The sequence below is a fragment of the Microcaecilia unicolor genome, chromosome 3 (genome assembly GCF_901765095.1).
Source record: "Microcaecilia unicolor chromosome 3, aMicUni1.1, whole genome shotgun sequence".
In the NCBI taxonomy this organism is placed as follows: domain Eukaryota; kingdom Metazoa; phylum Chordata; class Amphibia; order Gymnophiona; family Siphonopidae; genus Microcaecilia; species Microcaecilia unicolor.
This window is the reverse complement of record NC_044033.1, coordinates 387,822,131-388,398,846: the sequence shown is the minus strand read 5'-3', so window position 1 is coordinate 388,398,846 and position 576,716 is coordinate 387,822,131. Positions and strand designations below refer to the sequence as shown.

At 42.5% G+C, this 576,716-nt stretch overlaps 2 protein-coding genes across 3 annotated transcripts; one reads left to right on the top strand and one right to left on the bottom strand.

Moving 5' to 3' along the window:
- Window positions 1-138,546: 138,546 nt before the first annotated feature.
- Window positions 138,547-434,456, top strand: EFR3B (EFR3 homolog B). Of its 2 annotated transcripts, XM_030198681.1 has the most exons (23): window positions 138,650-138,718; window positions 289,511-289,587; window positions 312,283-312,410; window positions 326,256-326,406; window positions 334,273-334,394; window positions 347,983-348,132; window positions 353,348-353,482; window positions 356,539-356,617; window positions 358,734-358,869; window positions 369,942-370,103; window positions 385,447-385,558; window positions 392,619-392,670; window positions 398,347-398,519; window positions 403,133-403,208; window positions 403,889-404,050; window positions 409,479-409,610; window positions 410,458-410,525; window positions 413,395-413,522; window positions 418,514-418,605; window positions 419,027-419,075; window positions 422,589-422,695; window positions 427,509-427,558; window positions 433,357-434,456. In XM_030198681.1, the coding sequence occupies exons 1-23, from the start codon at window positions 138,712-138,714 to the stop codon at window positions 433,460-433,462; spliced, it is 2,454 nt and encodes an 817-aa protein (XP_030054541.1). In that variant the 5' UTR covers window positions 138,650-138,711; the 3' UTR covers window positions 433,463-434,456. The 2 variants fall into 2 exon arrangements, with proteins under 2 accessions (XP_030054540.1, XP_030054541.1); XM_030198680.1 differs by lacking the exon at window positions 289,511-289,587 and having other exon boundaries at window positions 138,547-138,718.
- Window positions 434,457-455,205: 20,749 nt separating this feature from the next.
- POMC (proopiomelanocortin) lies at window positions 455,206-466,219 on the bottom strand. Its single transcript, XM_030195553.1, has 2 exons — window positions 466,091-466,219; window positions 455,206-455,871 (listed from the first exon to the last, which is right to left on the bottom strand). The coding sequence occupies exons 1-2, from the start codon at window positions 466,217-466,219 to the stop codon at window positions 455,206-455,208; spliced, it is 795 nt and encodes a 264-aa protein (XP_030051413.1).
- Window positions 466,220-576,716: the final 110,497 nt, after the last annotated feature.

The window sequence follows — 576,716 nt, the reverse complement described above, 5'->3', positions numbered from 1 at the left end:
TTCTTTCAGTTCCCCCCATATGCCCTGATTTCGTCCCCCTTGATGTTGAGCTTCTAGAGTGACTAGCCTTTGTCGCACCCTCAACTCCTGTTGCTGTCCCTCTCTCTTACGCTGACTACCTTTCCTAATTAAATGCCCTCTCACCACCACCTTTAGAGCATCCCAAAGGATCCCATCAGAGATTTCCCCATTATCATTATGTTTTAAGTAATCTTGTATCACTATTCTAATTTCTTCACAAGCCTCTGCAGTGTCTAGCAAGGATTCATTTAGTCTCCAAAAAGTGTGTCCCCGTTCTCTCCCTAATCCCTTCCAAGAGATCCAAATAGGTGCATGGTCTGATGCATGGATGGTTCCTATACCCGAATCCCTTACCTTACCCCATAAATTACGGGAACTCCAGAGGATATCTATCCTAGTATAAGTACGCTGTGCGTGTGAAAAGAAGGAGTAAGTCCGTTGCCCCGGATGTTGCATCCTCCAAACATCAATCAAATCTAAATCCTTGACCATTCTCAGAAGCTTGGTCGTATTTGCCTGACCACTTCCCCTCTCACCTTTAGAGCGGTCCAAGTCTGACAGGGCCCAGTTAAAATCACCCCCTAATATTATATCCCCTGATACAAATTGGAGCAGTTCCAGCCTTAAAGCCTCAAAAAATGCACCTTGCCCCTCATTAGGAGCGTAAACATTAATTAATGTGATTGGTTGATTATTTACTTTACCTTTAATCGCTATACATCTACCCTGGCTGTCCACATATGTTTGTTCATGAACAAAGGCTACTGTATCTTTTATATAAATTGCCAGCCCTCCCTTCTTCCCCCCTCTGGGGTCAGCCTGGAAAAATCCAGTGCCCATATTTTTATATTGTATTAGTCTTTCATCTTTCTTTTGAATATGAGTTTCTTGCAACATTACAATGTCCCAATGCATTTTCCTGATTTCCCTATATATAATACTTCTTTTCTCAGGGGTATTCAAGCCATTCACATTCCATGATCCCACTGTTATCCCACCCCCCTCCCTACCCCCCCCCCTGCCCCTCCCCTCCCCCATTAATTCCCCTCGACTGGCCTCCAAGCTTAGATGCCAGTTAGATCCCTAAGGAAGTGTCGTTCCGATGGGGTTTTCATTATCAATTTATCTTTCATGTCCCCCCTTACCCATATTCATCCCTCTCGTCTAATCCCCCTTTTAGTCATAGAAAACAGAAATAGGAAAACATTCAATATTTCTTAACATAACGTCTCTTATAACACATTGTACATAGTACCAGGTTTAGGTCCGGGCTTTTGCCCTGGAACCAGTAGCTTTTCAAGTCTCGGCATCTCTCTCATGCCCTCGGTCCTCATATGTTGGGCTCCTTCTAATGTTGCCTCTGCTTTGCTGTTTCCATCCCCCCATTTCTTTGACGGGTTTGTCTTTTTGGGAGCTTTGAGGTGTCGCTGTTACTTCTGGCAAGTTCGTACATCCTAATGATGCCAATATTTTCCATGCTTCTTCTATTTGCAGTATTCTCTTTGTTTGGCCGCCCACTGATACCAGTATGCCGCTGGGATACAGCCATCTATATCTCAGGCCAGCCTTTTGCAGATATTTAGTGATATCTTTAAAGTCCCGCCTTTTTTGTAGAGTTGCTCTCGCCAGATCTTGAAAAATCTGAACCCTTACATTGTTCCATTCCACTTCCCCCATAGCACGTGCTTTCCGCCATATTGCCTCCTTAACTTGAAAATCATGGAAGCATACAATTATGTCTCTGGGGAGGTCACTCCTCTGCGGTCCCAAACTTCTGTGGGCTCTATCAATTTTTATTGTGGGCCCTTCCAGCATTTCTTGGGGATCATTTCCTTGATTCAAAATATAGGCACAGATCTCTTTTACAGTCTTCTCTACATCCTTATATTGAGATTCTTCCGGCAAGCCTTTAAAACGTAAATTACTCCTTCTGGAGCGGTTTTCTAAGTCCTCTATTTGCTGCTCTATGTTCAATCTCACTTGTTGTTCCGTATTTACTTTCTTTTTTAACGTTTTTAATTCTCCCGCCAATGCCTCTGTTCGCTCCTCGGTCTCAACCACGCGCTGACCCATATCTTTTACCTCTTCCCTGAGCTCTGCAACCGCCGACTGTATGCTTTTCCTGGTGTTGATCATCTCCGATTTGAGCTCTTGAAACCATCGGATGATTTCGCTCCTTTCCACCTCGGTATCCTCCATATCGTTATCGGGTTCTTCTTCCTCAGTCGGCACCATTTTAGCTCCGCTCTGCAGTTGGGCCACGCTCACTTTTTTAACAGCCCGCGGCGAATCCGCCGAATATTTGTATTTCGCCAACTTTTTTCTAGCCGCCATACGCTACTATATTCCGTTTTCAGCGGTCGCGGGATTAATTATCTCGCTTTTATCATAGGGTAGACACTCTTTTATGGCTGTAACCCGCGGAGCTCTACACTCTGGCTACCGACTACATCGGTGACGTCACTTCCTCCCCATGACTTTTTTTTTTTTTTTAATGTCACCCTTGCACGGGAGTTGCATGGGGGCAGAAATTTCACCCTTCCCCAATGGAATCTGTGCAGAATGACCACTGTAAGAATGGACAAAGAAGAACCAGCTTGGGGCTGTAAGCTACTAAAGGGTTAAGATTTTGGAAATACATTGCTGAAAAATATATTCAGCTCTCTGACACACAGGTCAGAGCAAGAAGGTATTTTTTAGAAGGGACTTTTTGCACCTGGTGACAGTTGACTTATTTTTCTGAGATATGAGACATGACGTGTCACAGATGAGCTGTTGAGGTCATGGACCAGTGCAGAGGACGTACGAGTGAGTTACGTGTGAGCATGCAGTGATGGAAAAGGGAGATAAGAACCATCTGCATATCCTCACAGCCTTCTCCAGGGTGACTCCCAGGTCCACCCCGATCTACTCAGGGCCTTTGCTCCCGCACACAAAACATTTTCTCTATACAATTTGTATTTTATCTCTGCTATTTCTTATGGCTCCAGTACAATTTCTTTTGGTACTTTTCCTTCCCAATCTTTCTCCACTGAAACCACTGTACACCACAGAAACACATTGCCCACCTTCTGCTTTCATCATCTCACTATCCCTTTTGTCTTCTCCCTTCTCAGCTCTCAACCTTCAACATTTCCTTCCTTTCATTCAACCATCTCCATTCTGTCTGAGTACATCTCGCCTTCATCACTGTTGCCATGCCTCTCCTACTCATCTCTGTACTCTCTTGCGCCTTCTACTCTCCGCTGGGGATACCAATCCCAATCCTGGTCCTCCACATCAGCTCTTATTCTATTTGTGCAGGTCACACCATGATGTCTCTAATCTAATTTCTGTTCTTCTCCTTTCCCCTTCTTCTCTGTCTTTCTCATATGCTCTGTGGAATGCACGCTCTGTCTGCAACAAATTTTCCTACATCCATGACCTCTTTATCTCTCATACTCTCCATCTGCTTCCCCTAATTGAGACTTGACTTTGCCCTGAAGACTCTGCTTCAGCTACGGCCCTGTGTCATAATGGTTACCTTTTCTCCCATATTCCTCACTTGGTTGCCTGTGAAGTTGGTGCCGGGCTACTACTCTCACCCTCTTGTAGATTTCAACCTCTTCTTCCACCTCAGTCTCACTTCCTTTCTACCTTTGAAATTCACTCTATCCGTCTATTCACTCCTCTACCTCTCCGAGTAGCAGTCATTTATTGACCCCCTGATAAGTCCTTCTTCCTTTCTCACTGACTTTAACTCCTCGCTTTCCTTCTTTGTATAACATTCATCTCCTTCCCTCATTCTTGGAGATTTTAACGTTCATGCTAATGATTCCTCTGACTCTTACGCTTCTTAGTTTCTTGCTTTAACATCCTCTTCCAATCTTTGAGTGTGCTCCACTATCCCTACTCACCAGAATGACCCGTCTTGATCTTCTCCAACTGCTCACTCTCCGGTTTCTGTGCCTCAGCGCTTCCCCTCGCGGGGATGACCAAAGTTCCTGGGGGCGTGTCGGAAGCATAGCAAAGGCGGGACTGGGGCGTGCTTAACACATGGGTGTCCTCAGCCGATAATGGAAAAATGAAGGGCGTCCCTGATGAACACTTGGCCGACTTGGTCCTTTTTTTTTTTAACAACCAAGCCACAAAAATGTGCCCTAAATGACCATGAAAATAGAAGGTAAAAAGTATATTAGCCTTTCAATTTGAAATCAGGCTTGATCTTTGAAAATACAGGGCCCACTAGCACTCAGCACAGATTTTTGTGTTCCCATGCTTGACAGAGAACAGCTTTCCTAGCTTGGGAAGGTTCAGTAGTGTGGGGTCATAGAGGAGATGATGTATATAAGCTGTGCAAGCGTCTGGTTTACTCATTTTTTGTATGGATTTTCCCACATTAATATTACTACCCTTTATGGTAAGGGATTTAGTGTGAAAAACTCTGTGCTAGAGCATAATGTGATCACCATGTAAACACATACAAATTAGCAGAATAGGAAATTACTCCTGATATAGAAATCCATGCTAACGTTTGGCTTTTGTGCTTGTTGCTATTTTTACTTTTCTTTGAATGCAACATCTTTACTTCCGCTTTAAGGGTAAGTAATGATTTTAGCATAGAAGCTAGGGGAGAAAGTGCTTCTAAATCCCTGTTGCATACTTGTGTTCTCTTAGTCCCTGTTCTCTCCCCTGCACTTAAAATAATTCTCCATGGACATTCTTGCCTCATTAACAGCAAAGGGCTGTTAATGCTGGCGCCTTCATTCTTTCTCATTCTTTTACCTTGGCTCATTTTTCAGCTGCACTTGCAGTGCGCAGTGTAGCAAACGCTCAGCATTCAGTGAAAGGTGCGGCCCAGGAGTGCGGCTGAGCTGACCAGTGCCTGACGAGTGAGCCTTCTTTGGAACTCTCAGTCTATTCCCCAGCTAGGCCGTCTTTTTTGATATATAGAACTAATAAACACTCCAGTGAAGGGGAGTTTGGTGCTCATTTTTGTTGCAAACTTGTTCTGGTGGTACAAGGGTGGCTTTGGCACAAGTTAAATATCCCCAAATGCAAGGCTATGTCTAGCTGTTCCAAATCAGTAAAAGTCTATAAAGCATACTTTACTTCCATCTGTGCCCCACTTGCGGCAGCAGCAAAAACTAATGAACAGCTAAGAAGTGGTTTATTTTCATATTTCTCTTCCTGTGGCTGTCACTCATGCCGATTCTTAGTTGTGCATAGGGAGTTTTTTTTCTGTTTAGTTTCTCTTGCCCTTAGGGGGCTTGAATGTGGGGATGTTATGCCCTATGGCCACTAACGGCTTCTGCTTTTGGGCAGAATCACTATTAAGTCATCCATTTGTAAGGTAGTGAGTAGCCTTAGAACATGATTTATTTTCTCAGAAATTTCTAACCTGTTTTTCACAAAAAGGAACAGAACCTATACAGTAGCAAGGGGGAACACAGGAAAAAGCCATTTCTTAAACAATAAACATATGGAAAAATAACTAACTAATCAGTGACTTACCACTCTTCAGACACTCTAGGGTTCAGAAACAACATCATCACTCACTGTCAGCCATATACACTTCAGACCTAACTAGGCCTGGAAACCACTTCTTCCCAGTGAGTCGAAGACTGGAGAATTCACTTGGGGTGCCACCAGGCAAATTCTATGCGCAGTCATCCAGGTAGACTAATGAACAATCTTCTGCTACCAAGCTGTGAGTGATGGGGGGGGGGGGGGGGGCACACTACTTCTCCTCCCTCACACACAAAATCCTACACACTGAGGTATGCCAATATACATATATATTATTTACCAATTCTTATATCAGAGCTTACTTATTACCTAAGAAACAAGAACAAATGAAACAATAGGTGCTACTAGGAAATATAAGAATTGCCATACTGGGACAGACCGAAGATCCATCAAAGTTTGCATCCTGTTTCCAAAAGTGGCCAATCCAGGTTACAACTACCTGGCAAGATCCTAAAACAGTACAATACATTATATGCTGCTTATACATAAGTACATAAGTATTGCCATAAAAGGAAAGACCAAAGGTCCACCAAGCCCAGCATCCTGTTTCCAACAGTGGCCAATCCAGGTCACAAATACCTGGCAAGATCCCCAAAAAGTACAAAACATTCTATACTGCTAATCCCAGAAATAGTGGATTTTCCCCAAGTTCATTTAATAATGGTCTATGGACTTTTTCTTTAGGAAGCTGTCCAAACCTTTTTAAAACTCCGCTAAGCTAACCACCTTTACCACATTCTCTGGCAACAAATTCCAGAGTTTAATTACACGTTGAGTGAAGAAATATTTTCTCCAATTCATTTTAAATTTACTACATTGTAGCTTCATCGCATGCCCCCTAGTCCTAGTATTTTTGGAAAGCGTAAACAGACGCTTCACATCTACCCATTCCACTCCACTCATTATTTTATAGACCTCTATCATATCTCCCCTCAGGCGCCTCTTCTCCAAGCTGAAGAGCCCTAGCCACTTTAGCCTTTCCTCATAGGGAAGTCGTCCCATCCCCTTTATCATTTTTGTTGCCCTTCTCTGCACCTTTTCTAATTCCACTATATCGTTTTTGAGATACAGCGACCAGAATTGAACACAATATTCGGGTGCGATACAAAGGCATTATAACATCCTCATTTTTGTTTTTCATTCCTTTCCTAATAATACGTAACATTCTATTTGTTTTCTTAGCTGCGGCAGCACACCGAGCAGAAGGTTTCAACGTATCATCGACGACACCTAGATCCCTTTCTTGGTCTGTTACTCCTATCGTGAAACCTTGCATGACATAGATATAAGTCGGGTTCCTCTTTCCCACATGCATCACTTTGCACTTGCTCACATTAAACATCATTTGCCATTTAGACACCCAGTCTCCCAGTCTCGTAAGGTCTTCTTGTAATTTTTCACAATCCTCCAACGATTTAACGACTTTGAATAACTTTGTGTCATCAGCAAATTTAATGACCTCACTAGTTACTCCCATCTCTAGGTCATTTATAAATATGTTAAGCAGTCAATAGAAATAGAATAAAATAAAACAGAGAAAAGAAAATAAGATGATACCTTTTTTATTGGACTATCATCTTATTTTCTTTTCTCTGTTTTATTTTATTTTATTCTATTTCTATTGACTGCTTTTAGAAGTGGACTAACACAGCTACCACATCTCTCTACTCATAAATATGTTAAAAGCAGCAGCCCCCACACAGACCCCTGAGGAACTCCACTAGCTACCCTTTTCCATTGAGAATATGGACCATTTAACCCTACTCTCTGTTTTCTATCTTTTAACCAGTTTTTAATCCACAATAGGACACTGCCTTCTATCCCATGATTCTCCAATTTCCTCTGGAGTCTTTCATGAGGTACTTTGTCAAACGCCTCTGAAAATCCAGATACACAATATCAACCGGCTCACCTTTATCCACATGTTTGTTCACCCCTTCAAAGAAATGTAGTAGATTGGTGAGGCAAGATTTCCCTTCACTAAATCCATGTTGACTTTGTCTCATTAATTCATACTTTTGAATATGCTCTGTAATTTTGTTCTTTATAATAGTCTCTACCATTTCGCCTGGCACTGACATCAGACTCATTATAATTTCCCGCATCTCCTCTGGAACCTTTTTTAAAAATCGGCATTACATTGGCCACCCTCCAATCTTCTGGTACCACGCTCGATTTTAAGGATAAATTACATATTACTAACAATAACTCCGCAAGTTCATTTTTCAGTTCCATCAGTACTCTGGGATGAATACCATCCGGTCCAGATTTGCTACTCTTCAGTTTGTAGAACTGCCCCACTACATCCTCCAGGTTTACAGAGAATTCATTCTCTGACTCGTCAGCTTCGACGTCAGCTTCGAATACCATTTCTGGCACTGGTATCCCACCCAAATCTTCCTCGGTGAAGACTGAAGCAAAGAATTAATTTAATCGCTTCGCTACAACTTTGTCTTCCCTGATCGCCCCTTTTACTCCTCGGTCATCTAGTGGTCCAACCAATTCTTTTGCCGGCTTCTTGCTTTTAATATACCTAAAAAAAATTTTACTATGTGTTTTGGCCTCCAATGCAATCTTTTTTTCGAACTCCCTCTTAGCCTTCCTTATCAGCGCTTTGCATTTGACTTGACATTCCTTATGCTGTTTCTTATTATTTTCAGTCGGTTCCTTCTTCCATTTTCTGAAGGATTTTCTTTTAGCTTTAATAGCTTTCTTCACCTCACTTTTTAACCATGCTGGCTGTCGTTTGGTCTTTTTTAATACGTGGAATATATTTGGCCTGGGCTTCCAGGATGGTGTTTTTGAACAGCATCCACGCCTGATATAAATTTTTGACCTTCGCAGCCGCTCCTCTAAGGTTTTTTTTTCACCGTTCTTCTCATTTTATCATAGTCTCCTTTTTTGATTTCCTATGTATACTTACTTCAAAGCTAATATCAAATCCGATCATATTATGATCACTGTTATCAGGCGGCCCCAGCACCATTACCTCCTGCACCAGATCATGCGCTCCACTAAGGACTAGGTCTAGAATGTTTCCTTCTCTCGTCGGCACCTGTACCTGCTGCTCCATAAAGCAGTTTTTGATTTCATCAAGGAATTTTACCTCCCTAGCGTGCCCCGATGGTACATTTACCCAGTCAATATCGGGGTAATTGAAATCACCCATTATTATTGTGTTGACCAGTTTGTTTGCGTCCCTAATTTCCTTTAACATTTCTGCATCCGTCTGTTCATCCTGGCCAGGTGGACAGTAGTACACTCCTATCACTATCCTTTTCCCCTTTACACATGGAATTTCAATCCATAGTGATTCCAAGAAGTGTTTTGTTTCCTGCAGAATTTTCAATCTATTTGATTCAAGGCTCTCATTAATATACAATGCTACCCCTCCACCAATTCAATCACCCTATCACTTCAATATAATTTGTACCCCGGTATGACAGTAAAATGTTGTTAGTAATACTATAGAATTGCCATTTCAGTCATGAATTTATAATAAACTAGTAAAAAAGGCCCGTTTCTGACACAAATGAAACGGGCGCTAGCAAGGTTTTCCTCGGAGTGTTTGTTTGAGAGAGAGTGTGTATGTGAGAGAGAGTTTGTGTGAGAGAGATGGAGTGTGTGTGTCAGAGAGATAGAGTGTGTGTGTGTTTGTGTGTGAGAGAGTGTGTGAGAGACAGTGTCTATGTGTGTGAGATTGTGTGTGAGACAGAGATAGAGACTGTGTGTGTGGCAGAGAGATAAGAGTGTGATAGACAGAGAGTGTGTCAGAGAGAGTGTATGTGAGAGACAGGGAGTGAGTGAGTGAGTGCCCCCCCCCCCCCCCCCCCTCTCAGGCTCATACCTTCTCCTGTCTCAATCTAACCTCCTTGTGCCTCTCTCTTTGCAACCTTGTATCCTTCTGGCTATGGCTACCACTCTTGTCACATTGTGTTTTTTTGTCAAAGAGCATGTGCAGAAGGCTCCCTATTGTTCGCACGTTTTCTCAGTATATAAGCTTTTTTGACATTTGAAAGGGAACTCCTTTGCTGGACTCCACGTTCATCACCAACTCTCGAGTAAGTTTTTTGTTATTCTGTTTTACTCTCAACCATGTTTTTTTGATAGAGAATCCTTTGAATTGACATCGCTGCAATGCTTATACTATATCAGAGCCTTGCCGTCTATCCAGCATGCGATGTAGCCGTTCTGCCTTTCTTCCCCTGCCTTCTTTTTAGGATTGACAATATAATTACATATATTTTAAAGAGTTTATTGCTTCCACCAAAAAGTTATCTAATGAACTCCTCATTGGCACCTTAGTTGCTGAACTGGCTCCCACCAAAAGGATATTTTTTTATTCATTCTTCTTCGGCACATCAATTGTTCTACCCAGTTCCCCTCCTTAAGCAGTTTGTTTATAAAAATTATTTTGCATGCTCTTATATTTAACGTGTATTCACAATGCAGAGCACACATCTTTTTTACTGTATGTACATAACAGATTAGACTGTCCCTCGTTTTCAACCACCGGTTCATTTCATATACTTTTTTTTGTTTTAATATTCACCCAATTTATTTTTATGAGCAAAGTACTTTTATGCTGGCCTAGGCCGCTTCTCCGACACCACACTCTTCACCCTGATTGCTACACCGGCCATCATGGCGGCGCCGGCGCTCCAAGGATAGGTCTTCTCTTCCGGGCACAGGGCGCGGGAACTCTTGCCACGCCTCTGATGCCCCGGTTTGGCCACTTGCATCCTGACTCCACCTCCTCCGGCTGGCTGGCCAATCTGTATCTCCCTTACCTGCTGATTGCAGCCTGCCTTGGATTGTGCTGTCGTTGAAGCTCCGCCTCCGCCCCTGTGCCCTGCCCCTTTCGCCCCTCCTCCTCCGGCTCTGACGTCAGCCTGATCTACAGAGCCTAGCAGACCAAGGAGCCACGGTCTCAGTCAGCAAGATGATTAGAACGTTGGAGGTGAGAATTATTATATAGGAGGATGTGACTGTTGGTCAGAATGGATAGACCATGCAAATGTAACATTATGAGATATTCAGCAGGGAAAATTGCCTGAATTCAGTGGCATACCAAGGGGGGGGGCGGTGGGGGTGGTCCGCCCCGGGTCCCAGTGGGTGGGGGGTGCTCTGCTCCCGCCGCCTCCCGTGGCCGTTCCCGCGGCGCCGCACATTTAAAAAACCGGCGAAGCAGCGTCGCAGGCAGCGCCTCATGCCCTGCTTGTAAAAAAAAAAATCAAATCTCCTTCCCCTCCTTCTCCTCCTCGTCTTGACGTCGACTCGGGCCTTCCAATCAATTTGATTGGAAGGCCCGAGTCGACGTCAAGACGAGGAGAAGGAAGGAGATTTGATTTTTTTTTACAAGCAGGGCATGAGGTGCTGCCTGCGACGCTGCTTCACCGGTTTTAACGGGACTGAGGTGGGGAAGGAGAGGGGCGAAAGGGACTCGGGTGGGGGTGTTCAGAGGGGAGAAGACTGGGGTGGGGGTCTCAAACGGGAGGGGAGAAGGGGACTGGGGTGGGGATCTCAGAGGGGAGAAGGGAAGGGGAGGGGAGAAGGGGACTGGGGTGGGGGTGTTCAGAGGGGAGAAGGGGACTGGGGTGGGGGTCTCAGAGGGGAAAAGGGGAGGGGAGAAGGGGACTGGGGTGGGGATCTCAGAGGGGAGAAGGGAAGGGGAGGGGAGAAGGGGACTGGGATGGGGGTGTTCAGAGGAGAGAAGGGGACTGGGGTGGGGGTCTCAGACAGGGGAGGGGAGAAGGGGACTGTGGTGGGGGTCTCAGACAGGAGAAGGGGAGGGGAGAAGGGGACTGGGGTGGGGGTGTTCAGAGGGGAGAAGGGGGCTAGAACTGGGGGCTGAAAAAAGGGGCAGAGAGAGAGAGAGGGGACAGATCCTAGATGGAAGGGAGGGCAGACCCTGGATGGATGGGAGAGGGAGGGCAAATGGTGGATTGAAGGGGCAGAGAGAAATGGCAGGCAGTGGATGGAAGGGACGGCAGAGAGGGCAGACACTGGATGGCAGAGAGAGAGAGAGAGATAGAGAGTGAAGACAGATGCTGGATGGAAGGAAGACGGTGAAAAGAAGATGAGGAAAGCAGAAACCAGAGACAACAAACTGTAAATAAAATATATTTTTTTATTTTTTTTGCTTTAGGATAAAGTATTGTAGATGTGTTAAATGTTTATAATAGAACATGTAAATAAGGTAATCTTTTTATTGGACTAATTTTAATACATTTTGACTAACTTTCGGAGAACAAAACCCCCTTCCTCAGGTCAGGATAGGATACTGTAACAGCACTATACTGTACTGACCCGAGGACGGAGGTTTTGGCCTCTGAAAGCTAAATGTATTAGTCCAATAAAATGGTATTATTTTACTTTCTATATTTGTTTTATTTCTATTTGTTAATTTGTAAAGTGGTGATTGGTACTTGTTAGGTTTTTTTTTCAAATTTACATCTGCTGTCTTTATATTTTGCACAGTACTAGGGGACAGTTTCTGTTTCTGTGGTGTTGCATTGTATGCAGAGTCTGGCATTGGGGTTTCAGTTTAATTTTTGTCTAAATAGAAAGTTTATGATTACTTATTCTATAGTGGATTAGGGTGTATCTGTGTTTGTGAAAAAGACATGGCTTTCAGTTGGCATTGACTGTGCAGGATCTACGATCTGTACTATTCTGTCTGGTTTCGTTTTACAATAGGTGAATTGATGTTCTAGTGCTCACTGTAGTGTTTAAGATGCTTTCCTTTTCCTTGTGTGACTCGTAGAAATGACTGCTTATGGTATGGTAGAATTGCTCTATAGGTCCTGAGTGTTTTGTATTCTCGGCATGCCTAGTACTGGATTTGGGGGGGGGGGGGGGTGTTAAAAAATACCGGCCCTGGGTGTCAACTACCCTAGGTACGCCACTGCCTGAATTCTTACTGCTGTTCTGTAAAAGTCCCTTTGGTGTCAGTGTTCTCACTGCTGGCTATGGTAGTAGGGAGAGATCAGCCGGCCAATAGGAGAGAGGTGCCTGCCTGTGGCCTTTTGCTGATCTCTGTACATCCTGCACCTGCTAGATATGGCTCCATCTAGTCTAAGCAAGGTTCCAGTATAGGAAATATCTGGAACTGACAGTTTAGAAGATGCTGGAAGTTGGTAGAAGCTTTGGAGGACCTTGTTTTATTCAAACAAGGTTATAGTAGAACACTCTATTTGAGTATTTATTTTAAGCCCACTCCTGCTAACAAATACAAAACAATCTATGCATCCAGCTTTTCCTTTCTGGGCAGCCAGCTTTGGAACGCATTACCAAGATCCATCAGAGCAATTAATGACCATTTACCTTTTAGGAAAATGTTGAAAACCCATCTCTTTAAGCTAGCTTATCCAAATGACCCGACATAAACCTACACATTTCTCTTATTATAACGATGTCTTTATATTAACCATGCCCCCCTAGATACTCATACTATCCTAGTGTTCCCTTCCCCATTCCTTTCTTCATCATAACCATCCCCATTTCATTATCTATCTTCATTACTCCTTCCCATGTTAATTAACATATACTTAAAGCATTCTATTATTATGTTACATTATAGTTCTTAATATTCTTCTTAATGAATCTAATAATTGTAATTTTGTTAACTATGTAAGCCGCATTGTACCTGCTTCTGTGGGAAAGTGCGGGGTACAAATGTAATAATAAATAAATAATCCCACTTTATCTTAGGTCCATCTCCCACTTCTGACCTTGAAGTCCCTTTATGTGGATGCCCTAGTGGTGCGAGATGGCATTACAACTTTTAAATTAATTTGAGTCACCAATTTCTGGGTTTCCATTTGAATCAACACCACATAGGGCATTCACAAAAAAAGACAATAATGTAAGATATTTAAAACGTTTTATTGCACAAAGGTGTTTCAATAAATAAGTCAATTAAAAGCATATGTTAAAAACCCAATCTCTGTTATATGGTTAAAAATACAGCTGCACATTAAAAACGTGTAAATTGCACAAATTTGAGTAAATTGCAATTTCAATGAAGATAAACGTGACCAGTGAGTATTCAGACACCCATAGGAATATTATGGGTGTCTACACGGTTAGTGGGCACTAATGCTTGACGCGCGCTAAAGATGCTAATGCGCCTCTAGCGCAGCTTACTAAACAGTGCCCTTACTCTTTTATTTCCCAGATTTCCCTTAAAGGACTGATCCTTTGTGGTTTTATTTTTATCTTTCAGGTTTCATCAGATCAAGCTAAACCAGGACTACAGCCTCTTCCCCAGGTAAGTGAGTGAGTTACTCCTCCCCAGTGATTATGTTTGATTTCTTCTTACTGTACACTGCCTTGAGTGAATTCCTTCAAAAAGGTGATAAGTAAATCCTAATAAATAAATAAAAATAACCAAGTCCCCAAGTGATGTTTGTTCTCCTCTTTGAAGTGTGTTGATGTTGTCACTGCTTAGCTGAAGCACTCTCTTGGTTGGGCTTTGGTCTTGCTTATGTGGGGGCCCTTGCTGTTCTCTCCATTGGCATGCTGTTCTCTGGAGGCTTGACACCTGGCTTTACTTAAAACTCAAAAACCCTAACTTCTTCAATTAGGCAGGAAGCTAAGACTTTCTGGATACAGAGTACTGTGGGCTACTAGCTAATTAAAATTTTTAATTATTTTCCCTACAGGGCTTCCTAGACTTTACTGTGTTCCCTATTCTACAGGACCATGTTTCTGCAGGAGTCTCAGCTTATGCTTCCAGCGCAGTCAATCAACAGAAGTTTCAGGCAAACACTTTTCTCTCAATACGGACTCTTTCAATTTTTCTTCCAACAGTTCAGTCAGATTATTTTTTTTTTTAAGAGGCTACTTAGGATAGGAAAGCTACCTCAGCCCACAGACGCACAGAGCATCCTCCCTATGGCAGGTTACCTGTGGCTTAGAATGTTTTCTTTTCCTGCCTGTCACACACCAGACCTGAGCTGAGCTTTACAGCTTTCATTCAATAACAGTTGCTGTTTCTTTTTATAAGCCACCTCAGACAGGAGAGCCACCTCTGGTCACAGGCACCCAATGCAGTCTCCACTGTCTTCCTTCCAAATTCAGTCTGTTTAATTAGACACAAGCATTTAAACTTTAAAACAACCTTTTTCTCTCTCTTCAGCAGTTTTACAACTTTCCACTGCTCCTCAGACCTCAGAGCTGTGCACACATGCTTCCACATTCGCTCAAGTCAAGGGCTCCTACGGCAAGAGTTTCAACTGCCGATTTCCAGGCAACAGGGACTCAGCTGGGGCCACCTGACCCTCCTGAGCTAATCAGGTGCTATTGCATAGAATGTTTATGTTTTTTTCACTTATGAAATCTTAGGAAAATGTCTATTTTTATTGACTTCAATGGAAAAAATACATGTCTTTGGAAAACATAGTGGAAATTACACAGAATTTCAGTAAAAATGACACAGACGCCCATGTCAGACTATTTCAATCCAGACCATGTTTTAAAAATTTAAAAACCACTTTCCATTATCACGTTGCAAATTTTGACTTAAAATTAACCCTAAAATTTAACAAAACTTTTCCAAACTTTCAGAAAGGGTTAAATAATTTTATGTTTGTAGACTCAACTAATGTATTTTGAAAATCTGCATTCTAAGTGATTTTAGATCCTCTGCACCTAAAATGGTGAAAATAACCACTTAAAATATTTTTGAAACATTTTTGGACTCCCGGGCCCACCTCTCAGGGACCCCTGGAACCCCCAACCATGACAAAGAATTTTTACAAACAGTTCCAAGGAGCCCAAAAATGAAATCTTCAAAAACAGCTTAAACAGAATTCAACAAAATAAACCTGAAGTCAGGAGACCTCTTACATTGTTCCCCTGGGGTCTTCCTGGCTGCTTCCACCATTAGATGACCTCTGGGCCACCTCTCTTCACTTCCGGACAGTGCTAAAAATTTAGGCCGTGGCTTCAATAAGGTCTAACAAATCTTGTAATACGCACAAACACACGTGCAAATATCGCACGTGTGCAGGAGCTCCGGCAGGCTAGGCCCTAAGCCAGCCATTTTCTTGCTGGCCCTTCACCACCCATGCTCACTCACAGCAGTGCGCTTGGTTGTACCTGCTGCGTTTTTCCTGGCTCCAGCCCCCACAAGGTCCGAGACTTAAACCGGACCCACAATCCCACAATCCAGCTTATAATCGAACGAGAAAAACGCCCAAGTTCCGACCTAAATCGGGAGATGGGCGTTTATCTCACAAAAACGAATAAAGCGGTATAATCGAAAGCCGATTTTGGACGTTTTCAACTGCACTCCGTCGCGGATGCGGACAAAGTTGATGGGGGCGTGTCAGAGGTGTGGCGAAGGCGGAACTGGGGCGTGGTTATCTGCCGAACAGAGATGGGCGCATTTCACAGATAATGGGACAAAAGTATGCGTTTTTAGCTAGAATTTAGGGCACTTTTCCTGGACCCTGTTTTTTCACGAATAAGGCCCCAAAAAGTGCCCTAAATGACCAGATGACCACTGGAGGGAATCGGGGATGACCTCCCCTGACTCCCCCAGTGGTCATAAACCCCCTCCCACCTCAAAAAATGATGTTTCACAACTTTTTATTTTGACCCTCAAATGTCATACCCACCTCCCTGGCAGCAGTATGCAGGTCCCTGGAGCAGTTGTTAGGGGGTGCAGTGGACTTCAGGCAGGTGGACCCAGGCCCATCCCCCCCCTACCTGTTACAATTGTGCTGCTTAATGCTTAGTCGTCCAACCCCCCCCGAACCCACTGTACCCACATGTAGGTGCCCCCCTTCACTCCTTAGGGCTATAGTAATGGTGTAGACTTGTGGGCAGTGGGTTTTGAGGGGGATTTGGGGGGCTCTACACACAAGGGAAGGGTGCTATGCACCTGGGAGCTCTTTTACCTTTTGTTCTGTTTTTGTAAAAGTGCCCCCTCGGGTGCCTGGTTGGTGTCCTGGCATGTTAGGGGGACCAGTGCACTACGACTCCTGGCCCCTCCCACGAACAAATGCCTTGGATTTATTCGTTTTTGAGCTGGGCGATTTCATTGTCCATTATCGCTGAAAAGCAAAAACGCCCAGCTCACAACTTGGCGAATAAAACATGGACGTCTAATTTTTTCGAAAATACGCTTGGGTCCACCCCTTCACGGACCCGTTCTCGGAGATAAACGCCCATGGAGATAGGCGTTTCTGTTCGATTATGCCCCTCCAAGTGTCCCAATGAAAGGGAAAGATACCCAGGCCAGCCCCGGAATGCGCCACAAGCACCCCAGAACAAACCAGAACTGCCTAGAGCTCCAGCCCAGCCTCTCTCCAGGGGCAGAGGGCCCCACAGACTGGGTAAGCTTTATTTGAAAATTATTGACTTAAAAATCTTCAGCCCTTTACACCTCTCTCCTCGGACTTGAAATGTTGTCCCAACATTTCACCATGACATTCAAAACAAAAATCATCTCTTTGTAACAATCAAGATTCATATGATTTCCTACTATTCTACACAGGGTACTTACATAGTAACATAGTAAATGATGGCAGATAAAGACCTGTACAGTCCATCCAGACTGCCCAACAAGATACTCATTTTACATGGTATGTGATACTTTATATGTATACCCGAGTTTGATTTGTCCTTGCCTTTCTCAGGGCACAGACCGTAGAAGTCTGCCCAGTACTGTTCTTGTACTAAGTTCTGAAGCTAACATCGAAGCCCCTTAAAATTTACACTCCAGCCCATCCCTATCTATTCAGTCACGATCAGGGCGTAGACTGTAGTAGTCTGCCCAGCTCCCATTTTGTTTCCAATTACCGGCGTCACCACCCAATCTCCGCTAAGATTCCACGGAACCATTCCTTCTAAACAGAATTCCTTTGTGTTTATCCCACGCATGTTTGAATTCCATTGCCGTTTTCATCTCCACCACCCTCTCCGTGAAAAAACACTTCCTGACAATCCTGTGTCTGCCCCCCTTCAACCTCAATTCATGTCCTCTAGTTCTACCGCCTTCCCATCTCCGGAATAGATTCGTTTGCGGATTAATACCTTTCAAATATTTGAATGTCTGTATCATATCACCCGTTTCTCCTTTCCTTCAAGGTATACGTGTTCAGGTCAGCAAGTCTCTCCTCGTACGGTTTGCAACACAAATCCCATACCATTTTCGTAGCTTTCCTTTGCACCGCTTCCAGTCTTTTTACATCTTTAGCAAGATATGGCCTCCAAAACTGAACACAATACTCCAAGTGGGGCCTCACCAACGACTTGTAGAGGGGCATCAACACCTCCTTTCTTCTGCTGGTTATGCCCCTCTCTACGCAGCCTAGCATCCTTCTGGTCACGGCCGTCACCTTGTCGCATTGTTTCTTCACCTTCAGATCCTCCGACACCAACACCCCAAGGTCTCTCTCCTGAGTCAAGCTTGCTAATCTCTCCCCTCCTATCCGGTATCTCTCTTTTGGGTTTCCGCACACCAAGTGCATCACTCTACACTTCTTGGCATTAAATTTTAACTATGTAAATAATAAGAATAGATTTATACATTGATTATCATTCCAAATATCTATTTATTGCTATAATGCTTCTACGTTATATGCATTGTACCATTCAAACACATATACATATATATCATTGACCACAAAGCTTTAGTTATTGTATTAGTAATTGTATTATTACAAATACTTAGGCCAATGTCTTTTGAAATCGTAACCCCACTGTTACTGTTTTATCATCAAGAGTCCTTTAAATTGAAGAAAGGAGGAAAGAAAGAAGGAAGATCCCATATGTTGTAATATATCAGTTCAATCTTATCTTTGTAATCCAAACATGATGAATTCAAACACTTGAATTGTGAATAATATCCTGAATTTTGATCTCGATGGTCTATATATAAATATTCTTGCAACTCTACACAGTGCTGTGTTTCACCTTTGGCGTCTTCAGGAGCTGTTTATAGATCAGTTCAGTTCAACGGCATTCCAACAAGAATCTTTCATTGTTTGTATTATCAAAGTGGCGTTAGCTGAAAGTTATAACACAATAACAGTCTATTATTAATAGTTGTTGAGAAATTCTATGTAACAGGGTTTTCCATTGTAATATGCCCTTATACTTATACCTTCTAAAAAAGTATGTCTTGCTGATGCTATGTAATTCTGTGCAGATGGATTTTACCTCATATGTGGTTAAGGGTATAATGTCATACTTCAGGGAGACTTGGAAGGAAAGAAACTTTTCTTCCAGTCTTCCCTCCTTATTGCAATAAGATATATTATGCAGCTCAAACTGAATCTCCATTTTATTTTAAAGTTTTCCCATAGGAAATAATGGGAAATTTACTTTAACAACAGTTCATGAGAAAACTAATTCCAATTTTTACCAAAAACACCAAGTTAAACAAGCACTACTATACCCACAATTTTATGGTTTTACATTTCAAAAATTACATGGTTTTACCAAAGAGAAATCATGCCAAACGAATCTCATTGAATTCTTTGATTGGGTGACTGGAGAATTGAACCGTGGATGTGCTATAGACGTAATCTACTTAGATTTCAGCAAGGCTTTTGACACGGTTCCCCACAGGAGGCTCTTAAATAAACTGGATGGGCTGAAGATAGGACCCAAAGTGGTGAACTGGATTAGGAACTGGTTGACGGACAGGCGCCAGAGGGTGGTGGTGAATGGAGTTCGCTCAGAGGAGGAAAAGGTGAGTAGTGGAGTGCCTCAGGGATCAGTGCTGGGGCCAATTCTGTTCAATATATTTGTGAGTGACATTGCCAAAGGGTAAGAAGGTAAAGTTTGCCTATTTGCAGATGATACTAAGATTTGTAACACAGTGGACACCCCGGAGGGAGTGGAAAACATGAAAAAGGATCTGAAAAAGCTAGAAGAATGGTCTAAGGTTTGGCAATTAAAATTCAATGCGAAGAAATGCAAAGTGATGCACTTAGGGAGTAGAAATCCAAGAGAGGCGTATGTGTTAGTCGGTGAGAGTCTGCTAGGTACTCTCCGCAAAGAACAGTCTTACCAACGATTTAAAATAGTTCTGAAAACCAACCTGTTCACCAAAGGTTTTAGTGGGACCATGAGGTTTGGCAGTCGGGCCTGATTGGCTGGTCAGTTTTGTGCTCCCTGTTGTTACCCCTACCCTATCTCCACTCTGTGGTTACTCACTATTTTCTCTTTTGACTTTAGTTGGAGTTCCTTTAACTTCTTATGTTTTTAATTGATTTTATTTGTAAACCACTTTGATTTTATGAAAGGCAGTATATTAAATGATAATAAACTAAACTAAATGGGGGTCCATGGTTGATGATATGTTGAAACCCTCTGCTCTGGGTGGGTGCAGTGGTGGCTAAAAAAGCAAATAGAATGTTAGGAATTATTAGGAAAGGGATGGAAAACAAAAATGAGAATGTTATAATGCCTTTGTATCACTCCATGGTACGACCATACCTTGAATACTGTGTGCAGTTCTGGTCACCGCATCTCAAAAAAGATATAGCAGAATTAGAAAAGGTACAGAGAAAGGCGACAAAAATGATAAAGGGGATGGGACAACTTCCCTATGCAGAAAGGCTAAAGCATCTAGGGCTTTTCAGCTTGGAGAAGAGATGACTGATGGGAGATATGATCGAGGTCTATAAAATAATGAGTCGAGTGGAACAGGTAGATGTGAATTGCTTGTTTACGCTATCCAAAAATACTAGGACTAGGGGGCATTCAATGACGCTACTAAATAATACATTTAAAACAAACCAGAGAAAATATTTCTTCACTCAACGTGTAATTAAACTCTGGAATTCGTTGTCAGAGAATGTGGTAAAAACAGCAGGGTATAAAAAAGGTTTGGATAACTTCCTAAAAGAAATGTCCATAAGCCATTGTTAAGGTGGACTTGGGAAAATCCACTGCTTATTTCTAGGATAAGCACCATAAAATCTGTTTTACTGTTCTGAGATCTTGTCAGGTACTTTTGGCCTGGATTGGCCACTGTTGGAAATGGGATACTGGGCTTGATGAACCTTTGGTCTGTCCCAGTATGGCAACGCTTATATTCTTATGTAGGGGAATGTTTGCCTAGGGCCCAGTTTTGAGTCAATCCAGCCCTATCCTACACAATAGTGGTTTGCTATTTCTACTCGTTGTAACATTACAGAGTAGATTAAAAAACATTTTAAATGCTGACCTTACTTCCTTTCCATTGTGTTCTTCCCAGGTTTAACAGTTCATTTTTCTTTTTTAAATAAAATGCACCGAGTTTCTGTTATTTGAACGATCAGTTCACACACAGTGGAGAAGATTTGGCTAATTGCTAAAAGCAGTCCTATTATGCTGTTTTAAGTACAGGTTTGAGTGTATTGGTAATAACCTATTCCAGGTAACACAGTAAACAACAATAAACATTATTTAGAAAAGCTTTATGTTGATTACTTGGTAATGTACTTTTTTGTTAATTGGCGTTGCACCTATATGAGACTTTCATTGTATTTTAGAATGCAGTCCTTGGCCTCATGCTGTTAATTCTCAAAAAGCTTATTCTGTTGAATGATTCCAAAACAGTTGACTGCAGTTTTCATTGAACTGGAGTTAAAAGCAATCTCTGATTATTGCAAATGAGGGTTTTTGGGGGTTTGGACTTCTCTCTTGTTTTTCTTGGGCTACAAAACCTCAACCCTTTTCCTCCCCGGAGGCCACTAAGCAGTGACTATGATATATTTCCTGAAAATACAGGTTAGAATTTCAGGGTTCAGTCATATGTTTTTATTGCATGTTGAGGACAATTTTCTGAGCTGTTCACCCATGCAATTGATCTGACCTGAAAATTGCTCTCTTCTGCCTGGCTTAAAATGTGCTGGCTTTCATAGCACTTCCATCCTAGTAATAATGGGGACATAATAAAACAGAAAGGTTTTTACATTTTAACCCATATCTTCCAACCCCCTATCCCTCCAAGATAACTCTCTGCTATCCCCAAATTAGGGATAAACCAGAAGCATGGCTTAAGTTAAAACTCACACATTAGAGAACCCACTGGGCATCCACTCTTGAGCCAAAAAGCCCAAACTCAAACTAGGTTCGTGCTGTTAACAACTTCACTCCCCCACTCCATCTCCACCCTATGCATGCCATAATTGTACCCTCTGTTACCCAGGGGCACACATGAAAGGCTTTAGTGGCTAATCAACTTACTAAATTTATGTATGATAATAACTATTTGAGCAAATCCCAGTTTGGTTTCAGATCTTCACAAAGTACCAAATCCCTATTGGTATCACTTTCGATAGGTGCAAAGAATTTTTTTGTCAAGGGGCATAGAAAAGTCAAATTGGCTGGAGGACTGTAACAGTGACATCTGACACCATTGATCAGGAGGTACTGTTCTGCCCTCTCATTGCATGCAGTTTAAAACAGAATAGAGATCATCACTGAGAAGACTCAGAACTCTTGAACCAAAAGTTTCTTTAATGCAGTAATTAAACAAGAAAAATAACATATATCCACTGTTATGGTGATGGGTTCCTTTCTGAAGCAAATCAAGACTCCTAATAAGCTGTTGATCATATCAGGCCCAGATGTGCTGGACAAGAGTTTTTGCCTTGTGAACTAGGAGTCTCTCCATGCAAAAGAGGCTGGGAGATTTCAGCAACAATCTGAGTAGTAATGCTGTTTTATACTTTTACACTCTTGAAATCTTGATAGAGTCACAATGATTTGAAGGGATCATGCAACAAAACCACAACATAGGCAATTGCAGTTCACAGAGGAAACATGCTGCAAATGAACTTTTACGGACCTGATGGAGAGAGAAGGAGGGCTACTTGACTAGCATGCTTAGAGAACAAGGCAAACCAATTGAAAGAGCCCCATAAGACACAGGAAGCTGGACATGTGCTCTGAAAGAGCCTATTACAGGGAAACTACAGAATTACAGGAACTTGTAGTTCTATTCCATAACCCCATCACCTGCCTCCATGCTAAATTGAACTGTTTGAGTATTTCAGGGGCGATTTTAGGTAATAGATCTTATCAGGTTAAAATGAATGATTCTTTGTCAGCTAGTTGGAGCCCTCAATGTGGTGTCCCTGAGGGTCCCCACTTTCTCCAATTTCATTTAATATTTGCATGAGATGTTTTGGACAATGCTTCCAAAATGTGAATGTGCTACATTATTCATATGCCAACGATGTGCTAAAACTTAATATGTGACAAAACTCTAAGTATTGAAGCTGTTTAAAACTGGGCTAGGTTAAAATTAAACAAAGCGGTGGTAAGCCCAACGCAGGCTTATGGCTCGCTAAAAAGGAAGTACAGCCGGGCTATCGCAGCAGCCCAGCGGCACTTTCCACCCCCAGCGCACGTCATATCCGGGTTAGCGCTGGAGCCCTTACCGCCACCTCAATAGGTGGCAGTAAGGGCTCCCCCCTGAAATGGCTGTGCGGCAAGAACTATCTTTTACCAACTGCAGTAAAAAGGGGCCTCGACACGTATCAAAAACACGCGCCGACACCAGCACAGGCCCCCTTTGCCACAGCTTGGTAAAAGGGGCCCTAAGTAAACAGCCCAGTGAACTAAAGTAAATGTTAAACAAAATAGGAGACAAAGATGAACCTTGTGGAACACCACATCCTGGTTTCCAAAAAGGAGAGGTCTCATTTTTGTAATACACTTTATAGCTTCTATTTCTCAAAAAAAGCAGAGAACTAGTTGAAAACTTAACCAGCCATACCAATCTCACTCATACGAAGCATCATCAATTCATGGTCAACCACATCAAAAGTGGCTGAAATATCTAGCTGTATAAAGACGGAAGGAATGCCCTTATCAACCAGAACCCTCAGTTCAGAAATTAAAGCTGAAAGATGTTTTGGTGCTAAAAATTGTTCTAAATCCTGAGTGGCAAGGGTCTAATACGTTATGAGAGTGTAGATACTCCTGAAACTTTGTTCCCACAATAGATTGTTATCTTTGCTAAAAAAATTTTTTTTAATGTTAATGATAGGTCTATAATTAGAACAATCTGATATAGATTTTGAGCAATATTTAATAATAGGAAGAAGAATTATGGAACTAACTGTCACAGTCATCGTTGCCGATGTCCATGCCTTGCTTGTCTGTGCTGTGTTCCTCCTTCTTACCTACTAAAATTACCTGCAGTTCCAGTCAGTGACCTGTGGGGTCACTGTTGAGTGGTGGAGGCCAAGCTGGTGATGTCATCAGCATTGACCACTTCTTAAGCTGGCTTCTGAGCATGCTCAGGGTTCTGGCAGTTACCCATGATTGAGCCTGCTAGTTCCAACTCTGTTTCGTTGTGAGGCGGTGGCCTGAAGCTTTGCTACCGCTTTTCCTTATGCTGTGTTCCTATAGAGATCGGTTTTCAAGCCAGGGAGTCCTAAGGAGTAAAAGCTTGGTCTACAGTTTTCCTTGTGCTGTGTTCCCGTGAAGCCTGCTTTCAAGCTTGGGAGTCCTGAGGAGTAAAGCTTTGCCTACAGCTTTCACCTATTGCTGTGTTCCTGTGAAGCCTGCTTTCAAGCTTGGTAGTTCTGAGGAGTAATAGTTCTGCCTTCAGCTTTCACCTTTGCTTGGGTCCAGTGAAGCCTGCTTCCAGGCTTGTGAGTCCAGAGCCTCCTGTGCCTCAGTTGAGATTCCAGTCGCCCACCGTGAGTCCTTACTCACGCAGCGAGTGGCTTTGTGCTGTGCTTGGGACTGTGTGAGCTGGATGATGGGGAATGCTGTATGTAGGTGCAGCGGCTGAGGCCACGTCGTGAAGTATCTCTGGACAAGGGAGCGGTGCTTGGAGCGTAGAGGGGTCTGCGTGGGCTGATCCTGGCCCTTGTGTGCTGTGCAGGGCGATTGAGTCTTCTATCTTGGGAGCATCGGCTCAGGTTTGGCTTCTTCGCCTTGCTTGCCTTGGGAGCATCTGGCTCAAGCGCCTCAGTGACTGTTTGCTTGTCTTAGGTGACATCCCTAGTCTTCTGTGAGCGGAGTGACCCAGCTAGGCTGTTCTACTTTATCTTTACTGTATACGTTTTGCTTTGCATTGTTTACGCTAGTAGTGAGATGTGCAGCTAGGCTGCTTATGTTTGATTTTCCCTGTGCAGCTAGGCTGCTTATGTTTGATTTTCCCTATACAGCTAGGCTGTTCCACTTTACCTTATTTTATGTTTCATGTTTGCCTTGCTTCAGCTAGGTTAGACTGTATAGCTAGGCTGCCTGTTTTCCTTTCTGTGCCGTTTGGCTACCCTTTTAGCCCTGTTTTTGCTGCTAATAAAGCTGTCTTGGGAGCACTCAGTTCTGAGGGGACTTGGTCTACCCAGAGGTGGATGGTGATTCTCACGCGGTCACCTCTGAGCCAAGGGCTCACAAACGTCACACTAATGCTTGGAAATCTTTTTTTATTTCAAACATTTTTATGCTACTTTTACATTGATTAATCTTGTACTTCCCAGTTAATTTGCTGGCTCTTGTAACTGTATTACTACTTTCATAATCTGCTTTATACCTTATGGGATTCAGTGGAATATAAATCCCAGATAGATTACATTAGAAATTACAACCAGAATCAGATGAGTATATGCCATTTCCTCTAAGCGCTGTAGCATGCTTACCAAATCAGCCTCATTTCACTTGCCCACCCATTCACCTGAGACTGGGGGATGGAAGTTGGGGGGTTGGGGCACTCAGGTGACACACATTTCCAACTTACAAAGTTACATAGGTTACTATAGTTAATAAGTCTATGTGCTTTGAAAATGAGACTCTAAATCACTTCAGTTTCTGGGTGAAAGCTGATACAGATAAGGACTTCTAACCTCCAAACCCTCTTCCTCTGTTTCAGAGAATTCTCACCCCCAAACTCTTTATGGACATCAATGCATGGAATAGACTACTGTTTTTGCCAAAAATGGACTTGATCTCGGCTTGTCCAATTCCTTAAAGCACATTTTTTCCACATCATGCATCTTAAGAACAGACAAGTCATCCATGATAACTGCCATTGAATGCAGACTCACCGTTTACAGTACCTGATAAGTTGTTGTATAAATCCTGTAGTCTTTCTTTAAAACTTCTGCATCAGGGCACACACTCAGAGCATATCCTAAAGTGACCTGAGCCTACTCACACTGCCAGCAAGATTTAGGTAGAGCAGGTGAAATTTGAGACAACTAATCTGAAACAAAATAGGCCCTCATCAAAAGCTTATACTGCAGATTATGCAACTGGCAATTAATACTCAGAATAGCATTACAGATGTAGAGACAGCTAAAGTACTGCCTTTGTAGCAGTAACAGAACTTTCAGCAGTCTACCAGTATAGGAGGAGCAGCAGGTTTGATCTTTTACTAACCCCTGCAACTTCCAGAACAGGGGTGGCACTTCTCTGCCTTACTGACAGAGTAGGGCGGTCCAGCCCAAGGGGAGGGTCCTTATCTTCAGTTCAGCTCCCCAGCCAGAGCACCATCTACCAAGGGAAGCAAGGTTTTGCTTACTGTTTCTGGCCATTCTCCTAACATCAATTGAAGGGGACTAACTATATTTTAACCTTCAAGCTGCAGCATCTTCTAATACACTTCAAAGACGTCTTTGACTAACAACAGTTGACCCTAAGGAGCCAGGAGTGTGATTCAGCTTATGTCAAAAATACCAAGAGGTCATCCGCAAAGGCTGCTATTTAAAACACTTTGCTCCCAATAACCATTCCTAATAAATCCACTTGCTCTATAACACACCATGAAATTGGCTCATCTGAGAGAATAAACAACAAGGAAGTTGGGGGGGGGGGCACTGATCCCTCTAACCTGTGCGGGAGTCCACCACCAACAGTCCAACAGGGGAGGGGGGAGGCTGTTTCACTATCACATTTTCAATACTTTAATAGTAAGGAACAGACAAACCCTGTAAGATTCCAGAGAACCTGCCTGTGCCTAGTGATTGAAAACACAATATTGAAGCACCAACCCCCATTGGCAGAAATGCATCGAGGACTGTCACACAGCTAAGGGAACAGTGATGGGGGCATCCCTGATTACTGCTCTGCTGTAACAGAAAGCATACGCACCAACTCTGTGGGTGCTTGAACACCCTCATGGGCAGATGATTAAAAGCCCCACGCTATTCCAAACAGCGCTCTAAAAATAGGGCTGGAACAGCAAGGGGCTTTACCGCCCCTATGATCAGAGATAATAGTATGCAAATTTATCTCTGATCATAGGGTAAAAGTGCGGGAGGATTGTGCCTGAGCACGCACTTGGGCACAATCCTCCCACACTTCTTAGGTCTAAGCTGTCAAAAGCCCAGACCTGTCAAACACAGGGGTTGGAGGTCCATGGGACCACCAGACCCCAAGTACCCCTGAGCCAAGCGACATGGGAGCTGGAGGTCCAGTGGACCTCCAGTCCCCCCGACACAAGTTCGGGGGGGGGGGGCTGGAGATCCAGTGGGTCTCCAGCCCCCCCTCACCCCCTAGCATCCCCTCGAATAGAGCCCTGGTGACCCAGTGGGCCATGAGTCAAACCCCCTGGTCCTCCTGAGCCCCCTGACACAGGTTCAGGGGGGCTCGAGATCTGGTGGTCTAGTGGCCCTTCCCTACCCCCTAACTTTGTTGGAGGAGGAGATGGCCTCCATCCTTTTCCACCGATGCCACCTCGAAAGTGGCGGCACCCAACCCTGCCCAATGCATCCTGGGATGCGCTGGGCAAGGCTTCACACTATATATGGTAGTTTCTCTCCTGTACGTCCATATGCTGAAAACTCCATGCAGAGTGTTAGGAAAGTCAGGAATGAAATTTTCAGTTTCCTAGGCTACTCTTCCTGCTGCCCCGTGCAGCCTAGAGATTGGCTGTGTCTAACCAATAGGCTACAGGGAAAGAGGGGGACTGCTGTACCTATTGGCTAATTATATGGATCAGGCTACCCTCAAGGGGAGGAATGCTGGCTTCGGCCTAACCGCTGGTAAGCCTTTCCTCGGCTGAGAGGTGCCCAGCTTTACCACCGGCTGCCTTTCAGGTGCTGTGGAGGACTTGCAGCTCATCTGCATATCCTTTACAGCTTTCTCCGGGGTGACTCCCAGGTCCACTCCGACCCACTCAGGGCCTCCGCTCTAGGTGCATTTTTCCTCTTTTTACATTTATTTTTCTCCCAGTTACTACTTATGGCTCCAGTACACTTTTTCTTCTTGGTACTGTCCCTTCCTAATCTGTTTCTCCATCTGAAACCACTGTACACTGCAGGAACACATTGTCCACCCTCTGTATTCATCATCTCACCATCTCTTTTTTTCCTCTTCCCTTTTCTCAGCTCTGAACTTTCAACATTTCCTTCCTTCCATTCATCCATCTCCTTTCTATCTGAGTACATCTGGTCATTTAGGGCACCCTTTTGTGCCTTATTCGTTATAAAACAGGCCTAGCTCAAAATATCTTATTTTTAGTCTTGGACGGTTTTGTTTTGTTCCATTATGGCTGTAAAACGTCAAGGTCTTAGGAACGCCCAAATCCCACCCTTAACACACACCCAAGCACGTCCCCCCTTGTGTTTTGAACAGACTTCTGATGGACTTCATAGAAAAATGTCTAAAAATTGCCTTTGAAATTATTGATTTGGATGTTTTTGTAAGAAAAATGTCCAAATGCTGCTTTATGCCACTTTTTAGCTCCGTAGCCTGTTAGGCACAGATATTCAGCGTCTAACTGGCTATGTTGAGCAGTTAAATAGACTGCTTAAGTAGCAGGTTTATCTTTGACAGCAAAAAGTTAACCGGTTAGAGCTGAGTATTGGCACAGCTGGTTAACTTTTTAGAGGCCAACCCCCCCTCTCCCTCCCCCCCCCAAAAACAGATATTCAGTGCCAATCACTGGAAACGACCTGACATTGAATATCCAGAGTCAGTGCCTATTGTGGCACATATGCGAGTTGCTTCCCATGGGCTGAATATCGGGCTCCATATCTCAAAAAAGTTATAGCAGAATTAGAAAAGGTTCAAAGAAGGGTGGCCAGAATTATTAAGGGGCTGGAGCTCCTCTTGTGAAGAAAAGCTTAAGAGACTAGGACTTTTCAGCTTGGAGAAGTGATGGCTGAGGGGGATATGATAGAGGTTTACAAAATCAGTGGCATAGAACAAGTAAATGTGAACTAATTGTTTACTTTTGCCAAAAGCACAATGACTAGGGGATACTCCGTTTAAGTTGTGTGGTAATACTTTTAATAGGACTAGGAGGGGTGCAGGGAGCAGCTGTGCGGCTGTTGGCTCTGCCGGTTCCCTGCTTCCTCTAATGTTACTTCCTGTTCTGGGGCAGGGAACCGGCGGAGCCAACAACCATGCGTCTGCTCCCTGCAGCCCCAGGAGGTAAGAGCGATGCACTGGGGGGGGGGGGGGGGTCAATCTCATGGGGGATGCGGAGGGGTGATGTGCTGGGGGAGGTGATACACCACAGGGAGGCGCAGTGGCGATCTACCCCGGGTGGCAGCCGACCTAGAAACAGCACTGGGAAGCTGGATACTGGGTTTGATAGACCATTGGTCTGACCCAGTACTCCAAATTCTTATATTCTTAACATCAAAGCATGAGAGTATTCTGAAGCTGTATAAAAGGAGGATTTCAAGCACAGGTGAAACATTTTTCCTTTTCAAACTGTGAACAGGAGTAAACAGTTACAAACATGCAAAATTCATTAGTGTTGCTTTAGTTAGAATAGGATTATGAGTTAAAAAAAAAGTAAATTGTGGTGTTAGGAATTATCATACATTTCTAGGACCTTCATTTCATTTCATGTAGATTCAGACGATGTAGGTCATAGTAGAATGGCTTATCATGCAGATACTGTTTTCATGGAGAGAAGAAGGGTAATTCCAGGCTATTTCTATGAATCACTGATACCTTTAATGGGATCCACCTTCTTTTCTCTGCAAAATTGTGACATAATATTATTGGAGAAGGCACAAAGTGAGGAGTTTGGTCATAGGGAAACATCTTTCTTCCCTAAAGTTTTCTTAGCCATAATATGCCTTATGCTTCAGCCGCATTGAGCCTGCCATGAGTGGGATAGCGCGGGGTACAAATGTAAAAAAAAAAAATGCCTTATGCAGGTTCAAACGCATAGTTGCGCTCCAGTTCAAAGAGGATTATGGATAAAAACAATCACAATCCACCCCTGTAAAGCTCTTATTTTTCTTATGCAGCTTTGTTGCATTATCCTCATGCACTGAATTAACTCAAGAAGATAGTATTGCATCAACTACATTTCTTTCTAGTTCTTTATTTCTGTTATCTGATTGTTCCTCTTTGCAGCAAAAGATACATGTGTTTTCAGCAGCCCTCAGAACGTAGAAATCGGAAATTAGATGTCCAGGTCAGGACACCTTAAGTTCCATTAGTATTTTAGAGCAAAGGAGTGTGCTTGCCATGTTAATCCACTTTAAAAGAATAAATAGAAACAAAGGAAAATAAGATGATACCTCTTTTATTCGACTAAGAATATATATATTGATAAGCTTTCAAAGAGAGGGCTCTCTTCAAGTCAGATAGCAGCAAGAAATGACAAAATGAAAATACATTATTTTAGAACAGTGGTATATGGAGAAATGGATGTTTATACACTGGTTATGTATGGTGGGCACTATCTAGATCAGGGGTGGGCAACCTCGGTCCTTGGGGGCCGTAACCCAGTCAAGTTTTCAGGATTTACCCAATGAATATACATGAGAGCTATTTGCATGCACTGCCTCCAATGCTTGACATCTATTTGCATGCACTGCCTTCATTTTAAGAAGGTGACTTCCCCTACTTGAAGTGCTATGGGAGGAGATTGTATAGTAAGACTATATCATGTAGGAGTAGGTAACCCAGTAAGCAGAAGGGATTTGTGTCTTTTCCCCTCTTTTCTGCTATTCTTACAGAGGGCACAGAACTCAGGAGAGGAATTTATCCCTAATGGAGGTGGATCTTGATGTACCAAATTGGCCTAATCCCTTCTTTCCCTTCCAGGTGAGGGTTGGGGTTCAAAGCTGGAGTCAGACTTTCTGGAGTAGGGTTTTATGTCTTTGCTCTTTTAGCATCAGCAGTGCTAAACTTTGAGGAGAGGAAGACTGAGAGTCAATGTGACTGATGGACTAAGGATCAAAAGCTGAAGATACAGCAAGCCGCTTCATGTCCAAAAAAGATTTTAACTGATCGAGTACAAAGAAAAAATACTTCACTCCTAAATATTTAACAGTGCATTTACAAGCATAACTTAATAGAAAAAATGTTCCCAAAATTTAAATGCCTTCCTCCTCTCTTGAGTTGCCTTGGTTACATCCTTATAAATCCAAATCTTCTAAAGCCATCTGATCTTATAAAGTACAACCTCATCATAGCATTTAATCTTGCTGAAAAACAAATTGTACCAATAAGGTCGCTCTCTCCATTGAAGAAGATTTTGCGCTCTTTAATACCTCTATTGAAGAAGATTCAAGAAAGGCAGTTAAATTATTCAAATCATCATCCACATGTTCTTTAGCTTGGCTTTTAGACTGACTGTGTTGTCTGCAGTTTTATCCCCAGAATTTTTTATTAGAAGAATATTTTAAAACTTCAATAAGGTATTTCTTAAAGGCATCACTTGGAGTCATTCCTGCAAACTTTGGAAAATTTAACACACGAACATTCAAATATTGATGATAATTCTCAAAACTTTACAACTTCTTATGAATCACCAAGTTGTCTAACCAAAGAAACAGTCAAATCTTGTACTGATTTCAAGTCCTTTGTAACCCGTTCAACTTGTGATGAACAGTCTAGTTTAACAGCTTCAATATTTTTAGATAATAAATCAATCTTGCTCATATGAGCTGATAATTCTCTAGAAGTCTTGGTAAAGAGGCTTCCATCCTCAGCAAAACATGCCACACTCCTTCCAAGGTCACTACACCCAAGGCAGTAGCTGGAAAGATGCAATCAATACGTAGGTGCCCAGCAGTGTTGGAATACTGAAGGACGGCCCTCTCTGGTGGGCTCCCCGGAATAACCTTCCACTACAGGAGAAACCACAACCAAATTATTCATTCCTGCTGGGCATGGAGGAGGATTACAGACTGGAGGAGGAGTGATAGATCAAAGCCCAAGTCCTGGGGCTCTCCCACACCAGAGGAAACAACAGGCACTCTAATTCTGGGACCGTTAGTATATCTTTCGAGTGTCTATGGCACAGGAGTATACATACAACTCGAGAGGCAGTGAACTTCACTACCCCTTTCTGTTTTGTATTCATATTTAGTGACTAATTTACTATTCTTTACCTTTAACATACTCATATAAAAAATACAAAAAATAAATAAAAAACAAATTCAAAGACAAATTAAAAAAACAAATGATGTCCAACATATTCCTCTGTCCCGTTTTGGATACCATGTAGAAGTATCAATCACAAATATGTTAGTTATATTCCAAACTTTTATGTATCCCGCATGAAATGTTCATCGGTTAACGGTTGTAATAATTGTTCATTCCAAACTCCGTATATGCAGAAACCAGAAAGTATATACTTAAGATTTCACTTGTAGCTGATCAATTTCCAAACTCTCTGCATCCGGCAATGAAATGTTCAACAGCTGAATCGGAAGTCCAATTTCAAACAATTATCTCAATGTTGCACCAAAATATCTCTGGTCCCTGCACATCATCTGGGTAAATATTTCAAACATTCCAACAGACAAATCTCCAAAATATCTCGATGTTTTGGAGATTCGTCTGTTGGAGTGTTTGAAATATTTACCCAGATGATGTGCGACATTGAGATAATTGTTTGAAATTGGACTTCCGATTCAGCTGTTGAACATTTCATTGCCGGATGCAGAGAGTTTGGAAATTGATCAGCTACAAGTGAAATCTTAAGTATATACTTTTTGGTTTCTGCATATACGAAGTTTGGAATGAACAATTATTACAACCGTTAACCGATGAACATTTCATGCGGGATACATAAAAGTTTGGAATATTACTAACATATTTGTGATTGATACTTCTACATGGTATCCAAAACGGGACAGAGGAATATGTTGGACATCATTTGTTTTTTTAATTTGTCTTTGAATTTGTTTTTTATTTATTTTTTGTATTTTTTATATGAGTATGTTAAAATGATAGAAAAAAAGTAAATTGAATAATTGAACAAAGTATATGTGATTTTCAATATTGGTAAAATAAAGCTAAAGAATAGTATATTAGTCACTAAATATGAATATTTAAATACAATTGGGCTAATTATTGTAGATTTACCCCTGAACTTTGTATTAAGAGTTTCTGTTTTGTATGAGGCATCGCTTCAGAAGTATCTTGGAAAAAAAACAATCGGAGCCTCGGACAACACAGACACTGCCACCGGTCATGTCGCCATCTTGGATCCGTTTTACACTGAAACAGGTAACTTCTATTCCTCTATTCAATTCAATAGTATATCACTAATATCCCCTTTCTAGGGTTCAGTGCGGTTTACATTCTAGGTGAGACAAAAGCAGATAGTGTTAGTGTGAGATATGAGAAACATTAGAGACCATTGGTGTAATGCATGAGACTAAAAACATTATAGGAAAGGTTAATGGATGATACTAGGAAGTAGACTTTCATGGGAAAGTGTGAAAAAAAATCAAAGGTAAAAGATTTTAATGAAAGGATCATGAAACCTTTACGTAGCACCGAGTGCTAGTGGTAAAAGAGATACTTAATTGATTGAAGATTGTGGCTGAAATTCTGTTAAGAGAAAATAAATTGATTCATAACAGTAATAAAGTAAAAGGATGGGTTATAACATGTTTCTTGCCTTGCATATCCTGTGCACATGAATTGAGTACACTGTAATTTAAAGGCAGAAGTTCTTTACTGATTGAGTATTGTTTGTCTGAAAATAGTGTTGACTTACTAGTCATCCTTATTTTGAATTGAATCTGAATACCATCCTCTTGAAAGAAGGAAATAAATGTGTTATCATTTTTCCTTTAGATCTACTAGTTCATTTAACCCAGGGCTTCCCAAAATCTGGGTTTCAACACCAAATGGTGTCATGAAACCCACCTTTGGAGTCATGAACTGGATGGGCCCTCTATAGAGATGCCATCATCCCACACCTCCAGGGGGTCATGTGCTTCCTGTGGCTGTGATAATGGGGTTACAGCCTAGAATATTTGATAAGTACAACCTACCTGGAGGTGTATACCCTTTCTATTTTCTGTCTTAGCTCCAGGGCTGCCTAGAGACAGAGCTGGGCCCGGGACAGGGCTGTCGCAGCCACTGCCACCGCCCCTACCTTCCTGCATCACTGCACCTGCTTCTTCCCGGACTCCAACAGGGGGGCCCGGCGCCGGTTTCTGTCTCTCTCCTGCTCCTGTGTGCCACGACCGGGTTATCGCATTAACGTAATCTCCCAGGTCCCGACAGGAGCAGGAGAGAGACAGAGCCCAGTGTTGGCCACCCCCCCCCCCCCCCGGAGGCCGGGCCCAGGGAATTTCCCCCCCCCCCCCCGCCCCCCTTTTGGCAGCCCTGGTTAGCTCCTCTTCCCCACTTCCAAGAGAAGCCTTGACAGGGTGGGACAAGCTATTATTTAAGTAATTCTGTAGAGGGGTAGAATGTTCAGGAAGAGTAGTAGACAATTGGCACCACGAAGTGGGACTCTCATACACTGTTGTGGTGTTACATGTGCCCACCACTTCCTCCTCCCTGACAACCTCGAGCAAGTATGTGTATACTTTTAGGAGGCAATTTTCGAAATGCCTGCATTAGGCGAAGACTGTGCATGCTTTTTACCAGTGGGCTTCAAAGAAGTTTTCAAAGAGAAAGCATGCATGTGCTTTCACTTTGAAACATGCTGTGAGTGCACTTGCTTTTTTCTGTCAGGATGTTTTTTATTCTAACAAAACGTGCAAGGAATTGAAGACACTATCAATGCAGATGATTTTCCTCCCCTAACCTAAATATCTCCAGTCTCAGAGACCCTTAGATTTGCCAGAACCTGTCTGATAAAAGGGAAGAATTTGTTTATTGATCAATAGTGTATATTGATATTAAGACATCTCAGGCAAAGCAGTTAACACACAGTCATAAAATAACCATCACATCCAGAAGGAAGCAAAAAGACTTAAGATTACTCTGCTGGAGAGAGAAATAAAGCAACTGGAGCTGGACCACAAGTGCTCCAGTGCAGGGAGAGTGAATATATGAGTCACGTGAGACTAGAAACCAGCTCAACCTTTTGCTTAATGAAAAGGTTGGATGACTGATGGAGATGAACAAACATTTCTACTCTGAAAAGAAAAATGAGCTAGAGGCTAGTCTAGCTAGACAGTTAAGAGGTTCTTGTGATGGCAGGATAACATTAAAGAAATTCAGGTTTTGGTTTCTCCTGAGGATATTGTCTGAGCCTTTAGGGAGTTTTATATCTTTCTGTATAATTCCCAAGGGTGGAGGTTGAGTCTAGAGCTGAAGAAATTGCAACACTCTGCCTAAGCTGGATGTAGAGAATTTGGCAGGTTTTGACTCTAAATCATTAGGCAGCTCAATCTTTCCTGATATAAGCTGATGTGGTGGGTGGAGGGTACCATTTTCTCCCACTATGAATTTTCTCTGTAATGTATTAGCTAAAGTTCCTGAATGGTTGATGGCAGCCTGTGTCTCTAAAGGACTAAAGCATGCCTGGAAACCTTTGGTTGGCATTTGTTTCTCCACTGGATCTATCTACTGGGAGGAGTATATGATGTGTAAGATATCTAAAGGAGGGGTATTGTAGTGACCTAATGGAGGTATATATACCTTTTAGTAAGGAGGAGTTATGGTTCTCCTTTTCTTTCTGTGCCCTATTTAGAGGCAGCCAGAACTCAGGCAGGAGTACCTGGACTCTGTAGTAAGGTACCACTAGGCCAGGGAGTGCCTGGATAGAAGAGAAAAATCCTGGAAAGAGTCCTTGCCATGCTGAGGGGCAGTCAGGCAGCTAAGGACAAAGGAGGGTGTCTGGATACCACAGTGAGTGGTCACTGGACTGAAAATTGCTTGGGACAGAGATAGGAGTACCACAGAGAGCCTGTGTCCTGCAGAGCTTATTAGGGAATGGAGAAGAGAGTGTTCACCTGAGAAACATACAAGTTTAAAAAAAAGTTACATAAAGCACCAGTAAAAGAAATAGCATTGAAAATAGTGGCAGAATAAATACTTTATACAGGGATTGTATTAAAACAATCAAAAATAGTTAGGCTCATGTGATGGTCTGTCATATATTTTGACAGCGCAGAATACGAACAGCACCGGAACCCCTGATCACTCCTACTGCTCAAAGAAACATCTCATGTGGCTTGGGAGTTTACCACGGCAAGAAAGGTAAGTATTTATGCTTTGAAATGGGCAATGTTTTGCATTATGCTTGCTATAGCTGCAGAGTCTCAAAATAATGTTTGTAATTGCTGCCACGTGGTACCCACTAATCTTATAAAATGGTGCATGTAGATGCAGCCATGTTTCTTTATTATGGGGACAAGGCCTTTCCCTCTCCTCCTTAGCCTCTTAGGTAGAATGCTATAAGTAGGTGTTCAAAAGTGTGCACACAAATTCAGGCATGTGCCCAATTTGTGCGCGCAATTTAATTTAGTCATAAGGCCATTAGAACCAATAATTGGGCACTAACAATCAATTGTTGGTATTAATTGGCAATAATTTGAATTTAAGTATGTATCTTGCTAGTTGCTATTCTATACAGATGCATGCGTAAGTTTTTTGCACTCAACTGAAAATGTGACCACTTAAAATGCATGCGGTATTATAGAATATAGGAGATCCACACCTAATTTAGGTGCAAGAATTTACACAAGGTTTCAGTTAGTGTAAATCTTCATGCTCAAAATTGGACACAGATCCCAGCGCTAAACGAATTCTAAAAACAGTGCCCAACTCGTAGCGTTGTTTTTAGAATATCGCTCAGCACTTATTACTGAATCCAGTCCTATATTTCTTCTTTTCTTGATCTCCTTAAGGGAAATAAGGCAAAGGCCCCTCCCTATACTCCTGTGTATACTTTACTCCACTGCTGTTGTGCTGTTTCCTCAGAATAGACCACCCACTCATTAGTTTGACTGGCACTACTTTGCAGCAAGGAACCAGAATGTTCCTCCTGACACTGCATAGGAGTGGATAGAGTGGTATCCTGCTACATGGAGAACAGCACAAAAATACAGCTCAAACAGAATGCAATCTTTCTTTCTTTACCATAAAGCAGCATGATGACACACTCATTTGAATAGAAAGTGTGAAAGCAAACAATTCTAGTAGCTTACATTATAACATAGCTAATGGATCATATCACCTCTGTAGTCAGTGACTAATGTTGCCAACCCCCTTTCACACTTCTTAGTGAAGACAGTACAGTAGCAGCTCTATATCATAGGGAGATCATTGGCTGTGCCCAGCTAAGGGACTATAAGAATCAGCACAGCTGGGTGTGTATCTTTCTGGGGCTGATGTGCTGAAAGACAATAAGCCAGTTTAGAGTGTGTAAGAAGGTTAGTTATAAGGATTTATTTAAATCCGTGCATTCACACAGTCTCTGGCTTTTAAGTAGCAAGGCTTAGCAGCATGCAACTTCAGAACAAAAATAGCTTTCAAGCAGCAGCAGCAAAAAGGTGTAACACAAAGATAGTATCTTGATGGCTTAAAGGATAACACAAAGAAAGAAACTCAAGAACAGTTGCTTAGCAGAAGAAAAGTATTTGAATCAGAACATAAGAATAGCCATACTGGATTAGACTGATGGTTCATCTAGCCCAATATCCTGCTTCCAACAGTGGCCAATCCGGGTGATAAGTGCCTGGCAGAATCCCAAAGAGTAGCAAGATTCATGCTACTGATCCAAGAGCAAGCGATGACTTCCCCCATGTCTGTTTTAACAGCAGATTATAGAGTTTTCCTCTAGGAACTTGTCCAACCTCCCCTTTTTTTTTTAAATACAGATACACAACTGTTACCACATCCTCTGGAATCAAGTTCCAGAGCTCAACTATTTGTTGAGTGAAAAAATATTTTCTCCTATTCATTTTAAAACTATTACCATGTAACTATTACCATGTCCTCTAGTCTCTGTACATTTTGAAAGAGTAAACAATTGATTCAGGTCCACCCACTCTACTCTGCTCAGGGTGCGTGGACTATCTCTTCTGTAAGCTGAAGAGTCCTAACTTCTTAAGCCTTTCCTCATATGAGAAGAGTTCGATGCACCCTCTTAATCCTTTTTTACTCTTCTTTAAATCTTTTCTAATTCAGCTATATCTTTTTTGAGCTATGACGATATCAGAATTGCACACAATACTCAAGGTGAGGTTGCACCATGGAGTGGAGTGTAATATTCTTTGTCTTATTTTCTATCCCTTTCCTAATAATTTGTAGTATACTGTTTGCTTTTTTGGCTGCTGCCGTACAATGTGTTGTGCCTGGTGACACTTAGATTTTTTTTCTTGGGTGGTGACTCCTAATGCAGACCCTAGCATCAAGTAACTGTGATTTGGATTATTCTTTCCAATCTGCATCATGTTGCATTTGAGCACATTAAATTTCATCTTCCATTTGGATGCCCAGTTTTCCAGTCTCCTAAGGTAATCTTGTAATTTCTCACAGTCTGTATGATTTAACAGTTTTGAATAGTTTTGTAAATATGGAAAAACAAAACACTGGTCCCAGTGTAGAACCCTGGGGTACTCTACTATTCACCCTCCTCCACTGAGAGAATCGGCCATTTAACCCTGCCCTTTGTTTTCTTTCTTTTAACCAGTTCCCAGTCCACAACAGAATATTGTCTTTTATCCCATGGCTTTTTAATTTTCTCTCATGAGGGATTTTGTCAAGAGCTCATACGCCTGGTCTTAGATTCACAGTTAGGCACTCTTAAATAGGGTCTGCTAAACCATGGCATTTGGTGTCTTGATTTCTTGACAAGAATAATTTATGACTTTATTTTTGTTTTGTTATATATTTATTTAAATTATACGTGCTTTACTGTTACCCATGTAGAGTTGTTGATGAGTGGGTCATACATTTCTTTAAATAAATAAAATAAAATTAGATTGAGGAGGTGGTCTATAGGGCAGCTTCTGAGAGATGGCAAGAATAGCTTCAGCCAAAACTAAACAACGGCTCCTGACAGCTTTACAAACTCAATGAACATTAATGCTTTAAATCACACTGATGGCAATTATATAAATTGGCACCAAGGTTTAGGCCCCCCAATGCATGCTTAGTGCCAATTCTATAATGGTATCTAGGTGCCAAGATTCCATTAGAGAATATGAGTGTAAGTTGGCAGCGGCACATCTAACTTTTGGCACCAAATCAATGGCAGTCATAACTGTTGGTGTATAAGTGTGCCTTGAAGTGCATGAAACTGATAGTATTCTAAAAGTTATGCGCAAAAGTGGGATATACGCTCATGACCCATCCACTCTCCACCCACATATGGTGTGTATTTTGTAGAATAGTGCCTAGCACTTAGGCATGTAAATGACAATTTGTGATACCAATCACGCGTGTAAGTGTTATTATTCTATAAGTTATGCATTGTGATAAGTATGGGTAATGCCCCACCAAGAAGAAGTAACCAGAGGGAGCTCTCATGGTGAAAAGCATGCAAAATGACATGAAAAGGGCCACTAGAGGGCAGTGGCGTAGCCAGACCTGACATTTTGGGTGGGCCCAAAGCTAATATGGGTGGGCACTATCCATCCCTTAGCCAGGCATTACCCCTTCCTTTCCTTCCCCATAGCTCAGCATCAGCCGTTCCCTATCCCCTATCCATCCATTCATCCTCATAGCCTGGCATCAGCCTGTCCCTTCCTTACTCCCATACATCCATCCCCATAGCCCGGCATCAGCCCTTTCATCCCTACCCCCCCCCCCCAATCCATCCTAATAGCCCAGCTCTTCTTTAGATTGTAAGCTCTTTTGAGCAGGGACGGTCCTTCCCCATGTTAAACTTGTACAGCGCTGCGTAACCCTGGCAGCGCTATAGAAATGCTAAGTAGTAGTAGTAGCATCAGCCCTTCCCTTTCCTACCATCCCATAGCTAGGCATCAGCCCTACCCTACCCCACCCCCACTCCTCCCTGTAGTCTACCATCAGCCCTGTCCTACCTCCTACCCACCACCTCCCATAGTCTGGCATCTCCCCTCCCCCCACTCTGAAGTACACCAACATTTAAATATAAAACATTTTGGGGTTTTGTTTTAATGTCTTGGGCACTGCAGAGACTAACCCCACCCTGAAACCTCTCCATTACATATAAAACATTTTTTTTAAATTTTAACCTGGGTACTGCAGAACCATCCCCACTCAAAAACCCACACCAACATGAAAAATACACCTTTTTAAAAATTTTAACCTGAGCACTGAGCCCACCCCCACCCAGAAACCCACCAACAAAAAGTTTTAATGTTGGTGGGTTTCTGGGTGGGAGTGAGGTCTTCACTGCCAAGGACGAAAAAAAGGTATATTTAATGATTAAACAAATACACATTCCCCCCCCCCCCCCCCCCCCCCCCCAGGCAGTGAAGAGCCCACCACGAGCATTACACTGTACATATATTTTTTTAAAAACCCCATTTGTTTTACCTGGCAGCTGGGCTTATCTGTGTAAACAAAACAGCAATGCAGTGTGCTCCTTGTGCTGGCTCCTGTGCCTGTTTGGAGCTGTGGGCTGGTGCAGAAACCTTTCAACTATTACTGGCAGCCTGGCTGGAACAGTGAAGGAAACCCTGTAGGCCAAGAGTGAGCTGCGGCACTGGCAGCAGATTTTCCCTGCTTGGTGCGGGGGATGGGGACAATGCAAGGCAGGCATCCTGAGTGAGACGCTCGTCGGACTGGTCGGAGAGCAGTGACTGCACTGCAGAGGGTCTTCAGCACTTTGGTTTCCTGTTTAAAGGAAGTTTTGAGGGAGTTTTCATGGGGGCACTCGGGGTGGTAGTTCTGGGCGTGCTCCATGGCGCTCTCTAAAGAGAAAATCCTCCAGATCTAAGTCTGAGCGATGCGGTAAATCCGAGTGTACATCCCGATCATGATCGCTACCGGGATATAAAAACTGATGAGGGAGGAGCAATGATGCAGCACTGGAAGGAGCCACTATTCCCGACCTGGACCTGCACAAAAAAAAGTTGTTTCCGCTGCTGCGCAGGTAGGAGATGCTTCCTAAACACACATGGCTGAATCACGGCAAACTAAAAGGCTGTGTGCACTTCCACAGCACAGCTGCTGCCTAACCAGTGCCTAGAAGACCGGCACCCATTGGAGCAGGACAAACTGGGCGGGCCTCAGCTAAGTTTGGGTGGGCCTGGACCCACCCAGGCCAACCCGTAGCTACGCCCCTGCTAGAGGGAACTTCAGCAAAAGCCAGGAATCTATAGGTCGGGGAGGGCCCATAGTAGCTAGAAGAGGATGGTTCCCCTTTAAGAAGGAAGCACCCTGGAGAAAGTTCTGGACCCTTCTAGAATTAGGAGGAAGGGCCCAGAAGGGGTGGGGTGGGCTTAGAGAGCACTTTCTGGTAGGAGGTACCCAGAAGGGAAGGGGGCCTGAAGAAACAAGAAAGATGGAGTCCTGGTGGTAACCAAAGAGACCAGTTGGTAAGGGCTGTGAACCCTGTGACATGGACTCTTAAGGAGGCTGGACTGGTGACCAGAGAGAAGGATTTCCACTAAAGGCCTGGGGATGCTAGAAGCAGGAAGCCACGTCCTAGAGCAGGAAAAGGTACTCACCTTGAAGTTGTCCTGTATAAAATAATGCAACTATGTTAGAGATCCCAGTGTGAGACAACACTGGACCCTTTGAACTAAGAAATGGACTAACAGCTGGGGGTGGAGGTATGGTTAAGTTGAAAGTTAAAGTCCCGTCCAAGGGAAGGAGGCTGTTTAACTGAGACCCTAATTCTCTTGAAGGAGGCCTCAGTTGAAGATTGCTTAATGAACTATCTGTTTTGGAGAAGAATTCCCCCAACAAAATGGTTAGTGAAGGTTAGGTGGAGCTGATCTGCATATTGGTTGCCTAATTTGCATAGCATCTGAAGCCTACTAACCAAGTATGTTTATTCCTATAAGAGGTGGCAGAGGGTGCATAAGACATACCAGAACTGTGGTTTGATCCAGGGAGAAACTTCACAGAGGTGTTTAGACTGGATGACTAGGGGGGGGGGGGGGGTGTGGAAAAGTCACCCTAAGTGTAAAGAGGACCTCTATCCCTAACACAGAGCGTGCTAGCTGCTATAGTTGAGAGATGTCTCTAAGCAGTTTTTTTTTTTTTTAAGTGGCAAAGCTCTGTTTAGTACTGGAGGAGAGCCAGTGGGTTAGGCTGTTGGTCTCAAGGGACCTATTATAACATTTAATTAGAGCCTATATGTAGGTGCCAAAAGATAGAATTAACCTTATCATCATTCCTTCTGTGCAATTATACAGTTATTACAAGTACTGATTTTTAGCACAGCTTTTATATTTGAGTTTTTTTTTAACATAAATTGATTTTTTACTATTTCAAAAAGAACAAAGACTAGGGGACACTCAAGGAAGTTACATAGTACTACTTTTAAAACGAACAGGAGGAAATATTTTTTTCATTCAACGAATAGTTAAGCTCTGGAACTTGCTGCCAGAGGATGTAGTAACAGCAGCTAGCGTATCTCGGTTTAAAAAAGGTTTGGACAAGTTCCCTGAGGAAAAATCCATAGTCTGCTATTGAGATAGACATGGTAAAAACCATGAATCTTGTCAGCTACTTCTGGCCTGAATGGGCTACTGCTGGAAGCAGGATACTGGGCTAGATAGACCATTGGTCTGACCCAGTATGGCTATTCTTACGTTCTTATGTTCTAAATTGTTTGACTTGCTTTCTGTCTATGCCTTTGTCAGGACCCCATGGTGCCAACTTTTGGAAGGTTTTATTTTGGTGCTCTCAGTAGTGTGGAGATCTGCATCACCCCACCTCCTCACATTGATGAGAACCCAAAACCCTACTGGGGGTTCTTGAACCAATGTCAAATTGTATTCGAATTATAAGCAAGAGATTTCGTTTGTGATTGGGCCAAAGTGGCCTATCTCATTTCCTTTCTTACCAGCCCTTCTCTTACCTGGGCCTCCCCAATTTGAGAGAGGAGTGAGCCTATAATGAACAACCTGGCAGAGTTTCTTGTCCATTTTCGTAAGATTTTCAAGGAACCTGGCAAAGCTACCTCAGTGGCCATGAAGCTACTGAGCTTACAACAGGGATTACAGATGCTAGGTGACTATGACATTTGGTTCCGGACCCTAGCGGCTGAACTGGAATAACGAGAGCCTAGCCACCGTGTTATTGCAAGGTGTATCCTCCCAAATTAAGGATGAACTGGCCGATCATGAGCTCCCTACAGATTTTAATGATCTAAGTCTACTATGCACACAAGTGGATATCTGATTCTGTGAGCAAGACTTAGAATGCTAGGCTGGTCTGCTTCACACATTAACAATGGGGAACCTATGCAGGTGGTTCGGCTAGGGCTTTTGGATCAAGAAGCAGCGGAGACAGGATTTGTGCTTATACTGTAGTGAGAAAGGGCATTGCACCCGATGATGCGTTAAGAAGCCGGGGAAACTGCAAGTCTAGTTCTTGTCGGGAAGGCAGAAATAGAATCCTTCTGATGAACTCCCCACACCCAGTTATTGGTTTCAGACGCAATTGATTTGGAATCAGAGTTCTTCACTGAAGCGTTCATAGATTCTGGGGTAGGAAAATAACTTCATTAATGAGGTCCTTGTCTGTCATTATCATATTCCCACTCAAAATTTGCCTTGACCCATCCCCGTGTCCTATGGGCACATTCACGGAGTCATCAAGATCAAAATACGCAAGCTCAGTCTTTGGATTGGGGCGTTACATAGGGAGGCCATAACGCTGTATGTTCTACAAATGACCTTGAACCCCATCATACTGGTCCTCCCTTAGTTACAATGGCACAACCCCCAGATCAACTGGGATCAGGATCAAATAGCAGCTTGGGGTTGGCCCTGTTGAGGATGGTGTTTGAGCTCCATTACTCTCCCCATGTTGATGGCTGTTAATAAGCTGGAAGTCGGGAAGACCCTACCTTGGGCTTACCAGGAAATTTTAGATGTTTTCTCTAAACAACAGGTATAGACCCTTCCACAGCACCAGGCCTACAACTGTGCCATTGAGCTGTTCCCTGGTTAGACCCCCCCCCCCCCCCCCCCCAGGGCAGAGCCTACCCGCTGTCACACCCTGAGACTGAAGCCATGTCCGCCTGTATCAAGGTCAATCTGCATTGGAGGTTCATCTGTTCCTCTACGTCCACGGCTGGGGCATGATTCTTTTTTGTAGGCAAGAAAGATGTGCGGCTGTGGCCATGCATTGACTTAAACACGATTACCGTGAAGAATAAATATCCCCTTCCACTCATCTCTGAGCTCTTTAACCGACTCCAGGGTGCCTGTGTCTTCAGTGAATTAGATCTAAGGTGATCCTACAACCTCATTCATATCTGGGAAGCGGATGAGTGGAAAAGAGCCTTCAACACCAGAGAGAGCACAGTGAATATCTCGTTATGATCTTTGGTCAGGCCAAAGATCCCACTGTTTTCCACAACTTCATTAATGATATATTCCGAGATATGCTGTACAAATGCGTTCTTGTCTGTCTTGATGTCATCCCGATCTTCTCCCATTTATTGGAACAACATAGGCAGCACGTCAAGATGGTGCTCCACCATCTGCGTCTAAACCGATTATTTGCCAAATTGGAAAAATGTGTCTTTGAATGCTCCGAACTACCCTTTTTGAGGTACATCATCTCTGATCAGGAGCTACGAATGGACGCAGCCAAGCTGTCTGCCATTCTTAAATGGCTTCGAACTTTGGACTGCTGAGCTCTCCAGAGATTTCTGGGCTTTGCCAACTATTACCAGGAGTTCATCCTGAATTACTCTGCTATTGCAGCACCTCTGATGGCTCTCATCTGGAAAGAGGTGAATCCTCGGGACTGGCCACCCAAAGCCATAGCCGTGTTTGACCATCTAAAGCAGGCCTTTACGACTGCTCCAATCCTTTAACACCACAATCCTGGGAAAAAGTTCTATGTTGATGCCTCAGCCATTGTTGCAGGGGCCATCCTATCCCAGACTCATACCTGTGGGAAACTGCTTCCCCTTTGCTTTCTTATAGAAGTTTTCCCTAGCTGACAAACTATACAATAGGAGATCAGTAACTTTTGGCCATAAAATTTGCCAAATTTGCCACTTACTGAAGGGGCCAAATTCCCCTTCATTGTACTGACTAACCATAAGAGTTTGTTATATCTTCAAGAGGCACAATGGCTTAACCTACGACAAGCCCGATGGTCCTTGTTTTTCTCGTGTTTCGATTTCCAACTGCACTTTTGACCAGCAGAGAATAATAATAAGGCATAAGTCCTGTCATGATTCTTGTAAATGGATGAAGAGACGTCCAGCATGTCATTGACCCAGCCCAGATCCTTGGAAATGGATAAAGAGACTTCCAGCATGTCATCTACCCTGCCCGGAACTTGACCACTACCATCACATCAGTGCCGCCAGGCAAGACTATTGTCCCCAGATGACTTTTGGAGGACGTCCTCAAGTGGGGCACAATTCTAGAATCACTGGTCATCCTGGAATCCGAGGTACCATGGAGCTCATCTCCCGCTCATATTGGTGGCCCATTGTCAAGTACTACTACTACTACTACTGCTTAACATTTCTAGAGCACTATTAGAGTTACGCAGCACTGTACAGTTTAACAAAGAAGGACAGTCCCTGCTCAAAGGAGCTTACAATCTAAAGGACGAAATGTCAAGTTGGGGCAGTCTAGATTTCCTGAATAGAGGTAAAGTGGTTAGGTGCTGAAGGCGACATTGAAGAGGTGGGCTTTGAGCAAGGATTTGAAGAGGGGCAGGGAGGGGGCCTGGCGTATGGGCCCAGGGAGATTATTCCAAGCATGTGGTGAGGCGAGGCAGAAAGGGCGGAGCCTGGAGTTGGCAGTGGTGGAGAAGGGTACTGAAAGGAGTGATTTGTCTTGAGAGTGGAGGTTAAGGGTAGGAACGTAAGGGGAGATGAGGGTAGAGAGGTAAGGAGGGGCTGCAGATTGAGTGCATTAGTTAGTAGGAGAAGCTTGAACTGTATGCGGTACCTGATCGGAAGCCAGTGAACTGACTTGAGGAGTGGGGTGATATGACGGTCCAGGCGGAAGATAAGACGTGCAGCAGAGTTCTGAAAGGATTGAAGGGGGGATAGATTGGTAAGTGGGAGGCCAGTGAGGAGTAGGTTGCAGTAGTCAAGGCGAGAGGTAATGAGAGAGTGGATGAGAGTTCGGGTGGTGTGCTCGGAGAGGAAAGGCCGAATTTTGCTAATGTTATAGAGGAAGAAGCGACAGGTCTTGGCTATCTGCTGGATATGCGCAGAGAAGGAGAGGGAGGAGTCGAAGATGACTCCGAGGTTGCGGGCAGATGAGACGGGGAGGATGAGGGTGTTATCAACTGAGATAGAGAGTGCAGGGAGAGGAGAAGTGGGTTTGGGTGGGAAGACAATAAGCTCGGTCTTGGCCATGTTCAGTTTCAGGTGGCGGTTGGACATCCAGGCAGCAATGTCGGATAAGCAGGCCGATACTTTGGCCTGGGTTTCGGCAGTGATGTCTGGTGTGGAGAGATAAAGCTGGGTGTCGTCAGCATAAAGATGATATTGGAAACCATGGGATGAGATCAGGGAGCCCAGGGAAGAGGTGTAGATTGATAAAAGAAGGGTCCAAGGACTGATCCCTGAGGAACTCCAACAGAGAGCGGGATGGGGGTGAAGGAAGAACCATGAGAATGTACTCTGAAGGTACAGTGGGAGAGATAAGAGGAGGACAGAGCCCTGGAACCCAAATGAGGACAGTGTGGCAAGAAGTAAATTGTGATTAACAGTGTCAAGGAGAGTGTAAAGGAATTTGTTTCGTCCTGTCCTGTGTATATGTGCCAGAAGCCCTCCCATACCCATGCTTGGGGCCTTCTGAAATCACTTCCCCTACCTAAGAAATCATGGGCGCACATTGCGATGGATTTCATTACTGATCTCCCCCACTCTAATGATTACACTACCATATAGTTGGTAGTGGACCAGTTGTCAAAAATGGCCCATTTCGTGACCTTGCTAGATTACCAACCGCATCCACTTTGACCCTGCACTTTCTTAAGGATGTCTTCTGATTGCACGGCATACCCATGTCCATTATCTCTGACCGGGGTGTACAATTCACCTCCAAGATCTGGTGAAGCCTTAATGGCTTCCTGCAGGTCAAAGTGGAATTCTCTTCAGGATACCATCCATAGACTAATGGTCAAACTAAGAGAGTGAATCAGTCTGATGGCCTTCTTGCAAGCCTATGTATCTGTCCTACAGGACAACTGGTCTCAGTTGTTACCATAGGCAGAGTTCTGTCATAATCATGTGAGTGCGTCCACCATGGCTTCTCCTTTTTGGATTGTCTTTGGCCAACACCCCAGGGTACCTATGCCTGTACCCCTGGCCCCAGAAGCCCCTGCGGTTGCAAAGATTATCACCTCACTTTCTCAGATCTGGAAGACAACTTGAGATCTCCTATTTCAGATGACCCAGAGGTTCAAGAAACAGGCTGAGAAAAAAAGAAGCCCCGTGCCTCGCATCCAGATAGGGAACCTGGTATAGCTTTCCACCTGGAATTACACTTTAAAACACCTTCAGCCCAGTTTACCGCTCAGTTATTGGGCCGTACCCAGTGACCCGTCAGATTGGCCCTGTCATGTACCAACGCTAAAACACCAACCTAACCTTCGGATCCACAACACCTTTCATGTGTCCTTGCTGAAACCTCTGTTATTGAGGAAAATAGGTAAGGTTTTCCTTACACTTCTACTTGGTTGATGCGGACCCCGACAAGGCATACAAAGTACAGGGTATACTTGACTCATGAAGGGTATGAGACAGATTGCAGTATCTCATAGCATGGAAGGGCTTTGGCTCTAGGGACAATTCCTGGGAACCGACAGCTCAAGTCCATGCTCCAGTCCTTATCCGCTAGTTTCACCTCCTGTTCCCTCACAAAACCAGGCCCGGGCACAGGGGGACCATTGAGGAGGAGGTACTGTCACGGTGCTGCTATGACCCGGTCCTGACCCCCACTGCACTTACTCCTCGGAGTGGCTTGTAGGACATCATCCGTCTGCACCCACTGTAACTCATGCCCACCTAGGGTGCACATGCATGCTGCAGCCTGATTGTTATAGGGCTAGCGACAGGATGACGGAGGGGTGTGGTAGAGTGACTTTATGGGCCTGGGCGCTTTTAGGCAAGCCCAGCCCAACCTCGAGTTCCTTTGCAACTGATTCCTGCCTTGCCAAGTCCAGCTTGTCTCCTGGTTCTTTCTTGCCAAGTCCAGCTTGCCTCCTTGTTCCTGCTTTGCCAACTTCCGCTTATCTCATGGCTTCTGCATGCCAAGTCCATCTCGCCTCCTGGTTCCTGCTTTGCCAAGTTCCGTTTGTCTCCTGGTTTCTGCTTTGCCAAGTCCAGCTTGTCTCTTGGTTCCTGCTTTCTAAGTTCTGCTTGCTTCCTGGTTCCTGCATTCCAAGTCCTGCTTGTCTCCTGGTTTCTGCCTTGCCAAGCTTCAACCTTGTCTTCTAGCTTCCTGCTGTGCCAAGCTCTTGTCTTGCCTCTTCTCCTTCAACTCTGGAAGTGACCTGTCTGACTTGGTTGGGAATCTGGCTATGGTCCTAGGGCTCACCACTCAGGATCACAAGAAAGGGACAGAATGGGTTTGAGGAGAGAAGGAGAGTGTCACGTTTGTGGCCGTGACCACCCTCATACTTACCCTGTTTCTGGGAGTCAGTGGCTGTGCTGGCTTCTGCTTGTCTCTGTGTCTGTCTCTGTCTTAGTTTCTCTCTGGCTCTGTGTGCTGATTGCCCTACTGAACCTCACCTGTGTGGGCTATGCCTCTTCCAAGATGGCTGCCGCCTCTTCCTCCTTGCCAGTTTCCAAGATGGCTCCCGCTGTTCCTTCCTATGGAATGACTGCTTTGTGTGTCAAGCCTCTGTTTGGTTGCAAGGTGATTGCTGCAGCTGTGGCTCTGGTCTTGATGGGCTTTATTAGTCACCTGAAGACTACAGTCCTGGCCTTTGCATTGCCATTCCCTCCGCAGTGCTTTAGGTCCCAAGGTTAGTGTGCTGTTAGCACCATTTGCTTTCCTTGTCTTTTGCTCTGTGGGTTTTCAGCCCTTCTGTGTTTATTGTTCTGTGGGCTTCCTACCCTTCTGTGTTATTTGCTTTGTGGGTTTCCAGCCCTTCTGTGTTTATGGCTCTGTAGGTTCCCTGCCCTTCTGTGTTATTTGCTCTGTGGGTCTCCTACCCTTCTGTGGGTTTTCAGCCCTTCTGAGTTTATCGCTTTGTGGGTTTCCAGCCCTTCTGTATTTATTGCGCTGTGGGTTTTCAGCCCTTCTGTGTTAATCGCTTGTGGGTTTCCAGCCCTTCTGTGTTTTGCCCTGTAGGTTCCCTGCCCTTCTGTGTTATTTGCTCTGTGGGTCTCCTACCCTTCTGTGGGTTTTCAGCCCTTCTGAGTTTATCGCTTTGTGGGTTTCCAGCCCTTCTGTATTTATTGCGCTGTGGGTTTTCAGCCCTTCTGTGTTTATTGTTCTGTGGGCTTCCTACCCTTCTGTGTTATTTGCTCTGTGGGTCTCCTACCCTTCTGTGGGTTTTCAGCCCTTCTGAGTTTATCGCTTTGTGGGTTTCCAGCCCTTCTGTATTTATTGCGCTGTGGGTTTTCAGCCCTTCTGTGTTAATCGCTTGTGGGTTTCCAGCCCTTCTGTGTTTTGCTGTAGGTTCCCTGCCCTTCTGTGTTTATTGCGCTGTGGGTGTTCAGCCCTTCTGTGGTTATCGCTTTGTGGGTTTCCAGCCCTTCTGTATTTATTGCGCTGTGGGTTTTCTGCCCTTCTGTGTTTATCGCTTGTGGGTTTCCAGCCCTTCTGTGTTTATTGCTCTGTAGGTTCCCTGCCCTTCTGTGTTCTTGCTCTGTGGGTTTCCAGCCCTTCTGTGACCATTGCTTTGAACCTACCTATTGCCAGAACCCGGACATTCCCTGCCTGTCTGCCTTGCCATCGCCCAGGGGCCAGGGGGCACTCCTGGACCTTCATTCCTGCGGTTCCTGTAAGCCCTACCGGCTGCCAGAACCCGAGGGCTCAACCTGAGGGGGAAGGCAGTCAAGTGTAGGTGAAGCCTAGGTCCGGTCCGGGTTCCAGTCCAGTGTGTTCCGGTCCGGTGTGTGTTCCAGTCTGGTGTGCTCCAGTCCAGTGTTCCAGTCCTGTGTCCTCCAGTCCAGGGGATTCCAGTCCAGGTGTTCCAGTTCGCTGGGCAGTGCCTGCAGTCCCTGCCGTTGTGCTTATCCAGTGTTGGTTGGTGGATCTTGCCTGCCACTGCCGCTCCACGGTAGTGGCCCATGGGCTCACGAACCCAGTGCTCTCGGGGGAGAAGCCTGACAGAATGCAAAGGCCATGAGCCCGGCAAGAACCCCCACCCAGCTGACCCAGCTGGGGTCCAGCTCCATCGTTGTTCTTGATCCTTCTATGACTCTTCGTCAGTATCGTGGGAAACTTTTGTCTCATCCTGTTTTGAAGAAGACCCCTGAAGCGGCAGCTGAGAGAAAACGTGTCCGGTGGCTTGGAATCGCTGAAAACCCAGTTTCAGATATGGACCCTTTTATCACGCTCGCTGAATATCGCCGCAGCCTGGTCTTGAATCCAGCTTTGTGGGATACTCCTGAAGCTGTCGCAGAGAGGAGACGTCTTGGGAATTCCATGCTCTGGGCCCAGCAGGGGTCCAGTCCCATTCAAGCAGCGCGCCCAGATAAGCCTCTGAATCCAGTCCGAGCAGCACGTCCAGCCAAGCTTCAGAGTCCAGTCCGAGGGACGCTTCTGACCGAGCCTCCGATGCCAGTTCAGGTGACGCTTCCATTCGAGTCTCCGAGTCCAGTCCGGGGGGTGCTTCTGACGGAGCCTCAGATTCCTATGCAAGTGGCGCTCCAGGGCGAACCTCCAGTCCTCGTTCAAGTGGCACGCCCCTTGAAGTCTCCGAGTCCAGTCCGTGGGGTGCTTCTGACGGAGCCTCAGATTCCTGTGCAGGTGGCGCTTCGGGTCGAGCCTCCAGTCCTCGTTCAAGTGGCACGCCCTTTGAAGTCTCCGAGTCCAGTCCGAGGGAAACCTTTGATGGAGCTTCAGATTCCTGTGCAAGTGGCGCTTCGGGTCCAGTCTCCGGTTCTTGTTCAAGTGACCCGTCCAGTCAAGCCACTGAGTCCAGTTCGAGGGGGGCTTCTAACCAAGCCTCCGATGCCAGTCCACAGGGTGGTTCAGGTGGCACCTCCGCTTCCAGTCTGGAGGGTACCTCCAATCAAGCTCCGAAGGCCAGTTCGAGTGGTGCTTCCGCTCGAGCCTCCGATCCCTGTCCAAAGGGTGTGTTCTGCCAAGCCTCAGTTAAAGTCCAGTTCGCGGGGCGCTCCCAGCCAAGCTCCTGAGTCCAGTTTGAGGGGCCCTGCCAGTCAAGCTTCTGATTCCAGTCCGGGTCCCAGTCCCGGTTCAACTCCTGTTCAAAGTTCCAGTTCCAGCCAAGATGCTGACCCTGCTCCGAGCTCCAGTTCCAGCCAAGATGCTGAGTCTGTTCCAAGTTCCAGTTCCAGCCAAGATGCTGACCCTGCTCCTAGCTCCAGTTCCAGCCAAGATGCTGAGTCCGTTCCAAGTTCCAGTTCCAGCCAAGATACTGACCCTGCTCCGAGCTCCAGTTCCAGCCAAGATGCTGAGTCTGTTCCAAGTTCCAGTTCCAGCCAAGATGCTGACCCTGCTCCGAGCTCCAGTTCCAGCCAAGATGCTGAGTCCATTCCAAGTTCCAGTTCCAGCCAAGATGCTGACCCTGCTCCGAGCTCCAGTTCCAGCCAAGATGCTGAGTCCGTTCCAAGTTCCAGTTCCAGCCAAGATGCTGACCCTGCTCCTAGCTCCGGTTCCAGCCAAGATGCTGAGTCCGTTCCTAGTTCCACTTCCAGCCAAGATGCTGAGCCTGCTCTGAGTTCCAGTTCCAGTCAAGCTTCTGACGCCCACCTGGGTCCCAGGCCCGGTTTGCTTTTTGACTCTAGTCCGGGTCCCAGTCCCGGTTTGCTTCCTGAGTTCAGTCTGGGGTCCCTCGGAGAAGGGTGCCTTTTGAATGAGGTTCCTCTTGATGCTTCCAAGTTCCTGAGTTGGCCCAGCGGGGATTGGAAGGAGCCTCCTGTTGACAAGTTCCGCTCCTGTCTGCCACTTTGGAACTTCTTTGTGACTTCCAGTCCAGTGATCTATGTCGGGCTTTTGAGACCCATCAGGAGGTTTCACCATAGTTACCCCTGGACACCTGAACTCCTCAGGGGGACCGAGAGGGGGGTCTTGAGGAGGGGGTACTGTCACGTTTGTGGCCGTGACCACCCTCATACTTACCCTGTTTCTGGGAGTCAGTGGCTGTGCTGGCTTCTGCTTGTCTCTGTGTCTGTCTCTGTCTTAGTTTCTCTCTGGCTCTGTGTGCTGATTGCCCTACTGAACCTCACCTGTGTGGGCTATGCCTCTTCCAAGATGGCTGCCGCCTCTTCCTCCTTGCCAGTTTCCAAGATGGCTCCCGCTGTTCCTTCCTATGGAATGACTGCTTTGTGTGTCAAGCCTCTGTTTGGTTGCAAGGTGATTGCTGCAGCTGTGGCTCTGGTCTTGATGGGCTTTATTAGTCACCTGAAGACTACAGTCCTGGCCTTTGCATTGCCATTCCCTCCGCAGTGCTTTAGGTCCCGAGGTTAGTGTGCTGTTAGCACCATTTGCTTTCCTTGTCTTTTGCTCTGTGGGTTTTCAGCCCTTCTGTGTTTATTGTTCTGTGGGCTTCCTACCCTTCTGTGTTATTTGCTTTGTGGGTTTCCAGCCCTTCTGTGTTTATGGCTCTGTAGGTTCCCTGCCCTTCTGTGTTATTTGCTCTGTGGGTCTCCTACCCTTCTGTGGGTTTTCAGCCCTTCTGAGTTTATCGCTTTGTGGGTTTCCAGCCCTTCTGTATTTATTGCGCTGTGGGTTTTCAGCCCTTCTGTGTTAATCGCTTGTGGGTTTCCAGCCCTTCTGTGTTTTGCCCTGTAGGTTCCCTGCCCTTCTGTGTTATTTGCTCTGTGGGTCTCCTACCCTTCTGTGGGTTTTCAGCCCTTCTGAGTTTATCGCTTTGTGGGTTTCCAGCCCTTCTGTATTTATTGCGCTGTGGGTTTTCAGCCCTTCTGTGTTTATTGTTCTGTGGGCTTCCTACCCTTCTGTGTTATTTGCTCTGTGGGTCTCCTACCCTTCTGTGGGTTTTCAGCCCTTCTGAGTTTATCGCTTTGTGGGTTTCCAGCCCTTCTGTATTTATTGCGCTGTGGGTTTTCAGCCCTTCTGTGTTAATCGCTTGTGGGTTTCCAGCCCTTCTGTGTTTTGCTGTAGGTTCCCTGCCCTTCTGTGTTTATTGCGCTGTGGGTGTTCAGCCCTTCTGTGGTTATCGCTTTGTGGGTTTCCAGCCCTTCTGTATTTATTGCGCTGTGGGTTTTCTGCCCTTCTGTGTTTATCGCTTGTGGGTTTCCAGCCCTTCTGTGTTTATTGCTCTGTAGGTTCCCTGCCCTTCTGTGTTCTTGCTCTGTGGGTTTCCAGCCCTTCTGTGACCATTGCTTTGAACCTACCTATTGCCAGAACCCGGACATTCCCTGCCTGTCTGCCTTGCCATCGCCCAGGGGCCAGGGGGCACTCCTGGACCTTCATTCCTGCGGTTCCTGTAAGCCCTACCGGCTGCCAGAACCCGAGGGCTCAACCTGAGGGGGAAGGCAGTCAAGTGTAGGTGAAGCCTAGGTCCGGTCCGGGTTCCAGTCCAGTGTGTTCCGGTCCGGTGTGTGTTCCAGTCTGGTGTGCTCCAGTCCAGTGTTCCAGTCCTGTGTCCTCCAGTCCGGGGGATTCCAGTCCAGGTGTTCCAGTTCGCTGGGCAGTGCCTGCAGTCCCTGCCGTTGTGCTTACCCAGTGTTGGTTGGTGGGTTTTGCCTGCTGCTGTCGCTCCTCGTCAGCAGTCCAAGGGCTCACGTTTGCTCCAGAGCCCGGTCCCGCGGGCTCAGAACCTGAACCTGAGAACCTGACAGAGAGATTCAGAAAAGGAGAAAGAGAGATGGAAGACTGGAAGATTGTAAAGGAATTGGGAGAGTCATTTGGATAGCAAGTAAGATAAAAATGGCTTATTAGGAGTGAGATACCAGAAACTGAGGCCTGGAATGAACTCATAGTAGAAGAATAAGATAGAGATAGATGGGCAAAGGTTAAAAATATGAGATGCAAAAGAATGAGAGGTGTGAAGTAGTGGTATATGAAAAAACAGAGAAGGGGAGAAGTGACATGGAATGGAAAGGGAAGGAAATCTGGAGAACGGAGTAGAGTCATAGAAAAATAACATGGAAAATAAAAACAGAGAAAGGAATCAGGAGAAGCCAGAAGATGAAAATAGAGGCGATAATAGCATGATGTGGGACTAAAGATAAAAGTAGCCCTGATCCTTGTCCTTTTCAGTTTAAATCAGGGGCGTAGCTACGTGGGGCCATGGGCCCCCATAGATTGAGCCCTGGTTCCCTCTACATTTGACCCCCCCCCCCAGCTGCCGACCCCCCTGCCCCACCGCCGCATCAGGTACCTTGTTTGCTGGCGGGGGTCTACTCCTGCGCCTTCGTTGTGTGATAATCTGTTTTTGATGCCGTACATCCTGCACCTTGCATGTAGCCCCGTGCAGGACGTAAGGCATCAGAAACAGATTATCACACAACGAAGGCCACTGAAGAAGACTCTTCAGCTGGCAGGGGTTGGGGACCCCCACCAGCAAACAAGGTACCTGATGCGGCAGCGGGGCTGGGGGGAGGGGTTGCAGCGGCGGGGGGAGGTGGCTAAACAGTGCCCCCCACCTCGGGCTCTGCCCCCCCCTGCCGCCGAGGTCTGGCTACGCCCCTGGTTTAAGTATCTGATTATGATATAATGAGCCTTTCAGATAGTTGGGGTTGAGAGTGACCCCAGAGATGGTTATGCAAACAAATTTAGTAATGTCTGTAGCCAAAATATGTAACTCTCCTCCAAATCCTTTTCCTAAGCACACAGACTAGTTGAAATGTTCCCTAATGGTTGAGTATTCACTGAGAATAAATCTCTGTTAGGCACATTAATGACACTTTGACAAAGATGGAAAAGAGTCTGATGTAGAGTATAAATAAAACTCTAACTTATGTAGTGCTTCCAGAGTACGAAAATATGTACAGAAACAAAGATATAAAAACAATGAGTCATACAATCCATACAGACAGATTTTATTTAATTTCTTCTGGACATTTCTATTCTGCATGGCCTTGTGGTTCATAAATAATATGACTATACATATAGGGGTAATTCTATACGTGGACACCTCCATTAGGGTGTCCCAAAGCTGCTTGGTAGGACCTATTCTATACCTAATTGCCTAGATTCCATTATAGAATACTAGCATAGTCTGGATCAATGTGCCTAACATTTAAGCCCTCACACTTATGCCAGCCATATAGCTGGCATAAATGCACATGCCTAAATGTATACATGCATAAGTGGGAGTCTGCCTATGTCCTGACATTCTCCATCTATGTGTACACCCCCTTACAAATACACACTAGGGGCCCTATTTACTAATGTGCACTAGCATTTTTAGCGCAGGCTAAATGCTAAAGACACCCATATATTCCTCTAGCATGGCTTAGTAAACAGGGCCCTAGGTAAGTTAAGCAGGCATTTTCAGAATAGCACTTAGGCACAAGTTTTGGCATTTACACATGTATGTGTGCACATATGCATGTATATGCTGGTATTCTAAACATTTGTGTGCCTAGGTTATACATTGCCCTGAAAACATCTTAATTATAGAAAATGTGATATAAGCAACTAAAAAATCCTCCCATATTAATTTACAGTTCAGTAGATACAAAATTTCAAATCACCATCCACATCAGTGAAAGTACTACATATTAAACATTTCTTAATACCCACATATTCTAAAGTAATATAGATAAAAACCTACAGAATAACCAGCCCCCCTGTTTACAAAGCCGCGCAGCAATGCCACCACAGCCCATTCAAAGTGAATGGGCTGTGTGAGTATTACTGCACCGGCAGCTGCTAGTGCGGCTTTGTAAACGGGGGCAAGTTATAAAGCCGCTCTAAAATCTTGATATGAAGACAAGTGGCACACCTCAGAAGGCATTGAGATCCAGATTATTGGGTGGACAGCCTGATATTGTTTTTTGACTGGTTATGCATAACCAGCAAACTTTCACAGCTGGTAACAAACTAGATGTCGTCTCAAGAGTATAATTGTCTTCTTGAAACATACAAGACTACAAAATGCAGGTGTCATTCCATATAAAATTTTAAAAATTATGAACATCAAATTAAGTAAAATATATGCCTCCACAGGAAGCCAATGTACAACAATCAAAGTGAACTTTGGTCGTCTCCGCGACAGAAAGCAGTTGAGGACGCCCAAAATCGGCTTTCGATTATGCCGATTTGGGCGACCCTGAGAGAAGGACGCCCATCTCCCGATTTGTGTCTAAAGAAGGGCACCCTTTTCTTTTGAAAATAAGCCTGTAAGTCTCTTCTGATATGACACTGGCAGGAGGAGCTGATTGTTCTGGGTCATATGGAAAGGAGTGGAGGTTGTCTTTTGCTTTTTGCTGCTCCTAGGTACTATGTGTTCCATACTTCCCTCCCAACCCCAGAACCAACCCCAGACTTCCAGCTCTATCCTGCATGCAGACCTCCAATTCCTGTCTTCTCCCTGGACCTGAAATTTTCTCCTCTCCCACAGATTGCTAATCTTCTTGTCCTCCTCCTGGCAGACCTCTGATTTAATTTCCACCTTCTCCTCGATCTTTCTCCCCTACCCCTTCCCCCACTGAGCTCATGGTTCTGAGTTCACTGCTATTAGAAGGCCTTCTGCCCTATGCTTACAATAACACAGTTGACACATTCACTAATTTTTACTGGAGCTGGAGGTCTAAGATCTGGGTGTGGGGGGAGGGGTGGATTGGAGTTCTGAATAAGAGAATAGGGTAGGGACTTAATCGCTTATAGATTTGGGGGTTAGTGGAGAAAGGCACAGGGATTGGAGAGTTGATGTGGATTGGAGGTTCACAGACAGGCCAAGTTTGCTCCCCCATTGCAGACCTCTCTTTTGTTTCCCTTCCTTCAGACTTCTACATAAGAGCATAAGAATAGCCATAGTGGGTCAGACCTATGGTCCATCTAGCCCAGTCTCCTGTTTCTAACAGTGACGAATCTAGGCCATAAGTACCCGGAAGAAACCCAAATAGTAACAACATTCCGTGCTACCAATCCCAGGGCAAGCAGTGGCTCCCCCATGTCCGTCTTAATCGTAGACTTTGGAATATTCCTCCAGGAACTTGTCCAAACCTTTTTTAAACCCAGATATGCTAACCACTGTTATCACATCATCTGGCAAAGAGTTCCAGCGCATCACTATTCGTTGAGTAAAAAAATATTTCCTTGTATTTGTTTTAAAAGTGTTTCCATGTAACTTCATTGAGTGTTCCCTAGTCTTTGTACTTTTTGAAATAGTAAAAAATTGATTTACTTCTATATGTTCTATACCACTCAGGATTTTGTAGATCTCAAGCATATCAGTCATCTCTTTTCCAAGCTGAAGAGCCCTAAATCCTTTAGCCTTTCCTCATATGAGAGGAGTTCCATTTCCTTTATCATTTTGGTTGCTCTTCTTTGAACCTTTTCTAATTCCGCTATATCTTTTTTGAGATACAGCGACTAGAATTGAACACAATACTCCAGCCCAGATATGCAGTTTTTTCCCTATCACTTTCTCCCCACATACCTTAGGGTTCTGGCTTCAGTGCCATTCGAAGGCATTGATTGGGGCATTCTATAAATGTCATCTAAAGTTAGGAACAAATTAGACACCAAACGTTTGGCATGACAATGGACCTAGTGAATGTTAGGTACCAAAATGGGGCTGAAACCACAGTTGGGTGCGACAGTGCACTTTGATGCTATTCTAAGTGTTTTTGCGTGTAAATGCGAAGGAGGTGTTCCCATTGGAGGGGCATGAGTGGGACATAAGAGTTACGACTATTTCAGTGTGCTTTATAGAATACTACAAGTTAGGCACCCAGCTGCTGATTTTAGGTGCCAATATTTACACCAGCCATAGACACGGTGTAAGTGGTAGTGCCTAAAGTTAGTCACGAAACTGCAGATGTTGCTGGTACAGTATTCTATAACAGATTAGGTGCCCAAATCTGCCTAAAGGAAAAGTCCATAGACCATTATTAAAATGGGACTTGGGGAAACTCCACTGCTTATTTCTGGGATAAGCAGCATAAAATGTATTGAACTTTTTCGGGATTTTGCCAGGTATTTGTGACTTGGAGTGGCCACAGTTGGAAACAGTATGCTGGGTTTGATGGACCTTTGGTCTGTCCCAGAATGGCAATACTTATGTACTTATTATAGGATACTAGCTTAGCCCAAACTGATTCAATGTGCTGCCCTATGCACATAAGCACTACATCAGCAGTTCCCAAGTTGTGCACCACTGCACCCTGATGCGCCGCAGTGAACTATCTGGGGTGCCATGGCAAATCCTGACCTCCATCCCACCAACACCCGAACCAATACTGCAGGCAGCAGCGGTGGCAAAACAACAACAACCAAAAAAGCAAGTGCAGGGCTGCAGCAGCCTTCAAGCATATGCTGTCAGTTCTGCCGGTCCTCTGCCCCCGGAACTGGGAGTTGACGTCAGCGGGGCAGAGGACCAGCAGAGCTGACAAGAGCATGCCTGAAGGCTACTGTGGCCCCACGCTTGCTTTTTTTATTTTTTGTTTTTCTCACAGCCACTGGGGAAACACAACAGACGGCCTTCAGGACTCGCTTTTGCTGCCAAGGAAGTTGGATGAAAACAGGAGATGGGATGATGTCAAAAAGTTGAAGCCAATAGGTCAGTCTCTGTTTCCTCTTCCCATCCTATATAATAAAACGCACCTCCAACATTCTGAAGCTGACTGCATGGCTGAGGCATTCCTGCTCTCTGTATCCATCTCCTGAATTGACATCACGTACTTCCGGGTTCGTCACAAGCAGAAGTGACCAACCACACAAGGTTTCTCAGCTTCAGAATGTTGGAGGTGCATTCTATTAAATAGGATTGGTCAGTTCCTTGAAGCACAGCCAGAGCTCAGCATCCTGCACAGTAACGCTCGGACACCAGAGAGAGAGAGGGGGGGCCTGACACCAGAGAGAGGGAGGGAGGGGGGGCCTAACACCAGAGAGGGGGGGGGGAGGTATCTCTGTCACGCACACACTCTCTCTCTCTCACAGTCAATGTCTTTCTCTCACTCTCACACACTGTCTCTCACACACTCTATGTCTCACACTGTATCACATTCACTCCCTATGTGTCACACAGTCACTCACACACTCTCTTGGTCTCATACACTGAGTCTCACAGAGAGTCTGTGTCTCACACACTCTCTCTCGCACACACTGTATCTGTGTGAAACACACACTCTCTCTCTCACACTGTGTCTCACATACGCACTTGCACACACTCTCATTATCACACACACACTCTCTCTCTCACAGACACACTCACACCCAGACTCACTCTCTCTCTCTCTCTCTCACACACACACACACACACACTCGCACATTTACTCTCACACACACACTCGCACATTCACTCTCTCAAACATACACACTCTGAGGAAAACCTTGCTAGCGCCCGTTTCATTTGTGTCAGAAACAGACCTTTTTTATTAGTTCAAAATAAAGCAAGCAAACCTAGCAAATCAGCCTATGAGCTGCTGCAACCATGTTGCCATTCTTTATTGCTGGTAGCATTTTTATTTAACATCACTTGCATTTTCAAACACGCCAGCTTGTGTAGCATACAGATGTACACAGAGGAAGTATAATAATGGAATAACTTTTCATAGGTAGCGTAGTAATTTGTTATAAATCGTAATCAGTTTGTCATTTGGAGGGGCTGGTTATAGGGACACCCTAGCACTGTTATATTTGTGCAGAAAAAAAGATGGAGACCTTTGTGGCGTGGGGAGGAGGCAGAGACCTGTGTGGCTTGGGGGGGGGGGGGGGGGAGATCGGTGTGGCTAGGAGGATGGAGACCTGTGTGTCCGGGGGTAGAGATCGGTGTGGCCAGTGGAGGGGGGAAGGTGCCACGAAAAATTGCTCAGACAAGAAGGGTGCCGTGAAATGAAAAAGTTTGGGAACCACTGCACTACAGTATTCAAGCACCCTCTGGGTTTCCATGTAGGAGGCACAGCCTGTGAACTGGCCTGTGTCTCCATGTTCATGTCCTTCTAATGACAGCGGAGCATAAGCTGAAATTCTATGGTCTTGGAGCAATGGAATGGGAAGGGTCAGAGGTCTGTGCCACAGTTGGGGGTAATCAAAATCACTTAGAGGACTTCAGGGAGGGGATAGAACTTGAATTTTAAGAGGTGGTGATGAAAGGGGGGTGGGTAGGTGGGAAGAACCTTTCTACCCCAAAAGTGTTTTGTGTAAATGTAGGCCTGCTTGTTTCTCTCCAAGCCAGGGGAAAAAGAAAAACATGGAATACATATTAGCTTATCCCCTTTGCTTGTAGGCATAAATTAACTATGCAAATATGCTTTTTAAGCCATGATGATTTGCTTGGCTAATTCTTAGTAAATGGGGCAAAGATATTCTAGATTTATGGTGTGAAAACTTTGAACAAGTAGGGGTTCATATTTACTCAAATCTTATCGCTGTGTAATATGTTTGCTCCTGTATGTCAAACAGGGATGAAAAGGACAAATGATAAATGTATGCTCTGCAGAGCAAGACGTGAGGAGGACTCGACCTTTTTAGTAATGTCTGTTCCATCCACAGTCATGATGCTCATTAGCATTCCCTAAGCGCATAAAATGACACTTCCTGACAGTGCTGAATCTGCACATAGGGATTACACTAGCAGAGATGAAAACAACAGCAGTGAAAATGTCCATATTTCTTTTAATAAATAAAAAACCCTCATCAAAATGCACAATTTGCAAGCTGGTCCCTTTTGCTCCCCTTCCATTGTGAGTCTCGATATCCTCCACTTTTAAGACTGAGAAAGAGGAACAGTCTGTTCCAGCTGGAAGTCTTCTGTGTTTGCCAGCTCCTTGTTCTCTGCCCAGGCTATTCATTCACCATCTTTCTTGAACTTGCTGCTCTCAGCTTCCTGGCACGTATACTCGGGCAATTGGATTATTCAACTATCTCAAAATTTAATTTTGAAGTTACATGAATTGGAAATGGCAATCTAGCAGTGGATGGGGCATGCATGCATAATGCACATTTCTTGTTTCAAGTCATGCCTTGCACTACTGGTTATTTAGCCAAGCAATAGTACCAGAATAAAAAGGAAAAAAAAGATTTAGTTAGAAGTGAAATAAATGTATTTTCTGTTCTTTTTTGTTGTTTATCATTCTGTGTTTGAGCTTTTTGATAGCTCTCTCCTGCTTAGCCACTTGTGCCATTAGGAATCTAAGGGCCCCTTTTACAAAGTGGCGGTAAGCCCGCTTGCTAAAAAGGAAATACCACTGGGCTACCGCAGCAGTCCAGTGGTAGTTCTCACCCTGGCACGCGTCATATCTGTCATTGCGCCAGTGTGAACCCGGTGGTAATCCGGTTACCACCAGGTTAGCATGGTAGCCAAGGTCAGAAAAAGCATTTCAAACTATCTTCATTTCAGAAAAGAACTAAAAACCTACCTTTTCAAGAAATTCTATTTTTATTTATATGTGCTTCTGATTTTCTACACTTGTTACCTCAACTAATTGTTAACTGTAAGCCACATTGAACCAGAACTTGTTTATGGATAATTGTGGGATATAAGAATAAATAAATAAAACTAAGGATTTCTAATCAGGAGTGGCCTAGTGGTTAGGGTGGTGAACTTAGGTCCTGGGGAACTGAGTAACTGAGTTCAATTCCCGGCACAGGCAGCTCCTTGTGACTCTGGGCAAGTCACTTAACCCTCCATTTCCCCATGTAAGCCGCATTGAGCCTGCCATGAGTGGGAAAGCGCGGGGTACAAATGTAACAATCAGTATTTCTTATTCTCTTTTTCTCTATATATTCCTCTCTTAACTATCTTTCCACCTCTTTATCTGTGTTGTCTTTGTCATTTTGCCTCCCTCTCTTTGTATTTACCTCTTTATTGCACATTGAAAAAAAAAAAAAACCTCAGTCGCTTAGTTTTCTGTTTTCTCTTCTTAGGATGCTCTCTCTTGTTTTGGGTACCTTTTTTCAGAGGGTGGAGGCATGTGTGCACATATTCGCAGAAGACAGCTTTGGAGGCCCTAGTACAGCCCTGGAGTTTCCTGCAGCCTGCCCTAGTGCTCTAACAGTGTCCACACAAGCGTTCCCAGCACCCGCTAGGATTCTGTTCTGCCCAGAAGCTTTGGGAAGCTTCCCACTGCTCCCAGAGCACCAACACCATCAAACTGCTCCCCCCCCAACCTGCAGAAACAAAAAACAATTGCACCTGGGACCTGCAACAGCCTGCTTTCCCAGCACCAGCCCAGGTAATCCAGGTTTTTTTTCCCCAGTACCCCTCCATATCTTCTGCCTCACTTCTGCTGGCTACATATTAAAGTATTGATTTTACCTCTGTGAAGCCAACACACAATCTGTCTACTGCAAAACACTATGCACAAACTTGTTCAAAAACACATTCAGAACCTTAATGTACCATAACATCGCTAACATCCAAGAGTCACAACCTTGTATTTGAAAAAGCAGCACTATGAATATTACACCAGGCCCTAAAGTAGCAATACACCACCTAGTGAGAAAATAACACAAATAGGACTACTACTGATCTCTACACAGAAATGATATACTAGGAGAATACTGCACCTTTGTCACAAGTGCAAAGCGCAGACAGCGTGAAATAAGGGACCACAAATCAGTAATAGGGATATGAAGGCATAAAAACTGAACTCAAAACCTCAAGAAGTCAAACTCTACATATACAGCAATACTGTTAAATGAGCATTTATTTTTCCATTAGCTTCTGTCCCAATGTCTGTTTCTTTCCCATTTGATATTTCTTCTCTATCCATGTTCACCATCCATCTTCCCTCTGCATCCCTATCTATCCTGTGCAGCATCTCTCCTCTACGTCCCTGATCCTATTCTTTCCTCTTTTTCAGCACCTGCCATCTCAGTGACCCTATCCTCTCCCTATATTTAGCATCTCGCCTCTGTGTCCCTATCTTGCCCTGTTCAGCATCTCTCTGCTGCATCCCTATCCCTCCTCCTGTGTCCAGCATCACCCATCTGTGTCCCTATCCATTACACTATGATCAAATTGCAACTCTGTGGCCCTATCCCCACTGTATCCAGCATTGCCCATCTGTATCCCTAATCCCTCCCCATCCAAAATTTCCCCTCTGTGACTCAGGGGCGTAGCCACGGGTGGGCCTGGATGGGCCTAGGCCCACCCAGTTTGGGTTCAGGCCCACCCAGGAGCGGAGGGAGCAGGCAGCGCTGATCCTGCATCTGCCTCCTTCTCTCTGACGGCAGCGCTTCCCAGACGCTGCCTACCGCTGCCACGATCGCACGATCTACCTCCTCCCTCTGTCTCACTCTCAAGAGCAGTGGTAGCGTCGCGATTCAAACATGCTGCCTCCTACGTCTAACCCGGAAGCGTCTCCTCTGCAGAGGTGGATCGGGGAGAGAGCCTGCTGTTAAACATTTACCAGCACACCACTGTCTAGTGCCCACCCATCCAACCTGTTGGCCCACCCAAAAATTGACTTCTGGCTACGCCACTGCTGTGGCTCCCTCCATGTCCCTGTCCCTTCACATACCTAGCTTCTGCCCTCTCTCTTCTCTTTCTCCTACTCCTACCACCCAGGGACAGCATCTCTTCCTCCCTCTCCCCGCCCCTCTCAAGGTACAGTATTTTCCCCTCTTTCACTTATTGATTTAGCATCTCTCCTCCTCTCTTTTCCCTTTGGTCCATTTTCTACCCCTTTTTTTCCCATCCCCTCTGATCTCTCTCTCTCTTCCACATCTCTCCTCTTCCCATGGTCCTCCAAACTTGCCTTTGGTCACTGGCAGCAGCAGCAGCAGCAATTAAGACAGTCTGCATTTGGTCAGCCCCCAGGGCCTTCTCTCTGCCATGTCTCACCTCTTATGATGCAACTTCCTGTTTCCATGTGGGCAGAACATGGAAACAGGAAGGCCCCATGGCCATCCAGAGGAGCCTGCCTTAATCAATGCTGCTGCCAGTGATTGAAAGCAAGTTTGGAGAACTACAAGGAGGAGGATGAGGAGAGAAGGAGAGGGAGAGAGAGATGCCAGTACCAGTGCAGTTCCATACAGAAAGACAAACCAGTTGCTGGCATCAAAGTTACAGACTCAAGGCAATATTTATTATAGGCAACTGAGCAGTTGTGCCTCCTTTATGCAGAGGCCTGGGACAGCATCCCTTTTTGCCCATTGGTAAAAATAGCCCTGTTTACCTGTTCCACCCTACATGATTATATAGACTTCTATCATATGCCCTCTCAACCATCCCTTCTACAAGCTGAAGAGCCCTAACCTCCTTAGCCCCTTTTTTGTTATATGGAAACTCTTTCATCTCCTTTACAATTTGTCACCCTTCATTGAACTTTTTCTGCTTCTGCTATATCTTTGAGGTGGGGCAACCAGAATTGAACACAACACTCAAAATGTGGTCATAGCATAGATAGATATAGAGACATTATGATATTCTCTGTTCTGTTTTCTAGTTCCTTCTAGTGGAGGAGTGGCCTAGTGGTTAGGGTGGCGGACTCTGGTCCTGAGGAACTGAGTTCTATTCCCACTTCAGGCACAGGCAGCTCCTTGTGACTCTGGGCAAGTTACTTAACCCTCCATTGCCCCAGGTACAAATAAGTACCTGTATATAATATGTAAGCCACATTGAGCCTGCCATGAGTGGAAAAGCGCGGGGTACAAATGTAACAAAAAAATAATACCTAGTATTCTATTTTTTTTTTTTTTTTACTGTCACCACACACTGAGCCAAGGATATCAATGTATTGTTCATCATGATGCCAAGATCCTTTTTCTTGGGTGGTGAATGCCACCCCTGTATTCTATAACCAATTGTATCTTTTGTACCATGAAATGGCGATGCCATAACAGGTCTTTGTAAGCCACATTGAGCCTGCAAACAGGTGGGAAAATGTGGGATACAAGTGCAATAAATAAATAAATATATGGCACTTGAGTTACACATGCAGATTTGGATGCATGTCCAATTTGAATGTAAAGCTTAATTGATAAACGAGCTAATCAGCATTGATAATTGGACAATAACAAGCAATTATCAGCACTAATTGTCAATAATTAGAATTTACACGCGTATTCTATAAAGAGATGTACGTAAATTTTAGTGCATGGATCTAAAAAGGGGCATGATCATGGGAGGGGCATTCTTAAAATGTATGCACTTTGTTATAGAATTAGAGGGATCTGTGCCTAATTTACACATGATAATTCATACCAGGTTTTCATTGGCATAAATGATTACGCCTAAATGTAGTCACGGTTCCTAGCATTAAGTGCTATTCTATAAACTGCATCTAACTGTAAGCGTGCTTCATAGAATAGCGCTAAGCAGGGTTTTTTTTTACACCAACTTTATAGGTGCCATTTATAGAATCTAGTTTCTAATGTGGAAACCAGCATTGTATACAGCTTGGATTATGTTTCTCTTTATGCATCACTTTGCAGTTGTACATATTAAATTTCATCTGATGAAATTTGCAGGTGCCATAAGACTGTTCAAAAATTGATCATGAGTGGATTGTGAGGAATTGTGGGAGAAGACCTTACAAAACTAGTTTTGTAAGGTCTTCTCCCACAATTCCTCACAATCCACTCATGATCAATTTTTGAACAGTCTTATGGCACCTGCAAATTTGATCACCTCACCTGTTGTTCCCATTTCCAGGTCATTTTAAAAAAGAAAAAAGAATTGGTCCCAGTATAGACCCCTGATACACTCCTCTATTTACCTTTCTCCACCGGGGAAACTAACCAATTAGCTTTAATGCTCTGTTTCCTGTTTTTCAACCTGTTACCACCCCACAGTAAGACACTACCATCTATCCTGAGACTTCCTAATTTTCTCAGGAGTCTCTCATGAGGGATGTTGTCAAAAATGCCTTATGAAAGTTTGAATATGCTATATCAACTGGCTCACCCTTATCTACATGTTTACTAACCCTTTGCAAAAAAAACCAAAAAAAACCTTTACAATTAGTAAGGCAAGATTTCCCACTGCTAAACCCATTGTTTGATCTGACCCATTAAGCTATGTCTATCCATGTGTTCAGTAAGTGTATTTTTCAGAATGGCCACTACTATTTGATGGATAGGTTCAGTTGAAAATTCTCCTAAAGATAACTGACTAAAGAGACAGAAATTGACCTCATTTTGGATATTTTGAAAATCAGACTAGCTAATCGGTCCCTATGGACCAGGCTAAGAATCACTGATTAAGCTAATCAATTTCAGGGTATTCAGTTTTAAGAAGACAAAAAAATAACTATCTTTATGCAATGATAGTGCTATTTCTATGGGAAGCAGGGTTGTACAATCCCTTGATTAGATTATTAGGTTTGTTCATAAAGAGTGGAACCTAGTTTGCTTATTCTATCAGAACATCTATGGCTTATATGGTCTCTTGATGGAATTACATGAGCCCAAATTTCTCATTTGGCTTAATGGTAACTGAAGCTGAACATGCTGAATTTACTGCTTATATTAACTCTTTGCCTGCTATTTTTCTTCCCATTTCATCCCATCCTTCTAAAAGTTTAAAAAGAGGACTGAATGCTGAACCTCCTCACAAAGAGTTTAAAAGAAACAAAGGAGTATGGAGGGCACCAGTTTGAGTGGCTTGACTGAGTGGTAGGAGAAGAAAGCCAGCTAGTGGCTTAAAAATGTCGCCATCTTGTTTCTTGTAAGAGTTTCTGAGCAAATGTTTTCAGGATGAGTATTCTATTATTCGTGAGTGCCTTCTCTAAGACTTATAAACCTTTTGGCTGGGAAGTACATAAGAACATAAGCATTGTCATACTGGGACAGACCGAAGGTCCATCAAGCCCAGTATCCTGTTTCCAACAATGGCCAATCCAGGTCACAAGTACCTGACAAGATCCCAAAACAGTACAATACAATTTATGCTGCTTATCCTATAAATATACTGTCAATCATCTATGGCAATACTCTACTATAACGTCTAAAACATACAATACACAACTAGTAGAGGTGGTTTTGGGAGTGTCTAACGTTTAACGAGTCAATGTCCATATACTGTTCACATACGCAGGGAAAGTCTCATAAAGTCACCAGGGTAATTTATAACACCAATATAGGTGAGCTCCTATTCTGTGACAAGTATAATCATAGACTGACCCCCTCCTACCACTATTTTCAATTTTTTGTAATTATTTTGTAATTTTCAATATTTTTAAATTAAATGTCCTGTGGCATCATAATAATTTTCATTCTTTTTTGTAAATCTTATGCTTGCTCCCGTATAAATCAAAATATCAGAGGGTGTTGAATACCCGTTACGGCTATGGCAGCTGAACTTTTAGCGGCCAAACAATTGTCAACAGCACTTATCTGTATTGGTGCTGCTCCCCATTTCTCAATCCGTCCAGGTGCTAATGTTGTCCCGACAGGTGCTTGTTTCGCTCCTTGTAGCTTTTTCAAGGGATGCTCGCACTCAGGACCTAAAGAAGTAAAATACATGTCTGTCAACACTGTTTGTCTGATCTTTGTTTAACGTGAATCTACATCATAACTTCTGGCTCACAGTCTCAGCCTCTGCATTCATACGGCGTCCTTTGCTATTTAAACATGGTGGCATTATATAGGCAGTTCCTTCTCTTGCGTCACCGATTTCCAGTTGCTGACACTAGCTGTGTTGTAACTAGAGGTGTTTCCCATAAAGCACCCCAATGGATGTAAGTGTTAAGTCCCTTCGGTTCCAGGGTGTTTAAATGATAGATCCAAAAGGTCTCTTGCTGCAATAATTTTCTGTTCCTGTCTCCTCCCCTATTGTTTAATGTGACATGATCAATGGCCATGGAATTCAAACATGCGTGAGATAAACACAAAGGAATCCTGTTTAGGAAGAATTGTTCCATGGAATTTTAGCGGAGATTGGATGGCGATGCTGGTAATTGGGAAACAAAATGGGAGCTGGGCAGACTTCTACATTCTATGCCCTGATCGTGACTGAATAGATAGGGATGGGCTGGAGCGTAAATTTTAAGGGGCTTCGACGTTAGCTTTAGATCTTAGTACAAGAACAGTACAGTACTGGGCAGACTTCTATGGTCTGTGCCCTGAGAAAGGCAAGAACAAATCAAACTCGGGTATTCATATAAAGTATCACATACCATGTAAAATGAGTTTATCTTGTTGGGCAGACTGGATGGACCATACCGGTCTTTATCTGCCGTCATTTACTGTGTTACTCTGTAATACTATACCATATGCATGCCTCTGCAGCATTTGCATGCCTTCCACTATGTCAGATCTGTGGCTGGTGTAACTGCGGGTTGTTGTGATCCTGGATGATGAGTCCTAAGACAGTAGCTGGGTTCCTCACCACGGTAGAATGGTCACTTCCAAAGCTGAAGAAGAAGAAGAGACAAGACAAGAGCTTGGCACAGCAGGAAGCTAGGAGACAAGGCTGAAGCTTGGCAAGGCAGGAACCAAGAGACAAGCAGGATTTGGCAAGGCAGGAACCAGTTGTGGAGGCACTCGAAGTGGGACTGGGCTTGCCTAAATGCACCCAGGCCCATGTCATCCCGCCACTAGCCCTATAACAATTGGGCTTCAGCACGAGCGCACGCTCTTAGTGGGTGTGCATGACAGTCAAGCTCATTTTCAAAGCACTTAGCCTCCCAAAGTTCCATAGAAACCTATGGAACTTAGCCTCCCAAAGTGCTTTGAAAATATGCCTCCCTGGGAGCAGAAGGACGCCATCTCAAAAGCCACTATGAGGGGTAAGTGTGGTGGAGTCAGGGCCAAGGTCACAGCAATGCCGTGACATGGGTGCATAACATAGTAATATAGTAACATAGTAGATAATGACAGATGAAGACCTGTACAGTCCATCCAGTCTGCCCAACAAACTGAACTCATAGAATAAGGTATGATGTGATGCTACATGTATATACTCGATCTTGATTTGTCCTTGCCATTTTTGAGGCACAGACATTAGAAGTCTGCCCGACACTAGCCTTGCTCTCCAACTACTGAAGCTGAATCTGTCCAGCCATGATCAGGGCACAGACCATAGAAGTCTGTCTGGCACTGGCTTTGCTTTCCAATTACTGGTGTAATAACCGCTGACTCTGGGTTACGTTAGTATTCTATAATGGCATCTGTGCGCCCAAATGCCATAATAGAATAGGTTCCCACTGTGTATCCTCAGGGAATCTAAATGGAGGCTGTCACTTGTAAAATTGCCATGCCCATGCTCCGCCATGTATACACTCCTTGCATTTACACGCTATACCACTTATGTACCAGCAGGAGTCTTTCCTGGCCAATTAAATAGTGCTGAATTCGGGCCTTATATTTTTAGAGAAAGGTGGGGTTAGAGGTGATCTGGGATGGGATAATTATCTGTGTAAGTGGCGACACTCATCTGCTACACATCCAAATCTGGACTTGTCAATAGCAGGTATAAACCTAGGTATGCATTTCAGTGGCAACACCAACACATTTGCCAGTACTGAATATACCTATAACTTTTAATGATAATGTCTAAAGGTAGGTGGACTACTGTTAAGATGGGTTACTGTACTGTTAGCTCCAGTTACTAGTAACTAGATCTCATTGTATAAAATGGGTTGCTAAGACATCTTAAAGGAAGCCCACGGTGATAACTATACCCCTAAATCTGTTGGTCAGGAATTGTTGAGTTTAATGGAAAAGGTACTCAAATCATTGGACGGTGTGACAAAGCTAGAACTCGGGGCCCCACAGAGAAGCAGCTAATCCCTGAACTATGGTTCCCAGAAGCCCTTGCAAGTAGGAGAGAGGAGGGTAGTCCCAAAAGGGTGGAATGGAATTCCAACCCCAGCAGGGGGAGCAGTGGCTCAGTGCTAGGGGAGCCAGTTACTCTTTCCCCACTAGAGGGAGAAGGGGAGGTGAAGCTCAGTCCCTTAGCTGCATCGCCGGTATATAATTCCCTCCAGCTGTGAGAGGGGGAGAGATTTCCGGGTGGCTCCCAGCCACCAGGAGGGAGAGGAAACTGATTGAGATAGAAGCTGCCATGGAGTAGGTGGAGGACGGAAAGGGCCTGCCACTGGAGCTTCCCTGGGGGGTAAAAGTAAGCTGCCATGGAGTGGGAGAATGTAGATGTAGCCCTGTCCAGCACATGAAGACAGTGTGAGAGGCCACAGGGGTGTGGTGCTGTGAGGTAGGAGGAAAGCTGGCAGCCCTGTTTGGTACAGGGTCCTCCTGGGTGTTGTGAAGAGGACAGGGGCATTAAGTAGTGGTTTCCTTTGAAAAGACTGTTTGTGAAAGTTTGGGAATTATTGGGATGTATAGAACAGCAGGCTGAACTTTGACTAAGCCCTTCTGAGGGAGAGGGGAAGGTAGTACAAAGGAAGTGGTCCTGAACTGTTAAGGAACTGAATGTTGACTGGAGTTTGGAACCCAGCCTGAACCCGGTTTGTGAACTGCATTTCAATTTTGAGTGTGGAACTGAATTGAGAATAAATCACTTTGGTCTTAAGTCCATATGGCAGTCTGGTTCTTTGCTGAAAACCTGTGAGCCTAACGGGGCTGCTGGCCCCAACCCAGAGTGGAGAAAGCGGACCCCTTTACAATGGACAGCCTGCTATATTATGAGCAGTTCCTAACAAAAGACAATTCTTTGGGGGCAAAAGTGAGGATGACAAAATGGCTGCTTAAACCCTGTGTTCTGTCCCCCCGCCTTGCATAAAGATTCTGGCAGTCTTAATATTCATTCTTTCATTGACATTTCTGAATAAGAAGCATCCATTACTTTGTTTGGGTACATTTTTTGGTGAAATAAAGGTCATAAGAGATGAGACTTAGCATTAGCAAAGATGTTTAGTTGCACTAGGTGGAAGTGATATCAGCAGCATGGCCTGTGCTTACTCTACCAGTTTTTGAGTTTGAAGTACACCAGATGCTGGTGCACTGAAGGGGGAATTGCAGTCTGGCAGACCCCAAGACTAGGCCTGTGAATGAGTGGCATTTGCAGTGCCTGGTCTTTGGGACAAAATGAACTTTGGAATATAGGTTTGTTGTGGAAAGCTTTGAGTAGCATTGTACTTGTGTGGTATAGAGCATCACCTTTGCCAGTGACATAGCAGATAAAGGCAGCAATGTTATTTAAATAACTCTTGAGGGTATTTCAATTTATGAGGGAGTTTGAGGTAATGGCTGAGCTTTTATGCAAATAAATGGCAGGGAAAGTGAACTGTATAATTTTGAATACATATGCAAATTGGAATGATATACCCTGAATAGGCTTTGTGATGTTTTTTTTCCTCACAGTTACATTTGGATGAAAGAAACTTACTCTGTGCAATAGTTTTCTCTGGGATATATTTACTAAAGGGCGTTAAGCTTTTAACTTGTGTAACAAGGTTAACACCTGAGCACGTTAAGGTGTTCTGTAACAATATACCTGTTAACGCATGCGTTAGGGAATTTTTCTCGGAGAAGTTGTTGATGTGGGTATGGCAGGGGCATAGAAACAATCCTGTAATTGCGTCTTCATTAATGCACACTAATGAGAAAACAGCTCAGTTAATGCTAGATCACATAGCACCTCCTACATAAGAGTCACTAACTGCTCCTTACAACCTTGCAGTTAACTCACACTGACTACATTAGTGCATGACCTGCATAAAATATCCCCCCCAAAAAAGTAGTGTTAGATTTGTAGTAAACATGCACTAAAATCCATGTTAACTGCAATTCCTAATGGCCTTTATGGGGATTGGGACTTGACATACCACCCTTCTGTGGTTTTTGCAGCTACATTCAAAGTGGTTTACATAGTATATACAGATACTTATTTGTACCTGGGGCAATGGAGGGTTAAGTGACTTGCCCACAGTCACAAGGAGCTACAGTGGGAATCAAGCCCAATTCCCCAGGGAGAGTCTGCTGCACTAACTACTAGGCTACTCCTCCACTCCTTTGTCTATAAGAAATATTCACCTGCCTACCAGTCTGGATTTACAGGTAAGTGAAGCCCATTGATTCCTCAGTTTTTGCTAAGTTTAACTGAACATCTAAGAAACAAACTGGCCAGAATACCACTAAGGAGGTTCTCCACGTGTCTGATACACCTTTGAGAAGAACAGAGTTTTTGGAACTGGTGAATCAAATTGAACAAATGAGGGTGGATATTTCAAAAGCTTGAGTGATCTCCGAGCAGAGATGAAAAGCTTGGATGACAGAAAGGGGCATAATCAAAAGGGGCGCCCAAGTTTTCCTGAGGACGTCCTCGCAGGACATCCCGGCGAAGGGGCAGGGAAACCCATATTATCGAAACAAGATGGGCGTACATCTTTCGTTTCGATAATATGATCGGGGACGCCCAAATCTTAACATTTAGGTCGTCCCTAGAGATGATCGTCCTTAGACTGGGTCATTTCTGATTTTCGGCGGTAATGGAAACTAAGGATGCCCATCTCAGAATCGATCAAAAGCAAGCCCTTTGGTCATGGGAAGAGCCAGCATTTATAGTGCACTGGTCCCCCTGACATGTCAGGACACCAACTGGGCACCCTAGGGGGCACTGCAGTGGACTTCAGAAAAAGCTCCCAGGTACATAGCTCCCTTACCTTGTGTGCTGAGCCCCCAAAACCCACTCCTCACAACTGTATACCACAACCATAGCCCTTATGGGTGAAGGGGGGCACCTAGATGTGGGTATAGTGGGTTTCTGGTGGGTTTGGAAGGGCTCACATTTACCACCACAAGTGTAACAGGTAGGCGGGGATTGGACCTGGGTCCGCCTGCCTGAAGTGCACTGCACCCACTAAAACTGCTCCAGGGACCTGCATACTGCTGTCATGGAGTTGAGTATGATATTTGAGGCTGGCAAAAAATATTTAAAAATATTTTTGAGGGTGGGAGGGGGTTATTGACCACTGGAGGAGTAAGGGGAGGTCATCCCCGATTCCCTCCGGTGGTCATCTGGTCAGTTCAAGCACCTTTTTGTGGCTTGATCGTAAGAAAAAAAGGACCAGGTAAAGTCTTCCAAGTGTTCGCCAGGGATGCCCTTTTTTTTCATTATGGGTCGAGGACGCCCATGTGTTAGGCACGCCCAAGTCCCTCTTTTGCTGCACCTCCAATATGCCCCCGGGAACTTTGGTAATCCCCGCAACGAAAAGCAGTTGGGGATGCCCAAAATCAGCTTTCCATTATACCGATTTGGGTGACCCTGTGAGAAGGACACCCATCTTGCGATTTATGTCGAAAGATGGGCGTTCTCTTTCGAAAGTAAGCCTGAGAGTGACTCAGAATGAGATAAGTACAGACTGACAGATGGACAGAGCACACAAAATCTAGACACCAGAGTAAACACCACCTTGCAATTTTTACCTGTTTTCACTGTTCTGAAGACAAGCAAACATTACTCCACAATATATGGAAAATATGAGGTGGTTCATTTTAAGGTAGATAATGTCTGGACTTTTACAGTTTTTTTGCAGTCGAGAAAGAGGTTTTACCCTCTGACCAAATACTAATGGAAAAAGAGATTAAGTTCTCTTTTGCATTATGACTTTATGACTGGGGCAAAATCCATCAAATATTCAAACTAGAATATTGTCTGGCTTGGGTGTATAAAATGGTTGCATATTGATTCATGTTAGGGAACAAAGCAATCTCCTTCCTAAAAAAATAAGCAGCTGGACAAGATTCTCTTCCAGTGGAACTTTATAAGAATATGAAGGATTACCTGGCCTTCAAATTATTGGGAGTGGTAGAGTAGCCTGCTAATGGTTAGTGCAGTGGGCTGAAAACACCTATTTTTTAAAAGAGATCCAGGTGTGATATGGGAAATTACAGACCAGTAAGCCTGACATTAGTGCCGGACAAAATAGTGCAAACTATTATCAGTAATAAAATTACTGAACACATAGACAAACATGGTTTAATGGGACAAAGTTAACATGGATTCAGCTGAGAGAAGTCTTGCCTCACCAATCTGCTTCATTTCTTTTTGAATGCGTGCATAAACATGTGGATAAAGGTGAGTCGGTTGATCTAGTATATGTAGAGTTTCAGAAAGCATTTGACAAAGTCCCTCATGAGAGTCTCCTGAGAAAATTTAAAACCCATGATATAGGAGGAAATGTTCTGTTGTGGACTTAGAATTGGTTGATGGCCATTTAACCCTACTCTCTGTTTTCTATCCAATTTTCTCAGTGGAGGAGGGTGAATAGTGGAGTGCCCCAGGGATCTGTACTGGGACAGTGCTATTTAACATATTTATTAATGTTCTGGAAATGGGAACAATGAGCAAAGTGATTAAATTTGCAGATGGAACAAACTATTCAAAGTTGTTAAAATGCTTGCGGATTGTGAAAAATTGCAGGAAGACCTTAGGAAGTTGGAACACTGTGCATCCAAATGGCAAACAAGATTTTAATGTGGGCAAGTGCAAAGTGATGCACATTGGAAAGAATAATCCAAATCATAGTTATTTGATGCTAGGTTCCACCCTAGGCGTCAGCACCCAAGAAAAGATCTAGTCATTGTGAATAATATGCTGAAATCTTCTGCCCAGTGTGGGGCAGTGGCTAAGAAAAAGCAAACAGAATGCAAGGAATTATTAGGAAAGGGATAGAAAATAAGACGTATAATGCCTCTGTATTGTTCCATGGTGCAACCACACCTTGAGAATTGTGTGCAGTTTTGGTCACCATATCTTACAAAAAGATATAGCAGAATTAGAAAAGTTCAAAGAAGAGTGACCAAAATGATTAAGAGGATGGAGCTCCTCCCATATGAGGAAAGGCTTAAGAGGTTAGGACTCTTCAGTTTGGAAAGGAGACAGCTGAGGGGGGGATATGATAGAGGTCTACAAAATACTGAGTGGTATAGAACAGGTAAACAAAAATTAATTTTTTACTCTTTCAAAAAGTATCGACTAGGGGACACTCAAGGAAGTTACATGGTATTACTTTTAAAATGAACAGGAGGAAGTATTTATTCACTTAATGAATAGTTATGCTCTGGAACTCTTTGCCAGAGGATGTGGTATCAGCGGTTAGTGTATCTGGGTTTAAAAAAAGGTTTTAACAAGTTCCTGGAGGAAAAGTCCATAGTCTGCTATTGAGATAGACATAGGAAAAGCCACTGCTTGTCCCTGGGATCAGTAACATGAATCTTGCTACTATTTTGGATTCTGTCAGGTACTTGTGACCTGAACTGGCCATATTGGAAGCAAGATACTGGGCTACCATTGGTCTGACCCAGTATGGCTATTCTTATGGGAAACTGGGTCCAGTTCCTACTGCAGCTCCTTGTGACTCTGGGCAGGCCACTTAACCCTCCATTGTTCCAGGTCCAAATGAAATCTAGATTGTGAGCCCACCAGGGAGAGAGAAAGTACCTGCATACTATAAAAATGTAACTGCTTTGGTTGTGCAACAGAAAAGGCAGTTTGTCAAATGCATTAATGATATAAAAATGACAAAGAGATCCTGGTCTCTTTATATAAAACCTTTATAAAAGTTGTTTTCTAAAGAAAAAAGATTTTACCTAATGTGCCAACTATAGAGCAGTATCTCTTTTCATTGTTGATTATAATATTTGTGAAAAAATCCTAAATACACAGATTGAAAATGATCAGGCTAATACCTTAAATGGGCACTTACAGGTAGGCACCTAATTGGAAATATTCTACAAAGAAAAGTAGAATAACATAACCTTTGGCCAACGGTGATCTGTGCACGGAATTATAACAAGAGCCCAGCCATCAGTTCTTCATAGCATCAGTGAGGGTCTTTGCCTCTATGAAAAAGCTCAGAGTTAGTAAACTTCTATCTTCTCCTTTTACTGCAGTAGCTCTCTTTGCCAGCCCCCTGTAGCTCAGGGTGACTTCCCAGAATTCTTGAGCTGGACCTCCTTCCACCCAGCACTCTCCTTCTGTGGGTCCGGAACAAGTCGTTTATTTCTAGAGCTTTCTGGCTCCTCTGCTTCGACAAGAACCAAACTTGATTAGAGAGCTTGGGGAATATGCAAATTTGTCTCCCTTCTTCCAGACCTCATTCATATTAGCCTTTCTTCAGCCTTCTCTCTAACCAGTCCTATGGGGGTTTCTCTCTTCAAGCAGCTTATTTTCCCAATTAATCAAACATTAATCCTGAGGCGTTTTAACTAATAGCATTGACTCAGTTAAACAGCCACCACCCTTTGGACAGAACAACACTCAATCTTAACCTTCTGGTCCTGTCTTCCACCCCTAGCTGTTAGTTCCAGTTCAGCACAAAGAAAATGTAAAGTCTGTGACTGACTAACAGTCTTAAAGGTTGGTACCTTCTGGCATCCTTTCCAATGCTCTCCTTGCCAGGTTTTTGCCAATAGCAGGCAATGGCACCTTCCTTCTTCCTCTCTAGGGTACTTCTTCCCTGCTTCTTCCTTGGGAATACTTATAAAGATCTAGAAGCACTAAACACCACCCCCCTATTTAAGTTCCTTAGTTATAAGGACAACTGCCTCCTCCTGCTTCTAATTAGAAGCAGGGACGTAGCCAGACAACAGATTTTGGGTGGGCCTAGGCAAGAATTGGGTGGGCACCAAGTGTTCTCCCCTCCCCCCCCCCCCCAAAAAAAAAACTATCTCAGCTGGTGGGAAAATGCTTCTTTCCACCTTGGCAGCAGGCATGCACTACAAACTGAGCGTGCGCAGGTGCCGGTGTCATGGAGAGTAGCGTTTTCGTTACCATCAGGGGAAAATCTTCAGCTGGCGGAGCATGGGATTCCCACCAGTTACCACTAAACATGTGCTACTGTTGGGTGGGCCTGAGCCATAAATGGGTGGGCCCTGGCCCACCCAAGCCCACCTGTGGCTATGCCACTGATTAGAAGAGAGCTTTCCTTAGTTCTCTCTTTTTTTTTTTTTTAAATGGCCAATGACCCCTCCTTCCCTGACAGGTCCCATGTCTGTCAAATCGTAAAGCAGAAATGCCATTATGTTTCTCCATTCAAGCTTTAGCATGAAAATAGGGATCCAGAGCTGTGCCACTCTGAGCCTGTCAAAATATGTGCATATATGCTTATGCCTGAAGACTTATGCAGGCATGAAGCTGATGTAAATGGCTGTACCTTGATTCCAGTGATACACATGTAAGTTACAGGTTCTATAAGTTGCCAGTGTGAGCCCCACTACTACTACTACTATTAAACATTTCTATAGCACTACTAGACTTACGCAGCGCTGTACAAATTAACATGAAAAGACAGTCCCTGCTCAACAGAGCTTACAATCTAAATTGGACAGACGAACAGACAGCTAGGGGTGGGGAAATTGCAGTGGTAGGGGTGATAAGTGAGGGTGTTGAGTAAGAGAGTCATGGTTAGGAGTCGAAAGCCCCACACTTGCTCTGCCCAAACTCCACCCATGTGTATGCCCATATAGAATAGCACATACAGTGGTGGAAATAAGTATTTGATCCCTTGCTGATTTTGTAAGTTTGCCCACTGACAAAGACATGAGCAGCCCATAATTGAAGGGTAGGTTATTGGTAACAGTGAGAGATAGCACATCACAAATTAAATCCGGAAAATCACATTGTGGAAAGTATATGAATTTATTTGCATTCTGCAGAGGGAAATAAGTATTTAATCCCTCTGGCAAACAAGACCTAATACTTGGTGGCAAAACCCTTGTTGGCAAGCACAGCGGTCAGACGTCTTCTGTAGTTGATGATGAGGTTTGCACACATGTCAGGAGGAATTTTGGTCCACTCCTCTTTGCAGATCATCTCTAAATCATTAAGAGTTCTGGGCTGTCGCTTGGCAACTCGCAGCTTCAGCTCCCTCCATAAGTTTTCAATGGGATTAAGGTCTGGTGACTGGCTAGGCCACTCCATGACCCTAATGTGCTTCTTCCTGAGCCACTCCTTTGTTGCCTTGGCTGTATGTTTTGGGTCATTGTCGTGCTGGAAGACCCAGCTACGACCCATTTTTAAGGCCCTGGCGGAGGGAAGGAGGTTGTCACTCAGAATTGTACGGTACATGGCCCCATCCATTCTCCCATTGATGCGGTGAAGTAGTCCTGTGCCCTTAGCAGAGAAACACCCCCAAAACATAACATTTCCACCTCCATGCTTGACAGTGGGGACGGTGTTCTTTGGGTCATAGGCAGCATTTCTCTTCCTCCAAACACGGCGAGTTGAGTTCATGCCAAAGAGCTCAATTTTTGTCTCATCTGACCACAGCACCTTCTCCCAATCACTCTCGGCATCATCCAGGTGTTCACTGGCAAACTTCAGATGGGCCGTCACATGTGCCTTCCGGAGCAGGGGGACCTTGCGGGCACTGCAGGATTGCAATCCGTTATGTCGTAATGTGTTACCAATGGTTTTCGTGGTGACAGTGGTCCCAGCTGCCTTGAGATCATTGACAAGTTCCCCCCTTGTAGTTGTAGGCTGATTTCTAACCTTCCTCATGATCAAGGATACCCCACGAGGTGAGATTTTGCGTGGAGCCCCAGATCTTTGTCGATTGACAGTCATTTTGTACTTCTTCCATTTTCTTACTATGGCACCAACAGTTGTCTCCTTCTCGCCCAGCGTCTTACTGATGGTTTTGTAGCCCATTCCAGCCTTGTGCAGGTGTATGATCTTGTCCCTGACATCCTTAGACAGCTCCTTGCTCTTGGCCATTTTGTAGAGGTTAGAGTCTGACTGATTCACTGAGTCTGTGGACAGGTGTCTTTCATACAGGTGACCATTGCCGACAGCTGTCTGTCATGCAGGTAACGAGTTGATTTGGAGCATCTACCTGGTCTGTAGGGGCCAGATCTCTTACTGGTTGGTGGGGGATCAAATACTTATTTCCCTCTGCAGAATGCAAATAAATTCATATACTTTCCACAATGTGATTTTCCGGATTTAATTTGTGATGTGCTATCTCTCACTGTTACCAATAACCTACCCTTCAATTATGGGCTGCTCATGTCTTTGTCAGTGGGCAAACTTACAAAATCAGCAAGGGATCAAATACTTATTTCCACCACTGTAGCTGGATTATAGGTATTTCTGTGTCTATGACCACAGAAAGGCACATATTTGCCAGTATTCTGGTCATTTATATGTGTATCTGATGTCTAAAATTGCCCCCTGTTAGCCTCAAATTGTTTATCTGAACCAAATGGGATTTGTAAAACTGAGATATGGCTCAGCTGACATTCCACAGTTAATATTCTGCTAGCAAACTGAAAGATGACTCTAGTTTTGTCCCTAGAGGGTTGAGATTGCGGAGAATTTTGTAAATTGGATTAGAGCCCTGTATCTTTCCCTAATAGCTTCTGTTATTGTTAATTGCTGGTCATTATCACACTTTTGGTTGGGGTGTGACACACATAACTGATGCCCAGGGTCCTCTCTTTTAATTTCTTTAAGGGGCCCTTTTACTATACTGCAGTAGGGCTACCGTGGCAATGGCACTTGGCAAATCGGCCCTACTGCCGGTGTGTGCCACACACCATTTCCAGTGCTCAAAAAATACTTTAATTTTTTTAGCACTGGGGGCTTACCCAGTAGTAATTGGGTGGCCCCATGCGATGCCCGGTTACCGCAGGGTTGGTGCGGGAGCCCTTACTGCCTCCTAAATAGGAGGCAATAAGGGCTTCCCCAGGAAATGGCCACACAGCAAGTGTTTAACTTACTGCATGGCCATTTCCACTGAAAAAAAATAAAAGTTTTATCAGATGGCAGTAAAAGCAGGCCTTGGTGTGCGGCAAACCCTCACACCAGTGCCACCGTAGGGCCCCTTTTTCTGCCATTTGGTAAAAGGGGCCCTTAGTGATTGAACCCTTTGCAATATTCATCAGGAAGTCAGGAGAATGGAAATTTGCCTCAGAGGAGAGGCAACATTATCTGCAAATGACGTTATTGATTTGGGAGACTCTTTAATATTCCTCCCCATATTATGAGATGTATTGTGAGAATTTGGAGCCTCAGCAGGATACACAGCTATATTTTCAAAATCATTTTAGCTCGCGTACGATGCCAAACTTGAGAGGACTATCAGAATAAGGATTGTGGATGCTTTCCAAATTCAGGTATTTCTAGGTTGTTATTTCATGTGATTAATCTTTGTTATATTCTCTGAATTAGGAAAATTTCAGTTTCAAAATAGAGCTGATCAGAAAGATGGAAGGATCTATTTGTTTCCAAACTGGGTAGGATGAATGCAATAATAATGTTAATACTACCTGGGATATTTCCTTTTTTCTCACTTGCCAACAAGTTTACCTAGGAGTTTCTTTTTGACAATGAAAAAGCTCATGATCTGTTTTATTGATGGCTCTTGATCAAGAGAACTGACCAGAGGGACCTGCTTCTATGAAAGGTAAGATAAGGTAGCATATTTCATCCTTTGAAAATTGTGTATAACATTGCTCTACTAGAAAATCACTGGGGACAGAGCCCTGACAGAACAGTAGAGAATGAAGAAGTTGTGATCACCTGTGACATAACCTTTCCTGCTAATACTAAGCTTAAAGCAAAAAAAACCTGAAATTTTAATGAAGGAGAAAAGCACAAGAATGGCCTTGGTAATAGTAGTGCCAGTACCAAGTGACTATGAGGAAAAAAAGAAGAAACTGAAGTACCAAAAATGTATTTAGAGACCAAGAAAATTATCCCAACTGTATTAGGTGTCAACAGCCTGATTAAAAAGAACTTCCAAGTGTACCTTGACATGTTGTCTGTAAATATTAAGATGAACATTAGCAGTAAATTGGAGAGATTCAGATCACACCAGGATAGCTTGGCTTAGGAGTGTGGTTTGTTCCTGTCATAGTATGCAGAAAACTAACCTATTTGGAGAACTTTTACCTCTGGAACACTGGAGGAACGGTTGCGTAAAGGGGATGGTGCTGCAGCCCCAGGGTGCTATAAACAGTAGACATTGCACCTGGGGTGTCTTGTTCAATGAAGATCTAATCTGTGAACTTCATCTGCTGGCTGTTCCTGTATCCTTCTTATGGACAAAATTGACAGAGGCAGGTGGCACCTAATAGACTAACCAATTTATTGAGGCACAAGCTTTTGATGACCAGAGTTCATTTTGCCAGATGCATGAAGTGAAGTTCAGGACGTGAGTAAATATATAGGAAAATTCATGGGTAGGCAGAGAGATACAAACATAAATTATTGTAAAATGCAGGGCAGGGTGTGGAAAGGGAGAGATAATGACTGCATAGTTTTGTTCCAGGGAGCTGTGGAGGTTGAGAGAGAACAGAGATAGAATGATCTCAGAGAATCCTATATTAGTTGTCCATCGGTACTGCAGTACCGTTTATTCTTGGTTTTTCCTCCCTTCTTCAGTCACAAAACTTTCAGGTTGTTATGCCAGAAAAACTTCAGCCACTTACTCCCCTTCACAAGGTGTTCCACAAGTATCTGTATTATTGTCCATTTTATTTCATCTTTTCCTCAGTCCTTTAGCACCAATAATCCAAACTTCAGGGATCAGTGGCTATTATTACACAGACAATATTTTTCTGATTCATTATACCACTTTTCATTGTCTTGATATATCCCCTCTACAGAATGGTCTACTGATAGTGGCTGATTAGCTAAAAAAACAAACAAACCCACCAGTTAGTATTAAATCCAGAAAAAAAATGACTGCCTGTTGGCTCAATACCTCCTACTGGACCCATCACTATCTTCAATATTTCTATTTATCCTGTAGCAAGGATTCTTTGTTATTCTAAGCAACAGAACCATGTATCTCCTTTTCTAATTAAACTGCATTGGTTGCCTGTTGAGTTCCGGGTGAAATTTAAGATTTTAGTATTGGCATTTAAAGCTCGCCACTCTGGTGTTACAAAATACCTTACTGCATTAACCACCCCTTATTTGCCCACATGTAATCATAGACCTTTTAATGATCATTGACTAGTTTTGTTCAGTCCATCGAAAGCTTACTGGGAATCCACAACAAATAGTGCTTTTTATTTTACAGCCCCATTTTTGTGGAATGAATTACCTGGTTCTGTTTGATCTGAATCCTAATTTGTAAAATTTAAAGCCAAATTAAAAACATTTTAAAGTTAGCATTTCTTGGTTTATTTAGTGAGGACTTGTGATTATTTTCTTGTGTCACTCTGCAATGGGAAAACATGTAAGTGTATAGCCTGCCCCATTGACCTAATGTTAATGTTCTTGGAATGACAATCTTTGATGCTTGATATCTGTCCTATTTTACTATGGTGTTCTTTTCTCAATTTATATGTTAATTTGTTTAATTTTGTAAGCCGCTTTGATATGCATTTGTGAAAAAGGTGGTTATAGCAAGTTCCAATAAACATAAACACCTGTAGTATGCCATGAATCCATTGTCACTATTCAACCCTAAGATGATAGTGCCTTGAGGAAGTTGAGGCAGGAAATTCTCAGCTTTCCATGTAGATTCCTGTTGAGTATCCAAATCAGAATAGAACATGAGCCACTTCTTGTATCCAAAAGCTCTATCTATTCAGTGGTCCAATCTCCCTTCTCATCCATGGGTAAGGATAGGTCAGTCTCAAAGACTTCCAGCTCAGCGTCTCTTTGTATGCCACCTACTGTTCCTGAGTGTCCATGAAGTTCCCCGGCTTCAGTAATATGGAGACCAGAGTGAGCTTCTAGACCCTGCTCTGTGACGTTCTGTTCCCTCAGAATGTGCACAACCGGGACCACAAAGAACAACACCCCTTCAAGGAATCTTACTGGACAACATAACCCTGCCTTGAGGTGTTCCCCACCTGAGACTATTCGGCTCTGCCCGTTTCTTTGTTCTCAATGACTTCTCTATAGTGACTCTTATGTGATGGGCCTTAACCTATTGTCCAGCTTCTCAACTGAAGAATCTAGTTTGGTTAAAGAATTCTTAGGCCCTAGGCCATCATTCCCATGGAGTTGATGCATTCCAACTGTATGGTCCAACATACTGCTTCTAGCATTCTCGTCTTCTTCGATTTCCCTGGTACCCTCTTCCAGGCCACTAAATTCTGGTTGAGAGCCTCCCCACACCTTGGATAAAAATCACTATCACAGTCAGCAGTCTTAATAACTTGGGGTGCTAGATTGAACATCCTGCTCTACATTGGTCAGGCTGCTCTCTTCCTGGCCTTCCAGTTCCGGCCCCAGTCTCATTCTTTGCTCACTCTTATTTCCTCCTAGCATAACTTCAGAAATTACTCAGACCAGAGAACTCTGACATCTAGTCTTAGTCCCTGGCTCATGTTGCTCCTGAATCCACTCAATCTCAGCTAGCCCTCTGCAAGGCATCTGCCATGTCCTTTAGGAGTCTGGACTCTTCCTCCAGTAGCCTCTCTGTGGTCTGGGTCAGGATCTGAGCACCTTGTACTCACTGCTTCTTCTTTGTTCTCCTCTTGGCTTCTTTTAGCCGGTTCTCCAACTTGTGCTTGTGTTTCTCCAGAGTGACCCTTGACTGAGAAGCCTTCTTAAGTTTGGAAGTCAAATCCTCCAGCTACTTAAAAGCCTCATTCCTGGACACTCCACTTGGGTCAGCTGAGCTTGGTCTGTTCCAGCTGGCCTTGCAGGACCCATGTCTTGCTGTCTAGAATGGCTACTTTCTATTTGTGCTCTGGCACACACAGCCATACTCTGTGCTGGTCTCCTGTTGCAGCTTGGCTAGCTGCTGGGTTAACAGCCTATTTGCCTCTGCCAGCATTATACATTCTTGCTGGACTACTCTCTCCCTTTCACAAGGTTTTTTCTTCTACAGGCTCAACTTCTGCACTTGCATCTGGAGCATAGCATGCAGGCCTGCCAAGCATTTGCATTTGTGCTAGTGTCCTGCTATGACTCCAGCCAATTAAAGTCAATTGCTCTTGCAGCTCAGTATACTGCCACAGGGATACTTCGGCTGCCAATTCCTGCTATAGCTGCTTGGCTTCCTGTCTTGCAGTCTCTACTTGGGCCTGGTAGAACTGTGTCTGGGCCGTCAGTAAGCCCCTTTAATTCCTGCTGTTGTTGCATCTATTCTTCTTTTTTGCCTGTCAATTGCTTAACCTTCTCCGTCTCCTGGGTCAGCTGATTATTCCTACTATCAGAGTAGTTGGCCAGAACAGCCCCTTCCAATTATTTTTGCAAATCTTGTAGGGGTTATCTTATCTTTCTCGTGTTCCCAACTAATTTTCTCCTCAGAAATACTAAGCATTGAATATCTGGGGTTAACTCAGCCTGTGGCTGTGAGTTGCTTACAAGCCACATACTACTGTGGGCTGAATATCATCCCTTGTATTATTAAGCTATGCTGTGGCCAAATTATTGGGCAGACTAACAGGCTTATTTCGAAAGAGAAGGGTGCCCATCTTTCAACACAAATCGGGAGATGGGTGTCCTTCTCCCAGGGTCGCCCAAATCGGCATAATCGAAAGCCAATTTTGGGCGTCCTCAACTGCTTTCCATCACGGGGACGACCAAAATTCACGGGGGCATGTCAGAAGCGTAGTGAAGGCGGGACTGGGGCGTGCCTAACACATGGGAATCCTCGACCGATAATGGAAAAAAGAAGGGCATCCCTGATGAGCACTTGGGCAACTTTACTTGGTCCATTTTTTGTTACGACCAAAACTCAAAAAGGTGCCCAAACTGACCAGATGACCACCAGAGGGAATCGGGGATGACCTCCCCTTACTCGCCCAGTAGTCAATAAACCCCTCCCACCCTAAAAATACTTTTTAAATATTTTTTTCCAGAATCTATGCCAGCCTCAAATGTCATACCCAGCTCCATGACAGCAGTATGCAGGTCCCTGGAGCAGTTTTAGTGGGTGCAGTGCACTTCAGGCAGATGGACCCAGGCCCTCCCCCCCCCCCCCCACCTGTTACCCTTGTGGTGGTAAATGTGAGCCCTTCAAAACCCACCAGAAACCCACTGTACCCACATGTAGGTGCCCCCCTTCACCCCTTGGACTATGGTAGTGATGTACAGTTGTGGGGAGTGGGTTTTGGGGGGCTCAGCACACAAGGTAAGGGAGCTATGCACCTGGGAGCAATTTCTGAAGTCCACTGCAGTGCCCCCTAGGGTGCCCAGTTGGTGTCCTGGCATGTGAGGGGGACCAGTGCACTACAGATGCTGGCTCCTTCCACGAGCAAATGGCTTGGATTTGGTAGTTTCTGAGATGGGCGTCCTCGGTTTCCATTATTGCAGAAAATCGGGGACGACCATCTCTAAGGACGACCTAAATTTTGTGATTTGGGCATCCCCAACCATATTATCGAAACGAAAGATGGACGCCCATCTTGTTTCTATAATACAGGTTTCCCTGCTCCTTCACAGTGACGTCCTGCGAGGATGTCCTCATGAAAACTTGGGTGCCTCTTTCAGTTATGCCCCTCCACCTGACCCATACAAGTCTTCATCTGCTATCATTTACTATGTTGCCATTTTGAAAGCTGTGTATGATTTCCTATCATATTTTGTCATCTCATCTCCTCATTTGTATGCATACACAGTGACTCAAACCTTTTTGTGGCTGTATACTACATTTGAAGACTGTAAGTTGCACATGTCTTTTAGATTCGATAAATAAATCGAGTTTTTGGCCATCTTGGTTCTTTGTCTTGGTGCCTTCCACTCTATTTGTTTGCTTGGCAATATTACATCACATTTCTAGCATTTTGCCCATGAATTGTGCTGAGCCTTATGCAAGAAGGAATAGGACAAACCCCTTACCTAATTTCTGACTTTGCTGAATTACAGTCTTAGGGGCCTTTTTTTTTTTGTTACATTTGTACCCTGCGCTTTCCCACTCATGGCAGGCTCAATGCGGCTTACATATTGTATACAGGTACTCATTTGTACCTGGGGCAATGGAGGGTTAAGTGACTTGCCCAGAGTCACAAGGAGCTGCCTGTGCCTGAAGTGGGACTCGAACTCAGTTCCTCAGGACCAAAGTCCACCACCCTAACCACTAGGCCACTCCTCCACTAAAGCTTAGTGTGCTAACGAAAATTAGCATGCTCTAAATGCTAAGAAGCCCATTTTATACCTATAGGCTTCTTAGTATTTAGTATGTGCTAATTCCGTTAGCATGCATTAAGCTTTAATATTACTCGCCCTTTGCTGTCCATAAGTGTTAGTGCTTCAGAGTATCTCTGGTAATAATGTGCAGCTTTGGTAGTATCCCTGCCCCTTCTAACACAGAATTATTTGAAATCCTGTGTGATTTAGCCAGGTTCAACTTAAGTCTATTTACATTCAGCCAATTTCTTATTGTTTGAAGACAACTACCCAGAAATTGAAAAGCCTTTTCAATTGTTGAAGTAATTGGAAAATAAAATTGTAAATCAACAGCATATAAATGAAATTGAACATTCAAACTAGACAGAATATGACAAATAGAGCTGATATAAATATTAAAAAAGACTAGCCGAAAGAGCAGATCCTTGTGGAACCCCTGAAGAAATGTCAAACCAATTAGAACATTGATCTTCTAACTGAACTCTAAATTTTCTTTGCGACAAAAATGATTCAAACCACTTCAGCACACAGCGACCTATTCCCAGTGTTCTCAACCGGTCGATTAAGATACCATGATGAATGGTATCAACAGCAGCCGAGATATCAAGGGTAACCATTAGATATTCTGTACCCTTATCAAACCCTACATGCAGGGAATCAATGACAGATATCAAAAGAGTCTCGGTAGAATGACAAGGTCTGAAACCAAATTGAAAATTACTCAAACCATCATTCAAATCCAAGAAATTTTGAAGTTGATTTAAAACTACCTTTTATAAAATCTTAGCCAAAAACTTCACATTTGAGATAGGACTATAATTGTTCAAATCATTGAGATCACCTTTTTAATTTTTTATGACTGGAGTCACCAATGCATTCTTCAGATTAGTAGGAACATCAGCCTCTAACAAAGATTTATTAACCAAGTCACTTATAGGTCCCATCAAATCAGTTTTCAAAGCTTGAATTACAGAAAGGGAACAAACATCCAAAGAACATAGATTCTATATGCTTTGGTGTGGACAGAGTGAAAATCAATCCATTTAATAGATGATATGGTGGAAACATTCAGAGATCTAAAATTTTGAAGAGATTGAGATAGCAATTTAATCTTCTTATCAAAGAAAGTATCAAAATCATGACAAGTTAAATTACCAAAGGATTTAGTCGACCTAGAACAAGTGAATTTCTTCACTATAGGAAATAGTTCTCTAGATTCACTATGGGTCCAGGGTTGCCTAAGAATGGAAAGTGGTTGAAGAAGGCCCCAAGGGCGAGCATGAAGGGATTTCTGTTGGGCGCATGATGGACAGGTCAAGACAAAATCTTTAACATCTTTATCAAGGGATGGCCACCAGCAGGACCAGGTAATGAGATTCTCGGTGCCACAGATTCCGGGTAGCCTGCAGTTTTAGTCTCATGTCCCCAATGGAGGACCTTCTCCTGTAGTTGTATGGGAACATAAGTCTTACCTGGTGGTGGAGTAGTCATGGTAGCTGGCAATATCTGAGTTGGGTCAATGATGTATTGGGGTTAAATTACCCTATTATCTGGCTCCAGGGATCGAGATAGGGCATCTGCTTTGAGATTTTTCTCTGCGGGCCGATAACTTAAGTTAAAATCAAAGCGTGAGAAGAATAGAGACTATCGAGTTTGCCAGGCATTGAGGCGCCAGGCTTCTCACAGGTATAACAGATTTTTATGATCTGTGAGGACCATAAAGGGAACTTAGCTCCTCCAGGGCTAACTTAATAGCCAACAACTCTTGGTCCCCAATGGTGTAATTCCTCTCTGCCGGGGTAAATTTTCAAGAGAAAAAGGCTTATGGGAAGAACTTGCCTTTGGCATGCAATTGTGATAGAATAGCACCTACTCCTGCCGAAGAGGCATCAACCTCCATTTAGAATTTTTTTTCAGGATCCATATGTCGAAGGACAGAAGCTGTAGTGAAGCTTGTTTAAGTTGGTTAAAGGTGGTGATAGCCTCCGGAGGCTGGTTTTGGAGATCAGCATCTTTCCTGGTTAGGGTTATCAGTGGAGCAGTGATTGTGGAAAAATTCTGGATAAATTGTCTAAAAGCTTGCAAAACAAAGAAACCTCTGGAGAGCTTGGCAACTCATGGGTCTGGACCATTGAAGGATGGCCGATAACTTGGTGGGGTCCATCTTCAGCCAGCAATCAGAAATAATATAGCCCAGGAAAGGTAGCTGATTACATTCAAATATGCATTTTTCCAACTTGCCATAAAGGTGATTCTGCTGTAAACACTGAAGGATGGTCTTAACTTGTAGTCAATGTTGCTCCAAGGATTGGGAAAATATAAAGACATCATCGAGGTAGACCAGCACAAACTTATACAAAAGGTTCAAAAAAATAATGTTGCTGAAATTTTGAAAAATGGCAGGGGCATTTACTAGACCGAAGGGCATAATAGGTATTTGTGATGCCCATCATAGGTATTGAAGGCCGTCTTCCATTCATCTCCATCCCTGATGTGGATGAGGTTATAAGCCCCATGGAGGTCCAGTTTTAAAAAAAATATGGACTCCTTGGAGTTGATTGAAGAGTTCCGAGATAAGGGGCAAAGGATATTTATTCTTCATAGTAATAGTGTTGAGTCCTCGGTAGTCAATGCAGGGTTGCAATCTCCCATCTTTTTTCCTGACAAAGAAAATTCTGGCCCCAGCTGGTGACTTGGAGAGGTGTATAAAACCCTGCTGGAGGTTATCCTTGATGTAGGCTGACATGGCTTGAGTTTCTGGACGAGACAGAGGACGAGACACTGTGCCCCATGGGGTGTCTTTCCCGGTACCAGGTCAATAGCACAGTCGTATGATCGATGAAGAGGGAGTGTCTCGGCTTGTTGCTTAGAAAATACATCAGCAAAGTATCCACAGACCCGAGGTAGGGTCGGATCCATGTGCTCCATATGAAGTACTAGAGTTACCGGGGGTGTTATGAAATCTGAACATTGTTTTCTACAACATGAGACCCAGACTGTCAATTGCTCCTGTTCCCAGTTGATCCAAGAATTGTGAGGCTACAGCCTTGGGAGCCCCAAAATTTTGGAGTTGACGGCTGTTGGCAGGATATACAAAGAGATAGTCTCTTTATGAAGTGCTCCGATCCAGAGGCTTAGTAACATAGTCTTAGTCTTGAGAGCCCCCTGGACATGTCCAAGTAGGTGACAATGATGATTATGATATATGGTATATTATTCAATGTGAGACCAGAGCTACTGCTGATGTAATTTTTTTCTGATGCTGAAGCCCAACAAGAAGAGTCAGATAGTGAGATTAGATATTCCCAGAGAGGGACTAGATGAAGAATGCCGTAGTTTTTTGTAGACATTTACATTTTGGAATAAGTGCTGCTGTATACTTGTATAGTGATAGTGTGTCAGATTGAACTGTGATGACTGTTTGGTCCAAGGGAAAATGTATGAGTACATGTTTTGAGTATAATCTTGATTTGTTCTTTATATATTTTTGAAATTGACTACTTTGTACCTCATTTTGTGGAGGGAGATGACAAATGTTTGGAGTAAGAAATTTGAAAAAATTCTGTTTATTAACAAAACATTTTATTTGGCAAAGGCAAATGTAACCAGTGGGTTAGGAATAAAATAAATTTTACCTGGGGTCCAGGGGCTTTCCAGGGTTCTCCGGGCTCCCCATTAGGCATTGGAGGCCAGTGCTGTCTCCTGGGTGTCTCTGGAGCCAGTTTGGAGTCTCCTGGGGGAGCTGCGCTTTCCTGCCACCTGCCTCAATGATGCCTGGCTGAGTTATGCTGTCTCTGGGCTGGGCGTGCTTGAGAAAATGGCTAGATTCAGCCTGCGAGAGGAGGCTGTCAGCATGCATGGTTTTTGTACATGCAATCAATTCTTAAGATATACACTACAAAAGAGAGTTATGGAAAAGTGAGATAACTTGGAGGGGCATAATCGAATGCGAACGCCCATCTCCATGGGCGTCTATCTCTGAGAACGGGTATGTGAAGTGGTGGGACAAACCGTATTTTCAAAAAAAATGGGCGTCCATCTTTTTTCTGATAATATGGTTTGTGCCAGCCAAATGCATCTGATTTGTGCGGATTTGAGCTGGGCGGTTTTGTTTTTCAGCGATAATGGAAACCGAAGGCGCCCAGCTCAAAAACGACCAAATCCAAGGCATTGGGTTGTGGAAGGGGCCAGGATTCGTAGTGCACTGGTCCCCCTGACATGCCAGGACACCAACCGGGCTCCCTAGGGGGCACTTGTAACAATTAAAAAAACAAAGCAAACTACCTCTGAAGTCCATAGCTCCCTTCCCTTGGGTGCTGAGCCCCCCAAAACCCACTCCCCACAACTCTACACCATTACAATAGCACTTATGGCTTTGCTGTAAAGTTGTTACAGGGAACTGAATGCTCTTTTTCTTTAACACAAGAAGGAACCAAGGAGCAGTATACGTTTAAATCTTGTTGACTGGGCTCTGATTGGCCTGCAGGTTTGAAATTACCCAGCAGTTGTTGCTGGCAGTTGCTTCAGTCTTAGCCTAAATGTAAGCATTATTTGCACACTAACTCTCGTGTACTATATATAGCGCCTAGATTCCACGCGGAGAAACATGTAAACGTAATTGGCGTAAAAAGTTAATTGGTGTTTTAACAGCACTTAAGCAATAACGAGCACTAATTGGCAATAATTACAATTTATGTGCGGAAATCAGTGTATTCTATAAAGAACTGCACCTAAATTGCAAAGTGTGCAGTTCAAAATAAACACTCGTAGCTTAAAAAGGGTGTGTTTATGGACCTATTTATGGGTATTTCATGGGTTTTCCAAAATTTCTGCATGTGATTAAAGAATACGAGTCAGTGCACCTAAATCTACGAACACGGATTTACACCAGGTTTTTACTGGCATAAATGGACACACGTAGATTTAGGTGCTACAGTATCGACTAAACGTATTATATACACCATGCCTATATCTTATAGAATATGCTTAGTTCGGCATGGATTTTTTAGATGCCATATATAGAATCTGGCCCTAAGGGGCCAATATTCAGATCACAGGAGGCAACCCAGCTAGTTCCCACAGTCGGCAGTGAGGCTGGATATTCAGTGCTGTGCTGTTTCCAATAACTGGCATTGAATATCTGGCTTATTTTTGGCTGCTATGAATTTAGCCAGTTAAGTCAATATTCAGTGCTGGCCAGCTACGTTCATAGCAGCCAAAAAGAGGCCAACTATTTACGTGGCCTCATTTGGCTGCAAAACGTAACTGGCCAGCATTTGAATTTTCACGGCTAGCTGGCTATATCGTGTGATCTGGGTGTCCAGATACTGTTATAGAATTCCCACTCAGCACCTGCATTTTAACACCCAAATTTGGATGACCTTTCCAAAATTACTTCCCCCCCCCCCCCCCCCAGTCTCTTAGTCTCATAAAATCCTTCTGCAATTCCTCATGCCATTTTTATGACTTAAAAAAAAGTCCGTTCTATGTACTATACCCAGCTATGACTCCAGGGGTATAAAATGAGGACGCACTGGCTAATTTGGAGTCAGGTGGTAAGCACAACATGTTTCCTAGGACCCATAGTGGAGATAACTGCAGCCTGACAGCTGAACTGCAGAGCACAAAGGGAACCTTGGGCAGTATTCCGTTTCTAACATTGTTTTTGTTTCTCATTTCTTCCTTGCATTGTTGGATGAATAGCATCCTCCTGTTCTAATTGATTTGCAGAAAACAATACCTTCCCAGCTGCACGTCTACTTTAAATGTACTGACATCCCCCATTCCCCTGGGGAGGAAGAGAGATGAAGGTGACTCAGTTCCCAGATGAACTGAATTACGCACACAGTATGCATGTCCCTGTAAATTAAGAAGCCTGTAGCCAAGATTTGTTATTCGGTGCACAGACTGATCACAGCAGAAGGGATTAGAGCACCATTCATCATTTCTGTTTTCTTTGTCCATTTAATGAACAATTTTGTATCTTTTTTTTTATATGTACATTTTGAAAGATGCCTTGGGTAGGGCCTCATAGAAGAGGACAGGAAGTGGGCCAGTAGTTATTAGAGCAAGGGCTCTGAGAAGCCATGGGTTGAATCTTACTTCTACCACTTACCCTCCTTGTGTACTTGGGCAAGCCACTTAATATGCTATTGCCTCAGGCATCCTCTTATATTGTAAGCTCTTTGGGGAAGGGACTTACTGTACCTGAATGCTTAACACTACTGTACATCGCTGTATATATCCAGTAGTGCTAAAACTAATAACATAGTAACATAGTAAAGGACGGCAGATAAAGACCTGTACGGTCCATCCAGTCTGCCCACTAAGATAAACTCATTTTACATGGTATGTGATACTTTATATGTATACCTGTGTTTGATTTGTCCTTGCCATTCCCAGGGCACAGACCGTAGAAGTCTGCGGTCTGCCTAGCACTTTTCTTGTACTAAAGGTTCTGACGCTAACATCAAATCCCCTTAAAATTTACACTCCACCCATCCATATCTATTTAGCCATGATTAGGGCGAAGACCGTAGATGTCTGCCCAGCACCGGTTTTGCTTCCCAATTACCAGCGTCGCCACCCAATCTCCACTAGAATTCCGTGGATCCATTCCTTCTAAACAGGATTCCTTTGTGTTTATCCCACGCATGTTTGAACTACATTACCGTTTTCATCTCCACCACCTTCTGCAGGAGGGCATTCCATGTATCCACCACCCTCTCCGTGAAAAAATACTTCCTTTTTAAAACAAAACATTTTTTGTTTATAACCATTTAAATTTTTACAAGCGATAAAACAACTTGCCAGAAATACAGAGAAGGTAATATATAGGAATTGTTTCAATCAGGTAATTCTATTCTCTTCCTTAGACCACTAAATAGGGAGAGTGAAACAAGACAAGGAGATCAATTAAACAGTAAACAGAAAAAAAAACATGGTATTAACCTGTTTTTCCCCAGATATTACTCATCTAATTCATTATTCCACATTGATCATCTGGTTGGCTTCTTCAAGCCCAATACGGTGTATAGTCAATTCATTTCATTGAAAACATACTTATTATCCAATATTAGTTAGAAATAATACATCTGATTACATTCTTTCTCTTTTGAAAAACCAGAATTTATTTAACAATACATATACTTAAGTCTCTAATTCAGATCCCACTGATTAAAGTAATCCCAGTTTTCACAGGCTTCACTCCTTTTAAAGCAATAATTGAGGAAATATTTCTGAGGAAAACTTTAGGAGTCATACCCAGAACTCTGGGAAAAACAAATAATCTCGACATTAATCATCTATAACAATAGTCATTCCATTATTCAAAGTTTCTGGTCTATTATCATTTTCAACCACTTCTTGCTCGTGTAGAACTTTTGTGATATCAGTTTTTCACTCTCAAAGGGTTCAGTTAAATTGTCCATGTAACTCTCTAATAAGATTATATCTGAAACAAAATTATTTACTGCCACCGTTAGGTCCCGAAGGGCCTTCCAGATGATATTCAATGTAACCTCCACGGGATTTCGCTTAGGTGTTTAGAGTGGTTCCGCCGATTCGGGTTCTGCTGTAAATGTCCTCCATTTCAGCATATGCCTCTAACTCAATCCTCCACTCCTTTGGACATGGTGATTGAATAATTTGGGAGCAATGGAGTTGTTTTTTCCAGGTCCAAGAGCAGCGACGCTCCTTCACCGGCGCTAATCAAAGGACTCGCCAACCCTTTCATCTGTGGGCAGTTCGTCACGCAGCGGTCCCACACTTGCTGCTCAGTGGACAAAACGCTGGCCATCGGCGGCTGACCACCGGTTGTCCCCTTCCTCTCAGTTAAGGTAACTGCAGTTGCAGAGAGGAAATTTACGTAGAGAAGACAAAACTTCAGAGCATAGGCGGTCGGTGGCCCAACTGTTTGGGGAGGCTAAAGGGGGCGGGGTTAGGGGTGGGGCCAGGGGTGGAGCTTAAATCCATAATTGTCTGATAACACAGAAAAAATAAATAAATAAAAATAAAGGTCACAATTAATACCTTTTATTAAACTTAGATATTAGATATGTATCATATGTCAAAGAATAAAGTGGTTGCTCAAAGCATATACTAACCACAATCGCTCAACTGCAAAACACTATGCACAACTTTGTGCAAAAACACACTCAGAACCTTACGGTACCATAAATATTACACTGGGCAGAACCTAATACACCAATATACCACCCATACGGAAAATGCAGACCGTCAACAATATGAAACAAGGGATCATAATATCACAATTCTCATGTAGAGCCACAAAACATCCTAATTCATGTTTAATGTGGGCTAAAATGCCATAAATAAGTAAATAAATATAAACTTTTAATGTTGAGCACCTGATTCTCAAAGTGGACATATTCCAAACACTATAATGAAAATAAAATTATCTTTTCTACCTTTGTTGTCTGGTGACTTTGTTTTTCTGCTCATGCTGGCCCAGTATCCGATTCTGCTGCTATCTGTCCTCTTAACTCCGTTTCCAGGGCTTCCTTTCCATTTATTTCTTTACTTTCCGCCTTTCTTCTTCATTTCTTGTTCTACATCCGTAAGTAAAAGCTGGGTCCTCCGCAGACTTGACTGTCCAGTGGATCCAGCTTCTGCCTATTTTCTTCATCCATGTGCAGTTTTTCTCTCTTCCTTTTCCCTCATCTCATCTCCTTCCTCACTCTTTCCTCCCCTCCATCCATGTCCAGCATGTCTTCTCTCTCCCTTCCCTCTCTTCCATCCATGTCCAGCAACTCTCCTCTCCCCTGCCCCCCTGCCCCCCTGCAGCCATCCACACCCACCCAGCGATTCTCTCCTCTCCCCTGCCCCCCTGCAGCCATCCACACCCACCCAGCGATTCTCTTTGCTCCCCTGCCCCCCTCCAGCCATCCATACCCACCCTCAACAATTCTCCTCGCTCCCCTGCCTCCGTCGCAGCAGCCTCAGTGAAAGCCCGTCTCTAGCCTTGTAAGCCTTCCCTTCATTTCCGTCAGTGTCCCGCCCTCGCGGAAAGAGGAAATGATGTCAGAAGAAGGCGGGACACTGACGGGAATGAAGGGAAGGCTTACAAGTGAAATATTCAGATGCTTTTCTCAATAGAGAAACCTCAAACTTGTAAATTTCCACCAATTTCTTTTCACATATTTTCTCATTTACCACATAATCAGGCACTCTTTTATAATTTCAGTCAAGTTAGATCAAACAACAATTCTTTCTTTCCTTTCTTACACACGGAGCTCAAACATGCAGATCCTGTCTCAGTCAAATCTCTCTATTACCGGGCAGATTTTCTAACAAGAGCTGCTCATCCAATCAGAGAGCTCTATTTGAATGCAGATTAACATACACTCTAATGTGAATTTTTAGTCAAAAACACTAGATAAACCCTTCGTTTTTGGATCAAACTTCACATTTTTGATCAGAGCCATGCCCTAACATTAAGGCTGTAAATATTTCCAACCATATTTACCCATAAATATGCAAATGAGAACCTCCCAAAAACAGACTAATTTGCATATGGCTTGAGCAAATTTGAGTACATAGCATACCAATCTCACTTCCTAGCACCTAAATTCTGTAATTAGATTTAATGCAAATACTTTTAAAAGTTATTTTTAGCACTTTTAAAATTTCAGGGGTCAGTTTAAGTCTCTTTGGTGTGAACTGCTCATGTGCAGGAATTCATGATCCTAGTTAAATATCTCCCTGGCAACCCAGGACACCTCCAGCCAACACCTCCAGCCAACCCCCCTGCTCTCCCAGCAGTAAGGTAATCAAATTACACCAATTTCTACAACTGGAAGGCTAGAGATGGGCTTTCACTGCAGCTGCTATAATCAACTATTTAAACCCCCTGGGGAGGCTTAGCCTCCCGAAGCCTCTTATACCAGGCCCCTATGCTTCAGAGGACAGCTAAGTCATTGGGCATATGAACTACAGGTCACCATCTTACCACTCTCCCAGTTTGGGACACTCTGTCTGGTTTCTCCTCAGAGGCCTGTCTGATATGGGTAACCCTTCAGCATAGCCCTCTGAGTCATTGAAGCACAGAAGCCCCTTCACCACTACAATTTGGTGTCCCTTCGGACCATTTTCTGTACTAGGGTGACACGGAGACTATGGGACATGTCAACTCTTGGATATGTTTGTAATAAGAGATTTCCCCTGAAGCAGCTGTATTTTAGCGAAACAGGGTTCCCCTGTCGGGACTTTATGGAATTTGAGAGAACAACTGTTGTAAGGCTGGACATCATAAAAATTCATGGAGATATCGTCATTTAAGATAAGTACTCTTTCCAAGTCATTGTTTGATGAAAACTGAGTCTCCAGTACAAGTATTTGTAAGGGTACAATGGCAGTGTTTTTGTGAAGTTGATATAGTGGAGTTTTTTTTTGAAGACGCATGATTGAAGTGGTTCCCTCATTATACAAAAGGCGTGTCCTTTAAGAACGAGGAAGTTCCAATTTTTCTGAGGTCCTTTTTCTCCACTTTGTTCATCATTGCCTGCCATAGTTGCCCACAAACACGTTCTGTATAGGGTAGAATTGTGGGATAATTTTTGATATTATATTCTACTTATTCCATGAATTTGCAGTGTGATTTCAATTACCCCAATATAGACTGGGTTAATGTAGCATCGGGGCACGCCAAGGAGGTAAAATTCCTTGATGAAATCAAGGACTGCTTTATGGAGCAGCTGGTACAGGAGCCGACATGAGAAGGAAAAATTCTAGATCTAGTCATTTGTGGAGCACATGATCTGGTACGGGAGGTAATGGTGCATGGGCCGCTTGATAACAGTGATCGTAATATGATCAGCTTTGAAATCTGCTTTTAAAAAAGTAGACAATGGAAGTCATATATGTTGGTGTTTAACTTCAAAAAAGGGAACTATGATAAAATGAGAAGAATGGTAAAAAAAGAACTTAGAGGAGCGAAGGATAGGGTAAAAAAAACCTACAACAGGCGTGGATGCTGTTCAGAAATACCGTCCTGGAGGCCCAGACCAAATATATTCCATGTATCAGTAAAGGAGGTCAGTTTGTCACTTTAAAAAGAAACTATCTAGCTCAATACTCTGCCCCCTATCCCAAATGAACACATCTAAAAGGCAATTCTATAATCTAGGCACTGTATTTATGTGTCCCTTGAGTGCATACATGCTTAGAATACTAGCAGTTACACATATGTGTGCACATACCCATGAAAATGCCAGCAGGAGACCTAAGCATTATTCTGAAAATACCTGCTTAACTTACGTGGAGGGGCATAATTGAACAAAAACGTGTATCTCCATGGGCGTTTATCTCCGAGAACGGGTCTGTGAAGGGGCGGACCGAACCGTATTTTCGAAAAAAATAGACGTCCATGTTTTATTCGACAATTTGTGAGCTGGGCGTTTTTGTTTTTCAGTGATAATGGAAAATGAAAGTGCCCAGCTCAAAAACGAATAAATCCAAGGCATTTGTTTGTGGGAGGGGCCAGGAGTCGTAGTGCACTGGTCCCCCTCACATGCCAGGACACCAACCGGGCACCCTAGGGGGCACTTTTACAAAAAACAAAAAAAAGGTAAAAGTGCTCCCAGGTGCATAGCACCCTTCCCTTGGCTGTTGAGCCCCCCAAATGCCCCTCAAAACCCACCGCCCACAAGTCTACACCATTATTATAGCCCTAAGGGGTGAAGGGGGGCACCTACATGTGGGTTCAGTGGGTTTGGGGGGCGCTTTGGAGGGCTCCCATTTACCAGCACAAGTGTAACGTGGGGGGGGGGGGGGATAGGCCTGGGTCCACCTACCTGAAGTCCACTGCACCCCCTAATAACTGCTCCAGTGACCTGCATACTGCTGCCAGGGAGGTGGGTATGACATTTGAGGGTGAAAATAAAAAGTTGTGAAACGGCATATTTTGTGGTGGGAGGGGGTTTGTGACCACTGGGGGAGTCAGGGGAGGTCATCCCCGATTCCCTCCAGTGGTCATCAGGTCATTTAGGGCACTTTTTGGGGCCTTATTCGTGGAAAAACAGGGTCCAGGAAAAGTGCCCTAAATTCTCGCTAAAAACGCATATTTTTCTTCCATTATCGGCGAAAGGCGCCCATCTCTGATCGCCCGATAACCACACCCCAGTTCCGCCTTCACCACGCCTTCGACATGCCCCCATCAACTTTGTCCGCATCCGCAACGGAGTGCAGTTGAAAACGTCCAAATTCGGCTTTCGATTATACTGCTTTATTCGTTTTTGTGAGATAAACGTCTATCTCCCGATTTGGGTCACAATATAGACGTTTTTCTTTTTCAATTATAAGCTGGATAGCATGTATGTGCAAAGGGGCCATACATATGGGCAGGGCTCCCATTTATGCCTGCAATCTGTGGGGCATACAAAGATACCAAACTTTTGGGATGTTATTGGGAATGTGGCACTTAGTATAGATTGCAGGACTCTGCCATGTTCTGGCATTAGACAAAGTAGTGTTTGGGAAGCAATTATGTTCCCTTTTATTTATAGACCCAAAATCACAACGCATGGAAAATAACAGAACTAACTCCATACCCAAGGGTATTATAAAAATAGAGTGTTTATTTATTTACAATAGCAGCAAGAACAAAATGAAAAAGTAATAATGAAGACAATGAAGGTCTTATAATAAAAATAGACAGGCTTATCATTCAGCCAGTTACTCTAACCCACAACATTTACAAAACAATTATACATGGCAACTATTCAACCTGGTTGTGGGGAGTTGGGTTTGGGGGTTTTTGAGGGGCTCAGCACACAAGGTAAGGGAGCTATGCACCTGGGAGCTTTTTCTGAAGTCCACTGTAGTGCCCCCTAGGGTGCCCGGTTGGTGTCCTGGCATGTCAGGGGGACCAGTGCACTATGAATTCTGGCTCCTCCCACAACTAAATGGCTTGGATTTGGTCATTTCTGAGATGGGCGTCCTCGGTTTCCATTATCGCTGAAAATCGGGGATGACCATTGTCCAGCACTCTTTGCATCAGGCACAGTCATATAACCGCTCACCAACTGGGATATAATCATACATGTGACACTCAATGCAAAAGACTGGATAGCACCCCTCTCATTGCTGGACTGCTTACTCCATCTTAGTATTTTTTACTTTTTCAATAATTTAAAACTTGCTAAGGTATTAAGGATATTAGCCTAATATAAAAATGTCTTTAGCTTATATGGTATATTGTGTGATTTATTTAGTGTTTTCTTCTTAGAAATTAATGAAATTTAAATAAAACTAATTACATCCTAATTACAATAACTGACTATAGTTGAAGAGTTTTGCTAGGGGTGGGATGAAGACTAAACTAGGTCTGCTGTGCCTTCTAGAGGCTATCTGTTAATGCTGTGGTACAAAGTTCAAGTTTTAAAACCAGGGGGAAAGAAGTATCGAAACTAGTTGATAAATTTTGCTTTTTTATATTTTTATTCTGCCTATCATTAACCTACAATTCCTCCTTTAAACCCCAATCTCTAAGTTCCCAAAGCACAAAGCAAAATAATGTTCACTTAACAGAGAAGTGTCCTCTTCTCTCAGAACTTCTCAGAAAGAAAGTTAAGTGAGACCATTTCTCTTTATATAGTTTTGAATCTAAGGGGACTGCTTCAAACTGACCCTTTCAAGCTAACTCAGTAATCAGATTGCCCGTAATAACCTTTAAACCACAACTGGTACTTGCTGATGAATATAATTCAACTACTACAAATAGCAAGTAAATCGCTCTCAAGTGTAAGCACATATTATATGGGAGGAAAAGACTTCAGATGCTCAGCATTCACTTATGCAAATAGTGAATGCCTCTTCATAAGTCAGAAAAACCTCTCCAAGGATAAATCTTTTTTTTATAGTATTTTTGCTTAATTTTTTACATAACAAATCCCACAACAGGTAGTTATCCTCAATTGAAGTTACAACAAGGTACTTATCTCCTCTGTGGCTTCAGCTACTGGGTATGCTCTACAGAGAGCCCCTGTTTCGCAAGTGCTTCATAAGGAGCTTGACCCTCAACCACTTAAAGTACCCTTTTATTACATCCACTTTAAGTAATAAAAGGGTACTTTAAGTGGCCAAGAGTCAAGCTGCTTTGGAAGCACTTGCGAAACAGGGGCTCTCTGTAGAGTGTACCCAGTAGCGCAAGCCACAGAGGAGATAAGTACCTTGTTGTAAGTTCAATTGAGGATAACTACCTGTTGTGAGATTTGTTATGTAAAAAGTTAAGCAAAAATTCTATAAAAAAAAGATTTATCCTTGGAGAGGTTTTTCTGACTTATGAAGAAGCTCACCAGGCGTTCACATTCAGAAAAAATACATTTTCAAAACTGAACACTGAGCAGCCAGAAATTCACTATTTGTATAAGTGAATGCTGAGCATCTGAAGTCTTTTCCTCCCATATAATATATGCTTACACTTGAGAGAGATTTCCTTAATAACCTTTGCAAATATTCTACTTACTCAAACCTTCATTAACATCTAATTAAGGTCAGTAGCAGTGCTACCTCTCCAGTAACCAAAGAACAAAAATGTCTTTTAAAACAAGATTTGAGCCGTCCTACTATCCGTTTTAAAGTTCTGGCAGCATCCAAATTATATGAATCTAAGCCAAACAATTGCTGAATGAGTTTATATAATTGTCTTGGGCTACTGGCAGCCATGTTAGCAGTTCAAAAAAAATATTGATCTATCTATCTATCTATCTATCTATCTATCTATCTATCTATCTATCTATCTATCTATCTATCTATCTATCTATCTAATCATTAGCTATCTTCTGTCAGTAAACTTTATACTGGGCTTTTGAGACCAGCACAAACATGCTCAGTACATTTTGGTTGCTTACCTGCAACCAAAGCCAATTACTGGGCCTCTTCAATCACTTCTAAAATGAATGCAAAGAGGCAACTTCATTTAATGATTGGGCATTCCATTCCAGAACCTGAGTAAGAACGGAGTCTTCTATTCTACCATGTGGTCCACAGACTGTATGATAGGTGAGCACGACTGCTACATCATACATCCTGCTATGAGTTTATTGATCTGCACTAGGTTATTCTCTGGAATCTTTTATATTGTCTTCCGTTTTACCCAAGGTCATGCTTGCATTCACCTCAGCACCGTGTCTTCTTGGCAGCTGCTGCTTGCATTAATAATGTGCAGTTCTGAAAAGCTTTATCTTACAGTCTCTAGAGAGGGCTGCTAATATTAACTTTACATTAACTACAAATCAGACTATTTGGGTAGTGTGTGTCAGCTGACATACCATATAAATATTTAATAGAACAAAACCTGACAATAAACTCCTTGATATGAGTAGCCTTATCTATCATTTCGATGGAGGCTAGCAAATCCCCTATCATTTAAAGTCTGATGTATTTATCGTGGAACTAAGCATATTTTAATATAGTTACTATACATATTTTGTGGCTGCCATTAGGATTCCATGTGGAAGATAGGGCCAAAGCAAAAGGATTTTATTTATTTATTTTTATTTATTTGGTGCATTTTTACCCCACATTTTTCCATAAGAGCAGGCGCAATGTGGCTTACATTAATTCAAGAGGATACAATACAATACATAGAAGGCACAGATACGGAATGAGACAGGAAGGGAAGGAACATTGGATTACACAGGGAGAATGTCAGGGGCGAAGCAACCAGCAAAAACCTGTACAGTCAACAAGAGAGAGAGGTTAAACAGTGGAGTTGCCAGTGGAATAAGCCTTGTCGAATATGAATGTTTTTAAGGACTTCTTGAACAGGTGGTGGTCGACTAGCTCTTTTAGTTGTTTTGGCAGTACATTCCAGGATTTGGGACTGATGTAGAGGAAGGACGAAGCAAAAAGGGTCTTGTATTTAACATTCCTGCAGTTGGGATAATGTAGATTGAGGTAAGTCCTTGCAGATATTAGGGCATTCCTAGATGGTAGATCGATTAGATTGAGCATGTATTCAGGGGCTTCTCCATATATTATCTTGTGTGTTAGTGAGCAGATTTTAAATGTAATGCGGTCTTTTACAGGAAGCCAGTGAAGTTGAAAACGCAATGGTTGAGCATGATCAAAGCAAGATTTGCCCAGTATTAGCCTCGCAGCCGTGTTTTGAGCTGTCTGAAGCCTTTTCAGAATATATGCCCGGCAAGCAGCATAGATCCTGCTACAGTAGTCTATATGGGATAGGACCAGCCAATGAACGATGGGTGCTAGGGATCACTGTTGTTCTTAACAAGTTCTGAAATGTAATCTTGGTCATTTTCTGAGATGTAGCATATGTGACCCACAGGGCCTTCACAGGTTTGTAATTCCCAGGTCACTGCAATTCCTCCAACTTCCAGCTGAGCAGGCCTTTGGCTAGGAGACAAGCACAGACACAGCCCTCCCATGCTTGCCCCTCCACAGGATTCACCTTGCCCAGGATTTACCAACTCCAGCCCAACAGTCTTTCTTTTCTCCTTTATTTACTTTCTCCAACACAGTCTTTGATACATACAGTTAGCAGGTTTTGCTTCAATTCTCCCTTCACTCCCTTCTCATTACTCCTGGGAGATGAAAGGGGTCACACCCAACCACTGTCAGTCTCTAGCACCTGACAGACCTCCTCACTCTCCTGACCCCAGTTGAAAACCCTCACCCCGGTTGGAATACTTCTGCAGCCACTTCTTTCCCTCTTTCATTAAGTCATCAAATCCTGTGGCCAGGAGCCCTCTTAGTTGCCCTCCTTTAGCTTGAGCTAAGGCAGAAACGTCCATGGGCTCTCCTACTGAAGGCTCCTCTCTCTTCAATCTCTCTTCTCCCTCTCCAGACTGCCAGTCCATGGGCTCCTCTACAGCCCTCTTTACCAGCTGCATCCCATCATCATTATCCCACTGTCCCAGCTGTTTCCTATTTGGTTCCTCCAGCCCTCCCAGATCGTCCTCCTTTTCCCTAGGATTCTGGGACTCGAGGTAGGGGTAAAACGTCCTCCTACCCGGCCTCTCTCTCAAGGGCTGCTGGGACTTGTAGTCCTTCAGCTTCATTGTCCTCATTGGTAAAGGAGACAGGCTGCTTTCCCGTACCGGCACTGCGCTTCTGATTCTGGCCCTTTCGGCTCTGTCCTCCCGATGTGATCTAGGGTACCCAAGCGACTTCCCCCTTCCTGCTTCCCTCACTGCGCAACCCTTGCTCCTCGCCTTATCACACATAAAAAGAAAAGTCCAGGACTTTGCATCAGATAGGATGCATCAATAATAGTAAAACATTTTTTAGCAACAAGATCTCTTTAAAGAGGTGTTTGTAGGTATACTTATGGAAGCTATGCCATTGGCCATTACACACCAAAGCAAAACTTATGTCTACATCTTGTCATCTTGCATCCAGTGCTTGTGCTAGCACATTGAAAGTGCAGGTCTGGTTAGTTTGCTCATTCATTTATAGGAAGCCTGTATAATTCTTTCTATTAATCAGGCTAGCTTTAAGGTCTGGGCAAAATATTATTTAAAAAAAGAGAGATTAAAATAAAATCATAGGTATTTTCTAGTGTGTAATGAACTTAAATTTTCACCTGTTAAGGGTTGCTTTAAAAAATCCTAACATTTCCACCACCAAGTAATAAATTGAGAAGTACATTTTTTAGCATAAGTGCTAAAATCTAGCCCATTGCTCAAGCTTCACAAGAAACTTCTCCATGTTATCCACACCTTCCAGGATGTCTACCCTGTTGAAAATTTTGCTATCATTTTCAATGAGGCAAACGTAACTTGATGGCCCTTTTACTGCATGGCTTATGAAATGTTGAAAGGGATCAAAGCAAGAACCAATTCCTGTGATAACACCCTTTTTTCAGAGTTACCTCCATTTATCACTACCCTTTGTACCTCCCACTCAACCAGTGTCTAACCCAGTTGATCACTTTAAGGACCATACCATGGGCATTTAGGGACCAGTTTGCATCTAAGTTGCCCATGTCAACGTGTGTCACAGATATACCACATTTATTTATTTGTTCATTTAAATTCAACCTAAACTAAGCAGCTTGCAAAGTAAACATGCATCTAGATTTTTCTGACAAGCCCCACCTCTAGTAATAAAAAAACAAACAAAAAACCCCATGTGCTGCCTCAGATCTGTTAATTATTAGATTCCATTAATTTAGTCCAATGGCATAGCCAGACATCAAATGTTGGGTGGCCTTAGGCCCAAAGTAGGTGGGTACAAGACCCCCCCCCCCCCCATGCAATCGATCCAATCTCTCAACTCTCCCCCCCTGCGCATACTTTTTAAATACCAGTTTTTCACCGGCAGCAAGCATGGACTAACACACATTGCTGGCACTGACCCCACAGCCTTCCCCCTGACGTACTCCAACTTATACGGAATTGGAAAGTTGCATCAGAGAAGACTGTGGGGCTGATATCAATAGTGTGTGCTGCTCACTGCTGGTGAAGAACTGATGTTTAAAAGGTATACGGGAGTAGGAGATGCCAGGAATTTTCATTTGGTGAGGTTTGTGAATCCTGCTATTGGTTGGGCCTGAGCCCACTCGGGCTCACCCATGGCTACACTGATATAATCACCACTGAGGTCAGACTATCTGGCGTACAATTCCCAGCCTCCTCCTTAGTTCAACTTTTGTGAAGAAGAATCATATCCATCCATCTTCAGTTCTTCAAGACCACTTCTGACTCTAAAAAAAATCATTTGGATCCTTTCTTTGAACCTATTGTGGCCTCAAACTTTTGTGCCTCCACAACTGCCAATACAAATTATTCCTTTAACTTCACGGAGCATTTAAAGTTTTAAAGCCTGAGTCACTAATTATATTATAGGAAGGAAAAAACGCCTCAGAGAATTGGCAAGGCTCTGTTTTAGCAGTCAAAGTTCCATATTCAGTCATCGGCTATAAAACACCTTCCTTATGAGATTTATGGCTGTTTCCATTAAATGTACTTATACCGTCTCACAAAAGTTTCAAACATTTAATTACTTAACTTTAATTATCCAAAGTCTGTTCTTTAAAGTGAAAATCTTCCTCCTACGGTCTTATATAATGTTCCAATGGTGGCCAGCATTTCGTGGTCTACAACTGTGAACAACTGCTGCATCAGGGATTTTAAATTGGACTTACCACCACCCGTTGAGATGGTGGTAAGTGCTCTCACGGTAACCCGGCAGTAACCAGACAGCAAGCAGCGATGCCCGAGTACCGTCAGGTTAGCACTGCGCTACCAGCACAATAAATTACAAGCCCCAATTGTTTAGCATTGTGCTGATTTCAAACATAAATTAGAAGAATTCCTCTATTTTGTAATTGTTCATGATTCAGCATCACTGCGGGGGAGGGGGGATGGGCAGTGATCATAAAAGGAGATTGCAGCAGCAAGAACAATTTTGTATTTTCACTTTAAGTACCCTAGAACCTTATAGTTTAAATAACACAATAGAATGACGTTTTTTTTAAATTTAAACATCCTGTGGAGCTTTTTCATTGGCTATCTCCAACCAATCAATGAATACCTTTTCAGAATTGTATAGTTGGTTGAGAGCGTCTTTTTAAGCCAGGATGCTATTTTTTCTCCAATGAGGGTTTCTGTTCTGGAGATGGTTATGAAACAATATTTGATTACATGTAAAAATGTTTTCCTACAGATGGTCCAGTTTAAAATCCCTGATGCAGCAGTCGCTCACAGTTGTAGACTGCAAAACGCTGACCACAGTTGGAACTTAATATAAGACCGAAGGAAGAATATTTTCACTTTAAAGAATAGACTTTGGATAAATTAAAGCTAAGTAATTTATCAGAGAGGCTTTTTTGATATATCTAAATCTGATTTTGGATTTTGTGAAAAATGTCCAAAACTCCAGTGCTGAACATGGCCATTTTCAAACCAGAAAAACGTCCGACTTTTTGTTTTGAAAGTGGCTAGACATTTTTGTGCTCAGTGCATCTATATTTTAGTACCATAAAAAAAAAGTCCAAGGGAAAAATGCACAAAAACAAGTCATTGGGATGTATGGGTGTACCGGCATTTTTAGTAGACAGGCCACACAGATATCCCAGCAGAGCAGTGGGGGGTCCGTTTACAAAGCACACTGAAATGGCTTGCAGTAGTGTAGGCGTGGGGTTTGGGTGTGCACGATCCATTTTTTAGCGCACCTGTAAAAAAGGCCTGTTTAAAATTTTTGCAAAAAATGGATATGTGACAAAATGAAAGTTGCTGTGTGTCCATTTTGGGTCTAAGACCTTACCGCCAGCCATTGACCTAGCGGTAAAGACTCACGTGGTAACAAGTCAATAATGACCCCACGCACGCCAAATGCCACTTGACGTGCATCTGTTACGCGCGCCTGAAAATAAAAAAAATATTTTTCAGACGCGCATATCGGAAGTGCGCCAAAATGAAATTACTACAAGAGCCACGCAGTAGTGGGGCAGTAACTCCATTTTGGTGTGCGTAGACGCTTACGCAGCTTAATAAAAAGACCCCTGGGGCACCCTAGGAGGCATTGCAGTAGACTTCAACATAGACATGTCCAGGTATACATCTCACCATTACCCCCTTAAATTGTATAGTGAGCTCTCCAAAACCCATTAAAAACCTACCACAAAAAAACCTACTGTACCCAACTGTACACCACTATAATAGCCTTTACGCTTAAAGATGTCACCTATATGTTGGTACAGTAGGTTTTTGGTGGGTTTTGTAAGGCTCACATGTTCTACCACAAGTGTACCAATCAGAGTGGGATACAGGCCTGGGTCCCACTTCTCTACAGTCCACTGCTACTCCAGAGACCAGCTTGCTGCTTTAATAGGACTGGCCATAACATCTACTGTCATTAAGGCTAGTATGTACTGCTTCTTTCACAGCTTTGGGATGTGGGAGGGGTCAATTACTACTGGGGGAGTAAGAGGGTTTATGTCTTAGTTCCTTGAGTGGTAATTGGTCATTTAGGGCACCTTTTGGTCACATGGTGAGCATTGAAACAGGTCTAACTAAAACCGTCTTATTTTTGGGCATGGGTGTTTTCATTTTGTTCTATTATTGCAGAAAAATGTCTATATTTTGGTGCTGCCCATGTCCTGTTCATTTCCCGGCCAAAACATGTCCCCAACAGACCCTGTTGAAATTTGGACAAACTGTGGAGCAACACATCTAAAACTTGGACATTTTTGAAACAAAAATGTCCTTCTGCCACCTTATGATGTTTTTTGGATCTTTTTTTGTTTTGAAAATGAGCCCCTATATGTTTGAAACTTTTGTGAGACGTTAGGCATTATAAGTACATTTAATGACGAGAGACATTAATATCATAAGGAGGAATTCTTTTTAGCCGATGACTGAATATTGAACTTTGGCTGCTAAACAGAGCCTTGCACGTTCTCTGAGGCCTTTTTTCCCTTCCTATAATGTAATTAATAATTTAGGCTTTAAAACTTTAAGGGGTCCTTTTACAAAGGCGTGCTGAAAAATGGCTTTTGGTAGTGTAGGCACGGGTTTGGGGCATGCGTCGATCCATGTGCCTGTAAAAAAAGTCTTTTTAAAATTTTTGCTGAAAATGGATATGTGGCAAAATGAAAGTTGCCGCGCATCCATTTTGGGTCTGAGACCGTACCGCCAGTCATTGACCTAGCAGTAAAGACTCACACGGTAACTAGGCGGTAATGATCTATGTGTGCCAAATGCCACTTGGCACACTTCCATTACGTGCGCCCAAAAATAAAAAATATTTTTCAGACGCGCATATTGGATGCGCACCAAAAATGAAATTACCGCAAGAGCCATGCAGTAGTCGGGTGGTAACTCCATTTTGGCATGCATTGGGTGTGCGTAGACGCTTACATGGCTTAGTAAAAGGACCCCTAAATGATCTGTAGCATTAAAGGAATAATTTGTATTGGTAGTTGTGAAGGTGTAATCTTTATTCCTGCTCCCTTTTATGGTTGCTTTCTCTGAAAAGTTTGTGTACATCATGCTTTACAGTCATATCATGTCATGTTTATGTATATATAATTAATCAAATAAACGTTACTAATCTGCATGGAATCCATGTTTCGCCTGATTGAACAAAGCTACTAGTGATCTGCACTGATGCAGTCAACAAAATGATGCAGTACCAAAATAGGGCTGGGTCTTTAGCTGGCACATATTCATTTAAATGATGGCACTTATAAAACCTACCTTCATTACCGCTATCCCCTAACTCTATAAAAAGCGTTAAAAAATGCATGCGCAAATTTGGGTGCACCCAATTTGCTTGTGCATTTTAATTGAATAATGAGCTAATTAGCGCCAATAATTGGCTTTTTAACAAGCAATTATTGAAACTAATTAGATTCAATTAATATGGACACGCATATATTTAGGTGTGAGTCAGTAAAGGGCGCATGGAAATGGGAGGGCCATGGGTGAATCAGGGACTTGACTTTACACATTTTCATTGGTGCAAATGGCTGTGCCTAAATGAAGGTGTGATCCCTGGGTATATGTGCTATTCTATAAACCATACCTAACTTTAGGCACAGTGTATAGAATATCTCTATACGCTTTTGTTGTGCTGATTTTTATGCGCCATTTATAGAATCCCCTCCTATGTGTATAGATGGTGGTGCTGAATAAACAGATATTGTGGCCAACAGTACTACTGCTATACATTTTATTTGGGCCTGCTTAATTCAGGCTAAATGGATCATTTTAATGCCCATTCTCACTGCACCTCAAACCTGGCCGTATATTATATGGATAGCAGTTGGCCATTCAGATGGATTTTTGACTTGATACCATCCATTTAATTTGAAAATATACAGATAGGCCATTTATAGGTAGCTGTCAAACACATAAGTGGCTTTGAACATCTGCCCAATAATTTCTATACATTAAGGGGCCCTTTTACTAGGCGGCGTGGAGGGACATATTCGAAAGGCGCCGGCCAAATAGATGGCTGGCCATCTATTTGGCCGGCACCACAAAGAGTAGTCCCGAACCGTATTATCGAAAAAGATGGCTGGCCATCTTTCGTTTCGATAATACGGTTCGGGCCAGCCAAATGTCAAATCGTAAAACATCCAAATCGTGGGACATCCATGGTATTTTCGAACACAAAAGATGAACGTCCATCTTTTTCAAAAATGACCTTCTCCTGCTTCGGAATTTGGACATCTTTGTAAAACGTCCAAATTCTGACTTAGATGTTTCTTTTGAAAATGCCTCTCCATGAGATTTAACTTTGCTTTTGGAAAGTTTAGGAATAACTGCTGGAGAAGTATATAACTGGTTCACAGGTTTTTTAAAACAACATTCCTATATAGTCAAGATAGATGGTATATTATCAAAAAGATGAACTAATCCAAGTGGCGTTCTCCAAGGGTCCCCATTGAGGGGCATAATCGAACACGAACGCCTATCTCCATGGGCGTCTATGTCCGAAAACGGGTAAGTGAAGAGGCAGGACAGACCGTATTTTCAAAAAAATGGACATTTTTCAGCTGGGCGTTTGGTTTTTTTAGCGATAATGGAAACTATTTATTTTATTTTTGTTACATTTGTACCCCGCGCTTTCCCACTCATGGCAGGCTCAATGCGGTAGGCAATGGAGGGTTAAGTGACTTGCCCAGAGTCACAAGGAGCTGCCTGTGCCGGGAATCGAACTCAGTTCCTCAGTTCCCCAGGACCAAAGTCCACCACCCTAACCACTAGGCCACTCCTCCTTCACGCCCAGCTCAAAAACGTCCTAATCCGAGCCATTTGGTCGTGGAAGGGGCCACGATTCGTAGTACACGCGCCCCCCTGACATGCCAGGACACCAACTGGGCACCCTAGAGGTCAGTGCGGTGGACTTCAGACAACGCTCCCACATGCATAGCTCCCTTAGCACGGGTGCTGAGCACCCAACCCCCCTCTCCTTCCCCCAAAACCCACTACCCACAAATGTACAACACTACCATAGCTCTTAGGGGTGAAGGGGGCACCTACATGTGGGTACAGTGGGTTTTGGAGACATCCCATTTACCAGCACAAGTGTTACAGGTAGGGGGGGGGATGGGCCTGGGTCCACCTGGCTGAAGTGCACTGCGGTACCCTCTAAAAGTGCTCCAGGGACCTGCATCCACGCAGGCCTCTAGGACTTGTTGCTGCTGTATAACATTGGCACAACAGTTGACACCTGAAGACTAATCTCTCCGAAAATGTCCTTTATTGGAATAAGCACGCTTACTCACAGTTAACTGCAGATCAGAGGTTGTGCCCCACTGGCAACGAGTCTTCCTGGTACTGAGATTAGCAGTAGGTCAGAGCTGACAGAATGGTGTACAATGCCCTCTTTCAGCCACATTCAAGGTAAGAACTAAGTTCTGTAACGTGGCTAACACGTGAAAGGGATCTAAAACTGGCTTACAAAAATGGCCACTACCTCATGGACTACCGGAAACAAAACAGGGCACACTCTGACCCAGTAAGCAGGGGGGAAAGCACCATGGGAGTAGAGCCTACCAACTACCAACATCGTGAGCATTTGCCACAAGCTAGTGGAATCACGGAGCCCAATACCCTACACCCACCACAATGCATTGCTGATGTGACTCTGCAGTGCGCATAACAGAAAAGTTGTCACTCTCACCCGAGAGCCACATGAGAATCAGGGAAAGGCTGTCAGAGGATAGAACACATTCTGCTGTCATAGAGGTGGGTACGGCATTTGAGGCTGGCATAGAGGCTGGAAAAAAAGTTATTAAAATGGGGGTTTTTTGGTGGGAGGGGGTTAGTGACCACTGGGGGAGTTCGGGGAGGTCATCCCCGATTCCCTCCAATGGTCATCTGGGCAGTTGGGGCACTTTTTTGGGACTTGTTCGTGAAAAAAAAGGGTCCAAAAAAAGTGACCCAAAATCGCGGTAAAAACACCTTTTTTTTCGATTATCCGCTAAAGATGCCCATCTCTCCTCGGCCGATAACCCAGGGGCGTATCTGCGTGGGGCCTCAGGGGCCTGGGCCCCCGCAGATTTCGCCCTGGACCCCCCTACCGCTGCCAACCCTCCCCCTCCGTTGCTCGCCTACCTTCGCTGGCGGGGGACCCCAACCCCCGCCAGCCGAGGTCCGCGTCCTCCTGCCGCTGCCGGCTGCCTTTGGTCCTTTAATTCTTCCATTGAAGCTGGCGCCGACGAAAGTTTCTTTTGAGTCTGACGTCGCTGCACGTTGTACGTGCAGGACGTCAGACTCAGAAATTGTTTCTGAGTCTGACGTCCTGCACGTACAACGTGCAACGTGCAGCGACGTCAGATTCAAAAGAAACTTTTTCGTCGGCGCCAGCTTCAATGGAAGAATGAAAGGACCAAAGGCAGCCGGCAGCGGCAGGAGGACGCGGACCTCGGCTGGCGGGGGTTGGGGTCCCCCGCCAGCGAAGGTAGGCGAGCAACGGAGGGGGAGGGTTAGCAATGGCAGCGGCTGGGGGGAGGGGGATCGGCAATGGCGGCGGCGGCGGCGGGGGGGGGGCTATAATGTGCCCCCCCTCTCTGGCCCTGGCCCCCCCTACCGCCGCAGTTCAGATACGCCCCTGCGATAACCACGCCCCAGTTCTGCCTTCACTACGCCTCCGACACGCCCCCATCAACTTTACCCGTTTCCGCGACGGATTGCAGCTGGAAACGCCCAAAATCGGCTTTCGATTATACCAATTTGGGCGCCCACAGGAGAAAGACGCCCATCTCCCGATTTGGGTCGCAATATAGGCATTTTTCTCTTTCAATTATAAGCAGAATTATCTCCTATACTTTTTTAACATTTATATATATTCTTTGGGATATGCACTAGAGAGGCTAGGTGTTTATCTGTATAGTTATACTGATGACATCACTGTTGTGATTCCTACAACTTCTTCATTGTCTTCACATCTGTCTTCACAATATACTTTGGACTGCCGGATGAAAATGCATAAGCTTAAACTACCCCCCCCCCCCCCTCCTTTTACAAATATGATCACTGAAGGGAATCAGGAGTGACCCCCCAATACTCCCTCAGTGGTCACTGATCCCTTCACACACCCCAAAAAATGTGAATATAAATATGATTTAGCAGTCTCTATGACAGCCTCAGATGTTAGAGCCAGGTCAATTAGAGCAGCATGCAGGTCCCTGGAGTACTGTAGTGGTCAGTGCAGTGCACCAGAGTAGGGGACTCTGGTCTCTATCTCTCTCTGCCTTTCACATTTGTGTGGGAAACTATGAGCCCTCCAAAACTTAACAGAATCCCACTGTATCCACATATTGGTGCCCCCTTTACCCATAAGGGCTATTGTAGTGGTGTACAGTTGTGGTCAGTGGGTTTGTGGTGGGTGTCGGAGGGCTCAGCAGACAAGATAAGGGAGCAACGGTGAGATGTGTACCTGGGAGCATGTTTTTGAAGTCCACTGCAGTGCCCCCTAGGGTGCCCCAATTATCTCCTGGGATGTCTGGGAGACCAGTCTACTAAAAATGCTGGCCCCTCCTACATCCTAATGGCTTGATTTTTTATGTTTTTCACTTGGTCTTTTTTGGGGTTTTTTTGAAAATGGACCAAAAATGAACAAAACATCCAAAGAACAAAACTTTGTAACAAACAGTATTTTCGAAAACAAAAGATAGACATTTTTCTTTTTCAAAAATGAACTTCTTTCCTATTCAGATTTTGGACGTTTTTTGTAAAACGTCTGAAGTCGGACTTAGATGTTATATCGAAAATGCCCCTCTTTATCACCTACTGAATGGGTGGCGGTAGTGGCTCATATGCTAATGGCAAAATTAGTGCATGGCCATTAATTTAAAAAAATAGAACATTTGGCCATTACCCTGGTGGTAAAAATAGCCTTAGCATGCAGAAAAGACCCACATAATGGCACTCTAAGGCCTCTTATTACCACTGTTTGATAACAGGGAAAGGGAAGGGAAATGGGACTTGATATACTGCTTTTCTATGGTTTTTGCAACTACATTCAAAGTGGTTTACATAGTATATTCAGGTACTTATTTGTACTAGGGGCAATGGAGGGTTAAGTGACTTGCCCAGAGTCATAAGGAGCTGTAGTGGGAATTGAACTCAGTTCCCCAGGATCAAAGTCCACTACACTAATCACTAGGCTACTCCTCCACTTCCTAGTATAGTATATCCACTATAGAATAACCATTGTAAAGTAATGTAAGCTAAATCCAATTTTACATTTTATTTAGGGTCCCGCATTAAATGGAAGAAGAAGAAACTGAACAGCATTGCCTAACCCTACAACTTCTCATTGTTTCATTCACCTTCAGCTCCCTCTTTTTTCACCCCTTTCCCTCATTCCTTTCCTTTCTCACTACCTTTTCAGCTCTCATTCCCTTTTCTTTTCTCATCTCTTACCATTTTTATCTCTCAAGCTCCTTCCCTCTGTATTTTCACTCCTTCCCATTTTGATCCACCCCTTCAACCCTGATCTCATGAGACCGAGGTCCATCTTTTCTCCTTCCTCCACAGAGTTCAAGTGCAGCTCTGGACAATCTAGAATAGTATTCAGGGGACAGGAATAAGGTGTGTGAGTTCTGAGTTGTCTGCACATATACGTACCTGGTTCCAAGGGAGTCATTTTGTGGGCCCCCTCTTTAAGGATTGTCATGATGATGTCAGTGTCTCAGAGAAGGAAAGTAGGGTCGAATCATGGGGAAAACTTCTGACAGCCATAAATAGATCCCCCTTCCCAGTCATCTCCCACTCCCACCCAAATATTATATGGACTAGAAGCTTAAGTACAGAAGAAGGAGAGTCAAACCAGGAAAGAGAGAGAGAGAGAGGGTCAACTGAAAGGCAGCTTGTCTTTAATTATCTACGGATGAATGGCTGTGCTTCACCAATAAAGCATTCACAGTCAAAAAGGTAAAACAAATCACCACAAGTCGGTAATCCTACTTGAATTAAAAGGCAGTGAGGCATGAATTAATGTTGAATTAATACTATGATTTTTAATTTGCTGCTCAGAAACAGAGACAATTATACCTTATTCCTCTGATTCAGCCAAGAGATGCTTTTAGGAGTTAAGGGAGATCACATGACTAATAATGACCCTTGTCTGCAAATCAACAAATACTACTGCGGCTTTCTTCCTGTAATTGTTCCTGCTGCTTGTTCTGTAGGCTACAGTTAAATGCTATACTAAACCTGAAAGAAGAAAAATGCACTGCCAAAACCAGTGCAGAGCTCAAATCTGAGACCTGCTTAAAAATCAGAAAGAAAGGTTTTCTGAAAAAAAAAAATTAAACCCTCTCAGGGGTACTTTTACTAAGGTATGCCGAAAAGTGGCCTATTCTGGTGTAGATATGTGTATTGGACATGTGCAGGTCCATTTTCAGTGCAGCTGCAAAAAAGGCCTTTTTGGGGGGACCAAAAACGGACGTGCAGCAAAATGAAAATTGGTAAACATCCATTTTGGGCCTGAGACCTTACTGCCACCCATTTACTTAGTGGTAAGGTCTCACACATTAACTGGGCAGTAATCATCAGCGCACATGCAATTCTGATTACTGCTTGGTAAGCACCGCGTGACAGAAAATAAAATATATTTTCTGGCGCATGTAAAAAATGAAATTACCGCCCAGGCCACGTGGTAGCTGGACGGTAGTTCCGAATTGATGTGCATTGGGTGCATGTAGGCACCTATCCGGCTCATTTTCAAAGGAGATCGCTGGCCATCTTCCGACACAAATCGGGCAATGGCCGGTGATCTCCTGAACCTGGCCAAATCGGTATAATCGAAAGCTGATTTTGGCCCCCCCCCTACCTGTTACACTTGTGGTGGTAAATGGGAGCCCTCCACCCCCCCAAAACCCACTGTACCCACATGTAGGTGCCCCCCTTCACCCATAAGGGCTATCATAGTGGTGTAGAGTTGTGGGGAGTGGGCTTTGGGGTGGTTTTGGGGGCTCAGCACCCAAGATAAGGGAGCTATGCACCTAGGAGCTATTTTTTTTTTAATTATTTTTAGAAGTGCCCCCTAGGGTGCCCGGTTGGTGTCCTGGCATGTGAGGGGGACCAGTGCACTACAAATTCTGGCTCCTCCCATGACCAAATGCCTTGGATTTGGCTGGGTTTGAGATCGCCGGCATTAGTTTCCATTATCGGCAAAAACTGATGCCGGCCATCTCAAACCCGGCCATCTCTGACAGATTGAATCTTGTCTTAAGCATCTGGCCTGTTTCTCCAATATAGCATCCTTCGTTACATTTTTTACACTGAATGATATATACCACATTGGAAGATGAGCATGTAAAATAGTCCTTTATGTTGAATATTTTTCCCTTGTGAATGACTGTGGGGTCTTGTGAAATGTTTTGGCATAGTTTGCAGCTGGATGTGTTACAGGGAAATGTGCCCTTTTCTTTTTCCGTGTTGGGAGTTTACTTCTGATCAGCTTGTGTTTTAAGTTTGGTGGCTGTCGGAAGGCCAGCACTGGTGGGGATGGGAATATCTCTTTCAGTAATTCATCTTTCTGGAGTAGCGGCTGTAGGTCTCTTATGATTTTCTTCAGTTTCTCCAGCTCTGGGTTGTATGTCACTACAAGGGGAATTCTGTCTGTGGCTTTTTTTCTTTGTAATGTAGCAGATTTTCCCTGGGTGTTTTGAGGGAGGAGGCAATATTCTTGGAGATTATTTTGGGATTGAAGCCTTTCTGTTTGAAGGATGCAGTCAGGGTTTCAAGGTGTCTGTCTCTATCCTCGGGGTCCGAGCAGATACGGTGGTATCTTGTGGCTTGGCTGTAAATAATGGATCTTTTTGTATGTGAAGGGTGGAAGCTGGAGTTGTGGAGGTAGCTGCATCTGTCTGTGGGTTTCTTGTATATAGATGTTTGTATACAGCCATCACTGATTGAGACTGTGGTGTCCAAAAAATTGACTTTTTCTGGGGAGTAGTCAATTTTGAATCTGATTGTAGGATGGTATGTATTGAAGGAATAGTAAAATTGTTTCAGAGTTTCTTCCCCCTCCGTCCAAATCATAAAAATGTCATCGATGTACCGGTAGTATTTTAGAGGTTTGGTCTGGTATGTATTCAGAAATGTCTCTTCCAGCTCAGCCATAAAAAGGTTGGCAGATTGGGGTGCTGTCCTGGTGCCCATTGCAGTGCCCATTATTTGTAGATAGATATCATTGTTAAAGCGGAAGTAGCTGTGAGTTAAAATGAATTTGATTAATTTTGTAATAGTTTCTGGTGAGTATTGATGGTCCAGTGTGGATTTTTTTAGGAGTCTTCCACATGCAGCTATGCCATCCGCATGTGGAATGTTGCTGTATAGTGATTCTACATCCATCGACATCATTCCCAAAGGACTGAGGATCAAAAATCCTTTGGCTACCACTTACAATTCTGACTATGCAGAGAAAATCTGCAAACGCACTAGTCAGAAACTAAGAAATGAACTCATACATCAACTCTACAAGAAAAAGAGATTAATATAAACCCAAAGGGATGAAATCATGAGGAACATGGAGGAACTCCATCCACACCGTAGAAACCAAATTAAAGAGGACCTACATAACATCCAAAGAGAAAAACAACACATGGCTATCCGCAAGAAAGAAATAAAGCTATCTTTTCTCCTGCAGAATCACAGAGAGAAAAACAGCCTATATTTGGATAACCACAGCTCTGCAGAAACAACATCCCCAGACACCTTGGAGACCCTTGGATATACATCTGAGGCATGTGAAAATCAGAGCCCAAACAAACCAAGGAATACTGATCACACCTTCAGAGATCTTGCCCTGTAACACATCCAGCTGCAAACTATGCCAAAACATTTCACAAGACCCCACAGTCATTCACAAAGGAAAAATATTCAACATAAAGGACTATTTTACATGCTCATCTTCCAATGTGGTATATATCATTCAGTGTTAAAAATGTAATGAAGGATGCTATATTGGAGAAACAGGCCAGATGCTTAAGACAATATTCAATCTGCAAAGACATCACATGAAAATAGCCGGTGCCAGTCAAGCCCCCACCCCTGTGGGCTAACACTTTACCAGAACACTGCACCAGTGATTTCACAGTAAGAATACTGAAAGGTAATTTTAAAACAATACAGGAACATAAGACCTTTGAAATAAGAATGATTGAATATTTTGACACCCAACAAACAGGACTTAATAAAGATCTGGGTTTTCTAACCCATTATAAACCATAAAGCTGTATTTCTCTGTTTATTTCTCTGTTTATTACCTTCCTCTCACCTACCAACACCCATCCTGTTAGAATATCAATGAAATGCTTTGATGTCCCCATGCATACCCCCATCCTCCCACTCTGTCAGATTGTCAAAGTAATGCTTTGATGTTTCTCTTATATATACTATCTGCTACCACATTTGCTTATTTCCGATCTGACGAAGAAGGGCAACCTTCGAAAGCTAATCAAGAAATGTATTAAGTTATGTCCAATAAAAAAGGTATCATCTTATTTTCTTTTCCATGTTTTATTTTGTTTGATTTCAATTGATAACCTTTAAGAGTGGACTAACACGGCTACCACACCGCTCTACTGTAGAGTCTAGAATGACTTTTAGAATTTTAATACTTGTTTGAAAAGGAATCTCAGAAGATGCCAACCTTATTAAAGAACATAGTATCACTGTATCCTACCCATAAGATATTCATTTTACTAGGGTTAATTTTCAAGTCATTCATATGCATCCACCAGGAAATTCTATTAAACACTCTAGTCATCAATTCTATAGTCTCCTGAATAAGGTGATATCATCAGTATAGAAGGAGTAGGTTATCCTGAGTGATCTAAGTAACTGATGTAATTCACTTAAATAAACTCCCAGACTACTACTCCTTGCCATGGGGATGTACTGCAGTTTTCAACATCCATATCCTGGTTTTATAAAATCAAGATTGATGCTCTTGCAATATGGATGCCTAAATGCCAGTTTTTAGACATCCAAAATATAAAGAGCGCTTCTAAAATAAGGTCCTTAATTTCCAACTGTAATTCAAATGGTAGCTGATTCACCAAAAAAGGTGTCAAACTTAGCAAAATACACTTGTAATTGACAAATGGCATTCTGCACATATAGGAATCACCAATGAAAGATTAAGAGCATCAAACTCTTCTTGGTATAAAAAGGAGGTAATTTTAGAAGACTTACTTGGAAATTCTGTAACAATTGTAATCTGGTGAGCAAGGCCAGACCTAGTATTAAGCAGATTAGACATCTACCTAGGGTAGCAGAATTAGGGAAGTGGCAGCACAGCATCAGCATGGTAGGACACACTTAAAACCTGCTGTCTGCATTAGTGTGGGATCTTGAACAAACAAACAGTTGTATAGGACTTCTCAAACAAAAGTGTAGAGCACTGATGAAGACTGAAATGCTGTCATGAGTCCTCGGGTCTCGCTGGTAAATAGGATGGAGAATGGCACGGTTAAGACATGGCAGGAGTCTCCAGGTCCTGCCTGTACAGAGGAGAGAGAAATTCTTTATGTGGTGAAGAACCAGTGCAACTGCCCAGCTCCTACCAGCACAGATAAGGGGGAGGGATTGTACTGCTATGGATTTACAGCCTGTCTCACTGACACAGACTACTCAATAATTACTGTGGATTCTTTTGGATTCGTATTAGATAAATGAAACCTTTATTAGAGGTGCTAAATCTACAATGATTAAGATATAGACAATGATTAGCTATATACACACAATGATTAGCTATATAAGCAATGCTGAGAGTTCTTAGAAAGAACAGGAAAGAAGCAATAATACACTATACATACAATCATCACTGGTCCTTACATCATCCAGGCTCTTATCATCAGTTGGGGGGCCCACTACAGCGAAAGCCAGGAGCGTTTTAGACCAGGAAAAAGTTCTCTGCGCAGTATGTACGTTACTCACAGATGAGCTCCCAATTTCACTGAAAGAAACTCCCCTTTTTATTAGGCTCAGAACTCATGTTCAGAGCTAAGGAAAATTACAGAATGCTTTTCTGTCTAGGTAAACAAGCCATACTGTGGGAACGTGGTCACATTCTTTCTAAGTCCAGGTGGCCAGGCTGAACTTCCGAAAACAAGAACCATCTTTCCCTTCACATAACAAATTAATTAGAGCTGTGTCTTCTGCATTCCTACTTGTTTTTGTATTTACAAGGAAAGTTACTTTCGGTCAAAGACAGAAGATTTCAGAGTTCATTATCGATCGAAGCAGGGTTGAAAAGCAATCCTTTACATCTTCCATTACAGGGATATGTAAAGTGTGATAATATATCAAATCATAAGCTGTCATTTAACAGATTTCAAAAGATTAATTTTACAGTTTAATGGTAGGGTGCCACTGTCCCATGGCAACAGGTAATTGCTGTATTTCTCTATTACCAGTTGGCAGTACACATAGCAACCAGTGGCAACATAGTTTATAAATAGATGTCATCACACATAGCAGCCGTTAATAAAGCTGTAAGTCTCTAAGGCCCTGTCTACTAAGCCGCGCTGTAGGCGCGCTAATGTTTTTAACATGCGCTAACACTAGAGACACCCATAGGAATATATGGTGTCTCTAGCATTAGTGTGTGCTAATTTTTAGTGTGCGCTAAAAACGCTAGCGTGCCTAAGTAAACAGGGCTCTAGGTTTCATTATAGAATTTACAAGAAAGAAAAAGGAAGCGCACATCTGAACCAGGAAGGTAAAGGAGTATGGCAGCAGAGATGGGTAGTAATGAAGTATTTGTACGTCATTACAGTACTTAAGTACAATTGGCAGTACTTTTACTTGTAACGAGTTACATTTTTTTTTGCCATACTTTTTACTTGTAACTCATTACAAGTAAGCTGTACTTTTCTACTTAGTAATGAAGTTCTCCCCCTGTACAGGTGATGTCAGACCCAGCTTGAAGCTTATTGGGCCTGAACTTCCGGTCCCAGAAACAGCTGAGCTGGGATTGGAAGACCGGGCCCAATCGGATGCAAGCCAGCATCTGACATGACTTGGAAACCCTTATCCTCCCCCATCCCCATCCCGAGTATAATTGTCTGTAGAAGTATACCATCAGCCTTTCATCTCCCCAGTGTCCTCTGAGGCGGCCCCTGCCCCTGCCCCCTTCACTTCCTCCTTCTCCTAATTTAGCAACAGACAAGTGTGGCTGCTTTATTTGAAGCAAGGAGGACTTGGAGGAGGAGGAATACTTACGTGTTGAAGTCATCACATGTGCACACTGTGTTCAGCAAAGTCCTGCTCCTGCAACCTGACCAAGTTGCCCATAGCCCCTCTGTTAGTGCTGCTCACTTATCTCCAGCTGCCAGGGCCGAAGTCCTGATGCAGCTCCTTGGCAGAGATGGTCTGACACTGCTCTGCATGTCTGCAGTCTGCACTGAAAGCTTCCCCGGACCTAAACCCTCTCCGCCCGGGCTTATGCACGTCTCACACTGCCTGACCCACTCATGGGCCAGCAGCATCAGAAGCCACCTGACTACTGGCTCATGCAAATGGGGACCTCCACGTGCAGTTGAGTGAATTTTCCAGAGACTTCACTCTATCAGGAGGTAAAAGTGCTGCTTGCCCGCTGCCTGTGATGGTAGCATTAGTCACTGCTACTAACATAGTAAGCTAGCTCTCAGTCTCAGAGCCTTCAATGCATTTGCTCTGCACTCTGCAGCAGTTCAGGGCTGGATGTATTATTTATTTTATTTATTTATTACATTTGTACCCCGCGCTTTCCCACATAATGCAGGCTCAATGTGGCTTACATAGTAAATTGAAATACAAAGTCATATAATAGAAATTTCAAAACATTATAGTCGAGCTTGATAGTGTATGATAAGTTGAGCTTGATAATATATGATTAGGATAAGAGAGGGTAGACAGGATAGGATAGTATAATTTGAGAGAAAAGGGGTAAGGAGGGATAAAATAAAGGGGAGATGGAGAAGCGAAGGATGGGATGAGTAGAGGGGGAATGGGGAGGTGGGGTAAATAAAACCAATGATGAGGTTGTCATCTAAGTCAGAACAGAATTGGGAGTGGAGGTTGGTGAGATTAGGTTGGGACATTAGGATAGGCTTGCTTAAAGAGATGAGCTTTCAGCATTTTTCTAAAGGGCAAATAGTCGTTAATTAATCAGATTGGTCTGGGTAGAGCATTCCAAAGCTGGCTGCCCAAAAAGGAGAAACTGGATGCGTAGTAGGTCTTGTATTTAATTCCTCTACAATTGGGAAGGTGTAGTTTGAGATAGGTTCGTGAAGAAATAGATCTGTTTCTGGTAGGGAGGTCGATCAAATCACTCATGTAGCCAGGGGATTCACTGTGTATTTGTTTGCTATACCAAGCTAAGCAATCAGCCCACCACTTAGCCGAGAGAGATCCGACCGGATATTTGAAGGTACCATTCCCTGGCTTTTCTGGCCTCTTTAGGGTTACAGAGGAGGAAGGAAGGGAGGGGAAGCTGTAGGCATCAGTGGTTTGCTGCCTTGTTCTCTCAGGGTTTCCCTTTCCCATTCCTAGTCCATTCATTCTTGTAGGAGTTTCCCGCATGGAAGCCTATCATGGTGGTGAGGCTCCATATCCACACTTTGCCCTGTTGGAGAAATATTTTAGTGACTGCACTGACTGCCTCCTCCCATCCTTCCTTCATTGTCTACCTACACACAGTGGCACAGTCTCTTTAGTCTCTGCTACATACACAAATAGAGTGTCGGCTCTTCATTATAGTGCTGTCATAACCTCTAGTCAGTGCCCAAGTCCCAGATTACAAGTTGATATGTACATATGATCCTTGCAAATTCTTGAATGAATGTCTCTCCACTGTATCTGGAATCCATAAACTCTAAAATTAAAAGATAAAACATTTAGAAACATAAAATTAATCTACATTTAAAAATGGTATGCATATAGCTATTAAAAATTTTATAGCAGCAGTCATTTGAAAATGTAAGACACAAAACCCCTTCCCTCCTCCTCCTCCCTCTCACAAATAAATTGAACATGCTTGTTAAAGAGGTATTAATTTAAAATTGTAATTTCATTTGTGTGTACAATGAATGAAATTGCATATTTTTAGATCTAGACCTTTTTGCAAGTTGATACATATATAATCACAATACAGTATTGCTTGCAAACATACTACATTCTGTGGTCCAAGTTGTTAAGAATACCTTTTACTTTGTAATAAAAAAAAAGTAGTTTAAAAGGCTGTACTTTTTTCTTTTACCAGTAGACTCTTGAATAGTACTATTATTGGTCTCAGGCCTAGCTTTGGTTCAGGCTCCAAAATGAGATAAAAACTTACAGGCCTGTGTCTCTGGCTTGAACTTCAGTGTTGCTCAAAGGCATACAAGCTATTGGGACACTGCAGAAAAAGCAGAAAACCACAAGGGTGGGGGTCTAACTGACAGGGTAACAATATTTGGCAACATGGTGGCCACAGATGTGTTAGTGAAAAACAGTACAAAATGGCTCCTCAGGAAGATGTAGCAATATGGTGGTAACAGATGGTCTTGAAAAACAACAAAGATGGCTTCATGGGAAGATGACCAGGTGTCACAGAAAATGTTTTGAGGAAGATGTGGTCAAAAATGTAGAAATGAGGGGTCTTGCAAGAACATGACTTAGTCATCCAGTAAGGGGTGGTCTATTGCTAGCTTTTTCCAGTAAAATACTAACCACTTCATTACCATAGCCAATCAGTGTTAACCATGACATTAACATAGATCCAATCAGGTGTGTTTACTGTCATATTACCTGTATCCTGAATGGACCTATAAAAATTAGTGTACTTCCTACTTCAAGCTAGAGAGAGGCTACCACTGCTCTCTCTCTCTCCAAGAGAAACCAATCTAACGCATCAGAATTGTCAAATTACCCAATTGCTTTCTCGTGAATACTTTTGAGTGGTAAAATATATCATAAAGGACTAAAAAACCCAGAAAGCACCTATGTGCACCTGGGATACTATATTCCTATAATCAATTGATTGTATATGCCACTTGTATATTCCTTGGTGTCTCAGATATAAAAGTAATTTCATGTAGAAATATTCTGCAATAAACTCGAGAGCTAATTCCTCATATTCACTAGTTCTTCTTGGTTATTGTCTTCTGAACTACCTTGAGTGAGTGCACATCTCTAGTAATTAAGGAGTCTGCAAAATACGAGGTAAATATATTAAAAGCAGCCTTGGGAATTTCCTGTGTTCAGGATACCTTCAGCTGGTCTGGGGTGTCTTGAGGACTGGAAATAACCCAGAAAAATATACACTCTCTATTTTTACTTCACTACTTTTAAAGTACTTAGGTATTTTTAAAAAGTAACGACCCCCATCTCTGGCAACAGGAGGAGATACATGGTAGGGAATACTTGTGGGTATGCCTGATGGAATTATTTTTCATTATTCTGCACGTGTGTGTATGTATGTCAGTTTGTGCATATCTGTGTGTGTATGTCTCTCTCTCTATGCATATATATGTATGGGTGTGGATGTATGTGCTCCAATTTTGTTTATGTGTGTGTCTGTGTGTTATGAGTGTATTTGTGCATTTGTATGTATGGATGTGGGTGTGCACATCTATATCAGTTCTCTGTGTGTCTGTGATTGGGCTCCTAGAGAAGAGGGGAAAGACAGTTTGAAAGGAGTTGTGTTTCAGTGTATTGATGTTTCTGTGCTGCAGAAGGTGGAACTCATTTTCCCACTGACAATGATTGGGCCATTTTTGGGGGGATGGGAAATATTTCTTTGGTATATCCAGTCCCATCTGGCCATCTTTTTGAACTTGATCAAGTCAATAATCAGCCTGTGTCGGTCAGCATTTTTAAAAATCTTGTCAAACAGACGTGGATATTCAGTGTGCCACATCCGGGCAGTGGCCCTGCGTATCTGGGTCTCTGGTGGCACCCAGAATTCATGCAGATATGGTCGATATTCCATGCCCTACCCACATGGCTAACCATGCAAAGTTAGGACTGCTATTTAAGTGGTTCTACCTGTTTGGAAATCTATGTGAACTGAATGTTGCCAGTGTCTGCTCCACCCAAACTCCACCCCCAGACTCCCTCCCCTCCACCTCACAGCTATGCCTTAACTTTACTCCTGAAACTTCCTTCAGGTACATGGGCCCTAAACTCTGGAATGCACTGCCACTTGACATTAGACATTTACCTACAACACTGGCCTTTAAACATGCCTCCTTCTCCTAGGGGTGCTTTTACTAAGGTGCACTGAAAAGTGGCCTGCGCTGGTGTAGACACATGTATTGTATGCACGCAGGTCCATTTTTCAGCGCACCTGCATAAAAGGCCTTTTTGTTTTGGGTCGAAAACAGACATGCGGCAAAATGAAAATTGGCGCGCATCCATTTTGGGCCAGAGACCTTACTGCCGTCCATTCACTTAGCGGTAAGGTCTCACACATTAACCAGGCGGTAGTTATCAGCGTGTGTACAATGCCAATTACCGCCCAGTTCACGCCATGCACCATAAAATAAAATATATTTTCCAGTGCGCGTCACATACTGGACGTGTGTAAAAAATGAAATTACTACCCGGGCCACGCAGTAGCCAGGTGGTAGTTCAGAATTGGCGTGTGTTGGGTGCGCGTAGGCGCCTAGGCAGCTTAGTAAAAGGGCCCCCTAATTCATAAAACAAAAATTCAAGTGGGCTACATCAATGCCAGATAAGTAGTAAATAAAACAGCAATAATAACAGATTGGATTACATCAGAAAACCTCGACCTGCTGTTCATCAATGAAACCTGGATCCATGACCAAAAGGACCCTATAATCCTAGACCTTTGCCCCCTGGGTTACAAAATCACTCACTGGACCAGAAAGGAAAAGAGAGGTGGAGGCATAGCACTGATCCACCGATCACACTTCACTACAATAACAACAAAATTGGAAAAAAAAAACCTCAAGGGCATTTCCAGGCGCTGCACCTATCCTTTCAAATAAGCTGCTTACGGAAACTGTAGAGCATTATTCCCTGTTTCATCAGAAGTCAAAATCCTGCTCCTTGGCAGCTTTCGGTCCCATAGGAATGTTGCAAGGCAGGACAAATAGGAAAGACATATCTTCTTTTGTTCAGAAGTTTCTTTCTATGTCCAGTTTCATTCACATTTTCAGACAGGTCATCATCATAACAGATTATATCTGAGACAGGAGAGCTTTCAGATTTAATAGGGTTATTTATGAAACTAGAATCACTCCTCTCAGCTGCTCACAGTAGAATATTAATGACAGTGTCAGCTAATGAATTGGAGAGTTCATTCATACTAAGCTGCCTTCTCTCTGCCCTTGAAGAGGAGATGGGGAAAGGAGAGAAAGGGAGATGGTGGAACTAGCTGAGTAATGTCTCTTTTCAAAAAGCAAAAACATACAAGAGAGAAAGATCAAATGACTGTACAAGGGAATGAATAGAAAGACATATCTCTATTTCTTTTTTATACTTTTATCCCACTTTTTTCAATTTCAAGCACAAAAGCTGTAGAACAAATACATTTCATAAAATACAAATAAAAAAATGTTTCAAGGTAAAGAGAAGGAGGCAGCAGCAGTGTTGAGAGGAGGCATTTAGATACACAGCCAGAAGCAGTCACAGATTTAAAAAAAAAAAAAAATGAAGTGCAGTTCAAGGTGATGTACATCAAAAATAGCCCATTAGACAAAAAGCGGAGAACAGCTTGCCCAGGGTTTTGTATTTAATGGCACAAAAGACAAATGTTCCACAAGAATTCTGAAAATCTGGGATCCTATAGATCACCTTACTTGTTCTGGATGCTGATTTCTATCTTATTCTTGTTTACTTAGGGGCCCTTTCAGAAAGCCGTGGGAGGGCTAATGCAAGGGAAGCACAGGACAAATCGGCACTACTGCTGTGGTAGCGCATATGCCTGGCAGTAATGTCGAGTTTGGCGTGCGTTGAATCCTGTGGTAGAAAATATTTTTCTATTTTCTACCACTGGGCCATTTCCGGCGGTAATCAGTAGGGTGGCTAGGTTTACGTGTGCTGCATGGTTCGTGAGCCCTTAATGCTAGATCAATGGCTGGCGGTAAGAGCTCAGGCCGTAAATAGATGTGTGCTAGTTTTAAATTTTGTGCACACCCATTTTCCAGCTCATTAAAAAAGTGGCAGCCATGGTAAAAAATGGCCCAGTGCATGCCATAAAGACGCATCCACACTACTATAGGCTACTCTTTTACCGTGGCTTTGTAAAAGGACCCCTTAGAGCAGCAGTATTGAATTTTTGTCAATTATCCGGTCAACATTCAGCCCACAGCAGTCAGTGTTTTTTAAAACACTGATCATCACTGGCAGAATTATACCCAGATACTCCGTGCTGGACCTTATTCGGGTACTGGCACTGAATACCTGTTTATTTGCCAGCTTCCTTAAGTTATCTGTGTACTGGTGATATTCAGACTGGTACTAGATAACTAACCAGATACATTAAGACTGTTTTTTATGTGGTCCTACTTGCCCCGTTAGTTATCCGGCTCCTGGCTCTGAATATTGCTGGTATCTGGATAGCTTAAAGACCCACCACCAACTCTGCCCCCGGACTGCCCTGGTATTCAAACTGATGATTAATAAAATCTCTCCAGTGATTTCAGCAAGTTTGCATTTACATCAGCCTTCTCGGTCTTTGAGGTCAGCATCTTCAAACATACTTGATGTCCCTTCTTTTAAGAATGTTTTTTTGGATAAGTATAGGAACTCGATCTTTTATATCGCAGGACTAAGACTATGGAACTCCTTACCTACCAAGCAGAGAGGCCCTTTTACTAAGCTGCAGGAAAAAGGGCCCTTCAGTAGCAACAGGGGCCATTTTCCCCGCACACCAGCGCCCTTTTTACCACAGCGGGTATAAAGCCCCCTGCCCCCCTCAGAATGGCCATACAGCAAGTTAACCCTTACCGCAGGGCTATGCAGCGGGGAGCTCTTACCGCCACCCACTGAGGTAGCAGTAAGGGCTCTTGTGGTAACTCCGCAGGAACTGGGCAGCGTGCAGTGATGCCCGATTGTTGCCAGGTTAGCGCCGTGCTACAAAAAAAACATTTTTATGGCGCGTTGGAAATGGCACACAACTCAAGCAAGAAGTACTGCTGATGGCCGCTTTGGGCTGGTGGTAATTCCGATTTAGCATGCGGTAAGCCCGCGTTGGGCTTACTGACACTTCGTAAAAGGGCCCCTTAGAATCTTAAGAAATATGAACGAATTTTAAAAGGCTTTAAAAAACTGTTTTCTTTCAGTGAGCGTTTGATATTTCTTCCTAAGGGCAAGCTTTGGACTGACTTGGTTACTGTTAGATTTTGAGGTTTCAAAAAATAACATGGTTATGTTGTGTGTCTTGTGAAATGTGTACTCATCATAATGAATGTGGATTGTTCCCTGCTCAGGGTTGTAGATATGTGGGATATACCTTTTTTTTAAATAAATAAAATTAAGGGAGCACATCTATGAAGTGCACCAAAATTTAGGCTCCAAAATGCAGGATGCTGAGCAGAAATTCTATAGCAGCATCTCAATGCCCAGATCCCATTATAGAATATTGCATAAGTTGGCATGCCCACTAATACCATCTGAATAGCAGGCACAAATGTGTGAGCCTAACTGTACCACTTAATTTTGTAAATGACAGTATTCTATAATCTATACATGTAAAATTGTTAAACACCTATGCCCTGTCTATGCTCCGCCCTGTGATCACCCCCTTGGGCTTGAGTGATATGTGACTTATATGCTCACATTATAAAATACTGCTGTTATACTCACACATATAAGTGCTAGTATTCTATAATCTTTATATCCAGATGGCACTTACATTTAGGCATTATGGCTACAGAATAAGGAGGTAAGTGGATAGTACCGCAACAATGTACCCGGATATTCAGCAGCACTATCCAGTTAAGTGCTGCAAAATATCTTCTCTTATCCAGGTCGAAGCCTTTTATAACTGGATGTCTCACTGAATATTGACCCCTATGGATATATATTTTTTTGAATCTACACTTTAGGGATAATACAAGGTGAGAAAATTACTCTGAAGAGCATACAGAAAAATATTTCTGGTTCTGCATTTCTCTGTTCTTTCCCTGGCAACAGAGTGGGTGGGAAGCAGTAGTGTAGGAAGAAATTTCTACAAGACCACAGTGTTCCTGTGCCCAAGCCCATTTCCTACCTCTTTCCATCTGGTGACCAGGCTCTATTCTGCCTCTGTGAGGAACATACAAGGCTTAGTGCAGTCTTGGCAGCCTCCCAATACATGAGGGATTAACGTAAAGGGAAAGTGGACTTTTATAGGTGAAAACACATGACCTAGGCCCAAGGTTCTTATGTTCCTCATGGTGGTTGACCCAGGCAGGAAAGTTAGAGAAGGCCAGGGGAAAGTTGAAAGTTTTTGATATAGATTAGTAGAAAGATTTTTGTGATTTACTAAGCTATGCCTTTTTGAGTATGGAAATAGGCAGGATTTATTCTTCTGAAAGCTGTGAGAAAAAGGGATTAGGGTATGGTGAATCCTTGTGTGAGGGGGAAAAGTGTGATTTGTGAAGGTATAGTTGCTAAGATAAAACAAGCCTTTCAGGACTACTTTGTTGTGATGTATAGCATGGCAGATGATCCTCTCATACAGACATATCATTCCTTCTTGGATGTACAGTATTGCATCTCCCCACACAAAGCAGCAGACTGATGTTTTGTCACACCTAATTACTTTGCCTGAGGTACAGCCATTAAAGCTCTTTGAGGAAGTAAATGTCCAGGGCCAGATGGTTACCTGATTGAAATATTCAACAGGTTTCTTACACATCTAGGTCCTTTTCTTTTGGACCACTTTATTTATCTTGGAGATCCTGTGCCCTCAGTGGGGAATATACAAGAAAGGGAGAGACCCACTGGACCAATAGCCCATTCTTCCTTTTTATCTCAGATAATAAACTGTTAGCCAAGGTTTTACAGAAATGCTTGGAATGGTTGACACTACTTCTGTTGCACAGTGACCAAACCAGCTTTATTAAAATTTAGTTTAGTTTATTCATGCATTTGTTATACTGCCATTAGTCCAAAGACTTCAAATCAGTTTACATATAGATATAGTGGAATTAGAAAAAGTACAGAGAAGGGTGATGAAAATGATAAAGGGGATAGGACCAATTCCCTATGAGGAATGGCTGAAATGGCTTGGGCTTTTCAGCTTGGAGAAAAGATGGCTGAGGGGAGATATGATAGAGCTATATAAAATACTGAGTGTAGTGGAACAGGTAGATGTGATTCGCTTGTTTACTCTTTCCAAAAATACTAGGACTAGGGGGTACTCAAGCTACAAAGTAGTACATTTAAAACAAATCGCTGAAAATATTTCTTCACTCAACGTGTAATTAAACTCGTTGAGTGAAGAAGAAAGTGGTAAAAGCAATTATCTTAGCAGGGTTTAAAAAAGGTTTGGATAGCTTCCTTAAAGAAAAGTCCATAAGCTATTATTAAAATGGATTGCTTATTTCTAGACTAAACAGCATAAAGTGTATTGTACTTTTTGGGATCTTGTCAGGTACATGTGACTTGGATTGGCCACTGGGCTTGATGGACCTTCAGTTTGTCCCAGTATGGCAACGCTTATGTAGTTATGTACTTATGTAATAAGGCATATAAATAAATACAAACAAAACACAAAGTATATAAATAAATAAGCATAAAGGATAGCATAAAATATGTTCAAACAAACAGGGGAAGTAAACAATAAAGAACATATAAATATATTAAAAAGTAAGGATAATACAAAAAATAGGCATAACACTGTGATCTTGTTGCGCTAGAAGAGTGCCTTATTAGACTGTATTACCCTTGCCGATGCCAAAATTTCTATTAACGAGGCAAGAAGAATATTAGGAGTACTTTTTGATTCTAACCTGAATTTCTGTTCACATCTCTGCCTATCTGAAATGTACTCAAACCTACGGCATTACACTCTTGTACATTCTTTAGTAATAATACATCTAGATTATTGTAATGCTGTATTCAAGGGTTGTTATGTAATTGAGATCTGATGTTTACAATTAATTAGTTGCTAAAGTGATAATTAGTGCTAGAAAGTATGACCACGTACAGTGGGGGAAATAAGTATTTGATCCCTTGCTGATTTTGTAAGTTTGCCCACTGACAAAGACCTGAGCAGCCCATAATTGAAGGGTAGGTTATTGGTAACAGTGAGAGATAGCACATCACAAATTAAATCCGGAAAATCACATTGTGGAAAGTATATGAATTTATTTGCATTCTGCAGAGGGAAATAAGTATTTAATCCCTCTGGCAAACAAGACCTAATACTTGGTGGCAAAACCCTTGTTGGCAAGCACAGCGGTCAGACGTCTTCTGTAATTGATGATGAGGTTTGCACACATGTCAGGAGGAATTTTGGTCCACTCCTCTTTGCAGATCATCTCTAAATCATTAAGAGTTCTGGGCTGTCGCTTGGCAACTCGCAGCTTCAGCTCCCTCCATAAGTTTTCAATGGGATTAAGGTCTGGTGACTGGCTAGGCCACTCCATGACCCTAATGTGCTTCTTCCTGAGCCACTCCTTTGTTGCCTTGGCTGTATGTTTTGGGTCATTGTCGTGCTGGAAGACCCAGCCACGACCCATTTTTAAGGCCCTGGCGGAGGGAAGGAGGTTGTCACTCAGAATTGTACGGTACATGGCCCCATCCATTCTCCCATTGATGCGGTGAAGTAGTCCTGTGCCCTTAGCAGAGAAACACCCCCAAAACATAACATTTCCACCTCCATGCTTTCTTTGGGTCATAGTGTTCTTTGGGTGTTCTTTGGGTCATAGGCAGCATTTCTCTTCCTCCAAACACGGCGAGTTGAGTTCATGCCAAAGAGCTCAATTTTTGTCTCATCTGACCACAGCACCTTCTCCCAATCACTCTCGGCATCATCCAGGTGTTCACTGGCAAACTTCAGATGGGCCGTCACATGTGCCTTCCGGAGCAGGGGGACCTTGCGGGCACTGCAGGATTGCAATCCGTTATGTCGTAATGTGTTACCAATGGTTTTCATGGTGACAGTGGTCCCAGCTGCCTTGAGATCATTGACAAGTTCCCCCCTTGTAGTTGTAGGCTGATTTCTAACCTTCCTCATGATCAAGGATACCCCACGAGGTGAGATTTTGCGTGGAGCCCCAGATCTTTGTCGATTGACAGTCATTTTGTACTTCTTCCATTTTCTTACTATGGCACCAACAGTTGTCTCCTTCTCGCCCAGCGTCTTACTGATGGTTTTGTAGCCCATTCCAGCCTTGTGCAGGTGTATGATCTTGTCCCTGACATCCTTAGACAGCTCCTTGCTCTTGGCCATTTTGTAGAGGTTAGAGTCTGACTGATTCACTGAGTCTGTGGACAGGTGTCTTTCATACAGGTGACCATTGCCGACAGCTGTCTGTCATGCAGGTAACGAGTTGATTTGGAGCATCTACCTGGTCTGTAGGGGCCAGATCTCTTACTGGTTGGTGGGGGATCAAATACTTATTTCCCTCTGCAGAATGCAAATAAATTCATATACTTTCCACAATGTGATTTTCCGGATTTAATTTGTGATGTGCTATCTCTCACTGTTACCAATAACCTACCCTTCAATTATGGGCTGCTCATGTCTTTGTCAGTGGGCAAACTTACAAAATCAGCAAGGGATCAAATACTTATTTCCCCCACTGTAACTCCAGTATTGAAAACTAAACATTGGTTACCTACTGGATTTTGTATAGAACCAAATTTTATAAATGGTGCTGAAAGATCAGCACCCAAATAAATAGCGTTTAGCACTATTCCATAAATGGTGCTCAAAGTTAGGTGCCGTTTATAGAGTAGCACTTAGCACTGGATTCCGTAACTACTTTTAAGCGTGAGCATTAAAAAAAAAATTTTTATTTTTTTTATTTGTTGCATTTGTATCCCACATTTTCCCACCTATTTGCAGGCTCAATGTGGCTTACATAGTACCGTAAAGGCATTCGCCAATCCGGTAGAAACAGTTACAATGTGATATTGTGGTCGGGTAGGGTACACGTTACAGGTACAATGGGGTCGAAAAGAGAGGAAAGGTTGTAAAGTGTCCGCTTCAAGTTTTGGTTTTGCTGGTGTAAATTCTCATGCCTAAATTAGGCGTGAATCTCCCTTATTCTATAACAGCGTGCATAAATTATGGGAATGCCCTGGATCCACCCATGACCCTCCTATAGCCACTCCCCTTTTTAGAACCGCATGTAAAATTTACACGCAAATCCGGGCATGTAAATATGCATGTGTAAATTTCAATCAATGCCAATTAGCATTGATAATTGATTGTAGGGCCCAATTAACAGCACTAATTGGCTCATTATTCAATTAAACTGAGCACACACCCAAATTTGCGTGCACAATTTAAAACACCATTTAAATAATTTGGGAGATAGTGTACAAAATGTTGACACTAGTCCACAAAATGCATTTCTCAGGACTACTTTTCCTATCACACTCAGGTGAATTTTCGAAAGAGAAGGGCACCCATCTTCTGACAAAAATTGGGAGATGGGTGTCCTTCTCACAGGGTTGTCCAAATCGGTATAATCAAAAGCCGATTTTGGATGCCCTCAACTGCTTTCCGTCACAGGGACGACCAAAGTTCAAGGGGGCGTGTCAGCAGTGTAGCGAAGGCGGGACTGGGGCGTGCTTAGGAGATGGGTGTCCTCGGCCGATAATGGAAAAAAGAAGGGCGTTCCTGAAGAACACTTAGGTGACTTTACTTGGTCCATTTTTTTTCATGACCAAGCATCAAAAAGGTGCCTGAATTGACCAGATGACCACTGGAGGGAATCGGGGATGTTACACTTGTGGTGGTAAATGTGAGCCCTTCAAAACCCACCAGAAATCCACTGTACCCACATCTAGGTGCCCCCTTCACCCCTTAGGGCTATGGTAGTGGTGTACAGTTGTGGGGAGTGTGTTTTGGTGGGGCTTAGCACCCAAGGTATGGGAGCTATGCACCTGGGAGCAATTTGTGAAGTCCACTGCAGTGCCCCCTAGGATGCCCGGTTGATGTCCTGGCATGTGAGGGGGACCAGTGCACTACGAATGCTGGCTCCTCCCATGACCAAATGGCTTGGATTTGGTCGTTTTTGAGATGGGCGTCCTCGGTTTCTATTATCGCCGAAAACCGGGGACAACCATCTCAAAAATGACCTAAGGACGACCATCTCTAAGGTCGACCTAAATTTCATGATTTGGGCATCTCCGACCGTATTATCGAAACGAAAGATGGACGCCCATCTTGTTTCGATAATACGGGTTGCCTCACCCTTTTACGGGGCCGTCCTGCGAGAATGCCCTCATGAAAACTTGGGCGCCCCGTTCGATTATGCCCCTCCACATAATTCCATACTCTGTTTCATATACCTTCTGTTCCACTCAACAAAACCTTTTGGTTATACCATCATGTTTTGTTTTATACACTTTTCAGAATTCTGTGTTTAGTGCTACAGGTCCCACAGTATGGAACAGTTTCCCATTCTACCTGCATCTGGATACATCTCATCAAAGGTTTTAAAATCTCTCTCAAACCTATTTCAAAAGGTTTTTCATTGCTAATTCTTCTCAGCATCATGAGAGTGTGGTTGCAGGCATACATGGAGTTAGGAAACACAGCAACAGAATGATTTATATGCCTTCCTATTGGGATTGTAGTTCAATATTGTTGATTTTTTAATTTTTATATTTATTATGTTATTGTACACTACTTTGATGGTTTGTCCTCTAGGGTGAGAGAAAGTACCTGTATATAATGTGTACAGTGCTGTGTACGTTCACAGCCGTTGCCTTGATTTTCTCTCCTCTCATGCCATCCTCAATCTGCTACAATCCGGCTTTCACCCTCTACACTCGACAGAAACGGCACTATCTAAAGTCTGCAATGACCTGTTCCTTGCCAAATCCAAAGGTCACTACTCCATCCTCATCCTCCTTGACCTATCCGCCGCTTTTGACACTGTCAATCACAATTTACTTCTTGCCACACTGTCCTCATTTGGGTTCCAGGACTCTGTCCTCTCCTGGTTCTCCTCTTATCTCTCCCACCGTACCTTCAGAGTACACTCTCATGGTTCTTCCTCCACCCCCATCCCGCTCTCTGTTGGAGTTCCTCAGGGATATGTCCTTGGACCTCTTCTTTTTTCAGTCTACACCTCTTCCCTGGGCTCCCTGATCTCATCTCATGGTTTCCAATATCACCTTTATGCTGACGACACCCAGCTTTATCTCTCCACACCAGACATCACTGCCGAAACCCAGGCCAAAGTATCGGCTTGCTTATCCGACATTGCTGCCTGGATGTCCAACCGCCACTTGAAACTGAACATGGGCAAGACCGAGCTTATTGTCTTCCCACCCAAGCCCACTTCCCCTCTCCCTCCACTCTCTATCTCAGTTGATAACACCCCCATCATCCCCGTCTCATCTACCCGCAACCTCGGAGTCATATTTGACTCCTCACTCTCCTTCTCTGCGCATATCCAGCAGATAACCAAGACCTGTCGCTTCTTCCTCTATAACATTAGCAAAATTTGCCCTTTCCTCTCTGAGCACACCACCCGAACTCTCGTCCACTCTCTCATTACCTCTCGCCTTGACTACTGCAACCTACTCCTCACTGGCCTCCCACTTAGCCATCTATCCCCCCTTCAGTCCGTTCAGAACTCTGCTGCACGTCTTATCTTCCGCCTGGACCGATATACTCATATCACCCCTCTCCTCAAGTCACTTCACTGACTTCCGATCAGGTACCGCATACAGTTTAAGCTTCTCCTATTAACCTACAAATGCACTCGATCTGCAGCCCCTCCTTACCTCTCTACCCTCATCTCCCCTTACATTCCTACCCGTAACCTCTGCTCTCAAGACAAATCCCTCCTTTCAGTACCCTTCTCCACCACTGTCAACTCCAGGCTCCGCCCTTTCTGCCTCACCTCACCCCATGCTTGGAATAAACTCCCTAAGCCCATACGCCAGGCCCCCTCCCTGCCCATCTTCAAATCCTTGCTCAAAGCCCACCTCTTCAATGTCGCCTTCGGCACCTAACCACTACACCTCTATTCAGGAAATCTTGACTGCCCCAACTTGACATTTCGTCCTTTAGATTGTAAGCTCCTTCGAGCAGGGACTGTCCTTCTTTGTTAAACTGTACAGCGCTGCGTAACCCTAGTAGCGCTCTAGAAATGTTAAGTAGTAGTAGAGTAGTAGTACGTCTAGTAGCAGTACAGAAATAATAGTAGTAGTAGTAGTAATAAGATTGTAAGCTCTTTGAGCAGGGACTGTCTTTCTTCTATGTTTGTGCAGCGCTGCGTAAGCCTTGTAGCGCTATAGAAATGCTAAATAGTAGTAGTAGTAGTAGTAGTAGTAGTAGGTATATCAAATAAAATTGAATGTGAACTGGAATTATTAAATGTCAGTCATCTGGCTATTATTAATGTTTCTGAGACACAGAAAAAGATTGACGAGTTATGCAAGCCAGTGGCTTAGGTAGGTGGGTTTGGGGGTCATGCCTGTACAGATGCGCATATGCAATCCGCTTTCTGCTCCCCCACAGTGTCACAACCTGGCTATGCTTCTGATGCTGGTCCTTTCTATACAAGGTCATTTCATGGTACCGAATTCCTTAATGGTAGGTAGCATGGGTTGAAGCCATAACAGACCACAGGCTTGGGCCCTCGTAAATGGTGTCCTGTCAGCTTTCCTAGATATCTAAGAATATACTGGGACAGAATGAAGGTCCATCAAGTCCAGTATCCTGTTTCTAACAGTGGCCAATCCAGGTCTTTGACCTCATGTGCAAGATCTCAAAAGAGTAAAACAGTTTTTAAGCTGCTTATCCTAGAAATATATATTTTTAGTAGCATATATTTTTTAGTATCCTAGAAATAAGCAGTGGATTTTCTCCAAGTTCATCTTAATAATGGCTTATGCACTTTTCTTTTAGAAATGATCCAAACCTTTTTAAAACCCTGCTAAGCTAACTGCTTTTACCACATTCTCTGGCAATGAATTCCAGAGTTTAATTACACATTGAGAGAGGAAATATTTTCTCAGATTTGTTTTAAATTTATTTTATTTATTCATGACTTGATTGATATATCGCTTTAACTGACAGACAGATCAAAGCGGTTTACAAACAAAATAAAAAGTAAAGAAAAGAAGTACAATATTCAATATTCAATAGGATAGTAAAACATACATACAATAATACTGCACAGTTAAAATAACATCTGATAAGCAAAAACTTCATTGGCTACCGGTACAATACAGGGCTAAATTTAAAACTCTATGTCTGATCTTCAGGGTCCTTAAAGGAAATGGCCCTGAGTACTTGAAGAATAGGATGACCCTCTCTACAAACCTCCAAGCACACAAGGAGTATCACTAACCATACCCTCTCCAAAAAGGACATTACATGATGTGATACCTGCAAGCGAGCCTTCTCCGGAGTAGCCCCTATACTCTGGAATGCACTCCCTGAAAGTCTCCGCTTAACACAAGACTATCTCTACTTCAGGAAACAGGTGAAAGCTTGGCTCTTCAACCAGGCCTTTAATGGAAGAAGTAACTTTCTTAGACTCACACACACACACACACACACACACACACACACACACACACACACACACACACACACACAAGAAGTGACATAGGCTGCACATACTGCAGGAGGACATGTTTATCCATTCCTACCCTAGCTGAGATAACATTTTAATCATCTCTCTGAACTCATGTGCAACTTTTTTTAAATTAGTCACCTTATTTTCTAACTCCCCTTACTCTCTTACCTATCTGTATATTCCATCTTTGCTTATACCGTACGCTGTCTTTTAAAACGTTCTATTACGCATTGTGTTGACATTGTAAGTAGTGTACTATGCCATGCTTTGTATTGTTATTTGAATATTTTACCTGATGTAATTGTCTATTACTTAAGTTTGATTTATTATTACTATACACTGCCTTGAATACATTCTTCCAAAATGGCAGTAAATAAATCCTGATAAATAAATAAAATCGAACATTCATACATACTATTACTTACTTCTTAGTAGCTTCATTGCATGCCCCCTAACCCTAGTATTGTTGGAAACAGTAAACAAGTGATTCACGTCTACCCATTGCACTTCACTCAGTATTTTATAAACCTCTATCATATCTCCCCTCAGTCATCTCTTCTTCAAGCTAAAGAGTCCTAGCCACTTTAATCTTTCCTCATAGGGAAGCCATCCAGTCCCATTTATCATTTTTGTCATCCTTCTCTGCACCTTTTCTAATTCCACTATATCTTTTTTGAGATGCGGTGACCAGAATTGAACACAATATTCGAGGTGCAGTTGCATAATGGAGTGATACAAGGCATTATAACATCCTCATTTTTGTTTTCCATTCCTTTCCTAATAATATCTAACATTCTATTTACTAGGACTAGGGGGCATGCGATGAAGCTACAATGTAGTAAATTTAAAACGAATTGGAGAAACGTTTTCTTCACTCAACATGTAATTAAACTCTGGAATTTGTTGCCAGAGAATGTGGTAAAGGAGGTTAGCTTAGCAGAGTTTAAAAAAAGGTTTGGCCGGCTTCCTAAAGGAAAAGTCCATAGACCATTATTAAATGGACTTGGGGAAAATCCACTATATCTGGGATAAGCAGTATAAAATGTTTTGTACTTTTTTAGAATCTTGCCAGGTATTTGTGACCTGGATTGGCCACTGTTGGAAACAGGATGCTGGGCTTGATAGACCTTTGGTCTTTCCCAGTATGGCAATACTAATGTACTTAGTAGTATTTAACACTTTGCACTATTTTTATTTAATACTATCAAACTTAAGTAATTGGTACCATCTTTAAGAAACATATCCAAGTGCTTCTATTTGCTTTACTGTTTAATAAAATATTTAACATATTTTCTTGTCAAATTCCTTGGTTGTGTGGAGTTTATTTGGGAACCCTGTTTGAAATCGCGACACTCCTATTTATTTACTTATTGTAATTACCCACTCCACCACTAGGGGGTTTACAATACCCTGCATCTGAGTAGGGTTATCTTTCTCTCCAGAAGACAAGCACTGACTATTGTAAACTTTCTGGTGGTGGACTGTGGACAGCCCACATAAATGAAAAAAAAAAAAAAGTAACCCCCAAGGGTTACACTGTAACTAGTGGGTGGGTTCAGTTCTTTGCAGTTATAAAACGTAATGAAATAGCCTCCTATATGGCATATGTTTGTAACAGGTGTTGCTGGCCGATTGCAGCAGAGGGATGTGGAAAGAGTTAAATCTGTTGGCATTGGAAGCTGCCATTTAGAGTTTCTCTTTTCTTCTGCTGTCTAAGTTGGCCTCCTTTGCTTTCATACCAGATTTGCCTGCAGACTGGCATCCCCAGATAACTCTTTATGCATGGGAAGCAGGCTGAAACACTGGCTTTTCTTCGGTCTTGCAACTGTCTGGGGACAGGATGGAGGGAGAGCTTCAGACGGTTAAGGAACAAGCAAGAATAAGAGGGACTTGATTAGCATACCTACCTCCCCCACTCCTCTACCCCGCCCCCATCCCAGGGGAAGTCGGTCTCTCAGCCCAGCCTGAATGAACCTTTCTTACTTCTTCATTCATGCCACTTTCCTTTGCCCCCTCCCTTCCAGTGCCGCCTTGGGAAACGATACAGAGCGAGCTGAACGAGACAGTGGGAAAGAAACGAGCTTCACAAAACCTAGACTGAGGCTGGTTCAGCAGCTGCAGCGGAATCAGCAATGTATGGTAAGAGAGCAGAGCATGAAAACCTTCCTTTCAGAGAACGCCTTTTAGGAATATGGCATCTTACTACATCGATGATAGACCCGGGGTTTTGACATTACAGCAATCCCTCTAAAACAACAGGAAAGGCAAAACCGTATACAGACAGGCAGTCAGGGAGGGATGTATAGATGATACAGCTTTCCTAGAACCGGGTTTGCCTCAGCTTTTTTTTTTTTTTTTTATATATATATATTTATGAATGCTCACTAGTGGAAAAGAAAATGCATGTGCGTTCAGTTCCTTATGAGTCAAAACTGCGTGGATAGAGCTGAGAAGCCCCTACACGTCAGTACTAATAGCATTAAGCATGCATTGTAGCTGATGTTATTAATTTATCGTGGTGTTAGTGATCAATGCAATAGAAGGTTTGGCGAGATTCATCCAGGCATACTTTTAGGTCTTACTCTAAAAATACGGTCGACGCGATGTGATCTCTGTTATTTACTGCATTTTAAGACGGTTTCCCTGTATTTATTGATCATTCTTTGTTGTGATCTGCATTGAATAAATGGGTGGGAGGAAGGGTGAATTTGTGGAATATAAAGTAGATAAATCACGCTGCTGTTCTGTATGAGGCTGAGACAGAGACTAATGTAGCTGGAAGTCCGGATGATTGATCAGATTTCTTTATGAATGAAGCCTTGGCTGTTTGGGAATGAAAAGTAACTTTCTTCTTCTCTGATCGACATTAAAGCTAAATGCAGTCCCTTTGAATAACATATTATTGTACTTCGTTTGTATGGTGCCATGACTTTATAAGTGACACCAGGTGACAGAGGTGATAGAATATCCGGGTAGAGTGACAGATCAGTAGCATAGTGGATCACCCAGCCATCCAAAGGTACTGACCTTGAAAGCAAGAGTGGAGCAAGGTATTATAGGTCTGGATGATTATAGATCACAAGTAAGAAAGTAAGAAGGGAGGGGGAGAGGGAGGGGGGAAGTGGCATTAAATTGAGGTGTGTATTTTCAAGGAAAGGCACCTTTAACCAGAATGGTTCAAAAAGGTGGTATGGAGCACACACAGAGTATGTGTGTGTGTGTGGGGGGGGGGGGGGGGGGGGGGAGGGGGTAATGGAATACCTGACTGACTAGTAATAAGGTAATAATCCTATTGTAGGTAGGTAATATACTGCTGAATTAAATCAGTTTGGAGAGGTTATATTGTGATATTAAAGTGGAATGATCAGCATGTCTGAAGTAAACATTTGAGGTCCTTTCAAAAGTACAATTTGCTGGTTTGTGGCAACCAGAAATAAACAGTGCATTACATCATTTTAGAATTCTGTTCACCTGAGTAATAATAAATGTTTTAAATATGTATTACCATATTCAAAGTTGCAGGGGACTGTAATATGCTAACATCAGCATGCAAAATATGATAATCTTTAAATCACTTTTTTTGCATTCCTGCATTGATATTATGTGATTATCTCAGTCATAAGTACTTAAGTGTTTCCATACTGGGACAGACCGAAGGTCCATCAAGCCCAGTGTCCTGTTTCCAACAGTGGCCAATCCAGGCCACAAGTACCTGGTAAGATCCCAAAACAGTACACTACATTTTATGCTGCTTATCCTAGAAATAAGAAGGATTTTCCCAAGGTCCATTATAATAATAGCTTATGGGTTTTTCTTTTAGGAAGATATCCAAACCTTTTTTAAACCCCGCTAAGCCAACTACTTTTAACACATTCTTTGGCAACGAATTCCAGAGTTTAATTACATATTGAGTAAAGAAATATTTTGTCTGATTTGTTTTAAATTTACTACTTTGTAGCTTCATTGTGTGCACCCTAGTCCTAGTATTTTTGGAAAAAGTAAACAAGTGGTTCTCGTCTACCCATTCCATTCCACTCATTATTTTATATATCTCTATCATATCTCCCCTCAGCCATCTCTTCTCCAAGCTGAAGCGCCCTAGCCGCTGTAGCCTTTCCTCATAGGGAGGTCGTCCCATCCCCTTTATCATCTTCGTCGCCCTTCTCTGTACCTTTTCTAATACCACTGTATCTTTTTTGAGATGTGGTGACCAGAATTGCATACAGTATTCAAGGTGCCACAAAGGCATTTTAACATCCTCATTTTTATTTTCCATTCCTTTCCTAATAATACCAAACATTCTATTTGCTTTCTTTGCCGCCACAGCATACTAAGCAGAGGGTTTGAAAGTTTCTTTAATGATGACTCTAGATCCTCTTCCTGGTCGGTGACTCCTAATGCGTAACCTTACATCACATAGCAATAGTTCAGGTTCCTCTTTCCCACATGCATCACTTTGCACTTGCTCACATTAAACATCTGCCATTTGGATGCCCAGTCTCTCAGTCTCATAAGGTTGTCTTGCAATTTTTCACAATCCTCTTGCAAATTAACAACTTTGAATAACTGTGGGGCTCATTTTCAAAAGAGAAAAACATCCAAAAAGTGACATCAGTCTACATTTGGACATTTATCTTACAAAAACGTCCAAATCAGTATTTTCGTAACCTCTTTTTAGATGTTTTTCTCTGAAGTCCATCAGAAGGACGTCTAAATCTCAAGGGGGCGTGCCAGGGGCGTGTTCAAGGTGCGACGTGAGCGTTCCTAAGACTTAGACATTTTTCAGCCATAATGGAACAAAAAAAATGTCCAAGACTAAAACTTAGATGTTTTGAGCTAGACGTGTTTTTATTACGAATAAGGCACAAAAAGGTGCCCCAAATGACCAGATGATCACTGGAGAAAATTAGGGATGACCTCTCCTCACTCCCCCAGTGGTCACTAACCCCCTCCCACCCCCAAAGTTGTGATTAAGACCATTACTTGCCAGCCTCTATGCCAGCATCAGATGTCATAGTCAGGTCCATTACAGCAGCCTGCAGGTCCCTGGAGTAGTTTAGTAGTAGGTGCAGTGCACTTCAGACAGGTGGACCCAGGCTTCTACCTCCCCCTACCTGTTACACTTGTGGAGGAAACTGTGAGCCCTCCAAAACTTACCAGAAACCCACTGTACCCACATATAGGTGCCCCCTTCACCGTAAGGGCTATGATAGTGGTATACAGTTAGGGGTAGTGGGTTTGGGGTGGGTTTTGGGGGGCTCAGCATACAAGGACACTATGGTCAGATGTGTACCTGAGAGCAGTTTATGAAGTCCACTGCCCTATTGCTGTCCTGGGATGTCAGGGGGACCAGTCTACTAAAAATGCTGGCTCCTCCTATGTCCCAATAGCTTGACTTTGGACGTTTTGCATTTGGAGGTTTTTTTTCGAAAATGCCTCCCCCCCCCCCAAAAAAGACATCCAAATCACAAAATGTCCAAAAAACAAAATGTCCATAGTATTTTCGAAAACAAAAGATAGATGTTTATCTTTTTCAGAAATGACTTTCTTTCCTGTTCAGAATTTGTGTGAAACGTCCAAATTCTGATTTAGACGTTCTATCAAAAATGCCCCTCTTTGTGTCATCGGCAAATTTAATTACCTCACTAGTTATTCCCATATCTAAATCATTTATAAATATGTTAAAGAGCAGCGGTCCCAGTACAGTCTCCTGCGGAACACCACTATCTACCCTTCTGTATTGAGATTACTGATCATTTGACCTTATTCTCTGTTTTCTATCCTTTAACCAGTGTTTAATCTACAGTAGAACACTACCTCTTATCCCATGACTTTCCAGTTTCTTCTGGAGTCTTTCATGAGGTGCTTTGTCAAATGCCTTTTGAAAATCCAGATACACAATATCGACCGGCTCACCTTTATCCACATGTTTGTTTGTTCACCCCTTCAATGCTGGCTTTGTCTCATTAATCCATGCTTTTGAATATGCTCTGTAATTTTGCTCTTTATAATAGTCTGTACCATTTTGCCCAGCACCGACGTCAGGCCCACCGATCTGTAATTTCATGGATCAACCCTGGAACCCCTTTTAAAAATCTGCACTACATTAACCACCCTTCAATCTTCCAGTTCCATGCTTGATTTTAAAGATAAATTACATATTACTAACAATAGTTCTAGAAGTTCATTTTCAATTCTTTCAATAATCTGGGATGTAAACCATCCGGTTCTTGTGATTTGCTGCTCTTCAGTTTGTCAAATTGCCTCATTGTATCTGCCACTTTTACAGAGATTTGATTCAGTTTTTCTGACTTGTTAGCATTGAATACCATTTCTGGCACCATTATCTCTCCCACATCTTCCTCAGTGAAGACCGAAGCAAAGAATTAATTTAATCTCTCTGAAAAATGGATCTGTGTGCGCTCAAAACACGTGCCTACTCTACCGCAGGCCATTTTCAGCACACCTTAGTAAAAGGACCCCTCTGGCTCTTATAATGGGTGTGGGTCATGCATTTGATATACCAACATTCTGTAGTACAACCAAAGTGGTTTGCAGATTACATACAGGTACTTTCTCTGTCCCTAGTGAGCTCACAATCTAAGTTTTGCATAGCAATGAAATGAAAAAATACAAACAAAATAACCTCCCCCCCCCCCAACAAATCCCTAGTCTTATCCTAAAATATCTCAAAGCATAATGGAGGCATCTGTTCATTCACCCTACAGTAGTGTACATTGTGCTCCAGTACTAAAATTGCAAAATAAACATTCTACCTGCAGCCATCCATGTAAAGACTCGGATCAGATATGCCCAGATACAGGTCATTATTTTCAGTCATACAGGACTAGATTCTATATATGGCGCCTGAAAAATTGTCGCTGAAAAAAACGCCTTCCATGCATATTCTACAAAGTACACGTACATTTCCACGCAGATTATAGAATACGCTGAGCGTCCATCCGCGCAACTAAATTTAGTCCTGGGTAGTTACGCCAAGTAAAACTTGGTTTAAATGCTGATGCCTAAATTAAGTGCAGACTGGGTGTATTCTATAACAAACATGCATAGATTTAAGAAATTCCAGTGACTCGCCCATTCCACGCCCATGGCTATGCCCCCTTTTCAACTATGCGACTGAGAATTTACGCACATCACGTCACAGAATATGCTTACACAGTTGTGCGTGTAGATTCTAATGAATACTAATTAGTGTCAATAATTGCTTGTTAAGTAGCAATTATCGGCGCTGATTGGTTTGTTAAGTAATTAAATTGCATGTGTAAATCCAGAATGCGACCAAATTTGCCCGGGCAATTTAAGTCATGTTATATAGAATCTAGGGGACCGAGCGGCTAAAACCTATTAAGATGTTTATTTTGGAAATACCATTCATGTTTTATACATGCATAAACTGGAACTTAGATGTTTGTATTGCAAGGATATACACATGTAAAAATATGCAAATGGCAAGGGGACATGGTCTGGGCATGTTTTGGAAAGGACTAGGGAGCCCTGAAAAAAATTACCCAGTCAATATTCAGCTCATGGTGGTCGGCATTTCTTAAAAATGCTGACTGCTACAGGCAAATTTAGCCCAGGATATTCAATGCTGAGCCCTGGATATTCAGGCACTGGAATGGAAAACAAAAATGAGCATGTTATAATGTGTTTGTATGGCCTCATGGTGCGATCACACCATGAATTCTGTGTGCAATTCTTGTTGGATTATTTGTAGTAAATAATTAGCAGATTTTAGTACACACAGCTTCAGCTTTAGAAATGTTAATTTCTTTCTTCATCTCTCTCTCATTCACCCCTGAATAATTCACTGCTGAGTCACTTTAAAGTTGAAGTAACAAAACATCTGTTTACTCACAGTTTGTAGTTAGATTATAATCAGACAGGCTTATATATACATATTACTATACATTTGTATTATCAGCTCCTTCCATGTGCTTAGATGGTAATGGATGCTCACACCACCATAGATCCTCTCAGGTTAGGAGAGATCATGAGCTCCATGTGCTCCATGTGCTGCATGTGCTGTGTCTAAACCCCTACAGGAAGTTGCATAGCTGTGTGACCTCTCTAAGTAATTCACATCAGAGGTCACAGAGTAATAGCAGAGAAATAATAGGTGACAGGCAATGCATGTAAAATACAATTACATTCCAACAAACCCCTTCTCATGCATTACTGTCATGCAATTATTTATTCATACAAAGTCCAAGCTTTATACGCAGATTCACAAAATGTTCTCTGGGTAACGGTTTGGTCATGATGTCAGCTGTCATCTCACTGGTGTGACAATAGTGTAGACTGATGACCCCTTCTTTTGCCAACTCTCGCACGTTGTGGTATTTCGTTGCGATGTGCTTGGTGCGTGACTGAACCTTGTCATTCTGTGACAGTCGGATGCAGCTCTGATTATCTTCCATTATCTGGATTGGTCTCTTTTCAGCTATTCCAAAATCCAGCATAAGTTTTTCAATCCACATCAGTTCTCTGCACGCTTCCGATACTGCCACATATTCAGCTTCTGTAGAAGACAAACTCACAATACTTTGTTTATGACTGGCCCATGAAATTTGTACATTTCCATACATAAACACATATCCACTTGTGGATTTATAATCAGAATGATCCCCTGCCCAATCTGAATCACAGTAACATATTAGTTTTGGATTACTATTGGCTGAAATCTTTAATTTACAATCAATGGTACCCTTTAAATACCTTACCATCCTTTTAACTGCAGTCCAATCTGATTTGGTAGGTGAGCTGACCCTTCTGCTCAAAATTCCTACTGCATTTGCTATATCAGCCCTGTATGTGGTAGCTAGATATAAAAGCTTACCTATGGCTGATCTATATTGGATGTTATCTGGTAAAGGTTCTCTTACTGTTTCATCCTTCAGAAAATCAGTGATCATGGGAGTGCTTACAACTTGGGCATCTTGCATACCTAAACTTTCAATAAGCTCATTTATTTTCTGCTTCTGGCTTAGAAGATAAGAACCATCATTTTGTTTCTCAATTTCTATACCAAGATAGTATGACACATTACCCAGTTCTTTTATCTCAACATTCTGGTTTAAACACTTTACAATGTCCTTGTACTCTTGCTCACTTTCGCTTGCAATGAGCAGATCATCAACAAAAGCTAAAATGTATGCATATTGTCCATTTGTGCACCTAGTGTACAAGCATTTATCTGCTTCACCTTGCTTAAATCCTAAATTTGTCAATATTTCATGCAATTTTTCATTCCAACATTTTGCACTTTGCTTTAATCCATAAAGACCTTTGTTTAATTTACACACTAGCTGTCTTTGTTTTGTATTTATGAAACCTGTTGGTTGTTCCATGTACAAGTCTTCAGTTATATCTCCGTGAAGAAACGCTGTTTTCACATCAATGTGTTTGACTTGCATGCCTTTTGAGACTGCAATGCTCAGAAGTGTTCTTATTGTCGTGTGTTTCACTACAGGTGCAAACACTTCATCAAAATCTTCTCCATATTTTTGAAGATATCCCTTTGCCACTAATCTTGCTTTATACCTTTCCACTTTTCCTTGTGCATTCCTTTTTAACTTGAATACCCATTTGCATCCTATAGCTTTCTTGCCAGGAGGTAATTTTGTAAGAATCCAAGTATTATTTTTATCCAATGCATCAATTTCTTCTTGTGCAGCTTTACGCCATTCAGCAGCTTCTTCTGCTGGCATTTTCTCAATCTCATCCCATGTTAAGGGCTCTTGAGCTTCTGCTGACTTTGTTAGGTAAGACAGTCTTGGGGGTGGAACACCTTTGTTTTCCCTGGGTGAGCGTCTGACAACAGGTTGGTCTGACCTTTCCGCATCCTCAAAATCTGAGAGTTCTTCTCCAATTGATTCCCCTTCTCCAACTGTACTGTCTTCTTCAATGATCCTTTCTGTGTCTGTTTCCTCTGCCTGTTCCTCGTTAGATACAGATGAGTTGCTTTCAGACATCTGCCTTGGTATGGCATTTATATACACTGGCATGTCTATTATGGTTCTAGTTTCATATTCTGGATGATAAGGCTCATCTGGGATAATCCAGCCTTTATCAACCCTTTTGTTTTCATCAAAATATGTAACATGTCTTATGCCAACAATGCCAGTTTTCAGATTCAAAATTCTATATCCTTTGTGTCCTGGAGCATAGCCAACTAAAATGCCCCTTTCTGTTGTGGAATCCAGCTTATGCCTTCCTTGCTTTGGTACATGAGCATATGCTGTACTTCCAAATGTTCTTATGTGTGACAGGTTTGGCTTCCTACCATGCCATGTCTCATGTGGTGTGCGCTCAGCGCCTTTAGTTGGCATTCTGTTTTGTAGGTACACTGCTGTGAGAATGGCTTCCCCCCATAGTCTTTTAGGGAGATTGCTATCTGACAGCATACATCTGGTCATTTCCACAAGTGACCTAAATTTTCTCTCTGCAACAGAATTTTGCTCTGGTGTATAAGCTACTGTTGTGATATGCTGAATGCCTTCTTGTTCTAGAAATGTGCGCATGCTTTGTGAAGTGAACTCACCACCATTGTCGGTCTGAAGAACCTTTGGTTTTCTTTCAAATTTATTGCTCACCATGGCTACGTATTTCTTCAGCATGTCTGTGACTTGACTTTTTTCTTTCAGCAAATAGGCCACACAATATCTAGAGAAATCATCCAAGAATATTAGCACAAATCTGTTATTTCCCAATGATGGGATATTAAACGGTCCACATAAGTCACTGTGTATTAAGTCCAGTACTTTATTACTCCTATTTCCTGTGTATGCAGGAAATGAGGGTCTCACACCTTTTTGAGTAACACAGTCTATGCATTTCTCAATTTTACCAGCATCTGCACTTATCTGAATGCCGGTGGCCAGTTGCTTACTGTAAAGATCCTGGATCACCTTAGAATCACGATGTCCCAGGCGGCTGTGCCAGATTTCCGGACTACATTTACCATCATTCTTCCTTACTTGCGCCATATGTGAGGCTTCACCTGAAATGCTCAGTTTATAAACATCATTATGCATAAAAGCTTCAGCATACACTTCATCATTTTTAGAGATTGTGCACTTACTGTTTTCAAAATGAATCACAAATCCCTTCTTATCTAATGTAGATACACTAAGCATATTGCAAACTGCTTGGGGAATATACAAGACATCACTTACAGGAATTTCTTTAACTTCATTAGACACTTTGCATTTTAAGAATCCAATACCTTTTGCTTGGATCTTAGCAGTCCCTGCGTTTGCAGTTTTAAGAATACCTTCCTCTGGACACATTTCCTGAAAGAAATTCTTACAATTGGTTAAATGGCATGTGCTCCCTGAATCCAAAATCCAAGTACTTTCATTTGAATTATTATTTACCATAGTCAAAGATTTTTCTGCCATTAGAAAGCCCTTGTGTTTATCTTTGTCCTTCATACATTTCCTGGTTTGAAAATTCTTTAGTTCCATTGGCTTAGGTGAGCTAGAGGGAGTGTTTTGTGTTTCCTTACACCATTTAGATACATGTCCCTCCTTTCCACATGAGTAGCAAATCAGCTTGCCCTTGGGTGGAGTTTTCCCATAGCTCCGCCTTCCTCTGTTCTTTGCCAAGAAATTTGTTTCATTTCTCTCTGACTGACTTTGAGAACACATCTCCTCAGAATCATTTATTATGCATTCCTGCCTTAGTTTTGATGTTGCCTGTTCAAAAGATTGCCCTTCAATGGCCTCATTTACAGACCTAAAGACATCAAACTTCTTTGATAGTGAGGTAAAAGAAATGCTCTTTTCAATGCATCACACATGGGAATTCCAGAAAGTTCTAACTTTTGAAATGAAGACATAAGATGCATAATGTGATCATTACATTTACTTTTATCCCTTAATTTGGTTTCATTCAACTCTGCCAACCAAATTGGTTGCTGCTTTGCATATGTAGTTGCATACATAGTTCTCAGTTTATATAAAATGTCCTTTGGTGTATCTTTTCCCTCCACTAATATGGCTTGTTTCTCTGAGAGAGCTTCCAAAAGCATGCACTTCACATAATAGTTTGCATTGTCCCATTCAGCCATATTTTTAGCTGTTCTGTCTTGGTCTAAGCATATATTTAATCCTTTTGCTCGAAGGAGACATATGAATCTTAATTCCCACTGCTGATAATTAAACTCAGTTAATTTAGGCACCTTGAGAGAATAGAAAAATGGTGAATTTCCTCCCTCAGCCATTTTCTTAGCCTTCTGTCTGCTGTGTGGGGGAGAGAGAGACAGACTGAATCTTTCCTTTAAAACTTAAGAGAAAAAATGTGGCCTTTTTTTTCTGCCTGGTAATATTTCTCTTCTTTTTCAATTCCTGAGCCCTGGGCCCATAACCCTTTTGTTGGATTATTTGTAGTAAATAATTAGCAGATTTTAGTACACACAGCTTCAGCTTTAGAAATGTTAATTTCTTTCTTCATCTCTCTCTCATTCACCCCTGAATAATTCACTGCTGAGTCACTTTAAAGTTGAAGTAACAAAACATCTGTTTACTCACAGTTTGTAGTTAGATTATAATCAGACAGGCTTATATATACATATTACTATACATTTGTATTATCAGCTCCTTCCATGTGCTTAGATGGTAATGGATGCTCACACCACCATAGATCCTCTCAGGTTAGGAGAGATCATGAGCTCCATGTGCTCCATGTGCTGCATGTGCTGTGTCTAAACCCCTACAGGAAGTTGCATAGCTGTGTGACCTCTCTAAGTAATTCACATCAGAGGTCACAGAGTAATAGCAGAGAAATAATAGGTGACAGGCAATGCATGTAAAATACAATTACATTCCAACAATTCTGGTCACCGAATCTCAAAAAAGATATAGCAGAATCAGAAAAGGTACAGAGAAGGGTGACGAAAATGATAAAAGGCTAAAGCGACTAGGACTTTTCAGCTTTGAGAAAAGATGACTGAGGGGGGATATGATAGAGGTCTATAAAATACTGAGTGGAGTGGAACGGGTAGACATGAATCGCTTGTTTACTCTTTCCAAAAATACTAGGACTAGGGGACATGCAATGAAGCTACATATTTCTTTACTCAATGTGTATTTAATTCTGGAATTTATTCCCAAAGAATGTGGTAAAAGCAGTTAGCTTAGCGGGTTTAAAACCAAGTCCATAAACCGCTACTAAATGGACTTGGGAAAAATCCACAATTCCAGAAATAACATGTATAGAATGTTTGTACATTTGGGAAGCTTGTCAGGTGCCCTTGGCCTGGATTGGCTGCTGTCGTGGACAGGATGCTGGGCTCGATGGACCCTTGGTCTCTTCCCAGTGTGGCATTACTTATGTACTTATGGTTAGCTTCCTAAAAGAAAAATCCATAAGCCATTATTAAGATGAACTTGGGAAAAATCCATTGCTTATTTCTAGGATAAGCAGGATTGTCAGGTACTTGTAACCTGGATTGGCCACTGTAGGAAACAGGATACTGGGCTTGATGGACCTTCGGTCTGTCCAGTATGGCAATTCTTATGTTCTTATTTTTTATGTTTCAATTTTTATTGAGGTATTTAAAAGATAAGACAACTTAGCGATATGATATGAAAGAAATGAAACAGTAACAATACAGAAAGAAAAAAGCAAAATACCATACATCACTAATCAAACATCAAACTACCCAATATAAAGTCTTCCTGCATGTACACTGTAATACCCTTAGGATTTAGGAATCAGAATACAAAAATATTTAGATTTATAAGGAAGAAAAGTGGCTAATGGTACTTCCTTCAAGTAGAAGATTACATAAAACTAAAATAGTTTGAAATAACAAATCTATCCAAAACCAGGCATGTGGTATAAGGGGGGGGGGGGGGGGGGGGAAGTCCCATTGCAAAGAATAAGTTAATGGAAAGCCCCAAAGTGGCAGGGTCCGAGACAAGGAATGTGAGTAATTTCCCATTGTTCCAATCGGCCCTGTAACAACACTCTATACCGCTACCCCTCAGTAATTTGATGTAGTTTTGTAATCCAGTCAGAGACTGTGGGTGGCTGCAGACATTTTCAGTACATCGCTAACAACAGTCTAGCTACCAGAAGCAAAAGGGCTAAATAAACTTAAGGAAATCGCCGGGGCTCATATGAGTCTTGGCTAAATATTGGTCAGGACCCGCATAAGTTGCTCTGTGCTCCTCTGCATTCCCTCTCCATCTCCTGCGAACCTGATCCCCCTCCCTCCAACCCCGCATGAACTTAAAGGCTTACCAAGGCCCCACCCCACCCCCTCCCACCCCTCACCCCCATGTGCTTCCCAGACCTATTTGTAAATATCTGGTGGTCTAGTGGGGTCCTATGGACAGGAGTGATGCCCACTCGCTCCTGCCCATTGTAGCAGCTGTTGTAAAATGGTTGCCATGACCTCTAGTGGCAGCCTCCTGGTACTTCCATTTATGCCTGTCATTGAAACAGGGGCCCCTAAATGTTGATGCATAAACCCTGCCTTATGCTAGTATTCTGCAACAGAATCTGGATGCCCAGATGCAGTTAGAGAATTAGTGCTTAGCGAGCTGTAGCTTAGTGCTTAACTTTTGCCACTCTGTTTAGAGTTGCCCCCTAGCCCCCTATGGAAGTGGTGGAGGAGTAGCCTAGTAGTTAGTACAGCGGACTTTGATCCTGGGGAGCTGGGTTCAGTTCCCACTGCAGCTCCTTGTGACTTTGGGTAAGTCACTTAACCCTCCATTGCCCCAGGTACAAAAGCTTAGATTGTGAGCCATCTAGGGACAGAGAAAGTACCTGCATATAATGTGTACAGCGCTGCATACATCTAGTAGCAATGTGTTTTAGGATGGGCTGGAGAGAGCTTGAACAGAAACTTCAATAATTTGGAATGTGAGGACAGTGCCGGGCAGACTTTTACGGTCTGTATCCCGCAAATGACAAGATGGATTCAAATAGGCTGGAGTGGGCTTTCACGGCAACTCCAGTAGTTGGAACACAGGGACAGAGTCGGGAGTATGATTAGTAGTATGATTACTAGTAGTGGTAGCAGTACTATTATCCCCCAGATTCTGTATAAGGGACAGTGAGCAGCATATGTTAAATTGTGCTTGTGGCCAATTTACATGTGCTACTCAATTGGGTAATAAGCCAATTAGTCATGATAATTGACTGATAACAACCAATTATCACTAGTTGGCAATAATTGGAATTTATGAACACTTCTTTTTAGACATATTCTAAAAAGAGGTGCCTGTAAATTCCAATGTGTGTAGCTTTAAAGGGGGCACCATGAGAGGAGCATAGGCATGTCAGTGGTATCAATCACATTTACGCAGATTGTCATAGAATTCGGAGGAATGCGCATATGTTTAGCCGTGGGCATTTACACCAGGTTTTCAGTGGCTAAATCACCGCGCCTAAATGAACGCATGTTCCCCAAGCCTATTCGCTATTCCATAAACCGTGTCTTACCGTAGATATGGTTTATAGAATAGCGCTAGATGCATTATTTCAACGCGCCTACATTTTGGATGTCATATACAGAATCTGGCCCTATACGTGCACAAAGCAAATGATTTCCCCACGCACGGTAATAACTGTGAGAGTGATTATTCCAGTACATGTCCGTGGTTTTTCCATTGGTTGTTACTGGACTAAGGGCCAGCTCTGAACCCAGTGTCGTCATGAAGTCAATTACTTTTAATATATGAAAAGTGGATTTGGTAGTCAGAGAAAAGAAAATTATGTTGAAATGGGCTGATCAAGAAGTGATAAGGTAAGAATGAGGGTAACTGAATGGAAGGTTTATTATTGTGTTTTGGGCAGAGATGGCATTACAGATGAGGCTTTTCCCTTTCTTTTATATAAGTCTTTTATATAAGTTGTTTGTGAGCTCAGTTTGGTATTAGTTGCATTATCCACTTAGGGCTGTCAGTTTTGTGAACATAGTGTGGATTGAGGGTCAATTTAGTTGAAAGGATTACGGATAGAATGCCAGTCACTATGGTCTCTAGGTTAAACAGGTTGTAATCATATTTATCAAGGAAAGGCTTCCAGGTTAGGTTTTCAAAATTAGTTTTTCTGAATCGTATTTTTTTAAACAGTAAAAAGTAGAAGAGTTTTCATTTGCTCAGTAGACATTGATTTAGGAGTCCTTTTACTAAGCTGCGGCAAAAGGGGGTCTGCGCTAGCATCATCGAGTGTTTTTGACACATGCTGAGGTTCCCTTTTACCGCAGCGGGTGAAAGGCTGCCTTTTGTTTTCAAACAGAAATGGCCGTGTGGTAAGTGAAGCACTTGCCACGCAGTCATTTCGGGGAGGAAGGGGGGTGGAGCACTTTAGTAAAAGGACCTCTTAGGTAAACTCAGGGCTTAATTCATAGATAAAAAGGAAGTGGGACTGTGGAGCCAGGGAGTAGAGTTGTGTTTCTGGGACATTGATCATAGAAGTCCGCCCGACTCTGTCCCTGTGTTCCAACTACTGGAGTTGCCGTCAAAGCCCACTCCAGCCTATCTGAATCCATCTTGTCATTTGCGAGATACAGACCGTAAAAGTCTGCCCGGCACTGTCCTCACATTCCAAATTATTGAAGTTTCTGTTCAAGCTCTCTCCAGCCCATCCTAAACACATTGCTGTATGCGGAACTGAGGCTGTATCACAGACCTTAGATGATTCAGCCAGAGTTGCCATCTAAGCACCACTTGACATGCAAACACATATGCAACCCTTTAAGTTTTGTTTTTTTATATTATTCATTTTCTAATTAGAGATCCTCTGTGTTCATCCCACACCTTTTTGAATTCTGCCACAGTGTTTTTTCCATCCTCATCCCACCTCGGGAGGGCATTCCAGGCATCAGCCACCCTCTCCATGAAAAATAATTTTCTGACCTTACTCCTAAGTCTACCACTCCGCAACCTCAATTCATGTCCTCTAGTTTTACCGTTTTCCCTTCTCTGGAAAATATTTGTTTCTATATTAATACCTTTCAAGTATTTAAATGTCTGATTCATATCTCCCCTGTTCCTTCTATCCTCTAGGGTATACGTATTTAGGTCTTCCAGTCTTTTCTCATATGTCTTTTGGTGCAAGCCCCATATCATTTTGTCACCTTCCTCTGGACCGCTTCAAGTCTTCTTACTTCTTTAGCAAGATATGGCCTCCAAAACTGAACATAATACTCCAGGTGGGGCCTCACCAATGACCTGTACAGGGCATCAACACTTCCTTTCTTCTGCTGGTTACACCTCTTTCTATAAAACCTAGTATCCTTCTGGCTACAGCCACTGCCTTGTTACACTGTTTCTTCGCCTTCAGATCCTCAGATACTATCACCCCAGGATCCCTCTCCCTGTCTGTTCATATCAGCCTCTTGCTACCTAACACATATGTCTCCCTTGGATTTCTACTCCCTAAGTATACATTTATGTGTAATTAGTTTATCTCATACTCCTCTATGTTCTCATTATTTGACTCCACTCTCTAATTCAGGTCATTTTAACGCTCTAGTCTGACACAGACTGTATTCCTTACCATTCCTTGTCTGTTTTGGATTGCAAGAATTGATAGATACCATCTAACATCACTAGGAATCAACATTGCTTCTTCACCATCTTTACCTCACATTACATTATGCACAGTTACCAAAATAAATAAATAAATAAATAAATAATACAATCACTTTTTTCTGTGTTGTATGAGTTTGCTAAAAATCTAGTTATACTGTTTACTTTACCTACTCTTTCTGTCAAGACACACAAGTCATTTCACCAATGAATTTGAATTCATCTATAATATCCCTGTGATATACACCCCTAGGCATTATCCATATGGGTTACCTACCAGATACCAAAATAATCTTTTTACTTTAGAATCTCAGTTCCTGGTTCATAATGCTCCAAACATCACACTTCCCAGTAAGTATCATAACAAAAAAACTTTCAAAAATCTCATACAACAAATGCATACTTACTAAAGTCCCATTGTCATTTATTGATAAGCATTCCTACCTGCCCCTACCCATAGGTTATACTAATACTCGCTCAGTTGTCAACAAAACCAAACTCATTAAAGATCGGATAACCGAAGATCAATTCGGTCTAGCCCTTATCTCTGAAACTTGGCTACATATAAACGATGATCCAGCAATCCTAGACATTTGTCCACCTGGATACTCCATTCTTCATTTCCCCAGAGCCCAAAAGAGAGGAGATGGCTTAGCTATTATTTATAAATCATTCCTCCAGGTAAAAACTATTACTGAATTTCAGTCTCCTAAGCTAGAAATTGTTGCCTGCTATATAAAAGATGATTCCCTATCCAAATCTATCTGCCTCCAATTACTATATCATCCTCCCAATAGTTGGAATCTGGCTGAGGCTGAACTTACTGAATTTAGATCCAAGATGTATGCCAATAATGACAATATCATCATGATTGGAGATATCAACTTACATCTTGAAAATGCTACTAATCTATATGCTAAACAATTCCTTGATTTCTTTAATGTCTGGCAATTCTCACTCTTCAATGGAATGTCCTCCCACATCAATGGACATCAGATAGATTTATTAGTAACCAAATTTATAGCCCTTATTAACTATCACATATCTGAACCACAATGGTCCCCGAAACCTTGGTCAGATCAAAGCAGCCTTTATTTCAAGTTAAACTGGAAGGTATCCAACCATTCATCTAAGTCTACTAACAATATCACGTACCTTCAAAACCAGAGGTAAAATTGACCCCTCAAAAGTTTGGTCAAACAAACAGTTTGGTAACTTACTTTCCTCTAATCCATCTACTAATTTCATCCATCAATGGAACGACACTTGCAAAACTGTTCTAGACGAACTTGTACGAATTACAAATAAATCCTGGCCAAAATAATAAGTTATCTCTATGGTTCAATGAAAACCTCCTACTAATGAAATATAAATGTAAAAGACAAGAAAGAATTTGGATCAAAAACAAATCCAATGGACTAATTGGAAAAAAACCTCCTAAAATCATACAAGAGCAGGATTATCAAAGCAAAAACCACTTATTATTTAAAACTTATAGGTGGAATAACAGTTAATCCACAAAAACGTTACACACTAGTAAATAAGCTATTGAATACTCAACCTGTAACTACTACAAAAGAACCCAGTCTAACAGCTGATCAATTGCTGTCATATTTGAAGCAGAAAATAACTAAAATCAGACAAGAACTAAATTAATCCCTAACATCAATAGATCATTTTCTTAATCTATATGATCCTTCACCACTGTGCTCCCAAGCAGACAGAATCTGGTCGGTCTTTCACCCACTTATGATTGATCAAGTCAAATACACTCTTCACAAATATGCTAAATCACAATGCCTACTTGATAACTGCCCTAGTTATCTTCTCAAATCAGCCCCTAATTTACTCATAAGCTATTTGCACTTAAACATAACTTTAATGCTATCTCAGGGCCTATTCCCCCCTCAAAATGGCAACATTATTTTTTACTCCCATACCAAAAAATACCTAAACCAGCCTAAGTGTAGTCTTTAACTACAGATGAGTGGCTTCAATCCCATTATTGGTAAAGGTAATGGAGGGGTTAGTCATGCACCAACTAATGAACTATCTCCAACTTCATTTTACATAGCTCACCACCCTCCTAGCTAAATTTAGATGAGAACTTAGCTTTGGTAATAAAATATTAATACTCCAATTTCATATGTCCAATGCCTTTGACACTGTTGATCATAATATCCTTCTAAACATCCTTGACCATTACGGAATCTGTGGAGCTGTGTTAAAATGGTTCTCAGGCTTCCTAAGGTCTAAATCATACCAGGTGAAATGATCCGGTACAATTTCATCATCATGGTCCCCTGTTTGTGGAGTGTTCCAGGGCTCCCCATTGTCCCCCATCCTGTTTAACATCATGTTGATTCCATTAGGCAATTTACTGGAAAACAAATCGTCTCTCAATATTCATTTATGCAGAAAATGGTACCATCTATATTTCATTCACTAAAGAAATACATGAAATTACTCATATCATCAGATTAGGTATCTCTCTAATGGAATCTTTGGCATCCAACTTCAAATTCAAACTCAACACCGATAAAACTATATTCTTAATAGTTACTAATCCTCATCACACTATAAATCTTAAATCATTTACAACTGAGAAAATCACATATCCCTTTGACTCAACTATCAAAATCTTAGGAGCCACAATTGACCAGTTCCTCACTCTAGATAACTAAATTTCCAAAGTGGTCTCAAGTGTCTTCAATTCATTATGGAAATTGAGGAGACTAAGACCATTCTTCTGAAAATCAGTCTTCCTTACCCTAGTTCAATCCCTAGTCCTAACAAAATTTGATTACTGCAACTCTATTTACGCAGAACTTAAAGGGGATCACCTCAAAAAACTACAAACCGCTCAAAACACTGCCATACGTCTCATATTCAGATTACTACCCTTTGCCAAAGCAACCGCCTTCTGTACAATTTGCTGCCAATAAAAGATAGAATATCATTCAAGTTATGTACCTTCATTCACAAAATTTTGTATGGTTCGGCCCCAATATGCATACACAACTTCACTGAATTACCCTCACATAATGCCTCTAAATCATCTATAGAATATCATCTTACATTTCCTGAAGTGTAAGAAAGTAACCTACCAAACAATCTATACTGCTAACTTTTCATATCAAGGCACTAAAATTTGGAACTCCTTACTTAATACCATCAAATGCACTAATGATTATTTGTTATTCCGAAGTCTATTGAAAACTCACTTGTTCAGTCCAGCCTTCTCAGATAAACTCATGGCATTAATTTTTACTTCATCCCACCTCCCACTATTCCTGTCTATCCCCGTTAATCTTAGCCCTTTACTTTTTTCCTCCATATTTCAATTATCTAGCTTAAATCACTATATTTAATTACATCTGCTCCTAACTCAAGTTTTACTGGTCTAACGTGATATGATGTATTTTACTTTCTGTTAATATATTTTGAACATGTTCATGCTTTTTTCTTTGTTATGTAAGCCACATTGAACCTGAGTTCTACTCAGGCTAAGGCGGGATATGAATGCCATCAATCAATCAATAAATAAATAACTGCATCACTTTGGATTTCTTTGCATTGAATTTTAATTGCCAAACATTAGACTATTCTTCTAACTTTTGAAGATCCCTTTTCATATTTTCCACTTCCTCTGCGGTGTCCACTCAGTTACAAATCTTGGTATTATCTGTAAAAAGGCAAACTTTACCTTGTAACTCTTCGGCAATGTCACTCACAGATATATTGAACAGAATTGGCCCCAGCACCGATCCTTGAGGTACTCCACTACTCACCTTACCTTCCTCCAAGTGAATTCCATTAACCACCACCCTCTGATTTTCAGATAATGAAAGTGAAAAGTCTGTGGCTGCTTTTACACCAGGAACTTGCAGAATCAAATTTTCTTAAAGAAATTGCATACTAGATCCAGGAGTGCATAAGTTCTTCGTACCTACCAAATGGACTGAAGATTACCCCCAATGAGTTCAGATTGCTGAATTGGACCTTGGAGGGTGAATATAAAAAAAAAAAGCCTTTAAACAATAGCTCCTATGAAAGAAGATATTTGGTATGTAACCCGGGTTTTGCTGCTGCCACTAGCTCAGTTCCCTGAGGTCTGTGGTTGGAAACCAAATCTTCAACCCATTCTCCCAGACCCAGGACACATTGCCATTTGGTCTCTCTTTTCTCTACTCACATAGTCACCAACTCCACCATTTGAGCTTGGGAGTGGGTCAAAGGACTGGAATAGAGATCTGGGGTATTGGGAAATTAAGTGGGGCTTTTCAGTGGTGCTCTGCCAGTCTGGGGGTGCAAGCATCCTCACTCCCACTCCAAGGAGCCACTCATTACTCCAAGGATTTATTGTATGCAAAAAAAATCAACTTTACTGGAACAAGCAGACTATGCTTCATCTTTTAGGAAGTCAGACAGATCTTGGTGACTCCAAACTCCAACAAAAACAACCACAGAAGTGGAGAAACTGGATCTGCTATGAGGGGAAATGTAGAAACAGAGCAGTAGCGTGATCAACAGGGCACTTCCAAAGGAACCAAGGAGATGAAAAAATAAGGAATAAAAATGTTCTTTAATAGTAGAAGATAAGACTCGACATGGCTGGTTTAATAGCAGCTAAGTACCTAAGCGTGTATATTAAGGGGGAGATAACCAATTATCTCCCTCTTAATATCCCGGTTAGCCGCTAACTGGCTTTATCGCACAACATAGCTGGTTAGGCACGGATATTCAGCACCAAACCAGCTACAGGCCTATCTTTGACCGCTAAAAATGCTTAGCTTAGGAGATAATTTTCTGAACCAGCTTTCTACTGCCTAGAACACCCCGCGTAGTCCTTCGCTTTCTGGGTCAGTCTGTCATAACAGTCTCTTACAGCCCAATGTTAATACCTGCCTCTTTCCTTGAGCTCACTAACTTTAGAAAACTTTGTTTACTTTTAACATACACATAAACCTTTTCTAGAGAGGGGAAGGTAGCAGAACTAGAGGACATGGATTTAGATTTCAGGGGCTGACTCAGGAATAATAGCAGGAAGTACTTTTTCACAGAGAGAGTGACGTCCTCTTTCGAGAGGTGGTGCGGATGAAAATGGTAATGGGATAAACACAAATGAATGCTGTATAGAAGGCACAGAACCAAGCAAGAATAGCAGTGATCAGGTGGTAACACCAGTAATTGAGAAGCAAAGCTAGTCCTGGGCAGACTTCTATTGGTCTATGCTCTGATCAGGGCTGGACAGATTCAGCTTCAGTAGTTGGAGATTAAGGCCAGTACCAGGCAGACTTCTATGGTCTGTTCCCTGAAAATGACAAGGACAAATCAAGATCAAGTATGCATATGCAGTTTCACATCATATCTTATGCTATGAGTTTTTCATTTTAGGCAGACTGGATGGACCATATCCATATGGGTCTTTATCTGCCTTCATCTGCTATGTTACGTTACTTTTATATTACCCTTCTTTTCTTGGATGCAGCCCTTCTTTTCCCAGGGTCTGGACCTTCCCTCCAGTCTCCCCTTGCTCAGGGCAACCCACTTTTCATCCCCACAGGAACCAACCCAAATTTACCTTACTGGGTTCTGATCTTTCTTATCTTGAGGGAGCCTGCTCGATTTTCTCAAGGGCCGACTTTCCTGATAGATTTCCCCTTTCCAGCAGTCCATTCACCTCTCAAAGAAACCAACAAAGATACACTTCCTTCTCTAAGGACCTCCCTTTCTGTATGGCTTTAACGTTTCTCCTAAAAGGGCCTGAATGGCTTCAGAGTCTCCCCCTTTTCTCTTCCAGCCTCCTGCTTGCAGGCTAGGCATTCATATATCGGATTCACTGGTCTCTGTCTACAGGCTCCTGATATATAGCTTTCTCTCTTACCTAGGCTGGCAGGCATGCCCCGTTGCAACAGCTGCCTCAGGAGTTAAGGGCAGCTGCTCACTTCCAGGGGAAGACAGCTAAAAGTACTTCTCCAAGAAGCCTTGACTTCTGACTTAGGCTGTTTGCTGAAGTGAACCACTAGTGTGTGCTTCCTTTTACTTCTCCCCTAGAGCTTCTGTTCAGCCTGGCAGCACAGCATTCCCTGGAGGAGCTTGCACTGTGCAGACGGCTGGTGTTAGACATTCAGGGGAATATTCTATATATGGCACCTCAAAAAATTGGCGCTGAAATCAGTGCTGACGTGGAGGGGCATAATTGAACGGGGCGCCCAAGTTTTCCTAGGGCTGTCTAGCAATATCAGGAAATATTCTAATTTTACTGTCCATAAAGAGTTCATCACTATGACGAAAGAATTGTTTAAGGATCCAATCCCGATCAGGTTCCAAAACAAAAGCGACAATTAATGTGGCTGGTGTCCCCTTCTCCTCTTCTTGAATTATTTGTGTTAAATTTAATATGCCAAATGAAACTTCTGCTCCTTGTTCAATTTGGTCCTATCTTTCTTTTTATGTTCTATTAAGGAAAGTAGGTTCCTTCTTTCCTCTTTAGCAGAGGCTCCAAAGAGGCACCTAAAATAGACACTCCATTACAGAATTGCCCCCTAGGTACCTGACATAGGGGCTGATTTACTCAAGTGTAGTAATCAGTGGCGTAGCTACGTGGGGCCAGGGGGCCTGGGCCCCCCGTAGATTTGGCCCTGGACCCCTCTGCCGATGACCCTCTCGACCTCCCCCGCCGCCAACCCGCTGTCGCCAACGCCTGCCTTTGCTGGCGGGGAACCCCAACCCCCGCCAGCTGAGGTCCTCTTCTTCTCGCAAAAGGCTTCCTTCTGTTTCTGACATCCTGCATATACAACGTGCAGGATGTCAGAAACAGAAGGAAGCCTTTTGCGAGAAGAAGAGGACCTCGGCTGGTGGGGGTTGGGGTCCCCCGCCAGCAAAGGCAGGCAACGGCGGGTTGGCGGCGGGAGGGGGGGTCGAGAGGGTCATCGGCGGGGGGGCAAAGTTGGTGGTGGCGGCAGCAGCGGCGGGATCGGCAATGGCGGGCGGGGGCGGCAATGGCGGGGTGGGGTCGGCAGCACCGGGGGGGGGGGGGGGGCTAAAATGTGCCCCCTCACCTCGGGCTCTGGATGCCCCTCCTGCCGAAGTCTGGCTACGCCCCTGGTAGTAATCTGTGCTATTGTTAACATGGCTTGTCACAGATGTTTCTTGCTGTGGCCTCATTTGCACCGAGGCAGATTCACTAAGCCATGTGTGTTGAAGTATGGCTGAAAATACAGCCTAGCTTAGGTGCTATAGAAGCTCATTTTCAAAGCACATAGACTTACAAAGGGCCCCTTTTACAAGGGCACGCTGAAAATAAGCATGCACTAAATGCTAGAGATGCTCATATATTCATATGGGCGTCTCTAGCATTTAGCACATGCTAAAAACACTAGCACACCTTTGTAAAACACCCCCAACGTTACAAAGGCGCACTATCATTTTTAGCACACGCTAAAAATAAGGATGCGCTAAACGCCAGATGCTCATATAATCCTATGGGTGTATCTAGTGTTTAGTGCACGCTAAAAATGCTAGTGCGCCTTTGTAAAAGTCCCCCATGTAACTTAGTAAGTCTATGCGCTTTGAAAATGAGCACCTAAATGTGGGTGCTCAACGTTTTTTGACTAGTGACCTCCCTCTCCCTTTATGAATACCAAAGGAGCGTTTTTATCTGCATCCTGAAAGTTCAAGGCAATCCAGTCACTGAAAAATGCAGAGCCTTTAACTTTACTTATGTCAGAACACAGGACAGCCTTACCGAAGTTTTATAAATAAATATAAGATAAAAAAAAAATACTAGATGATGATCCCTAGCTATTTAAAGATGAATGTATTATAAACAAATAATCAGACCATGGTGAGCTCTAAAAGAAAAATCATTTTCAGTACTGTTAAGAAGAAAACACTCTAGGCATTAGAACTTGTATATTAGAAAGCTGATTTTTTTCTCTTCTCTCTCTGTTTCAGTCAACATCTTTAGCTAATTGTTTAAACGTATTTCAAGTACTTAACAAAAATGTAATTAAAAAAGATAGTCTAATTTCCTTATTAGGCTATTTCCTTTAGATATAGTATACTGCTATAAAACAAAATGCTATAATATATAACATGACTGATGATTATTGATCTTTACTAACTGAATGGGATTACTGAAGACTTTATTGTTCCCAGTATAACAGTTTCCCTCTAGAAGCAATAATTCCCACTGTAAGATAAGTTCAATTGAAAATCAGAAAGAACCCTGAATGAACCAGCTGAAAGCTGATTTTTTAAAATGATTAATTGTCAAAATAGTATTGTATAAAATGCATATGATTCTTGCTTTTCCTTCTTTAACCAGCTTTCCACACAGAAATGGCTCTTACAAAACTGTGTTTGCATGTACAAGTGTACATGCTGACAGAAAATGCCATACTGATTCTACCACAAGCTAAAAATGCTACCGTGGCTTAGTAAAAGACCCCTTAAGTGCAGTTAAATGTGTAACTGTTAATCTGTTTAAGAAAGAGTTAAAAACCTTACTATTTCAGCAGGCATTTGGAACCTAGTACAATCTTATGCTTTCCTTCTATGGCTTTAAATATTTTTGTTTTGCTGTGATTATATGATGCTACAATGTATTTTAGTCTATGTTTAGTTTGTTTTATTGTTTTTTTTAAATTATGAATCTACTTTTGGATTAAGTGGTCTACAAATACTTTAAAAATAAATTACTCCAAATTAGTGCCACTTAATTTCAATTTAAGCCAATTATTGATTGTTAATACCAATTAGCACCTAATTTAACAATTATGTACATGAGAAACTGACAATATTTCATAACCTGCACACGCAATTTTCTATGCTAAGTGTGAAAATGGGCATGCAAGATTATAGAATTAGGGGGAAACTGCATGCCCTTGAACAACCCCACCTACATACAACTACCCCCACAAAACTTCTTTCCACCCCCCGATCCAACCTAAATGCCTGACCTTGGTTACACAAGAAAACTAAAGCGCGTAATGAACATAACTCTACTTCTCCGCTCTACGATTCTTTTTGTGGCTATGCCATATAAACTTCATCTTATCACAACATCACATTTTATTTGTTCACACCAGAATCTGCAAACGCCTTTCCGGTACTATGTAAGCCACATTGAGCCTGCAAATAGGTGGGAAAATGTGAGATACAAATGTAACAAATAAATAACTATCCCTGCAGAACTCATGCACACACACAGACATATGTATGCTACTTGTAAAACAGCAGAAAAGAAAAGCAGACTCGCGTGGTAAAATAAAAGAAAATGTATTCAACACAGATACATAAAATCAGCATATAACTTTTCTCTAACCGCCCAACATGGCCATATTTCGCCTTCTTAAGGGCTGCATCAGGGGCTTAACATGAAACCAGCAGGAACAGTACAATATTTTCCCTGTCTGGTTATTGTGGTGCAGCACAAAAATGAAGGCTCACAAGCCGTGAGCTGTCTTTTCCGAACAGTTGCAGCTTCACAAATGCAAATGCACTGCCTCCATTGTATTCAAATAGATCTCATGCATATTCATTGTGGAAAACCTGACCTGGTGAGGGCTGAGGATGGATACCCCTGCTGTAAAGGAACCTATGTTCATTATAGAATACTAACATAACCGGAAATCAGTGTTCTTGTAACATAGACATGTAGGCTTATGCAGGCCATCGAGCTGGTATAAGTACACTCCTAAATGCAGAGGAATGTGAGTAGCTTTCAGTATGCTGTAAGTGATATGTATATAAGTGAGAGCACCACCTATGTCCTATCTCTGTGTATGCCCCCCCCCCCCCTTGCAAATATGGTACTGTAAAAGTTAAGCGAGTATTTCCAGGAAAGGTGTCATACTAGCATTTATGCATGTAACTGTTTATATCCATGCTTAAATGATAGTATTCCGAACATTTATGCATGTACTGTGAGTGTCTAGGTTGTAGAATTGCCTTTTAATGTCTTATTCTGGACCCATGAATTGATGTTAATTGTTCTTAGTTCTGTATTTGTTCCCTGTTGGGTTGTGGTGCAGAAGCGTAGCCAGGTTTTGATGTCAGGGAGAGCAGACCTTTTGTAAAATAGGTGCTGGTGCAAGGCTGAAGGGCCGATTTCCATAGGCACTATTTCTTTCAAAATCTGTATGGGGGAGCGGCTGCTTCCCTTGCACCCCACCTAGCTATGCCTCTGGTAGTGAGCTTTTTGGATCAGCGTTCTCAGCAGGCTCTTGTTCTCTGGCTCTGTCTTTCTTACAGCAGCATTTTCTTTTCTATCCTTCACATTATCTTCTTTTGTTTCCTTTGGAAGAGGCCAGCATCCCTCTGTTTCTGAGCTCAGGCCTGCCACTGAGCTAACAGGTGCTTCAGTGTTGCGTACTTCCAAGTTGGGGCTCCTCCTTGTTGCACTGGACTACCCCATGTTCTTTTTTGATGATATGGCTGATGGACATTTTCTTCTGATTTGTCCGGCTGAACTTGATCAATGCCTGGATCATTTCTAGTTGTGTAGGATTCCCACACCATCACACAGACAAAATGCATTTTTCCAAGAGGATGTATGTATGTATGTATGCATTACTCAAGCCTATTATAAATTCCACTTTCATCTAGGGGATATGTTTATATGACGATAGATAAAGCCCTCATGGTCCGTCCAGCCTGCCCAACAAAGTGGCCACTCTGTGTAGTTAACACTCCTTCATGATCAAATACTGGCATCACAAATAGGGCAGTTGGCAATTTGCCACAATATCAACCAGTTATATTTGCCACAATCATGGAAAAGTCACCTTCATTGTCAATACATGATTAAACCAGCAACTCAACAATATTGCAAACTAACAACATTTTACTTGCTATCAACCTTAAGATGTCTTCCCCTCCCCTTACTGCATCACAGACTAAAGCACTTATTACATCAAATTTAAAAAAAGTAAAAAAAGAACTACATTATCTGATAGGAAAGAACATAGTCACACCAGTTTCAAATTCAGAAAAGCCAAAAAAAAAAGGTTAGTTTTTTAATAAAGACTTAAATTTAGTAAATTGTTCTTCACAAAGAAACTTTGGGAAGTTGTTCTGAAAATGTGGGGCCAGGAAATAAAGCAAACTCTGTCTCGTAGTATCAGACTGCACCAATGCAGTCCTTGCTATTCACAGGTCACAGATTTTACAAGTCTGCCCAGCACTGGTCTTACCTCCATTGCCCCATGTAAGCCGCATTGAGCCTGCCATGAGTGGGAAAGCGCAGGGTACAAATGAAACAACAACAACTTCCCAACCACTGGAGTTGTCATCAAAGCCCACTCCAGCACATCCAAATCCGTCTTTCCATAACTGGGACACAGATCGTAGAAGTCTGGCCTCTTTTGCTGTATTTGGTATACAGACCATACAGTATGTCTGCCCATCACTGGTCTTACTTCCCAACTACTGGAATTGCCTTCCAAGCTCCACCAAGATATGTTTTAATTCCATCCTCTTTCCATATCCCATGCATTTCTGAATTCTGTTACTGTTTTTGTCTCTACCACCTCCCCTAGGACGGCATTCCAGGCATCCACCACCCTCTCCGTGGAAAAGTACTTCTTGACTTTACTCCTAAATCTACCACTCTGTAATCTCAATTCATGTCCTCTAGTTCTACCATTTCTTTGTCTCTGGAAAAAGATTTGTATGCATATGAATACCTTTCAAGTATTTAAACATCTGTATCATATGACCCCTATCCCTTCTTTCCTCTGGGATAAACATATTCAGGTCCTCAAGTCTCTTTTCATACATCTTTTGGTGCAAACCCCATACCATTTTTGTCATGGACCATGTCAAGTCTTTTGATGTCCTTAGGTAGAAATGGAGAATCATTGTTCAGTTATCAATATTAGCCTTGTTGGATTATGGAAATTCCTTGTATTTGGGAATGGCTACAAAATTGATCAGTAAGATTCAACATTTAGCAGCTAGACTGATATACCTTAAATCAAGAGTAGATCATGTTACACCATTGTTGACGGAGCTGCACTGGTCACCAGTGAAGGCTCGGGTTCACTTTAAGGTGGCTGTCTAGTATTAAGATCTTAGAAGGTTATTGCTCAGAGGGACTATATTGATTAATTTGCTAAGTTCTACCACTGTAACTAGGAGTTGCAATCATTTGCTTTTGGCTTTTCCATCTGTTAGAAATGTGAGGTTTAAAGCACTGTTTTCTCATTCTTATGTATCTTGCTGTGCATTTATGAAACGATCTTCCCACTGAAATCTGTTCTTTAAGAAATCACAAAATGATGAAGATTTATTTGTTTTGTAAGTCTTTCAAGTAGTTGCTTTGAAAAGTTTTGTAAGTCTTGATAAAATGTATTGGTATCTTTTTTTGTATCGCATTTAGGGCCCTGTTTACTAAGCCGTGCTAGAGGTGCGTTAGTGCTTTTAGCACCCGCTAAGCATTAGCTTGCGCTAACTGTGTAGGCGCCCACAATATTCCTATGGGTGCCTACACAGTTAGCGCACGGTAATTTTGTGCACGCATTAAAAACGCTAGCGCACCATTTATTACTCTTGATTGAATTGCTTAGATGCTTCATCACATCAACTTTATCTTCTGCGCTGCTGTCACATTTTTGCGTTTGTTGGGATGACTTTCTGAATTCCCCTGGTTCTTTTGTAGAAAAGTACAGAAAGTTTCTGGTTGTGGGTTGGTAGAGCCCTCTGTGCTTGGCAAGAAGTGTTAAGTAGCAGCTGCCTTTTGTGCTGATAATTCCTGCAGCATGTTAGTATCGGGCTTCTGCGTTCCTGAGGAGTGCTCATCCTTTGAAGAATTCTCTTTCCTGGTGTCTCTTTTGAGGAAGAACCAATTGCTGGGGTTCAGAGGCATTTCCTATCTCCATCACATTTCAAAAATCACTGAAATAAAGTGGAACACGTTTTTCAATTTTGAACAGAAAAGAAAGAACAAACAAATATAACGTGATTCACAGTGAAATAATGATCTCTCACGCCCATTATTTCTCTATAGATAGGTGTATTAGGAGAGAAACAGGTTTTTTTTGTTCTCTTAAACTTTTAAATGGTAAATAATATTCCAGTGACAGAGAATGCAAATTTATACTGGAGTGCTTGAGCTGGTATTAGAATTGGTGGATGTCTTGTTTTTCTATGGACATTTTCACCAACAAAGAGAAAAACATTAGCATTATATTCCAGCACTGTTCCAAATTTAGTAGAATAAAAGCAGGCATCATTTCTTTGTTTTTGCAAATAATTTTTTAGTTCAGCTTTTCTGCAGAGTACACAGGCACAGTGCCAACGGGATATTGAATGAAATGGAAAGGAAAGGAATGAGCTGGAAATGTCAGACTCCAGTGGTCGCTTGGTGAATGTGCATGAAATATCAATGTGTTCCATCTTTGCTTATACCCCACGATGTCTATTAAAATGTTTTATTATGTATTGTGTTGACACTGTAAGTAGTATACTATGCCATACTTTGTATTGTTATTTGAATATTTTACTTCTGTAATTGTCTATTGCTTATGTTTGACTTATTCTTGATGTACACCGCCTTGAGTGAATTCCTTCAAAAAGGTGGTAAATAAATCCTAATAAATAATGATGCACCTATGGAGAGTCCACCTAGGTTGTAACTCCAAATGTTTGCTTTGTGACCCCATTTGGGGTCCCAATCCACTGTGTGGGGATGCTCTTTAGTAAATCATAGCAAGGTAAAGAAAAACGTCAAAACTTTCAGAACTTCCAGTTTCTATAACTGTGATTCCAATCAGTGATTATGGTGTCACAATTCAAAGAATTATAAGGTGATTAAATACAAGAAATACAGGGTTCACTCAGATGAAGAAGCATTGGCCAGTTCAAAAAGGGCACAATCTTGTGTTAAATTAATCCAATTTACTTTAAACCAAGAGGGATTCATAGCTTGATTAAGTTAGGGCTGTAGTTAGTGGTGGCCGAGAGGGGCAGCTCCCAGGACAATGGAAAAATAAGTGAAATGCAAATGTGGGCTGGCAGTAGATGAAAAAGTCAGGAAGAATGCTGTTGTCTTCCTACCATCAAAGTGGTGTAGATAAGGGAAAGGAGAGAAGGACTAGGGATTAAAGTGGAAAATAGTAAATGGAGGAAGAAATGGGGATCAGGGGATATAAACACATTTGTCTGCTTTAGATGTTAAATAGTCTTATGGTTTATTGTATTTGATAAAAACACCTTTTTTTACACAAAAATTAAAAAATTACAGGAAGCAAATAAGAACGCCATTAAAATAGCAGGAACGAATACACCTATACAGTAAAATAGTCCAGGTGTTATCATAGATCATGTAACATTTGGCAGCAGTATCTACTACTCTCCTGCACTCAGCAAGGATGCACCATCCTCACCTCATCTACTACAAAAAGCCAAAGCAAAAAAGTGGGCGTTTAAATCAGTTTAAAAATTTTTAAGTGATGATTCAGCACAGAGGTAAAGGGAGGTTATTCCACAGGAATGGCACAAGAAAATAAAATGCACTTTTCCTTCTGAATTCCCAATATGCTTGTGAGGGGTTGGGAAGAGCCACTCAGTGATCATTTAAGGATTTGAGATAGCGAGTAGGTATGCACAGAATCATTAATCTCACCAAATACTCTGGGCGACCAGTATGCAGAGCTTTATGTGTGTATGTGTGAGAATTTTGAAAAAAATTCTATATTCAATTGGTAGCCAATGAAGTTTAATAAGTATAGGGGAGATATGATCTCTCCATTTAGCATGGGAAAAAATTCATGCTGCTGTATTCTGGAGCATTTTTAATCTTTTTATTTCAGCTTTAGATATCCCAGCATAAACTGAATTACAATAATCAAGACGAGAACCGATGAATGTAGTAAAGAACACCAGATCAAAAAAGAGACACTTGTGTCTTGCAGCAGTAGAAACAAGAAACACCAAAGCAGACACTATAAATTTCCTTTTATTTATTAAAGATTTTTGATTTATTTAAGATGCTTCTTTATAGATGTTTTTTCTTTGTAAGCAGAAATTTGATATGTATGTTCTAATTGTTTTTGTTTTGTTAGTTGTATATGTTTTACTCCTGATGCAGCCTATTTGGCGAAACATGGTCACGTTGGGATTGTTTGAATAAAGACCTTTTGGACTTTATAGTGTCTGCTTTGATGTTTCATGTGGTACAGAACATGCTGGGAATCATGATTTAAAGATAACCACGAATGGATGTAGTTTATGTAATACCAGGAAGTTGGATTTAAGGACTGTAGACACTTGAGCTGAGAAAGTAAATTTGGAATCTAGAGCTGCCCCCAAGTATTTAAAGCTACTAACTTGTAACCAAGAGGAGACCTTATCCAAGCAGTGTTGTAGGCGACCCAATTTAGGTGTCAAGTTGGAAGAATAGTAGACAATCAGAATGTTGTCAGCATAGAAATACATTCTAATACCAAATGATTGTGTTAGTGTTGCTAATGGGCTGAGAAACAGAACAATCAGGGTTGGGGATAAGATGGATCTCTGAGGGAGACCACAAGGAAAAGAATAGCATTCCGATAGCTTATCTTAAAAAAAAAAATTACTACAGCTCTGTCTTAATCCAGCCATGAACTAAATCTGCACTGCAGGAAATGTGACCTTTGACTCATTCTTTGAGATTTCCTTCCATCCTGTTATTTTCTGACTTCTCTGTCCTTGTTGAGATGGGCAGAGGGTGGGGGTGGGAAACACGGATTTGTTGGGTTCATGACTCATGCACACTACTGTGCTCCTCACAAAAACACCAGAAAACCAAACAATCCCACAAATATCAAAATGAAGAGAAAAAAGGGGTGAGAAACGACCAATGTGATGAGGTAGTATATATCTTTTATTTTTGTATACACATCAGCATTGATGTCTTCCTTCAATATGCTGTTTTCAAGCACATAAAGGTAGGACAGCTATTTATGTGGTCCTATTTATGCACTAAACATGGCCAGTTAGCTCTGAAAATTGGGAGCTAACAGGACTTTGCTCCTGAAATGCCCCTATTGTAGCCAGTTTCCACTTTAACCAGTCATTTTCAGCACCATTAACCAGTTACGTTCTGCTGAAAATGACCAGATAGCTGCCTACAAATAAGTTAACCAGTCAGCAGCAGTGGCGTAGCCAAGGGTGGGCCCAGGCCCACCCACTTTGGGCTCAGGCCCACCCAGTAGCAGCATACCTATGATGTGGCTGGCAGGGATCCCCAAGCCCCACCAGCCGAAAACTCCTAACAACTGTCCCTCCTGCATACCTTGTAAATAGCAGAGCTTCATCTGCAGTGAGCAGTGACTGATACATACTGCTTGCACTGACCCCACAGCCTTTCCTCTGATGTATTCCCTCCTATGCGGAAACAGGAAGTTGCATCAGAGGGAAGGCTGTGGGGCCAACATGAGCAGCATGTATTAGTTGCTGCTCGTTGATGGTGAAAATCTGCTATTTAAAAGGTATGTGTGTTTGGGGGGGGGGGGGGGGGGATATTTGAGAGACCATATAGCATGCAGGCAAGAGAGGGAGAGACCAGGCAGGCTTATTTTCAAAGCACTTTGGGAGGCTAAGTTCCATAGGTTTCTATGGAACTTTGGGAGGCTAAGTGCTTTGAAAATATGCCTCCAAATCACTTGTGGGACAAGGCAGAGACTTCTGCCCACCAATATTGGGCCCAGGCCCACCCAAAATTGGGTGTCTGGCTACGCTCCTGGTCAGCAGCCTTTTCCAGATGATTAACTAATTTGAATATCAGCTGGTTCATGCCTATGTACTGATTTTTCTTACCTGACAATTTTTATCCCATTCTGTTAATGTTTCTGTGCTACAGAAGCTGGAAATCATTCTTCCTTAGTAATACATGGGGGAGAGGGGAGGAGGGTTGTTTCTCTGGAACCCCTGTCCAATCTGCACCATTTTCAAACTTTTTATCCATATCATCATGAGTAATGCGTGCATATCTATAATAAGAAGTGCACTTGGCATAAAAAGCTGCCTCCAGTTAAACTTCATCTCTATTTATCTGAGAAGTGGCACAGCATGTAGGCTGGCCCAGATCACCTTCTGTAGATGGAATATACAGTTCCCATAGGCTTTTTGGCAAACATTATGGGGTCCAATATTCAGCCCACGGCTGAGTTAACCTGGGATATTCAGTGCTGCAGGAGTATTTACCTGTGATCTCACCTTTGCTGGTCTTGGCCTATACAAGCCGAACCATTCTGTTATAACAGTATGGATTTTACAGCCTGTGGCCTGCATGCATCTGTAACCATCAGAAACCAGCTTTGCTACAAAAGGAAAATTACTGCTGAGCATACCATGATGACTTCATCCAAGGACATATTATTTGTTGCAAACTAGCCCAGTTATCTCCTGGGAAAAATGGAGGAGAGCGACACAGATGGCTCCAGGAGTATGAGATCCGACGGGGAGGTTTGCATGCCATCGATAACAGTTTCATTGCTACAACAAAGGGTCTCTTCATGACCATGAAGCTGGCTAGACATTATTACACCTGCTGTGATTGGTCCACAGGTATCATCTGACCCATGGATGCCAAAAGTTGGACTGAAGAAGGAAAACAGAAAAGGAAGAGGACCAGAAGACTTGCAGGAGGATAGAAGGCTCAGAGAGAGCAAGAGAATGATTTCCTAAACACCAGTGAACTCTGCATACCTTGTAACAAACTCACAAGGTTAGCTCAGCTACAATATATGACCTTACCTAAAGACTGTGCCATCTGCATCCAGAATACAGATCTCGGACTTTATTCCTGGACTGAGAGACTCGCTGAGGCTTCAGCATGAGTCTCAGAGGAGGAATCCGCTTTTTTACCATTGGAAGTCTGCCACAGACGGCAAGGTGAGATAATAGGATATACTACCTATGGTCATGGGGATAATCAGTCCTTGGCTGTTGTCTGAGACAGATGGGTTTTAGGTCATGACTTATGGTCTGTGAATTTAGCTGCTAACGGTATATTTTGCATAAGACGTGTGGTGTACGTTCTCATAATATTCATTAGGATATCAGTATTGTGATTAGTTGTGTAATCACTCATTTCATTAGTCCATTAGGATAATCATATACCATTATCTATATTTTGGTGATAATCTATTTTAGGTAACTAAGCTATTTTTGTAATCTGCTTTGCAATTTGCCATATATATATATATATATATATATATATATATATATATATATATATATATATATATATATATATAATTTATTTATTTTATTGCATTTGTATCCCACATTTTCCCACCTTTTTGCGGGCTCAGTGTGGCTTACAATACATTGTAAATGATGGAAATACGATTTGTTACAACTCGGTTATGGATTACATTGTGAGGAGTTATACGAGACAAAGTCAAAGTGTCGTTAAGGGAAAAAAAACAATGGAAAAGAACAGTAAAACGGTGGAAAGAAACAACGGGAAACTAATAGGGCAATATATAAAAGCAAGAGAACATTTGGTATACATTTTTCTGTGAGTAAAGGTATGAGTGTGGTAAGATTATGGGGGATGAGAATTCAGAAGTGGATGTATTGATGCATTACTGAACAGTGAGTGTGGACTTTGTGTTTTGGTTCTTTCCGTAGATTTTATCAAAAAGATGGGTCTTCAATATATATATTGTGAGAGTGCAGGTGAAAGGGGATCCGGGAAGGCACGAAGAAAGGGGGTACAGGGAGCCGGGGAATCCCAACGGGGCAGATTTCATGTGCACAACACCCACATTCAGAAAGCTGGGCTACCGGAGGCAGAGAGGTTGGCTGGGTTAAGGAAGAAGGGGAGGAACTACCAGTCCCAGAATCCTTCTCTTCCCCACCCGGCTGTGCAAGAGTTAGGGGAGGAGATAGAAGATTGGGAAATGGTCTCTGAGGAAGGTGATGAGGGCCAGCTGGAGAGATTGGGGGCGGGGGAAGTTGAAGAGGAGGATAAAATGGAGATTACTGAAGGACTAGGGGAGGAACAGATGGAGATTGGAGCCCTGGCTCAAACCCAAAAAGCTGCTGTAAGAGGGTGGCTAGCTGTACCTTGGAGAGACTGGTGGAAGACTGGAGGAGAGAGGCTGAGGCACTGGGGGAAATCTCTACTAAAGAGGAAACAGGTGCAGCCTGTGGGAGAGAAAGAGAGCTGGGCACAATTGAAACCCCAGCCTGAACCAGGTGGGAATAAAGCTGTGTAACCGTGCTGTAAGAAGGTGCAAGAAAGACTGTGTAAACTGTTTCATACTAAAAAGGTCTGGGCTGCAACCTACCAAGCTATTTGGTTTTTCCCTCTGATAATGTACTGTTCCCTAAGTGAAGTAATCTGAGCTAAAGTGAAGTGAAGTTATATGGACTGTTTTTGAACCTGAGTTTGAAGTTATATGGACTGTTTTTGAACCTGAATTTGACTGTGTTGAACCTGAATTGTGCTCTGGAGTGAAGGGTGTTTTGTTGATTTGAAGCAAGAAAATAAAAGCTCTTACTTATAAACATTGGGCTTTGAATGTGCCTCTGTGAAAGGAATGGAGGGAGGAGGAAGTCCTGGGAGTTCACAGGGCCTGGAGCCAAGGCTCAGAGGAGCCAGATTGCTGTGGAGTGAAGGCAACAGTCGTGTAGAGGAAGAGGCAGCTAAGCAGGGTTGAGCCTGGCTGGCCCCTAAATGGGTGACCCAGATACAATATATATATATATATATATATATATATGTATTTTTTTCCAGCACAACTAGCTAGCCATTGGGCCAAAGAGGTACACTTCCCCTAGACACGAGTCCAGAATAATTGCTATTTAGTAGTGTTCTGTTGGCTAAGAACCTCTGGATATATATTAGGAGTTGTCCTCCTGAATATATAGCCCTACAGTGCCAGGGCATGTCTGGCCTCAGGCATTGAATATTCAGGTTAGTGTGGCAACCCAGGAGGTAACTGGCCCCAGCTGCAGTGGCGCCCTAGCATTAGGCCAAATGAAGTGGTTGCCTCAGGCGGCACTCTTTGTGAAGTAACATCTCGCTCCTTTCCACTTCCCACACTGGTTGCAGTCTGGCTTCTTCCCCCTTCCTTCCTCAACCCCCTTCTCTGAGTTTACCTTCTTTTTTTGTTTTCTGAAAGTCTGTGGCACCAGCGACTCCCATACTCTGCTTTGCCGCTGGCACTGGCTTCTTTTCTGTACTGCAGCCCACCTCTGAGGAAACAGAAAGTTATGTCAGAACTATTTGGGTTTCTGCCAGTTACTTGTGACCTGGCTTGGCTAGTGTTTATGAAACAGATTACTGGGCTAGATGGACCATTGGTCTGACCCAGTATGGCTACTCTTATGTTCTTATGAGAGGCGGGCTGCATTAGAAAGAAGAAGCTGGTGCCGGTGGCAGAGCAGCATATGGGAACAGTGCTGCATATGTCTTGTAGCACTATAGAAATGATAAGTAGTAGTAGTAGTAATCGCTGCCAATGACGATTTTTGGGAAACAAAAAATGGAAGATAGATGGGGAAGGGGGTTGAGGAAGGAAGGAGAGAGATGCCAGACCATGGCAGGGGGAGGGGGGAGTTGGGAGAGAGAGAGTGTATGAAGGGAGAGATGTTGGACTTGGGGGGTGGGCAGGGTGCTGGGGGCACCATCTCATCCTTGCTTCAGGCAGCATATTTGCAATTCTCTCTCCCCTGCCCTTCCCTCCCATTATTTCCAGCGATTCTCCGCCTCTCCCCTGCCCTCCCATCGACATGCAGCGATTTTCCGTCCCTCCCCTGCCCTCACCTCTCCCATATCCAGCGATTCTTCGTCCCCCAGCGTCCTCCTTCACTGCCTGCCAGCCAGTCGGACTCAGAAGCGAACGGTGCAGGCAGCGATTGGCTGGCAGTGTCGTAGCATCCCTCTGCAAGTCCCGCCTATGCGTAAACAGGAAGTTGTAGGCGGGACTTGCAGAAGGAAGCTACGACACTGCCAGCCAATCGCTGCCTGCACCGTTCACCTCTGAGTCTGACGCTGGCTGGCAGGCAGTGAAGGAGGACACTGGGGGACAAAGAATCGCTGGATATGGGAGAGGTGAGGGCAGGGGAGGGACGGAGAATCACTGCATGTCGATGGGAGGGCAGGGGAGAGGCGGATAATCGCTGGAAATAATGGGAGGCAAGGGCAGGGGAGAGAGAATTGCTGGACATGGGATGGGATGGGAGGGAAGGGCAAGGGAGAGAGAATTGCTGGACATGGGAAGGGCATGGGAGAGAGAATTGCTGGACATGGGATGGGATGTCCTCTTCCCTAGGCTCTCTGATCTCATCTCACGGTTTTCAGTATCATCTTTATGCTGATGACACCCAGCTATATCTCTCCACACCAGACATCACCGCGGAGACACAGGCCAAGGTATCAGCCTGCTTATCTGACATTGCTGCCTGGATGTCCAACCGCCACCTGAAGCTGAATATGTCCAAAACTGAGCTCCTCGTCTTTCCACCTGAACCCACTTCTCCTCTTCCTCCACTCTCTATCTCAGTTGATAACACCCTCATCCTCCCTGTCCCATCTGCCCGCAACCTTGGAGTCATCTTCGACTCCTCCCTCTCCTTCTCTGCACATATCCAACAGACTGACAAGACCTGTCGCTTCTTCCTCCTCAACATCAGCAAAATTCACCCTTTCCTATCTGAGCACACCACACGAACTCTCGTCCACGCTCTCATTACCTCTCGCCTTGACTACTGCAACTTACTCCTCACTGGCCTCCCACTTAGCCATCTATCCCCCCTTCAATCTGTTCAGAACGCTGCCGCTCGTCTTATATTCCGCCAGAACCGATATACTCATATCACCCCTCTCCTCAAGTCACTTCACTGGCTTCCGATCAGATACCGCATACAATTCAAGCTTCTCCTCCTTACCTACAAATGCACTCGGACTGCGGCTCCTCACTACCTCTCTACCCTCATCTCCCCCTATGTTCCCGCCCGTAACCTCCGCTCACAGGACAAATCCCTCCTTTCAGTTCCTTTCTTCACCACTGCCAACTCCAGGCTCCGCTCATTCTGCCTTGCCTCACCCTATGCCTGGAACAATCTTCCTGAACCCCTACGCCAAGCCCCCTCCCTACCCATCTTCAAATCTCTGCTTAAAACCCACCTCTTCAATGCCGCTTTCGGCACCTAATTCTTTCGTGAAATATAGTATGCCCTATCAGACTGACTCTACACTTGTCTTTTGACTCTACACTTGTCTTTTGACTGTACACTCGTCCTTTGACTGTACACTTGCCTTTAGATTGTACACCTGTCTTTTAGATTGTAAGCTCCTTGAGCAGGGACTGTCCTTCCATGTTAAATTGTACAGCGCTGCGTAACCCTAGTAGCACTTTAGAAATGTTAAATAGTAGTAGTAGGATGGGAGGGAAGGGCAAGGGAGAGAGAATTGCTGGACATGGGATGGGAGGGAAGGGCAGGGGAGAGAGAATTGCTGGACATGGGATGGGAGGGAAGGGCAAGGGAGAGAGAATTGCTGGACATGGGAAGGGCAGGGGAGAGAGAATTGCTGGACATGGGATGGAATGGGAGGGAAGGGCAAGGGAGAGAGAATTGCTGGACATGGGATGGGAGGGAAGGGCTGGGGAGAGAGAATTGCTGGACATGGGATGGGAGGGAAGGGCAGGGGAGAGAGAATTGCTGGACATGGGAAGGGCAGGGGAGAGAAAATTGCTGGACATGGGATGGGATGGGAGGGAAGGGCAAGGGAGAGAGAATTGCTGGACATGGGATGGGAGGGAAGGGCAGAGGAGAGAGAATTGCTGGACATTGATGGGAGGGCAGGGATGAGATAATTGCTGGACATGGAGGGGAGAGGAGAATTGCTGGATGTGGAGGGGAGGACAGGGATGAGAGAATTGCTGGACATGGAGGGGAGGGCAGGGAAGAGAGAATTGCTGGACATGGAGGAGAGCGAGGAGAATCGCTGGATGGGGAGGGGAGGACAGGGAAGAGAGAATTGCTGGACATGGAGGGGAGGGCAGGGAAGAGAGAATTGCTGGACATGGAGGAGAGAGAGGAGAATTGCTGGACGGGGAGGGGAGGACAGGGAAGAGAAAATAGCTGGACATGGAGGGGAGAGAGGAGAATCGCTTGACAGGGAGGGGAGGACAGGGAAGAGAGAATTGCTGGACATGGATGAGAGGGGAGAGAGGAGAAATGCTAGAAATGGATGGAGAGGAGAGCAGGAGATAGAGGAGAATTGCTGGACATGGATGGATGGAGGAGTTGGCTAAGAGAGAGGAGAAATGCTGACTTGGATGGTGGAGAGGGGAGAGAGAATTATTGCTTTATATGGATTCAGAGGAGGGAGGAGAGAGGAGAAGTGCTGGACATGAATGGAGGGGAGGAAAGAAAAAAGAAGATGCACATGGATGGAGATGAGGGAAAGGGAAGAGGAGAAAAACTGCACATGGATGGAGAAAATAGGCAAAAGCTGGATCCACGTTATACCTCCTCCAGTCAATTCCATGGAGGGGGTCCCAGCTTTTACTTATGGATGCAGGGCAACAAAAGAAGAAGAAAGGAGGAAAGTAAAGAAATAAATGGAAAGGAAGCCCTGGAAACGGAGTTAAGAGAACAGATAGAGAGCAGCAGAATCAGAGACTGGAACCAATATGGATATAAAAACAAAGTCACCAGACAACAATGGTAGAAAAAATCATTTTATTTTCATTTTAGTGTTTGGAATTTGTCTTATTTTGCACTGGGTATACTGGAGCTGTAACAGCTTACAGAAATTATTTATAATGACAAAAAATCACATTATTTTTTTCTCCTATACTAGTATAATATTTTCAATGATGTCTGTTTATATGTGCCATGGCTGGTATAAGGGGTGTGGTTAATGTGGGTGTGGCTATAATAGGGGTGGTGCCATGTGTGGTGACCCCGCCCACAATGAGTACTGGCACCTTTTTTTCTACAAAAAGAAGCACTGGAGCAGTGTAAGTGTTCTGTCAAACAGCAGCCACTGCAAATAGATATTTAGCATGGCATGAAAAAGGATACTCATGGTGCCCAGGAGAAAAGGTGTAATAATCCTCGTCTCACTTGTTATTAAACTGTCTCAACGTGGTATCATGGGGTAGCTAGTTACTAGTTGCAATTACATGAGAAATGTCAACTATTTATTATTTATTTTGAACATTTGTTATACCACCAAATAATCCAGAGAAATCAAGGTGGTTTACAAAACAGGAATATAAAGGCTGTTTAGGCCACGACATGGAAATGATAGACATAACAAAGGGAGGTAGGGAGGGAATTGATGTAACACACCTAATGATCACCTAAAATACAACTATGTATCCCATGTCGTTGCATGTCATTTACAAATGGAAAACAAACAGAAAAAGATGACATTTTGTGTTTTTTCATTTGTTGATAATAGTGTGCATTCTTTTCTGGATAGTGTGCATATGCACGAAACCATATGGGAAGTGGCAGACTGGATGGACTGTACAGGTCTTTATCTGCCGTCATTTACTATGTTACTATGACATGAAACTAAAATGTTCCAGCTACCAACCCCTACTTTACTCCACAATTTTCCACTTGAAATAACAAGTTGATTTTCTTTTCTGGCTGGATAGACATTCATTTATGACAGCTGTCTGATCTGGGGATGTTGTACACTAAAGCATCAGTGACAATGTGCAAAGGACAACTATATAGAAGTGATAACTTTTGAGGTATGGCATGAAATGTCACTAACTTTTCAGCTGAACAACAAGCAGCTTTTCATCGACAGTGAGAATCTGTCCAGGATGAATTGCTGATATTGAGGATTAGAGTACCCTGGGGTGTCAGTCACAATGTCCTACAAGGTCGAGTGAATCAAAACTATAACCTTGAAGTTACATCACAAAATACAAGGTGAGACTGTGCAGGTCTCTGAAGGATTCAATGCAATTTCTGTCCGGTGGCTTACAGGGCAGTATTTTATCCACAGACAGAAAACTGTTTATTGTAAATGGCTGTAATTTGGAGACATTCCTGCTTATAATCGAACGAGAAAAACGCCCAAGTTCCGACCTAAATTGGGAGATGGACGTTTATCTCACAAAAATGAATAAAGCGGTATAATCGAAAGCCGATTTTTGGACGTTTTCAACTGCACTCCGTCGCGGATGCGGACAAAGTTGATGGGGGCGTGTCAGAGGTGTGGCGAAGGCGGAACTGGGGCGTGGTTATCTGCCGAACAAAGATGGGCGCATTTCACCGATAATGGGAAAAAAGTATGCGTTTTTAGCTAGAATTTAGGACACTTTTCCTGGACCCTGTTTTTTCACGAATAAGGTCCCAAAAAGTGCCCTAAATGACCAGATGACCACTGGAGGGAATCGGGGATGACCTCCCCTGACTCCCCCAGTGGTCACTAACCCCCTCCCACCACAAAAAAAATGATGTTTCACAACTTTTTATTTTCACCCTCAAATGTCATACCCAGCTCCCTGACAGCAGTATGCAGGTCACTGGAGGAGTTGTTAGGGGGTGTAGTGGACTTCAGGCAGGTGGACCCAGGCCCATCCCCCCTACCTGTTACAATTGTGCTGCTTAATGCTTATTAGTCGTCCAACCCCCCCAAACCCACTGTACCCACATGTAGGTGCCCCCCTTCACCCCTTAGGGCTATAGTAATGGTGTAGACTTGTGGGCAGTGGGTTTTGAGGGGGATTTGGGGGGCTCAACACACAAGGGAAGGGTGCTATGCACCTGGGAGCTCTTTTACCTTTTTTTTTGGTTTTGTAAAAGTGCCCCCTAGGGTGCCCGGTTGATGTCCTGGCATGTGAGGGGGACCAGTGCACTACGAATCCTGGCCCCTCCCACGAACAAATGCCTTGGATTTATTCGTTTTTGAGCTGGGCGCTTTCATTTTCCATTATCGCTGAAAAACAAAAATGCCCAGCTCACACATTGTTGAATAAAACATGGGTGTCTATTTTTTCCCAAAATACGGTTCGGTCCACCCCTTCACGGACCCGTTCTTGGAGATAAACGCCCATGGAGATAGGCGTTTTCGTTCAATTATGCCCCTCATTGTACACTAGGGTGTTAGTGACAATATGTACAATGGGTAATATTATAGAGGCAATAATTGTGGAGTTTATGACATCAAATGTGTGACAATGTAACCTGCTTAGAGAAAAAGTGTTATCCTGGCAGTTTTTTGTGTGCTAACAGTCATTGAGTTATCATTACTGGCTAAGGGTCCTGTTTACGAAGGTGTGTTAGTGTTTTTAATGCACCTATAATTAGCACATGCGCTAACCATATAGGCGCCTATAAGGATATTGTAGGCACATACATGGTTAACGCGCATTAAAAACATTAACGCACCTGTAACGTGACTTAGTAAACAGGGCACTAAGCATTTTGTGTTGGAATACTTGGGCATAAGGTCCTAAATGTTCGAAATTTTAGGAGTGTACACTTGGAGTTACATCAGAGCCTCGAAGAGTGGGGTCATGATTTACCTCAACATAGAAACATAGAAAAATGAAGGCAGATAAAGTCCCTAAGGCCTACCCAGTCTGTCCATCCACACTATCTACTCTCCCTTTTACTCCCTTAGAGATCCTATGTACTTGTCCCAAACTTTTTAAAATTCAGATACAGTCTTCATCTCCACCATCTCCGCTGGGAGGCCATTCCATCCATTCACCACCCTTTCCATGAACAAGTATTTCCTGAGGTTACTCCTGAGTCTGCCCCCTTTCACCTTCATCCTAAGCCCCCTCCTTCCAGTGCTTCCTTTCAATTGAAAGAGACTTGTCTCCTGTGCAGCTCGTGCGCGATCCTGCTGCTTTGTTTCTTCATGCTCGAAGATAATAGCATGCATATCTTTTGCATACTATTAGCATTGAGCATGAGGAAGTAATTTTTGGGCACTGTTGTGGTGGTAAACTCCAGCGCTGTTCCGTACAGTGCCAGAGTTTTGATCACTGGGGCATGAGATTGCATGGGAATTTTACTGTAACTCTCTGGCTCTGTTTACTAAGGGCCATTTTACTAAGCGGTGGTAAACCCATTGTGGGCTTACCGTGTGCCAATCTGGAGCTACTGCTAGCCCAACGTTGGAGCTGGCGGTAGTTCCACCCCCAGCATGTGGCATTTCCAGTGCTAGTGGAAATATTTTTTAAAAATTTCCGCAGGGGGTTATTGGCTATGTCATCTAAATCCCTTTGTAAGTCCTATCATTGTGGCTTCAGATTAGGCAATTTGTTGTAATCTATTTATGTATTTAAAACACATTTATTACAAAACTGAGTAAAAGCGTTCCTATTCAGTTTACAAAATAACATTCATAACATCACATATAACATCAAAACAATATCTCGGCATAGCAATAAGACATACTTATCACATCTGACATCAGGAAAACTCTTCAGTAACAAAAGAAAGTTTTTAACATTCTCCTAAACATTTTACATCTGATTCCTTTTAAACATTTTACATCTGATTCCTTTTGAACATTTAAGGGTAGCTTATTCCACAAAACAGGTGCAGGAACTGAAAATGCTATATCCTGAGTCTGATAGTCTGACAGACCTAACAGATGAAACTTCTAAGATGGACCCACAATGCAAATAAATAGCATCGCACATCAGGAGAGGCTACAGCCTGCTTAAATCACTCACGGTCACCCTAACGATGATATTTAGCTTTGAAGCTGTTCTAAATGTGGACCTTGTCTGAATATAAGCCTGGACCTGCATAAAAGAAAAGTGCTCTGTGCTCCTCCTGATCCTCAAGCATCCTCCCTCCCAAAGCTAGGCCTCTCCATGTAGCGAAAACTGAGCATGTGCGGGGTGGGGAGGGGGCAGAGCGCCGGCAGTGGCCCATAGAAAGTATTCCTGACTGCCAGGCTACTGTGGAGGACCTCTTCTGCTAGCTGGGCTTGGTGATCCCTATCAGCCATCGCAGCAGATAGTGCTGCAGTTTTGGGGGGGCCTGTACCGCCCAACCCCCCCCCCCCCCAAGGTTATGCTACTAGTTTGTAGGGAGCCTGATAGAGAAGAGAATACTTGATTTCTGGTGAAACTATAACTCTCGGGAGGTAGAAATCCCAAGAGTAGTGTATTTCCAGATTGAGAACAGAATCTAAGTGAGACGAGTATATAGGGAAACCTCTCTGTACTGTAATATGGGGACCACTAGGATCCAGTAAGGACAAACTGTAAAAGGAAGGGGATTTATAAGAGATGCATCCTCATAAAAGAGGAAGAAGCTACATGTGATGAAATCCTTATGTTTTCTTATGAAACTATGATGTAGAATTGGAAATGAAGTATGCATTTTGAAACTGTGAAGAACTCTTTTTAGTGAATTGTGTTCAACCAGCTGTTCTGTGGATCACTTGAAAATATTTTTCCTGTGTAAATTAAAATTAGGTCACTTTTGGGAGCGTGCATTTATTTCAGGGTCCTGACAACCAGGGCTTTTTTTTTTTGAGGGGGTACTTGAGGGTACTGAGTACCAGCACCTTTTCCATTGTCTGCTAAAATTGACTCATTGTATCCAAGTTTTAATGAAAGAGCTCAGGCTCTACACAACAATTCTGCCTTGTCATAGATTCTGTGGACTGGTTTCAGGGGGCCTAGCTATTGTGGGATGAGTCCCTCGGTAATCACCCCACCCCTGAAGGGTGGCCTAGCATTTAAGTACCTACACCTTTTTTGCTAGAAAAAAACGCACTGTGTAACACATTAGATAAAAACATTAGTAGACCAATACAGCATACTGCAGGTAAAGCCAGCCCTCTCTGTTATTCCAAACATATGCAAAGACGCACATCACAAAAGAAATTACAAAGATATCTTTATGTGCAGAGCTGTCAGCCACCCATTTTTAGGTAGATGATTCATGGAAATATTTATGTCATCTGTTACTTAAGGCTTTCTGGACTGGTGCATTGCAGTGGGAGATTTATATCTCCCGCTGTCTTTAAAACAAATTCCAAGAGCTTTCCAGTATTAGCATATGGGAGAGTACAAAGTGCATTTTTGAATCTGTACTTCAAAAAGATATACAAGAAAGAATTTGGAAGATTGAAAAGATGATTACAGTGTCAAAGCAGGTTGGTATCTGGATTGCACACTTAGCAACGGCCTTAGAAAAATGGCCTCACAAAAGAAGATCCTATGCTCTACACACAAACATAAGGTGATAACTGGATCCAGGTTTGCAGGATAGGGTTCATCCAGTCCTGGGTTTATCCAAGTGCATGCTGGGACTTATAGTCTTGCTGTTCTTAGGGAATGCAATAGGGAAATCACAGCTACAAGTCCTTGAATGCAACAGGGTAAACCCTAGACTGGATCAACCCTGTCCTACAAATTTGGATCTAGTTGGCAGCCTCAGACAAACAATCCCCATGGTTCTCCCCAGAACTATGGGTGCTTAAGTGTGAAGGATGTAAACTGGAAAGAAAATGGTATACATTTTGCCTAAATGAGGATAAGGCAAAGTACTGCCAGGCTTTAAACAATAGCCAAAAACAATATCCCTCTTAATGCCTTGAACAGGTTGCAAATTTAACCAAGTAGCTGTTCAAAATAGTAAATAGTCTATTACAACCCCTGCAACAGACCCAGTCTTCTAAGATACAGCTGACCAGCAATGAGTTTGCCACATACTTTGCCAGCAAAATTAAAGGTCTCCATCAGGATCTATAGGCAATGACATCAAGCCTCACACCAGCTATGCACAGCGATCTAGGACTCATTCAACTAGGTAACAGAGGAGGCTCTTGACAAAAATTTTCCTCTAGTTAAATTGTAAACCGCCTTGCTGTATTTACATGAAAGTGCTGTATGTCAAATAAACAAAACCATAAACAAAGGCTTCATTGAAGGAGCCACTAAAATTGTTAACACCTCTATTGTGGAAGGACAGTTTCCAACAACACTAAAAAGGGAAGTGGATAAGCTCAAAACTACAAGCCAGGATAAGCTCAAACCTACAAGCAAGTATCTAACATCTCTTTCCTGTGAAAAATTATAGCACAATCTGCGTTCAAATCAATGACTGGCTAGACCTGGGTATAGAATGGAGACAGTTCTTGTACCCTTGGTTGATGATCTCAAAGAAACCACAACTGAGGATCTGCCTCAATACTTGAATTGCTGGATTTCTCAGCAGACTTTTTCTCTGTGGTCTATAACATCATGCTCAAATGAATGGTGGAGCCAGGTATTAGTGGCACAGTGTTTGTCAGGGACGTAGCCAGACCTCAACGTTTGGAAGGGGGGGGGGATCCAGAGCCCAAAGTGTGTGTGTGTGGGGGGGGGGGGGGGAGGCACAGTTTGGCCCGTCTCCCTGCCACAAGCCCTGTCCCGCCACAACCTCATATACCTTGGCTGGCGGGGGTCCCCAACTGCCAGTTGAAGCCTTTCTCCAGCGCTGTTCTCTGTGCGTTGCCTGCCCTGCTTCTGCTCACATTACGTGCATACTCGGTTGTAGTGAAACTCACAAAAACGTCCAAATCAGTATTTTTGAAACCTATTTTTCAGATGCTTTTCTATGCTGTTCTTCTGCAGTGCGTCCAAATCTCAAGGGGACGTGTTAAGGGAGGGATGTGGGTGTTCTTAAGACTTAGATGTTTTTCAGGCACAATGGAACAAAACAAAAAACTAAAACTAAGATGCTTTGAGCTAGATCTGTTTTTATAACGAATACACAAAAAGGTGCCCTAAATGACTAGATGACCACTGTAGGGAATCACAGGTGATCCCCCAATACCCCCCTAGTGGTCACTGACCCCTCTCCCACCCTCCAAAAATGTGAATACAAATACGCCTTACCAACCTCTATGACAACCTCAGATGTTAAGTCAGGTCTATTAGAGCAGCATGCAGGTCCCTGGAGTAGTGTAGTGGTTGGTGCAGTGCACTATGGAGTGGTGGACTCAGGTCCCTATCTCCCTCTACCTGTCACATTTGTGGTGGAAACTGTGAGCCCTCCCAAAATCACCAAAACCCTACTGTACCTACATATAGGTGCCCTCTTCACCTATACGGGCTATTGTAGTGGCATACAGAGGAGGTGGTCGGTTTTGGAGGGCTCAGGGAACAAGATAAAGGTGAGATGTGTACCTGGGAGCATTTTTATGAAGTGCACACAAGTGCCCTCTAGAGTGCCCCATTGCTCTCCTAGGATGTCTGACTCCTCTTACATCCCAGTGCCATGAATCTCTATGTTTTGCACTTATTCATTTTTTTTATTTTTAATGGACCAAAAAACAAAACGTCCAAAGCAAAAGACCTTGTTCGAAACAGTATTTTTGAAAAAGTTGGACTTAGACGTCACATCGAAAATGCCCCTCCACATCATGTTATTCCTATTATTAGGATTCAATTTTCCTTTCTCCAAGTATATCTCATTGATTGTATTTATGTTTATATTTCGTCATTTTATTATTGTTATGTCTTGAGTGAATCTGTTCATGAAAGTGGTTAATAAATCCCAATAATATAAATAAATATTGCAGAAAAAATTTGAAGAAAGGGTACTAAAATAATGGAAGGAAAGCAGGTTCTAACTTAGGAAGCATGGCTTTCTCAGGGAAATTTTAACACCCTCTACACAACATAGCAATGAGTTTTAACAGAAGGAAAGACATTAAATTTTCAGAAATAAAAATTCTTTATCTCGAGTAGTTATATTATAGACTATGCTGTCAACTGCAATAGATCTAGCCACTTTAGTAACCATTTAAAAAATTAAACTGGATGTCTTCCTACCTCTTAATGGTATTAAGAGACATACAGATTTATTGAGGATCTAATTGATAGGTGCTGATCTCCGGACTTGCTCAAATCACTTTCTTTTAGGCCAAGCAGTGTTATTTTATTTTGTCTGGGATGCATAGCTGACTGACTGAAGTACTTTTTCCTTCATCTCAGTCAACAGAAAGAAAAATAATTGTACATTTAGAGTAGTTTAAAGAGGGTTGATCTTAATAGCATGATTCCTTTTTTCTACCAGATGAGAAGGAGGCAATTCTATAACACAGAGGCAAACATTTATGCACCTATAACATAGGAAGCTGTGACCCTCCCCTTGTCGTGCCATTTCTGACTCATGTCTGTCCCATCTACTTTAACAGGAGACGGAATAGCTTCACTCAAGAAGATTGACCAGCCACACAGCTTGTTATTGATAAACATTAGGCCACAGCTTTATTGAGACATCAATATGCAAAGAAAACAACCTAGTACCGGAGCCATTTGGTACATTTTATTAACTCATCATGTAGGCCTGCTGTGCAATCCTGCAAGGTCGTCATTATCTCCAACAGTGGGTTTGGTGAGGGGTGGTGCCTGCTGTGAAGCAAGGTGGCTCTGTCCTGCACCCAAACAGGCTCAATCATGAGCCATGTATTGTTCCAGGGGTATACCTGCCCTGCAAGCAAGGCATCCCTCTCTCAATCAATCTCTGTCTCTAGTCCATCATATTCCCTTCTGGCATGGGTTCACCTGCTGCTGCAACAGCTGATGTTCCTGGGTCGTGTTGTTCTTGTTGGAATGTAATTGTATTTTACATGCATTGCCTGTCACCTATTATTTCTCTGTGATTACTCTGTGACCTCTGATGTGAATTACTTAGAGAGGTCACACAGCTATGCAACTTCCTGTGGGGGTTAGATGCAGCACATGCAGCACATGGAGCACATGGAGCTCATGATCTCTCCTAACCTGAGAGGATCTATGGTGGTGTGAGCATCCATTACCATCTAAGCACATGGAAGGAGCTGATAAGACAAATGTATAGTAATATGTATATATAAGCCTGTCTGATTATAATCTAACTACAAACTGTGAGTAAACAGATGTTTTGTTACTTCAACTTTAAAGTGACTCAGCAGTGAATTATTCAGGGGTGAATGAGAGAGAGATGAAGAAAGAAATTAACATTTCTAAAGCTGAAGCTGTGTGTACTAAAATCTGCTAATTATTTACTACAAATAATCCAACAAAAGGGTTATGGGCCCAGGGCCAGGAATTGAAAAAGAAGAGAAATATTACCAGGCAGAAAAAAAGGCCACATTTTTCTCTTAAGTTTTAAAGGAAAGATTCAGTCTGTCTCTCTCTCCCCCCACACAGCAGACAGAAGGCTAAGAAAATGGCTGAGGGAAGAAATTCACCATTGTTCTATTCTCTCAAGGTGCCTAAATTAACTGAGTTTAATTATCAGCAGTGGGAACTAAGATTCATATGTCTCCTTCGAGCAAAAAGATTAAATATATGCTTAGACCAAGACAGAACAGATGAAAATATGGCTGAATGGGACAATGCAAACTATTATGTGAAGTGCATGCTTTTGGAAGCTCTCTCAGAGAAACAAGCCATATTAGTGGAGGGAAAAGATACACCAAAGGACATTTTATATAAACTGAGAACTATGTATGCAATTACATATGCAAAGCAGCAACCAATTTGGTTAGCAGAGTTGAATGAAACCAAATTAAGGGATAAAAGTAAATGTAATGATCACATTATGCATCTTATGTCTTCATTTCAAAAGCTAGAACTTTCTGGAATTCCCATGTGTGATGCATTGAAAAGAGCATTTCTTTTTACCTCACTATCAAAGAAGTTTGATGTTTTTAGGTCTGTAAATGAGGCCATTGAAGGGCAATCTTTTGAACAGGCAACATCAAAACTAAGGCAGGAATGCATAATAAATGATTCTGAGGAGATGTGTTCTCAAAGCAAGTCAGAGAGAAATGAAACAAATTTCTTGGCAAAGAACAGAGGAAGGCGGAGCTATGGGAAAACTCCACCCAAGGGCAAGCTGATTTGCTACTCATGTGGAAAGGAGGGACATGTATCTAAATGGTGTAAGGAAACACAAAACACTCCCTCTAGCTCACCTAAGCCAATGGAACTAAAGAATTTTCAAACCAGGAAATGTATGAAGGACAAAGATAAACACAAGGGCTTTCTAATGGCAGAAAAATCTTTGACTATGGTAAATAATAATTCAAATGAAAGTACTTGGATTTTGGATTCAGGGAGCACATGCCATTTAACCAATTGTAAGGATTTCTTTCAGGAAATGTGTCCAGAAGAAGGTATTCTTAAAACTGCAAACGCAGGGACTGCTAAGATCCAAGCAAAAGGTATTGGATTCTTAAAATGCAAAGTGTCTAATGAAGTTAAAGAAATTCCTGTAAGTGATGTCTTGTATATTCCCCAAGCAGTTTGCAATATGCTTAGTGTATCTACATTAGATAAGAAGGGATTTGTGATTCATTTTGAAAACAGTAAGTGCACAATCTCTAAAAATGATGAAGTGTATGCTGAAGCTTTTATGCATAATGATGTTTATAAGCTGAACATTTCAGGTGAAGCCTCACATATGGCGCAAGTAAGGAAGAATGATGGTAAATGTAGTCTGGAAATCTGGCACCGCCGCCTGGGACATCGTGATTCTAAGGTGATCCAGGATCTTTACAGTAAGCAACTAGCCACTGGCATTCAGATAAGTGCAGATGCTGGTAAAATGGAGAAATGCATAGACTGTGTTACTCAAAAAGGTGTGAGACCCTCATTTCCTGCATACACAGGAAATAGGAGTAATAAAGTACTGGACTTAATACACAGTGACTTATGTGGACCGTTTAATATCCCATCATTGGGAAATAACAGATTTGTGCTAATATTCTTGGATGATTTCTCTAGATATTGTGTGGCCTATTTGCTGAAAGAAAAAAGTCAAGTCACAGACATGCTGAAGAAATACGTAGACATGGTGAGCAATAAATTTGAAAGAAAACCAAAGGTTCTTCAGACCGACAATGGTGGTGAGTTCACTTCACAAAGCATGCGCACATTTCTAGAACAAGAAGGCATTCAGCATATCACAACAGTAGCTTATACACCAGAACAAAATTCTGTTGCAGAGAGAAAATTTAGGTCACTTGTGGAAATGACCAGATGTATGCTGTCAGATAGCAATCTCCCTAAAAGACTATGGGGGGAAGCCATTCTCACAGCAGTGTACCTACAAAACAGAATGCCAACTAAAGGCGCTGAGCGCACACCACATGAGACATGGCATGGTAGGAAGCCAAACCTGTCACACATAAGAACATTTGGAAGTACAGCATATGCTCATATACCAAAGCAAAGAAGGCATAAGCTGGATTCCACAACAGAAAGGGGCATTTTAGTTGGCTATGCTCCAGGACACAAAGGATATAGAATTTTGAATCTGAAAACTGGCATTGTTGGCATAAGACATGTTACATATTTTGATGAAAACAAAAGGGTTGATAAAGGCTGGATTATCCCAGATGAGCCTTATCATCCAGAATATGAAACTAGAACCATAATAGACATGCCAGTGTATATAAATGCCATACCAAGGCAGATGTCTGAAAGCAACTCATCTGTATCTAACGAGGAACAGGCAGAGGAAGCAGACACAGAAAGGATCATTGAAGAAGACAGTACAGTTGGCAAAAGAAGGGGTCATCAGTCTACACTATTGTCACACCAGTGAGATGACAGCAGACATCATGACCAAACCGTTACCCAGAGAACATTTTGTGAATCTGCGTATAAAGCTTGGACTTTGTATGAATAAATAATTGCATGACAGTTATGCATGAGAAGGGGTTTGTTGGAATGTAATTGTATTTTACATGCATTGCCTGTCACCTATTATTTCTCTGTGATTACTCTGTGACCTCTGATGTGAATTACTTAGAGAGGTCACACAGCTATGCAACTTCCTGTGGGGGTTAGATGCAGCACATGCAGCACATGGAGCACATGGAGCTCATGATCTCTCCTAACCTGAGAGGATCTATGGTGGTGTGAGCATCCATTACCATCTAAGCACATGGAAGGAGCTGATAAGACAAATGTATAGTAATATGTATATATAAGCCTGTCTGATTATAATCTAACTACAAACTGTGAGTAAACAGATGTTTTGTTACTTCAACTTTAAAGTGACTCAGCAGTGAATTATTCAGGGGTGAATGAGAGAGAGATGAAGAAAGAAATTAACATTTCTAAAGCTGAAGCTGTGTGTACTAAAATCTGCTAATTATTTACTACAAATAATCCAACAGTTCTGGGGTGGGGAGGGGTCGGGACACTGAACATATGTTGAAAAGGGGTTCTGTGCCTCGTGGGAGCTGTCTATGATAGCTGCAGCCAGTTCCCAATACCCCCCTCTCTCCCATATCAAAAAACAATTGAGGGGCCTCTTTCTTAAGATAAGGGGGACAGGTATCCAGTTTACAAAATGATGTATTATATTTCCTAAAAGTGTCTTTAAGTTCCTCCATTTCAATAGATTTGAATTCATTTCATAATCTATCAACCAAAATAATATCATGCTGAAAAAATTCTACTTTATCTCTAAAATATTTAGCCAACATATTAACGTAGGAATATTTCTGTCTTCTGAACATAATATCTCAGTTGGATCTTTAAGATAATTTACTATCTCATATAATTTTTTTCAGATCCAACTTTGCCTCATTTATCTCTTTTGAATAATAACTTTTCCTCTTATCCTTCCATTGCTATTCGTATTGACTAATCACTGCCCTCCAATTAATTCTATTCAAATCAGTTTTTTAAATTATTTTATTTATTCATTTGATATTACATTTATGTCCAATACATAAATGGGAAAGAAAAGAGAAAATATCAATTAAAACAAACATTAAGAAAACATATCATCTTTGTTAGTCCACATGATTGTCCACAACTGGGGGATCCAAGTTCAGGAAAACAATCTCAAAGAAAATAAGAAAAACACGGAATGGTTAATCTTACAATTCATATTTTCTGAGGGAGGAAGGTTAATCGGTAATTGCAGCCGGTACAGTGGTAACTTAAAGGAAGTTGCTGCAGAGGGTTCTTCATCTGTTCTTTTAACTCCACAAACTCTTATAATTTCCTGGGTTCAACAAATAAGTAATCAGGAAATAAAACACTTACAAGGGAATCGCTCTAGGAAGGTCTCACCTAGGGCAATGATTCTTGGCTTAAAAGCCAAGAGTTCACACCTCCTAGTCTGCGATTCCCTTGATATGTCAGGAAATATATTTATCTTTAAACCCAAAAAAACTATCAGCCATATGTCGGAAATACAATTTCAAAACATTGTTCTTATCTAAATCAAAGGCAAAAGTCACTAATAATATAACTCTATATACAGGGTATTTTAGGAAAATTTATCTTTCTCAAGTTATTTTTCCTTAATTGGTTCTCCAGAAGTTCCAATTTTTTACAAGAAGCATAATTGTCCTTCATTACCAGATTAACTGATTTTCATAGAGAAACCATTTCCGAAATCAAAGTCTTTATTTTTTTTTATCTTGGACTTCCACTTTGTTAGATAAGTATTGATATAATCACATATTTATTCCTAAAAAAATGTTGACATCTGAAGAAGAGAGTTATTCACACTCTGCAGCACTTCCCATAGTGCGTCCATTGTGACATTGGCTTCACCAGGTCCAATTTCTCCACAGAAACTGCTCCAGATATCTTCGGGGGGAAGAGCTCACTCTTCAATCCCCCAGTTGGTTTATTATCCGGAGTCAATGCTGCGCCAGGACCTCCTCGGATCGCGTGAAAATCCTAACCCACTTCGGGCGTTTCCACTGTCGACCTCCATAGCGACGCATTACTGTTTCCGGGTCTTGGAGTGGTCATGCCAACAGGGGGACTCAAAGTCACTCCCTCTCCACTGAGATTCGGCAATAAAGCCTTGCTGTTCCCCGAAGCAGGAACCAATATCCCCGACGTTATGACCCCGAATCTCTCCAAAGTAGACTGAGAAGTGGTGGGAACCCCAGCCGTGTTCGAGGAGGACAACACCACGGCTTTGCCTTTTTTCTTCCCCATTCTCTGGGGAGCGCGTCTACTTCTTCAGGTATTCTGGTGTAAAATGGGAACTCAACTAACGCACATCCTCCCTCGACGCCATCTTGGATCCTCCAGTTTGGGACACTCTTTGTCTGATTTCTCCTCAGAGGCCTGTCTGATATGGGTAACCCTTCAGCATAGCCCTGTGAGTCATTGAAACACGGAAGCCCCTCCACCACTTACAAGGTGGTGTCCCTTCGAAGGGGTATTCAAATCAGTTTTATCGTTTCTCCAACTCCATTCTAGTTTTCTATAAAATTGGTTTTGAATTAATAATTCATTGTCAAACAAAACATTAGATATTCTGTTTACTCTTATCCTTTGATTAATAGGTGCAATTTCATCCAAAATTTCTGAACTAAAGGAATTCCATCTTGCTATCATGAAAGTTGACCCACCATGTTCCAATATTACCCTGGCATTAAATTTATTCCAAAAATCTAGAACATCAATTTTACCTCTCGTAGAATATATTGCCTTACTCAGTGGGAATTCCAAAACTTTTTCTTTTCATAAAAGCATTAAATCTAGACAACGATCCAACCACAGTACAGGCCGCAACAATGTATTTTCAATCTTTTTTTCACAGCACACACTTTTAGACATGTAACCCTTCAGGCAATTGTATAAACGTTGTTTTTACAAGTGTAAAAATGCCTTGTCATATGAAAAATCCTTTATAAAATTACTCCAAATGCTATATGTATAATTGTGCATCATTTCAAATATATTCTATTGGGTTGGTAGTACTTTGGGCTGACAGTACGGTTGTGATTAGTGTGTGCAGATGTGAATCTGGAAGCAGTTCCTTTGCAGTTCAAGTTCATATTTAAATGCAGTGGCCGCTTCTAAAAGAACAGAAGAGCGCATCTGCTTTGGTTAGCAATTTCACAAGAATTCTCAGTTTCCCGTGCACCGTCCAGAAATGCTCACTGGCACTGCTCATATACTATGATGTGGAGAGGGAAGTAGGAGGAGTGACAAGTGGAACACTTTGGTCCACTGACCAATAGGATCATCTCTGGATATAGAATCCTAGCAGCGGTCGCCTTGGTTACTCCAGAATATAATCATGAGCTGAGGAGCAGGAGGAGATGAAAAGGAGCCCCTGTCCATGTAAGTACAGGACATCCCCCTCCCCCCCCCAGCTCACTCTCATTTCCTCTCTAATACTGCTGTCATCCTCTCTATTGTCTAATCACCTCTCTTATTTCTATTCCAGTGCTTCTGTCCTTCCTCGGTTCTCCATCCTACTGCTTGTTCACCTTCCCCCATTGCTCATTTTCTTCCATGGACCTCCCTATCCCTGTCTCTGTTGATCTATTCTCCAGAGTCCACTCTTTTACACTACCTGGCAGTTCTCAGGTTCTGCTTGCTTTGTGTGTTTCTTTAAGGTTTAGTTCCATAATGTCCATACTCTTGGCCTACTCTCAGGTAGTTTTTCTGGCATTAAGAGAATGGTGTAGGAGTACAGGCAGTGCTTAGCTCAGCCTTATCCAAAACAATATGCACTGGTAGCAATAAGACCTCCACAGGACAAGTGGAGAGGAAAGCAGGTATCTGGGGTAGGTTGGGGAAAGAAGAAAATTAGGTGGATAAATACTGAGCACTAGGATCAGAGGGGTAGAGAGTGAGAATATGGTGGAGGAAAGCAGAGCAAACTGCAGGGAAAGAGAAAAAGAAAGGTGGTAATGGGAAATAATGAAATTTAGAGGATGGAAAAAGCAGACTATGGAACAATAAGAGCAGAGAAAGGAAAGGAACAACAGTAAGAGAAATATGGATAGTGGGAAGTTGGGAGTAAAGCAGGGATGGTGTGAAAGGAAAGGAAGGAAGGAAGAAGAAAGGAGTAGGAGAGAAGAGAAAGATAGATGCAGACTGCAAAGAGTGAAGAGGATGAAACAGGTTTGGTGTTGGAAAAATTGGAAAAGAGTTATTGTTGGACTCTTTTCTATTTCCTGTGTAACCCCCTTGGTAGTATATGTGAGCTAGGTGTTAGAGTTGATTAGTGCTGGACTAGCGCCAATGTTAATCTACACAGAATGCTGAAAGGGCTTTAGCGCAGGACACAATGTGCACACCAAAGATGGCCGCAAATTGTATTTAAACGTAATCAAACAGATGTTAATGAGGTCATTTGCTATGCCCTCCCAATGCTCAGAGAACAGCACAAAAACAAACCCTGCTTTTACCACTAGAAACATACCATTAGCTCAGAGCTGGCGTTGAAAAAAATTTCTTTTGATTTTCAGTTTAAAATCTGCCGGGTTTGATTTCTTTCAGAAGCAGAAGGAAGACCATGCAAACCTCTAAGCGCTGGACTGAGAATCAAATGTGTGCGAGTCTGAACAAACCCAAAAGTGAAAGCACACATTTGCATCTGTTGTCTGTACTTAAATATAAGCCTTTGAAGTGAAAAAAATTGAAAAGCTTATATTTCAAGGCGCACAAAAACAGCACTGATGTATGCTTCACTTCAGGGTTTGCCTGGGCATGCAAACAACAGCTGTTCTTATCACCAAACTCTTCTGCACATGTGCCAGGCACATTCCTTCTCCTTACTTTGGGTTTCACAGCGTGCATACAATTTGAATGCCATTAGCTTTGAGCACTGGAAAGCCATTTTTCTGCACTATTGCTGCGGTATGGGGCAGCAAGTTGAGCATCAGGGCCTTGGAGATTAGTTGTATAACAGGCCATCTGCAGCAATGTGGTAGGCAGGCACCTATAATATGCTTATTTTATAATGCATATAAGCAAATGCATGCTCTTCCTTATAAAATAGACTTACACGCATATACCACCTGAAACTAAAACACACACATTTACACCATGTGGTGGAATAAGCTTCCAAGAGATATTAGGATAGAGATAGATTATAGTAAGTAAAAACTTATTTATTCCCCTGAATAGACAAGTAGGTGAGAGGCGGAAGATGAGAACAGCAGTGAGCATGGGGATTGGTATATTGTGTTTTAACATTTTCTGAATGATTTTATGTAAACCACTGAGGGGGGGAGTTATCAACATGGGCTACCATTAAGACAGGTTATTTTTTTATCACAAATCATGCTATTTTAGCACAGGATCACATCTTATGCAATGAGACTATATATTTAGGGCTCATTTTCTAAGCAAAATTACATAGAGGGGCATTTTCGATATGACGTCTAAGTCCGACTTTGGATGTTTTTCTGAAATCTCAATAAGGAAGGCCATTTTTGAAAAACAAAAACGTCTATCTTTTTTCGAAAATACTGTGGATGTTTTGTTTTTTGGACGTTCTGTCCATTGCTCCCTTACCTTGTGTGCTGAGTCCCCCAAAACCCACTACACCCAACTGTACACCACTACCATAGCCCTTACAGTTGAAGGGGGCATCTATATGTGAGTAGAGTGGGTTTCTGGTGAGTTTTGGAGGGCTCACAGTTTCCTCCACAAGTGTAACAGGTAGGGAGAGGTAGAAGCCTGGGTCCATCTGTCTGCAGTGCACAGCACCCAACACTAGACTACTCCAGGGACCTGCATGCTGTTCTAATGGACCTGAGTATAATATCTGAAGTTGGCATAGAGATTGTTAAGTATTGTTTTTCATCACATTTTAGGGGGTGGGGGGGGGGGGGGGGGGGGGTGGGAGGGGGATAGTGACCACTGGGGGAATAATGGGAGGTCATTCCTGATTCCCTTCAGTGATCATCTGGTTATTTAGGGCACCTTTTTGTGCCTTATTCATAATAAAAACAGGTCTAGCTCAAAACGTCTAAGTTTTAGTCCTGCACATTTTTGTTTTGTTCCATTATGGCTGAAAAACGTCTAAATGTTAGGAACGCCCAAGTTCCGCCTTGAACACACCCCTGGCACTCCCCCTTGAGATTTGGACGCACTTCTGACAGAGAAAAATGTCTAAAAATAGGTTTTGAAAATACTGATTTGGATGTTTTTGTGAGATAAACGTCTAAACGCAGACTTATGCCACTTTTTGGACGTTTTTCTCTTTTGAAAATGAGCCTGATAGAAACCTAAGGAACTCTGTAAGTCTAATTTCTTTGAAAATACGCCTCCTATGTGCTAAAATAATACAACTTGTGGTAAAATAACCTGTCTTAACATTGCATACATTGATAACTTCCTCCTAAGTGGTTGTATGGTTACTGAATAGGCAATATGGAACATTTTAAAAAAACATGCACACAAACCTCCTTGGCGCAGGTGAAAATAAGCACATGCTTGCTGGTGGGTTTTAAGCACATACTTATTTTTTGTAAATAATTTTTATTGTTGAAGAAATCAACAGATAGTTATGACTGCAGGGACTGTCTCTTCATGTTCAAGTGTACAGCGCTGCGTAAATAATAAGTAGTAGACTGTTTTACAATTCAGTGAACAGAAAGAAAGCACATGATAACATGAGAAGCATGCGATATGAAATGGAAAGTAGTGTGTAAAAATGCAGTGCTGTCCAACATTGTCCCCTGGAACACATACTTTAACAAAACATGAAAGCAGGTATGAGTTCAACCTGCAGGTTTACTTTTGAGTTTACAACCTGGGAGGTTTAATAAAGGCCTATTTCTTTTTTTCTCAGAGCAGATAAAGCTATGTATAGAACCTTTTAGGACAGGGAAGATAATTTTATAGTGGCCCTTATGCATGTAAATTGCCATTTTAAAATAAGCATAGCTTATGCACATATTTGCCATGTAGGTTATGTGATCTGTTATAAAATAAACTCCAAAATGTATACTAGACATATAAGAACATAAGAATAGCCATACTGGGTCAGACCAATGGTCCATTTAGCCCAGTATCCTGCTGCCAATAGTGGCCAATCCAGGTCATATAGTAGCCAAAGGCATTGCGCTTCACAGTTTTTTTCCTTTTAATCCAGTTTTGTGGAAGGCAGACTAGCAGCAGTATCATGGGATTCAAGTTTTAGCTGGGTCTTCTGGGACATAATCTGAGGGGTGCCCATAATATGGCTGAGGACCCCTCCCCCATCTCTACTCACCAGGACATAAGGTGGTCTGAGGAAAAGAACAGGTTCTGCTATAAAGAGAGCTGGCTGAGGGGAGAATTTTGATTGGTGCTTGAGAGAAGGCTCAATCACCAATCAAGTTAGGGGAACAAAGTATGATTTTAGGGTGGGAATTTAGGCAGCAGTTAATTTCTGAAGGGGAACCCGGGTGATCAACAGGTTGTTTCAACCCACCCTCATGCCCTGACAAACTGGATGGGGGACTTGGGAAACAGGATAGGGTAAGGTGGGTAAGGGCATTGTTGCAGCGGAGTTTGATTTACCATTCCCATGTTGATTGAATTACAGAGGGATAAAAATGAATTCAACTGGAGTCAACAAGACTGGAGGGGAGGGAGGGGGTCCATATGCATTATTGTCATGGACCTTCAGTAAAAGGCGAAGTTTGGCATTACCATAGACAATTGGAAAAGAAATTATTGTGCGGTTTGGGATACATTGATGTTGGGAATAATTATAGGCAGCCAGCTTTGGAACGCAATACCTCAACACATCCGAACAACTAATGAACACCTTCCCTTCCGAAAGCTGCTGAAAACTTACCTCTTCAAACAAGCCTACCCAAACAACCCAACTTAATTCTCGAACCTAATACACACCACTAATACTACTCATACCCTAATCCTCTCCCCCACGTCTCTTCCTATTGTCCTACTCTATACAACTGGGTTATCTCTGTGATACTTTGTACCATACTTTGTGTTATCTCTGTAATACTTTGTACCATACCTTGTAAGCCGCACTGAACCTGCTATCGAGCAGGAAAGTGTGGGGTATAAATGCTATAAATAAATAAAAATAAATAAATAGGAGATGGATTTTGTTTAAATATTTGTTTGATCAGTTAATTCAATAAAGCTGTGGCTGAGTTTTTGCCACATGTAAGTTGTTTGGTTATTTTTGTGGGAGTGTTGGGAGATCAGGGTGTGGGAGGGGAGTGTGAATGCCAATATTATGGTTATATTTTTAGACATTATTTTAAAGTTAGAAGTCAGCAGTGAGACATGACCGTAATAGCTATAGAGCTCTTTGTCCTTCCTTCTTTAAAGAACTGCTAGATATACTTAGATGTAAGGAGGTTATTTGTATTGAAAGGGCACGTGATGTGTTGCAAGGTTCGATTCTTGGACCAGTTTTTAAAAACATTTTTGTAAGCGATATTGCTGAAGGGCTGTCTGGTAAGGTTTGCCTCTTTGCAGATGATACCAAAATCCTTGATGGTGTGGATAATATGAGAAAGGACTTTGAAGAAAACTTGAAGAATGGTCTCGAATTTGGCAGCTAAGATTTAAAGGTTAAAAATGCAGGATCATGGTGATGATCTTAAGGTTGCCAAACAGATAGAAAAGTCGATGGCAAAAGTTAGAAGGATGCTTGGGTGCATAGAGAGAGGAATGGCCAATAGGAATAAGGAGGTATAAGACTCTGGTGCACCTCGTTTAGCATATCTGTACAATTCTGGAGACCACACCTTCAAAAAGGTATAAACAGGATGCAGTCGGTTCAGAGGGTGGCTACTAAAATGCTCAATGGTTTTCATCATAAAGCCTATAGGAATGACTTAAAGATCTCAGTTTCTATACTTTGGAAGAAAGGTGGGAGAGGGGAGATATGGTAGTGCTGCTTAAATACCTATGTGGCATAAATGCACAAGAGGAGAGATTTTTAAATTGAAAGAAAGTTCTGGAATGAGGGGGCATATGATGAAGATGAAAAGGAATAGATTCATGGAAAGGATGGTGAATTCTTGGAACAGCCTCCTGGTGGAGGTGGTGGAGATGAAAAATGTAATTGAATTCAAGAAAGCTTGGGACAAGTACATAGGATCTCTAAGGGAGAAGAATAGTAGATAGTATGGATGAGTAGACTGGATAGGCCATATGGTCTTTATTTGCTTTCATTTTTCTATGTTATCTTTGTATGAAATGTCCTGATGTCTGATGTTTTACGCATCAGTGGGGATGTCATGATATTCCATTGTCTTGCTAATTTTAATTTCCTTAAATACCTCCTAAGTCTCAATAGTGGAAAAATCTTTGTTTGAAGCACATATTCAGTTACATACATTATTACAGGGATTTTAAAACCTGTTTGTGGGACCCCACCCAGTCAAAGTTTTCAGGCTATCCACAATGAATATGCATGAGAGGAATCTGAATATATTGGAGACCTATTTGATACATATTTATCTCATGTGTAGTCATTATGGGATCTTGAAAATACAACAGATTGGGGGAGGGGGAATTCTGTAAATGGTGCTCAAAATTTGGTGCCTGAAAAAATCAGCTTGCATACCCTTTATAGAATCGTGCTTGGTGTCGATTCCCACACCTAACTGTAGGCACTAGACTTATGCCTGCTGAAACCTGGTGTAAATACTGGCACCCAATTTAAGTGCTCTGAGGCAGTAGTCTGTAACAACGCATGTAACCTTTTGGAACGCCCTTGACACACCCATGATCCTGCCTCCTTTTGAGGTATGTTCTATTGGAGTTAGGCACCCTGCTTTACAGAATAGCAATCAGCCAGATGTAGGGGTGCCGAGAGAGCTGGGCCCTAGGCAGGGCTGCCGCGCTCCCCCCCCTACTCGGGCTGCAGCCACCACCCTCCCCACTCAGGCCACAGCCACAGCTGCTACAACCCCCCTACTCAGGCTGCTGCTGCCCCTCACCCCCTACTCAGGTCACCACTGTCCCCCACTCCCTACCTTCCTACGTCTGCTGCTCCCTCCTTCAGTCTGTCACTCTCCTCCTGTGTGCCAGGACCGGGTTATCACATTAACGCGATGACTGGGATCCCGACACACAAGAACAGGAGAGAGAGAGACCCTGGCACTGGGCCCCCCTTGGAGGCTGGACCAGGGGAATCTGATACCCCTGCCCCCCACTTGGTGGCCCTGGCCAGATGCATGCACAAATTCTAATGGGTGCCAATTAGCATCAATAATTGGTTGTTAGCACCCAATTATTGATGGTTATGGGCTCATTATTCAATTTGCACATGCATCTCGGGAGCACACCTAATTTAGGAGCAAATCTGGGCACCATATATAGAATCCAGCTTTGAGAAGTCCTGTAATAAAGAATCTCTGCTTTAGGCATAGAGACTGATCAACGTACTAACCTGTGAGATTTCAGGCATGTTAGTGGTCCAGTTGTAATTTTTTTTGGGGGGGGCAGCACATTTCACAAGAGTCATGATTGAGCTGCTTTGCATTATTTTGCATCACAATAGCTCAAAGATAATTTAAGTACAATTTTCCTATGTAATGGACTATGGGCCCTGTTTACTAAGGTGCGCTAGCATTTTTAGTGCACGCTAAAATTTAGCACAGTAACGCTAGAGGCACCTACAGGAATATATGGGAGTCTCTAGTGTTAGTGCATTCTAATGTTTATGCTAGTGCACCTACAGCGCAGCTTAGTAAACAGGGCCCGATGTGTGAAAGGTTAATACTACGTGATCTAAAATTTTCAATTTTTTTTTGCAAGCATGATTTTATGAGACAGAAATAAGGAAAATGCTTTACTAAATATCTTTATCCAGTTAACTTTAGGGCAGGAATTTTTTGATCTGACTTAATTAAGTAGTGCCAATATCCAGCCCTCTCTGGTTGTCTACATCGGGTCAATATTCAACTTGCGGAAATCAGATCGGGATGGGGGGGCTCCAACAAGTGGGGGAGGGGAGGATGATGCAGCAGCAGGGAAATCGGAACTCAAGGGGAGAGGATCAGGATGAGGGCTTGGACATCGTGGGAGGAGATCAGGAGGCCTTGGCCATGGTGTTTCTCAGGTCTGCAACCGCACTACTGGAGCTGCACTTATTGCTTCCTCTTGAGGTGGCGGAAAGTGCAGCTACACTATTGGTAGTCGTGACAGCTAGCGCACGATCTGACCTATATGCTAGCTGTCACTGACAGCCACACACACCTGTGCTCTGCCCCATCATGCCCACCCACTGTGTTAGGCAGCTAGTGCAGAGTTTTGCCGTGCTGGTTGCTTTAACATGCATTAACTTACGATCACCTAAAATTCAGAAAATTATTAAAGACTCACCTATTCGGAAAGGCATACCCGACTGACCCAACTTAAATGCCTCAACCCTGCAACAATTCACTATCAAAGATCATACTGGACATTAACAAACCCTTCTACCTCTAACCCAACTTGACTGAATCTTATCTTCCCCATCCCACTATAACATCTTTTGTACTTATCCCCTACTGGACTTGGTGAATGCCTTTATGGTATTATGTAACCCATATTGAGCCTGCAAATATGTGGAAAATGTGGGATACAAATGTAACAAATAAATAAATAAATAAATACATTAGAGGTTAGTGTGGGTGTGTGCTAACATCTAGCACATGATAAAATCTGTGTCAGCTGCTTAACACTGCTTAGTAAAAGGGCCTCATAAGGTGGAACTGGGAGGATTGAACTTTACTTGGATATTTGCATAAATAGATTAATGAAGTATATTAGTCACTGATTTAGTTGCCTGGGAATTTGAGATTTTATAAATTTTATGCTATTGTATATTGCATGATAATTGTTCTGCTGTACCACATTTTGAACACGTGTGTTAAAAATAGATATGCATATTCATTGTGGATATCCTCAAAACTAGAATGACCACTGGGCTCCTAAGACTGGGGTTGAGAACCTCTGTCCTAAGCCACTAGTAATTCAATAGAAACGACTCTTTAGAAGCATGTCAGGCATTGTTGAGCCATGTTGCAAGGTAAGAGATCGCTGTTGTCCCTCAAAAAATGGTACCTATCCTTCTTATCCAAAGCATCATGCTAGCAAGATCCCAAGACTTATCCCTGTGAGCCAATGTCCAGGAACCAAGCCATTTATTATCAACATAAATTTTACAGAAAGGAAACCAACTGCCTGGAGATCTCTGTGGGAAAAGTCAGCTAGCCCACACTCTGTAAACAGACTTAAGATCAAGAGAAGAAAAAATGAACGAGCAAACACAGTACCTTCAGCTCCTGCTTATACACTGGAAAATGTCTTTAGTGATCTCACTTTAAAGGCCACTGGTACAAGCAATTGAAATTATTGATCGCACAATATATCCTTTTAGTTGGTGACCTGTATTCATCAAAAAAAGGTCAAAGCAATGCACAGTCAATTTTCACCCAGGTGCCCACAACTGAGCCCCTCCATCAGGCTGGCTGTCCTGTCTCTTCACAGTATTTGGTGTAATGCTGAGCAGGAACTAGACAACTGTACTGGTGAGCTGTAAAGCAATCTCTCAGTGAGCTGTAATATTCAAACAAAACCTCATTAGCTATTGTTCACACTGGTAAAATACCTACATTAATTATGTGCATCTAGGTGACTCTTTAAATCCTATGTAACTGCATTGTTTCTCCATGGATTTGATGAAGAGAGGACAATGCTCCAAATATTTCAAAGGAACATTAAATTAGTCCAGTAAAAAGGTGATATCTGCTATTTACTTGACCCTTATTTCCACATATCGAAGTGTACTACCATGGCAATCACAATTCTCTACACGTCTAGGTAGAGAGACAGAAAATTGATATACTGTTTTCTGTTCCAGATACCAGAAAAACACATTTCCCAGTTCATTGAACTAATTAAAATTCCTATTTTCATCTCGGTAGCATTTTTCTCCAAACTGTCACAGAACCTTTCTCACTAGTAAGCATCAATCATTTAGACACTGAGACAGTCATTCACATAGCGGTAAATCAGCATGCACGGAACTGATATTAACTGATGCTGTCTGCCACCAATACCGCAGTTCAGTCTAAGCCAGTGGTGGCTGAAGTTATCCTGGAGGACCTCCAGCCAGTTAGAGGAGATACCCAATGCATATGCATGAGATAAATTTGCATGCAAAGGAGGCAGCTGTAACTGCTTCCTGTGCTCACTGGCCTCAGAGGGGATCTACTTTGTTCGTGACCCTTGGTGGCAAATGGGGTAATGCTGTGATCGTTTGCTATAAACTCTCTTCTTGGTTTAGACTTGTAAGCCAAAAATATCTAGGCTGCCTGGATACCACCTGCAGCATTTCTTTTCACTTTTTAGATATCTCTTCCCACAGTATGAAGTCAGATCTAATGACAATGTTCATTTCACTGAAAGCATCTTTACTTCTAATATAGAGGTGATCACAGTTTCAGGAGTAGAAGGAGAGATTCTGGAATGTTCCAATTGTTGGTACTCTAAATGGATTTCCTAATCCTGAACTGTAGTAAAATATCAAGATTTTTCCCCACTTACTAACAGTCTTGCATTCTGTCATTTGCCAGAGCCTCTCCATACCCATCCCTCATTCTTCTCCTAAGGCTTCACAAAATCCTTAATCCTGCTTCATCTCTACCTAGTCTTGAGCAGTTCAAGAGCAGTTCTCTAACTGGGTGCCTCTATTTAGGTGCTTTGAAGGAGTGGTAGGAACTTTTTCTATAAAGACACCTTCTCCATAGAGCTGACGTAAATGCGGACACGTAAGCGTGGCAGGGATACGCATAACTTACAGTATTCTATCAGATACGCTCGTAAATGGGAACACCATCTATGTCCTGCCTATGCTCCACCCTGCATATATCCTCCTTACAAATATGTGCTATGTAAACTAAACGGGTATTTGCAGAATACTGCTTAGGCAGAATTTTTGCATTTAAAAGGGGTTATGGATTAGATATATCGCCTTTCTGTGGTACAATCAAAGCAGGGACTGTCTCTCTTTGTTAAATTGTACAGCACTGCGTAACCCTAGTAGCGCTCTAGAAATGTTAAGTAGTAGTAGTAGTATTATATGCAGGCGCTTTTACTCGTGTACGTGTGTACATATGTGTGTATGTGCCATTATTCTAAAACTTTATGTGTGTAATGCGAGTGTAATATAGAGTGGCATAATCGAATGGGGGCAGCCATCTCTAAAGCCAGCCCCGGAAAGCGGCATACCCGATCGCATTATCGAAACAAGATGGCCGGCCGGGGGTGGCCAAATCTCAACATTTGGGCCGCCGTTAGAGATCGCCGCAATTGGTTTCCCGCCAATAATGGAAACTAATTGCGACCATCTCAAGCCCGGCCAAATCCAAGCCATTTGGTCGTGGAAGGAGCCAGCATTTATAGTGCACTGGTCCCCCTAACATGCCAGGACACCAACCGGGCACCCTAGGGGGCGCTGCAGTAGACTTCACAAATTGCTCCCAGGTGCATAGCTCCCTTACCTTGGGTGCTGAGCCCCCCAAAAACAACCCAAAACCCACTACCCAGAACTGTACACCACTACCATAGCCCTTAAAGGATAAAGGGCTGCACCTACATGTGGGTACAGTGGGTTTTGATTGGGTTTTGGAGGGCTCACATTTATCACCACAAGTGTAACAGGTAGGGGAGTATGGGCCTGGGTCCACCTGCCTGAAGTGCACTGCACCCACTAAAAACTGCTCTAGGGACCTGCATACTGCTGTTATGGAGCTGGGTATGACATTTGAGGCTGGCATAGAGGCTGTCAAAAAATGTTAAAAATTTTTTTTTTGGGTGGGAACGAGTTGGTGACCACTGGGAGAGTAAGGGGAGGTGATCCCTGATTCCCTCCGGTGGTCATCTGGTCAGTTGGGGCACTTTTTGGAGGCTTGGTCCTAAAAATAAATGGACTAAGTGAAGCTGGCGAAGTGCTCGTCAGAGCCAGCCTTTTCTTTTTCATTATCGGCCGAAGCCGGCCATCTCGTAACCACGCCCCCGTCCCGCGTTCTGTACCCTGCCGAAACGCCCCCTTTAACTTTGGCCGGCCCTGCGACAGAATGCAGTTGAAGCCAGCCAAAATCGGCTTTCGATTATTCCGATTTGGCCGGGTTCAGGAGATGGCCGGCCATCTCCCGATTTGTGTCGGAAGATGGCAGGCCTTCTCGTTTGAAAATAAGCAGGATAGGCATCTATGCTAGAGATTTGCCCTTTTCATGTCTTGAGTCTAATACTGAATCACACTGAATAATGATCATAGATGTGTTCGTCTTATTAAAAACATTTCTGTTTTAAAAGTATTAAGCCTAACAAGATAGTTGTATATTGTATTTTCATTGCAATCCACTTTGGACCTTGTGTGGGATAAGGCAGGTAAGAAACAGAAATTAGATTAGATTAGATCTTTTTTCTCCACTATGAGTTAAGTGACACTGTCTTCATTTTTCAGTATGAGATTCAGTATAGGTTCCCCTCAGATAGATTCTTCTGCTGGTGCCTGAAGAATGCTCCTTGCATGGTATCTGGGACCTCTCCATTCCTACTTATGTTACAGCATTTAGGTTCTGATCCTTTGTTGATTTAGCCCTGTGGCAGCTTCCAGCTTCCAAAGTATCAACTGATTAATGAGCTGTTTTGCAATGGAGAGCACAAAAGCTGAGGTTGCAAGTGGATCATTTTTTACTTGTTTTAACTTGACTTTGCAATTCTAGCTCTTTATACAAGAGAAAAGGTGAGGTGTTTTCTGGTCATGGTGTCCTTTATTTGCTTATAAATGAATTAAGAACATAAGAGCATAAGCGGAGCCATACTGGGACAGACCAAAGGTCCATCAAGCCCAGTCTCCTGTTTCCAACAGTGACCAATCCAGGTCGCAAGTACCTGGCAAGATCCCAAAACGGTACAATACATTTTATGCTGCTTATCCTATATATAAGTAGTGGATTTTCCCACGTCCATCTTAATAATAATGTCTTATGGCCTTTTATTTTAGGAAGATATCCAAACCTTTTTGAAACCCTGCCAAGCTAACCACTTTTACCACATTGTCTGGCAATATTTTCTCCTATTTGTTTTAAATTTACTGCTTTGTAGCTTCATTGAGTGCCCCCTAGTCTTAGTATTTTTGAAAAGAGTGAACAAGCAATTCACGTCTACCTGTTCAACTCCACTCATTATTTTATAGACCTCTATCATATCTCCCCTCAGTAGTGTTTTCTCCAAGCTAAAGAGTCCTAGCCACTTTAGCCTTTTCTCATAGGGAAGTCGTCCAACCCCTTTTCATTGCCCTTCTATGTACCTTTTCTAATTCCACTATACAGTGGGGGAAATAAGTATTTGATCCCTTGCTGATTTTGTAAGTTTGCCCACTGACAAAGACATGAGCAGCCCATAATTGAAGGGTAGGTTATTGGTAACAGTGAGAGATAGCACATCACAAATTAAATCCGGAAAATCACATTGTGGAAAGTCTATGAATTTATTTGCATTCTGCAGAGGGAAATAAGTATTTAATCCCTCTGGCAAACAAGACCTAATACTTGGTGGCAAAACCCTTGTTGGCAAGCACAGCGGTCAGACGTCTTCTGTAGTTGATGATGAGGTTTGCACACATGTCAGGAGGAATTTTGGTCCACTCCTCTTTGCAGATCATCTCTAAATCATTAAGAGTTCTGGGCTGTCGCTTGGCAACTCGCAGCTTCAGCTCCCTCCATAAGTTTTCAATGGGATTAAGGTCTGGTGACTGGCTAGGCCACTCCATGACCCTAATGTGCTTCTTCCTGAGCCACTCCTTTGTTGCCTTGGCTGTATGTTTTGGGTCATTGTCGTGCTGGAAGACCCAGCCACGACCCATTTTTAAGGCCCTGGCGGAGGGAAGGAGGTTGTCACTCAGAATTGTACGGTACATGGCCCCATCCATTCTCCCATTGATGCGGTGAAGTAGTCCTGTGCCCTTAGCAGAGAAACACCCCCAAAACATAACATTTCCACCTCCATGCTTGACAGTGGGGACGGTGTTCTTTGGGTCATAGGCAGCATTTCTCTTCCTCCAAACACGGCGAGTTGAGTTCATGCCAAAGAGCTCAATTTGTGTCTCATCTGACCACAGCACCTTCTCCCAATCACTCTCGGCATCATCCAGGTGTTCACTGGCAAACTTCAGACGGGCCGTCACATGTGCCTTCCGGAGCAGGGGGACCTTGCGGGCACTGCAGGATTGCAATCCGTTATGTCGTAATGTGTTACCAATGGTTTTCGTGGTGACAGTGGTCCCAGCTGCCTTGAGATCATTGACAAGTTCCCCCCTTGTAGTTGTAGGCTGATTTCTAACCTTCCTCATGATCAAGGATACCCCACGAGGTGAGATTTTGCGTGGAGCCCCAGATCTTTGTCGATTGACAGTCATTTTGTACTTCTTCCATTTTCTTACTATGGCACCAACAGTTGTCTCCTTCTCGCCCAGCGTCTTACTGATGGTTTTGTAGCCCATTCCAGCCTTGTGCAGGTGTATGATCTTGTCCCTGACATCCTTAGACAGCTCCTTGCTCTTGGCCATTTTGTAGAGGTTAGAGTCTGACTGATTCACTGAGTCTGTGGACAGGTGTCTTTCATACAGGTGACCATTGCCGACAGCTGTCTGTCATGCAGGTAACGAGTTGATTTGGAGCATCTACCTGGTCTGTAGGGGCCAGATCTCTTACTGGTTGGTGGGGGATCAAATACTTATTTCCCTCTGCAGAATGCAAATAAATTCATATACTTTCCACAATGTGATTTTCCGGATTTAATTTGTGATGTGCTATCTCTCACTGTTACCAATAACCTACCCTTCAATTATGGGCTGCTCATGTCTTTGTCAGTGGGCAAACTTACAAAATCAGCAAGGGATCAAATACTTATTTCCCCCACTGTATCTTTTTTGAGATGTGGTGACCAGAATTGCACACAGTATTCGAGGTGCAGTCGCACCATAGAGTGACACAAGAGAATTATAACATCCTCATTTTTGTTTTCCATTCCTTTCCTAATAATACCTAACATTCTATTTGCATTTTTTGCTGCCGCTGTACACTGAGCATAGGGTTTCAAGACACCATCAACAATGACACCTAGATCCTTTTCCTGGTTGGTGACTCCTAACGTGGAACCTTGCATTACAAAGCTATAATTCAGGTTCCTCTTTCCTACATGCATGCACAGTCACATGACTTGTCTTATTTATAAAGCATTTTTTGCATGTAAAGCATGTTTCACATATGCAAAATGGCTGTTATAAAATTGAACAGGGAAATACACACATGGAAGTAATGACGGTGAGAAAAACATGCATACTTCTACACAATCAGTATGGAGCTGTTCCTGGGATGGCATGTACTATTGCGAGATATGTGCACTCTCATATAAAAGGGGAAGGGAAAGGGAAATGATATACCACCTTTCTGAGGTTTTTGCAACTACATTCAAAGTGGTTTACATATATTCAGGTGCTTATTTTGTACCAGGGGCAATGGAGGGTTAAGTGACTTGCCCAGAGTGACAAGAAGCTGTAGTGGGAATTGAACTCAGTTCCCCAGGATCAAAGTCCACTGCACTAACCACTAGGCTACGCCTAAAATACATGCATACATGGATAAATTACGTGCACAGAGTCACTCTTGCCTCAGAGTAGGTGTACATTTTTGTTAGAACATATTTGTGCTACTGGATTTAATTTGGGAGCCCCTTTTATAAAGGGTCCTAAACAGCTGATTCAGATAACTCTATAAAAATAGACAAAAATAGGCATCAAATAAATACATTTTCAGAAAGTTTTATAAGAGGAGGACATTGGAATCACTACATTTTTTTTCTTCCTGAAAATGGCAAGAGGAAAGGCAGAATCCAGGAAGTAGAAAGTACCCTCATCGCTGTTGAACCGAGCCCATTCCTGGCATGCTACTCCAGTCCAGCCACTCTAGTGGTCTCAGCTCTCTAGTGGTCTCAGCTGCTCCAGTGTTTACCTGAGGCCTGGCTGGTGGTTACCACATTGCCAGGGCCATGCCTTCATACTGGAGAGCAAATATAGAGTCCTGGTGGGCAGACTTCCCTGGGTCCAGCACCGCAGAATGTATCAGCAGCAGCATTGGGCACTAGCAGCTGCTTTTTTGTAGCTATAGCAATGGATGATGGGTAAAATATCCTATCCCTTGTGCTCCTGTATATCCTGGGGCACTTGTTTCAATGTAGTGCAACTTGGATGCACCAAAGAGCATTTTGAGCTGTGGACATACTGAGCATCATGGGATTATGGAGAAAAGTAAACCAGCTGAGTCTAACATTCAGATTATAGAGGTACTTATAGCTTTTAACAATATCATGAACACAGTGTGACTCTTGATAGTATTTGTTCTGTTGTCCGTTTAGTGAGAGAAAAAGCCTCTTGCCTCATTGATGTTCATTACAAGTATTCCAGACTGTAGGCTAGGGAGGCTGATTAGTTATTTAGTGAACAGAGTTAGAGATTTGGAATGGGAGGGCAGCAAAATGTATTTATTTATTTGCTACATTTGTACCCCACATTTTCCCATCTATTTGCAGGCTCAATGTGGCTTACATTATATTGCAAAAGATATAGTTATGAACAGAGTAAGAGGTTTGTTCTAAATTAACATATTACTATGCAAGAATTAAGGAAGATATATCTGTGGAATAGTTTACATAACACATAATGAAAAAGAAAAAAAATATGATAATATGGCTAATATAATCAGTTTAGAGGGATTAGTAGGTGGTTGGTTTAGATATAGAATAATCAAGTTCTAAGGAGGATTCTTATTGTAAGTTTATTCTAAAGAGTTCTCCTTTAAAAAGGAAATATCTTGGCATGGAAGGTAGAGAACTTAGAAAATACAACAAAGTTTCTTAATCTATGAGTTTTGAATTTTCCTAACCTTTCCTTTTTGATGCTTCTTGCTGTGTTCCAAAACTATCTCTGGTAACTCTTGAAGGTTCAGGATGATGGAAATCACCCCATTATTAAGGCTTATTTTCTCCCAGATGGGAAAACTGCAAGCACGGGACAGGTTGTCCCAGTTGAGTTGGATCATCTGTAGTAGAGACACAAAGACGAACATCACTGGTTATCTGGTTTTCACTTATGATTTTGACTGAATACTCCATCTGTTTTTGTTTGTTTGCTTTTCTTTTCAGAATAGACACGCTCAGTATAGGGGATATAAAGTTTGGATCTTCCCAGGAAAGGAAGACAACTTTTTAAAAAAATTTTAATTTTCAACATAAATTTCTAGATACACATAAGAGAAAGGGAAGGGAAATGGGACTTGATATACTGCCTTTCTGAGGTTTTTGCAACTACATTCAAAGCGGTTTACATATATTCAGGTACTTATTTTGTACCAGGGGCAATGGAGGGTTAAATGACTTGCCCAGAGTCACAAGGAGCTGCAGTGGGAATTAAACTCAGTTCCCCAGGATCGAAGTCCACTGCACTAACCACTAGGCTACTCCTATAAATGGATTCTATAAATGGTGCTCAAAATTACGCACTGGGAAAAAATTTGCACTAAGCGAGATTTGAGAAAGGGTGCATACCTATTATAGAATTGTGCTTAGCGCCAGTTCTCTAGCCTAAAGTTTGGCGCCAGACTTCCGCCTGCTGAAGCCTGGTGTGAATGTTGGCACCCAAGTTAAGCGTTCTGAGGCACTATTCTATAACTTTGTGTACAACATTTTGGAATGCCCCTGACACGCCCATGGCCACATCCCCTTTTGAGTTAATGCACTAGTAGAATTAGGTGCCGTGCCATACAGAATAGCATGCAGATTTTAATGAGTGCCAGTTAGCATCAATAATTGATTGCTACCACCAAATTATTGATAGTTGAGGGTTTGCTATTCAATTTGTGTGTGCATCTTGGGCACGTACACAAATTTAGGGGTAAAAATCTGGGCACCATATATAGAATCCAGGGGAAGATGTATTGTGACTCTTTCATGCACTTAAAATGTGATAGCATATCCTAAAGGTATCACACAGCAAATGGATTAAACATTTTCCTTTTGACATCTGCCCATCTCCTTACCATCCCCACCTTCCACTATAGAGGTGCCTCTCTTCCTATCCACTGTGGAATAAAGAAATGTTTATGCTGTTCAGCAAGGAAGTCATATATCCCAATTATCTTACTATAACTTAACTACCCTCCAGTTCTAGTTAATTGCCTCCGGTCCCCAAAAGCTTTCTGGGAGGATGACATTTTTGAGGATGAGACAGGAGGCTTTAGAGTTGGGTACTTGATTTACACTTTCTTATCCTTGTAAATGCTTGCTTAGAATACCTGAAGCCAAGTGTGTCTCTTTTCCTGCACTCTAAAAAGCTGGTGAAGTTTGAGACATCATTCACAAGTTAGGCGTTGTAGAGGTCAAGAGATGAATTGGGATGTAAAGGTGCCTATTGCTTATGTTTGATCTATTCTTACTGTACACCACCTTGAGTGAATTCCTTCAAAAAAGCGGTAAATAAATCCTAATAAATACATAAATATAGTAAAGAAATCCTCTATCAAAAAAGATTTCATTTTTCTATTTTCTTGAATTGCTTTCCTGAGTTTCGCTCTTGGGTAACCACCCCCTCCTTTTTTTGTGGCCTAAAATACTATGATCATTATTCCTTCATAAGTGGTACCTTGCTTTGCAGTAGCCTAAAACCGTTTATTTTATTCCAGTCCTCTCCCTTTCTTTGATCAGTGCATGCATACTCTTCTTCTAGGGAGTAGGTTCTTTCACGGGAGGGGAGGGAGAAATTCCTTTCAAGATCCAGGTGCAGATTTCCCTCTTCACCACAAATACTCAGAGGGTGCTCCAACTAACTTTATTGAATAGCAGTACAAATCAGTTACTGTTATGTGATAGTCTGTCTGTCCTGAGGTTGTATTGCATTAAGGAGGATGGAAGTCTTTTCCTGAGCAGCTACTGAATGCTTTGTCATGCTAATGTCTACTGCACATTAAAACAGCTAGTGCAGTACAAATTCCACGCTAGCTGCTTAATGCCAGTAGGGGTGAGAACTGGATGTAACTTGTGTGGGCCGGAGGTATGGTTGGCTGTGACAGCTAGCATATGGGTCTGTACCACACGTTGCCATGATTACGGATAGCGTGGTTGCTCTCAGCGCCATCTCAAGAGGAAGATGCTAAGTGCAGATGTGCTGCTACCGACAGTCTGGTAGCACGGTTACAGACTTCTGAAGTAAGTGCCGCGGTGGTGCATCTATTTGGCCTTCCTATCCCCTCCTCTGGTATCTGATCCCTCCTTCTGATTAGCTTGGGTTCCAACTCTCTCTCCCTGCATCCTCTCCCTGGTATGCTGGACTCCCTCAAATGCCCCACCTTCCCTCCTGGACAATCCCCTCCTGGACACATCACCCCCTCGACAGCCAAACCCCATCCCCTGACAGAACAACCGCATCCTCCCAAAGTCCTAAACATCCCCCAACCCCTTCAAGGACCTACCCGGGTCATCAGTGGTTGTTAAATGGGCCCCTGCTGGCAACGGTCCTCCTCCTTTTCTGCATGGGTCGGCGCCGACATCCATTTTCAAACCTTCCCACAATATAGTTAAACGTGTGTGTTAGGGATGTACATTTATTAGGGTGTATTTGGTTAGTTAGCATGCTTTAAATAATTTAGTGCATTTTAAATCAGTGTGTAGCACAACCTACATATACACACTTACAAATTAATCCCAGTATGCATTCATGCATAAATTGCAGTTTTAAATAGCGTAGAGATGCCCTCTCAGTGGATTCTATAATATACCTTCTTAAAAAGCATGTACCCCCAGATCCTAAGATACCACAGCTATGATAGACAGGAAAATCTGATAACAAAAATATATTTTAAATTTTTCAAATGCTTTTCATATAATTTACATTTTTCATTCCATACAGACTACTTCTAAATATGCTTTATAGACCAGCTCACTTTAATTTCTTTCTGTGATGCAGATTGATGATATTCTTGAGTAGATTAATAAATAAAACAGCCAAGAGCATTTTTTTTATTCACCATCAATAAATGTACTGGTGATTGGCAAGTCAAAACACATTGGATTACCCTTAATAGCACTAGAGTATCTCTATATAGAGTTAGAGTAGCATTTCAAATTAGCTGACTGATAAGCCAAATAGCTTGAATGTTCCCCTGTGCGTTTCTAGTGTTAAGTAGAGTGCTGTGTGTTCCTAAGCGGAGACAATAACTTTTTGATTAATAGTAAAATTTTCTTAAGGTTGGCACTAGTGAAGAGTTCTCAGTTGATGGCTCTCCAGTATGTCGTTCAGCTCACTAGGAAGCACAACTGGGCCTTCAAGACTGAGACAACAGGAGTCCTTTATTAATAAGTGACCCGACATGGGCCGTGTTTCGGCGTCAACGACGCCTGCTCAGGGGTCTGATAATAAAACATATAGTAACGTAAACATAAGAATCTAAAATGAAAGTATATAATGATAAAAAATAATAATAATAAAAGCATGTAATACTAAAAAAATAATATCATCATAAAAAATCTGTATGAAGAAGATTTTACAATGTTAATTAAGAAATACTTAAAAAAATAATATATATATATGTATATATAGAAAATGCGCAAAAAAATAATTAGATGGTTAAAAAAAATCAATCATTAGAACTCTTACCACATGGTCATGCGATGGGGATCCCTTACCACCACTCACTGAGGTGGCGATAAGGGCTCCTGTGCCAACCCAGCGGTAACTGGGCAGTGTGCGGCGATGCTTGATTACCGCCATGCAAGCCACTTCCGGGGGGGGGGGGGTTCTTTTTCCCCAAAAAATGACGTGCGCTTGGGGTGGGACTACTGCTGATGGCTGTGTTGGGCCAGTGGTACCTGGAAGAGCAAGCGGTAAGTCCACGTTGGGCTTACCGCTGTTCTGTAAAAGGCCCCTTAAATGTGTATTTGTAAGTTTACCTCTTTCAAAGCAATGGTAGAGGTTCTGCATGATTTGCTGAATATGTGCATAATTTTTTTTCAAAATTAAAAGCCCAATATTCAGAAAATGCTGAGTCCTAAATTTATGCTTCTAAGTTAGCCTCCTAAATTTGTGCCTATTTTCAGCCAGACTTAGGAGCGCAAGGTTTCAGCTGAAAATTCACCTTAATTTAGGAGCTTAAAAGTCATGCTCATAAATTTGTGCCTGCTATTCATTTGCCTAGATTTATGAGCCTAGCACTGAAAATCAGTGCCAAGTTCCTAATTATTTTCCCTGCCTAAAACTACCCCTGTTGCCACCCACTTTTTATGCTTCTAAATGTAAGGGTTTAGTGAAATTTTGAGTAAACATTTATGCACTCAGCCCTAGTAAATTTTCAAAGAGACCAATCTGTGAGCATAACTCTCAAAGTTACGAGCATAAACCCTTTGAATATAGGGCTGTAAATGCACTCCCAGAACACCTTTTCTGTGCATCCAAACTTTGTACATAGGGTTGGATTCTATATATATGGTGCCTGAAAATTCCATGTGGAAAAAAATATGCCTAGGCATATTCTGTAAAGTACGCCTACATTTTATAGAATAGGTGTAAATTTCCATGCAGTATATAGAATAATATCGAGCACCTTTCTACATGACCAAATGTAGTCACGGTCATTTATGCCATGTTTTACTTGGCATAAATCCAGGCACTAAAATTAGGAGTAGTGTGGTGTATTCTATAACAACATGCATAGATTTTAGAAATGCCTATGCCCTGCCCATGGCCACACCCCCTTTTCAACTATGTGACTTAGATTTTAGACACACTACGTTACAGAATATGCTTAACGATTTGTGCACGTAAATCTTAATGCCAATTAGTGCTGATAATTGCTTGTTAACATTCAATTAACAGCGCTGATTAGCTATTTAACCAATTAAGTTACGCGTATTGTTATAGAATAAGCTTTGATTTCCACGTGTAAATTTAAGGTGCCATATATAGAATCCCGGGGATTGGGGGTAATTCTATAACCAGGCACCTCATAGGAGTCTATTCTATAAAGGAACATAGGTACCTATAAGTTGGCCCTGGATGAACCATTGTAAGCAAAGTAAGCATGTGCTTAGGGCACCAAGGGAAGGGGAGCACCACAGAATTTTTCCCCTAGCTATCATGCCCTTAATTCTTTCACTGTCTGCCATATTCATTATCCAACATGAATTTCAGTGTTTTTCCAGTCATTATTAATATAAATGATGTTTTGTTTTATACAATAATGATATTTCTCAGCACTTATTGAGTCTTAATGTCTTGTCAGTTAAACAGTGGAAGGCTCAAGGGACACCACTGTTGGGCAGTGTTTAGGGCATCGGTTGACCTTAATCTAGCCCTGAGTTAGGTGCAAGAGCTTACGCCATCCATAGACCTTCTGTTAAGTGTGTGTGCCAATGTTCCGGTGATATTCATATAACTAACTACTAAGCCATGCTAAAAAGTGCTGAGGCCACTTTTAGCGTGGCAGTAAAATGGCTGCAATTTCTATTTACAGAACCCTCATCAAAATCGTAAGTACATATGTTTAGGTAGCTGAAAACCCACATAAGCATAGTCAGTGAATCTACCTATGTAACTTTATTTTGCAAATGTTTCTCCCAATTAAGATTTTGAAAATGTAGCAGTTAGGGAGGGTGATGCCCTTTTAAGGAATGTTTAGAATTTTGAGGAATTACATGATCTGATTGGTTGCCAGAACACTGGTTATATTTTGCTGCTGAGATATAAGCTTCAGTGACTGCATTGAATATTGCTAAACTAATTTCTAGATCTCAGCGAGATGCTACAGTCAAATGGTTGCAGTTTACTTTCTGTTTATTTCATTATAAAAGTCAATATATAAAGAGAAAAAACACTCAAATATATACACAATCAACCCAAAATAAAGAGTGAAAATAACTCACTTAATTGAACTGAAAAATAAAACCATGGAGGAAAAAGACCCTAGATGACTGTGGTAAACCAATCGAATACACCCTACATCAGGGTGTCATGATGTTCGAACCACAGTTCACAGTTTCTTTCATTGGCCTAAAAAAATCCTCCATGAAAATAATTCTTATTTTTAAGTACATTTTTGTGTTCACATTATTTGTTACATTTTTGCTAATTTGTCATCATAACATGGATTTTTACCAGAACATTCTCACAAAAATAGCTTTCACTTATGAATGAAGGAAGTATTGCTAAACAGCTGAACTTAGCTTAAGGCAGGCCACAAAGGAAAGAGTTTTGCTTTCTTTTCTCAAATTGTGAAATTAAAGAAAAAACACACCTAGAAATGAAACCCAAACCAACGTGAAAAAGGGAACATGCACATTGCACACCACTAGATGTAGGGGATTTTTAATGTGTAGTGCCAACAGAGGAAAATAATTGAAGGGGTACTAATATTCACTGAGCTGCGCTTGAGTTGCATATGTCCCAGCTGTCAGTGGTGCTGCAAGTTCCAGCAATGGATTGCTCTTGGCTTCTCTTCAGCATAGCACTTACATTTCTTTTACTTGTCCAAGAAAGTGATGCACTGCAGCCTCAGACTGCATCTGTTTGCATCTTGTCAGTGATTGTTAATGCACTACAGAGTGTTCAGGCAATCTAACCACTGGAATAGCTGAAGAGCCCAAACACTCTTCACTCTTCTCTTTGTACATTGTCATCTCTTTTGCAGTGGATCTTGAGCACAGACCACCTCTACAGCATAGGACTTTTTTTCTTTCCTTTATATACATGTGATCCCAGTGTCAATAATGCCCCGATGCGCAAAAGCAAACGGGGGCGCTATGTTTGCCAGCGCAATATGATCAGAAAGTCCATACTGCGACATACAAGAGCTTGCCATGCAAATGCAGGCAAAAGGGATAAAAATTAGGCCTTTCTGCATTCCCTCTGATGCACAGAAAACAGCGCCCAAGAAGAAGGGTGCCCTATCACACAAAAACATACGCCAGCTTGGAGCAGGCGCTACATCCAGCAAGGCGACGGGGTGAAGGTCACCTTCCTCCCCACATGTAGCCGGTGAAATGCTGCAGGAATGTGAGGCAAGGGAATCCTCTGCCCCCATGGCATCCATGATGTGGGAATGTAAGGGGGCTGCAAGGAGGCCATGTGAGAGGAGCGCAGGAACCATTCAGCAGGTCATCTGTGGAAAGTGGCACGGCAGCTGTAGACTGTCAGTGATGGCCGGCTAGCTCGCATACATGGTGGTGGTTGATGGGATATGGGAAGTGAGGATGGACAGGCTGCTGCAGTCTCCAGCTCCCATTCCACTGCCCCTCACTTTTGCCTGGGCCAGTTCTCTTGCCGCACTGTTCTCTCTCCCCAATGGGCTGGGCATGAGCATAAGAGCTTTGCTTACGCATGCCCCTGGTGCAATCCTTCCGCTTTACTTCCTCATGCTCAAAGCTAATAGCGCACATATCATTTGCATACCATTAGCTTCGAGCATGAGGAAGTTATTTTTGGGTGCTGTTGTGGCAGAAAACTCCAGCACTGTTCTGTACAGTGCCAGAGTTTTGAGCATCGGGGCCTAACTGCTCTAGTATTCCAGTGATACTCTGAAAAATGCCCCTTCTCTGAAATTGATTAGGTGTAGTATTTATCCCACAAGCAGTGTTATTCATTTACCACGGGAGTCAGCAACATGCAGTACTGAGGTGCAATAGATTGATGACTCCCATGGTAGATCAAGGTGCATTAAAAGCTCACCTTTCACTGCACCTTGACCACTCCCCTCTTAGTCTCATTGCTTTGGCCTTGTTGTATCTGATTGCCCTTTTACTCCTTGATGACATAACGATCCAACTAACTCTCTCACAGGCGTTCTGCTTATAATAAACCTGAAACCTGAAAAAGTATATATTATTAGTTTTACCTCCACTTCAAGCTTCTTTTCAAATTCCCTTTCTTATCAGTGCTTTGCATCTAACTTGCCCGTGCTTAAGCTGTTTTCTATTTTCTTCATTTAGAGTCGCTTTTCTTTCTTTTGAAAGATACTCATTTGGCTCTAATAGCCTCTTTCACTTAGGGGCCTTTTTAAAGAGAGGCAGTAAGCCCAATGTGGGCTTACCGCTCGCTCTTCTGGGACTACTGCTGGCTCAATGCGGCCACTGGCAGTAGTCCTGCCCTGAGCCTGTGCTATTTCCAGGGGAAGAAGACATTCCTGGAAATGGCTTGTGTGGCGGTAACCCACCGGTAATCGGGCATTGCCACGTGCTGCCCGGTTACCGCTGGGTTAGCGCGGGAGCCCTTATCGCCAACTCAGTGGGTGGCGGTAAGGGCTCCTCACTGCGTGGCCATGTGTGTCTGGGGGCATTTTACCCGCTGTAGTAAAAATGGCTCTGGCGTGTGGGAAAAGCAGCCCCTGGCACTAGCATAGGGCCCTTTTTCCCGCATTCTTGGTAAAAGGATCTCTTAATCTTTTAACCATTCTGAGTCTTGTTTAGTTTTCCTTCCACCTTTTTGAATATTTGGAATATATCTGGTCTGGGCTTCCAAGATAGTAATTTTAAACAATATCTATCCTTAATTTAAACTCTTAGCCTTTGCAGATTAACCTTTTAGGTTTTTTTTTTAAACCATTTCCCTAATTTTATCATAGCTGCCCTTTTGAAAGTTAAATTCTAATGCAGTAGATTTCCTTCAGGCCAGTTATTAACTCAAATTTGATCATGCTACGATCACTGTTGCCCAGTGGAGTCAACACTGTTACCTCTTGCACCAAGTCTTGCATTCCACTAAGGACTATGTTTAAAATAGATCCCACGCTTGTCAGTTCCTGAACTGGCTGCTCCATGATGCAGTCATTTATTTCATCTAGGAACTTTACCTCCCTAGGATTTCCTGACATGACATTTATCCAGTCAATATTGGGTAATTGAGAAATTGAACGGCAGCAAAAGGAAAAAAAACCCTCCACAGAAGACAGTCAGTATAAACAGCAAAGGTGGTCAAAGGAAGAGGAGGTCAGCAAATACAATTTAATAGTCAGAACCACCTCAACAGAGTCTTCAAACAACTAGGTGTGCCCTGAGGACCTGGTTGGGAATGGTTGTCCTAAACAGATTTATGTTTACCAGTGGGAGCTGGAGCTTTCGTTTTGTCCACTGTACTGTGGTCTATGACATTGTAACAGCAAGCAAATGGGGCAGACAAGATTATGGTCTCATTTATGTTTTTTAGAGGATTGGGGGGGGGGGGGGGGTTAGTCAGCAGGCACTTCTCTGGAGTGACTCTTTAACTGTCCTTCCTCCTAGGTATTCTAAGTGCTGCTACTCATACCTGACCAACAAGAAGGACCCTTAGATGGGAAGCAAGGGTTGATCTCCTACTAGATGGTATAGAATGCAGGTGTTAAGGCATCTGCTAATCCCAAGACATAAACCACATTAAATTTCATATTACGTAAAACTTTCTTTGTCCTCTAAAGAATATGTACAAATATCTCTTTTTTTGTCATCAGGCTTTGCCTAACTTCTGCTTACTCCCTAAATGTGAGACAGAAGGAAAGAATCATATCATGTCAATAATTTATATAGTTGTATTTATTTCTCACTTCATAAATGAGCTCATCTTTGGCTCCAAGCTCTGCCATCTGTAAATGAAACTTACTAAGTGGGGTTGAATTGCAGATTAATTCCGCATGTTCTGTTCAAGACAGGCCTGTTCCCTCATCAATTCTCTGTTTCAATGTTTGACATCAGTGAACAGGTACTGTACAGGATTTTCCAAAAGTTTTAAAATCTAAGAAATTAGAACACTTTGCTGGAATATCACTGCATTATATTACATTCCCCATTTGTTATATTCCGCATATACTGTGAAGTTCAAGGTGGATTACATTCAAGAGCCATAAAAAATATGTCTAGGAATATACAAAAAAATACACTATTTTGACGGAATTAACGTAAAGTTTCCAAACTAATAACTTTTATAAATGACATATTCTCTAAACAACACAGTTGTAATAGATGTTCTAAAAACATTAGTTAAAGAACTTATACTTGCAGGTAGCATATTCTAAAGTTTTGCTACCTAAGAAAATGATGAGGATAAAGCTTTCATAGATTTTATTTATTTATTTATTTATTTGGTTCACTTGTATCCCACATTTTCCCAGCTTATGCGGGCTCAATGTGGCTAACAAATAACTAGAAAATTACATAATACAACAGGATAAAATTGTTCCAGTAAAAAATAAATGTTACAAATTTAAGTACAGAGTAGCTAAAATAAGAGAATACAGAGGGGAATACAGGAGCAACAAAAGGGAAGCAGACAGAGGGTAAAATGTGGGTAAATAAATAAAACGGGAAAAAAGGGGTTTAAAGAGCATTGTTAACTTCGGGGTAGGCTTTACTAAACAAATACGTTTTTAGTAATTTTTTAAAAATTTGATGATCCGGCGTCTCTTTCAGGAGTCTCAGCAAAGCATTCCAGGTTTGCGGGCTGATGAATGAAAAGGAAGAAGGATAGATTGTCTTGTATTTTAGATTCCTGCAGGAAGGATAGTGCAGATTAAGATAAGTTTGAGAAGACACCAAGGAATTTCTAGCAGGTAAATCAATCAAATCACATGTAAACTGGTGCTTCGCTGTAAATGATCTTATGATCTTATTTTATACCTTTAGGCTCCGTAAAATCCAATTTCATCTGATTGCATGTCTCATACCCCTTAGAAGAACTTAAGAGTGTTAATCTGTTCGTGAGCCCTTGAGCCTAGACCGAGGCCTAGGAAGGATCTTGGCCAAGACCTAAGGTAGACCAAACAGGCGCTACCCACAACCCCAGCCACCAAGCCCCGCACACACAGGACAAAAAACTAGCACCACCAGAAAAAGGGAGATAGACCACTCAGGCAGGCCTCACGGCCGAACAGGAACCCACTCGTATGGAGTCCAAGCGTGGGGGCCTCACGGCCAAACAAGAACTGAGTCATACACTGGGAAGGGAGAAAGAACAATGAGGGGTCCCCCAAGGGACTGGAGCACAAGCAAAGCATACAGCACTAGCTAGAGACACAAGGGAAAGGGTGACAGACAGGAGCTGCTATAGGAATACACAAGGCTGTGCCACACAGCAGACAAGGATAAGGGAAGCCCCTCAAAGGAATACTCTAGGCTGTACTGTACAGCACTCAAAGGTAAGGGAAAGCCACCTATAGGAATACACAAGGCTGTGCCACACAGCGCACAAGGGTAAAGGGAAGCTGCTATAGGAATACACAAGGCTCTGCCACACAGCGCTCAAGGGTAGAGGGAATCCATACACAGGGTAAAGGGAAGCTAACAGAGAAAGTTGCCTTAGCATACACAGATCAGATAAGGAGCAGTGCTCACCATAATCAGGAGACTGACTCAGCAAACAAAGGGAAAAAACAAGCTAAAGGGAAGGCTGCTTCTGAGACACCAAACTGCAGGAAGCAGGGCTTACACAGCAGACAAAGGTAAGGCAAACAAAGGAAAACTTAAACAAACAGGAGCAATACAAGGACAGGGAGGCTGCCAACAGAGACAGGAGAACAGCAGGCAAATACTAAGCCCAGCACATAAAGTGTTACACAGAGGAAAGGGAAACTTAAACAAACAGACTGGAACGATGGACAAGCTTACCACAGACAACAGTACATCAGCGAAGCAGGAAACAGATTCAGGTGCAGGGGAGTGAAACAATCAAGCTCACACTGGAAACACCCAGCAAATACAGAACCGACAAGCTACAAGGAGAGTAGGCAAACTCCAACAAACACACAGTGTGCAACACAGACTGAGAGAAAGGGGTGCAGGCTTTAGCTGACAGGAATCAAACGCTAAAGCATGGGCTGTAGGGAGAGGTAAGCTTAAATAGATCAGGCTTGGCAGAGTTTAAAAAGGGGTTAGACGGTTTCCTAAAGGACAAGTCCATAAACCGCTACTAAATGGACTAGGGAAAAATCCACAATTCCGGGAATAACATGTATAGAATGTTTGTACATTTGGGAAGCTTGCCAGGTGCCCTTGGCCTGGATTGGCCGCTGTCGTGGACGGGATGCTGGGCTCGATGGACCCTTGGTCTTTTCCCAGTGTGGCATTACTTATGTAGGCTTCTGACGTGTCTGCTGCTTCAGACGTCAGCGCAACCCCTGACAGGCCAATCAGACACGAGTTCCAAACATTCCTCTGCCTGTCTAGCAGAATCATAACAAAGAGTACAGATTAAGCTAAGTACATAGTGGTCCTTTTACTAAGCTGCAGTAAGTACTAACACATGCTTACCACAGCTTAAAATGCCTTTACGTAGGACTCAGTCAGGCATCCTGTGGTAATTTTGTCATTGGCTCATGCTTCCCATGTTCCACAAAATAGATTTTAATTTTTAGCGCTGGAGGTAGGTCAGGGGCAGAGAATAGGAGTGTTCTGCACTAAGCCCTGGATTCTATATAGTGTGCCTAGAGTTCTGCGTGGTTCTGCGTTTAAATCTAGGCATAGTCTATAATTACGCACGTAGATGAATTGTTTTAACAAGCTGCTAAGCATTGTTAACAGCTCTTAAAATGCAATAACGAGCACTAATTGGCAAAACTTAGAATGTATGTGCGTACATTGCTAAGCGTATTCTGTAATGTACTACACCTAAATTCTAACGTGCACAGGCAAAAAGGGGCATGCTTAGGTGCATAGAAATGGCTGTTTTGTGGGTGTTCCAAAATCTACGCATGTTGTTATAAAATATGGGCCAGACGCGTAAATCTACATGCAGGGATTTACACCAGCTTTTCTTTGGTGTAAATGGACGTATGTAGATTTAACCACATGAACTACGCCTAAGCATATTGTAAATACCACATGTAGATTTATGCATGTTATTTAGAATACTCTTAGGCGTAATTACCTAACACGTGTTAATTTTAGGCGCCATATATAGAATCAGGCCCTAATTGGTTAGTGCAGCTACTTTGCTATGCACTGACTGATTAGTGTGTGATTAGCGCGTGAGCATTCAATGTCTACAAAATAGGTGTTGGTTAGTGCTCACACACTAATAGCCACGTTCTAATGGGATTAGCTCGTAGCCATTAATTTAAAAAATAGAAAAAACACACGTGCTTGTAGCCCACAGGCGTTTGCATGAAATGTGACAAGGAGGAAGTGGCCTTGGCACATGTTATGGTCCTGCCTGAGAATCACAATCTTCTGGAAAATCTCCTCACTCAGATCTCGCAAACTTGGGCAGCTGGATGGCTTTATGACCCACGGCTTCTGTTTTGACATCCTCAGTTGGGACCCCCGGTACCTCGGGGCTATCGAGATTTTGTACTGCGCGCTACCATCATTGCTAAACAAACAATTTTATCAGAGTGGCTTTCCATGCAAACTCCATCATTATGGCAATGGCGAACCCGCATGTTGCTTTTAATGAGATTTGAACGACTGGAAGCGGATGACATTTCTTCTGCAAAAGGACTACAATTTCAACATAGATGGTCCCTATTTTTGGGGACACTAACGCCTACTTCACAAAACGTAGTCTTATACTCACTGGGTCTGGCTTTGAAGTTAATATTTGCTCTCAAGAGTCAAAAGGGATTGGGTAGGGTGGGTAATGAGGGGAGTTCATGGTATAATATGTTTTGTATTTGAGAAAGTGTTGCTTGAATTTCCTTGTTTTTGCTGTTTAATAAAAATGATTTGAAACATAAAAAAATAGAAAAGGCGTCCATTTTACCCATGTGGAAAAATGGCCTTAGTGTGCAAAAATGATCCACCTAAGTACACACTAAGGCCACATTTATTGCAATTTGGTAAAAGGGCCCCATAGTATGGTGCAGTTCCTTGGACAATCTCAAATACTAAACAACATAGTTTATAATGGAGTCTGGCTTCAACAGGCAACCGATGTAATGGAATATACAATGGGATCACTCTCTCAGGTTTGTTTAAGGAATAGATTAAACTAATGCAAGTATTTTGTAATGTCTGTAATCTCCTTAATAAATATTTTGAGCCCCCTCTGAAGGGACACCACCTTTATTATTATAGATGATGATTAATAGCGAGATTATTGTTTTTCCCAGAGTTCCGGGTATGACTCCTAAAGTTTTCCTCAGAAATATTTCCTCAATTATTACTTTAAAAGGAGTGAAGCCTGTGAAAACTGGGATTACTTTAATCAGTGGGATTTGAATTAGAGACTCAAGTATATGTATTGTTAAATAACTTCTGGTTTTTAAAAGAGAAAGAATGTAATCAGATCTATTATTTCTAACTAATATTGGACAACTAGTAAAAAAAAGGCCCATTTCTGGAGCCAATGAAATGGGCGCTAGCAAGGCTTTCCTCTGACCCCCCCCCCCCCACCCAACGCACCTTTGTTGTTAGTGACGCCATTGTGCCGCCGTGGTCACCGTCGGTGTGACTCTGACCCCCCCCACCCAACGCACCTTCGTCGTCAGTGACGCCATTGCGCCGCCCTGGCCGCCGTCGATATGAGTGAATTGCTCCACCCTCAACGTCATAATGTTTGACGCAAGGGCGGGGCCCCGAGACTGTGTTTTTCGTGGCTTCAGAGCTTCAAACTTATGAACCTTGGCTTCAGTGATGTCAGACAATAGAACGTTGAGGGTGAGTTTTATATATACAGATAAGTATGTTTTCAATGAAATGATTTGACTATACACCGTATTGGCCTGAAGAAGCCAACCAGATGATCAATGTGGAATAATGAATTAGGCGAGTAATATCTGGGGATAATCAGGTTAATACCACGTTTTTTTTTTCTGTTTGCTGTTTAATTGATCTCCTTGTCTTGTTTCACACTCCCTATTTAGTGGTCTAAGGAAGAGAACAGAATTACCTGACTGAAATAATTCCTATATATTACTTTCTCTGTATTTCCGGCAAGTTGTTTTAAAAATTATTAATAAATATTTTGAGCAACCTAGATAAACAATATTGAAGTAATCCAATTTAGATAATAGTAATGTCTGACCGATCAATCTGAACTGTTCCTGAAATATATTTCTGGATATATCTCAGCAATTCTTAATAAGAAAATTTAACTGAAATTTCATTGTTAAAATATGATCAAGCATTATCCCCAAAATGTTCAGTGTAGGTTCTAGCTTATATGTAATATTATCTTTGACCAAAAAATCCTCTAGATTCACCTTTCCTTTAGCTCGCAGATTAAGAAGTACTACTGTGCGCTGCGCTCAGGTGTCCCGTGGTAGTTGTGGTATCAGCGCATTACCCACGCACTAAAAAATAGAATTTGTTAGCGCTGGGGGTGGACAGTAGGTGTGTGCTGCTCTAATCAGTTTGTGCAGCTACATCGCCGCATGCTAAACGATTAGCACATGGCCTTTACCGCCTATAAAATAGGTGGCAGTAAGGGCTCACGTGCTAATGGCCATGTGCTAATGGGTAAACTAGCTTGTGGCCATTAATAGGAACAATGGATAATAAGCCATTTTATCATCATGCTAAAAGTGGCCTCACCATGCAGGAAAGATCCACACTGGGGATAGCGCAGGCCAGTTTTTAGTGCCACTTGGTAAACTATAGACTCCTAAATGGCCTCTTCGCCACTGAAAATGGAAATATCCTACTCACCCCACTGCCAAAAGATAAAAAAAAAACGCAATGGACCTAACCAACTACCGACCAGTCGCTTCTATCCCACTAACAACAAAAGTAATGGAAGGTATAGTGACGAAACAACGTACGGAATACCTAACCAAACACTCAATTTTACACGAATCTCAATCGGGATTTCGCTCAGACCATAGCACTGAAACTGTATTAGTGTCTGCAATGAACTCATTCAAAACAACAATTGCAACCGGCAAGAACATACTCATCCTACAATTCGACATGTCTAGTGCGTTCGACATGGTGGATCATGAAATATTACTACACTTACTAGAATACTTCAGAATCGGAGGCCGAGTCCTCAAATGGCTTGAAGGATTCCTCACTACCACATCCTACCAAGTAACAACGAACATTGACAGATCACCACCTTGGACCCCGGAATGTGGAGTTCCTCAAGGATCCCCACTTTCACCAACCATTTTCAACCTAATGATGACACCATTAGCCAAACTCCTAGCCAAGCAAAACCTGAACCCCTGTATATATGCTGATGACGTCACAATATATATCCCGTTCAAATGTGATCTAAAGGAAATAACTAACGAGATCAACCAGAGCTTCCAAATCATGCACTCCTGGGCGGACTCTTTCCGGTTAAAACTGAACGCAGAAAAAACTCAATGTCTAGTTCTCACTTCCCAATATAACACGAATAACTATCCTACCATAACTACACCTTACTGCACACTTCCAATCTCAGAAAATCTGAAAATTTTCGGAGTCACTATTGATCGAAACCTTACAATAGACACCCATGTGAAGAATACAACGAAAAAAATGTTCAACTCGATGTGGAAACTCAAAAGAATAAAACCATTTTTTCAAAGAAACATCTTCCGCACCCTAGTACAGTCATTAGTGTTAAGTCATCTGGATTATTGTAACGCTCTATACGCAGGCTGCCAAGAACAGACCATCAAAAAACTCCAAACAGCTCAGAATACCGCAGCCAGACTTATCTTTGGAAGACCTAAATATGAAAGTGCAAAGCCCCTAAGAGAGAAACTACACTGGCTCCCGCTCAAGGAATGAATCGAGTTCAAGATCTGCACAACTGTACACAAAATCATTCATGCAGAGGCACCTCTATATATGCTAAACCTAGTGGACTTACCGCCCAGAAACGCCAAAAGATCGGCCCGCAAATTCCTCAATCTGAACTTCCCCAGCTGCAAAGGAATGAAATACAAACAGGCCTATGCTACTACTACCTTTGCGTACAAAAGCACACAGTTATGGAACGCACTACCTATGGCCCTGAAATCCACGGACAACCTACCCAGCTTTCGCAAATCCTTGAAGACACATCTCTTCAATAAAGCTTACAAATAAAACCCTTCAGGATCTAAATCATTCCCTACACAAATACATCAAAAACACCTCCCATATGACACTAACTTACACATCTCTACCTAAATCACCTCATACCTCAGCTTGTTAGTGACAGTATATAAGATCATGTAATGTACATAAGAACATGTAATGACTGATTCATAACACCACTCTGTAAGCCACATTGAGCCTGCAAAAAAGTGGGATAATGTGGGGTACAAATACAATAAATAATAATAAATAATAATAATCTATATATTGTATGTAATTTTTTTCTTTTGATACTATTCTGGATATGGCGGAGTGTGACTGCAGATTGTATCGGTGACAATAAAAATTAAAAGAAATCATCCAATTATTTATTAAATAAATACATTCCTGTATTTTAGACTTGACCTCCATTAAATGAGAAGACATTGGAATTATAATGGTGATGTAATCTGCAAACATAAAAACCTGATACCTTGCTTTTCCCAATGTAACTCCCAATTAAAATATCAATACATTGAGTGAAATAGGAGATAGTGGAGATCCCTGTGGGACTCCACAAGTTGAATACCTCCTATCTGAATAAACTCCCCCTCATTTTAACATTATAAGATTCATTGTGAGGAAACCTTTGCAAATGCCAAAAATTATTTTGTTGGAATAAAATAAAAAAGAAGTTGGTTACATCTTGTAGACTAACCAATTTATTGAGGCATGAACTTTTGAGGACAACAGATGCATCTGATTAAGTGTCCTTGAGAGCTCAGACCTCAGCAACGCTGATGCCCAGACATGGCCCAGCGTTGATTATCTGGGCCTAATTCTGACCACAGAGGTCAGTGTTTAAAAAAATGCTGGCCATTGCCGGCTGAATATTGACCGCCTTGGCATTAGGAATAATTGAAGCAGAAACCTGTTTTTTCTACATATGAGGGTAGAAAATTAACCCTGAATATAGAAATATCTAGAAACTACAAGCTATGTTTAATATTTTCTAATGCCTAGAGGTATATAGTGGGGAACTGAAATAGTTTGTGCCCTATGTGTATATATCCATCTTCTTAAATGTTGGTAGTATGGAACTAGTGAAAGCCACCCAGAGGAGATGCTCAAATTAGCGTTTGTTCCCAGAGGAAATCAACTCTAACAGGCGGGGGGATAAATACCCTCAGAAAAAAAGTGGTTCTGATGTTATTTTTGGGGCAGTCATATTACTAGCAAGCAGTAAACATGGAGTCTTTCCAAGTCACACTTGTGAACTCATGTGAGGAAGATATCACAATCTGCATGTGTCCTTGAGTATTATTGGCAGAGAATACATTCATGCTGTTTTGGGATTGATCTTGTTGAAGAATCTACTGACTTAAACACTTCCAGGATTTATACATTCCCAAAGGTGTAAAATGAGGGGAGACAGGTTACATTCCTAATCATTTCAGAGCCAATACTATTTTTTGGCTAAAGATGTGACTGATAGTTTCACCCATTTGTTTTGTAGAATAATGCTGTTTCCACTGGGGCATAGATTACTAGATTTTAAAGCTAGAAATTATAAGCTGAACATGACCATTTCCCCATTTCAAGTATTTAAAGATAAACTGAGGTAGCCCAAGGTTTAAACTCCCATCTAACGGCAGATGTACTAAGTATTTTCCTATGGACAATAAAATGGGAAACACTCTTTAGTATTTCGTGTTCATATGAATTGTAGCCCTGTTTTGACTTGTGAAATTGTAATTACAGGTTTCCATATGTAATGGAATAAAGCTAAGTTTGACTCAGCATGTTTATGATAAACTATTCTCAAAAACAAAATTATTACCCATATGGATAGACATGACTTAATGGGAAAGAGTCAGCATGGAACTGCCAATCTAAGATAAAGTGAGCCAGTCAGCATAATATATCTGGATTTTCAGAAAGCTTTTGATGGCATCCGTCTTGAGAGTCTCTTAGGGAAATTAAAAAGCCATGAAATAAGAGGCCATGCCTTGTTGTGAATTGGGAGGGTTTTCAAGATTTCCGCAACGAACATGCATGACATCTATTTCCATACAATGGAAACAGTACATGCAAATAGATCTCATGCATATTTATTGAAAATACTGAAACTAGGTTCACAATCTAAAAAGGTAACATTCCAACATATAACATCTGCAAGCATTACTCTCCAAGCTTAGGCTCCAAGCTTGGAGAGTTGCAACACAATTTGTGTCATTTGATCACTTGGACTGTGTATGGTTTCTTGAAGAGCCTCCTCATTGAACAGTAATGCTTATAGATGTTTGAGTTGACCGAGGACGGTGATAGTGTTTGTTGTCATTTTTATGAAAGTTATGGTACAGTCGATGATAATCAAAGATAGACTTTAACCTACGTTTTTTTTACAGTAACTGTTTACAATTCCTTGGGTTTTGGTGGAGTCATTAGAGATATTTGTCAGTATTGAATATTTGGGTTTATACAAGCTATGCATGTAGGGGGTTGTTGTAAGGAACTACTTGGTCATTTTGATTTATTTGAATAAGAGTTTATGTAATTTTTCAATACATTTGATATTTAGTATTGTGAACTTAATTGTAGGTAATTGGTTTATGTTATGTGCTTGTTCATTGGAGAAATCCTGTAAACCCGATTGGGTTTCGGCCGTCAAGGACAGAGGTTGCCCACTCCTGGATTAGATGGTCAGTTTTCCTAATAGAGAGAGGTGCATAATGGAGTACCTGAGGGATCTGTTCTTGGACTAGTGCTGTTTAACATTTACATAAATGGTCTGCAAAAGGGAGCAGTGAAAGAAGTGATCAAGTATTTAAAGGACATATGGAGTAGGGGAGGGGAGTTATTAAGGTGTAGTAAAAGGCTGGCTTTTACTGCACCTTGATTTACCATGGGAGTCACCAACCTGCAGTGTCCCAGTATAACAGGTTACTGTCTCTCATGTAAAATGAATAATGCAGCTAAGCAGCATTATTCCATCGTTCTGGGAGCATTGGGCTGCCAAGCTTTGGCCTGATGCTCCTGGGCCACATCGTACAGGGGCCAGCAACATGTTTAAAATGCTGGTTTCAGATCACCCCCCCCCCCCCAAACAAAAGCTCCCCCAACCTGAAGAGCCCACAAGTGATGACCCATCACTCAGAATTCCCCCCCCCATTGGACTACCCCCAAGTGTTGAACCTTTAATGTCCCCCCACCATCCCAAATGCCCCCAAGGCCTACCTTTGAAAATCCATGGTCCCTGGAGGGCTGGGTAGGAGTAATCCCTTTCTGCACTCACCATTACAAAATGATGCCAGCGACCCTTAGCGGTACTATCGCTAGGCATCATGCTTCCTTCAAATGCCTTTTGGAAAATCGTTTAAGACTGGACTTCCTAGATGTCATGTGAATCCACAAAACTGAGCCTGTCAAACGTTTTTTTGTTCAGTTTTACACCAAATTCTTTTCTTTGAGTTTTGGAGTTTCAGAAAGTGAGGAATTGGTTAGAGCAGTGATTTGGCATCAGCTTGGTTACTGGAATTACTTTTGTATTGTTTTCAGTAAATATCTGCAAATGAAGGGAAATGGTGATTTAATTAAGGTTATAGAGGAAATATATAGGAGAGGGGAGTCTTGAACTTATATCATAAATCTTTTAAATCACTCAGTCCAAAGCCATAATCAGTAGACCACTCCACTTTGTGTATGAATGCTGTGCAACTGAATTTCAAAGTGAGCATAAACCAATATTAAACCTTAAAAGAGTAACCCCTCTTACTCATGGCAAGCTTAAATTTTGCTGTGAGTAGGAGGACAGTCTTTACAGCATTGTGACAGAAAAACAGCAGGAGTTTGCTTTTCCTAACTGTTCAAAAAAATGTAGTTAAAATGTCATTGACTAAGAGCTGAGAAAATTATCTTCCCTCAGTCAAAAATTAGTTTTCACACTTCCTCAAGGGATCATTTCTGTAGCGTGGGACAAGCACAGAGTATCTCTGATAGAGAGGAAGGGATTACAGAGCATAGTAGTTGGTATAGATGGGCAGACTGGATAGGCTGTATGGTCTTTATCTACCATCATTTTCTATGTTTTTGTCATGTACTTGAGTACTAATTGGGTTTAATTGGTAGTAGCCTCAAGCATGATGAACAGGAAAAAGGAAGAGACAGGTCAGGATGTAGGCAAAGGTAATGTGGAGGGGCATTTTTGATATGACGTCTAAATCTGAATTGAGACGTTTTGCCAAAAACGTGTCAAAAATAAATGTCTAACTCATAGCCATAATTGAAATATAAACTTAGACATGCTATAATCGAAAAATTTCTAAGTTTATATTTTGATTATAGCATGTCTAAGTTTATATTTCGATTATGGCTGTGAGCTAGACATTTTCATGCTCAACACATCCATCTATAAGTACCTTTTCGAAGAAAAAAAAGTCTCAGGGAAATACGTAGAAAAACAAGCCATAGAAACATCTGTCTGGCAGCATTCCTAGTAAACTGGCAGCAGTGCAGAGTGGCAGCCTAGTGGCCAGTGCAGTGGACATCACAAAAAGGGACACAGGTACAAATTGTATGATAAGCCTGCCAGGAACAGAGAAAACCTACTGTACCTAAAGGTCCACCAGTACAATAGCCCTCAGGCTTGCAGATCACTCATATTTAGGCACAGGACGTATTTCCATGTTTATTTATTTTATTTATTTTATTTATTTATTGCATTTGTATCCCACATTTTCCCACCTTTTTGCGGGTTCAGTGTGGCTTACAATATGAGTTAAATGTTGGAAATACAATTTGTTACATATTGGTTATGGATTATATTTTGTATAATTATGCGAAACAATTGAAGTGTCGTTGAGAGTGTAACAATGGAGCACAAACATTGAAACATTGGAAGGAAACAATGGGAGCTTAGAGGACGATAAGGGGGCATAAAGACATATAATATATATCTTTCTGTGATTGAAGGTATGAATGATGTGATATTACAGGAATGAGAGTTCCGAGGTGAATGTGTGTTGCATTCGTGGATAGTAGGTGTGGACTTTATGTGTTTTGGTTCTTTCCGTAAATCTTTTCGAAAAGATGGGTCTTCAGTGATCTGCGGAAGGAAGCTTGTTCCCAGGAGGGCTTACATATTTGTACTGAAATTAAAGAGTTAAAGTGGGAATTGAACCTGGGTCCCGTTGTTCACTGTCCACTGCACTGACCACTAGGGTAGTCCATCCATTTGCTTACTGCTTTCTTAGGAATGATCATAATATCTGGGGCTGTCATAAGGCCTGATTTCTACTGTTCCTGTCACATATTTGGGGAGTGGGAGGGGGTCAGCAACAACTGGGGGATTAAGTGGGGATCATGGATTCTAGAGTATTCTGCCAGAAGACCCAGTACTTAGTGCATTTGAAAAGCGTCAGACAGGAGGAGAGGTATCGGGTCTATTTGGCCAACTTTCATTCCCCTGCCTTTCTGAATAAATTTTTGGCCAAATATTCTGTGGGTCATCTGGAGGCTGTTTCTGAGAGGGGGTAATACGATGTTCTGCTGCCACAGAGAGTTATGCTGTGGTGAACTTCTGACCTACCAGTTAATGTTAATGTGCTTCACCAGGCAGGTTGACTATCAGTGGCATAATTGAAAGAGAAGAACGCCCATCTTCCGACACAAATCGGGAGATGGGCGTCCTTCTCTCAAGGTTGCCCAAATCAGCATAATCGAAAGCCGATTTTGGGCGTCCTCAACTGCTTTCCGTCGCGGGGATGACCAAAGTTCACGGGGGCGTGGTTAAGAGATGGGCGTCCTCGGCCGATAATGGAAAAAAGAAGGGCATCCCTGACGAGCATTTGGCCGACTTTACTTGGTCCAATTTCTTTCACGACCAAGCTTCGAAAAGTTGTCCAAACTGACTAGATGACCACCGGAGGGAATCGGGGAACACCTCCCCTTACTCCCCCAGTGATCACCAACTACCTCCCACCCCCCCCAAAAACATTTTAAAAACATTTTTTGCCAGCCTCAAATGTCATACTGAGTTCCATCACAGCAGTATGCAGGTCCCTGGAATAGTTTTTAGTGGGTACTGAAGTGCACTTCAGGCAGGCGTACCCAGCCCCATCCCCACCTACCTGTTACACTTGTGCTGGTAAATGGGAGCCCTACAAAACCCACCCAAAACCCATTGTGCCCACATCTAGGTGCCCCCCCTTTACCCTTTAAGGGCTATGGTAGTGTTGTACAATTGTGGGTAGTGGGTTTTTGTTTTTTTTTTTTGGGGGGGGGGGGCTCAGCACCCAAGGTAAGGGAGCTATGCACCATGGGAGCAATTTATGAAGTCCACTGCAGTGCCCCCTAGGGCATGTGAGGTGGACCAGTGCACTGGTCTTGGCATGTGAGGGGGCCAGTGCACTACGAATGCTGGCTCCTCCCATGACCAAAGGACTTGGATTTGGTCGTTTTTGAGATGGGTGTCCTCGGTTTCCATTATGGCCGAAAACTGGGGACGACCATCTCAACATTTAGGTTGACCATCTCTTAGGTAGACCTAAATGTTGAGATTTGGGTGTCCCTGACCGTATTATCAAAATGAAAGATAGACGCTCATCTTGTTTCGATAATACAAGATGCCCCGTCCCGTCGCGGGGACATCCTCAGAGATGGATGCCCATTCAAAAATGCCCCTCCATGCCTGTTCATGCCATAGCTTTTCTTTTTGCCAGAGGCCATCTTGTTCCTATCTGGACTTCCATACAAAACCCAGTCACTTCCTTCTCAGACCTTAGTCTGCACTAGGGGTGGACTGACCATTGGGCCAATAGAACAGTGTCTGAGGGCCCACAGCAGTAGAGGGCCCGCTTTCCCCTAGCTTCCATCTAATTTAATCATTTTTGATAGGTGCTTGGGAGCCCAGATCACTGTCAGTTCACCCCTGGTCTGCACTACTTGGTGTTTTCTTGTGCTTAGGCTGCCTGCTTCATGCTAGATTCTATTCATCTCATTAGATGCTTCTTTAGCCTACTCAGTTTCATGCTGGCCTTTGACCTTATTCTTGACTTGCTTTTGGGTGGATGGTGAGTGCCCTATTCTTGTGCCTTCATTTGAGGTTCTCCTGTTTTCTGGTTTCCACCTCAGATTCTGGGTTCATACAGTGAATACCTGATGACTACCAGCACCAGAAGGCTCAAACTGAAAGGAAGATAGTTGTTACAGGTGGAAGACCCCACCCTATCTTTCTTTGGATCCAGGTGCCACATCCTGCAGGTCTCCCTGATGACGAGAACTGTCACATGCATTAGTGATGGTGGTAGTAGTAGTCATATAGTGAAGATGAAGTGAAAGTTACTACCACATGTTAACAGCATGGCCAATATTATGCAATGCAGTTAGCTACACTTCTGTAGGGGGCATTAACTGCTCTGCATTATTTGCCATATTAGCAGGTAATACATGGTAGCAAACTCTGCGCTAAATGTAAGGCATAATCTCCTCCCATTCTCCACATATTCCATGTCTCTTTGGTGTTAGCTGCTGAATGCAGTAGTTAGTAAATGTTAATTCCTTTGTTAGATAGTTAATGCAACTTAGTAAATAGGCCCCAAGGTGGCTTTCCCAGTGTTTTAGAGATTATCAAAGGGTTTAGGAACTGAACAGTGCATTGGTTCTAATTATTGCAGAACCGTTATTGAATTTATAGAACAGAGGTACTTTTTTGTGGAAAGGAAGGATGAGCCACGCCCTGCATCAATTATAAAGCATTAATAAAATTACCATTAAGAACAGCACCCCCTGTTAGTGATCTCAGAACTGTTGGACATACTCTGAGGTGCAAGATTTTCATCAGGGTAGATCTTTGTGGGGTCTATCAACTCATTCATTCAGTCAGTCAGATAACTATGATCAAAATCCATGTTTAGGTGACATGCTGCTTTCACATCTCTGGCTGGGTATCCATCAAACATGTTCTTTCCTGGAGACCCATTTGCAGATATAAATTGGTATCTGGCCAATTTCAGAGTAGTATTCAAATGGAGAATCAAAGAAGCAGGTTAAAGTGCAAAATGGCCTTTGAAATAAGGTTCCTGCTGATGTTTAGAGCAGAAGTTCCCTTTGAAGTGTTTAATTTGCCTCATCTTGAATTCACAATGGTTTGATATATTTATTTAGCATATCTACTTGCACTTTGATGTTGTAGACTTTCAGCATGGGTGCTCTCAATTATGCAGTCACTGACAAATGTATCAAAATATCACATTTCTGACTTTTGATATGCTAGTAAATGCACATATGCTAGAAGTGTATGGGCAGCCTAACAATTGTCAAAGAGACTAATAAAACACGCCTTTTTGCAATCCTAACATTATTTGAGCAGTTACCTGGTTAGTGGGCTGACTATTGCCACCAACTGGGTAAGTGGAAACTCTTCTCAGGTTCCATCTCTATCTGGATTTGTAGCAGTATAATCTGGATAAGGCTGCTGAAAATCCAGGTATGGATGGACCCGGTGAGCAGGACTTATCCGGTTAGGAGCCATTCCTACCTAGAGAAGCCCCACTGAATACTGACCTCACAGTTTTTAAAACTGCCCTCCATAGTTTTAAAAAATCTTAAAATTTGTTTTATATGTTTAGTATATACACACATAGCTATAGTATCTATATTATATAGAGGTAATAGTAACATGTTTCATCTGTGATCTTTGAGGACAGACTGCAAAAAGAATCAAGAAAATAAATCCCCTGATAGGAAAATATTTGATGCCTTGATTCACTAGATCCAAGGGTTAACCCACTTCAGTAAGACCACCCAAATGTATGCTTGTTCTTGTTGACATGTGTATTTGCATGTACATATACACCTGTACAATTTTATGACAGCCATTTTCCATGTGGACTCAAGTGGGCTGTTAAATATTTCCCTGGGGTATTAGAAAAGGTGGAATTAGAAAAAGTGGAATTAGAAAAGGTGCAGAGAAGGGCGACGAAAATGATAAAAGGGAATGAACGACTTCCCTATGAGGAAAGGCTAAAGTGGCTGGGGCTCTTCAGCTTGGAGAAAAGACGGCTGAGGGGAGATATGATAAAGCTCTATAAAATAATGAGTAGAGTGGAACGGGTAGACATGAAGCGTCTGTTTATGCTTTCCAAAAATACTAGGACTAGGGGGCATGCAATGAAGCTACAAAGTAGTAAATTTAAAATGAATCAGAGAAAATGTTTCTTCACTCAAAGTATAATTCAACTCTAGAATTCGTTGCCAGAAAATGTGATAAAGGCGGTTAACTTAGCAGAGTTTAAAAAAGGTTTGGACGGCTTCCTGAAGGAAAAGTACATAGCAGAGACGTAGCCCGACAACAGACTTTGGGTGGGCCTAGGCAAGAAGTGTGTGGGTACCAAGTGTTCTCCCCCTCCCCCATCACCACAAAAAAAAAGTCTCATCTGGCGGGAAACCGCTTCTTTCCACCTTGGCAGTCTGCAGCAGGCATGCACTAAAAATTGAGCACGTGTGGGTGCTGGTATCATGGAGAATAGTGTTTTCATTACCATCAGGGGGAAGTCTTCAGCTGGTAGAGCTTGGGATCCCCACCAGCTACCGCTAAATGTATGCTACTGTTGGGTGGGCCTGAGCCCTAAGTGGGCCCACCCAGGCCCACCTGTGGCTATGCCACTGGTACATAGACCATTATTAAATTGGACTTGGGGAAAATATTTCTGTGATAAGCAGCATAAAATGTTTTGTACTTTTTGGGGGATCTTGCCAGGTATTTGTGACCTGGATTGACCACTGTTGGAAACAGGATGCTGGGCTTGATGGACCTTTGGTCTGTCCCAGTATGGCAATACTTATGTACTTATGTACCCATGTATAAAGCAGGCATACAGACACATAGGGCTGAATTTTCAGCCAGTATAAGTTAAGCTCCTGTGCTTAACTGAATCTCTGTATTCAGCACTGCTGCGCATATAAGCTGAATACTTCTACCAAATTGATAATTTATGGCAGTGACACTGCTCCATTCCTAGGCAGGCCCAGAGTTCTGCAGTTAGTAAATAAATCTATCTATGCCTTGGTCCTGCTCATGGAGGCAGGTGTTTTGTTCCTCTGTCCTACCCATAGAAACCAGAATCACTGCAAACATGGCGCAAGCTCTGCCTTGACCCCCCCACCCCACCCCTTCCCCTAGAGGTGACATCAGTGGCAGCATATTTTATTGTTTATTGAGGCACATGCTGAAGGAGAGCACTTAAGGAACAGGGTGTGCTCCTTAGTGCGCTGCTTCTTGTGCCTCTTGAGAGCACCTTTTATATGAAAGCCTACTTATGTTCCCTTCTTGGCTTCTCACCTGATGCTTGATTTCTGGCTATTTGTCTAATATCCAACATTCCTGTTATCTTCGGCCATAGGAGGTCTTATTATAGCAAGGTAAGCTGGCTTCGTACACTTGTTCGAGTGTTTATACCTTTCTCAGAGGTTGTGTTACTTTTGGACCTTATTAAGAATTTTTCATTTGTAAAATATGGGTCTTCACTCACTTTGTAATAAATATACTTTGGTCCAGGACCTACTAGTGACCCAGACATCGGATCTATTCTGCCTGACTAAAACCTGGCAGTCTGAGAGTGAAACCTATTATTTGTCTCAGGCCTGTTTCACCAAGTTAACAGTGAACACAACAGAGAAGGTGATTTAGTTGTAATTTATTCCAGTAGACTCTCTGTTAGTTCAATTAATGTTTTATTTTTGCTCCCATCAGATGAATGCTTAGCATTTTGCCTCAATTTCCCCTCCCACAGATTTCCTGCTTGTTTTTCTTCCACCTCCACTGTTCTTTGCATTTCTGTCTGATCTATTGGATTTCATATCATTTCAGTCTCTTAACCCTTCTTTTCTCATACTACTGGGTGATTTTAATATCTCTTTTGATAATCCCTTCCCCAAAGCAGAGAAAGACTTGTAGTTGCCACCTAAGATCTAGGCGTCATACAATAGGTATCTGGGCCATTCCATATTGTAGGACATACCTTAGATCTTATCTTTACCTTGGAACACTTGTCTGATCAGCTTAATAATATATCCTCTATGTCCTTGCCTTTGACCACTTTTTAATTATGCTTACACTGAACTACTCATTTCCTGAGAAGGTATCTGCGTGAGATCAACTAGGAATCTGTATTTGCTACAAGTGGACTCTGCTTCCAGACTATATTCAATTTCCTGACAGATTTTCTACCCCTCCTTTACAGATGCAGGCTGCTAACTGGTATAGGATCTTGAGAGCTTCTTTGATAAAGTAGCACCCATCAAAGGATACCATGGGTTACAGAGGATGGACAGACTGGATGGACCATTTGGCATTTATCTGCCGCCATGTTTCTATGTAGTATCCAATTGAGTAGTATATGGCATATACTACTCAATTGGATCCACCCTTGCATGCACTAAGGACTCGGTCTTAAAAAAAATAAAAATAAATCAGTTTGAGTATGCTAAATGTGCATAGCACAAGGGGAAATCCCTGCCCTTGTTACTGCTCTGTAAAGAATAGGCTAAGAATTATTCCTGAGCTATCAAGTCTGCAAAAAGTACATACATTGCATCTTTGATAGAGATAAGGTAGCATAGGTGGTAGCCACGCATGGAGCGTTCACAGATACAGACAGCAAACAGTGTAAACCAGAAGAAAAGTCTTTATTATGAGCCAAAAAATACCAAAAGTGGTAAGCAAATATAGGTAGAATTCAAATGAAACTCAGTTTCACACAAATAAACATAACACTCAACATGGCTATGTTTCAATCTATCTTCATCAGGGGTGTAACTGTAATCAATCAATCAATCAATCAATATTTATGTATTGATATATGTTTTCATATACATATATTTGATTTTTTTTTGTATGATGAATTTAAACTAATTTATATCTGTATGTATGTTTATTTGTTGAGAAGATAGCTACCTAGCCTGACGTGAATGGCCTAAAGTTAAATCCTCTCAAATGTGAATATTCCATCCCATCAATAAATAAAATCTTTCCTGTGATACTTGGTCCTTTTAAACTCGGTACCACAATCCCCTTGAGGGAGACTCTGAAGCTACTAGGGGTGGTCCTAGACAGTTAAGTTTACAAATCTCTGCGATAGATAAGAAATCCTTTTATGGTCTGCATCAAAACATGCTATTTGTCCTTTGCTTCATTCTTTAGTATTATCCCGGATTGAGTATTGAGTATTGTAATTTTCTTCTTCATGGTCTTTCCCAGTCATGACTTCACTGGTTGCAGATTATTCAAAATATTCCAATAGTTACTTTTAGAGCACAGGATTATGATAGGATATTGCCTCTTCTGTTTAAAGAAAATTGGCTACCAGGAAGCTATAGGATACCTTTCAAAATTCTTATTTTGGCTCATAAAGCCTTCTATATTAGCCTTCCTCCTTTTTAATATAATTCCCTTATTCCGTATGTACCGACAAGATCTTTGGAATCTTCTCAACAATATCTGCTAGTTGTAGCTACTTATATAAAAATATGTTTAAATTTGGTACATCATTCTTGTATTCAGGTAGTTGCTCCTATATTATGAAACAGTTTGTCCCTATATATTGTAAAGTGGATCCTCTTTTCTCAGCGGTTGCAGCTCTCCACAACCTGAAGAACACCTTCCAGTACTGCTCCCTTCTTTCCTCAGAACAATGAAGCTGTTTATTGCCTAGAAAGGGGTTTCCCTCCTTCCCTCAGTTGTGGCACCAAAACACAAAACAAAGCACAGTTATCGTTCACCTTTCTCGAGCCGGCTAGTTTCCCAGTCCCGGCTTCCACGGCTGCTGCCTCTCCCTCCCTCCTGGGGGAGAGTAGCAGCACATAATAAAAAAAAGAAAGAAAACAAATACCCTGTTCAGTGTAGCGGGTTTTTCCAAAACCCAGTTCACTTTTAGTCAAGCTTTACAAAACACAGCTCAGTCCAGCTAGGCTTTCAAAACACAGTTCAGTTCTAGCCAAGCTTGCAAAAACCCAGCTCAGTTTAGTCAGGCTTTCAAAATACAGTTCAGTTCTAGCCAAGCTTTCCAAAATACAGCTCAGTTTAGCCAGGCTTTCAAAAACACAGTTCAAGTCTAGCCAAGCTTTCAAAACACAGCCCACTTTAGCCAGGCTTTCAAAAAAACACAGTTCAGTTCTAGCCAAGCTTGCAAAAACACAGCTCAGTTTAGTCAGGCTTTCAAAATACAGTTCAGTTCTAGCCAAGCTTTCCAAAATACAGCTCAGTTTAGCCAGGCTTTCAAAAACACAGTTCAGGTCTAGCCAAGCTTTCAAAACACAGCTCAATTTAGCCAGGCTTTCCAAAAACACAGTAATGGCTTTGCGCGGGCTCAAAGCCTAGGGTCCCACCCTCTTGGTCAGTCATACTCCTACCTGACCTCCTCCCGCATGACCCGGCTTGGCCCCGCTACATCCTTGGCTTTCGCTGAGCCAGAGCTGAAACGTCCATCGGCTCTTCCAGGGTGTTCTCCGGTTCAGTCAACTCCATAGGGCAAGGCTCACTCTCTGCCTCTCTCTCCTCAGGAGCCCAATCCATATTCTCCTCGCCCCGCCCTTCCCCCAGCTGCTCACCCTTTCTTTCATTAAAGCTCTTTGGTGGCTCTTCTTTCTCCACCCACCTGTTCCACCACCTCTTCCACCAGGTTGGAGAATCAGCCTTATTCCTTCCCCTGTGGCCCTCCTCTGGAGACTCCTGGGAATGCACATAGTTTCTCTTATCCCCGGTCTCCCTTGGGGCATGCTGGGAGTTGTAGTTCTTTATTTCTAGTTTTTTCCTGGGGAATGCCTGCCTATAACGGGGGTATTCTGGCCTATCCCAGGGTTCCTTTGGGGCCTGTCCTCCATACTCTTTACATAACCCCCCCCCTTAAATTTCCACCCCCGCATTCTTTTTCCTCCTCCTCCTCCACCCGGGACAGAGCATCAACATTTCCTAAACATCGCCCGGGACGATGCTCCACAGCATATTGGAAAGGCTGCAATGCTAAGTACCATCGCATTAGTCTCCCATTATTATTCTTCATTACATTCAACCATTTCAGGGGAGCATGGTCCGTTACCAACTTAAATTTTCTCCCTTCTAAATAAACACTACACTCCTGCACTGCCCATCGTATGGCTAAACACTCCTTTTCTATGGTGGAGTAATGTTCCTCATGAGGCAGGAGCTTCCGGCTTAAATAAAGCACCGGGTGTTCCTCCCCTTCATGCTCTTGGGACAGCACTGCGCCTAACCCCCTCCCCGAAGCATCTGTTTGAAGGATAAAGGGCTTTTCAAAATCAACTGCCTTCAGCACAGGTTCCTGGCACAGGGCCCTCTGCATCTGTTCAAAGTTTTCCAGAGAGGGTTTTTACCTCTGCTGCTTGGAGATCATTAATTTGTAATTGTTTCAATGTAGATCCAGCCAAAACCTTGATAGTTTCAGAATTCTTTACTATCATAGTTTGTAAAGCAGAGAGAGTTGTGGAATTTAAATCCCAAAGTGACTCTAATGTCACTACAGCAGGTCTTTCCAACTTCCCCTCAAAAACCAGTGGAGGTGCTTTAACAACTTGTTTCAGGATACTCACAGTCACAGCAGGAGTAGAGCTTTCCTCTGGAATATTCAAGCTTACAGTGTTTGTTCCAGCTTCGAGCAAGTTCCCTCCCTGAATGCTCCTTTCACCTGACAGGATTGAAGCAACAGGACTCGCCACAAAGCTCTCTCTTCCTGGTTGGGGTGGTGCTGTACATGGGACAGGGTGCAAAGAAGCCCCGTCGACACTGTCGGTCAGCTCCGAGGGGCGGACTCCAGCAGCAGGAGTAGAGGTCATACCTGAGCCAGACGCAATTCCAAAGTGTTCGAGCGTCGGCTGTTGGAGCTGGGGTTTATCGCCTGGGTCAGAGGGAATCTCCCTGACTTTCCCTCGTCTCCTACCCATCTGAAACAGCAGGTAAAAGGCTCTTTCCAGAGTCAGCTTGAGCACTATTCAGAATGCGTCTGTCGGTGCAAGTCACACCGCCGCCATCTTGGATCGCGTATTTTATATCTTTTTAACATATTGCTCCCCCTTTTCTTAATTGTGCTAATACTGTGTATTGGTTTATACTGTAACTTTCACTTTTTATTTGTCTCCCATTTTTGTCTTATTTCTTTGCTATCCATTGCTAATATTTTATATTGTAAACCACTTCGATAATTTTTCAATTGACTCTGCAGTATATCAAATAAAGTTGAAGATGATGATGGCCAAAACTGAGCTTCTTGTCTTTCCCCCTAAACTTACCTCTTCTCTTCCCTCATTCTCTATTTCTGTGTCATCCTTACTGTCTCCTGAACTTATAACCTTGGGGTCATTTTTAACTCCTCTCCCTCTTTCTCTGCACATATTCAATAAACTGCTAAAACTTGTTGTTTCTTTCTCGGAACATACTACTAAAACCAGGGCCGATCTTAGCAATTGCGGGGCCCTGTACAGACCAGTTCAGGGCCCCCCCTGCCCCCACCTAGCCCTGCCTCCACCTAGCTCTGGCCCTTGTTGACAAGATGTGTTTTAAAAAAAAAAATTATTCCAAATAAAGACAAATCAAGCAAAACTTGTACAGAAAACTAATTCAAATAAGCACAATGCTATCATTGGAAACCTTTGGGTTTAAAAAGCAAAACCATGTGCATGTAAGGACTGGATAAATGAATTAAAACAAATGCCCTTAATATGTAATACTTGGTAGCAATAATGAAGCAGTGATTGAATATTCACACAGCAAGCAGCCTGAGCCAACAGATTTATTTTCCACTGAACATAATTAACTTTGTATGAACTTGGCTTCTAATAGTGCGATGAACTGGACAATGTTGGCACATTTAGACTGACTCTGGACAGTTCTGCACGATGGACACCCTTACCTCATTATTTAATACCTTCTCTGTGAAATAGTAGTAATTAAAAAAAAGGGCAAGTGCATTTTTATAATATACCACTGCATTCCACAAAACAAAAGGAGCAAGTTCCCATATGCGATCTTTTTTTTCTTTTGATGTAGGCACAGGAAAAAAAAAGATTTTAAATGCTCCCAGGTTTCAACCTAATTCATGTTTAATGTGGGATATAAATGCCATAAATAAGTAAATAGATAGATAGAAACTCTGAATGTTGATCAACTGATTCTCATAACATGATGTCTGTTTTGTGGCTCTTTAACAGAAGAAGAAAAATATCTGCATGAATTTAACAGTACTAGGATGTCCCTTTAACCAGACCCTCCAAATGACACACTGATTACAATTTATAGCAAAGTACTACTCTACCTATAAAAAATTATTCTGTGATTATACTTCCTCTGTGTACAATCCATATGCACAAGCTGGCATATTTGAAAATCTAAGTGAGATTAAATAAAAATTCCACGAACAATAAGGAAAGACAATATGGATGTAGCAGCTCATAGATTTGCTTACTTGCTTGTTTTGAGTTCACAGGGATCTGGCTGTGTGAGGAAGGGAAACAGATGAGTAATCTTGTTTTTTTTGTTTTACAGTATCCTCCCCTCCCTATGTCCCATGTATTCCAGGCCTTCTCCCTGCGCCCCCAGTTCCCTGAGCCATAGGGTGCCCTCCTGGCACATACCTCAAGCCACCCTGGTGGTGTAGTGGGTTCTTCGGGGCAGGAAAGATCCCCAGTATTTCCTGCATGCTGCCGCCAACCCTCTTGCTGCCGCATCTTCTTTAAAATGGCTGTTGAGACTTCCAATGGCGGCCTCGTGAGACTTCAGCTGAAGTCTCACGAGGTCGCCGCTGGAAATCTCATCAGCCATTTTAAAAAAGCGATGCGGCAACAATATGTTCAGCAGCAGCGGTCAGGAAAGACTTGGGATCTTTCCTGCCCTGAAGAATCCACTAGTCCACCAGGGTGGCTTGAGGTATGTGCCAGGAGGGAACCTTGCAGCTCAGAGGAGGAGAGACAAAGCTTAGATTGCTGTGCTCCCGATCAGCTCTCTAAACAGGAGAGGATACGGCAATAGCAGGGAGCGGGAGGGAGATGCCAAGGCTGCCACGGGGCCCCTGGGAACGTGAGTCCCCGTGTGACCACCCCTGTTGCCCTTGCCTATGACCAGCCCTGACTAAAATCTTTATCTATATTCTCATCACCTCCTGCTTAGACTATTGCAACTTGCTCCTCACATGTCTCGCTCTGAACTATTTCTCTTTCCTTAAATCTGTTTAAAATTCTGCTGTATGACATATTCTGCCAGTGTCACTACAGTAATGTAACCCCTTTCCTGAAGTCACTTCATTGTCTCCCTGTCTGTTTCCATGTACTGTTCAAACTCCTCTTATTGACTTTCAATTCATTAATTCTGCAGTTGCCCAGCAGCATCTTTTATCGCTCCTTGCAACCCTCCTGGGAATTACGTTCATCAAGTAAGTCACTCTTATCTCTTCCTTCCACCATGAACTCCAGACTCTATTCCTTCCATCTTGCTACACTGTAAGCATGGAATAGACTTCCTGAGTTGGTACTTCATGCTCCATCTCTGGCCCAATTCAAATCCAGGCTAAACGCCCACCTTTTTGAGGCTGCTTTTAACTTCTAAACTCTTATTCACCTGTTCAATACCCATATTGTTTTAATCATTCCAATAATAAATAAAATGCTTAATCCCTTATTTACTCTATTTGTCTATCTTGAATAGATTGTAAGCTCTATTGAGCAAGGACAGTCTCTTACATGTTTGTGTATAGCGGTGCAAATGTCTGGTAACACTATAGAAATGATAAATAGGATTATTAGTAGTAGTAAATGATTAAAATACCCCAAAGTTGGCGCATAATTTACTGCTCATAGTATGCTCCCCCTTATAGAACTATCCTTTTAGAAGCTTGAGGCTGAAGAGCAATTCAATCCTGATTTTTTTTTTTTTAATAGCCAACCAGTTATGATTTTAGTGCAGTGCATTGAGTTTTGAGGCAGTTGCGGATGTGATGAAGCTCCTATAGGGCTTTCCCTCTGCTTGGAGAAAAAATGGCTGAGAGGGTATATGATAAAAGTTAATAAAATTATGAGTGTGGTAAAATGTTTAATGAGGAAACAGTGGTTTAACCCGTCAAACAACAGAAAAACAAGAGTACACTCTATGACAGCAGATTGAAAACAAATCATAGATTTATTTATTTTTTTAAACACAGGATATAATTAAGCTGTGGAATGTTCTCCTGGAAAATGTGGTCATGGTGACCAATATAGTTGGATTCAAAAGAGGATTGTTCAGGTTACTGGAGGAAATGTCCATAAAAAATTATTAGTCAATTAGACTTGGAAGAGCCATTACTCAACCCTGGAAATGAAATGTGGGAAATAGATCTACTCTCTGGGATCTGCTGTGTATTTAGAATTTGAACTGGCCACTGTCAAAGAGAGGATTCTGACTTAATGGAATATGGCCTGACTCAACATGGCTTTTCCAGTTCAATCCCAAATTTATGTTTGTTTTTATTAAATTCTTGATACACCGCCTTTCTGTGGCCCAGCCAAAGAGGATTAAATATTGCATACAGGTACTGGCTGGCCTTCCATTTACCACCCCTGTTCTAAACATTAGCTCAGTTCCAAGAAAATAAAATTAAAGACGAAAATAATTAGGCCCTAAACCTAATTTACTACAGCACGTCACCCTATAGCAAATACACCACTAACCCTTTATTATGTAATTGCTTCTTTCCTTGACGAGGGCCAGATTGTTATGTTGGAAATGTTTTGGTTGTTCTTTTGTATTTTTTCTATACCATTCTTGTACTCTTTTTGTATATCAGCTGTGTACATTCTAGAAAGAAAAAAAAAAGGTCAGTTCCAGGATATCCCGAACTCCTGTCCAAACTGATTGGATACAGTTCTCTCTTGCCCTCCTGATGAATCTCTTCACCATGTAGCCCAACAATGCCCCCCCCCCCCCCCCATCCTTGCCAAGCAGCAGCAGCAGCAGCAGAACTGTTTAATACATGCTATCTAGGGATGCCATAGAGCCAACTTCACAGCTCATATTGTGAGTCTGGCTCCCTGACAGCTGAAGATGTATGTTTAAACACATATCCTGCTTCAGACATGCATGTGAAAAGCAGGGTCATGTTACAAGGTGATCAAAGGAAAGATTTTACAGAACTCAGGGCACTCCCAGCCAGTCAGAGTTTTCAGGATATCTTATCTTGACAAAAGAGGATATCCTAAAACCCCTAACTGGCTGTGTGTGCCCCGAAGACTGAGTCGAAAAACTCTAATCTGGAAAGAGAGGAGAATATCCTCAGTAGGGAGAGAATGAGAGGAAGGGATGATAACAACAGGGAGAAGCCTTAGCAGGAAGGAGGGAAGAAGGGGCAAGTAAGGGACAAGAATATCTGGAGAAAGGAAGTGAGAAGGGAGAAAGTTCTACAAGGATAGAGGGGGCACAAAGGAGAGAAAACTGTCTAGAGGGAAGATGTTATTGAGAAGGGGGAAGATTGCCTGGACTGAGCAGATGTGAATGGAGAATGTCTAGAGGGAAGGTATAGGAAAGGAGAATAGTGTTTAGTATGAGGGTATGAAAAGAAACAAGGTTCTAGAGATAGAAGGTGTGAGAAAGGAGGAACAGCAAAGAGTTCATATGAAGGATCTGTAGAGACTAGAAAGGGGTTCAGAAGCAGTTTAAAGAGAGGGGACTGTAAAAGAAGTGAGAGACAGAGGAATGAGACAGATCTGTCCTTCCTTTCTCTCTTTCCCATCTCCAGTCCTTGCCTCTTTTTTCCAGTCCCCAATCACCCATCCTCCCTAGCCCTGTGATTCCATTCCCCCTAGCTACAATGCATTCACTGAACATTAACTACTACTTCTATTTATCATTTCTAAAGCGCTACTAGACGTACGCAGTGCTGTACACTTGAACATGAAGAGACAGTCCCTGCTCGACAGTATTGGGCATATTCAATAAACACCTAGATTTAGACATATTCTATGAACTGCACCTAAATTTAGGTGCAGTTTATAGAATACACATAGGCGGGGGGGGGGGGGGGGGGGGGGGGTTGGCATGATATATAGAATCTAGCCCCTATGTGTGTAAATGTTGGACATGCCCATGTCCACACACCTCCCCCTGTGAATGCCCCCTTGCATTTGTGCACTATAATTTGGGAATACTCCTTAGTGCCCAACTGGCATTTAATGCATGTAACTGTTACAGTCATGTGTGTAAGTGCTAGTTTTCTATCACTTACATGCACAATTGGTGTGTAACTTCAGGAGCCAGGTTATAGACTACTACTACTAATCATTTCTATTGCACTACTAGATGTACACAGTGCTGTACACATTATATGCAGTTACTTTCTCTGCCCCTAGAGGGCTCTCAATCTAAGCTTTTTTGTACCTGGGGCAATGGAAGGTTAAAGAGGTCTTTTACAAAGGTGTACTAGTGTTTTTAGCGTGCACTAAATGCTAGAGACACCCATATATTCCTATGTGTGTCTCTAGCATTTAGTGTGTCCTTATTTTAGCGTGTATTAAAAATGCTAGCACGCCTTAGTAAAAGGAGCCCTAGGTGACTTGCTCAAGGAGCTGCAGTGGGAATTGAACCCAGATCAGCAGGATCAAAGCCTACTGTGATAACCATTAGGCTACTCCTCCACTCCTATAGACACATAGGGCTGAGGTGGTCTGTAAGGATACTCGGAGTAACTATCTGGATAGTGCTGCTCAATATCCAAGTCAGCAACTCTTATCCGGCTAGCAGGTACTGTTACTGACCCATAAATAAATTACCCAGACACATAAGAAAGCTTAGAAAATCATTATTATAAAATTTAAAATCACAATATTTAACACACAAATCTATACAAATATACAACATACTCAATGCAGAATTTTGAATATTTTGCATCATAATTTTCTGCCCATGCCACAGTTATCTACCCCTGGCTTCCTCAGGAAACTGAAGGCTGTGATCATAAAATGTGAGAGTTATCAGTCAAGCATGCCCCCCATCAGAACCAAGCATATGGTAATGAAAACACATTCCTAGAGTTTAGCGTAACTTTAGCAGAATAACAACAGGTGGGCAATTTTTCTGTTTCTCATATACTTCATATATGGATCTTATATTCTCCAGGATGTCAGTTCTTCTAGTATCTTATCTAGCCTAGTGGTTAGTGCAGTAGACTTTGATCCTGGAGAACTGGGTTTGGTTTCCCACTGCAGTTCCTTGTGACTCTGGGCAAGTCACTTAATACTCCTTTGCCCCATATATAAATAAGCACCTGTATATACTATGTAAACTGCTTTGGATGTAGTTGCAAACACCACAGAAAGGTGATATATCAAGTCCCTTCCCTCCATATTTTCTCTTGGCTTTGCTCAGAGTTGTGGAAAGAGTACTTCCATTTTATAAATATACTAGTAAAACATGCCCGTTTCTTGCGGCAATGAAACGGGCGCTAGCACGGTTTCCTTCCGGACCTCCCCCCTCCGTACTCACTCCGTCGGTGTTCGTCCGCCATTGTTGCTGACCTTGCACGCCACTTTCAATCTGCTGTCATTGCTCCGCCCTCGACGTCATCACGTTTGACGCGAGGGCGGGGCCCGAACACAGTATTTTCGGTGGCTTCACCACCACGAAGGCTTAGAACCGGAAGGAAGTGCCCGGAGGACCTGACAGTGACGTCAGTGTCCTCAGAACGTTGAGGGTGAGTTTTATTATATAGGATTCCCCATCCATAGATGTCAGAATGGGGGGGGGGGGGGGAGCCACGTGTGCCAATGACACAACAAAAATAGCACAACATAGCCATTGCTCCTTCCCTGACTTTAATAATCAGCAGGCGGCCAGAAATTATATGACACATAACTTCCAAATACCTGCTGATTGCCATGTGTACTCTGTCTGCTGCCTCTGTTCAGACTAAGGCATAACCATCAGCTCCCTCCCTTCTTCAGGCTTCCTGCTCACCTCCGCAGTCATTTCCATTGTACAGCTGCATTGCTGTCTACTGCAGTTTTTCACCACCAGACTGCCAGCACCCCTCACTTTTGCTGCAGTGCACCACTAGTATCAGCAGAGGACTGCTGCCACAGAGATGCCCCCCCCCCCCCTCCGACCGACCGGACTTCCATTGCTGCTGGTGCCTGAGGATATAGCCAGCTAGCTGTATTCAGGTCACTCGGGGATGAAGGACTGGAGAAGGAGAGAGCATCACGGGAGGGGAGAGGGAGTGCTGAAGAAGGCAGGGGAGAGAGCATGTGGTTCGTGGTGGTGATGATGGGGAAGCTTGTTGTTAATAAGTTAGATTGTATAGCATGAAGGAAGGAAATGATGATATTTAAAACAGAGGTATTGTCTTGGGGGTGGGGTCTTGGGTGGAGGGTGGGGGTGGAGTTGGGTGCAGGGTTGGGAGTAGAGCCTTGCTTCTCCCCTTAAAACAAAAAGGCATTCCGCTGGCCCCCGCCATCTATTCATAAGCAATGTTACTTAAGATTGAAAAATATAGGTCTTTATTTATGAGAACTGTGTGCCTTTCAGCAACATGACCTTCTGTAGTACCATAAAAATAGAAAACCGCCAGCAAACTGGTGACATCAGAGAATAGCTTCCCTACCTAATGGAAAGCAGAAAGTGCTATCAGAAAGAAAACATAAAATTGTACTTCTGTTCCACTGAATTCCAACAGCTAGTTTTCTTCTAATCCAACTTAGCTTTTATTTACACTGTACATTTTTTTTAATGCTTTTCAGTTTGTTTGCTCATTTTCATTTGTCCTATAGCATAAGGACAATTAATAAAGACAAAAATGAAGAAGCCAAACTTTGGGGCCCTTTTACCAAAGGGCGGTAGGGCTACCGCCGGCTTGGCGCATGGTGAATCGACCCTACCGCTGGACTCGCCCAGGAGTCTTGTGGTAGTTCTGGATCATCTGTGCACCATTTTTAATGCTAAAAAATACCTTTTTATTTTTGAGTGCTGGGGGGGGGGGGGGGGGCGTGCCCAGTGGTAAACGGGCAATACTGCATGCTGCCTGATTACTGCCGAAACCCTCACCACCTCCTAAATAGGAAACGGCAAGGGCTCCGGTACTAAATGGCCACGCAGCAATTTTTAAATTACCACACGGCCATTTATTGTCCCTTTTAAAAAAAGGCCTTTTTATCTGCGGTGGTAACAGGTGGCCTCAGCGAGTGGCAATCCCACATGTCAACACCATCGCGGGTCATCTTTTACTGCCGCTTGGTAAAAAAGCCCCTTTATACGTTTAAGCCCTGATTTTGCATAGGCTATTAAGTTTGACACCAAAAGAGGTGTGAAGTTATTCACAGGAAAGGTTATGAAGTGGCACAGGAAATGTTTCCCATCAAGAAAGTCGTTTAGAGTTTGTTCTCAAGCTTGTCCTTGAAGATTTCAGATATGAAATAATTAAGAACAAAACAAAGAAGCAGAATTAACCAGAGTTAATCATCTCGGTATACATTTATCATGACTGAAATAAAACCCCTATGCCTCATTTGTCAGACATGCTAATTAGATGCTGTATCTTAGCTGAAGTGTAAATACTGGATTAGCACATAAGTATTGCCATACTGGCCCAGCATCCTGTTTCCAACAGTGGCCATTCCAGGTCACAAATACCTGGCAAGATCCCCAACAAGTACACAACATTTTATACTACTTATCCCAGAAATAGTGGATTTTCTCCAAGTCCATTTAATAATGGTCTAGGGACTTTTGCCTTCCAAACCTTTTTTAAACTCTGCTAAGTTAACCGCCTTTACCACATTCTCCGGCAACGAATTCCAGAGTTTAATTACACTTTGAGTGAAGGAAGATTTTCTCAGATTCATTTTAAATTTACTACATTGCAGCTTCATTGCATGCCCCCTAGTCCTAGTATTTTTGGAAAACGTAAACAGATGCTTCACATCTACCCGTTCAACTCCACTCATTATTTTATAGACCTCTATCATATCTTTCTTCAGCTGCCTTTTCTCCAAGCTGAAGAGCCCTAGCCGCTTTAGCCTTTCCTCATAGGAAAGTTGTCTCATGCCCTTTATCATTTTCGTCGCCCTACTCTGTACCTTTTCTAATTCCACAATATATTTTTTGAGATGCGGCGACCAGAATTGAACACAATATTCGAGGTGCAGTCGCACCATGGAGCGATAGAAAGGCATTATAACATCCTCATTTTTGTTTTCCATTACTTTCCTAATAATACCTAACATTCTATTTGCTTTCTTTGCCGCAGCAGCACACTGAGCAGAAGGTTTCAGCGTATCATCGACGACGACACCTAGATCACTTTCTTGGTCTGTGATTCCTAATGTGGAACCTTGCATGATGTAGCTATAATTCGGGTTCCTCTTTCCCACATGCATCACTTTGCACTTGCTCACATTAAACGTCGTCTGCCATTCAGATGCCCAGTCTCCCAGTCTCATAAGGTTCTCTTGTAATTTTTCACAATCCTCCCATGATTTAACGACTTTGAATAACTTTGTGTCATCAGCAAATGTAATTACCTCACTAGTTACTCCCAACTCTAGGTCATTTATAAATATGTTAAAAAGCAGCGGTCCCAGCACAGAGCCCTGGGGAACCCCACTAACTACCCTTCTCCATTGAGAATACTGACCATTTAACCCTACTCTCTGTTTTCTATCTTTTAACCAGTTTTTAATCCACAATAGAACACTACCTCCTATCCCATGACTCTCCAATTTCCTCTGGAGTCTTTCATGAGGTACTTTGTCAAACGCCTTCTGGAAATCCAGATACACAATATCAACAAGCTCACCTTTATCCACATGTTTGTTCACCCCTTCAAAGAAATGTAATAGATTGGTGAGGCAAGATTTCCCTTCACTAAATCCATGTTGACTTTGTCTCATTAATCCATGCTTTTGAATATGCTCTGCAATTTTGTTCTTAATAATAGTCTCTACCATTTTGCCCGGCACCGACGTCAGACTCACCGGTCTATAATTTCCTGGATCTCCTCTTGAACCTTTTTAAAAAAACGGTGTTACATTGGCCACCCTCCAATCTTCCGGTACCACGCTCAATTTTAAGGATAAATTACATATTTCTAACAATAGCTCCGTAAACTCATTTTTCAGTTCTGTCAGTACTCTATGATGAATACCGTCCGGTCCAGGAGATTTGCTACTCTTCAGATTTTAGAACTGCCCCATTACATCCTCCAGGTTTACAGAGAATTCATTAAGTTTCTCCAACTCGTCAGCTTCGAATACCATTTCCTGCACCGGTATCCCACCCAAATCTTCTTCGGTGAAGACCGAAGCAAAGAATTCATTTAATCTCTCCGCTACGGCTTTGTCTTCCCTGATCGCCTCTTTTACTCCTCGGTCATCTAGCGTTCCAACCGATACTTTTGCCGGCTTCCTGCTTTTAATATACCTAAAAAAAATTTTACTATATGTTTTTGCCTCCAACACAATCTTTTTTTCGAAGTCCCTCTTAATCTTCTTTATCAGCGCTTTGCATTTGACTTCATATTCCTTATGCTGTTTCTTATTATTTTCAGTTGTTTCCGTCTTCCATTTTCTGAAGGATTTTCTTTTAGCTCTACTAGCTTCCTTCACCTTACTTTTTAACCATGCTGGCTGTCGTTTGATCTTCCATCTCTCCTTTTTTAATATGCTGAATATATTTGGCCTGGGCTTCCAGGATGGTGTTTTTGAACTGCATCCACGCCTGATGTAAATTTTTGACCCTCAGAGCCCCTCCTCTAAGGTTTTTTTCACTATTCTTCTCATTTTATCATAGTCTCCTTTTTTAAAGTTAAACGCTAACGTATTTGATTTCCTTTGTATACTTACTTCAAAGCTAATATCAAATCCGATCATATTATGATCACTGTTATCAAGCGGCTCCAGCACCATTACCTCCCGCATCAGATCATGCGCTCCACTAAGGACTAGGGCCAGAATTTTTCCTTCTCTCGTTGGCTCCTGTACCAGCTGCTCCATAAAGCTGTCCTTGATTTCCTCAAGGAATTTTACCTCCCTAGCGTGCCCCAATGTTACATTTACCCAGTCAATATCGGAGTAATTGAAATCACCCATTATTATTCTGTTGCCCAGTTTGTTTGCGTCCCTAATTTCCTTTAACATTTCTGCATCCGTCTGTTCATCCTGGCCAGGCGGACGGTAGTACACTCCTATCACTATCCTTTTCCCCTTTACACATGGAATTTCAATCCACAGTGATTCCAAGAAGTGTTGTGTTTCCTGCAGAATTTTCAATCTATTTGTATCAAGGCTATCCTTAATATGCAATGCTACCACTCCACCAATTCGATCCACCCTGTCACTATGATATAATTTGTACCCCGGTATGACAGTGTCCCACTGGTTATCCTCCTTCTATCAGATCTCAGAGATGCCTATTATATCTAATTTTTCATTTAGTGCAATATATTCTAACTCTCCCATCTTATTTCTTAGGCTCCTGGCATTCGCATATAGATATTTCAAACTATGTTTGTTGTTCCTATTTACGTCATGCTTAGTACTTGACAGTATTAATTTGCAATCTTTTGTCTGATTTTTATTTTTATTTAAGGACACCTGATCTACTATGGTCTCTTTTGCAACCTCACTATCAGGATACCCTATCTTCCCTCTTTTGGTGATATCTTTGGAAGATACCTTATCCCGAACCATGCGCTTTTGAGCGACTGTCGGCCTTCCCCCTGTTTCTAGTTTAAAAGCTGCTCTATCTCCTTTTGAATTGCCGACGCCAGCAGCCTGGTCCCACCCTGGTTAAGGTGAAGCTCGTCCTTTCAGAATAGGCTCCCCCTTCCCCAGAATGTTGCCTAGTTCCTAACAAATCTAAAACCCTCCTCTCTGCACCATTGTCTCATCCACGCATTGATACTCCAGAGCTCTGCCTGTCTCTTGGGCCCTGCGCGTGGAATGGATAGCATTTCAGAAAATGCTACCCTAGAGGATCTGAATTTGAGCTTTCTACCTAAGAGCCTAAATTTGGCTTCCAGAACCTCTCTCCCACATTTTCCTATGTCATTGGTACCCACATGTACCAAGACAGCTGGCTTCTCCCCAGCACTATCTAAAATCCTATCTAGGTGATGCGTGAGGTCCGCCACCTTCACACCAGGCAGGCAAGTCACCAGGCGATTCTCATATCCACTAGCCACCCAGCTATCTATATGCCTAATGATCGAATCCCCAACTACAACAGCTGTCCTAACCTTTCCCTCCCGGGCAGCACTTGGAGACATATCCTCGGTGCGAGAGGATAGTACATCCCCTGGTGGATAGGTCCTGGCTACAGGAGTACTTCCTACTTCACCAGGGTGATGCTCTCCTTATAGGAGACCTCCCTCCTCCAAGGTAGCACAGGGGCTACCAGACTGGAGGTGGGACTTCTCTACAACATCCCTGTAGGTCTCTCAGTGATGCAAAATGGCAGTGTTAATGATAGTAAAAAGTTCTGGACATACCAATAGTGTGTAATGAACTCTATCCAGAAAAGATGTGACCGCCATTAGCACTGGTGAAGGTAGAAGTTAAGGCGGGGGGGGGGGGGGGGTCCACCTTCAGAGGCTGCTGTAATTACATGCTTCTGCATATATACTACTACTACTACTACTATTAAACATTTCTATAGCGCTACTAGACTTACGCAGCACTGATATAGAATGGGTTCTATGGGGTGGGGTCAGCAGATGATGACCTCTTTAATTTTGACCTTAAGCGATCACTAGGAATATGCATTTGTTAACACACAGGTACCAGGATAACTTCCATGTCCACCCTGACTTCACCCCTGGACCACCCTTGGAACACCCTGGCATTGACTATGATGGTCTCCCTGGATTTTCAGCAGCACTGTCCAATTACGTGCCCTTGAAAACCCCGGATCACCTGATCAGTACAATTTAACTAGACAGGATCTTCTCTTGGTCTGGTTAAAACATTTTAAATATCAGGCCTAGGTTTTTATACATACTCTACCTCAACCTCCCTCTTTTTATTTTTGAATGTTACAATGGTACCTACCAGAGACTTTGATTTAAGTGAATACTGAAACTTCAGGGGGACCCTTTGACTGGTTTATGAGCCTGGGAGAAGGATTTTGAGGAACCTTTTGCGTTTTACTCAATGACACTAATAAAATTTTGTGTAACCAACTCTGGGATCACCCTGAGTCCCACTCCTTTGAGAGGTTCATATTCCTATTATAAACTTACCCTTTTAAAGACAGCCTATATCTGGTAACACAAGCAAGATTACTATGAACAAATTCCAGCTTGGTACCTGGTGGAGTTACCATTTTGTCTAACTCTTGCAACAGCCCTGCCCACTGCAAACATGAGTCAGACTTATTGCCTGAATATTCATTGTGGATAGTTACAGAAAACAAAGCTGTTTGTGGGCTTTGAAGATGGGAGTTATGCTGTAATCTGTCATGGAATATTTGATGCTGAAAATGCTGGGTTATGTCAGTAAGATGTAAAAAGCAGGGGTTGACACTTATCCAGAGTTTAGCAAGGTGCTGCAGACATGATGAGCATGATTCTGGTTAAAAGCAAGGCATTCCTCTTATGATGACTGTTTGTAGTGTAGTTTAGATTTTGAAAAGGGGACAAGAGAAAAGTGGGAGTAGCTATGTGTTTACCTGCTTCACTAGGGTATTGTATCAAGTAGTGCTTCTACTACCTAACTAACTGAAGCTTAACAAAAGAAAAAAAATTCCACTTTAAATTGTGTCAGAGAGACAGTGAAAAATGATCAGAACATTTATTTAGCAAAAAAAAAAAAAAAAGCAGACACCAGAGATTCTGAGATTTGAATGTGTCTTGATAGTGTGCAAAAGTCAAAAATTTATGTACTGCAAGGTGGGTTATAGATCTCACTTGTCCACAGAACAATTTTAGCTGTGTCTTAACTGTGAAATTTGTTTCCCTTTTCTGTGAGAAATGTGAGGCTCTAATAATAGCTTGTCAGCTATTATCAAACTGCCAGCACCAGAGGAAACAGGAAACCAACATACACCGTTGAGACTGTTAGGCTCCCAAATGACAACCACTTGGGGTCATTCTACTGAATGTGCTAACTCTTTACAAACTGACACCATCAATTTATCTTAGAAATACTTATGTGCAGCAGCCAGCTACAGAATCCTTGCTTCCAAAAAAAAAACCAAAAACACCCCAAACAAACCCCAAAACAAAACAAACCTGCTTTGTTATTAAGCCTTCAAGTACAGAATAATTCATGTGGGAGATGGTTTCTGTCTGTTTGTGACTTAATTTCAACAGACAACCCAGAGAAGAGATTGCCTTGAAAATTGGGATGTAACAATTGGGGAGGCTGTTCCCCAGGTACAACATAAGTACCTGCATATAAAATGTAAAATGCTTTGATTGTAACCACAGGATGGCAGTATATCAAATCCCATTCCCATTCCCTTTCCCTTTGAATGTGGTAGCCTGTTTGTTTGTTTGTTTATTAATCTGATAATCCTTTCCGTGATCATCGTTAAGAAATACAAAAGAACGCAATGAGAGGATCACGGAAAAGATTATCGGATTAAACTCAAAGAACCAAAGAGGGAAATACGGCTAGCGAAAGCGCGAGCAGAAGAAAAAAATGGCTAAAGATGTAAAGAGAGGTGACAAGACCTTTTTCAGATATATTGGAGAAAGGAGAAGAGATAGGAATGGAATTGCGAGACTGAAAGATAATGAGAATGACTATGTAGAGAGTGATGAAGATAAAGTGAACGTGCTAAACAATTATTTCTCTTTGGTGTTCACGGAGGAAAATCCTGGAGAAGGACTGCGGTTGGCTGCCGAGGGAATGTCTGGGAATGGAGTGGATACTGCATCGTTTATGGAAGAAAGAGTTTATAAACAGCTGGAGAATCTGAAGGTGGACAAAGCTATGGGGCCGGATGGGATACATCCCAGGATACTGAAGAAGCTCAGAGAGGTCCTGGCAGGACCTTCTTAAAGATTATTTAATAGATCTTTAGAGACGGGAGAGGTTCCACGAGATTGAAGATGAGCGGATGTGGTCCCTCTTCACAAAAGTGGAGACAGAGAAGAAGTGGGAAACTACAGACCGGTAAGTCTCACGTCGGTGGTAGGAAAAATAATGGAGTCGCTGCTGAAGGAAAGGATAGTTAACTTTCTAGAAGCTGACGGGATACAGGACCTGAGGCAACATGGCTTTACCAAAGGAAAATTCTGCCAAATGAATCTTATTGACTTTTTTGACTGGGTGACCAAAGAACTGGATGAGGGACGTGCACTAGATGTCATCTACTTGGACTTCAGCAAAGCCTTTGATACGGTCTCCCACAGAAGACTCGTGAATAAACTGAAAGGGTTGAACTTAGGACCGAAAGTGGTGAACTGGATAAGAAACTGGTTGTCCGACAGGTGGCAGAAGGTGGTGGTAAATGGAATCCACTCGGAGGAAAGGAAGATGAGCAGTGGAGTTCCTTAGGGGTCGGTGCTGGGGCCTATTCTGTTTAATATATTTGTGGGAGATATTGCTGAAGGGTTGGAAGGAAAGGTGTACCTCATTGCGGATGACACGAAAATAGCCAAATAGAGTGGATACCCTGGAGGGAGTAGAAACGATGAGAAGGGATCTCCGAACATTAGAAGAATGGTCGAGGGTCTGGCAGTTAAAATTTAATAGTTATACTCAGCTGGGGTATGATATCTCGTTTGGTTTTTTATTTATATTATTGAAATCTTGCCAAAAAACGTTTACATTCTAAAGAACTTTCTAGTGTATGAAATGTGTATTTTTTCTATTTTTCTTTTGCTAATGTGCTCAGTGATGAGAGAGACCGGCTGAACTTATTCACAGTAATGTACTGTGTTTACTCCCATTCTGACAACATCGCACCCCTACCTCCACCTTCTTTTAATTAATCTATTGTTCTATTGTGGTGGGATCTTGGTTTGTCAAATTATAAATGTCAACCAGATGTAAAACGCAACACTTATCTTGGTGAGGGGCGACCTTTGTGTCAGCAGAATATTAGAACGGTCCGTTCAGAATCCCACTCCAGTAGTTACTGATTGGACTGCAGCTTATACCATCTGCGGCTCTGGTACACAACTTTGCTTATCCTTCCTGTTCCTGTTTAATGCCAAGACGTGTAGAGTGATGCACTTGGGGTGTGGAAACCCAAAAGAGAGATACTGGATAGGAGGGGAGAGATTAGTACCTCGACTTAGGAGAGAGACCTTGGGGTGTTGGTGTTGGAGGATCTGAAGGTGAAGAAACAATGCGACAAGGCGACAGCCGTGGCCAGAAGGATGCTAGGCTGCGTAGAGAGGGGCATAACCAGCAGAAGAAAGGAGGTGTTGATGCCTCTCTACAAGTCGTTGGCAAGGCCACACTTGGAGTATTGTGTTCAGTTTTGGATGCCGTACCTTGCTAAAGATGTAAAAAGACTGGAAGCGGTGCAAAGAAAAGCTACAAAAGTGGTATTGGATTTGCGTTGCAAACTGTACGAGGAGAGACTTGCTGACCTGAAATTGTATACCTTGGAGGAAAGGAGAAACAGGGGTGATATGATACAGATGTTCAAATATTTGAAAGGTATTAATCTGCAAATGAACCTTTTCCGGAGACGGGAAGGTGGTAGAACTAGAGGACATGAATTGAGGTTGAAGGGGGCAGACTCAAGACTAATGTCAGGAAGTATTTTTTTACGGAGAGGGTGGTGGATATGTGGAATGCCCTCCCGCAGGAGGTGGTGCAGATGAAAACGGTAATGGAATTCAAGCATGCATGAGATAAACACAAAGGAATCCTGTTTAGAAGGAATGGTTCGGTGGAATCTTAGTGGAGATTGGGTGGATATGCTAGTAATTGAGAAGTAAAACCGGTGCTGGGCAGACTTCTATGGTCTACGCCCTGATCGTGACTGAATAGATAGGGATGCGCTGGAGTGTAAATTTTAAGGGGCTTCGATGTTAGCTTCAGAACTTAGTACAAGAACAGTACTGGGCAGACTTCTACGGTCTGTGCCCTGAGAAAAGCAAGGACAAATCAAACTCGGGTATACATATAAAGTATCACATACCATGTAAAATGAGTTTATCTTGTTGGGCAGACCGGATGGACCATACAGGTCTTTTATCTGCCGTCATTTACTATGTTAATCTGTATAAAAATGTATATACCACTCTTTCAGCAAACTCTTTTGAAGATGGAATCAGGACTTAGGAAAATAATGTGATACCCACTAACCTTAACAACTAAGTCTAGTCTTCTTTTATTTAATTTTTAATTTGTATTAGTATTTATGCCTATTCTTATTCACCACTTTAATTCTAAGTTTAAAAAAACCCTGAATGATTGTCTTCAACTTTTAACACTCATTTTTATATTTTTACATTTCTCCTTATTATAAGATAATACTTCATCAACCAATAACTTCATGTCATATAAACAAAATCAGGGCAAACTTAACTTGAGCTTTTGTTTATATGACATGAAGTCAGGTATTATCTCTCTATATAAAAAGCAACACCAACGTTCTATGAAGCCTCCAGCCGGAAGTGTGAAGGGGGCGAGATATCCGGTTTCCCTATGAGTGTCTGCCCCGCCCTCTCTGTAACACAGTCAGTGAAGGAAAACAGCAGAGCACGAAATCAAATCGCTGGCTCTGTAACAGTGAAGGACTCAGAGGGGGGAGGGGAGAGAGGGCAGGGACACACACACTCCCACATGCACACAGAAGAAAACATTGCTAGCCCCCGTTTCATTTGCATCAGAAACGGGGCTTTTTTACTAGTCTTATAATAAAGAGAAATGTAAAAATATAAAAATGAAAGTTGAAGACAGTCATTCAGGGGTTTTTTTTTTAGACCTATGATGGTGGTTATGTTATGAGGCTTCTATTTGCTCAATATAGGGCTGAGAAGCCACTGAGATCTTTTCCCCTGTTTTTAAGAACAAGTTAACATAGAATTAAAGTGGTGAGTTAGATTAGAAATTAATATTAAAAGAATTATAAAATAGAAAAGAAAAGAAAGACTAGACTTAGTTGTAAGGTTAGTGTATACCACCCTTTCATCCAGGTGAATCATAACAGTGTACAAACCTATCAAATTAAAACAGTTTAAAAAATCATAAAAAATTAAAAATACAAAACTTTAAATCAAAAACAAAGGGAGCACCTTTTACCTTTCATACCATTAATTCAGATTGGAAAAATCAAGGATTTTAACTTTTTTTTTCTAAAGACCAGTTGAGTGTTGTTGTAGTCCTGTTCCTCTGTTGGGAACTGGACCTTCTAGTTTGGCCAAACTGTTATTGTGCATGTCAAGCCACGTTAAAATTAATTAGCCCACAGTAACTGCAACAGAAGCTGTAGATATGAGTTATGTAAGTAGGAGTAGATTCAGTCAATGATGCCCAAATTGGGGCACTGAAAAAAATGAGCACTTAGCTCTATTCTATATATGGAGCGCTCCCTTTATAGAATAGTGATAGGCTTGGATCTGGTGCCTAACGTTTGGGCTAAAAGCAGGTGTAAATGCAGGTGCCCAACTTAGGCATGCTTCGTGTGAATTCTATTATTCCATGTGCAACTTTTAGAAACACCCCCAGCCACACTCCCTTTTCAGATATGCATTATGGCAGCTAGGTGCCGAGCCTTATACAATAGTGCACAGTCAGTGGAATGCATAAATTCCAACTAATGCCAATTAACTGAAATAATTGGTTGTTAGCACCCAGTTATTACTAGTTAAGGGCTCATTGATCAATTAAGTTACGTGGACAACATGAGCGCATGCCAAATTTTGGTGCGCAACTTTGGGCGCTATATTTAGAATCCGGAGGGGGATTGGGATGTAGAGGGTAATTTTATAACAATGCATCTCTGTAAACATTTTTAAAACATGGCTATGTTGTAAGTATTTTATAATGCAACATAGGTGCGTATTGTACCTTTTATATAATAAACTCCCACTGTAATCTCCAGCAGTGCACAAATTATCACACACAACATTATGCCTGCTGTGAGGTTTGCACAACTTTCTGTGCAAATTGGAGGTAATTTTATAAAGTCATTTTTTACACATATGTAACATAGATAGAGGGGGATAATCGAACGGGGGTGCCCATCTCTAAGGACGGCCCTGTAAAGGGGCGGGGCAACCCATATTATCGAAACAAGATGGACGTCCATCTTTCATTTCGATAATACGTTCGGGGATGCCCAAATCATGAAATTTAGGTCAACCTTAGAGATGGTCGTCCCCGGTTTTCGGCGATAATAGAAACCGAGGACGCCCATCTCAGAAACAACCAAATCCAAGCCATTTGGTCGTGGGAGGAACCAGCATTTTTAGTGCACTGCTCCCACTAACTGAATGTAAAAAGGCCTTCCCTTACCGATCCGGAAAGGAACGGGCATGCATGAAGGAAATTGCAAGCAAATGAGCTGCTCGCTGTTAGCTCATTTGCGCACGATTCCCTTCCTAAAGAGGGGAAGCGAGGAGATCCAAAATGTGGATGTTTCTGTGAGAAGGACATCCATGCCTTTGCAATGCCTCCAATACCCTCTTTATTTATTTATTTGAATTTTGGATCACAAGTAGCAGCAGTGGGATTTGAACCAGCCATCTCTAGATTGCAAGACCAGTGCTCTAACCACTAGGCCACTCTTCCACTAACCACTGCCCCCTTCCCTGTGGGGGCAGTTGAGGACATCCAAAATGTTTGAAAGAAGGACGTCCACGCCTTCGTTGTGTCTCCGCTGACACCCACATACCTCCCCCCACAGGGACCTGTATACTGCCCCCCCCCCCACAGGGATGGCCAAATTTCAAGGGAGTGGAATGGAGTGCAAGTGAGGAGTGGCTGAGTGGCCTAGTGGTTAGAGCCCTGCTCTTGCAATCCAGAAGTGACCAGTTCAAATTCCACTGTTGCTACTTGTGATCCAAAATCCAAATAAATGAAGAGGGTGTCAAAGGCAAAGCAAAGGCATGGATGTCCTTCTCACAGAAACATCCACATTTTGGACGTCCTCAGCTTCCATCGCAGGTACGGAGGCATAGCAAAGGACATACTCTAAAAAAAAAAAAAGACAAAAGTTTTTGAAGTTGTTTTTTTCAGGGTGGGAGGTGGTTAATGACTGAGGAAGTCAGGGGAGGTCATCCCCGATTCCCCCCGGTGCTCATCTGGTCAGTTCGGGCACCTTTTTGATGCTTGGTCGTGAAAAAAAAGGGACCAAGTAAAGTTGGCCAAATGCTCATCAGGGACACCCTTCTTTTTTCTATTATCGGCCAAGGAAGCCCATCTGTTAACCACACCCCCATCCTGCAATCGGTACACTGCCGACACACCCCCTTGAACTTTGGTCGTCCCCGCAACAGAAAGCAGTTGAGAACGCCCAAAATCGGCTTTCAATTATGACGATTTGGGCGACCTTAGGAGAAGGATGCCTATCTCCCGATTTGTGTCAGAAGATGGGCGCCCTTCTACTTCGAAAATAAGCAGGATAGTAACATAGTAGATGACGGCAGAGAAAGACCTGTACGGTCCATCCAGTCTGCCCAACAAGATAAACTCATGTGCTACTTTGTGTATACCTGACCTTGATTTGTATCTGCCATTTTTTTTTTTATTACATTTGTACCCCACGCTTTCCCACTCATGGCAGGCTCAATGTGGCTTACATGGGGCAATGGAGGGTTAAGTGACTTGCCCAGAGTCAGAAGGAGCTGCCTGTGCCTGACGTGGGAATTGAACTCAGTTCCTCAGGACCAAAGTCCACCACCCTAACCACTAGGCCACTCTGCCCATCACTTGCCCCACCTCCCAACCACTAGCCCCGCCTCCCACCACTGGCTCTGCCACCCAATCTCTGCTAAGCTTCTGAGGATCCATTCCTTCTGAACAGGATTCCTTTATGTTTATCCCATGCATTTTTGAATTCTGTTACCGTTTTCATCTCCACCACCTCCCGCGGGGGGGGGGGGGGGGGGGGGGGGGCACTCCAAGTATCCACCCCTCTCTCCGTGAAAAAATTCTTCCTGACAATTTTCTTGAGTCTGCACCCCCTTCAATCTCATTTCATGTCCTCTAGTTCTATCGCCTTCCCATCTACGGAAAAGGTTTGTTTACGGATTAATACCTTTCAAATATTTGACCGTCTGTGTCATATCACCCCTGTTTCTCCTTTCCTCCAGGGTATACATGTTCAAGTCAGCAAGTCTCTCCTCATACGTCTTGTAATGCAAATCCCATACCATTTTTGTAGCTTTTCTTTGCACCGCTTCAATTCTTTTTACATCCTTAGCAAGATATGGCCTCCAAAGATGAACACAATACTCCAGGTGGGGCCTATACAGGGCCATTAACACCTCCTTTCTTCTGCTGGTCAAACCTCTCTCTATACAGCCTAGCAACCTTCTAGCTACGGTCACTGCCTTGTCACACTGTTTCGTTGCCTTCAGATCTTCAGATACTATCACCTCAAGATCCCTCTCCCCGTCTGTACATATCAAACTCTCACCACCTAACACATACGTCTTCCGTGGATTTCTACTCCCTTAGTGCATCACTTTGCATTTCTTCGCATTGAATTTTAATTGCCAAACATTAGACCATTCTTCTAGCTTCTGCAGATCCTTTTTCATGTTTTCCACTCCCTCCTGAGTGTTCACTCTGTTACAAATCTTAGTGTCATCCACAAAAAGGCAAACTTTACCTTCTAACCCTTTGGCAATGTCACTCACACATATATTGAACAGAATTGGCCCCAGCACCGATTCCTGAGGCACTCCACTACTCACCTTTCCCTCATCCGAGCGAATTCCATTAACCACCACCCTCTGGCGTCTGTCCATCAACCAGTTACTAATCCAGTTCACCATGTCGGGTCTTATCTTCACCCTGTCAAGTTTATTCAAGAGCCTCCTGTGGGGAACCGTGTCAAAAGCTTTGCTGAAATCTAAGTAGATTAAGTCTATAGCACGTCCATGATTCAATTCTCCAGTCACCCAGTCAAAGAATTCAACGAGATGCGTTTGACACAATTTACCTTTGGTAAAACCATGTTGCCTCAGATCTTGCAACTTATTGGCTTCCAGGAAATTCACTATCCTTCCTTCACTATCCTTCAGCATCGCTTCCATTACTTTTCCAATAAACAAAGTGTCCATATACATGCTTAAATGGCCTCTTGTAAAATACTGACTAGCAAAAAAGTACATGCTTTAACACGGTAGTCACAGCCAGGGGTGCAGCAAGGATAGAGTTCACAAGCACGCGCGTTGATTATAATATACTTGCCTCAAGCAGGTGTAAATGTATGTGCCTGCATTTCAGGCAAGATTTCTGCCACTTCCATGAGTATTTTATCAGGGCACACATGGGATTGCTCCCTACATACATAAGATGTATTGTGAAGAGATGTCCTCTCTGTGGTAAGTTTGCTTTGAACTCTACTACTCTGTGTCCGCTCCCCTTGCAAATACAGAGGGGTTGATATTCAAAGCAATTTAACCGGGAAGCAGAGGTTCCTGCCCAGTTAAATTGTGTGTGGGGGGGCTATCCGTTGATATTCAGGCCATTCTCTTTTAGCTCCCAGCCTAGCTAGACCTTTCCATCACCTGACATGCTGAGAAGTTATGCAGCTGTTCCGTTACAGTTAGTCATGGAAACAGATCTTTCAAAGAAAGAGGAAGTGAGCAGCCACAGGGATAGTTCATTCTGTCTGTTATATTTGGAAACAGGGGACTTGCGTGTATTATCCATTTCCTGCTTTTTAAGAAGAACTTCTAAGGATTTTCACCACCTTTTGTTGCCCTGAGTGAGAAAGGCAAGACAGCAGATAATGCAGTTTTATCCAGCCCCTATTAAGCACTGTATATTGTTAAACAGACAGAGCTGCCATGACACATGTAGGTAAGGACAGTCAGGTCAATATTTAGCCACTGTGATCATGGATATTCAGCACCGGTATCTTGATTTCAGGCGGTGATATTGAGTCAACTATCTGGGTAACTAACCGGTTAAAGTTAGGACTGTTTAGTTATCCAGTTAGTGGTCTGAATATTGTCACTTTTCTGATAACTATCAGCTGTACCCTCACTCCACTCACACACTGCCCCAGAACTATCCGGATAGCACCAAGACAGTCTGTAGGGATATTCAGTAGCACTATCTGGATAATACCACTCAATAGCCAAAGAAAGTGACAGTTAAGGATACAAACTGAGCAAACCTGTATCACACTACATTACATTAGCAAACCTCTAGCGGCAGAATTCTAAATAATAATGTGACTCTATTTCTGACTGCATCTAGCACTTTCATTCCCCTCCCCTCTCCCCCCCCCCCCCCCCCCCCCCCCCCCCCCAGTGAAAAGGACTGCTGAGCCAGGCATTAGGAAGCTAAAGTCACTGAGATCCTGCTGAAAACAGATGATGCCTGCACCTGTCACAGTGCATCATGCCGAGCAGATTTGTACTCTGCTGTTCGCACTGGTTTGTTATTCTTACAGCCATCACAGTCTCACTTATGTTGAGTTTGCAGCAATTATTTGCAAGTGAAAATGATTCTGACTGGAACAGAGGGTCTAGGCAGTGGTCCTGTTGTGTTTCGTTTTAGAGTGTGGTAGGCTGCTGGATAAACTGTACACTGTAGAGCACTGAACAATGCAGCATGGTCTCACTGGGACACAGATTCTTTACACACCTGAGTTACTGCGTGGAACTCGACACATGTTCATAACGATCAAAAAACAATCTAATTTTTGTTAATGTCTAATGTAAAATAGTTGGACTGTTTCAATGTTAGTTGTTCATATGACTAAATAAGAATATTCCTTTCAACAGTCAGCCATCTGCAGTCAACATTTTTTTTTCAAATGATGATCTCCATGGGCAGTATTAGGCCTGGATATTAAATGCTGATCCTTATCTGGGCACTTCGTGTGTTCGCTGCGGGTCCTGGTTGAATATCGGCTAGGATAAGCAGGAGTCCTGAACTGAGTACTTCTCTCCCTCCCTCCCTCTTCCCTGAAGACAAGAAGCCTCCCACCAGGCTCCCTCCCCACCCTCTGTAGGCTGCCCCAGGCCTACCTTTTCTAGTCCTAGTGGTCTATGGAGGTCTTAAGGGCAGGAGCATAGGCGCCCCGTATAAGAGGCTTGGGGAGGCTAAGCCTCCCCAGCCCAATCGTGGACTTCCGTTTGCAATGCAACCCGCCCCCCGCGTTTTGACCTTTTATTTCCGTGGCAGCGACGTCAATGAAGAAAAAGACTACAGGCTCACTGCCAGCTTCTCCCTTCTCTCTGCACACAGTGTTCCGGATTCTACGGTGATGCATTTCCTGTTTCTGCGAGGGCGGGACACTGTGTGCAGAGAGAAGGGAGAAGCTGGCGGCGAGCCTGTAGTGTCTTTTTCTTCATTGACGTCGCTGCCACGGAGCGTATGGAGGTAAGCTCCGCCCCCTTTAGCCTCCCCAAACAGTTGGGCTACCGACCGTCTATGGGCAGGAGCAATACCCACTTGCTCCTGCCCATCGTGGCTGTGGCCTCAAAATTGCTACCACAACCTCTAGCAGCAGCCTCATGGTACTAGCCTCTTGGCACTAAAGGTTGTAGTGGCCATTTTGAGGCCAGAGCCCTGATGGATCAACCCTGGACTAACCAGACAGGTCAGAGTCCGTTTGTGCTGATATTCTGTGGCACTGTCTAATTAAGTGCCGCTGAGTATCAGTGGCTAGGCAGGCACAAATGATTTTATTTGAAGGTGAATTATGACTATAACATGGAGTGGAGGAGTGGCCTAGTGGTTAGGGTGGTGGACGCTGGTTGTGAGGAAGTGAGTTCAATTCCCACTTCAGACACGGGCAGCTCCTTGTGACTCTGGGCAAGTCACTTAACCCTCCATTGCCCCAGGTACAAATAAGTACCTGTATATAATATGTAAGCTGCATTGAGCCTGCCATGAGTGGGGAAGCACAGGGTACAAATGTAACCAAAACAAAACACCTAAGGTCAATGAAGTCCAGCATCATTTCTGACCTTGCCCAATCCTTGTTACAAGTACCTGACACAATCCCATTTCTTATTTTTCATATCCAGAGATGAGCAGTGGCTAATAATGGGTTATATACTTCTCTTCCAAGAATTTGTCTAAACACTTTTTGAACTCAGCTATGTAATTACCTTCACCATATCTTCTAGCAACAGATTCCACAGCTAGGCCTACAACTTCAACATTTTGCTCTAGACCTGTTTTTAGAATGAATAAGGTACAAAAAGGTCCCCCAAATACCAGATGAACACTGGAGGGAATCAGGAATGATCCCCCCCCCCCCTTACTCCAGTTTTCAAGGAATGTTTGAGCACTCCCACACTCCCCCAAAACCTTTTGTACCCACATACAGGTGACCCCTTCACCCATAAGGGCTACTGTAGTAGTGTACAGTTGGGTACAGTAGGTTTTTAGTGGGTTTTGGAGGGCTCAGCACACAATATAAGAGGGTAATGGTGAGATGTGTACTTGGGAGCTTTTATATGAAGTCCACTGCAGTGCTTTCCAGGGCAGTGTTTCCCAAGTCCAGTCCTGGAGTACCCCTTGCCAGTCAGGTTTTCAGGATATCCATAATTAATATGCATGAAAGAGATTTGCATATAATGGAGGCAGTGTAAACTTGACTGGCAAGGAGTCCTCCAGGACTGGACTTGGGAAACACTGTCCTAGGGTGCCCCATTGCTCTCCTGGGATGTCTGTGTGGCCAGTCTACTAAGAATGCTGGCCCCTCCTACATCCAAGTGGTTTGATTTTCTACGTTTTTCACTTGGACTTTTTTTTAATGCCTCAAAAATATAAATGCAAAGAGTTAAAAACATCTTGCATGTGGCCATTTTTGAAAAAAAGATGTTTTGCTGTCTCAAAAAATGGCCATATTTACTATTCAGATTTGGGCCGTTTAGTGCTAAGGACTAGATTCTATATATCATGCCTAAAAAATCAGCAGCAAAATGAAATTCAGCATACTTTATCGAATAAGTCAAACTTTCCACGTGGTATATAGAATACGCTGAGCACCCATCCATGTGACTAAATTTAATCACAGGCAGTTACACCAAGTAAAACTTGGTGTAAATCCTGATGTCTAAATTAGGTGCAGGCCCATTCTACGCCCATGCCCCTTTTCAACAATGCAACTTAGAATTTACACACATCATGTTATAGAATATGCTTAGACAGATCTGCATGTAAATTCTCCAAACTTTTTAAAACCCTGCTAAGCTAACTGCTTTTACAACATTCTCTGGCAACGAATCCCAGAGTTTAATTACACATTGAATGAAGAAATACTTTCTCTGGTTTGTTTTAAATTTACTAATCAGTAGCTTCATTGCATGCCCGCTAGTCCTAGTATTTTTGGAAAGAGTGAACAAGTGATTCACCTCTTTCCATTCCAGTACATTCAGTACTTTATAGACCTATATCATATCTCCCCCTTAGCCATCTCCTCTCCATTTCATTTCAGTTTTCCATTTCTTTCCTAATAATTCCTAACATTCTATTTGCTTTCTTAGACGCTGCTGCACATTGAGCAGAGGGTTTCAATGTATCATCAACGATGACACCTAGATCCTTTTCCTGGGTGGTGATTCCTAATGTTAAAACTTGCATCACATAGCTATAGTTTGGGTTCCTCTTTCCCACATGCATCACTTTGCACTTGCTCACATTAAACATCATCTGCCATGTCGATGCTCAGTCTTCCATTACTTTGCATTTGCTCACATTAAAAATCATCTGCCATTTTGATGCTCAGTCTTCCGTTCTCATAAGGTCCTTGCAATTTTTCACAATCCTCTTGCGATTTAACAACTTTGAATAACTTTGTGTCATCAGCAAATGTTATTACCTCACTAGTTATTCTCATCTCTAGATCATTTATTAAAATGTTATAAAGCAGCAGTTCCAGCACAGACCCCTGGGGAACCCCACTATCTATTCTTCTCCATTGAGAATACTGACCATTTAACCCTACTCTCTGTTTTCTTTCTTTTAACCAGTTTTTAATCCACAATAGGACATTACCTCCTATCTCATGACTTTCTAATTTTCTCAGGAGTCTTTCATGAGGTATTTTGTTTAATGTGTTTTAAATATCCAGATACACAATACCGACTGGCTCACCTTTATCCATATGTTTGTTCACCTTGAAAGACATGTAGTAGATTGGTGAGGCAAGATTTCCTTTCACTAAATCCATTTTGGCTTTGTCTCATTAATCCAAGCTTATATATATGCTCTGAAATTTTGTCCTTTATAATAGTCTTTACCATTTTGCCTGGCACTGACGTCAGGCTCACCAGTCTATAATTTTCCGGATCACCTCTGGAACCCTTTTTAAAAATTGGCATTACATTGACCACCCTCCAATCTTCCGGTACCATGCTTGATTTTAAAGATAAATTACATATTGCATGTTCATTTTTCAATTCTATCAGATCAGTAGTCTGGAATGTATACAATCCTGTTCAGGTGATTTGCACTCTTCAGTTTGTCATATTGCTGTATTACATCTTGTAGGTTTACCAGAGATTTGTTTCAGTTTCTCTGACTCATCAGCACTGAATACCATTTCTGGCACTGGTATCTGTTCCACTTATTCCTCAGTGAAAACCGAAACAAAAAATTCATTTAATTTCTCCACTATGGCCCTTTTACCCCTCAGTCAACTAGACGTCCAACTGATTTGTTTAGTGGCTTCTTGCTTCTAATATACCTAAAAAGGTTTTTACTATATGTTTTTGACTTCAACTCAATCTTTTAAAGTCTCTCTTTGCCTTCCTTATCAGCACCTTGCATTTGACTTGCCATTCCTTATGCTGTTTTCTGTTGTTTTCAGTCAGATCCATGTTCCATTTTTGAACAGTTTTCTTTTAGCTCTAATAGTTTCCTTCACCTCACTTTTTAGCCATACCAGCAGTCATTTGGCTTTCCTTTCTCCTTTTTTGATACATGGAATATATGTAGTCTGAGCTTCTAAGATGGTATTTTTGAATAGCATCCAAGCCTAATATAAATTTTTGACCTTTGCAGCTGCTTCTCTTTTTTTTTAATTCTTCTTCTCATTTTATAATTGATTTCTAACGTTTTATTTGCTTGGTTTTTTTTTTTTATGCCATGGTATGCTGAGCTGAGGCTTTCAATTTCCAAGATCCTTTTTCTTAGCTCAGGTTAAGTGGGCCTGAGCTGGCTCCTACCACTGTTTTGCATCTCTCAATGCGACATGTTTGTCTTCTAAGGGTCACCAGCAGCGTGTAAGAAATGCTGCTGCTGCTGTCAGCTGATACGGAAGCCTTCCCTCTGCCACATTTCCCCAATAACTCTGATGCAATTTCCTGTGGGAGGAATGCAGCAGAGGGAAGGCTTCCAGGCAGGTCATCCAGCAACAGCGGCAGTTATTCTTATACACTGCCGGTGACCCTTTGAAAGATGCTGCATGGGGGGGGGGGGGGGGGGGGGGGGAGGGATAGTAAGAAGAGAAGCTGCACGGGGGATGGTGGTAGTAGGAAAGAGGGAAAATTATTGGGCATGGGGGTGGATGGGAAGGTGAAAAGGAGAGATGCTGCAGGCCTCTGTTTCCCTTTTTTATGTCTTACCTACTTACAAGCTTTCCATTTACTACTCTCACCCCTCCCCAGCCCTCATTTATCTTCCTCCAAGTTTCATTCCCTTACCAACCCCAGCTGCTTACCTATCACTCAGCCTCTCCTTGCATCCAGTCTCTTCCTTCTCTTACCTGCTACTCAGTTTCCTCACTTCCCTCCATTACACCGTTCAAAGATTGGTCCCTTTTGTTATTTCTTTACAGTTCCTCTCAACCTTTTTCCAGCCCCTCTAGATTCTTCACACTTTCTCTTTCCTCCTACCTCTTTCACACCTTTCCCTCCCTGTAGTCTTCTCCCTTCTTGCCCCTCCATCTTTCCTCACTTTCTCCTTCTCACTCCCTCTTCCTCCATTCTGATCTCTTCTTACCACTTCCCTCTCTCTCTCTTTCTTTCCATTCTGACCCCATCCCTCTATCAACCCCACTTTCTTCTACCTCCCTCTCTGCCATCTGAACCCATTCTCACCCTCTGTTTTTTCCAATCACCCATCTCGTCCTTGCATCAGCCCCTAAAGCTCTTCTTCCAGTCACAGCATCGGACCCATCTCCAAGCCCTGACCCCTTTTCTCACCTGTCTTCCTCAGCCCCCAACCTCAAACCTATCTCCAGTCCCCAGCCTCCTTCTATCATCTACCCCTTTAGCCCCTAGCCTCTGTCTCCAAGACCCAGCATTAGAACCATTCTCTTATCCCCATCCCTTAGCATCTGCCCTTTCTCCCATCCTTAGCCTCTATGTTACTTCAGTGTCCCCTTTTTAAATAAGAACATAAGAATAGCCATACTAGGTCAGACCAATGGTCCATCTAGCGCAGTATCCTTTTTCCAACAATGGCCAATCCAGGTCACAAGTACCTGGCAGAAACCCAAAGCCCCAGCATCAGATCTTTTTCCCAGCCTTAGCATTAGCCCCCTTCTGCCATCCCCAGTCCTTATGTCAACTCCAAGCTCAAGCATCAGACTGTTCTCCCTACCCTACTTTCAGCATCAGCCCCATTTCCTACCTCTCCAGCACCTCTAACTATAGAGCAGTGGGAGTTTGTTTCTTCATTCCCTCTGCTCTGCCTGTCCTCTGTTGGCTCTGGCCACTGGCACCTCAGAAGAATTGAAATCGGAGAGCAAGTACTTCTTGTGTGATACAGGAGGAACTTGATCTCCATTTTCAACAGCCCTTTGGAGATGCCAGCAAAGCTGATAGAAGACAGGTAGAGCAGTGAAAACAAAGAAAGAAACTACTGCCACTATACAGTTGATTTCAGAAATATTCCAGCTATCTTTGGTCCAGCAGCTGGTGGCCTGGGTTTATTGCTGGGCTTGCTCAATGGTAGCTATTTATTTATTTGCTACTTTTGTATCCCACATTTTCCCACCTATTTGTAGGCTCAATGTGGCTTACATAGTACCGGAGCGGCGTTTGCAGACTCCGGTGTAAACAAATACAAAGTGATGATTGTGGTAAGATAAAGTTCATGTGGCACAGCCACATTACGGAATCATACAACAGAAGTGTTGTGTTATGTCCTTTATGTATTTTAATATTAGTGTGTTGTAGAAATCGGCATTTATGTTGGGTTGGTAGGGTATGCCTTTTTAAACAGGTTAGTTTTTAGTGATTTCCAGAAGTTTAGGTGGTCGTACATAGTTTTCAAGGCTTTCGGTAATGCGTTCAACAGTTGTGTGCTTATGTAGGAGAAATTGGATGCGTAGGTAGATTTGTATTTGAGTAATTTACAGCTTGGGTAGTGCAGATTTAGGTACATTCATGTTGATCCGGATGTGTTTCTGGTTGGCAGGTCGATCAGGTCTGTCATGTATCCCGGGGCTTCGCCGTAGATAATTTTGTGAACCATAGTGCACATTTTGAAGGCAATGCGTTCTTTGATTGGGAGCCATTGTAGTTTTTCACGGAGCAGTTTTGTGCTTTCAAATTGCGTTTTTCTGACGATAAGCCTAGCTGCCGTGTTTTGAGTGGTCTGAAGTTTCTTTAGTGTTTGTTCTTTGCATCCCGCATAGATTCCATTGCAGTAGTCCACCTGGGTTAGTACCATTGATTGTATCAGGTTACGAAATGTTTCCCTCGGGAAGAATTGTTTTACGCGTTTGAGTTTCCACATTGCGTGGAACATTTTCTTTGTTGTGGATGCCAGTTGGCTTTCTAGTGTTAAGTTGCGGTCTATTGTAACGCCGAGGATTTTCAGGCTGGCTGAGATAGGGAGGGTGTAATCTGGGGTGTTGATAGTTGTGGGGTTGTCTGCGCTGTGTTGGGAGGAGAAGATGAGACAGTTTGTTTTTTCTTTATTGAGTTTTAGTTGGAATGCATTTGCCCAAGAGTCCATGATACTCAAGCTGTTCTTGATTTCTTTGGTGATTTCTGTCCGTTTAGATTTGTAAGGAATGTATATTGTGACATTGTCTGCATAGATGAAGGGGTTAAGGCCTTGGTTGGATAAGGACTTGGCTAGTGGGGTCATCATTAGATTGAAGAGGATCGGTGATAGTGGAGATCCTTGTGGTACTCCGCAGTCTGCTTTTCACGGTAATGATATGATTGAGTTTGATTTTACTTGATATGTTCTTGTGCTTAGGAAACCTTTGATCCAGTTAAGTATGTTTCCACCAATTCTGAACTTATCTAGTAATCTTATTAATATATTATGGTTTACCATGTCAAATGCACTAGACATGTCGAATTGGAGGAGGAGGATGTTTTTGCCTATTGCTATTTCCTGCTCAAATTTGGTTAGGAGAGTGAGTAGTACTGTTTCTGTGCTGTGGAGGGGGCGAAAACCTGACTGTGATTCGTGTAGTATTGAGAATTTGTTTATGTAATCTGTATGTTGTTTGGTTACCATGCTTTCCATGAGTTTGACTAACAACGGGATGGATGCTACTGGACGGTAGTTAGTGATTTCATTGGTTTTTTCTTGGTGTCTTTTGGTATCGGGGTGAGTAGGATATTGCCATTTTCCTTAGGGAAGAGACCTTGCTGTAGCATGTAATTTAGGTGGGATGTGAAGTCTGCTATGAAGCGGTCTGGGGCGGATTTCATTAGGTAGTTTGGGCAGGTATTCAGTTTACAGTGGGTGTTTGAGAACTTACTGATCGCCTGTGCAACTGCATTGACGGTGAGGGGGGCAAAGTTTAACCAGGTTCGGTCTGCCGGGTATTCTCCAGTGGTTGGGTCTAATTCATTAAGGAAGATTTCGATGTCAGTGTTGATCTGAGGTAGCATGTTATGTAGGTTTACAATTTTTTCATTGAAATACTTAGCAAGTTTATCTGCAGATGGGATGTCTGTATTCAATGTGGTGACCAGGTTGGTGTCTAGAAGTTTGTTCACGAGTTGGTATAATTTCTTTGTGTCTTTGTAATCTGTTCCTATTTTCGTTTTATAGTAAGATCGTTTGGACTTTCTTATAGCATATTTGTATTTTCTTTGTGATTGTTTCCATGTGTTGAGTGTGTGTTCATCTTTTGTTGTTTTCCATGCTCGTTCGAGTTTTCTGGATTGTGTTTTTAGCTTTTTCAGTTCATCATTGAACCATGGTATCGAGTTATGCTTACGCGAGGTTTTTGTTCGTAAGGGTGGAATTTCATCTAGTATGCATTTGCATCTTTTATCCCATTCCATGAGGTAGTATTTGGAGTCTGTTTGTGCTGTCCATTCATTGTTGTATATCTGTTTCCAGAATGTTTTCGAGTCTACTTGACCTCTAGTACTGTAGGATGTGTGTTCTTGTATTTGGTGTGATCCCTTCTTCCGCAAGTATAGTGATAAGTTTAGTTTGTAGTGATCAGTCCAAGGTGCTTCTGTCCATTTAATATCTGTTATTATTAAGTTCTGGTCTGTTGAGAGTTTGTGTGAGATGAGATCAAGTGTGTGCCCTTTGATGTGGGTTGCTTGCATTTGTGGCCATTTGAGATCCCATAGGTGGAGGAATTCCTTGCATTCATGTGTGTTTATTGAGTTTGGGTCTTCTAAGTGAAGGTTGATGTCTCCTATTACTAGGAGTTGGTCACACATGTGTTTGAAATGAAGTCCATGAGGTTGGTCTGGCCTTCGTTCCAATTACCTGGAGGTCTTTAAAACAGGACACGGTTCAAATGATTGCGAAGGGTCTTGTTGTGGATTCTGATTGAGGCAATTTCAAGTTGAGGTGCCATGGACTCGGCAGTGGTTTCGGTGGTAAATTTGGATCAATAGATTAGTGCTTTGCCTCCACCTCTCTTTTCCTTTCTGGTCCAGTGTGTGATTTTGTATCCCGGAGGGCACAGGTCTAAGATTATGGGGTCCTTTTGGTCATGGATCCAGGTTTCATTGATGAAGAGTAGGTCAACGTCTTCTGCCAAGATCCAGTCTGTTAGTATTGCTGTTTTGTTTACTACGGATCTGGCGTTGATGTAGCCCACCTGGATTATTTGGAATGGGTCTTCTGCGTTTGGTGTTGTGTGGACTTTTATTAGTTGCCGTTTCTTTGTTGAGGTGAGTTTGTTTGGACTCTTCTTTGCATTCTGTGGTGGTTGTCCACATGTTGGTGGTCTTCCTTTGTTTACGTTGTTGTCAGTTTGATGCAGTGTGGTGTATCTGATCAGTCTTTGATGATTGTATAGTATGAGTCTAATGTTACGTTCTGCGAGAGGGGTGGTTAATGTTAGGTGGATCAGTGTTAAGGAGTAGATTATCAGGAGTAGTTTGAAGGTGTTCATTGTGGTTTCTGTTCAATGTGGGCTACTAATAGGACCGTGTTCTGATGACTGGATGTGTGATAAGACTTTGTTCTTTGGAGTGGAGTCTGGTGTTCTGGTCTTGTATGTTGTTTCAGCTTGCCTTCCAGGCTGTTGAGATCAGTGCTGGATCAGGTTTCCATGATTTGTTACTGAACAGAGGAGATGGGAGGGAGAAGAGTAGGGAGAAGCCTTTCTGAGGTTTTTGCAACTACATTCAAAGTGGTTTACATATATTCAGGTACTTATTTTGTACCAGGGGCAATGGAGGGTTAAGTGACTTAAGTCACAAGGAGCTAGAGTGGGAATTGAATGCAGTTCACCAGGATCAAAGTCTGTTGCACTAGCCACTATGCTACTCCTCCACTCCTACTTACACATAGAGATGGCCTGGGATACACAGATTTAAAGAGGATGTGGTTTGGACAGGTCAAAACTTTATACACATTTGAGTGAATATTCAGCTTTTGGCAGTCAGCATTTAAACGCTGAGTGCTGAGGGAATTAGCTCCAGATATTCAATGTTGGGCCATGCCCAGCCATCGGCATTGAATATCCGGGGCTAATTCCCCAGGTGCTAGCCACTAGAGCTTATGTGGATCCCAGCTGAGACCCGCATAAATATATCTATCCACCTTACAATGCCCACTTCCCAAATGGATTCCCCTCCATCCTTCACACCCCCACCCCCTGAATGAAACCTGGTGGCCCAGTGGGGAAATGGGCAAGAGCAATGCCCACTCACTCCTACCCACTGTGACTGCCTCCCTAAATAGGCTGCCACAACTCTAGCAGCAAACTCACAGTACTTTATTAGCCAGTAAAGATTCTCTTTCTCTCTCTACAAATATATAGAGAGAGATATACACATACATACAGCCAAAACCTGGACTAGAGTAGATCTCGTGTAGAAGAGTGAGAGACTGCTTGCCGTGTAAATCATGTGCAAGAGCTGGGCCATGAATACAAGTCTTTTCCCATCTCTTAGGACACATAGAATGTAAGGCATTGGTCTCCTCTTTGCAACTGTGGCCCATTGATTCTGCTAGGAAAGAGTGATATTGTGATATTCAAAAGGTCCCCTTTTATGACATCCGAGGATTAGGGGGTGGCCAATGTAATGCCAGTCTTTAAAAAAACCTTCAAAGGAGATCTGGGGAACTACAGACTGGTGAGCCTGATGTCACTGCTAAGCAAAATACTAGAACCTATTGTGAAAAACAAAATTGCTAGCCATATGGGTCGAAGCCCATAGAAATGGCTTAATGGGTCGAAGCCAACAATGGATTTATTAATTTATTTGGATTTACTTAACGCCTTTTTGAAAGAATTCACTCAAGACAGTTTAGCAAGGAGAAGTCTTACCTACCAATATGTTAAAATTTTGGGACGGTATTAATAAACATATAGATAAGGGTAAGCCAGCAGCAAGAGTTGAAGCAGGTTGAGCTTGGAGACACGTGCTCGGGCAGAGAGAGGGGAGATCGGCAGCGATATCAAGCTGCAACCCTCTGGAGATCTGCTCCCTTCTTTTTTGACTACAACAGCAGCCAGGGCCGTTGAAAAGATAAGCCCCTCTCAGCTCGCCCACAAGCACCAGAGTCGAGCAACGAGGCATCCCAGGCTGCGGTAGCAGCAGCACCAGGACTCTGCAGGAAAACTTCCTGCCGTCTGGATTCGGGCAGTCAGCCCCCGAACCCTCTCTGGGCCAGGGATCCGGATGTGCTACATCCGAACCCCACTTGGAGCTGAGGATCGAGGCGTGCAGCAGCACTAAACTTTCCAAGCCAGAGATCGGGGGGGGGGGGGGGGGGAGATGGATCCGCACCCTCTCTCTCTGGATCTCTAGCTGAAGCTCTCCAGTCCCACAGCAGATCGGGGCTGGAAGAGGTTGGTTCGGTACCAGCAGGGCGCTCCAGTTTTCCAACGGCCTCTCTAACCCCCAGTTTGGCTTTTCTCCTCATTTGCCCCTTGAATTGCCTCCCCTGACCTCCCGTGTCCAGGGGCCGTGGGCACTTTGCATCGCCCAGCCGTCATTAGTCTGAACAGGGCTCATCTGGGAACAGCAGCACACGGGGATTACAAAACTTTGCTTTGGACCATGCTGGAGCCCGGCAGATGGTCACTGGCCCATTGTATCCTGCTTCGACTGATGCTTCTTCCTACCAGAGCTCAAGGACGGGGTTATTTCTGTGCTTTGGAGTAGCCTGGTGGTTAGTGCAGTAGACTTTGATCCTGGGGAACTGAGTTTGATTCCCACTGCAGCTCCTTGTGACTCTGGGCAAGTCACTTAATCCTCCATTGCCCCAGGTACAAATAAGTACCTGTATATAGTATGTAAACCTCTTTGAATGTAAGTTGCAAAAACCACAGAAAGGCAGTATATCAAGTCCCATTCCCTTCCCCTTTCCTCCATTTTGAAATTGTCATTTACATAAGTATGCAAATTACATGTGTATATGCTGCTATTTACGCCTTGAGATGGCCTAGAATGCACAAAGCATTGGAAATTACCTTCAAAAAATTTGAGCCCGAAGTGGTTACAAAAGAAAACAATCATGGAAGGAAAAAAAGATTTCAAGGTACAGACAAGCCTTTTAAGAAATAAAATGTCTTCAAATTTTGGTGAAATATCATATAAGAATGAGACGGACGAATAGAAATATGAAGAGAGTTTTAGAGTGAAGCAACATATTCAATTCGCTAAGGAAAATAGGTTGCTTTAAAAGTTTTAAGCCACAGTGTACAGTAGGTGTAACTTGTAAATGATTGTCAAGTCTCTCAAGTCTTCATGGGTTGTAATGTCTTCAATAGTAGGAACACAAGTCATTAACACAAGCCATTTATTTTGACACGTCATTTCTTTGGAGAAATCATTTCTGAATGAAGAAAACATGTTCAAACAAAAGCATCTCAGATGTTCATTTCAAATCTGCTGTTTTCTGCTCTACACTTGACATTTTGAGAGAACAGTAAAGAACTGTAAAGAATGCTGATAGAGATTTAGGAGTACGCCAGAATGTCAAGGACACTTTTGAGAGGCACATTCAGCTGAAAGAGTGAAATTTATTTTCCAAGTATATAACATCTGTTCTCTTTATATTCATAATTGTATAATTCAGCATGATTGTCTGAGTTTGCTCATTGTTATTTGCTTTGCTGGCCCTGCAATAATCTGCTTGGCTGATCTGCTTTGATGGCAAAACCACATAATTACACACAGGCATATTAAAGGATTTTTATGCTCACGTCACATGCAATTGAAATCCTGATATGTTTATGTTTATTAGGTATTTGATATACCGCCTTCCTGGGTTACAACCAAAGTGGTTTACACAATACAAAAATCAAAGGGAAAAGAAATAGAGAAAAGAAGAGGAGAGTTAGGAAAGAAAGGGGAACAAGCAGGGGTAAAGGAAAAGTCTATAGACCATTATTAAATTGACGGGGAAAATCCGCTGCATATTTCTGGGATATGCAGCATAAAATGTATTGAACTTTTTCAGGATCTTGCCAGGTATTTGTGACCTGGATTTGCCACTATTGGAAACAGGATGCTAGGCTTGATGGACCTTTGGTCTGTCCCAGTGTGGAAGTACTTACGTAGGAAAAGAAATCCTTGAGCTCTTATTGGCTTATTCAGTGGACATAAATCCCGGCTTTTAAGTATAGAGCAGGGGTTCTCAACCCAGTCCTTAGGATGTAGCCAGCCATTCAGGTTTTCAGGATATCCACCATGAACATGCATGAGATAAATTTGAGCACACAAATCTATTTTAGGCAAAAGCCAGATCCGGGGACGAAAGAGAGAAATGCAGTACAAGGGCCTACCTGTCTTAACTCTAGGCCCACCCAAAATGACAGGTCTGGTTACGTCTCTGCCTTACGCTTTTATCTTTTAAGCAAATATTAGATGCTAGGGATGTGCACTCCACTTGTGCGCCAGAATTTACACCTGGTTTCAAAGGTGGGCACAGGATTGTATTTATTTATTTAGATTTTGCTCATACCTTTTTCAATAGTAGCTCAAGGTGAGTTACATTCAGGTACTCTGGATATTTCTCTGTCCCAAGAGGGCTCACAATCTAAGTTTGTACCTGAGGCAACCCAATGCTATTCTATAAAGAGCGCTGATGCCAGATTTTCTTTTACAGAATAGCGCTGGGTGCCACTGACTCCGGTTCTGTGTGCGCATGCACAGTGGCTTGCGTGTGTACAATAGTTTGTGCATGCACACTGGGTGCCCTCTTATCGCAAATAAAACATTCATTTTGGTGTTTTTTCTGCTCAGTTTGTTTCATAGTGACATGCTACCACATGGTTATATCACTGACATTTCCCATATTGTTGCAAATGGATGTCAGTCCCTACAGAGAATAGGCATGGTCTACGCATTGCAGTTATTGTATGACACTTACCGTGCTGCTATCACTTACGCAGTTAGTGTAGGTGTCCTTGAGGAGTCAGTAAGTGCATCCTTGCTAACTGCAAATGGTCTTAGCATGCAGTAAAGAACTTTTCAGTGCAGTAAATGCAGAGGACATGGTGGGCACACTCCCTTCAGATACGGCACAGCCTTTGCATATTCCGTACATTAATATGTGCTATTACAGCCCGGTAATTGCAAAAACTTACCTCATTTTAGTAAAAGGACCTCTTAGTGTGTGCAAAAAATGATTTCAAACAGCCACAAGAAGCACAAGGAGTCTTCAAGATATGGGGCGTCTCAACTGTACTTTATTAATCAGGTCCGACATGGTCCGTGTTTTGGCTAGAATCGCCTGTGTCAGGGGTCTAATAGGGTATACAACTTTTGTCTTGAAAAAGACAAATGCACTGGAAACGTGGGGGGAAGATGCCAAAACAAAAGATGCGGGAAATAAACAAAACTTTGAAAAACTTCCCACAATGAAAAACACCATATACCAGCTGAAAATTTCACACATATTAGCCTATAAATTAACACACATATAGTTGATGGTCACGCAAAAATTTCCAGTGCATGTTAAAAAACCTTTTTTTTTAAATCTGAAATAAGCAAAAACAACAACAAAAAAAAAAAACTGGCCAAAATTGGGAAAAAGGCTGAAAAGTAAGAAAATGAACTAAACATTTTTTGCCTGTGCAAATCTCTCCTAAATACTATCTAAAATGCCCAGCCAACAGAAACCCTAAAATCTGGAGAGTCATGTACTGGTGGCTCCAGTGCCAAATGCTGTGTTCAGCTTAAGAACATAACATAAAAGTCACAATACTGGGACACAACAAAGGTCCATCAAGCCCAGTATCCTGTTTCCAGCAGTGGCCAATCTAGGTCACAAGTACCTGGCAAGATCCCAAAAGAGTAAAACAGATTTTATGCTGCTTATCCTAGAAATAATACACAACTGGCAGGTGGTGGAATCTATCACATTAAGTGCTGACAGTTAATAAAGGGGTTGTCTCATACAGTCATTCAGGCAGTTTTTACCATCCAAACTGGTGAGCCTGCATTACATGACCATTTAACTTTCAGGACAGCAGATGTTAAACCATATACATATTCCCTTGACAAAGCTGAGGTATGCGAAACAGGCTCCTGTCGGGATCACGAGTATACCTGGGACCTAACTCAGATAAGTGACACAGATGCATTTTTCAATTTTGATCTATGAATATACAGCTGCAGGCAGTGGATATATGGCAAAGGACTGAAAGAGATGTGCCTGATACTGTGAGGACTGTAGCGGTATATAAATTGAAGATATGGAATGTTCCTGCAATTGAATAAGACTTAAATATAAGTGCTGTAGATAAATCACCCGTAGAGATAAATCAAACATGGAAAATAAAAAAGAAAAAAGGGATTAATTGTAATATAAAAGATAAAGAGATTTTTTTGATTGAAGGTATAGCACTGAACACTTTTTATTTGTTAATTTTGCACTACGGGAGGCTGGGGGTAGTCGATGATTATAAATGATCATGTAATGCAGGCTCACCAGTTTGGGTGGTAAAAACTGCCTGAAAGACTGTATGAGACAATCCCTTTATTAACTGTCAGCACTTAATGTGATAGATTCCACCACCTGCGAGTTGTGTATCATTTACGATAGAGGTGGAATATTGCCATTGATTTTTTGACAGTTATCCTATAAGTAAGCAGTAGATTTTCCCTAAGTCCATCTTAATAATGGCTTATGGACTTTTAGGAAATTATCCAAACCTTTTCTAAACCCTGGTAAGCTAACTGCTTTTACCAACAAATTCCAGAGTTTAATTACACATTGAGTGAATAAATATTTCCTCTGATTTGTTTTAAATGTGCTACTTAGTAACTTCATTGCATGCCCCCTAGTCCTTATATTTTTGGAAAGAGTAAACGTAAACAAGCAAGTCATGTCTATCCATTCCACTCCACCCAATATTTTATAGACCTCTATCATATCTCTCCTCAGCCGTCTCTTCTCCAAGCTGAAGAGCCCTAGCCACTTTTGCCTTTCCTCATAGGGAAGTCATCCCATCCCCTATATAATTTTCTTTGCCCTTCTCTGGACCTTTTCTAATTCTGCTATATCTTTTGTGAGATGTGGTGACCAGAACTGCACACAGTATTCAAGGTGTAGTCACACCATAGAGAGTGATACAAACACATTATAATATTCTCAGTTTTTATTTCATTTGTACCCCGCGCTTTCCCATTCATGGCAGGCTCAATGCGGCTTACATGGGGCAATGGAGGGTTAAGTGACTTGCCCAGAGTCACAAGGAGCTGCCTGTGCCTGAAGTGGGAATCGAACTCAGTTCCTCAGGACCAAAGTCCACCACCCTAACCACTAGGCCACTCCATTCCTTCCATTACTGTTTACAGGGCCGGTCCTAGGGTCTCTGGCGCCCCCCTGCAGACTATGAGTTGGCACCCGCGCACCCCCCTCCAGCACCCGCGCGCCCCCACCCCCCCAGCATCTCCCTTCTCTCTTCTCCCACCCTGCCCCTGTCCAGCGATTCTCCATCGCCCCCATCCCCCGCCACTGCTCTTGGTGCTTTAAATCTTTAATTTACCTCCGTTCCAGTAGCCGCGTCATTTGAAAGCCTTGCCCCGTCTCTAGCCTTCCCTCCCTTCGTGAGTTTGTTCTGCAGTCCCGCCCTCGAGGAAATGACGTCAGAAGGCGGGACTGCGGAACAAACTCACAAAGGGAGGGAAGGCTAGAGACAGGGCAGGGCTTTCAAATGATGCGGCTGCTGGAACTGAGGTAAATTAAAGATTTAAAGCACCAAGGGTGGCGCGGTATGGTGGCGCAGCGCTGCAGCAGCGCTCTTGAAGGCAGGCGCCCCCTGTGGCGCTTACCCCGCTTACCGGGTTTGACCGGCCCTGACTGTTTATTAATTTAATATACCGCTTACTTTGTGCCCAAATCAAGGCGGTTTGCATCCATAATTTATAGGAAATAGAAAAGGACTCTTTATTGTAAGATAGGAAAGACACACAAGAGACACACATTCCGACAGTACAGTACCATAAACCAGTATCAAGTAAATAGGAGCGCAAGAATCCAGCCAGTCCTAAGAACATTTGTTGTCATCAAATGAACAGCCTTAGTTAAGTATCAAAAACTAGGAGAAGCAATAATCACGTACGAAAAGCAAGAGTGAAAAAAAAGAACGTTTTCAATTCCCTGCGAAATGAGGAATAGGAGTTCTCCAATTAAAGGTATCGTAGGAGTGAATTCCACAAAGCAGGTGCAAGAAGAAAAAAGAAGGCACTAGCCCTTATAGATTCCCACTTTGCCTGTGTGGTCAAACCCGGTTAGATTAGGAATCACCAGTCTATTGTCTCTCAAGGAACTTAAGGTGCGTGCTGGAGTGTATGGAATTATTAAAAATGGCAGATATGTGGGAATATTGCTAATACAAATGTGTGTGTCAAAGTAAGAACTTTCTGCCCAAAATTCAAACAAAAATGTCTGCTAAAATGGCACTTAAGTGGCTCTCCGGCGATATTCAGTGCCGGAGAGCTGGCTATCCGCACCGAATGTCGCCGCTTAGCAGCTTAAAGATAGCTGGTTATATCAGGCAATATAACTGGCTATCCACCAATTTTTTAAAGTGAGAGTGGCCAAATTCATGGCCGCCACAACAGATGGAATAACTTTGGCCAGTCTCACTTTAAGCGGCCAGTACTGGATATCAGCGTGGCTGGTTAAAATTGGATCGACCAAAGTTAAATCGGATATTCAATGCCAGTCACCAGAAACAGACCGGCACTGAATATCCGAGTTTAGTGCCCACTGCAGGAGACAGCCCGGCTATGTCCCATGGTCTTAGTATTGGGGCATTTAAATTTAACTCTGTATTCAATTGGTAACCAGTATAAATGATGGAGAAGTGGAGAGACAGGATCATAATGACTTGCCGTACAAATAATATGTGCTACTGTATTCTGCAAGGTTTGTAGTCTTTTGAGATTAGTTTCTGTACTGCCAGCATAAATAATGTTATAGTAATCGTATCTCAAGTGTACATAGGCTTAGAATAGAGTACAGAGAGAGTCAAAATCTAGTAGTGACCAACAGATTGTAATCTGTGCAGAAAGGAAAAACCAGTGTTGACTACCTGAGAGATCTGTGGAGAAAAGGACAGAGCTGAATCAAGAATGATGCCAAGATATCTGGTGTGATTTGCCACCTCACACTGAGCAGAGGGTTTCAGCATATCATCGACAATGACATCTAGATCTTTTTCCTAGGCGATGACTCCTAGGGCCCTGTTTACAAAGGTGCATTAGCGTTTTTAACACACCTACAATTAGCGTGTGTGCTAACCGTGTAGGAGACTATAGGGATATTGTAGGCGCGTTCATGGTTAACGCACGTTAAAAATGTTAACGCGCTTATAAAGCGGCTTAGTAAACAGGGCCCCTAGTTCTAGTCCCTGGGTCAACCAATGAGAGACAGCATTTATAGTTTGCAGGTTAAGGGCCAAACCCCAAATGAGCCAAAACATTTATACATTAATTCACTTATATTTTAACCCCAAATTTCCAGTAAGTAGAATTTCTGGATCCAGGTGCTCTTCAGAATTGCTTATGGGTGACACCTAATAGCCAGATTCAGAGTTCACGATTGCAGCAGGGTTCTAGTCAGAGCACTGGCATCTGGCTAAAGACAAACATTGAAATGACAAGACTAGGTATTTGGGAATGGGGGAATAGAAAATAGAGGAAAAATCTCCAAGTAGTTGTGAATGAAGGTTCATGGTGCCACATTCCAGCCCTGATTCCAATTCAACTGGAAGCACAAAGGAGAAGGAGAAAACTGCTGGTTTGAGAAAAAAATAAAAATCTACTATATCAAATGTGGTAAGGTTAATTAAATGTAATTCAATCCGTCAATCAAGCCGCTGCTTCAAGTCGGCCCAGGGTCCATGGTTAAAGCAAGGCTTAATTTGTAAGCCAGATGATTTAGGAAAAATAGAAAAAAAAATAGCATCTAGTCTATAGGGAGCTGGCTTTACTCAAAGCCACTGGTATATGTGAAAAAGAATGTGCTGATAAGATCACAGCCTTTCTGTGTTAATTAAAAATCACAGATACTCCCTGATAATTCATAGAAATAAGCACACCACCTGATGTAATGTTGAAGACAGTTTTATAGGACCATGCTGTGTTTATATACTGTTTTTACTGACTTCAACTGGTCGCCCTCCTAAATGGAATATACGAAAACTTTCAGCAGGCAACAATTGTGTTTAAATTTATTTCTTTTTAACACCTCTTTGAAATCTCAACTGGCAGGCATCAGGGAAGCTATGTTCATTTAAATACTCTTTCCATTCCCTGGAAACTGCTAGCTTCCTCTAATCTTGTGAACGTAAATGGAATTGAAAAAGGTAAACCTTGATAATTTCTCACAAATGGTGCAAAGCCTCTTTGCAGTCTCATTTTTAGTCATAGTGTTGTTTAGAAGGTTTGTTGTGGTTGCATTATTCTAGCATACAAATGGATATGTGGTTGGCAGTAAGCAATAATCTTCAAATATTTGCTATTGTCAAAATAGCTTTGCATTTTTCAATTGAAAGTAGTGTAGTAAGGAGGTGTGTACCATTCTGATTATGCATCCCCTTCTGGGATGGCTTTAATGTTTCCTTCCTGGTGCTATGTAAGCTGGAATATCCTAGGTTATGCTGCAAATGTCTGCTGATGGATTGTTATGTGGATTTAAAGCTCAGCCCTTGGGCTTAGTTTCTATCTAGTGCAGTGGCTCTCAATCTTTTTTCAGGGTCCGATGCACAAAGGCAGCTGTATTTTACGGCCGCCTAAGTAAAGTTTAGTGACTCGCTAACAGCCAATGATGCACAAAGGGGATCACATGCAAATGAGCTGCATGGATCCCCCTTTGTGCATCCTCGCTGTTTGCGAATCAGAGCTATAAAATGCATTTGACAGCTCTGATGCACCGGGCCCTCTTCAACCCCACACTTTTTAAAAATTTCCCTGGTGGTCCAGTGGACCGTGACCCCCAAATCTTTTAAAAAAAAATTTCCAAGGTGAGTGAACCAGACCCCTTCTCCAGTGTGTGCAACCCCCCTCCCTACCCCAACCCTGACCACACCTGCAAACCCTGTACCTTTACAACAAGGTGGAGGCAGGAGGGCAAGATCAACAGCTCCTCCCTCCTGCCTTGGGCCCACCCAGAACAAAATGGTGGCACCCAGACATTGCCCAGTGCATTCTGGGATGTAATGGGTGGGGCTAAACACCACATAAGGAGAAAATTCATCTTTAAGATGAGTTTAAGAATTTAATAATATTTAAATGTAAATAATTTAAGAATATTTCAATTTGGATAAAAGATTATAAAAGTTATTAAGGTTATTAAGAAGTAAGTTTAATAAAAAATGACACTGCTTGACTAGTGACGAGGTGGATGCTGTAAGTCTTTCTGATATGAAATTTTATCCAGTAAGGGCCACTACTGAGGTCAGCAGTAAAATGTATTAGTTCTGGAGGTGACTAATGAAGATTGTGATTGATACAACCTGCCAGAAGTGTATTTTTGCCTGGTGGAGAAGTATTAGTTGTGCAAGTATTCTATATAGTGCACACAGGAATAGTCAGAACGCCCCAGGCATAGTCCTTCCCCTCTCACGTTAATGCCCCCTTTGCAGTTACACACAAGAGAAGTTAGGCGCTCAGTTTACAAAATAGTGCTTGTTAATGCCAATTATTGGTACTTACCTCCAATTGCCAATTTAGCACCAATAGCTAATTCTGCTCTTCACGTAACTGCACCTATTCTATCACTGGACTCACATTTGCGCACCTAACTTTATCAGGCTCATTTTCGAAAGAGAAGGACGCCCATCTTTCGACACAAATCAGAAGATGGGCATCCTTCTCACAGGGTCGCCCAAATCGGTATAATCGAAAGCCGATTTTGGGCATTCCCAACTGCTTTCCGTTGCAGGGGGCGTGTCGGAGGCATAGCGAAGGCGGGACTGGGGCGTGCCTAACACATGGATGTCCTCGACCCATAATGGAAAAAAAGGGCGTCCCTGACGAGCACTTGGACGACTTTACCTGCTCTTGTTTTTCTTACGATCAAGGCACAAAAAGTTGCCCGAACTGACCAGATGACCACCGGAGGGAATCGGGGATGACCTTCCATTACTCCCCCAGTGGTCACTAACCCCCTTCCACCCTTAAAAAATATTTCAAAATATTTTTTGCCAGCCTCAGATGTCATACTCAGGTCCATCACAGCAGTATGAAGGTCCCTGGATCAGTTTTAGTGGGTGCAGCGCACTTCAAGCAGGCAAACCCAGGCCCATCCCCCCTACCTGTTGCACTTGTGGTGGTAAATGTGAGCCCTCCAAAACCCACCACAAACCCACTGTACCCACATCTAGGTGCCCCGCTTCACCTGTAAGGGCTATGGTAGTGGTGTACAGTTGTGGGTAGTGAGATTTGGGGGGGCTCAGCACACAAGGTAAGGGAGCTATGTACCTGGGATCAATTTCTGAAGCCCACTGCAGTGCCCTCTAGGGTGCCCGGTTGGTGTCCTGGCATGTGAGGGGGACCAGTGCACTACAAATGCTGGCTCCTTCCATGACCAAAGGGCTTGCATTTGGTCGTTTCTGAGATGGGCATCCTTGGTTTCCATTATCACCAAAAATCAGAAACGACCAAGTCTAAGGACGACCATCTCTAAGAATGACCTAAATTTCAAGATTTGGGTGTCCCCGATCGTATTATCGAAATGTAAGATGGATGTCCATCTTGTTTCGATAATACGGGTTTCCCCGCCCCTCCATCGGGACATTTTGTGAGGATATCCTCAGCAAACTTGGGCATCCCTTTTGATTATGCCCCTCCAGGTGTCCTTTATTGAATGGTGGATAAAGTATAGGCAAAAGGATGGGGGGGAAAGGACCATGGACTCCAGAAATGAGGAAAAGAAACTTGATACTTTAAAACAAATGTATTGATCGAAGACTCGACACGGTACCGTGTTTCGGCCTGGGGTCTGCTTCAGGAGCCTTTTGGTAATGAGCTGATAAAAAATTCCAATATTGTCTCTTTTCAAACTTGTGCTACAAAAGATGGGTTGTCATCCGCTACAGCTCAAGAGCTTGCACTTACTTCAACCGAGCAGTGCTATGTCCTTAATGTGCATTAAGAGGATTAGCTTGCGCTAAGGCCTGGATTCTATACATAGTGACTAAAGTTGCATGTGCAATTTAATTGTTTAACAAGCCAATCAGTGCTGATAATTGGCCACTAACAAGCAATTATTGGCACTATGTGGCACTGATTAGAATTTACGTGCACAACTTGCTAAGCGTATTCTTTAAAGTGGTGCGCGTAAATTCTACCATGCTGATCTCAAAAGGGGGCGTGGACATGGGAGGGACGTGGGCAGGTCTTGGGCATTCCTAAAAATTACACGCAGTGTTATAGAATATGCCCGATCCACGCCTACATTAAGTGCGGGCATTTACATCAGGTTTCAGTTGGTGTAAATGATCGCACTTAGTTTTAGTCACGGGGACAGGAGCTACGCATATTCTATAAATTGCACTTAACTTTAGGCAAGGTTTATAGAATAGCGCTAAACGCAGGATTTTTCAGTTATATAGAATTCCCCGCTGAATGCTAAAAGCCCATAGGTATGGGCTTTATCATTTAGTGCACACTAATTCCTTTAATGTACGTTAAAGCCATAATGCTGCTTGATGAATTCCCCCCATAGTTACACATGCTGGGAGCAGGTGTCAATTTGTGGAAGAACATTTGTACATTACTGTGAATTATTGTAGGAACTTATATTATAGATACCTGTTGAGCCTTTATAAAATAGGCAGATTTTTGGAAATGTTTGCAGGCAGCCTGTGAAAAAGTGACCCCATACTACCTAGAGTTTGTGCATGAAGGGTTCAATATTCAGCCAGCGGTGGTGAATGTTTTACTGACTGCCGCTGGCGTTATTCCCAGATATTCAATGCAAGGCCATGTCCGGACTTTGACACTGAAAATCCCAGTTTATGCGGCGCTGGGGTCCTTTTACTAAGCTGCGGGAAAAAGGGCTCTGCGGTAGCAGCGGGGGCCATTTTTCCTGTGCACCAGGGCCATTTTTAATGCAGCGGGTAAAAAGCCCTCCCCAAAAATGGCCATGCAGCAAGATAAAACTCTTACTGTGTGGCCATGTGGCGGGGAGCACTTACGCCACCCATTGAGGTGGCTAAGGATTCCTGTGGTAACTCGGCAATAACCTCTGAGTTAGCACTGCACTATAAAAATGATGCACGCTCGAACTGGAACTAACACTGGTGGCCATATTGGGCTGGCGGTAATCCCAAATTAGTGTGGGCTTACCGACTCTTTGTAAAAGGGCCCCTTAACTGGCTATGGGTTGCCTCATAAAGTTAGGACTGACTTTTGTGTGGTCCCATTTTTGCAGTTACCCTGGCTACTTAAGTGCTGAATATCAACACTTAAGAGGCCACGTGCCAACTCCTCCCCCGGAATGCCCCCAAATGGCCGGCTTTCATTTAGTCGCTAACCCTTAATTTTCCAGTGGAGATAACCGCTTAAGTGCCACTGAAAATTAGTTTGACAGCCCCAAACAAGTGATTTAACCAGTCAACTGCCTTTTTTTGGTCAGTTAGATTGTTTTGAATATAGACCAGCATCTGTTTATAGAGCATACCTTCCTAGAAGACACCATATTGTCCTTTGATAAAAGTAGCAGTATGTTATTTGGTTCTATTACAGGTGTTTGTGGCTGTTGTGGAGCTTTACGTCCCCGCTATAAGAGATTAGTAGACAATATCTTCCCGGTGGATTCTGAGGTAGGAGATTTCACTTTGTTTCAACTTAACGTCTAGTGATAAATTGTTGCACACACACAAAAAAAAAACAACCAGGAAGATCACATTGTGGAGTTTCATAGTAACCAAGATTCCTGAGAATTTGTCATTTTCTCTTTTTAAGTTATGTAAGGTCCATCCATAGGCTAACCAGGCTACCCAGGGCTTGGGATGCCATGGAGACAGTGTTCACAAGAAGCAGATGACGGTCTGGCTCTTCTCCAAAGCTTTCAATGGAAAAAGCAACTAACTAGTTAATCACACACATAAGCAATAACACCACCTATACATCCTGTAACAGGATTTGCTTATTCACTCCTGTTTTAATTGAAATCGTTTTCCTGCATCTTTACTGACTTCATGTGCAATTATTCCTTATATTAGTCATTCTTACTTGTACATAAGAATATAAGTGTTGCCATACTAGGACAGACCAAAGGTCCATCAAACCCATTATCCTGTTTCCAACAGTGGCCAATCCAGGTCACAAGTGCCTGGCAAGATCCTAGAAAAGTAAAGCAGATTTGATGCTGCTTATCCTAAAAATGAGCAGTAGATTTTCCCAAGACCATCTTAATAATGGCTTATAGACTTTTCTTTTAGGAAAATATCCAAACCTTTTTTTAAACCCTGATTTTACTACATTCTCTGGCTACGAATTCCAGAGTTTAATTACACATTGAGTGAAGAAATATTTTCTGTGGTTTATTTTAAATTTACTACTTAGTAGCTTCATCGCGTGCCCCCTAGTCTTAGTATTTTTGGAAAGAGTAAACAAGCGATTTACATCTACCCATTCCACTCCACTCAGTATTTTATAGTCCACTATGTTATAGACCTTCTGTTATTCTCTTATCAGTCTATATGTTCCACCTCTGCTCATACCCTGCTGTCTGTTAAGCTGATGTAATGTGTATTGTGTTGACATTGTATGTAGTTTATATATGCATTACACATGACAATATACAGGATACTGACAATGATACATGCATGAGTGCACATATTTATTTATTTTTATTTATTTTATTTATTGCATTTGTATCCCACATATGCGTGCAAATGTCAATATTCCTCCCAAGCACTATTCTATAAGGGCATTCCTAAATGCAAGAGGGTGTACACAGGGGTGAAACATGGGTGGGGCATTTGCAAGGCTGCCACTTACATATGCATCTTACAGAATGCCAGTGGCATAGCCAGAAGGCAATTTTTGGGTGGGTCAACAGGTTGGATGGGTGGGCACTAGAGTTGCCAGCTTTTTGAAAGAGAAATAAACCCCCAGCCACCTGATGCACCCATGCTCCACGTCTGCCTCACTCCCAATAACTTCAATGAAGGTAGCAGTGCATGCTTCAGTGGCTGCAGGCCAATTGAGAGCTAAGGGAAGTACAAGAGACTGCACTCTTCAGCCCCGGTGGAGCCATGGTCCTCCAACACACATATGGTATTGAAGCCAAATACAATCCACATCCAGAGAACCTCTTGGCCCTCCACCAACAATGGATGCAGAGCAGAGTAAGGACATTTCCCCATAAAACTCACCATACAAAGAAATTTGGGTTTCTAGTGTAATCTCAATAATAGATATATTATAAAGTAATTTAAAACAATCTGTAAACAAAAAGTCATTCAGAATCTAGAGCAAATCTACCATGCCAGCACTAACTTCCAAAACAAGGAGCCTACCTATGAAAAGGTAGTGCCCTAAAATATTGATGCATCTATTGAGAAAACTGAACAAGCCAAATTACTACAGAATGCTACATAGAAGCTTCATGGTGAAATATTACCTTGGTCACACACACAGAGCACAAATGCCAAGTACAGAATAAGTGACCACAAACTCTATGAATATAAATTAAATTGAAACCCCAAGAAGCCAGACCTTGCATGTACTACAACACTAGAGAAACAAGAAAGAAAGGCATTTCCTCCTGTGCAAAATATAAAGATAGCACATGACAGGGATAGTGTTAGAGAGGTGCAACTTGAGCAATTGTGCTTGGCTCTCTGGGCAGAGAGAGCCCCAAGCCTGCCAGAAGCTGAAGAAGGCACAGCTTTGTAATTGGCATTGGGGTCCTCTCCCACATTTCTGCTCTGGGTTCCAGCCATATCTAACACCATCTCTGACAAGATATACATAATCACAAAATAGAACATAAAAATATTTTTTGTACATTTTTGTTGTATGATCATTTAATTTTTCAAATCATATTGGCCCCAGTCTCTGGCTTCTGCTTCCCTCTGTCTTTCCTGTCCACTTGGCATTTCTTCTTTCTCCATGTCCAACATCCATCTCCCATCTCTGTGTCCCTATATTTCCTTGTCCAACATCTCCCCTGTGTTCATATCCCCTCATCCATTATCATTCCTTTGTGCACCCATGTACCCCATGCCCAGCATCTCCCTTCTGTGTTCCTATTCTCCTCCTTGTCTGGTATCTCTATTCCCATATCTCCCCCCACCCATCCCCAGGCATTGCCTCTCTGTGCCCATATACCAAGTCAATATAGCATCTCACCTGTGTCCCTGTCCGGATGCTCCCACCCAATGCCCATTGTCTCCCTTCTGTTTCTCTATACTTCCCTATGTCCCCTTTCTCCCTCCTCTATACCAATGTGTCCCTCTCCTGTCTGACCTCTGACCCCACCCAAACCAGCTCAGATCCAAAATGGAAGCGTGGCAATTTTCATTTTTGTCAAAATATTTTAAAAAGGCATTCTTTGTAGGTGCACTGAAAAATAATTCTGCATGTGCCTAAAACACTCGTCTACACTACCACAGGCCATTTTTAGCGCACCTTAGTAAAAGGACCCCTTAATAACCTATGATAATAATGGACTCCCAAGAATGATAGTAGTTCAATACTTAAGTGTATTATTCCTTATCATGTAATGTAATGTAATTGGGTTTCTGCCAGGTACTTCTGACCTGGATTGGCTACTACTGGAAGGAGGATACTGGGCTAGATGGAGCATTGGTCTGACCCAGTATGACTAATGTTCACATTTGGGCACCTGGAGTTACACCATGTCTAACTGTGGGTGCTTCGATACTGGGATATGCTAGTATTGTAGACCGACGTGAGCACTTTCAGATGCCAATATAGAATAGGCTGTCACTCGAAATTATCAGAATGCCTAAATGGAGGTGTCCACTCATAGAATACCTCCAATGTGTACTGTTATTTAACATTGTCTAATGCTGTAATTGTCTATTGCCTATATTTGGTTTATTCTTTCTGTACACTGCTTTGGGTGCATTTCTTCAACAAGGTGACAAATCCTAATAAATGAATAAATAAATAATGAAACAAATAAGCAATCCCCACCAGACTCAGGGTGCATGCATACTGGGTTCCGGAAGCAATTATGGTGTGTGCCACCTAGCTAAGGATGGTTACTGTAATGGCTGGGCTAGATAATTAAAAAAGGAGAATAAATTCCATAGTTGTAAATGAAAACTAATAACACTTTAGTCCGGAAGTGGCTGATTGTAACCTGAAAGCAATAAATAGAAATAAATCAAAACATAGAAAAGAAAGTAAGATGATACCATTTTTATTGGACTAAGCTAATAAATTTTGATTAGCTTTCAAAGGTAACCCTTCTTCTGCAGAATTACCTTCAAAAGCTAATCAAAATATGTATTGTTAGTCCAATAAAAAGGTATCATCTTATTTTCTTTTCTATGTTTTGATTTATTTCTATTTATTACCTTTAAAAGTGGTGTAACACAGCTACCACATCACTTTACTCAATCTGAAAGCAGAAATGAGCAGATAGAAGTTGTTGAGCCTAGTGGTTAGCGCACCAGTCTTACAATCCAGAGGTGGCTGGTTCAAATCCCACTGCTGCTCCTTGTGATCTTGGGCAAGTCACTTAATCTTCCATTGCCTCAGGTACAGACTTACATTGTGTGCCCTCCTGGAACAGAGAAATATTCAGTGTACCTGAATGTAACTCATCTTGAGCTCAGGGGCGTAGCTACGGGTGGGCCTGGATGGGCCCAGGCCCACCCAGTTTCGTCTCAGGCCCATCCTCACCTTCTCCCAACCCCGCTGTAGCGCTGCCTCCTCTCCTGCACTTTGCGGTGTCTGTCTCCCACCCTCACGGCAGCGCTTTCAATTTGCTATCAGCGCTGCCTGCCTGACAGCTGACAGACGCGACGCGACGTCCTCCTGCTCCGGGGCCTTCCCTCTGCCGCGTTGATTCAACTTCCTGTTTACGCAGGGTGGATTGCACGCGGCAGAGGGAAGGTCCCGGAGCAGGACGTTGTTGCGCCGCGTCTGTCAGCTGTCAGGCAGGCAGCGCCGATAGAGCGCTGCCGCGGTAGTGGGAGACGGAGACCATGAAGTGCAGGAGACGAGTCAGCGCCACGGTGGGAGAAGGTGAGTGGAGGCAGCGTAGATAACTTTAAAGGTGCTGTGCGCTGCGTGGGGGGGGGGGGGGTTGGGGTTGTAGTGTCCACCCATCCAACCCGCTGGCCCACCCAAAAATTGTCTTCTGGCTACGCCACTGCTTGAGCTACTACTGAAAAAGGTGTGAGCACAATGCAAATAAATAAATAAACCTCACAAAAACAAGGGGCAATTTTTCTAATTCAGTATCTTCTTAGTAGAGTACAATTCATTTTAATTAAGAGACCTGTTTATAGGGATGTGAATTTATTAGTGTCCCTTAAAAATTTGGTGTATGCAAAATTGATATGACATACATTAAGAGCCATGTTTACTAAGGCACGGTAGCGTTTTTAATGCGCCTACACTTAGTGTGCGCACTAACTGTGTAGGCGCCTATAGGGATATTGTAGGCACGTACACGGTTAACATGTGTACATGGTAAATGTGTGTTAAAGACGCTAGCGCACCTATAATGTGGCTCAGTAAACAGGACCCTAAGTCAATTAGCATGAGTTAAAACAATTTTTTATTAAAACAAACGAGTAAAATGAACCAAAGATCCAAAAGCCCCCACAGAAACCAAAACATTTTTACCTGTGGACTTCACTACCTATTTGCTAACCTACAGTACAATAACGCTTTGCGTGGGAAAATTTACCACAAGATTCATTAACCTGCAGCAGGGCCGGTCTTAACAAGTGCGGGGCCCTATGCAGACCAATTTGACGGGGCCCCACCCTAGCTCCGCCCCACCCTAGCTCCGCCCCACCCTAGCTCCAGAGCCGGCCACCCCTCCCTCCGAGCTCCAAGGCCCCCAGCTCCAGGGCTTGTCGATCCTGCACAGTCAATGCCAACTGAAAACCATGTCTTTTTCACAAACACAGATACACCCTAATCCACTATAGAATAAGTAGTAATATTTAAACTTTCTATTTAGACAAAAATTAAACTGAACCCCCAAGATGCCAGACTCTGCATACAACACCACAGAAACAGAAAATGTCCCCTAGTACTGTGCAAAATATAAAGACAACAGATGTAAATTTGAAAAAAAACTAACAAATACCAATCACCACTTTACAAATTAACAAATAGAAATAAAACAAATATAGAAAATAAAATAATACCATTTTATTGGACTAATACATTTAGCTTTCAGAGGCCAAAACCTCCGTCCTCAGGTCAATACAGTATAGAGCTGTTACAGTATCCTATCCTGACCTGAGGAAGGGGGCTTTGTTCTCTGAAAGTTTGTCAAAATGTATTAAAATTAGTCCAATGAAAAGATTACCTTATTTACATGTTCCATTATAAACATTTATTAACACAGCTACAATACTAATATCCTAAAGCAAAAAAATAAAAATATATATTTTATTTACAGTTTGTCATCTCTGGTTTCTGCTTTCCTCATCTTCTTTTCACTGTCTTCCATCCAGCATCTGTCTTCACTCTCTCTCTGCCATCCAGTGTCTGCCCTCTCTGCTGTCCCCTCCATCCAATGTCTGCCCTCTCTCCCTGCCCCTTCCGTGCACATCTGCCCTCTATCTCTGCCCCTTCCATTCACTGTCTGCCCTTTCTATCCCTTCCATCCACTGTCTTCCCCTTCTCTCTGCCCCTTCAATCCACCATTTGCCCTCCCTCACCCATCCATCCGGGTCTGCCCTCCCTCTCGCTCCCCCTTCCATCTAGGATCTGCCCCTCTCTCTGCCCCTTTTTTCAGCCCCCAGTTCCAGCCCCACTATCCCACCAGTCCCCCGTTTCAGCCCCAGCCCTTTTCTCCCACCAGTCCCGAGCTTCAGCCCCCAACCACTCCTCCCTGTCCCCTTTTCAGCCCCCAGTTTCAACCCCAGTCCCCAGCCCTTTTCTCTCACCAGTCCCAAGCTTCAGCCCCAGCCACTTCTCCCTATCTCCTTTTCAGCCCCCAGTACCCACAGTTTCAGCCCCTGCCCCTTTTCCGCCTCCAGTCCCAGTACTAGCCCCCTTATCCCACCTACCCTCCTTTTCAGCCCCCAGTTCCAGCCCCCTTCATCCACATGCCTTGTATTAGAACCACCCTTTTCAGCCCCAGAACCATTCTCCCACCTGACCCATGCATGCCCCATTTTCCCACCAGCCCCATGCATGGCCCCCATTTCCCATATGGCCCCTTCTCAAACCCCAGTTCCAGCCCCCTTCTCCCATCTGGGAACCCCCATCCCACACCCTTCTCCCATCTGAGTCCCCCTTACCCCCTTCCCCCAACTGAGAACCCCCATCCCACACCCTTCTCCCATCTGAGTCCCCCTTACCCCCTCCCCCCAACTGAGAACCCCAATCCCACACCCTTCTCCCACCTGAGTCCCCCCCCCGACCCCACCCACCTAAGAACTCTGTTCTGCTGCACCCACTAACTTTAAAAAAAAAATTGAGAAGCGCCGAGTAGTAGGCAGCGCCTCGTGTCTGCCCTGCTACAAATCTCCTGCACATCGTCGGGCCGGCCTTTCCGCATTAAGTCCCGCCCTCCTATGAGGTAATAGGCTCTTCCCGCATTAAGTCCCGCCCTCCTCTGAGGTACTAGCCTATTACCTCAGAGGAGGGCGGGACTTAATGCGGGAAGAGCCTATTACCTCAGAGGAGGGCGGGACTTAATGCGGAAAGGCCGGCCCGACGATGTGCAGGAGATTTGTAGCAGGGCAGACACGAGGCGCTGCCTGGTACTCGGCGCTTCTCAATTTTTTTACTGAAGAGCAATCGAGCGGCAGGCGGGGCGACCCCAGGCGCGCCGCGCAGGGCCCCCTTGAGCGCGGGGCCCTATGCGGCCGCCTCGGTCGCCTCGCCCTAAGACCAGCCCTGACCTGCAGTTCCTTTACCGCAGATTGGTAAATCCAGTGATAAATTTATTTTTGTGTATCGAAATGTGGCAAATTTATCTTTAAAAGGTGGTGCGAACTATAAAGTATCATGCCTGCTGAAACCTACTGTAAATGCTGGCACCCAACTTGGGTGCACTGACCCATTATTCTGTAATAACATTTCAGAACACCCAGACATGCCATTGCCCCTCCCATGGCCACTCCTCCTTTTGAGTTGCTCACTATGGAGTTGGGGCACCAAGCATCCTATATAATAAAACGCACCTCCAACATTCTGAAGCTGACTGCATGGCTGAGGCATTCCTGCTCTCTGTATCCATCTCCTGAATTGACATCACGTACTTCCAGGTTTGTCACAAGCAGAAGTGACCAGCCACACGAGGTTTCTCGGCTTCAGAATGTTGGAGGTGCATTCTATTAAATAGGATTGGTCAGTTCCTTGAAGCACAGCCAGAGCTCAGCGTCATGCACAGTAATGCTCAGACACCAGAGAGAGAGGGGGGGGGGGCTGACACAAGAGAGGGGGGGAGGTATCTCTGTCACACACACATACACTCTTTCTCTCACACACTCTCTCTCTCTCTCACAGTCAATGTCTTTCTCTCACTCTCACACACTGTCTCTCACACACTCTCTCTCACAGTCAGTGTCTTTCTCACTCTCACACACTGTCTCTCACACACTCTCTTGGTCTCATACACTCAGTCTCACAGAGAGTCTGTGTCTCTCACACACACTCTTCTCGCACACACTGTATCTGTGTGAAACACTCTCTCTCTCTCACACTGTGTCTCACATACGCACTTGCACACACTCTCATTCTCACACACACACTCTCTCTCTCACAGACATACTCGCACCCAGACTCACTCTCTCTCTCACACACGCACACACTTGCACATTCACTCTCTCTCACACACAGTCACTCTCACATACACTCTCTCAAACATACACACTCCGAGGAAAACCTTGCTAGTGCCCGTTTCATTCGTGTCAGAAACAGGCCTTTTTTACTAGTTATAGAATAATGCGCAGACAGATGCAAGTGCAAATGCTAATTGATGCCAATTAACATCAGTAATTGGTTGTTAGCAAATTTACAGCTTATTAGCCGATTAAGTTGTGCACACATCTCGGGATCGCACCCAAATTTAGGCTCCCAAATTTGGGAGCCATGTATAGAATCCAGGGGCAGTTCTATAAAGGGTGCTAAGCTAGTATTCTGTAATGGCAAATTTGTGCACCTACCCCTGAATTCTATATAGTGCATCTAGTGTTCCATGCTGAAATCCAGGTGTATTCTATAACAACGTGCATAACTTAATTGCTTAACAAGCTAATTAGCATTGATAACAGCACTTAACAACAATAATGAGCAGTAATTGGCAATAATTAGAAACTGGCGCACAACTCACTATGTGTATTCTGAAATGCAGCGTGCCTAAATTCTAATACGTGCAGGCAAAAAGGGGCATGGTTATTGGTGAGGAAATGGGTGTTTCATGGGCATTCCAAAATTTACGTACACTGTTATAGAATATGCCCCTGAGTGTCTAAATCTACGTGCTGGCATTTACGCCACATTTCCATTGCTGTAAATGGATTTGCTTAGTTTTAAGCACTGTGATACCAACTATGCGTATTCTATATACTGTGCCTAAATTTAGGCACCGCTTACAGGATACACAGGCAGAAATTTATTCTGCGTTGAGTTTTTAGGCGCCATATATAGAATTTGTTCCTATGTGCACATAGCACTCACTCTTTTAGAAAAGTGTGCACTATATATGAATAGGACTAGATTCTATATATCACGCCTAAAAGTTCGGCACTGAAATGAAATTGCCTAAGCGCATTCTTTAAAGTACACCTCAATTTAGGTGTACTTTATAGAATAAGCCAAAATTTCTGCGTGGTATAGAGAATACGGCGAGCCACCATGACAGCTCCTAACTTTAGGTGCGGCCATTTACACCAGGTAAAACTTGGTATAAATACTGGCGCCTAAGTTAGGCGCTGTCACATCCGTCGCTCCCTCTGGCTGCTCCTCCACTGGAAGCGGGAGCTGGTGTCCACCACGGCAAGGGCCGGCCTTCTTGAGGCCGCGGCGGAGGGCCGGGGCTCGCCGCGGCGATAGCCGCCCAGTCCGGGGCCGAGGCCGTGGGCCGGCGATCGCGGCTGCCGGGCTCTCGATCGCTGGCTATGAGGGCCGTACTCGCGCCAGTAGGGAGAATGGCACAGAGATGCGATGGCCGGCGTCTCCTTCACTTTCGGGCGCAGGTACACAAAGCTCCACCTCAGAGGAGTTAGATTGGGAGGCCTGCGCTGTAGCCCCGCCTGGGACCTCGGACACAGCCAATCAGAAGGATTCTGTCAGTTACCAGGTTCTGATTGGCCGGCCATGTTGGCTGGGGCTGGGTGGTTGAATGCGGACAGTATTTAAGGAGCAGGCCTGGGATAGAACATTGCTTCAGGTTCTGTTTCCCGAGGCTAGTCTCCGTGTGTTCCAGTTCCCAGTTCGTTTTCCTTGTTCTCCTGGTCTTGACCTTTGCTTTGTTTTTGGACTTCTCTGCTAGCTGCCTGCCCTGACCTATTGCCTGTATCGACTACGCTGTGAGCTGCCTGCCCTGACCTGTCGCCGGTTTTCCTCCTGCCCTCCTGGCTCCTGGTTCCAGTATTGGGTCAGTTCGTCAACCCCGCGGTTCCGGTAGTCCCGTTGGCCGCCTGCAGCTGGGGGCTCAATCCTAGGTGAACGGCGGTCGCCGCGGGTGAAGACTTGGGGTTGCACGGCTGTCCTCTGAGGTCCTTCGGGGCCTTGCGGGACCTAAGGGCTCACCTTCTCTTCAGACAAGACAGGCGCAGAGTAGGTGTATTCTATAACCCTGCGCATAGCTTTCTGGAATGCCCATGACCCGCCCATTCCATGACCATAGCCACGCCCCCTTTTCAGCAGCACGTTAGAATTATAATGCACCACATTGCAGAATATGCTTAGTAGGTAGTGTGCATAAATTCTAATTAATGCCAATTAATGCTGATAATTGCTTGTTGACATTCAATTATCAGCACTGATTAGCTTGTTAATTAATTAACTTAAGCGCATTATTATGGAACACGCTTTGATTTCTGCACGGAAATTTCGGCGCGATGTATAGAATCTGGCGGATAGTGTGCAAATCTTATTGACACACAACAGACTATCCCTACTTCGCACTCTCAAGCTCTTTTCATCCCCTCCCTGCCCTGAGAAACCCTCCCGTCCCCATATTTTGTTTTCTATTTCTTTTGTGTTTTGTCTGTCAACTTTCTATTGAGTGTTTAGGAGAGTACTGATGTTTTAAGTTTTTATGTGATATATTTTGTTTCAACGGTTAGAATTTATTTTAATTATGGATGTTACTTTGTTATCTGCGTGGTTCAGGTAGGCTACAAGTAAATAAATGAATATTCCCAACACCTACTTGAGGCCTTACTTGGAGGGAAGGTGCTTTAGGGGGCAGGAACAATCTCCAGGCCCTCGAGCCCTGGCAGTTCACTGAGTTAAAATGGCAACCTGAGCTCCATAGTAGTACTTGTGTGGTACCTCTATCTACTAAAGGATCTGGCTGCAAATAAAGGACAGATTTATCTGAAAAGAGAGGTGGGAGTGGTGTGTATTTATTTCTAAGCACTCGCCCTTTAAGTTGTTCCCAGGGAGCTTCAGGCCACTTTGGAGGTGGTATTAGTTTTCCAAAATTTAATTCTGGCTGCATTATCAATGAACTGCTTTGCATGCATTTACATGCAGACATCTCATTGTATCATAACACGTGCTGGGTCAGATTTTCACATATTATGGTGAAATAATGCACATTAGTTATAACTCACATGTGCTAATTGCTGCTTAATGTGTGCTATTACCATAATGTATCACAGAAAATAGACCTTCCAATATGCTTAACCTGAACAAGCAAACAACCATTTGTAAGGCTAATTGCTATATGGAATTCACAAGAATGACAATTTATTTCAGCTCATTTTATTAATTTCCCTGCAAGACAATTTATTGTCCACTAATGTGGATAACAATCTCAAATTTGACCTAATATATCAACAGAAATCAAGCAATAATTTAATGGAGGAATGAAAGATTCTCTAAGAATCACAGCCTCTGGGAAATGAGGAAGCATGCAGAAAGCACCTGATGAGATCCACTTCTGAAGCATTTGATATGTCAGCCAGCAGCTCCTCGGTAGTCATAGGGGCTAGAAGGATAACCTAGTTTGTTTCAACATTTTTTATTGAAGGAACAACTTAGTATACACAACCAGTTAACTCAATATATAATATAGTAAAGTATACAGCATTCATTAATAAAAGTGAGGTAATAATTGCCATCAACAGTTTTTTAAATTGTTTTACCCCCCCCCCCCATCTCACCCCTTAACTCCTCCCCCCAACTTTCCAGATTTGCAAGATTGACAAATTAACATTTAATGAGAGTAATCATGAAGTTACATAGAGCGTCTGTGAAGACGTTTACAACAGGCTTGCAGATGTGCCCTGCACCATCAAAGGTTAAGGAAACTTATCTCAGTGAAATACCACTGCACCATACTAGACCCTTTCTCAGCAGGGCAAGTTGACACATTCAGAAAGCATCAATTCCAATAAAAAAGGGGTGAATGGGCAAACCCACCACAAGGTAGTTACACACATTGTGTGTAACTACCTTGTGGTGGGTTTACCCATTCACCCAATACTTGTGAAACCTATACAATGAAAGCCACAGGACAATGTGGCAGTTTGTAAACAGCAGTGCTGAGAACTTCTGTGTGCAATAGCTCCTACGTGCCAACGAGGAGCGACGTAACCAGCTGCTGAAAACTGACTAATAAAAGGCCACACAGTGGACGTCGTTATGACGGTTTTACAGCATATTACAGCAGTGGACATGATTGATTGCCATGGACTGTCTGCCACATCAATGTTATGAAGCTGGATTTTTTTCATGTATAATGGTTTAACATGATATTTTAGATAACTGGTATACAGGGTGAGTGGTGGTTGAAAGGTGATGAATGAGTGGTTTAATGTTTAAAGTTAGTAGCTGGTATAAGGCATAAATATTTATAATAAAGAGAAATTTGCATATAAAAGTTGGAGTCTAGTGAGGTGTAATGTTGTTTGTATACTCCAACTGAATTAGTTATTTCCCCCTTTTTTGTAAGATGAAAGTATAACTATAACATCCCAGAGAATGCTGGTCCTGGCGGAAGCTAGAGTTCAGCTCTTCTGTTTCGCATGGTAGGTGATAATCAACAATAACTATGGCTGACTTTCTCAGATACTGATGTGCCATCTCATTCACAGCCATGGCATGACCTGTCTCTGCTGAGTCAGTTGCAAGAAGAGCAGGATCCCATTCTCTGAGGGAGTGCAGTGGAGTGTGTCCCAGAGGCAGAGATCAATAAAGACCTCTATTTAAGTGCAGGCCATTCCAATGATTGTAGAACCCTGAGCCAAAATTTTGTTTTGTGCCCCCATCTTTGGGCCAGTCTTGCAGTATGAGCAGTGCAGATCTCAGGCTCTTGAAGTGGCGGCCTAAATAGACTTCTGCAGAAGTCTTGCAAGGTCACTGCTTGAACTCTCGGCAGCCATTTTGAAGCGGCGCCTGGAGCAAAACAGGTCTGCAGCCACGCCAGGTAGGAACAAGGAGGCTCTTTTCTGTTCCAAAGAGGCCACTAGACCACCAAGGCACTACAGTATGGTACAGGAGGAGAGGGGAAGGGATGTGTATGGGGTCAGGTGGGTAGAGGGAGGCTGGAAAAAAGATTGGGGAGACTGGAGGCAATATATATAGGGGGAGAGAGAAGGAATCTGGCTTTCTTGGGGGGGGGGGGGGGGTCAAGGTGACAGAGAGTGGGGTGTGCCATGGGTTGGGGTGAGCCAGGGGTGGGGCGGGATGATATTTTGTGTCCTCTTTTCTCTCAGGGCAAATATGCTAACTCTAACCCACAAGAACCAAAACAGCAGTCTGGGCAGGCAGTGACAAAGACTACAGCAGAAGCAGAGAGGCATGGGGTAGTAGAGGAGGATATTCTGTTTTTTAATGGTTCTGTATAGGGGGTTAATAGAACCCACTGGAATAAAAGATAACAGGAAGCACTGACTGGAGTGTCAACTGGCAAAACCAAAGCAAGACACTGAAGGTAAGGAATATGGGCATGTATTTCTTTAGTGAGACAATGTACCAGAGCTGCCAAGGGGGCTGACCTACTCAGTGGAAGATAAAAGGCCTGCCCCAGCTCACCCCACTCAGCCCATTGCTCTACCCGCAACACCCATTGCTCCACACATCCTGACCCATTAGTCCACCCTAGCACAGCTGATTTGCGTCCAGCACCCAGCGGGAAAAGGAGTGGTTTCCCTGTCCAGCGTCAGCAGGAAACACCTTCATAAAAAACATCATGGGGGAGGCAAGATGGCGATGGGAAGGAAGTGCTGAGAAGCACTCCGAACCACGCACCTTTAATTTCCTGAAAACAGTTTATCCTTTGTATGCTAATATGCCTAAGAGGAGGGGAAGACAGAGAACCGGACCCGCGGTCTCTGCTTCGCCGGTACCTGGTTTGATTGAACGCTTCTTGGTTCCAGGAACGATGTCGGGAGCGGGTGCTCTGCAGACGGAGATTGTGGGGAGAGGAGAGCCGCATTCCTGTCCAGAGATGGAGACAACGTTGAGCCCCGAGCAGAGGTCAGCTCCTCCCATGCCGGCAGACACGCCGAGGAGTGACCGAGAAGCCCCAAGTTTCCAAGTGGCGGCGGGGTCTCCCGGAACAGGACCCAACCCGGAAGTTAGCCTGCTGATGCTAACCGCACAGGCAGTGCGGGAATCGAGTGGAGGAGAAGCCTTGACTGAAGAGCCATCGATGAGAGAAGCAGGCTTGATGGTGGAAACTTTACAAAGGGAGTTACCAAGTAAATCTGCTTTAGGGGAAAAGCCAGAAAATATCACTTTGGAAGCTATCTGGGAAGCTTTGAAGAGTTTGGAAAACTCTTTATCTAAAAAAATGTCCTCTATATGTGAACAATCTCAAATTTTCCTAAATAAAATACCTGTAATGGAGACAAAGTTGCAAAATTTGGAAACACTAACGGAGAATAATTCAAAAGAGATACAAACTATCCAACAATTACAAGTTAATTTGATAAAAGAAAATTCATATCTCCAGAACAAGATAGAAAATTTGGAAAATGCTCAACGATCTAACACATTAAGATTGATAAATTTTCCAAAACAACCTATGATTGCACCTGCATTAACTTTTAAAAAATACATGCGTGAAGTTCTGGAAATTCCTGAGACTGCATTTCCTCCTATATCAAAAATCTACTATTTATTACCATATAAAAGAAGGGAACAAGAAAAAGTGGAAGGTCAAAGACCCGAAACGTCTTTCGATGTTTTGGATTTGAATCTAACACAGACATTAGAAGATGATAATTTAGGTTTGGTGCCAATGACTTTAATAGTCTCCTTTGTGCTGCAGCCAGATAGAGATTGGATTCTCAAGCAATTTTTTCTTCATAGAGACCAACTTTTCATGAACTTTAAGATAAGAATGTTTCCGGACGTCTCTAAGGCAACCCAGAGAAGGCGTAAAGAATTTCTTAAGTTACGATCTAAGGCCTTTCAACTCGGGGCACTTTATTGGTTAAACTTCCCATGTAAATGTGTTGTTAAATTGAATTCCATTAGATATGTTTTCCTTGATCCTAAACAACTGAATTCTTTTCTGGACTCTAAAATAGCCTTGCTACTCTCAAGTCAGCCAAGACAAATAGTAACATCTACTCCATAAATATTAGGAACTCCTGGAACTTCCTCCCCTGCCCCTAAAATTCCTAAAGTAAAGGTTTTCAAATATAAATAAAAGGGTTGAGATATGCCTTCACTGTTGTGGACTATAGATGTATAAATTTAGAAATACTTATATTCTATATTGCAAAATTGAATATATATTTTTGATTTTTCTTTTGTTAAAGTATAGACTTATTGATAACCAATATAGGATGTAAAATATTCGAGTTGTTTTCTTTTGTAAATCATCTTTGCTGATTTCAAGTATTATCTTGAAGTTATTTGTAAAATTTAAAATAAAAACAAAAAACATCATTTCCTGCTGCTGTGGGATCAAAGGCAGTATAAGATGGTGCTTTATGAAGGTGTTTCCTGCTGCCACTGGATGGGGGGGCACTCAGCGAGAGATCCCGGCTTCTCGGCTGGAGTCTCCTGCTGCAGGAGACTTGGCAGGTCTGGTGTATTCAGCCTTCCAGTTGCATAGAAATTGAGGGAAACCAAACAGGGGAAGTTTGTCTCTAGAAAGACCAGTTTTTCCAGCAAGTCTGGTGTTAACCAGGAATGATATGGCCTCACAATATCCCTTATCATTGAGAATATCTGTTCACTAGACACACTAATTATGATGTCTTTCAGAGATAATGGAACAGGAGGGATGTCCAAGTAAAAAAAGAAGGATGTTTGTATTAGACTTGTTTGAGTCACATCCAAGTAACAAAAAGGTGTTCTGAATGACCAGCTGACCACTGGAGGGATTAAGGCGTGACCCCTCCTTAATCCCCAAGTTGATGCTGCCCCCTCCCACCCCCTTAAGAAGTGAAACTAAAAGGGGATACCAGACTTTGTGACAGCCTCAGCAAGCAGCTCTCAGGAGTAGCCTAGTGGTCAATGCAGTGAACCATATACAAGGGGGACCAAGGTCCAAATCCCACTATAACTAGTTCTGTTTTGGTGGAAATTGTGAGCCTCCAAATATTATTATTATTATTATTATTATTTATTGCATTTGTACCCCACATTATCCCACCTTTTTGCAGGCTCAATGTGGCTTACAGAGTGTTGTTATGATGCAGTCATTACATTATCTTAAATACATTCAATAATCGGTTGAAGGTATATGGTTTAGATGTAGGTGCTAGCTGAGGTACTGTGAAAGGTGTTTTGATGCACCTGAGTAGTTTAAGGAATGGTTTATTAGGATGTATTTAGTAGGCTTTGTTGAAGAGATGTGTCTTCAAAGATTTGCGAAAGCTGGTTAGATTGTCCATAGTTTTCAGGGCCATGAGTAGTGCTTTCCAGATCTGTGTGCTTTTATACGCAAACGTAGTAGCATATGGCTGTTTGTATTTAATTCCTTTGCAGCTGGGGAAGTTCAGATTGAGGAATTTGCGGGCCCATTTTTTGGCGTTTCTAGGCGGTAGGTCCACTAGGTTTAACATATAGAGTGGGGCATCTGCGTGGATGTTTTTGTGGACGGTTGTGCAGATCTTGAACTCAATTCGCTCCTTGAGTGGTAGCCAATGTAGTTTCTCTCTTAGAGGTTTCGCCCTTTCGTATTTAGTTTTTCCAAAGATGAGTCTGGCTGCGGTGTTCTGGGCTGTTTGGAGTTTTTTAATGGTCTGTTCTTTACAGCCTGCGTATAAAGTGTTACAGTAGTCCAGGTGACTTATCACTAATGACTGTACTAGGGTGCGGAAGATGTTTCTTGGGAAAAAAGGTTTTATTCTCTTAAGTTTCCATATCGAGTGGAACATTGTTATACCTACATATAGAAGCTACCTATTGTAGCAGTGTACAGTTAAGTACAGTAGGTTTTTTTTTTCTGTGCCTGAAGGTTTCTCAGTGCATAATAAAGGAATGAAGTTGTGTTTTTCTTTCTGCCCTCTCCCAGGTTCACAGAGGCCTAGCTTTGCTCATAATTGTCAGTTGCTGTTGTAAAGTTATTTTATGGTTCATGACTTGCATGTCCCATAGAAACAGGTGATATTTGTACCTGGGCCCCGTTATTGAACGTCCACTGCACTGACCACTAGGCTGCTCCTCTGCTCGATGTCTTTGTGTTCATTTTTGTACAAATGATGCCAGAAAGACGTTGTTATGCCTGCTTTTTTGAACGTTTCATTTTGGAGAATGGCTGTTCATTTTGGAAGTTTTCAGATCAAAAATGTCCTTCTCACATATGTTCGAACTGGAAATTACAAAGTATTTCCTGTTCAAAAATGGCTGTGAGACGGACGGCTTTTTTAGACATTACGAGCAGTACATCCCAATTCAGACTTGGACGTTCCTTCGAAAATGCCTCTCTAATTCTGGTCCTTCTGCTTGTCATATTAACATAGTAAATGACAGTATGGTCCATTTAGTCTGCCCATTAAGTAGCTAGAGTCGTACCAGTTGCTGCATTCAGGTTACACTCCCCATGCCTTTTTTTTTTAATTAAGTAAGAAGGTCTTTAAAGTTCTTCTTTGATATCATCCTTTAGATATATAGGAATCCCCTGTGTTTATCCCACACCTTTTTTAATTCTGTCACTTAAGTATCAAATATTTCTGTTTGTAATTTCTCACAACAATTTACAATTTTTTTTTCATTTATATTATCAAATTATACTGAGGGCCCTGAATTTGTTGCATTTAAATAGGAAGGCATTGAAAAGGAAGGCAGGATATAAATCGGGCTACACTATGGTTATGGATATCACTCCTTAAGAAGCTTGCAGCGAAACAGAAATTTTCTGTAGAGAGTCCCCAGCCGCAGTTGCTACTAAAGCCCAGATAAGTACCACCAATACATCAGTGGTATATAATAGAAGTATATAACATAATAAAAAGAAGTAAAATAAATACATTATTCATATTGATAAAATCAGAGGTTTTTTTAGACTAATGAGGAGCTCATGCACTATCCACATCGGAAAGCATTCCTGTCAATAGTGGATATAAGCATTCAGTCATTCACTGTTTAGCTGTTTTAACAGAGAATGTTGAGCATCTGAAGTCTTTTCCCTCCAAAATATAAATTTACTGGTGAATCAGAGAGACATACTTGCTTATTTGAGAAGTAAAACTTTATTAGCAAGTACCATACACAGTTTGAATAGCATTTGAATAGGTGCAATTGATGTGCAACTCTGATAAAATGAGACACCAGAGTAAAAAGGGCTCCTTTTATAAAGCAGCGTTACCGTTTAGCGTGCGCTGAATGCGAAGAAGCCCATTCAGTTTCTTTGGGCTTCTTTGCATTCAGCACATGCTAGTCAGTATCGCAGCTTTGTAGACAATCTTTAATAATTTGTTTTATTAATTCCTTTATTATTTCTAATATACAGTGCTGAGAATAAGTGGTCTATATATTGACACAATTTATACTCAGAATATATTTAGATCATAATTTAAACCCTGCTAAGAGAGAAAGATAACCGCACTGAATAAATAAGTCAGACAAAAAGGATACATTTGGATTATTTATTAAAAAAAAGATTCATTTCATGATAAGTATCCTTGTGTGAAAAAGTATGTGAACCGCTCATTCAGTAACTGGTAGGATCTTGAGAAGTAGCAACTGTTTTCCTGTAACTGTTAATCAGTCTCTTGCATTATTTTTTTATAGAAGCGTGAATTTTGCTTTTTATTAGAAAATTTAAGAGCAGAATGTCAAGCCATCTGTCTATGAACTGAAGTTGAGCTAAAAGTGGGTTATGCATCAAAGTATGTTCTTTTTGTCTGATTTATTTACTGAATTGAATTATTTTTCTCTCGTCAAAATCTAGATTAGAATTTAATCATGTTCTGAGTATACACGGTTCTAAAGCAGAAACAGTTGTAAAGGGTCACAAACCTTTATCTTAGTACTATACCAGATTTTTGGTTTGAATGTTAATAAGATTAATCTGTGTCATCCATAGACAGAGGGGTAGTGAATGGTGCCAAGGGCAGACTGACAGTGATCTGGGCCCCTGTGCCCCTGCTGCCACCTCCACCCCGAGCCCCACTGACTCCCGGGCTCCTGCTGCTGCTCCTACCTTTGTTTCCAGCAACCCTCCCCTGCACACTACAGTCCCCGGGCCTACCTTGAAGAGCCATGGTGGTCTAATGGCCTCTTCGGGGGCAGGAAAGAACCCCACTTTTTTCTGCCCACCGCCACTGATCTATTCGGTGCCAATGCTTCTTAATGGCTTCTGAGACTTCCTGTGGCAGTCTCACAGGCCTTGGCAGTCTCGGACATGGCAGTGCTGGACAGAGCAGTGGTGGCGGGCAGGAAAGGGTGGGGATCTTTCCTGCTCCCAAAGAGGCCACTAGACCACCAAAGTAGGCCCGAGGGACTTTAGTGTGCGGTGCTGCTGGTGGTGGTGGTGGGGGGATAGAGAAGCACTAGGTCTCCCAGAGCCTCTGGGCCCATTGGCACTGCTCAGTTGCCCGTATGGTCAGTCTGCCCCTGCATGATGCATATATGCTTCCATGTCCTCTGAACAGGAAGGTTCTTTAGTTTGGTTTTAGGATAGTGACACATAGCACCAGTGTCAGATGCCTTCCTCCTAGAGTGGGCAAGGGACTTTTCAATACCTTTAGCAACAAAGTCTCTCCTAAATCACAGCAGAGACTGAGAAACTGTGGGTCTGATATTAAAACACACTTATCAGTATAGTAGCACATGTTTACTGGATAAATGTCACTGACCAGGGCTATCCATTAATTTTCACCAACATTATCTGGAGAGTATCACCAAAAATCATTCCAGACCACCCCTATTCTATCTGGATAGTATTACAGAAAAATTACTACAGACTGCCCCAACTCTATCTGGATAGTATCACTGAATACAGGCCACCCCAACTCTATCTGGATAGTATCACTGAATACAGGCCACCCCAACTCTATCTGGATAGTATCACTGAATACAGGCCACCCCAACTCTATCTGGATAGTATCGCTGAAAAATCACTAGAAACCACTCCATCTTTGTCTGGATAGTATCACTGAAAAATCACTACAGATCACCCAAATTCTATCTGGATTGTATCACTGAAAAATCACTACAGGCCACTTCAACTCTATCTGGATTGTATCGCTGAAAAATCACTGCAGGCTACTCCAACTCTATCTGGATTATATCGCTGAAAATCACTACAGACCACACCAATTCTATCTGTATTGTATCACTGAAAAATCACTACAGGCCACTTCAACTCTATCTGGATTATATCGCTGAAAAATCACTACAGACCACTCTATCTGGATAGTATCACTGAAAAATCACCACAGGCCACTCCAACTCTGTCTGGATAGTATCCCTGAAAAATCACTGCAGGCCACTCCAACTCTATGTGGATCGTATCACTGAAAAATCACTACAGGCCACTCCAACTCTATGGATAGCACTAGGGTAGTACATGGGCAAAGCATGAGTGGGAGAAAAAGTTATCTTGTTAGCAGCAATATTCAAAGTGCTATCCCCCAGATACTGTATATGGCGCACAGATGTGGGTTCCTAAATTTGGGTGCGATCCCGAGATGCATGCATAACTTAATTGGGTAATGAGCTGTTAACAAGCAATAATTGACTGCTAACAACCAATTGTCATTAATTGGCACCACTTGGGTTTTTCATATGCATCTGACTGCGCACTATTCTATAATATTTGGTGCCCAAATCCCATAGTGCACAACTCGAAAGGGGGCATGGCTATGAAAGGGGCATAGGCACATATTTTAGATTTACCTGCTATTTCCCAACGAGATCGGGCTCTCAATGAATAGTTAAGCTCTGGAACTCTTTGCCGGAGAATGTGGTAACAGCGGTTAGTGTATTTGGGTTTAAAAAAGGTTTGGACAAGTTCCTGGAAGAAAAGTCCATAGTTTGCTATTGAGACAGACATGGGGAAGCAACTGCATGCTCCAGGATTGCTAGCATAGAATGTTGCTACTAACTGGGTTTCTGCCACTGTTTGGAAACAGGATACTAGGCTAGATGGACCATTGGTCTGACCCAGTATAGCTTCTCTTAGTTCTCTCTTGAATGCTCCTATCACTGAGGATGAAGTCACATTGGCGATTGCCCAATTAAGTCCTATAAAGCTTCAGGCCTTGATGAATACAGGGTGGAATTTTATAAACTGTTAAAGGATGAAATTGTGTCCCCTTTGGCGGTGGCATTTACTGAGATGGTGGCTACAAGCAAGCTTACTCATACTTTATTCATGGTACAAATTTTAGCCTTTCCGAACCCGGGGAGGGATCCGACTCAAGTTGAATCTTATAATCTTATTAATGAAAATATTTTATTACACATATTGTGTTGACTTTGTAAGTAATATACTATGCCATATTTTGTATTATTATTTGAATAATTTTACTGCTGTAATTGCCTATTGCTCATGTTTGATGTATTCTTACTGTACACTGCCTTGAGCGAATTCCTTCAAAAAGGCGGTAAATAAATCCAAATAAATAAATATCAGTGCGTTCTGAATTGTTGCGTGAGTTGTTATAGAATAATGGGTCAGCATGCCCAACTTGGGTGCCAGCATTTCTGTCCCGTTTCAGCAGACAGAAGTCTGGTACCCAAAGTTAGAGCACGGGAATTGACACTAAACTTGGTTCTATAAAGTGCACGCACCCTCTACAGAATTGCTCTTAGCACCGATCTTTTCTGGTAGCCATTTTTGAGCACCATTTATAGAATCTGGCCCTATACAAATACCATACAAGTTAAGAACTATTCATAAATGTTTTGAACAAATTGTGTTCAGACTTCTTGTTCAGTCTCTGCTTCTGGTGCAGTTTGATTATTGTAATGCTATTTATGCTGGCTGTGCAAAATCTCTCAAGGGCAAGCTTCAAAAGGTGCAGAATGCAGCTGTTCATGTGAGTTTTAAAGCAGGTAAATATGAATTTATCACTCCACTGTATTTAGCACTCCATTGGCTTCAGATTGAAGCAAGAGTACAATTTAAGTTATGTATTTTAATTTTTAAAATTTTCCATGGGGATTTACTGGCGACTGTGAAGGACACAGGAAGACAATCATTCATTAGTCCATCAAGGAGACAAATACTATTAATCAAAACTCTCAACAGGAAATGGAGACCCAACATGACCCTGTTTCAGCAGTGTGCCTATGTCTGGAGTCCAGGAAATCTAATCCATTTTGGAGCTGGACAAATATACACAAAGTCCATCAATGCTGAAATCAAAACAAGGCAAAAGAAATTTACTCTTTATCTATCTACTTATCATTTCTATAGCGCTACAAGGCATACGCGGCGCTGTACACTATACACAGAAGACAGTCCCTGCTCAAAGAGCTTACAATCTAGATAACTAAGCAGCATTCATACAGAGTATCCACTGATGCTGTGTGACAATATTTGTAATGTTTGCTTAATCTGCCAAAAAATGTCTCCAAGATTCTTCTAGTTTCAGTGAAGGTCTCCACTAGAACATCATGGTGCTAAGTTTGTTAATGAATGACATATTGCAGATTTTATGCACATATGTATCTTTTAATTTATATAAAAATATGAGAAAAACAAAGATACGTTTTCCTGATTTCAAAAGCTTTATGTCATGTATTTCCAGGATGGGCTTGTCAAAGCAAACATGGAGAAGCTGACCTTCTATGCTCTCTCAGCTCCAGAGAAGCTGGACCGGATTGGTGCCTACCTTTCAGAGAGACTGAGCAGGGATGTTGCCCGACACAGATATGGGTAAGTCTACAAGGAGAAGCTGACTTGAATTAATGTAATTAAGGGGTGATTTTTTAAGTGACTTGAATATACAGAATATTATTTTATGTGCTCGAGCAGGTGTTTACAAAACTGCTTGGGACATAGACACATAAACATAGGTGCACAGCAATCATAGAGCATAATATTATGCAATGTACACCTTGCCATTTGCCCATCACATTGTCACATTGTCACATTGTCATTTTACACCTGTACTCTTCAATCATAGGCTTAAAAAAAACCTCCCAAACGTTAATGTACCAATTTTACTTAAAACTAACAAATTACTTAGGGGTCCTTTTACTAAGGCGTGCTGAAAAATGGCTTGCGGTTGTGTAGGCACGGGTTTTGGGCACGCGTCAATCAATTTTTTAGCACGCATGTTAAAAAGGTCTTTTTTGCCAAAAATGGACGTGCAGCAAAATGAAAATTGCCGCATCCATTTTGGGTCTGAGACCTTATCACCAGCCATTGGCCTAGCGGTAAAGTCTCACGTGGTAACCAGGCGGTAATGACCTACACACACCAAATGCCACTTGGCGCAGGTTTGTTACACGCGCTCGAAAATAAAAAATATTTTTCAGACACGTGTATCATACAAGTGCCAAAAATGAAATGACTGCAAGAGCCACATGGTAGTCGGGCGGTAACTCCATTTTGGCGCATGTTGGGCACACTTAGACGCTTGCAACGCTTAGTAAAAGGGCCCCTTAGCTTTTGTTAACTCTGTATAAGTCACCCCAATGCTGGCCACCGTTTCTCAGTGCTACACCTTCTGCCTCAGGGGATAAAGACCTTTTCTGGAAGATGCTATCAGGTTCAGTTATGGCATGAGCACTTGGTAATTGAACTTGATAGCACTTTCCAGATAAGGTTTTTACCCCCTGAGGCAGCGGGTATGGCACCGTTAAATGGTGGCCAACTTCGGGGTGACCTATACAGAGTTAACAAAAGCTAAGGGCCCTGTTTACTAAGATGTGCTAGTGTTTTTAGCATGCACCTAAAATTAGCGCACGCTAAACGCTAGAGACACCCATATATTCCTATGGATGTTTTTAGTATTTAGTGTGTGCGAAAAACGCTAGTGCGCCCTTAGCACTGCTTAGTAAGCAGGGCCCTAAATAATTTGTTATTTTTAAGTAAGATTGATACATTAAAGTTTGGAAGTTTTTTTAATCCCATGATTGAAGAGTTGCCAGGCCCCCCCTCCACCCGCCACCGGGCCCTCTCTCCACCCCAGGGCCCTCTGCACTGACCTGAAGCGCCTCACCTTCGAAAGCGCAGCAAGCAGCGGCAGACCACTCCTTCCTTCTGTGTCCCGCCCTCACGGAAGTTAGGTCAGGTGAGGGCGGGAACGGAGGAAGGAGTGGTCTGCCGCTGCTTGCTGTGCTTTCGAAGGTGAGGCGCTTAAATTTAATGCCAGAGAGCGACGGAGGGCGGCCGGGCGGGCTGGACTGTGGCGGCAGCGCCTGCCCCCCCCCGGAGGCCCGGGCCCGGGGAATTTGCCCCCCTGTCCCCCCCTCTCAGCGGCCCTGTTTTTACTGCTGCTTGGTAAAAGGTCCCCAATGGGATTTGAGCCAGGCTTCCCTGATTATTAGTCGACTGCTTTAACCATTAGACTATTCCTCCACTGTTGCTATGGTTAGCAGATGAGTAGGGTTGTTTTAGAGTTTTGTAAGTCTTACTTTAATAATGTGGAGTTTTTTTTCTTGTTCTGGTTTCAATGTGTTTTTCTTCTTGAATGTTTTGATGTTGGCAAGCTGTCTGTGTTAACTTATTATTCTTTTATACTAAAGTTTTATAAATTAAAAAAAAATTTAGCCATGTCGAGTGGGGAGAGCAATTGCTTATCCTGGAAATGAATTATGACAAAAACATCTACTTTTGGGGAACTGCTAGGTACTTCCTTATACCCAGACTGATTACTGTCAGAGATGCGTTGCTGGGCTTGATAGACCTTGAGACCTTGGTCTCAGTGGTCTGACTCTGCATAACTTATCTTATGTTCTTAGTAATTTGTTGTCTGCTTTGATTCAGTTCTTAAGAGAATGATATGTCAGCTTTTGCCTCAATATAGCTTATCACAAAGCTTTGGTTTCAAATGAAGCTTATTTTGGGTGTTTATAGGTATAATGTTCATTTGTCAGCCCCATGTTTTACTTGCCTTATTTCAGGGCTCAGTGAAGGGTTATAACTTGAAAAGAAAAATATAGTAATTAAATAGATGAGAGAGGGGGCAGAGGTATGGCACTCTATAATTTGCCTCTGCAGCTGTTCTTTCGTTGGGACTGGAGGCTGGATAATGTAAACCCTGTGTAACTCACAGTATGGTAAGAGTGACTACAGTACAGTACTTCGTCCAGAAACAGCCTGGAATGTGTGAAATGAAAATAGATGGCCCCACTGAGGAAAGTTGCCATTTACTGTGAGAATCAGAAATATATGATGTATAGCTTTCTTAATAAGTGGAAACATTTTCAGCTGTCTTTTTGTGGAAATAGAAAACCTGTTTGTGAATCACATTGTAGGTTAGTTATAATGGAGTCAAACATCATAATATAAATTTTAAATTGGCTACCAGTATTGAATTGTATATAGTTGGTGTCGTTTTATGTTTTTAGACTCCTGATGCAGTCTCTTGTCGAAACATGGTTTGTGTCGAGTCGAGTGAAAATTTGCAATAAAGACTTTGTTGCCTTTTTGTTGTCTCTGCTGTCTTGTTCCTTCCAATGTTCTGTGGAGGATTCTTCTTCTGTTTTCTTTTCTTCTTTATTGGGGGAGGCACCAGGTTTTAGCAGGCATAAGTCTGGCACCCAAAGTTAGGCGTGGGAATCAGCACTAAATGCTACTCTATAAAGGGGGCATGCCCTTTATAGAGTAGTGCTTAGCAGTGATTTTTGTCGGTGCCCATTTTGAACACTGTTTATAGAATTCCTCCCTTTAAACACAAGCATTTTCTTCACTTACTCTAGCATTTTATAAAGATACTAGTAAAAAAGGCCCATTTCTGACACAAATGAAACGGGCGCTAGCAAGGTTTTCCTCGGCTCCCCTGCAGCCACCCATGTCCAGCGAACCTCCTCTCTCCCCTGCCCTCCATCCTGCCACCCATGTCCTGTGACCCTCCTCTCTCCCCTGCCCCCCTGCAGCCACCCATGTCCAGCAACCCTCCTCTCTCCCCTGCCCCCCTCCAGCCACCCATGTCCAGCGACCCTCCTCTGGACATGGATCAGCTGTGAGGCATATTTTTTTCCCCCAGGTTCTGAAGTTGACATCATAATGGCTACGGTGATGTCAGCTTGATCTACGGAGCTAGCAGACCAACTCGGAATGAGCCACGGTCCCAGGCAGCAAGTCAGAACGTTGGAGATGACAATTATTATATAGGATATGGAGGGGCATTTTTGAAAGAATGTCCAAGTCAGAATTGGGACATCCTGCTTATAACCCCCCCCCCCCCCCCAAAAAAAAAACAAATGTCTATCTCACAACCATTTTTGAATAGGAAAAACGTTGAGATTTCCTGTTTGAAAATATGTGAGAAGGGTGTTCTTGTGTTGAAAACATCCAAAATGAACAGCCATTTTCCAAAATGAAATGTCCAAAATAAAAATACAGGCACAAAATAATCTGTTTGGCAACATTTGTACACAAATAGCCACATAGACGTTCCTGCAGAGCAGAGGGGCAGCCTAGTGGTCAGTGCAGTGGACTTTAAACAATGGGACCCAGGTACAAGTCCCACCCTAATTCTTTTGTATGTTATTCTGAGCTCTTTGGAACAGATAAAAACCTACTGTACCTAAAAGTATATTATTACAATAGCCATCACACTTGCATGTGTCTTATAAGTTCAGGTACAGTAGATATTTTTATGTTCTAGAAGGGCTCACATATTTGTACAGAAATGAAGAGTTAAAGTGGGAGTTACACCTGGGTCCTGTTCAAAGTCCACTGCACTGATCCCTAGGCTGCTTCTCACACTTGCTTGCTGCTCCATTAGGAATGTCCATAATACCTGAAGCTGTCATTGAGCTTGGTATCCACTGTCACTTTCACTTTTTAGGGGATGGAAGGAGGTTAATGACCACTGGGAGATGAAGGAGGGGTGATACCACCATCCCTCCAATGGTCAGCTGCTCAGGGCACCTTTTGTATCCTGGATGTGATTGAAATAGGTCTAGATAATGTAACCCGTTAGGTTTATTTAAATTTGTACCTTGGGCCCGGGTGAACCTGGGCCATTCCAGGGGCTTCCAGAGTCACTGGTGGCCAGTGTTGTGGTTCTGGAGGCATTTTCAGGGCCTCCATATCACAGCCGCGCTGTCTGTGGCGTGCTGCAGTGCTGCCCGACTGCGGGGCGCTGTTTCCCGGTCGGGTGCAATGGAGAGAATGGGCGGTGTCAGCCTGTAGAGGAGGCTCTGCGCATGCACGCCTTTTTGTGCATGCGCGGTAGCACTCTCGGACCAGTACTAAGCCTAAAATGAAGCTGGGGCCTCGATTTTACGAGGCTACTGTGGTAAATCGCAGTGGTTTGCTGCAGCCGCGGATGGACCTCTGGGACCCAGACCAGTGGTGGAGGTCAAGTGAGGACCCTTCTGGGGACCAGGTAAGGGGTCTGGTGGCCCAAGAAATTGCTTAAAGCTTATTTTTAAAATGTATTTTTTTGGTCCCGTTGGGCTGTCAATTAAGGGGTTAATTTTTGAAGGATTTTAATGGTAGTTTTGGGTCCCTTAGAACCTCTTTAGGTGGTCTAGTACTGTGAAATATTTTGAAAAAATTATTTTGGGGTTAAATGAGAATGTTTTAGGTTGGGCCATGTCTGAGATTTGGATTTTTTTTTTTTTTTTAGCAGGCATTGCTAGAGGGTGTGCATGGGGCAAGGCAGAATTTATTAGACTGGACGTCTCTGATTTTATAGGAGTTTTGGTAGAGATTTATGACAAAAATATGTGAACGTTTTGAAATGTGTGTTTAAATCTATGAAAAATGTACCTTATATGTAGTTCAGTGGCACTAATGGTTATGATACTTTTACCAAATTGCATAGTAATTTTTATATTTTTTCTAAACATGTAATTTTTTAAATTATTTGCTATGGAGAAATGCTTTTCCAAAATGGAGACTGTGAAAAATGCATGGTCAGAAGTCCGCTCTGGTCAAGGCAGACAGTAGATGGCGTGGTCAGAAGATCAAGGCAGGTAGCAGACAGCGTGGTCAGAGGTCAGTTCTGGTCAAGGCAGGCAACAGGCAGCATGGTCAGAAGTCAGCTCTGTCAAGGCAGCGGGCAGACAGCGTGGTCAGAAATCACCAGACGAAAGCGCACTATCAGAAGCCGCAAAAGCTGTTGCCAAAGCTCCAAGGAAGCCACAGAGCTGGAAGAAAAGGATGCATGTACCTTCCTTTTTGGCAAGTTTTTTTTATTAATAAACGGTTTTCACTCAAGTTTATGCCCCTCCAGTCTCTGGTTGCCGTGGTCAATCTTCTTTTCGTTTGGACTGCTCCGTGGGACCTTTGTGTTCTCCACATTTGCGGATTCTCTTAGGAACATCTCTAAAACATCTCAAAATGGGCTGAGGCATCTAAAATCATACTAAAATGATGAATTATGGAATGTACTTGGTCATAAAATATAAAATGCAAATATAAAAATCCCAATGAAAAACCTGGTAAGCCATCCCTCTAAACGATATGTAGAAACATCTTTCAGCAAACATCCAGGAGAAATATGTTCATACAAATGTATAAACTAATAAAATAAGAAGGGAATCATCATCATAATAAAAAAATCATCTCAATAAATAAATAGTAAAGGTGCAATTCTAAAAACCAAAAAATACAGAAGCTGCCATAAAATAAATAAATAAATAATAACTGACGCTATCATAAAAGAATCACAGAACACAGTAAAGTCTAGTTCTTGATTAAGTCCATAGGGTGTCACTGTGTTAAATCTATAGATAAACTTTTGTTCTGTTTGTAAAAGCAGTCTGTTTAGGTCAACCCCCCCCCCCCCTCCCATGAGGGACGTGGCATACTGAGTGCAAAGAAACTGTAGTCTTCAAACACATTACTTTTTTCTATTGAATGCTGCACAAGTGGCTTTTCCATTATTTTTATCTTGAGTGCACTTTTATGTTCCAGAATCTGTTTATTTAATAGTCGTATGGTCTTACCTATGTCCCCCTCCATAAGGGACATGGCATACTGAGTGCAAAGAAACTGTGGTGTTCAAACACATGACTCTTCTCTGTTGAATGCTACACAAGTGGCTTTTCCATCGCCTTTCTCTTGAGTGCACTTTTGTGTTCCAGAATTCATTTGTTTAATGCTCGTATGGCCTTACCTATGTAGAGTAGCCCACATGGGCACACTGCAATATAAATCACACCTGAGCTCTTGCAATTCCTAAAACTCCTGAGTCCATATGTTTCTCCTGTGATGGGATGAACAAATATTTTGATGTTGATATTAACTTTAAACACGGAAAACATGCCACACTTACGATGCCCTGTCTCCGAATGGGCTGGTGACTTAATCCAGAGAGGGCAGAGTGGACCAACATATCCTTCTTCCTTTCTTGTGGGCAATCATAATGTCCTTCCTCTGAAGCGCTCAATCCCCTAGATAATGTGCCAGTGTTAATGCAAAATCTTAATGATGTCTCTTGATAAGTGTGTGAATGGTAGTTCACATGCTACTTTGTTGTTTGGTTCCCTTTCTTTTGGCCTGAGTAAGCACATCTCTATTAGCTTGTGCAGCTTTGTTGTATCTTTTAACAGTAGCTTCAAAGGGATATCCTTTGGACTGAAATCGGCAAGTCATCTCTCTTGCCTGTTTGTTAAAAAAAAGAGTCTTTGGAACACAGTCGCTTGCACCTTTGGAACTGACTGTATGGTAAAATTCATTTTTAGTGTCTGAGTATGACAGCTTCTGAAGTCCAAATATTTGTTTACATTCATTGGTCTCATGTATAGGTCATTATGGAAGGTACCATCCATTGTGTTACACTTGTTCTTTATGTAACCAATTGTTTTATCTACTCTTGATTGACGATGTTAGGATGTATTATTGTAAGCCACATTGAGTCTGCAAATAGGTGGGGAAATGTGAGATACAAATGCAACAAATAAATAAATAAAAATAATACAAATGCGTAAAAAAAGAATACATTTCTTATCAAAAGCCCATCTGAAACAATCAAATTCATACAAGATTCGGAGTCTTGCAGTTCCCCCACAGTTCTTTTCCAAATCATGATGATGTCATCAATATGTCATCTCCATAAAATGATCTGCTTATTCCATGGATGTTGCTAAAAAAAAACCCCTCTTCTCAAATCTTTCTTCATAAAGATTTGCAAGAGAGGGTGCAATTATGGCAGTTCCTTTCACTTGCTGATAAAATGTACCATAAAAACAAACAAAGTTATTTTTCAAGACTATAGATGCTAAGTCCACTATAAATTCCACTGGAATGTGAGAACATACATGTTCCTTGATCAACACATCTGTTATTACTTCTATAGCTTCAGTTTGTGGGATATTTGTATATAATGATTCAGTGTCCAGTGTGACCAGAAGAATCTCACCCTCAACTTGTATCTGTTTCAAAGTGGTAATAATATCAGCAGACTCTCTAATGTAGGAGGTAATCTTGGGAATAAGTGGTCTTAAAAATTTGTCAATCCAAAAAAAAAAGGAAAAAAAAATCTTCTACAAGGAGAACAGTAACACCACAAGAGTGGAAGATGCCACAAATCCAATGCAAACTGGAGCAAGACAAAAAAAATTCTTCAGACAGCAAAAGACTGTGGGCAACTTGACTTGAACAAAATGAAAGTTTATTCCATAAATGAAAACACAGAAGCTGATAGCTTGACCCAACTCAAGCCATGTTTTGGCTATTCTGCCTTCATTGGGGGTCCTGAACAATCAGCACTAAAACTTCAAATTGTGTGGAAATATTTTGTAATATCAAGGCATGTAAATGCTGAACTTTAGAGAAGCTGAACGCGATATCTGTTTACTACATAGATCACGTTGGGCTGTTTTAAAGTTCAGCATTTACATGCCTTGAAGTTGTAAAATATTTCCACAGACTTATTGTATCATAATATAGACCCGGAATGCAACTTCTGAAAGAGCTAATAAATTGCACATAAGCTGTTAAAAACAAAAAGGGGTTAGAAATAAATGTGTGTTGGACGATTGAATTTGGTAGAAAACTAAGTGATTAGCCCTCCAAACACGTAGGAAGATAAAACGCGATGCATGTTCATTAAAAGATGTAGACAACATGGCAGGCAGGAATATGCATGATTGTTTTAAACAAAAAAACCTAAGGCGGTAGCAAATAGAAGAACAGCTCAGTCAATACATAAAAAACTGAGCTGTAACACGGAGAAACTAAACAAGGCTAGTGAGATAACACCAGGGCTTTTTTTGAAGGGGTACTGACCGGCACCTTTTCCATTGTCTGCTAAAATTGACCCATGGACCCCAAGTTTTAATGAAAGAGCTCAGGCTCTACACACCAATTCTGCCTTGTCATAGATTCTGTGACAGGTTACAGGGGGCTTGGCTATTGTGGGGTGGGTCCTTCAGTGATCACCCCACCCCTGAAGAGTGGCCTTGCATTTGAGTACCGGCACCTTTTTTGCTAGAAAAAACGCACTAGATAACACTAACTGATAAGAAATGATAAATAGACAATGGAGAACTATGTGGGGGAAAGTAAAGCAAGAGTAAAAAAATGAAAATAAAAATAACAATGAAGACCTAATAAAGGAAGAGTGGTCCAACAGATAAAAGTGTAGCAAGCACTGGATTATAGCTTCCTCCCCACTCCTAACATGCCCCCTTGCTAGACAAACTGTAATGTTAGACCTATTTTTTCCTGCCTTTCCCAAATTGCTATTTGAATACTTTTGGCAGATATACACTTTCTTTTTTGCCATTTTGAGGAGTCTTTGTACTTTGAAAATGAGCACCATAGACATCTATGTGTCTTTAGAAAATAGCACCTAAGTAGGTGCCAACTTGGCTTCTTAACCTAGATGTATTGTTATAAATACACCCTCTTTATGGCCAATTCCCAATACTAGCTGCACAAGGGCTTTTGGATATTAGCCCTTGTGTAACAAGCAGGAGATGAAAAATTGGCAACAAGATAATATAACAGTGCTAAGAATAATCAGGAAACTATGGAATCATGTCAGGAGAATGTTATATTATCTTAGCAAATAAATTCCAACGTATAGACTAGAGCAATTCACAGATGACACCGACTCCAGCATAGCACAGAAGCTAAATTTAGGTAACTGCACATATTAGCTTTCACTTGAGATGTCTCATAAAGCATATGCAACACAAGAAATATTTGCAAATACTAGCCACGCAGGCTAAAGCTCAGAGCCTTACTTACTCCACAAGTTGGCAGCTGGCCAGGCCAAGTTCTGGCGCTGTCCTCAAGAGGTCTTTCTCTGATTTCTGGCAGGGTGATGTCTTATGTGTCTGAGTTCTGGTTATTCTTTGCTGCTGTCACTTATATCAGCACACATGTCTACAGACTTAGAATGTAGGTTCCAAATATCTTTACTGTTTTGTGCTAGGAGTTCTGGCAATACGAGAGCATCCTTGTGTATTTGTCCTTACTTACAAAGATGGCATTTTCTGTTCCAGTTCAGAGAAAATGTTGTTTTTTGAGCATTTTTAGAAGATGTCATCCACCTTGTCTGCAGTAGTAATGAACAGAACTGCAATTTTCCTCAGCCATTATGGGAGCAATTCTATAACGTGGGCACTAAGAACACACATAAATGACCAAAATATTGGCACCTGCATGTGTATATGTGCACATGTGTGTATAAATGCCAAACTTCTGTCTATTGGCTATTCTATGAAAAGGTGCCTAAATGCAATGGTACATATCATCATCATCGTCATCATTTATTTATTTGATATACCACAAGGGACCAAAAACAGTGGTACCTAAGCGGGATACCATATAAAACAATGGATAACTAGAATGAGATAGATAAGAAAGATACGAAATAAGGGAGAGAGACAGGAAGGCAACTAACTAAAAGACGGAAAAGCCAGGCTGAATAGATGGATTCTCGGTGCAATTTTGAAAATATCATTCAATGTAAAAAATGCAACGAAGGCTGCTACATTGGAGAAACAAGTCAGATGCTAAAGAAGAGATTTAACTTACATAGACACCCTATGAAAATTGCTAGTAACAATCAGGATGTCACCCCTGTGGGGCAGCACTTCACAAAACCAGAACACTGTACCAGTGATTTCATGGTAAGAATCCTGAAAGGAAACTTTAAAACAATACAGGAACGTAAGACTTTTGAAGTCAGAATGATTAAATATTTTGACACCCATCAGACAGGACTTAACAAAGATCTGGGTTTTCTAGCCCATTATAAACCATAAAATTGTACTGCTTTGTCACCCTCCTGTCTCCATGCATATCTCCCTGTCCCTCACCCATCCACCCCATCCTGTTAGACTGTCACTGAAATCTTTGATGTTTCACTTATATATATTGTCATCTACCAACATTTGCTTATTTCCGATCCGCCGAAGAAGGGCAACCTTCGAAAGCTAATCAAGAAATGTATTAAGTTATGTCCAATAAAAAAGGTATCATCTTATTTTATTTTCCATGTTTTATTTTGTTTTATTTCTATTGAAGCAGTTTTATAAAACAAGCTTTAGATGTGGAAAAACACTTTAAAATGTAATAGCCTCACCCCTCAGTGTATCTGGAGTTTGTGTAGATATAAGAACTGTTTGCAGTATATAATTCAGCATACTCAGACTTACTTGCACAAGTCCACATACCTGGCTGGTGGGGGTCCCCAACCCCTGTCAGCTGAAGCCTTTCTCCAGCGTTGTTCTCTGCGCACTGTCTGCCCTGCTTCCCCTCACGTTGCATGCATGCTCGGTTTTAGTGAAACTGAGCATGAGCATGGGCCATATATAAAAACATATCAGAACCTATACGGACTCCTGAAACTAATGATGGAGGGAAATATTAGCTTTGCTGGTAGTTGTACCTTCATGTTATAAAATGGAACTATTGGTCTTTGTTTGCTTAATGAAATGGTTTGGAAATTATGAAACTCTCAGGGAAGAAAAGTTTGTCATTGCATTGTTGACTGAAATGTGTCCTCCTAGAGAGTAGTGGTTCATTCTATTTTGTTGACTTCTTCATAAAAGTTTTATTACAAAACAGAGGTTTTATAAAGTTTTAAGAGCTAACTTTAAAATAAGTCATTTATTTTATTCCTAATTGTTGGTGTGAGTTTTGATTTATGACATAGCAGTTATTCAAGGCCAGCACAAGGGAATGTGGTACCCTGAGACAATGTTTGCATTGTCGTCCCCTCCTCTATATTGGTACCCTCCACCCATGATCCAGTATCTCTCCCTCTACTCCCCTCCCACTCATGATCTGGTATCTCTCTCTCTCTCTCTACTCTCCCTCCTTGCCCATGATTTGATATCATTCCCTCTACTCCCACCTTACCTGCAGTCTGGTATCTTTCCCTCCATTCCCCCCACCGGTGATATGGTATCTCCCCCCTCACCCCAGTCTACCTTCAAATTTGTCTTAATTCTTAGAGGTTTCTGGCTGCAGCATTGATTCACACATGCTGCCTGTGACCAGTCCTAGAGCTTTCCCTCTGCCACATGCAACCCCCCTAGAAACATGAAGAGGTGTCAGGAGGGGCAGAATATGGCAGAGGGAAGGATTTGGGTTGGCTACAGGCAGTGTGTTATCAATGATGCTGATGGCAACTTCTAGGAGTAAAGACAAGTTTGAAAGTAGACTTCGGGGGGGGGGGGGGGGGATGAGAGAGAGGGGATATGCTAGACCATGAACAGGGGATGGGGTAGAGGGCACAGAGAGGGAGAGATACCAAACCTTTGGGTACCTAAAGGGAACAGTGATTTTGACACTTTTTATCACTGGTTTCCTGAACCAGCGTCTCACCTGGTCTATAGGTTAAGCTGGCCCTGCAGTTATCTAGGTTTTAGCAGAGGCATCCCACAGATTGCTTTAATTATTGTAAATCACTTCAGCTTTTTTTTTTTGGAGCAACATTAAAGGGTCCTAGTAAAGGTCTGAGCTGCTGAGCAGGACAATAAAGTTCCTTAAATATTACCATAAAATTTACAGTTACAGTATCACTGTGCTTTCTTTCTAAAGTGGATGTATAATATTGCTTCTCATAATGATACTATAAAAACTAAGGATTAGCATTTGGCTCATGTTTTATTCAGGATAGTTACACACATTTCATTTCCCCTCATCACCAACCAGGAAAACCACCAGCAAAATATTTGAATTTAAGCCCCCAATATTAAAAGCTATTTAACTGGCCAGAAATGACTGCTGACTAAATAGCATTTTGGCACCTTACTGTGAATATTAATTATGAGAAAGCTGGTTATCTCCACTGAATATCTGCAGTCAGTGCTGAAATGTTAACTGGTAATATCATGCGATAACCAGCAATATTCAACGCTGACAGGCTAAGTTTAGTGGGCAAATTGGACTGCCTTTAAGTTAACCGGCCAGTGCTGAGTATTAGCGTAGATGATTTAGCACCAGCCAAAAAACCCTCAGATATTCAATGTTGGTTACTGAAAATGACCTGGAATTGAATATCTGGAGTCAGTGCCAACTGCAGCACATATGCTGGCTGCCTTCTGCCAGCTGAATATAAGCCCCAAGGTGTTCAGCTTAATAATATATAATTCTCCCGTTAGTCCACCACCATGAATAAGGATCAGCTTACAGCTGAAGCTGACATCTCTTTACTGAAATAATATGTTTGAGACTAGCTTTCAAGGATTATGCAGAATCCCTAATAAAATGTAGGGAGCATAACCTTTGATGCTCAGTCATAAATGTATTGTTAGTACAGTGAAATCATATCATCTTGAACATGGTTTGCTGGCTTTTATATCTAAACATGCAAGTTATGAATATAGCATTTCAGCAATTATACTATGTTGAAATGGTGCGGGTTGATATTCAAAGCGATTTAACCAGCTAGAAATGGCTCCTGAACGGTTAAATTGCTTGTTTGGGGCTAATCAGTCATATTTAATGGCACTTAACCGGATAGCACCGCTGAAATGTCAGGTCAGTGCCGTAGCGAGGGCGGGTGACACCCGGGGCGGGTCACCGCTGCGCACCCCCCCCCCCCGGGTGCAGCATGGCGCACCCCCCTTGGTGCGCACCCCCCCCCCCCGGAGCACATTCTTACTAGCATAGGAAAGCGGGGAGTGGGTGGGAGGGCCGATCCACCCTGACTGCACGTCGCTGGGAGCTGCATCCGCTCCGCTGGTTCCCTGCTCTCTCTGCCCCGGAACAGGAAGTAGCCTGTTCCGGGGCAGAGGGAGCAGGGAACTAGCGAAGCTGACACCCCCCCAGTGGCATGCACCCGGGGCGGACCATCCCACCGCCCCCCTTCCTACGCCACTGTGTCAGGTTAGTGCACAACTTGAAACTGGCTATTTTAGGGGGGGTGGAGTTACGTGCTGATATGGCCCGGCATCAAATTTCTGGGAATAATTCCGGCGGTGGTCAGCAAAATGCTGAGTGCCACCAGCTGAATATTAGGCCCATGTTTTAAAAGAAACCTTTTTCCTATGACTATAGTCACAAAGTGTTATAGCTTGTTTGCTCTAACCCTCTTGTTTTTTTGTTTGTTTTTGTTCTTTTGCTTTAACAATAAGTTGATCAGATGATCAGATAATGGTGATGAATTACACTTGCATTTCCTTCCTCTAGATATGTGTGCATTGCTATGGAAGCCTTGGACCAACTGCTGATGGCCTGTCACTGTCAAAGCATTAACCTCTTTGTGGAAAGTTTCTTGAAGATGGTGGCCAAACTTTTAGAATCTGAAAAGCCAGACCTGCAGATCTTGGGCACAAATTCGGTAAGGATCAGCTATTAAGTGCTCATTTATTCATTCATTCAGGGGCCCTTTTACTAAGCCGTGTAAGCATCTACGCCCCCCAACGCATATCAAAATGGAGTTACCACCCGACTACCACGTGGCTCTTGCAGTAATTTCATTTTTGGCGCACATCCAATATGTGCATCCGAAAAGCTTTTTATTTTTGGGTGTGCGTAACGGGCGCTCCAAGTGGCTTTTGGCGCACGTAAGTCATTACCGCCCGGTTACCGTGTGAGTCTTTTCTGCTAGGTCAATGGCTGGCGATAAGGTCTCAGACCCAAAATGGACGTGCTGCAATTTTGATTTTGCCGCACATTCATTTTCAGCAAACAAAAAAGAAAAAGACCTTTTTTACAGGCGTGCTAAAAAGTGGATTGGCGCGTGCCCAAAACCACGTCTACACTACCGCAAGCCATTTTCAGTGCGCCTTAGTAAAAGGACCCCTCAGTGTGAGCTTGATTGCCGAGCAGTGTAATAATATTCTATGTGGCTGTATACAGTTCTTATAATTCAGCATTGAAATGTATAGACAGTCATATATAAAGTAATATGTGATATGTTTTTTTTTTTTTTTTACCAAAACTACAGTCTGATTGCTGCAAAGACCCCAACAATGATAGATGGTTGCATACAAACACTTAGGCAGACTTTTGATGATTCCTAAGTTTTACTTTCTTCAAGCCTCTTTTAAACTGTGGAATTCATTGCCAGAGGATGTGGCAAAAGCTATTAGTATAGCTAGGTTTAAAAGAGGTTTGGACAAGTTCCTGGAGGTATAATCCCATGGGCGTAGCCACGGGTGGCCTGGGTGGGCCCAGGCCCACCCAATTTCCCTCCAGGCCCACCTGCCCACGTCGCTCGCTCGCTTGCACAAATTCGTTGTCCTCCCCGCCAGCGCTGCATTCTTTTCTTCGATCGTCGCCGGCAGCGCTGCCATTCACACAGGCAGCTCCGCCCACACTTTGCTGCGTCCATCTGGCCCTACATACACAGGAAGTGCATCAGAATGGGCCGGATGGACGCGGCAGAAGGGAGCGAAGCTGCCTGTGTGAATGGCAGCGCTGCCGGCGATGATCGAAGAAAGAAATGCAGGGACCGAAGCTGCCTTCTCTCTTCTGCTGCGCCGATTCAAAGGGTTGCTGGTAGCCTGTAAGAATCACTGCTGCTGGCTGCTGGCTTCTGGGTCAGTCAGCAGCAGTACAGCAATTCTCTCTTACATGCAGCCAGCAACCCTTTGAAACGTGCTGGTGCCATGATGCTCCTGATGCTGCATGGAGGGGGGGTTGGAGAGAAGATAAAATTGTTGGGCTGCTTGGGCATGGGAGTGGAAGGGAGGGAAAGAAAAGAGATGCTACACAGGGGGTAGGAGTGAGGGAAATTGTTAGGGAGGAGAGGGAGAGATGCAGGGGGGGTGTAGGAGAGGGAGACATGCATGGGAGAATAGAAGAAAGGGGATCATTATTGGGATATGGGAGGAGAGAGAGGGATAATTGCTGGATGTAGGGTAGGGTAGGGAGGGAAGGAGGGGTGAATGACAAAAGAAGGAGAAATGTTGGACCTGGGAGGGGAGGAAAAAGTACTGCACAAGGGAGAGAGGGATGAAGGAGAAATGTTACATAGTAGTGGAAGAGATGCTGCAAAGGGGGAAACAGATGTTAGACTTGGGATGCAAGGGTGAGAGAGAAGAGGAAAAGAGGGAACAATGTTGAACATGAGGGCGGAGGAGGGGGAAGAAGGAGGGAGATGGATCCAGGGGTAGAAGACAATGAGGGAGAAATGCTGGAATATGGGTGGGAGGGAAGAGGGGGAGAAATGCTGGCCCCTGGGGGAAGGGGCAAGAGGAAAGAGCGAAAGGACAGGAAGATGTTAGGAGGGGATAGAGGGTGGAGAGAGGAGAAAAAGGGAGCAGATGCTGGGCTAGAAGGGTTGGAAGGAGGCAGACACTGGGATGGTGGAACCATGTGGAAGGCCAAGGGGGTGGTAAGGAAGTGAACAAGAGGATGATAGTGATTACGGGGAGTAGATTGAAGATAGAAGGCTGGAGAAGGAGTGAGATGGGGGAATAGGAGAGCTAGTGGGTGAAAGAAGGAGATGGAAATCAGATAGGTATCTGAAAAGTAAAAAGGAAAAGGATTAGAAGATGAAATTTTAGTGGACAGAGAGCAGGAAAGAAAGAAAAAAGATAGGAAAGAGCTAAAATGAAACAAACATCAATATGTCAGTGTAGTGAGGGAATGGAATGAGAGTGGAGAAAAGACAAATGAAGAGCAGCTGCTTGAAGGAGAATTAACAGAAAGACAGGAAAGTGGAAAAGAGAAACTTGAACCAACATAATGGAAAAATAAAATGACCAGACAACAAAGGTAGGAGATGTGGAGAGTGCAGGGAGGAAGGGGGCAGAGACAGAGAGAAAATTTTGTGCCCACCTACTTTGGGCTCAGGCCCACCCAAAATTGGCCGTCTGGCTACGTCACTGCATAATCCATAAACCAGGTGGACTTGGGGAAATCCAAGGCCCAATATTCAAAATGATTTAAGTGGGCAAGAGAGCTCCTACTTGCTTAAATTCTGCTGACTAGGTTAGGAGGGTACATTCAACAGCACTTACCTGGGCACTGCCGCTGAATAACCCCTCTGTCTGCTGCAACACTTTCTGATTAGTGCCAGGGCAGTCAGAGGGCAGAGCTAGGAGTTATATGGGCACCAGCAATATTCAGTGACAATGCCCACATAGCTAACCAAAAAAAAGCGGGACTGCTTAAATAGCAGCCCTAACTGGATAGCTATGTGTGTATGGCATTGAAAGAACTTCCAGGTACCACCAAAGAGCTGAATTTTCAGTGCTGGCACTTGGATATAACTCAGCCATAGCCGCCGAGGGGCGAACAGGAGGGGCAAAATTCACTATAGGGCCCTTTTACTAAGCTGCGGTAAGCACTAATGCCTGCTTACCACAGGCTAAAAAGCATTACCGCGGGGTGCACTCAGGCATCCCATGGTAGTTTTTGGATCAGTGCACGCTTTCCATGTGGTAAATAGTATTTCTTATTTTTTTAGGGCTACGGGCATGTTTGGGTGGGGGGGGGGGGGGGAGAGTAAGCATGCCCAGCACAAATCGGTTAATGCAGCTAGATTGCCACATGCTAACTGATTTGTGCGTGGTTAGCAGAGGAGCCCTTACCGCCTAGAAAATAGGTATTAGTAAGGGCTCCCACGCTAATGGCCACACATTAATTGGGAAATTAGCGCATAGCCATTAATGGGGGAAATACAAAAGTGGCCTCAGCATATGTGAAACCCACGAGCTAGTCATAGCACAGGTCATTTTTTAGTACAGCTTAGTAAAAGTACCCCTACATTTGCAACACATTTACAAGGAAACTTTAAGAAGAATAAAGCCCCCATCTGCAAGACAGCAGGATGAAGAAGCAAAAATTGCCTCCTCTTCCTCAGAGTTTCCTTAGATACATCTGGATACATACAGATCTTATAATGAAGAAAGAGTTTCTCGCGATGCCTAAAAATACAATCGAAGCAAGCATTCATTATTGGACACCAACCCAAAAGACACCAAAAGTGTTGCATGTTGAGCCATTTCAGAGTCTGAAGTTTCCAGAAAAATAGAAACATCCAAAGGTTCTCTAGGTTGGACAGATTCTAAATAAGAACATCTTCCAACCCTCTTTTGACTAGGGATACTGTAAATCGTAGTAACAGGAGGAATTTTATCAGCTGGTATATTCAAAATCTCCTTTAGATATCTTAAAAATAATTCCTTAGGAAAAATAGAGGGTAGAAGCAGAAAATTAAGAATTCTCAGATTACAGGCTCTAACTGTATTTTCTAAACATTTCGGGCCCGATATTCAGACCGCAGGAGTTAGCCAGCTAACTTCCGTGGTCGGCAGTGATTCTGGATATTCAATGCTGGGCTGTTTCCAATGACTGGCATTGAATATCTGGTTTATTTTTATTTTTTTAAATTAATTAATTAATTAATTTTTGGCCGGTTTGAATGTAACCGGCCAAGTTGAAATTCAGCACTGGCTGGTTACTGTAAGTTCAGACTGGCCAAAGATATACCAGCTATTCACGCAGCCACATTTGGCCGCTTAACTGGTGCTGAATATTCCAGGCTAGCCAGTTATATCGTATGAAATAACCGGCTGGCCGCTATCCACTGACTGGGGAAATTCAGCGGAAGATAGCCAGCGATCTCCCACTGAATATCGGTGGATAGCCGGCTAAGTGCCATTTAACCGGCCAGGTGCAGTTCCTGGCCAGTTAAATGGTTTTGAATATTGGGAGGTTCATCTTTATTGCAGAATCCAAAGATTTTAAACTAGTAATAGATTCTTCTACTTTCATGATTTTACCATCAAACATGGAAATTTTTGCTTCATTATCAGACACTCTCTTTTCCAATGGGATCTTTAACTATAGATTAGCATTTATCTGCCACAGGGCCCATCTTAATCCTGTGGACTCTGCTAACGATAACATGTGGTAATCGTTAGTAAAAGACCCGCCTCCAAATCTTTTATGGCATATCTAATCGTAGAGTTTTTGTAAGATCAGAGACTTACCTAGATTTATTTATTTATTTATTTGTAACATTTGTATCCCACATTTTCCCACCCATTAGCAGGCTCAATGTGTCTTACAAAATACTGTAAAGGCGAACGCCAAGTCCGGTAGGGGTAAACAAATATAGATTCAAATAGGGGTCAGGTAAGGTTAGGATATAAGGTACAAAAAGGATCAACGATAATAAGGAATATATAATGTCCAATACGATCTAAGGTTATGTAATGTTGCAGAGTTAAAGAATTTAAGTAGGGTCAGTGGGATAGGCCTTCCAAAACAGGTAAGTCTTTAATGATCTCCTGAAGTTAAGATGGTCGTAAATCTTTTTCACAGTCTTTGGTAGTGCATTCCACATTTGTGTGCCTAAATAGGAGAAATTGGATGCACTTAATATTGAAAATAGCTGGCCAGATAGTCTTTAGGGTGAAGGCCTCAGGTCAAGTGGGGGCTGAAACCACGTTCAAATCTATATTTCTGGCAGAAGTCACAGAGGAGGGTAAAATGGACTGCATTTCCCTACTGTGCTCTAAGGCTCCAAAGATGCTGGCATTTCCTTTGCCTGAATTTCTTTATAAAATGGTTAAAAGGAAGGGCAAGATGAGGCTTTTTCCCTCTGAGACCTCTACCTTGCTGCCTGGAACCACTATGGTTCTTATGTTCAGCACCTTAGAATAGAAGAAGTTTGCTCCTGTGGTGTCCTGCTGAGTCAGATACTGAACATTGATGGACTGGCAGAAACTTCAGGGGAGAAAAACCCACTTAACCCAAAGTTTAGGATCCCTCCACCTCAACCTCTCGTTGGAAGCATGAGTGAGAGTCTTGCTGTATTGATGGTGTTTGGAAGTGCTGTACTTGAGGATTACTTTAGAAAATTATAATTTAGATGCCAAGCATTATCAGTCTGTGACTATTAGCACAAAAAAAAAACAACCTGCATTTTAGTAAGACTCTTGAATCTTCTTGCTCACAATCTTAAGAGTTTTTTGACTGACTTTTAGCCATCAACAGGCAATACCTGTGACCTGAGGCGTAAGAGGTAGGGGGAGAGAGAAACAGAAAGGGAAAGGTGATGGGGTTTGATATACTATCTATTAGTGGTTGCAATCAAAGTGATTTACATATTACATACAGGTACTTATTTTGTACCTATAGAAGAGACTGGCAAGCACAGTTTAGGAAAAATAACTTTGGGGTGATAGTGTCTAAGATCTGAAGGCAGTGAAATAATCTGACAAGTGAAAAAAATGGTTTGGGGTTTGCACCAAAAGCCCTTGAGAAAAGAGGACCTTAATATTTATACCCTTGAGGAGAAGAGGAATAGGGGAGACGTGATGCAGACCAGGGGCGTAGCCAGACAGCAGATTTTGGGTGGGCCTAGGCAAGAAGTGGGTGGGCACCAAGTGTTCTCCACCCCACCAAAAGAATATCTCAGCTGGTGGAAAAATGCTTCTCTCCACCTTGGCAGTCAGTCTGCAGCAGACATGAAATGAAAACTGAGCATGCGTAGGTGCCAGTATCATGGAGAGCAGCATTTTCGTTACCATCAGGGGGAAGTCTTCAGCTGGCAGAGATTGGGATCCCCACCAGCTACCGCTAAACATATACTACTGTTGGGTGGGCCTGAGCCCTATGTGGGTGGGCCCCGGCCCACTCAAGCCCACCTGTGGCTACGCCACTGATGCAGACATTTAAATACTTGAAAGGTATGAATATACATATAAACCTCTTCCAGAGACAGGATGGTAGACTTAAGAATAACGTGAGGAAGTACTTTTCATGGAGAGAGTGGTGAATGCCTGGAATGCTGTCTTGGGGGGGGGGGGGGGGGGGTTGGAGACAAAAATGGTGATGGAATTCAAAAATGTGTGGCATAAACACAAAGGATCCTTATATGGAAAAAGGATGGAGTTAATCTATATAGAATCTGGGGATATATGGGTATGCTGGAAAATTAGTCAGGTTGTTTTTTTCAATACTGAAGCTAGGCATCGAAGACAATATTTATTTATTTAGGTTTTGCTCACACCTTTTTCTAAATCAATCTAATTTTAAGACAGTTGTACAAAGTTTAATTGTCCCTTATTGTGATTTCTGTAATGGATTGTTGCTTGATATACTTAAACAAATATTGAATTCATTGCAAGTCGGATAGAATGCTGTCACATAAATCATTTAGGGTATTTCTAGATATTATCGTATATCTCCAGTAGCTTCCCATCAAGTGAAGAGTTTGATACAAGATATTGCTATTGATTTTTAAGGTTTTGAATAATCATATACTTGTTGCAGTTGCCACAAGTTTACAAATGTATCAACCATCAATGGCATTGAGATGTGCTACAAAGGACCTATTAGATTTTCCATTATTTTGTACTCTTAAATTGGAGGAACCTAGGTCCTCTATGTTCTATATTGCTGGCCCAAACTATGGAATTCATTGCCCTCTCAATTGGAAGCAGTTAGGAGACTTGAAATATGTTTAAAAAATCTGTAAAGACCTTTTTTTCCAACAGGTTTTGGTGTTGATTTGCAATCATTGGTATGCTAGAATAGCCTATTGCCTGTGAGTTTGATATATAAGCGAGTTCTATAATCTAGATTATTTTATGTAGGGGTATTGTTATTATGCTTGCTTTTATCTATTTCTATATAATTTATTATGTGTGTGCAGTTTTTCCCTGCCAAGATCGGTAGATTGAGAGGCTCATTTTCAAAGCAGATAGACCATATGTTATTGTGTAACTTTGTAAATCTATATACTTTGAAAATGAGCACTTGACCGGTCTATACATTTTAATAAATAAATAGATTGTTGTTGCATATTAAGGTTCCTGCTTACTAAGCTGTGCTACAGGTGCGCTAGCGTTTTTAGCATGCGCTAAGACTAGAGACGCCCATAGGAATACATGGGTGTCTCTAGCATTTAGCACGTGCTAAAAACGCTAGCGCATCTTAGTAACAGGGCCCTTAGTTTGCCTTTTGTAGCTGCACGCTAATTTTGGCTTACTATCTGGAAACTGCAAAACCTTAGTGTAAGTGAGTAAATAGGCCTCTATGTTTGTAAATTGTTTTATGGTTATTGTATGCATATTTGATGTATTTTTAAGTTTGTGGTTTTCTTTGATGCAATTTGTTAAATCAAAATAAATTAAATTGTCCTCTGAGCTTTCAGGAAAGACTGAGTCCACACTTTAAATGGACTTCTCTGCTGCTTGCTCCTTATTCTTCATCACGTCTTCTTCTATTTATCTGCTTGCAGTTTGTGAAGTTTGCTAATATCGAAGAGGACACACCATCGTACCACAGAAGTTATGATTTCTTTGTGTCCCGCTTCAGTGAGATGTGCCATTCCAGCCATGATGACCCGGAGATCAGAACCAGGTGAGAAAGATGTAATCCTGTTCGGATAATCTGAATAAATGATATTGACCCCCTTGGAAGCTCTTCAGCTTAAACATCTGGTCTTGACTATGTGTTCTACTTGCCAATCAATATTATGGATTTGTACTTAAACTATGAATAAAAATCAAACATCTTTTAATGATTTTGTAGGTGATGTTTATTTAAGTTTTTTTATATAATGGATATGGATTGGCAGTTCTACAGCAGGCTGTTAAAATGTGTGGCTTCTTGTGATGTCTCAGTACTCTGATATTACAGTAAGCTTGAGATAGATTTGGTAATACACTGTGGGTTGATATTAAAAATGATTTAACTGGCTAGAAACAGCTCCTGGCTGGTTAAATTGCCTGTTCATGACAAACTGCTAATTTTTAGCACCACTTAACTGGTCACTGCCACTGAAAATAACGCGTAAGCGCCAAACTAGCTATTTTGGGGGCGTTCCAGGGGCCAGTTAAGTGCCGATATTCAGCACTTAAACCACATAAATGGTTCTGCATAAAAAACTGTCCTATCTTTATGAAGTAACCTATGGCCAGTTGAGTGCTGAATATTGGTCTTAACCAGCTATGTATTAGCTGGCACTTCAAAACTGGATGTTCAATACCGAACCCTGGACAGGGCCTGGCATTGAATATCGGGGAATAATGGCAGCAGCAATCATCAAAAGACTAAGCTACGCTAGCTGAATATCAACCCACGGGATTTTCATCCGCACTGTACTTAAGTGTTGCTTGTACAAAGAAGTAATTTAATTGTTTCTTAACACTGCGGGTATTGCACTCTTCCATCTGTTTTTGTTTTTTTTTTCCCTTGATTTCCGTTGTTTCAGGGAAATAATGCTTTTTGACTGTCTGGAAAATATCAGCAAATGCAATACCTACAGTGGCCCATGAGGTGTGCATATAATAGATTAATGGGAGATTTCAATAACACCAGTGTCCATTTTTTTCATTTCACAGAGGAAGGGATAAAGGATGGAGGAACAGAGATTATGGCAGAGAAAAGAGAGGGAGAGGGTTACAGGGAGGAAAAACAGATGGAGATGTGAAGGAAGGGAGGCATAAGAACATGTTGCTCATTTTCAAAATAAAGGGACGCCTCAAAATACCTAAAAAACCCCCATTCATCTGTTAAAAATGCCCAAATCCTGATTTTGGAAGACAGAATTTGGATGTTTCACACTGCAGTTCGTCCATACAGCAAGGAGAAATGTACTGGGTGGGACTAGGGAGGGCCCAAAAGTAGGACATCAACAGTGATTTTCAAATGGGAAGAAACGTCCATGTCTAAAAAGAAAGATGTTTTTATTTAGACCTGCTTCAGTCATGTCCAAGTTACAAAATGTTGCTCTGATTAAACAGCTGATCACTGGAGGGATTAAGGCATGACCCTTCCTTAATCCCCAAAGTGATTGCGGTCCCTCTCCCTCTCCCCAAAAGTGAAATTGGAAAGAAAAACCAGGCTGTACGTCAGCTGCAGGCATTATGGCCATTCTGAACAAGGCAGTAAGCAGATCAGAGGAGCAGCCTAGTGGTTAGTACAATGGACTGTACACCAAGGGACCCAGGTTCAAATTCTACTGTAACTGTATTAATTTTTTTTCCTGCGGCTCCATCCAAGAACAGAAAACTACTTACTGTAAATGAAGATATAAGACCCCTGCAAACCTGAAGTGGTGTACATTCAGGTGCAGTAGGTATTTTTCTGTTCCCGAAGGGTTCGCATTTACAGAAAAAAAAAGTATTACAGTGGAACTTGAACCTGTGTTCTTTGGTTTACAGTCCATTGCACTAACCACTAGGCTACTCTTCTGGCTAGATCGATTCGCCACTGTGCGTCCGCCCTCCCACCTCTGGTTGGTCAGCTTTTGCGTATGACATCCCTTCACTCTCACTGTTCCGCCCTCGACGTCATCACGTTTTTACGCGAGGGCGGGGCAGAGAGAGATGTGACACCCTTACGAACTTACGAACCCTGAAGCCACAGAGTCAGCTTCAGAACATTGGAGGTGTGTTTTATTATAGTAGATAAGCAGTTTACCTAGTCACACAAATAGGTGATGTCATCCAGTGGCACAGACATGGAATACATCTTTTAGAACAGGGATGTCCAACATCAGCCCTCACCAGGTCAGGTTTTCAGGATTTCCACAAAGAATATGCATGAGATCTATTTGCATAAAATGGAGGCACTGGATGAAAATAAGCCTCATGCATATTCATAGGGGAAATCCTGAAAACCTGACCTGATTGTAGCCCTCAAGGACTGAGGTTGGACATCCCTGTTCCAGAACATTCCAGCAAAGACTTAAGACCCCTTTGGGAATGTAGTGAATGCTGCATCTCCTGCTGTGAGGCATGTTAGAATTTATTCCTTTTTTATTGCTGATGATGGTCACATTTCTTATATACCTCAAAGTTTTTGCACTCAGTGTTTCAGGGACAGTTTCAGGACCTGCCCGCCTTGGTTTTCAGGAACAAGACTGGTCACTAGCTGTTCTGTAAAAAGGATAGGATCTTGCCTCCCTTACATGCTTGTGCTTCCTTAATCAAGGTTCCCAGGCTTTCAGGGTCAGGCTCTCCTCCAGCAGTAGGCAATGGGTCTTTCTTTTCTCCCTTTCTTCTTCTGCCTGCTTCCAATCTAAGGAGCTCTTTTATGGGGGGTTGGGCTTTACACCCCTCTCAGCTAGTTAACTCCCTATCTATGGGTAAGCCTGTTTCCTCCCCCTCTCCAATAAGGATATAGGCCTCCCTTTTCTTTTCTTAAATAGGCAATGATCTTCTCTTTCACTGGCAGGTCCTGTGCCTGTCAAAAACATAAAGAGGATGGAAATACCATTTCTTTTGATTATGATAGCTTTAACCTGAAGTCAGGGAGCCAGAGCTCCCCCCTGTGACAACTCTGAGATAGTCACACCTGGCAATGTTTTTGGTATGTATTTTCTTCCTTCCTAGGCAGTAGTATACCTTTATGTTGTATTCTTTTCCTCACATTACTTCAGTCTCGGTCATCGGTGTATTACAAACATTCTTCTTCCTTTGATGTCATTCAGAGGCTTCCAGAAGTGCCTAGACTAAAGGCAGAAGATATTCATCTCTCTGACCATTGTAAGACCCACTACAGAGCGACTCTGCATGTCCATAAAGAGATAATGGGCCTCATGCGTATTATAATGAAACAGATAATGCATACTGTTCTTTCGAGATGGTTTATATTAAATCCATCATATCAATTCCATTACCTGCTTTTTTGCTGCTAATCAGCCTCCAGAGGATTCTCTGGAAGGTATTCTCAGGATTTATAGAAGAAATTAATTCAGCTTATTTGTTATTCACCACAGTCTTTTGTACAGAACACCCGTCCCATTATTAAAGATCAATGCCATTTCTTGAAGACCTTTCATAAAAACAGCAGAAAAATAAGAGTCTATGGGGCTCATTTTCAAAAGAGAAAAACATCCAAAAAATGGCATAAACCTGCATTTGGATGTTTTTCTCACAAAAACGTCCAAATTGATATTTTTGAAACCAATTTTTTGAAGTTTTTCTATGAAGTCCATCAGAAGTGTGTGCAAATCAGAAGGGGCGTGTCAGAGGCATGTTAAGGGCGGGATCTGGGCTTTCATAACACTTGTACGTTTTTCTGCCATAATAGAACAAAACAAAACCATCTATCCATCTCTTGCGGAAATTTCATTTTTGGCACGCCTCTGAAAAATCATTTTTATTTTCGGACGCATGTAATGGACGTGCGCCAAGTGGCATTTGAAGTGTGTAGGTCATTACCACCCGGATTCTGTACCACTAGGCCAATGGCTGGCGGTAAGGTCTCAGACCCAAAATGGACATGCGGCGATTTTGATTTGCGCCTTTGTAAAAGGACCCCTTAGTGTGGTTTCTTTGCTCACAGGAGCATTCTGTGTGATAGCTCTTATCTATTCTAGGGATATGTAAACATTTTGGGTTCATGTGTATGTGGCAGGGATAGGAGACGAGAAGGAAGTATGGTTTCCAATTGTGGGGTTTTTTCAGTTTGTTTCACATATTTGTTAAAAAAAACCATTTTAATGCTGTTGGCTTTTTAAAAACAATTTATAGATTAGTGTGTGCTAAATCAATTAAGCATTAACTAACCCCCCAATATTCAGCCTGCAGAAGTCGGTGTTTATTTGTCTCCTGTTAACCACAGGCTGAATCTAAACTGGATATTCAATGCTGGGACTTATTCGGGCACCATTATTGAATAACCAGGTCAGCTGTACCCCACGTAAGTTCCATCTCCTGCCACCTTGAACCCTTTTTGAATATCTACGCTTCTATGTTTTAAGGTGCACTATTGAATGCATACCATTAATCCATTAACATTTTAACCCAGATCCATAAAGCTTTGAACAATAATGGTCCATTGACTCTTTAAAACTTAATACGCCAGTTAGTTAATTAGAATCTGGAGACAAATTGCTACCCGAGCTTCCATCTTTTCGACAGGTTAGATTGGATGTCTATCAATCCTTTATTTTTTTTTATATAGAGAGACCAGTTTTATGGACTGCTTTACCTGAAACTTTGTGTAAAATGTGCTCTATTGTGCAATTTAGAAAGCAATTGAAGGCATATGTGTTCACACAGGCTTTTACTGTTATTTAGTGACTGAAGGAACTATGATTGTGGCCAGAACTCCCTTCTGCTGAGCTTGGCAGATGGGGGCAGCATCCTTGAACCACTGACAACTAAGCATGCATGGGGTGCCGCCATCGGTGGATCAAGGAGTTGCTACTGCCGACCAAGCTTGGTAAAAGTGAATTCTGGCCATCTTTGATGGAAGTCTTCAGGTGACAGAGCTTGGGGATCTTCAACAGCTAAAGTATTTATCTTTTGAGTTGGGAAATGCTGGGGGAGGGGGTTAGAGAGAAATTTTTGTGCCCACCCACTTTGGGTTCAAGCCCACCCAAAATTGGCTGTCTGGCTACGACACTGTGTACATGTATACCTTGGAGGAAAGGAGAAACAGGGGTGATATGATACAACATTCAAATATTTGAAAGGTATTAATCCGCAAACAAACCTTTTCCGGAGATGAGAAAGTGGTAGAACTAGAGAACATGAATTGAGGTTGAAGGGGGGCAGACTCAGGAGTAACGTCAGGAAGTATTTTTTCATGGAAAGGGTGATAGATACGTGGAATGCCCTCCCACGGGATGTGGTGGAGATGAAAACAGTAATGGAATTCATGCGTGGGATAAACACAAAGGAATCCTGTTTAGAAGGAATGGATCTATGGAATCTTAGCGGAGATTGGGTGGTGACACCAGTAATTGGGAAGCAAAACCGGTGCTGGGCAGACTTCTAGGGTCTACACCCTGATCATAACTGAATAGATAGAGATGGGCTGGAGTATAAATTTTAAGGGGCTTCAACGTTAGCTTCAGAACATTTAGTACAAGAACAGTGTTGGATAGACTTTTATGGTCAGTGCCCTGAGAAAGGCAAGGACAAATCAAACTCGGGTATACATATAAAGTATCACATACCATGTGAAATGAGTTTATCTTGTCGGGCAGACTGGATGGACCATTCAGGTCTTTATCTGCCATTATTTACTATGTTACTATATGTTACTATCCAGCTCATTTTCGAAAGAGAAGGGCGCCCATCTTCCGACACAAATCGGGAGATGGGCGTCCTTCTCTCAGGGCCGGCCAAATCGGCATAATCAAAAGCAGATTTTGGCCAGCCTCAATTGCTTTCCGTCGCGGGGATGGCCGAACTTCAAGGGGGCATGTTGGCAGTGTACTGAAGGCGGGACGGGGCGTGGTTAAGAGATGGCCTTCCTCGGCCGATAATGGGAAAAAGAAGGGCGTCCCTGACGAGCATTTGGCCAACTTTACATGGTCCCTTTTTGTTCACAACCAAGCCTTGAAAAGGTGCACAAACTGACCAGATGACCACCGGAGGGAATCGGGATCGCCTCCCCTTAGCCCCCAGTGGTCACCAGCCCCCTCCCACCCAAAACAAATGTTTTAAACATTTTTTTCAAGCCTCTTGCCAGCCTCAAATGTCATACCCAGCTTCATCACAGCAGTATGCAGGTCCCTGGAGCAGTTTTTAGTGGGTACTGCTGTGCAGTTCAGGCAGGCGGACCCAGGCCCATCCCCCCACCTGTTACACTTGTGGTGGTAGATGGGAGCCCTCCAAAACCCACCAGCAACCCACTGTACCCACATCTAGGTGCCCCCCTTCACCCATAAGGGCTATGGTAGTGGTGGTAGTGGTGTACAGTTGTGGGGAGTGGGGTTTGGGGGGCTCAGCACACATGGTAAGGGAGCTATGTACCTGGGATCAATTTGTGAAGTCCACTGCAGTGCCCCCTAGGGTGCCTGGTTGGTGTCCTGGCATGTGAGAGGGGACCAGTGCACTACAAATGCTGGCTCCTCCCACAACCAAATGGCTTGGATTTGGCTATTTTTGAGATGGCCGTCCTTGGTTTCCATTATAGGCGAAAACCGCGGTTGGCCATCTCTTAAGGCGACCTAAATGTTGAGATTTAGCCGTCCCCGACCATATTATCGAAATGAAAGATGGCTGCCTATCTTGTTTCGATAATATGGGATTCCCCGCCCCTTCACCGGGCCGTCCTTAGAGATGGGCGCCCTTAAAGATGGGCGCCCAGTTCGTTTATGCCCCTCCACATTACTATATCATTTATAAATATGTTAAATTGTACCGGTCCCAGTACAGATCTCTACTGCACACCACTATTCATCCTCCTCCATTGAGAAAAATTTAATCCTACCCTCTGTGTTCTGTCCAATAACCAATTCCTTATCCACAGAAGGACATTGCTTCCTATCCCATGACTTTTTAATTTTCTCAGGAGTCTCTTATGAGGAACTTTGTCAAAAACTTTCGGAAAATCCAGATACACTACATCAACCAGCTAATCTTTATCCACATGTTTATTTACACCTTCAAAGAAATGAAGCAAATTGGTGAGGTAAGACTTCCCTTGGCTGAACCCATGCTGACTCTGTCCCATTAAACCATGTTTGTCTACATGTTCTGTAATTTTATTCTTCATAATAGTTTCCACTATTTTCCCCAGCACTGAAGTCAGGCTTACCGGTGTATAATTTCCCAGATCACCCCTGGAACCCTTTTTAAAAATTGGCGTTACATTGGTCACCCTCCAGTATTCATGTACTACAGACGATTTTTTTTTATTAACTTTTCTTTATTAATTTCAAATTAAATAAAGATAAACCTCTTTGAATAGATACATCCAATTCAAACAACAAAATTAAAAGGAAATAATCTATACATTGATCTTATATTGAAAATGGATTTTATAGTCCACTAGAATGGTATAAGGAAATCAAGGTGGTTTGAAAAACCAAAGGAAGTTGGCATAGGCAAAGTAATTAAAGGAAAACAAGCATTAGTTTCTAAATTTTAAATTTTTTCAGGACTCAAGGTTTGGAGTGGAACCTGGTTCCTCTTCATATCAAGGAAGGACCGCAATTGGTCAGGTTCGAAGAATATATATTTTTTCTCCTTGAATATCAGCATACATTTGCATGGGAATCGTAGCTGGAAGACCACCCCTATATTGAGGGATTCTTGTCTCATGTCCAAAAATTTTTTTTCCTTCTCTGTTGTGTCCATCGTGCAATGTCTGGAAATATAGAGACTTTACTTCCTTTGAAATCTGGATGAATGTCTTTAAAATAAAGTCTCATTAAAGATTCTTTATCTTGCAAAAAAGCAAAAGTAACAATTAAGGTTGCTCTAGTCTCTGTATTATCCATCGACTGCTCTAGAAAGTTTGTTAAGTCCAAGATTTCAGATGGATTAATCTGTTTAAAAGTATCCTGTTTTGGGGTGGTCTTCATTTCCAGGTAATAAAATTTTTGAAGTGGGGGTAATGATTGATCAGTATATTTGTATACCTCTTTTAAAAACTTCACAAACATGTCCTTAGGAGTGACAAATTTGGATCTTGGAAAATTTAATAGTCTTAAATTCAGGTTTCTTGACAAGTTTTCAAGGTTCTCAAGCTTCCTATGAGTTAGAAGTCGATCCCCTGAAATTAATGCTTGTTGTTGAGACATTTTCCCCATTTGTCCTTCCAAGTCAGTTTGTTTTTTCAGTAACCCCTCAGTCTGAGATTTTAGTGAATTTATCTGTGCAAAATTATTCAAGGAGACGGTAATAAATGAGGTACAGACCTTGTGAAGTGATTCCAGGGCCGTCTAAATCGTCTCCAGCGATACCTCCTGGGGTTTAATCAGAGGCTGCATCGCCAGAACACAAGAAGTTACTTCTTCTTGTGTAGTTGTTATCGGTGAGTCCTCTAGGATTTCCCCCGACGATGTTCCAGTCATTCGCTGGGCTCCTTTTGCCAGCCCCAAGCTTACATCGGGCATCACTACTGCTACCGGAGCGCGCCACTCCTTCGAATCTGCGCTTCTGTCCGCGATCGGCACAGCGCTTCCGGGTGCACGCGGTGGCGTCGGGGTCAACGGTCCCAGCGGACTGAGCGAGAAATCGCTCTCCAGAGCGGGGCTCTTCCCAGCCCCGCTAATGGAAACGTCCGCGTTCGGGGTAGAAACCCAAGATGCAGGCAAAGACTGCTGTCCCGGCAAGGAGGTGCCCTGCTTCGGGAGGAGTGGTCCCTTCGGCTTGCCCTTCCTTTTCGGCATTTTTCATCGAAGAAAAGGTAAATTATGAAGAATTATCAGGAGCGTCTTAGTCATGCATCCTGCTTGGTCGCCATCTTGATTTCACTATAGACGATTTTAACAACAGGTTACAGATCATTGTCAACAGATCAGCAATTTCATGTTTGAGTTCTTTCAGTACCGTCGGGTCTATGCTATCCAGTCCGGGTGATTTATCATGACTTGTTAATTTGGCTCAGTACCTCTTCCAAGTTCACCGAGATTTCTTTCAGTTCCTCTGCATCGTTATCCTTGAAAACCATTTCCAGTACAGGTAGATCTCTTACATCTTCTTCCGTAAAGACCGAAGCAAAGAATTCATTCCGTTTCTGCGCTATGGTCTTGTCCTCCCTGATTTCCCTTTTTGCTCCTTTGTGATCTATCGGTCGTTTCTTTCTTTACAACATCCGTAAAATCCACCCCTTTCTTTCCGAGCACTCTACCAAAACCCTCATCCACACCCTTGTCACCTCTTGTTTAGACTACTGCAATCTGCTTCTTGCTGGCCTCCCACTTAGTCACCTCTCCCCTCTCCAATCGGTTCAAAACTCTGCTGCCCGTCTCGTCTTCCGCCAGGGTTGCTTTACTCATACTACCCCTCTCCTCAAGTTGCTTCACTGGCTCCCTATCCGTTTTCGCATCATGTTCAAACTTCTTCTACTAACCTATAAATGTACTCACTCTGCTGCTTCCCAGTATCTCTCCAAACTCATCCTTCCCTATACCCCTTCCCGTGCACTCCGCTCCATGGATAAATCCTTCTTATCTGTTCCCTTCTCCACTACTACCAACTCCAGACTTCGCGCCTTCTGTCTCGCTGCACCCTACGCCAGGAATAAACTTCCTGAGCCCCTACGTCTTGCCCCATCCTTGGCCACCTTTAAATCTAGACTGAAAGCCCACCTCTTTAACATTGCTTTTGACTCGTAACCACTTGTAACCACTCACCTCCACCTACCCTCCTCTCCTCCTTCCTGTACACATTAATTGATTTGATTTGCTTACTTTATTTTTTGTCTATTAGATTGTAAGCTCTTTGAGCAGGGACTGTCTTTCTTCTATGTTTGTGCAGCACTGCGTACGCCTTGTAGCGCTATAGAAATGCTAAATAGTAGTAGTAGTAGTAGTAGTCCCACAGATTCCCTCACAGGCTTTCTGTCTGATGTTCCTGAAAAAGTGTTATTATGAGTTTTTGTCTCTACAGCAAGTTTTTCTTCATATTCTCTTTTAGCCTTCTTTATCAGTGCTTTGCATCTAGATTGCCAGTGCTTATGTTGCTTCTTATTTTCTTTATTCAGCCACCCTTTTCCCATTTTTTGAAGGGTGCTCTTTTGGTTGTAATAACCTTTTGCTTCACTTTTTAACCATACTGGTTGTCATTTCCTCTTCTTTCCACCTTTGTTAATACATGAAATACATCTGGTCTGGGTTTCCACGATGGTATTTAAAAAAAAAAAATGTCCACACCTGATTTAAAGTCCTAAACTTTGCGACTGACCATTTCAGCTTCTTTTAACCATTTTCCTAATTTTGTCTAAAGGGAACAGGGCTTTTGGCCAAGCAGTCTTAAAGGGGTTGTTCAACTAATAGCTCCCCCATCTTGAATTCTAGGCTGCTCCCAGAAATTAGGCTGAATTCATGGTCACAACCTTCAGTTTTGGGGTTCCCTGCAAGAGTGAATGATTGTATCGTGCCTGTCAATGGAGAAAGCTTAGCTTCTTTCCTTTAACAGAGGTTTGCCATAAAACTCAGGGTAAATTAGATATGTATACATGCCATCTTAACCAGAGCGATGCGAATGCTAAGTTTAGTTAGGAGAGTGGGATTTCTCAAAGAGGGAAGACTGTGCAGAACTTCCTACACATGCTTAGAAAAGTATAGATCTATCTGAACTCTGAGAGAGCTGTCTGTGCTGATGCCATCAGGTAACATCACCCAGAGATGTTTCTGATTTATCTTGCTCTCTGTGGAGAACCCCAATTACTGGAATGCAACTCTGCTATATTTTATTAAGTAAAAGTTTTTTTTAATTTTTAAGAAGTTTTTTTAATTGCATGTGAGACTCATTCTATGCAAGAATCTAGTAGTGCTATATAAATGATAAGTAGCAGTAGTAAGAGGTACATGAGCAGGAAGTATGGAGGAGGGGGGAGAATCTTTAGAGAGTACCCTACTGTTTGATTAGTTTATCATTATTCCAAATAGCAGAGGATCCTAAAAATGTTTCTCCCCTTCCCCCTGTTAAAAAGATTCAGTTGTGTTAGGATTATCTAGGGAAGAGATGCTCCTTCCCTGTTAGGTAACTGCTAGTTCTTGAACTCCATAAAGTCATTTGTCCCCAAATTCTATAAAAAGTTGCTAAAAATTGCATGTGCAAATTTGGGTGTGTGCCTAATTTGTGTGCACAATTTAATTGAATAATTAGCCAATTAGCGCTGATAATTAGGCCCTAACAATCAAACTGGTATCAATTAAAATCTGCATATGTAAATTTATGCGCTTGGATCTGCGTGTAAAAGTTACACGTGGATCAAAAAAGGGGGTGTGGCCATGGGAGGGTCCTAGGTGGATCAGGGGTGTTCCTGCAATTTAGGTGCATTGTTATAGCATAAGAGGGATCCTTGCTTAATTTAGGCATGGGGATTTACACCAAGGTTTCACTGGTGCAAATGGTCGCACTAAATGCAGTTGTGGCTCCTTGCGCTAAGCGCTGATCTATAAATGACACCTAACTTTAAGCGCTGTTTATAGAATAGGAGGGCTTAGCGGTTGGTGCTTGGTCCTTGGATCGCTGCATGGTGTGCATGTTTTGACATTAAAGCATAACTGTGATACCTTTTGACCATTTTGTTATATTTTTAAAGCCATCTTTCATGTCACCAACTTTTGATACCTATGTGTTGCCTCTTACATTTATACACTATTTTATTTTTGTTACATTTGTACCCCGTGCTTTCCCACTCATGGCAGGCTCAATGTGGCTTACATGGGGCAATGGAGGGTTAAGTGACTTGCCCAGAGTCACAAGGAACTGCCTGTGCCTGAAGTGGGAATCAAACTCAGTTCCTCAGGACCAAAGTCCACCACCCTAACCACTAGGCCACTCCTCCACTCTGTGTGCCCTTATAGAATAGTGCTTAGTGTATGCATCTGTGTAAGTAATAATTTTTCTCTGTGTTTATGTGTGCAGGGGATGCACAACCATGAGTGCTTAGTTAAAGAATTGTCCTTTAATGGGGTTTGTGAACGCTAATCATTAGTAAACAACTTCCTTTGCATTTAGAACCAGATGTGCCAAACATTTTTAGGGTAATTCTGTAAAGTGGGTGCTAACATTTATGTGGCCATTAAACCAATAAATGATTAGAATAATGGCATATGTGTGCATATGTGGCACATATATGCCAAAAACCCTAAAACCCTAAAAACATATCTTTTTCAAAATACATTTGATAATAATGCAGGATAAAGAAAAATATTAAAAAATAAACGAGATGCTAATTTATAGCTTGAATTATTATTTACATCTTGACCTACGCACTTTATTATTATAAATATTTAGTTTTGCTGTAATTGTTATTATTATTTCATCTTTTGTATGGTTGGTTTGCTGTGCTTTCCTATCAACTACTGGATTTCCTAGATGTTATTTTGTGTGTTTTTAAATGTTTTTTTTAACATGTAAACCGTTCTGTTTTGCCAAAGCAATATGTAACGGTATAGTAAATAAATAAACGATAACATTCCACCAAAGTGCTTTTCTGTCAATATGTGCATATCTTAGCGTGTATTTTATAGGTGGTCAGATCATGGGTGGGACTCACATACACTTAATTTATAGACTATTATAAGTTACATGAGTATCGCCAACATTTAGGTATGAACACTTTCACCAGCTCAGTGACTGGTGTAAGTTCTTGCACGTAAATTATAGGAAGATGGTGGAGATGAAAACGGTAACAGAATTTAAAAATATGTAAGATAAGCACAAAGGAATCCTGCATGGAAAGAATGGAACTAAACCAGCTTAGCGGTACTGCGATGGCAACTCCAGCAATTGGGAAATAAAGCCAGTGCCAGGCACTTCTACGGTCTGTGCCCTGATCATGGCTGGACAGATCTGGATGGGCTGAAGTGGGGCTTCAATGACGGCTTCAGAAGTCGGGGAACAAGGCCAGTGCTGGGCTATACTTCTTTATTTGTCCTTGCCATTTTCAGGGCACAGACCATACGTCAAGTCTGCATATGTAATACCGCATCATACCTTACGCTATGAGTTTTTTTCTTGTTGGGCAGACTAGATGGATTGTACAGGTCTTTATCTGGCGTCATCTACTATGTTATTGTACAATCTGCAATTCTAGTGTTCTATAAAGGAAAGGAGGTGCCTACTTTTCCTTTATAGAATGGGTGTCACATAGGTGCCCTCTGAGCACCTGTATGTAGGTACGCTGGTGTAGAATTACCTATCATATGCCATAAAGCAGGGGTACTCAAAGGGGTCCACAGGGCAGTCAGGTTTTCAGGATTCCCTAATGAATGTGCATAAGATAGATTTCCATATATGGCAGGCATGCAAATCTCTCTCATGCATATTCATTTGGGATATATGAAAACTATGTAGACCCCTAGGACAAGTGTGAGCACCCCTACCATAAAGTTCCACACAGAGCAAAAAGAACCACTTTGTCTAATTTTCACCCAAATCTACCTGAAAATGTACTAAAAGAAACACTGCCAGCATCACTTATTAAATGATATTCAGTTTTTGGTTAGGAAAATCTTAACCTCTCTAGATGACACATGGACTATTTTTAGAACATTACAGCCTTGTGTTTTATTTAAAAGGATTCGCATGGCAGGTATTAAAGGCTTGCAGGGAGTTGTGAGGAAGACTGTCAATGATGAACTTCAGGCTAATATCTGGGAACCTCAACACATGGACAAAATTGTACCATCATTGCTTTACAACCTTCAGCACACAGAAGAAACAGAGAGGTGAGAATAAATCTTCCCTTTAAAGAAAGATTTGTGTTTTTATCTTGATACATATTATGGTTCAATCTACAAATGAAAGCCATACTCAAATGTTCTGTTTCTTCAAGGGAAATATAGTAGTCCACCATTTTGGGACAATAATTAACATTTTTGTATTGTTGTTTCTAACACTCTAAGCCTCCTGATAAGAGAGACAGCAGTATGCAGGTCCCTGGAGCAGTTTTTAGTGGGTGCAGTGCACTTCAGCCAGGCGGACCCAGGTCCATCCCCCCTACCTGTTACACTTGTGGTGGTCAATGTGAGCCCTCCAAAACCCACCCGAAACCCACTGTACCCACATCTAGGTGCCCCCCTTCACCCCTTAGGGCTATGGTAGTGGTGTACAGTTGTGGGTAGTGGGTTTTGTGGGGGTTGGGGGGGCTCAGCACCCAAGTTAAGGGAGCTATGCACCTGGGAGCAATTTGTGAATTCCACTGCAGTGCCCCCTAGGTGCCCGGTTGGTGTCCTGGCATGTCAGGGGGACCAGTGCACTATGAATTCTGGCTCCTTCCACAACCAAAGGGCTTGGATTTGGTCGTTTTTGAGATGGGCGTCCTCAGTTTCCATTATGGCCGAAAACCGGGGACGACCATCTCTAAGGTCGACCATCTCAACATTTAGGTCGACCATCTCTAAGGTCGACCTAAATGTTGAGATTTGGGCGTCCCTGACCATATTATCAAAACAAAAGAGGGACACCCATCTTGTTTTGATAATACGGGTTTCCCCGCCGCTTCACGGGGCCATCCTGCGAGGACGCCCTCATGAAAACTTGGGTTTCCCGTTTGATTATGCCCCTCTTAGTAATCAAAACTTCTGTAGTCAATCTTGTCAGATATACTCCCTAAGTCACAAGTCTGCTCCTTATTTTGGAGAGAAATGTAACGTTGGGTTGGTATATTTATCTAGGTGGTTTTCCGATATGTGCCTTCACTGGTGGGAATTATAATGACTGTATAAGCAGTTCTCAGACTTTTAAAATACTTCGCTCAATAACTCAGCTGACTCCAAATATTGTGTCCTAAACCAATGATTTACCAAATAGTTTAAAGCCACGTTGGACTTTCAGTGTGGCAGAGGGAAGAAACAAACTCATAAGAGTATCCAAATTATTTACAGAGGCCTCGATATTGAGACAGCAGCAGTTAGACCAACTAACTCCTGTTGTCGCCGGCAAACCTGGAAATTAAGTGCTGGGGCCGTATCCGGCCACCAGCATTGAATTTCCAGGGTTTCTTTGGTGCTGCAAACATAGCCAGTTAAGCTGATATTCATTGGCTGACGGCTAGGTTCTAGTGGCCAAAGATAGACCACCTACTTACGCAGGTCTGTCTGACTGCTAAACTTAACCGGTCAGCCGGTGAAAGTCAGCGGTAACTAGCTATGTCATGAAACATAGCCAGTGACCGGGCTAGCCACTGATCGGGTTATTCAGTGGGAGATAGCTGGTTATCTCCAGCTAAATATCGGGGGATAGCCGGCTTGAGTGTATTTAAGCAGCCAGGTGCCGTTCCTGGCCAGATAAATACCTTTGGATATTAGGCAGAGAGTCTCAAGTATGTTTCTTCTGTTTAATAGTAGTGGACCACTCTCTTTATCTCCTAATTTCCACCATGGGGGATGGTGAGTTAAACACAGTTTTCTTTTTCTTTATTTCCTTCTGTGAAAGCAGAAAGGAGGCTTAAGTCTCTGATTAGATTAATTTAACATTCTGCAAACAGTAGCGGTGAGGCTCAGGGATATCTGAGCTCTGGTGCTGTTTCACTGATTAGGACCTTATTGATTGTGTCTTGGATCCTCAGAAATCCTGCAGAGGTGACAAATGATGTTATCCTTCAGCATTAAGATGTTCCTGAACCATATATATTATCTGTCATGTTTGATTTAGATAGAAGAGATGCAGAGGGGCCCAAACCCTCAAACACCCAACAGGCCAGCAACTTTATAGGTTCTGGCTCCTGAGGACTTCGATCTCACTTCTTATGACTAAGATATGGTATGATAAAGGGGATGGAACTCCTCTCATATGAGGAAAGTCTAGGGCTCTTCAGCTTGAAAAGAGATGGATGAGGAGAGATATGATCAGGGCCGCTGAGAGGGGGGGCAAAATTCCCTCCAAGGGGGGCCCAGCGCCGGGGTCAGGCCGCCGGCGCTGCAGTCCCCGGTCTCACCTGCCTACCTCCTCGGCTCCGGGCCCCCTTCATTCAAAGCAGCAGTCGCAGATCGCGTCTCTTCTGACCTTCCCTCCCTGTGTCCCACCCTCGCGGAAACCGGAGGTTACATCAGACGAGGGCGGGACACAGGGAGGGAAGGCCAGAAGAGACGTGATCTGTGACTGCCGCTTTGAATGAAGGGGGCCCGGAGCCGAGGAGGCAGGCAGGTGAGACCACGGACTGCAGCGGCGGGGGGAGCAATGGGGGCGGCAGCAGCAGGGGGAGCGACGGGGGCCAGCAGCGGCAGCAGTGGGGGGAGCGATGGGGGGCGGCAGCAGTGGGGGGGGGGGGGGGGGGGGGGGGGGGGGCGGCCTTGCCCTGGGCCCGACCTAGTCTCTCGGCGGCCCTGGATATGATTGAGGTCTACAAAATCCTGAGTGGTGTAGAATGAGTAGAAGTAAATCGATTTTTAACTCATTCCAAAAGTACAAAGACACTCAAGGAAGTTATATGGAAATATTTTTAAAACAAATAGGAGGAAATGTTTTTTTCATTCAAAGAATCATTAAGCTCTGGAACTCTTTGCCGGAGGATGTTGTATCAGCGGTTAGCATATCTGGGTTTAAAAAAGGTTTGGACAAGTTCCTGGAGGAAAGGTCCATAGTCTGCTATTGAGATAGACATGGGAAAGAAACTGTTTGCTCTGTGATTTGTAGCATGGAATGTTGCCACAATTTGATTTTCTGTCAGGTACTTGTGACCTGGCTTGGCCACTGTTGGAAACAGGATAATGGGCTAGATGGACCATTGGTTTGACCTAGTATGGCTACTGTTATGTTGTGTTCTTATGCTTGTCAGGTTGACAAAGCAAGCAGACTCCTAATGCTATGAAATATATTTATGTATGTATGTATTTATTTATTTACAAAATTTATTAGGTCCCACCTATCTACCAATCTAGGTGGCTTACAATGAGAACATACATAAACAAAAAATCTAGTAAAAATATTAATATTACTATGGCTTGTTTTGAAGGCTCTCCTCCAACAGCAAGGATCATTGGCCAAAGATCTAGTTATAGTCTTGAGTTCAGAAATTATAGTCAGAGGAGTTTTCCTGTTGCCACCAGTTCTTCCCACTGATTATAATAGATACTCTCCCACAGATATTTAGCTGACCACGCTCAACGTTTTTTTAAACGTTAATCATCGCTGGCTAAAGTATCCCCCCCCCCCCCCCCCCCGATATTCAATGCCAGGCTATGTCTAGGTACTGGCACTGAATATTAGGGGATTATTTTTAGCGGACTGGGCACCGGCACTTATGAGAGCTTGGCTGATATTCAGCCTAGGCCGCATAAGAGTTATGTGGCCTTGGCTGAATATCAGGCTGGGCCAGCTTAACATTTTTTTGTGTTAAAAAAAATCCTGAGTTCCCTCTCGCCCCCCCCCCCCCCGCCAATGTCCCCACTTTCCTTCCCCCGTTTCCCAGCCAACGTCAAGATCCCTGCCCCCTAGCCATGCCTACCTGTATCCCTGGTGGTCCAGTGGGGTCATTGGGGGCAGGAGTGCAGCCCCCTCACTCCTGCCCCTTGTGGCGCCTCTCTAAAATAGCTGCCGAGACCTCTCGCGACAGCTCACAGTACTACACGAAGTATTGCAAACTGCTGTCAGAGGTCACTGCAGCCACTTTAGACCAGCACCGCAAGGGGCAGGAGCGAGGGGGCTGTGTTCCTGCCTCCAATGACCCTGCTTGACCACCAGGGATACAGGTAAGCTTGGGGGAGGGCCTACTTTCATGGTTAGAGAAGCGGGGGTCTCACAGGCTAAGGAGGGGGGAAGAAAAGAGAGGACATTGGCAGGGGGGCGAGAGGGGGGCGCTCGGAGGCTTTTTTTTAAAGGAAAAAAAGTTATGCGGGTGCCGGCTCAATATTCTTCAGCTGTCCTAAATAAGGCCGCTTAGCTATTCAGGTGCTGGCACTGAATATTGCCAGCACTTGCACAACTTGGGGCTCCTTCCTAGTGCCGCCACCAGCACCGCCCCTGACCTGCTCACTTTTTAATTGGGCGGTCTGAGGGGATATTCAGGGGCACTATCCAGTTAAGTGCTGCTGAATATCCCCTCTTAGGCGGCAGAAAACAATTTAAGCGAGCAGGAGAGACCCATTCCAAAAGTACAAAGACAAAGTATTGGCCCCTCTATGTTCTTTCTGTCAGCTTTTGCCCCTTTCTGGAAAAGGCCAGATGCTGCCCAGTTCCAGTTTGCCTGTCTCCTACTGAGGTCAGATTGGAAGCATTATTGTATTGATTTAGAGTAGTGGCACTGGGAATTCAAGCAGACATCCTTTACTGCCGATTTCTCAAGAGCCCTACAGAAATATCATCCAAAATTATTTGAGGCGCTAGCATTCCCCCTATAAAGGGGTGCTTATTTTTAGGCTCCAAGAAGGGCACCTATTTGGAACCTTTCCCAGAATCAATACTGCGCATACTACAGATCTAAACGTGTAAGCAGCGAGTTTTTAACATGTCGTTTGATGCATAGAACATGTTCACATGTAAATGCCATAGAAGCCTTCTAAAATTACCTTCTTTGTTTATGTTTATTGTAAAAATTTAATATACTACCTGGCTTATACCGACCACAGTGGTTTACAAAAAAACAGCAATAATGTTTTTTAAGAGAAAGAAAAGCCAAAATAGTAAAAAGGACAGACCTAACTTCAATATCTCAAGGCATTCATTACCTTTTTTGTTGACAATCTTTTGTAATACCTGACTGTACATATTAGGATTGAATTGAGAACAGAGGTGAAGAAGCTGGTTTAAAATGCCCTAGGGGCACAGAAATCCATCTAATTATCCTTGTGTGGAGTGACACTAGAAAACGCCAAGAACTCATTTGCTTAGTGAAAGAAAGGTATATGATCTAACCCTTTTTTTTTTGTAGTAAAGGGCTCCTGTAGTGCTTCTTCCTATTGATAATATTGAAGTTGACATAGCATTCCTGTTTTGCTTCCTAAGCCGCTCCCCTTCTCCTCTGCAAACCACTGAAAAAGAGAAGGAGAGCCCTACCGAACTGGCTGAACGGTGTCTGCGAGAATTACTGGGACGAGCAGCTTATGGAAACATTAAAAACGCCATCAAACCAGTTCTTATGTAAGAAGCTTTATTTTCTGCCTTAACACAATGGAAAGCATTTTATAATTTGTGCTCAATTTTTTTTTTACAATAAAACACAAAAAATAGCGGAGATAGGTATGTTTTTTGCTTGGCTACTGATGTACACTAGACTAGGGCTTCCCAATCTGTCCTGGGGAACCAACAGTCAGCTGAGTTTTCAGGATATCCAAAATAAATAAGCATGAAACAAGTTGCATATACTGGGATTTCAATGTGTGTAAATTGTTCTCATGCATATTCATTGTAGGTATCATGAAAGGCAAAGTTGATGTGGGGGTCCCGAGTTCTGTACTAGGTGCTGTCCATTTTTAAGTTGCATTTGCTGTTCTCAGTTTCTGACTGATTAAAAATCTAAGATGTGAGAGTTTAGATATCAAGCAGACCAGCATCAAGGAGCTTTAAAGCAGCAACAGTGGCGTAGCCAATGGTGGGCCCGGGTGGGCCCAGGCCCACCCACTTTGTGCTCAGGTCCACCCAGTAGCAGCACACCTATGATGTGGCTGGCAGGGATCCCCAAGCCACACCAGCCAAAAACTCCCAACAACTGCCCCTCCTGCATACCTTGGAAATAGCAGATCTTCGCCTGCAGTGAGCAGCAACTGATACATACTGTTCACACTGGCCCCACAGTCTTCCCTCTGATGTATTCCCACCTATATGGAAACAGGAAGTTGCATCAGAGGGAAGGCTGTGGGGCCAACATGAGCAGTGTGTATTAGTTGTTTCTCGCTGCTGGTGAAAATCTGCTATTTAAAAGGGTTTTTTTGTTACATTTGTACCCTGTGCTTTCCTGCTCATGGCAGGCTCAATGTGGCTTACATGGGGCAATGGAGGGTTAAGTGACTTGCCCAGAGTCACAAGGAGCTGCCTGTGCCTGAAGTAGGAATCAAACTCAGTTCCTCAGATCCCCAGGACCAAAGTCCACCACCCTAACCACTAGGCCACTCCGAGGGATGTTTGCGAGACCATATGGTATGCAGACGAGAGAGGGAGAGATCAAATCGCTTGTGGGACAGGGTGGAATTCTTCTGCCCACCCATCTTGGGCCCAGGTCCACCCAAAATTGGGTGTCTGGCTACGCCCCTGAGCAGCAATAGGAAGAAACGGCTTTTACAAATCTGTACTACCGATTAGTGAAGCGTTGAATGTAAAGAAACCCATTCTGTTCCCATAGGCTTCTTCACATTCAGTGTGCCCTAATTGGTAGCATAGCCTAATTTTATTAACAGTTAATAACTAATATCTTCATTTTTGTTGTGATTAGGGATGGATTGCCAGAAAATTTTCATTTTGTGTAGATTCCCAGGTCTTCTAGGGAAATTTCTGTTTTCTTTGAAGGCCACCTCCTTTTGCCATCCCAGAAGACAACACACAACAAACAATTTCTGGACCCCTTCCCATGGCACCCCTCTCCCCTCCCCATAGTCTCCCCACACTTACCTCCATCCTTGATGGTCCAGTGAGGATATGTTGGGGGAGGAGCGCTGCCCATTCACTCCTGCCCATTGCTGCAGTCTCATCCATTATGGTGGCCATGACCTTTCACCCTAATTTTGCAATATTCTATTCTATTCCGCATCTTGTATACCGCTTTTAACAGAAATGTCAAAGTGGTTTAACCAAGATTAATATCTCATTCAGACATGATATACAATTAAATTTAAATATTCCATTCACTAGGGAAATATTACAATGAAAATAGATAAGATTTTTTACATTTTACATTTTATTAACCACATGAACATAGGCAAACTATTCTAAATTCTGGAATCCTGGAATGCAAAAGAGTGCTTCCAAACAGCTTTCCACCTTATCTTTTTCATAGATGCAATATCATGAGTCAGATTTTGTGAACTCCTCAGATAATCTTTTTATCCTGGAAATGATATTAAGTGTCCTACCATAATAGAGTTCATACTGTAAATGCTCTTATAGATTTAACATATAATCTTAAATTGAATAAGGGATTCCAGTCTTAACTAATGTAAACCACACAATAAAGGACTAATTTCACTAAGTTCTCCCAAACCAAAAATCAAACAGGCTGGTGTATTTTGAAGAAGCTGAAGCTAACTCAACTGGGTCTTACTTATACCACAGTATAGCGAATTACAATAAGCAATTAATGGAAGTAATGTTGTTTGTGCAATTATTCAAAATCCTGTAGAGCTTATAGAAGTTCCAATCGCTCGAAGTGTTTTCAAAGGGGCAGGAGCAAGTGGACATTGCTCCTGCCTCAAAGGACCCCTGCTGGACCACCAGGGATTGCTAACCACAGGAAAGAACAGAGGAAATGTCATTGACATTTCCTCAGTCATTGTAAATGACTACCTGTCTTTTATACTCATTAGATTTCATTCTGATGTTTTGCTTTGGGCAGGGCGCCTAACTCCCATAGCGTGTATCCCAAAAGGGAGTGTGACCATGGGAGAGGCATGGGCACGTCAGGGGCATTCCAAAAAGCTATGCAAGTAATTTTTTTATATTGGGTAATTGCCCTAACTTGGGTGCTAGCATTAACCACAGGTTTCACCAATCTTCCAAAGTTAGGTTTGGGAATCAGTATTCTGCGCTGCTGTATAAAAGACATGCACCCTTTATAGAATAGCACTTAGCACCAAGTCTTTTGGCCCCCATTTTAAGTGCTATTTATAGAATTCCCCGCCATAAATTTAGCATAATCTATGATCTTGTCAGTAGAATCATCATTTCACCTTGCATGTTCTTAGACATTGGTATAACAAAATGCAAAAACAAACCTGGCACTAAATTTAAGTATTCATATTCTGCGTTGCTTCAGGCATCATTATGCTATATGTACAATGTTTTTAGGGCCTCCTATTAAAGAAAACATGTTCTAGCTTCCTCTGAATCACATACTAGTTTCATTCTCTACATTGTTAACAGAGATACCTTTTTTTTTGTCTTTCCCAATGGATCTACTTGTCTAATTAATAATTATAGAAATGCCATCATTTAGTATAATGAGAAAGACAGCCAGTATAATGATTTTTGTTCTTCGTTTTACTCAGCCATCTGGATAACCACTCACTCTGGGAGCCAAAGATATTTGCTGTCCTTTGTTTTAAGATCATCATGTACTCTATACAGGTGAGACTGAGATCATGCTCAACATTCACTGGCTTAGATACAACGACAAATGCAGATTCTGAAAAACAAACCTGCACATGGTTACACATCATGGGGTTGATAATTTGCGTGGTTTAGGTGGGTAGACCAGTCACTGATATTCAGTGGCTCTTAAGAAGGCAGTGCCACCGAATATTGGATCTAACTGCCCAGATGGAATCCAGGCAAGTAGAGGGGGAGGGGGGGGGGGGTCCAGGGGTAGAGTCAGGAGGAGCCAGGAACTATGCGGGTACCGGCAATATTCAGTGCCAGTGCCACATAGGTAAGTGGAGCAGAAAGGACTGCACAAAAGGCTGTCCTAACCTTGGTTGCTTAGTTACATGGGTGCTGACACTGAATATCGGCCGGAATCTGCTTAACTTCCTAGTTGGCACTGCTGCTCATCCCACCCCTACTCTAGTCTTCCCTTCCAAGTTCTGTCTCACTGCCAGCAGGTTCCAATCTACTCAATCCCTCATCCTCCACCCTCCAGACTTCCCTCAGGCCCCCTTCCACCCCCGAGACTTACCCAAAGGTGATCCTTGGTAGTCTAATGGGATGGGCAGGAGCACTTCCTTTCTGTTCCTGCTCCATTGGCTCCATTACTGACCCCTAGCAGTAATCTTGCATTACTACCGCTGGGGTCAACTTTACAAATAATGTAAATTTTGAACCTGGAGCCGATGGGGCAGGAGCAGAGAGAGACTGTTCCTGTCCCATCCAGCTAGATTATCAAAGATCATCTCTGGGTAAGTCCAATGGATGGAAGGGAGCCTGGGGAAGGTCTGGGGGATAAGGGGAGAGAAAGAGAAGATAAGAACCTACTGGGGAGGGGGGGGCTCATTGGCATGGGAAGGGTCAGAATGCCAGACCCCTTATGCAGGTTTTGGCCCGATATTCAACTAGAACCCAGATACGTGTCTTTTGTGGGTCCCAGCTGAATATCGTCTAAGAAGTGCATAAGAGCCAGCGGTCAGCACGTGCCCGGTCATACCTGGATATTCAATGCTGGTGTGCCCAGACATAGCCTGGTACTGAATATCTGGGTCTAATTTAGTCCGCCATGGTCAGTACTTAAAAATCCATTGAATGCTGCTGGCTGAATATTGACCAGCTTATTGCTAGTTGTAAGGTATTGGTGTCAATATAAAAAATTCACCATAAGATAATTTGGCTTACCCACTGGAAAGAAAGAAATACTAAGATATGCCATCAGAGACCTAGAAAATGTGTCAGAAAGATATAGAATTACTCCCAATTCTGTTGGACACCATAGGCCTGATTGAAAAGAACTTCCATGCGTACCTTGGCGTGTTGTCTATACATATTACTGCTTATGAATAATAGAAGGAGAGACTCTTTGGCAGGATGAGCACCAGCAGTAAATTTGAGAGATTAAGAACATACATAACATACCCTGGTTTACCACTGAAGTTCCTTTCACAGTGGGTGTACGTATTGCACTTTGGCAGCATCAGATAGTCCTCACTACAGATGCCTCAACCTGAGTGTGGGCAGCTTATCTAAGTAACCATCATTTGCAAAGAAGGTGGTCATGATGCAAGGCAACTCTTCGAATCAGCCACTTGGAACTCAGGGCAGTCTTCATAGTTCTTTTATACTAATTCAGACATATAATCAAGAATTTTATGTGAACAAGCAAGGGGACTCACCACCAACAGCTGAATATTGACCCCAAGATTTTTATTTATTTATTTATTTTGCATACAAGGTCAAATTATGAAGGCCCTTAGGGCTCTTGGTGTTTTTCCAGATTATACTAATATGGCTGAACTTCATGGACTGATGTACTCTGTCAAACAAATGTTGGCCTAATCCATTATGGTTTTTCCCCTTAAACATGAAAGTAATTTTATAAGAGGAGACCTAGGCTGCGAAGACAGATAGGCATATATAAAATTGCTCCAGAACTGAGAAAAACTTTAGTAAAATAAGCCCATAGTTTGTGAATGGAGATCTAGATTAGAAAATATACACGTTTTTCAGTGATATTCTCAATGCATTGGCTATGACGTCCTTTTGAGATTTATAATATGATTCTGGGACAGAACTAAATCTTTTTGTTTTTAATGTTTAGCCTCAACATTCTCATTTAGTGATCCAGCAGTTACTAGGACACTTGGATGCCAACAGCAAAAGTGCTGCCATAGTTCGTGCTGGGATTGTGGAGGTTGTGTCTGAAGCAGCTGTGATAGCAGCCAGTGGATCAGTAGGTATGAAGGAGGAACAATTAAGCCTTCACATTTTTTTACTGCATATAGTATTTGATTTGGGTGATGTATGAGATGATTTTCAAAGGCAATTTTGAATATGGTGGCAGCCAGCAAACACATAATTAGCTTATCTCAGTGTTTCCCAAGTCGGGTCCTGGAGTACCCTTTACCAGTCAGGTTTTCAGGATATCCACAATGAATATACACGAAAGAGATTTGCATATAATGGAGGCAGTGTATGCAAATCAAGTTCATGCATATTCATTGCGGATATCCTGAAATTCTGACTGGCAATGGTACTCTAGGACTGGACTTGGGAAACACTGGCTTATCTGATACTATCTATCTAAAAGTGGGCTGAATAAGGAGCAGGGTACATACAGGTGACTGTAAAAATGAGCAGGATAATGGTGATATTCAGTAGTTATCTGGGTAATTTATCCATTCAGCTTAGGTCTGATAGTCAAGCCTAATCTAAACAAATGGAACTGGGGTGGTTGATGCATTAGACATATATTTAGCATGCTACCTAAGAACAAAAGAATAGCCATACTGGGTCAGACCAATGGCCCATCTAGCCCATTATCCTGCTTCCAACAGTGGCCAGTCCAGGTCACAAGTACCTGGCAGAAACCCAAATAGTAGCAACATTCCATGCTACCAATCCCAGGGCAAGCAGTGGCTTCCCCCATGTCCGTCTTAATAGCAGACTATGCACTTTTGCTCCAGGAACTTGTCCGAACCATTTAAAAACCCAGGTCTGCTAGCCGCTGTTACCACACCCTCCAGCAACAAGTACCAGAACTTAACTATTCTTTGAGTTAAAAAGTATTTTGCCCTATTTGTTTTAAAAGTATTTCCACGTACTTTCATTGAGTGTCCCCTGGTTTTTGTACTATTTGAAAAGGTGAAAAAACCTGTACTACATCACTCGGATAGGGCTCAAGTCAGTAAAGGATACTAAAACTTAGGCAGCAAAAATTTGGGCGCTAAGCATCAATTCTATAACGGCAATATCATGTGTAGTTGCTGTTATATAATACTAGTGTAAGTCTGTATTTTGGCACCTAACTCTAGGCACAAACACTTACCTCATGTCAAGGGCTGGTCTAAATGTGTGTTCCCAAATACTGACAGTTATGCACATAACTGACAGTATTCTACAACTTAGGGGTCTTTTTAACCAAGCTGCGGTAGTGGCGAGGACCCTTTTTACTGCAGTGGATAAAAAGCCGCCAGCACGCGGTAAGAGAACTCTTACTGCGTGCCATGCGGCAGGCAGCCCCACTGAGGTGGCGATAAAGGATCCCACAGTAACACAACGGTAACTGGGCAGCGTGTGGTGATGCCCGACTACTGAGGGGTTACCGCCACACAAGCCATTTTGGGGATGGAACTACCGCTGGCAGTTGCGTTGGGCCGGCGGTAGTCCTGATTTAGCATTCAGTATACCTGTGTTGGGTTTACCGACGTTTTGTAAAAGACCCCCTTAGTGCCTAGTTGCTTGGCATGCCCCCAACCCACCCATGCCCCTCTTATGTCTATACCCCCATTGGAGTTGAGCGCAATAAAAATTAGGTGCTAACTTTATAGCATGTGCTAAAAATTAGTGCACAGTAACACTAGAGACACCCATACAGGTGTCTCTAGCGTTAGCGTGCACTAAAAATGCTAGCACACCATAGTAATCAGGGATGCACGTCATTTAGGTACTTAACTACAAATTAGTGCTAATTAATGCTTGTCAATGCCAATTATTGGTGCTTATTGCCAATTTATACCAATTAGCTAATTTAGTTGCATGCATAAATGATCCCTGGATGCCCAGTTTTCAATAACATAATAACCTTCTACAGCCGATAACTTAAGCTAAGCGATAACACATCTTTAATGTTTGAACGTATACTAGTTATTATTGAATGAAGGAAGAACAGAGTTTCTCTATAGAAAGTTATGCAGAAGATTTCATATAAACACATAAAAAACAATTTATAATGGACCAGTGACGATTTTGGGCAGTTCTGAGTGATTTAAAGAAATATATATCACCTGACCCCCATAATGAAAAAAATCTTTAGAAGACTCAGATATACGAGCTTATTTTATAGAGGTGGGTAAAATGGCATGAGACATATCAGTGACATTTTCCATGTCATTTCAAATGAATGCACATCCCTATTTCTCGGTTGTCTTTTCTTCAAGCTGAAGAGCCCTAACCGGTTTTGCCTTTTTATTTTGCCAGTCATCTTCATGCATTTTTCAGAGCCTGCACCCTCAATTTTTACATCTACCATCTCTGTCGTCTAGTTTAAACTCTTGTCAACATATGATCTGAATTTATCATGCAGGACACCTTTTCTTGCCACTAAAATATGTAGGGGAAATCATATACATAATTTTGAAGGAAACGTAATCTCTAAGAGGAATTCTCCAGCAGTGTAGGTTATATTACCTAGCTCCAACAGGAGAAGATTATGAATTTTACTGTCCCCGTGTCCTGGGGAGTCAGTGAAATCTTCTCTGAAAATTAGCCATGATGGGGGGAGGGGGTGGATTCTATATATGGTGCCTAAAAAATCCGCATAGAAAACATTTTCATCTAAGCATGCTGTGTAAGTGGTGCCTAGATTTAGGCACAGTATATAGAATACGCCTAGTTGATATTTCAGCACCTAAAACTACGTCTGTCCATTTACACCAATGAAAACATGGCATAAATCCCAGTACGTAGATTTAGGCACACTGGGCCATATTCTATAACTACATGTGCAAATTTCAGAATGCCCATGAAATGCCCATTTCCCCGCCCATAACCATGCCCTTTTTTTCTGTGCATGTTAGAATTTAGGCGCAGTGCATTACAGAATATGCTTAGCGATTGTGCATGTAAATTCTAATTATTGCCAATTAGTGCTCACTATTGCTTGTTAAGTGCTGTTATCAACGCTAATTAGCTTGTTAAGCCAATTAAGTTATGTGCATTGTTATAGAATCCGCCTAGAATTTGGCATGGATCTCTTGGCACGCTATATAGAATCCAGGGGGATATGGCCTAGAAGAACACAACTCCATGGTTCTGCACTGAATTACATATCTCCCCCCCCCCCCCCAATTTGGGGGCTGTGCACTACTTTATAGGACAAATATAAAAGCCATTTCTGTAAATTAATCAGGGCTTTATGTGCAGAAATTGGTGTTTACAAACGGAAGGGGTTTGCAGTTACGCACATACCCCCAGATTCTATATAGCGAGACTTGAGTTGCATGCGCAAATCAGGTCATATTCTGATTAACACATGCAACTTAAATATCTTAACAAGCCAATCAGTGCCGATAATTGCCACTTATGCAATTATTGGCACTAATTGGCATTAATTGGAATTTATGTGTACAACTTTCTAAGCATATTCTGTAAAGTGGTGTGCGTAAATTTTAAGATGCAGATTGGAAAAGGGGGCGTGGCCAGGGGAAGGGAAAGGGCGGGTCGTGGGCATGTCTAAAATCTATGCACACTGTTACAGAATACAACTGCTCCGTGCCTAACTTAGTCATAGACATTTACATCAAGTATTAATTAGCGTAAATGCCCACAACTAAATTTAGTCACGCGGACGGACACTATCAAGCTTATTTTCAAAAGAGATGGACGCCCATCTTTCGACACAAATCGCAAGATGGGTGTCCTTCTCACAGGGTCACCCAAATCGGTATAATGGAAAGCCGATTTTGGGCGTCCCCAACTGCTTTCCGTCGCAGGGATGATCAGAGTTCCTGGGGGTGTGTCGGAGGTGTAGCGACGGTGGGATTTGGGCGTACGTAACACATGGACGTCCTCGACCCATAATGGAAAAAAAGGGCGTCCCTGACGAACACTTGGACAATTTTACCTGCTCCTTTTTTTCTTACGACCAAGCCACAAAAAAAGTGCTCAAACTGACCAGATGACCACCAGAGGGAATCGGAGATGACCTCCTCTTACTGCCCCAGTGGTCACTAACCCCCTCCCACCCTCAAAAAATGTTTTTTAAAATATTTTTGCCAGCCTCAAATATCATACCCAGCTCCATGACAGCAGTATTCAGGTCCCTGGAGCAGTTTTAGTGGGTGCAGTACACTTCAGGCAGGCGGACCCAGGCCCATCCCCCCCTACCTTCAAAACCCACCAGAAACCCACTGTACCCACATCTAGGTGCCCCCCTTCACCCATAAGGGCTATGGTAGTGGTGTACAGTTGTGGGAGTGGGGTTTTTTTTGGGGGGGGGGGTTGGGGGCTTAGCACACAAGGTAAGGGAGCTTTTTCTGAAGTCCACTGCAGTGCCCCCTAGGGTGCCTGGTTGGTGTCCTGGCATGTTAGGGGGACCAGTGCACTACGAATGCTGGCTCCTCCCACGACCAAAGGTCTTGCATTTGGTCATTTCTGAGATGGGCGTCCTTAGTTTCCATTATCGCCAAAAATCAGAAACGACCAAGTCTAGGGCCGACCATCTCTAGGGACAACCTAAATGTTAAGATTTGGGGGTCCCCGACCATATTATCGAAATGAAAGATGGACGCCCATCTTGTTTCGATAATACGGGTTTCCCTGCCTCTTTGCCGGACATCCTGCGAGGACGTTTTTAGGAAAACTTGGGTGCCCCTTTCGATTATGCCCCTCTTGGCGTATTCTATAAAACGCACCTAACTTTAGGTGTAGTTTATAGAATACGCCTAAGCATATTTTTTTCAGTGCCGATTATTAAGGCACTATATGTAGAATCTAGCCTGTAGTTTTGAAAATTGGAACATAACTACCCAGAAAATTTGTGCATGGTAAAGAGCAGGTATGAATTTAAGCACTTAAATTGTCTGGAATAATTTTCAAAATAGAAGTAGATGCCTATTTTCAAGTTGAATATTCACTAGGCAAATATATGCACATACTATTTACATATGTGCTCAATTTCAGAATAACCCCGAGCCATGTGAAGAACAAGTGAAAGTGTGTCTGGCATTGTAAACAGTTCTGCAGCTTAATTTATCTTTTATAAGTGATGTGCAAGACTCACACACGAGTTATTGTGTTACTATGTTGTGCTTCTCTGCACCTTTTATTGTGGACTTTAGTGGCAAAAATTGAATGGTGGCTCCTTTGCTCCCCCCACCCCCAGTCATATTATTTCTTCTTTTCTCTGAATTTTAAGCGAAGTGTTAGATGTTAGATATGGTGAGTTCCTGTGCCATCCACAGAGCAGAGGTGCCCAGGATAGGAGAACGGGCCTTTTCCAGGAACAGCAGTCGGACAACCCTGTTGCTTCACCTGTGGTGACCGCCGTTCTTCAGCGGTTGAGCCTCTGGGTGCAAGCGGCCGATGGATAATCAGGGGTGCCAGAAGACGACGAGAAGTACAGGAACAGGAAGAAGTGGCAGCACCGGAAGATTTGCAGAAGACAGCGTCCAGGTCAAGGCAAGGGTTTAGGCAGGCAGCAGTCAGCATCCAGGTTTAGGCAAGGGTTTCAACAGGGGGCAGGCAGAAGACAGCGTCCAAGTCCAGGCAAAGGTTCAGGCAGGCAGCAGGCAGAAGACAGCGTCCAGGTCCAGGCAAAGGTTCAGGTGGCAGGCAGAAGAAAGTGCCCAGGTCTAGGCAAGAGTTCAGGCAGGCAGCAGTCAGCATCAGGCTAGTTCCCCCAGGCTCCCAGTAATACCCTTTCCCTGACATCAGCCCCCCTCCGGGGGGGGGGGGGGGGATCCAGGGGTGCATCCGAGGGTCTAGGGAATCTTCAGCAGAAGCGATGCCAATTACTCCTGCCCTTTGCTGCTCCAGCTTCCAAATTGCGTCCTTAGCAGAAGTTTTGCGCAACTACTGCTAGGATCATTTTTCTTTAGCCTTACACAACTTATTCACTTTCCTACACATATCACAGGACATATTTTGGACAGTTCTTCCTTTCTGGATTCCCTGCTTCTATTACACGATTTTTCTTCTATAGACATGCCTTAGTCTGATCATTTCCTCATCACATTCTTTCTCACTTGTCCCACCATTACTCCTGAGCCATCATTGCCTCCTTCTGGTCTCCCTTCTTATGTTAATCCCATGAAATTGACTCCGCTTTGCACTCATTTTCCTTCTGATTTTGGATCTCTAAATATTGAAAAGCAGGCCACTACCTGGAATGAAATTATATGCTTACAAGTTCCAAATCTGTCTTCTCAATGTCATAACACTCGAGCATTTTTTGGTATTAAGAAAAAAAACATGGCTTTCCTCTGATATACGCCTACTTTGTCGTCAGACCCGTCAGTCCGAATGCAAGTGGAGGAAACACGATACTCCCAGTTCCTTTGTTCTTTATAAATTTCACTATAGCTTTTATCATAAGCAAGTCCTCCAAGCAAAGAAAACATATTACATTAATCGGATAAGCAATGCCGCCAATCGACCACAGAAGCTGTTTTCTATTCTATCGGAACTTTCTTTTACAAAGACTCAAAAGACTTCTTCATCATGCTTTACTGCCAATGATTGATCCAGTTATTTTATAACCAAGGTTCAGTTACTCTGGCAATCAAACCCATCAACTGTTGTTTACCCACATTCTTCATTCTCACCTATGGCTTCTACAACATCCTCTGCTTCTACATCTCTATCTGGATTCTTCCCTTGGTTGAAATTTACCATATCATCCTATATTAATCTTGAAAAGATACTTCCTACCATGAATTTTACTATTTGTCCTTTAGACGTAGTACCCTCACATTGGTTTAATATTCCCCGTCATGGCCTTACTGCACAATTGCTCCTTATGATTTGGAGCAGTCTCCAATCAAGTATTTTCCTACCAACTGGAAATCTTCTATTATTAGACAAATTCTTAAAGGAATTAATTCTGATCTATCTATACCTTCTGATTATCAACCTGTCTAATCTTTGTTTTCTTTCCAAAATCGCTGAAAAAGTTGCCTTTCAATAGCTTCTCCAACACACTTTTTAATATATTTCACCCATCAAGTCAGGTGTTCAGCTGGGATGCAGTACAGAAACTGTGTTAACATCACTAGATAGTGAATTACACAGTGGAATTGATTGCGGTAAAATAGCTCATTTAATTTCACTTGACATCAGCAGCTTTTGATTTAGGTGGCAATTCCATATTGACCACCGGACTTTCAGAGATAGGTTTATTGTAATGCCGTTTATTCTGGCATTACACAGACATTCCTTTGGAGATTACAATCTGTGTAAAAATACTGCTTTGAGAATATTTGCTTGAGCTAAAAAATATAATTATGTTACCCTCTCTTTATTCAATACCACTGGCTCCCAGTAAGCCATCATATTCAACATAAGATCTTGACTCTTACACAATTTTTTCCACTGGGATTCTATCATATCTGTCTACTGTAATAGCTCAATATGCACCTCCTAGACTTTTTAAATCATTGAATGATTGATAATTACACATTTCCTTCGCCATCCTCTGCAAGATTGGATTCCTCAAGACAATCAGCTTTTTATTGAATGGCTCCAGCTTTATGAAAATTACTATCATCTTTGCTTTGTCTTGAATTATCATTCCCTAAATTTAAGATAGCCCTTAATACTTCTCTATTTATAGCATTCATTGTCTGGGGCTGAGTACATGTGAACTATGTTCTGTTTTGATTGCATGTGCATAATGCTTATTTGTTTTAAACTTTCTTTTGGTATGAATGATGCTGTTCTTATTTCTCTATTCTGTCTAATATTGGAGTTCTTTTCCGTTTAAGGATTTGTTTTATAGTGAACCACTATGCTGTATTCTATGAATAGAGGTATATCAAATAAATTTAGACCATAGACCATATTTATTAGGAAATGTTTTATCATGAGTTTTGGGTCCTAGCATGACTTGTGGTGTATCATGACAAGTCGCATTAGGGTCTTTGCATAATATTGAGATGTAAAACATGAACTTGTATATTTTGCATCTTATTACCATGTGACCTGCAGTGACTTAATTATCACCGTAATATTTTTAGACAAGTAATGTTAGGGCCAAAGTCATATTAGCTGCCAAATAATGCAACTTAAAACCCTAAAACTGCTTGAAGAATTCTCACTTAAGTGCCGCCATGATAATTTTTAAAAATTGCCGCACGCTAATGGGAGCATTAGCACATGGCTGTTAATGGAAACAAATTTCCTGGACCTGATGGTATTCGCCCTAGAGTACTGATAGAACTGAAAAATGAGCTTGCGGACAGTGGCGTTCCTAGGCTGGCTGACACCCGTGGTGGATCGCCGATGCGCCCCCCCACAGGTGCAGCGCGCTCCCCCCCCCCCCCGGTGAAATTACACCCCCCCTGGGTGCAGCGCGACCCCCCCAGGTGCATCTTTACCTGCTGGGGGTGGGGGCCATGCACCTGTTGGCTCCGAGTCCGCTCGTTCCCTGTTGCTCCCTCTGCCCCGGAACAGGAAGTAACCTGTTCCGCGTAGAGGGAGCAGCAGGGAGGGAACAAGCGGACTGGGCCAACAGGCGCATGGCACCCCCCGAGCGGCGTGCACCCGGGGCGGACCGCCCCCACTGCCCCCCCCCCTTGATACACCACTGCTTGCAGAGCTACTGCTAGTGATATGCAATTTATCCTTAAAATTGAGCGTGGTACCGGAAGACTGGAGGGTGGCCAATGTAACGCCGATTTTTAAAAAAGGTTCCAGGGGAGATCCGGGAAATTATAGACCGGTGAGTCTGACGTCGGTGCCAGGGAAAATGGTAGAGGCTATTATTAAAAACAAAATTACAGAGCACATCCAAGGACATGGATTACTGAGACCAAGTCAGCACGGCTTTTGTGTGGGGAAATCTTGCCTGACCAATTTACTTCAATTCTTTGAAGGAGTAAACAAACATGTGGACAAAGGGGAGCCGGTTGATATTGTGTATCTGGATTTTCAAAAGGCGTTTGACAAGGTACCTCATGAAAGGCTACAGAGGAAATTGGAGGGTCATGGGATAGGAGGAAATGTCCTATTGTGGATTAAAAACTGGTTGAAGGATAGGAAACAAGAGTGGGGTTAAATGGTCAGTATTCACAATGGAGAAGGGTAGTTAGTGAGGTTCTTCAGGGGTCTGTGCTAGGACCGCTGCTTTTTAATATATTTATAAATGATTTTAGAGATGGGAGTAACTAGCGAGGTAATTAAATTTGCTGATGACACAAAGTTATTCAAAATCGTTAACTCGCGACAGCATTGTGAAAAATTACAGAAGGACCTTACAAGACTGGGAGACTGGGCGGCTAAATGGCAGATGACGTTTAATGTGAGCAAGTGCAAGGTGATGCGTGTGGGAAAATAGAACCCGAATTATAGCTACGTCATGCAAGGTTCCATGTTAGGAGTTACGGACCAAGAAAGGGATCTGGGTGTCGTCGTCGATAATACACTGAAACCTTCTGCTCAGTGTGCTGCTGCGGCTAGGAAAGCGAATAGAATGTTGGGTATTATTAGGAAAGGTATGGAAAACAGGTGTGAGGATGTCATAATGCCGTTATATCGCTCCATGGTGCGACCGCAACTTGAGTATTGTGTTCATTTCTGGTCGCCGCAAATTTGCTGCCTGCCACCAGCTGAATATCAGGCCCCTAGGGTTCTCTGATCTAAGACTGCCTTTTAAGCAGCAAGTTGAAAGCAGCAGTAATTATACTGAGGTGTTTTACTGTGACTCAGAGGAAAATACAGGAATGTCTAAGCTCATTATACCCCACTTGCATGCACATGAGTATATCTGCATATTCAGGAATATTAATTGTGAGCACGCTAAGAAGAGACCCCATTTATTAAGTCTTAAAAGGTAAGAGGAATCCGTTTTACATAAAGAGATGCTGCTTTTATGCAATAAATGAATTTATTGTATAAAAATGGAATAGCTGCACTTTTAGTGCACCTATCCCCAAGTGATGTTTTATGTTTTACTTGGAAAATAATTAAATGATTAATCAAAAAGGACAAAAGAGGAATAAAATGTGCTTGCAACAGACAACTTGCTTCTATATTTACTACTGCTTTTTGTTTAAAAATAGAAAATAAATGATGGGTTTAACAGTAGACATGGAAATCTGTATGTTTACAGTAATGGGTATACAGGGCTGTTGTAAGGTTATTGGGCACCTCCTACCCCTCTATACCTTCACATAACAGCTGCAGCAACTCTCCTCCATCCTCAAGGGTAGTACCATGATCATCCTATATAATAAAACGCACCTCCAACATTCTGAAGCAGAGAAAGTGAAGCCTTCAAGCCTTGAAGCATTCCTGCAACGTTCCGGAACTACATGTCATCAGTTGAGGAGATGGAGCCTTACAGAGCGCAAAAATGCTTCAAGGCATGAAGGCTTCACTTTCTCACACACACTCACTCTCTGTCTCTCACATACACTCTCACACACTCGATCTCTCTCTCACACACACTCTCTCTCTCACACACACATACACTCTGTCTCTCACACACACTCTCTCTCTGACACAAACACACACACATTCTGTCTCTCTCGCTCTCACTTATTCTCTCACTCACACACACACACTCCATCTCTCACACACACGTTCTCTCTCACACACACACTCTCTCGCTCTCAAACATACACACTCCGAGGAAAACCTTGCTAGCGCCCGTTTCATTTGTGTCATAAACGGGCCTGTTTTACAAGTGTTCAAAAAGCATGACTTCATGGCCAGCACTTCTTGGTGTTGATCTCAGTGATGCACAAGATCAGCATGTAGAAGTGCTAGCCCCATGGTGCCAGCACTGAGGAAGAGGAGAGTGGTGAGGAACTGTGGTACAGGTGCCTGCCACCTCATCTGGCCAACTGATTGGTAGGGTCTAGGGATCCTTGCCAGTTATGCTGCTTCACCCAGCCAGCTATACTTACTCCTTTGTCTCCTCTCCTGCCAAAATTCGTGTGCACTAGCTGACTGGCCAGTTTGCCTAGTAGTAGGATGACCATGTGAGTACATTTGTGCTATGGCTGCCTCCTGCTATGGTGCATCGGCGAGTCTTGTTCCTGAAACCCAGTCTGAAAGTTCTGCATTTGCTTTTGTTCTTCTGTCTTAGGACCAACAGTGCTGGAGGTGTTTAATACACTATTAAAACAGCTTCAACTCAGCATTGACTACGAGCTCACAGGAAGCTACGACTCCAGGGTCAACATTGGTACCAAAATCATTAAAGAACAGGAGGAGAGAATGTTTCAGGAGGCTGTCATCAAAACTATAGGTATATGGAATGTTCTGGCAACTCTGGGACACTGAAGACTGTGGTAGGCCATAACGCTTCATCCCAAGACAAATCTTACTTTTTAACAAGCAGCACTATATGGTGCCTAAACATTTGGTACAGAAAAAAACCCCATGTAAGCAGTATTCTATAAGCCATACCTAGAATTTGGCATGGTTTATAGAATTAGCATAAATTTAGGTGCAGCCATTTGCACCAACAAAAATTTGGTGCAAATGTCTGTGCCTAAATTTATGCACAGAGCACTGTTATTTTGCAATTACGTGCTAACTCAAAACGACACCCCCGATCTGCTCTGAAACGCCCATGACCCTCCCATTTCTACAACATATTTTGGACCACGCTAACTTTACATGGGTAACTCCCAATTAAACTTAATTGGTGCCAATTATTGCTTGTTAAAAAGCCAGTTATTGGCACTAATTGTCTCATTATTCTATTGAATTGTACGCGCAAATCGGGAACATGCCTAAATTTGCACACACAATTTTTGGCCACCTTTACAGAATTAGGGGAATATTGTGCAGATATTGACTGAAATTCAACATCTGTTCCCAACTGTGTTCATGAAAGCACTGAAAAAATTAAGAAATCTGAAATTTTTAAAAGAAAACTGTATGAGGTCTCATGGCTCAGAGGCAGTGCTGCACAGCGAGGATTTGGGTGGAATTCCTGATTTAAGGGGTCTTTTACTAAAGATTAGCTCGAGTTATCTGCAGCAAGGCCCATAGGAATAAAATGGGCCCTGCTGCAGATAACTCGAGCTAATCTTTAGTAAAAGACCCACCTTAGGTTGGTCTCAGGTAGGGCTAAGGAGGCTGAGGAAAAGGTTTACAAGCCCTGAGTAGGCAGAAGTCTCAAATAATTGCTCAACAATAACACCCTATGAAATTTTCCTTTGAAAACCCAGATAGCTAGATTTTGCACCTGTGTCTGGGCTTTGAAAGGGTAATACCTGGCCATTCTACAAAACCCCACCTCTTTCACAGTGGGTATACTTTTATCTGCTGTAGTGATGGTGATGGTGGGGTTGGGTGGAGGCATCAATATTACTATGTATGTATATTTGTAAGCTGCTCAGAATAGTAGATGATGTGGGATATAATTTTTTTTTAATAAATATTTAAATACCCCACTTTTGTGAGTAAAACATTTTTTTTTTTTTGCAGTAATGACTGAACACTCCCACATTTTGAACCTTTATTCCATCTGTTCCTGGTCTTTCAGATATCTTTCTTCAATCTCATTTCTTTCTATCTCTCTTCTCCAACTATTATTTTCCCCGTAAGTACCATGGCTTTATGTCTCTCCCCTCAGCTCTTACCTTCCCTCTTTGTTGACCCCTCTGAGCCTTACATCTCCCCTTTGCTGGTTCTCAGCCCTCCATATCTCTTTCTTCTTACTTCTTCCTGCATACCTTCCATACTGCATCTACTTTTCTTTTCACCTCCTCACCTCTGGCCCTCCATCTTTTTTCCTTTTCAATCCCCCCTCTCCCAACTCCTCCAAGATCTCCACTTTCTTTCTTCTTTCACCTGTGCTCCAACCTTCCATCTCCTTTCCCATTCCTCATTCTCCCACGCATCCAAATTCTCTATTTCCTTTCTTCTTATTTATTAGTCTTTCACCTTGCTCTGTTGATCTCTCTACACTCCCACCAACCTGCTTTCCAAATCCTTTGTTATTTTTGTAATCACCGCTAAGCTTCTGGATATTTATTCTTTCAGACCCAGCCCTCATCTCAGTGCATCGCTATTGCCACCTCTTAGCCACCTTCCCCTCCTAATCTTCTTTTTCTCTCTGTAGATCCTGAAAAACAGCAATAACAATAGCAACAGCAAACATCACAAACATGGGGATTGTGAGAATAAGGAGAAACAGTGGCAGAGCTACCAAGAGCCCAATTTTTTGAGAGGGAAATTTTAGTACAATAGATTCTTGATTATCTGATGTAAATGGAACCAGCCCAGTGTCAGATAAGTGAAAAGTTGGACAATACGGAAAATAATGGGAACCCCTCAAATAATGCATGAAAAACATACTTTATGCACAAAGAACAGGCATAGGGTATCTTTAATTCAAATATTGTTTATTAACACCAATCAGCAATGAAAAAGAAATTGTACAGCAGGCAATCTGAGCATAACTACAGAGCAGTATACACAGCACAGCAATTGTACAGCAGGCAATGTGAACAGAAATACAGCACTGTACAGGTACAGAACCGAGCACTGGAAACCATATTTATCAACTGCATATATCAAGCAGAGCCCCGGCTTTCAGACCAAAACTTTCTTCAGGGATTCAGGTAAGGGCAAGTAGTGCAAAACCAGTAAAAGAAAAACAGAAATGCATTTCCTTCCATGTTACAAAATACTAATTTGAAAAGATACACTTTTCCCAAAGCTGATGCATTCCAGTTCCTAACAATTTTAGAAAACATTTTTTTTTCTTTTCTGTCTTGGCTGTCTTGGCAATTTGATTTTTCTGACCAGGTTAGTTTCAGTCTCTTTTCTATTCTCCTTGTGTGGTTCCTCAATCCACAGGATTGAGCAATTTACATCACTTGCAACTCATCCAAAACAACACTGTGGTTAATCACTGGCTATCAGTTCCATATCGCGTTATCTACAAAATCCTGCTTCTAGTTTTTGAAATTAAGTCCATTGGAGATTCTGCTTTTCTCTCCTGTCTGCTATCTCCTTATGTCCTGGCGAGATCTCTCCATTCTTTGACACAACATTGTTTGGTCACCCTTACCCTCAGAAACATCACCCATGCTAAAATCAGGTGCACTATTTTTTCTGTACAAGGCCCTAAGCTCTGGAATCAGCTCCCGGAATACCTTAAACTTCAATCGTCCCTGGACCGATTTAATGCCCTTCTGCCCTGCCATTAGATGCAGGCACCATGGGATTCTGAAGATGCTTCCCACTCTGATTGTGTTCCTCCCCCCTCCCCGCTTTTCTATCATGATTTTATAGTTCTCCACCCTGCCCTTTTTTTTTATCCTGTCAGCTTTTGATGACTCTTTCTCCTTATCTCATAAGAACATATGTGATGCCATGCTATACTGGGTCAGACTGAAGGTCCATCAAGCACAGTATCCTGTTTCCAACAGTGGCCAATCCAGGTTACAAGTACCTGACAAGATCCCAAAACAGTAAAATAGGTTTTATGCTGCTTAACCTAGTAATAAACAGTGGATTTTCCCCAAGTCTATCTTAATAATGGCTTATGGACTTTTCTTTTAGGAAGTTATCCAAATCTTTTTAAACCCTGCTATGCTAACTGCTTTATCACAATTTCTGGCAATAAATTCCAGAGTTTAATTACACATATACCACAGTTTAACTACAGTTAGGGCCCTGTTTACTAAGCAATGCTGTAGGCGCGCTAGCGTTTTTAGTACACAGTAAAAAATTAGCGTGTAGTAATGCTAGAGACACCCATATATTCCTATGGGTGTCGCTAGCATTAGTGCGCACTAATTTTTAGTATGCGCTAAAAACGTTAGCACACCTTAGTAAACGGGGTCCTAAGTCTGTAAGCCACATAGTTGGCATTTGCCGATGGGCAGGATAGCAATTTATAAATAAACTTGAAACACAGTGTGATTGCACTCTGAAAAGTGTTAAAAACTAAAACTAATTTACAGTCTAAATATAAATATCCAGCCCACAGTGTTGCACACGATAATGTGTGCTAAAAATTGTATAAAATGCTCAAAATCACACTTATAAATTCATAGCCACTACAAATACTTAAGGAATCTACTCCAGAGTCCAATAACAGACCGATAAGGTACCCATTTCCCAATACTGCTGTTGGAATTCCTCCTCATGAATGCTGTGAGTGCTGCACACTTCTGAAAAAAATGATATGCAACCAGACTGTACAATAGATTTGTCCTGCATTTGAACATGTGTTGTTTTTGACTGATTCTGTACTCCAGGATTAATGATAGTGTTGTTTGGTGGCAAACATATTTTAGTGCACATTATTGAGTGCAATGCTGTGGGCTAGATATTTGTATTTAGACTGGATTGCAGTTATAGTTTTTGACACTTTTCAGAGAGCAGTCACACTGTGGCTTGAGGACATACATATATATGGGAACTGGGTTTTATTTATTTATTTATTAGGATTTATTTACCACCTTTTTGAAGGAGTTCACTAAAGGCGGTGTACAATAAGAATAAATCAAGCATAAGTAATAGACAATTACAGCATTAAAAATATTCAAATAACAATACAAAGTACTATATAATAGAACATTTTAATTGACAGTGAGGGGTAGCAGCAAAGATGGAACATATATAGACTAGCCATTGAGCCCGTGTAAACGAGCTAGTTTTGGAATGGGGGGGTTCCGAGCCCCCCCCCCCCGAGGTCGCCGCTGCTCCGCCCCCCCCGGCCCGAGCACTGTCTGTTATTGAACTTACATCGCATCACGCAGACGCAGCAGGCACATCAGCAAAGCTGCCATCGGGACGGGCTTCCTTCTCTGCCTGTGTCCCGCCCTCATGTGACGTAACGCGGCGAGGGCGGGACACAGGCAGAGAAGGAAGCCCGCCCCGAGGGCAGCTTTGTGTGGTGCGATGTAAGTTCAATAAGAAAGACAGTGCTCGGGCCGGATGGAGGGGCGGCGGTGGCGGCAACTCTGGGTGGAGGGAGCGGTAGCAGTGACCTCGGGGGGGGGGGAGGGCGGAGCGGTTGCGAGTATGTCTGCGGCATGCGCAGTAGAGACTTCCCGCTCTGTCCTGCCCCCCTCATCACGTATTGATGCAGGGGCGGGGCAGAGAGGGAAGTCTCTACTGCGCATTTGCGAGTGAGTACGACACTCGCCTTTTATATGTTTGATAGGTAAGAGAGTAAGAAGAGTTAGAAAGTAAGGTGACTAGTTTAAAGAAAGTTGCACTTGAAGTCAGAGAGATGGTTAAATATTATCTCAGCTAGGGTTGGGTAGGGTAGGTTAACCTGTGATGTGAGCTGTAGTGTTTATATGGTGGACTAGAAGAATGGAGTGGAGACTAATGATTAGCACAGAGAGCTGAAAAAGTAAGCAACTGGGTTCAATTCCCACTGCAATTCATTATGACTTTGGGCAAATCACTTAACACGCCATTGCCGCAGGCACAAAAAATTAGGGGCACTTTTACTAAGTTACATTAGGCATTAACGTGTCTAACAGCTTTAAAACAGCGTACTGCAGAACATGCTCAGGAGCAATGTTCCATCTAAGCGGAGCACATGAGGGATTGCTCATACATTTTTAGAAGCATCGCTCACAGATTTTACATGGTTGCTCACAAAAATGTTTTTTTTGTGTGTGTGTGCTATATACAGAAATGCATTGCTAATACTGGCACTCAAAAATTGTTGTTCTTTTAAATTTGTTTCTCACACCAAAAAAAAAAAATTTGCACTCCTTAGAGGAAACATTGCTCAGGAGTCCTGTAGTAACTGCAAGATCTGTGCATGCTAACCATGTGCTAATAACATGTTTTTACATTTTTTGAGGACGTGTGTCTGGGGGGTGGAGAGTGGACATTCCTGTGCTACTCAGCATAGCTATGTTACCACTTGTTAATTAGTTAGCACAGGAATAGCACATGAGTCCTTACTGCCTACAAAATGGGTAGCAATAATCCACCTCTGTCCCTTTTCCTTGACAAGAAAACTCAATATTCCTATCTGTCTGATTCAAATACTCTATAAATTCGTACAACTCTTCCTGGCTACCTTTCCAAATCACCAAAACATCATCTATATACCTCCACCAGGAGATCATAGACTTTTTAAAGGGACCCCTATCAATAAATTTTTCTTCAAATGAGGCCATGTAGAAACAGGCCAAAAATGACTTGCACAAATTTAAACATGGCCCCCGATTTGCACTCACAATTTAAAAGAATAGTGAGCCAATTAGTGCCAATAATTGGCTTGTTAACAAGCAATTATAGATTTACTTAACAATTATGTGCAATTGTGTGGCCCAAAAAATGGGGTATGGAAATGGGAGGGTCATGGGCGTTTCGGGGCAGATCAGGGCATGGTTTTCAGTTTCATGTTTAGTTACAGAATATGGGTTCTCCGCACATAAATTTAGATGTGAGCATTTGCACCACATTTCCGTTGGTGCAAATGGAAAAAACAAACTTTATACACAGCTGATAGAATACTGCTTACGTGGTTTTGTTTCAGCTCTGATTTTGTAGGCGCCATATAAAGAATTTAGCCACATATGTGTAAATTATGATGCTGTTCACGTACCATCCTAACTCTGCCCCTGAGCATACCTAAGCCTATAAATGGCTAGTATTCCATAAAGGGTGCACTGCATGAAGTGTTCTTTACAGAATACTAGCTTAGCGCCCATTTCATACCTATCTTTGGGGGTGAGCATTTATGCCTGCCAAAGGCTGGGGTAAATGCTAGTTCCCAACTAATGGCAGGTGCAGAAATACAGGTATTCTGTAACATCAAGCCTAGCCTCTGAGAAGGCCCCTGACCTACCCATGCACCTCTGATGGCCAAGCCCCATTTGGAGTTGTACACTATGAAATTTGGGTGCGCATATTATAAAATAGGGCATAAGGCAGATCCACGTGGAACTCCTAATTATTGCCAATTAAGTGCTTGTTAACTCCAATAATAGGTTGTTAGCACCTAATTGAGGGCTTCTTTTACTAAACCACACTAGCGATTCCTGCACGGCAAGTCAGAAGAAGCCCATAGGAATTGAATGAACTTCTTCTCATTTGCCGTGCCAGGAATCACTAGCGCTGCTTAATAAAAGAGGCCCTGACTAATTAGCTTAGGTGCAGATCTGGCTGGAATCCATGCCCAAATGTGGGAGACCTATATATAATCCTGGGGCTATTTATTTATTTATCTATTATTTTCATATTTATATCCCGTCTTAATACAAAACGGGTAACAAAACGTATACAAAATCTTACAAAAACAACTAGACCAGTGGTTCCCAAACCTGGTCCTGGAGGCACCCCAGCCATTCAGGTTTTCAGGCTATCCCAAAAGACACACCCACAGGCCACTTTTTACCACATCATCATCTCTTTCTGTTCTCCAGCTGCAACCATCCAGCATTGCTCCATCTGTCCCCCCCCCCCCCCATATTCCGCATTGCCCAATCTGTCTCCCTGTCCTCTCCATCGCCCGCTGCCGCACTCATTTTATGTGGTCTTCCGTTCCTGTGGCGGCCTGTTGCTTCTGACAACCTTCATGCGGCAGAAGGCAGGTGCGGGGATGTTCCCCTGTGAATGCTGGCGCTGGCTCTGCCAGACCCAGAAACAGGAAGTTACATCAACTTCTTGTTTCTGGTTCTGACAGAGCCAGAGATTTAAAATGCAAACCCAAGGCACACCCAAAGATTTAAAATGCAACCTACATCCTAAAATCACCACCAGAAATTACTTTTAATGCAGCTAGAAGTGTGTGCATTGTTGATCAGTGTGTGCCTTCTCACTGTATTAAGAGCAAGCAATATTGGACAACAAAATAAAATGGATAAAATACTTTTTATCCATGTAAACTGGTTTCTACAGATCTAAATGGATTTGCAAATTGGCCTCTTTAGTTACGCAATCATTTTCTTATTAGCTGTGTTGAAGTTTTCAATCTTAAAACCAGCAGAGGGCACTGTAAACTCATAAACAGGTACTTATATGAAAAACTGCTGCTATTATAAAATTACACTTTGGTTTAGATTATTAAAAAGTGCTACCACGATAGCATGTGCTAATTCTATTAGTTCAACTCTGTCATTAAATTATGAAGTACTAGCACATTACAGGAAGTTCTATAAATTGTGCTCAAAAATTGGCGTCAGAAAAATCAGCACTAAGTGGTATTCTATAAAGGGCAATCTGAAATGAGAATACCACATAGAACTGATTCTCGTGCCTAAACTTTAGTGCAGGAATTTATGCCAGCTGAAACTTGGTGTAAATGGCGGCACCCAACTCATGGCATTCTAGCATGTAAATTCTATAACAGTGCATGCAACTTTTTGGAATGCCCATGTCCCTCCCTTGGCCATGCCCCTTTTCAGTTACACGCTTGTGGATTTAGGCACAGGGTGTTATAGAATAGCGCTCAAGAAGATGCATGTGCAAATTCCAATTAGTGCCAATTAAGTGCAATTAATGATTGTTAAAGCTCATTAATACCATGGTTCAACGAAGATTTGAAAAAATTAAAAACACAATCAAGGAAACTGGAACGTGCATGGAAAAAAAATAAGAGAAGAACACACATTCAACGCATGGAAACAGATACAAAGGAAATGCAAATACGCAATTAGATAGACCAAAAGGTCATACTACAAAACTAAAATTGGGCCGGACTACAATAATATGAAGAAACTATACCATCTCGTGAACAAATTACTAGACATAACACCGGTCATCATAACCAGTACTGACACCCCATCTGTAGATAACCTTGCTAAATATTTCAATGAAAAAAATTATAAACCTATAAAAAACCCTACCTCTGGACAACATAGACATAGGAAACTTCATTAATGGGCTAGACCCAACCCCTGGCGAATACCCGGCGGACCGATTATGGTCAAATTTTGCTCTCCTCAGCGATTAAAAGATACTCCAACTGCCACTGTCAACTGGACATCTGCCCCAGCTACCTACTACAGTCTGCCCCCCACCGCTTCATAACAGATCTCACATCCCACTTAAATTTCCCTAAAACATCCTGCTCACCCCAATACAAAAAGACACACATAAAAAAACCAAGCGATATCACCAACTACCGACCAGTAGCATCTATCCCATTAGTAGTCAAACTTATGGAAGGACTGGTGACCACACAACTCAACGACTACATAAACAAATTCACTATACTACATGAGTCACAATCAGGATTCTGATCCCAACACAGCACCGAAACAGTACTACTTACTCTCCTAACTAAATTCAAGCAGGAGATAGCAATAGGGAAAAGCATTCTCCTCCTCCTATTTGACATGTCTAGTGCGCTCAACATGGTTAACCACAACATATTAGTAAGACTCCTAGGTTACTTCGGAATCGGTGGTAACACACTCTCAATTGGATCAAGGGCTTTCTAACCACCAGAACATACCAAGTGAAATCATGCAGAAATATATCGTCACCCTGGAAACCAGATTGCGGAGTACCCCAAGGATCACCACTATCACTGATCCTTTTCAACCTCATGATGGCCCCACTAGCCAAAGCCTTATCCACCCAAGGCCTTAATCCATTTATTTATGCTAATGACGTTACATTATACATCCCCTAGAAACATGATCTGGCAGAAATCACCAACAAAATCAAGCTCAGCCTAAACATCATGAACTCATGAGCAAATGCATTCCAACTAAAACTAAATACAGAAAAAACACACTGTCTCATCATCTCATCCCAATACAATACATACAAACCCACAAACATCAACACCCCAGGATACACCCTCCCTGAAAATTCTCGAAGTAACAATCAACTGAAACCTATCACTTGAGACCCAAGCTAAATCCACCATAAAGAAAATGTTTCTCTCAATGTGGAAACTCAAACGTGTGAAACCATTCTTCCCAAGTGAAATATTTCGCAACTTGGTACAGTCCATGGTACTAAGCCACGCAGACTACTGTAATGGTATCTGTGCGGGATGCAAAGAACAAATTATAAAGAAACTTCAGACTGCCCAAAACACAGCAGCAAGGCTTATATTTGGAAAAACACATTTTGACAGTGGTAAACCACTCCGAGAAAAACTGCACTGGCTTCCAATTAAGGAACGCATCATTTTCAAAATCTGCACGACAGTTCATAAAATCATTTACGGCGAGGCACCGGGATATATGACAGACCTCATTGACCTGCCAATCAGAAACACCACAAAATCAGCACGATCATACCTAAACCTCCACAACCCAAGCAACAAAGGCCTCAAATACAAATCCACTTATGCATCCAGCTTTTCCTACTTGAGCGCACAACTGTGGAACACATTACCAAAAGTAATAAAAACTATGCTTGAACATCTGAATTTCCAGAAAGCACTAAAAACAGACCTGTTCAGAAGGGCATATCCCACCGACCCAACATAAAAAACCTGGACACTTGCGACACAACGTAACCAAAGACCATAACGGACATATCCTAATTCTTTCTCTCCATCTCTAAGTTCTTCACAATTGTCCCGAGTATACATATCTTTATTGTAACATCCGAGACGTGACATAAATTGTGTTTTGGCCTAAAAAGGCCTTCCTCAGGAGTCTATATATATATATATATATAATAAATAACAAATACAAATATATTGATGAAATATTGACACAGTATAACTATATAGACATAAAAGTGACATATGGTCCAAGAGCATATGTATATATACTATTATTAAAACAACAGGGTAATCGATCTGCAAACTCCAAGATGGAAAACAGACGAAGCAGATACGTACGTGGAAAACAATATTTAATAAATATAGATCAATAAAAAATTAGCAAGCCCTAATTTTTTATTGATCTATATTTATTAAATATTTTTTCCACGTACGTATCTGCTTCATCTGTTTTCCTTCTATATACTATCATTATACAAAAATAATAAATGAAATAATTGAATAATAAATAAATAAAATAATTCTAAACACAATATTGATAATAAAATGAATAAAAAACATGAAAATATTAATATAATAAAAAATATTTTTGTTGATCCAGTAAATATAATAAATATGCAACAGAAAGACAATGTAATCTATTGGCCAAGCAAAGTACCTTCTAATGGATGTATGATGATTCTTAGCTAGTCTTAATGGAATACGCTTAATGTCTAAAACCTGAAAAAGGAAGAGCGTTTAAGAAAACAGAAATCTGTAATTGTATATATTAAAAAGATGATGTAACTGCATATATAGAGAACGGAATGAAATGTGTACGCTCTAATCTTGTGGTTAATGGTAAATATTGGCAAATTAGAAGAAAACTGTACCCTTTTTCTAGATGGAGTATAGATGTCACATGTTGAAAGAATAAATGGTGTAACATGTAACAAATGAGATTTATTGTAGACAACTACAAAGTGATGCACATTGGGAAGAATAATCCAAATCATAGTTATTTGATGCTAGGTTCCACCCTTGGAGTCAGCACACAAGAAAAAGATCTAGGTGTCATCATGGACAGTACGCTGAAATCTTCTGCCCAGTGTGTGGCACGACCAAAAAAAAGCAAACAGAATGCTAGAAATTATTAGGAAAGGAATAGAAAATAAGACAAGAATATTATAATGTCTCTGTATCGCTTCATGGTGCGACCAAACTTTGATATTGTGTGCAATTCTGGTCACCGTATCTTTAAAAAGATGTGTTGTTCCAGGCAAGCCTTATCACTGTTCTACCTCACTCCCAGTATGATCAGCATGGAGTTTAAACCCAGTACTGTAAGTATACAGCATCACCAAGATAGAGTCTCAATTCTTTAGCAAATCTTCTTTAAAGTAGTAACTTGAACAAAGAGAAAATAACTTACAGTTTGTTGCTTGAAAGGTATTGTAGCCTCTGCCACCAGAGTCCAGTCTCAACCAGTGTACCCCTGACTTAGGGAACTGGGAGAGGAATATCAGCACATGCTTTGCTGAGAGATAATGCTGTACAGTAAAATGGTTGTAGATTACAGATGTTGGTTCCAGTAGGAGTGGTAAAAAGACTTGATGGAATTACAGTGATATTGCTTGCTAAGTCAGAGAACTGCTCCTACCATGCCCTCAGGGGCAGTGAGAGAGAGAGAGAGAGAGAGAGAGAGAGAGAGAAAAGAAAAGAAAAGAAGGAAGGGGGACACAACAAGCCCAGCATGCTAGAAGGAAAGCAACCAATAGGAAGCCTCCCATAAACCACAAGGAGCCCATCAGAGAGAATTACAAAATTGCATAGATTTGTGGACACACTTTCATCTCTTAAAGGTACAAGCACTGAATACTCTATACAAACAACATGCAACCTGCCTCTATGAATATGGGGCCAGAACAAAAGATATGGCAGAATTAGAAAAGGTTTAAAGAAAAGCAACCAAAATTATTAAGAGATATAACTCCTCTCATATGAGGAAAGACATAAGAGGTTAGGACTCTTGGAAAAGAGACGGCTGAGGGGGGATTATGATAGAGGTCTGCAAAATACTGAGTGGTGTAGAACGAGTAAATGTAAATTGATTTTATACCCTTTCAAAAAGGACAACTAGGGGATACACTCAAAGAAGTTGCATGGCACTACTTTTAAAATGAACAGGAGGAAATAATTTTTCACTCAATAAATAGTAAAGCTCTTGAACTCATTGCCAGAGGATGTGGTATCAGCGGTTAGTGTATCTGGGTTTTAAAAAGACTTGGACAAATTCCTGGAGGAACAGTCTGTAGTCTGCTATTGATATAGACATGGAGAAAGCCACTGCTTGTCCCTGGGATCAGTGGCATGAATCTTGCTACTGTTTGGGATTCTGCCAGGTACTTGTGACCTGAATTGGTCACTGTTGGAAGCAAGATACTGGGCTAGATGGACCATTTGTCTGACCAATTTGGCTATTCTTATGTTCTTAATGATCAAGTCAAAGGCAGCAGAAATGTCAAGAGTAATAGCTAAATAAATACCTTTGTTAAAACTTGTTTTCATAACATCTACAGTAGAAATCAATAATGTGTCAGTATAGTTGTGAGCACGAAAGCTAATCTGATGACTATCGAGAAGGTTATTAGAGTCAATAAAGTCAAGCAGATGGCCATACACTAACCTTTCAATAAGTTTAGCCAAGAAAGGAAAAGATATTGATTTATAACTGTCAGTAAAAAATGGATCTAATGTTCCACCTTTAAAAAAAAAAGGAAGGCCAACAGCCTTTTTCAAAACAGATAAAAAACAAAATCTCTCTGTGGTAACGTGACTAGCAGGTAGACCTGGGCCCTTGATAAATACAGCTACACAGGGGTTAATGGTGAAAGGAAAATATGTATTTACATGCAGAAAAGTGTGTAACCTGTTCTCTCAATAGGTTAGAGGTAAATAAATGTACAAAGACACTTCTTACAGTCCAAGCTGTCTCTCCTATGGTCTGCCCCTATAGGCCCACGGCACACACTTGGTCAACCCTCTATCAGGCAACCCAATTACCTTGTCTCTTCCTGGAATTTCCACTGTTTCAGTTTCAAGATTTCACACTGGGCATTGCTTAGCCCTGACTTCCCAAGTCACATAGAGGGGCATTTTCGAAAGACACGTCTAAATCAGAATTTGGACGTTTTACAAAGATATCCAAATTCTGAACAGGAAAGAAGGTCATTTTAAAAAAAGATGGACGTCTATGTTTTGAGTTCGAAAATACTATGGACTTCCTGTGATTTGGAAGTTTTGTGATTTGGACGTCTTTGTTTTTTGGCCACTTTTGAAAAAAAAAAAAAAAAAAGCATCCAAGGGTAAAATGTCCAAAATCAAGCCATTGGGATGTAGGAGGAGCCAGCATTTTTAGTAGACTGGTCTCCCTGACATCCCAGGACAGCAATAAGGCACCTAGGGGGCACTGCAGTGGACTTCATAAAATGCTCCCAGGTACACATCTGACCATTGCTCCCTTACATTGTCTGCTGAGCCCCCCAAAACCTACCTAAAACCCACTACCCCTGACTTTACTCCACTACTATAGTCCTTACGGGTGAAGGGGGCACCTATATGTGGGTACAGTGGGTTTCTGGTGAGTTTTAGAGGGCTCGCAGTTTCCTCCACAATTGTAACAGGTAGGGAAAAGTAGGAGGCTGGGTGCACCTGTCTGCAGTGCACTGCACCCACTACTAGACTACTCCAGGGACCTGCATGCTATTCTGATGGACCTGAGTATAACATCTGAGGGTGGCACAGAGGCTGGCAAGTAATGTTTTTCATCACGTTTATTTTGGGTGGGGGGGGGGGGTTAGTGACCACTGGGGGAGTAAGGGGAGGTCATCCCTGATTCCCTCCAGTGGTCATCTGGTCACTTGGGGCACCTTTTTGTGCCTTATTAGTTATTTTTATTTGTTACATTTGTACCCCACATTTTCCCACCTATTTGCAGGCTCAATGTGGCTTACATAGTACCGTAGAGGCGGTTGCCAATACGGTTGATAACAAATACAAAGTTATGCTAAGGTTAAATGAGGTAGATGTGAATCAGGCATTTTGGGGTCGAGGGGAATGAGGATAGTAGATTGTCCAGTACGATCATTGGTTATGCTGTGTTGCTGAGTATGGGGATTTACGTTATAAAAACAGGTCTAGCTCAAAACGTCTACGTTTTAGTCCTGGATGTTTTTGCTTTGTTCCATTATGGCTGAAAGACGTCCAAGTCTTAGGAACGCCCAAGTCCTGCCTTTAACACGCCCCTGGCATGCCCTCATGAGATTTGGATGTCCTTCTGATGGACTTCAGAGAAAGACGTCCAAAAAGAGGTTTCGATATTACTGATTTGGATGTTTCTGTGAGATAAATGTCCAAATGCTGACATGTCACTTTCTGGACGTCTTATCTCTTTTGAAAATGAGCCCAATAGTCTACTAGATTGTAAGACAAACTTCCTACCTCAATCCTCTTCTGCTCTGTCATTTATAGGGTAGCACTCCCTGCTAAGACCACTCTTCCTCCCTAGTTACTTCAGTCCTGTTTGTCACACCTTTGGAGTCCTCTGCACTTGGGGCCTCTCCTGCTCTACACTGAATCAGGGCATCTAACTCCAACCTGGTCTGAGCCCCACCCCTCTGACTCAGCCTCAGACATGGCAGGTTAGCGCCACCTGCTGTAAGGTGGCTGAACTGCACCATCAGTGAGGGAGTTCTCTTCACTATACCACCCAATCCCTGACACCCTCATTTAATGAATTTATCCACTAAACTAGTTAGAGAATTAGCTACAATACTCTTCAAAGATTTTATAGTAGAGGGTTGACAAGGATCTAGTTGGGAAACTTAAGATTTTACCCAAGATAAGGTGGCTTGTAGTTTTTTAACAGTTACAGGTGCAAAGTCTGTCCAAAATACATTAGTCTCATCTAAAGGAAAAGTTTCAATGGAATATGCTAATGAATCAAGAACACTGACAATACCTGAAATTTTAGCAGAAAATCCTTCAACAAAGGCTTTGCAAGATAAAGAACTAGGGAAAGTCTTCAGAATAGTACAGTCTGTAGTCAATTTTTTGACAACAGAAAATAGTTCCTTAGAGTATGATATAGATAATTCAATCTAATATGCATATATATGTTTATTTATATTTTCTGTCTTCTCAGGTTCTTTTGCTAACACACTACCAACATATAATAGAACAGAAGTTATGCTTTTTATCATGAGCAAGGTGCCACTTCCATCTCTACAGCACACCTTGGACACTGGAAGACTGGGGTGAGAAGAGCATTTCTTCAGTTTCCGTTGATCATTTGTTTCTTTGTAGAAGTGAGTCATTGCAGAAATATTCATTTGACAGAATAACGAGAGGCCAATATTCGAAGCATTCTACCAACAGAAATGGGTTCTTTAAAACTTGCCAACTCTCTATAAGGGTGAGTTTATAACAGGACAGTTAGGCAGGAAAGGCTCATAGGAACATATATCTGTCTTATAAGGGTTTCCTATGCACTTGTGCCTTTGTAAAATTAGCCCAGGTAAAGGAGGTGCACATATTTAGACTTCATATTTGCTTGTATTTTGTAAAATATATGCATAAATGATAATTATGTCCCTACTCTGCCTATTCTTTCCTTATTTTTACTCATGTAACCCTGGGGCACACCTCTGTCTCAGCTCACTCCAGGGTTTCACTCATACCACCCGGGACCGTGGTCACACAGACTATACTTCTGCCACATACACAGCTCCCACTGGCTGGGTCACTCGAACTGGGCACAGGCCAGGGCCAGAATAAATCCAGTAGGCTGAGGGCAGTGGTGTGCTGGAGCCGGCTCGCACCGGCTCGCCAGAGCCGTTTGTTATTTTTTAAAGAATTTTGGGAGCCGGTTGTTAAACTTTAACAACTGGCTCCCATAATTTGGGCTGGGGTGGCTCAGGTCCCTTCCTGGCAGCGTCAGCTCCAGCTGCCCTGTGGCTGGACGTCTCACTCCGAGTCCGACCCTTGCAGCAAAACAAAAAAACAGTTTGAAACCGTGCGCGGGGTCGTAGCCCTGCGTGTGCTGCTGCCGGCTCCCTTCCTCCTCCCTCTCCAAAACAGAAAGTTGCATCCTGAGGGGAGGGAGGAGGAAGGAAGCTGGCAGCAGGGCGGCCCTGCACACAGTTTCATACTGTTTTTTGTTTTGCCCTGCCACAAGCTTGAGGATCGCAGCTCAAGGTTCTTGATTCAGGCCACCGAAGTACCGGCCCGGGAAAAGAAAAGAAGCTGGCAACAGTGATGTATTGAACTATTTCATTGCATCATACCTTATCTATCAATCTATTATTTCTACTGCAGTCTATCTAATGTATCTTTTTATTAAGTCTTTATTTGTGTTTCTTTTCAAACAGTGTGCAATCATCGTCTTTCTAGTTTGCATTGTTTGGGTTACATGATTGGTTAATGTCGTCATTATATACCAGTACAACTCTTGTTGGTGAGAGAATATCTTTAAATTCAAGATAAGAACTGTGCTAAAACTCTAGAGGAAATGACTGTAAAAGGAGAAAGCTTCTATTGCACTTTTTCCTGGATGTATATTTCTGACAAGGAGATGGTATCTGTCTAAGGTATCTGTTTCAAATGTCTTCATTGTGTGTCCCTGAATATACTGTGCACAGTACCCCTTTTACACATTAAGGGGGGTAGTTTTTAAGTTGTGGTTGGGCTGCAGGAGTCAGTAACCTGTGGCAGTTCTGCTGTACATGAATAACATCGCTTGTGATCAACCTCACAAGCAGCATTAATCATACTGTCCAGGAACTTGGGCCGCTAACCAAATGCTTCAGGGTCACATCTTAAAGGGGTTAGGCATTATTTTGCTGCTCTAGCTCTCCCCATATCACTTTTCATAGCTCGAAAAGCCCAGCTGATCATAAGCCTCCTCGCATCAATTCCTCCTTCCTCCGAAGCTCCACTCATATCACTCACCCCAAGAGCTCCCCATCGGGAACAATCCTCAGTCATTTCCGCCCTGCTGGTGCCAGGCGCAAAGGTGCTAGCGACCCCTTGCAGTGGTCTCAGGATGCCACGATAAAGTTTCCAATGCTGGTTCCCGAGGAAGACAATGAAACAAGGTCTTGTGGAACTGGAGGTGGTTTGGAGCTCAGACATTGAAGGTGTATTTTGATTACAATGCTCAAGATTCAATTATCAAGTATCATAGAGACAAGAGCACAGGCGTTGGAATGGAAGGACCAGGAGGCACACCAGGCTCAACCCATTCCCACCCAACCTCCCACTGCTGCGGCCACCACTGCTGCTTTTTCAGCAGTGGCAGCAAAAACAGAAAAAAAGATTGCAGGGCTGCAGGTAAAAAAAGAGGTTAGATTGAGAACAGAAGACATATTAAGTCAAGATTCCTCAGCGGTTTGGCTCTTTCCCCTACCCCACGCAGCCATCATCCCAAACAAAGCAAACAGTTCTTTGAGCTGCTGCATCCATGTTGTTGTTCTTTAATGTTGGTAGCATGTTTATTTAATCTCACTTACATGTTCAAACATGCCAGCTTTTCATAGGTAGAGCAGTAAATTGTTATAAATCGTAATTAGTGTGTCATTTGGAGGAGGGGCTGGTTATAGGGCCACTCTAGCACGTATTCTATTCATGCAGATATTTTTTTTTCTCCTGGAAAGAACCACTAAAACAGATACCATATTATGAGAATTAGGTGCTCAACATCCAGAGTTTCTATCTATTTACTTATTTTTAAGTTATTTATGACATTTATATTCCCACATTAAACGTGAATTAGGTTGAAACCTGGGAGCATTTAAAATCTTTCTTTTCCTGTGCCTAGATCAAAAGAGAAAGATAGTCGGCATCCCTGCCAGCAAAGGTATGCCTTGCATGCTCGCTTGGGGGGCAGAGGGGAGAGTGAGCAGTGCGTTGCCCTCCAATCCACCTCGGCCTCCCCCCCCTACACATTGTATGGCTGGCTATGCCGAGAGAGAGAGCCTGTTGTTAAAAATTTTCCAGCACACCACTGGCTGAGGGTACTCTTTCTCGGGGCACTCTCGCTCAATAATTAGTCAGCAGTCTCAGTGCTGAACTTAAGTACATAAGTAATGCCACACTGGGAAAAGACCAAGAGTCCATTGAGCCCAGGATCCTGTCCACGACAGCAGCCAATCCAGGCCAAGGGCACCTGGCGAGCTTCCCAAACGTACAAACATTCTATACATGTTATTCCTGGAATTGTGGATTTTTCCCGTCCATTTAGTAGTGGTTTATGGACCTGTTCTTTAGGAAACTAACCTCTTTTTAAACTCTGCTAAGCTAACCGCCTTCACCCAGTTCTCCAGCAATGAATTCCAGAGTTTAATTATGCATAGGGTGAAGAAACATTTCTCCGATTTGTTTTAAATTTACTATACTGTAGTTTCATCGCATGCCCCCTAGTCCTAGTATTTTTGGAAAGCGTGGACAGACGCTTCACATCCACCTGTTCCACTCCACTCATTATTTTATATACCTCTATCATGTCTCCCCTCAGCCGTCTCTTCTTCAAGCTGAAAAGCCCTAGCCTCCTTAGTCTTTCTTCATTGGGAAGTTGTCCCATCCCGCTATCATTTTAGTCGCCCTTCGCTGCACCTTTTCCAATTCCACTATATCTTTCTTGAGATGCAGCGACCAGAATTGAACACAATACTCAAGGTGCGGTCACACCATGGAGCGATACAATGGCATTATAACATCCTCATACCTGTTTTCCATATCTTTCCTAATAATACCCAACATTCTATTCGCTTTCCTAGCCGCAGCAGCACACTGAACTGAAGGTTTCAGTGTATTATTGACGATGACACCCAGATCCCTTTCTTGGTCCGTAACTCCTAACGTGAAACCTTGCATGACGTAGCTATAATTCGGGTTCTTTTTTCCCACATGCATCACCTTGCACTTGCTCTCATTAAACGTCATCTGCCATTTAGCCACCCAGTCTCCCAGTCTCGTAAGGTCCTTCTGTAATTTTTCACAATCCTGTCACGAGTTAACGACTTTGAATAACTTTGTGTCATCAGCAAATTTAATTACCTCGCTAGTTACTCCCATCTCTAAATCATTTATAAATATATTAAAAAGTAGCGGTCCTAGCACAGACCCCTGAGGAACCCCGCTAACTACCCTTCTCCATTGTGAATACTGCCCATTTAACCCCACTCTCTGTTTCCCATCCTTCAACCAGTTCCACATATGTGCACATGTGTACACATATGTGTATGTGCCAGTATTCTGGTCATTTACACATCTTCTTGATCCCTAAATGTTGGCACCTCCATTATAGTGGAATGGAGGAGTATCCCAATGGTTAATGCCATGGCCTGAGAACCAGGGAAACCAGATTCAATTCCCTTGTGACTCTGGGTAAGTTACTTAACTTTTTATTGTAACCACAGAAAGGCAGTAGTATATCAAATCCCATCCTCTTTCCTGTAGAATTATGCACTTCCTCTCATTGTATTATCTTACCCTCCAATATTGAGCCAGCGGTGGATAGCATTTTTGCTGTCCGCCGCCGGTGTTAAACCCAGATATTCAATGCCGGGCTGTTTCCGGCGACTGACATTGAATATCCAATTTCATTTTCGACCACAACTTAACCGGTTAAGCTGATATTCAGCATTAACTGGTTAAATGCTTAGTGTTTAAAGATAGACCTGCTATTTATGCAGCCTATTTTAACTACAAACATAGCCAGTTTGGCATTGAATATCTGCGTGTAAGTGGCTATGTTGCGAGATATAACTGGTTAGCGGCTAGCCGCTAACCACAGATATTCAGCAGGAGATAACCAGTTATCTCCCACTGAGTATCCGCGGTTAGGTGCTAAAACTGTATTTAAGTAGCCGGTTAAATAGTTTTGAATGTCGGACCCTTAGTGCCTAAATATAAGTGCCATTTGCAAACTAAGAGGTTCTTTTACCAAACTGCAGTAAAGAGGGCCCTGCAATAACGGCGGGTGCTATGTTTGCCGCACGCCAGGGCCCTTTTTACTGCAGCGGGTAAAAAGCCCCTAAAAAAGACATGTCCATGTGGTAAGATTATTCTTACCACATGATATAAAACAAAAAGTGAGGAGAACGAATGAGGATACCAAAAAATATATTTATTCATATAAAAAAAATATTTTGAAAGATAACGACCCGACACGGCCGTGTTTCGGCCCAAAGGCCTGCCTCAGGGGTCTTTTTACAATCTAAACATAAACAATGGAAAAAATAAAATAGAACATTATGGATAATTATATTGTATATAATAAAATAGCAAATGACAAACAAATACCAGAAGTTACAACATGAGTTAATATGTAAATTTGAATTAAAATTATATGATGAAAATATATAATAAAATTTCTTAACAAATATGGATTTTAAAACACATGGCATATATAAAATTAAATAAAAATTATATAATAAAGGATAAGGAATGTGAGGATGTGCATACATCTACAATTATCATATAACAGAATATCAACCATGAGCTAAAAATATTAAATAATATTAAATATTAAATAATAATATGTCGGGTCGTTATCTTTCAAAATATTTTTTTTATATGAATAAATATATTTTTTGGTATCCTCATTCGTTCTCCTCACTTTTTGTTTCATATCTCACGGATCCGTGAGGGTTTGTACCTCCTTTTTTTTGCTGCTATTCTTACCGCATGACCATGTGGGGGGGGGGGGGGGAACAGTTACCGCCACCCATTGACTGGACTACTACCAGTGGCCACGTTGGGCTGGTGGTTGTTCCGGGTTGCTGGCAACCCTTTAATAAAAGAGCCCCTAAGATTATAGACTACTAGCACTTATGCATGTGAATGTTATGCTCTCAACAGTATTCTAGAGTATACAGAGCACATATCACATAACTGCAAAGGGGCGTTCACAGGAGGAGGGGAATGGATGGTTCCCACACTTACACACTTAGGACTAAATTCAATAAAGGTGGTAGAACTAGAGGACATGAATTGAGGTTACAAGGGGGCAGACTCAGGAGTAATGTTGGGAAGTATTTTTTCACGGAGAGGGTGATGGATACGTTGAATGCCCTCCCGCGGGAGGTGGTGGAGATGAAAACGGTAATGGAATTCAAACGTGTGGGATAAACACAAAGGAATCTTGTTTAGAAGGAATGGATCTATGGAATCTTAGCAGACATTGGGTGGAGACACCGGTAATTGGAGAATACCAGTGCCTTGCTATTAATTTAGTGCTAGGTCAATTTGTAACAAAACAACTATTATACATGAATTGATTGAGGACTCAGAGGTAGTTTTGGTGTTAATAACTGAGACATGGGTAATGGATCACTTTAGTTCAGCAATGTTAAATATTTGTCCTTTGGGGTATAAAGTTGTGCATAGTCTTAGACTTGATAAAAAAAGGGGCAGTCTAGGAATAATTCACGTTATTTTTTTGGAGGGGTCACGTGGTGCCATGCTGATGAGCAGACGCTAGATTGCATATTTCTTTTAAAATTAAAACTATGTCCATCCTATCTTGATTCACCCCCCCCCCCCCCAAAGAATTTCTCTAAAGACTGTAGGTAAAACTGTGTTCATTCAGGGCTTATAAATATACTTTACTCACATATCAGAAGGACAATTTAATAAAATAGCATTTCCATGGGTCAAAAATTGCCTTCTACGTGAAAAGGCACAATTGTGGAAAAGCATGTAGATAGATTTTATTTTTCTTTTGATATTTGTACCTTGGGGTTCAGGTCATTTATTTTTCATTCCCTTCTCCCATGTTTTGGCAAGAGTAACTTTCACCGGGCCTATATGATATGAAATGACCTAATTTACACTCAAGTACTTGAGCTACTGAATGAAATTCTGCAACTTCAAGCCTGTTTAATAGCTTGTATTGATGTATACATGGCTAAAACCTTCAAATTAGTGCACATACCCCCAGATTCTATACAGGACATCCAAATTTGGGCGCATAAACGAATTAGTCTGTTGGGTACTAATAATCAATTATTGGAATTAGCAAGTACTTAATTGTCAGTAATTAGGAGTTATATACGGATCTGCTTCATGTCCTATTCTATAAGATGTGTGTCTAATAACTTCTAAAAAGGAAAAAGACAAGTAACACTGGTCTTGTTAGGATTATTGCTTCTGCTACCTGTGTTCATAATTGCAGGAACAGAGAGTTTGTGCTGCACCTTAATGAAGTTTCAGTAGCAGAGTAGATAATAATAATAAACAGTTTATTGCTTTTTATTTACAAGCTATTTCTATAAGAATTTATCTGAATGTTGCCTTTTTTTAATTCTACTTCAGAGATATTAGAAATCGACTGATCCAGATGATGCTATTGAAATCCCTTCTTCAGGTAGGAGGCAGTGTATCTGATGACACACATTAACACAAGTTTAGAGGAATCAGAACTACAAGTCCATGTATGCAGTAGAGTAGAACCAGGACTAGACCAACCCATCTTGTGAAAAAGAATTAGATGGTAGCCCTGTTTATACATGTTTAAGTATTTATTTATTGAGATTTATTGACTGCCTTTATGAAGAGATTCACCCAAGGCGGTGTACAGCAGGTACAGTTTAACATCAAACTTACAATTTTGTTAACAGCATAACAATAGTAAAATGAACAAGTCTAATTCATAGACAAAATGAAAGAGCAAAACTTGAAAGCAGCAAATTGAAACCTAATAATAGGACTACCGTGAAGCAGGATCAAAAATATACACATTTAACAGCACTGGAATTCAAATAACAGAGATATAATGAGCATAATAGTGATGGAATATCTAATAAGCACACAATTGGAACATTCAAATAACACTGCTATGATACCAATGCTTACTATATAGCTGAGCGGCCAAGTTCAGATATATCGATGGGGACAAGATGTGTGGTACAGAGTCAGGTGGGATAAATAAATAGGTGCTTAAAGTAAAGGCAAGTTCTTTGTACAGTTAATCAAGATATAAGGAACTGGCCTGTGTTACAGTGAGTGTAGCAAGCTAGTCCAGGTGCAGAATGAGTGTCATCCTGTTTATTAAAGGCTTGGGAGAAGAACCGGGCTTTTACCTGCTTCCTGAAGTAGTAGTAGTCTCGCCCCTCTGGGAATAAATTCCAGAGCGTGTGAGCTACTCCTGAAAAGGATCGCTACAATCCTACAATTTCCTTTGATGAGGGGGACAGATAGCGATTCTCCTGGAGACGATCTTAAAGAATAAGTTAGCTCTTTATACACCTTTGAGACCTCTAAGATCGTACTCTGGCTCATTTTGTTTGAGGGCCTTGAAAATCCAACATAGAGGTTTAAAGTAGGCCTGTAAGACACTGGTGCCAGTGTAGTTTTTGCAGGAAGGATGTGATGTGGTCACGCCATTTGCAGCCTTCTATCAGTCGTGCTGCAGCATTGTGAATTAGTTGGAGCTGATACAAACTCTTTTTGGTTTGACCGGTGTACAGGGCATTACAATAGTCCAGTTGTGATGTTATCATGGCATGGACCACTGTGATCAGACATTTTTTTAAAATATATGGAGAGAGAATTCGTAGCTGCCATAGGTGATAGGGACAATTTTTAAAGGTAGTTTGAATTTGCGGAATCAGAGTAAGTGATGAGTCTAGCAGTATCCCAAAAGGTATTTTGAAGTCCGGTATTTGTCCACTTGTGTTAAATACCCAAAGAATCTCTGTTTTGCTTGGGTTCAGGCAGTTTGTTGTTGTTTGCCCATTCCTGAGTTGCAGTTAGGCAGGCAGACAGTTTACTCAGTGCTGTGGGTAAATTTGGTTCGGTGGGCATGAGTAGTTGCACATCATCAGCATAGATGTAGAATTTTGTGTCCATTGACTGAAGCATCTCAGGTAGATAAAATGGGAGACAGTATGGATCCTTGTGGCACTCCACAGTTTAGTGTCCAAGGCAATGATGTGCTGTTGCTGAACAGAACTGATTGTTGTCTGCCTGTCAAATAGAATTTGAACCATATAAGTACTGTGCCACTGATACCTGCTTCTGCCGGTCTTGTAAGCATAATATTATGATCCACAATGCCAAAGGCAACACTAATATTGAGGCAGATCCCTTGTCACAATTTCTGTGCAGATCATCAGAAAGGAACACACGAACCATCTCTGTTCCATACCCAGGACTGAAACCAGCTTGACATGGGTCTAGGTAGTTGCTTTCAATTAGCCAGTCATTGAGTTGAATGTAGACTTTCTTTTCTATAAGTTTTGCTAGGAAAGGAATGTTAGAAACTGGTCGGTAGTTTTTGAACTTGTCCTGGTTGAGTGAGCTCTTTTTCAGTAGGTTTGGTTTATTTATGTGAAGACAAGAATTTTACCGACTCACACAAATGGATGATGACCTTTCTGGAGAAACCTAAAGGCACTTACTACCCTTTGTATGTGAGAGAATGAATATGCTTCTGCAGCTCCATGATTTATTTTTTCGGTTTCTTTTTGTCCTCCACAGATATCAGACACAGGAGCTTTTCTTAGAGGAAAACCCAGCTGTATTTTGGTACTTTTTAAATGCCTTTTTAAAATACTTTGTGCCTGCCTCTTTAGCTTCCTACCTTAGGTCTTATGGCATTTTCCCTACTAAGAAAATCCTGGTAATTGCATCAGTACTCTTGAAACAGGAATGAGACAGGAAAATTGAGGAAGAGATCACACAATAGAACAAACATTTTAATTAATTAATTTATTTGCAATCATTTGATTTACCACAAGGGGATTCCGAATATGGCATCTATGCAGTTAACAGCAAAAATTAAAATAATGAGGTGAAAATAAAATGGATAAAAACAGAGGGAAAGGAGCAAGACTCAAATATTGGAGTTAGGGGACAGGGAGCCAAAGGCATTGTGGAATAGGTGAGTTTTAAGCAGAGACAAATTTAGTAAGGGTGGTTTCCAGCCTGATATGAGGGGGAAGGGAAGCTTCCAAAACTTAGTGCCAAGGTAAGTAAAAGCAGTTTCACATGAGATGTTCAGGTGGAGGGAACAAGGGGAGGGAAGGGAAAAAAGATTGTTCTGGGCAGAGTGGAGTGCACACGAAGGTACATATGGAGTAAAAAGGTTGTTGATGTAAGCAGGAGCAGTGGGGATTCGATCTTTAAAAGCAAAAAAGTATTTTGAACTTGATGTGGGCGGAGTCAGTTGACCAGTGTTCAGAGTGGAGAAGTAGTTAAAACGATGGGTATGATAAAGGAGCTTTACTGCAATAGATTGAATGGAGATGTTTAAGGGAGTGAAGATGTAGACCAGCATAGAGTTACAGTAGTCAAGGTGGGAGATGATGAGGGCAAGGAACAATGTGTATACAAGGGAGAGGGTGAGTAGAGAATGGATCGTACAAATGCGATGCAATGCAAAGAAAGCAGAGCAAAGAACACAATCAATCTAAGGTTTAAAGGACATATTTGCTTCAAATATGACACCCAGTATTTTTATTGAGACCTTGAAAGGCATGTCATAGTTCAAACACCAAAGCTTCATACCTCTTGGCACATTGATTGGTGCCCTCTGGGTGATGTTCTGTGTTGGGTTCAAGCAAAACGGAACACTTTGCATTCAGGACAAACATTTCTGTTTTAGTTCCATTGCCTACAAATGCATATGCTAGGTGTATTGGCCACATCTCTGTTAAATTGTAGCAGTTCACATGATGACAGGATAAATTTTGCAGTTCTTGTAGTGCATTGCAAAGCATAAGAACTCCAAGAATTCTAATGGGATTCAAAGTAGGCTTACTTGAATAATGGCTTCCTTAATGCCACACTAAAGTTCTGATCAGATTTATGGAGTTCTTGGGATATTGTTGCACACTTTGACCAGTTTTGGCCATGGAAGCCTGCAGCTCTTTTAAATTTGCCATTGGCCTCTTGGTTGACTCCCTGATCAGTCTCCATTTTGCTTGGTCATCCAGTTTGGAGGGATGACCTGATCTAGGCATCTATCACAATTGCTCTGTTTTTCATCAATTATCCTGACTGTGATCCATGGGGTATTTAAAGTCTTCTGAACTCTTTTATTCCTGTTCACTGATACTTGCTTTTTTTTCATAACCTTCACCTGGAGCTCTTTTGCTTTGAAATTCACTTCAAGAACTGCAAAATGTATCCTGGTATCATGTGAATCAGTACAATTTAACACAGGTGTGGCCAAAAGTTAGGCACGAAAAATATGGGCACTAAGCTCCAATTCTATATTGAAAATTGCATGAGAACTTGCCTTTATAGAATAGAGCGTGAGTCAGCATGTGCGTTCATAACCTAAAGATGAGAGTTGCACACGTAAGCGATAGTGTTCCATGACTTATGCACACCCCTGAACTGCCCATGTACATGCTCCCTTTGAAGTTACATACTATAGCATTTAGGCACTGACCCTCAAATTCTATATATGGCGCCTTAAGTTGTGCACGCTAATTTGGCTGCATAGCCAAATTGTTCACACAACTTAACAAGCTAATCAGCACTGATAATTGGTACTTAACAACCGATTAGTGGCACTAATTGGCTTTAATTAGAATGTATATGCACAACTTTCTAGGCATATTCTATAGCGCGGTGCACGTAAATTCTAATTGCACAGTCGAAAAGGGGGCATGGCCATGGGCTTGGAATGGGCGGGTTGTGGACATTTCAAAAAACTATGCAGACTACTACAGAATACACCTGATCTGCGCCTAACTTAGGTGCAGGTATTTAGGCCTAGTTTTAGGTGGCCTAAATGGGTGCACCTAAATTTTAGGCACAAGAACAGCGCATGAGCGTATTCTATAAACTATGCCTAACTTTAGCCGTAGTTTATAGAATTGCGCTAACCGCGTGGTTTTACAATGCCTCTTTTTAAGGCATCATATATAGAATTTTCCCCTAAGAGCCAAATTCTATAAGTAGCGCTTAAAAATTGGCGCTGAAAATTTAACGTGCTTGATTCTATAAGGGTTATGCATCCTATATAGAATCGAGCTTAGTGCATAACTGCACCTAACTGTAGGCCTAGAAGGGCCTGCTGACCTATTTGCAGGTGCCTACAGTTAGGCACAGTTAGGCGCAATCCTATATGTACTTGCATAAAATTTAGGAGCACCCCAAAAATGCCCCTAGCCATGCCCTCAAATAGTTATGCACATAATGATTTATGTGCAAATCATTATAGAATACGATACGTGCATAAATCCTAATTAGGGCCAATCAGAGCTGATAATTGGTTATCGCCAATTATCAGCACTAATTGGCTCGTTATTTAATTAAGTTACGTATGTTAAATTGGGAGTGTGCCCAATTTAATGTGCATAACTCTAGGCTTCAGATATAGAATTTGGGCATAAGTTATAGAATAGTACCTAAGTGCAGTTATGCACTTTGCTACAAATTAGTACTGATTAACATCACTAAAGGGCTATTATTGTTATTTAAGGTCAGTTGGCGCCTAATTTAACAGTTAAGTCAGGTGCGCAACTCATATTCTATAACTAGCAGTCAGAAATTTGGCACAAATGTAACAAAAAATAAAAAAATAAAAAATAAATAAAATATAATCCAGGGACTGGTGAACGCCTTTGTAGGTAACTGGTTACACCAAAGCTTAAAGTATATAGGCTTGCTGCAAAAGTGCAAGTAGAGTGAGCATTTATCCAACAAAGCTATTCCATATATTCTTTCCTACTTCATTTTGTAAGAATTTCTGAAATATAATTTTCACTTGGCTTTTGTGGGTAGGATGGAACAAACACTGTTTTAATGCATTTTATTTCCATGCTATATTGCAACAAAGAGTGAACAGTTTGGAAGGGGATGTAGACTTCTTGGAATCATTTCATATTCCTTTAGAGCATGGTAACAAAAGCTAGTAACCTGAATGTTCCACTTCTATGTGATACAACTACTTGAGTCCATACCTTTTTCAAGGTAGTATCATTATAAATTTCTGTGTATACCTTGCTGCTCACCTACTCTCACTGTAGATATGTAAACTGTCTAATGCCAATTCTTTCTGTTAAGAAATGAATTTATATATGTGCAGGTAACAATAGGATTCCAGTGCAACAACATGCTCACAGCCCTGCCCACCTCCTTCCTTGACCCACTGCTCTCCGCATCACTGATGGAAGATGCTGAAATCCGCCTTTTTGTTCTCGAGATACTTCTCAGCATTATTGATCGCCATGGAAACAGACACAAATTCTCAACCATCAGGTACATTGACACCTAGGCTGAATCTGCCTACTGGAACAGATTTGTGGAAATTAAAAGAAAGGTTTACATACAGTGTACTATTATTTAAAAAAAAAATCCTTATAGTTCATTGTATAAACGTTCTCCATCAATGAAATTTTCCTTTTACGTTGCTCCAATTTTCTTTTCCAAAAGCTGATCCACAGTGAGTGGCCATGTTCAGGAAGGGTTCATAGTGTATGTCAGATTGCATGATTGATCTTGTGTAGGTGTGTGTGTTGGGGGGGGGGGGATGTTATTGATCATATCATAGATGGTATCATGTAGTCAAACCCAATTTGAGGTAATCTGTGAAGCTCTTCTGTAATCCCTGTCTAGAGATCTTCACTTCTGTCTCTCAAGCTGCTATGTAAACCAGAGACGTGGAGGGGCATAATCGAACAGGGCGCCCAAGTTTTCCTGAGGATGTCCTTGCAGGACGTCCCCGCAAAGGGGCAAGGAAACCCGTATTATCGAAACAAGATGGGCGGCCATCTTTCGTTTCGATAATACGGTCGGGGAAGCCCAAATCTCAACATTTAGGTCGACCTTAGAGATGGTCGTCCCTAGAGATGGTCATCCCTGATTTCCGGCGATAATGGAAACCGAGGACGTCCATCTCAGAAATGACCAAATCCAAGCCATTTGGTCATGGGAGGAGCCAGCATTCGTAGTGCACTGGTCCCACTCAAATGCCAGGACACCAACTGGGCACCCTAGGGGGCACTGTAGTGGACTTCAGAAAAAGCTCCCAGGTGCATAGCTCCCTTACCTGTGTGCTGAGTCCCCCAACCACCCCCCCCAAACCCACTCCCCACAACTGTACACCACTACCATAGCCCTTAGGGATGAAGGGGGCACCTAGATGTGGGTACAGTGGGTTTGTGGTGGGTTTTGGAGGGCTCACATTTACCACCACAAGTATAACAGGTAGCGGGGGGTGGGCCTGGGTCTGCCTGCCTGAAGTGCACTGCAGTACCCTCTAAAGCTGCTCCAGGGACCTGCATACTGCTCTCATAGAGCTGGGTATGATATTTGAGGCTCGCATAGAGGCTGGAAAAAATATTTTAAATTTTTTATTTAGGGTGGGAGGGGGTTAATGACCACTGGGGGAGTAAGGGGAGGTCATCCCGGTCATCTGGTCATTTGGGGCACATTTTTGTGGCTTGGTCAGAAAAAAAAAAGGACCAAGTAAAGTCGTTCAAGTGTTCGTCAGGGATGCCCTTCTTTTTTCCATTATCTGCCGAGGACGCCCATGTGTTAAGCACGCCCCAGTCCCACCTTCACTATGCTTCCGACATGCTCCCGTGAACTTTGGTCGTCCCCGTGAGGAAAGCAGTTGAGGATGCCCAAAATCAGCTTTCGATTATGCCGATTTGGGCGACCCTGGGAGAAGGACATCCACTCCCGATTTGTGTCAAAACATGGGCGCCCTTCTCTTTTGAAAATAAGCCTGTTAGTTTTGTCCTAGGTTCAACTCCAAGTAGAATAACCACAAGAGAATGGATGAACATCAAAAAATTGTACTACATGGTAGTATATGAAGCAGAATTTTGAAGGAAGTAATAGAGTCAATTAGTAGCAGCATTTAAGAAAGGATGAATTAAGCATAAAAGTTTCTTGCAACAAGGAAATAAAGAAAAGGATCAAACTGTGGAATATATCATGGAGCAGGATGCAATGTGGGAAGACTAGATGGGTCCTATGATTTTTATCTGCTGTTATAACTTATAGTTCTAATGATGTATTTATTTGTTCTCACAAAACCCTAAGGAGTATATATTCAGCAAGTGGTGGTCAGTGCTTTTTTTGGCCCCCTCTGGAGTTATGCAATGCCGGGCCATGTCCAGGCACCAGAATTGAATATCCAGGTTTGTGCAGTCAGCTATCCCTTATCTGGATAAATGTTATATTCAACCTGCGCTAGGGCCTTAAGTCATTAAACTTAAAAGGCCTTAACTTCGCTTGTCTAAAAATTACTTTAGTGATATTTAAGTCACTGTGGGTTAAGTAGTAATGAGATGCAAAACATCTCATTACTGCTTTTGCTTTTCACGCCCAGGTACATTGGGCCACAAAGGGTATGGCCTGCTGCTTCCAGGCCAGCAGAGCAGGGTCCCCTAGGTCACGACAACCCCTGGCTGAGGCCTCACCCACCTCCCACCCGTCCAAGATGTTAGGCCTTCCACAAGGTTAATACCCCCAACTTTACTCACCCCCCCCCCCCCCCCACACACACACACATATTGCTATACCCCTACAGGGACTACTTTGGGAAGAATGGGTAGTCTGGGGGCATCTTCAGGCAGAAGCAATGCCCAGCCACTCCTGCCCAGTCGGGCACCTTAAGTAAAATGGTGCCCCTAGCAGTAGTCTCATGTGACTACCGCTTGAGGTCATGTTTCCATTTACTGCTAGGGGTGCCATTTTACTGAAGGCACTGGATTGGGCAGGAGCGACTGGGCATTGCTCCTATCCGAAGACCCCCATGGACCACCATTGCTTCCCATTGTGATCCCTGTAGGGTGAGGAAATGTGGGGAAAGGGGGCATCATCCTTGTAGGCAGGATCACCGAGAAGGGGGGAGGGAAACAATCCCCCGGGCCCAGCCTCCAAGGGGAGCCCGACACCGGGGTCTGTCTCTCTCCTGCTCTTGACAGGGCTTGGGTGATCACATTAATCACCTGGGTCCCAACAGGAGCAGGAGAGAGACAAACCCTGATGCTGGGTGCCCCTTAGAGGCCAGGGAGGAGCAGATACAGGTGCCCCTGTTCTGGCTGGTGGGGGTCCCCAAGCCCCGCCAGCAGAAACCTTCCTCCAATGCTGTTCTCCACCACATTGCCTGCCCTCCCTGCTTCCCCTCACATTGCGCATGCTCAGTTTTGATGACATTGAGCATGTGTGACATGAGGGGAAGCAGCCGCAGGCAATGCGGCAGAGAACAGTGCTGGAGGAAGTTAAATGAGATTAAGTGCCAATATTCAGCACAAGTGCTGACTCCACACCTGGACCACCCACAAAATCACTGGCTATGGCTTTAGCAATTAGCGCTCATATACAACGGCGTTAACCAGTTAAGTGCCGCTGAGTATCAGCAGATATCCCCGCACAAGTGATTTAACCGTGCTGGAGGCTCTCCTTTGAATATTAACACCCAAGTCTTTCATACTTATCTCTGAAGAAAAGCAAGATCTATCTGTTCTTGTTGCACAAAGCCATTTCTTTGTACTTGTGCGGCTTGGATGAAAAGTTGTCATAAATGACCTGAGAACAGTTGATCAGGCCTGGGCCTACATGTTTATAGGTATTACTACACAACTTTGCAAAATAGAGACATTCTGAACTAACTGCTCTTAAGAATGCAAGAAATTACAACAGAACAGCTGAAAATATTTCAAACATTTTTAAAGTAGGGATGTGGATTCATTTGAAACAACATGGAAAATGTCAACAATGCATTTCAGAGCCTTGTATCTAGCAAGAAAGTACAATATATTAGCAGATAGACTGAGTCAATTCTTTCAGTCTCACATGTGATGCTGCTACCTGGATAAATGCTTCTGAGTATTGACAGCAGAAGGGCATGTCTCCAAGTGTCAATTATTTTTCCTTATGTGGGCAATTTTCATCAGTTGTGGCTACCATGTTAGTTTAAATGACAATTGTGGCATTTAAATTAATAAGTACATTCAGCATCACTACAGAGGTGATTCTATAACTGTCTGCTTCCATTTAGGTGCCCCAAGGATGGCACTATTCTATAACTCCATGTGCAATTTTTTTGGAACACCCTTGCCCCATGCCAAGCCATGCTTGTTTTTGAGTTGCACGCTGGGAAAGTTAGGCACATGGGGTTATAGGATAGTGCCCAGGAAGATGTGCACTTAAATTTTTAACAATGCCAATGAACCACAATAATTGATTGTTAACAGCAATATATTGCTATTAAATGGCTCGTAAGGCAATTAATTTGGGCACACGCATTCAATCAGCACCCACATTTCAGTGCCTAATTTTGGAAGCCATATATAGAATCTGGGGGATAGTGCTGTCAGCACCACCACTGCTATTCACTTAGTGTAGGCCCCCTATTCAGCAGGCCCAAACTAAGTATCTAAACTGTCTGTATAGTGGTTGAATATCACTGCTATATGAATAGTGTTTAGTTTTCACTCTCGCTCAGGCCTATCTCTGGCCCTTCATTATACAGATATTGCCAGAGCAGTTAGATATATTTTTACCCAACATTATTCATGTGGGCTTTCAATATTATGGACAAAGAAGTCATAAATTTACCAGTGGCCAGTAAATATAGCTTCTTTTGAAAACTGACCCCTGTGTAAACCTAGTAAAGAGATTTGGATTTCGCTCACACCTTTCTCATTCGTTCAAGACGAGTTATGTTCAGATACAATGAGCATTTTCCTGTCCCCAGAGGGCTTAAAATTTAAGTGTGGGCACATTAGATGTTCTGTACTACAGGGATGGAACAAGATATTACCCAATGCAGTATTTTCCATCAGTGGAAAGCAGATTTTTTTTCAGTATTTATTTATTGTGTATTTTATAAGTGTTTTTGTTTCCTCTTTTTGTAGTATAATAGATGATATTTCAGTATTGAAGCTCAAAGTAGACAAGTGTTCTCGCGAAGATACTCTCTTCATGAAGAAGGTATGTCATCAGCTGTACCCAGATCATTTTCCTTTCCTCTTGTTTTGAAGTTGGTAAAGATATAAATCACCCAAAAGAAATGACAGGAAACCGATAGCCCCAGAAAAACTACATAAAAGACATGGGGACCAAACAGAAAAAATGACCAGTGCAATAATAGTTAAAGATCCTGGGATGGCACAAACCGGTAAGCACAGTAAACATGGCAGGGGGAGTGCCGACCTCTTGGGAGCACCAAAAGTCACAGCAAACCATGCTACCTATTGTGCTGGGCAAACCCTCTCCCTCTCCAAGCTCCTATTGTTCTGGCATCTCTTCCTATGTGCGGTCCTTCATTGTATCTTGCCCTTTCCCTCTGTACCCTCCCCAAACACAGTCTGAGTCACTCTCTCTCTCTCTCTCTCATCCCTCCCTGGACCCTCTCACCTCTTGCTTCACAAATCCTGCACCCTTTCCCTCCCCCCCCCCCCCCCCCCCGGGGCACCTATGGCCTCTTTCTCTGTTCCCTCGTCCCCTCTGATGGTCCTGTAAACTTGCCTGGGTCACTGGTAGCCATCAAGCACTCAAGTCAGCAGTATATTCTATAGCACCGTTCAATTCTGTAATACTTTCTTTCGCCCTTTGCTGCCAGGATACAAAAACAGCAAAGGTCGCTTTCATTATCTCTTTTTTGCTTGCAGCATTCTCAACAGTTATATCGACACATTTACTTGAGTTGCAATGAGCCAACTAACATCCATCCTCACTATGAAGCCCTATATGGCATGCTGGCCATGATCAGCATTGAACTGGCTAATGAAGAGGTGGTGGTTGACCTGATCCGCCTGGTACTGGCAGTGCAGGTAGGACTGACAAATAGCAGAGGTCGCTCATCTGTGGAGGTTCTTTGCATATTACTAGGTTGGGTTTGGTATGCATAATATCAAAACAAATGGTTTTCCGAGGTACATAACAAAATTGAATAAAATAAACAAGTGGTGTGCACTGCACATTCTTTTACATAGATTCTAGGTAAATGTAAATGATCCAGTTTTTGTTATATGAGAGTTAGAAATGAAAATGTTTTATTAAAAATGCAGAAGAAAGGTCCTCCACAAAAAATCCAGGAAGAACAAGATAGTGGAGGCAACAATTCTTTATTTGACTTGGCACGGGCTGTATTTGGGCTATAGTGCCTGCATCCGGAGTCCTGCAATTATCACATAAACATGCCCTTTGAGGTGAAAAATATAGGGCACAAAATGCACCTCACAGCAGAAACAAGAAGTATTGCATGCCAAAAAACTGTACGATAAAGCACTGAAAGCGATTTTTGCACTCCATATGAAACTGTCATGTAGCAACTTCTGAACGTCAGAACATTCAGAAGTTGCTACACAACTATATCTGCTTGTTGATCCGGGACATTTTTCCATGGAAAATAAAGCACATAAGGAGCAATTCTCTAAACTGGGTGCCCCCAGTATATTAGGATACATTTCCTACACTTAATCCGAGGTGTGAAGGTCATCACTGATTGACCAAATCTCACCATGCAGCAGGGTGGATGGAACTTGTGCCTGTGTAGACGCTTTTGAAATAGCCTTCATTCCAATGGAGCCTCCATGGGTATAAAGGGAGCTACTGGTAGCCCCCAGCCCTTTCTCCCACAGCCACACTTCTGGTATTCTCCTTGTTTGCTTACATATGGCACTATTGTAGTACTGTTTGACACCATTATCAGAGCTAGGCAAATGGCCCTTGCCTCCAGGCAACTGATGGACCAAGAATCCTCCTGCTCCAACCAGTGACTCAGTTCAACTTAGTCCAAACAAACTGAGCTTCCCAGCTCAAGAGGCTGGTGGCAATGGTCACCAATATCTACCATAATGACATCGAAAATGGGCTTGACTGCTCAACTCCTTGAGAACTCACTGATCAGAAGTAATAAGGGCTTAGTCCAGGGGGAACAGGTATAGATGCCCCCCCCCCCCCAAATGGGGCATGTTGCTCCTCATCGGGGCCTAACTGTCCTGGAGGAGACCACCCTTCCTCCATCTCTGGCTCTTCAGGATCCCCAAAAGGGCTCATATATGTTTAGTGTACAGCACTGTGTATGTCTAGTAGCGCTATAGAAATGATAAGTAATAGTAGTACTGTAGTAATAGTTGTAGAAATACCCACTCACAGCTGTTATGGTGAGCCATTGTTTGACTCATGGCCATCATTTTGAAGATCTCTGCTGGCTAGTCATCGATCATGTGCCAGTATCTATTCTTGGGAGAGATTGCATGAGCAAGCTTCTATGAAATGAACTATATTGGATTTTGATATGTCAGTCAGTCCAACCTTATGGTTTAAATGAAGCATTTAAACCATTTACATACATGAAAACACTTGACAACACTGATAACATCAAAATATAACCTCTCTTTATTTTTAGATGTTAATAGCAAATTTTTTTAGGAGGGGAGATGATTCACAGAGAAAGGGAGGAAGCCCACCTCAGGGAAAGGAAGATGTCAGATATGGTACTGGGCTAAGGGTATTGAGAGTAGGGCATTTGGAGAATGTCAGTACACTCTAGAGCGGATACTAGATCCCCAAGGGGTACCCAACATGTGCTCTAGGGCGTGCTCCATCCTCCCAATGTGTTTCCCTATGCTCTTAGTCTCCAGTCCAGAGCTATCACCTTGCATCAATGCAGCTAGAACCCCATCTCCTGCAGCATTTGGGGGTCACACTGAGCTGCCCTCCCAGATGTCACAGGGGATGGTGCATTAGCTGCATGATGGGCAGGGGATATGAGTTGCTGGAGGGCCTGGACATCCTCACTGTCCTCTTCTGATTGTCATCATTCTCTTCCTGGGGTGCACTGTGAGACAGCCAGGGCCAAGTGGCTGAAATGGAACAGTGGAAGGAGCTGTGAGGGATGGTTGGAGGGAAGATGTGGAAGGATTGGCAACATCTGCCTCTTCCTCTTTTTCATGGTTGGGCCTTCTTCCACATCCATAGGTACTTGGGTAGGAGCCAAGCTTGTGCCCTCTGCTCCAGAGGATTCCTTAGCTTGATGGCTAGCTTTGGAAATGAACAAGAATAGCAGCTGCTAAATCCATGAGTCCTGTGGAAAATGCAATCAGAATGGCATCATTGTCTCACTGTTTTAGGGTAGCTGTTCAGGTGGCAGCAGACTATCAGGGATAGAAACATGAAGGTCCGCTGTGTTATGGGCACTCACCAGGCATAGATCTCCAGGATACTCGGGATGCTTGGACACAGATGTTATTGGAGATGCACAAAGGTAGAGGGGTTGGGTGTGGTGCAGCTTTGCAAAACGGCTGCTTTGGAGCCTACTACACAGACATGGTGAGCTGCTTAGGTCAGCAGATGACCTGTCTATGATATTTGTGGGTGGTGGACTGATGGTTTGAAAATGAGGGCCTGACATAAAACAGTGTTGAACACAGGGATCATGGTTCTCTCAGGATATTAGCAAACACACTGTCAGAGACAGCAGTACATTGGGATGATCCGAGAAATTATAGACTGATGAGCCTGATGTAGGTGCTGGGCAAAATGATAGAGACTATTATAAAGAACAAAATTACAGAGCATATACATAAGCATAGATTAATGAGACAAAGCCAACATGGATTTAGTCAAGGGAAATCTTGTCTCACCAATCTACTACATTTCTTTGAAGAGGTGAATAAGTATTGTGTATCTGGATTTTCAAAAGGCACTTGACAAAATACTGCATGAAAGACTCCTGAGGAAATTAGAAAGTTGTAGGATAGGATGTAATGTCCTATTGTAGATTAAAAACTGTTTAAAAGATAGAAAACAGAGTGTAGGGTTGAATGGAGAAGGGTAGATAATGGGGTTCCCCGGGGGTCTGTGTTGAGACCACTGGCTTTTAACACATTTATACATGATCTAGAGATGGGAATAACTAGTGAGGTAATAAAATTTGCTGATAACACAAAGTTATTTAAAGTTGTTAAATCGCAAGAGGATTGTGAAAAATTGCAAGAGGACCTTACAAGACTGGGATACTAGGCATCCAAATGGCAGATTAATGTGAGCAAGTGCAAAGTGATACACGTGGGAAAGAGGAACCAGAACTATAGTTATGTTATGCAAGGTTCCACATTAGGAATAACTGTCCAGGAAAAGGATCTAGGTGTCATTGTTGGTGATATGTTGAAACCCTCTGATCAGTGTGCAGCGGTAGCTAAGAAAGCAAAAGGAATGTTAGGTATTATTAGGAAAGGAATGGAATCCAAAAATGAGAATGTTATAGTGCCTTGTTATCTCTTCACAGTTGACCACACCTTGAATACTGTGTGCAATTCTGGTCACTGCATCTCAAAAAAGATAAAGTAGAGTTAGAAAAGGTACAGAGAAGGGCGACAAAAATGATAAAGGAGATGGGATGACTTTCCTATAAGGAAAGACTAAAGAGTCTGGGACTCTTCAACTTGAAGAGGAGCAGCTGAGGGAGACATGATAAAAGTCTATAAAATACTGAGTGGAGTGGAACAGGTAGAGGTGAATTGCTTGTTCACTCTTTCCAAAAATACTAGGTATAGGGGGCACACAATAAAGTTAGTAGTAAATTTAAAACAAACCAGAGAAAATATTTCTTCACTCAGCGTATAATAAAATTCTGGAATTTGTTGCCAGAAAATGTGATAAAAAGCAGTTAGCTTAGCAGGGTTTTAAAAAGGGTGCATAAAGAGAGGCATGACCAGCAGTAAAAGAGAGGTGATAGTACCATTGTATAAGTCTCTGGTGAGGCCTCATTTGGAGTATTTATGTCCCTTGTCTTTAGATTGTTCTCTTGTCTTTTAGATTGTAAGCTCTTTGAGCAGGGACTGTCCTTCTATGTTTAAATTGTACAGCGCTGCGTAACCCTAGTAGCGCTTTAGAAATGCTAGTTAGTAGTAGTAGTAGTATTAGTAGTAGCAGTTCTGGAGATCGCACCTACAAAAAGATATAAACAGGATGGAGTCGGTTCAAAGGGCGGCTACGAAATTAGTTAGCGGTCTTGATTGCAAAAATTATAGGGACAGGCTTATGAACCTCAACATGTATATGCTGGAAGAGAGGAGGGAGAGAGGAGACATGATAGAGATGTTTAAATACCGTATTTTTCGGACTATAAGACGCACTTTTTTCCCCCAAAATTTGGGAGGAAAATGGGGGGTGCGTCTTATAGTCCAAAGGTAGCGATTCCGGATCGCCCTCCCCCCGAGTTCGGAATCGCCCTCCCCTACTCACGTCAGCGATGTTCCCTGGTGGTCTAGTGACGTCGGGGCAGGAAAGAGCCCCCTCTTTCCTGCCCAGCGCGCTGCTCTCCGTCCTCCTCCGTCCTCCTGTATGCTGCCTGACGGTCTCGGCGAGATTCAAAATGGCCATTTTGAATCTCGCCGAGAGCAGCGCGCTGGGCAGGAAAGAGGGGGCTCTTTCCTGCCCCGACGTCAGTAGACCACCAGGGAACATCGCTGACGTGAGTAGGGGAGGGCGATCCCGAACTCGGACAAGACGCACCGGAGCACCTAGGTTTTAGAGGAGGGAAAAAGGAAACATTTTTTTTCCTATTTCCCTCCTCTAAACCTAGGTGCGTCTTATGGTCCGGTGCGTCTTATAGTCCGAAAAATACGGTATCTCAAGGGCATTTATGTACAGGAAGAGAGCCTTTTTCAAATGAAGGAGAGCTCTAGAATGAGGGGGCATATGACAAAGGTAAGAGGGAATAGGCTTAGGAGTAACCTAAGGAAGTACTATTTCACAGAAAGGGTGGTGGAGGCGTGGAATGGCCTCCAGGTGGAGGTGGTAGAGTCGAGGACTGTTCCAGAATTTTAAAAGTCATGGGATAAGCATGTAGGATCGCTTAGGAACAGGACGAATTAGGGGTTACAGAGGATGGGCAGACTGGATGGGTCATATGGCCTTTATCTGCCGTCATGTTTCTATGTTTCTAAGGTTTGGATAATTTCCTAAAAGAAAAGTCCATTAGCAATTATTAAGATGGACTTGGAAAAATCCACTGCTTATTTCTAGAATAAGCAACATAAAATCTGTTTTACTGTTCTGGGACCTTGCCAGGTACTTTTGACCTGGATTGGCCACTGTTGGAAATGGGATATTGGGCTTGAGGGACCTTTGGTCTGTCCCAGTATGGCAACGCTTGTGTTCTTATGTCTCATATGCCACAGGGGACTTCACATATGCTTTAACCACCAAGGACTGTAGGTACTAATTCATGTTTTTTTATTGTATTTCTAGGACTTGGCCCTAAATAATGAAGATAACCTCTCTGTGTATAACCGCTGTGCCCTTTATGCCCTTTGTGCTGCCTATTTAAATTTGATCAGCCAACTCACCACAGTGCCTGCTTTCTGTCAACATATCCATGAGGTCAGATTTTCTTCTTTTCCACTAAGCTTTCAGTTAAGAAAGTTCTTCTGTGTAACTGGTAGCATGAACTTCATAAGCCATAGACTGGAGTAGATAATTTGGTACAACGGAAGGGATGGGCACAGTAAGCAAAATGCCTTTACTAGATTAATCATGGTGAAATCTCAAAGGACAAGAGCAACATCATTCTTACAGCATCTGTGTAGGGTGTGGATGTCTGGTAGGGTACAGCTGAAAGTATTGGTGATCGCATTTAGTGTGATGAGGGAGGGAAAACTCAAATACTTGGTAATAAAATTAGAACAGTAAGGCACACTTCGGGATTTGAGATTGGATCAACACCTGTTGCAATGAATACCATCTTGGAAAGTCAAAAGTGGTAGGTTCCAAAGTAGGATGCTTTCTGTTATAGCAAAAACTTGATAGAATAAGCTTCTGAAAGAGATTAGGATGGGAACAGAGTAAGGAAAGATTAGAAAATGAGTGAAAACATACCTGTTCCCCGGGACGTAAGAAGGAAAGAGGGGAAAGATAGGAGAGGACTGTTAGATTAAAATAAAGGGTGAAGAGGGTACTAAGTTGAAGAGATGACATTTTAAGTTTCAATATTATTACGTATGTCTATTAATTTTATGTATGTTTGATTGTAAACCACCTTGACACAATATTTTATTGATATAGGAGGTGTATAAGAATTTTAATAAAGATTATATTTCACAGCTTTTTTAAATGTTATACTAGACCTGCCATGGTTATTAATGGGCATTCAACCAATGATTATGGTAAGAGTGTATAATTTTAGAGGTCAATATTTAAAAGCTTTTATTCTACTTACTTCTGTGTATAGGTGATAGAGGTGAGACAGAAGAAGGCTACGTATCTTCTTCCAGAGGAGGTGTTTATAGAAAAACCCGGGTAAGATATGAGAGTAGTCTGAAAGATATTTATCACTTGTGTTTATATGATCGTTGCAAAGCAAGATACTTCACCTCTCTATTGTGTCTCATATATATAAGTGGCAGACTCCTCAATGGGGCTGCTTTCCCCTTCAACATTCAAAAGAAAAGCAATACAGGCAAAGGAGTACCAGAAATAAATTCTTCATCACAAATGCCAGAGGATACAGCAGCTTTGATTGATTGATTGATTGATTGGGATGTGTGCTAATTATGTTTTGTCTTCCTTCCCTTACTACCTCTACCCATCTTGTTTGCTCTTTTAGGTCTAATTATATTTCCTCGTATCCCCTTTCCGTATTATGCTGAATTGTAACCTAGGTTTGTTTTGTGTGTGTTCTCTGTTTTTATTTTTTCCTTATGTCCCTTTATATTTTTTTATGCTGTAAACCACTTTGATTTCATATGTCATATATTAAATAAAGTTCAACCTTCAACCTAGAATACCAGCATTCAACCTTCAACCTAGAATACCAGCATTTATATGCGTGAATGTAACATTAATGCTCATAGGTGCCAGTTGGGCACTAAGGGGGAGATATATAGCACCTAAAAAATCAGCGCTGAAATCAGTGCTGCCTAAGCGTGTTCTAAAATCGGTGCCTAGATTTAGGCACCAATGAAAACTTGGTGTAAATTGCAGCACGTAGATTTAGGCGCACTGGGCCATATTCTATAACTAGGTGTGTAAATTTTGGAACGCCCATTTCCCTGCCCATAATCATGCTCCTTTTTGCCTATACGCATTAGAAGTTCGGCGCACATCGATACAGAATACACTTAGCGAGTTGTTCACCTAAATTCTAATCAGTGCCAATTAGTGCTCATTATTGCTTGTTAAGTGGTATCAGTGCTGATAAGCTTGTTAAATTGCGCACATTGTTAGAATCAACGCTGATTTGGGCACGAATTTCTAGGCATGCTATATAGAATCCAGGTGTAAGCGGTAATCTGCAAGCTTAGCAGGCAACCCACATATGGCCAGATTCAGTAAATGGCACCCAAAGTTAGGCACTGTTATGATCTGTGTCAAGATATTATTCTGTAAATGCTCTGCACAGTGTGTCCTTTACAGAATCCAAGCCTGGTGCGCTTCTTGTGTCTCACTGTGGGCATGAGCACTTACCTCTGCCAAAACTTGGTGTAAATGCTCACACTACTACTACTACTTATCATTTCTATAGCTCTACTAGACATGCGCAGCGCTGTATACTGGACATAAAGATACAGTCCCTGCTCAACAGAGCTTACAGTCTAATTAGGACAAACAGGTGCGCAAATCCAGGTATTCTTTAACATCATTTCTAATTTCTGAGAATGCACCTGGCACACCCATTCCCCTCCCATAGCCAGGCACTGTCTAACCAATATTTAACCAGCTAGGAACAGCTCCTGGCCAGTTAAATAGCACTTAACTGGCTAAGCGCTAATACTCAGCGTGAGATAGCTAGTTATCTCTGCAGAATATTATTGCTTAGCACATAGGGGGAGATTCAGTATATGGCGCATGAAAAATCCGCACGGAATAAAACTATGCCTAGGTGTATTCTCTAAAGAACATCTAAATTTGAAAGAAAAGGCTCAAATTTCTGCACCATATATAGAATATGCTGAGCACCTCTCCACACGACCAAATTTAGTTATGGCCATTTATGCCAAGTAAAACCTGGTGTACATGCCAGCACCTAAATTACAAGCGGAGCAGGTATATTCTTTAACCATGGGCGTAGTTTTTCAGAACGCCCACGATACACCCATATCCCCGCCCATAGCCATGCCTAACTTTTTGGTTGTGCACATTATAATTTAGACACTGAGTTACAGAATATGCTTAGTGAGTTATGCGTGTAAATTCTAATTATTGTCAATTAGTTCTCATAATTGCTTGTTTAGCACTGTTATCAATACTGATTGGCTTGTTAAGCCAATTAAGTAGAATATGCTTGGATTTTGGTGCGGAATGCTGGGCATGCTATATAGAATGCAAGCGATAGCAGCTAACTGGCTATATCACATGATGTAACCGGCTAGCCGTGAATATTCGGTGCTTCACCGGCTAAATTTAGTGGCCAAATCAGACTGCCTATACAGCAGTCCTATCTTTGGCTGCTATAAACTTAACCGGCCAGCGCCAAATATTAACTTGGCTGGCCAACAAAAAAAAAGATATTCAGTGCCAGTCACCGGAAAGGCCCGGCATTGAATATCCGGGCTCACGGCCGATTGTGGTACTTAGCCGACCTGCCTCCCATGGGCTGAATATCGACCAGTACGAAATTTAGGCGCTCATGTTATAGAATAGGACATAGCTCCTAATTGAGCCTGCAAACAGGTAAAATGTGGGATACAAATGTTATAAATAAATAAATTACTGCCAATTAAGTGCGTGTTAATGTCAGTAATTGATTGTTAGTGGTTAATTGACTAATTATGTGTGAATCTGGGATTCACACCCAAATTTGTTCGACCTACACAGAATCTGGAAGGGGATAGAGTGCAACTACAAGGGAGCCAAGTATTTGAGCAAGTCGCATACTTAAGTGTGTTACTTATAGAATAGTTTAGGTTATGCACTAAAGTGCAGAATTTACATGCTGACATTTACAGCTGCCTTTTACATGGCATAAATGCCAACTTACACTCTATTCTGTAATGGAATCTGGGTGCCGAGATGCTGTGATAGAATTTGTGCTCAATGCCTTGTGTTTTAGCACCCATATTTAGGTGATCTTTATAGAAATGCTTCCATACGTTCTCCCTTTGGTCAGTGTATAAGTGCCTGGAGGTAAATGTCTTAACTGAGCTTTTTTCCTCTCTTTTTTCCTTAGGGTGTCCAAGGATGTGGATAATTTGGAAATGGAAGTTTTGTTCCTGCAGAGTAAAATTAGTGAAGTATTAGGCGGAAGTGGTTATAATTCTGACAGACTGAGCACTCCATATGTACCACAGCTGACAGGTATGATATGAGGAAGAGATGTCTCATATCTTAAAATATTTTAATGGGACTTATTTCGTAAAGGTAATGGGGAAATTTCTTGCTTGAAAATTTTACAGAGGGATAGCCATGCTAGGTGCGCTGAAAAATGGCCTGCACTAGTGAAGGCAGATGTATTGGGTACGTGCAGATCCATTTTTCACACACCTGTAAAAAAAGGCCTTTTTTTGGCTGAAAATAAAAATTGGCATGCATCCATTTTGGATCTGAGACCTTACCACCACCCGTTAACTTAGCTGTAAGGTCTCACGTGTTAATTGGGTGGTAATCGTCAGCACACATAAACTGCCGATTACCGCCCAGTTAGCACTGCGTGTTGGGAAATAAAAAATATTTTCCGGCTCACATATCGGACACGCATAAAAATGGAATTACTACCCAGACCACGCTTTAGCCGGGAAGTAGTTCCAAAGTGGCATTAAAAAGGCCCCTCAGTGTGTATACAGAGGTTGGTAGCTTCTGATGTAGTAGACTTTCTTGAAAGCTTATGCCTCAAAATATCTATCAATCCAAAAAGTGCAACCAGCCTCTGTCCAACCGATACTCAAAGTGATTTTAACAGCCCAGAGAGGCTTCAGGCCATTTAAATTGCTTGTCTGTGTGCTAACTGTGAGTATTTAGCGGCACTTAACTTGTGGGTGTTCCAGGGAGGTAGTTTAAAGAGAATCCACGTACGTGGAGAACTCAATAGATCCCACAGAGCGTGAAATGAAAATAAAAAAGGTGGGAATATGAACCAGGCTATCCAAAAACTGGAACCAAACTGAAATTTAAAATAAATTGGGTTTAATAACTTTCAAATTAATGATAATAAAACAATTCCACATTAAAAATGACTCGACACAACGTTGTGTTTCGGCCGGATGGCCTACATCAGGAGTCTTATAACTGAGATCAAATATGAAGTAAGATCATGAGTTGATATATAAAGAAATCAATTCTTATAGTTTTGCTGGGGGAGGAGGTGATAAGTCCCTGTGCACCCTGACTATATAGGCTGAAGAGGCCTCCTCTTGGGCACCAACTACTGCTTCTCTCTTATCCTGGAAGAGTATAGCCAGCGTGTCAAGGTGAGACTTTCGACACATGCATAGTATAATACAACAGCGGAGGGAGGGAGTTGGCATGGCATGTTTGTGGTTAAGTGCCGATATTCAGCCCATAAAAGCTAGATTATATATAGCGTGCCTAAAAAAATCAGCGCTAAAACAAAATACGCCAAGATGAATTCTATAAACTATGCCTAAAATTAGGCGCAGTTTATAGAATATGGCTAACGCTCGTCCCTGCGACTAAATATAGTCACAGCCATTTATACCAAGTAAAACTTGGTGTAAATGCCCATACCTAAGTTAGGCATGGAGCGGGTGTATTCTATAACACTGGGTGTAAATTTCAGAAAAGCCCAGGACCTGCCCATGCTCTTCACAAGGCCATGCCCCTTTTGAGATCCATGTGATAGAATTGATGCACACTACTTTATAGAATACACTTGCAGATTCTAATTATTGCCAATTAGTGCCATTAATTGCTTGTTATGATTCAATTATCGACATTGATTGGCTCATTATTCAATTAAAGCATGCAATTCGGCTGCACAGCCAAAATTGCGCACGTAATCTTTTCGCTATATATAGAATTTGCTGGTAACCACATAAACTGGGCCACATAAAAAGTAGTCCTATCTTTATTCAGTTCACTTTATGCAGTTAAGGGCTGATTATTGCACTTAACCGCATGCGTTTTAGCTGGCAACATATAACTGGGTATTCTCTGAGAACAAGGAGCTCTTTGCATTGAGCACACACATATAAGCTCTCACCAACTGGGAGATAATCATACCTGTGACACTCAATGCAAAAGAATACAGTAGCAATCTTTTGCATTGAGTGTCACAAGTTTAGGCTCTTAGGTATAAAGCTGATATCCAGATCCTCCAGGGTAGCATTTTTGGAAATGCTTCCTATTCCATGCACAGGACCCAGGAGACAAGAAGAGCTCCACTGTCTCAATGCATGGTTGAGACAATGGTGCAAGGCTGAGGGATTTAGATTTGTTAGGAACTGGACAACATTCTGGGGAAGGATGGAACCAGGCTGTGGCACTTATATTTAAAAAGGAGAGAGAACAGCTTTTAAACTAAGATGGGGGGAAGTTGACAGTTGCCCAGGAGTGTATGGTTCGCTGTGGAGTATCCTTGAAGGATACTATTGAAACAGGACATTTAGGGAATCCAAATAGCGAGGTTTCAATAATGGTGAAAGAAAGCCAGGAGTGTTTAGAGGGAGTAAAGGATACAAATTATCCCCATCAATTTCAAAGCAGCTTGTAGATACTAGGAAAAAACACAATTTGAGGTGTCTATATACAAGGGCTAAAAGCATAAAAAATATGATAGGAGAGTTGGAGTATATAGCACTAAATGAAGAGGTAGATATAATAGGCATTTCAGAGACCTGGTGGAAGGAGGACAGTCTGTGATCGATTGGAAAGGCAAGATTTAAACCAATTAAGCACAGTGGATTGTATATTAAATTTACTCAATGTAACAAGCAGCTTAGAATAAGAAACAGTGTCAACTGCTTCAATGGGGTCCAACTAAATCCTCAGTGCATCAAATCTCTGATTATGCCTCACTAATATATCATTAGCACTATCCCTTGTATTCCTACCTCTCCCATTCCAGCAAGAGAGCTTGGGACAAGTACATAGGTTCTCTAAGGGAGAAGAGAGGAGAGGAGCAGGGGAGAGAGGGGGAGAGGGGAGGAGGGGAGGGGAGAGGAGAGGAGGGGAGAGAGGGGGAGAGGGGAGGAGGGGAGGGGAGGGGAGAGGAGAGGAGAGGAGACACTAGAATGGATGGTTACTATGTAACTTTGGGCCCTTTTTACTAAGGCGCGTTAGCATTTTTAACTCGCCTACAATGAGCGCGCATGCTAACCATGTAGGCGCCTATAGGGATATTGTAGGTGCATACATGGTTAATGCTTGTACATGGTTAATGCGCATTAAAAATGCTAACGCGCATATAAAGCGGCTTAGTAAACAGGGCCCTTTTGAGGCTTATTTTCGAAAGAGAAAAACGCCCAAATTCCGACCTAAATCGGGAGATGGACGTCTTTCTCTTGTGGGTGCCCAAATTGGTATAATCGAAAGCCGATTTTGGGTGTTTCCAACTGCACTCCGTCGCGGGAACGCATAAAGTTGACGGGGGTGTGTCGGAGGCGTGGTGAAGGCGGGACTGAGGCGTGGTTATCGGCTGAGCAGAGATGTGCGTGCTCGGCCGATAATGGAAAAAAGAGGCGTTTTCAGAGAGAATTTAGGTCACTTTTGTTGGACCCGTTTTTTTTCACGAACAGGTCCCAAAAAAGTGCCCTAAATGACCAGATGACCACCGGAGGGAACCGGGGATGACCTCCCCTGACTCCCCCAGTGGTCACTAACCCCCTCCCACCAAAAAAAAACGAATGTTAAACACTTTTTTTCCAACTTGTAAGCCAGCCTCAAATGTCATCCCTAGCTCCATGACAGCAGTATGCAGGTCCCCGAAGTAATTTTAGTTTAGTTAGTGCTGTGCGGGACCCATGCAGAGAGGAAAAATCGGAAGAAAAAAAAAAAAACAAGCAAGTGCAGTCAGGGATGTCTAAATTACCAGGATAGTAAAACAGGGAATTGAACCAGCAACCTTCTGATTACAAGCTCAGTGCTCTAGTCAGTGAGCCGCATTATTCAGGTGCTTAGATGTCCTTCCCTTTCCATTAAGTCCCTCCAAGTTTCTGTCAGCCAATCACCGCTGTTTAGCTGACACAGATGTCAGCTAAATGAACTGTGATTGGCTGACAGAAACTTGGAGAGACTTAATGGAAAGGGAAGGACATCTCATCAGTGATGCACTGGCTAGAGCACTGAGCTTGTAATCAAAAGGTTGCTGGTTCAATTCCCCCTTTTACTATCTTTTAATTTGGACGTCCCTGACTGCACTTGCTTGCTTGTTTTTTTTTTCTTCCGATTTTTCCTCTCTGCATGGGTCCCACGCAGCACCAACTAAAGTAAAATTGCTCTGGGGACCTGCATACTACTGTCATGGAGCTAGGTATGATATTTGAGGCTGGCATAGAGGCATCTCAGGGGGACCAGTGCACTACGAATGCTGGCCCCTCCCACGACCAAATGCCTTGGATTTGGTCGTTTTTGAGCTGGGATGCTTCGGTTTCGATTATCGCTAAAAAACAAAAACGCCCAGCTCAAAAAACGCCCTAATCCAATGTATTTTCGAAAAAAAAGATGGACGTCCATTTTTTTCGAAAATACAGTTCGGCCCGCCCCTTCATGGACCCGTTCTCGGAGATGGACGTTTTTACAAATGGGCGTTCGCGTTCGATTATGCCCCTCCTTGTAAGTCTGTGTGCTTTGAAAATGATCAAACAGCGAGGTAGAAGCAGCAACGCTAGAGCAAAAAAGTAACCTAATACAAAAAATAAAGCTCTAGTGACAAATTGTGTGCTTATACAAAAAATGAAGAAAAAGCCCTCAGAAACCGTGGGTAAAATAGCTAAGCTTAGCTAAGTGCAACAGATTACGTCTTATTGTTAAATAGTAGTTGTTGGAAAAAGAAAAGAAAGAAAAAATATATCTGGAAAAAGTACGAAAAAACATATTTTATAATAACAACACTTTAAGTTATAAAATTAAAAGTTTAAAAAGCCATAAAAATAGCAAGCTTAATCCAAAATGAAGTTTTTTGCCCAGTGATAGAATTGTGGCGTGTGTTATAAGAGTAATATAACCGCACACTAAACCCTGGGTATTTTACCCACAGTTTCTGAGGGCTTTTTCTTCATTTTTTGTATAAGCACACAATTTGTCACTAGAGCTTTATTTTTTGTATTAGGTTGCTTTGAAAATGATCCCTTAAACTAGCTATATGCAGTGAACTTTTATTTTCTGTTTTGTAGATGAAGATCGTCTGTCAAAAAGGAAGAGTATAGGGGATACTATATCTCTTCAGGTGGAAGTGGAGTCAAGAAACAGCCCTGAGAGGGAGGAGGTAAAGCACCAGGAATGTATTATTTCTTTTAAAGTTTGTAAAATAAATCAGATCACCAGGATATGATTGCCTCATTTCACAGAATGAATAGGTGTGAACACACTCTGAACTTTCAAACTTTATAATTCGCTATTGGAAATAATTGCTACAGTTTCCTTTTATTAATAGCTAGTTTCAATAAAGTGATTGCATATCCTAATGAGCACCACAAACATTATTTACCACAGGCTGCATTCTAAGTAGTGGGGCCTATTTGTTAATTACGCATTCTAATGATGTTAGCACCATATCACTCTTTAGTACATCTAGTCGTAAGTGAAAGATCTCTAGTAACTAAGCAATGTTATTTAAATTCAGGTTTGCTTTATTTCTCTTTCAAGCAAACTGTTACTCTAATTGCCTTTTCCTGTACTTTTCCCAGAGAGCACCAGCAGAAGAAATCACCTATGAAACATTAAAGAATGCCATTGGTAAGTGCACCAGGAATTAGCACTAATGTTAGAATCAGCTTAATGTTAATGTATGGTGATGTTAGAGTTTAATTTAGGTGCCATTCTAAAATGTTATGAAGTGTGTTTTTGGTGGAATTCTGTGCAAAAAAAAATTCTGCAACTCTTTTTGTCACAATAACTCAACATATCCACTTTTTTCAGCCATAATTAATTATGTCTGATCTTCAAGACCCTGAAAAAAATGGCCCTGAGTACTTGAAAAATAGGATGATCCTCCACACACCGCCAATGACACTAAGGTCCTCCCAAGGGCTTTCACTAACCACACCCTCTCCAAAAGACATTACACGATGTGATACCCACAAGCGAGCCTTCTCCGTAGTAGCCCCCACACTCTGGAATGCATTGCCTGAAAGGCTCCGCTTAACACAAGACTATCTCTATTTCAGGAAGCAAGTGAAAGCTTGACTCTTCAACCAGGCCTTTACTGGAAGAAGTAACTAACTCGCTAGTCTCTCTCACACACACAAGGAGCACTCAGGCTGCATATAGCACAGCAGGACATGTTTATCCACTCCTACTCTAGCTAACATTTAACCATTTCTCTGACCTCTTGTGCAACTTTCTTTAAATCAATCACCTTACTTTCTAACTCTTCCTACTTTTTTACCCTTCTATATGTTACATCTTTGCTTTACCCTTTGCTATCACCTATAATGTTCTATTACGTATTGTGCTGACATTGTAAGTAGTATACCATGCTATACTTTGTATTGTTTTTGAATATTTTTACTGCTGTAATTGTCTATTGCTCATGCTTGATCTATTCTTACTGTACACTGCCTTGAGTGAATTCCTTCAAAAAAGTGGTAAATAAATCCTAATAAATAAATAAATAAAATGCAATAGCAAGAAAAATTGTTATTTCTCAAATATGCAAGATTTTTAAGGATTTAGGGCAGACTTTCCCTAAGAATAGCCATCATACACATCACAGCTATAGTTCCTAGTTTTTAGGGCTCTTACTTTATCAATCTGTAGTGCTTGTGGAAAGCTTGGAGTTGCTAATTCTTGCAGTAACAATGGCAATACTTTCACAAAGTCAGTGGGGTGTGGCAGCTCAGATCTTCTCTCGGGCTCTATGAATTGATGAATACAAATCCAGAAAAATCAGAAGCCCTAAACCCCTTGCCCTCTGGCTGCTCCCTCCCCAACCCACACTTACTCCCTCTTCATGCTGAACTTGTATCCTCACCAGTTTTTTCCTAGTCAAGCAGAAGGATTGCCAAGACAGGCAGTCACCCCTACAAGCCAACCTACTTTCCCAAACCCCCAGAAACTAATCTGCTGCCCCCAAACCAGTCATCTAGCCTCACCTCTTCTTCCTCAAATAGCCGGCCTGCTCTCCCATTCAAGCAATCAGTGAGCATTGCTTCCTTTCCCCACCTCCTGACAAGAAGATAGCCAGTGTGCTCAAAGGCCCCGCCTAAAGAACCAGACAATTCCTAGCTAAAGCAGCCAACTGCCAGAATCAGAGTATAAGAGCCTTCCTATTCAGTTCCTCTCACTGCAATGTGTTCTTTTTTTTTTTTTAATTGAGTTTTGAAATATTCAAAGAACGTCTTTGAACAGGAAATTCAGAAATATAACAATATAGGAAAAAGTGCTATACTTCACCCTTTCTACAACAGTGTGTTCTTTTTAGTGCATAAAAAGGCTCTCACTATGTTATATCCATGTGATGCCTGTGCTTTCATTCTCCAGATGAGCTTCCCTTTCATTCTCCTGAGAATAGAGGGAGACTCTAAGTGCTACAAGAGTCAAGCAAACTGAGAGCCATGCTGTGCCTGAATTTGAGCTGTTCCCTGCACTAAAAAGAAGATGCTGTCGAGAGAGGAAATTGGGGAAAGCAGAAAAATGAACTGATGATTTCTATGAGCCCTGCAGCTGGCCAAATTCCGCAATGCAACTCCAAAATTATGTGGGGAGGGGGAATTCTGTGCAAATTCTGTGTTGCGCAGGTGTGCAGAATTCTGCCAGGAGTAGAATTTGTGGAGGGGCATTTTCAATATGACATCTAAGTCTGACTTTGGACGTTTTGCAAAAAACGTCCAAAATCTGAATAGCAAAGAAGTTCATTTTCAAAAAAAGAAAAACGTCTTTTTTTTTTTTTTTTTTAATACTGTTTAGAACAAGGTTTTGTAATTTGGATGTTTTGTTTTTTGGTCCATTTTTGGGAAACAAAACCCATCCAAGTGCAAAACGTACAAAGTCAAGCCATTAGGATGTAGGAGGAGCCAGCATTTTTAGTAGCCTGATCCCCCTGGCATCCCAGGAAAGCAATTGGGCATCCTAGGGGGCACTGCAGTGGGCCTCATAAAATGCTCCCAGGTACACATCTCACCATTGCTCCCTTGCCTTGTCTGCTGTCTGTTGCCCCCCCCCCCCAACCCACCCCACCCCAAACCCACTACCCCCAACTATACACCACTACCATAGCCCTTATGGGTGAAGGGCGCACCAATATGTGGGTACAGTAGGTTTCTAGTGGGTTTTGGAGGGCTCACAGTTTCCTCCACAAGTGTAACAAGTAGGGGGAGGTAGAAGCCTGGGTCTACCTGTCTGCAGTGCACTGCACCATTACTAGACTACTCCAGGGACTTGCATGCTATTCTAAAGGACCTGAGTATAACATCTGAGGCTGGCATAGAGGCTGGCAAGTAATGTTTTTAATCACATTTTTGGGGTTGGGAGGGGGTTAGCAACCACTGGGGGAATAAGGGGAGGGTCATCCCTGATTCACTCCAGTGGTCATGGTTATTTAGGGCACCTCTTTGTGCCTTATTCATTATAAAAACAGGTCTAGCTCAAAACGTCTTATTTTAGTCCTGGACGGTTTTGTTTTGTTCCATTACAGCTGAAAAATGTCTAAGTCTTAGGAACGCCCAAGTCCCGCCCTGAACACGCCCATGACACACCCCATTCAGATTTGGACGCACTTCTGATGGACTTCATAGAAAAACGTCTAAAAATAGGTTTCGAAAATGCTGATTTGGACGTTTTTGTGAGAAAAACGTTCAAATGCTACTTTATGCCACTTTTTAGACGTTTTTCTGTTTTGAAAATGAGCCCAGTAGTCTCTGAAGAGCTACTGTCAGCAGTGGGAATGTATTGGTAATATTGCTGTGTGGAAAGTCCTACAGGTTTCCCATAGCATGATATTAGTTTTTATTGGTATTATATTTCTACCATTTTATTATTGATGAGTGCAGTGTGCATCCTGATACTGATCTCTGGCTGCATAAAGGGAAGCAACACAGGGATGTCATTTTCCACAGGACCATAAAGAATTTTATGGAGTTGGACTTTAGGTATCTGTCATGTTGTTGACCAATTGAAGAACAGCATGCTACTTTTGTCTCTTAAAATACTGTGATACATATTATTGTCATGTACTGTAGTGGAATATTTGCAGCTACTCTCAGAACAGATTTACATGTTCCCTTTTCTTCCTTGCTTTGTATGTTTCAGTTGACAGCGTTGCAGTGGAGGAGCAGGAGCGGGAAAGAAGGCGACAGGTGGTAGAAAAGTTCCAAAAGGCGCCTTTTGAGGAGATAGCTGCTCACTGTGGAGCCAGAGTAAGCACTGAGTTAATTTGTTGACACATATATTGCTGTTTCTGTGGTCCATATTTTCTTGGGAAAGGTTTCCTTGGGAAGTATTCCACTGAGGTACCAAGATAACAGATGGGAGCATCACTCAGTAAATTGGCATTGCGGAATACAAATGTCTAGATGAACCTTATAACACATTAACAAATTTTCAGTAGAACTCACTTTAACATATATTTATATGCAAAAAATATAATACTTTTTCCGAAGAGAAGAGGATGAAAGGCAGTTATATTAATGTTTTGAATTTCAAAATTTATATTAGGGCGTATTTTGACATTTAAAAATGTAGTGGATAACAGCACCTGTTGTCTGGATAAAACCTGCTGAATGGGATATTCAGAGGTACTATCTGGATAGTGACTCTGAATATCCTTACAGATTGCGTCTTCACTAGGGGGCAGATTCTATATATGGTGCTCAAAATTGTGTGCACAGGTGTGGGCATACGCTCAATTTGCACGCACAATTTAATTGGTTAACAAGGTCACATGACGCCATGCCTGGTCACATGACACCATGCCTGGGAGAAGTCGCTGAAGATTGTCTCTTCCACTACCTCCTCTCAAACTCCTTTACATTTCAGTGCATATCAGCTCTAAACATCGGGGTCAACAGGAAACCATTCTTAACATGGGAGCTTCAATTTTAAGCAGAGGGTGACAAAATCTCTCTGTAAAGATTGGCTGGGGAAGAGAACATGGTGGCACCAGCTAGTTTGCCATGTCCAGCGTGAGTGCTGCTTGGATTGCTGAAGTGGTGGTTGAAGTGATTACAGCAGTGGAGCCTCTATTGGATCGTTGCCTCTTACCCATTGATACCAAGATAGAAAAGGCCCAAGAACATCAATTCCTGATATTCAAAACCATTTAACCGGCCAGTAATGGCACCTGGCTGGTTAAATGGCACTTAACTGTCTACACAGCGATATTCAGCGGGTGATAGCTAGTTATCCCCTCCTGAATATTCCCGGTTAGCACCTATCACCTATATTCAATTCATATCCGGCTATTGTAAGCGGCCACATCAAGCCGCTTAAATAGCTAGTATATCTTTAGCCAGTTTAAAGTTAACCAGCTATCTTTGAATATCTGCTTAGCTGGTTAACTTTAAACCTGCTAAAAATAAACCAGATATTGAATACTGACCACCGGAAGTGGCCTGGCATTGAATACCCGGGTTGACCACAGACCATGTGAGTTAGCTAGACTCCATCCTACGGTCTGAATATTGGACCTCAAGAGACCCTAAATTGGGAAATCTTGCAGTTTCAACAGAGAACCATGATTTGGAGGACCGGGTCAAAATTGTGGAGGGCTCACGGGCCCAGCTATAGAAAACCCTAGCCATCTATGAGGAGAAGCTAGAAGACCTGGAGGACAGGTCAAGATGGAGCAATTTATGCCTTGTGGGGCTCCCTGAGTCCATTGAAGAAAAGGAGCTGATTGGCTTCCTGGAGACCTGGAGGCATATTTTCAAAGCACTTAGTCTTCCAAAGTTCCATAGGTTTCTATGGAACGCCTCCTGGTTATCCAGAGATTTGAACCTACCTGAACATCTTGGACCATTGCACGTGGAGCGAGCGCACATACTTGGGTTGAGACAGATGACAGCTACTTGCCCTATAGTGGTCATACTGAGAGTTCTGAATTATACACATATAGCTGCCATTCTACAAGCCATTAGAAATGGGCAACCAATTTCCTACAATAGGAAGGTTTTGTGTTTTCAAGATTATTCTACTAACGTGACCTCACAACAATGCAGCTTTACAGTGCTCTACACCCAACTAGTTGAGCGCAAGATCTGTTTTGCTTTACTGTACCCAGCTTGCCTGAAGGTAACTTACCAAGAGAAACTACAGATCTTTGATACGAGTTCTTCGGCACAGGCTTTTATTGTGCAACTTCCAGAGCTGACTAGTTCTGCAATTATCAATCCTTGAAGCCAGGTGGCCTGGACACTCTCAATACGTCTGATGTTCTTACCCATATTTTTGGACTGTTGCCAAGATTGCTTCCTCTATGAGGGGAATTGGGAAGCAGCACACTCAGTTCCTGCAGTGCTGCCAACAGTTTGGTATCTTATCATTAATCTCTTCTGGATAGTTACCCTAAATGGGCTTTATCACATTGGAGCTGTTTGGAGCAATATCACCTATGATGACCTAGAGGAGAGAGCTCAATGATTTTCTACTCACAAGTCTTCAACGACTTCTAACGTCTGGGGATTTCTATGTATGCCATTATTGCACAGCTTTTTGAATGTGTAGACTCCGGCTTTCTGACTATTTTTGTTTCAGTTACCTAGCATCTTATGTTGCAGTGGGTTATTCATGGCTTATGGACTTTAGGGGATCCTGGCACCTAATTTACATGCAGGATTTACACCAGCTTTCAGGTGATGAAAATGCTCGTGCCTAAAAGTTGGGCGTGGATCCCGGAGGTACGCCCTATTCTATAAACAGTGCCTGACTCAGAGCACCATTTATACAATAGTGCCGAGTGCGGTTTTTGTTTGGTGTCTAAATCTGGGTACTATTTATAGAATTTCCTCCCTATATGGATAATGCTGGTGTAGAGCATGAACGGAGCCAGGGCAATCCTGAAACGTATTCGTAGATATTCAGTTTGCTATCCCGACAACTTATCTGGATATGGATAACCTAGGAAAAGATAGAAGGCTGTCCTAAGTTATTTGGATAAGTCATCGGGGTAGCAGACTGAAGGGAGGGGGGTTACCAACTGTTAAGAGATGTTATTTTACTGTTAACCCCAGTTATCAGTAACAAGGTCTCATTGCATAAAATGGGACCTGTGTTAAAATAGCACAAGCTATTGGTAAAATAAATCATCTTAACAGTAGCCTGCATTGATAATTGTGCTCCTGGATCTTGCCACTAGCCAGATAAGTTCTGGCACTGGCCACCTTATCCAGATATTTAGTGCCCAATAGTGATACTGGATATGTGGATATTTTTTGACCACCACAGCCAGCATTTAAAAAGCTGCTGACTGTGGCACCTGAATATTGACCTGGTAATTTCTTTACCATTGCACGCCATGGAGTCCATTATTCTGAGTTATGTAGGGCTCTGATTCACTGAGAATGGAATCTATTATATACCATGAATCTTATGCTTCATCTAATATTTCCGTATTGAAATTAATTAATATTTTTAATTGTACTTTTTTTTCTTATGGTGGATACTTTTGGCCATTTGCATAACTGCCGAAAATATTCAACTTGCAGTCTTTTCTAGTTTTGAAAGTCATACATCTTTGCAAGTCCATGTTGGTCTGACCCCTAAGGAATGCATGAAAACGTTTTCTATTGGATGTGTTTGCAAATCCAGTGCTAGCTCAACAGTGCAAAAGCAAAACAAAGCTAAATGCAGCTAAAGTGTACTCATTCAGAATTCAACTTGTAATGGAAACTCTGGAATAAATTTTCAGCTGGTGGGGTCATCAACATTAAATATGTGTATCAACGTTAAATATGTGCATTAGCAGAGACCATACCAGCACTCTTCATTTATGTTAGGAGGGCTATTACCTAGAAGTTTCTCTGGGGTAGTATTTACTAAATTGCATTAGCCCCCTGATATGCAAAATCATTTAACCGGTCAGAAATGGCACCTGGCTGGTTAAATGGCACTTAACTGGCTATCCATAAATATTCAGCGAGGGATAGCTGATTATGCCCCGCAGAATATTCCCGGGTACCTCCTATAAGGTAACCGTCTATAGCACATGCTATAGCCGACTATCCCCAAATATTCAATTCATATCCGGCTATTGTAAGTGGCCACATTGGACCACTTAAATAGCCAGTATATCTTTAGCCAGTTTAAAGTTAACCAGCTATCTTTGAATATCAACTGAGCCGGTTAACTTTAAACCAGCTAAAATAAAAAACTGGATATTCAATGCCGGTCACTGGAAATGGCCCGGCATTGAATATCCGGGATGACTGCTGACAGTGAGAGTTAACCGGGCTCCCTCCCACGGTCTGAATATTGTTCCCTAAGTGTTTAACGCAACTTGCGGTAACAGCTCGGCACTGCATTAACAGTGAGTGCATGCTAATTGCTGCATTAAACTCACTTCTAATGCAGAAATTCCAATTAGGGGTTCTGGTATGGGCAGAGACTAAAGTCTTGCAGTTGACATGGAGGAGGTTGCTGTATGTTAATTTCTAACACAACGGATAACATGGTGCAGTTAACTGCACATCCAGAGGTGTAGTTAACTGCATTCCATGTTTTGGCTATGTTCTTAACATATAGTAGTAATCAGTGCTGTGTATTAACTGAATGGCTTGCTTTCCCAAAGTTTTGCCCCCCCCAGCAATTAATGTAGAGGTTTTGCACTTCATGCATCTTAACTTTGGCTGAATGCTTGTTGGATGCAAAAGCTGTAGGCATTTCAGTGTTTTTTTCTGAACTGTTGTAGTCAAAGTGTTTCTCTCTGGCTGAGGTTTGATTGGCAGCTAACTGTTCATTGGTTATGGTTTATTGATTTTAGTATACCGTCTTTTGCAAGTAACAGCAAAGCTGTTTACAATATAAAATGTAGTCTTTACAAATAAATTATGCAGGAAAAAGTCTGGCTGCCTTAAGTCGAAAATGTTATCTTCAAGATGAGGGTAAGTTGGAAGGCTTAAAATATTGGTGATGCTCTTTGAAGCTGTTTTGCTAGAATGGAGAACAGGTTTTATAGCATGGAACAATATGTATGCCCTGTTCCTCAGATTAACAAACTTTTCTCTATTATTTTAGGCCACAATGCTTCAAAGTAAACTCAACCAAATCTTTGAAATTACAATTCGGTAAGTGTAAAAGTTATATTAATGCATCACCTTAGGCATATCTCTTCATAAAGGCATTTAATAACTCCAACTAACTAAGGGGCCTTTTTGCTGTGGTAAAAAGTGGTCTTAACATGCCCTTATACAGATTTTTCCCATGTGCCAAGGCCATTTTTACCACAGCAATAAAAATGGTATTTTTCTATTTTTTTATTCATGGCCATGTGCTAATTAGCATTCAGCCATTTTCAAAAATCACCGCATGACCACTTACTGCCACCAGTTCCTGTGCTACAGTAATGTGGATGCACTGGTTAGCGCAGGAATGGCTGCTCTCTGCCTCCTGATATTCCCCCTTAAAAATTATATATATTTTTAGTGCACACTGATATGGCAGTTACCGCAGGACACCTGAGTGCGTCCTGTGGTATGCCATTTTAAGCTGTGTTAGGTTTGTGTTAGCAACTAACACAGATTAGTAAACGGGTCCTTTATAAATATAAAGTATGTTTTTATACCATGTGGTTTCAGCTTTATGCCTTTATACTGTGATGTAACTAGTACATTAGGGGCCCTGTTTACTAAGCCGCGCTGTAAGAACGCTAACGTTTTTAGCACACGCTAACTCCAGATACACCCATAGGAATATATGGGTGTCTCTAGCGTTAGCACACTAATCTATCTTCAGATTCCACATCTTCCTTCAAAAGATGGAATTTTTCCTCTTCACACAAACAGTATCAATACCAACCTTTCTATCGCAGAAGGCATCAACCTTATTCCAGAAATCTTCAGTCAAGACAACCACAGCAGATTTCTTAGCAATGTGCGAGGCCTCGTGAACGGAATTCCCAGCCCACTTCAACTACCACTCTTCAAAAACCCAAACTGAGCTTTTGACACACTGCTTTTAAAAGGTCAGCTTGCTCATTTTTGCCACACCTGGATGCAAATTACTACAGATGAATGGGTTTTCAATTTGATAAAACAAGGCTACAAGCTGAACTTTCAAATAATCCCTCCAAACTTCCCTCCTTTACTGAACAAGGCTATTCCATCCCAGTCAGAGTTACTATTCCAAGAAATACAGGATCTTCTTGCAGCAAATTCTAGTTCCCCATTCTCAGAAATTTCAGGGGTTTTATTCCCATTATTTCCTTATTCCAAAAAAAGACAGGGAAACTCATGCCTATTCTTGATCTCAGGCAACTAAACCTCTATCTCAACAGAGAGAAATTTTGAATGTATTCCCTTCAAACCATCCTTCCTCTTCGGCCTCAACATAGCTGGTTAGCAACCCTCGACTTAAAGGATACTTATGCCCATATTCCTATTTATCCATCTCATGGGAAATACCTCAGATTCGTCTTCAACCATCTTCACTTTCAATACAAAGTTCTTCCATTTGGCCTATCTGCTGCACCTAGGGTGTCCACAAAGACTTTAGCAGTAGAAGCAGTCTATCTCAGGAAGAAAGGCATCTTTGTCTCCTTACTTGTATGACTGGTTAATTTGTGGGCACAGCAAAAATGGGCACAAACAACTATCCTGCACTACTTACTCATCTGGGTTTCATTATCAATCATCAGAAGTCCAATCTAATTCCCACCCAGTCCATACAGTTTATAGGAGCAATTCTAGGCACTGTTCAAGCTCAAGCTTTCCTTCCACAAGAAAGGATTCAAGCTATTCAATTACTTTCCCAAAAACTGCTCAGTTCAATAACCTGTACTGCCAGGACCCTTCTGAGACTTCTAGGTCGCATGTCGGCATCTACAGTGATGGTCTCCACGGCAAGACTCAAAATGAGACCAATGCAATGGGCTCTAAAACTACAGTTGGACCAAAACAAAAATCAGTTCTTCCACAAACTTTTTCTCATTCCTCAGGTTAAGTGAGGACTACTATAGTGGATTAAAATTCCCAGTTTGACAGAGGGCACTCCTTTCCATCCTCTAACCACATTACCTTAACAACAGAGGCTTCTCCTCGAGGCTGGGGAGCTCATCTTCAAGATTATTGATCCCAGGAACAATGGTAAACAACAGAAAGTTCCCTCCACATCAGCCTCTTAGAACTGAAGGCAGTTGTTTTTGCAATTTGTTTGCTTTCCTTCTCAAAGGGAAAACAAGTCTTTTCCAAATGGACAATCAAGTCACAATGTTTTACTTGAACAAACAAGGAAGCACAGTCTCCTTACCTCTCTGTCTAGACTGTTGTTCTCCATTTACTGGCAGCAATCCAAGATTCTTATCTTTCAGGTCCTTCCTTTGCGGAAAAACTGAGCAGAATACTTTTACCCCACGAATGGTCCCTTGCATTTCTGACAACAGGGAGTACCAGTGGTCAATCTTTTTGCATCAGATCAAAACTTCAAATGCCAGAAATTCTGCTTCAGGATTTCTTCCAATCTCAGTCTCCATAAAAACCCTTTCCAGCTGTCCTGAACACAGGGCCTGTATTACGCCTTCCCTCCTTATCCACTAATTTCCAAGAACATATGCAAAGTCATTCAAGATACAGCAACTCTTATTCTCATAGCTCCAAGTTGGCCTTGACAGTCAAGGTATCCTCGGCTCCTGAAATTATCAGTGGTTCCACCCATCTACCTGGGAGCTCATCCACATCTTCTCACCTAGCAGAATGACAAACTTTTACATCCCAATCCCAAGAAGTTATCCCTAACAGCATGGAAGCTGAATGGATCAATGACTCTTCATTGACAGTCTCTAATATACTGATTGCTGCTAAACCATCTACCCAGAAATCATACTCCCTTAAATGGAAGAGAGTTACCATTTGGTGTAGACAACATGACTACATCCTACTTCCATCTCTATTCAGTCTCTTTTGTCTTATTTACTCCACCTCTCTAACACAGGATTAAAACTATCATCCATTAGAGTACATCTCGCAGCAACTTCACACCAAACTTCTGAATCTGGATCCACACCACTATGCTTCCATCCCATGGTCAAACATGAAGCAACTCTCCATACATTGGATTGTCAAAGAGCTCTTCTTTATTACCTTAACAGAACAAAACCATGGGCAATCTTCACAGCTTTTCCTTTCCTTCCACCCAAAATCTCTTGGCTTACCTGTAATCAAACAAACTTTATCCAACTAGATTGCAGACTGTATAACTTTCTGCTCGCAACAAGTGAACCAGCCAGTGCCATCAACCATTGGGGCTCATTCTATGCATGTGATGGCTACTTCTACAGCTCACCTAAAAGGACTTATTAGATATCTGCAAAGCAGCCACATGGGCCATACCATATGCTTTCACCCAGCATTACTGTTTAGAACTCGCCTCCTACACAGATGCTAAATTTGGTCAAGCTAACCTACAGTAATTGTTTTCATAAAGTTCCTCCACCCACTCAGGATTCTCTTGGGTTGCTCCACTGGAGACTTGGACTTACATAGCAACCCTCAGCTAGGAAATCATCAAGTGTGTCTGCATTATCCTGTTCCACATAGTTGCTTTCCTATAACAGGTGTTCTCTGTGGACAACAGGAAAATGAAGACACACCTTCCCACCCTCCATCCCCTCAACATGGAATATGTACATATCACGTGCTTCAATTACTTCTACCATGCATAAAGTACTCTCATACCCTTCTTTACCACAGTGACAATTTGTGGTACTACTGCTTCATTTGTAACCTGGAATTCTAGTTCCCAGTTAACTTCTGCTCTTTCTAATCCTTCCTGACTACTCATAACTAAAGAGCTACAGTTCATGCCAAGGCAGGAAGCAGTCACTCTCACATGATTGGTTGGTTAAAAGAATCACTCACAATCAAGCTAGGGAGAGCGTGTCTGGGTAGGTAGCCTGTGGAGGAGGCTACCAAGTGTGTCTGCATTTTCCTGTTGTCCACGGAGAACATCTGTTACAAGTAAGTAACTATGTTTTATCAAATGAGTCATTATAGAGTGCTTAAATAATGCATGAATAAGTCTGAACTCTGAGGCTTTTACCTCCATATTTTTGAGTTTTGAAAAAATTTGAAACATAACACCCATATTTCAGTGGATGTGTTGTGATGTTTGCAGATTAGATGTTTATATTGTTTATATTGAGCCTGCAAATATGTGGGTAAATGTAACAAATAATAATAATATCTGATCCCATGACTTTCTCCACCTTTAATTTTTCAAGTTTTCCATAAACACTTTCTTCTGTGAATGGTGCAATGTCTACTCCATTCCCATATATATTCTTGGCAGATGATTGTGGTCCTTCTCCTGGATTTTCCTCCATGAACACAGAACAGAAGTATTTGTTTAGCATGTTCACTTTTTCCTTATCACTCAACGCATAGCAGGTCTCAGCATCTTTCAGTCTTCAGTTCCATTTCTAGCCTTCCTCTTTTGTCCAACATAACTGAAAATGTCTTGTCACTTTTTTTTTACTTCTCTAGCCACTTTTTCTTCCACTTATGCTTTTGCTATCCCTATGTCCCTCTTTGCTTCTTTGAGTTTTACCCTGTAAGTTTTACATGGTGTTAAATGGGCAAAATTTATATAAGTCAATATAGGGCTGCAATTAATTCATATTGCTGTAATGGGTAACAGTGTCTTTTCCCAAGTATTATGTGTAGAATTATCTGGTTATGTGTTATACATACATGGAGTCATATTTTTTAAAGGTTGTGCAGAAAGGAATTCAGACATCCAGGTCACGACATGGAGAATTCCCACAGTATTTAACAAGAGGTTAAGTTCATCATAGAGCCTTTTGTAAAATAGGTGTAAGACTGCACATTGATGGCTCTCCACATCCAGCAGGAGCAGCATTTTGAAAAAGGTACACATAGGGAAAACAAATAGAAACGGTGCTCCAACTCAATATGTAATAAGAGCACATCCAACGAATGGCAGTTACGTCTTTTGGATATCCATTTGTTGGATGTGCTCTTATTACATATTGAGTTGGAGCACCGTTTTTCCATTGCTCGCACTGTTATTTTGGATCATTATTATCCCACATTGTTAGCTTCTATGCCACACAGTATTTGTGACCCCTGAGCAGGCGGTCTATCTGCCAAAACACAGTCCAGTGTCGGGTCCCCTGTATGGTGCTTGTTTCATAAAGACTCATATTTCATCAATTTGTTGGCTGGAAGTCATTTGGTCATCTCCTACTGTCTCCCTTGGTCCTTGGATTTATTGTAGGGGTTTGTTTCCTGCTTCCTTTTCTGCACTCAATCCTGTAGCATCAGTTCTCCTCCCAATCATCCTTCCAGGCTTTGATCCCTCTCCCAAGATTACTTCTGCCAGCATCTGATGTTCCTCCCCACCCCACACACCCACAAAGCATCCAATCACCCACTTTCCCAATATATCTGATTCCCCCAGGTGCCTGCAACACATGTAGTCTTTCCTCACCCCTGCCACATCCTAGTCCCGCACAGGTGCCCCTCTGGCAGACTCCTTCTCCCTGATTCTCATCCTGAGTCTTACTGGGTTCCCTGGTGTCTAGCCGGAGCAAGAATGATCCCCATTTGCACCTGCTCTTAGGTCCCAGATTCAGAAATGGCACCCTGACCCTTAGTGGTAATAGCACTTGGGGGCAGGAATAAATGCCAGTGTCTAGATATTTTGTTATCATCGTGAATTGCCTCTGAAAGATGGGGGATTCCTTGTTGATATTGTTAGGACTGCCCAACTACTCTGCATCCCTACCATACCTCCTAGCAATATATAGGTGCATGCCAGTATACATGTGAAAAAGCTGCTATTTATGAGTGGGGATGTTTCTAAAATAAAGGCTATATTTTAAAGAAAAAATTTTTTTTCTTTGTTGCAGGCCACCTCCAAGTCCATCTGGTACAATCACAGCTGCTTATGGCCAAACACAGCATCATTCAATCCCAGTTTATGAGATGAAGTTCCCAGATCTCTGTGTCTACTGACTAAAGGGATGTGTTGAGAAAGAAGAGAGAAACCCAGGAAGATAGATCTTTGACGACATGAAACCAGAAAATAATTGACCTCTGTAAACAAGACTGTGTCATGAGAACTGCAACTTTTGTGAACTGTGTTGCTTACAATAAGGTTCCTGTATTATCAAGATATGAATAAGATATTTTATCTGTACCTTTAAGATTGAAATCCTAGACAAACAACATGATTCTCTGGGAAGACCGACTATTTTGATCCCTATGCTTGTTCTTAAAGACATATTTGGAGATATCAGCATTCACGAGGGAGAGAAAATGAGAGAGAGAATTGGAACATTTCTCCCGATCTTTATTTTGTTGTTTTTCTTGAGGAGGTAATATCAAGATGAGAGATCTTAAGCCATGTTGCCATGAAATACTGCCATGTATATAATGCATCTAATCATAAACTGCCAATCCTGAGTCGTCATACTGAACAGCCAGTGAATGTTGTCTTCCAGATTTGCATCATGAAACTATAGCTTTTAGCCACTGAGCTCTTTACCTTAAGATGATGAAGGGTGTTCTTATGAGCTGCCACATTCTGGAATAAGCTGAATCCAGAAATAACCTCATCAGGAACATGCAGCTTCTACGCCATTGTCTACTCTTCCTTATGAGCAGGATGTCTTGTTGAAGTCTTCGGTGTCAATACTTCTGTAATGTCAAGCAGATCCAGCTACATCGTCTCTTTGCATTTAAGAAATCTGAATGCATCAAGGAACTAAAACAGCATGTGATGCTCTTAGAGACAACATCTTCCCCTTATACATCTTCCATGAATTAACTCCAATAGTCTAGTAAATCCTTTACCTTCATTCATGGAGGGAGGTTGTTCTCGCTTATCCCTAGAAATGTGCATTATTCTCTTCATTCTTTTTCTTGCACTGTATTTGAAATACTTTTCCTGCATATTTAAATTTATTATTGCTTGTATTCTAGTGTGTGCATAAGTGATTGTACACCCTATAAATCTGCTTATAACATATTGTGTTGTGTTAGTGCTGCAACTAAAAGACTGTTTAACAGCAACAGAACAAATGTTTAAGTTTGAAAAGCAGCCCACCTGCAAGAAAAAAGATATCCTTATAAACCCTTTTGCAATAAGGGTTACTTTTCACTGGAAAAAATCCACTTTGACAAAACAATGAGATCAATATTTAAAAACACAAAAAACCTTAAATGTAGGCACTGCACAAAATTCACCTAAATGGTTGCATAAAGGGTATGGGGCTCATTTTCAAAACAAGAAAACATCCAAAAAATGTTATAAGGTGGTAGAAGGATGTTTTTCTGTCAAAAATGATGAAGTTATGATTTTCGACACTCTGATTTAAGATGTTTTTCTCCATACAAATTTCAAGGGGGCATATTAGGGACATATTTTGGGATATGGGCGGCACCAAAAGGTACACATTTTTTCTGCTATAATGAAACAAAATGAAAACGTGTAGGGCCAAAATTAAGACATTTTTGGCTAGACCTGTTTCAATCACAAATAAGTGACCAAAAGGTGCCTTGAAAGACCAAATGACCACTGGATGGATTAAGTCAAAACCCCCCTTACTCCCCCAGTGGTCACAGACTCACTCCCACCCCCCTAAGATGTGACAGTATATACCAGGCTGTTTGACAGCTTCAGATATAATGTCCATTCTTGTTAGGGCAGTAGGCAGGTCCCAGGTGTAGACTAGAGGTAATGTAGTGGACTGTAGCGAAGGGGACCCAGGCCCACATCCCACTTCAACTGGTGCACTTCTCGTGGAATGTGTGAGCCTTCCAAAAACCACTAAATACCCACTGTACCTACATACAGGTGACACCTGCAAGCTTAAGGGCTATTGTAATTGTGTAGAGTGAGGTGCAGTAGGTATTTCTCTGTTCCTGGAGGGCTCACTATGTAATATAAGGGAGTTATGTTGAGATGTGTACCTGTCCAGTGCCCTCTAGACAGCCCCACTGCTCTGCTGGGTGGCCTGTGTGGCCAGTCTACTAAGAATGATGGCCCCCAAATATCCCAATGGCTGTTTTGGGGGCATTTTTCTCTTGGAATGGTCGCAATATAAAAACATACTGAGCACAAACCATCTAGAAAAAGTGAATTTTGAATCAAAAGATAGGTTAGAAAATGGCTGTTTGCCACTCAACTTTTGGATGTTTCCAGCAAAACATTCAAAATTGGACTTGGACATTTTATCAAAAATGCCCCTCTATACTTCTAAATTTAGGATAGCAATTCATTTAGGAGTGTAATTTAAGTGACTGGTGATCAAAATCAGTGCTCCTAACTTTTCGCCTGATCTAAATCCACCTCTGTTGCCACCTACTTTTTAGGCTCCTAAGGTTCGGGCATGGTGAATTTAAAAGCATAAATTTAGATACCTACCCCTAGCATTTAAAAACAACAACAATTTTAAGAGTCTAGCTTTCAAAGCTGAGAGGCTAAAGCCTCTGGGTTGAATTTTCAGCAAGCATAGCCACCAGATTAAATAAAGTTCAGACACTGGTGCTGCTAACTTTATAGGCTGTGGCACTGAAATATATGGATTGGCTGGTGACCACACTATTTAGGAGTGATATTCATCCTAAATGAAACTGATCAATTGTGCACTTAAAACTAGAATCTGTATATTACACCTAAACATTTGGCACCGAAATAAAATTTGCCTATCACATTCTATAAAGTATACCTGAATTTAGGTGTACTTTATAGAATAAGCCTAAATTTCCATGCAGTTTATAGAATATACCCAGCGCCCATACGCACAACTAAATTTAGTTGGGGATAGTTATGCCAAGTAAAACCTGGTGTAAATGCCAACGCCTAAATTAGGCACAGACTGGGTGTATTCTATAACAATGCGCATAGATTTTAGAAATGCCCATGGCCATGCCCCCTTTTCAACTATGCGACTTAGAATTTACATGCAGCACATTATAGAATACGCCTAGACAGTTCTGTGTGTTAATTCTAATTAATGCTAATTAGTGTCAATAATAAGTTGCTAAATTCTTCTTATTCTCTAAGGCTGGTTTAGCCAGCACCTAATCATACAACCATTACGAGGACTCTTCCGAAATTAAAGCCATATCATTAATTTCTCTAATCACCTGTAACTCCAGCTTTTTTTCCAACTGTGATCCGTCTTTGAACTGTATAGGTATAGGTGGAATTCCAAAACTGTAATAATAATAATATTCAGCACTGACTGGCTTGTTAACCAATTAAGCTATGCACATTGTTATGGAATATGCTTCAATTTCCACGCAGAAATCCTGGTGCAATATATAGAGTCTGGGAGTTAGCGGCTGAATATTGGCACTAAACAGATATTTAGTGGTACTGACTTTATTCCTGCTCAACAGGAAATTCTACAGATAGGGCGACCAATGCATAACTCTATTTGAATATCGACTTTGTTTGAGTATTGGCCTCAGCATGTATTCTAGAAATGTTTTAAAATAGTTTTCTATTACTATTGAAATTCTAGGTATATGAATATTTCAAGTGTATTCAAGAGAGACAGTATTGTTAAACATGGCCCAAAGAATAAAAAAAAAATATGGGTTAAAATCATCATATTACACTTCCCATGGCCTCCCAATGGTATTCATTCTCACAGAAATCTAAAATTACCTCATATTCTTTAGATCTGATTGCTCTAGGGTTGACACATCACACAAGGCATGTCTTTGAACCTCTCAGAATCTATTTCATAGGAGGTAAGTTGTAATTTTGCTCCTGAAGAGTCACTCCCAGATGTCTAAGGAAATGTGAGAATTACGTGTGGAGGGGCATAATCGAACAGGGTGCCCAAGTTTTCCTCAGGACGTCCTCGCAGGATGTCCCTGTGAAGGGGCGGGGATACCCGTATTATCGAAACAAGATGGGCGTCCATCTTTTCTTTCGATAATACGGTCGGGGACGCCCAAATCTCAACATTTAAGTCAACCTTAGAGATGGTCGTCCTTAGAGATGGTCGTCCCCGATTTTCAGCGATAATGGAAACCGAGGACGCCTATCTCAGAAACGACCAAATCCAAGCCATTTGGTCATGGGAGGAGCCAGCATTCGTATTGCACTGGGCCTCCTCACATGCCAGGACACCAACCGGGCACCCTAGGGGGCACTGCAGTGGACTTCAGAAAAAGCTCCCAGGTGCATAGCTCCCTTACTTTGTGTGCTGAGCCCCCCCAACCCCCCCCCCCAAAACCAACTCCCCACAACTGTATACCACTACCATAGCCCTTAGGGATTAAGGGAGGCACCTAGATGTGGGTACAGTGGGTTTGTGGTGGGTTTTGGAGGGCTCACGTTTACCACCACAAGTGTAACAGGTGAGGGGGGGGATGGGCCTGGGTCCGCCTGCCTGAAGTGCACTGCAGTACCCACTAAAACTGCTCCAATGACCTGCATACTGCTGTCATGGAGCTGGGTATGATATTTGAGGCTGGCATAGAGGCTGGAAAAATATTTAAAACATTTTTTAGGGTGGGAGGGGTTTAGTGACCACTGGGGGAGTAAGGAGAGGTCATCCCCGATTCCCTCCGGTGGTCATCTGGTCATTTAGGGCACATTTTTGTGGCTTGGTCATAAAAAAAAGGACAAAGTAAAGTTGTCCAAGTGTTCATCAGGGACGCCCTTCTTTTTCCATTATTGGCCGAGGACGCCCATGTGTTAAGCACAACCCAGTCCAGCCTTAGCTATGCTTCCAACACGCCCCTGTGAACTTTGGTCGTCCCCACGACGGAAAGCAGTTTAGGACGCCCAAAATCGGCTTTCGATTGGGCGACCCTGTGAGAAGGACGCCCATCTTCCAATTTGTGTCGAAAGATGGGCGCCCTTCTCTTTCGAAAATAAGCCTGAAAGTATATCAATAATTATGACTTAATTTATGGAAGAGATGTCTTATTTCTTGTTCTGTGTGCTTTTGAAATAGTAGTTTATAGAAATATCCACCTTGTCATCGATGGAAAGTTTCCATTTAGACACAATTTTCCAGTGGGTGGTTAGCAAGTTCTTCCTACTTCTTTCAGCTTCAAGCTCAGGTGCAATCAGTATATTCTGGTGTTATAACTGAAGCCTTTATTCACTAGTATCATAGGTGTTTAACCTCCTTCTCTCTAGCTCAGCCATTGCTGCAACACTCCTTTGCCTAGGTTCTAGACCATAGCCATATCCGAGAACTTATGAGCTCTATTCATCCTGAGATTAGTAGAAGGGACTGTTTAGCTTTTCCAATTCCTCCTCCTTCTCCCCTTCCTCCACTTTCTCTTCCCCTCTAACCTTCCCAGAACCACTATTTAACATCCTCTATCAGACAAGAGATTGATTTTGTGGCTCAGCATCAATGTTTTCTTATTCTCTGCTCTTGTCTATTCTTTTTGGGAGTCTTTTACTAAAGCTTAGAGTTATCTGTAGCAGGGCTCATTTTATTCCTATGGGCCCTGCTGCAGATAACTCGAGCTAAGCTTTAGTAAAAGATCCCCTTTATGTTTTCTATCACTTGCCCTTCCTTATGGTTTCTGTTTCACTTCTTTTTCTCCTTTTCTATTTCCTTCAGTAGCAAATATTTTAATAATATTTCCTCCTGTTATGATCCCCATCTACTCTTCCTCTTGTCATCTTACTATTGTTAAAACTTATTTATAAATGTTTTCCTTTTATTTTACTATGAACTACAAAATCCCAGGGGAGAGACACTATTCAAAGGCCACAAAAAGTAGTCAATCCCTATGTATAGGATATATAGGGAAATCCAGAAAGCAATCACACACTTTCAAACAAAGCCAATAAAGAAATTTAGATGAAAAGAAGGGAGACATGAGGAAAATTCAGTATAGGCTGTTACCAGAGCCGAGCTGCATTTTTTCAGTGAGTCTAGCCGTAACAATGGCTCACTACCAAGTTCTATACATCATTAGTACACCTCTTTATATGACCCCTTCAAAACATTTAGATTTTTTTATATTATGTTTAAATAATGAATTCAAAATCAAAGTGTGAACATACCTTAATGGAGATCCATATATATGCCCCCCCCCCCTGAGGAACTCTACAAATTGAAGTAATAGAAAAAATAGAAAAATAGTCCAAAATATAACCAAACCACCCCCACCACCAGAAAATATGACCACCTAAACTTCCGGAAATCACAAAAAAAACAACCTGTTTAAAAAGGCATACCCTACCGATCTAACTTACATGCCTAATCTCTGCAACACAACCAAACTAAAGCACATAATGGACATAACACAACTCTTCCGTTCTCCGATTCCCTAATGTGGCTGTGCCACATGAACTTGATCTTAGCACAACATCACCCTGTATTTGTTCACACCGGAGCCTGCAAAGGCCTCTCCAGTACTATGTAAGCCACATTGAGCCTACAAATAGGTTGGGAAATGTGGGATATAAATGTAACAAATGAAAATGAAAAAGAATCAGACAGGAGCGGAGCTTAACTTTTTCTTATGTTTCCACGCTCTTTTACTGTCTGTTCTCAAACGTCCAACAAGAATTTCTGTTTCAATGTATCTTCCTCAGGGACACCAGTGCTGCACGGTTCAAACGGTTCCTTCATTCGGTATTTCTTTATTGGCTTTGTTTGAAAGTGTGTGATTTTTTTCTGGATTTCCCTATACATCCTATACATAGGGATTGACTACTTTTTGTGGCCTCACTTTTATTTTAAAACACTCTACAGAGATGTTTTACATGAGAGAGTTATCAGAAGGAGATCTTTTCTACAACCTCATCACAAAAGTCATCATCTATAATCTGGTAATCCTGAAACTTTTTAGAAGAAAGTGATTTGGAGTAATGATATGAAAAATTGAACTGTTTGGACATAATCATACAAGATATGTTGGGAAATAAAGGTGAGTGAGAGTCTGTTGAAGCAGAGGAACACTGAAATCCCATGAAGACAGACAAACAAACAAACAAGGATAGGGGGAAGTAGTGGGGGAAAAAGTGAACCATTTGGAGAAAAGACTACCTTTAGCATGAGAGAGGATCAGTTATGCTTTTGCATTGCTTGGCAATCAGTGATACAGGAGATATTGTTCACGTGAAAGGAAGAATGGATTTGATTAAAATATCATCATACAGTATGCACTACATTCCCACAACCAGTGTAGGCTGGATAATTCAGCAAGACAACAATCTGAAACATGCCTCAAAATCAACCATGTAGTAAGTACTTGCAGGAAAGGAAAAATAACGGTTTTGGAAAGTTTTCACAGCCCACCAGGCTTGAAAATTATTGAAAATCTCTGGAGCAATCTCAAATATCTACAGGGCAATTCTATAACAGAGCGCCTGCGAGGAGCGCTATAAAGAGGAGTTCTATAAATATAAATATTTTTCATTATAGAATACTAATTTAACTGGGTATATATGCACATAGCATTCAGGTGCGTGAACTTAAATCAGCCTAAAGATGTGCATCATTTATTTAATAATCTATAAATTATACACATAAGCAGGAGTTTCACCCATGCTCTTCCCTGGCTGTCCCCCTGTCCCCCCCCCCCCCCCCCCCCGCTGCAAATACACGCTATCCCAGATATGTGAATATTTACAGATTAACTCGTAGGCATAATATTGGCATATATGCACGTTTATGTGCACACAGGGGCATATATATTATTAGTATTCGAAACGTGCATAACACATGTGAAAATGGTAGCATCATTGTTATAGAATTTCCCCCTTAGTGTGTGCGAGGAGACCTAAGAATATTTCTGAGCTATAAAGAGTTCTCTGCAAGGAATAGGGTAGAAAATTCCAAACAAAGAACAGAAAGACTCTTAGTTGGCTACAGGAAATGCTTGGACGCAGTGTTTTCTGCCAAAGGAGGTATTGCAAAGTACTTACTGAAAGGGTGCTGAAACATTTGTGCTTCCTGTATTTACTGTTTCCTTATTTTGAATCTGTAATAAAACTGCAAATAAATTATGTGTTAACATTTACAGAAAGATGTTGAGGTCAATATTCAGCTGCAGGGTCAACGTAAGATTAAAGGGCTTGGTTTCCATACCTGATAAGTCCACCTTATGTAAAAATGGGACAAAGTACTTATTTCGTAGGTAATCTGAATATGCATGTTATTTTTTATTTTTTACTTTTATTTTATTTTTTCATTTATTTATTTATATAGTTTCAATAATACAAACAAACAATCATTTGTAAGGTAATACAGAGAAATTATATAGAAGGAAAATACATTTGAAAATCTAATGAAACATTTATATTTACTCTTCCTCAGACCACCATATGGAGGGGGAGAGTGGTTCTGTAAGTACAATTCAAGGAGTATGTAACACAGAAGCAACTTATTTTCATCTAAGGCTAGTCCTGATCTTCATCCCTATCTACTATTGCTGAGAATTGTTCATATCATTCAACTAGAAGGTCTTTTAGAGTCCAGAAACATCTTTAATTGAAGTGGATCAAAGAAAACATATTTTATTCCAGATAGGCGAATCAGGCATTTGCAGGGATAGGCCAACATGAATGTTGCTCCCAATCCCTTAACGTCATTTCTCAAAAGTAAAAACTCTTTCCTCCTTTGTTGTGTGATCTTTGCTACATCTGGAAACATCCACACTCTCTGGCCACAGAATAATTTTGAGGAATATTTGAAATAAAGTTTATTAAAATGTTATTTCTGCCAACACTTGCATAGTCCCAGTACAGGTTGAGGATTAAAAACTGTTATTTTTCTAATTCTTGCTAAGTTCCACTCCACTTTCTTTGCAGTTTTCTCCATTTATATGCTGATGAACATAGCAGGTATTGGAACCAAGCCCTTCAATTTAAAATGTCTAATATAGACACTTTGAAATAATAAATATTGGGCTGTACCGAACATTTCTATTCGATTCGATTTGGCCCCGAATAGTGCCCGACCGAGTATATTATTCGTATTCGACCAAATAGTGATTTAAATTTGAATACGAATAGTCTGGGGCTCTACTGTGCTAAATCCTTCCAAAATAAACACTTGATCCGATTTCATGTTGCTTCTTTTAGTATTTTTTAGGTTAAAGCTCAATGCCCATTATTCATATTCAGTATTCGTATTCAGCTGAACAATATTTTTCACTATTTGTATTCGGCCGAATAGTAAAATATGCTGCTATTCAGTATAACTCTAAATATTCAGCAATGCTGTCCATTTATGTAGAGCTGCTGAATACTCACATATAGGGCCCTTTTTACTATATATGAATATTCAGGTACCCTATATACCATTTTTTAGCATATGGTAAACATTAGGAAGCGCTAAGCATGTAGACACCCATAATATTCCTATGGGCACATGGTTAGCACATGCTAATTTTTAGCACGCGCGAAAAACACTAGCACACCTTATTAAATAGGGCACATAATTTAGAAACATTTAAGTTAAAGGTTTGACGTTGTACCTGTGCGACTCATCTAGAAACATAGAAGTTGATATTTAAAATAATATACTGGACATAAAGAACCTAGTTCTATTTAAAGCACCTAAAAAATTGGTGTCAATCAAAAATATGCTTAGACATATTCTATAACTACTAATACTACTACTTATCATTTCTATAGCACTACCGGATGTATGCAGCGCTTCACACTTGAACATGAAGAGACAGTCCCTGCTCAATAGAGCTTACAATCTAATTTGACAGACAGGACAAGTAAGGGATAAGGGTTAGGACAGACAGGACATATCAGGTATAGGGGACAGTTGAAGCTGTGCCTAAAGTTAGGCGTGGTTTACAGAATATGCCTAAGCCATCTAAGTGGCTAGAATTTAGGTGCAGCAAATTACGCCAATGAAACCTGGTTTAAATGCCCATACCTACTTTTAGGCACAGAGCGGGTTATTCTGTAACACTGCATTTAAATTTTAGGCACACCCATGACCCGCCCATGCGCCGCCCATAGTCACACCTCCTTTTGGGATCCACATAGTAGAATTTATGTGGACTATGTTATAGAATACTAGTAAAAAAGGCTCGTTTCTGGCTGAAATGAAATGGGCGCTAGCAAGGTTTTGCACGGAGTGTGTATGTTTGAGAGAGTGTCTGTGAGAGTGACTGTGTGAGAGTGAGAATGTGCAAGTGTGTGTGTGTGACAGAGAGTGGGTGTGAGTGTGTCTGTGAGAGAGCGTGTGTGTATGTGAGAATGAGTGTGTGCGAGTGCATATGTGAGACAGTGAGTGTCCTTCCCTGTCCCCCCTGTCAGGTGTCAGGACTGGGGGGAGTGTGGACAGTCATGAAGGCAGCCCCTACCAAAATAAAGAAAGCAAGACCATTTGTATAATAATCACTGCATTCCAGAGAACAAAATGGAGCAAGTTCCCACATGCTATCTTTTGCTTTCTGTATTCAGTAGCTGGCAGGCTTGCTAGACTTACCTAAGTGGCTGCAGCTGCAATACACTGAAACGAAAGCAAGGAAACCTATGAGACGTAGATACGGCCGTCCCCTTGGCCTCTGACGCTCCTCCCTTCTTCTATTTGCTTCCCTCTGATAGGTCCGTCATTCGGTGTGACGCTCCTCCCTTTTCCTGTTTCAGTTCCCTTTGATAGGTCAGAGCGGTGCAGCTGTGACACTCCTCCCTTCTCTGATAGGTCAGGGCGGGGCAGAGATGTAGTGTGCTTAAAAATGGTTACAGAGCTTCGAACATACGAACTGTTGAAGCCTCAGAGTGTGCTTTAGAACGTTGAGGGTGCTTTTTATGTGCAGATGGGGCGTGGCCTACGGCCCAGATGGGCGTGGCTGAGACTGAGGGTGAGTAGTCCGAATAGCCTAGCCTACCAGGAGGACAGGAGTTCAGGACAGATGGAGTGAGCTTCAGAACGTCTGAGGGGGGATTTTATTTATATAGATGCTTAATGAGTAGTGCATGTAAATTCTAATTAGTGTTAATTAGTGCCAATAATTGCTTATTAACATCCAATTATCGGTGCTGATTGGCTTGTTAACCAATTGAGTTGCACATGAAAATCAGAATACGCTTAGATTTGCATGCACAATTTTAGACACCTATATAAAATCTGGGAGAAAATGATTAGAATACTAGCATATATGTGTTTATGTGCACATGTAAGTGTGTAAATACCAGTATGCCACCTAGCACTGTTGTGCAAATAATTAACTGTGCATATTTGCAAAGGAACTGAACACAGGAGCGGAGCATAGACAAGACATAGGTGGGGCTTCCACTAACACATATAACTTACAGAATACTGTTACCCATGTAATGTATCTGCCAAACTTTCCTTTATAGAATAGGCTCCTGCCGCTTTCATTCTGACAGTCTAGGTGCCCTGTTACAGAATTGCCCCCTTAGTGGTTACTGCTTCATTTTCTATTTGGATTTCATATTTTGTCATCTGATATGTACCTGTGAAGTAACCTGTGAACTTATTCCCGTTAATTCCCCCAGTAAAATTCTTTTTTTTTTTTTTAACCACAGTTACTGGAGTGGTGTGTTCTTTTCAGATTAGATTGTTGGGAGTAAGACTGGAACAGAGACTCATCCATTAACTAGGGCCTTGAAGGAATTCCTGCCCACTGTCCCTGAGGAGCCAAAAATAAAATTACTCCCCTTTTGTAGCCCCTGCCTTGAGGCACAAAACAATGGGGAACCAGAGGCTCTGCTACAACACAAAATCTCTCAATACCTCCTTACCGATTGCCCAGGATGTACAGGGTGTTCAGTACCTTACAGAAGAGCATGAGCTTCCAAAACTATTTGTTTGGATGTACCTTCTTGCTCTTATAAACCTCATCAACCATACCACAATATGCACTGTGAATTTCTGTCTTCATGCAATCTCAAGCTGAGTTCCTCTAGATTTCATGCTGTAAATCCTCAGTTGCTTAAAACCAGCTGGACATCAAATAAACTTCTTCGGGCCTCCTTCTCCTTTAAACTATTCTTTACAGTTTGGGCCAAATCAGACTAGTTCACCCCCCTTCTCTTTGTTAGGAAAATTTTTATTCAGTTAAAAGACTTACCTTGATATCGTAATCATGTGCAGAAACTCACAAAAAGCTAATGATCGCAGCAGCAAATGCTGACTGACAAAGTCCTCAGACAAACCCTGACATGGCCAGAGTTTCTCTTCATTAGGGACAGAAAAGGTTGTTTCCAGCATTTTTCTAGATTATATATATATTATTGGGAATAATGAATGAAGTGAAAAAATGTATTGACCACACATCATTCAAAATTGTTAAATCATAAGAGGATTGTAAAAAATTGCAAGAGGACCTTATGAGACTGGACATCCAAATGGCAGATGGCATTTAATGTGAGCAAGTATGAAGTGATGCATGTAGGGAAGAGGAACTCAAACTATAGCTACATAATGCAAGGTTCCACATTAGAAGTCACTGACCATGAGAAGAATTTAGGTGTCATTGTTGAAGATATGTTGAAACCCTCTGCAGTGTGCAGCGGCAGCTAAGAAAGCAAATAGAATTTTAGGAATTACTAGGAAAGAATGGAGAGCAAAACTGAGAATATTATAATGCCTTTGTATCGTTCCAATGTGTGACAGCACTTTGAATATTTTGTACAGTTTTAGTCACCACATCTCAAAAAACGATATAGCAGAATTAGAAAAAAAGATACAGAGAAGGGTGACAAAAATGATAAAAGGAATGGGAAGACTTCCCTAAGAGGAAAGGTTAAAGAGGCTAGGGCTCTTCAAGTTGGAGAAAAGACAACTGAGAGGAGATATGTTAGAGGTCTATAAAATCCTGAGTGGAGTGGAATGGGTACATGTGAATCATTTCCTTCCTCTTTCCAAAAATGCAAAGACTAGGGGACATGCAATGAATCCACTAAGTAGTAAATTTAAAACAAACTGCAGAAAATATTTCTTACTCAACATGTAATTAAACTCTAGAGTTCATTGTTAGAGAATTTAGTAAAAGCAGTTAGCTAAGCAGGGTTTTAAAAAAAGGGTTTGGACAGGTTCCTAAAAGAAAAGTCCATAAGCCATTATTAAGATGTACTTAGGGAAATAATATTTTCCTTCCCTTTTTTTAAGCTGGGGAAAATTTCTTTTCCTGATGATGAATATTTCCTTCTATGTTTTTGTAACAAGTGATGTACTTGTGTAGATTTAATAAAAATCATATAAATAAAAAATAATTAAAAAAAAAAAGATGGCCTTGGGAAAACCCACTGCTTATTTCTGGGATAAGCAGCATAATATTTGTTTTACTTTGTTGGTACTTGTGATCTGGATTGGCCACTATTAAGATATTGTGCTTGATGGACCATTAGTCTGTCCAAGTATGGCAATACTCATGTACCTATGTACCTAATTTTTGCTTCAGCTGGTTTGCATACACTTTGCATGTTGACTGTGCTGCCCTTTAGTGAGGTGGTTTTACTGCAGACTTCTCCAGGTCATGAAATGGGACACATTGTTGATGTTCTGCAAAAAGGTAGACATCCCTGAACACAAGGGTGGTAGCACTGACATAACACCCCTATCATGAGCAAATCATTTTCAATCAATTTTTCTCTAAATAGCAACCTTAAAACAGAGTCTGGGAGGAAATATCTGACTGCTGAGAGTTGATCTGTGGTGATAGTTTATGACCATGTGGATTAAAAGATGACTACAGTGTCAGAGCAGTTTAACGTATGAATTGCCTTAGGCAAAATGTCCCTGCTTAAAAATAAAAGTCATATGTCCCATATAAAAATATTCCTCTTGGTTCTAAAGTATCAGGGACACAAACTGGAAAGAAGATTGTGTACATATCACCTGGAGAAGGACAGACAGAATTATAGGAAATACATGGCATTGTAATTCCAAGCCTTAATAGTAGCCACAAAAACAATATTTTACTCAATACATTGGTTGCATATTCAACCAAGCAGCTATTCAAAATAGCAAATGGCCTATTACAATACCCACAACAGAACTAACCTCCTTCATCACAACTGAGCAGCAATGATTCACTGAAGGGGGTGTACATTACCTACTTTGCCATCACCTACTCCCCCCCAACCCACTACTGTTTGGTTATCTGAGACTCACTTAACCAGTTAACAGAGGAGACTCTCAAATTACCTTGAAAAACCTACGGCCCACATCCTGCCCCTTCACTTCTGCCCATAGGCGCCCAGTATAAGAGGCTTGGAGAGGCTAAGCCTCCCCTGCTGTGCTCTGATGGGTTTAAATTGTTGATTTACCTCCATCCTCACAGCAGGAGCTGCAGTGAAAGCCCTCTAGCCTTGTGTAACCAGTTGTAGAAATTGGTTTATGTTTTGTTTACCTTACTGCTGGGAGAGGGGGGGGAGGTTAGCTGGAGGTGTCCTGGGTTGCCAGGGAGATATTTAACGAGGATGACTTCCTGACCTGCACTGAGGACAGATAGCAGTAGAATCGGATACTGAGCCAGCATGATCAGAAAAAGTCACCAGACCACAAAGATAGAAAAGATAATTTTATTTTCATTATAGTGTTTAGAATATGTCCACTTTGAGAATCAGGTGCTCAACATTAAAAGTTTATATTTATTTACTTATTTATGGCATTTTATCCCACATTAAACATGAATTAGGGTGTATTGTGGCTCTACATGAGAATTGTGATGATATGATCCCTTGTTTCATATTGTTGATGATCTGCATTTTCCGTATGGGTGATATATTGGTGTATTAGGGTCTGCCCAGTGTAATATTTATGGTACAGTAAGGTTCTTAGTGTGTTTTTGCACAAAGTTGTGCATAGTGTTTTGCAGTTGAGCGATTGTAGTTAGAATATGCTTTGAGCAACCACTTTATTCTTTGACATATGATACATATCTAATATCTAAATTTAATAAAAGGTATTAATTGTGACTTTTATTTTTATTTATTTATTTTTTCTCTGTGTTATCAGACAATTATGGATTTAAGCTCCACCCCTGGCCCCACCCCTAACCCCTAACCCCGCCCCCTTTCACCTCCACAAACAGTTGGGCCACCGTCTGCCTATGCTTCTGCCCTTCTATGATACCCTTGCAGCTAAAACCTCATAGAAGGGCCCTCTATTATTGTGAATGTCTTTCTTCATAATGGGCAGCAGACACATCATTACAAAGGGAGGTGGTGCACCCCCTACTGAAAAAAGTACCTTTGCTTGGGAAAAACTGAAAAACTACCAGCCCTATTCTAACAATGTAACTTTAAATGGGAAGGCCTGTCAGTCCAGTAAACTATTGAGAATAAGCAAATTGTCCTCTGGCATACCTACACAGCAGGAGATCCTTCATCTATCTTTTTTTTTTCAAATTTTATTTTTATATTCATGTACAATTACAATTCATCCAAAACCAGAACACATTATGGGCTCCTTTTATTAAGCCATGGTAGTGATTCCCGCATTGAGCCTACAAATAGGTGGGAAAATGTGGGATACAAATGCAATAAATAAATAAACTGCATGTCCTCTACCTCACCGAGACATGGCTTATAAACGCAGATCTGGCTTATATTAAACAGCATATTAAGGCTCCAAAATTATATCACAAATACAACTTTTATTGCATCTATGTGTCTTTACAAATCAAATGACACATCTACAAAAACCATATAAACACACCACCATTCATTCACCATTCACACTTCACCAGCGATAACAACCAGTGCAAAGTAAATGTCATTAAACATCATAAATATATCAAGTCCCTTTCCCATTTCCTCCCTCCCCCCCCCCCCCCATTCCCCCTCCCGGCTGTATACTCAATTCACTTAAAAAAAACAAAACAGTATTCGCCACATATTAAAGAAAAATGATGCTGGTCCTTCCATTCCTAACAATTACACACCAACATCCTTGATGCCTTTCCTAACAAAGATGGTTGAAAAAGTAGCATTAAAGCAGAGGAGTAGCCTAGTGGTTAGAGCACCAGCCTTGACATTCAGAGGGGGCCAGTTCAAATCCCATTGCCGCTCCTTGTGATCTTGGGCAAATCACTTAACTCTTAGTTGCCTCAGGTACAAAATTAGATTGTGAGCCCTCCAGGGACAGAGAAATGCCCAGTGTACCTGATTGTAACTCACTTTGAGCTACTACTGAAAAATGTGAGCAAAATCCAAATAAATTGAGTGCATATACTTCATGTGCCATCAATTCAGATTCCAAGCATAGTATAGATTCGATTTGATTGTCCAGTTTTGATACCATACACCATGGATTTGAGCTTGGTACATCACAAGTGTTAGTGAGGCTGGACATCTGAGGAGTCAATCTTTTAGTGCTTTTACAGCGTCTAGCCTCCTTTGGGATTATCGATCAGGCTGATGTCTTAGGTTCCCTTTCATTGCGCAGTCAATATGTGGTCCTCTACTTATGGCTACATCACTTGGGAATTACTTTTGAAGTCCAGTTTATCAATGAAAGCACATACCCCTTGATTCTATATAGCATGCCTAGAGATCCATGGCAAAATCAGTGCAGATTCTATAACTATGCACGTAACTTAATTAGCTTAACAAGTTAATGAGCATTGATAACATCCCTTAACAAGAATGAGCACTTGTAATGGAAGTGAATTTTAAAGATTGTTTTTCAACCCTGTCTGGACCGACCAGTGCACTCGGGTCTGTATTGTTGATTAGAAGTAATTCTGTTTAAAAATGGTTGTTTAACTTTGATTGTGTGAAAATAGGTTGGAATGCAGAAGATAAGACACAGCTCTAACTAATTTGGTATGCAAAGGGGAGGATGGTTCTTGCTTTCCGGCTCTAGCCTGGCCACCTGGAGTTGGAAGGCATGTGACCACATTCCCACAGTAAGCATTCTGTAATTTTCCATACAAGCTTTCTGTAACTTTCCTTAGCTCTGGACATGAGCTAAGAACTTAATAAAAAGGGGCCCTCCTTGCGGTGAAACTCTGAGGTTCATCTGTGGGCAGACGTGTTGTGCAGAAGGTGTGTTCCTGGTCAAGGAAACTCTGAGCTTTCGCTGCAACGGACCTCCCGGCTGATGAGATAAGAGCCTGAGCTTCCAGACCAGTGTTGTATGTACATATGTATCTGTTTTATAGCTTTTTTTTAGTTAGATGGTTTAATTAGTGTGCATATCTCCTAATTTGACTCAGTCAGCGTGTATATTTCTTAACCATTGTATAGACTGAAGCAATAATGATTTATACACTCTCCATTTGAATAAAGAGTTTCATTTACCCAATACGAATCCAAAAAGAATCTGTAGTATTTTATTCGGTGAACAGTCTGTGGTGATTAAGTGAGCAGGCTGCAATACCAAGGCAAGACAGCACTAATTGGCAATAATTAGAATTTACACATAGAACTCACTAAGCACACAGGCAAAAGTGGGTGTGGTTACGGGCGAAGAAATGGGCATTTCGTTGGTGTAAATGGAGGCGCATAGTTTAGGTGCTGAGATATCAACTAAGTATATTCTATATACTGCGCCTAAATCTAGGCACTGCTTATAGAATACACTTAGTCAGCACTGATTTTCATGATGATTTTTTAGGCGCCATATATAGAATCTCCCCCATGGAAAGCAATTCTGTAACTGACACATCCATTTAGGCACCCCAAGAATGCTTGGTGAGAGCGTATTCTATATCGGCATCTGGACCCCAGATTCTATTACAGTATGCTAGCATAACCCGGTATCAGCACAACTTATATTTTATGCACCTGCAACTGTACCAGGCACAGATCTGACACAAATGCAGTCACACAGTTGCAGGAGGGATGCACATAACTTGCAGCATTTTGTAAGCTACAGTATGCACATAGTTGGGTGACCTGCTCATTGCCCACTCATGCTCTGCCTATATCTATCTATCTATCTATGTAGTGCTAGTATTCTATACATTTATGCACATAAGGGGCACATAAATGTGTACATCTACCAGTTGATATTTGGCCCATGGTGGTCAGCATTTTTTAAAATGCTGCCTGCCATGGGCAGAATTAGCCCCAGATATTCAATGCTAGGCCATGTCTGGACATTGGCATTGAATATCTGGGGCTAATCCTTTAGGTACTGGTCACTGGAGCATATGTGGGTCCATGCTGAATATCAGCTGGGACCTGTATTAGGGTTTCTGCCCAGGTCCAGAGACCCACCTTCCAATCCTCCCTCAAACTCCCCCCCCAACTGTAATACCCCTCCCTCTCCCCAAACTGCAACACCCCCTTCCCATCCCGATTCCTCCCATCCCCTCAAAGAGAGATGACAATAGGCCTGAGCCTTCCCATACCCCCACTCCTGTAGGATCCCCAGGCCTAAATTTATGGTCCCTGGTGGTCTAGTAGGGCAAACAGGCACAGGTAATGCCCAATCACTTCTGCTTAGCATGGCAGCCTGTTCAAAACGGCTGTTGCGACCTGTAGCAATATTACCCAAGTATCACAAACCTGCTACTAGAGGTTGCAGCAGCCATTTTGAACAGGCTGCCATGCCAGGCAGGATCAGGTGGGCATCTCTTCTGCTCACTAGACCACCAGAGACCATGATGGTAGGCCCAGGGAAGGTCTATGAGGGAGGGGAGATTGGGAGGGGGGGGGGCATGGGCCTGCCTTCATCTTTCTTTGGGGGTCCAGGAGGGGGAATTGGAATGGGAAATGGGGTGTTGCAATTCAGGGGGGAGTTGGAATGCAAGTGTGTTGCATTTCGGGGGTATTGGAAGGAGGGCAGCCTGAACTTCTCTGCTGCTGTCTACAGTTTAACTGGGCACTAGCTGATTTTCAGTCCTAACTATGCGGTTTCTTTTTAGCTAACCAACAAATCAGATGCTTTCTGCATGAGTGGTTAGAGGAGATATTCAGCGGCACTGTCTGATTAAGTGCCACTGAATATCCTCATTTACCCTGACCAAGCGTTTTAAACAGGAGCCTCTCCAGGCCGCTTAAATTGCTTTGAATACCTATCCTCCACTTTATAGAATTCCCCATAAAATGTGGTGGACCCCAGTGACAGGTAAATATTAGTGCCAGCTTCATCTTAGTTTAAGTAAATATTTAATCAGGTTTTCTGGGGTGGGGGTGGGGGGGATGGGGTCAAATTTGATTTATTTAAACAATAGATAAAAAGTCCTGGTTTTTATTTACTTTTTAATGTCTAACCATTTGGTTAAGTCCAAAAGGCTTGATTAATTTTGGATGCTCGATAAATGGAGTTAATATTCAAATTCAAGCAAGTACCCTTCTTTCCATCAAATCTATTTTGAAACTAACAGGTCCTTGTGCTTTAGTGTAGACACCCCCACCCTTTGGAGCAGTCTTCCCCTTTGGAGCAGCTTCAACTGGAGGAGTGGCCTAATGGTTAGTGCACCCTTTAAATCCTGGCAACATGGGTTTGATTTGGTCTGATTCCCACTGCAGCTCCTTGTAACCTTGGGCAAGTCACTTAACCCTCCATTGCCCCAGGTACAAAAACTTAGATGGTGAGCCCTCTAGGGACAGAAAAAGTACCTGTATATAACGTGTTGTGATAAGGAAGAGGCTATCCTACTCTGGTTAGGCCCCTAGAGGGCGCTGTTCCCCTAAAATGTCCAGGGAGAAGGGCTGGGTGAGTCAGTAAGGGGATGTATAGCAGGAGGTCTCTAGGACCAGGGAGAGTCCTCGAGGTGGAAACAGGTGCAGCAGGTTAGGGGCTGGGTCCTGTTTGGCCATTAACCACTTAATACCCCACCTGAGTTGTGAGGGAGAGAGGAGAGCTAGCCGCTGCAGAAGAGAGCTGGTAGCTGAAGCAGGAGGATCCCCAAGAGAAGTACTGGCTGAGCCCATTGGACTGGTGGTGAACTGTGTGTAAAGCAAGGAAGCTGGCTGGGGTAAGAAGGCCCTAGAGTGCCAGGTATAAGAACTGTGTGTTACAAGGAAGGACTGGGTGTCCGGGTTACAAGGAAGGACTGGGTGTCCAGGTGCTTAAGCTGGAAGATTGAACTGAGTAGGGAGAAATGCTTAAGCTGGAAGATTGAACTGAGTAGGAAGAAAGGTTTAAGTTGGAAGAACTGTTTAAGCTTGTAAAAGTGTCTTAAGCTGGAAGAAGTGTGGCCCAGGGGCTGGAATAAAGATGTGTATGAAAATATCCTGTTGGTGAGACCTGACTATGTTTGCCTTTTGGAGAAGCAGGTCACCCTGAGCAGAAAGGGGTAGTAGACTAATTTGCATAAAATCTGCATATTGAGAACCAGCTCACCCTGAGTGAAAGAGGGACCTGGGATCCTAAGGTGGGAGCTTCAGCTTCACTATAGCTTCATCTTCACAGTGTACAGCACTGTGTACATCTAGGAGTGCTATAGAAATGATTAGTAGTTGAACTGTCCTTAGATAAATTTAAATCCCTGCTAAAAGTGTTCTACTTTTCCCAGGCTTTCCCATCTGTGACCTAAAACTAATTTCCCCCTCTCCTTATTTTTCACTTGAACTTGTAAACTGCTTATATAAGTGGTAAAATAAACTGAACTTCAACTTATAAATTCCCAACTGATCTGCAGATTGTGATATGAATTAGTCATGGATTCTGGGCACACTTGGGGCTCTGTTTGCTAAGCAGAGTTATAGGCGTGCTAACATTTTCAACACACATTAACCATGTATGCGTATTAACCATGCCTACAATATTCCTATAGATGCCTACATGGTTAGTGCGCATGCTAAGTGTAGGTGCACTAAAAATACTAATGCACCTTAGTAAACAGGACCCTTGGTACTGAAAGGGGTTGAAGGTTCAGGTAAAGGCATAGGGTGGTGTTGGGTTCAGTGTGGGAATTTATATGCTCATCTTAAAGTGGAAGAATTGTAACTGGGCAGACTGGATGGACCAGTTTTTCTGCTGCATTTTATAGTGTAAGATCACTAATTTGGAGATCAATATATTATGGATTCTTTGGAGGCTGCGCAACATCAAGAAATGGGACTTGATATACCACCTTTCTGAGGTTTTTGCAACTACATTCAAAGGGGTTTACATATATTCAGGTACTTATTTTGTACCAGGGGCAATGGAGGGTTAAGTGACTTGCCCAGAGTCACAAGGAGCTGCAGTGGGAATTGAACTCAGTTCCCCAGGATCAACGTCCACTGCACTAACCACTAGGCTACTCCTCTCCGAAGATAATGCCGAGCATGAGCTTTTGAGGCAGACAAGTTTAATCTGTGACTTCAAAAGCTTATATGCACCATCTTTGGAGAGTTTCTATAAATAATAGGTTGCATATCTTGCAAAGAATCTTGTTTTCTCTAACATCAATATAGCCACTACCAAGCTTCACCACAGATTATACATTTGGGTTAGGTCATCCCTAATCTGACACCAGTAAATTGTCCCTCTGCTTGTACATCCATTAGTTGAAAAGAAATCAGACAACATAGAAATAAATTAGATATCTTGAAGAACCAATTAGCTTGCAAAAATGTATTTTTTTCATCCGTTAACAATATTTTACAGTTCATTAAATACGAAAATAATTTGGCAGACTAAAAAGTAGATATTCACTCACTGAAACATCTCTTTCTTTCCTTATATACAGAGTTACCATATTTATTATTTTTTGTTTGGTTTTTATAGGAGTTATGCATTTAAAATAGAGTAAGAACAAAAAAAATCATTTCTGAAAAGATTACATTGCTTTCTCATTTAATTAAACCTTATTAATATAGTTATAACTAAGTGAAACATGCCGGTGCATCTGAAACTAGTGTTGCACAGAACCTGGATTCTCTACTGACCCTTTTTGTGAGCATTCTTAATAATGGCATTTTTGAAAAGAGTCATTAGTGGTGTCTGACTCCGTTCGGGTGTCATGAAGCCTCCATACCGCTTGTCCTTTGGAGGTTTACCCCATCGGAAATGATGCATCATGTAGTTCCCATCTTTCTTCTCTGCCAGGCCCATCAACTCGTTGTTTTCCAGGTCCTCTTGTGAACTGAAGCTAGGGTAGTCAAGTTCTTCTGAGAGGTCTCTTCTGTAGTCCTGAGGATAGCTCTCAGAGGATTCCTCCTCCACACCATTGGTGTAGATCTTGATTGGTCTCCTTTTTTTGCCAACTGGTTTCCCCCATCTGAAGTGTTCCATGGAGTAGGATCTCTTGCTTTCCTGTCTCTCAAGGGCATCTGCTTCTTTGCTGTTTTCATGTTTTTCACTGCTCTGACTTTCTGATATGGGAAAGAAGTTGAAGAAAGGGTAGTTGGAGGCATCTTCTCGTTTGGAGCCTGAACTGCTGGTACCGGTACTGGTGCTGCTGCTATTCCTTCTTCCAAACTTGTTCCAGCGGAAGTGACTCATGACATACTTCCTGATGTTTTCAGACAGTGGTTGCATGTGTCCATTGCCTGGATAGACAGGGGACTCAGCAGTCAGGTCTGTTTTACAAGCTTTGATGCATTCCTACAAATGAAAAGAATATTTCATTAAAGGTGCAGCTTGCTGGGTTTATGTTAAAATGTAAACTGTTTTAGAAAGGTAGGTTTTGTTGAGACATTTATTAGATCTGTGGTCTGGTTTTACATGCACTAGGGATATGCATTTGTTAGTGCATATGTAGTCTGGCACATGCTGAATTGATTTAACAGATATAAACCTAAGAATGGTCACACATTAAGTTATTAGTATGCAGTGCAAAGTTTTGACAAACATTAACATTCTTTATTAAAATGAATGTGTGAAATGAATTGAAAAAAGTCCAAAATCTAGAAAAAAGGCCAACCAATCGACAATTTTGCACTGTGCAGATCCCTAACACATACTATGTTATATTACAAATAATATCCACTTACACTCAAGCCATGAAAATGTAACATTTTAATTTACAAATCAATAACCAGAGCAACATTACATTGGGTAATACAATTACACCATTCTTATTGTATCTGCAGTTAATGAGCCAAAATATTGCCTATCTGGTTTTTTTCCAGAAAGGGATAAACTGTTCTACCAAATAGAACTTACCAAATACCTCATGATATAGGGGTTCATTTATCAAGATCCACGCTAAAAAGGTTTTAATGTGCATTTTGGTAAAAATGTACCAAACAAGTTAAAATGTGATGTACTGGCTAATGCACTAAATGTTAGTGTGTACGCAAATAGCCTCTATGGCACATAAACACTATTAGAGTGCTATTTTAAGGCCCTTTTCCTCTCCATAGCTCGTAAACCGGTAGACATTTTGGAGGTAATTCTATACGAAGCCCTTAGATTTGGGTGGTAAAGGACCAACAAACATCTGGATATTCAAGGGTCTGTTTACCAAGCTGCAGGGAAACGGGCTCTACGCTAGTGATGGGGGCTGTTTTTCCCATGTGCCAGGGCCCTTTTTTCCATAGCGGGAAAAAAGACCCAGACAAACATGGCCACGCGGGAAGAGAACTCTTACCGTGTGGCCATGCAGCAGGGAGCCCTTACCGCCACCCATTGAGAGACGATATGGGCTCCCACGGTAACCCGGTTGTAACTAGGCAGTGCACGGTGATGTCCTAATACCGCCGGGTTGCTGCCGCGCAATCCATTTCTGGGGGGGGGGGGTGTCTTTTTTCCCTCAGAAATGGCGTGCACTGGGGGCAGAACTACCGCTGGCAGCCGCATTGGGCTTACTGACACAATGTACAAGACCCCCCTCAGTGCTAGTACCTGGATAGGTGCCGGCACTGCATATCCAGGCCTAATTCTGCCAGCGATGAGTAATGTCATAAATGCTGACCACCACGGGCTGAATATCGGGGGGGGGGGGGGGGGGGGGGGGGGGATAGTGGAGGATGGCAGATAAAGATCGATATTGTCCATCCAATCTGCCCAGTAGGTTTACCATGGCAGTACCTACTTCTCAGTGCAGGTTGCATTGCCTATGGTTTCTTAGGAGAAGTACAGAATTCATTTCACAGCTGTTTTGAGTTGAGGTGCTCCATTCTTAGTTTCTATCCTCTTGCCCTTCAGGGATCCACTGCATGTATCCCACTGTTTTTTGATTTATAGCAAGATTTTTACTGGCACCACATCTTTTGGGAGGGAATTTCAAGTATCCACCACTCTTTTCATGTTTTTGGTTTTTCATAGACAAGCAGTCTGAGTGTTTTCTTTGGGAGTCACTGCTCTATTATAACAACCAACTCGTGTTTTGAGACCCCTGAAGGAGGCATCACTGGTGACACCGAGAATAAGAATGGTGCTTTAAAACTGATCACACACGTTGCACCTTGAGACGACCAAATGTTAAACTCTGGCCACAATCAGTGCATTGTTAATTTGAAGTAGGACAGTACTGATGAATCAAAGCTAAGTTATATTCTAAGATAGTTGCTGTTTTATGGATTACCAAACGGAGCAACACTCTTTGGAGTTTTGACGATTGATTATTCTGTGGAGGATTTTTATGTCTGTGATGTTATTATATCCCGACAAGCCCTTCCACCGTTCTGAAAGCATTCTGAGGCTTTTTCCTTCCAGATAAAAATCTTTAATCATACTCCAGAGTGCATAAGTCATATATTAAGTACTTTTACTTATATTTGTATCAAAGAGTGAAAGTTTGGAGCTTTTTCGGGTGAACCACTAATTCCACACCTTCATTATTTCATTGTTAAGCTATTTTATCTCTCAGCCCTCTGCTCTCTTCATGATTTCCTAATCTTCTTGTTAAATGTATTACTCCTTTATTACTTTATGACTTTATACCATTGACATCCTTTCTTTTTATTACATTAACAAAATTAAGGGTTAAACATGTTGCAAGTGATGGTCAATCCAGAAATTTGTGACTACCTTTCTATAGCTATTCTCAAAATCTAATCACAGGTATGTTGATTTAGTCCCATAACAGCTATCAGTTACAACTTGTTTGTTGTCCCTTATTTCTACGTGTTTAAGTGGACGAGTGAGGCATATTTTCAAAGCACTCAGGCTTACAAAGTTACATGTACGTATTTCCAAAGCACTTAGACATACAAAGTTATATGGTAACCTATAGAACTTTGTAAGTCTAGGTGCTTTGATATGAGTCCCATTTAAGGCAGCCACCACAATAGTTTGTGTTAAATTAGAAAATTCTCAGTCTAACTTATTGGTGTTGTCATAAATCTGTACCCTGTCTACCCCTGTTTCTTGTTTTCAAATCCTTTTTATTCTGTTTTTAATAAGTACATCACTTTGAGTCAAAAACATGACATGGTGACCTGCCGTTTCTGATATCTTTACAAAATCAACCCCTTAGATACTAACTTGTTTATAGTGATGTGCTAATCATTGGTAATTACTATTGTAAGCTCCTTTGAGCAGGGACTGTCCTTGGTTGTTAAATTGTACAGCGCTGCGTAACCCTAGTAGTGCTTTAGAAATGTTAAGTAGTAGTAGGTAATTAAGGCCATTGCTGGCCAGATGTGTACAATATGTGTCCTGAAAATTACAAAGATCAGGATCAAGTGCGCATATTTTATATCATATTCACATCATGGGGTGAATTCTATATATGGCGCCGAAAAAAGCACTATTCTATAAGCCGTGCTTAAAGTTAGACAAGGTTTATAGAATAGTCCTTATGCCCAGTAATCACACCTAACTTTAGGCAAGGCCATTTGCACCAACTGAAACATGGTGTAGATCTTCTCACCAAAAATAGGCGCGTTTCTCCCTTATTCTATAACTACACATATTTAATTTTAGGAACAGCCCCTTTCCGCCCATGACCCTCCCATTACCATGCCCCCTTTTTGAACTTGCGTGTAAAATTTACCCGTGGATCCAGCGCCTAAGTTTACATGCATATATTCCAATTAAGTCTAATTAGTGCAAATAATTGCTTGATAACAAGCCAATTATCAGCGCTAGTTCACTTGTTATGCAAATAAATTGCACGTGCAAATTGGGCACACTCCAAATCCGTGCACACAATTTTTAGTGACTTTAAGTTCAGGGGCATATGCTATGAGTGCAGGTGCTGTGTATCTTAATAGAGGAGGGGAAGACATTTTAAGTTTGAAATTAGCAAGTAAAATGTTGCTAGTTAACAATATTGTTGGATTGCTAGTTTAATCATGTATTAATGAATTTGCTATGCTGTAGCCTTAATAATAAAACCATTCTTTGGACTATTGGCATGCTGTTCTGGTATTGTGTTCCAAAGCTACATCATATATAGCTGCTTATATGTGGTTAACATGGTGGTGAATTGCTGACTGCCCTGTTGGCGGTGCCAGTGTTTAATCGTGAAGATATGTAGCTTGGCACAGTGGCGGATGTGGCTCTGGCCCCCATGTTGGACAGACCGGATGGACTGTGCAGGTCTTTTTCTGCTGTCATTTACTACGGGGCCCTTTTACAGAGCGGCGGTAAGCCCAACACAGGCTTATCGCTCACTGTTCCGGAACTACTGCCGGCCTAACACGGGCGCCCGCAGTAGTCCCGCCCGAGTATGTGCCATGTCCAGGGGAAAAAAGAAAACCCTTGGAAATGGCTTGCATGGTGATAACCCAGTGGTAACCCAGCAGTAATTGGGCATCATGGCGCGCTGCCCGGTTACCGCCGGGTTAGCGTAGGAGCCCTTATCGCTCCCTGCTGCATGGCCATGCGGTAAGAGTTTTCTTATCACATGGCCATGTGTGCTGGGGGCTTTTTTACCCTCTGCGGTAAAAATGGCCCCTGCTGCTAGCGCAGGGCCCTTTTTCCCACAGCTTGGTAAAAGGACCCCTATGTTACATTCATTCATATCCTGGTAATTAGCTTCTTGGACTACTGTAATCTTCTTTATAATGGTATTCGAAGACCTCAACTCATTCAGAACATGGCTATTCACTTACTTCACCATCTCAGACTGGCATACTATATTTCTCTTTTTCTTAAGAAGAATCACTGGTTATCAGTTTTAAAGCAATGAAGATTGGCCAGCCTTAAGTGCTTTTCAGTTGTTCTACCACCAGCTAGACTGCACCACAAAATTACCCATAATTCCGTCTTCTATATTATCCTCATTATCCCCTAAATATCTTCAGAAGGAGAGCTCTCTAATTAGGCTTGAAGCAGGTCTTAGGGCATACGATATTTCCCAGATGTTTGGGGGATGACTTTTTCCATTGTGTTGGTTGTGGTGATTCTTGGCGAGAACCCCAGGCATTACATAGTAACATAGTAGATGACGGCAGAAAAAGACTTGCACGGTCCATCCAGTCTGCCCAACAAGATAAACTCATATGTGCTACTTTTTGTGTATACCTTACCATGATTTGTACTTGTCCTTTTCAGGGCACAGACCGTATAAGTCTGCCCAGCACCATCCCCGCCTCCCAACCACCAGTCCCGCCTCCCACCACCGGCTCTGGCACAGACCGTATAAGTCTGCCCAGCACCATCCCCACCTCCCTCCACCGGCTCTGCCACCCAATCTCGGCTAAGCTCCTTAGGATCCATTCCTTCTGAGCAGGATTCCTTTATGTTTACCCCAGGCATTCTTTTCTTTTTGTTTGTCTGTGTTCCATCTATTCATTTTGATCTGATTGTTGATTGTAAACTGCTCTGATATTTTTAATAAAATGCAGTATATAAAGTTCTGTAATAAACAAACATTGTCTGAATACTGGTTGAGGGCTGCTTCAAAAATCCACAAGCGGCATGGTGGAATAACCACTTTCTCTGGGATTCTATATATGGCATCTTAATTTCTGCATGGAAATCGAACCATATTCTATAACAATGCATATAACTTATATATAACAGCTAATCAGCGCTGTTAATTGGGTGTAACAAGGAATTATCAACACTAATTGGCATTAAGATTCATGCACACCACTCCCTAAGCGTATTCTATGTGTACCTACATATAGAATAACGGGGTAATGTGCCTAATTTTGTTGGCAAAAATGGCTTCATTGGTGTAAATGGTTGGGCCTAAATATATTTGTGGTTGCCAGCGCTAAGCACTATTCTATATACAGCACCTAACTTTAAGCACTGTTTATAAAATAGTGCTAATTTTGGCATCGATTTTTTAGGCGCCATTTATAGAATTTAGTCCAAAAAGACTTTTGCAAAATCACAAGTCAGAACAAAAGTGGAGATGGCCAAGATGGAGGAAACAAGAAAATACCATCTATCAGTCCATCAGGGAAACAAAGTTTATTGGCCACAATTTCACAACATGTATAGGAGATCCAAAGAGAAGACCCAACCCAGCCATGTTTTGGTGATATGCCTTTGTCAGGGGCTCAGGAAATCTCTAAAACAAATATACGACACACACATAAATATAATTCTCTTTCATGTTTTCCACAGTCCTTCCTGCAATAGAAGATGTCTTAGAAGGAATGCTGATAGTAGGAATGTATAGGATCCCCCATGCACATTTTGCTAGTTGTGGCCAGCGTGTTTGTTTGCTTTTCTAAAAGATCAAAATATCATCGTCTACATCACTCAAATATAAACAACAGTCCAGGTCATTAACAGGCTTCAAAGTAGAAAATGACATGAGGAAAAAGTATGTCCCCATCCCTAGTCCATCCCCACAGGATCTGTCCCTGACTCCACTCCATCCCTGTCCCTGTGGTTACTGTGGGTTTCTGTGTCATTCTGTAATCTGGCATCTTGAGTTACTTTTATGTAGATTTTTTTTGTTTTGTTATTTTTGTTACATTTGTACCCTGCTCTTTCCCACTCATTGCAGGCTCAGTGCGGCTTACATATACAGGTACTTATTTGTACGTTGGGCAATGGAGGGTTAAGTGACTTGCCCAGAGTCACAAGGAGCTGCCTGTGCCTGAAGTGGGAATTGAACTCAGTTCCCCAGGACCAGAGTCCACCACCCTAACCACTAGGCCACTCCTCCTTCTTGTTCCTACTAATCCATAATCTCCTTCCATTACCCCTCTCAAGAACTGTCTTCTTTGCTAACCCCCGGATTCTGTATAGCACGCCTAGTGTTCTGTTCCGAAATCCAAGCATATTTTATAATATTTAACATTGCATTTAACAAGCAATAACGGGCACTAATTGGCACTAATTTGAATTTACATGCACAATTCCCTAAGTGTATTCTGTAACGCACTGCGCCTACATTTTAATATGTGCAGGCAAAAAGGGGCGTGGTTATGGGCAGGGAATTGGGTGTTATAGAATATATATGCCTAAATCTAAATGCCGGGATTTACACCACATCTTCTTTGGTTCTAAATGGATGCACATAGTTTTAGGCGCTAGGATATCAACTAAGCATATTCTATATACCGCACCTAAATTTAGGCACTGCTTATAGAATACACTTAGGCAGAAATGTTTTCCGCATGGATTTTCTAGGCGCTATATATAAAATCTGGCCCTAAATGGCTCGCTGACCATGGGATGGACCTGAACCCGCAAAAAACGTTGGTTTACCGGCGGCCCCTCAGTTCCCCCTTCTCCTTTACAGCTCCTGGGTACAGATGTTGCACCGGTTACCTCTTTCCGCTACTTGGGGGTAATCCTTGACTCATATCTTTCTTTCACCCCCCTATATATCAGCCATTTGCATAACTGGATTTTTCATCCTTAGACAACTGTGCTCAGTTCACTGCTACTTCAACTTTCAATCCTTTCATTTGTTTATATTATCCCTTCTTCTTTCCAGACTCGACTATTGCAATATAATTTACTTAGACTGCCTTCGCCATTAACTGAAAAAGTTACAATCCTTACTAAATATTGCCATTCGACTATTATCTACTGCACGTAGGTTGATCGCTCTTCTCCCTTACTTAAATCTTATCACTGGCTCCCCATTGAGGGATCGCATTCAAACTCCTTATTCTAACTTTTAAGGTCCTCCGTCTAGGTCCTCCTTGCTACCTTTCTACACCATCGTCGTTTTCCCAGATCTTAGGCAGGCAATTCTAAAATCAACACGACACAGGGCTTTTTTTTGTTGCTGCATCTTCTATATGAAATTCAATCCCAAAGGAAATTAGAACAGAAATGTGTTTTGAGAAATTTAAATCTGCCTTAAAAACTAGGCTGTTTAATATAGTGTTTAGTCCTCATTGACAAGTAGTCGCCATTTCATTACTGGAGCACCTTATAAATCCTATCTTGTTCCTACTTTATACCTTACCCCCCCTCCCGTTCTGTTTTCCTTAATGTTTTGTGTATGAATGATCCCCCCCCTCTTCTATGATTATTGTAGTTTGTCTGATTTCCTACATTTTGCTGTGTTAATCGCTTTGATCTACTGAGCTAACAAAGGCAGTATATCAGGTACCAATAACCTAAACTAACCTTAAATACAATAATAATAATAATAAAGCATTAAAACAAAGGGCCATAGTTACAGAGCAGCCATAAAAATTTAAAAATATAATGATACTCATGAGGAATATGCATATTTAACTTATCTGTCTAACTAATATGTTCATTTTCTGGACTTTATGAGTGGTTCAAAAGAGTTATATAATTTTGGCTATAAGGAAAAGATATACAAAAATATATTTATATTTATTATTATGATAGATATATGTTTGTTTTATGGGTATCTGAATTATAATTTACAATCAAATGTCAAAAATTCCTCATGTTTATCATTATATATTTATATTTGTATCGCTGCTTCTTAAATTAACATGTTTCTATGGTCCATTATTTTAATGTATTGATTATATTTTGGCCTTGTTGGGTCTTCTCTTTGGATTTCCTATACCCAATGTGAAATTCTGACCAATAAACTTGGTTTCTTTGGTAGACTAATAGATGGTGTTTTCTTGTTTCCGCCATCGTGGCCATCTGTTTTCATTCTCACTTGTGTATTGCTGTGGAGGTTTGTTCTTCTGTGTTCTCGCTTTTATAAAATCACACTAGTGGTTCCACGCTTGAAAGTACACCCAGTCACATGTACGTTTATGAGACATTTGTATAGGCATTTTCTAGGTCAGAATTACAGTGCAAACTGAATAACAATTTAGAGGGCCCTTTTACTAAGTTGCGTAGGCGCCTCCGCGCCTCCAATGTGTGTCAATTGGAACTACTGCCTAGCCCTGGGTGGTAATTCCATTTTTGACGTGCATCCAAAACAAACAGTAGAAAATATTTTCTATTTCCTACCACATGGTGCTTACCCAGCAGTAATCAGCAGTTTACATGCACTGATGATTACTGCCCGGTTAATGAGTGAGACCTTACCACTAAGTCAATGGGTGGCGGTAAGGTCTCAAGCCGAAAATGGACCCATGCTAATTTTAATTTTGCATCTATTTTCGGCCACAAAATTTAAATTAGGCCTTTTTTTCCAGGTGCGCTGAAAAATGGACCTGTGCGCATCCAAAACATGCGCGTACACCAGTGGAGGCCATTTTTCGGCGCACCTTAGTAAAAGGGCCCCATGTGCATTGTTCATAAAATGTGTGTTTGTGTGTACTTCAACCACATAGATTTACACCTGCTTCTGGTCAGGCATATAAGTGCCTGTGTCTTCAGTCTAGGTATAATTTCTGCTGCTTTGTCTTTCATATTTTGAAAAGGCATATAGGCATCTATGTGAAGTTAAAAATTAGCCTAATAATAAGCAACTATCCAGCTCATTTTCGAAAGTGATTGCTGGCCATCTTCCGACACAATCAGGAGATGGCTGGCGATCTCCTGAACCCGGTCAAATCGGTATAATCGAAAGCCAATTTTGGCCGGTTCAACTGCTTTCCATCGTGGAGCCGGCGAAACATCAAGGGGGCGTGTTGGTAGAGTAGTGAAGGCGGAACGGGGCGGGACGGGGGCGTGCTCACGAGATGGCCGGCTTCGCCCAATAATGAAAAAAAAAAGCCAGGTTTGTAGAGCATTTTGCCGGCTGTACTCACCAAATGACCACTGGAGGGAATCAGGGATGACCTCCCCTTCCTCCCCCAGTGATCACCAACCCCCTCCCACCCAAAAAAAAAAAATTAAAAACATTTTTTCACCAGCCTCTATGCCAGCCTGAAATGTCATACCCAGCTCCCTGACAGCAGTATGCAGGTCCCTGGAGCAGTTTTTAGTGGGTGCAGTGCACTTCAGACAGGTGGACCCAGGCCCACCCCCCTACCTGTTACACTTGTGGTGCTAAATGGGAGCCCTCCAAAACTCCCTGTACCCACATGTAGGTGCCCCCCTTCACCCATAAGGGCTATGGTAATGGTGTAGAGTTGTGGGGAGTGGGTTTTGGGGGGGATTTGAGGGGCTCAGCACCCAAGGGAAGGGAGCTATGCACCTGGGAGCTATTTTTATTTTTTAATTTTTAGAAGTGCTCCCTAGGGTGCCCGGTTGGTGTCCTGGCATGTCAGGGGGACCAGTGAACTACAAATGCTGGCTCCTCCCACGACCAAATGCCTTGGATTTGGCCGGGTTTGAGATCACCGGCATTATTTTCCATGATGGCCGAAAACTGATGCCAGGCATCTCAAACCCGGCGAACTCTTACATTTGGCCGGGCCCAACCGTATTAGCGAAAAAAGATGGCCGGCCATCTTTTTCGAAAATACGGTTGGCTCCGCCTACTTATGGCGCCGACGCCAAAGATGGCCGGCCAGCTATTTGGCCGGCGCCGTTCAATTATGCCCCTCCACATGATCTTTACACATACACAACTTTTCATAAAATGGTTCTCAATGTGTATTCCCCTGTGAGGTTTGCTTACCAGAATTCCGGCCTCTGTAGTAAGGTCTCTGCATGTGTTGCTTTCCCAGCACTGACTGTGGATACCCTGGGTATGAAGTGACAATGCCCCCAGCATTGCAAGGACACAACTCCAAAAAGGCTGGAACATTTTCAGGTAGAGCTCTAGAGAAAGAGAACAGAGTGTGAGGATTTACGACAGCTATGGGAATAAAACTGTGAAGGACTGAGCGTGCTGGCGGCAGTCCAACTGTGCAAGCGGTGACAAAGTCAGAGAGAGTAATAAAGGAAGGAACCCCAGAGGAAAAGAAAAATGAAAGCAATCATTTATGTTTAGTTCAGTTGCAGTGTTGGACTTGAGATATTAGGAAGAAAAAGATGAACATTTTGGTAGTAGGTTCCCCTGATACAGAAATCACCAGGCTCAAATGGGGACATTCTGTCAGTGAGTGTATGGCTTGCTAGGAGAGAGAATTTCTTTATTTAGCTTCATATAAAACTTTTCACATGTTATTTTAGGCCTTTTTGGTTTTAAATGTTGGGTTGATAATTACTAAGCCAAGCTTTCTATAGCACTTGCTACATGGTTTTAATTTCCCTGCTTTTAATATATATGAATAATGTTTAATGACCCTCAATCGTCTACTGATGTGCTTTAGCAATACAACAAAAAAGTAGACTACAATGTTCACTTCAAAATATATTAAAGTGTATTTAGGTAGGAGGAAAAGGTTTCATAAATCACTGGGATATGCCACCCTATAGTGGCTTGAACATAAGTAAATCCCACTCGTGACTGAAGTAATCATAGTCCAAAAAAAACCTCCTTCCTTAATCTGTGCTATTGTGAAATATTTTATGTTATATATATAGAAATTCTCACTTTATGTGTGAAAAACATTATTCATCAAATTCATCAATGAAACCAGAATGATAGACAGTATAGCAAGAATTCTTTTCTGCTATATATACTGTATGCTAACTTTAACATTTAGTTTTGAGGTACCTCTTCAGTTTGGTACTTATAAATAGGTTTGCCTTAATATTTAAGATCACACTTTTTTTAGCATTATTTGAGTGCTGTTATTAGTTGCCGAGTGTGTTCTAGCCCTCCCCCAACCAGAAAATGGAAATCCAGGGGTCCTTTTACTAAGCCATGGTAAAAAGTGACTTGCGGTAGTGTAGGCACAGGTTTTGGGCGCCCGCAGAAATATTTTTCAGTGCACGTATCAAAAATGCCTTAAAAATTTTTTTTTCCAAAAATGGAGGTGCGGCAAAATCAAAATTGACCTGGCTGTAAAGAATCTGCACAGTAATGACCTATGCATGTCATATGCCACTTGGCGCACGTCTGAAAATAAAAAATATTTTTCAGACGCGCGTAGTGGACGCGCGCCAAAAATGAAATTACCGCAAGAGGCACATGGTATCTTTAGCAACAACACAAGGATTTTACAAGACATACAAAGCCCTGACACGTCTTCCATCTGATGACGTGAAGAGAAAGGAGTTTGCGGTGTGCAGGAAAAGTGTCCCTTGACGACAGCAGCACAAGCACTTTAAAGACATGCTGAGCCCTGGGACATTGCATCGAAGCGGAATAACCCCTTTGTAAGCCCTATCACGCTCTGCTTGGGGAGTTTATTTCTTAGTTGCTTACTAATATTAGCCTGTTATTACATGTAACATGGAGAAAGTCTATCAATACTTATGTTTTTCTAATTTTATTGTGTTGTAGCTGCGTATCAAGAACTTTCTGCAACTGAAGATTGGTTATCTTCTCCGACTCTACTACCATATCAACAGATTGCTGATGTGACTGTTAACAGATATCTCATTAACTGTGCTGATCATATGTAACAACCAATAAAAGTGGTTTCTAATTCCCGTGGACATTTGAGAGGTGGCCCCAAATTTAGATCAAGGTCTCGTTCCTTTCAAAACTTAAAAAAGATTGATCTAACACCAAAGATTGCTAAGCCTCAGGTTCCTATTCCCTGCTCTTACATAAGTTCTTGTTCAATTTGTAACAAAGCTCATCTCCTAACAGACTGGCTAGAAGTTATGAAGTTAGGTTGTTTGTTCTTAACGGAATCCTGACTTCAATCTAATTTGGACCTAGTTATCAACGATGTCTGTCCTGTTGGTTATAAGATTGTTTCACTACCTAGAGAGAGTAAAAAATGGGGAAGTGTTGCTTTGATGCTACAAGATATTTTTACTATTACCATATTGGATTCATACATAGACCTAAACTTAGAAATTGTAGCTTGCCATCTTAAAAATGAGACAGTAAAGGGCAAACTTACTTATTTTATTTTTTTTACTGTCCTCCTAAAAGCTGGGCTAAAACAAAGGATGTGTTTTATAATTTTGTTTTCAAAAATGCATTGAATTATCAATTTAATCTTTTGATAGGGGACATTAATGTCCATTTAGACAATAGAGAAGACCCTGCAGTCAAAAATCTGTTTTCCTTTCTATCTGTACTGGATTATATTTTACCATATTCTCACCCTACTCATGAAAAAGATTTGCTGACCTACTCCCATGATTTTACCTCACAGTCCTCTCCAATCACTATTTCCCATTTTTCAGGATGCCCAGTCATTTGGTCTGATCACTCACTGCTTACTTTTACCCTCAATTGGGAACAAGTTAGTAAACAGGCTATTAAACCCAAGATTTCCTTCCGATCTAGAGGCAAGATAAATGTAGACTATTTCTGGGAACTTTTCCACCAAAAGTTTATTTCTGCTATTTATCCTCAATTCTACTCTAGCTGGGCTGAATTCTGTAAAACAACTTTAGAAAAGATTGCTCCAGAATCTCTGAAAACCTTCATTGTAAGAGATAGTAACTCTTGGTTTGACTCTGATCTGGAACTATTAAAGCAAACCTGTGGAAAATTGGAGAGAGTTTGGTTAAGATCCAAGGATCTAAACACTAAGAAGATCTGGAAACAAACTAAATACAGCTATAAGGCTGCATTAGATTCAAAAAGAAAAACATGGAGGGGCATAATCGAACGGGGACGACCATCTCTAAGGGTGTCCATCTCTAAGGACGTTCCGGCGAAGGGGCGGAGAAACCCGTATTATCGAAACAAGATGGATGTCCATCTTTTGTTTCGATAATACAGTTGGGAACACCCAAATCTCAACAATTAGGTCGACCTTAGAGATGGACCGAGGACACCCATCTCAAAAATGACCAAATCTAAGCCCTTTGGTCATGGGAGGAGCCAGCATTCGTAGTGCACTGGTCTTCCTCACATGCCAGGACACCAACCGGGCACCCTAGGGGGCACTGCAGTGGATTTCAGAAAAAGCTCCTAGGTGCATAGCTCACTTACCTTGGGTGCTGAGCCCTCCAAACCCCCCATAAAACCCACTACCCACAACTGCATACCACTATCATAACCTTAGGGATGAAGGGAGGCACCTATATGTGGGTACAGTGGGTTTTGGATGGGTTTTGCAGGGCTTACATTTACCACCACAAGTGTAGGGGGGATGGGCCTGGGTCCGCCTGCCTGAAGTGCACTGCACCCACTAAAACCTGCTCTAGGGACCTGCATACTGCTGTGATGGAGCTGGGTATGACATTTGAGGCTGGCATAGAGGCTAGAAAAAAATGTTTTTAATTTTTTTTTAGGGTGGGAGGGGGTTGTGACCACTGGGGGAGTAAGGGAAGGTCATCCCCGATTCCCTCCGGTGGTCAACTGGTCAGTTCGGGCACCTTTTCGAGGCTTGGTCATGAAAAAAAAGGGACCAAGTAAAGCCGACCAAATGCTCGTGAGGGACGCCCTTCTTTTTTCCATTATTGGCCGAGCACACCCACCTCTTAATCATGCCCCTGTCCCGCTTATGGTACACTGCCGACACGCCCCCATGAACTTTGGTTGTCCCCGCGACGGAAAGCAGTTGAGGATGCAAAAAAAATCGGCTTTCGATTATGCCGATTTGGGCAACCTTGGGAGAAGAACGCCCATCTCCCAATTTGTGTCGGAAGATGGGCATCCTTCCCTTTTGAAAATAAGCCTGATGTTATTCCAAGAAAATAGGATCTGACATCTCCAATATAAAACCTCTTTATCAATTGGTTTCAAAACTAATAGATACAAATAAATTTTCTCAGCTGAATACAGACAACTGCCCCCCTCCTTCAGCTACACAACTAGTCACTTTTTTCATTCTAAAATATCTGATATTAGATCTTCTACTAAGGATTGTATCAGAGATAACTATTTTGGATCACTATCAGTCCATGATGCAATTCCTGTTGACAGAATTTGGCTAGATATTATGCCTGTTGATTGGGATTTATTCCATTCCCTGTTTCATAAATACTCGAAGACTTACTGAATTCTGGATCCAAGTCCACCCTATCCATTCTTTGCCCTCCCCCCCCCCCCCCCTCTACTTTTCTGAACCTTTTATTTGACTTGATACAGTCCTTACTCAGATTAGGGTATTTTAATGAGAATTAGGTGAAATAATTATGACACGTATTGTTAAAGACTCTAAACAACCTACTACATTAGCTTCCAACTATTGACCTGTGGTGTCTATTCCATTGTTCACAAAAATTATGGAAGGATTAGTCTGTCATCAACATACTAATTATCTAATGAAACATAACATTTTACACTTCTCTCAGTCTGGATTTAGATCCAACTTCAGCACAGAAACAGTATTAATATCCTTGTCTGACAGATTGAGATCTTTTCTGTGCAAGAACCATAAAGTACTCCTACTACAATTTGATCTATCATCAGTTTTCAAGTTGGTGGATCATGATCTACTAACTGGAGAACTTACCAAAACTGGAATTGATGGCAATGTTTTGTAATGGTTTAAAGGATTTTTGACAAAAAGATCTTATAAAGTATGACAAGGTGGAGAACTTATACATGGATGGAGTAATCTTTGCGGTGTCCTGCAAGGCTCTCCTCTGTCCCCGGTTCTATTTAATGTCTATCTTCATAACTTGGGCATTGCCCTTACTGATGTTTGCTTCTCAATCTACAGTTATGTTGATGACATGTATAAGTACATAAGTATTGCCATACTGGGAAAGACCAAAGGTGCATCAAGCCCAGCATCCTGTTTCCAACAGTAGCCAATCCAGGTCACAAATACCTGGCAAGATCCCAAAAAGTACAAAACATTCTATGCTGCTTATCCCAGAAATAGTGGATTTTCCTCATTTAATAATGGTCTATGGACTTTTCCTTTAGGAAGCTGTCCAAACCTTTTTTAAACACCGCTAAGCTAACCGCCTTTACCACATTCTCTGGCAACGAATTCCAGAGTTCAATTACACGTTGAGTGAAGAAAGCTTTTCTCCGATTCATTTTAAATTTACTACGTTGTAGCTTCATCGCATGCCCCCTAGTCCTAGTATTTTTGGAAAGCATAAACAGGAAAAATTCTAGACTTAGTCATTTGTGGAGCACATGGTCTGGTACGGGAGGTAGCGGTCCGGGGCCGCTTGACAACAGTGATCACAACATGATCACCTTTCAAATTTGCTTTTAAAAAGGTAAGCATAGGAAGTCAAATATGTTAGTGTTTAACTTTAAAAAAGGAATCTATGATAAAATGAGAACGGTAAAAAAAAAACTTAGAAGAGCGACTGAGAGGGTAAGAAACCTACAACAGGCATGGATGCTGTCCAAAAACACCGTCCTGGAGGCCCAGGCCAAACATATTCCACGTATCAGAAAAGGAGGATGGAAAACCAAACGACAGCTGGCGTGGTTAAAAAGTGAGGTAAAGGAGGCTATTGGAGCTAAAAAGGAATCCTTCAGAAAATGCAAGAAGGAACTGAATGAGGAAAATAAGAAGCGGCATAAGGAATGTCAAGTCAGATGCAAAGCGCTGATAAGAAAGGCAAAGAGGGATTTTGAAAGAAAGATAGCAATAGAGGTGAAAACTGATAGTAACATTTTTTTTTACATACGTTAAGAGCAGGAAACCGGCAAAAGAATCGGTTGGCCCACTGGATGACCTGGGTGTAAAAGGGGCGATCAAGGAAGACAAAGAAATAGCAGAAAAACTAAATGAGTTCTTTGCTTCGGTCTTCACCGAGGAAGATTTGGGTGGGATACCGGTGCCGGACAGGGTATTCAAAGCTGAAGAGTCGGAAAAACTTATTGAAATATCTGTAAATCTGGAAGACGTAAAGGAGCAGTTCTGCACACTGAACAGTAGCAAATCTCCTGGGCCCGATGGTATTCACCCTAGGGTACTGATAGAACTAAAAAATGAGCTGGCAGAGCTACTGTTAGTGATTTGTAATTTATCCATAAAATCGAGCGTGGTACCAGAAGATTGGAGGGTGGCCAATGTAACGCCGTTATTTAAAAAGGTTCCAGAGGAGACCCTGGAAATTATAGACCGGTGAGTCTGACGTCGGTTTCTGGGCAAAATGGAAGAGACTATAATCAAGATCAAAATTACAGAGTACATTCAAAAGCATGGACTAATGGGACAAAGTCAACATGGATTTAGTGAACGGAAAGTCTTGCCTCACCAATCTGCTGCATTTCTTTGAAGGGGTAAACAAACATGTGGACAAAGGTGAGCCAGTGGATATTGTGTATCTAGATTTTCAGAAGGCGTTTGATATGGTCCCTTATGAAAGACTACAGAGGAAATTAGAGGGACATGGGATCGGAGGTACTGTCTTACTGTGGATTAAAAACTGGTTGAAAGATAGGAAACAGAGAGTAGGATTAAAAGGTCAATATTCGCAATGGAGAAGGGTAGTTAGCATCATAGGAGCCAACTTTTCAAAATGATTGGGGGTGCTGTTTTTTTTTTTTTTACAGGCAATGCGTCCCCTCCCCATACCTTAAAATTCTGTCTACTGCAGTCTTCACCTGGGCAGTGGCAGTGCCACTCATAGGCTGCCTGCAACCTGCACCAGGACTTCTTCTCTGAACAGTCCCACCCCTCAGTCCCCCTGTACTGTGCAAATATAAAGAGATGCAAATTTCAAAAACTGACATATTTCAATCACTACACTATAGGTTAACAAATACAAATAACACAAAAAATGTAAAATATGATAATATCATTTAGTGGACTAAATACATTTTTCAATTAGCTTTCAAAGGCCAAAACCTCTTTCCCCAGGTCAGGACAGTATACTGCTGTTATGGTATTCTGTTCTGACACGAGAAAGGAGGGTTTGGTCTCCAAACATTAGTCAAAATTGTGTTCAAATTAGTCCAATAAAGATATCACCTTACTTCCATTTTCTGTATTTATTAACACAGCTACCACACTACTTTATCCTAAACTAAAAATAAAATTCATTTTTTCCTACCTTTGTGGTCTGGCCATTTACTGTTTCTAATTGAGTTGGTCCCAGTCTCTTCTTTCTTCTTTCCTCGATCTTTAACTTTCCCCCCTTTCCATCCAGCGTCTACCCCCTCTCTCCCCCTTTCCTCCCAGCATCTGCCCCCTCTCTTCCCCCTTTCCATCCAGCATCTGCCCCCTCTCTCTCTCCTTTCCATTCAGCGTCTATTTTCTCCATCCATATGTAGTTTTTCTCCTCTTTTCCCTTTCCCTCATCTCTGTCAGTATGCATCTCCTTCCTCTTTCTTTTTTTTTTTTCAGCTTTATTTTTATTTAGTCATTTTCCATTGCCATACAGAGTCAATACCATCAAACAAATGTCATCAACAGGTATATGTAACTGAATAATTCTTCTGAAAACTAACCGCTATAATTATTAACAGTAAGTATTAACCATGTCCCAGATCCCCCAACTCTCCCACCCTCCCCTCCCCCTTCCCCCCTTAAACTAAGTACCGTGTGTTTTTTATTGGCTTACATTGGCAGATGACCAAGTATTATACAAATCCCATATTCTCTGATGTTGTATTATGTGTCCATTGCGTAGTGCGGTAAGCTTCGACATCAATTGGATATGCTTCAGTCTTTCCAGCACGGCCGATAATTCTGGTAGCCGAGGTCGCTTCCATGATGCCGCCAGCACCAGCTTGCCAGTGACAAATACCTGCGTAGCAAATTGGTGGATGTGTTTTTTGGCTTCAGGCGGACGAAAATGTAGGAGACAATGGTCCATTTTCAGCTGGTATTTTGTAGCAGTTACCAAATATACAAAGTCCACAATTTTTTCCCAATATCGGCGGGCATGTACACAAGACCACCATATGTGCTGCATATCCCCTACCTCACCACAGTCCCGCCAACATAGAGCTGATCCCGAGTGGTATATCTTGAACAAGCGGCTGGGCGTATAATTCCAATTATATAGTATCTTGTGCCCATTTTCTACCATTGCACTAGATATCGACACTCTAAGCAGGGACCTGAACGCTCTAACCCATTGTAATGGCTCGTATGTGTTCTCCATTGCTCGTTCCCATCTTCGTGTGTAGAACTCTACCGGGTGGGTGCGGGCCAATAGCGCTTTGTATATTCTAGAGATACACCCCTTTCCTCCACCACCCATCAATCCCTTCTCCAGTTGTGTTTCTGTTAGATTAAGCTCCTCCATAGCTCTGCGATGGATAAAATCTCGAGCCTGGTAATATTGAAAAGCTTGCAGAGGGGAAAGCTCATGCTCCTGACATAGGTCTTGGAAGGAGGGGACCTGACCTTCCTCACACATCTGCCCCAATTCACAAAGACCCATGTCCTCCCAGTCTCTATATGCCAAGTCCACTACCCCCGGTCCAAACTGGGGGGCAAATCTAAGAAATGAGTGTTTAAAGTATTTCCGCTCTGGAAAGAATTGCTCCCGTGTCTTATACCAAGTATTTAATGGCCACTGGAGAATTGGGGGACTCCTTTTTGTGAGCTCTCTGAATGTGTGCTTTGGCAACCATGGTATTGCTCTGAGTGGATAAGGCTCTAGCCAGCTCTGTTCTATACATGTCCAAATTTTTCCTGTGTCCCTCAGCCAGATAGCCAATATTCGCAAGTGTGCAGCGATATAGTATGTATAGAAAGACGGAACCCCCATCCCTCCTCTGTCTCTAAATTGGTACATCACCTCTCGTCTAACCCGTGGTGGCCTCCTCCTCCAGATAAACGAGAACACTCTACCCTGTAGGCCCCTAAAAAAGGTGTCTGGTATAGCAATAGGCAGGGCCATAAATAAGTATAACATTTTTGGGAGAACTATCATCTTAATAGCATTAATCCTACCCACCCATGACAAGGTCAAACCCTCCCACCTCTCCAGCTCCTGAAAGATCTCTCGCACTTTATGAGGAAAATTGGTGTCAAAGATATCTTCTAGTTGACGAGGTATATTAACCCCTAGGTATCTAATGTATTTACGAGCCCATTTATAAGGGAACTGCTCCTTCAGCAACTCTAACTGATCCCTGGGTAAATTTATATCAAGTGCCTCTGATTTATTAAAGTTAATTTTAAATCCTGAGACTGCCCCATAAGCTAGTATTTCTTCCCCAATAATTGGAAAGGCTGTGAGGGGGTCCTTAAGAATTAACAGGATGTCGTCCGCAAACAGGAGGATTTTGGTTTCTATCCCCCCTCCTTTTAGGCCCCGAATGTTCAAGTTTGCTCTAATCTTGGCTGCTAGCGGCTCCATCACCAGAGCAAACAACAGGGGGGATAGCGCACATCCTTGTCTAGTACCTCTGAAAAGGGAAAAGGGGCGTGTTAAAGTCCCATTTATCCGTACCGCTGCTGTTGGGGGTCTTATATATTATTTGCAGCCACTCTGCAAATCTCCCTCCTATACCAGCTTTCTCCAGAATCGCAAAAAGAAATGGCCAGCTGACCCGATCGAAAAAGCTTTTTCTGCGTCTAGGGATAATATACATATAGGAGTTTTGGTTATTTGTGCCCCTTGTATCACTTGCAAAGTGTGCCGTATATTATCAAAGGTCTGGCGATTTTGCACAAACCCTGCCTGGTCTTCATGGATGAGCAGTGGGAGACATTTCTGTAATCTAGTGGCCATAATTTTTGAAAATATCTTATAGTCTACTCCTAATAATGAGATGGGCCTGTATGAACTGCATATTTGAGGATCCTTGCCCGGTTTAGGCAGGACCGTAATCGTCGCCAAATTCCATGTCGGTGGCAGACCTGTAGTCTCATCTATCGAGTTGAAAACCTTGATTAAAAGGGGGGCTATTAATTTCCCAAATGTTTTATAGAATTTGTTCGTATATCCGTCAGGTCCCGGGGTCTTATTAGGGGATAGTCCTTTTATCGTCTGCTCCACCTCTTCTAATGTTATAGGGGCCCCTAGTGTGTTGGCTAGGACTTCGGGAAGCTTAGGTAGTTCAATGTCTGCCAGATAATTTGCAACCTCCTCCATCCCACCTTCAGATTCTGATCTATATAGTTCCGTGTAGTATTCCCTGAACGCTGATTCGATGAATTCAGGGTCAGAATGCACCGTTTCCCCTGCGTCTCGTATACCCCCTATCGTATTCCTGTTAACCTGCTGTGCTAATTTGTGGGCCAAGAGCCTGCTAGGTTTATTGCCGAATTCGAAGTGCGATTGGCGTGCTCTTAGTAGTTTATCCGCCACATCTGCTAATTCTAATTCATGCAATTGGCTGCGGAGGTCAGTCGCCCGCAGCCTAATATTCAAGAGACTCTGATCTGTCTCCTGGTGCATAAGCGCCTCCGTCTGTGCCAGCTGCTGGTGTAGCTCGGTCTCCTTGGCACAGCGTGTCTTCCACGCCTGAGATCGCAAAGCTATCAGGTGACCTCGCACAACTGCTTTAAAACCCTCCCAAACAGTAGTAGGGGATACCTCCCCATTGTCGTTGAAAAAAATATAATCTTTAATGTGTTGCTCCAATTGATTAATAATAGTGGGGTCAGTCAGCAAGGCGTCATCTAATCGCCAATTATGTTGCCGTCTGTCAGGTCCCTGTCCCTTAAGCTGTAAAAGCACTGTGGAATGATCCGTCCAAGTGCATGGATTGATAAGATGGTCCCCCACCATATTCAGCAATGAGGTATCACCTAACCACATATCAATTCTGGAGGAGGAGTGGTGTACTGCAGAAAAATGAGTGTAAGCCCGCTGTGTAGGGTTCTCACGTCTCCAGTAGTCTATTAGTTGCCAGTGTGTTACAAAGTCATGAAATTTCCGCCTATCCTGTCTGGCATAGTTTGTGTCAGTAGAAGTATTGTCAAGTTTTGGATTAAGGGTAAGATTAAAATCCCCTCCTATCAGTAGGGACCCTTCGATATTTCTCGTGAGTACCTTATCTAGCTCTATGAAGAAGTCTCCTTGGTTTGTGTTGGGACCATAAACATTTATCAAAGTATATACTCTGCCAGCCAGTGCAAAAACAATTAACAAATACCTCCCCCCCTTATCTCTAACCACCTTCTTAACCTCCCAGGGTTTAGACCGGTGGAATGCTATTAGCACTCCCTTACTTTTCGTGTTGTCTATACTGGAAGCAAAGTATATGGAGGGATATTGCTTATGTTTGCACAAATATTCATACCGGGCTTTAAGATGAGTCTCCTGTACCAAACCTATATCTATTTTGAGCCTCTGCAGCTCTCGAAACAGCAATTGCCGTTTCCTAGGCACATTTAGCCCTCGTACATTGAGTAGCATACATTTAATATCTCCCATTAGTACTTAATGTTTTAGGTGCCATGTTAATCCCCTGCCTACACACTGGACATCATCCCTCTGCTTATGGTCATCCTGCTTCACACCAATTCCATTCCCTCCCATCCCCTTCTCCCCCATATATAACCCTCCCCCCTCCCACATCTACCCCAAACTCTTACAGAACACCCCTGTATATACCAGTAAGTGTTTAAGTGTGAGGAAGGAACTGCTTTTCGGCTTCCCACGTATCCCTTAAATAACACATATCTCAAACTACCTTGTATTCAAGGCTGGAGAGTTGCTCAGCATGTGCAATATCTGAAACCAACATTAACAATATTTGTGATAACAGTAACAATCTCACCACCTGATTTTTAGTTAGTTCATGTGATCTGTGTAGTGGATTGTTGACGTTGTAGTCTTTTCTTGCCTTTCCCTACTCTCTGCCATTTTGGTGGGAGAGAGCGTTGATTGATCTTTCTATTCGGGTCTGCCGCTGTCTGAGCTTCTGGTTCCACAGCCTCCGGGCAAATCATTCGCGCCTCAGCAATTGATCTTATTTGGTGTAGTTTCCCATCTTTGTAAAAGACTAGCACGAAAGGATGTTTCCATCTGTATTGTATTTTAAGGTCTCTCAGGTATCTGGTGAAGGGCTTCAGTTCTCCTCTGCGTCTGAGAGTAGCTGCTGCCAAATCTTGATATATTTCAATGGCATATGAGTCCCACTTAAATTCCTGAGTCTGACGCGCCACTTTCAACACCTTTTCCTTTAGCTTGTAGTTGGAGAAACAGGCAATAATGTCCTTAGGTGTATTATTACGCCCAGTACCCAGCGCCCTGTGCACTCGATCTAGAAGCACCGATTCCGGTTCCATTACTTCTCCGTTTATCAAAAACAGTTCACAAACTACTTTTTGGATTACTTGCTCGCAGTTTTGATAAGTAGGGGTTTCCGGAATGCCGCGAAATCTTAGATTACTGCGGCGGCCTCTATTTTCTAAGTCCTCAAGTTTATCCAATAGTTGTTGTTGCTCACCCTGCATCTCCGAAATCTGGTGATCCAGTACTCCCAGCGTTTCGCTATGGACTTCTACCTGGGACTCTGTGTCTTCAAGGCGCGAGCCCAACTCTCGGATTTCTCCTCTTAAGTCAGTTCCCAGCGTCGCCACTTCAGCCCGTAGGGCTTTCAAGTCCGCGCTAATATCCTGTAGCCAGGTTTGTATATTCGGAGACTCTCCCCCATCAGATATCGTATCTTTCGGCTGTTCCGCCTGATGCTCTGAGAGCTTGGATTTTTCTCCATTTACCGAGTCTCTCGTCTTCCGAACCTCCGCCATTTTGTTTTTCGCCGCTATCGCACCGCCGGAGAAAGCAAATCGCGAGAGGTCCGCCGCTTTTCGGGCTACGCTCATAAGTTGCTAGCGCTCTGCTTTTTGGGCACTCCCCTGGCTATTTTTTGACTCTCCAGCCCCAATAACCTCCGGTTTATCGCTCGTTTTCTCCGTGGGATCGTGGGAGCTCTACTCTCAAGCGTCCATGCGGTCTGGTGACCTCCTTCCTCTTTCTTCACTCCCTTCCATCCATATACAACTCCTTCCTCTTTCTTTCTTCCCTCTCCTCCATCCATGTCCACCATTTTTCCTCTCTCTCCACCCCTCCATCCATGTTCATCTCACTTCCTCTCTTCCCTTCCCTCCATCCATGTCCTGCATTTCTCCTCTCTCCCGTCCATCTATGTGCATCTCCTCCTGTCTTCCCTCCCCTCCATCCATGTCCAGCATTTCTCCTCTCCCCTCCCCTCCGTCCATGTGCATCTCCTTCCTGTCTTTCCTCTCCTCCATCGATGTCCAGCATTTCTCCTGCCCTCCCCTGCATCCATTTCCAGCAACTCTCCTCTCTCTCCTGCATCCATGTTCAGCAACTCTCCTCTATTTTGTCCCAATTAAAGTGCTGCATGCAGCCTGTTGGAGATTCCAATATTCATTCAGATCTGAGCGACAAACATCAATGATCGTTTTCCAGATCATTGCTTACATCTTACCAACAACAAGCCAAGCTCTCTAATAATCACACTAATTCTATTGAGCAGGGTGTCAATAGCTTTATGTTGCCATGCAGAAGAACAAAGAGGAATAAACAGAACTAGACCCTTAACAAAAAGAAAAGGAAAGTGGAGGTGGGAGAGAGGAAAATAAAGTCTAACTGTAACTGAACATCTTACAAAAGATAAGGAAAGAGCCACACGATTGTTCACTTCAAAAATTCCAACTAAACTTTACGACAAAAATGAAATCCAATAGAATAAAGCCCTTTGCAAAGGTTTTTAATCAGTAGGGAAGAAAAATGCATATAAATAAAAACGCACTGTTTTGTTTTCTGTTTTGTTTTAGAGAGCGAGGCAAAGTTTCAGTCCTAGTGATACCAGTATACAAGGGGGCATCTTTAATTTAATAGCTGTTAAATCGTATTGTTAACCAGAAAAAAATGGCATTTCATCTGACTATAAAGAAAAGTACCTGATAGTGAGTAATAGAGCTCTCGGGATCTTCTTGGCAGAATGAGGCTCATCTGGATTCTGGATGCATGCAGGGACGGGAGCGGGAGCCGGCCCGGGAGAGACAGGAGGACAAGCACTCATGCGCGGCGCCACCGGCCCACGACTGCCTAAGTTGGGCTTCAGCAGCTCCGGAAGCTCCTCTGTGCTCTGCCTCTGTTGCAGCATGATGATCATCCTGCCTATGCGGGACCGGAAACTGTAACAAAGCCAGAGCATGGAAAGCTTCCGACGGTGAAGGCAGTGTGTGCGCTTACACAGAGAGTCCGGAACATTGAAGGGGCCGGAGGTAGGAAGTGAAGAAAATGGACAGCAGGGCAAGGAGTCGGGACGCTGCAGGGAGCGGGACCGGGACCGAGCGGGAGGGATTTTATCCCCACGTCATGTCGTCACGTGCCACTGCCAAATTATTGGGGGTGCTTGAGCACCCACAGCACCCATGGAGTTGGCGCCTATGGTTAGCGGGGTCCCTCAGGGATCGGTGCTGGGACCTCTGTTTTTTAACATATTCATAAATGACTTAGAAATAAGGGTAACTAGTGAGGTAAACAAATTTGCCGATGTCACAAAGTTATTCAAAGTAGCCAAATTGCGGGAAGATAGTGAAAAACTACAAGAGGACCTTACGAGACTAGGAGACTGGGCATCTAAATAGCAGATGACGTTTAATGTGAACAAGTGCAAAGTGATGCATGTGGGAAACAGGAACCAAAACTATAACTACGTCATGCAAGGTTCAGCATTGGGAGTCACGGACCGAGAAAGGGATCTAGATATCATCGTAGATGATACGTTGAAACCTTCTGCTCAATGTGCTGCTACTACTACTACTACTACTATTTAGCATTTTTATAGCGCTACAAGGCATACGCAGCGCTGTACAAACATAGAAGAAAGACAGTCCCTGCTCAAAGAGCTTACAATCTAATAGACAAAAAAATAAATAAAGTAAGCAAATCAAATCAATTAATGTGAACGGGAAGGAAGAGAGGAGGGTAGGTGGAGGCGAGTGGTTACGAGTCAAAAGCAATGTTAAAGAGGTGGGTTTTCAGTCTAGATTTAAAGGTGGCCAAGGATGGGGCAAGACGTAGGGGCTCAGGAAGTTTATTCCAGGCGTAGGGTGCAGCGAGACAGAAGGCGCGAAGTCTGGAGTTGGCAGTAGTGGAGAAGGGAACAGATAAGAAGGATTTATCCATGGAGCGGAGTGCACGGGAAGGGGTGTAGGGAAGGACGAGTGTGGAGAGATACTGGGGAGCAGCAGAGTGAATACATTTATAGGTTAGTAGAAGAAGTTTGAACAGGATGCGAAAACGGATAGGGAGCCAGTGAAGGGTCTTGAGGAGAGGGGTAGTATGAGTAAAGCGACCCTGGCGGAAGATGAGACGGGCAGCAGAGTTTGGGTATCATTAGGAAAGGGAATGAAAACAAAAATAAGGATATTATTCTGCCATTGTATCGCTCCATGGTGCGACCGCACCTCGAGTATTGTGTTCAATTCTGGTCGCCGCACCTCAAAAAAGACATAGTGGAATTGGAAAAGGTGCAGAGAAGGGCGACAAAGATGATACAGGAGATGGGACGACTTCCCTATCAGGATAGGCTGAAGAGGCTGGGGCTCTTCAGCCTGGAGAAAAGGCGGCTGAGGGGAGATATGATAGAGGTCTATAAGATAATGAGTGCAATTGAATGGGTCAATGTGGAGCGTCCGTTTACACTTTCCAAAAATACTAGGACAAGGGGGCATGCAATGAAGCTGCAGTGTGGTAAATTTAAAACTGAATTGGAGGAATTTTTCTTCACTCAACGAGTACTACTACTACTACTACTTATCATTTCTATAGCACTACTAGACGTACGCAGCGCTGTACACTTGAACATGAAGAGACAGTCCCTGCTCGACAGAGCTTACAATCTAATTAGGACAGACAAACAGGACAAACAAGAGATAAGGGAAAGGTGGTTAAGGCGGTTAACTTAGCGGACTTCAAAAAAGGGTTGGATGGCTTCCTGGAGGAAAAAGCCATAGAATGTTATTGAATGGACGAGGGAATAGTACAGTATTTCTAGGATGGGTGGGACAAATTGCTTGTTCTTTTGGCCGCTGTCAATGACAGGGTGCTGGGCTCGATGGACCCTTGGTCTGTCCCAGCATGGCGATGCTTATGTACTTGTGTACTTATCATGTCAACACTCTCGTCAAAGGCTCTTTCTTGTTGGTGAGGAAACTAAGGAGAATTTGAAAAAATTTTTTGAAATAGAACAGTTTAGATTATTAAGGCTTTGCTACTCTCTAAACTTGATTACTGCAACTTGATCTATTTGGGTTCATCGAAGCAGATAATTCAAAAACTTCAAACTATCCAAAACACTGCAGTCACGCTTATTTTCTCCTTGCAGAAATGTGATAGAATCTCAGCTAGAATTCACTTTAAACTGTGTTGTATGCTATTTCAAATCTTACGAGGAGGCTGTCCAGACTACTTAGTTTCTCTTATTGAATTAGGTAAATTTAACAAGCTTAGTGCACTGGTCCTCTTGACATGCCAGGGCACCAACTGAGCACCCTAGGGGCACTGCATTTGACTTCAGAAATTGCTCCCAGGTGCATAGCTCCCTTACCTTGTGTGCTGAGCCCCCCAAAACCCATTACCCACAACTGTACATCACTACTATAGCCCTTACGGGTAAAGATGGCACCTAGATGTGGGTACAGTGGGTTTGTGGTTGGTTTTGGCGGGCTCACATTTACCACCACAAGTGTAACAGGTAGGAGGGGGATGGGCCTAGGTCTGGCTGCCTGAAGTGCACTGCACCCACTAAAACTGCTCCAGGGACCTGCATACTGCTGTGATGGACCCGAGTATGACATTTGAGGCTGGCACAAAATATTTTTAAAGATTCTTTTTTGAGGGTGGGAGGGGGTTAGTGACCACTGGGGGAATAAGGAGAGGTCATCCCCAATTCTCTCCGGTAGTCATCTGATCAGTTCTGGCACCTTTTTGTGCCTTGGTCGTAAGAAAAACAGGACCAGGTAAAGTCATCCAAGTGCTCGTCAGGGACGCCCTTTTTTTTCCATTATGAGTCGAGGATGTCCATGTGTTAGGCACGCCGCAGTCCCGCCTTCGCTACACCTCCGACACTCCCCCCCCCCCCCCCCCCCCCCGTGAACTTTGGTCGTCCCTGTGACGGAAAGCAGTTGGGGACATCCAAAATCAGCTTTTGATTATATCGATTTGGGTGACCCTGTGAGAAGGACGCCCATCTTCTGATTTGTGTCGAAAGATGGGTGTCCTTCTCTTTCGAAAATGAGCCTGATAGTCACATTTTTACCTCTACGCATCCTGAATGTTCATTTGAGATCTCAGCAATCACACAGTAGAAAAAGGGTATAGCTTTCTTTAAAGAAATATATTGGTAGTAGTTCTCAATGAAGTAAATATAGGTAGGTACTGTGCAAATTGTAGAAAAGTTTTGAAGTGCGTCTATCTGCTTGGTTCCCTTTGAAAATTGCCTCTGAGATGTGTGAATTAGAATACCCACATACACCTCCACCCACCTTTTCTGCAGGCTACAAAACAAGCAGGTAGTACAAACAGCAGCAGTGATCCAAGGAAGGACAAGTCAGCAAAAGTTCAATCAAATGTAACTTTAATGGAAACTAGACCCAACCTGGCCAAGTTTCAGATAACCTTTGTCAGGGGTCACACTGGTTTCCAAATATATACTGCAGTTCCTGAACTGAAGAATCAGTTCAAATGCACTTCAGGCACAGGCAGCTCCTTGTGACTCTGGGCAAGTCACTTAACCCTCCATTGCCCCAGGTACAAATAAGTACCTGTATACAATATGTAAGCCACATTGAGCCTGCCCTGAGTGGGAAAGCGCGGGGTACAAATGTAACAAAAATAAATAAATAGGGCAGATCACAAATGTACAAATCATAAAACATAAAAACAGTGTAATCAACTATAGTAGCCAACCAGTCCATCAATAAACACACTCAACACAACTCTTCCTGCTTCACTGCAGGTGACCTGATTCTTCCTCAGTGCAGGAATCGCAGTATATTTTGGATACTTATGCATTTACTAGAGAATATATTTGGAAATCAGTGTGACCCCTGACGAAGTTTATCTGAAACTTGGCAAGGTTGGGTCTAGTTTCCATGAAAGTTACATTTGAGTGAACTTTTGCTGACTCGTCCTTCCTTGGACCACTGCTGCTGTTTGCACTATCTGCCTGGATACTGCAGTGGGTTGTCACCTGTTTTGTTTCTGCTGGGCTACAAAACAAGACCAAAATACATGAACAGTTTTGAAAATCAAGGGGGCAATTCTAACACTGGGCGCCATGTATTAGACGCCATGCTGGGGCCTGCTGAGAACCAGTTGCATAATGGCATCTGTGTGCACAGAAGCCATTACACCAGGTTAATGGCAGGCATGAGTGCACCTAAGTGCTCTATGATATGCACACAACTGACAGCATTCTGTAAGCTGTGTGCATATCTTGATGACACACCTATGCCTCCTTGCAGTTACACACTAATTTATTCATTTATTTGCTGCATTTGTATCCCACATTATCCCACCTCTTTGCAGGCTCAATGTGGCTTACATTATGCCGCAATGGTAATCACCATTAACAGATTGAGAAGAACAGAGGTACATAAGATATCAAGAAAATTAGAAGTAAAGAACTAATTAATTCATATCAGATATGCAGGATGTAGGATAAAGTATAGCGTTAAATAATAACAGTGTGATTAAAGTAACCAAATTGAGGAGTTCAGTGTTGATTAGTTCTAAAACAGGTTTGATGGTAAGTCTTTTATGAAGGATTCTTTTTATAAGTCTCGTTGAATAAGTTAGTTTTCAGTGACTTATTAATTATGCATATATGTGATAATTTATATCGTAGAGCAAAGAGAACATATGCATGCAAGTGGCAATTATCTTGGTAGTTATGCAAGTACGGCGCAGGTAACTACGTGCACAGTTATAGAATTACCCTTCAAAGGTTTGCACACTGTTTTCCTTCCCTAGATGAAAAAATAGCAGGAACTCCTCTGTTTAACGTGACTAAAAGTAGACATGCTGTGGAAGCGGATGAGGACAGGTCGGCCTACCCAGGTAAACACCTATTTTGTGATCTGCTGGTATTTGTGACCCAGGAGACAGGATGTTGGGCTTGAAGGATCTTGGTTTGACTCAGCATGGCCTTTGGTCTTATTTACACAGGTAAATGGTTTCCAAACTTGTCCTCTCCACAGAATATCACTGATGCAGAATTTTGATAAAAACTGTAGATCTCGCTGAGAGTAACTGTATAAAGTATGCACTAAGAATTGCATGACAATTAACTAAATAAATGATTAGAATGCTCGGGGCACACCTAGCCAGCTGGGTTTTCAGGATTCCCACGATGAATATGCATGAGAGATTTGCATGCACTACTTCTATTGTATGCAAATTTATCTCATGCATATTCATTGTGGATATCCTGGATACCTGACTGGCTAGGGGGCCCTTTTACTAAGCAACGTAGGCGCGTATGAGCGTCCTACGCATGTCAATTTGGAGGTGCCGCCCAGCTGTCATGTGGCCCAGGTGGTAATTTCGATTTTTATGCATATCCGCTATGTGCAGCAGAAACCGGGTGGTAATCGTCATTCTATGAATGCAGATAGATTACCGCACAGTTACTGCGTGAGACCTTACCACTAAGTCAATGGGCGGCTGTAAGGTCTCAGACCCAAAATGGACGCGCGCCAATTTTTATTTTCCCGCACGTCCATTTTTGGCAAAAATTTTATAAAGGCCTTTTTTTACAGGCGCACTGAAACATGGATCTGTGTGTGCCCAAAACACACAAGCCTACACTAACCCTAGATGTGCCCAGAAGACTGGGTTCAGAACCCTTGGATTAGAATAATGGCACATAGACAAGTAAATGCTGAAATTTCACCTATGCACTATTCAGTATATATATGGATATCTTACACAGTGCATGTTTTACCGATGGACATACATAGGGATGGTGCATGGGCTGGACTCATATCCATGCACTTAAGTCTTGCGTATATTTCTGAAACTTAAGCACACACACACATCAGTTCTATGGCTGATGCAAGTGCTCATCCCCAAATTAGAGGTGTGTGTTTTTGATGTTCCACTAGTGTTCTGGAAAGGAAAGCATGTGCCTATGTTCTCTTAGAGGCAAGGGAGTAGCGTGATCAACAGGACACTTCCAAAACAAATCCAAGGAGACGAGAGATGGTAAAATATTCTTTAATAGTAGATAAGACTCGACACGGCACCGTGTTTCGGCGAACACCGCCTGCCTCAGGAGTCTGTACTTGGTAAATGCCAGTTGATAGAGTTGAAGAAAGTGAACCAAATAAAGCCTTTGGAAAGACATGACACAGTGATACTGGTATTTCGCATTTTTTGCACACGACTCTTCTCTCAGCTTTATTTAATCAATCAACAGTCTTTCTAAAGGCTTTATTTGATTCACTTTCCTCAACTCCATCAACTGGTGTTTACCAAGTACAGACTCCTGAGGCGGGTGGTGTTTGCCGAAACACGGTGCCGTGTAAAGTCTTATCTACTATTAAAGAATATTTTTACCATCTCTCGTCTTGTTGGATTTGTTTGGAAGTGTCCTGTTGATCACGCTACTCCCTTGCCTTTGCACTTCTTCTCGTAGCAGATCCAGTTTCTCCACTTCTGTGGCTTATTTCCTACAGAGTGGAGGAGTAGCCTAGACAGAGTGGAGGAGTAGCCTAGTGGTTAGTGCAGTGGACTTTGATCCTGGGGAACTGAGTTTGATTCCCACCCTAGCTCCTTGTGACTCTGGGCAAGTCACTTAACCCTCCGTTGTCCCTGATACAAAATAAATACCTGAATATATGCAAACCACTTTAAATGTAGTTGCAAAAAAACCTCAGAAAGGCAGTATATCAAGTCCCATTTCCCCCCTTCCCCATATATACATGTCTTCTACTAGTTGCTATCTGAATGCTTAATTATAGGTGCACCCTTACAGAATTCCCTCCCTTAAGTACATCACTTACTACTATGTAGACTGCCAAACAATTTTCAGACTATCTGCTTCAGAATTCACCAGCAAATATTTGCAGCTGCTTTCTGGGAGGTTAGATTTTGAACAGAAGATAATACATGCACAGCTGGAAAGGAAAATGATGAACATTTTCTAGTCCTGCCCCTATCAGGGCCATGAAAACACCTCCCCTAAAAGGATGCATTTTGCAGAACAACATGTGAGGCAAGGCACTGTTCAGACAACCAAGTTAGGTATATAAATTGCTATTTATCCTGTTCATGTGCCTTTGAGAATTGTCCTCCCCATCTGTTAAAAATTCAGACTTTCTACACAGTAGTAGCCTGCAATAAAATTTAATATATTCTTTGGAGTATTTGAACCTTTTAGATAATAAAATAAAAATCTATTAACCCTATAAAGAAAATTCATAAATGTCAATGCACCCTTCATTTGTTTCAGAACATTAACACTGACATACAGTGCTTGAGTGCTACTGCATATTTTAAATGTTAGGATTAGAAGTGGTTAGAAATATACAATTATTTCAGAAATAAAGCAAATCCAGCAGTTAAGTGTGATAGGGGAACGTTTTTAATCACACTCTTGTCTTGAATTTTTTTGGGACTATTGCATTATGATATGTTTCACTATTTCCACTGAATAAACTTCCTATTCTGGCCCCCGCTTTGATCCTCTGCAACTTTCTCCTTACCTGTTGGATTTAGCTCTTGCCTTTCTGCTCTCCCTTTCCTTACTGCTCAGACATTTGGTATTGTGACAGTTAATTCAGAGGAACTCTGACCTGTCACTACACGGAAAAGAACCATAACAACAGCAGTGATGAGAGAAGCTGATAATTCTTCTGAATGCCCTAGCATGGAGAACAGGCAAAGGAATAAGACAGAGAAATGAAGTAAAAACAGTATTTTAGCGATTTCAAAGAGAGTATTAATATATATTATCCATTAGGATATACCACATAGGACACGCTTTATTTTAACTACGTTCCTGGGCTAGATCTATCAGTTTAGTGTGAATTTGGTTTTACTGATCTTTCATGAGTTATTCGTTTATACGTTTTTTTTATACGTGCTTGAAACAAACAGCTCTCGTTGTTCTCGTGTGCCTCGGTGTACTTTAAAACTGTTTCGAGAAAAAATGATGCCCTAAGACGGTTATGTCCAGCACAATTGTAATGACTTACTTGAAACAAAACAAAACCACACACAGAAATAAAGAAATTCTTGAATGCTTCTTGGATATGTCAGTGCATATAGTAAACTGAACTTTCATTCTTACCTGGACTGAGCCTGAAAACGAATTGTGCATCATTAGCAAATGTTTTTTAAAAGGAAGAGATGGACTGATTGAAAAGGCAGAAAAGTTGTAGCTGACTGTCTTACCTGTTGCGGTCGGGAGTGCAGGGTCTCTTCCTTCCCTTCTCTTTCTTTCAGTGCCCGTTAGCTCCAGGGAGAGATCCTTTTTATACAACATACTGTGCCTTGAGCAGGGAGGTGCATTCAAAAGAAAGACGTCCCGGACAGACTTTTTTTTTTTCAGCACGGTACAAGAGGAGGGGTCAAGACTCAAGTGGGAGTTGGAGGGGGGAGGGGGGACGAGAGAAGTGAAGTTGTGCGCGCAAAACGGACGGATTGGCAAGTCGTGATTGAAGTCATTCGCTTGATCGCTCCCCAGGGTAAACGGGGATTAGTCGGTAGCCACCAAAAGAAAATCTAGCAGCAGCTTTTTAATCATGCTTCCTAATTAGATTTCCACATCGGAGGATGCAGGTTTAATTAAAAGTTAACAGCCCCTTTGAGTGGGGCGCAAGCGGAATAAACTGAACAGCGCTAGATACTAAAATAATTTATCACAGCTATATTCTGGCAGTGCCTGGTGGTCAGCACTGTCAAACTACAGCAGTGTTCCTTGCAATAGGTAGTATTATTACATCAGAGGTCTTCATTATTTAAACAGTTTTATTTATGGTTACTGCCAGATGCTTTCTAGTTGTTTAACAGCTAAGGACATCAGGGTTCTTAGATCTCCATCCTGAGCGTTCTAACCATCACATATCTATATTTTTAACAAGAAACAGCAATGACATGAAACTAAGCGTACTACATTCCTACATATAAACAGCAGACAGAATAATTGGGAGAGAACATGTGTCACAAAACACCTAGCCACCTGCCTGGGGTTACCCCACAGCCACTTAAGAGGGTCTATCCCCAGCACAGGTCAGGTCTGCCTGCACCTGCTGCTTGTGCTCTACACTAGCACCCTCCTTCCACCGACTGGGTCACAACCGCCTCTGGGTGAGTTCCCCCCCCCCCCCCCCCCCCCCCCGCTCTCCAATTATCCCCAGTGATTTCTAGGTTACTGGAGCCATACTCCCAGTGGTCCCTCAGTTCCCAGAAAGCACTCAGAGACCCAACACACAAACCACCAGGTTTCTTTATCAGTCCAGCAAGGCAGAACGAACAAACAAGTGTGTTTATTCTCAGAACTTGGAACAATGGACACAAAAAATATGAAAATAGCAAACCATGGTAACTAAAATATTGATCAATTATAACACTAACTAAACATCTACATACTGTCTAAACAGTACCTGGGAAGGTCAGGACATATAACTGTTCACAGAGCCTCAGCAAAGAGATCTGTCTCTCTCTCTTTCCTTCCTGGCTCAATCAGAGCCCAGAACACTCAAGTTTCAAATAAAAACTGGTTACATCACTACCGGCACTTCCTATTATTATGTGTGCCACATAAAAGAAAGAGAAGTCAGTCCTCTGTAACAGCTTTAAACATAAACATGCACCATCTGCTGGTCAAATAGGAGAAATACACTTCACACATATTTAAGACAGGAAAATATCCAATACATTTTACAGGCTTAAATACACTGTCTTCACACTGTTCATATTTCCAACTTGCAACAGTTTGCTCCCTGGTCCAGGCACGACCTGCTGAAATATGGCTTTGTCAAGTCCTCTCAACATACTGCATTGAGATTCTCCATTAAAGATTTGTTAGACTTTAAGAAACCTTGTTTTTTGTGCTTCACTGTTGCTTCTTTTAAATAATTGCTTATGGATATTTTCTCCAGGAAGTTATCCAAAGTCCTCTCAACTATGCTAGATGCCTTTACCACAGTCTTCAGCTACAAATTCTACAGCTTGACTGGTCACTAAGGGGCTTATTTTTGAAACAGAAAAACATCGCAAAAATGGCACAAAGCAGCAGATGGATGTTTTTTCACAAAAACGTCCAAATCGCTATCTTTGAAACTCAGTTTTAAGACATTTTTCTATGCAGTTCATCTAAATCTCAAGGGGGCATGTGTGTTTTGGGTGGGACTTGGGCGGGCTTGCAATTTGATTTTTTTTCTGTGATAATGAACATTTTAAAAGCGTCCAGGACAAAAAATAGGATGCTTTTGGCTAGACCTGTTTTAATAATGACTAAGTATCCAGAAAGTGCCCAAACTGACCAGATGACCACTGGAGAGATAAAGGCATGACATTCTCTTAATCCCCCAGTGGTCACTGATCTTTATCGTCCCCCCCCCCCCCCCAGTGATGGCGAACCTTTCAGAGACCGAGTGCCCAAACAGCAACCCAAAATCTAATTATTTATCGCAAAGTGCCAACAGGGCAATTTAACCTGAATAACAGGTGTCGGTATTCATTATGGGCGGGGTCATATTTGACTCCACCCCTATGATAGCCACACCCCTTACACCAGCCATGGCGCATATAAACAGACATCATTGAAAATATTATACTAGTATAGGAGAAAAAAATAACATGATTTTTTTTTCATTATAAATCATTTCTGTAAGCTGTTACAGCTCCAGTATACCCAGTGGAAAATATGACAGCAGATGTAAATTCTCAAATTGACATATTCCAAACACTAAAATGAAAATAAAATGATTTTTTTCTATCTTTGTTGTCTGGTGATTTTGTTTTTCTATCCATATTGGTCCGAGTCTCTGATTCTGCTGCCCTCTATCTGTTCTTTCAACTCCATTTCCAGGGCTGCCTTTCCATTTATTTCTTTACTTTCCTCCTTTCTTCTTCATTTCTTGCCCTCCATCCATAAGTAAAAGCTGGGTCCTCCTCTGTGGAATTGACTGGAGGAGGTATAATGTGGATCCAGCTTTTGCCTATTTTCTCCATCCATGTGCAGTTTTTCTCCTCCCCTGCCCTCCCATCCAGCCACCCTCCTCTCCCCCTCCCTCCCAGCACCAGGCATCCCACCCAGCACCAAGTATCCCTCCCACCCAGCATCAAGCACCAGGCACCCCTCCCTCCCACCCAGCACCAGGCATCAGGCATCCCACCCAGCACCAGGCACCAAGCATCTCTCCCTCCCACCCAGCATCAAGCACCAGGCAGGCATCCCTCCCTCCCTCCCACCCACCCAGCATCAAGCACCAGGCACCCCTCCCTCCCTCCCACCCAGCACCAGGCATCCGGTATCCCACCCAGCACCAGGCACCAAGCACCCCTCCCTCCCTCCCACCCAGCATCAGGCATCAGGCCTTCCTCCCTCCCTCCCACCCAGCATCAGGCTTTCTTCCCTCCCTCCCTCTGAGCACCAGGTCGCCCGCCCCCCCCTCCCGAAATTTAAAACTCATACCTGCGCGGGGTTAAGGCGGCATTGGCAGCGACAGCAGCAGTGAAAAGTGTGCTGGCTCGGCGCACCTTCAGACTTCCCTTCTGTCTCTCAAGCTCTGGTCCTGCCCTTGCGGAAACAGGAAATGAGGGCGGGACCAGAGCTTGAGAGACAGAAGGGAAGGCTGAAGGCGCGCCGAGCCAGCCCAGCACGCTTTTCACTGCTGCTGTCACTGCCAACGCCGCCTTAACCCTGAGCAGGTATGAATTTTAAATTTCGGAGGAGGGGCGGGAACTGACTGAGGTGACGGCACGCGTGCCAGCAGAGAGGGCTCTGTTTGCCCTCTCTGGCAGGCGTGCCATAAGTTCGCCATCACTGGTCCCCCCCCCCCCCAAGAGGTGAAAGTGACAGTACATACTAGGCTCTATGACAGCTACATACATAATGACCATTCCTCTTATAGCAGGAATCAGGTCCCTGGAGTAGCCTAGTGGTGGAGGTAGTGGAATGTAGACAAGGGGACCCATGCCCATATCCCACTCTGACTGGCACATTTCTGGTGGAGCGTGTGAGCATCCCAAAAGCCACAAAATACCTAGTGAACCCACATACAGGTGACACCTACAGGCACAAGTTCTATTATACTGGTACAGTACATTTTTTGCTATTCCTGGAGAGCTCACCATAAATATAAGGGGGGTATGATGTGATGTGTACCTGCGACCTTTTATGCGAAGTTCACTGCAGTGCCCCCCTAGGCTGCCCCACTGCTCTGCTGGAATATCTGTGTGGCCAGTCTAATAACACTGCTGGACCCCAGACATCCCAATGACTTGGTTTTATGTGTTTTTCCCTTGGATGTTTTTGGATTGAAAATAGCCCTTAAAGAAAGGTGCACTGAACACAAAAATGTCTAAAACAGAGTGATTTTCAAACCAAAAAGAGACATTTTTCTGGTTTGAAAATTACCATGTTTGGCACTGGATGTTTGGATATTTTTTGCAAAACATCCAAAATTGGATTTGGACGTCATATCTAAAATGCCCCCCTCTAAGTGGAAAAAAAAATACCGTCTGAAGTTTGTTTTAAATTGTCTACTATTAGTTTCATGAATTATCCCCATCAGTACTATTTACATAGATATCCATTTTTTATTTACCTGCTCCATCCCACTCATGATTTTATAGACTTTTATCATATATCCTCCCAGCTTTTTCCAAAGTGGAAGAAAGTTTTCATCCCTTTATAATTTGTGTTGCCTTGCTCTGCACCTTTTCTAGGTCTGCTATGCCTTTTTCAAGATGAGGCTATCAGAATTGCACAAAATATTTCAAGTGCAGTTAAACCATGGACCTATTGAAAGCCATTACAATGTTCTCCGCTTTACTTTGTACTCCTTTCTGAATAATGTTTTATAATGTCTTCTACTTGCTTTTTTTACCATCATCATATCTGCAGGATTTCCATGTACTGTTCACGATGACTCCAAGATCTTTTTCCTGCATGGTGACTCCTAATTTTTCTCTATTTGCATCACTTTGCACTTACCTACACTAAATTTCATCTGCCTTTTAAGCTGAGGTGTTTCATTCTTGGTTTCTTTCCTCTTGCACTTTTGGGATCCATTATGTTTATCCCACTCCTTTTTGAATTCCAGCACCGTAAGACAATGCTTCATTCCCTATGGTTTTTTTTTTTAATTTTCTGAGGAGCCTCTCATGAAGAATTTTGTCAAATATTGACTGAACGCCTAGATTTGACTCTGACACACACATGATCATGCACCCTTTTGAGTTACATGCTAGTATAGAATAATGCACAGCCAGATGTGCACACACATTTTAATGAATGCCAATTAACACAAATAATTGGTTGTTAGCCCTCAATTATTGATGTTAATTGACTCAATTAATCTGGGTGTCCAACCTGTATGCACATACAAATTTGGGCATGTAATTCTGGGTGCCATTTATAGAATTCAGGGTATGGTGTGCACATAAGCACATGTGATATTGTTGGTAAATGTACTTAAGAACATAAGTGTTGCCATACTGGGACAGTCTAAAGGTCCATCAAGCCTAGTATCCTCTTTCCAACTGTGGCCAATCCAGGTCACAAGTACCTGGCAAGATCCCAGAACACTAAAACAGATTTTATGATGTATATCCTAGAAATAAGCAGTGGATTTTTCCAAGTCCATCTTAATAATGGCTTATGGACTTTTCTTTTAGGAAATTATCCAAAGCTTTTTAAAACCCTGCCAAGCTAACTGCTTTTACCACATTCTCTGGCAGTGAATTCCAGAGTTTAATTACACAATGAATAAAAACATATTCTTTTAAATTTACTACTTAGTAACTTCATTGTGTACCCCCAAATTCTAGTATTTTTGGAAAGAGTACACAAGTAATTCACGTCCACCCGTTCCACTCAGTATTTTATAGACCTCTATCATATCTCCCCCTCAGCTGTCTCTTATGCAAGCCAAAAAGCTCTATCCACTTTAGCTTTTCCTCACAGGGAAGTCGTCCCATCCCTTTCTCTGTACCTTTTTAATTCTGCTATAACTTATATACATGTATTCGGTTGCACAATTTGAAAGCCATTACTTGCTTGTAAATGTTCTGTATATACAGAAATTGTTTTGTAAAATTAACCCCATAAGTAGCAAAATTATTGCCTGTGATGATAATTTTGCATTCATTTATGCATGTATGCAGCAACATACACAGATAAATAATCTGTTATAAAATTCTGACCAGCTAAATGTACTCGTGTTTTCATGATAGCTCAAACTTTGCCAGTAAGTGTGTACAGGCCAGAGTTTTTTGGGTTTTTTTTGCAGTGTCCTCTTAAACTTGATACCCCCTTATCAAATAACCCTCCACAAGCATAAGTAGTATGACTTACACATGCAAAGGCTCAAGTAATGCTACTCATTTTTTGAACACATTCTTTTATTAAATGGTTTCTTTGATGTGTTTGTTGCCATATGTGTTGTTTTGATGGCACAACTTAAGCAGCCGGCTTCTCCTACATAAGCGCAGAACTATGGAATGGGCTCCCAAAAGCTGTGAAAACAATCCACGGCCACTTGAACTTCAGGAAATCACTAAAAACCTACCTCTTCAAAAAGGCCTACCCCCAACGACCCCACGTAACCCTCTTCACCTACCAACACAGCATGACTATGATCAAACAGGACAACACGCAATCTTCATCCATTCCGACCCTCCACTTATACCTCATACGATCACTATACAACTTTGTATTTGTTATCCAACGACTGGGCAAACGCCTTTGACGGTACTATGTAAGCCACATTGAGCCTGCAAATAGGTGGGAAAATGTGGGGTACAAATGCAACAAATAATATAAGAGGCTCTGAGTGTTTAGATAGTCTTTTAGAAAATACTGTTGTATGCATAGATCTAAATATCTGTTTCCTAAATCAGGTGTTCTAAGTAAAATTGGCTTCACATCAACTAGCTAACCCTTATTTGCATGTTTACACATCATCGAAAGGTTCTAAAGGATTACTAACACAAGATAATCCTTTGAATCCATGTTGGCTCTTCCTCATGGAGTCTTGTGTATCCCCCAGCAATTTTCTTCTTCAGAACAGCTTCTAACTGCAGCTTGACAGTTGTGGTACCCAGTGGATAGGCAAGGGTTAGCAGTTCCATACTTAGCTTACATTGGTCACTGGCAGATGATAAATCCTGCCTTTGGGCTTCTTATATAAAGCCATGCTAGTGATTCTCACGTGGCAAATGAGAGGAAGCCCATAGGAGTTGAATGAGCGTCCTCTTATTTGCCGCATTGGGAATCGGTAGTGCGGCTTTGTAAAAGAGGCCCTTAAGGGCCTCTATGTGTGCCCAACACGCGCCAAAATGGAGTTACCACCCGACTACTGCATGGCTCTTGCAGTAATTTCATTTTTGGCACGCGTCCGATATGCGCGTCTGAAAAATATTTTTATTTTTGGACTTGCGTATCGGACACATGCCAAGTGGCATTTGATGCGTGTCATTACTGCCTGGATTCTTTTACCACTAGGTCAATGGCTAGTGATAAGGTCTCAGACCCAAAATGGACATGCAGCAATTTTGATTTTGCCACATGTCCATTTTCAGGCTTTTTCACAGGTGCGCTGAAAAATGGATTGGTGTGCACCCAAAACCGTGCCTACACTATCGCAAGCCATTTTTCAGCACGCCTTTGTAAAAAGACCCCTTAGTTTGTTAATATCAAAAGTTAAAATCAGGGGCGTAGCCAGAGCTCGAGGTGGGGGGGCACATTTTTGGTCTGTCGCTGCCCCCCCCACGCCACCTCGCCGCCCTGCTGCTCCCTACCCACTGCCGCAACAAATACTTTGGCTGGTGGGGGTCTCCAACTCCCGCCAACTGAAGCTTTGTCCATCACCGATCTCCGGTGCCAACGCTTTGCCTGCCCTGCTCTGTCTTCCCCTCACGTCCTGCACGCTCCTTTTAGTGAAACTGAGCATACTCAGTTTCACTAAAAGGAGCATGCCAGACGTGAGGGGAAGCTAGAGCAGGGCAGGCAACATGGCGGCACCGGAGACTGGTGCTGGACAAGGCTTCAGCTGGCGGGAATCGGGGAACCCCGCCAGCAAAACCAGGGGCCCAGAGGAAATTTGGGGAAGCCCAGGCCCCCGTGGCCCCACGTCCCCGTGGCCCCATGTAGCTATGCCACTGGTTAAAATGTTAAAGAGGACCTTTTTTCCAACAGCTTGAATAACTTAAGCCAATACCGATATAAGTTACCCCAGTTTTCACTTTGAAAATTGTTCCAGCTGAAATAATTGCACGTGTTATTTTATACAATAAGGGTTATAGATTCTATAAATGGTGCCCAAAGATAGGTGCCAAAATGATATGCATTAAGTTAATATTCTGTAAAGGGTGCTCTGCATGGAACAACCTTTATAGAATACTAGCTTAGCACATATTTTGGGCTAGATTCTGTATATCACGTTGAGATTTCTGCGTAGAAAATGAATCACATTCTATAAAGAACACATTAATTTAGGGGTACTTTATAGAATACACCGAGCGCTGGCTCCATGCAACTAATTTTAGTAACAGTCAATTACGCCAACTAAAACCCGGTATGAATCCCAACAACTAAATTAGGCACGGAGCAGGTGTATTCTATAAAAACACATATAGATTTTAGAAATGCCCATGACCTGCCCATTCCACACCCATAACCATGCCCCCTTTTCAACTACGCAACTTAGAATTTACATACACCACATTGCAAAATACACTTAAGTAGTGGGCGCAAATTCTAATTAATGCCAATTAGCGTTGATAATTGCTTATTAACATCCAATTATCAGCACTGACTAACTTGCTAACTAATTAAATTATGCACATTATTTTGGAGTATGAATTGATTTTCACGCGGAAATCTCAGCAAGATATATAAAATTCATGGTTTGGGAGTGAGCATTTACGCCTTATTAATTCTCATGCTCAACTGATGACAGCCAGACACGCAAATCCAGGTATTCTATATAAATTTGCCTAATTTCTGGGAATGTCCCTGACCCGCCTATACCCTCCCAGGGCCACATCCTCTTTGGAGTTGCACACTTTGAGATTTAAGCACACATGTTATAGGATAAGGCAGATCCTAATACCTAATTACTGCAAATTAGGGGTTTATCGCCAATTATTGATTGTTAGCACCTAATTAGTTTACACACGGATCTGTGATCCATGCCCAAATTTGCATACCCAACTTTGGGTGACCTATACAGAAGCTGGCGGATTGAGGATAATTTTATAACAGGTTACCTAGGTTTGGAGGGCAAACAGGCACCTATTTTGGGCCTGTTTTATAAAGACACATAGGTACCAGAAAAACTGTAGAAACTGCCACTAAAATGGAAGCAGTAAACATGTTCTTTCACAAACGTAATAGTGTGGGTGTGATTGGTCTATTTTCCTGAGCCCAGGTGCAGAACAACAGGAAAAAAAATGTTCACAATAGACAAAAGAGGTCCAGCTTGCCTTACAGGCTCACAAGGTTTTAAGCTAGTCATAGCATATTCCTGGGTCCTGCTTTTCGCTAGTCTATGTCAGCCCTCCTTGCTCTAAGTTTGGGGTTTTAATCTCTTTAGTTGGACCTGATCTGTCTCCCAAGGTTCCACAGTCCTTCTTCCCTTAAAGAAATCTGGGCTTTTATGCTTTAAGGATGAGTTGGGATATCTCCTATAAACCCCTTACAGGGAATAGATGTAACTGCTTGTATATAAAGTACGATTATGCTTAGTTTATAAAATATAACCTCCTAATATACAACAGGATTTAACTGGGCAGGAGAGGCTCCTGTCTGGATAAAACCCCACTGATTGACCTGGCACATATTTAGTGGCATTTAACCGGCTAGTGCCGCTAAATATTGCCGCTGACTGGCCATTTCTGAACCAATCAGGTCAGGGGTGGACCGGGAGCGCAATAAGGCTGGCCTAACTTTATGCGCAAACGTTAACTGGGCAGCAGTCTGAATATCGGCCAGTGTCTGGTTAACTTTCACGTATCTGGTGTCAGTTCAGCTCACGGCTGTAAGAGACTCAGATGCCACAGGCTGAACATCAGGTGGTGAGTGTGCATTGTGTATCTGCCCTGAATATTCCTAAATTTTTAAAAATCCCACAAAACTATAAATAAATAAATGTACCTAAGTTGCTTTTAACATACAGACATTCTTGTCATTCTATGTACTTTTATGCATGAGCAATTTTATGAGGCATTTTGTGTATATCTAATTGCAAATACATGCAATAAAACCTTTATAAAATTACCCCCCAAAATGTTTCAGTCTCGTACCATGGAGCGAGACCGAAAATACTATAATGTATAACTCCATGGTATGACCTCACCTTGAGTATTGTGTTCAGTTCTGGTCTCCGTATCTCAAAAAAGATATAGCAGAATTAGAAAAGGTTCAAAGGAGAGCAACCAAAATTATAAAGGGGATGGAACTCGTCTCGTATGAGGAAAGGCTAAAGAGGTTAGGGCTCTTCAGCTTGGAAAAGAGAAGGACGAAGGGAGATATGACTGAGGTCTACAAAATCCTGAGTGGTGTAGAATGAGTAGAAGTAAATCAATTTTTTACTCATTCCAAAAATACAAAGACATGGGGACATTCAAGGAGGTTAAATGGAAATACTTTTAAAACAAATAGGAGGACATATTTTTTCACTCAACAAATAGTTAAGCTCTGGAACTCTTTGCCGGAGAATGTGGTAACAGCGGTTAGCGTATCTGGTTTTTAAAAAGGCTTGGACAAGTTTCTGGAGGAAAAGTCCATAGTCTGCTATTGAGACAGACAAGGGGAAGCAACTGCTTGCCCTGGGATTGTTAGCATGGACTGTTGCCACAATTTGGGCTTCTCCCAGGTACTTGTGACCTGGCTTGGCCATTGTTGGAAACAGGATACTGGGCTAGTTGTACCATTGGTCTGACCCAGTATGGCTACTCTTATGTTCTTATGTTTATATGTATGCTTTGGAAAGTCCAAAGGTAAACCTGTAAATCCAAAACCTGCCCCCAACTCATTTCCTGGGAACTCCTCTGCTTACTGTAGGTAAATGGGGGTTCAAAATGCATTGTGCATAATTTTACTTGCATATAACCCAGGCAATTTTATGACAAGCTACTTTTGTGAATAAACTAGAGTTTTATGCATGGACATGCCTTTTTAAATTATCCCCCAAATGGCTAGACTAGGCTTCTTTTTTTTCATCGGCAATTAATCTAAGCAGTTGCACACACTCTCATTAATGAAGTGAAGGTTTTCTTCTGGAGCCTGCAAGTCACCCTCTCTACCCTGTTAAGCACATATGGTAAGTGGCATCAATTTGCAGTCTTTTGTTAATCAGGTAAATGCTTGTCAGAAAGGAATTTGAACACCTAAATGTTCTACTGAACCATGTCATCTTTCAATTACTATCAAAAGGCCACTTAATCTTAGAACATAGTCACACCAGTGTGTTAATGAATTGGAAAGTTAGTGAAAAGCTAGCCATGCTACAAAAATCATCCAGGTGAGAGACATATTGATCCTGAAACCAGGGACAATGGAACAACATTTTGTTAGGAGGGGGCCAATTAAACGGTCTTTGGCCCTTCTCAAAGGTATTGAGTTGCTGATGTTGTATTGAGCAAAATACTGATCTGCCATGATCCCAGTGGCCTACCTTTCCTTCAATTGCCTATGCCTAATATAACAATTGAGACAGAACATCCAACCCATACTGTCTAGGTCTAATTTTAAAAGTAGATTTATATTTAAATACTGTTTTGTCTCTAATTCACATCCATATCTACACACATTTTAGAATGAAAAGCATCCACGATCTCTCTACTTCTTTCCGATTTCGCAGACGGAACCTTCCAATCTACATCCGGCAGATTGAAATCTCCCAGCAACAGCACTTCTCTCTTCTTTCCCACTGAACAATGTATGTACCATGCACGTGGCAGATTGTTTTAAACCAACTGGAGATGTTTCAACAGGATTTTAGGGAGACCTACATAGATAACATTGCAAGAGTTGAGGCATGATGACACAAGAGCTAAGAGCAACATTACCCAAAATAAAGAGCGGACGTAGCACAAGACCATGAAGCAAGATCTAACAACTGCAGCAACCTGTAAATCAAATGTGAGCTGAAAGTCAAGATATATTCCAGGATATTTAAAAGAATCCACAAGGGTAAGAGGTGTGCTGTGAATGGAGGGGGTTAACAAAAGATGTAAGGGGTTTGAGGCGGAGATGATGTGGCAAGCCTATCTGCAATTGAGTTGAGGCAGGACTGGAGAGCAGACAGATCTGAGGCATAGGGATCATGGTACAAGACAAGGAATACTCTGTCATCATAAAAATAAGCAGAAAAGGAGAAGTATTGGATCAAAGAAGCAAGAGGACTTAGGAAAATATTGAAAAGGAATAAACTTCCTGAGCCCCTACGTCTTGCCCCATCCTTGGCCACCTTTAAATCTAGACTGAAAGCCCACCTCTTTAACATTGCTTTTGACTCGTAACCACTTGTAACCACTCGCCTCCACCTACCCTCCTCTCTTCCTTCCCGTTCACATTAATTGATTTGATTTGCTTACTTTATCTATTTTTTGTCTATTAGATTGTAAGCTCTTTGAGCAGGGACTGTCTTTCTTCTATGTTTGTGCAGCGCTGCGTATGCTTTGTAGCGCTATAGAAATGCTAAATAGTAGTAGTAGTAGTAGTAGTAGGGACAGGACCAAGCCCAGGGGTGCCCCACAGGTTAGAGAGTGGGGAGCAAAGACAGATTATGGCAGTGAAACAAAGAAGGTCCAATCTAATAGAAAAGAGGTGAACCATTGGAGAATCATACTGGTGATGCCAACAGCTGAGAGTCTGGACAACAGCGTGGTGTGGTCAATGAAATCAAAGGCTGCAGTATGATCAAGTGACATAACAAGAGCCACCTTACCGGTCTTTGTGCTATCACATGGTAACTGTCAAACTCCTGTTCAATATTTGTGGGTGTCCTCAGTCCTTAGCTGAATCTATGTCTACTCTACTATGCAATATCTATATTCTAGATAATACAATGGTGGCAGATCTATAAAATAGTGCCTAATGTTAGGTGCCACAAAGGGGGACACAGCACAATTCTATAATGGCTTTGGGGCATGCCTAAGCCATTATAGAATTCATAGAGTAAATCCACTTTAGCGTGCCTAATGGTAGGTGCAGTAACTTACACCATGTCAATGACAGGCATAAACTGGCACATCAAAGTGTGCCTTGCAAGGCATACAACTGATGCTAGGATCCACCTTAGGATTCAGCACACAAGAAAAAGATCTAGGTATCAACACGCTGCAATCTTCTGCTCGGTGTGTGGCGTCGGTCAAAAAAGCAAACAGAATGCTAGGAATTATTAGGAAAGGGATGATAGCTAAGACCAAGAAAATTATAATGCCTCTGTATCACTCGATGGTGTGACCTCACCTTGAATATCGCATTCAGTTCTGGTCACCGTATCTCAAAAAAGATATAGTGGAATTAGAAAATGTTCAAAGAACTCCTCTCATATGAGGAAAGGCTAAAGAGGTTAGGGCTCTTCAGCTTGAAAAAGAGACGGCTGAGGGGGTATATGACTGAGGTCTTCGAAATCCTGAGTGGTGTGACATGGAATGTTACTACTATTTGGTTGTCTGCCAGGTACTTGTGACCTGGCTTGGCCACTGTTGGAAACAGGATACTGGGCTAGATGGACCATTGGTCTGACCCAGTATGTCTATTCTTATGTTCTTAGTTGCGTGCATTTCTAAGTGACACGCCCATGACCTGCCCATGCTCCTCCAACATTTATATACCCTTGCAGTTGAGCCCTATGCAACTTAGGCACCCTTTTTATAGAATTGTGTCTAGCACTAACGTGCATAAATGCCAATTAGTGATGTCATTTATGCATATAGGTGCATCTATTCATATGTTATTAACTGTGCTCTCTTATTTGCTATGTGCTCTTATCTGTGCAGTAACTACCTCCACGTTTACATTAAGGCAAGGTCCCCATCTATTCTTTACCTATTCTTCGCATTCTCAGTTTGAAAATAAAAAGTCCTGCTTGGCCATGAAGATCTGATTAACCGATTTAGCTGGTGGACTTTCCAGATATTATAAGAGCCATTTCAAAAGCCTCTTAATGGCAAAATGTGACCTGATGCAAGCAAATCGTTCCTTAAGGATTTTTCTACCTTCTCCATGCTTATTACTCCCACAAGGGCAATTTTATTATTGTTCCTGAGTTGACTTTCAGCCCGTACTTAGTGGAAAACAAAAGGGTAATTCTTAGTGCAAGAACAAAGTCTATAAATAATCCTTTTTAGAAGCAAATTGTGAACAGACCAAAAGGATGGCATTGCAGTGATAAATTGCGGAAAGAATTCAAAGTCCAGAGCTTTTTTTTTAATAATGTTTCATTTTATACAACCCCTGAGTCTCTCTGTAAAATTTGGGGTTAATTCTATTTTGTTTCAATACATTTTTATTAACCATTTTGAAAATACAAAAACTTTATTTCAGAACTGATAGTCCAGGAGCAACAGACAGCAACATAACCCAAAAGAAAATGTTTTCCATCTCCCAACAGGTAAAACAACTCCTTCTTTATTGTAAGAAAAGTAATGGTGTGTTGGTTCTTCAGACCATCAGCTACTACCATCATAGGCCCCCCACTCCTATATTTCTAATATCATTTGAAGTCTGCACCACTCTTCTCCATCTTCAGCAAACCAGGAGCACCATTTATCAGTCAGGATCTCCATAGCCCTCAAAGTCCCCAATCAGGTTCTCCAAGCAGGCAAGGGAAGTGCTGTCTCACATTTCCAATGGGCTGCAATTTCACACTTCGCTGCAGCAACATCCATTCTCAACACTCGTTTCTCCCATTTCTCCCTCTTCCCCACAATCCAGCCCAATAAACAGACCTTTGGATGTTTATCCACCCAGACTCCCCCCCCCCCCCCCGGGTTCTCAATATATCTATAATTTGTGTCCAAAACTCTTTGATCTTGGGACAAGTCCATCAAATATACTAGTATGTTCCGGACTCCTTGCAAAAGTCTCCTAAAGAGATCGTAAGCTCCTGGATAAATCTCTTTTATTTTCTCCAGTGTCAAATACCATCTAGTGACTACCTTATACAAATTTCTAATAAGAAGACAGGCTGAAATCTTGCTTGCTGAACATGTAAATACTCTCACCCACTGAGATTTGCTCAACTCTTCCCCTAAATCCCACTCCCTTTTTCGCATAAATCCATATTTTACAAACTCCCTCCCTCTCAAAAAATTGTACAGCACTGTGATCACCCCCCTTGGTTTTCGCCTAAAATCTCAAATACTTTCCCACATATTGTCACCAACTTCCCCCTCACCCAGGACTCTCTTCGTGCTTACATTTTGCTGAACCAGCAAATCCCACAGGCAATTTCCTTCTGTTAAATCATACAAAGCGTGCAGCAGAGTGAATTCAATCTATCATCTAGAAACTGGTCAAAGTGGATCAAATCTTTCACTGCCCACTGCTGATAAATTCTGCCATCTCTTCCCTTCATAAAATCTGGTTCATGCCTGATTGCCCTTCTAGTTCAAAACAATACTCCTTTCTCTCTCCTATTTCCCCCTCTCCCCAACTTCCATATCTCTATTTGAGATCAACTTTTCTTTGCTAATGTTCACCTGAAACCTGAACAACTTGTGCTATGAAACATCTTTACGAAAGAATTATGGATTGTATTCTACAAAACTCCCAAGTCAGCTATCTGTAGATCAATCCCTGACAATTTCAGTCATGTTTGGGCTTACCCAAATAAAGCCCAAGATGCAGAGAAATGCATTATAAAAACAAATGTCATTAAAATATATTTAAACTGTATTAGATGGGTTACATGTTTCTACAGCTTCTCATCCTCATTGGTAGATGACAATGTTTATATATTGGTAGATTGTTCTAGGACACCTTTTTCTATTCTCAGAAACCTACAGAAAAAAGGCAATGCAACTCATTATTCCACAGTATAAATAAATGAGTAGTGCTTTGGTCAAAACTATTTTGTGACTGCAACTACTTCTGTTGAAGGAATGCAGATCCTACCCTGATTCTTAAGGTTCTTGGGTTATTGAGCAGATGGTATATAGATCATACTTGAGGTAAATCAGTTTATGAGACAGAGAAATGACATCAGAAAACTTCCCCTCTTGAGTTATAGTAGTTACCTTTCTCAAATAAATTGCCTTTAAGAACCCTAGAAGTGGTCCATAAGCACATACGCACCTCTTCAAATATGAACACTGGACAAAGAGTTTAGTCTGGTGCAAGCAGTGGTGAATCTAACTTGTCAAAGTTTATTCCAACTCACAAAAGTGGCACTGCAAAAAATTAAGCCACAGGCTCCACAATCAATTCCACATACGACCAGCACAGTAACAGCATCAGAACCACTACAATTCCTCTTAACAGCAGTGTTCTAATTACACAACCTTCAAAAAGGGGGGAGTCGCTTGCAGTTGGTTGTAGGTCTACTGAGATGGACTTCCCCAACTCTGAGTGACTTTTCAAAACTATTAATGGGGGCCCACAATTTGAAATGGCATTGACCAGGGTGTCTATTGAAAAGTACTAATTACAGTAGGGTAGATGGTTTCCAAGATGGTATTAGTGTCTGGACACTAAACATATTAGTACATTATTAACATTTTTACTTCTGGTAGTATGACTGTAGTAAAGACTTCATTGTGGTAAAGAATTCGTAGCCAGAGAATGTGGTAAAGGCGGTTAGCTTAGCGGGGTTTAAAAAAGGTCTGGCCAGCTTCCTAAAGGAAAAGTCCATAGACCATTATTAAATTGACTTGGGGAAAATCCACTGCTATTTCTGGGATAAGCAGCATAAAAACTATTGAACTTTTTCGGTATCTTGCCATTTGTGACCTGGATTGGCCACTGTTGGAAACAGGATGCTGGGCTTGATGGACCCTTGGTCTGTCCCAGTGTGAAAATTCTTATGTACTTATGCTGAAACAAAATCTTGAACTTACAAAAAGTAGGAGTTCTCTTTCTGGTATGATCAACATGAAGTTTAAACCCAATACTGTAAGTATACAACATCACCAAAATAGAGTCTCACTTCTTAAGCAAATCTTTTTTAATGTAGTAACTTGAACAAGGTTACAATAACTTATAGTTTTGTGCTTGAAAGGTATGCAGCCTCTGCTACCAGGGTCCACTCTCAATCAGTGTACCCCAGAGTCAGGGACTGGGAGAGTGATTTTAGCACAGGCTGAGACATGATGCTGTACAGTAGAAGTGACTGTAGAGGGTAAGATGGAATTACAGTTGTTTTTGGAGGTGGGCACAACTTGCTAAGTCAGAGAACAGCTTCCACCATGCACTAAAGGGGGGGGGGGCAGCAGAGAGACAGAAAGAAGGGGGGCACAACGAGCCCAGCATGCTGGAAGGAAAGCAACCAATAGGAAGCCTCCCATAAACCATGGGGAGCTGTATATGTGCCCATCAGAGAGAACTACAAAACTGCATAGATTTGTGGGCACACTTTCATCTCTTAAAGGTACAAGCACTGAATACTCTATAAAAACAACATGTAACCTGCCTCCATGAACATGGGGGCAGGACACTTTAGGCTCTTTCGTAAAGCAGAACTCAGAATCTCTCACTAACATTTATCAAGCACGTGATCAGATACCTGTATGCTGAAATAGCTTGTACAATTACTTAATCAGCAAAAAACCTCCATTTCCACAAGCATGAATATTGAACAAAAGAACACAAAACACAAAAAAAATCAAAGGGAGACTGGAACTTGACTTAAAGCCCCCCCCCCCCCCCCCCCCAAATAGACCCATTACCGACACAGGCCAGCAGTTTCACATTTAGCTGCTTCAGGGTAACAGGACCCGTTTGTATTTGAACAATGGATTCCATTCCTGCTGATTTTCTTTTAGTGCTTTACTTGATAAATCTCAGTGAGAGATTCTGAGGCTTTTTTCCACAAACAAATTTAGGTACAATAGTACAGCTCAACCTCTTTATAACGCAATCCATTACAACGCAAATCCGCTTATAACATGATGCAAGTGTGGCTCCCAAATTCATGAGCTGAACTATGATGGTAGCCCTTAGTATAATAAGCTCCAATGAAGAGTACAGCTCAACCCCCTTTATAACGCGATCTTTTACAATGTAAATCCGCTTATACCTGATATGAGTAATGCAAGATTGCTGCTAGGGGTTGTGGCAGCCATTTTAAGGCTGGACCCTCAATGAGCAGGAGCAAATGGGCATCGCTTCTGCCCGTATGACTCCCCTATACCACCAGGGAGATTCCACATAGGCTGGGGGGGCTATGGGGATGGGGGCTTGGACCAGGGCTTGATTTTTCTTCAGGAGAGGTAGGGAGGAAGGGAATCAGAACACCTACTTGTCCTTATGCGGGTCCTGGCCAATATTCAGCTGGGGCCCTCATAAGTGTCTTATGAAAGTCCAGTCTGAATATCAGTCGGGAAGTGCATAAGACCCAACAGCTAACACATTTTCGTTGCCTGGACACAGCCTAGCATTGAATATCCAATGCTAATTCTGCCTGTGGCAATCAGCATTTAAAAAAATACTTACTGCCGTGGGCTGAATATTGACCAGATAAGTCCTTTTGAAAATTCCCCCCTATATAATTGAGGACAATCCTTCTCATCTAATCAGGAAGGTCTTAAACCTTTCTAAAAAGACAACAGGTGCATTTCAGCTTGAATTTTTAAGGGAAATTAGTTTCAAGGTTGAAGTTCGGCTATAGTGTAAGCATGTATTCACGTTGCAGTCATATGTGCTACCCTCAGGGACAGGTGCTCTAAAAGTCCTTGATGTAGACATAGTTTTCTTCAAAGGGCTTCATTGTGCAAAGGACAACCGCGTCTATCAGCCTATGTATAAATCTGGCTGTGTATGCTTTTTGTAGTGCGGCTGTTGATAACCAAACTACAATATTGTAGAATTAATACACGTGATAGTACACACATATACATATGTTTGACAAAATGAGTTCAAAAGTCAGATACTGACCTTGAGTGCATAACAATTCAATTTCTTACGGTTCCTAGCTTCAATACTGTTCTCCAGTAAAATGGATTTTGAAGAGACTGAAGGATTTTCTAGTAATTATTACTCAAAAAGGAAGGTCAACATGTCATATGTTCAACAGTGGCATCTTTTTGTCCCTCCCAAGTAGATAATTATGCCTCTATTTCAGAATAGCTTATACAATTCTTTTATCTATGGTCATAATTCTGAAAAGCCTCTGAATGTTATGTTATATTAATTTATACTTATAGAGTGACTTCCTTATATCAAAGTACTACCCAAAGCAATTAACAAAAAGAATAATACAATAATAATTAGAACTCATCAATCACGTTATTATTCTACCATCAAAACACTTAACTCCATAAATAAAATGCAGCAATATATCAACATATCAATTCATGACAGTTTGTTCTCATGCCACAGCTGAGGGCTGTGCACACTGACGGTTATAATATCATTGATGGGTCTAATTTTCAACAGCTGTTCTAGCTGTGGTCCTAGGCCTATAAACAGTCACCGCTCATTCAGGCCATGCTTAATGCACTCCAGGCTTCAGTCAAACTCCAGTCGAGCTAGGTGTGGGTCAATGGTCTGGAATAGTGATCCAGGGGTTTGGGAGACACTCCACCAGGCAGGATTCCACCCCAATCTGTCCAGGAACCACTCTATACTTCAGGAGATTTTATAAACAAATTTAATTTTTGTTGAACTTGGCTGCAACGGGCAGTTAGCAACTTGATCTTTCTTTCAATATAATCCACTTTCAGTTTTAGTGTCAAGGCTATTGATGTCCGGAGGCGCCTAGATTTACGTACAGTATATAGAATTTGCTTAGTTGATATTCCAGCTCCTAAAACTATGAGCGTCCATTTATACCCATGAAAATGGCATAAATCCCCTGCATGTAGATTTACGTACACTGGCCCATATTCTATAACTACATGCATAAATTTTGGAATGCCCATGCAACACTCATTTCCCCACCTATAACTACACCTATTTTGCCCGCACGTGTTAGAAGTTACATAATATGCTTAGCGAGTTGTGCACACAAATTCTAATTATTGCCAATTAGTGCTCGTTACTGCTTGTTAAGTGCTGTTAAAAATGCTGATTGGCTTGTTAAGCCAATTAAGTTACGCGCATAGTTATAGAATATGCCTGGAATTCAGTACAGATCTCTAGGCGCATTATATAGAATCCCAGGGTAAGTGCACCCCGTTGTAGCACCTAAGGCTTTGAAAATTGCCTTCTGTTGGAATGATCAAATTGGTCATTATGTACAATTAAGTACTTTGGATAATTTCAGGGAGGCAGTATATAAATAAATAGATTTGTCCATTCCATCAGCATTTCCTTTCTTCTTGGGCGAGCCTTACACTGGTGCAGGGCAACATGGCAGAAGCCATGTGAGAAACAAACGTCCTGAGCATCTGGATAGGCATGGCTTGATGAGTCGCAAAAGAGAGGAAGTGACCTGGTGGTTAGAGCAATGGGCTGAGAACCAGGGAAATAGGGCAAGCCAGAATTCAAATCTTGCTCCTGCCACGTCTTGTGCAGAGATGCCAAATTACAGACCTTGACTTCAGACCACCTCATCCTGGTGCATTATGGGACTTGCAACACTGATTTCAATAGGCAGCATCAGGTACTACACACCCCATACTGCTCTTGGATGTAAATTCTAGCCTGGAGCTGGGTAACTTGCCATCTCTGCTTGGGACCTTGGTCATATCACTTTATCTCCCATTGCCTCAGGTCCCCTCTTAGGTTGCAAGCTGTTCAAGGATGGGACATATGACACCAGAGTACTTATCACTATAGTGCAACAAAAACAACAAGACTTATATTACTTAATAGAGCCAACATGAATGAAATAGAAGGAAGTCTTGCCCTATGAATGTATTATTTTTTTGAGGGTGTTAATAAAAATATAGATGAGTGAGCTAGCCGATACAGTTTATTTGGCATTTTTGAATATGCTTGCTAAAGCCCCTCATAAGATACTCCTAAGGACATTAAAATTCATGGGATAGGAGGCAATTGTCTTATTGTAGATTAGTTTTTACTATCTATACACTAAATAGAAGTGATCATCTAAAAGAAGAAAGCTCAACATAAAGATAATATACAGAGATATAAGGGAAAGGAAAGGAAAACACCTCAGCTCCAGTGGCACAACCCTATAGAGCTATCGGCTCTCAGTAGCAACCACTGAGCCATACTCTTCATCATGGTGAAAAACCTTTTTAACCTTCAAAGTCCAAATAAAGTGTCCATCAAAACGAGTGCAAAAAAATAAACTGTACTATAAAAATGTTACTCAGCGTGCACTTATTTCAGTTAAAGTTGCCGTATATACGAGTACTATTCGTCATAGCAAGGAATAATGCTCGAATATACAACAACCATAACTGAGACAAGTGAACACTGAGTAGCCCTTTTATAGTACAATTTGTTTTTGCACTAGTTTTGTTGGACACTATATTTGGACTTTGAAGGTTAAGGGTTAGAAGGTTTTCCCACCTATGATGAAAAATAAGGCCTCTATAAACAGTTGCTACTGAGAGCCAATAGCTCTATAGGGTTGTACCACTGGAGCTCTTTGAGACATTTTCCATCCTTTCCCATACATCTGTGTATATTTTCTTTATGTTGAGCTTGCATCTTCTAGATGCTCACTTCTATCTACTGTATAGATAGTAAAAAAACATTTTGTTTGGTTTGTTGTTATTTTGTCTATAGCCCACTGAATAATTTTTGTTATTGTAGATTAGTAGCAGGTTAAAAAATAGAAAACAGAGAGCAGGGCTGAGTGCTAAAGTTTCTCAGTGAGGAAAGAAGAAAAGGGAAGGGGACTGTACTAGGACCAGTGCTTTTTAACATATTTATAGTTGATCGTAAAAAGGAAACCACAAGTGAGGTGATCAGATTTGCAAAGGACACAACATTGTTCACTGTTGGATAACAAGTAGATTATCAATAACTGCAGGATGACCTTACAAACCAAAGGACTGAGCATTTATATGGCTGATGAAATTTAAGGGAGAAGTTATCAGTGTGGGAACGGTTAAGACGTTTTACTTTACTGTTAATCTCAGTTATTAGTAACTAGGTCTGACTGCATAAAATGAGAGCTGTGCTAAAATAGCAGGAGTTCGTGGCAAAATAACCCATCATAAGGGTAGCCCACATTGATAACTACACCCCTTAAAGTGAACAAGTGCAAAATGATGCACTTAGAAGAAAAATAAGAATGTAAGAACATAGGAAAAGCCATGCTGGGTTCGACTAAGGTCCATCAAGCCCAGCATCTTGTCTCTGACAGTGTCTAACTGTATTATTTTGGAATCAATTTTGTACAATGAGAAAAATAAACAGATAAATACTGATTGTATCATTTCAAAGAAAAGAAGGCAAAAACAAATTAATGGTTTATGTAAGTACCAAATCGCTATTACTTAGAACATAATTTCCCTAATTACATCAACAGTTATATACTTACTGAGTTCTCTATAGGTCATAGTGACATGTAATTCTTTCTAAAGTATGAGGAACAGAGGCATAGCTAGGACTGAATGGGCCCTGGGTGGAAAAATGTTGAGATGGACCCCCTTTAACTCCATCATTCCCAGTGTAGTGGGGACCGGATTGGGGGGGGGGGGGGGGCACATTTACCAAAGATGACATATTACAATTAGAACAAAAAATACTTTTTCCTATCTTGATTGATCATTGCTTTGGTCCTACTGTCTCTCTTCTGCTTTTCTCAACTCTCCCCAGGGTTTCCTGTCCGTTCATATTTCTTCTTTTTTCCACCATCCATCTTTCCTATGTTTCCCTATCTGTCCTGTCCAGTATATCCCATCTGTGCCCCTGTCCTTATCCTCCCCCCATGTTCAGCATCTCTCCTATGTGTCCCTATCTTACTCTGTCCGGCATTCCTCTCTATATCTCTATCCCTCTCCTTCTGTCCAGTATTGCCCCTCTGCATCCATGTTCCTGTGCTCCATCCACTTCCAGCATCTCTTCTGTATCCCTGTCCCTCCACTTGTCCAAAGTATCTTCTCTCTCTTCCCTTCCTCCTGCACCCCCACCCCCTGACCCTCCTTGATCTGGCATCTCTCTCCCTCATTCTGCTGGTCCAGCATCTCATTCTTACTCTCTTTCCTCCACTCCCCTTCCCAGTTCAGAGGCCATGGGAAAAGCAAGTTCTCTCAGGCTGGCAGAGCCTTTCCTCTGCGCATCCCATCTCAGACTTCTTGTCAGTGGGACATGCAGAGGAAAGACTCCACTCTCCAGAGAGAAGTCACTTTTACCATGGCCTCTGCTGGTGATTTGCTGCAGTGTTTGGAGGACCGGCGCGGGGTGAGATGGGGGGGGGGGGGGGGGGGGGCTAGACAGATGCCAGGGGGGATGGAGAGGGAGAGAAGATGCAACTTCAGGTGGCCCTACCGCTGGGCAATCCTGGGCATTTCTAAACACAAGTGTCTGTTGTTGGGGGTAAAATAATCATCAAAAGGAAATTATTGGTATAAGTGCTTTCTCTGCTAAACACCAAGCCTGCTAAGTGTAATCATTAAATAGGAAGCAGAAGCCTCTCGTCTTTGCTTTAAAGACAAACATCTAACTATTGCACACTCATGTGGAAAAAATATTAAGGAAATTGTTGCACCCTCTGCCCTGTCAATGTCTATCACTCATACAGATGGGCCCCTTGGGCACTACCCCTGTGGTTCCTCTTCAGTTTGTTCATTATCTTTGTCTATTACTGAATTTGTGCACCCACGAACTGGAAAGATATATCAGTTACAACACCACTCTGATTGCAATACAGAAAAGGTTGTGTACACCATCATTTGCCACGTTCATTAATATATATATGCAAAACAATGAGAAAAATAAAGAGCAGAATGATAGAACACAGAAGTAATATTAGAAGAAGTAATATTACAGCTCCACTTTTTGAACATTGTTCTGAACTGTCATACACCCTTTCTGATCTCAGATTCTTTGTATATAAGATTGGAAAAACTCCCTAGACGTGGGTGAGACATTAATCGTATTCTTCTTCAGCAAAAACAGCATTTAATTTTTTAATTTGGCACTGTAACACCAGCTGGTTAAAATAATGAAGCTGACCTCTCTAGCTTTCTGTAAAAAAGATTACAATGTTCTTTGCTTTTCAATTATAAAGGAATTTTTGATAATCAGCAATATATGCTATTCAAAATATTAGTATCCACTGAAACCAGTTCTCCACAAATGCTTATATAAACTAATGTGGCATCTGTGGAGAAACTGGTTTCAGTGGATACTTATCAAGCAACACTGAGTGTCTATTAGGCGTGCATGTGAAGGAACCAGTAGAAGGTGATATCACGCCAGAGAGTGGTTGATTCAAAATACCAGAGCATTACAATGTGGTTGAAATATTGATTGTATTAATTATAATTTATATCTAAAGGTGTGGTCCTATTTGATGCCATCATATGAATATTTAAATGTATTGGAGATTAGTTTTTCCATATTTATTTATGAACATTTATACCCCACAAGTGGAGGAGGACCGTTTGAACCACCATCTTGGATTCTGCTCCGTTGACTCCATTGCAGGTGTTGCCTGCCTCCAGCTTTCGTCAACCTCTGGTGATCGTTGCCTCTCTCCTGGCCGCATGCTGCTGCTGTTTCCTCAGTGCTTCATCTGTGCTATCTGGGGACTGCTGCAGTTCCCGTTTAATATGGATATTAAATGAACTTTTTGGGAACACTAGGCTGTTTAGGGGGCCATTTTACTAAGGCGTGTAAGTGCCTCTGCGTGTCCAATGTGCATCAATTTGGAAGTACCGCCTGGCTACCGCGAGACCCCGGCGGTAATTCCATTTTTTTACACATGTCCGATATGCGCGGCAGAAAATATTTTTTATTTTCTGCCATGTGACGCTAACCAGGCAGTAATCGTCAGTGTAGATTCTATATATGACTCCTGAAAATTCTGCATTGAAAAAACATACGCCTAGGCATATTCTCTAAAGTATGACTGTATTTTATAGACTAGGCTTAAATTTCCATACGGCATATGCAGAGTGCCTCTCTACATGACCAAATTTAGTCACGGTCATTTACGCCATGTTTTACTTGGCGTAGATCCTAACGCCTAAATTGAGTGCAGAGCTGGTGTATATGCTTAGCGAGTTGTGCATGTAAATCTTGATTAATGCCAATTAGTGCAGATAATTGCTTGTTAACATCCAATTGACAGTGCTGATTGGCTAGTTAATCAATTAAATTACATGCATTACAGAATACGCTTCGATTTCCACATGGAAATTAAGGTGCGCTATATAGAATCCAGGGACTTATGCCCATTTCTTTCATATATATTCCCCAAACTCTTTATCATGATACAAGCTAGAATATACATACCACGTTTGTGTCCAGATTCCTCTTTGCTTTATCTCCAATGCTAAACTAATTGGGGGCAGGGTTTGATCATGTTGAAATCCCTGTGCAGGCCTCTTGTGCCACTGGAAACAAATTCTCTGAAAATAACAGGTAATCCAACCTAAAATAACTATGAGAATAATTATAAGGATGTGAATAAATAAGTGAACTCTGAGGCATCCAGGTTTAGCACTCACCAAATATCAAATAAGTCTGTCCTTCTGACAAATTTATCCCCCTCCCAGTCATCTTGGGGACTCTTCAATTTGGCAGGTTTACAGTCTGTGCTCTGGTCCACTATCATATTAAAATCTACCCCATGTGCAGGCCTCTAAGACTTGTTGCTATAAGTCCTATATCCCGCCGTACAACCTTGGCAGACCAGTTCACACCTGGAGATTCTTAGGCATATTTTCAAAGCACTTAGCCTTCCAAAGTTCCATAGAAACCTATGGAACTTTGGAAGGCTAAGTGCTTTCAAAATATGCCTGCATATCTCTCTGAAAAAGTCCTTTATTGAATAACAATGTTTACTCACAGTTAACTGCAGATCAGAGGTTCTGCCCACTGGCACAGAGTCTTCGTGGTACTGAGATTAGCAGTAGCTCAGAGCTGGCAGAATGGTGTACAATACCCTTTTTCAGCAACCTTCAAGGTAAAAACTAAGTGCACTAACCAAGGGTAACACAAGAAAGGGCTGTGAACTGTCTTACAAGATGGCAACTACCTCATGACTACAGGAAATAAAACAGGGAGATGCTCTGACCCAGTAAGCAGGGGGGAAACCCACCAATGGGAACAGAGCTTACCAACTGGCAACAGTTTAACCAATCATTTAACAGTTCTAAATAGACAGGCAAGTGGAATCATATTGCCCTATAACTTGTGTCATTCCCTATTCTTCAAAGGCATCTAGGATCAACACTATAATCCATAAATACTGGCCGGTGCTTGAGGTACATCCTGAATTTAGCGAGTCCCCCACAGTAGCGTATAGACGTCAGGCTAATTTGGGTGAATTACTTAAGAGACCTAATAGTAATACCACGATCGTTAGACACTATCCTTGCGGTAGGTGTGTTTACTGTAGTTATCAGTTGGATACTTCGACTATTCTTATTCCCCATTCTAATAGGGATCATATTTTAAGATACAATACCACGTGCAATACTGACTGTGTAGTTTACTGTATTATTTGTCCATGCAATTTATACTATATAGGACATACTAAGAGACAGTTGAAGAGTAGATTAGCAGAGCACATTAGTAATATCAAACATAGTAAGCGAGAGAACCCGTTGGTAGCACATTGGTCTTTATTGGGACATTCAATAAATCAACTTCGATGTGGGGTAATAGCGCATATTCCCGGCCCTAATAGAAGTGGGGATGTTAGTACGAGGTTGTTAAGTATGGAACAGCGATTCATCTTTTCATGGAGTACGGTTACTCCTGATGGCTTCAATCTGGAAGTTGAATGGATATGAGGTCTGTCTCTTTAATTGATAGGGAGGTGCCTTATTTTCAGCCCTTTAAATCACGAGATGACGCTAGACGCAGTAACTCCTGATGCGGCGTCACGCGGTCCATGCCTAAGGGAGCCTTTAACCGGCATGTAGCTGAATAAAAGGTATGAGAAAGAATATCTGTTTAAAGTATAAAATAGACTGTAACATTGAGTTTAAAACATTGAGGATAGTGACACTTAATGTTCAATTATTGTAGACAAGACGGTGGTTCCTCCTGAGGAAGATTTTATGAAATGCGGATCAGCATTGGGGAACCGGCATATATGGCAAATATCAGAAGTTGAAAAGGAGTTTTTCACTGACTTCTTCATATCCTACATAATGCTGTACAATGAGAAGTATAAGCATGAATGGTTAATGGAGTAGCGGCACATTTGGGACTAATACAACTGACTGATTACAACATAGTGGCCACGTGGAAGGCGTGGCGTTCACTAAGTATTTTACAGAGACTAAGTAATCTGATATCAATTAAGACAGTTGTATAATTGTAAAATATATATAACTCCAAATGAATGCTGTTTTCAATGCTGTTTTCAATGCTGTTGTAAATATTGTTCAGAGCAGCATAGGGCAAGAAGTCAGCGATAACGATTAGAGAAATATGTTTTAATATAATTATAACAATTAAAAGTTTTTTGAATTACCACTAGAGCTGTTTTGAAATAAATTGTGAGTTTGGCTCTGGGATTTGTAGTACATTCCCTATTTGGATATATGGTTATCAAGTAATTAAGGGGTATGGCTACAGCTGGTTGGGAATCGAAGGCGGGGCTCTCGGACGACCGCATCACAGAGTTACTAGGGGGTACTCGTTTATTCACGGATGAACAGCGGGACAATGAAAGTAATTGGGATGAAGTACTTAGAACGCATAAAGCGTTGGTCCGTGCAGAGCTTCATTCAGCGGCATTGATTGAATATTGTCATGTACAACGGGTGCCACGTGGGCTCCGAATTACTAAGGAACCGAGATTTCTTGGCAATGATCGATATGTCGCTAAATGGAACTCTGTTATTTCACAGTGCTCCCTGGATCTCATGCTGCTCACCATAGATGCGTTGCAGGATGAGATTCAGGGGCAAAGGGATGAGTTATTTCATAAACAGAATGCAATGAAAGGTGTTCAGGACAAATCAAGTTTTGACAAAAATTTGGGAGAACATAATATCAAAATTGAGGCATACACTAAAGAACAGAGAGCTATTAAAGTGGCCAAATTTCGTAGGGATGAACATGATTATACAAAAGGATATGTTTACAGTTGGATGGATAAAAAGCGACGTGGGCGGCGAGGCAAAATAGGGGGGAGGCGTGTACAGTTTCATTTATCATCGAGTGAGTCATCGGGAGATGACGACAGACGGAATAATCAAGTCAGGTCGGTCAATGCCTCGAAGTCAGTTGAGCCAGCCCACGGAATGTCTGATTCTTTTTTAAGACTGCCAGACCAGACAACATCCATAGCAACAGAGAAGGAAGGGAGCAAGATTGCCAAAACAAAGAGGGTTCCAAGGAAATAAATAATATTATTAACATTTCCAGTGTGGCCTTGACAGGGGAACAGGAAAGAATAGTGGCCAAGGGGTTATAGTTTGTACCGTCAAACAGATATGATGCCTTTGAGACTAGACGTGGTCTCCATAGATTTTTTAGAGACCTCAGATTACGGTTACATTTCGGCACCACCAACAATAGAGATCAAATTAATGCTACATTGATTCCCAAGGGACCTAGGTCCCGTTGGGTACCTCCAGGTACAATTGATCCGTCTATAGTAGCTTACCAGAGGCTGGTATTGGCTGAGATAGCTAAAATTGAGGGTGAAAGTACTGATGGTGGTAGTAATATATCTAAGATGCAGCGTCAGGGTATACAGAGGCTTGCCAATGACCAGCGGATTATTGTTCAAAGAGCAGATAAGGGCGGTTCCACAGTAATTATGGATCGAGAAAAGTATATGCAGGAGGCTTACAGTCACTTGGGACAAACGCAATATTACAAGTTGATTGAGCACGATCCTACTAAATGGTTACAAAAAGTGATTATGGATTGTGTAAATACTGCAACTATGGATGGAATTTTTACTAGGACAGAACAGAGATTTCTCTGTCATCCCTGTCCAAAAATTCCCTGCATCTACTTTGTCCCAAAAATTCATAAATCACTGGAGAATCCGCCGGGGCGGCCTATAGTGTCTACCCGGGACTCTGTGTTGGAGCCGATAGCCAAATATATTGACATACTTCTTAACCCTCAGGTAAGACAGGCAGAGTCATATGTCAGGGACTCTATGCATTTTATTAAGTTACTGGAGGAAATGAAGCCCCAATTGGGTGATGATTTTTATATGGTGGGCCTAGATGTCACCGCTCTCTATACAAATATTCCTCAGAGTGAGGCTATACAATTGGCAAAAGACCACTTTGCGAAGATCCACATACCCGAGTCTAAGATTATGGTGTTAGTACAGCTTATATCATTGGTTATAAACCAGAATTATTTTGAATTTGACAATAAATTTTACAGGCAGATCAAAGGGGTAGCGATGGGGGCGTCTGTAGCGCCCTCATTAGCTTGCCTCTATATGACTCGGTTTGAGGAGAGGTATGTTTATACTTCTCCATGGATCAGCAAAGTGGTAATGTGGAAGAGATTCATTGACGATGTCATATTATTCTGGCGGGGCCCTTTGCGTGAATTGCGGATCTTCATTGAGCACCTGAATTCGGCGGATAGCAACATTCAGTTTACCTCTAGAATCAATGCTGTTGAGCTGGAATTTTTGGACATTAAAATTATGAGATCCCAGGAAGGGGGGTTCTCTACTACTATTTATCGAAAGCCTACCGACCGTAATACCCTGTTACATTATCAAAGTTTTCATCATAGAGCGCTTAAAAATGGTGTTCCGGTCGGGCAATTGTTACGGCTGCGCCGATTGTGTTCATCAACAGTAGAATTTAAGAGACAGGCTAACATTATGATTGAGAGATTTCTCAATCGTGGGTACCCTATGGGGATCCTCAAAAAAGCGTACAAAAGGGCCCTGTATGCTCATCGTCCATGGCTGTTATCCACAATACCTAAGTCCCCCGATAGTCCCCTGGCTTGTGTCATTCCCTATTCTTCAAAGGCATCTAGGATCAACACTATAATCCATAAATACTGGCCGGTGCTTGAGGTACATCCTGAATTTAGCGAGTCCCCCACAGTAGCGTATAGACGTCAGGCTAATTTGGGTGAATTACTTAAGAGACCTAATAGTAATATCACGATCGGTAGACACTATCCTTGCGGTAGGTGTGTTTACTGTAGTTATCAGTTGGATACTTCGACTATTCTTATTCCCCATTCTAATAGGGATCATATTTTAAGATACAATACCACGTGCAATACTGACTGTGTAGTTTACTGTATTATTTGTCCATGCAATTTATACTATATAGGACATACTAAGAGACAGTTGAAGAGTAGATTAGCAGAGCACATTAGTAATATCAAACATAGTAAGCGAGAGAACCCGTTGGTAGCACATTGGTCTTTATTGGGACATTCAATAAATCAACTTCGATGTGGGGTAATAGCGCATATTCCCGGCCCTAATAGAAGTGGGGATGTTAGTACGAGGTTGTTAAGTATGGAACAGCGATTCATCTTTTCATGGAGTACGGTTACTCCCGATGGCCTCAATCTGGAAGTTGAATGGATATGAGGTCTGTCTCTTTAATTGATAGGGAGGTGCCTTATTTTCAGCCCTTTAAATCACGAGATGACGCTAGACGCAGTAACTCCTGATGCGGCGTCACGCGGTCCACGCCTAAGGGAGCCTTTAACCGGCATGTAGCTGAATAAAAGGTATGAGAAAGAATATTTGTTTAACGTATAAAATAGACTGTAACATTGAGTTTAAAACATTGAGGATAGTGACACTTAATGTTCAATTATTATAGACAAGACGGTGGTTCCTCCTGAGGAAGATTTTATGAAATGCGGATCAGCATTGGGGAACCGGTATATATGGCAAATATCAGAAGTTGAAAAGGAGTTTTTCACTGACTTCTTCATGTCCTACATAATGCTGTACAATGAGAAGTATAAGCATGAATGGTTAATGGAGTAGCGGCACATTTGGGACTAATACAACTGACTGATTACAACATAGTGGCCACGTGGAAGGCGTGGCGTTCACTAAGTATTTTACAGAGACTAAGTAATCTGATATCAATTAAGACAGTTGTATAATTGTAAAATATATATAACTCCAAATGAATGCTGTTTTCAATGCTGTTTTCAATGCTGTTGTAAATATTGTTCAGAGCAGCATAGGGCAAGAAGTCAGCGATAACGATTAGAGAAATATGTTTTAATATAATTATAACAATTAAAAGTTTTTTGAATTACCACTAGAGCTGTTTTGAAATCAACTATAACTACACCCACCATAATGCACTGCTGATGTGACTCTAATGTGAGCATAACAGAAAAAGTGTCACACTCACCCCAGAGCCACATCACAACTAAGGAAAGGCTGTCAGAGGATAGAACACCCCCCTCTAGCTGGTATTTTGGAATGGCAAACATCTTATTGACTGTTTTCCCCCAAAAACACTCCCTATTATATACATTAGGGCATGTAGATTACTTAATAACACTTTCTTCTCATACAGTGTATCCCTCTGCCCTGACAGGAAGCCACCTGCCACCCTCCCACTACCTCTAGGCACTCCCCGGGCCTACCTTAGAAGCCCTAGTGGTCTAGCGGCTTAGTTGGGACAGGAGTTATCCCCAGTCACTCCTGCCCATGCCAACTCTGCATTCAAAATGACTTGTTATCATTATATATACATCAGGATGAGTCTTTTCCTTTGTTTAAAAAGGCTGCGTAGATCTGATTTTTCCAACTAGCATTTATCTTTTTAATGCCCTACTTATGTGTCTTTCTTCTACTTTTTTTTTTTGGTTATTATATTTTTTGACTAGCTGCTTGTTTGTTTGTTTTTTAACATTGTAAACCAGCTTGATGTCTGTTTCATTCAAATAAAATAAATGTAATTATCCACTACTCCGTCTTCAGTTTAGCTAGCTCCTCACAAACACAGTATTCAGCATGAAATGATGTTTAGTGAAATCAGCCCTGTGACCTTGTCACCACTTAATTGGACTTTCTGAGGGCTTACTTGAAATAGTTCAAATCATTTTTACCAACACAAAGATGCATGCCTAGGACATGTGTTTTTGACAGCCCTACCCTCTGAACCTCAAAGACTTTTATAATGAAGGTACAAAGCAAAGTTTCTTAATGACTTATGCTGCCAACTTCAACACCTTTCTGAATATATATATATATATATATATATATATATATATATATATATATATATATATATATATATACAGTGCAATCCACTTTAGTGCAAGGGTCTGGGACTAAAGAAATGCATGCAGTTAACCAGAGCGTGCACTTAACTGCTGTGACCCAAAGAAGCTTGACATCTGATAAACATATGTACAGTACTGTTTATTATTATACGTACAGTATACAGTCTCAGTTAACTGACATTAGGCTGGCTTGAAGTAATCAGTTATAGTGCTTTGTACACTCTTGGGTCTGTGAGTTCCATAGACTATGTCTGCCAGAGAGTAAAAACTGTCATAGCACTGACATCCAGTGGCCTCCAGATAGGCCCGCACGGTGTTGAGACTCTCCAGCGCTCTTGCAAAAGTGACAGGAGGAGGTTGTTGAATTTCATCAGCATGTGCCTCGCTGCTCATTTCTTCATCTGTTCCATCATCAGCCGTTGCTGCCTGCATGTAGGACCATATCTCAACTTCAGTGCTGTCTTCAGCTGTTTGTAGATCGTAATCAACAGCTACCTAGCGATGGAACTCCTCTTCAGTAAAACCGGCTGGGATGTCAATAACCTCTTCATCTGACGTGTATGCAACAGCTCCACTTGCTTCATCCCTCTCCACATCCTTAACAAAGCTTGCCCGCTTGTAGCAGGTCACAATGGTTGCCTGTGTATCATGATTCCAGGCTTCTTTCTGCATATGTAGGGAATCCAACAGTGATAGATTACGAGCCAGTTCAACAGCACGTTTATCCTTCACAGTCTGGTCATCCATAACGCTCATCAAATGACGTAGCACAAGAGCCTGATAATGTTGTTTGAAATTGGCTATTATGCCCTGATCCAGAGGTTGGATCAGAGAGGTAGTGTTTGGTGGGAGGAAGACCACCTTGACATTAGGCAGTCTGACATCATCCCTGTGTGCAGCACAGTTATCACAAGGCAGCAAAATCTGACGCTTTTGTGCCCGCATTCTAGTGTCTAACTTCTTTAGCCACTGCTTCCAAATTTCCCCAGTCATCCACGAATTTGCATTAGCCTCATATGACACAGGAAGTTGCTTAACTTTCTTGAAGCAACGGGGCTGTTCGCTCTTTACAATGACGAGGGGTTCCAACTTCTCACTCCCATCCATATTGCAGCAAAGGAGGATTGTCAGTTGGTCCTTCGATGTTTTACCTCCAGTAGTTTCGGCATGTTTGAATGCAAGTGTTCCATCAGGAATCGCTCGCCAGTAGAGACCATTTTCGTCAGCATTGAAAATGTCACGAGGTGCAAACTCGTTCAAGATGGTAGGAAGAACTGAAACAACCCAATTTTCAGCACCAAACTCATCAGCGTCTTGTTTTTCACCATGCTGTTTTCACCATGCTGTTTTCACCATGCTGTTTCTTGAATTTTATGTGGTTCCTTTCCTTCCATCTTTCCAACCATCCAACAGTGGCTTTGAATTCAGTCAGTCTGAAACTTTCTGCTACCTGGTTAGCTTTCTCCATAAGCAGTGGACCACTGACAGGAAACTGTCTGCTCCTGACTCGAGAAAACCACCAAAGAAGAGCATATTCTACCTCCTCAGCTTTTCCCGCATGTTTTCGTTTCCGTTGTGGATTTGTATTGTTTGCCAGTCTTCCAGAAGCTGGTCTTTTTGCTTCAAGACACGTGAAATTTGACTGGGATTGACACCATATTCTTTAGCAATAGATGCTTGACTTTCTTTGTTTTCTAATTTTTTAAGAACTTCTATTCATTCAGCCAGTGTTAAAGTCTTACGGTTCCACCGCCATGATGACCCCGGTGCATGCTCCAACAACATTCTTTCCCCTTATCTGCTTGGGGCAGTTAAAGAGGCGATAAATTTGAAATCTCAGTTGTCACGCGCCAATCGGCTTCCATATTCCATGCACGTGCTTATGCGGAGTCTTTCCTGCAGAGGAGTGCATGCATATAAGCGAATCTTGCACTTATCAGTGGTGCGCTAAAATGAAGTTTGTCCCCTTAGAAATTGATGGTGCCAAAAACAGGACCGAAGTACGGCATGCAGTTAAACAGAGCAAGCTCTTATCCGACGTGCACTTAAATGGAATGCACTGTATATGATTCTTTGTTAACCTGCACAAGTGATACCAGCCCTAACTGCATCTGTGTACATGATCTTATTTATTGATTTGGATTTTGCTCACACCTTTTTCAGTAGTAGATCAAGCTGAGTTACATTCAGGTACACTGTGTACTTCCCTGTCTCTGGAGGGCTCAAACAATCTAATTTTGTATCCGAGGCAATGGAGGGTTAAGTGACTTGCCCAAGATCACAAGGAGCATCAGTGGGATTTGAATTGGCCACCTCTGGATGTCAAGACTGGTACACTAACCACTATTAGTTATCAGCTACTATTAGTAACTACATGGTGTGGAATTTGAATGTGAAATTTTATAGCTTTATTTGTTGCTACTGTAATCTATTAGGTTGGGGATTACTAGAAGAGTAAACCCTGTAAAACGTCACTGAGGGGAGTGACTGGGAGGACCTTGGGTGGGAAGAAGCCCAGCCCATGGGAGTGTTTATGTAACAAAATGCAGAGGAAAAGTGCCCTGGTACAGAAGAGCGATGGGGAGGTGGAGTTAAGAGCTATTAAAGGTGTGTGTATGCCCTTGGAAGAGGGGCTCTGGAGAGAATAAGGAAGAAAGCAAAGCTTGAAGGAAAAGCCTGTGGAGTCAGGGAACTGGGAGCAAAGGAGAGCCCATCCCAGTGACCAGGGTGATTCCAGGAGAGTGGACACCACGGGGAAAGAATCAAACCAAGAGGGTTTGGGCTGATAAGGAAGTGCTTCTTGAGATTAGAAATGAAGCAGTGTTTGATATCCAAAAACTCAGTGCAAACTGCACAGGGGAACTGTATATACATATTTTTAATTGCCCTGATTGTTCTTTTAAACATACTGGGAAGCAAAGGGGATGGGATTCCCTTTGAGGAATCACGGAAGAGAGAAAGAGAGGTTTGATGCATTATCTGTTGTTGGACTATTTTTCCTACTGAGTTGACTGAAGCTGCTGGCTGCAGAGCTGAAATAAAGAGTTCCAGTTTTGTTACAAGCTGCTGACTGTGGAGTGGTCATTTTGGACTAGACAGTGTGTTGCAACTCCCAGAGACAGCTTATGTTTAACTAGCCGTTAAGCCCATTAAAACGGGCGAGATTTCCAGCAACCCTCCTCGCCGCCGCTCCCTCCCCCCTCTGTGCCGGGCCCCCTGCACTGACCTGACAGCGCCTCTCACCTCCGTGTGAAAGAGCTGCAGGCAGCAGCAGATCTCTCTGCAGCTGCCTGCAGCGCTTCCACACGGAGGTGAGAGGCGCTGTCAGGTCAGTGCAGGGGGCCCGATATGGAGGGGGCGGGAGTGACAGTGGGGATGGGGGGAGGGTGGAGGTTGGTGCGCGCAATGTTCATTTCCAGGCTCCAGCGGCAGCATCCAACAGACCGACTCCGTTTCCCTCTCTGTTCCGCCCTCTGATGTCATCACGTCTTGACGCGAGGGCGGGACAGAGAGGGAAGTCTCTACTGCGCATTTGCAGGTGAGTCGGTCACTTGCCATTTATATGTTTGATTGCCAGCTTCCCACAGAGAATTTGAACCTGAGACTGAGTTTCCTGGGGGAGAAGAGCATCATCCCACCCACTAGCGCTTCTTTCCCCAGGTGGAGGCACTGCGCACCAAGAGAGTGAGTGAGGGTCCGATGGAGACTACCTTCGTGAGACTCCAGCCCAATTGGATCCCGGCCCCAGAAAGCACCCAAGCAAATGGGCATTACACTACTATCTACATGTATGTGTTGAATAGATTGAGATTATCTTTAAATACGGAGAAGTTACAGTCTTTTTAGGGTGACCATGAAGTGATTTTTGCATGTTCAAAAATGTTTGCACTGTAAAACTACCATTATTTGAAAATAAAAGGGGGGTACCAGCTTACTGTTAATGATGTCAAAGTTACATAGAATTTTGTAAACAATAATTTAATTTGTGTAATTTATATTTGATAATTTACAGATTTCTTTTAAAAGCATTTTGGATCGGAACGGCAATCATGGACAAGGTATTGGCAGTGGACAAAGTGAGAATCCATACACGGCATGAACAAGGTTTCAAAGCAAAGGTGATAGTGGTTGTGTATCATCCTAAGAAGTGGAAGCTCAGCACTTTGAAGAAAATTTGTCGGCATGACTGAAAAATTCTGACACATTGCTCATTATATTGTTTAAATGACATTATTTTACTGTGTTTTAGATAGAACATTTTTAATGCACAAAAATCGTTAGGTAGTAACACTAAAATGTCAGTAACATCAACATAGCTTAAGATAAGGGCTGCTTTTACTAAGCTGTGGTAGTGATTCCCACACAGCAAATACGATGAAGCCCATAGGAATTTAATGGGCTTGGTTGCATTTGCCATGCTAGGAATCACTACCGTGGCTTAAACTGAGAAGCATACGCCCAAGCAGTAAAGGTCAGTGATGCGGTTCTTGACCCTCGCTAATGCGAGTATCCATCTGGCAAGCAGTCGCTTAGAAGAATAATAGTAAGTGATATGTAATTTGATTAATATCTTGGTGATATTGCATATAAAAGGTTTGCTTTAATGGTGACAAGATTATTATTACAACGTTATAGATGAAAAGGTGGTTCCTCCTGAGGAAGTGATACGAAATGCAGTCCAGCATTGGAGAACCATTTTGAACAGGAGAATTATATCTGTCCTGAAGGTGGTTTTAGTCACCCTTCACCCGTGACCCACAGTTGTTTATAATGGACGGGATCTGGCAGTGCACTACCTGAGTTCTGCAGCTGTATCCAGTTTGAGCGTCAACGACATCCCAGCAGATAGAGGCCAGTGGTGCCTTAAAACTGTTTGAGGAATACGGAGCATGGTCATGCTCTTTGATGCATGAGTTTATGATCAGCTATATTGAACAATACTTCATAGAAGTAGCACTGTATAAAAAGATAAGTGCCAGTCCATTTTTGATGAACAGTCGTGAACTGTAGTAATCACACTGTATGGGTTTCTATGTATATGATAGGCTTAACTATAATTATGTTGATTAATGATATTGAAGCTAAACTGTTAGTTACAATTGGTGAATTGTGAATGGTGAATGAATGGTGGTGTATTAATGTTTTGTTATAGATTATCTATGTCAATTGACTTGTAAGGACACACAGGTGCAATAAAAGGTGTGTTTGTAAAAATATACTATTGGAGTCTTAATGTGATGATTAATAAAAGGAGCCCTAAATGTTGTTTAATAGTAATTCGTAAGTATGATGACTAAGGGGGCCTACGCTAGCATCCGCATATGTTTTTGACACTCGCTGAGGCTCCCTTTTACCGCAATGGGTAAAAAGCTGTCTTTTCTTTGGGAAAAGAAATGGCCAGGTGGTAAGTGAGTCAAAATATTGAAGAGTCCAGTATTCATTACCAATCTATTTAATTCCACTCCTTTCAGTTCATTTACTATTAATCAAATATCTTATCCCATTGAATGCACACTAAAGATTTTAGGTAGGTGTAATTACTGTATTGATTAGCAGCTTACATTTGAGCAACATGCAAACAAAGTCATTGCCAAATCATTCTCAACCTTCTGGAAGCTTAAACGCATCAGGCCTTATTTCAACTTGGTATCCTCAGACTCTTGATTCAGTCCTTATTTCTCTCCCATTTGGATTACTGTAATGCTGTTTATTCAGGTTACAAGGAGCAGGTCCTAAAAAGATTCCAAACTGCTGAAACTATAGCCGCCCGATTTATTTATAAAGTTCCATGTTTTGAGTCTCCCATCTGCTAATTAAATTACATTGGCTCCATATTAAAGCTAGGGTTTTATTTAAAATATATACTTTTATCTTTGAAATAATATATGGACTAGCTCCAGATTACATGCACCATCTAATTGAACTTCCTTCATGTAATGCCTTCCTTGGAGCCAGAGATTCTCAGACTCCTCCCACCAAATTTTAAAAATGTCTGCTACAAATCAATACCTTCCTCAGATTTCTACAACATTGGAACTAAATGCTGGAGCTCTCTCCCTAAATCTGTTAGAGTCCCATTCCAATTATATGCAAATTTTAAATTTCTTCGCATTAGTCTAAGTTTTTTGATCTAATTAACTGGTCAACAACCTAATCATCTGCTTATCAAATTGTACATTGTTATAACCTTTCTATTAATCTGTTATTCCTTGTTGCTCAATCCAAAGTATTATAACTAATGTAATTTTTCATTTACAAATGTCACAAATAAATAATTTATAAATCTGTTTATGTATGTATCTATCTATCTGTCTACATCAGGGGTTTTCAATGGGACACACTCAGCCAGTCAGGTTTTCAGGATATCCACAATGAATACTCATGAGATAGATTTTAATGCACTCCCTTCATTGTATGCATATTTCATATGTGTCCATTGTAGGTATTCTGAAAACCTGACTGGTTGAGTGTATCATGAGGATTGGGTTGTGAACTCCTAATATTTATTCACATAGATTTACATTTTTATATACAAGACTAATTACAGAAAACACTTCAAATTGGAGACAGTTCTGATAATTTCTGAATTTGATATGTTCTATGGGTTCAGTTTTACAAACGCCTAGCTCATTATCCACCAACAACAACCATAGAGTCATATAGAACAAACCCACACACCTTCCCCAGTGATTTCTTTGCTCATCCACTTATTCTTTGCTAATGTATTTCTAGAATACTATTTTCTCTGGGAACAAATAGTTTCCAGAGCTGAATTTACTGTTGAGCATGTTTATGCGCTGTTGTTTACTCCATGGATGTCTCCTCTTGTCACAAAACCTTGACCTACAACTGATTCACTCAGAAGCCGCCTACACAATGAATATTTTCATACAAGGGCACAAAGGGTAGATCCATCCACATGTAATGCAGCTAGGAAAATGGAAATGCTGTCAAAATGTCAATTACTGATGTTGTTTTCTGTATGTTATCACTGCTTTCCAGTGTCAGATAAAAACACCAAAAAAAGATAAAAGTAAACAGAAACCACAACTTTATTATTGATGTCGAAAAACAAATAATGCTTTTTGAGATTTACGTGGAAAGAATGAAAGAGTACTACTTAGTGCTGTGAGATGAGTGGTGTCATATTGTATGATTTTGATCTAATGTGAAATAATAATATCATCAGTAGTGAAATATGGTAACAGAATAAATTATCCTCCAAGATCTACCCTTCTTCATGGAAAAGTAATTTTCAAAAGTCACTTCTGCAGATACATGGCTATTTGCCCACTTGTCTGAAAACTGTCCACTCTTCTTGTTGTTCCTCAATACATGGTCCTTTACCGACATCCAGAAGAGGCTTTCCCCAGTCATAGGGTAGGAAATGTAACACTAGGGAGGTAGGTTACATGAAGGATGTGTTAACTTATAGGGAAAATGGGATTTGATATACTGCCTTTCTGTGATTTTTGCAACTACATTCAAAGTGGTTTACATAGTATATGCAGGTACTTATTTGTACCTGGGGCAATGGAGGGTTAAGTGATTTGCCCAGAGTCATAAGGAGCTGCAGTGGGAATTGAACGCAGATCCCCAGGATCAAGGTCCACTGCACTAACCAGTGGGCTACTCCTCCACTCCCTAGGTACTAGACTGGTTTGCTAAGAATGCAAAAAGACTTGAAGTGGTTCAGAGGAAGGTGACAAAAATGGTATGGGGCTTGTGCCAAAGGCCATATGAGAAGAGACTGGAAGACCTGAATATGTATACCCTAGAGATGAGAAGGGACAGGTTTAAATACTTGAAAGACATTAATATAGAAACAAATATTTTCTAGAGAAGGGAAATGGTAAAACTAGATGACATGAATTAAAGTTGCAGGGTGGTAGACTTAGGAGTAATGTCAGAAAATTCTTTTTCACAGAGAGGGTGGTTGATGCCTGCAATGCCCTCCTGGGGGAGGTGGTGGAGAAAAAACTTGTGGGATAAAAACAGAGGATCTCTAATTAGAAAATAAATGGTTGTATGTGTGCTGCATGTTGAGTGGCAATTATATGGTGGCTCTGGCTGTGAAGAACTACGGCCGGTGCTGGGCAAGCTTGTACGATCTGGGTCCTGTACATGGCAAACCAGTTTAGGATGGGCAAGAGGGTGCTTCAACGGAAAGTCTGGTAATTTGGGACATGAAGACAGGGCTGAGCAGACTTTTACGGTCTGTGTCCCGCACATGACAAGATGGATTTAGATAGGCTGGAGTGGGCTTAGACAGAAACTTCAGTAGTAGGAACCTAAGGGCCGGGCAGATTTCTGTGGTCTATGTCCCAGAAATGCCAAAGAGAGAAAATGATCACATTCATTGTTAGTATAATCATGACTTGATAATGAGTGTGACTGTTGGGCAGACTGGATGGACCATTCAGGTCTTTATCTGCTGTCATTTACTATGTTACTAATTAGACATCAGGGAGCCTTTCCCTAAACCGCAGTACAGTTTGGAGCTACTGCATCTTAATGCGGGATTTAACCATGCAATAACTGCAAATTTAATGTGGCACCTTTAGGGGGCATGCCCACTATTTTATATTGCAGGTCATGTGTTAACATTCAGATTTACATGTGTTACCTGTTCTCGGTCAATGTGGAAGCACTTTGCACCTCCTATTTAGGAGGCACCATGTTAACTCGGACTTAGGTAGTTACCGCATGGTAAGTGAAGGGTGTTAAGTGCCAAACGTCGTCCTTGTTCACGCTCCACCCATTCCAAGCCCCCTGACACGAAATCACTTAGGGAGAGATTCTATTTGGCGCCTAAAAAGTTTGTGTGGAAAACATTTCCACCTAAGCGTATTCTTTAAGCAGTGCCTATATTTAGGCGTGGTATATAGATTACGCTTTGTCAATATCCTAGTGCCTAAAAGCATGTGCATCCATTTACACCAACGAAAATGTGGCATAAATCCGGGAGCGTAGATTTAGGTGCAGAGGGCCATATTCTATAACAATGCACGTAAATTTTGGAACTCCTTTGAAACGTCCATTTCCCTGACCATAACCACACCCCTTTTTGTCTGCACACATTACAATTTAGGCACAGTGCGTTACAGAATATGCTTAAGGATTTGTGCGTGTAAATTCTAATTAGTGTTAATTAGTGCTCATTATTAAATTCTGTTAACAACATTGATTGGCTTGTTAAGTCAATTAAGTTATGTGCATTGTTATAGAATATGCCTGGATTTTGGCACGGATTTCTAGGTGCACTATATAGAATCTGGCAATTAATGCCTAGCTTACCATATGCTGACTGCAAAGCCCTTTAAAGCAGCTCTGCACTAGCAATTAACACAGGGTAAACAAGGCATAAAGGGCCAGATTCAATAAATGGTGCCCCAAGTTAGACGATTCAGATATTCTTCATTGAAGGTGAGAACATCATCCCACTGCTGGAAGGCCATGCTGACGTCCAAAGAACCAGAAAAAGAGCTGCAGAAATGGAAGACTGTGGCCCACTACGTATAAAAGTACTCGCAAAAACAACAGGCAGACCTTGTAAGAAACATAGTCTTTACTGATAAATAAAAGCTCCCAGAAGTTTAACATAAAATGCCCGACATGGCCATGTTTCACTAGTATAAATGGTAGCGTCAGGGGCAGTAGGTCACCAGCTAATGTAAAATTCCAAAATCAGCCTACCTGGTACAGCTGTTAAAACATAGCAAGCACTGAGTTGTAAACAGGTCCCTGTCATCTTGCTCAGAGAGATGAACCGTGCAGCAGCCCAACAGCTGGAATCACATCATCCAGACACACTTTTTGTGAGGTGAGATGTTTATGATGTAATTGCACATACTGTAACTGTCAGTTCCCGCTCTCCCACCCATTGTGCAGCACAGTGAATTCAGTAATAGAACACAACATTGAATCCTTGGGGGTAGAGTACCGTCTATATGCTGACAATATTCAATTTTTCTTCCCAGTAAATAAGTGGGATGAGGAGTTGTCTGAATGCTTAACATCGTATATGGAGGCGATTGGTAAATGGATGAGAGATAACATGCTTACTTTGAATGTGGGAAAAAAATGAAATTTTGGTGGTAGGGAGAGTGATGGATGAGTGTTGGCCCTTGACCCTTTGTGTGGGTTTATTACATTTTCCTGTAAAGAGAGAAATTAGGTTGCTTGGTGTGATATTACATTCCACTCATACGATGAAAGAACAAATCCTGCATGTGGTGCAATCAGCTTTTCATCATTTGTTTATGTTGTTTTAATTAAAACCTATGTTAAGATTGCAACTCTCTGTCCTGATCGTGTCCCTCATCCATCTTGGACCAACCATGGCCCAATGCAAACCAATTGGACCTCTCACACTTCAATAGGAAATCAAGGCCATTAACTGCAGTGCCAAACATTCAAGCCTTCCTCTCTACAGGACCCATAGTCAGGGCACATGTGGCCAAAGCCATGGCAGGGGAAGGAGGAAGCAGTGATATGGCAAAGTGAGCCCACCTCTCTCACTAGAACTTTGTGGAAAATGTTTACTGCTAGGACTGTTGCTATCTAGACTGTAATTCAGGGTTATGTGCGGATTGTGAAAAATTGCAGGAAGACCTTATGAAACTGGAGAACTGGGCATCCAAATGCCAGATGAAATTTTAATGTGGATAAATGCAAAGTGATGCACATTGGGAAGAATAATCCAAATCATAGCTACCTGATGCTAGGGTCCACCTTGGGGGTCAGCACCCAAGAAAAAGACCTAGGTGTCATTGTAGATAATATGCTGAAATCTTCTTCCCAGTGTGCTGCAGTGGCTAAAAAAGCAAACAGGACACTAGGAATTATTAGGAAAGGGATGGTAAATAAGACCAATAATATTATAATGCCTCTATATTGACAGATGGTGTGACCTCATCTTGAGTACTACATTCAGTTCTGGTCGCTGTATCGCAAAAAGGATGATTTAAGGGGATGGAACTTTTCCTCTCATATGAGGAAAGGCTAAAGAAGATAGGGCTCTTCAGCTTGGAAAAGAGATGGCAGAGGGGAGATGTGATTGAGGTCTACAAAATTCTGAGTGGTGTAGAACAGGTAGAAGTGAATCGATTTTTCACTCTTTCAAAAAGTACAAACACCAGGGGACATTCAAGGAAGTTACATGAAAATATTTTTAAAGCAATAAAGAGGAAATATTTTTTCACAATAGTTAAGTTCTGGAACTCATTGCTAGAGGATGTGGTAACAGCAGTTAGCAGATTTAAAAAAAGGTTTGGACAAGTTCCTGGAGGAAAAGTCTACAGTCTGCTATTGAGATAGACATAGGGGAAGCCACTGCTTGCCCTGGGATCGGTAGCATGGAATGTTGCTACTATTTGGGTTTCTGCCAGAAACTTGTGACCTGGACTGGCCACTGTTGGAAGCAGGATACTGGGCTAGATGGACCATTGACTGTTCTTATGTAAGTATGCATCAAATTAGTGGGATCTCAAATCTATGAAATTACTCAAAATTACTCAGAGCAACAGAGAATTACTCAGAGTTCTCATAAAGCTTGGAATGGGGTCAACATCAAGTGTATGAAATGATGCAAGTAGGTGAACCCATGTTTTTCTCTGGCTAAAGCCCGTTTGGGCTGTAAATAGCATTGGGCTGGCCGAATTGTTCTATTGACATGTTGGAACCCTTCATGGGTTTCTTGATTTTCCCTGGGTGCCTGCTTTCCCATCTTAAAAATAAAAAGGGAAATAAACTCTTTACTCTAGCTCAACCATCCTTAAATTCCAATCAGGTATTACTTTGATCTGACTCTAGATATAGCCTAGGTGATACTGGGGGTCAAGCATAGAAGCTACTTCAATACAGGTGGGCTTGAGATATTTTGGACTGAGCACTCGTGGCTTTCTTTTTTAAACTCTTGCACGCCTATGCCAGTCTCCTGTTCCCTCTCCCTCCCCAACCACCCACTAGACTGTGTACTCCCCACCCCTGCCTCCCCTTCCCCAATAACTCCCCCACCCATCTCGCTCCCTTCAATTTTGCTCTTCATTTTTTAAAGTCCAGAGCCTTTCTTCACTGCAGTTAACGTGACTGTTGTGCTATACTCTTCTATGGTCACAGCTTGAGCAGTCTTTCCTGTACCATGATGATTGGAATCCCCATAACATATTCATCTCTTCTTCACTGTGCCTCCTACGGGTTTGTTTGTGCACATACAAACATGCCTAGGCATACAGACTGACTGATAGATGAACAAACCCTCTAACAGGTGTTCCAGTGAAATATACTTAAGTCCAAATGTGCTCACAGAAATCAGAAAACTCAAAAGGTACAAAACTGTAAAAAGCACATTGTCGTGCATAACATTAAAGAGGGGATGCACAATATATATTGATGCTCTTTTGGAAACTGGTGCATGGTCACTGTGTAGTCAGAATGTGGTTAATAAAATTGCCTGAAAATGCCTTCATCACAGCTGCTCATGTTCCCTGGAGAAAAGGACGAGATGCCATGTTTGAACATTGCTTGTTTACTTGTAACATTACAGCTCACACGGCATCTGATACAAATAATTAAATTCACTGATTTCCTTGGGGGATTTTCCTATCCAAATAATCCATCTATCCATCTCATGAACCAGCTCCATTTATCTATCTGCCAATATCTAATAAATGCCTGATGACTGAAATAGTCAACACTTGTCTTCTAATTACCAATGAATCTGGGCCACTCTTCAGAATAATTCCATGGCTGTAGTATTCAGTATATTTCTCAGCAGAATGATCAAGTGCTATGTCAAAACTTGAATTCTCCTCTAGGGAATTGATGTCTACTTTTAGCTCTTTATTGAATGTATCCAAAGTCTTATTGATTAGCTCTGCTATTGTCAATACTTTGAAAGCTGGCATCGTGGTCAAAGTCAAGGATGATTTATTTATATTCCACTGGGAGAATTCTGAGCTGATCAGTTCTTTATTCATCTATTTTATCAAAGGTAACTGAAGTCATCTCTTTAGACCTTGCATCTCTCTTGTTAATAGAAGCCCGCCTGTTATCAATATTTTCTGGTCTTCAGCCTCACTATTAGTTATCAATTTTTCTGTTTAGTGATGAAATCCTTTTTAGTTGTCCTTTGTGTACTTGTGAGACACATATCATCTGACTTCTGATTACATTCTTCATGTTAATTTGAGACCCTACATATGTCCTGTCAAGCAATCTGGTTAAATATATGCACTATTAGTGCTTCAGGAGTCATATACTTGCCTGGCCTTTAAGTAGTAGAATTTCATCTTAGATCATCACCATGGGTGTCATTTGTGAGAAACAAGATGAGGTAATGCCCTCCCAGTGCATCAGGACTACTGTTAAATCCTTCTTCAGCATGGTTGTTACAGAAAATAATCTCTGTGATGCATAGAGGTCTTGGAAACAGGGTCAGCCTCTGGAGAGGGGTATATGCATGCATGCACACCACACCAAGCACAGACACACATGTGGCTGTTGGGACCATCAGAGGTCAAAAAGAGGTATGGTCAGAGGTGTGCCATGGTTGCATCAGAGATATAATGCTGGTGCCATGGGAGCAGACGACCCACTGACCCCCGCAGAAGAGATATGCCATAGGGCCAAATAGATGAGCGGAAAGAAAGGAAAGAAGTGAATCTAGTTCAGGAGGGTGGGGGACTGAGAATGGGTTGGGAGGGAAAGAGTGTGCCAGCAGGGAAAGAGAATGTCAGGAAGGGGAGAAAAAGGAGGAGGGGGAAGAGAGAAAGAGCTCAGAGGAAAAGGAAGTGAGAGAGACAATACCTGGGGGGCAGGAAGGGAGGATGGAGATTGTCATGGGAGAGGGAAGAATGGAGAGAGAGAGAAAAAGAGAGCATGGAGCAAGTTCAGAGAGTGCCAGGAGAAGGAGAAAAAGGGCAGAGAGAGAGAGAGAGAGAGACTGGAGGAAGAGAAGTGAGACAAACAACACCTTGGAAGATGTAGAAAGAGAGATGCTCTGCCAAAAGGGACCAGGGGAGGGAGAGAAAGAGAATGTGCCAATAGAAAGGAGAAGGGGAGTGATGGAAAAGAAAGAAAGAGAGAGTACCTAGAACAGGAAGGAGTGGGGAGGAGAGACTATGGCAGGAATGATAGATAGATAGATAGATAGATAGATAGATAGATAGATAGATAGATAGATAGATAGATAGATAGATAGATAGATAGATAGATAGATAGATAGAGAGTCAGGAGGGATGGAGGGGGTAGAACAAATGTGTGCCAGGATCGAAGGAGATAGGAGAAAGGAAGTATAGAATGTTTGGGAGGGGTGAGATGAAAAGTGGGAGAAAGGAAGAGGAAGGAAGGAGTTAAGAGAGGAAATTGTGAGGAGAGAGAAAGAAAGTGATTGGAAAGGGGGACATGAAGGAGAGAAAGTGGGAGTGAAGTAAGGAAAATGACAAGAGAGGGAGGAAGGGGAAGGAAAAAACAGGAGGAAAGGAAGAAGACCTGAGAGAAGGATGGGGATGAAAACTCAGTGGAAAGGGAGGAAGTGGAGAGAGAAATAAGGAAGGAGAAAAGAGCAATGAGGGGTGGAAGAAGGAGTTGAAAGATGAAGGAATTAGGGAGAGGTAGGGAAGAGTGAATATGTAAGCAAAGAGCAACAGGTGTGTGTGAGAAAGCAGGAAGGATGGGAGATGAGAATAGAAGAGTATAGGTAGGATACAGAAAAACATAAGAAAAAGGGAAAAGAAAACAAATAGAACCTATAAAATAAACCAAAGAAATAAGACAACAAGATGGAAAAATCTAAAGAAATGCTGAGAGAATAAAATGAGTAACAGAAAAAAGAAAACTTAGAAATCAGAGAGGAGAGGTAATTTGGAAAAAGGAAAAATGAATATGGAAAGTGCAGAGAAAATAAAATAAATCTAACTGAAAAAAATGTAAAATATAAAGGAAAGTGATAAGGAAAGATATTGGGAAATGTGGTCCTACATATATTAGTAATACATGAAGACTCAGGCACGTGGAACAGCGTTTTAGAAAATACGTACTACTCAGAATTGAGACAGCCAGGTCAGGGCATGCCACATTCTGCTAGCATTTTAGAACAGGATATGCTGACATAGAGCTGGTTCTAAAATGTATAGAGAAATGGACATTTATGCCCTGATTACGTGCAGCAAAAGATCTGTTTTAAAACTATAAATGTCAACAGAGCCAAAATGGGCACATAAACATTTATGTTCTGAAATGTCAACATGTATGTGGTAGAACATAAATATTTATGTTAGCCATTGTAGAAAAATAGGGGCCCTTTTACTAAGGTGCATTGGCACCTACACTCATCCAATGTACGTCAAATTGGCACTACTGTTGCAGGAATTACCACTATTGTTAGCAGAATCTGTGGTACTTCAAGAGTCAAACATCACACACCAGAATGAGAGAGAAGTCTTCTTTATTTGCCAGCAAACAAAGTAGGACATCAGCACTAGGTCTCTTCTTCTCTTCCTCAGCTCTCTGTGTCTTGTGGCTTCTGTCTCAGCTCCTTCTCTTCTTCTTCTGTCTCTCTTCTAACGTAAGCTGCTTCTGCTCTCAGTTATATAGGGTCTTACACCTCTCTAGCCCCCCTTTCTCACCAGATGGCAAAGAATAGATTGATTACCCTGTCTTGAACTAATTATTACTTACACATTACTTAAAATATCAGTTACATAGGTTTGAGATTTCCTAAACTGACCTATGACCTGGGGCCTCTCACACTAGACAATATGGCACCTATCTCTTGCATTTTATTATTATTCACATAATCAGTTTCCCAATCAACTTCATGCTAACTGGGTTCTGGCATTCATTAAGGGGTCAAGGGGTAAGGGGCCAGTCTTGCTTAATGGTACACATACATTTATTATTACTTTCAGAAAACCAGTCCTTCATTTAGCTATAATTAATCAAGACTTTCCCTGACCTCTTTCACCTATTAGCTTCCTACACAGAACTCGCTAGGACTGTAGATAATTCAAACCAGATGATGGCAGACAAAGCTTCACTTGAACTACCACCCGGCTACCACATACCCCGGGTGATAATTCCATATTTGGCATGTACCCAAAACACATGGTAGAAAATATTTTCTATTTTCTACCGTGGGGCGCTTACCCGGCGGTAACCAGCAGTTGGCATGTGCTGGATACTTACCGCTTGGTTAGCGCGTGAGACTTTACTTCTAAGTCAATGGGTGGCACGCTAAGATCTCAGGCCAAAAATGGACGCGCGCTGGTTTTCATTTTGCTGCATGTCCCATTTTCTGGCACAATAAAAAGAATCCCTTTTTTCCAGGTGCGCTCAGGAAATGAACCAGCGCACGTCCAAAACATGTGCCCACACCAGTGCGAGCCACTTAAACATTTAGGACTGAATTCTATAAATGGCGCCTATTCTATAAATGGTGTTTAAAGTTAGGGGCCGTTTATAGAATAGCGCTTAGTGCCGGGAACCACAACCACATTTAGGCACACACCATTTACACCAACGAAACCTTGCTGTAAATCCCCATGCCCAAATTAGATGCAGATCCCCTTTATAGTATAACAACATATGTAAATTAAAGGAATACCCCTGATCCTCCCCTGACCCTCCCATGGCTGCGCTCCCTTTTTGGACCCATGCATAAAATTTATACACACAAAATGTAATTCCAATTAGCACCAATAATTTCTTGTTAAGATCTCAATTAGTGCTAATTGGCTCATTAGTCAATTCAATTGTGTGCGCAAATTGGGCATGTGCCCAAATTTGTGCATGCAAGTTTTAGCAACTTTTGTAGAATTCAGGGGTTACTGTACCTAAGCAGTCAGAGTCTGATATCCCTTTCCAATTTTACATTCAAGGGTAACAGCAATCACTGGGGGATTAAGGGAATGGCCACCCCTAATTCCTCCATTGGAGCAGTGCACAAAATTCTGAAACCTAGATGTCCTGGGTAGATGTTTAAATGTTGACACTGATCTTGTGGACATAACTGTGCATTCTCCTTCTGAAATGTTGAATAAACCTTTAGTTTCTTTGGCCTGCTCTAATCCAACTAAAAACATGTCCAGATCATACCCCCTTGCCATACGTATGTTTTTTAGCTTTAAACATGTATATTGCAGCTTTGTAATTGAGATTTAGTGATATTGCGGAAATGCTTTCCGACAAAATGTATCTTTTTGTGGATGATACAAAACTATGTATTGGGGTAGACACCCCTGATGGTATGGATAGCATGAAGAGGGATCTAGCTATACTAGAAAAATGGTCCAGAAATTGGCAACTAAGATTTAATGCTAAAAAATTCAGGATACACTTGGGCTACAGAAACCCATGGAGAACAATACCATTTAGGAGGAGAAGTACTTCTGTGCTCGAAAGAAGAAGAACGAGACTTGGAGGTGATTGCTTCTGATGACCTTAAGGTAGCCAAACAGATAGAAAGGGCGATGACCAAAGCCAGAAGGATGCTTTGTTGCATAGGGAAAGAACTGGCTAGCAGGAAAAAGGAGGCAATGCCTCTGCACAAGTCTCTGCTGAGGCCCCATTTAGAGTATTGTGTGCAGTTCTATGGCCTGCACCTTCAAAAAGATATAACCAGGATAGAGTTGGTTCAGAGGGTGGCTACTAAAATGGTTAGTGGTCTTTATCATAAAACATGTAGAGACCCCAATATGTCATAGACCCCATTATGTATGTCTTAGAAGAAAGATGAGAGAGGAGAAAGGATTGAAACATTTAAATATCTCCACGGCATAAATACACAGGAAACAGGTCTCTTTCAACTGAAAGGAAGCTCTGGAACAAGAGGGCAAAAGATGAAGTTGAAGGAGGGTAGATTCAAAACTAATCTAAGGAAATACTTGAAGGAAAAGGTGGCAGATGCATGAAATGACCTCCCAGTGGAGACAGTGGAATCAAGGACTGTATCTGAATTCAAGAAAGCATGGGACAGGCATGGGGATCTCTTAGGTAGAGGAAGACAGAGCAGATGATATGAATGAGCAAACTGGATAGGCCATATGGCCTTTATCTGTCATCACTTTCTATGCCCTATAAATGTCTAAATGCTGGTTTATGCATGTCTAAAAGACACCACCACTTCTAAAATAATCACCAATAGGTATCTCAGAGATCTGATGGATAAGGGACAACATGAAGCCAGGGAGACAATTATTTTGAAATGAAAGGTGTATCAAATTGGTGGAGGGTTGTCTCTGTTTCTTAAGCATGGTATAGACTTAAGCAGGATAAAAGTTCTGCAGCAAACAAAATGTTTTAGTGGAAACTTTTGTCGATAGAAATTCAATGTGTAATGGGGAAGAGCATACTGGAAGGGCAGGATAAAGAGACATAATGAAATACTAACAGAAATTAAAACAGCTAATTAAGTTGATAAAAAATGGCATGCAAAATTGTATGCTATCCTGAGATGCGTGTGCAACTAAATTGGCTAACAAGCCAATTAGCATAAACCATTGGGTGTTGACAATCAATTATTAGCACGAATTGGCATCATTTTGGATTTGCACATGCATCTCATTACACTAGCACCCTTCTCCCACCAACTGGGTCACAATTACCTCCGGGTGAGTCTCCTGCGCTCAAATTATCCCCAGTAATTTCTAGGTTACTGGGGCCACACTCCCAGTGGTCCCACAGTTCCCAGAAGGCACTCACAGACCCAATACACAAACCAATAGGATTATTTAGTCCAGGAAGGCAGAATGAACAAATGATTGTGTTTATTCTCAGAACTTGGAACAGCAAAAAATGTGCAAATAGCAAACACTAACAAGTAACTGAAAAATGGATCTATTAGAAAACTAACTAAATATTTGCTTACTGGCTAAACAGTACCTGGGAAGATAAGGACATATAATACACTAAGTCTAAGCAAAGAGATCTTTCTCTATCTCTCTCTCTCTCTCTCTCTCTCTCTCTTTCTTCCTGGCTAAGACTGAAGCAACAGCCAGCATCTGCTGGGTAATTTTCAAAACTCCAGGCCAGTCAGAGCCCAGAACAATCAAGTTTCAAATAAAAACTGGTTGGAGGATTCAAGATGGCCGTCGTAGTGATTGCATGATCCTGATCTAGCTCCGTGAAGGCTTACCTTATTGTGAATATGCCGAAGAGAAGGGGCCGTTCAGCTTCCGCAGCCCCGCCACGACATACTCCCGCTACTGGAGGGATAATACCGCACCTCCAGCGACTACCGGTTCCAAACTCCGAAAGGGTTAATCCGCTGAATCGCACCGGCGTGAATGGAGACGCCGGAGCGTCTCCAGGATTAGAGCTGACGCTCAGCCCCGAGGAAAGAGTACCTCCCCCTCGCCCTTCGAGCAGTAGTTCTCCTCTGTTGGCGCCCCCTGCACCATTTTCCCCGTCGGGGTTGGATGAAGTGAGGCGGGAAGCGGTGCAAACAACCGGATTTTTCCGGGCAGTGGAGGAACAGACGACCCAGGCGGAATCCTTCGTGACTGCTGAAGAACCGAAGGAGAAAGAAGCTGAAGGTTTGGAGCAGATAGAGCAGCCAAAAATGGCGGAGGTACTGTCCACACCATTTCCTATTTCCATGTCTAAACCTAAAGAAGTTACACTAGATTCCTTGTGGTTATTAATTGTGGATCTTGGCAAGGCTTTAAGCCCTCAAATACAAAAATTGTCCCAGGACTTTGTCTTATTAGAACAAAATTCAAAAGAAATGGAGTCAAAATTGGACATGGTAAAGCAGCAAGTTAAAGACCAAGGAGAGGATATGAAAAAATTACAAAATTTCCAGGAAATCTCAATGAGAGATTTAACTTCATTGCGAAGGAAAACAGAATTTCTAGAAAATTCAATTAAAAGTAATAATTTACGTTTTTTGAATTTTCCAAAACAATTTACTGTAACACCAAGAGAAATGCTGAGGAAATATTTAAAAGAAGTTTTGGGGATGGCTGAAGAAGCCATACCCCCTTTCTCACAGATCTACTATTTACCATTAAAGACTCCAGTAAATCAAGTAGATCAAGGTAATCAAGATCTTAATATCTCAGCAATACTGGAAGCATCGGACTCTGATCCGATTACATCATCAACTTTAATTGCCACAGTTGACCTGGCTCCAGATAAGAATTGGATTATGACATTATTTAAAAACCAAGGAAAACTTTTTCTGGGACAAAAAATACAGATTTTTCCGGACCTTGCGAAAGAAACACAAAAAAGACGCCAACAATTTTTGATGATGAAACCTGGTGTACTCCTATTGGGGGCTACTTTTTTTTAAAAGTTTCCTTGTAAATGTGTGGTTAAATTTCAATCTACAAAGTATGTTTTCTTTGAGCCTGCCCAACTAACGGCTTTTTTAACATCTAAAAATAAGTAGGGTTAAGGATAACAATCTCTCTTGTTGTAATAATATGGAACCGATAATCTTAGGAGTCATGCAATCCTATTTCTTTATTGATGTTTTCAAATTTAAATTTAATTCCATTTTATAAACCTCTTGAATCTATAATGAGGACTTGAGCAAATACGGTAATAATTTTCTTGATTATATTAACGATGTTATAATTAGAGGCTGTTATTTTCTTTTCTGAACAAGTTTGTATACTTGAAATTATTAATAAATGCATAATAAAAAAAAAAACAAAAAAAAAACAAATAAAAACTGGTTACATCACTACAGACACTTCCTATTATCTGTGTGTCAAATAAAGAAAGAGGAGTCAGTTCTCTGTAACAGCTATAATCATAAACTTGCACCATCTGCTGGCCAAACAGGAGAAATACACTTCAGAACATAATGCAAGAAAATATCCAACACATTTTACATGCTTAAACACAGCATGTAACTACTAATTGATGCAAATTAGCATCAATTAACATTACTTAGTGAGTGCCAATTATTGCCAGTTAACATTATTTTCAGTTATTTATTATATTAAGTTATGCACACTACTGACTTTATTCTATAACTTGTGTGCACAGCACAACAGATTCTATATAGTGCAACTGGAATTGTGTGCACAAATCAGATCCTATTCTGATTAGCGCATGCAGCTTAATTATCTTAACAAGCCAATCATGGCTGATTGCCACTTCATAGGCAATTATTGACACTAATTGGTATTAATTAGAATTTATCTGCAGAACTTGCTAAGCATATTCTGTAAAGTTCTGAATTTAAATTCTAAGATGCAGAACCAGAAAGAGGGCATGGTTCTGGGTGTGGAATGGGAGGGTCATGGGCATTTCTAAAATCTATGTAGCCTGATATAGAATACATGCGCTCTGTGCCTAACCTAATCACTGGCATTACCAGCGACTAAAAATTTAGTCATGTAGATGGGTGCTAGGCATATACTATGAACCCCACCTAACTTTAGGAATATATATATATATAATACGCCTAGGTGTATTTTTTCAGTGCTGATTTTTACAGCACCATATAGAGAATCTAGTCCTAAACCCCTAATTCTATAAATGTTGCCAAAAATTCCATCTGCAAATTTGGTGTGTGCCCAATTTGCATGGGTAATTTAATTAAACAGCTAATTAGCACCAATAATTGGCTTAACAAGCAATAATTGGCCATAATTATATTTAATTGGATTTTTTTAAAATTTAATTGGAATTTTATGCATGAGTAAAAATAGGGGGTGCAGAAATGGGAGGGTCATGGGCAGAAATGGGGTATTCCTTGCATTTACAAGCATTGTTAAGTGCATACATTTGTACCAAGTTTCAGTTCGTATAAATGGCCACATCTAAAGTTAGGCATGATTAGGTGTAAGCGCTATTCTATAAACCATGCCTAAATTTAAGGTCAGCTTATAGAATAGCACTTTTTTTTCCGCCATACATAGAATTCACGCCTAAACATTTAAAGTTTGGTATGCAAGTTTGTAGAATTTCCTCCTTAGTGTGGGCATCTAGCAGAAGAAGATGTACAATGTTACCTCCTCTGAAAAAGTGTGTACATACAAGGCATCTACATTATTATTTTATTTTCGGTATACAGGTGAGGTATATGGCACTTTTAATTAAGTCACTGTTTTACACAACGGCAAAAGTGAGTCATTCTAGAAATCAGAAAGCCAAATACATCAATAGGAAAGTGTATGAAATGGAGAGTGTGTATGCAGTATTTCATGAAGACAAGCAGGTGCACATGGCATGTGTGAGATACAATAAGTGAACAGCTATAGAGATTAGAGGACCGAAGACTCTAATGGACTAACAAGTAGTCGTCATAGTCATTCCAGGATTGGAGAGTGTAGGCTCAAAGAAAATGTAGTTTAGTACGATTGGGTGATTGTATTTCAGTGTTATATTGTTTCTTATCATTTCATTTTCCCATGTATTTCATTCGCTTGCTTTAGTGGGTGCTATGTTTTTTAATCTAAATCTTACATATCATTTGTTCCCTGCATTTAGAGCCCAAAGTAGATAACAAAATAAATATAAAGGTTAGCAAAATTAAAACTAACAGTAACAAATCAAAGTTTAAAAATTAAACTCATTTTCTCAAAATAATAAAGTCTGTAGAATGCAACAAAATGAAAAATAAGAGTTGCAGTTCTGAATATAAAACAGAAGAGAGTTCCAGCCAAAGGAGAATGATTGTTCCAGGATCCTTTTAAAGCAAATCACTTTAAAAGAAAGAACAGCCAACATATAATTTCAACATTGCCATTGGACGACCAAACTTGAAGAAAAGCAGACCAAAGACAAGAACTCATCAGGAGCTAATCCACTGAAATCTATGAGGCTGATTTTCAGACCACGGGAGTTAGACCGGCTAACTCCTGTGGTCAGCACTGAACCTAGATATTCGATGCTGGAATATCCGGTTTATTTTATGGCCAGTTTCAAGATAACCAGCTAAGTCAATTTTCAGACTTGGCTGGTTATCTTGAAACTAGCCAAAGATATTCTATGGTTTCACATGGGCAAATACGGCCACTAAACTCACTTTGAAAATTGGAGGATAGCTGGTTATATTGTGTGATATATCTGGCTATCCAGTAACCGCTACTTGCCGATATTCAGCAGAGAATAGCCGGTTATCCCCCACAATAATCGGCAGATAGCTGGTTAAGCAGTATTCAACCAGTCAGCAGTTATTCTGGGCTGGTTAAATAGCACTGACTATCGGGGTGGGGGAGGAATATATTTCACGGGGCACACACATTTTCACAGTGCAAATTCTTTGGTGAATTCTGCAAATAGTGCAAATGGACACAAGGGACTAAATGCTATAAATGGTGCCTAAAATTTGGCCCTGAAAAAAAAAAAAACTCTTAGCGCTTTAGGCTCCATTTATAGAAAAGCGCTTAATACTGGAACCCATGACTACATTTAGGTGCAACCATTTACACCAACAAAACCTTGGTGTAAATTCCTTTATTCTATAACATGTATAAATTAAAGGAATGCCACTGATCAACTCATGACCCATCTATGGCTGTGCCCCCTTTTTGGACCTGCATGTAAAATTTACACACAAATTTTAATTACATGCAATTAGCACCAATAATTGCTTGTTTAAAATCTCAATTATCTGTGCAAATTGACTCATTAGTCAATTAAATTGTGCACACAATTTTTTTTAGCAACTATTACAGAATTCATGGGACGGGTCAGAATGAAATATTAACAATGTGATTATAGCTTGAAATGAGGGATCTAGTCACTTCTTGTTTTCTCATCTGCTTTGCACACTTGCTATTAATATGATATTTATTGCTGTTCTTAGAAAACTACTGAGTACATCGAAAAGTTTTGATTGAAAAAAACACCCTCTTTCCCATTTTTCTGTTTGTTGTTTCTTTGAGTGAGTCTGAAATGACATAACTGAAAGGAGAACGGCTTGTTCCTTCCTTTATCCGAAGTCAGCACCCTTTGCATAGAGTACTTTAGTCAGGCTGATATTGCTCTTGTCAAAAGTATATGCAGCCTGGAATCTATTTTCATTTAGTCTTTATGAAGAGATCAGCCTTGAGTGAGCAGCACTTCATGCCAATTAAATAGATAAAGAAAGGGCCGATACGAAGAGAAGCAGTACTTTCCTTTAGACATTATGTGACTTCCTATTTTTAAGTGAAAGAGCATTCATGCCCATTTTGCCTTAACAGCTAATGATAGTGATGATGGGTCCTATTCGACAAGACTTGAAGCGAAGGGACGGAATTGAAAAGGCTTTTAGAGACTCTTAGAAATTGAAAAGTACGATGCTTCATACAGGCCTAATTCAGAATGGACTTCCATTGGAGATATCTAGTAGGACTCTCATTTAGAAGGCGAATTAAAGTAAATTCTAGGGCTTAAGTGAAAGGTGACGATAATGGCTTTTGGTAGGATATAGGAGAATGTATTTTTATCTTTTTAAAAAGTCTATTCTATCATGCAAACTGCTTCATTCTAGGGAATTGTGTCTATAATAGGTTCATTTAGTAGTAGATCAGAGAATGGGAACTGTCCTAAGAAGAAAACATGCATAGCCATGGTCTTACGGAGCTATGTTGTCCATCTATCTAGACTTCACATTTCTTTTTTAGTATGTACTAGTTCAGCTCTTCCGTTTCATTGTATCTACATAAGTATGTTTGTGACTGGCAAAGCCAGATGCTTTGTTAAACGTTCCTGGCAACAAATCTAAATGTACTGGGGCTTTTTTTGTAACAGTGGTAGTGGTTGAGGAAAGGCAAGGTTATGAATTGGATGGGATGCTAAGGAAATAAGGTGAATTTATTGCCTTCTCCACTCTACTCCCCTCCCCCTCCAAAAAAATAGCAAGATTCAACAGATTAAGAAGGCAGTTTTAGAACTGGCTGAACACATCTACAAAGTGGTCAGTTTAGAAACTACATCTGTACTTTCCCTTCTAAAACGACCACTTCTATGTGGCAGCAATGGTAGGCAACCATATATATTTACTCGCTCCAAAGCAGGCATAAGCCACATGTATGTATGCCAGGTTACTTTGTGCAAACCTGAACTCTGCCCAACTCCATTTCAGGGAATACAAACTTGTATGTTTATGTTTATTGTGATTTTATATTTCACCTTTCATGCAGATGCAAAGCAAAGTGGTTTACAATAAAAACAAGATTATAGAAAGGAACTCCATAAAATCAGATAGGATAGCAATAGATAAGATAGGGGGGGCATAGGAGGACATAGCAGGCAACAAGATTGAGCCGTGGTCCCAGTGGGTATAGGGAGGAAGTTCTGTAAGGGGGTACAAAGTAGGGTGGGGTTTTTTTTTTTTGCATTATCGAACAAAGCTTTCTATGGAACAGGCAGTAACAGGGAGGGTGAAACCAAAGAGAATCGCCTTATGTATAGTGGGACAGATAACATTATAGAATTCTTGAGTAGAGTGACATGAGGAACTGTTAAAACATCAACAGGCTTTCTTTTCCCTATAAATCTTACCATACACAAAAAGGTCTGATTCTAGTGTTCTCAGTACCTGGCATATTGTAAACTACAATTCTCTACCCAAAAAAAAAAAACAGGTCACTCAAGACCTACAGCAAATCTGCCATTATTTATTACATTTGTACCCCGCGCTTTCCCACTCATGGCAGGCTCAATGCGGCAAGCAATGGAGGGTTAAGTGACTTGCCCAGAGTCACAAGGAGCTGCCTGTGCCTGAAGTGGGAATCGAACTCAGTTCCTCAGGACCAAAGTCCACCACCCTAACCACTAGGCCACTCCTCCACATTAAAACACTAACTTTCAAAACTCATATAACAAGACCAGGACAAGGACCGTAAATATGTAGTAAGCCCTAGGACACCAGTATAACTACATGCTATATTTGGACACACACACAGACGAACACACACAAACATACCTCGCTAAACAGAAATGAAGGGGCCAGGACTGAACCTCAAGGCACACTGCATTGTAACTGCTGAGGAACTGAAATAGAGGATGGTAAGACAACAGAAAAGAATCAGTCTAACAAAAATTATGTAAACCATTGAAGAACCTTACCAGCTGAACGTCCAGTAAGAAATAAATGTATGATCAACTAAATCAAATGCAGATCACAGGTCATAGGATGCCACAAAAGCAAAATTACCAGAATCCAAGGTACTGTGGAACTCACTGAGATGAGCTGTCGCAATAGTTTCTGTGCTACGTCCAGCTCGAAAGCCTGACTTGTATGGTTGTCAAACGTTAGTGGCCTCAGCATATTGGAGAAGTTGTGAGAAGACAGAATTCTCAGAGAGTTTAGAGACCTAAGAAAGATTAAGGACTGACCTATAATTCAATGAATGCAGTAGGATCCAGGACAGTTCTTTCAAAAAAGAGCAAACTAAAGCTCGTTTCCAAGCATCATGGTCCTCACCATTGTCCCTACTTATACCTGAAGGCAGCAAATTTTGCCTAATAAGGAGAATTCTATAATCTAGGCGCCTCAATTACATGCCACTTGTGCATGTAAATGTCTCAAATACTAGCATGTAGGATTCGTAAGTGTACACTTACCTGTGAAAGTGCCAGCAGAGCACTTAAATGCTATGCTGTAATGGCATGTCAATGCAAAGGGGCAAACATATGTATGAGCTCCCAATTATGCATATAAGTATTGTGTAATTTATATGCATCCCTGTTGCATTTAGGTGCCCATATTTATGCCAGCTCTATTTGTAACTGTTGAAATGTAAAAATTTTAGGCATGCTGATATTGTGTTAAAACTAGGTGCCCTGTTGTAGAATTGCCCCCAGTACACTTTCTATGGCAGTTCTTATTAGAGATTTTAGGATCCTGAAAATACTAATTAATTGCACACCTTGGTGTGTGTTTTAAATTGGGGTTTATTAGTTAGAGCTATATCATGTTTTATAAAATGTATTACATGATTTTGGTTTTAGAATATTGTAATACTTTTGTGTAAATTTTATATGTTATTTCCTTTTATTTCCTTTAGACTTTGTAAATACAGCTTAGATCCATAATAGTTGGTATGGGTCAGACTATACATGTCAAATGAAGCTAAATTAAATAAAAAATCATTTTAAGACTCTAAAAATCTAATCTAATGTAGGCATTTCTATTCCGCTTTACCTGTGGATGTTCAAGGCGGATTACAAAATATAAGTAAATGGAACAGATTCTATTAAATAAACAATTAAGTTCATTAAATTAACCAACATTACTTCAGACTACAAAGTCCTACAAATATTGAATAAACGAGAAAGTTTTCAAAGCCTTTCTAAATGTAATATAACAAAGTAATTCTGTTATCCTTTGGTAATTTGTTCCATAGCTCTGGTCCTTTACCAAATATCGTTCTATCCCAGGTGATCATCTTATGACAAGTAGAAATAGATGGAACCTTCAATCTTATCTCTTGAATAGAACATAGGGTCCTAGTAATAGAATAGAGTGTATCCTCATTAGCAAGATAATCGGGAACTAACCCATGCAAAATGTTAAAAACAAATAATAGCTTAAAATGAATTCTACCCTGGACCAGCAGCCAGTGTAATCTAATAAAAAAAGGTGTAGCATTATCAACCAATTTACCTCCTAAAATAAGCTTGGCATCTGCATTTTGTACATGCTGTAGCGCTGAACAGAGAAATTAGTTAATCCCAGGAAGACTATATTACAGTAGTCTAATTTACTGGTTATTGTAACATAGTAACATAGTAGATGACAGCAGAAAAAGACCTGCATGGTCCATCCAGTCTGCCCAACAAGATAAACTCATGTGTATACCTTTACCTTGATTTGTACTTGCCTTTTTCAGGGCACAGACCGTACAAGTCTGCCCAGCAGTATTTCCCGCCTCCCAACCACCAGTCCCGCCTCCCATCACCGGCTCTGGCACGGACCGTATAAGTCTGCCCTCCACTATCCTCGCCTCCCAACCACCAACCTCTCTTCCCCCACCTGCTCCGCCACCCAATTTCGGCTAAGCTTCTGAGGATCCATTCCTGCTGCACAGGATTCCTTTATGCACATCCCACACATGTTTGAATTCTGTTACCGTTTTCATCTCCACCACCTCCCGCGGGAGGGCATTCCAAGCATCCACCACCCTCTCCGTGAAAAAATACTTCCTGACATCTTTATTGAGTCTGCCCCCCTTCAATCTCATTTCATGTCCTCTCGTTCTACCGCCTTCCCATCTCCGGAAAAGATTTTTTTGCGGATTAATACCTTTCAAGTATTTGAACGTCTGTATCATATCACCCCTGTTCCTCCTTTCCTCCAGGGTATACATGTTCAGGTCAGCAAGTCTCTGCTCATACGTCTTGGAACACAAATCCCATACCATTCTCGAAGCTTTTCTTTGCACCGCTTCCATTTTTTTAACATCCTTCGCAAGGTACGGCCTCCAAAACTGAACACAATACTCCAAGTGGGGCCTCACCAACGACTTGTACAGGGGCATCAACACTTCCTTTCTTCTGCTGATCACACCTCTCTCTATACAGCCTAGCAACCTTCTCGCTACAGCCACCGCCTTGTCACACTGTTTCATCGCCTTCAGATCCTCGGATACTATCACCCCAAGATCCCTCTCCCCCTCAGTACCTATCAGACTCTCACCGCCTAACACATACGTCTCTCGTGGGTTTCTACTCCCTAAATGCATCACTTTGCATTTCTTCGCATTGAATTTTAATTGCCAAACTTTAGACCATTCTTCTAGCTTCCTCAGATCCCTTTTCATGCTTTCCACTCCCTCCCGGGTGTCCACTCTGTTGCAAATCTTAGTATCATCCGCAAATAGGCAAACTTTACCTTCTAACCCTTCGGCAATGTCACTCACAAATATATTGAACAGAATTGTAGCCTGCAAAACTGACCTTAGCTATGATGGTTCCAGAAAAGGCTTAATTCTACAAAGACGCTTAAGATTAAAAATGGTTTTCTGAACAATACCATTTTTATATACTTCCATACTCAAAGTGGAGTCCACTTTAACCCCTCAGAATTTTAATTAGTCTGATGAAGTGAGATCTCAGCATCCAACAATTATACTGTTGCACAAGGTATTGCTGCATCTTTACTCTCAACCCATAAGATATTGGTTTTACAGGGGTTGATCTACAAATCATTCATTAACCCTAGAACGCATGACGTTAAAAATATACATATTAACGTCATGGGGGCCTTACATTTTTGCTATTATCTGCAAAATTACTTTAGTTAGAATTTTGAAACTCAAGGTATTACTCAAGTATGTCATTGTTGATAATATCCAGTTGTTCATATAATTTTTTTTCATAGGCATTATGGTGTAACAATGCTTGTTTGGTGAAAACTACATCTGTACGAATTGGGGGCCTTTTAGGCCCCCGCTGTTTTTATCATGTTCTCAGAAGTGTTTGTGTCTCAAGTTACTTTATTTGTACTCAGTAATGCTGGTGGAGGGGCCAGGGTGTGGATAATAACATGTGAGGATGTCATGTGATTTTTGGAGGGAGTGATAAGGCCATGACATCACCTCAGGTCCTCTGAACACTGAGGACAGTATACACTGTGAGCTAATTGCTGAAGGACCTGTGATAAGATAAGCTGTTGAGAGGAAATCTGTTTCATTTTCTAACATCTAGTCAGCAATGGCACAGTCTTCCTCCAAGTGTGTGACTGACCAAGAGATTGAAGCGATTATGTTTCAAAGCGATGATGAAAGTGAACTATCTTTGTCTGATGAAGAATATCTGCCACCAGCTAATCAAACATCCTCATCCAGTGATTCTTCTGATGATGAAGAAGTGAATCTAGTGGATCCTCAAGAAGTGATAAGTAGAACATCCAAAACGAATGCTTTTTGGGACAGTAATCCTACATTAGTCGGACGTACTCCAATACACAATATTGTGAGACAGGCTCAAGGAGCTGTGGGAAGTCCCAGTTACTTTACCCCTAAAGATGTATTCTGTACTTATTTTTCTGACAATATTGCAGAAGAGGTCCTATTATGTTCAAACCTAGAAGGAAGACGTATCGCTTCAGCAAAAAATAAGTCCTGGAAAAATATCTCAAAAGAGGAACTTTATGCATATATTGGACTTTTCCTGCTGGCAGGGAGTCAAAAATCGTATGATGTCCCAATACGAGAATTATTTCTGGACCCACTTTCTGATCCACACTATAAGGCGACAATGTCAGTGGGCAGATATGAGGAAATTAGAAGGATCATTCGCTTTGATGATAAGCGAACTCGTGCAGCGAGGTTTGAAACAGACAAATTAGCCCCTATCAGTTATATCTGGAACATATTTATCAAAAATTGCACAAAACTTTACAATCCTAGTACTAATGTTACTGTAGATGAGCAACTTGTACCGTTCAGAGGACGCTGCAAATTCATACAATACATGCCCAGCAAGTAAGCCAAGTACGGTATAAAAATCTTCTGGATGTGTGATTCTGCAAATTATTATGGCATAAATGGCGTAATCTACTGTGGCAAAGAGGTTGGTGCACCAGTACAGAAGGATCTGGGGTCTGAAATAGTCAAAACTCTTGCTGTTCCAATATTCAATTCAGGTAGAAACATCACCATGGACAATTATTTCACCAATGTTGAACTAGGCAATTTTCTGCTTGCAAAAGCTATTACACTTGTTGGTACTATAAAGCAAAACAGACGAGAAATTCCAGCAGCACTCAAACACAATCGTCAGCGAGCACTTTATGAGAGTGTCTTTGGATTCAATAACAAAGCGACTTTGGTATCTTACAAGGCAAAGAAGGAGAAATCTGTAATTTTACTCAGTACCATGCATCACGATTGCAGTGTTGACAGCAATAACCAAAAATTGAAACCAGAAATCATCCTGCATTACAATGCAACAAAAGGAGGTGTAGATAAAATGGATGAGATGGTGGGAGAATATTCGTGTAAGAGGCAAACAAAACGATGGCCTGTAGTACTATTTTCAAATATGCTTGATGTAGCAGCCCTAAATTCATTCATTATTTATACAGAAACTCATCCTGAATTTCATGCACAGAGGAAGGACAGGAGACGCTTATTCTTGAAGGACCTTTGTCATGAACTTGTAATACCTCACATGATAGAGCGAAGCGACTTGAAATGCTTGCCAAAGAAAACTAAAGAAGCAATGAAACGGTGTGGCGTACAGTTTCAGATTACTCCAGAGCCAGGAGAAAGAAAACGAAAGCGTTGTTTCATGTGTCCAAGAAACATAGAGAGGAAAACTGAGCGATATTGTTCCACTTGTAAGGAAACTGTTTGCAAAGAACACTCTTCTGAAAAAATAACATGTCAGAATTGTTTGGAAGACTAATATAATAGAAAAGAAAGTTAGAATAAAAATGTAGCTGCAGCTAGTTTGCTATAGATTTCTATGCATTTTTGTGTGTTTTCATGTCTTTGCGTGAAATTTGTGAAAAAAAAGATTTTTTGGTGTTTTCTGTGAAAAATTATAATTAAAATGTTGTCCACTATTCATATTTTATTGAGCAATTTTGAAATAAACTTGTGAAAGTTATTTAAGTGTGTTTTTCTACATTATGTTATCGTGATTTTAAAAAATCAAAGGCTGCCGATAGATCTAACTGCATAACCATAGTCGGTATGCTTTTGTCTAAATTACATCTCGGTTCTGTCATCAAAGCTAATAAAAACTTAAGAGGATAAGAATAGCCATACTGGATCAGACCAATGGTCCGTCTTGCCCAGTATCCTGTTTTCAACAGTGGCCAATCCAGGTCACAAGCACTTGCCAGAAACCCAAATATTAGCAACATTCCATGCCAATCCCATGACAAGCAGTGGCATCTTGTAAAGAGTATGTAGGACAGGCCCCAAAGGAACCCTGGGATAGGCCAGAATACCCCCGTTATAGGCAGGCATTCCCCAGGAAAAAACTAGAAATAAAGAACTACAACTCCCAGCATGCCCCAAGGGAGACAGGGGATAAGAGAAACTATGGGCATTTCCAGGAGTCTCCAGAGGAGGGCCGCAGGGGAAGGAATAAGGCTGATTCTCCAACCTGGTGGAAGAGGTGGTGGAACAGGTGGGTGGAGAAAGAAGAGCCACCAAAGAGCTTTAATGAAAGAAAGGGTGAGCAGCTGGGAGAAGGGCGGGGCGAGGAGAATATGGATTGGGCTCCTGAGGAGAGAGAGGCAGAGGGTGAGCCTTGCCCTATGGAGTTGACTGAACCGGAGAGCACCCTGGAAGAGCCGATGGACTTTTCGGCTCTGGCTCAGCGAAAGCCAAGGAAGTAGCGGGGCCAAGCTGGGTCAAGCGGGAGGAGGTCAGGTAGGAGTATGACTGACCAAGAGGGTGGGACCCTAGGCTTTGAGCCCGCGCAAAGCCATTACTGTGTGTTTTTGAAAGCCTGGCTAAATTGAGCTGTGTTTTGGAAAGCTTGGCTAGAACTGAACTGTATTTTGAAAGCTTGGCTAGACCTGAACTGTGTTTTGAAAGCCTGGCTAAACTAAGCTGTATTTTGAAAGCCTGGCTAAACTAAGCTGTATTTTGAAGGCTGGGCTAGAACTGAACTGTGTTTTTGAAAGCCTGGCTAAATTGAGCTGTGTTTTGGAAAGCTTGGCTAGAACTGAACTGTATTTTGAAAGCTTGGCTAGACCTGAACTGTGTTTTGGGAAAACCCCGCTACTCTGAACAGGGTATTTTTTTCCTTTTTTTTAATTATTTGCTGCCACTCTTCCCCAGGAGGGAGGGAGAGGGAGCAGCTGTGGAAGCCTGGACTGGGAAACTAACCTGATTGAGAGAGGTGAATGATAACCGTGCTTTGTTTTGTGTTTTGGTGCCACAACTGAGGGAAGGAGGTAAGCCCCTCCTAGGCAATAAAAACCTTCACTGTTCTGAGGGAGAAAGGAGCAGTACGGAAAGGGGTTCTTCAGGTGTGGAGAGCTGCAACCGCTGAGAAAAGAGGATCCACTTTACAATTGGTGTCAGAAGTGGGATCGCGTCGCGGACCTGTCGCTCGAGGAGGCCAAGACCAGCAGGACAGAAAAGCCCGACGGAGGGGCCAACGCTGAGAAAGGCGCAGACCCGTCTGGGGTTCCGGTAAGCGGGGCCTAGATTGGGGGAGATAAAGGGATCCTAGTAAAAGGGGAAACATAAGTAGTGAAACCGCACTTGGAGGTGTCCTCTGTGTTTTTTTCCCCACCAGGAGTCGCTGTTCCGGAGCAAGGATGGACCCCAAGGAGATCTTCGCTTGGATGACGATGCAGTTCCAGAAACAGCAAGAACTGACGGGGAAGATGGTGGAAGACTCCTTGACGGTGGCACGAGAGCAGCAACAACCGGTGCTGAATATGCTCCAGGACTTTTTCCAGCGAGGGATCGAGGCTCCCAGGGGCGGTGGAGTCGGATCAACCGGACAGGGGCCAGGAGGAAGCGGTGCGGTAGGACCTTTATCCCTGAACTCACTTACTTGGGGAAAGTTGTCTGAGCAGGATAATGTAGATTCTTCAAGAATTAGTAGTGGAGCAGTTCCTGCAGGGCCTTCCCAGGGAGATTAGGGCAGGATTGGTCCAAAGGGGCTGTAAGACGGTGGAGGCCGTGACAGCCGGGTTGGAGTGTTATTTGGAAGCCCAACATTGGGGAGAACCCGACCTGGAGGGGGGTAAGCCCCGACCTGTTGGAGGCTGGGGTTCCAAAAGTTCCCTCTGTAAGACAGAGCCCCGGGGGGGAAACCCGATTACGGCTGGGGGGGTAAAAAGCCCGTAGTGCCCTCAGGCCCTGAAAGAAAGGCCCCCTCGTATGAAGGAAAAATCTGTTATAAGTGTGGGAAGACTGGGCATTTCCGGAGGGATTGCCCAGGTCGAGAGGGATGGACCTCGCAGGTTGCCCAAGGGTTTAGACCTCGGTATACTGCCAAGGTGGAGGTTGAGGGTTTACCGATTGTAGCCATGTTAGACTCCGGGGCAGACCAGTCCATGATCTTTAGGAGGTTATGGGAACAAATAAGAAAGAGGAGGACAGGAGGTAAGGATACCTATGAGGGAGCAGTGGCTATTCAATGTATACATGGGGCCAGTACTCGTTACACCCTCCATAGGGTTCACGTGAAGGGGCCTACAGGGGAGATAGAGATAGCCGTTGCCGTTCTGCCCAGACTGCCACAGGAGATGATTTTGGGAAGGGACTGGCCCCCCTTTACCGAGTGTATTAGTGAAAAAAGAGTGTTGGTCACTACTCGCTCTCAGGCTCGGCGAGACCCTGAGACTGAGGAAGAGGGAATAGGAGGTATTTTTCCTTTTCAAGGGGAGGTTTTAGGGGAGCCGGGAAAAGAGAGAAAGGGGAAAGCTTTGAAAAAAAAGGAGCAGAGGGGCAGACGGGAGGCCTTGGAGCAGGCAAGAAAAGAAAGTTATCTGCCAGTGGCCCCGAAAGAATTGAGCGAGCAGTTTCCCCAGTTTCATAGGGAGCAGGCCACGGACCCTACTTTAGAGTATGCCTGGGAACGGGCCCGACAGGGGGAGGGCCAGGAAGCCCCGGGGTTCATGATAGAGGGGGACATTCTATATCGCAGGGTACCCAATTGGGAGAACTCTGAAGCGGGGAGACAGCTAGTAGTCCCCCAAGCTTTCCGTCCCCTAGTGGTGAGGCTCGCGCATGATCATCCTTTGGGGGGGCATAAAGGCTCCCAAGCTAACCTGACTCAGATATTGGGCCGGTTTTATTGGCCAGGAGTTTATGGGGAGGTGGAGAGGTATTGCAAGTCCTGCCCCAACTGTCAGAAGGTGGCAGACCGGCTACCGCCTAGGGCACCGTTAAAACCCCTTGCTAGAGAGGAACAACCGGGGAGGAGAATAGCCATGGATATTATTGGCCCAGTAACAAAATCTCAGAGAGGCTTCCTCTACGTTTTAGTGGTTATGGATATGGCCACTAGGTACCCCTGGGCCATTCTGAAGGAGTGGAACGCCGGTACTACCTGAATACTACTGAGCAACAGGACAACCTCATGTTTTGTGCCTACTGATGGACTTTTACTTATGCACTCTACCTCTGCTTTTGGCTGTTTGGCCACACCTTATTACTGCACTGGACATTTGTGCCTTATCCAGTTTTACTGTTTACTAATGAAAGAAGTTGCTGTTTACTAATGAAAACACAGAATGCAGGGCTATTAGACATATAGCTTGTAACAGTAGTTAGCAAGGCCTATACAAGACCAGCTTGCCTGTAGCAACGCCATCTGAATAGACGACCTTGGAGGGTGCTGACACCCCCCTGCATTCCTGAGCCGAACCTTATCTCCTGTGCTAGAAAGGAGCATTGTGTGTGTGTGAAGAATAAGCTGCTAAGTTTCGTTTTTCTTGTCAGTATCATTTTAGTGTTATGACGTGTGTACGTACTGGGACTACAATTTTGTACTGTAAGAACTACAAATGTTTACTGCGCATGACAGGTATGACGTGTAAGGGGCCAAATGCGCAGGCCCAGTAGGGAAGTATAAATGTAAGCGTCAGATGATTTATGACACACAGTGTCCCGAGGCTACTCGGTGCTGTTCACTTGCTAGCAATAAAGTTGCCTTGTTTGGAACCAAAATTTGCCTTTCGTCTCCTGATTTCCCACCTGTTTCATTGGCGACCCAGATGGGACAGAAGTAGAAAGGGGAATCGGATTATATTCTTCCCCTCCCCCACTGCGGTCGGATCGGGTCATCGACCCCCACCTGAGAAGGTGGTGAGTGGCCACCGCTGATTTCAGCGTCCATCTCCCGGAGGAGGGCCGATCCACTCCGCCTGACTGTAGAGGGGGCTGTGTGGTTCCGACAAGGCACCTTTTTCCATTTCAGAGAGAAGCGTACGACGGCGCAGCCTGCGACCCCGGCGGACAGGCGAGTATACTCTACGTAGTGACCGGCCCAGTAAGGACCGAAGAAGAGGCGTGATCACCCTCTTTTAGCCAGTGACTAATACGGACTATTGGTATCCGACTAGGTCCCGAAACTCACTAGGCTCCGGCGACGAAACCGAGCGGCGAACGAACGGGGGGGTTTCTTGTGGCGTATGAAAGTGTGTGAGTGGGCTTGCAGTTCCAGGCCGGGCGACCGCGTCCTGGTCAGGCCGAGTGTTGACCCTTCTGTGTCTGGTGGAACGAGACCCCTTACTCCTCCACCTCCCTTTTCCCCCTTTGTCCGTCACCTGTCCTTTGGCACTCAGGTTAGGATGGGCGGGGGTGGGTCTTCACCGTTAGATTTAATGACGGAACACTTTAGCGAAGTGTTCGACCTAGATAAATGTAGCAGGGCCGGGATGATACAGAGATGTCAATTTATGTGGCCAGGGCTAGGAATTGCTGGATGGCCCCCGGAAGGGTCATTCGAGTATGAAAAAGTGGCGGCGGTCATGAATATTGTTATAATTGAGGGGAACCCAGGCTGCCCCGAGGACATTCCATACATAGAAGCGTGGTTGGATGTAGTCCGGGATCCGCCGGCTTGGGCCCAACGGAAGGTAGAAAAGGCCGCCCTTATGTTGGTAAAGCAGAGAAAAGGCCGTAAAACCAAACTTAGAACCCTGCCGACCCATGCCTTCGCTCTCCAAAGCTCGGCAACCGTTGCCGTCCCGAAGGCCGCAGGGACCGCCCCCATACGGCCTACCGCCCCTAGCACTGAAGCCACTGAGGCCACGCCCCCTGCTACCAGAGTTAAGGCAGGAACTACGCCCAGTACTACCAACACACTTTCTAGGAAAAAACCCCCAAAGAAAACCGCAGGGAAAGTTCAGGGTTCGGCCGAGAAGAAGCCTCCAAAAGCCCCGATACTTGCTACGGCGGAAGCATACGAAGACGACATTGCGCCGCCGCCCTATGCTCCTATGTACCCTGACCTTACGGGCCTAGCAGAAGGCCCCGCTGACGCCGGGACTTCCGGGTCAGAGTCGGATGCCGGGGAGACGTCCCGCCCAGCCTCACCTGAGTCACCTGGCCTCGCAACCACACGGAAGAGTAAACGGGTTGTGAAGAATATTACTCGGTTCCCCCAATCGAGTCCGCAACAGGCCCTTCCGTCCAGCCGAAAAGGGGGAACCTCTCACTTATTCCCAGTCCGACAGTCCACCACCTATACCCCTAACCCGGCAGAGGGGGGGGGGCCAGCCCATCGAATCAACAGTCTATAGTCACGTTCCCTTCTCAAGTGCCGATTTGTATAACTGGAAATTCCATGGGCCGTCCTACGACCAGAAACCCGAGCAGCTGATAGAGCTGGTGGAAGGCATTATATACAGCTACAATCCAACTTGGGCCGACCTTAGGCAGTTGAGCGCCCACATCCTGACCTCTGAAGAACGCCGCCTTTTACAACAAAATATGGAGCAAGCCATCCGGGATGCGAATCCGGCCCATGCCAATTTACAGAACCTACTAGAAACGGAGGCGCCCATCGCTGCCCCCACGTGGGATTACCGAACCGCCGAAGGCCAAACCTTTATCCGCCGATACCAACAGGCGTACCTGGCCGCCTTAAAGAAGGGGAAGCAGAAGGTTACCAACATGGGAAAAATCCACAGTGTAGTCCAACAAAAGGACGAGAGTCCAGGGGACTTCCTTGAACGACTTATGGAAGCATTCAGAAGGCACAGCCCGATAAATCCCGAAGACCCTAAGAACCTCCCAACCGTGGTTATGAGTTTTGTTAGCCAGTCAGCACCGGATATACGAAGAAAGCTACAGAGAACGGAGGGGTTCGAAGGGATGAGCCTAAGCCAACTGAAAGCTATAGCTGATCGCGTATTCGGATATCGCGACCAGGAGGAGAAGGTGGAGGCCCGGAAGGAATCGACCAGACGGATGCGGGAGAAGGCAGATGTGTTGGCCACGGTGCTGGAAGAACGAATGAGGTCTAGACCAAAGGGGAGGGGCAGGAGAACAAGAGGAACGCGGTCCCCCATAGGGCGTAACCAGTGTGCAAATTGCCGACAAGAAGGACACTGGTGGGCTGATTGTCCAGAGGAGATACGGGACAACCCGAGAGAAGAGGAATCATGGGACCGGCAGAGAGAGGAGGAGACCGGCGACCGCACGGGGGCCCCTAGGCGAGGCCGTGGAAGGGGCCGAAGAGAGAGAGGACGGGATGACCGGAGGGAATGGCAGATGGCTGTGGACGCTACCCGAGACGGCACAGCATGAAGAAACCGGGAGGGCAGAGTCCCCACTGACCCTCTGGTGGAAATTCGGGTGGGGACAGAATCTATGAAGGCCTTACTAGACACAGGGGCCCAGCGATCTGTTATCACCACAGCCATAGCCCCAGCCACGAAAGAAACTATACCAATTGTGGGAGCCTCCGGGAAATCCCTTGCGGCCCCCCTCCTCAAAGAGCGCCAAGTCCAGATCGGAGGGACGATGGTGTCCCATCAGTTCATACACATCCCTGGATGCCCGGTCCCCTTGATTGGTCGAGACCTACTCTGTAAGCTCCAGGCCACCTTGAAGTTCAAGACTACGGGTGAAGTGGAAGCTCGCTTTGAAGATCGGCCAGTGACACTTATCTGTCCAGTAAGAGAAGAATGGAGACTACACGTTCCCCCAACTGTAGGACCCGGCGACTGCCGGTACGACCAGAACACCCCTTTCGCCCAGCAGAGGCGAGCCATAATGGATGAAGTGCCTGATGTATGGGCAGAATTGAACCCCGGCGGACTGGCCGTTAACGCTATCCCCATCTGGATTGAGCTCAAACCAAATGCTCAAGTTGTCAACCAAGGACAATACCACATCCCCTATGCAGCCCGGCATAGTATGCATACACATCTACAGAAACTCCTTCAACAGGGAGTCCTTAAACCAATCAGATCCGCATGGAATACCCCATTGTTGCCCGTTAAGAAACCAGGAACATCCGAGTACAGACCCGTCCAGGACCTGAGGAAAGTCAACAACCAGGTAGCCGACATAGTTGCCCTCGTACCAAATCCATACTCCATCCTAGCCCAAGTGCCATCTCAGACCAAGTGGTACAGTGTCATTGATTTGAAGGACGCCTTCTTCTCCATCCCTCTTGCTGTCGACAGCCAAAAGTTGTTTGCCTTCACGTGGGAAGACTTGCAGACGGGAACCAAGCAGCAATATACATGGACCCGTCTTCCCCAGGGGTTCAAGAACTCGCCTACCCTCTTCGGCGACCAACTCGCCCAGGACCTGAAGACGTATCAGGACGAGTATGGGCCGGTCGTCCAATACGTGGATGACCTGTTGGTGGCCCGTGAAACGTACACGGACTGTGCAGAAGCTACCCTTTACCTCTTGAAGACCCTGGAAGCCCAGGGGTACCGGGCCAGTCGCAAGAAGGCACAGATATGCGAGATCGAAGTCGAGTATCTGGGGTTTCGCCTCCGAGAAGGAACCCGAAGGCTTGGTATCCCCCGAACCCAAGCCATCCGCAACCAACCCACTCCTGCAAATAAGAAGGAACTACGGGCACTCCTCGGAGCCGCTGGATATTGCCGCATTTGGATTATCAATTTTGCCATCCTGACCCACAGTTTGTACGCCAAGCTGAAGGGGCCTGAACTCGAGGGCCAGGATCTCCAGTGGGAGAAAAGCGAACTGAAAGCCCTTCAGGACCTTAAGGATGCCCTTGCGGCTCCACCAGCGCTCGGACTGCCAGATGTGACTAAGCCGTTCCACTTGTTCATCGACGAAAAGAAGGGATTGGCACTTGGAGTCCTCACCCAACTGGTCGGTACCTGGCAACGCCCTGTAGCATACCTCTCCAAGAGCATGGACAACGTGGCACGAGGATGGCCGGGCTGCCTACGAAGCATTGCGGCTGCTTGTCTCCTGATACACGAGGCCAATAAACTCACATTCGGCCAAACACTTTTTGTGACCACACCCCACACCATCCGCGGCCTACTCGAGAGCCACGGACCCAGATGGATGACCAACTCCCGATTGGTCAAATACCAAGCCCTCCTGTGCGAAAATCCGGAGGTGCGGATCCTGGACACGACCAACCTCAATCCTGCCACCCTCCTTCCGGCCCCTGAACCACCACTCCACGACTGTGAAGAGGTAATGGCCACTGTGCACTCGAGCAGACCTGACCTGAAGGATCAACCCTGGCAAGGGGGCATCACCCTTTTTACCGATGGAAGCAGCCAGGTGATAGAGGGAATTCGAAGAGCTGGCTATGCGGTGGTATCTGAGGACCATGTGATCGAGGCTATGGCTCTGACACCCGGAACATCAGCCCAGAAAGCGGAGCTAATCGCCCTCACCAGAGCCCTCCTGTGGGCTGAAGGAAAAGTTGTCAACATTTACACCGACTCCAAATACGCTTTCCTCACCCTCCAGGTGCACGGAGCCTTGTACAAGGAGAGGGGATTTCTGACAGCTGAAGGGAAAGGACTTGCAAATGCCGCTGAGATCTGCCAATTACTCGAGTCGGTATGGAAGCCGAAGAAGGTGGCTGTGATGCACTGCAGGGCCCACACTGGAAGAACAGACCCTATCGCCCGGGGAAATCAGCGGGCAGACGACGCTGCAAAAAGGGCAAGTCAGCTCCCCTACTCCTCTCACCCTCCTGACCCCGTACTCGTCGTCCAGCTCCCTACGGAGACCCCTATTTACACCCCCCAAGAAACGGAATGGGCCCAACAAGAGGGTCTACAGTCACGCAATGGCTGGTGGATACTACAGGATGGGCGCATATGGATACCCGAAGCCTTGGCCTGGACGGTGGCCAAGGAGGCTCACGACCGCACCCACCTGGGAAGGGACGCCCTGGGGCGCTTACTTGAGAAGACCTACTACATCAACAAACTATCCCTGTGGACCAAAAACGCTTCCAGCCGATGCGCGACTTGTGCCCGGAACAACCCTCGAACGGGGCCCGGCCCTATGCCAGGACATGTTCTCCGAGGCACCAGCCCTTTCCACGTGTGCCAGATTGACTTCACACACATGCCCCCGGCGCGCGGCTACAAAGCTATCCTCGTCGCCGTGTGTACCTACACCGGATGGATTGAAGCCCAGCCTACTAGAACGGAAATGGCTAAAGAAGTTACCTCCCTACTGCTTCATCAAATCCTACCCAGATACGGCCTCCCCAAGCAAATAAACTCTGACAACGGTCCCGCCTTCGCTAGCGAAGTAACACAACAGCTCAGTACCAGACTGGGCCTCGACTGGAAGTTGCATTGTGCCTGGAGACCCCAAAGCAGTGGAGTAGTGGAGAGGGCTAACCGATCCCTGAAGAACCAGCTAGCCAAGCTATGCCAAGAAGCAAAAGCCAAATGGCCCGACCTGCTTCCACTGGCCTTGCTGCATCTTAGGTGTACCCCCAAGGCTACCGGCCTTACTCCCTACGAGATGATGTATGCTAGGCCACCACCACTACCCTCCTTTCCCGACTCCTTGCAGATACAGGGTGAGAGTTCCTTAGTGAAACAGATGAGAGCCTTACACCAGGTAGTGCAAGACATCCAGCAGTACACTGAAAGAGTAGCTCCCTTGGTCCTCACCAATCCTACGCACAGGTTCAGGGTGGGAGACGAGGTCTGGGTAAAAGAGTGGGATGAATCTGACTGCCTAAAGCCAAAATGGAAGGGGCCCTCCCTTGTTCTCCTAACGACCTCCACCGCTGTTAAAATTGCAGGAAGCCCAGTGTGGATACATTGGACCCGATTGAAGCCTGCTGCTCCCACTAGCAGCACCCTGAAGCGTTGGACTGCGCACCAACATCCTGACGCTCCATTACGGCTGACTCTAAGAAAGACGTGAACCACCAGATTCATGCCTGCCCAGCAACAGGAACTCAGTTTCTGGACCCACTGCGTTTTTGGCTCTCTCTTTATCGCAGCCTTCATCGTGGGCCTCATTATCTTCTTGCTGCAAAAGCTCGGATACCTCCCACCACATATATAATGCTGACCATCTTCCTTCTCCTGTGTGCAGTTCCGAGCTATCATCCTGCCACCCTGAGCCTGAATTGCACTGAATGTTTGCGCCTCGTGCGCCACCGTATAGAGGGAGGATATCACCTAGTCACTACCCTCATTCACCAGACGCAGCCCCCGGAAGGCGATTGCCAGTTTCTCCCGACTTGTGCCCTCATCACTCCGAATGGCCTCCAACAGTTCCACAGATGCCTCCAAGGAAATCTCACTATCTGCCACAGCCCTACCAAACCAAGATACTACAATATCACCCTCAGCGTAGGACTACCTGCGTATGTGGCCGGACCTCCGGGAGTCGAGGGAGATGGCATTCTGTATTACATTAATTCTACTCGTATCCTTGTCGGTGGCATCCAAACTGTAGCAACCCTCACCTTCGACGTCTGTGCCGCCATGGACAAGCACCCTTGGTCTCGCAAGTGTGGTAGCCAGAGTTGGCGAGAGGCATACGTTAAGGACCACAAGTATGTCTGCCCCTTCAGTCCAGACATGAGATGCTGCTCCCCGTGGGTGTGGCTCCCATGCGCCGGCGACACTCGAGCCTCGGGCTGGGACCGAGTATGTGCTTATACGGGAGGAGGATATGCCGGATGCGCCGGCCTGGGCGAATTTCGTCGAGGTTCTGGTAACTATGTGTCCCTAGACTGGCCCATCCGAGGACACGACATGCCCTGGAGAGGAACGTGGGGCCTCGGCATTGACGGCGGAGGAATGGATCCGTTGACATATATTACCATATATCAGAGTCTCGAAACGAAGCCTCCTACGCACTACCAGACTACTGTTGTCGGCTACCAAGACGTATTTGATGAAATTGCTCGTGCTGAGCAGACCGAGACTAAATTCCCCATTTCCCCAGAAGCCCGAAATATGTTCCTCAATTTGGCTGAAAACATCGCCCTCTCCCTCGGAATTGCCAACTGTTTCGTCTGTGGAGGCACCGACATGGGTGAACAATGGCCCTGGGAAGCGAGAGAGATCCGACAACACACATGGGATGCACTCAACACCACTAACATTACCTTTCCCCAACGGCCGAAGCCGTACGAATGGGCCCTGAGAACAAATATCATAGGTACCCTCTGCGCTAGTCGAGCGCCATCGAAGCGTTACTCTGTACCAGTGGGAGACTCTGCTTGTACGGGGGTTCTTCAGTATAATGGCAGCCGGACGACCTGGTGGCAAACGGACAACCTGCCTGCCCCGGAGCCTATCTGGACAGAACCCACCTTGAACACGACATGGACATACGGAGGGAACGCCTCCCTCAAGTGGGTAGCCCCGGCGGGCTACTACTATATCTGCGGACGCAGGGCCTATGAACAACTCCCGACCCGCTGGTACGGTACCTGCCTCTTGGGCACGGTCCGACCTAGTTTTTTCCTTCTGCCCATACAAGTCGGCGAAACTTTGGGAATCCCCCTATACGTGGAAAAGGGGCCTGATAAACCTACCCGACGAAAACGGTCTTTCCCAATCATCAAGCCCAAAGTACAGATTGGAGACTGGAAGGACAACGAGTGGCCGCCTGAACGTATCATTCACTACTATGGACCGGCCACATGGGCTGAAGATGGTACATACGGGTACCGCACCCCTATCTACATGCTGAATCGCATTATTCGCCTACAGGCCGTACTCGAAATCCTTACTAACGATTCTGCCCTGGCCCTCAATATCCTAGCTCGACAGAACACTAAGCTCATTACCGCCGTCTACCAAAATCGCTTGGCTCTTGACTACCTCTTAGCCCAGGAGGGCGGGGTGTGTGGCAAGTTTAACCTCAGTAATTGCTGCTTACAGATTGATGACCAGAGCCATGTCATCAGGGAGATAACTGACCGGATGGTCAAACTAGCCCACGTCCCCGTCCAGACCTGGAACAGTGCGTGGGATTGGACTTCCTCCCTCACCAGCTGGCTCCCAACCTCCGGGAGCCTGCAAGGCCTCCTCGTCATGGGTGGCCTGTTCTTGCTGTCTTGCCTAATAATACCTTTGTCTCTTCCCTTAGTTTTCAGGTGTCTCCGCTCCACCATGGAAAGCATCGCTGACCGCCGTGCTGCTGCCCAACTTATGGCTCTCCAGATGTACTCCCCCATTCCCCAGTCTGATGAAGCTGACGATGAAGCACCTTGTGGCTGATGTGCACTTTGAACCCCCTGAGTCACTCAATGGGCCATCACCCTTGTGCCAGCAAAAGACCGGCTACAAAGGGGGGGGGATTCCACTAGGGGCCCTCCGTCTCAACCCCGGCGAAGCAACCAACGGCTGCGCAAGGGCTTAGGGCTCGCTTGTTGCCTCCCTCGCTAACTATCCTTGTCCTTTCTTTCCTTTTCAGGGTTCATGGAGGTGATACTCTCCACCAGAATGGATGTTCAAGTATCAAAAGGGGGGAATGAAGGAGTGGAACGCCGGTACTACCTGAATACTACTGAGCAACAGGACAACCTCATGTTTTGTGCCTACTGATGGACTTTTACTTATGCACTCTACCTCTGCTTTTGGCTGTTTGGCCACACCTTATTACTGCACTGGACATTTGTGCCTTATCCAGTTTTACTGTTTACTAATGAAAGAAGTTGCTGTTTACTAATGAAAACACAGAATGCAGGGCTATTAGACATATAGCTTGTAACAGTAGTTAGCAAGGCCTATACAAGACCAGCTTGCCTGTAGCAACGCCATCTGAATAGACGACCTTGGAGGGTGCTGACACCCCCCTGCATTCCTGAGCCGAACCTTATCTCCTGTGCTAGAAAGGAGCATTGTGTGTGTGTGAAGAATAAGCTGCTAAGTTTCGTTTTTCTTGTCAGTATCATTTTAGTGTTATGACGTGTGTACGTACTGGGACTACAATTTTGTACTGTAAGAACTACAAATGTTTACTGCGCATGACAGGTATGACGTGTAAGGGGCCAAATGCGCAGGCCCAGTAGGGAAGTATAAATGTAAGCGTCAGATGATTTATGACACACAGTGTCCCGAGGCTACTCGGTGCTGTTCACTTGCTAGCAATAAAGTTGCCTTGTTTGGAACCAAAATTTGCCTTTCGTCTCCTGATTTCCCACCTGTTTCAATTCCTTTGAGAAGCATATCAGTGAAGGTCATTGCCAGGGAACTGATAAAAATCTTTTGTGAGGTGGGATTCCCCCAAGAAGTTTTGACCGACAGGGGGTCCAACTTTATGTCAAGTACCTTAAGGCAAGTGTGGGAGGCTTTTGGGATACAACATATCCGTACAGCGGCCTACCATCCTCAAACTAATGGGATGGTGGAACGTTTTAATAGAACTTTAAAGGGTATGTTAAAGAAAGCGTTAGGCGAGGATAGGACAGGTTGGGACCAGCTGTTGCCCTTCGTGCTATATGCCTACAGGGAGAAGGTGCAAGACTCATTAGGAGTTGCGCCTTATGAATTGATGTTTGGACGGAGGCCCAGGGGCATTTTAGATATTTTACAAGAACACTGGGTACCCCCGGAAGCCTCCGAGCAGTCAGTGGTCGAATACCTACAGGATCTGAGGACCAGATTAGATAAGTTATAAATGACCTAGAGATGGGAATAACTAGTGAGGTAATTAAATTCGCCGATGACACAAAATTATTCAGGGTCGTCAAGTCGCAGGAGGAATGTGAACGATTACAGGAGGACCTTGCGAGACTGGGAGAATGGGCGTGCAAGTGGCAGATGAAGTTCAATGTTGACAAGTGCAAAGTGATGCATGTGGGTAAGAGGAACCCGAATTATAGCTACGTCTTGCAAGGTTCCGCGTTAGGAGTTACGGATCAAGAAAGGGATCTGGGTGTCGTCGTCGATGATACGCTGAAACCTTCTGCTCAGTGTGCTGCTGCGGCTAGGAAAGCGAATAGAATGTTGGGTGTTATTAGGAAGGGTATGGAGTCCAGGTGTGCGGATGTTATAATGCCGTTGTATCGCTCCATGGTGCGACCGCACCTGGAGTATTGTGTTCAGTACTGGTCTCCGTATCTCAAAAAAGATATAGTAGAATTGGAAAAGGTACAGCGAAGGGCGACGAAAATGATAGTGGGGATGGGACGACTTTCCTACGAAGAGAGGCTGAGAAGGCTAGGGCTTTTCAGCTTGGAGAAGAGACGGCTGAGGGGAGATATGATAGAAGTGTATAAAATAATGAGTGGAATGGATTGGGTGGATGTGAAGCGACTGTTCACGCTATCCAAAAATACTAGGACTAGAGGGCATGAGTTGAAGCTACAGTGTGGTAAATTTAAAACGAATCGGAGAAAATTTTTCTTCACCCAACGTGTAATTAGACTCTGGAATTCGTTGCCGGAGAACGTGGTACGGGCGGTTAGCTTGACGGAGTTTAAAAAGGGGTTAGATAGATTCCTAAAGGACAAGTCCATAGACCGCTATTAAATGGACTTGGAAAAATTCCGCATTTTTAGGTATAACTTGTCTGGAATGTTTTTACGTTTGGGGAGCGTGCCAGGTGCCCTTGACCTGGATTGGCCACTGTCGGTGACAGGATGCTGGGCTAGATGGACCTTTGGTCTTTCCCAGTATGGCACTACTTATGTACTTACTTATGTACTTATGTACTTAAGTTACAGGAATATTCCCAGGAAAGGCTTGAACAGAGCCAAAATCGGCAAAAGGAATATTATGATAAGGGTACTCGGGAGAGGGAGTTTGTAATAGGAGATAGGGTCCTTATCCTAATCTCGGAGGATCCTCATAAGTTTGCCTCTAGGTGGAAGGGTCCTTGGGTGGTGAGGAGGAGACTTGGGCCTCTTACATATGAGGTGGCGAACGAAAAGGGGCGGGTCCAAACCTTCCACGTTAACCTGATGAAACCCTGGGTAGCAAGGGTAGGCTTTCAGACCCGGGGAGATGAAAAGGAGGGAGAGGAGTTGGGACCGCAAATAAGAGATATTTTCAAGCCCGGTGAACCAGGGGTTAATCCCCGGTTGACACAAGTGCAAAAGAAAGAGATAGGAAGGCTCTTGAAAGGGTTTGATGATGTGTTGACGGCCTGCCCTGGAAATACTCACCTAGTGGAGCATGACATCATAACGGAAAGGGGTAAAGTAGTTCGGCAAAAGCCATATAGGCTGTCCCACATGAAAAGGAGGGAGGTGATAAAACAGGTCCACGATATGTTAGACTTTGGGGTGATCGAAGAGTCAAATAGTCCCTGGTCAAGCCCAGTGGTGTTAGTACCAAAACCCGAAGGGGAGTGGAGATTCTGCATAGATTTCCGCCAGCTTAATAATATTTCTCAAGCAGATGCATATCCTATGCCCTATATTGAGGAGCTGGTGGACAGGCTAGGATCTGCACAATATCTCACCACCCTGGACTTGACAAAAGGGTATTGGCAGATTCCCCTTACGTCAGGGGCACAAGCTAAGACCGCCTTTAGTACGCCCATAGGCCTGTACCAGTTCAAAAGATTGCCCTTTGGCCTTAATTCAGCTGCTGCAAGTTGCCAGAGGTTGCTGGACAGGGTTCTCCGACCACATCAGGCATATGCCGCCGCCTATATGGATGATGTGGTAATACATAGTGGAGACTGGAACACCCATTTAAACCAGGTAGAGGCAGTGCTGCAGGCTTTTAGGGAGGCAGGTCTCACCCTGAACCCAAAAAAATGTTATTTTGCGCAGTACAGGGTGAAGTATTTAGGGTATAATGTGGGAAGGGGAGAGGTCCGGCCCTTATTGAATAAGGTTAAAAGCATCCAAGAGTTTCCCAGACCAAACACCAAGAAACAATTGCGTAGATTCCTGGGGATGGTAGGGTATTACCGCAGGTTCATCCCTCATTTTTCCGTAATGGCCACTCCCTTGACTGACATGCTGAGAGGGAAGAATCCGGACCACTTGAGGTGGGGAGGGGAGGAGTTGAGGGCATTTGAACAGATGCAGAGGGCCCTGTGCCAGGAACCTGTGCTGAAAGCAGTTGATTTTGAAAAGCCCTTTGTCCTTCAAACAGATGCTTCGGGGAGGGGGTTAGGCGCAGTGCTGTCCCAAGAGCATGAAGGGGAGGAACACCCGGTGCTTTATTTAAGCCGGAAGCTCCTGCCTCATGAGGAACATTACTCCACCATAGAAAAGGAGTGTTTAGCCATACGATGGGCAGTGCAGGAGTGTAGTGTCTATTTAGAAGGGAGAAAATTTAAGTTGTTAACGGACCATGCTCCCCTAAAATGGTTAAATGTAATGAAGAATAATAATGGGAGACTAATGCAATGGTACTTAGCATTGCAGCCTTTCCAATATGCTGTGGAGCATCGTCCCGGGTGATGTTTAGGAAATGTTGATGCCCTGTCCCGGGTGGAGGAGGAGGAGGAAAAAGAATGCGGGGGTGGAAATTTAAGGGGGGGGGGGGGTATGTAAAGAGTATGTAGGACAGGCCCCAAAGGAACCCTGGGATAGGCCAGAATACCCCCGTTATAGGCAGGCATTCCCCAGGAAAAAACTAGAAATAAAGAACTACAACTCCCAGCATGCCCCAAGGGAGACAGGGGATAAGAGAAACTATGGGCATTCCCAGGAGTCTCCAGAGGAGGGCCGCAGGGGAAGGAATAAGGCTGATTCTCCAACCTGGTGGAAGAGGTGGTGGAACAGGTGGGTGGAGAAAGAAGAGCCACCAAAGAGCTTTAATGAAAGAAAGGGTGAGCAGCTGGGAGAAGGGCGGGGCGAGGAGAATATGGATTGGGCTCCTGAGGAGAGAGAGGCAGAGGGTGAGCCTTGCCCTATGGAGTTGACTGAACCGGAGAGCACCCTGGAAGAGCCGATGGACTTTTCGGCTCTGGCTCAGCGAAAGCCAAGGAAGTAGCGGGGCCAAGCCGGGTCAAGCGGGAGGAGGTCAGGTAGGAGTATGACTGACCAAGAGGGTGGGACCCTAGGCTTTGAGCCCGCGCAAAGCCATTACTGTGTGTTTTTGAAAGCCTGGCTAAATTGAGCTGTGTTTTGGAAAGCTTGGCTAGAACTGAACTGTATTTTGAAAGCTTGGCTAGACCTGAACTGTGTTTTGAAAGCCTGGCTAAACTAAGCTGTATTTTGAAGGCTGGGCTAGAACTGAACTGTGTTTTTGAAAGCCTGGCTAAATTGAGCTGTGTTTTGGAAAGCTTGGCTAGAACTGAACTATATTTTGAAAGCTTGGCTAGACCTGAACTGTGTTTTGGGAAAACCCCGCTACTCTGAACAGGGTATTTTTTTCCTTTTTTTTTATTATTTGCTGCCACTCTTCCCCAGGAGGGAGGGAGAGGGAGCAGCTGTGGAAGCCTGGACTGGGAAACTAACCTGATTGAGAGAGGTGAATGATAACCGTGCTTTGTTTTGTGTTTTGGTGCCACAACTGAGGGAAGGAGGTAAGCCCCTCCTAGGCAATAAAAACCTTCACTGTTCTGAGGGAGAAAGGAGCAGTACGGAAAGGGGTTCTTCAGGTGTGGAGAGCTGCAATCGCTGAGGGAAGAGGATCCACTTTACAATCTCCATGTCTGTCTAAATAGCAGACTATAACCTCTTCCTCCTGGAACTTGTACAAACCTTTTTCACACCCAGATGCACTAGCCGCTGTTACCACATCCTCTGGCAATGAGTTCAAGAACTTAACTATTTGTTGAGTGAAAAAAATATTTCCTCCTATTTGTTTTAAAAGTATTTTCATGTAACTTCATTGAATGTCCCCCAGTCTTTGTACCTTTTGAATGAGTAAAAAAAATAAAATCGATTCAATGTTTCTGTGCTAAAGCCAGGACAGAAACCAGACTGTTTGCTAATAGATGAAACAGATATAAATAGTCCTGCAATTGTATTCCAACTACTGCCACAATCAATTTAGAAATGAATGAAATGGTTGACACAGATCTATAATTTGAGCATTGTTTAGGATCTAATTTTGGTCCCTTCAATAAAGGGGTTAGCATTATCAGGCTTATTTTCGAAAGAGAAGGGCGTCCTTCTCTCAGGGTCGCCCAAATTGGCATAATTGAAAGCCGATTTTGGGCGTCACCAACTGCTTCCCATCGCGGGGACGACCAAAGTTCCAGGGAGCGTGTCGGAGGCGTAGCGAAGGCAGGACTGGGGCATGCCTAACTGGCATCCTCGAGCGATAATGGAAAAAAAAAGAAAGGCATCCCTGATGAGCACTTGGCCGACTTTACTTGGTCCATTTTTTCTTACGACCAAGCCTCAAAAAGTGCCTGAACTGACCAGAAGGCCACCGGAGGGAATCGAGGATGACCTCCCTTGACTCCCCCAGTGGTGACTAACCCCCTCCCACCCTGAAAAAAAAAACTTTAAAACTTTTTTTTGCGAGCCTCAAATATCATACTCAGGTCCATCGCAGAAGTATGCAGGTTCCTGGGGGGAGGGTGGAGGTGTGTGTGTGTGTCAGAGGAGGCATAGCGAAGGCGTTGACATCCTTCTTTGAAACATTTTGGATGTCCTGAACTGTCGTCCCCCCCCCCCCCCCCCCCCACAGGGATGGCCAAATTTCAAGGAAGTGGAGTGTAAGAGTGGAGAAGTGGCCAGAGCACTGGTCTTGCAATCCAGAGGTGGCCAGTTCAAATCCCACTGCTGCTACTTGTGATCCAAAATCCAAATAAATAAAGGGGGGGTGTCAGAGGCATAGCAAAGGCATGGATGTCCTTCTCACAGAAACATCCACATTTTGGACGTCCTCAACTGCCTGTTGCAGGGATGGAGGCATAGCAAAGGCACCTAACACTTGGACGTCCTTCACCCATACTCAAAAAGAAAAAAAAAAAAGACGTCCTGTATGAGCACTTGGATGTTTTCACCTGGACTTGCGCTTTTCTAAGGTTGTAGACGGCAATTTATTTAAGGTTGTAGATGGCTATTATACACGCAGCTGGTCTGCGTGTATGAAGTCATCTTTGGAATGCACAGAGCAGCCACGCATAACGCTTGGCTGCTCTGCACTGGCTTCCCCTCCTTAGGAAGGAAATCGTGTGCAAATGAGCTAACAGTGAGCAGCTCATTTGCATGCAATTTCCTTCATGCATGCCAGTTCCTTTCTGAATCGCTAAGGGATCGGTAAGGGAAGGGCTTTTTTCCGTTCAGTTAGTGCATCAGTTAGTCCACTGCACTGCCCCCTAGGGTGCCCAGTTGGTGTCCTGGAATGTCAGGGGTACCAGTGCACTACGAATGCTGGCTCCTCCCACGACCAAAGAAAGAGATAGATAGATAGATAGATAGATAGATAGATAGATAGATAGATAGATAGATAGATAGATAGATGCTGGACAGAAACCTTCAAGGAACTGAAAAAAAGAGGGGGAGAGATGAGTAAGGCCAGAAAATGACAAGAGAAAGATAGAGGGATAATAAATCACTGCATCATCTACATCTAAATTTCATATTCTTTGTATGCTGGAACTGAGTAAACAGGCCCCTTGTGTGCCCTGGACATGCTCAAGCATTGCATAGAACAATTTGTTATTTATGCAGGCTTGACACCTGCCACCCTAGCCTGAGTAGAAAGCACTCAAACGCTTCACATCTGACCTTGTAAATGAACCCCCATTGCCGCTGCACTGTTCCTGGAGATGGGCTTCATTATTCTGATCTTCTCCCCTCAAAGGTTTCTCCACTTCTGCAATGGTAGTGTCAAATCTAGACAGCTTCTGTTTAAAAAAAATATTCAGTTAAGAAGCTAAACATCCCTCATTTCACTGAGCAGGATGGAGAATCTATGATATGTGGCCGATTTTTAATTTTTTAGTAGCATGTTGTTCTGGGCATGAAGGCTGCCCTCAGTTGCTCAAGTCTGCTATCATATTCACCTGGATTCTACATCTGGATTTAGCATCCTGGATCAATTCACTCAAAACTGAGAATGAAAGGTGCCAAGGAATGGTGGTTTTATTTGATTCAGAGCAGCTCTCTCTTACATATCGTGTGATCAGGGTCTCTACTATATCCTCTTCCCGATCTCCTCACCAGTGCTTTATAAAAGAGAATAAACAGGAAAAAAAAACCTTTAATGATAGTGAATTTATGTGTAAAGGAGACAAGAAAAACAGAAGGAAGTTCACAAAGTTGGAAGACATTATATGGCAATCATTTTAAAAGCTAATATTCCAGGCATAAGATAGAAGCCTGTAGGCACAGAAGACAGTATATACATTAAACATAGTCAAAGGCACTTTACACAGAGTGGAGATAGACAGTTCATGGACAGTGTTTAGGTGCTCATTATATATAATAACAGTTAATAATAGTGAAATAGCATCCACTAACTCCCGCTGCAAATATGATTGGAATTTTTATGTACTCCTCTGTTTAATAAATCAAAATCAGTGCAACTGGACATATGCTTTTCTTCTGCAAACTACGCTATGGCTGCATACAAACTTCAATACAACAAATAGAAAGAAACCACTAAATAAAACCAAATGCAAAACAAATATTAAAATAATGTTCATGACAGGTCTCAGTAAACTGGGAGGCAGTTGGCACCAAAATCCACGATCTCCATCCATCTTCTCACTAATAAATCAATCCAAGTCTGATAATGCTCCGAAACTACTACAAAACTACTACTACAAATCATTTCTATAGCGCTACCAGTCGTACGCAGCGCTTCACAATTGAACATGAAGAAGAGACAGTCCCTGCTCAAGAGAGCTTATAATCTAAATCAGGACAGACAGACAGGACAAATAAGGGATAAGGGTAGGACAGACAGATAGGACACATAGGAATAAGGGACTATTGAAGAGAGGAAGATAAGATAAAGGTTACGAACAAGTGAAAAGTTAGGAGTCAAAAGCAGCATTAAACAGGTGGGCCTTTAGTCTGGATTTGAAGGCGGCCAGAGGTGGAGCTTGACGTAGCGGCTCAGGAAGTCTATTCCAGGCATAAGGTGCGGCAAGATAAAAGGAACAGAGTCTGGAGTTAGCGGTGGAGGAGAAGGGTGCAGTTAGGAGAGATTTATCTAGTGAACGGAGTTTCTGGGAAGGAGTGTAGGGAGGGATGAGGGTGGAGCGGTATTGAGGGGCTGCAGATTGAATGCACTTTGTGAAGGAGAGGACCTGGGGGTAGATAAGATGGAAGTGGAAGAGGAAGAAGGGAGGCGGCTCACGAGCAGACGTAGGCAGAACAGAGCCTTGCCTCCATTCCATCCCCAGAGAGCGAGAGAAGTAGTAATGCCCCCTAGAAAAGGGTGGAGGGAAAAGGACTACATTACCCAGCATCCCCCGAGAGAGAGCAGAGAAAGGTTCGTGACCCCTGTAAAATGGAGGAGAGGAAGAGACTACATTTCCCAGCAACCTCGGGGCAAAGCCTGGTACAGAGATTACCTTCCCCAGCAGGAACAGGGGGAGAACTCTAACAAGGAAAGGGTGGTGCCCCTGCAGGGTAATCAAGGGAAAGAGGAACAGCTGCAAAGTGGGTGGGACGGGGAGCCCATGGAGTATCAAGAAGCTGGGCAGAGAGAAAGAGAGGAGAGGGAGGAAGAGCCTATGGACCTCTCAGCCTGGGCTCACTCCTTAGGTAACAAAATAAGAGAGCAGGTAACCTCATGGTATGGTAACTGGGCTAAGAGAGGAAAGAGGAAAGGTCATGTGGGAGAATGGGTCAGTGCTTAGAGAGAGTGACCCAGATGGGTGGGGCCTTTTCATTTTCCAGAGCTCAGGCTGTGATTGAACTGTGAGTTTAAAGAGTTCTGGTTGAAGAGGGATGAGAGATTTTCTCAAAGTGGGCTGAGCCCCAGCAGGAGGAAGGTGGAGGGTGAACTGTGGCTAAAAAGCCTAAAAGAAGCTGAAGGGGTTTGAGCTGTGTGCTGAAGCCTCAAGAACTGTGTTTGTTTTTTTGTTGTTGGAACTGCTTGCAGTGTTTTGCCCCCTCCCAAGGGAGAGAAAGGGAGGGGGGGGGGGGAGAAAGAAGACCCAGGGCTATAAAACTGTCTGAAAGGAACCCAGCTGGGTGCTGGAAGCCTGGGAGTTAAAAGCTGTTTTTTTTTCTTGCTGTGTTTGTACCCCTGAGAGGAGCAACAGGGGGAATTGTGAGGTTTTTTTTTTTTTGCTTCAAGTATTTTGTCTTTTTGAACTGCTGGACTGTTGGATCCCAAGCAAAATAAAGAACTTGTTAGTTTTGCTTTGAAGTTGATTTCTTTGAGCCCTGCCCTGTGGACTGCAGTGAACCAGGAGGTTGAGTAGCAAGGGTGAAGGGGAGATCCCGAGGACCCTCAGGCGGAGGGGAGGATCATTTACAACTTATAGGTCAATAAGAGGAGCTTGAATTGTATACGGAAATGGATAGGGAGCCAGTGAAGTGACTTCAGGAGAGGGCTGATATGAGCATAGCGACTTTGACGGAATATTAGTCGTGCAGCAGAATTTTGAACAGATTGAAGAGGAGTGAGATGACTGAGTGGAAGACCTGTGAGAAGCAATGATTTACTGAATGTCTTTGTGATGCTTGTGAGCCCTTTGTCCAGAGGTGGCCACGTGAGAATCACCCAACCACCTCTGGGTGGACCGAGTCCCCTCAGAACTAAGAGCGCTCCCAAGAACTGGACCGTATCACAAGTGGAGATGAACTGAGGCAGCTTTATTAGCAGCAAAACATAGGGCTAAAAGGGTAGCCAAATGGCACAGAAAGGAAAACAGGCAGCCTAGCTATACAGTCTAACCTGACTGAAACAATGCAAAACATAACATATACAGTAAAGGCAAAGTAGAACAGCCTAACTGTATCATAAGCAGCCTAGCTGTGCATCTCGGCACCCCAACATAATAGACCATACAAAAAAAAAAAAAAAAAACGACAAAACCCCCCCAACAAAACAGACTAAAACCAAAACAGACCATGACAAAAAAAACACTCCCAAAAAAACCCCACAACAAACAACCCAAGACAAAATAGACTCTTAATCAAGCTGGATTATGTTTTCAAGCAGATTTATGATTCTCACTAGTTACCAAGTGTAGATAGTGAAGTCAAGCCGTAAGCAGGTGCCAGGACTTTCAAGTGACAAGCCATGGACTTTCTCAGTAATTTATGGCTCCTCCACTTCTTTGTACCCTTCAAATTCGTACCATTCAAAAATAAATCTATTTCATCAGGCCCTTTTGTCGGGAGTCTATTTTGTCAGGGACTTTTATGTCAGGAACTTTTTTTGTTTGGAACTTTTTTGTCTGGTTCCTTTTGACCAGGTGCCATGCATCTCAATTCTAGTGAACACAATGCAAAGCATAAAGTATACAGTAAAGGTAAAGTGGAACAGCCTAGCTGCATAGGAAAATCAAACATAAGCAGCCTAGCTGCGTATCTCAATACTAACAGAGCAATGCAAACATATGGCATACAGTAGAACACAATAGACTAGGCAAAGGGCCCACCCTAGTGGGACAAAGACAAACAGGTAATACTTGGCTGATAGAGGAAATACCACTAGTGGTTCAGGAAAGGGTTCATTCTGTCAGTACACTCAGAAGAGCCACGGAACAACTGCGGCAAGCTCCCTCAAAACCAGAGTGGAGCAGAAGCAAAACAAAGAGAAAAGAAAAGAAAGTCTCTTAAGGACCTGCACCGCAGGTGGAGGCAAGAGCAGGTCACTCCACTCACAGAAGACTAGGGATGTCACCTAAGACAAGCAAACAGTCACTGAGGCGCCTGAGCCGGACGCTCCCAAGGCAAGCAAGATAAAGCCAGTGGCATTCCTGGGGGGGGGGGGGCGGTGGGTGCGGTCTGCTCCGGGTGCATGCCGCTGGGGGGGTGCCACGCGCCGGTCGGTGCCGCTCGTTCCGTGCTCTCTCTGCCCCGGAACAGGATACTTCCTGTTCCGGGGCAGAGGGAGCATGGAACGAGCGAAGCCGACAGGCGCGCGGCACCC

Coding starts and splice junctions, on each gene's coding strand:
- POMC (XM_030195553.1), bottom strand. CDS start 466,219: ATGTTCCAGCCTTTTTGGAGTTGTGTCCTTGCAATGCTGGGGGCATTG. Junction 455,872..466,090: donor CTACAGAGGCCGGAATTCTG/GTAAGCAAACCT, acceptor TTTCATTTGTAG/GAATGCATCAAAGCTTGTAA.
- EFR3B (XM_030198680.1), top strand. CDS start 138,548: ATGAACCTTTCTTACTTCTTCATTCATGCCACTTTCCTTTGCCCCCTC. Junction 326,407..334,272: donor AGATCTTGGGCACAAATTCG/GTAAGGATCAGC, acceptor ATCTGCTTGCAG/TTTGTGAAGTTTGCTAATAT. Junction 410,526..413,394: donor GTGTTTATAGAAAAACCCGG/GTAAGATATGAG, acceptor TTTTTTCCTTAG/GGTGTCCAAGGATGTGGATA.